Source organism: Aquarana catesbeiana, linkage group LG01 (assembly GCF_042186555.1).
Source record: "Aquarana catesbeiana isolate 2022-GZ linkage group LG01, ASM4218655v1, whole genome shotgun sequence".
NCBI lineage: Eukaryota > Metazoa > Chordata > Amphibia > Anura > Ranidae > Aquarana > Aquarana catesbeiana.
The window spans coordinates 633410355-633969241 of NC_133324.1; the positions used below are offsets into that span (position 1 = coordinate 633410355).

The 558887-nt window shown below is 43.3% G+C and overlaps 2 protein-coding genes across 2 annotated transcripts; both read right to left on the reverse strand.

The window, feature by feature from the left end:
* Positions 1–15287: 15287 nt before the first annotated feature.
* Positions 15288–111777, reverse strand: LOC141127440 (ovochymase-2-like). The gene is made up of 25 exons (XM_073613877.1): positions 111774–111777; positions 111498–111616; positions 109206–109299; positions 105120–105260; positions 98823–98914; positions 97167–97302; positions 95016–95279; positions 93689–93907; positions 91808–91948; positions 90851–91087; positions 87400–87585; positions 85805–85914; positions 80035–80135; positions 72005–72282; positions 70032–70195; positions 63828–64014; positions 56620–56838; positions 52259–52399; positions 50564–50800; positions 47181–47363; positions 42728–42819; positions 40713–40807; positions 33721–33965; positions 20130–20290; positions 15288–15903 (listed from the first exon to the last, which is right to left on the reverse strand). The coding sequence occupies exons 1-25, from the start codon at positions 111775–111777 to the stop codon at positions 15712–15714; spliced, it is 4038 nt and encodes a 1345-aa protein (XP_073469978.1). The 3' UTR covers positions 15288–15711.
* A 74848-nt stretch (positions 111778–186625) lies between these two features.
* On the reverse strand, positions 186626–485426 carry GPRIN3 (GPRIN family member 3). Its single transcript, XM_073601039.1, has 3 exons — positions 485146–485426; positions 356928–357023; positions 186626–200300 (listed from the first exon to the last, which is right to left on the reverse strand). The coding sequence occupies exon 3, from the start codon at positions 200209–200211 to the stop codon at positions 198013–198015; it is 2199 nt and encodes a 732-aa protein (XP_073457140.1). The 5' UTR covers positions 200212–200300; positions 356928–357023; positions 485146–485426; the 3' UTR covers positions 186626–198012.
* Positions 485427–558887: the final 73461 nt, after the last annotated feature.

Consider the following 558887-nt stretch of genomic DNA (forward strand, 5'->3'; position numbering starts at 1 on the left):
AATTCATCACGGAATCCCATACGTTGAAGGAGTGAATTAAGATATTTCCAGGAAACACTATCGAACGCCTTGTGTATGTCCAGGCCAAGTAGAAATAATTTACGGGAATTTAAATTGGAGTCTTGGATAATGTTAGTGGCTAGTCTAATGTTATCTGTTATAAATCTGTGTGGGATGAATCCTGACTGGAAGGGTGAGATAAGGGTTGAAATTATAGAAGCTAATCTGTCTGCAAGTATTCTGCTAAAGATCTTTACATCAATGTTCATAACTGAAATCGGCCTATAATTTTGTGGGAGTAAATGATTTTTATTGGGTTTGGGGATTAGGGACATATTTGCCAGCAACATTTCTTCAGGGAAGTCACCTCCTTGTAGGATCCAATTAAATAATTGAACTAGGCTGGGGGAGAGTAAGGGAGCAAATTTTTTGTAATAGATGGCTGAAAATCCATCAGGGCCTGGCGCAGAGCCTGATCTTAGGGATTTAATGACATTGAGAACCTCTGAGGTGGTGACAGGGGCATTGAGCTTCTCCACTTGTGAGGCAGAGAGAGAGGGGATGTGCAGATCCTGAAACCATGCGTCATCCGCTGGGGAAGGGTGATTGGGGTTCGGAGAGAGAAGGGAGGAGTAAAATTGTTCAAATATACGGAGTACTTCCTTGGGGTGAGAGGTGGGATGGCCTGTACTAGAAGAGAGTTTATATACATGTGTGGGTCGGGTTGACTGATTTAATTTTCTGGCGAATAAGGTGGAGGAGGTATTATTATGTAATAGGATTTTAGCTTTGGACCAACGGAGTTCTTTTTCAATTTTGGAGGATAGGAGGGAATCTAGGTCAAGGCGTTTTTGGTCTATTGTTTTTCTAGTAGATTCTAAGCCTAGCTTTTCCGTGTCTTTGTATATGCAATCTAGCTCAGTGGTGAGGGTCAAAATCCTTTGTCTGTGATTCTTATTGTGGGAAGAGGCTATACTGATTAATTTACCCCTTATAACGGCTTTATGGGCAGTCCATAAAATAGAGGGGGGGGTGTCTGGGAGGGCATTAAGGGAAAAGTATTCCTCAATGGATTTAGCAGTGTCAGATTCGACTAGGATATCTGACAGCAAAGCTTCATTCAGTCTCCAAATATAAGGTGTTGGGGCCAAACCAATAAATTCAGTAGTAAAAGAAGTCACCTGGTGGTCAGACCAAACACACGGATAAATCATTGCTTTGTTGGAATTCGCCAAAATTATCGGGGTGGTGTATATGTAGTCTAATCTAGCGTAACTCTTGTGAGGATGAGAGTAAAAAGTGAACTCCTTATGACTGGTATTATGGGCTCTCCAAGTATCGACCAGCTGGTGTTCCAAGAGGCCTTGGGTGAGAGATCTGGGGAATGCTTTTGAGATCATGGTGGAAGCAGATCTATCCAGCGTGGGGTTGGCCACCAGGTTGAAGTCTCCCCCCATTATAATATGAGGAGAGTTCAGGCTGGTCAGTTTGTCAAAGAAAATTTTAAAAAAGGAGGCGGGTGCATCGTTAGGGGCGTAAACACTAGCAATAGTGATTTCCTTATTATGTAGTAAACCTTTTATAATCACAAATCTGCTTTCCTTGTCCTTGAAGCATTGTGTAACCTCAATGGGAAGGGAAGCATGCAAGAAGATGGCGGCACCCCTGCTTTTGGATGAATATAGGGTATAGAATGATTGCGGATAGTTTCTATGGAAGTATTTAGGGTGTGAGAAATGGGCAAAATGAGTTTCCTGTAACAGGAGAATTTTAGCACCAATCTTCCCATACATATCGAAGGCTTTGCGTCTCTTCATAGGGGAATTAAATCCCTTCACGTTATGTGAGATACATGTAATGGTCATTTTTAATAATTAGGGTCCTATTTCGAGTATGAGGGCTAAGGAGAAACCCTCCTAGGAGGCAGTAGTGTAGATTTAGACTAGGGGGGAGCTCATCCAGCAAGGGTACCACCACATATCCACACCGCCAACCATACGCCCCAAAGGCACGTATAGAAGGTAGCAGAACAACAAAAGCAGTATTAGTGGTTCCATAGAGGAGCCATAGGTTTTGAAAGAGGTTCAGGTTGTGACTTGTCAGACTAGCTAAAAAATAAAAATTAATATCATCTAAAAACCCAAAAATCAGAAAAAGAGAAAACAAATAACAAAAATGATGTAGAAAAAGGGACATGGAAGACCACATCTAACCTGGGTCAGGTAGAGTAAAAAAAAAAAAAAAAAAAAAAGGGGGTACTCTTCCTGACACAAAAATTCAGCAACTTGCGAGACAACTAGGTCTCGATCCCAGCGAAACTGTGAGAAAAAAAAAAACTTCTCTTGCTGGGAGGGGAACACATCGAACAGCTCCAAGGGACAGTCGCGCTAAAAGTGCGTAGTAAATTTGGTGCAGGATGATCAGAACTTATGTGAGGTAGCAGTTCATCAGCGTAGTGGAGCGATGGGATTCTCTCCGATGTCATATCGAATCCTTCTCCTGTCTCTTCTGGGTGGTGGTGTTTGCCAGATTGGTGCTTGGCGAGGTGTAGAAGGAGGGCGTCTGATTGCAGCAGCGTCTAGGAGACCCAGTTTCACTAGAATTTCATGGCCTTCATGTAGAGTGGTAGCAGAAAGAGTGGTGCCATTATGAGGGACCTGCAATTTAAATGGGAATCCCCACCGATATCGAATGTGCGCAGATTGAAGTGCAGTGGTGATTTCTTTTAGGCCTCTTCTTCTGTCCAGGGTCGTCGGAGAAATGTCCGGGTATATCTGGATAAGATGGTCATCCAGCGTTATCCGTGGTTTGTTTCGGGCGGCTCTTAGGATTTCCTCCTTGATGAGAAAGTCCTTCATGCATAGGACGATATCCCTGGGAGGTTTATCGTCTGGGGGTTTCGGGCGTAGGGCTCTGTGAATACGGTCACATTTAAAAGCAGCAGAGTCCCGGTCAGGCAGGAGTGACTTAAAGAGTCTGATAACAGTTGGTATCAGGTCAGTCTCAGACTCCGGGATACCTCGTAGACGCAGATTATTGCGCCTATTTCTGTTGTCGAGGTCCTCGACTTGCGTTTGGATTGCTGACAGGGCCAGGGTCAGGGATTCATGTTCTCGACTTAGGTCGTTGTATGCTAAAGCTAGCTCGTCATGTTTTGTTTCCAGGAGCTCAGTACGTGAGCCTAAGGCCGCGATTTCCTGGGATAATGTGTGGGAAGTCTTATGTAGCTCAGTTTGGAATTTTGATGCCAGTCTGGTATACATGGCTTCTAGGCTTACATCCAAATCCGCTTTAGAGAGAGCAGTGGGGGACTCACCCGTCGAAATGACCGAGGGAGAGGGACTCGGTCGAGGCGAAGAGGCTGGAGTAGGAGGTTTTCCTTTACCGGCGGCGCCATCTTGAGACATGCTGAGTGTTTCCCTCGTGCGGAGGAGGTAGTGAGTTAGGGTGTTTTGTGAGGCTCCTCTGGATTTCTTTTTCTTAGAAGGCATGCACCGATTGTTGTTGGCTCGAGGGGTGCAAAAATGGGGATAGTTAGGGCTGTGTATGACCCTCAGGAGGCCGTTAAAGTCCCGGGCGGAGCGGAGCTACAGATTTAGGCGTCCATCTTCCTTGAAGCCGCGCATGCGCCCCCTTGGTTGGTGTTTTAACCTGTGACCCTAGTGTTTCTAGGGGGAAGTGCTAACCACTTAGCCACTGTGCTGCTCCTGGAACATGTAAACTCAGAGCGCCAAATTCCTCCTTTCTTCCCTGAACTGTACTCCCTGGACCTTGGCATTGTCTTGCATCTGCTGGTGAGTTATACAGATCCCTAAGCCACGATCACCTTTTATATGTTGCTTATGCTGCAATTGTTAGAATACAGGGGCAACAAATGGATAATCATGACAATACATGAGTAGGGATGAGCCAAACCTCCCCCCCCCCCCCCCCCCCGGTTCGGTTTGCAGCAGAACATGCGAACAGGCAAAAAATTTGTTTGAACACGTGAACACCGTTAAAGTCTATGGGACACGAACATGAATAATCAAAAGTGCTAATTTTAAAGGCTTATATGCAAGGTATTGTCATAAAAAGTGTTTGGGGACCCGGGTCCTGCCCCAGAGGACATTTATCAATGCAAAAAAAAGTTTTAAAAACAGCCGTTTTTTCGGGAGCAGTGATTTTAATAATGCTTAAAGTGAAACAATGAAAGTGAAATATTCCTTTAAATATTGTACCTGGGGGGTGTCTATAGTATGCCTGTAAAGTGGCGCATGTTTCTCGTGTTTAGAACAGTCCTAGAGCAAAATGACATTTCTAAAGGAAAAAAAGTCATTTAAAAGGCTATAATGAATTGTCGGTCCTGGCAATACACATAAAAGTCATTGAAAAAAACGGCATGAGATTCCCCCACAGTCCTTTACCAGGCCCTTTGGGTCTGGTATGGATATTAAGGGGAGCCAAAATGAAAAAAAAATGGCGTGGGGGTCCCCCTCAAAATCCATACCAGACCATTTTAAGGGGAACCCCGCTCCAAAATTTAAAAAAAATGCTGTGGAGGTCCCCCCAAAAATCCATACCAGACCCTTATCCGAGCACGCAACCTGGCAGGACGCAGGAAAAGAGGGGGCGACGAGAGAGCGCCCCCCCTCCTGAACCATACCAGGCCACATGCCCTCAACATGGGGAGGGTGCTTTGGGGTAGCCCCCCAAAGCACCTTGTCCTCATGTTAATAGGGACAAGGGCCTCATCCCCACAACCCTTGCCTGGTAGTTGTGGGGGTCTGCGGGCGGGGGGCTTATTGGAATCTGGAAGCCCCCTTTAACAAGGGGACCCCCAGATCCCGGCCTCCCCCCTGTGTGAAATGGTGACGGGGTACAAATGTACCCCTACCATTTCACAAAAAAAGTGTCAAAATGGTAAAAATGACAAGACACGGCTTGGGACAAGTCCTTTATTAACCACTTCAATACCAGACACTTTCGCCCCTTCCCGCCAAGGACAATTTTCAGCTTTCAGCGCTGTCGCATTTTGAATGACAATTGCGCGGTCATGCTACACTGTACCCAAACAAATAGAGCTTTCTTTTGGTGGTATTTGATCACCTCTGCGGTTTTATTTTTTGCTAAACAAACTAAAAAAGAACAAAATTTTGGGAAAAAAAAGTTTTTCTTTGTTTCGGTTATAAAATTTAGTTTTCTCCTTCACTGATGGACACTGATGAGGTGGCACTGATGGGCACCGATGAGGTGGCACTGATGAGTTGGCACTGATAAGGTGGCACTGTTGGGCACTGATGAGGCTGCACTGATATGTAGAATTGATGGGCACTGATATGCGGCAATGATAAGCAGCACTGATGGGCACCAATAGGCGGCACTGATGGGCACTGACTGGTGGCACTGATGGGCACTGAAAGGTGGCTGTGATGGGCACTGACAGGCGGCACTGATTGGCAGATAGGCTGTACTGATTAGCACTGACAGGTGGCACTGATGGGCAGCACTGATGTTAAGTTACTGACAGGTTTTACTGCTGGGCACTGAGATGGGCACTGACGGGCACTGTGGTGGGCACTGATTAGCACTGATATGGGCACTGATTGGCACTTTGATGGGCACTGTGACCTGTGTTTTAAATGGGGCACTGACTGACAGCTGAGGGGGCACATCTGAGGTGTTGTGGCACATCTGAGGGGGCTGTGCTGATAATCAATGTGCTGATTATCAGCACAGACCCCCCATCTGACAGGAAGAGCCGCCGATCGGCTCTCCCTGTCAGCGCGAACCGAGAAATGCCGTTTACCGGCACTTCCTGGTTCTCGCGATGATCAGCTGTGATTGGTCACAGCTGATCACGTGGTAAGAAGCCTCTGACAGAGGCTTCTTATCACGATCGGAGATGCGGGGTGTCAGACTGACACGCTGCACTGGCGATAGCCGAGATGCGCCCCCAGTGGGCGCGCGCCGGCATGTTATCCTGCTGGACGTCATATGACGCCCAGTCAGGATAACACAACCACTTCCCGGACGCCATTCTGCATACGGCGAGCGGGAAGTGGTTAAACAATAAAAAAATAAAAATGTCCCACGAAGTCTTCTTCTTCTCTTGCTCCGCCGACGGACCGAAAAAAAAAAAAGCCGCACCGACCTTCCTCCATGGGACGCGTCCTCGCAGGTGACAGTTCTTTCATAACTGAGGGCGGGGCCACACCGTGACATCCCCAGGTGACCCCGCCCCCCTTTGATGCACGGGACATCCCTATGGCTTCCCCGTAGAGGGGGTACTAGTGCAAATGCTTGGTTGCTTATAGGTATAGGGTCCGGCGTCCTCAGTGTAGCAGGGGGTGTCGGGCAGCCTCAAAGATGATCGGTGTGGCAGTGGGGGCAGTTACAAGCACCAATCTCCCTGTATAGCTTTCAAGAAAGCAGCTGAAAGACGCTTCTCCTCTTCTCCTTCCCGCGGCTGTCAGCTGCTTTATTGAAAGCTATACAGGGAGATTGGTGCTTGTACCTGCCCCACCGCCGCACTAATCATCCCCGGCTGACCCCTGTGTCCTCCTCTGGTTCCCGGTGTCCTCCTATGGGTCCTCCCCCGGCTCCCCACGTCCTCTGTGTGCTCCTCCAGCTCTCCGGGTCCTCCTCCAGTCCCCCCCCCCGTCCCAGATCTGACATAATGGAGAGCGGAGGAAGAATCCGGTAAATATGTCATTTAATGGCTACTTCCTTTTCTGAATGCACAGAGTCAGTGATCACTGACTCTGTCTATTCATAACTGAGCATTGTAAACTGTGTTTACGATGCTTCAGTTTATGAATGAACAGGAGCCGCTGTCTCCTGTCCATTCATTTTCAGTGCAGCTGAGGATGCAGAGAAAGGGACTGGGGAATCTGTGTCCTCAGTCCCTTTCCCTGTCTCAAAAGCGTTGCAAAAGAAAAATAACAAAAAAATATAAATTCTAATAAATAATGAAAGAAAAAAATTTGTAAAAAATAAAATTGTAAAAAAAAAAAAAACTACTGACACAGTTCACTCCTCATCAGTGCCACCTATCAGTGCCCATCAGTGCTTCATATTAGTGCCACTGTCACATGACATTAAAAAAAGTATCGGTATCGGCGAGTATTTGAAAAAAATTATCAGTACTTGCATTCAGTCTTCAAAAAAGAGGTATCAATGCAACCCTAGTAGACAGGTTAGGTATGAGGAGGTAGGTGGACGGGTCAGGTCTATGAGGAGGTAGATGTATTGGTCAGGTAGGAGGTGGTAGATGGAGAGGTCAGACCTCAAGATTCATCCACAGCCAACTTATTCAGGCACCCTTGTCCATGCTTTGGCCCTCACCCTCCTTCCTCTGCTCACCAGCCCCTGACCTCAATTTATGTTTACAAACATTGAGGCTGGAGCTAAGTGGGGGACTCATTTTTAATATTAGGCAGGCATTTCAGCCAGGGGCAGCCTCCCTAATTCAAGGGCTGTCCCCTACAACAAGCCACTTGAACCAGGAGAAATGCAGGTCAGATAGAAGTGAACTGTAGAGGAAATTAACCTGTCAATTAATTCTGAATGATCCCAGAAACGCCTGAAGTTAATGTCATTAAAGCAGAGGTCCACCCTAAAATTAAAAATTACATTAACATTCTACAAAAAAAATATAAAAAAAAGTGAAAAAAAAAAATGTTTTACTTACCAGAAAAGCCTGTTGCTAGGCAGTCTTCCTAATCTGCCTCTTCCTATTTTGCGGCGCTGCTCTTTCATTTCCTCCTCTTCGGTGAGCTGCCAGAAAACCACAGGGCCATTGACAAAGCACCGCGCGACACGCGCATGCACAGTAGGAAACGGACAGTGAAGCCGCAAGGCTCCACTGCCTGTTTCCCTTAGTTAGGATGGCGGCGCCGGAACCCGATCCGATGGACGGAACAGCCTCGGGGGGCCAACATCGCGGGCTCGCTGGACAGGTAAGTGCCCTTATTTAAAGTCAGCAGGTACAGTGTTTGTAGTTGCTGACTTTTTTTTTTAAACGGCCGGAACACCACTTTAAAGCGGAGTTCCGCCAAAAAAAAATAAAATAATTAAAAGTCAGCAGCTACAAAAAGTGTAGCTGCTGACTTTTAATAATTAGACACTGTCCAACGATGCGGGCCTTCCAAAGCTCCGCTTTTCTCCCCCTCCTCTCCACAGCTCTGGCATTCTTACTATGGATGTCCGGCTGTGGCATCACAGCCAGGCACACACTGCGCATGCGCGAGCCGCGCGCTGTGAATGGCCGGGCAATCTTCTGGGACCTGTGACGTGTCCCAGAAGATTGCAGGGAGGGAGGGTGGAGAGGTGATCTGTCTTCCGGAGCCACAGTGGCCCGGGAAGAATTGGGAGGTGGATACCTCTAAAAAGAGGGTATCTGCTCCCCCTCCAAAAAAAAATTGCATGGCAAATGTGGCATGTCAGGGGGTCACCTGCACATAAAGCTGAAAGTGGGGTTCCACCCAAAAAAACAAACATACCTGAAAAATTCAAAAAACAAAAAAAATTTGGATATTTTTTTTTTTTTTTTACTTACCTCTAAATGCCTGTTGCTAGGTGGTCCCTCGTAGTCTGCCTCTTCCTTTGCCTGGGCTGGTGACATCACTTCTGCCTCAGCACAGGAAGGGCTCCGCTCTGTTCCCTCCCTCCTGTCAATCATCTGGGACCCATTACAGGTCCCAGGTGATTGAGCGGCCAATCATGGCGCGCGGCGCCGCTTGCGAATGCGCAGTGGGTGCCAGGCTGTGAGGCCACAGCCAGGCCACAGCCCAGCGCCCACAGTTGAAATGCCGGCGCCGACGAGCGGAGGGGGGGGATGAGCGGGGCTTTGATCCCCCGCATCGCTGGACCTAGGGACAGGTAAGTGTCCAATTAAAAGTCAGCAGCTGCAGTATTTGTAGCTGCTGACTTTTAATTTTTTTTTTTTTTAATGGACCCCCTGGGTGGAACCCCACTTGAAGTTCCATTTTTGGGAGGAGCACAAGCTGCAAGCATGTCAACACAGGCCCTTAGGAATCTCACAGAGCAGCTAGAATAGTCAATCCCTCTTCCAGTACAGCATTCAGCACATCAATGCTGGGATTCCAAGCCTGAGGCTCCACCTAGTGTACAGAGGAGGTAACAACCTCTCCCTGATAATTTAAAGGCACAGAATTCATACATTAAGAGTAAAGTTAGCCATACACTATACGAAAAATCAGCCAAACCCATTTTGGGAAAAAAAGAACATTTGGCCGTGAGCGCAAACAATAGTGCCATCATGTAATGACATATAAATTGTTCAGTGGACTTAAATAAATGCATTTTTTGTTTGTTTTTTTACATATACCTAGTGCAGACAGTTCAGACGGGAAACACATTAACCTTTTAATTTATCGAAAATTTCCAAACTTGTCCTTGGTTTTTTCGTCTCAAAAATGTTCCAACGATTATCGATTTTGTGCCCATTAACTGGCCGAAAAATGAACAAACTGTCTAAATGATGGAATTTCGGATGTTTTTTAGTATAGTTGGCCAGCATAAGAGTGGGAAGAGTTACCAGAAGTGATATTTTGCTGTCAGATTAGTTTATGTGGTGCTGGTCTGATAACAAATAATTTTTTTCTATATCTATTTTTTACCTCTCTGCTATTTACAGGCTCAGAGGTGAATGGGAGCAGGGCCGACTTTGATATTGATTGGGCCGTGGGCGAACATTTTCTTGCCCCCCCCCCCCAATCCATTCTGAGACATACAAAAAATAGCAGGTGGATGCAAAATCATTTTACTGCAGCAGATCATGCAGCGATTGTAATTGATTGCCAGAGGTTATAGCCTTTCATGACGGCTCACTGGCTGGTTGCTAAAGGTTACAACACATAATTTCTGCTTGCCGATTGGTTGCTAGGGGGTACGGCACATCATTACCACTCACTGGTTGGTTGCTAGAGATTACAGCAGATTACTACTGTTCACTGATTGGCTGCACATCATTACCACTCACTGACCACTGGAGCAATTCCAAATAATTTAGCAAGTAAAGCGCCACATTAATACACATACTACAGAGAAGGGTCAGAGACCGCAAATATACTGCAGGAGAGCATTAGAGACTGGGGACATGCTACAGAAGACAATCAGAGACTGCGGACATGCTACAGGAGACAATCAGAGACTGTGGACATACTACAGGTGACAATCAGAGACTGCGGACATGCTACAGGTGACAACCAGAGACTCTAGACATGCTACAGGAGACAACCAGAGACTGCGGACAGACTACAGGTGACAATCGGAGACTGCGGAAATGCTACAGGTGACAATCAGAGACTGCAGACATGCTATAGGTGACAATCAGAGACTGCGGACATTATACAGGAGACAATCTGAGACTGCAGACATTATACAGGAGATGGTCAGAGAACTTTCAGCAATGCACAGCTTTAATGTTGAATAACACAGCTCAGAGTTTCAGCAGTCAGGCATTTTATGGGTGTAAGGACATACCTGGCCATCCGAGCAAACTGCATACAGCCAGAGGTCGGGGGGGGGGGGGGCTTTTATTCTCTGTTCTCACTACAACTGTTCCCCCCTGAGCATCCAGGCATGGGGCGGGGTTAGAGCATCATTGAAGCTCCCGGCCCCGCCCCTGGACCTCTGTATTCCCCATCCAGTATAGAGGGGCGGGGCCGGAAGCTCAGCTGACGCTCCCACTCCGATCACTGCTCTCACTACAGCCGCTCTGTTCCAAGCATACAGGCTGCATGGGGTGGGGTCAGAGCATCAGTGGAGCTCCCAGCCCGCCCCCTCTCTGCTGACTAGCTCGGGAATACAGCCTCCCGTGTCCTCCCTGCAAAGCCGTCATCGGGGCCCCAATGCGTGGGTAGCGCAGGCTCAATGCTTTGGGCCCCCCAACAAAGATTGGGCCCTGGGCAAGTGCCCCGTTTGCCCTGCGTTAAAGATGGCCCTGATTGGGAATGCCTACTATTTGTAGAAATCAGTGGTTTTAAATGTGGAGGCATTTCATGGTACATTTTGGTTAGAAAGCTGCTATATTATTCTGCAAACAAACATTCCAGGCGGGCAGGTAAGAAGAATTTCTTGCAGAAGAGACATAAAGATTCTCCTCTGCAATGGAATATTACCTGTAAGCTTTTTTAACACTTTATATATACATAAACTGTGTATATATAGTGTGTGTGTATACAGTATCTCACAAAGTAAGTACACCCCTCACATGTTTGTAAATATTTTATTAATTCTTTTCATGTGACAACACTGAAGAAATTACACTTTGCTGCAATATAAAGTAGTGCGTGTACAGCTTGTATAACAGTGTAAATTTGCTGTCCCCTCAAAATAACTCAACACACAGCCATTAATGTCTAAACCGCTGCCAACAAAAGTGAGTACACCTCTAACTGAAAATTGGGCCCAAAGTGTAAATATTTCGTGTGGCCACCATTATTTTCCAGCACTGCCTTAACCCTCTTGGGCATGGAGTTCACCAGAGCTTTACAGGTTGCCACTGGAGTCCTCTTCCACTCCTCCATGACGACATCACAGAGCTGGTGGATGTTAGAGACCTTGCGCTCCTCCACCTTCCATTTGAGGATGCCCCACAGATGCTCAATAGGGTTTAGATCTGGAGACATGCTTGGCCAGTCCATCACCTTTACCCTCAGCTTCTTTAGCAAGGCAATAGTCATCTTGGAGGTGTGTTTGGGGTCATTATCATGATGAAATACTGCCCCGCGGTCCAGTCTCTGAAGGGAGGGGATTATGCTCTGCTTCAGTTTGTCACAGTACATGTTGGTATTCATGGTTCCCTCAATGGATTGTAGCTCCCCATTAAGTTTAGCAGGTAAAGCTTTGGTGGATAAAGGACTAAATTTACTAGGTAAAGTTTGGAGAGATTCAGTGTAGTTGGAAAAGGTTGCAGGTATATTTTAGGGGGATTTTCTCCATGTTTCTGTAATCCAGCACCTATCTACAGAAACATTGCTGGTCGTCAGATAATTAGGCAATAGGCATTTATTGCAGAAGAGACAAACAGGCCAACAAAAAAAGCCCATCTGCAAGAATATTTTTTAACACTACAATTCCTCTTTAAGTTTAAGGTGTTTATCTTCATTGTGCAAAATGTTCACAAGAAACGTAATATTACAGGATACTGATGCTTCAGAGATTTTGTTAGTGGCTGACTAAACTAATCATTTAGCAGAGTTGTTACAGTGTGTTGTGATTTAAAAAAGGATCATCTTGGTGTACAGTATGTCCTAATGTTAAAAATCTTGTTTTCTACAAATGCAGTTTCTGATTCCTGCTACACAAAGGTTATGCTTTACCGCTTCTTTCTAATGCCGTGTACACACGGGCGGACTTTTCGGCATCAAAAGGTCCGGCGGTCTTTCTGACGGACTTTCGATGGACTTTTGACGGTTTTCCGACGGACTTTCGAACGAACGGACTTGATTACACACAATCACATCAAAGTCTGACAGATTTGTACATGATGATGTACGACCGGACTGAAATAAGGAAGTTGATAGCCAGTAGCCAATAGCTGCCCTAGCGTCGGTTTTCGTCCGTCGGACTAGCATACAGACGAGCGGATTTTTCTACCGCACCCGAGTCCGTCGGAAAGATTTGAGACATATTCCAAATCTAAAGTCCGTCTGATTTTCAACCGAAAAAGTCTGCTGCAGGTCCGATGAAGCCCACAAAAGGTCGAATTGTCCGACAGATTTGTTCCGTCTGACAAGTTTGGTCCAAAAGTCCGACCGTGTGTACACGGCATTAGGCTAGGTTCACACCTATGCTTTTTGTAGTGCATTTGAAAATTTGTAGAAAATCACTAGTTAATTTAAAATTAGTTCTTATAGGTCATATTCACATCTATGCAGTTTCAACCGGTGTGTATTTTGGAAAGGTGCAGGGACTTTTTTTAAACACAGCACGGTGCATTTTTGGCTCCATAAACTTCAATGGAATTGCATAAAAAACGCATGTACATGTGTTTTGGGTGCATTTACTGCATGACAACAGACACCTCCTCCTAGCAACATTAACACATTCCAAAAATGCATTAAAAATGCATAAAAAAGAGCACGAAAATATGCGCTGGAAAACGGCCTCAAAAATGCATCAACTACACATGCATAGATGGGAACCTATCCTTAAACTGGACACAGAAATGTATTTTTTATTATTCAGTTAACAATGGTCCTATCGATTGCATGGCAGGCTAAACTGTACAGTCTCGTTTAACACATGTGGCTCTTTGATACTCTTGAATGACTGCAAGGGTGTCTTGTGTGGGAAGAGTCTAGCACCAACACCGGGCAGTTAAGTCACATCAACACAGGACTGAATGTGTGGCAAACAGACATCCTCTCTATTTTTATTGTTATACCTCTCTAAAAAGCAGGAAGGAATGGTGTCAGGGTGGCCCAACCTATGTTCTGCCCCTATTTTCAAGGCAGCCCCAAATACTTCTACAGTTCATTTTCACGCTGAAGTCTTCCTTTACAACTTTATTTGCACTACTTACCTGTAATGAACTATGTCCTACGATGTATATGCCTCTGGATTCTGCAAAAATATTCACTGCAGGGCTGTCCTCTTTCTGCTGCTGAACTGGTCTAAGGGCAGGTTCACACTGGTGCGACAAGCGATCTGACTTTGAGAGCACAAGTCACATGACATGTCAAAATCAATGGTTCCCCCCGTGAGAGCCATCTTAACCGACTTGTGTCGGTCCGACTTTTGAAAAGGTTCCTGCACTACTTTGGTCTGACTTTGATGCGATTTCAGCCCATTTAATTGAATGGAAGTCGCATCCAAGTTGAATCAGCATCTTCACTGCTCAGAGGCAATGTTAGCAATGCAAAATGTATTGAAAAAAAAGGCGTGGGGTCCCCCCCCAAATCCATACCAGACCCTTAGGTCCATACCAAACAATGTCGTCCTCTGCCCCCTTGTGATGTCACAAGCGTTAGGGTCTCCATATTTTGTCACCACATGGCCACGCCCAAAGAAACTGTCAGACACGGGAGCTGCCAAAACAGCCAGGACATTAGTTGGGGGAGAAGCATTTTTTTTTTTGAATGGGTCGGAGGAAGAAATGGTGATTGACGTTGGATCTACATCGAGGGACATTATTCATTTTTAATAAAGGACTGCCTCATGTTTGTTACACTACACTTTTTTTTTTGGTGAATGGGTAGCATTCACATGGGGGGGCAAGATCTGGAGGCTCTGGAAGGGACTTCCAGATTTCGATAAGCCCCATGCCCGAATACCCCCACAACCACAGCCCAAGGTTGCAGGGAAGAGACCCTTGTCCCCATCAACATGTGGACAAGGTGCTTTGGGGTGGGGGGCAGAGCCCCAAAGCCCCCCATGTATAGTTTAGGATGGGGGGCCTTGCTTGTCCCCTCCTTTCCTTGCCTGCCAGGCTGCATGCTTGGATAAGAATCTGATATGGATTTGGGGGGGGGGGGGGCTTTTTTTTTTTTTTTAATTTTGGAATGGAGTTTCCCCTCAAAATTCATACCAGACCTAAGGGTCTAGTATAGATTTGGGGGGACGGGGACCTCACAACATTTTTTTTTTTTTTGTAAATTTGGCATGAAAATCCATACCAGACTCAAGTCGCACTCATCTCAAGTCAGATCCTGTTCATTAAAGTTGGATACCGAAACAAAGTCACAGGGCAAAGTCAGATCAGAAGTCACGCAACTTTCATGTCGGAGCAGTGTGAACCCGGCCTCAGCTGCACTTAAGATGATCCAACAATGACACACCCTCTCCTGCCCTCTCCTCAAAAAAATGTTTTCACTGATTACACTGCCTGTAGTACAATATGTAAATGGCAGAGAGTCTAATCAGTCACAAGATTCTCTCCTCCATTCACAAACCCTGTTACAAGCAGGGTAATCAATGAAAGAACTTTTCTCAATGGAGCAAAGGGCAGGAGGGGACGTGTCCCCATCAGATCATCTTTAGTGCAACTGAGAACAGAGATCCGAAGCTGCTAACCCCCACAGCGCCAGAATTTCAGTAGCAGGAAGAGGACAGGCATCCCTGCAATTAAAATTTCTTCAGAATCCATCAGCCTGCACATCATGGAATATACTTAATTAAGTAATAAGTAATAACTAAAGCTGTAGAGATTTTTTTTTAAGCTAAACTTCATATTTAACACTTCTAAAACAACATAACTGACATATTAGGGCAACTGAAATCCAGGTTTGTAATTATTTCTTTAATTTTACACAGATACAAAGATCTTACAAATATTAACGTATACTGATGAGATGTGGCAATGTACATTAAAAAGAACAGAAATGTACAATTTTATTTTGTGTTCGAACTCCATTTAGGGTGGAACTCCAGGCAAAAAGTTAAATACACATTTGAAATATATAAGTGTGAATTGTTTTACCTACCAAAGGATTTGCAACTCTAATCAGTCAGTTGTGAGATGCGTGGTATACTGCACAGTTAGGCAGCAGAAAAGCTCATTTCCTTGCAGTTTCTTGAGTCAGTTCTCTGCCTACAGGTATGTGAATCACAACTATGCTGAACAAAATTACAAACCATTTAATAGGTAAAAAAAAAAATTCCCATTTAGGTATTTTAGTTGTGTAATTAGCTGTTCCTCATTAAGTATAAATATGGTTGCATTTGCTTTTAGTGCAGTCCAAATATTAAATGTAGAATGGCCTATGCAAAGGTTTTTTCATAAGTGTATTTTTTGATCTGGTCTGAAATCCACTCCTTGTAGGCTGACACTCTGGTGAAGACCTGAGGCTTTCTATCCACCAGACAGTTCTTTGGCCCAAAGCTTGCAATTCCTTGAAGTTCCCAGGCAGTGCCTGTAGTAGATTTACAAATCAAAGCTCCTTCTGCGTCACTCTGAAAAGAAAGTTATCACATAATACATTATATAAAATGATACAATGTAACAAAGCATCACTATACCCCCCCACCTTACACACACACAAACACACTTTTTTGCTGCACAGAACCTCATCATTTTAAAGTCATTCCATTGCTGGGTTTTAAAAACAGCAGGACCTGCAAAAGATGAGGTTTTATACCCAGCTGTCCAGCCTTTTGTTTATCTGATCTTTGCTTTGTTCAAGAGCTATGTCATGCATTCCCTGCCACGTCTGTGGTTCCTTCCCTGATCCCTATATTAGTGTTGAGTCATAGGAGCTGTCAGTAGGAACCACAGAATGCAGCAGGTGATCAGGTTGCTGATTAACAAGACAGTAAAGACTGAAGGAATGGGTTGTGGGACAGGTAAATATAAAGTAATTTCTTTTGCAGTTCCCACTATTTTACATTATTTTAATCCAGCAAGAGAGTCAATTTAAGTGACAGATATTTATAAGGCACATTAAAGTGATTGTAAAGTCTCGTTTAAAAAAAAAAAAAAACAATATATTAAACATGTCATACTTACCTCCTCTGGGCAGTTGGTTTTGCACAGAGCAGCCCGGATCCTCCTCTTCTCAGGTCCCTCTATGTTGCTCCTGGCCCCTCCCTCCTATCGAGTGCCCCCACAGTCAGCAGCTTCCAATGGGGGCACTGGAGCCGAGTCACAGCTCCATGTGTCCATTCAGACATGGAGCTCAGTCCTGGCCTTGCTCCTCTCTGCCCTGATTGGTTGACTGACTTTAAATTGACAGCCGCGGGAGCCATTGGCGCCTCTGCTGTGTCTCAGCCAATCAGGAGGAGTGTCCTGGACGGCATAGACATTTGTGGACATCGCTGGAGAGAGATGGGGCTCAGGTAAGTAATTAGAGGGCTGCTACACACAAAAGATTTTTTATCTTAACGCATTGAATGCATTAAGATAAAAAACATTCTGCCTTTAAAACTCCTTTAAGTCATAGAACAACCAAAGATTAAATTTGCCATATCCTGCGTATAATAACAATCTCAGAAAATCTGAGCTGTATAGCGTATATATAAATGTAATATTTTTACCAAGCTATCTTTGAGTCCATCTGTAGAAAATATTTTGTTTTGTAAGTGAAACCCTTTTTGACTCTTCAAGGTATCACAGTAGAAGCACCACAATCATTCATGTTGTAATAATGTAACCTGTGAATATCTGATATTATCTGGACAAAGGAAACTTAATCAGCAATAAGATAAACTAGGATGACCAGATTATCCTCTTAAAGCAAACAAATACCATGTTCATATTAGGGATGAGCTTGATGTTCGGTCGAACATAAGTTCGACTCGAACATCGGGTGTTAGCTCGTTCGCAGAACAGCGAATATTATGGGGCGTTCGCAGGAAATTCGAGTGCCGCAGAACGCCCCATAATGCACTGCGAGATCGCAGTGCATTGCTGTATGATGATTGTCCAAAGCATGCACCTGACCTGTATGAGGATTGTCCAAAGCATGCACCTGACCTGCATGCTTTGGCCAATCACAGCGCGTTCTGCTGAGAGAGCCATAATTGCCCAAAGACAGGGTGCCTTTGGCCAATCATGGCTCAGGGGGACTAAGTCCACACCCCACACTATATAAGGCTGCTTACATAGCGGCTGTGTGTAGTGTTGTTGATGTGCACAGAGAGATAGCTTGAGTTAGATTAAGCAGGCAGGTTATTTAGTTATATATACTGCTGTTTAGAGTATATAGTGCCTGGGGGACCCCCACGCCATTTAAAAAAAAAAATTGGTGCAGGGTTCCCCTTAATATCCATACCAGACCTGAAGGGCCTGGTATGGATTTTGGGGGGGACATCCACACCATTTTCCTTTGGTATTTTTGGCGCGGGGTTCCCCCTTTATATTCATATCTTTCGCTCAGCCACCATCGCTGCTGTCATCCTCACCGAGCTAACATCGGAAGTAGGACAGCTTCGGATGGCCAATGGGAGGCACATCAGTCTAGAGCAGGCATTGGAGGCAGGACAGTTCCAAATGGAGGGTGGGAGCTGCACAACTTTTCCTGGTAACCAGCTTGTGATTGGTTGCTAGCAACCAATCACCTGCTGGTTAACTTGAAAAGTTAACTTGGCAGTTCCTGCTCTCCATCCGGAACTGTCCTGCCTCCAATGTCTACTCTAGACTGATGTGCCTCCTGTTGACCATCCAGAGCTGTCCTGCTTCCGATGTTAGCTCAGTGACAGCAGTGATGGTGGCTGAGCGTAAGAGTCAGCTCCTAAATAGCAGAGCCGCGCCCAGTGCAGATAGCACAGTGACTCGGTCCACCATTTACTGATGTCTGGTCTAGGGCCGAGGGTTAAGGAGAAAATACTTACCTTATTACTCGTTCCAGCAGGGTTCCTCCAGTGATGAGACCGGTCCTCCGCAGCTGCTCTGTAATCTACTATACAGAGTTAATGTCCCTAATGATACCGAAGCTTCCCCCATAGACCGAGGCTTTGGGCAAAGGAGGAGGGTGCTGGAACAGGCTGGAGCAGGGAGACAGATAAATGATGCAGCTTGTTCTGCTATCAACGAGACATAACAAGTGATTACAAATGCAGTGTGTGTGTGTGTGTGTGGAGGAGGGGGGGTTTCAGCATTTTTAAGTTTCAGGGAGTTTGGCTTAAGGCCGTATTTACACCTGTGTGACTCGACACTTTTTTTTTACTGAGTTTTTGGTGTGTTTTTCAGGCAACAGCATAGGACAGCTTATTCTCTTCACAGACAGCCCAAGAACCTGTGTAAAATACATGTTTTCCCCCGGTTTGAAAGCCTTGGGGATTACATATTGTTGACAGCACTCACATTGCCTTAAACTCTCAATCATAAGGCCACAAGTGCCAGTGGATTCCCATGCACATCTTAGCATGGTCTTAACCAGGGCTTTTTTTCTCAAACAATAGGTGCTGGAACTCAACTACGCCCCCCAAAACCCCTCCCCCACACACACCCTCCAAATCACATCAAATAGTGGGTGTGGTCATATTTCACAAACAGTAGAAGGGTCTTAAAGTGGCATTAAATATCAGGATTGCATTACATACAGAGTGCAGAGTTCATGGGGATTACACACAGAGTGCAGAGCTGTCACTTGTAAACACAGAAACCGGACTTCTGTGTTTACAAGTGATTGTGGTGAGCAGGCACCAAAGAGTCTGAGCCAGAGGTGGTGGAACTGAGTTCCACCACGTTCCCCCTAAAAAAAAGCCCTGGTCTTAACATTCCAAACAATTTGCAACATACAAAATGAATACAATACAAGAGGCATACTGAAGAAGACTGCTAAGCTTGGCACTGCAGCACACCAATGCCCCATACACACGGTCAGATTTTCAGACGGAAAATGTTTGATGGGAGCTTGTTATCGGAAATTCCGACCGTGTATAGGCACCATCGGACATTTTCCATCAGAATTTTCGACACACAAAATTTGAGATCTGGATCTCAAATTTTCCGACAACAAAATCCGTTGTCAGAAATTCCGATCGTGTGTACACAATTCCGACACACAAAGTTCCACGCATGCTCGGAATCAAGCAGAAGAGCCACACTGGCTATTGAACTTCATTTTTCTCAGCTCGTCGTACGTGTTGTACGTCACCGCTTTCTTGGCGATCGGAATTTCCGACAAGATTTGTGTGACCGTGTAAATGCAAGACAAGTTTGGGCCAACATCCATCAGAAAAAAAACATGGATTTTGTAGTCGGAATGTGCGATCGTGTGAACAGGGCATAAGGATTGTAACCAGTGAATGGTGGCCATGTAAGTACAACATCTCTAACTGATCATCAGTATCCTGAAGACATGCCTTTTGCTGTTACCACTAGGGGAGTGTACTAGGTAGGCATATGTGTTACCATATGTAGGGATATGAAATAAGGAACTATTCTCCAATTAACAGAAAACACTTTAAGGAAATAACTATTTACAAAGGAAGTTTTACTGCAGAAACAGGCACGAGCCTTACAAGAGTCAGGAAACTAAGTGGCTTTTATACAATGTTGTATTCTTATGCTGGATCCACATTTGCAATCACCCACCCAGCAGTAAGTTCTAAAATGTTGTCTTTAGGGTCGCTAAACACAAAGTAATCCACTACAAAGAAAAAACACTTGTATTGGTAAATCAGGTGTACCACGCTTAAAATAAAATTAAACTACTGTACGTGCAAAATGTACTTACTCTACAACTAGACTTAAGCTTCGCAAGTGAGTCAAATCCAGTGCATAACATTGATGTAGTAAGATGGCTCTCCCAATATCTGGGCTGGCTGCAAATTTCAAAAGGCATGATGGGTATTGGAGTTTGAAACCTTGCCTTGGATGTAGCAGAATCCAGTCCACCTACAAGCATACATAGATTAATACCAATGTATAATAAACACATCTTCGAATTAGTTATATTAGCGCAAAAGACTAAAGCTCTATTCTTTTACTTAGTTTTCATTACAATATCGTCATCAGCTTTCATCTGAGCTTCATTGAAAAAAATATTCATACATAATAAAAAGGCATACAAATTACTGTATATCTCCTTAGAACCAATAAATGTAATAAAGACATATGGATCTTACATAAAGCCTTATCCCTTTTTCTCTGGCAGAGACGACTTCCCATACTTCATTAAACAAACTAGTCCTCCCGAAGAGCAAGGGGGGAGCCAACCTCCTCAATATTAGAGTATATAATTTATCTTGTCTTATAAGAATATGCCTGTACTGAATAGCGAACACCTCTATGTACAGCTGGAGACTCAACTGGCCGCCCCATACGACCTACCAGCTTTTCTCCACTGTAAACTATGATCCACCCCTTCTCACCTCTGCCACAACTTGCTTTCTAGAGACACGATGATTGCCTGGCGGGAGGTCAGACGCAAATTAAATCTCTCCCCATGCGTTTCCCAACACCTTCCAATCCATGAGAATCCATCCTTCTCTTCTACCACATCTCACTCAGGACTCAAAATCTGGGCCCACCAGAAGCTAAAACACTTCACCCAATTATTTGACTTGCATACAGGAAACGCTAAACCAGTCTCCCATACCTTGGTTTATTACGAGCTTCCGCAACATCACTTTCTGCTCATCCATCAAGCTATCCAACATGTCTCAAGTCTATGTCGAACAAACTTCAATGCTTTCAGAACTCTATTCTGGATACTTTACTGGAACGCCAACAATTCAAAATCTCTGACATCTACAAACCTTTAAAACACACGTCTCAGCAAACCCTTACTGGCAACATCTGTTGCATCTTGGAACTCTGACCTTAACTCACCAGAAGCAGTGAGTATCATCAAAAGTGGATACAATTCTACCTGTTCATATGTCACCAATGAATTCTGGCAAGAGCAACAATTCAAAATAATGCACCGTGCCTACATCCTTTCCCTGCCGCCAACTCAACAATCTCACAAACACCTATGCCCTCTGTGCAGCCAGGAGAAAGCTTCTTGGCTTCATAGACTTTGGCTCTGCCGTCATATATATTCATTCTGGAATCAGGTGCAAAACCTTGCTCTAAAGGTCACGGAATGCCCCCCCACAAAGGACATCTTTCCCTCGGCAAGAAATCGGTCAGCCAGATGTGCGATACTCAAGAATTGGTCGTCCCCCCCCCCAGCCCCCCCACAATCCAGGATGTCAAAAACGATCTCACAAGCCTGCTGGATAAAGAAAATCTTGATGCATACCTATCCAGGCATGGACCATCATCCCGCTTCCAATGCAAATGGTCATCTTTCATCGCTAACACATTACCAACTTCTGACCATCCTGGTACCCCATCCCCCTCTTCAGCATCTACTGGAACCCCCCTTCCTCCCGCTGGTCTACACTCTCCTTAAGACCAAGATTTGGAATGCATTAACCTACACCTGAATCAAGCATCACCCACACCCCTTTGTATCTTCACCCTTCCAGCTCCTAACCTCATGGGTATCGCCTTCCTATTTCAGCGACAAACTCTCGTACCACCCCAGGTCACCCTCACCTTTTTTTCGCTCCACTTCTATGTCAACCAACAGCAATAGGGGTTGGCCAACTACTCGCCCTTGAACCCTAGCCAACATAATTACCATGATACAATGCTGCAAAATTATATATGTACCTCTTTTAGGCTGTACAGCTTGTATAACAGTGTAAATTTGCTGTCCGCTCAAAATAACTCAACATACAGCTATTAATGTCTAAACCACTGGCAACTAAAGTAAGTACACCCCAAGTGAAAATGTCCAAATTGGGCACAATTAGCCATTTTCTCTCCCCGGTGTCATGTGACTCATTAGTGTTACAAGTTCTCAGGTGTGAATGGGGAGCAGGTGTGTTAAATTTGGTGTTATCGCTCTCACTCTCTCATACTGGTCACTGGGAGTTCAACATGGCATCTCATCTCATGGCAAATAACTCTCTGAGGATCTGAAAAAAAGAATTGTTGCTCTACATAAAGATGTCCTAGGCTTTAAGAAGATTGCCAAGACCCTGAAACTGAGCTGCAGCAAGGTGGCCAAGACTATACAGTGGTTTAACAGGACATGTTCCACTCAGAACAGGCCTCGCCATGGTTGACCAAAGAAGTTGAGTGCAGGTGCTCAGCGTCATATCCAAAGGTTGTCTTTGGGAAATAGCCGTATGAGTGCTGCCAGCCTTGCTGCAGAGGTTGAAGGAGTGGGGGGGGTCAGCCTGTCAGTGCTCAAACCATACGCCACACACTGCATCGAATTGGTCTGCATGGCTGTCATCCCAAAAGGAAGCCTTTTCTAAAGATGATGCACAAGAATGCCCGCAAACAGTTTGCTGAAGACAAGCAGACTAAAGATTACTGGAATCATGTCCTGTGGTTTGATGAGACCAAGATAAACTTATTTGATTCGGATGGTGTAAAGCGTGTGGCGGCAACCAGGTGAGGAGTACAAAGACAAGTTTGTCTTGCCTACAGTCAAGCATGGTGGTGGGAGTGTGATGGTCTGGGGCTGCATGAGTGCTGCCAGCACTGGGGAGCTACAGTTCATTGAGGGAACCATGAATGCCAACATGTACTGTGACATATTGAAGCAGAGCATGATCCCCTCAATTCAGAGACTGGGCCGCAGGGCAGTATTCCAACATGATAACGACCCCAAACACACCTCCAAGATAACCTCTGCCTTGCTAAAGAAGTTGGGGGTAAAGGTGATGGACTGGCCAAGCATGTTTTCAGACCTAAACCCTATTGAGCATCTGTTGGAGGAGCGCAAGGTCTCTAACATCCACCAGCTCCATGATGTCGTCATGGAGGAGTGGAAGAGGACTCCAGTGGCAACCCGTGAAGCTCTTGTGAACTCCATGCCCAAGAGGGTTAAGGCAGTGCTGGAAAATTATGGTGCCCACACAAAATATTGACACTTTGGGTCCAATTTGGACATTTTCACTCAGGGGTGTACTCACTTTTGTTGCCAGCGGTTTAGACATTAATGGCTGTGTGTTGAGTTATTTTGAGGGGACAGAAAATTTACACTGTTATACAAGCTGTACACTCACTACTTTACATTGTAGCAAAGTGTAATTTCTTCAGTGTTGTCACATGAAAAGATATTATAAAATATTTACAAAAATGTGAGGAGTGTACTCACTTTTGTGAGATACTGTACATTTTCTGTATGGACATTTGTTGTACTTCTCAAGTATTCCGCCTGTGTGCGGAACATAAGTTTACCTGTTCTTGGTTCTACCTCATTCTTCAGGATATACCTAAACATGTTCTTTTTGTCTGATACACTGTCCTTTTCTTGTTGGAAAAAACAATAAATTATTTAAAAAAAAAAAAAGAACCAATAAATGACCCATCTCCCTGCTCCCGCTTGCCTCCAAGCTCATCGAATGCCTTGTTCATGACAAAATGAGTCGCTACCTCACGGACAACAACCTTCTCGACCCCCTACAGTCTGGCTTCCGCCCACAACATTCTACTGAAACTGCCCTACTAAAACTCACCAACGACCTACTAACTGCTAAAACCAATGGCCACTACTCCATACTCATACTTTTAGACCTCTCTGCTGCCTTTGACACAGTTGACCACCTGCTCCTCCTCAGCAAATTACACTCCCTTGGCCTCTGTGATTCTGCATTATCCTGGTTCTCCTCCTACCTATCTCAGCGCACTTTCACTTACAACTCCATCTCCTCCGCTCCCCTTCCTGTTTCTGCTGGGGTACCCCAAGGCTCCGTCCTTGGGCCTCTCCTATTCTCACTCTATACCTCTTCCCTGGGCCAGTTGATAACCTCCCATGGCTTCCAATACCACCTCCATGCCGATGACACCCAGATCTATCTCTCCACTCCTCAACTCACCCCCTCGATCTCCTCACGAATCTCAAACTTACTGAATGACATATCGGTATGGATGTCACACCACTTCCTCATACTTAATCTTTATAAAACTGAGCTTGTTATATTTCCTCCTTCACGTTCCCCCCCTGTGACTTCACCATTAATATCAACAACACAATCATTGGTCCCTCCACACATGCCAGGGTCCTGGGTGTAATCCTTGACTCTGACCTCTCCTTCAGCCCCCATATCCAATCACTGGCTAAATCCTGCCGCCTTAACCTCCTCAACATCTCCAGAATTCGACCCTTCCTGACTAACGACACCACAAAGCAACTTATTCACTCTTTGATTATTTCCCGCCTTGACTACTGCAACTCTCTCCCTAATGGCCTACCCTTAAGCAGGCTATCCCCCTTCAGTCTATTATGAATGCTGCTGCTAGACTAATGCACCTCACTAATCGATCCGTGACTGCCGCCCCTCTCTCTCAATTTCTTCACTGGCTTCCCCTACCCCACCATGTAAAATTCAAAATGCTAACCATAACATGCAAGGCCATTCACAACATCGCCCCCATCTACATCACCAACCTCATCTGCAGATATCGCCCAAATCGTCCCCTCCGCTCCTCCCAGGACCTCCTGCTCTCTAGCTCCCTTGTTACCTCCTCCCATGCTCGCCTTCAGGACTTCTCCAGAGCCTCTCCCATCCTCTGGAACTCCCTGCCCCAGTATGTCCAATCAGCCCCTACCCTGTCCACCTTTAGGAGATCCCTGAAAACTAATTTATTCAGGGAAGCCTATCCCACACCCACATAACTATCCCCGAGCCACCCCCATCAAATTATTCTCTGCAGCTATTACCTTTTATACCACCACATCCTCCCTTTAGAATGTAAGCTCTACGAGCAGGGCCCTCCTGTACCTTTTGTATTGAACTGTACTGTAATTGTGTTGTCCCCCCTATACTTTGTAAAGCGCCGCGTAAACTGTTGGCACTATATAAATCGCGTATAATAATAATAATAATAATGACTATTCTGAGCCTAAATGAAAAAACAAATTTTGCATGAATTAAATTGTCATCTTTAAGACATAATGAACTGAATGTTTGTGTAGATAGCATAACAGATTGGCAGTACCCCTTCATATATTTGGGATCTTACATTATACAGTAGAGTCAGTCACTCTTATTTCTGTTCTATGTAGATGCTGTTAGACTGAATCATGCACCTGACTTTCCTAAGTTCCCACGGCTTTTAAAAGGGAATTCTTTATTAATATTAGGGGCAATTAGCTAAGCTAAGGATCAATTATTTGCCATAACCACTGTTGTTTTTTTAGTAATGAGAGATATAAATAAATGCTGCATGGTTGAAAATTACCATGATAACAATTATCATATGCGTTTTTAGGTTAGTGGTCCTTGTTTTAATTCACTTTTACATTACAAAGAGAAGGGAGGAATCGGGCACCAAATAGGATGTGGTCGATAGCGTTGCCCATAGGAGACATAAGGCACCAATGGACACAAATCGCATGGTGAATATCCCCAACAGGGACACATACAACTATAAAAAAATCAACAGAATCTAGGATGTGCAGCAAGATCTGTATCAATCCCACTGTTTTATGCTAAATGTTTTTTTGTGCCTTCCTGCATACCGCATTTCATTTTAGGGCAGCCAATTCATTTCAATGGGCTGTCCTATGAGCATGAAACACGCAAAAAAGGTACAATTTCACCCCACTAAACTGCATGGCACTGCATTTTCATGAGTATTGGTGGGCGCATACGCATGGAAATGCACACACTTCTGCACAAGGCAGCATATTTTTTGTGCAGGAAAACTTGCAATTTTGCATATGTTTCTGCACCTCAACTGGCATGAACAAGCCCTATATAAAATTCAGTTTTAGTAAGTAAAGTAAAGTAAGTAAAATAACATTATAACAAAATAAAGTTTTTGTGAAACAAAATGAACTCCAAAACATCCAATTCCAAACATTCACAGATAAAAGTGCATGGGCCTGCTTTGGTATGACAAGTAATATATACAGTAATAGATCCAGGTGCTGGAATGTTCCCTTTTATGAGCTGTGTCTCACTTGTCAGGACAAGATCTAGGACCCAGACTGCCCCCCCCCCCAAGATATATCAGGCATATGTGTCAGCAACCCCCCCCCCCCCCCAAAAAAAAATCAACCAACAATCTGCATGCTAACCCCCCTAAGCATATATTTCCTTTGCAAGCCAAAATTCTCCCCAAACAAAAATTCCCCTTTCTCTCACTGCAATGCAAACAACTAATGCGCAAAAATCACACTGATAAATAAAACACAAGGAGCCGCCAACATAAAAAAGTGTACTCACATAACCCTAATAATAAAATGTAATAAAATATGTGGCGCTACCTCAATCTCAATATGACAAAATCAAATGAACAGAATAGTCAAAAAACCTAAATAATATGCCAAAATAATAACTGAAAATAAAAATAGATGCAAGAATAAAGTGTATACCAACAAAGCGCAAAGTACACACACTGAAACAATAAGACCCAAAGAACAATCAGTGTGAACAACGTCACATGATATAGTATGTGTCCAATCAATTGTGAACTTCTAGCATAACCACCAATAATGAATACAATAACTGTGAACAATAGAATGCGTGTTCAATCGATTCACATAACCTAACATAAGATATAATAATATGTGAAAATACTAAGTGCATTGCACCAACATCCGATGCAATAAACCAGTGCGACTCCCAGAAAGGGAATAAATCCAAAGAGCAATGTGCTTACAATATGAAATAATATGCAGATAAACAGATGAAATAAATAATGTCAATATTGGCATGTGATGTAGTAAGTGTCCAATCCACTGGGAACTAGTACCAAAATAACATCAAACGAAAATAAAGGTGAAAATATATAAAATCATATAGTGATTCCGCGCTATAGCAATAATAAAGTGCAAAAGTGCCTAATAAATAAAATAAACAGTGTACAAATTGTGCCCAATATATTGGGATAATAAAGTATAAAGGTGATTAGTTCATAAATTGGTATGATAATCCAGGGGCATAAGATTAAATGTGGTGATTGTCTATTAATCCAGCATTTTGCAATAAATGTCCGAAAAAAGAAGAAGTTTCTTCGAAAACTCCAGAGGGAGTGGCCGGAGGTTGAATAATACCGGAAGTGACGTGAGAACGGCGTCCAAACTCCATACGATCTGTTATATGCTTGTTTTTTAATACTTTGATGTAAGGGTCCAGCCTATTCTATTAATAAAACTATATTTTAATTATAAACATACTACACTATTGGAGTTCTCTATCTCTCCCATCCCTTCCTAGTATCCCCCCCTCCCTCTCTGGGAGTACGAGACTGTATGAGGACGTGGATGTGAAGTATCCATTCATGTTTAATACTAGGTGGAACGGAGGACCCCCTGGTTTTGGATGTTGGAACAGCGGAACAGATTCCTGTACATTGTCTTATGCTGATATTTCAAGTTATCAAGGTGAGGGTTCTGTGAGCTCATTTATGGGATTGTACACTTTTCGCCTTATTACTGTGTGGTTCATCTAAACGCATTTTCGAAGAAACTTCTTCTTTTTTCTTTTTTTGGACATTTATTGCAAAATGCTGGATTAATAGACAATCACCACATTTAATCTAATGCCCCTGGATTATCATACCAATTTATGGACTAATCACCTTTATACTTTATTATCCCAATATATTGGGCACTATTTGTACACTGTTTATTTTATTTATTAGGCACTTTTGCACTTTTATTATTTCCGTAGCACGGAATCACTATATGATTTTATATATGATGAGTGGAATGTGAACACTGTTAGATTCTGCTGCAGACAGCTTTTTCACTGTATTGGATTGCACTTTATTGCACGACACGCACTTTGTTTATTTCCTAATTTATGAGGGTTGCCCTCTGTATTTCAATTATTTTGAACACATCTTAGTAGCGCGAGGGCTGTTTCATTTTTATTTTTATTTTAAAGGTGAAAATATGTTGTGCAGTCAAATACCATGCAATGCAATTTTCAATGCGACTTCAGGTGAAAAATAATATATTGTGCAGTCCAAAAACATGCAATGCAATTTTTGATGCGACTTCAAATGTGAACAGCAAGAAGTCCTTCTAAAAGTGAGAAAAAGTGCAAGTGCAATGGTGGCAGATGTCTAGTGCATCCAGTTTTATTCCAATGTGCGGTGACCAACTCCCCCAGCCTCTCATCTGCAGTTGTGGCCCCCAATGGGCCCAATCAAGCTTAGATCCATAGGTGGGCAGGGATGTAGACACCGGAGCGGCTTCCAGAATCGATTTCCAATCGAGATCCCAGCTCCCAGAGGGAGTATAGGTTGGTAAAGGAAGGAATGGCACTCTCCCACACTCAAATGGTATTTCTCAGATATATAATGAAAGGAAAAGAGTGGGCTCCATAGTGTAGTAGATTTAAAATAATTTAAGATAAAAAACGATCAGCAAACGAAAGTATAAGCTTCGGGGTTCGGTTGTACCCTGGAAGCAGCGGCACGTGGCTCCTCCCTCTCTGACGCGTTGCGTCACACCACACGTGACTTTATTAAAGTTGATTTGCTGTTCACATTTGAAGTCGCATCGAAAATTGCATTGCATGTTTTTGGACTGCACAATATATTATTTTTTACCTGAAGTCGCATTGAAAATTGCATTGCATGGTATTTGACTGCACAACATATTTTCACCTTTATTTTCGTTTGATGTTATTTTGGTACTAGTTCCCAGTGGATTGGACACTTACTACATCACATGCCAATATTGACATTATTTATTTCATCTGTTTATCTGCATATTATTTCATATTGTAAGCACATTGCACTTTGGAATTATTCCCTTTCTGGGAGTCGCACTGGATTATTGCATCGGTTGTTGGTGCATTGCACTTGGTATTTTCACATATTATTATATCTTATGTTAGGTTATGTGAATTGATTGGACACGCATTCTATTGTTCACAGTTATTGTATTCATTATTGGTGGTTATGCTAGAAGTTCACACTTGATTGGACACATACTATATCATGTGACGTTGTTCACACTGATTGTCCTTTGGGTCTTATTGTTTCAGTGTGTGTACTTTGCGCATTGTTGGTATACACATTATTCTTGCATCTATTTTTATTTTTATTTTCAGTTATTATTTTGGCATATTATTTAGGTTTTTTGACTACTCTGTTCATTTGATTTTGTCATATTGAGATTGAGGTAGCGCCACATATTTTATTACACTTTATCTTTGGTCCTCTATCTTCCCTCCTAGCTCATATCCTCTCCCTCCCCAATTCTCCCATCCTAGCACAGATCCCCCCTCCAATATTACCCATCTTAGCACAAATCCATTACCCCTCAAATTTCCCCTCCTAGCACAAATCCTTCACCCCAAATTTCCCTACAAGCACAAACCCCCCTAATCATCCCTACTAGCACAAATCCCCCCTCCCCCAAATTTCACCATGAGCACACATCCTGCCTCCAGCACAAATCCCCCTCCCAGCCCATGCCCCCCCCCTTCAAATTTCCCCTCTAAGCACAAATCTCGCCCAGCTCAAATCCCCCCTCCCCAAATTCCCCCCCTAGCAATTCCCCTTAAAAAAATCCCTTCCTAGCACAAATCCCCTCCCCCTCTCAAATCCTGCCAAAACATTCCCCTCCTAGCACAAATCCCCCTTAACAATTCTCCATCCCCTTTAATCCCTCTATCTAGCACATATCCCCCCCCCCACCTACAATAATCCTCTCCCCCCCCTCCCCAGCACACTCTAATCCCCCCCATGTCCAGTGCAATTCTCCCCTCCCTCAAACACACAGACCCCAGATGCAACATGGCAGATGGCTGTGTGCTGACTTTTAACAGTTTTGACAGGCAGCTGGTAGCAGTATGGAGAGATACCGCACCTGCAGAGGTATGGGATCATGGCTTTGAACACCACTCACTTTCAGATTGGGACTTTACAGAGTTTCCACCCCTACCCACATTCTTTGCTGGGTGGAGATGAGGGTGAGTAAGCAAACCCTTCACAGACCTTATCTGACAGTCACAATGCAGCAGCAGAGAGTGGCAGGAGGAGGAGCTGGAGGGGAGAGAGAAAGCACAACCTGCACCTCCTTCTGGCTCTCTTCTGCTCTCCAGATTTCACTTGTCCTGTCCCGCTCTGTCAGGAGTAGTGATTCTGCTGTCACTACTCTTGTCAGCTTGTAGCAGCAGGAACTCTTCACGTGGTGCCCCCCACCTAATATGATACCAATGCCTGGGGCACCCTCCCATCCTGCCCCCTTCCTTGTCCTGGCCCTGCTCTCACCCACCAACTGTAGTCTGGCGTGTGAGAGACACAACTCATAGCTCATGTGTCATACCAGTGCTGGTCACATTTATATGGGAGTGTTCTGGTATTGTTTTCAGAGTTTTAATAAATGTGTTTTTACATTATAACACCATGTGGAGCATGTTTTACATTGTGTGAGAAGAGCTGAAGTTGAGGCTGATGCCGGAGGAAGGGGTTTAGAAAAGACTAATTGACAACCAAGCACTTTTTGACCTGAACCTGCAGTAAGGTCTGTGAATATTTTTGGAGCACAGGTCTTGGACATTCTCTTTACATTCTAACTTTACATCTAGTTACATTGACATGGTGATGTGAAGAAACAGAACATGAAGAACGCAAGCACTTGGATGTTTTGGACTTGATTTTGGATTCACAAGAATGTTATTTTCAGTGCTATTTTATCTTGGGTTTTTTTTTTTATATTAAGAGAATAGTTTACTTTCTTGTTTTATAGATACAATTGCTTTTGATACATAAGTTATAACATGTTGCAGAGTTTGAACATTTTTTTTATTTTGTTTGAGGGGATTTATAGGCACTTTTAAATGAAGTGCTGTGTCTTATTTACTGTTTATCATTTCACATTTCAAGTTCTATAATTCCAAGATATCACAGCTTGACAGCCGTTTTGTAGTTACCCTGTAAATGGGGAGGAATTAAAGTATATGTAAACCCTCACCTTGTAAAAGAACCCATTCAGTTTAAAACAGAAATGAAAGGCAAAACATTAGTGTCCAAATATAAAAAAATTATAAATACCCCCCCTACAAGTAGATGGTACAGCAGGCACATATCGGGAATATCAAATGTTGGGTTTACATATTCGTAAAGGATAAGTTCACCTTTAAAAATAAATAAATAAATGCACATTTTTGCAGGTAAAAAAAATGTGCATTTACTTTTTTTTTTTTTAGGAGCCTGGAAAGCATTGCACCAGTGATCAGCAGATCGCTGGTGCTATGCAGGTCTCCTACAAACTTTCAGTGTAACCTGCCTGCCCGTACATTGTAGGGGCAGGCAGTTTCACACTGACAGGAAGAATCAATGAACTACCAGAGCACCCCCCTAAAAACTTTGAGCACCAGCCGCCACTGGTTTATATGTGCGTGCATATGTGCATTTATATATATATATATGTGTGTGTGTTTTTATATATATGTGTGTTTTTATACATGTGTGTGTGTGTGTGTTTACATGTATGTATGCACATTTTAGGTATACGGTTTTAATCCTGACCCCCTATACCTGTACAATCAGAAGCGATTTTTTAATTTTTTTTGCTTGTTCATAGTACCAGCAAAAAAATGCTGTTCCTCTGAAAAGCGATCCATGCTCAGATCACTTTTCAGAGGCATTTGACAGATGGTAAAGAGGCAATATGTTGTCTACTGTCGGCCTGTTTTAACCCCTTAAATGCATCATCACTATACTGCAACTGTATGCAATGCACACAGTTGCAGGGTGGTTGCAGTGCAGCCCCATTCACCTAGGGGTATACTTCAAGGGTGCCCTGACTGGAAAAAGATTGAGAAACACTGGCATAGAGGAACCCATCTCTCCATTTTCCTCCTGCGGCCGCTGAATGCCTGTGGGAGGGAGAGGAGGAGAAGCGGGGTGAATGGAGAAATCGGTTACTTTATATGCAGCCACCCACTTGTGACCGGGCCCTGGTGTTCCACCATCAGGCTCGGAGGAAAGAGCCCTGTCCGGGGGTCAGGGGGGCCCTCCATGGTTTCTTGCATTGGAGCCCTGGAGGTTCTAATTACGCCACTGCAGAGCGCTCAACAGGACCGTGGTAGTTCCTTGAGAATTACAAGCCGACAGCCACAAAGGATGTCGGGACTTGTAGTTCATTCATTCCCAGAACCCCGGGAATGAATGAAACGGCTGTGTGGGCGGAGCCCCACATGGCCATGCTCTTTTTTCAAAAACTGACAGCTGATATGAGCAACTACTGCTGTTACAGGGAGGCAGGGGATCGCCGAGCAGCTTTAGAAGCGGGAACATGTTACATGTTCCACCCTAAAAATGGGTGGAATATGTAACATGGTCCGAAGGTGTACTTATTCTTTAAAGTCCATCAAAACATCTTTAAACCAAACTGCTAGAATTTATTTCTAAATTGTAAATCACCTAAATCTCCTGATCTTCAGCAAGTTTATATGGGTGTCTACATTCCCTTTGTGTGCAGAGCAACCCCCAAAATTTCCTGTTAGTGTAATTGGTTCACTGCTTTTTTGCAGAATTTCACACATCCCCAGCACTGACCTTTAGGATTGTCACCGTGAAGCAATAAGGATGTCTACAGACACTAGAGGGAAGCAATATTTGTTTTTTTTTTATTAAAGTGGTTGTAAACCATACACCCAGTGAAGTGACTAGCCTCAGGTGATACACAGATATGAAACAAAGCCTCCTACATAAGTTGTACCTGTTTATCTACAGCTGTCTTTCCCCTGCACTTATTTAAAGTGCAAAATTTGGACAGGATCTCTCAGATCTGAAAAGCAGGGGGCAGAGAGCTAAAGTTACATCAGTGAGGAGAGCTCTGAGAGCATATTGAATTGCAGGGACACACCTTCACACAGCACACAGGAACAGACCTGAGGCTGTCAATCTTTGGCTGTGCCCCCCCCCCCCACCTCACCATTTTTCTCTTGGTGTCAGAAAAACTTCTCAGAAATGACTCTTGCCGATAGCAGAGGAACAAAGCAGCAGGCGAAAATGACACTTAATGCTCTGGACTGAGACAAGTACACACTATAGAGGGATATGCTTTGTTCATATTTTATGTCTGAGGTTTACAACCACTTTAAAGAAGGAATGATTGTGTGCAATCATAGCAGACAGACACACCTCACATCTGTTTAAGGATGTTTACAGAATTGCTCAGAAACTACAGAACAGAAACAGGTAAGAATCCACAATGTACCGTATATAAATGACCTGGAGAGGATTTCTTTTTCTCACTAGTGGAATTTTCCTTTCCTGCCAACAGACATCTTAAAAAACCGTAGCACACAGAGGAATGCTATTTCTGTATAAAACAGCCATACCTATGGCAGCCCAGCCTGCCCAGTAGCAGAGCTCTCCTGGTGATGGGAATTCTTCTGAATCAGGAAGACAAACTGGTTGCATGTTAGTCACCTCCTTTGATAGATGCAGTAAAGCTATATCAAAGGATTGGTCATTGCTCTGTGGATAGTTGTAGTTCTCATGTCGGATAAGAGCATCAATTCCAACACACATTTCTGCTAAGTCAAGTCCAAAGCAAACCTTCAATGATTCGAGCTTCTGGTCTCTGTATGGAAATGATACAGCTGTTTAAAATGAAATACTGAACTGCATGTCTTCAATCAAGTTTTTTTAATGTTGTTTCCAGTCAAAATGAAAAATGATTTGAATCCTACCATGTCTCACAGGTATTTGTGTTTTTAGAGGAACACAACTGACCTGTTCAAACAATGGTGTCCTTAGTTCCCCTCCATATAATAACACAACTGATTGGAGGGGTTTCTATTTTACTTTTAAAATGGACCAGTAGCTTAAAAAAAAAATTACCTGCAAGCCTTAATACAACATACACTAATACATATGTAAGGGCCAAAACAAATTAGAGTTTTGATGGTTATACCTTACCTGTCATTTTAGGCTACAGGAGGCTTAAACTGACCTGTCAAGGTCAAAACAGCCAATATCAATGGGCCACCAGAAATACTTTCTTCTTCTTGCTACAGGTATGCTGTTTGCTATGACCCCAACTCCACCTTTTAATTTTTATTTTTTTTAGGCATAGCAGGTATAAAAAAAGCAGCACTTGCTGGAATGTTCATCCTCAATCCTGAGCAGTCCGCTGCAGTACAGCTGCTTTGTGGTCACCCCCCTGAGGGTATCAGGACCTTCGCTCACAGGAATCCTAGACAGCACGAACTTCAGAAGTTACTATGTGAGTGCCTTACTGTCCAGGAGTAAGAGCGGTCTCTTGCAGCTGCCGAATAAGAAAATGATGTACCCATAATGTCAGTGGTCCCATGTATAATAAAACATTTTACTCAACATAAAATCCCTTTGTTGAAATTTATTGTGGGGCACATGAATTTGGAAACTGTTGGGTTATACTGCTGTCTAAAGGTGGATTGGACACTGGCAAACAAAAAATGTGGCCAGCACAGCATATTCCTGCCCACAACCATCATGCTTCAATTTTGTAGCAAAGTAGTACAGCATAATCATAAACACAGAGGGGTGAGAACTGTGTCCCTCAAAGGATGCCAAGAAAAGGGTTTTATAGAGTACAAATCCTATTTCCTTTCCTTCCATTGAGGGACACAGGAATTCAGAGACTTTCAGGATGTCTAAATGCTGTCCAGTTGCAATCGCTGATTTGGAAATGCCTCTGTCCCTTAGATCCTGGGCTTCACCAGTCATGCTGTTAAAAAGAGCCCACAGAGCGTCTGCCAGGAATTCTATCAGGTCTGAGCACCACATCTGCCTGGGCCAGTCTAGAGCTGTGAGATCTCTGGATGCCCTCCATTTAGATCCTGAAAGCAGACTAGGAATCTGTTTCAGGAGAGGAAAGGTGTAAATCAAAGTGTACTAATCCCATGGAGCCACCAGACTATCCACTGTTTAAACTAAAGACCTGTACCTGGAGACAAATCTGTCAAGCTTGTTGTTGAACCTAGAGGCCAGAAGATCCACATTTGGCATAGCCCAACTGTGATACTGGTCCTGGAATACCACCAGGTGTAGGCACCAATCTGCCATGTCCATGGCGCTGCCAGCTGAGAAAGTCTGCCCATCAATTGTCCACGCCTGGGATTTAAACAGTGGACAGGGAGGGAACGTGAACTCTGCCCAGGGCAGGATCCACTCTACCTCTTTTGCCATGACTTCTGGTTCCCTATTGGTTTATGTACACCACTACCATAGTGCTGTCCAACTGTACTCATATCAGATGATGCTCTAGCCAGGACGTCCAGTGCTGTAGGTGCTGTTTAAAGATTAGTCAGTTTAAGGATTGGACTTCCTTGTCCAATGAAGGCAGAATGTTGTGTTGTGGGGGTCTGGAGTAAAACTGGGCAAGTAGGACTGCCTCAAAGGAGGCTACCATAAGCCCCAGGACTGTCATGAAGAAGTGAATAGTCAGTTGACTCCTGGACTGAAGAGTCCAAGTCTAGGAGTTGAGGGTGTGAAGTTTCTCCTGGGGAAGAAAAACTTTGGCCTGAGTTCTGCCTACGATAAGACCCAGATATTCCAAGCGATGAGCTTGTTCCAATGCTAATTTATGAAGGTTCAGGACACAGCTGTACCTCTGCAATGTATAGACTGTCAGGAAAACACTGCCTGGCAGAACCAGCCTGACTGTTCCCTCAGCAGGAAGTCATCTAGATATTCCACAATGAGGATGCCCTGAGAGTGCAGTAAGGCTAGCATAGAGCCAACATATTAGCAAACACCTGTCCATATGCACTAGAATCAAGAGAGCAACTGCCACAGTGATCAGATCTCTTCTGGCCATAGCCCAGTGAGCTAGAGTTTGACACAGTAAAGTCACGGCCAAGACAGGTTGCAGTGCAAGGTCAGGCAATGAGAACAGATTTCTAGACTGTGCCTGCTTATTGATGAGGTCCTTAAACACAGGTGCATCCTCCTCTGGGATGGTCAATGCTTTGCTAAGATGGGATACACCAGGTCTACAGAGAGGACATTCTACTTTTGAACAAAGGCCTCCTCAAATGGATAGATGCTTGGGAGAGACAAAGAGCTTGTCAGAATTCTTCCAGTTGTCATAAAGAAAGACTGCAAATATCAGGTGCACCAGGAAGGTGTTGGTAGAATTTGGAGCCACAAAAGGACTTAAGGGACTCAGCTCCAGATAGAGTCTCAGCAGCTGATGACTCAGAGGCTGCCAAGGCCTCAAGCAAATTGGATAAGGTTTTGGCCCATAAAATCCTGCATTACCACTTGTCAGGGTCGGGCTCAGCCCTTCTTTCTCTGGGCTGGCCGCTCAGCTGTCGGCTAATTGCCAGCTCCTATCTCTCCACAGTGACTAATCTGTTGATGATATCCTGCTCATCAGTACTGCCTACTTAAGCCATCCAGTCCAGATGATCTCTGCCTTCGTCTTGGTCACAACTCTAGAGACGCTCTCCTGTGTTCCTGATAAAGATTTGCTTGGCTGACATTCCTTCTGGCTCCAGACCCTGCTTGCTGTTCTACTACACTGTTCTCTGGCGCCCTGACATTTTGGCTTGTCTGACTATCCGTTTCGGTTCCTAAATTCTGGCTATGTTTTGACTACGTTTACTCTGTTTACCTTTTTTTATTATTATTAAACAAGTGTGATTTAACTGTACTTCTGTCTCAGTCTGATTCATGGTTTCTGACAGTAGACAAAGGCCATGAATTCAGAAGATACAGTTAATCCACTGCTGGTTTTTCGATGGACTCAGAGAAACTTTCAGCAGTCCTACAGTGGCCCATGGGTTTACATCCTCTGCAGCGTTTTCTTGGCTTTGCCAACTATTATTGGAAGTTTATTCGTAACTTCCCGTCTCTGGTCAAGCCCCTGACTGATATGACCAGAAAGCACGGTAACCCACAGAGTTGGTCTCCGGAGTCCATTAAGGCCTTTGAGAGTCTCAAGGCTGCCTTTGTTTCTGCTCCTGCGTTGGCACATCCTGATCCTCCGTTACCTCTTATCCTTGAGGTTGATGCTTCTGAGACTGGAGTTGGTGCCCTTCTGTCTCAACGTCCTACCTCTGAGAGCGCTATGCATTCTTGTGGCTACTGTTCCAAGAAAATGTCACCTGCAGAGTGCAATTACGAGATTGGTGACAGAGAGCTGTTAGCAATCATTTTATCGCTGAAGGAATGGAGACATCTCCTCGAAGGTACCACTGTGCCGATTCTCATTTTTATTGACCACAAGAATCTCACATTATTGTCTGAGGCTCTCTCCCAGAAGTGCGCGATGGGCTCTTTTCTTGTCTAGTTTCAATTACATTGTCTCTTTCTTACCCGGTACTAAGAATGTAAGGGCTGACGCTTTGTCACAACAATTTTCCTCCACTTCCAAGATGGAGTCGGTTCCGGTTCCTGTGATGCCTCCTGATTGTATTCTGGCTACGGTTTGCACCAGTCTCACTTCTCCTTTGGGTGACAAAATTCTTGCTGCTCAGGTCCATGCTCCTTCTGAGAAACCTTGTGACTGCTGCTTTGTCCCAGAGAGTCTCTGTACTGCCATGCTCCAGACTTACCATTCTCCCAAGGCTGCTGGCCACCCTGGGAGGAATCAACTATTTTGGGCCATTTCCCAACAATTCTGGTGGCCTAGTCTACATGCTGATATAACCACCTTCGTAACTGCCTGTTCTGTGTGTGCTCAGAGTAAGACTCCACGACACCTTCTAGTGGGCCTCCTACAACCCATACCCAATGGAGAGAGGCCCTGGACCCACCTGTCTGTGGATTTCATTGTGGAGTTCCCCAACTCCCAGGGCAATGTAATTATCCTTATAGTGGTTAACCGGTTCTCGAAAATGTCTCATTGTATTCCACGTAAGAAGTTGCCCACTTCTAAGGAACTGGCTTCCATTTTTGCTCGGGAGATCTTTCGCTTATATGGGCTACCCAAAGTGATTGTCTCGGACAGGGCTAGTCAGTTTGTGTCCCGGTTCTGGCGAGCCTTTTGTGCACAGTTGGGAATTCAGCTTGCTTTTTCCTCTGCGTATCACCCGCAGTCTAATGGGGCCGCAGAACGAGCCAATCAGTCCTTGGAGAAATTCCTACTTTGCTATATTTCTGACCATCATAAAAACTGGTCAGACCTCTTACCGTGGGTGGAGTTTGCTCACAATAGTGCCTTGAATTCTGCTTCCCGATTGTCCCCTTTTTTGGCGAACTATGGTTTCCCACCTTCCATGTTGCCTGACTCATTTGTTCTGCAGAGTATTCCTGCGTTAGAGGAGCATCTCTGTGGACTTCGTTCCACTTAGGCACAAGTTCAGGAGGCTTTGCGACATGCTTATGATAGGTACAGACTCCATGCTGACCGCAGACGCCTGCCTGTGCCTTCCTACCAGGTTGGGGACAGGGTCTGGCTGTCATTTCGCAACCTCCAACTTTGTGTGTCCTCTCTGAAGTTTGCACCTCGTTTTATTGGGCCTTTATGTATTCTTCACAGGATTAACTCAGTGGCTTATGCATTCTAATATACGTATCTCCAATGTATTTCATGTCTCCTTATTAAAACCTTTGGTCTGCAACCGCTTTCCGAAGGAATGCTCTTGGGTCTCATCCTCGGATGTACATGCCCCTGTCCTCCTCCGTGATTTCCATAGATTTTCCCCTCAAGCCTGGTGGTCCTCTGAGGGGGAGGGGTCATTGAGGAGGGGATACTGTCAGGGCTGGGCTCAGCCCTTCCTTCTCTGGGCTGGCCGCTCAGCTGTCGGCTAATTGCCAGCTCCTATCTCTCCACAGTGACTAATCTGCTCATCAGTCCTGCCTACTTAAGCCGTCCAGTCCAGATGATCTCTGCCTTCACCTTGGTCACATCTCTAGAGATGCTCTCCTGTGTTCCTGTTAAAGATTTGCTTGTCTGAAATTTCTCCTGGCTCCAGACCCTGCTTGCTGTTCTATTACGCTGTTCTCTGGCTCCCTGATGTTTTGGCTTGTCTGACCATCCGTTCCGGTTCCTAAACTCTGGCTATGTTTTGACTATGTTTACTCTGTTTACCTTTTTTTTATTATTATTAAACAAGTGTGATTTAACTGTACTTCTGTCTCAGTCTGATTCATGGTTTCTGACACTACTATTACAAATATCCCAGGGAAAAGCAAAGGAGGCTGCCATGCCGAAAGGGAATTAAGGAAGACTCTGAGAATGGTATGGACTCTAGCAAAGGGAAAAATTCCAAGCTGTCAGTGTCCCGCACCTCAGGGAGTACACTGCAGAAAACAATGGAACTGCTAGTGGAATGTGGGCTGAAGGCACCTAGTACAGTGGGACTGTCCATCATGTCTAGATTAAGACAAGTCAGAACACAATGTAGCTAAGGATATGAGGCTAAGCCTTATATATTTATGAACCTGTCTGCTTAGGTAACAGGAATAGGGTCAGGCAGCCCAGGGTGACCAAATTACTGTGTGCGGGCAGCAGGGATAAACATATGAGAGTTCCTTGTGTCTTATACAACAAGGAGCAGCAGCAGGAAGATGCTTCCTTGATGCTGAAAAGGACCTTAAGTGCTAGGTGGCAACATTCCACCTAGCAAATGACGTCATTGATCAATCCCACAGCATTAAATCCTTCTGCAGTGAAACTGCTGGAAAGTGTAAATTTTAATGGCACCCAGTGGCCCCAGGTAAGTCCCCGTGCTTGGCCTGCGTGGCCTACTGGCAAAGTGAGTCTTTAGAGACAGGGCCACACCTGCAGATACAGCCATGATTCTGGACCTGCAGCATGACTGACTTTTACCAGTACACTCAGGTCTAGATGGGCCCACAATGCACAATGCAGGGGTTAAGAAAAAATTTAAGTTAGATGTTAAAAATGAACATTTATGACATTTGTAGATAGGACGTTTGTTTTCTGTTGCAAATTCACACTCTAATAAATTATTTTAACTGTACATGTATTCAGAGAAAAAATGATAAAACCCTAAAACTGCCCTCAATTTTGAGTTCTCCCACAGCAACAAATCAAGTTCAAACCCCCTGTTACTGTATATACAGTATATCATATACTGTATTTGAATAAAGGGTATAAATAGAGCAGGGAAAAGGTGCCAAGGTAATCATGGAGACCTTACAGACAACATTTTAGAAACCAATATTGTGACACACAGCATGATTTATTGGTTATATGGGATTTGTTAAAATCTGCAGGTGTACCTGAGACCACTGACTGAGCTTAGCTGTGGAGAAACAGAATCCAGATTAAATTTAGAAGCCAACAGCTAATATCAACCAAAACATAGCAATTGTTCACATGAGCATATGGCATGATCATTTAATTTAGATGATGATGTACCAATACACTTACAGATCCATACAATGAGCAGGGAACAGAACCCATTGTGAGTTTATTAGTGATCCTCCACACCTATGCTTGAATGGCAGGAATGGTTGGGTTTGACTCTGAAACCAAAAAAGAAAACATGCATCAAATTGCATGTAATAATGTTGTACTTTCTAACTCCAGTAACAGACTCACTAGTAAATTGGTCCTTCCAGTAATATAACCTCTGGTAAAAGCCTCCTGGTGGCAACATATTAATGTTTTGCTATGATACTGTAGCCTCCCCTGAAATAAAATTCCTCACTAGTAACACGGCCCCTTAGGTAACATAGCCATTCCTCTGATGTGGTACCTTTGATCAGATAGCCTCACTGGTAACTTAGAGATAATAGTAGGGGATTGGTACTGGACTTTATAGGCACTGAGGTACACAATATTATAGATACAAATATTTTTATTATAAATTGATTAAAAACGAGAAACAAATCAGACAAACAGTGGTTAAAAAACTTTGCAAAGTTAAGATTGCCTAGATACTAATACCGCACACAACTTGGTCACTTTGGTAACATATCCTCAATGGCAATGTGGTCCCTGTGGTAACTTATTCACACCGGTAATATGGTCTCACTGACAATATAGCCTCACTGGTAATGTGGTCCCTTAGATAACATAGCCTCCTTAGTAATGTGGTCCCTCTGGTATCATAGCCTCACTAGTAATGTGGTTCATCTGGTATCATAGCCTCACTAGTAATGTGGTTCCTCTGGTATCAAAGCCTCACTGTTAATGAAGTCCCTCTGGTATCATACCCTCACCAGTAATGGGGTCTCTCTGATACCATAGCCTCATTGGTAATGGGGCCCCTTTGGTAAAATAGCCTCACTGGTAGTTTGGTCCATTAGGTAACATTTTTCTGTTGAAATCCTGTGCTTTAGTAATGTTACATGTGTTACTGGGTTGCGGTACCATTCATTTGGAATTACACCCCAACGCACCTCCAAAACGCAGCTACTTGCCGTGTCCTGCAACACACGGTAATGCAATACCATGTGATGTGGTGTGCGCTGCTTCTGAAAAAATGGTGTTTGTCTATTTTTTGTGTGTTCTGATTTGTTGGCAACCAATTGAAATAAATGGGCCACCCTAACACAACATAATGCACAATATAACATATGTTAACACAACACACTTGTATGTGAAGGTTAATTTTTTTGTTGAAAACAGAAAACGCATGTTAAATATTAAAATATTACTTTGTACAGTATATCTTCACCTACTAACGCACAGTAAATGATCAGCTTGTCCTTATTTAAAAATGTTAAGTGCATGAGAACAGCATTATGATTCACACTAATACGAACTAATCATAAAACTTGTTATTGCACTGCATAGCAGTATGAAACTCAAAAACAAACATTTATTATATTGGAGCTCACCAGTTCTTAGATGTGATGGCTGCATTCATTTTCTTTTTTAGGTTTTCTTCTATTTTCATTTGGTGATCTAGCCAATAAGTCTGTTACTTTTCAACAGAACAAGCTCTCCAGCGTAATGTATCAGTTGCAGAGATTAGACAAACAATTTAACACTAGCAGGGCTGCTTAAAATGTTCAGTTTTTAAAACCTTTATACCAAAAGGGAAAAAAATGTTTGCTGTAACTGATTATAACGTGTTAGCTGGAGTTTTGTTTTAATTTGTTCTAAATCTGCTAATACTTCTAACAACCCCCCCCCCCAACATGACAAAGTTGCTGCCCAAAGGTGCCCCCTGTTCTCCTTCATCCAGAGTGGAGGCACGCTAATACAGGAGGTGTGTTACTGACCATATCACCAGGTGAAAACAGAGGGGAAAAAAAATAATAAAAGAAAACAGATGCAGCCACCACATCTACTGATTGGTAAGCTGTAATATATTACATTTTTGGTTTTGGGGTGTAATACTGTTTTTTTTTTTAAATGCCTTTCAAAAAAATTAAAACAAATCTATTACTCCCTGCATTAATACCACATCACCAGAAGATGGAGACAGTGCTCACCTGAACAGATACTTGCCACGTTGAAGAAAAGTGTTGTAAAGATTCTGTGGCCACAGATGGTTTGGATTGTGCATCACAGTTGCTTAACCATTCTATAAACAACAATTTACAGTATTAGTTCATATCAAGCAATATATATATATATATATATATATGTATGTATGTATATATATATATATATATATATATATATATATATATATATATATATATATGTATATATATATATATATATATATATATACATATATATGTATATATATATAATATTGTTACAAGCTATTGATGTATTTCCCTAAATATAATATCTATTTCACCTTGTACTCATTGAAAATTAATTGTGTAGAAATTGAACTTTTCTGTGCATTGCAGGCACCTATCACACAATAGTAGGCTCTATTTACACAGCTAACATCTGGATAAGTACCCCTATTTTTAACATGCCAGTTTATTTTTAGCTGAATCCATGCATTAAACTGAAACTGACGCGGTACATATGAACAATTAAATAGAGCTATTAAAAGAAAACATGTTCTGCAACATTTAACTATAAGTATGGCCCTAGTACGTTGTATGTATATGTATGCATGGGAGATCTTAGATTGTAAGCTAATTGAGGGCAGGGACTGATGTGAATGTACAATATATAAAGTGCAGCGTAAATTGACAGCACTATAATAAGTAATAATAATAAGTAGGTCTGTGAAGGTTCTCATATATCCAAGATGTTAAGGAAGCCAGTAAGATTTGAAAATAACAGTCACATGGCTGAAAATTAACATCCCTTATCCCTGGGTAAAGCCTAGTAAATTGAACACTCATATATTCTAAAACACTATGGGATAGATTTACTAAAACTGGTGTACTCAGAATCTGGTGCAGCTGGTACAAGCAGGGGGCGTGGCCTGGCTATGGAGGAGTAAGGACGTGCTGTGCCTGAGCTCTGTCTAGTCCGCAGTTATACAAGCAGCCACAGGGGTGATTACCCCCGTTTTACACCAAGGGCATGCCACAGCGGCTCCGGGCTTCATCTCAGCCAAAAAGAGCCCACCAGCACGGCCAGGGATCGCTGGATTCGTTCCTCTCCGACACCCCTGCCAGCAGAGGGAAAAATCCAAGATGGCGCCGGAACGAACGGGCCCGCAGCAGCAGCACAAAGCTCAGCCTGCACCGCCAGCGCTGTCTCCTGTCCCCTCTCCCAGGGTTGTAAGTGACTCCATCCCTCCTGCCTCCGCTCCACCTCACCACAAGAAAGGAACACAGAGATAGCCGTCCTGGCTGAAGACAGGGACATCAGGCAGCACCTGTGGTCTCTCCCCACTAAAGAGGACCTGGAGCGTTTTACCAGCAGGATTGAAAGTGCTTTTAAGCAGGACATTGAGCAATTGAAAACGGATACCACTGAGCTGGGTCACAGGGTAGAGACTTTGGAGCAGAAGTTTGATGATACTGTACCCGCCATCTCCCAGCTGAGAGAGCAGTCTGTTGCCCACAGTTACCAAATTGAAGCCCTCTTATGCCAATTAGATGACATGGAAAATCGCAGCAGGCGGGCGAATATTCACATACGCGGCCTACCAGAAGCTATCGCGCCTAAAGACATTATCCCCACGCTGCAGGGAGTGTTTCGTGAAATCCTGAGCCTGCTGCCCTCGACTCCGATTGAGGTAGATAGGGCTCACCGGGCACTCAGGCCCCCATCCGAAGATCCAGAGAACCCCAGGGATGTTATTTGCAAACTCCACAAATTTACCCTAAAAGACTGCATCATGCAAAGGATGCGCAACAGACCAGTCTTTGACTTTGATGGAGCCCAGCTGTCCTTCTATCAGGACCTCTCTATACGCACCTTAATGCAGCATCGGGCCTTGCGCCCACTCCTGGCGGAAATCCAAGCAGCAGGCCTTACATACCGCTGGGGCTTCCCATTCAGCCTCCATGCGTCCAAAAATGGCCGATGGGCTGTACTGCGCACTAAAGTCGACCTCCCTCGCTTCCTGCACACCCTGGAGCTTAACCCTGTGGATTTCCCAGATTGGCGCAACATACCTGACATTCCGATTCCCCAGCTACCTCAACCATGGATCCCGATGGCTGGAAGACGACGCTCCTGTGGTCGTAAAAGGCAGATGGACGGTCCCTCCACGGGCACCTCTACCACCAGAGACTGACCATGCCGCTGCTGAACCTATCCCTTGTCCCTTGAAAGGACCAAAGATCACCTCCTTTCCTCTACTGGCTTCCTGGACTGGGTAAAGGTCTCAATGGACTCAATGCTGTAAACACTGAACCGCCCCATGAAGGACACTGAACCTTCGGACCTCTGTAATGTTACTCCAGCTCCATAGGGTCCAGGACACTAGAAACTAACTACAAGCTTCTGACTCACTGGTATCGCGTACCCCAGCAATATCACGCATTTATCCCTCGGTAACAGACCACTGCTGGCGGGGCTGTGGTCAGAAAGGCACTCTCCTCCATATTTGGTGGGATTGCCCAGCAATTAACCCATTCTGGTCAGAAATTCACACTTTTATAAAAAAATGTCCTGCAATCCCGTTCTCCTCTTGAACCTCCCTGCCCTTCCTTTGAGCCACTATAAGAAAAGCTCACTCCCTCATCTATTAAATGCTACTAAACGGCTTATACCTCTCTACTGGAAACGTCCGCAGATCCCTACTATGACAGAATGGCTCAAGAAGGTAGACGATATTCGGGAGGCGGAGGAGTGGGCGGCGAGGTGCAAGGGCAGCAGCGAACGTTTCAATGGTATTTGGGCTCCGTAGCGGAAATATACTGTCGACACGGGCCCTGTGTCATCTAGCCTGGATGTTGCGCTGTTGGAGTTAGCAGAGCCCTCACTGAAGCTAAGGAGACCTGTAAATGGTGATGCGAATGCCTGAATACTATGTCTCACTAACCCTAATCGTGGTGCAGAGATCTGTGCTCCTCTTTTTCCTGTGTGCGGCTCATAAGGCCTATGGTGGAGAACGGCCTCAAGGCGCTATGCGTCACTTGTGGCGTGTTGATGTGTCTCTCCTTCTGGCCACTATTATGTTGGCACTCGGATGGTTGCATTAGACGGAGGACCCGCCCAGCGACCTAGGTGTCCTAGTGGGACATGCATTCAAGACGGCCATGGGGGGGCCAGGGAGGTGCCCCCCCCCCAGACAGAGGTATGCTGGAGGCTTTTTAGCCCCTCTCCTGGGGGGTCCACCTGTTGGGTCCCTGCCGGCCTCCAGGCTGAGATTAGCCCCATACATAAGGGCTGAGAGCTACGAGAGGATGCGGGTCCAGGCTGGGGTCGCGGGGATAGCACATTCTTTAGGCCATGAAATGATGATGATTTATCCCTATCCCCCTTTCCCTTCCCATGTCCCCCAGGTTTTCACGTTTTTTGCTTTATTCAGACTCTGATACTGTACAACGTTTGACTCTTCGGTTAAAATAGCCATTATACACAGTCTATAAGGATACGTTGTGAAACTACTGTACATTATGTGTTTTATATGCATACTAAAATAAATAAAGATTACAAAAAAAAGGACCTGGTGCAGCTGTGCATGATAGCCAATCAGCTTCTAACTTCAGCGTGTTCAGTTAAGCTTTGACAATTAAACCTGGAAGCTGATTGGTTTCCATGCAGAGTTGCACCAGACTCTCCAGTTTTAGTAAATAACCCCCTATATACAGCAACTAATTCCGCAGTGTTCAGTTGCAGCAACTTGTTAGAGTGTGGGCATTTTCCATAATCATCTGTAACATCTGTTTCTGCTTCCTGCATCAGGTACTGATTCTCCCACTACAAATGAATGCCAAAAGCCATCTAGAAAGAAAGTGGTGTTTTGCTGGTCTGACTTCAATTTTGGGGGGGAAAGAGATTTAAGCATTTTCTACATTTGATCCTAAGAGAAAAATAGCCCCAAGAACATTTAACCATAGGAGTTAGAGAGCATTCACAGCAGATGTCACTATCCACTTCTTGTTATACTCCATTATGTTCATAAGATGCAGGCTGCGGTGTGGTGATGGCATTGGCTCACAGGGTCTTCTCTGTTCAAAACAGCACAGAGAGTTCCGTAATTGAAGTCCATTCATAGTGAAGCCCATCATATGATTTTGACAGATCACGTTGGCTCTCCTCCCATTCATTTTTATTGCTTCTCCTATTCATTTTCAAAATCTTGAAGCTGCAAGCTTACTTTTAAGATGACAAACCATGCACTCTGGGTTTGCTAGAATTCCTGCCAGGAGGAGAACGGGGCCTAAAAATGGCACATCACACTATCTGCATGCTGAAGGTTTTCCCCACCTGTCATTGAAAATATAAAAGGTCTTCAACACTCAATACGGTATGTATCACATACCTTGTGTACTGTATTAACAACTGAAATAAATGACTCCTATTAAAAAAAAAGCTGCATGTCAAATCTACACCTGGCTACTCACTCACCCACTTTAACATTGTCCCATGGTTTGGGCTGCCTTGGGGGAGAGTAAGGGATATCTGTCAGATTAGTTGTCCAGTACCCATAGAAGCCTCGCTGTTCTCGATCATTATTGCTGACAAATTTAATAACTGCGGCATTGCCTGTTGTGATCAGTGTTGGTGGAATTGTAGAACCGCAAAACTGACCTGAAAATGAAAAAAAAATCACATTATGAAGCCTTTGAATATAATTCTAGACCAGTTTTATAAAAAAAAAAATAAAAAAAAGTCCAGTTAACAATTTGTGAGGTAGAACTCAACGGATACATCTAAGTACTTGATTGAAAAACATACAGTACGCAAATGTTTTTTTCTGCCAAGAAATGTTTGTATTTGTGTTCAACCATTCCTGTGATTCACACCCCTCTGCCACACTGCACTGCCAGGAAGTTCAACCAATATTTCCACATCCAGCTTAATAGCATCTTGGGTCATTAACCTGCTGATTGGCCAGTGATAATGAGGCTGATTCACTGCTCAGTAAGCAGACAGAAGTGGGGTAATCCTTCACCTCACAAGACTAGCTCAACAAAATGATATCTTTTTGCATTTTTGTCTGGGGCTTCGTTTTAAAAATAAAGCATTACATTTACACTCCAAGTTTAAGAATGATACCTTATGTAGCGATATGGACTGCCGAAAGCACCGTACCTTTCAGTGTTTCTAGACATCGCTTGTCCCCTTTGTAATCAGTGTAATCAGTGACCACATATCTGTGCGTCCAACAAAGTGAATTATGGGACATGTAGTTCTCCTTCAGACTATTACTATGCTACCATGTACCCTAAGACTACACATCCCAGGGATCTTCATGGTGACCTTGAAGGTTGCTGGGAGTGACCATAAAAGGAGCAAGAAGGTCTCTTCCTCCTGGGCCTGACACGAGACAGACCTCTCTGTGTAACAGGGAGAGAGAGGTCGCGGCCTACCACGCGGAGCCTTACTTCCAACCCGAGGCTTAAGGGGCCTAGCTCTGTCATTTGCTGTCGGACATCCTGTCACTAACATCACTTGGATTGCCAGCCTGTTGGTGTGGGTGCGATGGACAAGTTTCACTTCGGAAGACCGAGACAGCGGATCCGTTGCCCGAGTGCTGCTACATGTGTTCCTGTCCAGAAGACCTCGGATCGATTTGGTCATTGGTGAGAGGGCAAATTGCTTGACCCTTTATCTATTCATTGCCACTATTACAGAACACTGTGCACAGACATTTTTACCCCAAGAACACTTTACAGCATTGTTTGAACACTATGCTCAGACGCCTTAGATCTTCACCACTAGGAACCTATTGCTTTATCTACAACCAAACGGATTACAGTTAATGAACTCCAACTAGCTAGCGAAGAACATCAGATCTGCAACGTAGAACTGTTTTGCCATTACTCATAGGAAAGCCTATATATTACCTTCAGTCGACCTGCTCTTTCATTAGGAAAGCATAGGCTGGCTAGATTACATCTGTCTCAAAGTAGCCACATAAGTAGTTAACTGAAACATCCGCTAGGAGGTGACTTCGGATCTAAATATAGTGTACATATATGTATATAATATTGTTTCTTGCTGAACCATTGTTTGTGTCCTTGGGAGGAATTTGTTTGCTGACTTGGAGCTGTTATCCTGGCTCTGCAGATTTATTATCTCTGTTTGTGAAATAACTTCTTCTATTTGGTTCAAGTAAAATATTTCAGAACCTAATATTACTGAGTTGTTTGATTCTTGCTGCACAGTGTTACAAGGATGTCTGAACCCAGAGTGTAGGTGGGTTGGAAGGTTCACTTGGTCATGGTCGTGCAGATGAGCAGGTAATTCTCAGCAGTCCCCAAGGGGGTAGTGCTACACTTACATATTTAAAAAGCATTGATTTGGGCATGATATGATAGAATCTGAGAGTGATCAGAAGATTTTAAAGGCTTCATCCTATTTCTGTGTAGCACCCTCTAGTGTGCTATTAGAATAGTGCAGGCAAATTTATTGGCTCATGGTAAAATGAGTATTGAATCTGGGTCAAGAGTATATTGCAGGTCAGGCTGGATGACTCATACAGGGAGGTCTCTGGTGCCAACCCCTGATTCTGGAACTTTGAAACTTCTAGAAGTTAGAAGGCGGAGGGTTGATCTGCATAGTTAGGGGAATTTGGCCAATCCTCAGGCAGTGCGCCTAGTAGGGTGACTGAGCCAACCCTTAAATATGGATGAGCTATGCTAGCAGGGGAGTTGGGTGGAAGACAGTAGTGTATTTAGGTTTTGTGCTGCCCTAGGCCTGACTAAACTTGTGCACCCTCTAATTTAAATATGACCCACCTCTTCCTGTCAAGGCCACATCCCTTGCTGTTTAAGACCCGCTCTAAAATTTTAGAGTGGGGACACTAGTTCTGTGGGCCTGGAGGGGGGGGGGTGCAATGGATTACCTTAATTTGCATAGATTTCCTCTCACTTCCTGTTTGGCTATGGGGCAGGAAGTGAAAGGAAATCTCTGCAATGGGACAGGGATGGTAAAAAATAAATTGACAGGGGTTATAACCATCCCTTACTCTATCCAAATGAAAAAAAAAGTGTTGCCTATAGTTCTACTTTAAGCACAAATTTCTGATAAATTTATGGAGAGGACTAAGAAGATATAACCATGCCAATGGTGCAGCAGAAAACATATAGCACAGTGAGGAAGGTTTGTGGTCCAGATGAGAGGACAGTCAAAATTAGAAGTGGCGCCCCCCATAGTTGCGGAATGCCGGCCGCCCGCATACTGGAAGTAGTGCGGCCGCTTTATTGGGGCGCTAGACTAATTTGCCAACCCGTCGCTGCATAACGATGGCAGCTGGTCGGCAACTAGTTAAATCTTTCCTTTCCCTTTAACTGGAAGATCTTCGGTAGTAACCAGGTGGGATAGTGAAGAAGCAGCAAGGTGTGCTGGTAGTTCCTGCAGTCAGTAAAGCTGGGATCAGTGTCTACAAAGGAGTTGGAGATACTCCAGTATGCAACCTACAACATTTTGTGCTACTTCCCAAGGGACTCAGAGTTCCTAGTCCTTAAGTGGCTTTTGGATTTTTTTCTTCAGAGACTGTCAGTGTCCGGATCGGAGGACAGTTAAAGATCTTGTACATAGGGAGGAAGTTGTCCCTGGTTTTTGTTCTTTGATTCAAGTTGGGCATCCCATATATTCCTTCACCCCATCCAAAAACATAAAAAACAAAGCCAAAGGACTGACTTCTGTTTGGATGCAAGTGGGGAATGCGTTTTGCCTGGCGGTGCAGGACTAGGAGAGCCAGTTACCAGCAGCTCCAGCAGGGGTAGTGCTATAGTATTTTGGCATCCACAGTATAAATTTAGAAATTCTGTAAGAACACTTACCCAACCTTTTTGCTCCAAGTTTTTCTCCATCAAAAATTTCGACATAGTCCTGGCAGCTTCCTACGAGATTTGCCGCCTGCAGTATAAAGTTTTTGAAGACAATATGGATTTGTTTGCCAGTCTGAACATTAATTTTCCATGTGCAGGCTTGGCTTGCAGGGTAAGAGGCGTTAGGCCAGTTTGGTGACATAAGCTCCCCTTTGTCTGAGCTGAAATGACCTCCACAAGAAGTAATGCCTGGCGGAAAATAAACACAACACTGAGTTGTTCATCCATCTGTAAAAGACTTTAAAGCAGATATGTCGCACCCAAGCCCAAGGACATGACAAGCCTTCTATGTTATCCCGTGTGGTCATGCACACATAGGCGTTTAAAAGGCATATTAGAGGAGGAATGTTTAGATGCTAAAAAAAACGCACCCCAGCGCAGTCAGGAAAGGAGCATTTGGGCAGAAAAAGGCCTGAACGTGCCTAAACATGTATAAATGAGCATAAACATTTAGCGCTTGAACATTTATTTATTCTAATGGCCAGAATGAATTAATATTCTGGCCAAGTGGAGAGCCACCCTGAAAAAAAATGCACTAAAAATCCTAAAAAATTTTTTTTAAAAACATTTGAAAAAAAAAAAATTTTAAACTTACCTAAACCTTTGTTGCTAGGCAGTCTTCCTAATCCGCCTCTTGCTTTTCCGTGGCGTCTTCTGCTCCTCAGTGAGCGGCCCCGTTGTCTTCTGGGAACTGTGTGTTCCCATTCACAGAGCGCCACTCACGCGTGTGCAGTAGGAAACTGGCAGTGAAGCCGCAAGGCTCCACTGTCTGTTTCCCTTACCTAGGATGGCAGTGCTGGGACCCAAAAGCCGAGGGACGGGTCGGCTTCGGGCGGCCGACATCGCGGGCACCCAGGACAGTGTTTGCAGCTGCTGACTTTTAATTTTTTTTTTTTTACGGCTGGAATCCCGCTTTAAATTTGAATGCATTATTTAAAGGGGTTGTAAAGTTATTTATTTTTTTTTTTTTAAATAACAAACATGTTATACTTACCTTCACTGTGCAGCTCGTTCTGCACAGAGTGGCCCCGAACCTGGTCTTCTGGGGTCCCTCGGCGGCTGTTTCAGCTCCTCCCCGCAAGCATTTACCACCTTCATGCGAGCTCCCTCGCACGGTGGTGAGTGCTTGCGGGCGCGCTCCCGTGATACAGCCGGCGGCTATAGCCGCTGGCTGTATCACTCGGCCCCGCCCCCCGGCGCGCCGCGTCATCGGATGTGATTGACAGCAGCGTGAGCCAATGGCTGCGCTGCTTTCAATCCATCCACTGCAGCCAATCAGCGACCAGGCTGAGCTGCAATGAAGCTGACGAGGACGAGGAGCGAAGATTCGAGGCGTCAGGTAAGTAAAACGGGGGGCCTGGGGGCGGCGGTACTGTCAAAAGTTTTTTCACCTTAATGCATAGAATGCATTAAGGTGAAAAAATTTTTACCTTTACAACCCCTTTAAGCATTTCTCTAGAATTTCCAAATGCACTATATACTCCTGGAGTAAAAAATAATCAGATAATATGTTATTTATGGTATTATAGTTTGAAAAAACTACACAGACAGATTAAGCAGATTTAGCACTGGAAAAATGCAGCTGACAAAAATATTTTCATCAACGAAATTAACACTGCTATAAAATCTAGATTTTGCTGTACTTACTTGGAATAGTAATGGGGTCCACAAATTCCCAGGTTGCAGAAAATCCAGTATCTACTACCCTGCTGTTGGAAATAAATGTCACCGATAATGTATTACTGTAACTAACAAGATCTCTTGGCGTAAATGCTCCACAGTGTGCACCTATTAAATCAGAAGAATTTGTGATGTGTTAGAAATAAAAACTATCCTAGTAATCACAAACCACACAGAGAGTAAAAATGTAATGTTGTTTTGCTTATGGGGCTACTAGTCTACCCCTACCAGATCATATAGATGACCAAAGACTCATCTTCTTGTACAGAAAACGGGTTCTGCACTGATTTTCCTGACAGGTGCATGTTGTCCATAGTCTGCAGTGCTGCCTAGTTAGTGTGTATTTTACTTGTGTCCTTTCTTTGCATTGTACCTACAGGTTCTGTCTACTCATCACCCTATAAATGGTAGACAAGCAGTCATTTAAGACACTGGCCACCCTAGTTTTGTGAATAGCGCCTATTTAAGGGACCTCACTGATTGTCCAATAAAAATTGAATCTGGTCCCTCTAAGAAAAAGCCCAGCCAGAGGGTAGTCAGTAGATGAAATAATATGGATGGTTGTGACTGCCTCTAAGCAGCTGGATTAAGTGTATCTCCACCCATGCATGTGATATCCACATTGGCAGAGAAGAGTAGGTGTGGAGGACTTGCACACATGCAAAGAGATTTTTTTAATGTCTGCAGTGAATAAATAGTTTACAGAACTCTATATCTGGGATTTACAACCATCATATAGGCAGATGCAGTCTGTATTCTCTACCACAAGTGGCGCTCAACCACAGCGACAATGCAGGTGAGGGAGGAAGTTGAGGGCAACTTGGTTTCTCTATGATTTTACATGGGGCGCTATGTAATTGAATGCTGGCACCCCATGTGACTTTGGCAGCCACCTTGGGTCAGACAAAGTCTATTTCAGACTCCAACTCCCAAAACTGGTGCACTTTATGCAAGTGGCTAGTGTAGGGATAGGATCTCTGTCTGACAGGGACAGTGCTTAGCGATAGGTAAAGGTTCTTGAGGAGGTTCTGGAGGACTACTTCTGCCCCTTACAGGAAGCCTCTCCTTTTGGGTGTGGACTGGCCAGGCCGCATTCAGCACCTTGAAGCAATAGCTGTCAGCATCTTCCATTCTGCAAATCACTGTTACACCACTATCTCAGTTGTAAGTGGCTCCAGTCAAGTGTGCTTAGCTGCTGGGCCTGTTTGTACTTGCTGAACTTTTCTACAATATATTGTTATTGCCAAACGTAAACTCTGTGTGTTCACTGACTGCCGCACAACGCTGCACCTAGCCCACAAGCAAACTACAGTGGGAAGACTTTCACATATTCGTTTTGAGGTACAGAAGTGCTTCTGTGAGTCATTACAAAATTCTAACTTATGACTTGTTCACATGGGTGGCCAGGGGGGTGTAAAAGCAGGCGGATGAGCCACAGTTTTACCATTAACCTAAACAAGGGCAGACAAACAGGGGGCTGTACACATGCCGCGACTGTGATGCTTTGGCTAGCGTCAACAATAAAACATGTTGCATTCTATGGGTAGTACTGATGCTGAACATGACCCATTCAAGTCAATGGTGTTGAGCCGCAATTTCCCATGAAGTTCCAGTTACAGACACAGCTGACACAGCTGACGTGTTTCGCACTCTATGAGTAAGCACTCAAACTAGAGTGCGAAACACGTCAGCTGTGTCTGTACCATCTGCCTGATTGTCCTGTATTTTTGATGATCCTATTTTTACAATAAAGAAGAATTTTCAACTTTATCCAGTGTGCGGCATCCAGATTCTCTTGTTTCAAACCTTGCTTCAATTTGCATTTAGCCAGCACCTGGGACTCCCCTCCTCTGAAGGATCTACTCAACACACACCTGGGAGCAAGTCTACCTGAGCGGTGAATCACTTTCCCTGTTTTGTCTGCATTAAAAGAAAACCTACACTGGAAAAAATACAAAGGCAGCCAGTGCTGATGTCCTTCTTAGAAAATGTGTTTTGTGTCTGTCTTTGGCTTTAGAACTTTTTGAGTCGGTGGGGGAGATTTACTCTAATTGGAGCACTCGGAATCTGGAGCAGCTGTGCATGGTAGCTAATCAGCTTCTAACTTCGGCTTATTCAATCAAGCTTTGACAATAAAACCTGGAAGCTGATTGGTTTCTGCGCAGAGCTTCACCAGATATTGCTACACTACAGTTTTAGCAAATCTTCCCATTTGCAAAGTGAAGCCCAAATATCCACAACAGACTTAGTAAACCGCACTATGAACTTGTTTGATGGCACTTGCAAAATATTACTGGTCTGTGCAGAGCCCAGGTAAAGCTGAACTCAATGCTTAACAAATATTGGCTAAATACAAGGGCTATGTGTAGCTTTACTTCCAGCATGACAATTTCTGCACTTTGCCTCTGTGCGGGAGTAATACAGACCAGTCACTGCTGCTCTCCCAGCTTGAGCAGGTCTTGTAACAGCCCCTTCTCCAAGTTTCCTGCTGGGTCCCTTCCACAGCTCTGCTCCCTGCCCAGGCTATGTACAGCCCAAGAAGGGGGGTTGATATAATTGCTACTTTTAAAAAATAATTTCTAGGTTTGCAACTGATGCACACAAAGTTGATTCGTATATTGCAGGTCAGGCTGGATGACTCCTACAGGGAAGTCTCTGGTGCCAACCCCTGATTCTGGAACTTTGAAACTTCTAGAAGTTAAAGGGCGGAGGTCATGACGGTTGATCTGCATACTTAGAGGAACTTGGACAATCCTCAGGCAGTGTGCCTGGTAGGGTGACTGAGCCAGCCCTTAAATATGGATGAGCCATGCCAGCAGAGGAGTTGGGTGGAAGACAGTAGTGTATTTAGGTTTTGTGCTGCCCTAGACCTGACTAAACTCATGCACCCCCTAATTTAAATATGACCCACCCCTTCCTGTCAAGGCCACACCCCTTGCTGTTTAAGACCCGCTCTGAAATTTTCGAGTGGGGACACTAATTCTGAGGGCCTGGGGGGGGACCAATGGATTCCCTTAATTTGCATAGATTTCCTCTCACTTCCTGTTTGGCTATGGGGCAGGAAGTGAAAGGAAATCTCTGCAATGGGACAGGGATGGTAAAAATTGACAGGGGTAATAACCGTCCCTTACTCTATCCAAAATGAAAAAAAAAAGTTTTGCCTATAGTTCTACTTTAAGCACAAATTTCTGATAATTTTATGGAGAGGACTAAGAAGATATAACCATGTAAATGGTGCAGCAGAAAACATATTGGGGCGCTAGACTAATTTGCCTCTCAGCCCAGTCCGCCCCATAAGACTGGCCACCGACAGGCTCCTTAACACTCCATCTTCCACCAACGCTGTATCCTGGCCTAGGCCAACAAGGCCCAGGCCTAGGGCAGCACGCTGGCGGGGACTCTTTCCATGCTGCCCCCCTGCAAAGTACTGCCCTAGGCCTGGGCCTTGTAGGCCTAGGCCAGGATACAGCGTTGGTGGAAGATGGAGTGCTAAGGAGCCTGTCGGTGGCCCTAAAGGGGAACCCTGGACTGGGGGGGGGATTGGGCTCTGCCTTGGTCTGGAGCTCGGGCTGGCTTGGGAGAATCCTGACAGCAGTGCAGTTTGAAAGGAATCTTACCTAAGAAGCAGCAGGAGCAAGGAGGACAGTGTGAGTACATCAGCACACTCAGGGACTTACAAGGGGAGAGACTGCCACATGCAGCAAGACTTTTTGCAAGGCAGTGTTCTGCTTAACCACTTAAGGACCAGAAGGATTTGCCTCCTTAATGACCAGGCCATTTTTTGCGATATGGCATTGCGTCGCTTTAACTGACAATTGCGCGGTCGTGTGATGCTGTACCCAAACAAAATTGAGGTCCTTTTTTCCCACAAATAGAGCTTTCTTTTGGTGGTATTTGATCACCTCTGTGGTTTTTATTTGGATTTTGATAAATTAATTTTAATTAATTTTTTTGACATTTTGCTCAGAGATGTGTTTTAGGATTTTGAGAAGAGTGATTGAAATTGAATAAGGTTTTACATCTGTCCAGTTAGAAAATGCTTTGCATTTATTCAGAAAATGGCACCCATGCCAAATTATAGTTTGCCTAAAAGCCTTCCTAAAAAGTTGGTATGATTATTACTAGTATAGAATATTTATTTCACAGTGAGGACCAGTTTTATTTTTTCCAGAGTTGATGCTTTTTAGATTGCTTTCTGTAACCAGCAGGTGGAGTGCTGAGTCTTTAGGCTGCTGGTAATGCCAAAGTCGGTTGACTTTAGGTGGGTGAGGTGCATCAGACAGATCAAGCTTTGCATTTTGCAAACATGTAGATCAGTAGGAACTTACCAAGGCTACTAAGCTCATCTGAGATAATTACTCTGTCATTGTTGCAGGCAGTGCTTTGCTCAAGTAGGAAACTGCTGAAATGAAGATGAATGACTTTGTTTGCTGGGGCTACAATATTCCAAAGGCAGCTGGCATCGTTCTTGTAGAAGGAAGGATAACTCATTGACTGGAAGGTGCCTTTGCTGTCACTCAGGTCTTTGGGGCTGTAACAGCCAGATGCTATTTACAAAAAACAAATAATAAAATATTAGAAAGATCACTTTTTTTTTTTTTTTACAACCGAACAGTCTTTTTTTATAAAGCAGAAGGAAAAAGTTCATGTGCAGTAATGCCATTACTTATGCCTCGTTTCCACTGAGCGAATCGGTTCGGGTCGGTACAGTTTGAATGGCCTAGAATGGTCCGGTCTATTCTGGTGAGCGTTTCCACTGCAAGTGGGACCACAAGGGGCCATACAGGGTTTAGAAAAAATGCCTTAGCATAGCACAGCAGAGGGTTTTCTGTCAGCCAATCAGTGGAATGTATCGTAGCTCTGCCCTAACTGAACCGTTCCATTTTCTATGGCCCCACATCTGAAGCAGGACCCTGAATGGAGCGGTACGGTTCGGTTGTATGGGCCGCTTTCATAATGGAAATACCCAAAATAGCGTACCGTACCGTACCGAACCGATCCGCTCAGTGGAAACGAGGCATTAGTAACTAATCATGGGTGAATCTGGGAAATACAGTTAACACAGAACTCCAGCCAAAAATATTAATATAAAAATGACTCATTAAAAGATAAAATAACAAAAACAGCTTTGGCAGCAATATTCATCTTCAATACATACATTTTCCCTGCAGTACTTTTTTTTCTGCTGCTAGTTGTCCTCAGTCTGATGGCCAGCATCATTCAACCAACCAACTTCCTCTGACCCCCAGATCCTGTGACTGGACAGTGAACATAGAAGCAGTACAGTGATGAACTCATCTCTCTCACTCTGCTCTCACCTTTTATCAGCTTGCTTCCTGTCAGCACATGAATATATTGGCTCCGTGTACTGCTTCTTCCTCTTATGCCAGCTCTGCTATACAGGGAATGCAAGAGGCTAAAACCAGGTCAAATTCAGGCATGCAAATGGAATGTGCCAGGTATGCCTGTTCACACCCTAATCACCCCATATGGCACTGATTACCCCTGCAAAAGGAACTGGGGAATTCTCTGTCTCAAATGTGAAATATCAGAGGTCTGCATAGACCCCTGATATTTCACCAAAGCCTCCAACAAGGCTCCTAAAAATAGTTAAAAAAAAAGTAAAAAATAGTATAGTAAAAAATTGTTACAAATAATAAAATTGTAAAAAAAAGTAAAAAAAAATTTAAAAAAATCAACTGAAACCATTCTCTGCCCTACTGAAAAAAGTCCACTGCTCTACTGACTGACATCATCCACTGTCCTACTGACACTAACCTCTGCCCTACTGACACATCCACTGTTCTATCGACTGACACCATCCACTGTCCTACTGACATCAACCTCTGCCCTACTGACACGTCCACTGCTCTACTGACAAACACCTTCCACTGCGCTACTGACACCATCCACTGCTCTACTGACACCAGCCACTGCGCTACTGACACTGTCCACTGCACTACTGACACCATCCACTGTTCTACTGACACCAGCCACTGCGCTACTGGCACCATCCACTGCACTACTGACACCAGCCACTGCGCTACTGACACCATCCACTGCACTACTGACACCATCCACTGCACTACTGACACCATCCACTGCTCTACTGACACCAGCCACTGCACTACTGACACCAGCCACTGCACTACTGACACCATCCACTGCTCTACTGACACCGTCCACTGCGCTACTGACACCAGCCACTGAGCTACTGACACCAGCCACTGCACTACTGACACCATCCACTGCTCTACTGACACCATCCACTGCACTACTGACACCATCCACTGCTCTACTGACACCGTCCACTGCTCTACTGGCATTGTTCTCTGCCCTACTGACAAAGTCCACTGTCCTACTGACAAAGCCCACTGCTCTGCTGACTAACACAATCCACTGTCCTACTGACACTAACCTCTGCCTCACTGACACGTCCACTGCTCTACTGACTGTAACCATTCACTGTCCTACTGACACTAACCTCTGATCTACTGACAAAGGCTTTCTTTCTTCTATTTTCATCTGGTGATCCAGCCAGCAAGTCTGTTGTTTTTTTAAAGAATAAGCTCTCCAGCAGAATGTATCTGTTTACATGGATGAGACAAACCACTTAAAGTGGTTGTAAACCTTCTTTAACAATTAGAAAAAACAAAAAACTGCAAGATAAAGCCATAATGAGCTAGTATGCATAGCATACTAGTTCATTATGAATTACTTACCCAAGAACAAAGCCCCTGCAGCCGTCCTCGTCTCCCCCTCCAGCCGGCGACATCACTCCCGGGGGTTACTTCCGGGTATTGCGGCTCTGGCGCTGTGATCGGCCGGACCTGTGATGACTTCAATCCCGCGCATGCGCGTGGGAGCCGCCAGGAACGGCACGGTACAACTGAAGCAACGGCACGTATGTGCCATTACTTCAGTTGGCTTAAGTGCGCATGTGCCGATGATGTCGGCACATGCAAATACAGGGATATCTCCTAAACTGTGCAGGTTTAGCAGATATGCAGTGCAGCTACAGGTAAGCCTAATTATAGGCTTGCCTGTAGTTTAAAGTGGTTGTAAAGGTTTTACAGCCACTTTAACACTGGCAGCAGTGATTAAAATTATCAGCTTATGTATTCATTTAAAGCCTTTATCCCAAAAGGAAAAAAAAACTGCTGTAACTGAATATAAAATGTGAGTTGGAGGATGGCTTCAATTAGTTTGTGTACCTAAATCTGCTAATACATTTAATACGCCCCTCTACCTCAGACTAACAATGCTGCTGCCTGCTGTGCCTCCTCTGCTCAGAGTTGTGTCTCACTAATACAGGAGGTGTGTTACTGGCCAGATCACCAAGTGAAACTAAAGGGGAAAAAGCCAAAAGAAAAGAAAACTGATACAGCCACCACATCTAAGCCCCGGTTCACACAAGGGCAGCCCGACTTGCAGCGCGACTCTGTAAGGCGACCTGCACACGACTTCAGCGGCGGCTTGCAAAATGACTTCTGTATAGAAGTCAATGCAAGTCACCCTGAAGTCACCCCAAAGTAGTACAAGAACCTTTTTCTAAGTTGGAACGACTTGAGTCGTTCCTATTAGAACGGTTCCATAGTACAGAACAGAACGCGACTTGTCAGGCGGCTAAGTCGCTTGACAAGTCGCCCCTGTGTGAACCAAGGCTAACGATTGGTAAGGTGCAATATATTACTTGTTTGGTTTTGGGTCTCATACAGCTTTAATATTTTCTCAGTTTGTCCTAACCCTTGTCTCTGTCTTTTTTGCTGGACAGCTTGGCATTAGCATAAGTTTAAAGAAATATAAAAAATAAAGTAATACGATATTACAAAAAAAAGCGTTTTTTTACTGAATAATATCATTTCAAGCAATAACCCCATAAAAAGTAACCAATATATTCTACAATACGCTTTTCACACATATACAGTTTGTCATTGGTATTTATCAATATTTTTGTTGTGGTTTTCTTCTCTTATATAAGCCAGTGTTGTTTCCTCTTTAGCAGTTATACACAACCAGTGATTATGATTCCTCTAGTTTTGTTGAAATGTTATTGGAAGTAGTTATTCCCAGGAGCCAGCTGTATAATGACTGCTCCACAGGTGAAATATTATACTCTCCAGAGTAGGTCACAGATTTCATAAAATACAACTTCGGAGACGGCAACTTTGTTAACATGCACAAGCGTCATACACAGAAAATAAACAATCTTTATTTTAGGCTTGCCTGATACTTATATACTGACATGAAGCTTCATTCTAAGAGAAAGCACTGACTTGCCTCTTCTAATTTCATCTGTCAGCCTTGTGCTATTTTTATCATATGTATATACTGGAGAATAAGCCTTCTCCCCTATGATTCATGCTGCGGGGACACAAAGCAGTGTTTCATTTGCAAAGTTAAGATTTCATAGAAAGAACTCCCAAGAGCAATTCTGACTTTTAGAAGACATAGTAACAAGACATCCCTCAAAACAACCTGTCTTTTGTTTGATTTACATATTTGATTTTCGACAAAACATTGTCACTGTTGCTTGGTATATCACAAAAAAAGTTAAAAGAAAGTGATCCCAATGACATTTCTTGATGTGTTTTGAAAGCTGTCAAAACCAAATTCTTGATTTTGACAGCTTTCAAAACGGACACAGGGAGCTCCCTAACCTTGTGATTGGCTATTCAAACAAAGATGGTATGGGTCCATACACACAGTTATCTCTTAAGGTTAGATTTGGATAGTATGATAAATAGAGCTGTATAACCAGCACAAACAAAATGTTGTGTCCATTATATTACTTCATTTGTACTATTGTATGTGTATTGGTATTATCCTATTATTTCACAAATAAAGAATTTGAAAAAAAAAAACAAATTCTTGACTTACTGGCTATGAAAAAGATAACAAAATGCAATTTTTTAGGAAATTTTTTTTTTAAATGTTCTAATTAATTCCTAGCGCTATGATGTAGAGCTGTGGGCATGTTTTACAAATATACCAAGCTAATATTAATTGCTTTCCTGAAAAGAAAAATGTTTACAGAGCTTAATAGCACAATCTATTTACAAACACAGGTGAGTCTGAAGAGCGATTCATACTCCCCACCCCCTCTCTACCTGCTATATATGTGGCTATACACAATAAAATATATGACACTGGCAACATACACTATATTACTGAAAGTATTGGGACGCCTGCCTTTACATGCACATGAACTTTAATGGCTTCCCAGTCTTAGTCTGTAAAGTTCAATATTGAGTTGGCCCACCCTTTGCAGCTATAACAGCTTCAACTCATCTGGGAAGGCTTCCATAAGGTTTAGGAGTGTGTCTATGGGAATCTTTGACCATTCTTCCAGAAGTGCATTTGTGAGGTCAGGCACTGATATGGACGAGAAGGCCTGGCTCGCAGTCTCCGCTCTAATGCCCCGTACACACGGTCGGATTTTCAGACGGAAAATGTGTGATAGGACCTTGTTGTCGGAAATTCCGACCGTGTGTGGGCTCCATCACACATTTTCCATTGGATTTTCCGACACACAAAGTTTGAGAGCAGGATATAAAATTTTCCTACAACAAAATCCGTTGTCGGAAATTCCGATCGTGTGTACACAAATCCGACGGACAAAGTGCCACGCATGCTCAGAATAAATAAAGAGATGAAAGCTATTGGCCACTGCCCCGTTTATAGTCCCGACGTACGTGTTTTACGTCATCGCGTTCAGAACGATCTGATTTTTCGACAACTTTGTGTGACCGTGTGTATGTAAGACAAGTTTGAGCCAACATCCGTCGGAAAAAATCCTAGGATTTTGTTGTCGGAATGTCCGAACAAAGTCCGACCGTGTGTACGGGACATAATTCTTACCAAAGGTGTTCTATCGGGTTGAGGTCAGGGCTCATGTGCAGGCCAGTGAAGTTCCTCCACCCCAAACTCACCCATTCATGTCTTTATGGATTTTGCTTTGTGCACTGGTACACAAAGTAAGAGTTCCCTTCACTGGAACTAAGGGGCCAAGCCCGACCCCTGAAAAAACAACCCTACACCATAATTCCCGCCCTCCATAAAATGTTTTGGACCAGTGTACAAAGCAAAGGCCATAACGACATGGATGAGCAAGTTTGGGGTGGAGAAACTTCACTGGCCTGCACAGAGTCCTGGCCTCATCCCGATAGAACACCTTTGGTAAGAATTACAGTGGTGACTGCGAGCCAAGCCTTCTTGTCCAACATCAGTGCCTGACCTCACAAATGTGCTTCTGGAAGAATGCTCAAACATTCCATAGACACACTCCTAGACCTTGTGGACAGCCTTCCCAGACGAGTTAAAGCTGTTATAGCTGCAAAGGGTGGGCCAACTTAATATTGAACCCTACGAACTAAGACTGGGATGCCATTAAAGTTCATGTGCATGTAAAGGCAGGTGTCCCAATTCTTTTGGTAATATAGTGTAGGTGTGTCCTATATTCAATGATTATTTGTAAAAAATAAAAACTCTATAAATAGTAAAAAAACATAAACTTCCCCTACTTATTTTGCTAGCTTAGAAATGTGGGAAGTTTGTAGAACATCAATTACATGAATTATAGATGGAAAAATTCATTGGGCTTGGTTTACTAAAGAAGTAAAGACTTTTCACTTCATAAACACGGGTGAAGCTGTGCTCACATTCAATTCTCAATAATAAGCAAAAGAAATTAAAGATTTTTGCTTGCACTTGAATGGGATTTTAAAGCATTTGTTACCCTAAAAAAGAGAATAAATGGATCCTGTCCCTTTAAAGCATGTTATACAGCACAGTGCTTGTGCTGTGTAATTTGGCTCCCTGTATCACCTAAAAAATCTGGTTGATTCTGCCAGTTTCTGCCCTGCCCTCTGTAAACTGACCACGGTGTATCATGTCTGCTGAGTCCTGACACCGTGGTCAGTTTACGTGCCTGCGTCAGCTGCAGCTCTCCTGTCTGCTCCTCTCTGCTCTCCCCCTCCCTCCCTGCCTGTCAGCTTGTAACAGCGCCTCTCCTGCTGCACAAATATCATCTACATTTTAATACTATCCACTCTGTCCTAATCCTGTGCCCCCCTGCGTGTGTGATTTATAAAACAAATGTCTCATTTCAGAGTGCCTCTCGGCCATCACATGACCGGCCGGCTCTCTCTATCCTTCCCTCGTCCTGGCTGACGTCAGTGGGGGACACAGGATTAGGACACAGAGCCAATAGTGTAAAGATGTTAGAGTGGCTTAACAACCACTTTAACATAAAAAGTCCAAAAGTTAAGTGAACATTCACTTTGTTATGTGAACAGCCTCTACTCCGATAGTATCTCAAGCCTGCTATCTTTTTCCACTTAATGCATGTGAGAATCAGCTAGATGAATCTCCTTCGGCTAGTTGGGATTCACTATCTCTAAAATGACAAGCTACTGGTGCTATGTGCCACTAGTCCTACTTTGTAGAATAAGCTAAATACAATGGTGTTAAGACATGATAAATATGAATGGGGCCCAGTTGAATCACATGACCAACATGATAAGTTAGTACTTACAGTATACATCAAATATATTCTTTTTGATGGTGTCATCTATCCAGTCAAGATGAGCAGATGCACGGGTGAACACACTAGGTTTTTTATCCATAATACACCCTATAGGGCCAAAACTGGTAATTCCATGAATTTCCCAGATTGTGTTGTTGGTAGTTGAAGGGCAGACAAGTGGTCCACCTGAATCCCCCTGGTGCATTAAAAAAAAAAGAATCATACATATCAAAACATTACTTAAAGAAAAATAAAGACACCAGAATAAAGACAGATTAGTAAGGTCTTGTTTACACTTGTGTTGCCTATTGAACCACTTGACTTCTGGAAGATTTACCCCCCTTCATGACCGAGCAATTTTTTGCTATACAGTGGTAGTTGATCACCACTGGTTTTTTTTTATTTTCTGTGCTATAAACAAAAAAAGACAGACAATTTTGAAAAAAAAAACAACAACAATATTTCTTAAATTCTGCTTTAAAACATAGCCAATAAAAAAAAATGTAAAAATCAAATTTCTTCATAAATTTAGGCCAATATGTATTCTGCTGCATGTTTTTGGTAAAAAAAAAAAATCCCAATAAGCATATATTGATTGGTTTGCACAAAAGTTATAGTGCCTACAAACTATGGTATATATACTGAAATTTTTTTTCTTTAATATATACTAGTAATGGCAGCGGTCAGCAACTTATAGTGGGACTGCAATATTGCGGTGAACAATCTAACACTAACCGACACTTTGTGGGAACCAGCGACACTAATACAGTGATCAGTGCTAACATTATATACTGTCACTGGACTAATGACCCTGGCTGGGAAGGGGTTAAACATCGAGGGCAATCACAGGTTTAAATGTGTGCCAAACCAGTGTTTTTGCACAGTGGTGGTGGTGGTGGTGGGTAGGGTTGCCACCTGTCCGGGATTCACCCGGACAGTACGGGTTTAGAGTAATTTTGAATCACGTGTCCGGGGCTCCTGCCGCCTGGAACCCGGACACATGATCTAGACCGCACTGTGGCTCAGAGCTCCATCTGTTCAGCTGGGGGCCGGGCAGGAACATTACTAGTGTTTCAGGCACAGGTTGTTATCCTAATACAGCCGTTTGGACAATTTAATCAGTCCCGAACCCCCGCTTCTATAGTATCCGCCGGGGAAGGTAATTGCCGGGAAGCGCAGCTCACATGACTACAGGAGGAGAAGAGGTGCCTGGCAGACACTGAGGGCACTCAAACCCTAGACAACTTTTGCTAAGGGCGAGCTGAGACCGCTATAGAAGACTGGCCAGCAGTGCCCTGTCAGTGTTCGGGTGTCAGTGGAGAATTGGAGGACAGCACGTGTGTAGTTCATCACACAGACAGCTGAGCAGGAACGGACCATGCAGGAGACCAGCCGCAGAATAAGCTACATTCACAATACTTGGCTGGGTAAGAAAAACACTGATCTGAGGAGGGAGAGGGGGGAATTCTTAGGATTCTTCTGTGTTATATGTGATTATTGGGAATCAGGGCCGGTGCCATCGTACTACAGTGTCCTGTCACTCTGCCCCCTCCATGTCACTCTGCCCCCTCCATGTCACTCTGCCCCCTCTCTCTCACTCTGCCCCATCCATGTCACTCTGCCCCATCCATGTCACTCTGCCCCCTCTCTGTCACTCTGCCCCCTCTCTGTCACTCTGCCCCATCCATGTCACTCTGCCCCCTCTCTGTCACTCTGCCCCCTCTCTGTCACTCTGCCCCATCCATGTCACTCTGCCCCCTCTCTGTCACTCTGCCCCCTCTCTGTCACTCTGCCCCCTCTCTGTCACTCTGCCCCCGCTCTGTCACTCTGCCCCATCCATGTCACTCTGCCCCCTCTCTGTCACTCTGCCCCCTCTCTGTCACTCTGCCCCCGCTCTGTCACTCTGCCCCATCCATGTCACTCTGCCCCCTCTCTGTCACTCTGCCCCCTCTCTGTCACTCTGCCCCCTCTCTGTCACTCTGCCCCATCCATGTCACTCTGCCCCCTCTCTGTCACTCTGCCCCCTCTCTGTCACTCTTCCCCCTCTCTGTCACTCTGCCCCATCCATGTCACTCTGCCCCCTCTCTGTCACTCTGCCCCCTCTCTGTCACTCTGCCCCCGCTCTGTCACTCTGCCCCATCCATGTCACTCTGCCCCCTCTCTGTCACTCTGCCCCCTCTCTGTCACTCTGCCCCCGCTCTGTCACTCTGCCCCATCCATGTCACTCTGCCCCCTCTCTGTCACTCTGCCCCCTCTCTGTCACTCTGCCCCCTCTCTGTCACTCTGCCCCATCCATGTCACTCTGCCCCCTCTCTGTCACTCTGCCCCCTCTCTGTCACTCTTCCCCCTCTCTGTCACTCTGCCCCATCCATGTCACTCTGCCCCCTCTCTGTCACTCTGCCCCCTCTCTGTCACTCTGCCCCCTCCATGTCACTCTGCCCCCTCCATGTCACTCTGCCCCATCCATGTCACTCTGCCCCCTCTCTGTCACTCTGCCCCATCCATGTCACTCTGCCCCATCCATGTCACTCTGCCCCATCCATGTCACTCTGCCCCCTCCATGTCACTCTGCCCCCTCTCTGTCACTCTGCCCCATCCATGTCACTCTGCCCCCTCCATGTCACTCTGCCCCCTCTCTGTCACTCTGCCCCCTCTCTGTCACTCTGCCTCCTCTCTGTCACTCTGCCCCCTCCATGTCACTCTGCCCCCTCAATGTCACTCTGCCCCCTCCATATCACTCTCCCCCCTCTCTGTCACTCTGCCCCCTCCATGTCACTCTGCCCCCTCCATGTCACTCTGCCCCATCCATGTCACTCTGCCCCCTCTCTGTCACTCTGCCCCCTCTCTGTCACTCTGCCCCCTCCATGTCACTCTGCCCCCTCCATGTCACTCTGCCCCCTCCATGTCACTCTGCCCCCTCTCTGTCACTCTGCCCCCTCTCTGTCACTCTGCCCCCTCTCTGTCACTCTGCCCCCTCCATGTCACTCTGCCCCCTCCATGTCACTCTGCCCCATCTCTGTCACTCTGCCCCCTCTCTGTCACTCTGCCCCCTCTCTGTCACTCTGCCCCCTCCATGTCACTCTGCCCCATCTCTGTCACTCTGCCCCCTCTCTGTCCCTCTGCCCCCTCTCTGTCACTCTGCCCTCTCCATGTCACTCTGCCCCCTCCATGTCACTCTGCCCCCTCCATGTCACTCTGCCCCCTCCATGTCACTCTGCCCCCTCTCTGTCACTCTGCCCCCTACATGTCACTCTGCCCCCTCCATGTCACTCGGCCCCTCTCCATGTCACTCTGCCCCCACTCTGTCACTCTGCCCCCTCTCTGTCACTCTGCCCCCTCCATGTCACTCTGCCCCCTCTCTGTCACTCTGCCCCCTCTCTGTCACTCTGCCCCCTCCATGTCACTCTGCCCCCTCTCTGTCACTCTGCCCCCTCCATGTCACTCTGCCCCCTCCATGTCACTCTGCCCCCTCTCTGTCACTCTGCCCCCTCCATGTCACTCTGCCCCCTCCATGTCACTCTGCCCCCTCTCTGTCACTCTGCCCCCTCCATGTCACTCTGCCCCATCCATGTCACTCTGCCCCCTCTCTGTCACTCTGCCCCATCCATGTCACTCTGCCCCATCCATGTCACTCTGCCCCATCCATGTCACTCTGCCCCCTCCATGTCACTCTGCCCCCTCTCTGTCACTCTGCCCCATCCATGTCACTCTGCCCCCTCCATGTCACTCTGCCCCCTCTCTGTCACTCTGCCCCCTCTCTGTCACTCTGCCTCCTCTCTGTCACTCTGCCCCCTCCATGTCACTCTGCCCCCTCAATGTCACTCTGCCCCCTCCATATCACTCTCCCCCCTCTCTGTCACTCTGCCCCCTCCATGTCACTCTGCCCCCTCCATGTCACTCTGCCCCATCCATGTCACTCTGCCCCCTCTCTGTCACTCTGCCCCCTCTCTGTCACTCTGCCCCCTCCATGTCACTCTGCCCCCTCCATGTCACTCTGCCCCCTCCATGTCACTCTGCCCCCTCTCTGTCACTCTGCCCCCTCTCTGTCACTCTGCCCCCTCTCTGTCACTCTGCCCCCTCCATGTCACTCTGCCCCCTCCATGTCACTCTGCCCCATCTCTGTCACTCTGCCCCCTCTCTGTCACTCTGCCCCCTCTCTGTCACTCTGCCCCCTCCATGTCACTCTGCCCCATCTCTGTCACTCTGCCCCCTCTCTGTCCCTCTGCCCCCTCTCTGTCACTCTGCCCTCTCCATGTCACTCTGCCCCCTCCATGTCACTCTGCCCCCTCCATGTCACTCTGCCCCCTCCATGTCACTCTGCCCCCTCTCTGTCACTCTGCCCCCTACATGTCACTCTGCCCCCTCCATGTCACTCGGCCCCTCTCCATGTCACTCTGCCCCCACTCTGTCACTCTGCCCCCTCTCTGTCACTCTGCCCCCTCCATGTCACTCTGCCCCCTCTCTGTCACTCTGCCCCCTCTCTGTCACTCTGCCCCCTCCATGTCACTCTGCCCCCTCTCTGTCACTCTGCCCCCTCCATGTCACTCTGCCCCCTCCATGTCACTCTGCCCCCTCTCTGTCACTCTGCCCCCTCCATGTCACTCTGCCCCCTCCATGTCACTCTGCCCCCTCTCTGTCACTCTGCCCCCTCCATGTCACTCTGCCCCATCCATGTCACTCTGCCCCCTCCATGTCACTCTGTCTGGCCCCCTCCTTGTTCCCCTCCTTGTCACTCTGTCTGCCCCCTCTCTGTCACTCTGCACCCTCCTGTCACTCTGCCCCCTCCTAGTTTACACATGTGGTGCCCTCTGAAGAGCAATCCACATTTGTATTGTTCTTCAGAGGGCATTTGACAGGCAGGGAGGAGGTGTTATATCACCTCCTCACCACCTGTTTAAACCCCACAGCATTGCCCCGCAATTTAATGCATTGCACATGGATACAGGAAGCCCCCATTCACTTGAATGGTCCACATTTGGCAGGCAATACTGCTCACTGAACCCAACAGTGCAGACATGTTTTGCCACACTGTCATGCAGAACATTTTGGCTGTGGCAAGTGTCCATCCCCCTTTGCTGTCTTTTCAGCTTAAGGGGAATGGTTGGGTAGCTGTTAAAACACAGCATAACCTCTAATTTTTACTGTCCTCCAACAACAAGTGTAAACGGAGTCGCAGGGCACTCTGCAGAGTGATCCATAGTGGATCATGTTTTGACGGTATTTGACAGGTGGTGAAGAAGAGTTATGTTGCCTCTTCACCACCTGTTTTAAATCCCTAAAAACCCATACCACTGCTGTAGCCATGTGCATTGCACACAGTTGTAGCGCAGTCCCATTCAGGTGAATGGGTTGAGTTAAGCAAGTGCAGTGCCGTGCACCACTAAAATGTTCGGGTTTGGCTTGAAGAAAAGGTGGCAACCCTAGTGGTGGGGGGGGCGGGGTGCAGGGGACAGAGGACATTGCTTTGAGTTCACACTGACCCCTTCTCCCCTGGGGACAGGGACCCCATCAGCATTAGGGACAGGGACCCCATCACCCCAGGGGACAGGAACCCCATCTCCAGACCATGCTGGCTGGCAGGACTGGCATCAGCCACCCTTGGGTGCCAGGATGGGGGAGGGGGCAGTGAAATCCGAATCCCCAGCCACATGCTCCCTCAGGGTGAACTGGCTTTGTATTAAAGGAGAAGTATGGGTTTGGCTTTTTTTTCCCCTTTTATACTTAGTTGCTGCATCTGTCCCCTGGCATCACTGCACTGAGAACCGAGCCATTAAACACCACTGATGGCTCGGTCCTCACTCCTCCCTGAGTGGAGAGATGCTCAGTCAGCATCTCTCCTGCTCTGCTCCTCCACACTTACTGGAGCGCTGAGCCGTGGAGGGGCTGGGAGCGGCCATCTTAGTGGCTCGCTGAGAGGCTGAGACAGCCATCAGTCCAGGCACCTGGCAGATCCAGACTTCCAGAGTCGGGATGATGCGGTGTCTGGACTGATATTGATGACATCAGCAGAGAGCAGACTTCAGACCGCTCTCTGCTGAAAATGGGTGACAGGAGTGCAAAACAAACTGAATAAAAATGTGATAAGTGCTTTATATTTTTTTCATACTGAATGTTAAAAAGGTTCCTTAATAATTGTCATCCAGTATTGTTTAGTGTCTTGAATTTTTTTTTAATAAGCCTTTCTATATTAAAATAAAACAAAAAAACACTCACCTGACATACAGACTTAAGCTCATCGGGGAGAACATAACCAGCACAGATCATAGAGTCCTTTATTTGGAACCACCAATACTGAGGAGTTTTGCAAACTTCATAACCAATAACAGGTAGTACCACTTGATTTAATGCCTCAGCAGCTTTGGGAGCCGTTGAATTTCCTGAAACAGATTTAACAGATTTGTGATTTCATAAACCATCTGAACTTATTGATATATACAGTATATGAAAACACACTTTAAATCATCTGTATGGTATATTATTTTGAATTGATATTTGCCTTGTGGCATCTTTTGCACAGCGAGGTATGGGAGATAGACTCAGACTGGGAGATGGAAGGACAGCACTATAGTACATGCTAATCGAGCTCTGCTTTAGGCCTCGTTCATATCTAGGCGTATGGGGGTGACAATCAAGTAATTGAGCAAATAGAATTGCGGGACACCTGTTGCCCAAATGAAGCTCATGTACTTCTTTTGGGCGTTAGGCGTCCCGCAATTCTGTTCGCATGTTTTTACCGCGATTGTCGCCCGACGAATCGTGGGAAAAACACGCCACATTTGGGGTGCTATTGAAATTGACGGGCAACACACCAGGAATTAACAGGCGTCCCGCGGTTTGTGACTATTGCGCATCGTGGGCAGAATCGCGGGAATTCCGCCCACGATTCAGGACACAAACATGTGAACAGAGCCTTAGGCACAATGCTCACAAGGCACATGCTGACAGCAGTATAGAGTGAGTAGAATTGATGATTTATTATTGTTTTGCCACTCCTTAACCACTTGCTTACTGGGCAGTTAAACCCCCTTCCTGCCCGGACCAATTTTCAGCTTTCAGCGCTGTCACTCTTTGAATGATAATTGCGCGGTCATGCTACAGTTTACCCAAACAAAAATTTTTATTATTCTTTTTACACAGATAGAGCTTTCTTTTGGTGGTATTTAATTGCTGCTTGTTTTTTTATTTTTTGCTAAATAAAACAAAAAAGGACTGAAATTTTGAGAAAAAAAAACAAAAACTGTTTCATAGATTGTTATAATATTTTGAAAACAGGTAATTTTTCTCCTTCACTGATGTGCGCTGATGAGGCTGCACTGATGGGCACTGATAGGCTGCACTGATGGGCACTGATAAGGCGGCACTAATGGGCACTGATAGGTGGCACTGATAAGCACTGATGAGGCGGCACTGATGGGAACTGATGGTTGGCACTGATGGGTGGCACTGAAGGGCACTGATAGGTGGCATTGAAGGGCACTGATAGGTGGCTCTGATGGGCACTGGTAGGCACTGGTAGGTGACACTGATAGGCAGCACTAATCTGTGGCACTGATTATTAGACACTGACGGGCATTGATTGGCAGCACTAGTGGGCATTGATGGGTGGCACTGTGGGCACTGGTAGGTGGCACTGTGGGCACTGGTAGGTGGCACTGGTGGGTACTGATAGGTGGCCAGTGTCTTGTTACCGTTTGTATATTTGGGTCAGGGACACACTGGACGCCTCTGCTGCTATTGCTGGGTGAACGACCAGTGTCTTGTTACTGATAGGTGGCACTGGTAGGTGGCACAGGGGGCACTGGCAGGTGACACTGATGGGCACAGCCGCGGCTTTTTGAGTGAGGGACCGATGTTCCTCCGACAACTTTGTGTGACCGTGTGTATGCAAGACAAGTTTGAGCCAACTTCTGTCGGAAAAAATCTGATGGATTTTGTTGTCGAAATATCCGTTCAATGTCCAATCGTGTGTACAGGGCATTACTGTGCTGGCTGGCAATAGTGCGTAAATCCCCTAAAGTGACAAAAATCTGAAATTCTTTAGCAGACCGGATCGGTTATTTATATACATTTCAACTGTTTATTTAGAAATCTGCCTGAAGTCTGGCTTTAAAATATCAACAAATTTTTATAAAAGCTTTTGTGTCAGATGTTATTTTTTAATATTAGAAGATGAATATGTTACTTGCCTGTTTCGTCTCCCCATCCAGTTGCATGGCATCTGTAATTTTCAGCTAAGACCTGATCTTTTGGTGGAAGACAGGCAAAATCGATAACATCATTAGCCACCACCTCACCATCCAGCCTCACCAAGGCAATATCATACTCCAGTCCTAGAACTTCAGGGTAGCCAAAGCCTTGATGGCGGTAGATGCCAAGAATTTTGAAGCATTGCTCCTTTGGCTCCACCAGTGTTAGGTTATGTTTGCCAATACACATTTGCCAGCGATTTAACTCATCTGCATAACTTGAAAGATAAAAGTCCGATGTAGTTACATCTACAAAGAGTTTGCCTAATATACCCATGAACACATAAATACCCATGTTTGTGCGCACACATTTGTAAGCATATTTTATCATTTGTATATTAACAAATATGCAAATGATAAAATAATGCCTAAAGTGTATGTTCAGGCATTATTCAAATTTACGCCCCAACCTTACTGTAGAGCAGTGGTTCTCAACCCTGTCCTCAAGTACCCGCAACAGGCCATGTTTTGGGAATTTCTCTTAGATAAAATATCTGTCCAAAATACCAATCCATTGACTCTGATTTAAAGCACCCATGCAAGATAAAGGAAAACCTGCAAACATGGCCTGTTGGGGGTACTTGATGACAGGGTTGAGAACCACTGCTGTAGAGCATATGTCCCAGCATTATTTTTTTCTTTTACCCACTTCCCATAGTGAGAAACAGCTTTTATTACTGACATTACCAGAATTGTAACTGTTTTTTTAGGGACAGCGGCTATGAACTCAGTTCCTATTGGCACACCACCAGAAATAAATCTCCCAACAACGCTCCCTATGCATCGTATGGGCAAGCTTTTAGTATTTAAGGCAGCAGCATTGTTTTGTGCAGAAAGAGACTGATATATACTTGTAGCACCTTGAGGTTTAGGCAGGGTGGCTATTAAATTTATCTGCCAAGTGATAGTTGTCTTGGTCAATTGTTGCCAAGGTGCCCACACATGAGAGGTTTGAGTAGGAGAACCATGTGATTCAACTAAACCAGGGTAGAGCTGACCGCTGCCAATTGATTTCACTCTAATTCTGGAATTGCTGCACTTCTCTCTTTTGTCACTAGGTGGCCGGGTACTTGGTGACACTAGATAAGACAAGGGCATTGCAAGGACAGATTAAGAATATATGGGGTATATTAGCCAATGGACAGGGATTTTCTTGACTCCTTTGGGCTGCTGGGAGAGCTTATTTATTTGGGTGAGGTCAGGTGATCAGGGTTCTGTACCACCTGGACAGCTGTCTAGATGGATGTGTGTTGTGCTGCCCCGGGCTGCTAAGCCAGAACCTGAGGCCTATCCTGGGGTCATCTGGCTGCTAGGCTGATAGAGGGCTTATCCAGAAGCAAGAGAGCAGTGTAGGGTTGGGACTGCGGCTTGTAGTCCAACCAGAAGTGACGGTTCTGCCGGCTGGAGAACCTGTCATGGTCGGAGGTAGGGGGGAAAGCTGCCGCCACTAAGGGACCAAACATCTTATTACCAGGGACCACAGTGAGTGGCTGAAGCAAGTACCAGAGCCAACTGGGGATGGTGAAGAATTGGAAAACTTTAGCCGGTGTCAAGCTAGGGACCCAGCCAGCTGGGATTTCAGTGCAGGACTGTTTTCAGCCCTAACTAGAATTTAGAAATGCATTCGATATTTTGCAGACCAAGAGGTATTTTTCTGTATTTGCTGAATTTTGTAATGGTTAAAATCCAGCCACCTGCTGTGTGGGGCCCTTTCCCAAATGACCCCATTTATCCTATCATTTCCATTTCCTGTACTTCCTTTCTCCCCCCCACCCACCTTTTTTTTCCTTTTCTTAGAAATTTTTACAAGTGCCGGAACCCATGCATAACTTGGTGTATATGGTAAGGTATTTTCCTCCCTTCAGTCTGTAATTAGACAAGCTCATCATTTTATTTGCCATGCTTTACAAAGTTTGGTCTTTGTAATATTGACAAAGTTGCATATAGTCTTTGTTCTCTGTTTTAATGTTAAAGTGGATGTAAACCCCATTCATGAAATCTGATTTGGGCACATATATCTGTAGTGTTTACTTATCTCTCTTCAAAGTCCTAAGGCCCGTGTCCTTCTGCTGCTTCATTCCTCTTTTATCAGCATGATAACTTCTGACAGTGTTGCCAACCACCCGTTGATTTACGGGCAGCCCGTAAAAACAGGGCACTTTTCTCCTGCCCGTAAATGTCCATAGCAGTAGAAAAGTGGCAGTAAAAAATGGTGGTGACCGGCGGGTCAGAACTGCGCATGTGCAGTTTGCAGAAATCTCAGAGAAGATCCGATCCACTGCCTTTGCCCGCCGGCGCCACGCGATGATGATGTCAGCCACACCGCCAGCACCGTCAGACTTTAAAAAAGCAGGAGCTGAGGGCGGATGGACAGAGCAGACTCGTGGTGGAGTGGACAGAGCAGACAGCAGCGCGTGCTTGAAGGAGAGCGCGGAAGAGTCGGACCCCTGCCCTACTGGCTCTTGTGAGCCAGTATAGACACAGAGTGCCCTGGTTCGTGTCGGACGGTGAGTGGCTGTGCAGATTGCGCAAATAGGTCAGGGAGACTCAGGAGGACTCAGACAGTGCTCTGCTGCTCAATGTGCTCACTCAGTCTCAGGCAGAGTGACTCAGTCAGTCTCAGAGAGAGTCAGACAGGGGCAAGGGCCTGGCCCAGGGGACTATATGAGATTGAGAGAGAGTGATTCAGTCTCAGAGACAGTCAGGCAGACCGCAGTCAACAATCCCTTGTTGATAACACTGACGGTGGAGGTGGACTGCATGGATGGGGCATTGCAGCAGCACAGTGAAAGGGGCACAGGAGGAAAGATGCTGATGTGGAGAGGTATGGTAATATGAAGGGGGACAGAGGAGGAAACTACCATGTCCGCAGTCTCTGACCATCTTATGTATCATGTCTGCAGTCTCTGACCATCTCTTGAATCATGTCCGCAGTCTCTGACCATCTCCTGTATCCTGTCCGCAGCCTCTGACCATCTCTTGTATCATGTCCGCAGTCTCTGACCATCTATTGTATCATGTCCGCAGTCTCTGACCATCTTCTGTATCATGTCCGCAGCCTCTGACCATCTCCAGTACCATGTCTGCAGTCTCTGACCATCTCCTGTATCATTTCCGCAGCCTCTGACCATCTCCTGTATTCTGTCTGCAGTCTCTGACCAGCTCCTGTATCATGTCCGGAGTCTCTGACCATCTCCTGTATCATTTCCACAGCCTCTGACCATCTCCTGTATCATGTCCGCAGTCTGACCATCTCCTGTATCATTTCCGCAGCCTCTGACCATCTCCTGTATCCTGTCCGCAGTCTCTGACCATCTCCTGTATCCTGTCTGCAGTCTCTGACCATCTCCTGTATAATGTCCGCAGTCTCTAACCATCTTCTGTATCCTGTCCACAGCCTCTGACCATCTATTGTATCATGTCCGCAGCCTCTGACTATATCTCCTGTATCCTGTCCGCAGCCTTTGACCATCTCTTGTATCCTGTCTGCAGCCTCTGCCCATCTGCTGTAACCTGTCCGCAGCCTCTAACCATCTCCTGTATCATGTCTGTAGCCTCTGACTATCTCCTGTATCATGTCCGCAGCCTCTGACAATCTCCTGTATCATGTCTACAGCCTATAACCATCTCCTGTATCATGTCTACAGTCTCTGAGGGGGAGTCTAGACAGGAGTCAAGAGTGGGAGCGCCTGCGAGATGGGGGTCATGGGAGAAGTCAGACATGTGTGGACTGTGGAGAGGAGACTATAGGGTAAAACCAGAGCCACCAAGCTGGAGCCATCTGACTGAGCCCTGCAAGGTGCACCTGAGAGGAGGTCAGTGACAGTGCCACCAGGCCAGTCTGAGGGGGGGTGATGATGTAAGGGGGGGAGTAAATACAATAATGTAAGGGGGCACTGATATAAGTGACCCCCCTTACCTTAGTGTATTTACTCTATGGAGGGTGGTCTCTGGTCACCAGCGTGCCCCCCCACATCAGAGTTCCTGGCGTTCCCCTTTACATCAGAGTCTGCAGGATTCCCCCTTACAGTGCAAGGGGGAACTCAGTCTGCGGACCCTGATGTAAGTGTGAACTCAGATGTAAAGAGAAAGCAGTGGACTCTGATATAAGGTGGTCTCTGGTCACCAGAGCCCCCCTCTACATCAGAGTCCCCTCTTAGATTATGATCTGCAGTGTTCCCCTTTAAATAAGAGTTCCCTTTCACTGTAAGGGGGAATCCTGCAGACTCTGATGTAAGGGGGAACTCTGTGCTGGCTGGGTTATAGTAACCTGACCCTTATGCCAATATATGTTTTTTGACTTTTGTTTAACTTAAACACATTGCTAATAGCACTAGCTATATGTTTATAGTATAAATAATGATATTTGCACCTTTTGGCACTGAAAACATTTTAGGTACTTTTTTTGCAGTGTCAGTAAAAAATGTGGTTCTGTCAGTAAATTTCATGATTTTTGCCGGTAAACAATGTAAATCTTGGTATCCTGCCAGTAAATTTCACTTCGGAGGGTTGGCAACACTGACTTCTGACAAGTTCTTCGACACATGAGATAAAAGCAGCTGGAAATTTGTGTCGGGGTGGGTGCATAGAGATAGATTAGCAGAGAGCTGGTCTATTCATACTGCAGCTCTGCATGTTTCTTCATTCCTTTCCCTATGTGGAGGGGGGGGTGTGCCTTTCCTCCAATCAGCTGTCACACAGTGACTTCAAGACTCCATACACAGTGGTGGAACAGGAAGAAAATTTTCTAACACAATGTTCACTTTCTAAACAGTGTAGAAAGCTGAAGACAGCAGATATACAAATAAAACTTATGTAGGGAGATTTGTTTCATCTCTGTGTATCATCTGAGGCTGTTCACTTCACTGGATATATGTGAGGGTTTACATCCACTTTAAATAAAGAATTGGGAAAAAAATGTGAAAATATGCATGTATTGCAGAAATGTACTTTATATACAAAATACTATATACAGTGTCTAGAAAAATTATTCACACCCTTTAAAATTTTCTACATTTTGTCATGTTACAACCAAAAACGTAAATGTATTTTATTGGAATTTTGTGTGATAGACCAACACAAAGTGGCACATAATTGTGAAGTGGAAGGAAAATGATAAATGGTTTTCCAAATTTTTTACAAATAAATATGTGAAAAGTGTGGCGTGCATTTGTATTCAGCCCCCTTTACTCTGATACCCCTAACTAAAATCTAGTGGAACCAATTGACTTCAGGAGTCACCTAATTAGTAAATAGCGTCCACCTGGGTGTAATTTAATCACAGTATAAATACAGCTGTTCTATGAAGCCCTCAGGAGGATTGTCAGAGAACCTTAGAGAACAAACAGCACCATGAAGGCCAAGGAACACACCAGACAGGTCAGGGATAAAGTTGTGGAGAAGTTTAAAGCAGGGCTAGCTTATAAAAAAAATCACAAGCTTTGAACATCTCATGGAGCACTGTTCAATCCATCATCCGAAAATGGAAAGAGTATGGAACTGCAAACCTACCAAGACATGGCCATTCACCTAAACTGACAGGCCAGGCAAGGAGAGAATTAATCAGAGAAGCAGCCAAGAGGTAACTCTGGAGGAGCTGCAGAGATCCATAGCTCAGGTGGGAGAATCTGTCCAAAGGACAACTTTTAGTCGTGCACTCCACAAAATCTGGCCTTTAACCTCCCTAGTGGTATGATTATTTCAGATTTTTGCATCTCAGAGCGGTACCATTATTTTGCATAGAAATTTGGCGTTTTATATTGTAGGTCTGTAATTCTTAGCAATAACACACTTAGATCTGTCCACCAGGTATGATGAAGTTTGAAACACAAAATCATAAATTATAATATAATAAATAAATATAAATAATTGAAAAAAAAAAATAATATAATAATAATAAAATAAATTTTCCCCACAATTCACTATTGCTCAATTCTGCAAGTGTTCTAAGTTATTATCGCTGTTTTCTAGCTGGTCTAAAGCCACTTTTGATGTAAAGGGACACTTTTTGGTTCCTATGGACAATCTCAAGTTTCCAGGCAGAAAGAACAGTATATACAACATAAAACTGCATGCAGGGCATGGGCCAAAGCACTTGGGACAAAAGGGAAGTGAAATGATTTCATACAGTACTGTAATCTATAAGATTACAGTGTACTGTATGTGTTATGATTTTGACTTTTTTTGAATTTGCCGCCAGGCTCAGCCCCCGTGCGTCGCAACGCTCGCAGGGAACGGAGCCTGGCACAGAGAGGCTTTAGGCAGAGGACGGAGCCCGCAGACAGCGCTGGGGGACATCGCAGGATCCTGGGGACAAGGTAAGTATACCACACCAGGATCCTGAGATGTAATCCCGAGTGTGGCTCGGGGTTACCGCTAATGGTGCTGAAATTTAACCCCGAGCCACACTCGGGAATACCGTCAGGGAGGTTAAGGAGGAGTGGCAAGAATAAAAGCCATTGTTGAAAGAAAGCCATAAGAACTCCCATTTGTAGTGTGTGAGAAGCCATGTGGGGGACACAGCAAACATGTGGAAGAAGGTGCTCTGGTTAGATGAGTTTAAAATTTAACTTTTTGGCCTTAAAGCAAAACGCTATATGTGGTGGAAAACTAACACTGCACATCACCCTGAACACACCATCCCCATCCTCTTCCTGTTGGTCTCCATTCCATCCTTTGAGCCTTCTGATTTATGGGACTGCTTTACATATTAAAAGCCTAGTGGGGATGCTTGAGAGATGGAAGGTGGAAGCTCAAACTCCTTTACAGGAAAAGTTGAGATTTGAATATGGCTTCAGCCAGCTACATAGCTATATTTTTGGAACTACTGTTTGTTTTAACGCACACTTTCACTCTGACTATGCATTTTAAATTATAGGCTCAGCTTGAAGTGCTCAGGGTAACTTCAGAGGACTCTACAAGAAAAAGGTAAACTTTTTCAACACACTGACAGAGCTATTCTATTATTTATAGCTCTCAATTCTTCAGCTGCCATGGACCTGGGTTTTAGGGGATTTCGTGCCATATATATTCATGAAAACAAACATGCATTTCTGACTGAGCTCCCCTAAAAATCAATTTATCTTTAGCATGGTTGAATTTGGTAAAAAATAATTTCATCATTAATTTGATATGGTTTTTCTTATTTCTTTACAATTGTTTTATGTTTCCCCACATAAGCAGAAAGGAGAGAGTAGATGCTGTAATATAAGGCCCATTTCACATTTGTGCATCATGAAAGTCGTGCGATTTTGTTGTGATTTTTGTCTCGGCTTTGACGCGATTTTGTTGTGACTTTGACGCGACTTGAAGCAATGCCTGTGTTATCTTGAGGTCTATGGACCTCAAGTTGCATCAAAGTCGGACCAAAGTAGTACAGGAACTACTTTGAAGTTGCTGCGACCTGAAGTCGCACAGATATGAATGATAATCATTGGAAATCATGGAGTACGATTTGTCATGCGACTTTGCAGTCCCAAGTCACAGGACAAGTCGCAAAAGTGTGAAAGGGGCCTAACAACTAAAGTGAATCCTCCACTATATCAAATCTTATAGTCAACTACTTTGGAGCAATCAGGGTGAGCGGAACTTGGATTGGGATTCTTCCTTTGTAGTGCCAAGGAAGGCAAATACTATAATATTTGTTGTTTTGGTGATACCTTACACAGAAATGGTCACGAAGGGTCATATTTACTCCCCTGTTCCCCAAGATCAAGTCATAAATCCCCATATGTATTTTATTAGTGTACTTAAACAAGCCCCAAATAACTCAGTGCAGTTTTAAATAATACTCTTCTATGCAGTATCTAATTGACAACTTCTGTTAAAACTGAAAGACTGTGTGATGAGGCATGCATTAAGCTATTTATCTTTATGACACACAAAGCAATTGCTAAGCTTACAGAAAGGAGTAATATTAGAAACACAATCTAGTATGAAAGATGTTTATGTCAAATGAAGGACAGCCTTACTTAATAAAACAGTGGGCTGCTGTGAGGACCCAGTTCTTGTGGATGAGAGTGCCACCACATGTGTGGAAGAAAATGGTTTCATTACGAGAACTTGGCCAAACCTGAAAATATGACATTGAGAAAATTGTGACAATAAAAAAGGAGTAACAGACAATAGCATGCTAACTATGGTTTAGATGCTACATATTTGTCACCTGGATTTAGTTTTAAAGCCTAAGGTTAGTTTATTTATTTATTTATTTTTTAATCAGCAAAAGGGGAAGTATTTAAATTGACAAAGGGGTAGATTTACTAAAACCAAAGTGTGTAAAATCAAGTGCAGATTTGCATGGTAGCCAATCAGCTTCTAACTTCAGCTTGTTCATTTAAGCTTTGACAATAAAACCTGGAAGCTGATTGGTTTCTATGCAGAGCTGCACCAGATTTTGCACTCTCCAGTTTTAGTAAATCAGCCCCAAAGTGTCACTTGTGCTTCTTTTAGTTGAAACCTTCTGTCCTCTGACCCCCCTACCCTCTCACAAAAAAGACACAAGTCCACCCAGTTCAACCAACAAACAAACAGCAAACTTCTAGTGCTGTGGGGATTAATACAGCCGCTTGACCTGTCATCGGCACTTGTCTAGAGTACCAAATATGCTCCCTCTTTCTACTCCAGCCATTCATAGAAGCTGTGCTATGTGGAGGAGGATTTGGGGGGACGTGTGGAGGAATTAAAGGTCTACCTCCTCCATTCATAGAGTGCTTTTCATTGATGTAAGCTATAAATTACCACTTTGGGGTATATGTGGGGGGGGGGGGGGGGGCAGAAGACAGAATATTTAAACTAAGACAGCAGCCACCAGCACAGGGGCCACTGCTGATTCAATGTATCTTGTACAGATTTATTTATATAAAAAATACCTAAACTTAAGCTTTAAAGTGATTTTCCATTTTCACAAAAAGGGGCAGATTTACTAATAGGGTTGAGCATTTTCACTTTGCAAAATGAATGCTTTCAAAGCTTAGTGAAAAAGGAGATGGTACACTGACTTCAATAATCCAATCATATGCAAGGAAAAAATCCAGTTTTTTTCTTTCTCTTGCTCATGATAGGGTATTCAAAAGAAACATAGGGGGTTATTTACTAAAGGCAAATCCACTTTGCACTACAAAGTGCACTAAAAGTGCACTTGGAAGTAAAGTCGCTGTAGATCTGAAGGGGACATGCAAGAAAAATAAAAAACAGCATTTTAGCTTGCACATGATTGGATGATAAAATCATCAGAGCTTCCATTCATTTCAGATCTACCCCTTATATTTAGAGCGACCGCACTTCCAAGTGCACTTGTAGTGCAAAGTGGATTTGCCTTTCCTAAATAACCCCCTCAATTTTTCTATTTGCAATGTTATAACGTCTGTAAAGTAAAGACTAGTCAAATAGGAAATTATTTCAGTAGACTTGTATAACATAAAAAACCGCCATCATCAAAGTAAAGGGTGCCAAATACCTTTTCAAAATTATTGGGGGGGGGGGCGTCTGCAGGCACGCTGTGCGCTGAACAACATTTTGTTGTACACATATTGGCAGAGAGCACTCATGCTGATAACGCTACCACAAGATTTGCAGCCCATAAGTGTTGTCAGTTTAATGCAAGAAGCACTGCTGGATGTAAGATATTGGCAGGATCATTAGGTATTTATTCACTATGACAATAATCAGCTTTCATTTAGCTGTGACTAATGAATTAAATAAAAGCTTTTGCTTATTTAGGCTCACATACACTTTATGGAAACATTCACTTTGCTAAGTAAACATTCTCCTTTAGTAAATCCTTCTCAGTGAGTGAAAATGTAATTTAGTGGGCAGCCCCCAGGCCTACTTCACATTAAAACCACAGCTAATTACACAAACTCTGTATTTGTAACAGTGCACGGAGTCAGATCCTGTAGGTGTACAACCTACGGCACTTTTGTCATATCTTTGATTTACTGGTCCTAACAGGGCTAAGAATATAAAGTTGGAGATTACGCTATCTCTGATGATTATAAGGGAAACACATATCTGATAACTATAGAGGGAAAAGCTACCTTTTTCTGCTTTTGCCACCTATAGGTAAAAGCCAACTGTGCCTAATGGTAAGTTCAGCCCTGGTAAGTCCAGAAAAGCACATTGTTTACTTACACTTTGAGAATTTAAACTCATTATTGAATAGGGCTATGGGGGTTATTTACTAAAGGCAAATCCACTTTGCACTTGGAAGTGCAGTCACTGTAGATCTGAGGGGGACGTGCAATAATAAAAAACAGCATTTTAGCTTGCACATGATTGGATGATAAAATCAGCAGAGCTTCCCCTAATTTCAGATCTTCCCCTCAGATCTACAGCGACTGCACTCCCAAGTGCACTTGTAGTGCAGAGTGGATTTGCTTTTAGTAAATCAACCCCTATGTGTATCAGTATTCATTCCATGCACTGAAAGTTTGGGTCAGCACACAAGACCTAATACTTTCATGCACTCTGGGGGTTATTTATGAAAGGCAAATCCACTTTGCACTACAAGTGCAAACTACAAGTGCAAAGTGCACTTGAAATTGCGCTGAAAGTGCACTTGGAAGTGCAGTCGCTGTAAATCTGAGGTGTAGATCTGAAATTAGTGGAAGCTCTGCTGATTTTATCATCCAATCATGTGCAAGCTAAAATGCTGTTTTTTATTTTCCTTGCATGCCCCCCTCAGATCTACAGTGACTGCATTTCCAAGTGCACTTTCAGTGCAATTTCAAGTGAACTTTGCACTTGTAGTGCAAAGTGGATTTGCCTTTTGTAAATAACCCCCAATGATTTTTGAAATTTGGTTACATTTAGTATACCATTTTGTAAAGACCATTGTTACATTTGTAAAGATCTTTAAGTCCTCATGCACACGGACGTTTTTACAGCTGCTTTTTTGAGCTTTTTTTGCAGCTTAAAAAGGCCTGTCTATGTTAGTCTATGGCTTCATGCACACCTAGGCGTTTTTGAGCTGCAAGTGGCATAGGCGTTTTTAAGCTGTAAAAAAAACCCAGGACCAGTGGGTTCTGAGAGACGTTTTTCAGCTGTAAAAACGCTCTAACGCTGAAAAACGCTCAAAAACGTCATTCACCAACGTTTTTTAGCGTTTTTGATCCATTGAAAAAAAAAAAAAAAAAAAAAAATTTGAAAAAAAAAAAAACGCTCAAAAACACTAACGCGGAAAAACGCTCAAAAACGCTCAAAAACGCTAAAAAACGCTATTACAAAAACGCTGAAAAAAGCTGAAAAAAGTTGAAAAAAGTCACTGCTAAAATACTGGTGTTTTCATAACGTTTTTTTAACCGCCTGTGTGCATGAGGGCTAAATCCGAAGACCAGGTATATATAAAAGACACACATTCATGCTGTAATAAATTTATTAAGACACTTACATTTGAATTGGTATCAGCCTCTGGCAATCCCCTGTCCTCAGGGTGAGAGATGGGCAAGCAGCACAAGGAGCCAATCAGTTGTGCTCCAGTGATCGTGTGCTAAAAAAATTACTACTGGTAGAAGAAGAGAGCTGAGCTCATCAGTCTGCTACTTCTCCTATCACTGTCCAATCACAGGCTGGGGGAGGGATAGGACCAGTAAGTGTTACTTAAAGTGATTGTAAATGATCACCTTGTAAAACAACCCATTCAGTTTAAAATAGAAATGAAAGGCAAAACATTTGTGTATAGATATAAAAAAAAATTATAAATACATTTTTTTCCCTTTTTTTATAAGTGATCACATACTGTCTGTCCTCAGCTTCATAAGAGCTGGGGGGAGGAGAAGAAGCAGAAGAACACTAAGCTTCCCAGTGACAGGCAGTGTAAGGGGGGGGGGTATCAGGACAAGTCTGATTATTGGAAGAGAGCAGCCTGAGTTCCCAGCATAGCTAGAGAACTGACTATGCTGAGCTCTCCTGCTTAGTGTGGTCAGTTTTTAATAGGAAAGCAAGGGGACTAGCAGGAATGCCAGAGATTTGACACAAAGGAAGCAATTCAAAGAGAACAGGATACTTTCTCATACATGTACAGTACATAGCACAGCAGGCACATATCAGACAGTGGCGGCCCGACCATATGGGGCGCCACCCCCTATTCCATATGCCCGGCCCGTAATCTACTTGCAGGGCACCGGATGCATGAATTCCAATAGGGTTTTTTTTTTAAGCACATGATTAGACTGAGGCTCTAATTGGCTTCAAAAAAGGTAGGGCTCAGGGGGCAGGGTACAGTGCCACAGCCCAGCTCCCTCTCATGCCTTGGCCCCATTGTCACATGCAGACCCCGCAGAGTGGGGGGTGGGGTGCCTGCAGCAATCGCCTCCTTCCCATTCATCTTGGCGTATTGGCATGGCATTAGTTTAGCACCAGCCGCCACTGATATCAGAAATCTGAAATGTTGGGGTAGCAAAAGCTTTAACTGTAGTATGGAAAAATCAGGTCTCTGAGATAGTTATGCTATCTGGCTGAAATGTGTAAATCTCAGGACTGGATGAACAGACATACAAATCCTGTGGCAGCTCACTTATGTGTTATTCCTTTGTGTATTCAACTGTTTGCCTGGAGTTCAGTTTTAACAGATAAAGAACAGAAATCTGAGAATATTGTAATGGTATAACACTTTCAAAGTGTCTTGATTTTATTAAATAGTAAAGCCTGACATAAAAAATGTAAACAGGAAATCTCTAATATTCAGAACTCTGATATATATGCTTGACCTTATCGGATGTTTGAAAGTATCCGTTAATGAAGTGGCAGAAAGTAGCAACACTTCGGGTGCTTTCACACCAAAGCCTCGGCGGTAAAGCGCCGCTATTTTTAGAGGAGCTCTACCGTCGTTTTAGCGGCGCTATTCAGCCATTAGCGGGGTGCTTTTAAAAGGGTTAAAACCACTGGCAAAGCGGTGCCTTGCCGGCCGTTAGGCGGTGCTGCCCCATTGATTTCAATGGGCAGGGGTGCTTTAAGAGCGGTGTATACACCGCCCCTACAGCGCTGCAAAGATGCTGCTTGCAGGACTTTTTTTTACTGTCCTGCAAGCACACCACACACTGGAGAGACAGGAGAGGCTCTTTACAGGCACTATTTTTAGCGTTATAGTGCCTGTAAATCGCCTCAGTGTGAAAGCAGTCTAATGCCCTGTACACAAGATAGGATTTTCCGATGGAAAATGTGTGATAGGACCTTGTTGTCAGAAATTCCGACCGTGTGTAGGCTCCATCACACATTTTCCATAGGAATTTCCGACACACAAAGTTTGAGAGCTTGCTATAAAATTTTCCGACAACAAAATCCGTTGTCGGAAATTCTGATCGTGTGTACACAAATTCGACGCACATAGTGCCACGCATGCTCAGAACAAATTAAGAGACGAAAGCTATTGGCTACTGCCCCGTTTATAGTCCTGACGTATGTGTTTTATGTCACCGCGTTCAGAACGATCAGATTTTCCGACAACTTTGTGTGACCGTGTGTATGCAAGACAAGTTTGAGCCAACATCCGTCGGAAAAAATCCATGGATTTTGTTGTCGGAATGTCCGATCAATGTCCGACCGTGTGTACAGGGCATTAGTGTTGTGAAATCCATTTAGTGCTGGTCATTAAAAATGATATTTCTCCAGTGCACTAAAACTTCTCTGCATGTTAATGCTAATCCTTCCCTGGAGATAGGCAGTTTATAAGAGTTAATATGAATTATATCACGGCCAAGCACTTGTGTACTTTGCATTTTAATTTAGTGATTATACTCTTACCTGCATGGACACTTGCCAAGGCCAGGTGTGGGGAACAGCACGTTCTCCATTGACTATTCTGGTATTGATCTGGGGGGGATAAGTGGGCAGTCCACACTTGGATGGCCAATCTGCAAACAATAGAAAAATTAAAAGAAATTACAAAAAAAACTACAGTACATAAAGTAATATGGAGCTAGGTATACATTGAATACTACGTGGTAGATTGAAGTAAAGATTAAAGTAAAGATGACCTTTCTGGGACAAAATCAGTCGTAAATCATAACATGTGGGGGTACAGGGCTTTAAAGAGAAAAAATGTGTGAAACTTCAATTAAGCTCTCACCTAAAATACAGAAGAAATAGTTATATGAATTGATGTGTTGGAAATGCTATGTTTTCTTTTGACAGCAATCATTATTTCAAGCAAAGACAGCAGGAATTGGTGGAAACTATCCAAGCTACCTCTGGCCTCCTCAAATGACCTGCTGTTATAGTTTGTACCATATTTTATGCTGCCCAGTGAAATGTGCAAAAAAAAATATACTGGATGAAAACATCCTGACAGTTTATCATCTGTAATCTCCTTTTGAACTTTCTCAAAATTTTGAAACATCGCTTGAATTACAGACAGTTCTAGGTTACATATATACAGTGTATGTGTGTGTGTGTGTGTGTGTATATATATATATATATATATATATATATATATATATATATATATATCCACCTCCTCAAACTCAATCTGTCCTCCTAACTTCTTCAATGGCACAACTATCAGTACCTCCCCACATGCTAGGGTGCTAGGTTTAATTCTGGGCTCTGAACTCTTCTTTCTGCCCCACATCCATTCACTGTCCAAATCTTGCTTCCTCAACCTCCATACCATCTCTCAAATATGACCCTCAATAACAATCAACACCACACAGCTACTAATTCACTCCCTGATTATCTTACACCTTGGCAATTGTAACTCCCTCCTCCTATTTATCCACCTTACCAACCATTCTGTGTCTGCTACCCTTCTCTGCCAATCTTTCCATTGGCTTCTGCTCACTCAACGAATAAAACTAAAATACAAACATAAACTTACAAAGCCATCCACAACTCGGCCCCCAGCTACATCAACAACCTTGTCTCAAAATACAAACCACACTCTTCACTCTTCCCAAGACCTCCTGCTCTCTAACACCCTTGTCACATCCTCCCCAGCTCATCTCCAGGACTTCCCCAGAGCCTCTCCCATCCTCTGAAATTCCTTACGTCAATCTGTTCGACTATCTCCTACTCTGTTTGCTTTATGTGATCCCGGAAAACGTACCTCTTCAGACAGGCCTATCTTGTCTCTAACTAATAAACTGTACTATTAGTTTCTCCGCCAGCTCTAGTTTCAGTTTTTACCTTTTGTATCACTTGACCTGCCCTTTTAGATTGTTAGCTCTAACAAGCAAGGCCCTCTGATCCCTCTAGTATTGAATTGAATTGTACCCTTACTGTTTGCCTCCACTTTGTATTGCACAAAGTGCTACACAAACTGTTAGCGCTATATACACCCTGTATAATAATATTGCATCAAACTTCAGGTCTGCAGTGGTAACTAAGTTATTGGGTGTTACCGATTGTTATACGGTCCCAAGGATTGGGTGTTTCTGGTGCATCTGTGGGCGGTGCCTGCAGCGGATTGGTAGTCCAGTAGCCTCGGAATCCTGATCCTTCTGTGAAGAGGTCGCTGGAGAATCTGATTGTGATGATATTGCTCTGACTAGTAATGGTGTTTGGGATTGTAATTCCACAGAAAGGACCTAAAAAGAACATAGAGCAATCATTCAAATATTTCTCTTTACTTAATATTTTCTGTCACATGAGGCAATATGCTAGTCATTAACTGAAATGAAATAAACTGGCAATCTTACTCAAACAACTCAGTAAACTTTCATGACACAGTCTGAGCCTGAATAAGAAAAGCCTATGGGTGGTTCAGTCAAAAAACATACAGATTACCTAAATAATTTGTATTTAGTAATCAGTTTTAGTATGTCTCAAATATTACTTTGAGCTACTGTATATCAATAAATTTAAGAAGTTTAACTGCTAGATAAAATAGTTTAGACATCAAAAGATTTAAAGTAAACAACTTAATTTGCAATGCCTGCATTTTGCTTTGTATACATCTTTCATAAAACATTTTTTAGCACAATGTCTACATTTAAGAATCAGTAAATAAAATTCAAAAAGATAAAAACACACACACACACACACACACACATATATATATATATATATATATATATATATATATATATATATATAGTTGATATATAGTAAGAATTTATTATGATGATTTGAACCACTTTGGGATCTACAGGTATAAACAGTTTGTTGAATGAATGTGAGTGACAAACATCCGCTCAGCTACAACAAAAATTGCTATATTCTATGTTATAGTGCTATCTTATATGATCGAAGCCCACCTAAATATGGTACTTAAAAACAAATACTGTATTTTGGTTACAGGGTGGCGCTTTGATTATACTAGTTCAATAACGGTAAGTATCGCTGTAGCTGAGAAGATGTGTGTCACATTCAGCATACTGTTTCTGCATGGACCCCTTTGTGCCCGAAACAATTTTTTAATCTTTTCTCAAAAAAAAAAAAATCTGCTTTTTTGTTTGGTACAAAATCACCTTAAACCACCAAACAATTACATGTTTTCTGAAAGCAGAGGCCCTGGAGAATAAAATGGTGGCAGTTGCCATTATTCATGTCACGCAATATTTGTGTTACTGTTTATCAAATCTATATTTTCAGGGAAAATGCACTAAAATGAATTAGTAAAGTTAATGGATACCTAATATGTTAAGCCTTAAAATTGTGTGTACCTGTGAAATGACAAACACTTTGGTATCCAAAATTGTCTATAGGCAACACTTTAAAAGCCATTACAGATTATCAGTATCCCCCTCATTGTTTCTTTTATGCAGCTTTTACAGAAGGGAATGGAAGGTGGGTAGGAGGGGTCCACACTGAATATAGGGGAACCTTGCCTGAAGTGTAAGATCCACTTTAAAGGAGAATTCACTAAGGGTGAAGCTGTCCTTTGCAGTAAATGTATACTCAAAGTTAAGAAAAAGCTATGTAAAAACTTGATGATGCTTTCTATCCAGGGGACCATTGTTTATAGACACCCACAAAAAATGCATCAAATGTCCCAACACTAAAATTTAGAAGTGTAAATGATAGCCTTAGGGTATGTTTCTTCCTGGTAAGGATAAGTTAAGAGTATAGATTCAAATGATTGGATAGGATTAAAGGGAACCTGTAGGAGTAAGTATTACAGGAGTTGATTTACTAAAACTGGAAAGTGCAAAATCTGGTGCAGCTCTGCAATGAACCTAATCACCTTCCAGGTCAAAGCTTAAAGTGGATGTAAACCCAAAAAAAAAGTTAATCTATCTCTGAGCAATCCTCTTTTATTGTTCAGTGAGATAAATCTTGACAAACAGAGAAGAACTTTGTCAAATATTCTCCCTTGCTGTGAGTGACAGGTGATTTACATATCTCGTGCACTAGCCTAAGACATGCATTATTTTTTAATTCCCTCCCCCACTCCTTTCTTCAGCAGCTCTGCAAGGATTGGCTGTTCCACACCTCAGCATGATTTAGCATGCTGAAGTCATGTGGTTACTTTCCTGTCTTTTCACTGGATATTAGTGATCACAGCAGAAGTTCAGTGTAAGAAATACACAGGAGAAAATGCATATTGACAAGGAGTGTAGAGGTGGGCGGGGAGTCTACTGACATCACGACTCCACCCACCGAGCTCCAGACAACAGACCCACCCACAGAATCTGCAGTTTTTCGGGTCTCATAACAGACAGATGGGAGACATTTGACAGGTAAAGATACATGCAGGAGGCATGTATATCCTTATAGATAACCCCTATGGCAGTAGTTTAGAAAGGATGACATTGAGTTTACATCCACTTTAATTTAACAATCTGAAATTAAAAGCTGATTTGCTACCATACACAGGTGTACCAGATTTCGCACTCTCCAGTCTTAGTAAATTACCCCCAAAGTCTTTCTGAAATCATTCATATATCCATCCCAGTGGAACCTTTAGCAAAGCTTTATAATAACATTTGAGAATACCTATAATAATTACAAATATTTTTACAAATATTTTACTATGCATTCTTAATTATCAGTTATTTTAGGTTGGAGAGAAGCTAAGGAGTAATCGACAGCAATGTACATCAAAGGAATGCTTCTACAGAAGTCTGCTATGTCAGTGGTCATCAACCCTGTCCTCAGGGCCCACCAACAGGTCAGGTTTGCAAGATAACTGAAATACATCACAGGTGATATCATTTGCTTCTCAGTGATTGCAGTATTCTAGTCTGCATCTCCCCAAGGTAATACATAAAACCTGGCCTGTTAGTGGGCCCTGAGGACAGGGTTGATGACCACTGTGCTATGTGGAAAAAAATATTGCCTCAGCATAATAACCAGATTATTTTAAATACCTTTACCTTTGATAACATCCTAAATCACTTATCTTTGTCATGTTTTTGATAATAATTTTATGTAAAACTGCTTGTCTGTTAGGATTATTGGTACTTTTTTTTAGAGGAACTAGCATCAGATATATTTTCAGTTATATACTTGCACTTTGAGTAATGTGCAAGTGTAGAACTTACAGGTGTTTACACTCTCTGCCAGAGATCACAGTGCTCGGTTTGACATGGATTTTCTTTCCAAAAGGATTGAGCCATGTTTGTTCAAGGACCTACCAAGGTCAGCATATACTTTCTTCATTGAGATGATGCCTCAGAGATGGCAGAATCATGTAAACCCTTATGCCAGTGTTTGGTTGTGTTCACAAATGTCTGACAGATCAGCCTATATATATATATTTATACACACACTTTCTATTTTTTACACTTTTTTGTACTGCGCCATAGCAGATCACTTCTAATAGTGATCTATTGGTGGCTGCATATATCAATCTCTAGAATTTAATGGCTTCCACCTCACACTCTTTTGGTGTAGATTGAAAACACTCACCATATTTTACTGTCTTTTCTGAAACCTCTTCATACGCAGCTACATAATCATAGCACAATTTGCTGGTCAGGTCTGGATCTTCCATGTTAAAATGAGAGAATTTAATGGTCACCCTTTTTCCTTGGGGAACCTGTATGTGCCAGAGACACAGCTGGTTGGGCTTATAAGCATAAGGCCAGTTTGGAGATTTAAAAACACCATTCTCTTCAGTGGAGCTCCCACCACAGGACTGGATTTCTGTAATAACAATATTTAAACACACACATATATATAATTTTTTTTTACGCACTAGCAGAATTAAAGAGATTAGCAAAAGGATGCTACATAGGGTTAGGTATTGATAGAAGCAGGCAAATATAGAGTTAAGTATCTTTTGTTGGCTGAGTAGTTTAGTAAGGTTTCAAGACATCTCAGGTCTGTTTTTCAGACACAGTAGGTAGCCATGAACTGCCTTGAATAGTGTTAATTTTCATTCTACCTGGTCAGAGGTGTGTAACACTGAACGATTGTGTTGTTTCACGTACAGCCAGCATTACAGAAAATAACAGATTTATACAATAGATAGAAGTCACAAGACTGCTCTAACTGCTAATGAAAAAAGGTATTTAGCAGTTTATATTTACTAAAATAATTGCATTTCCATGTTCTGTGTACTGTGGGAGACCAGATATAGTGAATGCAGGGTCCTGGTTTCGGTAACACTTTAACATAACTGAATGCTATACAGAATTCAGAAATACCTTTTTTGTGATGTAATGATAAGTTGTATTATCAGGGACAAACATATGTATGCAGATAGGTTATTATAGCTGTCACTACGGGGATCTAATGTTTATGTGAAACTCTGAAAACTAAAGAGCTGCAATAATAATAATAATTAGCATAACATTTTGGTACATAGTCCCTATGTGAAATTTGATGCTATAAACTGTAAAGTGATTGTGCTTTCGTAAGCACCTTCAATGTCATCTGGATAGACCTCTTCCCATTTGACTTCAAATCCATGATCTGATCTCACAGTGTCTGTAGAAAAATTCAGGAACAGTTTGTTGCTGGAGGTGATGATCGTAGGAGGCTTCAGATACCCACAGTAAGTCCCTGAAATGAAAATGCAGAGAATGCTGTAATAACAAAAAGACAGCGAGCCAACATTAACTGCAGTCTACCCAACAATGATATTTCAGTTACTGGTGAACAATGCCATCCTGAATTCTTATTGCACTTACAGTTAAATTCTTATTGCAGAACACTCCAGCAGCTTAATATCACCACCCATGACTTGAATCTCCAAGTTGCACTAAAAGTTTTTTATCAAATAAGCCATATATATGGTGATGCACCACAGAGGTAAAATGAATGGCAGTAAAAGCAGTGTTTTATGTAAAATTGAAGAGAGTAAAGTGGGTCTAAACTAACATAAAAATTAAATTGAAAAAGTGAAGATTTGCTATGTTTATAGGAAACAATTAGAAATGATAATTGTTCCTTAGCAGTACCCTGACAAATAAATGTATATTTTGTCTTAAATTCCACCTAAAAGGTCAGTAAGAGGGCAAAGATCAGCTGCAGGAAAACCTCATGACTAGTCCTTTCATCCTCTACCTGTCATTTTTGGGCACTTCAAGAGTTCATTTTTCTTCAACGGTATTGTAGCTGTATTAGTGCTTTTGCACCAACACTGTTGAGTATAGTCCGCAATACTTATTTAATTTGCACAAACAGCTAATTTTTCAGGAAAGCTATCAGGGGGTCTACCTCCTTCTTCTTGGTCTAAGCAGTACTGATACATACAGGTTTAGCAAAATGTTGAGACAAGACTGCAATTACGATATTCTAAGAAAGGGTCAAAACATAGGGTAATAAGGAGTCGAGAAGTGGACTAAGGAATGGCTGGAGTTGGGGAGGGGGAACACAGAGGTTAAAAAAGTAAAATAAAACAAAACAGAAAAAACTGTCTGGTTGCGGTTTGGGAAGCTGAGATCGGAATTTAGTCCAGTCTTTTGTTTAAATGTAGCTGTTTAAGATACTTAGTGATTAGGAAACGTAATGGCATCCAGTTAGAGTTTACATCTATTTTAACCAGTTTGTTGCTGATCTGTTTCTATGTAATATCATTGGCTTTTTTTATAGTGTTTAGTAGAGTAACAAAAATGATTTGTTAAATATTTTTGAAGCAAATTACTCAGGCTCTAATCATGTACTTTAAAAAAACAAAACACCCATTGGAATCCATGCGTCTGGTGCATGTAGATAAGGGGCCGGGCGCATGGATTAGGGGGGTGGCGCCCCTGCGCCCCTTATGGACAGGCCACTACTAACCAGTAATAAAATATCAGTGGATATGAATGCAGCATGCCAGAACTTGTAAAGAGATCAGGCTAATTAACCACTGAACTGATTTTTTTTACTTTGATTTTTTTACAGAACACTGAAGATGACTTGCAATGACTGTACTCTGCCATTTGACTCACTGGAGTAGATAAAGGAGGAGTGTGTGTTCACAGTTCTCAATTCGATCATCTAGTGGACTATGGGCCAACTCCTGTTTTTTATAATGCCTTTTTCACATGATTGGGTATTCAAAGTGAACACTACATGCCAAACGAACTTTCTATTCTTTTAGTAAGTCAACACTATAAAATATTCCTGAAAAACCTCCAGAAACAGAAGTCATATGATGCTGCACTGTCATGATGTAAATGTAGTCAAATTTGTATCATATTTCATGAGTGAACTGACTAATGTGCTGTACACATTTAGCATATTTATTTTATAGAATATAAAAGATAGGATTTGGTGCTTGCTTTGTTGTTTTACCCCTAATTTCATAGTATTTACCTATGGCATCTGCACTATCAGATATCTCCAGTTTGTCATTGCATGATCCTAGTTCCCCATCCACAGCAAATTGAGTAAATGCCAGTTTAATAAGAAAACCTGGAGTAACAGAGATAACCCAGCTACAGTGGAGATTCGAAGGGTAGGGGTCTGGATAGTTCATGGAGTGAAGGAAGCCTTTACGACCTACTTGTAGAGAATTGCTTCCACAACCAGAATCTGCAAAAAATAAACATAGAACATGGTTTTTCAATTGTGAAGAAGTTAAGTTATCAAGCTCTATGGTTATAAACTGAATACAAATAGGTTTGGAAAACAGCATGTTAAAAAGAAATTAAAATGATAAATTAAATGTCATAAGTATGTCAAATATCTAGTAAAGATATCAAATTACTGACTACGAAGACTGGGCAGCACACACAATGACGTCAGCACGTCAGCTCCTCCCGGCCAGTGCCTTTATCCGGGGGTGATTTAGGGAAACGGCATTAGTCCCTTGGGAGGAGCTGACGTGCTGACATCATCGCGTGTGCTGTCCAAGGGACGGGCGTTCGTACAAGCCGGCCGGCTGCTATGTTGTTTTACTTCCTGGATATTGTAAGTGTTATTTTAATTATGAATAAATGATGGTCCATCAGAATTACGCTATGGTGAACCTTTTTATTTTTTAGAACATCTGAACGGCATCTTTATTTGACCACCTGTATCTGAATCCGGGACTCGGGTGACTTGGGCTGTATGCTGACCACTTCCTAAGAATCTGCCGGGGCATCGGTTTCCCTAAATCTCCCCCAGAAAAAGGCCCTGGCCGGGTAATTGGTCGCAGGCTTACATAGCTTGCCTTGGGGTAAGCGTGCATTCTGTGTGGTGTTATCACTGTGGTTGCAGTGGAGGACTCATTTTATACCTAATAATCATTTATCTACACCTTGGTTATGCAATTTGAGCATGACCAGCTACACACTGAAGAATATCTTCACCTTTGATAAACTTCAATATATTTCAATGAACTTTATATTAAAATTATTGTCAATCACTACTGGTTTAATATTTGTCACATCTTTTTAGCGCTGCTACATTTTTTCTATTTTATTTGTGTATGTATCCCACTTTAGCAGCTGCTTCTAGTTTTTATTTTATTTCATTTAATGCAGTTATAGCGCGGTATATTTTTTACTTTTTTGATGGATATAGGTCTTTTTTTAGTATTTTTATACCTCTTAAAAGTGGCATTTTTTTAAATAAAGCTTTGAGCAAATAAAACAATGCTTATTTTGTTCAAATGTGTTATTGAATTGCATTTCTATAATTCCCTAAGAATAGTTACTGAGTTTGACAATTGCAGTATGTAGCAAAGATGAAATAAATGTATAATCACCAATATAAGCAGTAGTGGTAGTAGCGGAGGCAGAAGTGGTAGTAGTTGGAATAACACTCCCTTGAAACCCAACATATTTAGCATGGAATATTCCTCGAGTCCCCTGTGGATTTGGTCTATAACGAACAATCATTTTGTTTCCAGAAGAAGCAACAGGATCAGGAATTTCTTTTCCACAAAAGTGTCCTGTAAGTAATACAGTATCTAGTTTAATTTATACAGGGAAAACTGTATTTATGAACTAAAGTTCACACAGACATTTTAGTAGTTAAAAAAAAAAATGTTCAGTTATGTCAGAATGAAGTCTGTCTGTCTTGTACTTGTAATATCAACTCAGGTGAAAGGGGTACTGGCATATTCCTGAGAGAGCCATGGATAACATACAAAATCCTATACAGCCAGTCACTGGTACCTTTGCAAACAGTCCGTTGGGGGAGTCAGCAGTGATCTGGTGCTATCCATATATGATAATCAATAATATTTTCATGACTATATGAGCAGATCACAAACTAAAAATCATGGTGGATCTGTCTGTCCTCTTTTTTTTTTTAATCAGGTAGTTCTTTATTGAACAAGTTTAGGTACAGCTAATAGTACCAGCATACAGATTTGACAGCAGAAATATTGATTCCATCCTGAAGGTAGATGTGGCACAAGTACAAGCCATACAAAGTATTGTTTCTTTTTCTTTTTTTTTTTAGATGAACAAACAACCAAAAGCAAAGTATTGTTTCTTTTTCTTTTTTTTTTTTAGATGAACAAACAACCAAAAGCAAAAACCTTACACGGCAAGACATACCATGATAAATGTATAAATAATTGACATAATTTATCCAGGACTATGTCAACGGCGTGAAGCAGCCCATAGATTATGCAGTGGAAAGGAAATTGCTTGATTCCCCCTTCAATATAGTCAGTGTTAATGGAGGCATTCCTGCCACAGCACTGTTGTGTTCTGCCAGTGGGAAGCCTTCCCTGCCAGCAGAACACAATGATCACTGCTAGCAGCTGTAGCCGCCAGCAGTGATCACATAAAAAAAATTCCATCAGGGTGGTTGTACTGAAGTTGATCGATGGATCAACTTCAGTACAACCAGCCTGCCCATAGATAGAGTGAATCTCGGCTGGTTCCTGCTGAACCAGGTGAGATCCGATCCATCTATGGCCGGCTTTTGATATAAAGTACTGTATCTGATCCCTAGCACTATCTCAATAAATCATGGAGAATCAACTGAGGGGGAGCTAGTCCTGGACTATCCAGACAATTTTTCCAGATAGACATACATTTCTTTGGGGAGTTACAGTTTGGTAGGTTAGTTTTTTGCATATTAGGGTGGAGTTCACCGGTTCAATCCACTGCTGTCTGGTGAGGGTATGAGGTGATAACCAAATGTGAGCTATCATTTCATGGGCATTGTAAAGAAGCATTGCCACTGCAATATGACTTGAGGGAGTAAACAATTCCTTGTCTACCGAATCCAGAAGGCATACCACTTGGTCTGGTGGAATAAGAGTAATAAATACCGATGATATTTATTTAATAATTGATAATTGATTATTTTGGACATCACAAGAACATGTGTATCAAATCACCCACATCTCCGTTAGATTTGGGGTACAGAGTGGAATCCCTCCTGCCCCATATAAAAAATGAGTCATGGCTCCTCAAGAGTTAAGGTAGGATGGAGAGCTTAAGCCTGAAGCGTATGGCGCAGTTGTGGATACCCAAAAAACTGCCCTCTTGGGATATCAAATTCTGTTTGTAAAGTAGTGAAGAATTTCAACATATTTGAAGAATAAGTTTGAGCAATAAAGCGGACTCCCAAGGCATGGCAGGAATGATCCAAGTTTCTCCTTGAATATGGAAATGTTGCACTGTGGCACATATATTATGAAGTAATTGTTTCTTTTTTATGGGAAAAGGGGAATAACATTTTATTTGTCATAACAAATATTTGCTCTTTTTAGAAAAAAGTCCCACTTCAGACATTTATGCCTGCTTTTCAGACACTACATGGGTTTAATGATGCTTGGTGATACACTAAATGCAGGGATTTCTAAGGCTTACTACTACATTTGAAAGAAAAAAACAAGACACACCTAATTTTTGTGCTCCTTTCTCTTCTCCATCAAAAACTTCAACCATCTCTGTACATCCAACTGATCCTGCAGTTGCAAGGTCAAATGTTGTAAAGGATAATTTAACTCTGTAGCCAGAATCAACCGTGATTTTCCACTGTAAAAATATTAAAAATATAGAACAAATAAATCTTTAAAATGTATAATTACTGATGGCTTTTTATTAAATAATAAGATAAAAATGTAATCCTTTAAAGTCACTATCTGGAAACAATTTGGCTCGAAACAAAGCCTTAGGCAGATTGTAGTTAGAAATAACACCACTAACTGGCAAAAACTGTGTTTCTGGTAACTCCCTCACCTCTCTGCTGACATTTTCCCTAAATGGCCACCTTGTCCCTGTTAACATTTATTTGCCCTCAGGCATGACATCTCTACTGCAGCCAGCTTCTGCTGCAGGTACATCCAGTCCACCCCTCTCCATCAGATGTAGATTGCAAGAAGGAGGCAGGCAACTGTCTGTTTATCTCACTGAGCCCAGGCCTAGTCCACTGGCATCTGACAACAGTGTGTACATGAGCTTCAGTGGCAGGAGGATCTGCTTAGGGGTAATGTGTCTTAGGTACGGTGGGCAGCAGAAGAGCATGTATAACTCCTACGATTGTACTCTGCCATTGAGTTGGCTGGGGTGAGGGCGAGGGTTAGAAAGATGAGGAATAGTGGCTCCCTTAAGATACAGAAACCCAGAGCCAAATGTCACAGGCACTGTGCCTGCCAGGGGTGCTGTATTTAGACATTGTCCAAACTGTGTTTGACTGCTAGGACCACAAACAATAGTTATTTTTTTGACAATCCAGTATAATCTTACTTGAAAAATCTCCTTTTATGTTGTCAGTATGTTTGTTGCCTGTCTGCCGGCCATCTCTTTCCTCAACTTCCTGGATTTCCTGCATGCTTTGCAGCTTTTCCTCTGCTGTTTACTTTCAATCTCTAAGGACTACATATCCCATGGTACTGTCTTCAACAGCTGCAGGTGGGAAGTCTCATTCAAAGCAATAGAAGGCTTATAGTTTCTGCAGCCATTCACATAGCCACTTGCATGTAATCGAACACCAATTACCTGTGAATAATCGGCACTGGGTTTATATTGTTTCCTTCCAGGGCAATCATCCACAGGTAATCGCAGCATGTTTGATTATATGCAAACAGCTGCAAATGGCTGTGAATGCTGTCAGCCATCTATTGCTTTTAATGTGATGGCTGTTCACAGAAAAACTCCACTATGTCTCTCACAAGAAATTGTAGTCGGCCCCAAATGCTGGGGTGAATAAGGCTTTATATGTAATTATATATTACTGAGAATATTATGTCCACAGTTACATCACAAGGCAGGCCTTAAGTGAGCATGTATTAAATATTTTTATTGTAAGTGATAATTACATTATTAAACAGTCCCGGGTGCTAAAATTGGTAGTTGTGATTGATTTGAATACAGCTGCATTCTTATTTCTATATGACACAATTAAAAGGGCGAAATAATGTCACACCTGGTCTCAATTCCCACATCTAGACAGGCAAAGTCAATACAGCATTTCATGAAAGCCTTTCAGCGCTCAGGGAATGAGAGGAGAGAGCCACACCACAAAGGACAGCCATTTGTCACACTTGTATAATTACCTGATACAGAACATAATTCGAGCTTCGATATATGCTTGGGGACTGGAACTCCCCAGTGTTGCCTTGTAAAATGCCTCCTCCTCCCACAATATCTGAAACAATAGATTTACCAAATATAATTTATCATAAATATAGTCACAGGCATGACTACATTAAGGTGTTTTTTTAAGCAAACTGATAGCACATGCTGTAATTTATTAAATCAATATAAAAAACTGCTATAAAGATATATGAACTTAACTAACAACTTTATATGTGACACTAACAGACAGGGGCATATCATGAAATGAGTGGGCCCGTGTGCAAGATAAAAAGTGGGCCTCAGGCACAGAAAAAAATGGGCGTGGCTTAAATTCCGCTAAATGTTGGGTGTTGCTAAATGGGGTGTGGTTTAATAGAGTCTGAGATGACTTACATAGTGCAGAATGCAGTAATGTTAAATAGGGAATGTACAGTGCAGAGTGTATGGCAGTGGGTAGTATGTGCAGGAGAGAAGTGGGGTGTGTTTGGTGGGTAGTATGTGCAGGAGAGGAGTGGAGTGTGTTTGGTGGTGGGTAGTATGTGCAAGAGAGGAGTACGGAGTATATGGAGGGTAGTATGTGCAGGAGAGAAATGCGGTGTGTATGGAGGTGGGTAGTATGTGCAGGGAGAGGGGTATGGAGTGTATGGAGATGGGTAGTATGTGCAGGAGAGGAGTGCAGAGTGTACAGCTGTGGATAGTATGTGCAGGGAGAGGAGTTTGGAGTGTATGGTGGTGGGTATTATGTGCAGGTAAAGAGTGTGGAGTGTATGGTGGTGGGTATTATATGCAGGTAAGGAGTGCGGAGTGAATGGTGGTGGGTATTATGTGCAGGTAAGGAGTGCAGAGTGTATGGAGGTGGGTATTATGTGCAGGTGAGGACTTGGAGTGCAGAGTGTATGTAGGTGGGTAGAATGTGCAGGTGAGGAGTGCGGAGTGTACAGTAGTGGGTATTATGTCCAGGGTTGTGTCAGTAGGGCAATGGACGTTGTCAGTAGTTTTTAAATTTAAATTTTTAAATTTTTTTTTGTATTTTTTTTTCATCTTTAAAAATGCTTTTTGGCGGCCAGTGGGTGGTGTCACTAGGGCGGTGGACTGTGTCAGTAGAGCAATTGACAGTGTCAACATTTTTTATATTTTTATTATTATTATTTATTTTTTTTTTTTTATTTCTTACAATTTATTTTTGTATTATTATTTTTTACCACAATGATTTGAGGGCGGGGTGGATTTGGATGGTGTCAGTAGTTTTTTTGTTTTTATTAGCTTATCTATTATTTTTTACAATTTAGTTTTTTTTTTTCTTTGATAGTTCTCTTAATATTTTTTTTTCACAGTGTTTCTAAGGAAGGGGGTGGGGGGGGGGGGTATGGTGCAGTGGACGGTGTCAGTAGTGCAGAGGTTGATGTCAGTAGAGCAGTGATTGGTGTCAGTTTTTTTTTTTTATGTATTTTTTTTACAATTTAATTTGATTTTAAACAAATTTTTTTTTTGGGGGGGGGGGCTGCAGCAGTGGACAGTGTAGGCAGGGCAGGGTGAGGGGTGTCAGTAGTTTTTAAATTTTATTTTTATACAATTATATTTTTTACACTTTTTTTACAATTTTATTTTTTCATACTTTTTGCAATATATATAGATATATCGATAAATATATATAGATATATCGATATATCTATATATATATCTATATATATAGATATATCTCTATATATATATATAGAGATATATCTATATATATAGATATATATATATATTTTTTTAATCAGCCTTGGTCTTTGGTGAGATATCAGGGGTCTACAGACCCCTGACATCTCCCCTTGGAGACAGAGAAAGAAACTGAGGACACAGTTTCCCTAGTCCATTCCTCAGCATTGAAAATGAATGGACAGAAGACAGTGGCTCCTGTCCATTCATAAACTGAAGCAGAGTAACACACAGGTTAACTGCTCAGTTATTACAGGTCATACAGAGCGTTCGGTAACAGTGTCCAATTTAGACAAGGAAGGGGCCAGTAAATGACATATCTACCAGGGCCCCTTCTTCTGCTCTCCATCCTGATACACCCCCCAGAAAGGAGAGGAGGGAAGCTGGCTGCGGGGGGACATGAGGGGAGGGAGCAGGAGGACACAGTGGGCCGGAGGAGAACGGGGAGCGGAGGAGGAGAACGGGAGGAGGAGGACATGGAGAATGAAAAACGGAAAGAACAGAAAGAACACGGGGAGCGGAGGAGGAGAACGGGAGGAGGAGGACATGGAGAACAGCCCAGGAGGATCGGTGTGGTGGGAGGGACAGCTGTAAGCACTGATAGCCACGGGAGGGAGAGGGGGAGAAGTGACTGTCACGCAGTGAGATCAATGCTTACAGCTCCTGCTGCATCGATCATCCCCGGCTGTGAACCGAGGGACAATCATCCATGTGTGCATGGTGGTTCACAGTGGGCCCCCCACTTTCGGAGGCCCGTGTGCAGTGAACACCCTGCACCCATGGAGGATACGCCACTGCTAACAGAGCTTGAGATATTAATGACATTCACTGTATCCGTAGCTGAGAACACAGTCCTAATTAAAACCTCAATAAAATATTAATAACAATGGGCAGTTTTTTGGGGGTGTGACCAGATGTGAGACGTGCTAGAGTAGAGCTCGGGAGCATCCGAACTTTCATCCTGCTTCATCCGACTGCAGGCCTGGTGACTTCACCACACATCTCACCTTCTCTGGCTCCATCCCAGGCATCCATCCCGGGGAGTATTTCCTGACTGGCTGGTCCTCTGGCATGTACTGCCGCCTGAAGCCTAGTCCGTGCCATGGCCCACCTCCTCTGGATGGCAACTGCCACATCTGTGGCCACAGCAATCCCCCTTGCTTCTCTCATCACACACTTATCACACTCACAGGCAGAGGCAGCTCACAGGCAGAGGCAGGAAGCTCACAGGCACAGGCAGCTCACAGGCACAGGCAGCTCACAGGCACAGGCAGCTCACAGGTACATACAGCTCACAGGTACAGGCAGCTTACAGGCACAGGCAGCTCACAGGCACAGACAGAGGCAGCTCTATTCAGACATGTTACCTTCCCTCAGGCTCTGAGCTACGTTGAAGAAGATGGAAGAGGTGGGTGGAGTGAATTTACTAGGCGCAATGGCTGAGCGCTCTGAATGCTGGGGCAGCCGCGGCCTCGGACGTCACTGGTTGCTAGACGCCGAGCGGCATGCGATTCTAGGAACCAGTGAAGTGCGCAGCTGACAGGATCGGCCCTACTGTGATCCAACCTGTACCTGACAGAAAAGCCTACTAAGTGGCGACGGCAGCCGGCGGGTAATCCTGACAACTTGACACTGCACGCTCGGACCGCCTGGGACCCATGGTTGAGCCGGCCCTGACCTAAGTCCCTAAGAAACAGAATACACAAACACAGATAATATTCTGCAAAGAATTAGAATTCACTATTTCAATCAGTGTCAATATGAGGTATCTCTTCAAACTTGACAACCGTGTTGTTCTGCTAACACCCCAGTGTAAGAACCAGCCCAGAGCTGGATGTACCAGGAAATTTCAGACAAGTGAACTGGGCCATTACAATGTGGCATATCATGCCATCTACATATTATTGACAGAGATTTCAGAGTAAATAGTGATACATACATATTTTCATAAGATCATGGCTCATTCCTTCTCGAGTTCAGTCAAGACTTTAGGCTTTTGTGGGATTTTTCTCTCCTCTCCAGATGGCTGAGCAGAGTGGTGAGGGTGGTGAGGGAGAGAAAGGTAGGGTGGGTATGCAAGGGTCGCTTTTAGGAGAACCTTTTTCTTTGCAATGTGTAGGCAAAGCATAGGTTTACTTTATGTCCAATGGCTGCTTTAAGAATGAAGTATGAAATATTGGGGAGGAGGGGGGTTGTTATGAGTTAAAGGATAGGTTAAGTGCTTAGGGTGTAGGAAAAATTACCAGTGTACTTTAGTGGTGGGAAACCAAATTATGGACATTATGGGAAACTGTAGGATTCCATGTTGGTTTAGCACCTAAAGCTTTGTGCCAAGAATTATTACCCTGCACACCAATAGGACCATGTACTGTACCCGTAGGACCAATTGTTGGGTGGAATCAATTTAATTTACTAGAGTGTTTCTGTACTGTAAACCTTCTGTTCAAACCTGGGAAAGTTGCCCTTAATGATTGTCTTTTCAAATGGAAACATTGAACATTGACTATATATCAACTTCTCATCTGTCAACTCTTTGAGAGGTCAAGAGCACAACCTCTTATTATTAAGAGAGCTGATTGCCCTGCAAGAGAGAGGAGATCAGTGAAATAGGCAGCAGGGAAGGTGAGTATAAACACTCTTCTTTTGCAGATCAATCATTTTGACATTTTAACCTCGGAATAGGGTTGCTTTTCCCATAGTTACAACACATTTAATATTATACCAGGGCAGAATACAATTCATGATACAACTTGCCTACTGCTCTTACTAGTGTATGTGTACTTCACCTGTATAGTAAATTTGTTCAGCAAGAACATTTTTTCCCCACAATCCATAAATAAAAGAAATAATAAGTTATAGTTGAGTAGTAATAATTATTCTTGGGCATCTTTGCTAGCAGGATTTTCGAAATCTTAAGAACAAAGATGGATCTATGGGCTCAAATAGGTTATCTATTTATCTTTATTCTGCAGGGCTGCAGTATACCTCTATTCCCTCCCTAGAGGATTTTTTTTTCCAGGTTTTTCCTTATTATCCCACAAAATATAGTGCCAGTTTACCAGCACACTTGTGTTTTATCTATGTGATTGGTATTTTTTTGTATTTACTAAACTAAAGTTTACTTATGCTGACCCAGAAAGGTGCCACATGTTTGTCTGTAACTCCTAAATAATATAAGAGATGGCAGAAAAAAAGAATTGAAAGTTTTGCACAACGTAAAATATATTCATGCATCTCCTTTGTGGCTGTTTTTTTAAATAGATGTAGGCAAAGTAAAACCTGTCTTCTGAAACCTGAAAATATGTTAACAGCTCAGTTTCATTGGCTATTTATACTAATAATTTCGCACATGTGTATAGCTCTGGAGTATTTCAAAAATAATTTTATATTCTTCAAATCAATCCCTGCTACAGTTGGGTAAGACAAAATATTAGAGTTGGGCTTGAAGCCACCAGCATGATTTTTGGATTGTTATTAGAAACTAAAGCACTGGAGGATCTAGGGGAGTGTTAGTCAGCACTGGGAGAATATTCAAACCCCAAAGCGTAAAGATTTAGATTGGACTTGAACCAAACATCTCAATGCTTTAAGTGAACATGTGCTTTGCGTATGCACCATGTGAAATTTTGGGAGAGTAATGTCTTGAGGCTTTCTCACCCCTCAAATTTTCCTTCCCTGGACTCGACAAATAAGAGGAGGGACACCTGATTACATCAGTCTCCCATGGTGAACAGGCTTCGCAACCTGTGACCAGGAACTGCTTTGGATCCAAATCTTATACATTTTTTGTTCGCAATTTACAGTTGTTTCTTTTTGCACACTCAATATTAATTTGACTATGTTGTGTGGCTGGAAAAATATATAATCTAAATATATAAACTGATGGTGTCATCTGGTCCTTTGATGACACCCTGTGGGAGGGCAAAATGCATTGACGTGACACACTTCCGGTTCTGACGTCATTTCCTGTCTCGTGGGAACGCTGTTAATGGTGTTTGCTGCATCCTCTGATTGTTACAATGCCTGATTTTAACTTACTTTTGTAAGTATAACCTTTTATGTGCAATAAATTTTCAATCTTAGCATACTTCACTATTGGTCCTCCCTTTTTTTTCCTTTTGGGTACCTGTTTTTTGTATGGCTGAGTATTAACGTTGAAGGATCGTTTATCATCTCATGAGTGAACCTGCCATCCTGCAACATTATTTGGATATCGTTACAAGCCTTTACCGACTCCCGGACTGAAAAGCTGGGGGTCATTGTGATTTGGTGAGTGGGGACACATGTGGGGGTGTCTTGACTCACCTGAAAATTGTTTCTGCAACATTTTCTCTGCACCTTCTGCACACCAGATGTGAAGCATTCCCTGCATTTTTACATACTATTTGTGAAGCACCTTCATAGTTTTGTATGGACTTTATGTTTTTTGTTATCACTCACTATGGGTTTTTGTTTGTGAGCGCTGTATTTATATATATTTTACCACTATGTTGTGGGACTGCACATTTATTTATTTTTTTGCATTTGGATTGTTCTAAATCTGTGTTGCTTTAAGTGTTTGAACTTGTACTCACCTGACACCTTGTTTGGATCCACAGCTTCATAACTTGCCCGAAATCCCTTGTCTGATGTTTTATCATTAGTAGTAAATTTTACAAAAAGCTTGTTTCCAACTGAAACTATAGGACCAGGAGTTAAGTGCCCACAGTATGTGCCTGTGTACAAATAAATAAAACATTGAATTATAAATTATATAATGAAGAAAGAAAATTCATGTCTGCCATCAACATAAAAGAGACATAGGCAGACAACCTGAAAGCCACATAAATTTACACTTTGCTGGCATTTACTTTTTTCCTATGTTCATAAGTACAATATTTCACATCTAAACTGTAGAAATCAGGCCGCACATCAATGACTTTTCATCCAGATGATTTATTAACAGGCAGATCAATGACATCTCTCACTGCAATCCTCTCCACCTCCAACCACAACTTCAACATGTTTCACCCTTAACAGGGCTTAAGCCCTGATTAAGCATGATTAAGCCCTGTTAATGGTGAAACACATTGGGGTTGTGGTTTAAGGTGGAAAGGTTTGCATCGTGAGCTGTCATTGATCTGCTTGCTAATAAACCACCTGGATGAAATGATGTTGATGTGTGGCCTGGTTTCTACAGTTTCAACATTAAATAGAGTGGGCTCCTTAGGCTTTGACACCCAGATTGCCTGTGAAACTGAAAACAATGGCAGAGCGGCAGATGAGCTTCTCGGAATTATACAGTATTTCACACTTTAATTGGTGAGTCTGACTTCATTTATTCAAATTTATACAGAAACACTCTTCTGTATTGCAGACAGATTCCAAGTGATTTACAATTAAATATAATACTTTATTGCATTAAGAAATACAGACAACTCTCCTTTCTAAAGCTTTGATGGATAATTATCTATATAATCACTCAGTTGAAAACCCTCTAACTGGATTGCAATGTCCCTATTCGTGTTTGTCATGCACAATTTTAAGGCCATTTTGACTGCTTTAAATTAGATTTCAGCTGCAAAAATGTCCGAACTTGGTGGTAGGTCACCTTGATCATGAAATTAGTGGAAATTGCTGGAAAATTGCTACAAGTAATTAAAGCAGTATTAAATCCTGCATCCCCTGCTGACTAATGCAACGTACACATGGGTGGACTTTCCGACCAGACTGGTCCGACGGACTTTTGACAGACCTCCGACTGACTTTTTTTATGAACGGACTTGCCTACACAAGTCCGGACTACGGACTGACTTGCCTACACACGACCGGATTTTCCAGCGGACTGTGTCCGCTGGTCTTCCCGACGGAGTTACGACGGACTTTCCAAATGAACGGACTTGCCCACACACGAACAAGTCAGTTCATTTTGAATGTGACTTGGGTACAACGGGACTAGGAAAGGAAGTCAATCTCGACACTTTTATCGGCGAGATTGACACCTTGCGAGCCCCGTCGCGGGGCATACCAGGCCCTCGGGAGATGTTGACCATGCCCCCTTATGAGGTCACAGTCCCAGCATACCCTGGGACTGATGTCATAAGGGGGCGGGGTCACCGCCTATATAAGTCATCATGCACCGCTCACACGGCATTACAGCGGGAGAGAGCGTCATGTCATCATTGGAAGAAGAGAAGAGGGAAGAAGACGACGCAGAAGTCCGGGCCACCGCTAGCAAAAGAGCGGCAGAAGATAGCGGAGGAGCCGGCAGAAGAACCGGACACCGGGAGAAGAGGTCGAACACTGGGAGAAGAGGTGGAAGAGTGGGAGAAGAACCAGACACCGGGAGAAGAGGCCCGGAGAGAGCGGCAAAGTTGGAAGAATACCCCCGGAGCTGTCCAATAAATTACCTAAAATAAACCTGTGTAGTGTGTTTTTTTATTGTCAATTTTTTCCTAGGTGAATGGGTAGGGGTACGATGTACCCCATACTCATTCACATAGGGTGGGAGGCCGGGATCTGGGGGCCCCCTTATTAAAGGGGGCTCCCGTATTCTGATAAGCCCCCGCCCGCAAACCCCGACAACCAACAGCCAGGGTTGTCGGGAAGAGGCCCTTGTCCTCATCAACAAGGTGCTTTGGGGTGGGGGGCCCAAAGCACCCACCCCCCCATGTTGAGGGCATGCGGCCTGGTATGGTTCAGGAGAGGGGACGCTCGCCCATCCCCACCCCCTTTCCTGACCGGCCGGGCTGCATGCTTGGATAAGGGTCTGGTATGGATTTTGGGGGGACCCCACGCTGTTTTTTCGCAGTAGGGGGTTCCCTTAAAATCCATACCAGACCTAGGGGACATCATCGCTTCCACCTCACGCTCGCCGCAATAGGAAAATTTGTTTTTCCTATTGCAGCGAGCGCGAGATGTAGTACCCTGCCCTTGCCTCGTATCTGGTCCATCTGACCAGCATACAGACGAACGGGCTTTCCGTTAGGAACTGAGTCCAGCGGAGTTACGACGGAAAGATTTGAAGCAGATTTCAAATCTAAAGTCCGTTGGAAGTCCGATACAGCCCACACACGGTCGGATTGTCCGCCGGATTTGGTCAATCGGACCAGTCCGATCGGAAAGCCCGCCCGTGTGTACACATAAGACTGGGATGTCATTAAAGTTCATGTGTGTGTAAAGGCATACACACTATATACTATACCTTTTGGTAATATAGCATATATTTGGCTGAGAAATCACTTTGAAAAACACCCCCCCCCCTAGCATTTCTGGCCTTGGCCATCTTGAGTAAGGGCTGATGATTCATGTAGCATTTACTCCCTAGAATCCAGCTGCCCTTAGCTCAGGCATGCAGGAAGCAGGAGTGCTTAAATGAGAAACTCCCTCCTGAAGACTCCTGGGATGTATGACATCATTTGCATAGGCCTGGAAACAAGAAAGTAACTGAAGAAATGTCTATTGCTGATATATTGCTAATATCCTATCTATTTACTAATAAGCATAAGAATTAAAAAAGGCAGTGTTTATTGAGAGAGGTTCTGCTTTTAGATACCAATGTTGTTTACTAGTTTGGACTAATTATTGTCTCCAAGAATGTATAATTATGTTAGATATTGTTCACTTATCTGAGCTCACTCTAGTCTCCAAAAAACAAATTGCTAGATAAATTGTTGTTCACTACTCTGATCCTCCTCTGATCCCCAAAAACTAGTAACTATGCAAACCATTTCTCATTTTTGCTCCCCCTGAAACAAGTACCAAAAATAAAAGTGGTCAACAAATTCCCCAAAGTAACCCAAAACCCATATAACATACCTCCAGTATTTTAAAATATTAAACTAGAACTGTGGTCTCCCATTAAAAACATGTGCTGCAACACTTGAACATAAGTGCATCTGCACTTACAGTTAACTGTTAGTCCCCCTGGAAAGTTCCACACATTTTATTACTAATATTATGCAGGATTTATAAAGCGCCAACAGTTTCTGCAGCATTTTACAATATAAAAGGACACATTACAGTTTCAATATATGAGGACGAGGAAGGCCCTGCTTAAATACCTGTTGATCCTGCCAGTGATGCCTAATGCACCTTTTTTGTGATGGTGTGGCAAAGATGCTGCACTGCTCCTGAATTTAGAGTACAGTTGCCACTCTCTGCCTGCACTACAGTGGGAGAAAAGATGTTGCAGGTGGTTTGGCTAGTATCAATATGGCTGCTGATTAACAAGCCTGAAGCTTGTCAATCAGCACCTGGCTACACTTAGTCCTGCCCACTGCATTCTGAATTAACAGCACTGCCTCTGTTGTTGAAACCCTCCTACTGTGAGCTGCAGTGTCTGGGAGGGGGATTGTGTGAGACACTACTGAATAGGAGGGTTTGACCTAGAGGTTGTTTAATTGTATCACATAGTAACTGGATTTGGTACTTGTTTAGTCTATCATAAAGGAACCTTTAGCTGTACTTTATGTTTTTATCTTATTTTTGTATTATTTTCATATTTGAAAGACCCGCCATAAAAATACTTGTATAGAGCAAAATGTTTGACTCTGTAAACTGTGTAAGGACATTGCAACACAGCTAATAAATATAAGTATGCCACCTCGAAAAGCTCATGGGCATATTATCTGGCGAACAAGAGTTCTATCATTCTGTCTTTCTATCATTTTTATACATACCCAGAACTCCCACATTATCTTCTACAGTGATGTGATCTGAACTACAAAGTGTGCTGCTTTCTACCTGGAACTCTGTAAACCACAAGTGGACTACCTGAAAAATACAATTTGTACAAGTCAAGTAATCACTATTTTATACACATGCATATATAGTATAATAAACTAAGGGGAGATCTTCAAAGTGAGAAAAAACTGTAATCATCCTGTTCTTTGTTGGTGAATCTTCCATTCATGAAAAAAAGGAAAAGCAGCAACAGCCATATAAACTTTTTTTTTAGGGCTAGATTATACTTGTGGCTGGGAGCCATGGATTTACTGCCACCCCCCCCAACTGCCCTCTTAAGCTGCAAAGGCAGCTGGACGGAGTTGTACACATGCCGTAGCTTTGATGCTTTAGTTCACGGGTTCATCACAAATGATATCTCTTCTGTAGCATTTGACATTCAGTACCATCAATGAATGTGACCCATTCAAGTTAATACGGACATGCCACATCTGGTGCAGTGGCGCAAGCTTTAAAGAGTTAAAATAGGCAGCGAGGAAGCAACATATCACCTCCTAACCTCTTGTCAAATGCCCTCTTAAAAACAATCCACCGCTGAGGGCAACTCCGGTTTAAATGAGTACTTGCTTGTGAAAGCTGCCGTTGTTCATTATTCTTGATTGCAGTTAGTATGGTTGTAAATACTCCCCTAAGCATCCTATTACCATAAGTTAGTAATGCTTTGGTGCAAATGCAGGCCTCCTACTGGTGAAATCTGGCATTGTAGCAAAACTATACCGCTTGAGAACAGCAAGCAATGAAAAATTCAGCAGTTGTTTAACAGGTTCTCTGGGAGAGAGTACAACTACATAGAGGTAGTGTTTTTCTATAGGGGAACTGTTCTTTGCCCATGCAGGGTAAAGTAGAAGGGTTCACCCTCAGCAGCAGTATCTTCTCACCTTTCTTTAAATCACCTGTTACTCCAGATATCTACCATAAGCAACTAAAGGCAGCTCCAGGTAAGCTAAAAGTCATTTTAACTTGAGCTTATACAGGGCTAAGGAATCTCTTCTCACCCACCATGTGACAGTGTTGGACCACGCACCAGTGCTATCATATGAGAGACTGGGGAGTGATTTTCATGCTCCACCATACCAAGGATAGAAAAAAAAAATATATATATTTTTTTGCAGCCAGTGATTGAACAGAGGAAATGCAAGTATATGATTCTGGGGAAGGAGTATTAAATATTCCTTTGCTCAGCATTTGCAAAGCACAGGTTTGCTTTAAACTTAAAATGTCCCTTTAGCATTAACATTTATTAGATACATTTTCAGGTACACTATAAAGACAGGATTCATCAGGATGTTTAGAGCAAGCCAGTCTATTAGCAATGATAATAACTGTACAAAGATCAACAGAACAGATACTGTATATTGGCCCTTAACTGTTAGATCACAAGGCCTGGACTTTGGTAGCCGAGGGCATTTATGATACATGATGTGTAGCACAATACTTTATTTGCATTAGTATTAAAGAATACATAGTAGAGTTGCCATATATAAGTGATAATTTAGTGGTGACTAGCAAAATTCCCTGAAAATTTATACCTACAGTAACATTTTTTAAGGTTTGTCATAGGAGCTGAATACAAATGCCCTGCTGAAACATGCATGTAGGGCAGGGAAAGAACCCGACAAACCAGCGCTTGCATGAGTTTGATTATAAAGAATTTCCGATTAATTGTCAAGAAATTTAATTTGCCTTTAAAACATTTACATATTCGGAGATGGGGATGTATGGCTACTAGATGAAGACTGACAAACTGGGAACTTTGGCTTTTGTCAAGAGGTCTTGAATGTTTCAGTATATTTTTAAGGGATAGGAGATTCTTTGGGCTGCCCAGTCTCATGTTTGATGTGAAGGATTTACATTTAATAAGAAAATTAAAAAGTACAGTAAATAAATAAATCTACTAGTCTCATAAAAAAATAATGGTTGTTCCATTGCGTTAGGATAAATTTGATCATGTACATATTGTGGTCTGGTTTGCCATAAGTATCAGAGTTCCAATCTACTTCTAATTGTCCCCCCAAACCACAGAACCATTATTTAAGACAATAATGATAAACTTCTTGCATTGTAAACCTTTTCATGGTTGTCTGTTTGAAATCCCCTATTCTTGGCCCCAAACAGGTGCCTATCTCCAAAAATACATATATTACTTCAGTAATGATACATTCTATATTCATTTCAGGCTATTGTTCTTCTATTAACCCCAGGAATTGTATAAATCTGTAAGCACTTACTTTGCCATCAGGAACTGTTATTTCCCACGCACATATTTTATTGTTCTCATAGCTTGAAGGGTAATTTAAACTGGAAAAGCTTCCTGAAGATCCAGAGAGATGATATATGGAACTGCAGTCTGTATAACAAGTAAAAACAGAAATGAAAAATTTAGAATATACCAAATCAATTTATGTTTATTTGAGGAAGAGTCGAACTGTGGAACATTGGCCCATAAAGGCAAATAGAAGACAAAGGACTAGTCAAAAGTGGTCTCCCTGCAGCTAATCTTTTACCCATTTCTGAATTATCATGCCTTGTTGTGCAATGTGTCTGTGTGTGTGGGTGGCCATCCTAGTAGCAAGGCAGCTGCAAGGCTTTGCTTCCTCATGTCAGTGCTGCTCCTCTAAATACTGGTGATCTGATGACTGAGGGTGAAATAATCAAGTAAGAGGTTAAGATGGAATAATTGGATTACTCAAAAACTATCTGAAGCACTTAATGGTTCAGGTACCACTGTGTTGTTACCAAGAACTATAATTGTATGCCATACCCACCAAACAGATTGTGCAGTAGTAACATGTAGTGACACATGTTTGTTAATCTGCATTTATGCAATGTCTGAATGGGGCCTTAGATTTTCTGATATCCTAACAAACTCAAACACTTGCTTCTGATAGCCGAATGTATAAAATGTAAAATACTAACAACAATATACAAAGCCATCACCAACCTCATCTTCAAATATCACCAAAATCATTCCTCTCAAGACCTCCTGCTTGCTAGCTCCTTTATCACTTGTTCCCATACTTGCCTCCAAACCTTATCTAGAGTCTCTGCCATTATCTGGAACTCCCTACCCCATCTGTCTGACACTTTCATACTTTGTCCATATTTGGCAATCTCTAAAAACACATCTCTTCAGATAGGCCTATCCTGTTTCCACCTATAAAACTGTACTTCTACCTTCTCCACAAGCTCATCCCTCACATTTAATACCTTTAGTACCACTTGCCTTTCCCTTTTAGATTGTAAGCTTTCATAAGCAGGGCCCTTCTAATCCTCCAAATTGTATTGTAGCTGTTCTGCCTCTCTTTATTTTGTAAAGTACTGAGCAAACTTTTGGCACTATATAAATTGTATTGTAGCACCCTGGTGTTTAGGAAGGGTTGCTAAGTAAATTTAGTTGCCAGGCAGTAGTTGCCCTGATTAATTGTTAGTAGATCCACTGATTCCTCTCTAGTTCTGGACTTGCTGCACCTTCTCTCTTCTGTCGCTAGGTGGCGTCATGCTGGTGACATTAGATAGACAAGGGTTTAGCAAGGTCAGGTTATGAATGGATGGGGTGTCTCAGCCAATTGGCAGGGGTTTCTTTAGTCCCTTGGCCTGCTGAGAGAGCCTATTTATTTGGGTGGAGTCAGGTAATCGGGGTTCTGTGCCACCTGGACGGCTGTCTGGGTGGACATGTGTTATGCTGCCCTGGGCTTCTAGGCAGGAAGCCTGAGGCCTATCCTGGGGACATCTGGCTGCTAGGCTGTCTGAGGGCCTAAGATTGGAGTCCAACCGATAGTAACGGTTCAGCCAGACAGGAAACCAATTGAGGTCGGAGGTAGAGGGGAAGCCGTTGCCACTAAGGGGCCATCCGCCTTGTTACCAGAGACCATTGTGAGTAAGCTGGAGCCAGTACCAGAGCAGTCTTCTCACCAGCCGGGGACGGTGAAGAAGTGGGAAAGCAAGTGCCAAGCCAGGGACCCAGCGGGACAGCAAAGGTGACGACTGAGGAGCATCAGTGAGTGCCAAGCCAGTGACCTAGCGGGTTAGCAGGGGTGACGCTTGAGGAGTATCTGTGAGTGCCAAGCCAGGGACCCAGCAGGGAAGCGGGGGTGACGCTTGAGGAAGATACAGAATAATGGAGGTGGAAGATCCAGTGGTGATTGGGTCTCAGAGTTTAACGAGAGACTTGGAGCTCAGTGAGTGAAGACCTACAGTGAGCGACTGTAGTGTGCAAGGAGAACTATTCTGTGTTACCAATAGTTAAGTACAAGTACCATTAGTGACTGTTGCAAGATTTGGTGCCACAGGAGACAGAGGTCCTACCTATACAGAAGTGGTGTCTGGCTGGAGGTCGTCCACTGTATAGCTGTCTACCTATAGAAGTCTCGGAGTTTGCCAATTATCATTGCATGTACTTAAGGGTGTCCTGGCCCTAACCCTCTCTTCCACAGTTCTTGTTCAAGAGACAATAAATCTCTTTGCATCCAAAAAGTGTCTGGCGCCCATCACTTTAACTTGTATTACATCCACCATGCCTTGTACCCCACTCTACCAAGAAGGATGTCAGCTCTCCCTGACTCTAGAGGTCACCATTAGGTCTCTAGTGGCCGGGGCCCTTGCTACAGTATAAACTAATAATACTGTAATAACAATACAACAAAAAATAAAATAACAGTCCAGATGCAGAAAATGTGATACAAAAAAATAATATTAATATGTTATGGGTTTAATGCAGCAAAACTAAACGGCCTGCTTCTGTCAGACCAGCTACAGTGTACATGGGCCAAACGTCGGACGGTTTCTATTGAACATAGACATTCGGCCTGTGTGTACTAATCTTAAAGCCTGGTACACACTACTAGTTTTTTTCGTTCAACCCAGCAGGGCTGAACAAACAAAAACTGACAGCACAGGAGGAGCCGCTGTACTAACTATACAATGTTACTACAATGATCTCCCCTGCTGTGCTATTGCGTTCTGACAGGGGAATTGTCACCCCCCCCCCCCACCACCAAAACACTCCAGTCAATGGGTAAGCACACTGATCTGGACACAATGGGCAGACCTTTTCCAATCATGCTTCTATGACAGCTTTGGCTGGCTTCTGTCGGACCGGCTGTAGTACACACAGGCCAAATGTCGTCCGGTTTCTATTGAACCAGCTGATGCTGCCCGACAGTCGGCCCGTGTGTACTAGGCTTAACTCCTTAACCCCTCCCTAAACCTCAAGTTCACCCATACTGCCATCACAAATCATGCATACAATAAAGTTCACCCCAACTTATAGCAATAATATTACTGTGCTAAAAAGTTAATGCAATTACTACTACTACTACTTCCAGTTCCTTTTGGCCTCAGGTTACAGTCTGCAATGGCTAGTGTGATGAAAACAGATAAAACCAAAAGCCTTTTTGACATCAAGTTAAGTCAAGATTTATTGTCATTCCACTACACGTAAGAACATACAGTAGAAATATCGTATCTCACAGGGCCAAGGTGCTACATACAAATTAAACATAATTATAACTAGATGTACAAAGAATAAGGAATACACATCTGGGAACTACGTAACTGTACATATACTATATGTTTCCAAAAGTCTTTGTAGCAGCAAGTGTTTATAAAAGTGTCTAGTGCATATTCAAGAGTAAAAAGGAGGGGACGTGAGACGTTCCTGATCACAATATATAGGAAAGAAAAAAAGAAATCAAACTGCGCTACAGTACATAGTAAACCTATAACCCATACAAATTGAATAGTAAATAAACGAATACATGAAAATTAGCAGCAATTCTCCTGAATAACATAAATACAGTTGACAACAATTAGAAAACATAAAATCTCGCTAGATAGAAGGTGAAAAATATGATCAATCAAAACGATCAATAACCTAGTGGGTAATTGAAGTGAAAAAAAGGTGTACACATTGAAATTAAATTGAAAATAAGGTATCCTCATGTGGGAATGTCCACCAATGTTCCAACCACAGTGTGATAAACAAAAATATTAAAAATTGACCACAGAAAAGTATCCAACAAACACCCCAAGGCGTTGTCCCTCATAAGTGAAAAGTCCAACCATAAAAAGTGTCTTTGGCATGTGAGGAGACTTGTGACCCCACCATGGTACGAGGAGAATTTTGATCATTAGGAGCCCTGCTGAGGAGTTGTGGAGATCGCCATACTATCCCCACTTTATACAGCAGCTGATCCATCTGTTGTGCCCTGCAAGAATTCTGTATATACAGGCTTTCAGTGATCCTTTGTAGTGGGGGGTCATGGGCTTCTGGTAAGCAGTAACCCCTTACTCACCGGTGGTGGATTTCTTTCACAAGTCTCCTCACATGCCAAAGACACTTTTTATGGTTGGACTTTTCACTTATGAGGGACAACGCCTTGGGGTGTTTGTTGGATACTTTTCTGTGGTCAATTTTTAATATTTTTGTTTATCACACTGTGGTTGGCACATTGGTGGACATTCCCACATGAGGATACCTTATTTTCAATTTAATTTCAATGTGTACACCTTTTTTTCACTTCAATCACCCACTAGATTATTGATCGTTTTGATCGATCAGTGCGTGATCATATTTTTCACCTTCTATCTAGCACAATTTTATGTTTTCACAATATATAGGAATGGAAGAGGTTTCAAAGAGGATTGGAGTCGAAGGCTCTCAAAGCCTGGGGGAAAAAACTGTTGAACAGTCTGACAGTCCTGGTTTTGATACTCCGGTACCTTCTAACTGATGGCAAGAGCTGAAGGAGACTGTGGGAGGGATGAGTCGGATCCCTCATGATACTGGTAGCTTTTCTGGAGCATCGTGTATGGAAAATGTCCAGGATGGAGGGGAGAGAGACACCAATAATCTTTTCAGCCATATTCACTAGCCGCTGCAGGGTCTTGCGGTCAGCAGAACTGCAGTTCCCATACCAGACAATGATGCAGCTGGTCAGCACGCTTTCAATGATTCCCCTATAAAATGTAGTAAGGATGGGTGGGGGGAGACTGGCTTTTTTAAGGCAGCAGAGAAAATATAGGCGCTGTTGTGCCTTCTTGGTTAGTGAGGTGATGTTGGTTTTCCAGGTAATATCCTCTGATATGTGCACTCCCAGGAATTTAATACTGCTTATGCAGCATACACACGGGCGGACTTTTCGACCGGACTGGTCCGATGGACCGAGTCCGGCGGACAATCCGATCGTGTGTGGGCTTCATGGGACCTTCAGCGGACTTTTCCAGTCGAAAATCTGACGGACTTTAGATTTGGAACATGCTTCAAATCTTTACGTCATAACTCCGCCGGACCCAGAAATCCACTCGTCTGTATGCTAATCCGACGGACAAAAAAACGACGCTAGGGCAGCTATTGGCTACTGGTTATCAACTTCCTTATTTTAGCCCGGTGTACGTCATCACGTACGAATCCGTCTGACTTTGGTGTGATCGTGTGTAGCAAGTCCGTTCGTTAAAAAGTCTGTCGGAAGCCCGTCAAAAGTCTGTCGGACCAGTCCGGTTGAAAAGACCGCCGGGGATGTACGCGGCCTTACTCTCTCCACAGTCAAGCTGTCGATGGTCAGTGGGGAGTGATCAACAGAATTTCTCCTTAAATCTATCACAACCTCCTTTGTTTTGCTTACATTAAGGACAGGTTGTTTGTACTACACCATTTAACCAGTTGTTCCACTTCCTCTCTGTAGAGTGTTTCATCATTGTTGCTGATGAGACCCACCACAGTTGTGTCATTCGCAAACTTGATGATATGGTTGGAGCTGAACTTGGCAGTACAGTCTTGGGTCAGCAGTGTGAAGAGCAACGGGCTGAGCACACATCCCTGTCGGGCACCCGTGCTCAGTGTGGTAGTGCTCGACGTGCTGCAGCCAACACGGACTGACTGAGGTTTTCCGGTTAAAAAGTCCAGGATCCAATACATCAGATTTGTATATGCAACTTTTCTGCAAAACAGTCTATTCGAAAAGAAAAATGGTAATGCAAGTAAACAGCTGCGCCTATATTAATGAGTTTTATCCTTTGTTTGTAGACCATAGCTTTTCTTAAGGACCATTATTTTATTCTAAGTGTAAGACTCCAAATTAAGAGAAAAAAAAGCTTTTGTGTGAACCTATAAGTAACTTTAGAGGTCTATGTACTGCAATACAAAGCCTGGGCTGCACTATGTATGTATCAACCATGTCTCAAAGTGAAAGAAAAAGCTTTAGCTATAGCCCCCACCCACTGGCCACACTCCTCTGAAACATTTAACCTTGATTGAGCTTAATCGTTATGCCCTTTATCCCCTACACTGTCACAACGTACAATCCAGAAAAGTTAGTTCCCTAGCACAGCCCTCTCCCTCTTTTCATCTCACAGCCCTCCTCTTCTGGGAGTGTCTAATTATTGTCTGTGCTGGCTCAGCTACTTTTCTCCTCCCCTCAACTCTCTACTTGAACCTACATAAGCAGCCAGGGGAGGAGCAAAGGGGAATACTATAGTGTGTTAGTTCAATGCCAACTCTGAGACTGGTGGGGCTGCAGATATCACATCCAAGATAGTGGTTCCCAGCAGCCATCTCAGGCCTTTTGGATGTCTACACAAGGGAGGCTTTTACAGGTAAATAACATGCATAAAATATGTTAAAAACGCATATAAAGTTAGGTTAAAATTTTTGGTTAAATGAATGGTCAGATGACAGGGTATCTTTAATTGAGCTCCTATGCCAGCCCAACATTCATGTCAGAGTTCAGCAGTCTGCAGCAGTCTTTGTCATTTTTGGTAAAATTAATGCTCGGGTAACAGGGTCTCTTTAATCTCTTGCCAACCGCCCCACATACATATACTTCAGGGCAGCGGCTCCTGTGCGCGAAATCATGTACAGGTACGTGATTTTGCTCTTCCGGGCCGGTGACCCGCTCCCACTGTGATTGGACACAGTGAGAGCCAATCAGCGGATCAGTCGGACTCGATGTCTGCCGGGACCCGCCGATCATTCACGAGAGAAGCAGAACGGCAGTCTGCCTATGTAAACAAGGCAGATTGCCGTTCTGCTAGTAGGGGAGAACGAGATCTTTGTCTTCTCACAGCCAAAGCACCCCCCCACAGTTAGAAAGCACTCCCTAGGAGCACATTTAACCCTTTGATCGCCCCTGATGTTAACCCCTTCCATGCCAGTGTCATTAGTACAGTGACAGTGCATTTTTTTTTAGCACTGTATTGGTATCACTGGTCCCCAAAAAGTGTCACTTAGTGTCACTACCGCCATTACTAGTAAAAAAAAATATATATATATATACATTTTTTTTTCCATAAATCTATCCTATAGTTTGTAGACGCCCTAACGTTTGCGCAAACCGATCAATATATGCGTATTTAATTTTTTTTTACAAAAAACATGTATCAGAATACATACAGTATTGACCTAAATTTTGAAAAGATTAGATTTTTTACATTTTTTTATTGGACATGTTTTATAGCAGAAAGTAAAAAATATTGTTTTTTTTTTTCAAAATTGTTCATAGCCCAAAAAATAAAAACCGCAGAGGTGATCAAATACAGTACCACCAAAAGAAAGCTCTATTTGTAGGAAAAAAAGAACATTAATTTTATTTAGGTACAGAGTTGCACTACCGCGCGATTGTCAGTTAAAGTAACACAGTGCTGTACTGCAAAAAACGGCCTGGTCATGAAGGGAGGTAAATCTTCCAGAGCTGAAGTGGGTAATGCCAGCCCAAAATGAATGTCAGAGCACAGCAGTCTGCAGCAGTCTTTGCCTAAAAGCCCAACCCCAGGAATTAAAAAGAGTTAAACATTTAATAAATGCAGTGTGGGGGAGCCCTACTGCAATGATAATTTTTTTCCTGGTGTAATTCCTGGAGTTGGGTTTTAAGCCTGCCGCAGAGGAAACTAAGCAATGGATAGATTAAGGACAGGTTTGCCTGAAGGGTGCCCACCCCTCCTTATAGGTAGAGGGATGCATGGAACAGAACTTTATCAGTTGGCACAGGAGCCTTAAGCCCTGTACACACAGGCCGAATGTCAGGAGACCTTCGGCCTGTGTGTATGTTAGCTGGTCCAGTCGGATGAGCATGCTGGAAAACCAGCAGCCGACTGGCAATCTACCTGTCAGAACACAACAGCTCAGCGGGGGAGATTGCTGTACTGATGTTGGATTGTTAGTACAGCAGCTCCGACCAGAGATGTCAGGTTTTTTATTTTTTTTAAGCTATTAATGTGTACCAGGCTTAATTAAATAGAGAAAATAAGCCATTTCTGTTATTAAATTATATACATTTTTGTATTTTTTCATTGGCTTAAAGAGGTTGTAAACCTCCATGGGGAAGTTGTACTTATAGGTAAACCTAGAATAAGGCTTACCTATAGGTACTGTAAGTATCTCCTAAATGTGCACCGTTCAGGAGATATTTACTGTTTACTGCACTGATGATGTCACCTGCGCATACGCTCTGAAGGAACGGCCGCCCGTGCTATTTCTTCAGGCGAGTGTGACGTGACTGGCGGCTCCCGAACGCATGCGTGGGAGTGACGTCACTCGGCTTCAGCCAGTCACAGAGCCGGAGTCCGCAGCCCCAGAAGGAAGATGGGCGAAGATGGATGCGGCCTGCACCAGGGACGACGCAGGCTTCGTTTGCAGGTAAGTGTCACATAGTGTGCTAGGATGTGATGCATACTAGCACATTATCACATTATGCCTTTACTTTGCAGGGACGAAGAAAGGAAGAAAAAGCCACCAGAGACCCATTTGAGACTATGATCAGGTTTTAAAAGTAGCACCCAGATTGAATTGCCTGTTAAGTCAATGGTGTCATCGCTCTGCTGCTGCCAGTAAGAATCAATTTCTCAGACCCCATTGGTCACTCTGACTGTAGCTTTACAACAACAAAAAAAAACCACACACACAATGAGAAGAAGCAGAAGAACTGATCTATGAGTGACATGTGTATAATATATAAAGGTTTCTGCAACTGCACCAGAATTTACATGACTGTGTTATGAACCAGCTATCTAGTGTGGCATCTAGATACCTAGATACTTCTAAGTACAAGAAATAAATTATGACCCTAAAATAGATAATGCCTAATCAGAGACATCACCGGCATTGTCATGAGAAATATCGTGACCTGTAATAAATACATGTAAGTATTTACGCACATTCCACATTACGCACCCCTTAGCATGCACACAATAAGACAAAAAATATCTCATATAGAGTGGTGATAGTTTGGTCACATGTCAAACTAGAGATCAAAGTATGCTTCCATATGGGTTGTATTAACATGGAATGATTTTATACCAATCTTTTATCATAAAAATATGTAAATGAAGAACAGAAGTCCAAAGTAGAGATGTACATAAATACCCAAGATAAAAAAGCTTCTGAGATATTTGACACTGGGAAAGAATGTCGGCAAATACAGATAATCTTTATCTGTCAACCTTGGCCATTCTGAACATGAAGCAAAATAGGTCAACCAAGGATGTTGTATCAGTGAGTTGCCGGAGAGAACTATTCTGGAAAACCTAAGTAAAGTAAAGTTAAATATTGATAAACCTCGATCTACTTGCCTTTTTGGCAGCTACAGCAGTCATTCCTGAACTCCAAAATATATATTTTTTTTCTGGTAGCAAGTAACATGAATTGTTAGACAGGGTCAAATTGGTATTGCTGCAGGCTAGCTGGTAAGCAAGCTGGACATTTTTGTTTGTTTTTGATGTGCATTGCCCTTTCACGTGCTCCTTGCTGCAAAGACAAGTTATAGGTTGGGGTGGTTGCCATTTGTTTGTACAGTTTGTGAATTGGTGCGAGCACACACAGGGTACCTTCAGCTGCCTTTGTGCCCTTGCTGGGTGTTCCGTGCGTTCCTGTACCTTTAAGAAGGGGTGGGACCCCTCCAGGCAAACCTGCTCTTAATCTATCCATTGCTATATGTGCTCCAATTTGGGAGACTCTCAAAATAAAAGTAAGGACCGCAGTACATTGACGTGGTTACTGCAGCTTACACATATGTTTGCAAATGTGTAAGCTGCAGTGACCACGTCAAGGCACGTGAGCTGTTAGACGGGGTCAATTTGGTCATGTTGCAGGCTAGCTGGTAAGTTTTTTTTGTTTTTGATGTGCATTGCCCTTTTAATGTGTACCTTACTGCAAAGGCTAGTTATAGGTTGGGGTGGTTACCATTTGTTTGTACAGTAGGTAACAGAAGATGCAAATAAAACAATACTACCATATTATATAAGACGACCCCCTATTTTTCCAGTGAAAACTTAGGTTTTGGGCTATACTCGCCGTATAAGACTACCCCCTTCCGAGGCAACACCATTTAAAAAAACCATCAGAAACATCAAAAAAAACCATCAGACTTAACATCAGATTTGACACACAGTATATGCTTTGTTACCGTATGTACAGTAGCGCCAGGTACTCACAGTATATGATGCTTTGTAATATACCGTACAGTAGCGCCAGGTAGACACAGTATATGATGCTTTGTAATTTCGGTACAGTAGCGCCAGGTACACACAGTATACGGTAATATGATGCTTTGTTAGTAGGTACAGTATATATGATGCTTTGTTACTGCAAGCTTGTCAACTTGTCACTGAGGAACACCATCTATCACTTCCTCACTGGTAAACTTTTGATGTAGGGCTTTTAAATCAATGACCTTTGTTAGTACAGTATAGTACAGTATACGGTAATATGCTTTTTGTTTGCATGGTTCCGGTAAACTGCAGAATACAGTGTGCATACAGTGTACACCGCTGAGCCAATCACGGCAAGCAATGCATTTTACTAATCTGTTGATGGATGCAAAGCCTGCTCGGATTGGCTGAGGCTGTGACATCATCAACCCGCGCCGCTCCGACTCATCTATATCCTGCTCGGATTGGCAGAGGTTGTTACTCCAATCCGAGCAGGCTTAACAGGCTCTGCATTCAGCAACAGAGTGCATCGCCGCCAGGATTGGCTGAGCGGCACACACTGTATGTACACAGCATTACCGAGCACCCGGCGGGCTTCACATCCATCTGGCGGCCTCTTCACCCGGCGTATAAGACGACCCCCGGTTTTTGGCTGTGTAATTCAGGTGTAAAAGGTCATCTTATACACCGGCAAATACGGTATTAAAATAATATAGCAACTGCCATTGGGTAGTGGGTCCTTGTGGTTATTGGACCTTCCATCAAAATGAATGCAAGGTCTTCTATGATTCTGTGTTCCTGCCACTTAATACCGCAGCATAGTGTGGAACCAGGTTAACAGAGAAAGAGGTGCTGAGCCGCTGCTGTAAAGAAAAAGTGTTGAGGAAGAACATAGCCACCAGTCCAAAGACGTACCCAATCTCAGGCATTTCAGCACTTTAAGTAGGCACTTTACCTAGCCAACAGAAGAGAGAACCACCTGGCCCTGTTGGTTTGTAATTCTCACATGACTCTGTCAGTAAGTGTCCATCAATGTTCATCAGTCAATTTTTTGATGTATAAAAAGAATAATATACCCCCGCTGTCAATAAAACAGATACTTGCCTAATGCATTTATAGGGTCATTACACTTCTGTGTGAATCCAATTATGCCTTGGGAGGCAGTGGGTATGTTGTTCCATATAATATTATCATTAGTGAATACCTTCAATATTATGATTATTACAAATCACATGTATTTTGATGAATACTCCTGTACTATAAAGCAATGGCCTCACCTTTCCTGGCAGAGATTTGATCTCTATTTCCCAGTGACCGAATACCATATGAACTCATTAATTTCCATCCATCATTCTTAATGAAGCACATTTAGGCCTCATGTACACTGCTGCTGGTAAACGGATGTTTAGGAGCAGTTAAGCGTTTTTTTTTTAGCTGCCCCTGAACTCTCCTCTATGTTATCTTATGAGTAGATGTACACAGGGTCGTTTATAGTCGTTTCTAGGCAGTTGAGTTTAGAAGCATTTTTTTGGAACGCAAAAAAGTGCGTTCAGGACGGATGTTCAGAGGCATTTGAAACGCTAATTGCCTTTAACAGCTTGTAAACGCGTGTAAACGCGGTAACTCGCGTTTAGCTGCGTTTCGTTTACAGGAGTTTTTCATTTTTAGCTATTTTTAAAACGCTTCTAAATGCAAACACGACAAAACACCGCTAAATGCGGCATGTAAACGGGGCATTAGGAGTCCCCAAAGGCACTGATCTACACTTAATTATTCTCACCTTCATAAAATGTATTCAGGTCAGTGATAAAGAGGAGATCATTTTATACCCTGACTGCTGTGTGATTATGCCTACTATTTTAGAATGACTGCAATGTCACCTGCTATTGTACGAGAGTGTAACATAAGCAAAATATCCCTGTTCACAGAATGTGTTCATAGTACATTGTTTTTTTGGGGTTTTTTTGTTTTTTTTTTTTAACGAATGCATAGTATAAAGAATCTCTTGTTTCATAATAGTTGCCTAAAGATTTTCTTCTATTACAATGATTGCAATGGTATATCTAGTTTTGTGACTAAACAAATGAATTGTAGAGTAATTCATGATTAAAATCTTTATTAGAAGTTTTTTTTTTGTAACCAGCAGATGCCACTCCCTTCATTAGTACCAATATAGAGAGACCATAAAACCTTTTAAGTACACATCAGTAGTGGAAAGTTTTATTTACAAGGCAGTAGTGGAAACTTTCTATTAACTGGCTAAAGGGCAACAATGCAGGTACTTAGTGGTGCCTGCTTAGACCTCTAAAATGTCCTCTCAAGCACCTTGGGAGAGTTGAATCCTGATGCACTCAAATAAAAAATGACATTTACTACCAGTTTTAAATACTGGCTCACCATTCCTGCCTCTAACACCTTCCCATTCACCATTAGGACCACACATATGAGCAGCACCATTAAGGGCGCACGGGCGCCACCCCCTCTGTCACACCACCCCCTATATGACTAATGGATAGATTCATGCATTGCATGAATCTATCCATGTCTACCGCTACCAAACCCCTATTCAGGTGTCCAGCCCCTTTTTTCGGACGCCGGGCGCCTGAATTACAGCAGCAGGGGTGTTACTTTGAAGCACCTGATTAGAGCCATAGGCTCTAAAAGACTTCAAAAAAGGTGGACACGGAGCGCAGAGCATTGCGCTCGGAGCCCACCCAGGTGTGTTAGAAAAGCAAATTAATATTTGCTTTTCTAACACTGAACCGCCTCTCCGCCAATCAGGAGGCATGGGTCTAATACCCGTCACCTGATTGGCTGAAGGCAGAGGCGATCCTATTGCACGCCTCGTGGGAACGGAAGAAGAGACACAGGGAAGCATGGAGGACAGCATGGAGGGCCAGCTGCTCGTCCCACACAGCTCGCTGCCGTCACCCGCTGCCTGATCCGCCACCAAGATGGGTGTCTGCCGGGCAGACAGCGGGCGGGGGTCACAGTGACTGCATTTGATGGGCACAAGTGGCTTCATACGATGGGCACAAATGGCTGCATATGATGGGCACAAGTGGCTGCATATGATGAGCATAAGTGGCTGCATATGATGGGCACAAGTGCCTGCATATGATGGGGCACAAGTGGCTGCAAATGATGGGCACAAGTGGCTGCATATGATGGGGCACAAGTGGCTGCATATGATGGGCACAAGTGGCTGCATATGATGGGCACAAGTGCCTGCATATGATGGGGCACAAGTGGCTGCAAATGATGGCACAAGTGGCTGCATATGATGGGGCACAAGTGGCTGCATATGATGGGCACAAGTGGCTGCATATGATGGGCACAAGTGCCTGCATATGATGGGGCACAATTTGCTGCATATGATGGGCACAAGTTGCTGCATATGATGGGCACATGTGGCTGCATATGATGGGCACAAGTGCCTGCATATGATGGGGCGCAAGTGGCTGCAAATGATGGGCACAAGTGGCTGCATATGATGGGGCACAAGTGGCTGCATATGATGGGCACAAGTGCCTGCATATGATGGGGCACAAGTGGCTGCATATGATGGGCACAAGTGGCTGCATATGATGGGCACAAGTGGCTGCATATGATGGGCACAAGTGCCTGCATATGATGGGGCACAAGTGGCTGCAAATGATGGGCACAAGTGGCTGCATATGATGGGGCACAAGTGGCTGCATATGATGGGCACAAGTGGCTGCATATGATGGGCACAAGTGGCTGCATATGATGGGCACAAGTGGCTGCATATGATGGGGCACAAGTGGCTGCAAATGATGGGCACAAGTGGCTGCATATGATGGGGCACAAGTGGCTGCAAATGATGGGCACAAGTGCCTGCATATGATGGGGCACAAGTTGCTGCATATGATGGGGCACAAGTGGCTGCATTTGATGGGAGCAGTGGCTGCATTTGATGGGCACAATGGCTGCAATTGATGGGTTTCTTTTTCAGTATTTTTCAGTTTGTTTGCACCCCCCAAAAAGCGTGATGGGTCAATAAGGCCATGCTCTTACTACTGCCAGGAAAGCACTGCATATTAGAGCGCCAAAGGATTTAGGTTCTTTGGGCGCATAAGAAGGTGTTTAGAGGTATATGCTGTCACTTTAAGGTGAGTACATTTTAGTGCTTCGCCCACTTTAATATTTTACCATTACTTACAGATAAAACAGTTAGAAATTAACATTTAAAAAAATCCAAATTTACAATTGTTAAGACCAAAACCAACTTTTCAGAAACAGCTGTTTGTTTCATTATTTCTCTCTCCATCAGAGAAGAACTGCTAGCTTAGTGTCAGCCTGTAAGGTTGCCATAAAAGTTGTGTTATATCATGCTGGAGCTCAGGGCTCATACTAAATATACATTAAAAATGTCAACTAATAATGATGTTTCAGAATTAGATGAATTTCAGAATTAGACCTCCTTCTGACCAGCATATAATCTGCTTCAACAAGATTTTACATTCCAATAGAGTTGTAATGCGAACAAAAGCCTGACACAGTAAACACAGGAGGGCACGAGCTACTAGTGCATTACCAAAGGTTTATTATATCAAAGCAAACATCCAAATCCATACTCACAGCAGTAGGAAGTAAATGAGCATAATAATACAGCAAATCACAACCCAGTGCCAATTTCCCGTGGCCTAACCTGATGCACCACCTCATTGGCAAGCTGACGCATAATGGTGGCAAACCCCCTTCCTCAGGACTCTGGTGTATTATTATGCTTACCGGTATTTACTTCCTACTGCTGAGAGTATTGATTAGGCTATTTGTTTTTATATAATAAACCTTTGGCATTGCTTGCACCCAACTGTGTTTACTGTACCAGGCTTTTGTTCAGATTTTAACTTTATGAGAATGTAAAATCTTGTTGAAGCAGGTCATATGCTGTCAGAAGGAGGTCAACTGCAAGTAAAATGTACCTGTCAATTAATTCTGAATAATCATAATAGCGTCCCAAACTAATGCCCTCAACATTTCCACCTTTAGCCCAAAGTGAGTGTCAGTTTTTCAGATTGAGTTAAGGCAGAAGAACACCCTCTGTAAGGGTCTGACAGCCTGACAGTGAGCTGTCCATACTACTGTGAAAATAACAGGACACATATCTATCCCCGAGACCACTTCTATTAGATTAACTTGACTAATACTTTGCCTATTCCGGGCAAAATAACAGGCTGGCATTAGAGCAGGAAGAGTAAGGAGCCCATACCTGCTCTTCACAAAACCAGTAAAACATAATATTTATGATACTTTTAGATTCAGGAGATTAATATTTTGATTGCCAGTGAATTGGAAAGTTATACACTAGGTTTAGTAAAATGAGTGTTTACAGGGAAATGCTGAAAATTGCAGTTTGCTTGCAGAATGGGAAACACTATATAAAGTCGAAACTCATGTCATCCTTGGGTATTAAATTTCTCACAATAACAACCGGTGCCATGAACTACTGTTGGATGTTGTAGTTTTAGTCACTCAATGTGACAAAGTAGAAGCTTTAAGAGATAAAACTTTGTAGTGCAAAGCTCCATTTACCTCCCTAGTAATCTCTGCCCTTTTTTACAGCTAAATTGCGAAGTGCCATGACATACATAGGAAGTTTGAGTAAGAAATGTTGTTCATTCCTGTTATCAGTAGAAATTACTATTCTTACATCAGCACTTTTTTTCCTTGAACTGTCCTAATTGAAGCATAGCATAATAGGGCTCACTGATGCTGGGTTCACACTATTGCGAATTGGATGCAGAGATTTTGACTGGCTTTCTATGGTGTCGTTTCACATATCTCTGCTGCGGCTCCGGTGCGAATTTACACAGGAGTCCTGTGTGTCTTTTGGTCCGTCTCAGATCCGAACTCAGCCAAAAATTCGGGCTGAAATCGGGCTGTTCTGAAACGGTGAATGGGGACGCAATGGACCCCTGCTGTGAGTCGCATGCGAAGATAGTGTGAACCCAGCCTGAAAGTCCACTATTTATTGCAGGTTGAAGCTCTTGGTAGGGAACATTATAGATAACAGAAGGCTGCATTATGATAACAGTAGCATGATTTTTTTTTCTCTTCTGTAAATACACACCATCAGATGGTAATCAAAGTACAACTGTTACTCCTAGAATCACATATATTTTTTATGTTAGCTATGTATACAGTGCTTCTCGTGAGTTAAAGGTCATGTAGTACTATGTAAAACAGATTTCATCAGTGGGAAGGGTCTATGCTTGCGTCTTCTGGCTTTCTAGGTGTAGCTGATTGGTTAGCAAAAAGGCACCAATGAGAAAAGCTCTTGGTGCAAGTTTTCCTTAACCTAAACCCACAACAGTAAAATCAGTCTGATATGCACCAAAGCATGCTTGTTATACTCACTATGGAACCTAAGGAGTTTATCCTCCGCATAGTGTAAAAAGGCTGTTTGATCCTGTCTTCTCTGATACTCCCTTCTTTTACTGTCCGCAATCCATCTGCTGATAGCACAGAGCCCTAGGAGGCACTCTGCACATGCTCAGTTTGATGTGTATTGCTAGAGAGTTTTGTTTGGGAGGGTGCATGTGATCAGAACAGGGCCAATCAGCACTGTCCAAATATAGGATCAGGGGTTATGCAGCCTCATTGGACAGTCAGAGGAGAATGAAAACGCCTCCTGCAGGCTTTAACCAGACACTGATAGAAGTCATAAGACTTCTATATATTGCTGATGAGAAAAGGTATTTAGTAGTTTATATTTACTAAAAGAATTACATTTCCATGTTCTGTGTACTGTAGAAGACCAGATATAGTGAATACAGGGTCCTGAGTTTAGTAACACTTTAAGATCACAATGTATTTAACCTTAGACACCTAACTCCACCAAAATGATAGCTCTAAAGGGCACATAGGTCAATAAGTGATGTCTATCATCTCGCTTTAATAAAGATTATGAGTCTGCAGGGACTAATTAGGGAGAAAGTCCAGACAACCTATAAGTTTCCCAGCAAGCACTATACAAAAAGGGCCTGCACGTACTGTACTGGAATATGTTTCTAGACTCTGAAGGTACAGTTATACAGAAACAGACTGACTCAGTTTTCTGTCAGTTTTTGAACTAGTTTTATATGAATGTATAATTATATACAAATATCCTGATGGCACATCTCATTTATCAACAACAAGACCTTAATTTAACCGATTCAGCCCCGGAAGATTTTACCCCCTTCCTGACCAGAGCACGTTTTGCGATTCGGGAATGCCTTGCTTTAACTGACAATTGCGTGGACGTGTGATGTTACAACCAAACAAAATTGACGTCCCTTTTTTTCCTACAAATAGAGCTTTCTTTTGGTGGTATTTGATCACCTCTGCGGTTTTTATTTTTTGCGCTATAAACAAAAAAAAAGAGCGACAATTTTGAAAAAAAAACAATATTTTTTATTTTTTTTGCTATAATAAATATCCCCCAAAAATATATAAAAAAAAATTTTTTTCCTCAGTTTAGGCCGATATGTATTCTTCTACATATTTTTGGTAAAAAAAATCGCAATAGGCATATATATTGTTCGGTTTGCGCAAAAGTTATAGCGTCTACAAAATAGGGGATAGTTTTATGGCATTTTTATTATTTTTTCTTTTATTAGCAATGGCTGCGATTTTTATTGTGACTGCGACATTATGGCGGACACTTTTGACACTATTTTGGGACCATTGTCATTTATAGAGCGATCAGTGCTATAAAAATGCACTGATTACTGTGTAAATGACACGGGCAGGGAAGGGGTTAAACACTAGGGGGCGATCAAGGGGTTAAGTGTGTACTAGGGAGTAATTCTAACTGTGGGGGGGATGGACTACCACTGACATGACAGTGATCACTGCTCCTAATGACAGGGAGCAGTAGATCCCTGTCATGTCACTAGGTAGAATGGGGAAATGCCTTGTTTACATCTCCCCGTTCTGCTGCTCCGTGACACGATCGCCGCAGGCGCAGTCGCACTGTTTGCTAGCCCCGCCAATTAAAGTGGACGTACAGGTACGCCCATTTGCCCACCGCTGCCATTGTGCCAATAAATATCGGCGTGCAGTGGTCGGCAAGTAGTTAAAGGTTACTGTGTAAAATGGTGTACAAAAAAGCAGGCCTATTACAAGGAAGGCGAGCAGACAGGTCAACTGTTAGCCAGAATTGTTAATGCACAACAGGGGGCAACCCCTATTTCTGACTTATGTACTTCTGATAGGACACTGACCACCCTGAGGTGATTATGGATGAATTGGTACGTTTTTTATGCTGATTTATATCAACCAAAAACAGACCTCCCTGCTCGAACTCACTCATTTTTTAGATCAAGTCACTCTTCCACAACTTTCATTGACACACAAGAGGGCATTGGACTCCCCTATAAAGAAGGAGGAGATTACAGTGGCTATTGGCTCTTTCCCGAACTGTAAGGCACGGGGGAAGATGGTGTTCCCACTGAGGTATACACATTTTATTGAGAAACTACTGAAAGTGTACAAGACAGCCCTGGAGAGAGGTAGTCTTCCTGATTCTATGACCAGAGCAAATATAGTGCTGCTTTTAAAACCAGGTGAATCCCCTACTGACCCGAACTCGTAATCAATTTCTTTGCTACCATTTCTTTGCTATCTGTGGATGTAAAAATCCTGGCCAAAATACTTGCTACCTGCTTGAATAAATACATTGCTAGCTTTATACATCCTGACCAATCAGGTTTCATGCCACTTAAATCCAAAGCCATTAAGGTCTTACTGAATATGCAAACCCAGGCTGATAATGTAGGACACCGTGCACTACTCCCACTGGATGCCAGAAAGGCCTTAGATAGTGTGGAATGGACTTACCTTTGGCAGACATTACAGTGTCTTGGCTTTGGAGACAGCTTTATCTCCTGTGTCAAATACCACACGCCTGTTGCTTTCATTAGTGAGGGTGGCAGGACCTCCCAAATTTCAGACTAGGTAAAGGGATGAGACAGGGTTGTCTCCCTTATCCCCTTTACTATTTGCTCTTGCTATTGAACCACTAGCGGCCCTGGTCTGAGCAGATGGCAGCATCAAAGGCTTTAGATATGCGGAGATACATGAGAAAATAACCTTTTATGCAGGTGACATGCTCTTATTTGTAGGTGATACTGATGCCTCCTTAAAAGAGGTTATGGCTATAATAACTTCCTTTGGATGATATTCTGGTCTAACGATTAATTGGGCCAAATCCACACTTCTGCCTCTTGATAATGTAGTTTCCCTTTTTTTTGCCCTGTCCCTGTAGTACAGTCATTCAAATGGGGATTTACTGTATATATCTCCTGCTATTACAGAATATTGTGAGCTTAATATTATACCTCTTCTCCATAGGTTTAAGGCCAAAGTTAAAATTTGGAATAAGTTGTGGCTCTCCTTGATTGGTAGAACTAACCTTATAAAGATGATTCTTATGCCCCAACTGCTCTATCTACTGCACAACTCTCCTGTGGAGGTCCCACTGCATATTGTTAGATTGGTCAATACTAAATTCTGAAATTTGCGTTGGAAGGATAAGTCACCCAGGGTTAAATTAGAGCAGCTTCAGCATCCCAAGGAGGGGTTGCCCTGCCTAATCCGTTGCTGTATTGTCTGGCACCCCAAATGCAACACCTTATTGGTATTAAGACCAAGAAAATGTGCAGCACAACCAAACAATTATTACCTATAATCGGTATAGGGAAAATCTATACTTCAACACATACACAAATATATATTGCAATTAATAAGTGCATACAAATACAAAGAAAGTGCATATATAAAGAGTGCATATATGACAGTCCACCTCTGTGCACTCTATTTAACACACACCTGGTGCTATGCCAAATCACAGTCCACTCCTGATATAATCTTCTTTTTCACTGTGTTCTATATCCACACACACATGCTCTCTTAGAATGAAGTGCCCAATAGTGATCACCTCTGTGCGCCACCACGTGTTCAAGCTGCCTCTTGGTGGTGGTGGTGGAGCACAGAGGTGATCACTATTGGGCACTTCATTCTAAGAGAGCACATGTGTATGGTCATTTGATGACCTGCGGGCTACATTCCATCTCCCTCCCACATTCCAGTCCTATTACTTCCAGCTCTGTCACGGTCTTTGTCTTCCACGTCTGTTTTTCACTGCGTGCAATCAGTCCAGGACACAAAGGGGTTTACTTTAGACTTGTGCACAACGGAAAATTTTGTTTAGTTTTGTTTTGTTGTCATTCGTAAAATACATAATTTCGTTCTGTTAGATTCGTTATGTTACGTTAATTCATTTTCGGATAATTCGTTATTTCTGTAGAGCGTCGATATTCGTTATACTGAATCTCAAATCATGTCAAATACATTTGTTATATCCGCTATGATTTCTTTCGTATTAGTTGAAATTCGATATTTATGTATGTATATATATTTGTGATAATGATTCGTAGTTTGGAAAGTCGTTTGTTTATTGAATCTATTAACACACACAATGACAATATCTCTTCTCCTCTGCTCAAATACAATACAACACCCTTCTCACTTAGTTCTCAGGAATTCACTTTGCCAGTAATCTAACCTCCAGCACAAAATTAATGGGCTGATTGGACTGTAAGATTTACTTTGAGTTGACCTTTTGTTTCATTAGATCTTTCACGAATTACCAAATCATGTCGAATTCATTCGTTATATCCGCTATAATTTCTTTCGTATTACCGTATTTATCGGCGTATAACACGCACTTTTTTTCTCCTTAAAATCAGGGGAAAATCGTGGGTGCGTGTTATACGCCGATCCCCTGCGATCCCCGTTGACTGAGCTTCAAAATCGCCGACCGCGATTTGAAAATGGCGCAGCCGGCGCCGAAATACACAGAGCCGGTCCTCGGCTCTTCTCGGCCACTTTTGGCTTCACTCGAGTGCAGCCCGAACCTAGCCGAGTGTACTCGGCTAGGTTCGGATAGCTCCGCTCACAGTCACGCCCATCCCGGGCAGGACTACGAGTGGAGCCGAAAGTGAACGAGAGCCGCCGTGAAGAGCCGAGGACCGGCTCTGTGTATTTTGGCGCCGGCGGCGCCATTTTCAAACTGCAGTGACAATGAAAATTCACTGCAGTTTAACTGCAGCCTGAGCAAGGCTGCAAATGGACACAGAAAGCTGCAGATCAGCACTGACAAAGCTGCAAGGCTGCAAATACACACTGATAAGGCTGCAAATGACACCAAGGCTGCTGACTGCAAGGCTGAAAATGACACCAAGGATGCTGACTGCAAGGCTGCAAATGACACCAAGGCTGCTGACTGCAAGGCTGCAAATGACACCAAGGATGCTGACTGCAAGGCTGCAAATGACTGCAAGGCTGCAAATGACACCAAGGGTGCTGACTGCAAGGCTGCAAATGACTGCAAGGCTGCAAATGACACCAAGGCTGCTGACTGCAAGGCTGCAAATGACTGCAAGGCTGCAAATGACACTGGACAAGCATGCAGATGGACGCTGTGCAAGGCTGCATTGATGGGCATTTAAATGTAAGTGTTTTTCCTTAAAACATTTTTTTCCTTATAATTCCCTCCTAAACTTGGGGTGCGTGTTATACGCCGGCGCGTGTTACACGCCAATAAATACGTTATTTTATTATTTGGACATTCGGATGCATCCGAATGTCCGAAAGATGCAAAATTCGGCCGAATTTCGTTTCGTTACGAAACGTATTGCACATGTCTAGTTTATTTTCAGATGCTACAAAATGTTGCAGACATACTGTTTAGAAGGTTACCCCTGCCAAGCTTATGAGAACTTGGAACAGGATGTAGGTCTTTTGGAGGAGGATTTATGCGATAATGCTCTAGAATCAGTTATGCAAAGCTCACTTAATACCACTCAGAGGCTCTCGCAATTATACATTATTCTTCGTGCCCACTATATGCCTCTGAAACTGCACCGTATGGGTATTCTGCAATCCTCCCCTCTGTGCTAAATGTGCCACCGTGCAAGGTGACCTGATTCACCTTCTATTGTGCTGCCCTAAACTTCATCCTTACTGGGTGGGAGTGCTTAACACTATGTATATGGTTTTTCGAATCACTATTCTGATTGATCCTACCTGATGTATTTTATACATACTTGATAACCGCCCACTGACTAAATTCGAGAAATCAGCCATTTATAGAGCCTTATTCCAAGCCCGCAGACTCCTCCTGCAACAGTGAAAAACTGCCAGGGCTTATACCCACAGAGAATGGGTAATCAGCATGGGAGACATCCTTAAGCCTATTAGCCTAGTACACATGGGCTGAATGTCGGCCAGCATTGGCCGGTTCAATAGAAACAGGCCAACATTTGGCCCCTGTGTACAGCACCCGTTCCGACTGAAGCCGGCCGAACAGCCTCGTGACAGAAAAAGGTCTGCCGACCAGGCTCCCGATCAGTGCTCTCAGCCAAAGGCTGAGAGAGCTGATCGGATTGTTCTGGCGGGGCCACCCCCCCTCGTCAGAACACAATAGCACTGCAGATGAGAATACTGTACTGCAATAGGATAGTTAGTCCTGAGCTGTCAGTTTTTTTCATTCAACCCAGTGGAGGCGGAGAGGTCATTGTTCAGCATAGGGGTGCCCGGGAAAATCTGACAAGCTCCAGGGGGACTGACTGGCAGTTCCGAGTGTTGCACATGTGGACTTTTGGGCTGACCTTATTATATAACATATTATGGAGCTGATGGAGACTTCACCCTGAGTTGTCATAATCATGTTACTATATCCTACCCCCAATGTCTGTATCCTTTGCAATTTTGCATCTTTATTGTGACTATGTTCTATGAGTGATTGCTACTCTCTGGATGTACCATATGTTGTATAGTCCACAGGTACTGTGGAACACCACTTCTAAACTGTGTATTGGTTGTAACTGCTTTGTTTGTTTGCTGAAGTTCAATAAACATTATTTCTGATTAGGCCCCATGACGAAGTCGCAGTAGTGTGAAAGGGGCCTTTTAAAAAATAGGTAGTATTATCACATTTATTTCAATGTTTTTAGTGGCTTAAAAACATGTAAAATAATGTAATGCAAATAAAAATAGTTCAATACAGAACACATGACTATGGCATCTTTTACTGTATCATTTTGAAAAAAAGAGTAGACAGCCTCATGTGAATTAGCAACATGCTGCCTATTTGCATAATAAGCTGTACCATTTATCTTTAGTGTGATAAATCTTGATATGGAATTCATTTTTTTTTGCTTTGAGCTGTGGTTTAATAGTTGTTTTTTTTTTTTATATATTTTCAAAATTCAGGAAATATATGTATAATAAATAGTGCACCGTCCCTCCAGTGGAAGGTAGGCTAAAACAACACGAATGGTCCATGATCTATGCAACCATCTGACTGATGTTCTTTTAAACTGCTGCCATTATATCAAAGAACATATCTGCAGTTATATTTCAAACAGGTCAACCATTTAGCATTAAGTCTGCTGACTTTAAAGTTCACCTACAGGCTCCATAGACAATGTGGTAAAATCATACCTTGATGTATTGAACGTAAAATACATTTTTTGAAATATGTCCTAAAAAAATAGCTAAAAACCAAAACAAAAGACCTTGATTCAGCTACTGACCCACATCCCCTGCTATGTGTCAATTATGATTTGCTCAAAGCGAAGCTCTCTTTTGTGAAGCCAATCCATGGAACCCCCCTGATGTGGAAGCCGTTTTCATGAAAGATTGTTTGATCTTACCAAAGATTTCTTGGAACAAAACTAAAAAGACTGTGTCTGCGGTATGTATTCTAATTACACGACCCTATATTAAAAACATTATTATGGACCTACTTAGATGAATAGAGTTCCACATTTATCAGAAAAAATACTACATTTATGTTATCATAGGATATAAAAATTGATTGAATTGCCACATTTTTGCCTTGATAGTTTACAGTATATATACTTAGAATCTCTAGTCAAGTATAGAGCAAACAGACACTGTTTTCTTAGTTATTTCATCACCTAATTGCATTTCATTGGTTGGATGACCAGACATAACTATATATGATGTACCCCCCCCCCCCCCCACCACCACCACCACCACCATGTCAGATCATTAACCACTTCAATACCAGGCACTTACGCACCTTCCCGCCCAAGCCAATTTTCAGCTTTCAGCACTGTCGCAATTTGAATGACAATTGCACGGTCATGCTACACTGTACCCAAACACATTTTTTATCATTTTTTCCCACAAATAGAGCTTTCTTTTGGTGGTATTTGATGACCTCTGCGATTTTTACTTTTTGCTCAACAAATAAAAAAAGACCGAAAATTTTGAAAAAAATTAAGTTTTTCTTTGTTTCTGTTAAATTTTTTTGTAAATAAGTAAGTTTTCTTCTTCAATGAGGGGCACTGATATGGCTGCACTGATGGGCACTGATAAGGCGGCACCGATGAGGTGGCACTGATGAGGTGGCACTGATGAGCACTGATGATGGGCACTGATAGGCGGCACTGATGGGCACTCATAGGCAGCACTGATGGGCACTCATCGGCGGCACTGATGGGCACTTATGGGTGGCACTGATGGGTACTTATGGGTGGCACTGATAGGTGGCACAGATGGGCACTGATGGTCACTGATAGGTGGGCACTGATGGCAATGGATCGGCACTGAGAGGTGGCACTGCTGACACTGATGGGTGGCACTGATGACACTGATGTGTGGCATTGCTGGGCATCACTTTTTTTTAGCTGGACCATAATGTTGCCAGTCAGTGCCCATTTGTGGGCACTGACTGGCATGTATTGTGCAAATTTTTTCATATGTGGATGGCCATGGTGTACATACCTGGCCATCCACGTGTTGCCCCCTTCCCTGGTGGTCCTGGGCAGCATGATGGTGGTCCGGGGTGGGCATTCGTTGGGGGGGGCTGCGCTGATAAACAATCAGCGCAGACCCCCCCTGTCAGGAGAGCCGCCAATCGGCTCTCCTCTACTCACGTCTGTCAGACGCGAGTGAGGAAAAGCCGATCACCGGCTCTTCCTGTTTACACTGTGATCAGCCGTGATTGGACACGGCTGATCACGTGGTAAAGAGCCTCCGTGTGTCACACTGACACACTGCACCACCGATCGCCGCGATGCGCGCCCCCATGGGCACATGGTGGCTGTTATCCTGAAAGACGTCATATGACGCCCAGTCAGGATAACTGAGCCACCTCCTGGCCGTCATTCTGCTATAGACCGGGTGGGAAGTGGTTAAAGTGTATTGCCAGAGACTCTCCTGGCCACTAATGCCTAGTATACACAATGTGTATTTATAATTATGTGTAATTATCAGACGAATGATCATCTGTTTTTTTGGGGGGTTTTTTGCATGCTAATCTCATATCGAAAATGAAGAGGTTACTAAAGTTACGAAAATTCTCGTACGACAGACTAATAATTCATAAGTGATGTAATATATTGTTTTCTATTTATATTGTATTTTTGGATGAAAAGTGTACTAAATAAATAAAAATCGTACGATCTGGTATCATACGAGAACATTGTTTGTGCTTGTCCCATCAGATAATATTGGATAAACTGTCATGAACGGCTCTCGAAAGTTGTATACTAGCAATATTTTTCATATGGTTATCTGATCCTGTGTTCAATGGATTCGGAAAGTATTCACAGCACTTCACTTTTTCCACATTTTGTTATATTAGAGCCTCATTTCAAAATGAATTTCATTCATTATTTTCATCGAAATTCTACAAACAATACCCCATTATGACAACATGAAAGAAGTTTGTTTGAAATCTTTGCAAATTTATTAAAAATAAATTCACAGCCTTTGCTCAATACTTTGTTGAAGTACCTTTGGCACCAATTACAGCCTCAAGTCTTTTTGAGCATCATGCTACAAGCTTGGCACATCTATTTTTGGGACAGTTTCTCCCATTCTTCTTTGCCGGACCTCTCAAACTCCATCAGGATGAATGGGGAGCGTCGGTAAACAGCCATTTTCAGATCTCTCCAAAGAGAGATGTTCAATTGGGTTCAAGCCTGGGCTCTGGCTGGGCCACTCAAAGACATTCACAGAGTTGTCCTGTAGCCACTCCTTTTTCATCTTGGCTGTCTGCTTAGAGTCATTGGAAGATGAACCTTCGCCCCAGTCTGAGGTCCAGTGCGCTATTTCACATTGTCATTATGGGATATTGTTTGTAGAATTTTGAGGAAAATAATGAATGTAATCCATTTTGGAATAAGGCTGTAACATAACAAAATGTGGAAAAATGAAGCGCTGTGAATACTTTCCAGATGCACTGTACGGGCCATAAGGCTCTACTGGTTGACAGTTTGATAACATAGAGCAGTACTAAGCACAGATGACAAGTCAATTTGGGCAGAAATCCAAGCTCAATAACAGAGGGCAGAACTAAGCAGAGAGTACAGTGTCATTTTGGACAGAAATCCAAGCACTATGCCTATGGCTAGAATTTGGGGGTCCCCAAAAACAAAGACACATTTCTTGTTATTCAGAAGCACTTATAGCTTGTGAAATTCTTGGCTTTGCCAAGTTCAATTTAAATGTAGTCTCACTACTGAGACCAAAGAAAAATGTGTACACTGTTACCAGTGAGCGATCTACCACCAGTTCAGCTGCAAGCAGATGCTGGTCTGGCTCATTGCACTCTGACAAATCTGTCAACAGGAGAGCATAGCTCACTGTACTCTGAACTTCAGCAAAATCTAGGTGTGATCTTTATTGCATAGTTACATTGGTCCAGCTTTGGCATATCTCATTCCTGATGGAGCTGAGGAAGCTGACAATTGTTTTTTTTTTTTTTTTTGTCCGTTCTTGTGTGTTGGCAGCCTTTTCAAAATTATTAGGCTTCCTTAGGCATGATGCAATAATGTGCATGGGATAATGCAACGCACAAGAACGGAAAAGTATCTATGATAATGTCAAAAGTGCTGAAGAAAGTTGAGAATTAGTCAAGGTTTACTGTTTGTACCGCCATTCCTTTTCATGAAACTGTAAAATAAGCCTTAGGGCTCGTTCACACTAGCTGTTGGGGGGCAGTAAAACCCTACAATTGAGTTGTGCTTTTACTCCCCCTCAACTGCTACCTCCTTTAGCTGCAGAGGCAGCAACTGGGGGTGTACACATGTCTGCAGGAATGATACCCCTTTTTCTTTCAGTGGATGCAGCGCCCACCAAACAAGTGAATGGGGCCACATGCCAAGTGCCCCACAACAGTGCGAATTGCACATGGCTGTGGCATGGTAGTGAGGGGTTCAAGGGGTTAAAGCAGGCAATACAACACCTCGTCACTGCCTGTCAAATGCTCCCTAAAATGAGAAGAATCAGGAAATAAGAAGACACTTCTCCAAAGTGAGGAAAATCGCCATTTTAGACTAATATGTAAAAAGTGATAACTAATGCGCAAACACCACAATAACACAATAATAAATAAAATAGACAAGGAGCCGCCAACATAAAAAAGTATACTCACATAACTCTAGTCGATAAATGTAATAGAATATGTAGCACTACCTTAGTCTCAATGTAAAGAATATAAGGTAAATGAAATGAAATGCCAAAATAATCTGAAAAAGACTAGACTGTTGTCACCAGAAAAAGACTAGACTGTTGTCACCAGAACATTTGCCCCTATTAGGACATGTAACCTCACCTCCTGTTCTGGTGACAATTCCAAAATTGAGAGCAACAAATCTGCAAAGGATCTAATCCTTCCCCACTATCATAGGTTTCTAAATTTAAAATAAGCAAAGTTGACAGAGGAACATACGATGATCAGTTATCATATAACGTGATTTTATACAAATCATAATTATTATCAAACTTACCATTGTCTTCTGATTTTGAATCCTTAAGAAAATTCACCACTATTAATGCGACACAGACAACGGTCATCAACACGAAAAGGGCAATCAAGACTGCCTCCAGAGATGACAACTTTTTTGACTTCATCCTGTCTATGCCACGAACTCAGGAGTGAATGGACTCACTCCTGAGATGACTGATGGGAAAGTGAATCAGGAGGAGAGCAGTTATTAGTTATCAATGTAATATACTTATTTTTATCAGCTCTATCTATATTGCAGTGACCCTTGATCAGTTCACTATGGAGATTTGTGCCAACCACCAGTGCATTATTGTAATGTGTAACTGTTCAATATTCACAGAGGCCTTGTAAAATAAAAAAAATGTTAGTTGTAATTTTTGATGTCACTCGATATTTACGTGACTGTTTATCAAATCTACTGTATATTTTCAGTAAAAAAGAAAAATACACTAATTTTTTTTTTTTTTTTGCACACAAATACTACTTCATCCCTAATTATTTTACAAATTGAACACGTTGCAGTGTTGAGTAAATAGATACCGAATACGTCAAGCCTAAAATCTGTGTGTGTCCACAATATGGCAAAATGCACACTTTTTTATTAGTGGGCATGCTCAGGGCAACAGGGGTGCTTTTAGATTTTTTTGTCATTTTTATTAATTGTATTAATTATTTGCTTTTTATATTGTTTTTAAACATTTCATTTCATTGCATCCATCACAAGGGGGCTAACAGGGGGTTGCCCTAATGTGATAACCATAAAAGTGACAAACACCCGGATGACTTTTACATGGAAGGCGGTAGCTGGATGAACATTACAGATGCAAGCTCATAGCTGAGCATGTTTTAAAATGCATGTGAACCCTTATCTTGTAAAATAACCATTGGGTATAAAAGAGAAATGCAAGGCAAAATGTCTGTGTATGTAAAAAAACAAAACAAACATTTTAATAACCTTTAAATGTTGATTACATGAGATCACATGACCTCTGTTCTCAGCTGCATAAGGGGCTTGGAGGGGTGGGGATGGAGACTTCAGGGGGTGTGTCAGCAGGAGGCAGAGAAACAACAGTATACTGAAGTTCCCAGTGAATAGCTGTGCATGGGGGTGTGTCAGCAAAAGTGTGGCCAATGAAATACAGGCAGGCTATGCTCCTAAGTAGAATGCAAAGGAGAAAACTGACTACACTGAGACGGATGTGCTCTCGTGTCTAGCATGGTCAGTTTGAAATAGGAAAGCAGGATCACCAGGTAATTCATAAAAAGGAAGTAATGCAGAAAGAACAGAATACTTTCTCATACAAGTACATGGCACAACAGACACATAATAGGTATATGAAATGTTGGGGTAACATACACTTTAAACTTTTCAGACTCTGAACATATAGTGCCTTGAAAAAGTATTCACACCCCCTGAAATTTTCCAAATGTTGTCATGTTACAAACAAAAACGTAAATGTATTTTATTGGGATTTTATGTGAGAGACCAACACAAAGTGGCACATAATTGTGAGGTGAGAGGAAAATGATAAATGGTTATCAACGTTTTTTACAAATAAATATGTGAAAAGTGTGGCGTGCATTTGTATTCAGCCCCCCTGGGTCAATACTTTGTAGAACCACCTTTCACTGCAATTAGCTCTGTCAGATTGGATGGAGAGCGTCTGTGAACAGCAATTTTCAAGTCTCACCACAGATTCTCAATTGGATTTAGGTCTGGACTTTAACTGGGCCATTCTAACACATGAATATGCTTTGATATAAATCATTCTATTGTAGCTCTGGCTGTATGTTTAGGGTCCTTGGCCTACTAGAAGGTGAACCTCCGCCCCAGTCTCAAGTCTTTTGCAGACTCTAATGGGGCGTACACACGGTCGGACTTTTCGGCTACAAAAGTCCGACAGCCCGTCCAACAAACTTTCAACGGACTTTTGGCGGACTTGCGGCGGACTTTCTAACGAACGGACTTGCCTACATACGATCACACAAAAGTCCAACGGATTTGTACGTGATGACGTACACCGGACTAAAATAAGGAAGTTGATAGCCAGTAGCCAATAGCTGCCCTAGCGTGGGTTTTTGTCCGTCGGACTAGCATACAGACGAGTGGATTTCTGGGTCCGGCGGAGTTACGACGTAAAGATTTGAAGCAAGTTCCAAATCTAAAGTCTGTCAGATTTGCGACTGGAAAAGTCCGCTGAAAGTCCGGGGAAGCCCACACACGATCGGATTGTTCGCCGGATTTGGTCTGTCGGCGTCCGTCTGACTTTTGTAGCCGAAAAGTCCGACGGTGTGTACGCCCCATTACAGGTTTTCTTCTAAGATTGTATTTGGCTACATCTATCTTCCCATCAACTCTGACCAGCTTCCCTGTCCCTGCTGAGGAAAAGTATCCCCACAAAATAATGCTGCAACCACCACGTTTCACGTGGGGATGGTGTGCTCAGGGTGATGCACAGTGTTAGTTTTCCGCCACACACAGCGTTTTGTTTTTGTAAAAGTTACATTTTGGTCTCATCTGATCAGAGCACCTTCTTGCACATGTTTGCTGTGTCCCCCACATGGCTTCTTGCAAACTGCAAATGGGACTTCTTATGGCTTTCTTTCAACAATGGCTTTCTTCTTGCCACTCTTCCATAAAGGCCAGATTTGTGAAGTGCACGACTAATAGTTCTCCTGTGCACAGATTCTCCCACCTGAGCTGTGAATCTCCGCAGCTCCTCCAGGGTTACAATGGGCCTCTTGGCTGCTTCTCTGATTAATGCTCTCCTTGCCCGGCCTGTCAGTTTAGGTGGACGGCCATGTCTTGGTAGGTTTGCAGTTGTGCCATACTCTTTCTATTTTCGGATGATGGTTTGGACAGTACTTCATGAGATAGTCAAAGCTTGGGATATTTTTTTATAACCTAACCCTACTTTAAACTTCTCCACAACTTTATCCCTGACCTTTCTGGTGTGTTCCTTGGCCTTCATAATGTTTGTTCACTAAGGCTCTCTAACAAACCTCTGAAGGCTACACAGAACAGCTGTATTTATACTGAGATTAAATTGCACACAACTCTATTTACTAATTAGGTGACTTCTGAAGGCAATTGGTTCCACTAGATTTTAGTTAGGGGTATTAGAGTAAAGGGGGCTGAATACAAATGCACCCCACACTTTTCAGATATTTATTTGTAAAAAAAATTGAAAACCATTAATAATTTTTCTTCCACTTCACAATTATGTGCCACTTTGTGTTGGTCTATCACATAAAATCCCAATAAAATACATTTATGTTTTTGGCTGTAACATGACAAAATGTAGAAAATTTCAAAGGGTGTGAATACTTTTTCAAGGCACTGTACTATGTACATTAAGGAAGCTAAAGAAGTTTAAGAGCATGTTACAAAATGTCTTCAATAGGAAATAAAGTAATGCTAAAACAATCAGAAAAAAAGTATTTTGCTCAGAAATCCCTTATTTAAATTGACTCTGTCACCTCTCTAAAAACTGTGAGGCAGCTGTAACCTGTATTGTAAGAGGATAAATACTTACCTCTCCGGTGGGTCGCTGTCTTGGAGAACTAACAGCCCTGATGCTATATGACAATTGCTGATGTGTCAGATAGCGTGTCCCCCACAGGGCATCATAGTTTCTCCTACCAGCTGCAACAGGAGGACTCAGATAGTGTGTGGGAGAGATGCTATTTGACATATCCGCAAGGGTCATACATATAGCAGGGTAGCTGCTAGCTCCTTAAGAGAGTGAAGAATGGACTTACTGTCCACAGGAGGGCTAAGTAGTTGTCCTCCTATATTTCAGTCAGCTTCTAATTTTTTTGTAGTAAGCTGATTATGCTGCCTCTGCTGCACTGAAATACCAAGTCTTGCCAAAGATGTTCAGTTCTCCTCTGTGGACTGCAGAACACCTTCCTTTATGTTTTAGAGATAGGAGAGTGGGAGGTGTTCTGTTGTTCAGCAGAAGAGAATTCGGCAGGGCTGACAACACTTACTTAGTACTTAATACTTAGTATTTTAGCACAGCAAAGGCAGTTTATTATACCAGTGCAAACAGAAATTTAGGTGTGCATTGATATTTTAGCTGATTTTTGAAAATTTTTGGGATGTGTTGTTGTGATGTACTGCATAACTATTTTTGTAATATTGTCCAGGTATTCAATTGAATGGAAAACAGACAGAAATGCTTCTGACAGAGGCTCTAACCCAGGGGTCCCCAAGTTCTTTAACCCTTTTACTGCCAGAATCGTTTTGCCGTTGTTTAAAAAATCATATTAGGCCTGAAGATTTCATAAAACCACCCTAACATTATATATTTTCTGACAGCAGAAGCAGACACCCTAGAGAAGAAAATAGTGGTCGTTTAAAATTTTCATGTCACGTGATATTAGTGCAATGGTTTAGGAAACACAACATTTCAGTAAAAAGTTGTTAATTTTAGAGCAATAAATTACCCCATTTTTGGTAAAATATAATAGCTGAGATTGCACAGAGTAGATAGATACCCATAATATAAACAAAAGAAAAAAAGGACCAATGACGTTGCCAATCAAGCGCAGGTGTGCGTGAGCTTTACTGGCGGCTTACCGATTACCTGCTCAGATATATACACCTGCGTATATCATTACCACAGACTATAGATCGTGAAAAAAACCACATAAAACAGGGTAATTGTCCTCTGAACTTAACCAACAGCATATACAAAAGAAAAAAGTCGGAAAAGATTCCAAAAAAGCAGTTTCTTCAATGAGGACACACTGATATTAAGCTTAACTATCTTTATTAGAAACCCTCAGGTAGAAAAGTTCATATATAAACAGATTAACAATAATACAGAAATTAAAGATGAAAATAATCCTCCCTCCAGCTAGAATTAAAAATAAGACTGACGTCTTACATGGGACATTGGGTGGCCACCTTACCCTATATACACACCTCCATCAATCACTCGTCTTGCATACACATACAGACAAAAAGTCCTTGACCCGGGTCTTATTGAGTAAATATTGTTCAAATGTTGCTCAGATATATAAAGTGATAAAAGTAGAGTACCATGGGCATATACATAGGACAATTGACTGTATCAGAACTGCATAAAGGCGAGAAATCCACCCGTAGGATTGACTCGAATATATTGAACAGAGATCCATGCAGTATGGCGCTGTTAAGCACGGGGGTCAACATTTAGTGACATGACAGACCCAAGTCCATTGATGTTTTTACATAGGAAAACATGTAATATCGCTCACCATTTAGGCGTCTTAATCTGAATGTCTTGTGGTCCGCGGAGTAGCTGTGCTGACACCGTCTCCTGGCTTGTCAGTGAACCATGCTGATAGCCTTACACTTCCGGCAGTACTGATTCCTCCAGACTACGCTTACGGTAGATCGCCAGGTACAAGGGTAGTCAGCTGGGCTATGGCAATCAGCTAAGTAGGCGGTATTGTAGACAGCCACATGAGGAGGCAGCGGAGAAGCAGGATCGCTGTTTAAATTTAGCGGTATTGGTCCGTCCAGGGGTGGAGATGGACTGAGGTGGTTCCGGGCTATTTGGTGGGCATCCAGAGGTCCCAGCCACCACACAGGTGATGGCGTGATGCTTACGCGTTTCACCTGGTCACAGGTTTCCTCAGAGCATACGTGCTGGGTCAGGATACGTGCTTTAAATAGTCCCACTAAGGATATCAATTACTAATCAAGGACACTCACACCTGGACACCATTCATTACGTCATTCACCACTAGTGCAGAATTAAAAACCATATATAAATGCAGTTAATTAACGGACCTGATGGATAAATTGAGAAAGCAATAATAAATATATAGTTTTTCTCAAAAAATGGAAAGCATTCACTTCTGCTTAGCAGTGGCAGCTCACCAAGGGGATATGTGTACAATTAACCTGTATATGGTAGTAAATGCATATAAGGTACTTTTGATAAGCAACCACAACTCCCCCTGGGGGATGCATGCCTAATTAGCCCATATAAGGTATGCTGATGTATACCCCTAATAGTGAATCTGTACAGTATACCAATGTGATCTCGAAACCCCGTAACCATATTAGGGGAGTATATACAGAGGCAGCCTATACAAACCCTATACAGGGGCAAAAAAACTTCTCAGGAAACAAGAGTAGGGAAAATAAATTTCCACGCAAAGGTCCATCTCATTAGCGTTCCAGAAATGCAGAAAAACTGCATTCATTATTCAAGCCCAAAGGCTGTAGGCTTTTTAAGTAGAAGATCCACATCTTCTCTTTTTGATATAAAATCCTATCATAGTCCCCCCTTCTAGAAGGCAAATTCAGTTTATAAATACCCTTGCATTTAAGGCCACTTGGATCACCGCCATGGGCCTTCAGAAAGTGCAATGCAAGGGGATGGTCATCTTCTTTGTTGATGATACTTAGGACATGTTCACCAGTTCTGGTCTTAAGTTGTCTCTTAGTCTTGCCAACATAAATTAGTCCGCATGGACAAGTCAACATATAGATTACACGTGTTGTAGCACAATTAATAAAATTCTTAATCTTAAATTGGTTTTGGCCGTCGGAACTGGTGAACATGTCGGTCCTATCAACATACTTACAGATATGGCACCTGCCACACGGATACATGCCTCTCAGGGGGGGGAGGCTGGTAAGCCAGTCTCGTCTTGGGGGTCTACTATACTCAGAATGGACAAGGCAATCTTTTAAGTTCCTTGCCCGTCTGGCTGTCAAGAGTGGTCTATCGCCTACTATATCACCTAGAATTGGGGCCTCAGAGAGTATATGCCAGTGGTGGCTCAATACCTTTCTGGTTTGTTCCCATTGTGCCCCATACCTGGTGATAATCCTGATTGGGGACGAATTTGCATTACCTGGCTTGTTCTTTTTGTTTCCAAGCAGAAGGGACTGTCTATCAGACTGTATAGCTCTTTTTTTGGCCTTTCTTATAGATTTATGGGAGTATCCACGGTCCCGAAATCTCCCATATAGGTCCTGTACCTCAGAGTAGAAATCACTCTCACCCGAGCAGTTCCTTCTAGCCCTAAGGACAGTTCCTTAGGGCTAGAAGGAACTGCTCGGGTGAGAGTGATTTCTACTCTGAGGTACAGGACCTATATGGGAGATTTCGGGACCGTGGATACTCCCATAAATCTATAAGAAAGGCCAAAAAAAGAGCTATACAGTCTGATAGACAGTCCCTTCTGCTTGGAAACAAAAAGAACAAGCCAGGTAATGCAAATTCGTCCCCAATCAGGATTATCACCAGGTATGGGGCACAATGGGAACAAACCAGAAAGGTATTGAGCCACCACTGGCATATACTCTCTGAGGCCCCAATTCTAGGTGATATAGTAGGCGATAGACCACTCTTGACAGCCAGACGGGCAAGGAACTTAAAAGATTGCCTTGTCCATTCTGAGTATAGTAGACCCCCAAGACGAGACTGGCTTACCAGCCTCCCCCCCCTGAGAGGCATGTATCCGTGTGGCAGGTGCCATATCTGTAAGTATGTTGATAGGACCGACATGTTCACCAGTTCCGACGGCCAAAACCAATTTAAGATTAAGAATTTTATTAATTGTGCTACAACACGTGTAATCTATATGTTGACTTGTCCATGCGGACTAATTTATGTTGGCAAGACTAAGAGACAACTTAAGACCAGAACTGGTGAACATGTCCTAAGTATCATCAACAAAGAAGATGACCATCCCCTTGCATTGCACTTTCTGAAGGCCCATGGCGGTGATCCAAGTGGCCTTAAATGCAAGGGTATTTATAAACTGAATTTGCCTTCTAGAAGGGGGGACTATGATAGGATTTTATATCAAAAAGAGAAGATGTGGATCTTCTACTTAAAAAGCCTACAGCCTTTGGGCTTGAATAATGAATGCAGTTTTTCTGCATTTCTGGAACGCTAATGAGATGGACCTTTGCGTGGAAATTTATTTTCCCTACTCTTGTTTCCTGAGAAGTTTTTTTGCCCCTGTATAGGGTTTGTATAGGCTGCCTCTGTATATACTCCCCTAATATGGTTACGGGGTTTCGAGATCACATTGGTATACTGTACAGATTCACTATTAGGGGTATACATCAGCATACCTTATATGGGCTAATTAGGCATGCATCCCCCAGGGGGAGTTGTGGTTGCTTATCAAAAGTACCTTATATGCATTTACTACCATATACAGGTTAATTGTACACATATCCCCTTGGTGAGCTGCCACTGCTAAGCAGAAGTGAATGCTTTCCATTTTTTGAGAAAAACTATATATTTATTATTGCTTTCTCAATTTATCCATCAGGTCCGTTAATTAACTGCATTTATATATGGTTTTTAATTCTGCACTAGTGGTGAATGACGTAATGAATGGTGTCCAGGTGTGAGTGTCCTTGATTAGTAATTGATATCCTTAGTGGGACTATTTAAAGCACGTATCCTGACCCAGCACGTATGCTCTGAGGAAACCTGTGACCAGGTGAAACGCGTAAGCATCACGCCATCACCTGTGTGGTGGCTGGGACCTCTGGATGCCCACCAAATAGCCCGGAACCACCTCAGTCCATCTCCACCCCTGGACGGACCAATACCGCTAAATTTAAACAGCGATCCTGCTTCTCCGCTGCCTCCTCATGTGGCTGTCTACAATACCGCCTACTTAGCTGATTGCCATAGCCCAGCTGACTACCCTTGTACCTGGCGATCTACCGTAAGCGTAGTCTGGAGGAATCAGTACTGCCGGAAGTGTAAGGCTATCAGCATGGTTCACTGACAAGCCAGGAGACGGTGTCAGCACAGCTACTCCGCGGACCACAAGACATTCAGATTAAGACGCCTAAATGGTGAGCGATATTACATGTTTTCCTATGTAAAAACATCAATGGACTTGGGTCTGTCATGTCACTAAATGTTGACCCCCGTGCTTAACAGCGCCATACTGCATGGATCTCTGTTCAATATATTCGAGTCAATCCTACGGGTGGATTTCTCGCCTTTATGCAGTTCTGATACAGTCAATTGTCCTATGTATATGCCCATGGTACTCTACTTTTATCACTTTATATATCTGAGCAACATTTGAACAATATTTACTCAATAAGACCCGGGTCAAGGACTTTTTGTCTGTATGTGTATGCAAGACGAGTGATTGATGGAGGTGTGTATATAGGGTAAGGTGGCCACCCAATGTCCCATGTAAGACGTCAGTCTTATTTTTAATTCTAGCTGGAGGGAGGATTATTTTCATCTTTAATTTCTGTATTATTGTTAATCTGTTTATATATGAACTTTTCTACCTGAGGGTTTCTAATAAAGATAGTTAAGCTTAATATCAGTGTGTCCTCATTGAAGAAACTGCTTTTTTGGAATCTTTTCCGACTTTTTTCTTTTGTAGATAGATACCCAGCAAACCTTATGTAGCGCTACCCCACAAGGAGCCCCTGGCTCTTCCTTAACAGTACAGAGGCTGCCCACCACCTGCAAGCACCGGTCCAAACACTCAGGCTCCAATGAATCAGTCTAGGGGATGTCTTTTTTAGTTTATTGCTTGAAAACTTTAAGAGGAGATGGGTTAGGGCAAGGGATACTCGAAAAAAAGACAAAAAAAAAAAAACTGTCTATTACCTCACAGCTGAGGACCATGGGGCAAGATCCTGAGCAATCTAAGGCCTCATAGTTGAAGACCATGGGGCAAGTCTCTGTCATCTGGTTACCTTACGCTAATACACAACTGCTGGTACCCAGTGCAGTTTTCAGGACACTACACAGCCACAGAGGTCAGTTAGGGTTTTTCTCACAAGTCTCCAGAACAGCTGTCATCTTTCAGCTTCCTCCAGGCATGTTACAGTGAGTGAGATCTTCCATTCAATTACTAGGGTAGGACCCACTAATTCGGGGTACTTTGTTGCAGTAAGTGGGCTTAGCACTATATGACCATATAGTGTGACCAAACCCCCATATTTTTTGAATATGTTCAGGTGTTTTTAACTAGCCCTGCAGGAAATGTCATTCTTGTATGTGTGCGCTGTAAAATATTTTGTACTGTTTGTAGGTCTTATAGCAGCACCATCTTGAATTTAAATGCATTGTATGGTGTGCCCCCCAAATATGTTCTTGTACAGCGAGTGAGACGGCACCTCTCCATACCAGATTCCCTGTGGTGAGGTTCTGCAATTAGCTACTAGCAAAGTCCATCCAGGCCCTCAGCCCTGAGATCGCTGAGACCTCTAGAGTAGCTGTACAGTCCATGGGCTAACTGAGAGCAGCATCCCCTCAGGCTGGACACTTCTCCCAGAGAATGGCTCGAAACTGATAAATATTCAGGCTGATTGATTTAAATCTCCTGCCCTAAGCTCTGGAACTTCTTCCAGAGGCAGGGGGAAGCAATCAAACATCCAGCCTGAGAAACCCTGAACAGACCAGGCCAAACAATTACTACTCCCTTGATTACCGAAGCAGCTAAAAGTCAATTTACATAGCATTCTACACTGGGAGGGTGCTACACTTAAAGTGATGCTAAACCTTTTTTTTCAAATAATAAAAATGTTTTACTCAACTGCTCTGTACAATGGTTCTGCACAGAGAAGCTTCGATGCTTTTCTTCTGGGATCCCCTGCTGGCACTCCTAGCTCCTCTTCCGTGAATGCTCACCATAGGCCGCTTCCTATGGGTGCACTCAAGTGGGCTCAATCCCTACTCCATCATCATAGGATTTGCTTGACAGCAGCAAGAGCCAATGGCTCCTGCTGTTATCATTCTGCCCTGTGAGGAGGAAGAGACTGAAAGGGCCGCTGCTCTCGTGCACAGCCCTGGATCAAGAATGGGCACAGGTAAGTATAAAGGGGGGCTGGGGGGGGATCCTGGATATAGAAGGGTTTTTTTTATCTTAATGCAGAGAATGCATTAAGGTAAAAAAAAACCTTAAGGCTTTAGAACCTTAAAATTTTGGGCACCCACAACATGTAAACAAACTTTAGTACCTTATATTTTTCATAGGTGATTCTTTAAAAGCCCCTACAGTTAATCAGTTTAGAGTTAATATTGGGCCTAGAATTATTGCTCTCACTCTGGCGTGCATGACGATATGTAACATCATGTTCCATTAGCTTCTTCCCCAGCCAGTAAAGTGACACAAAGACCCAGAAGTAACAATTTACACCTTGCTTCCAGGTCAGTAACAGGAAGAGAAGGTCAGTGAAGGGACGTTAGTTGGTCATCCTCCCCCCCTCTACCCCATGGCACCTGCCATGTTCATTCTGGGTCCACCGATAAGTACACAGAGCCTAAAAAGCATGGCAGGGATGTGTGTGTGTGTGTGTGGGGGGGGGGGGGGCTGCACAGCTGCCTGATTACTTCCATCTGATAGCCGGTAGTTGGCTTGTTGGATACACACAAACTTCTGGTGGCTTCAGCTGCCAGGAGTGTTTGTAAAACCCTCCTCCAACGTCAGTGGCAGCAAAGGTATTAAACAAATTAACAGTTCACTGTCCTTCAGGGGAGCCGGACTGTGGCTAGTGGGAGTAGAAAATGACTTGGTGTCAGTGAGAGTAAAGAATGCATCAATGTCAGTGGGAATAACAAGTGCCCCTCGGTTGGAGTAGAAGTAAAAAAATGACCTATCGCCTGTGGTCAGTGGTAAAAGGAATAATGCCCCACCATTGCTGTCAGTGGAAGGAATAGCTCCCCATTGTTGGTGTCAATAAGATGAATTATGCCCCACCATTGGTGTCAGTTTAAAGGTATAGTTCCTCATCACTGGTGTCAGTGGGAGGAACTCGTCATCGGTGTCAGTGGTAGCAATAGTGGTTCATCGTTGGTTTCAGTAGGTGGAATAGTGTCCCATTGTGTCAGTGCCCAAAAGGCTGGATAAAGGCAAGTAGAATGCTTCACCAGCCCATGGGCCATAGTTATAGGTGACCACTGCACCAACCTTTTCCCCTGCTATCCATAATGAAATGTATGAATGTAATATGTGATACATGTTTACATTGTGGTTGCCTCTGTGGACAATTTACTAGCATGATAAACTTTCAATGTTAACAACTTCTTTTTTTAAATCTTATGTGCTTCTGCACATCAAAAAGACCACCATTCCAAATCTCATGGTTCTCTTTTAATAGAAAGCAAGGACACACCAGATACAACCATGGGCTGCAGGAAAGAAAATTGTTTGATTTCCCCATCAACACAGTCAGTGTTAATGGGGGAATCCCTCTCGCAGAGCTATTGTGTTTTACCGGCAGGGGGCCATCCCTGCTGAGAGAACACAATGATTATTTCTAGCAGCTATAGCCATTGGCAAAATTTGCATGTAAAAATCCGGCGTGCTGCCCATAGGTGGTTCAAATCTAAGCGAGATTCAAACCATCTATGGCCGGCTTAAGACAGAAAGTGTGTTATTCTCAGGATCACAGGTAAAAATAAAGAGAAAAAAGCCTGCAGAAAATCAAACAAATGCAGTTGCGACATCTAAGGACTAGTAAGCTGAAATATATTAAGTTGTTCCTCTTAGAATTAGATATGTTTAACTATGCACTAATACAGAGATTGAAAAGCATAAGCTGCTAAATGCTGAATGTCCGAGTTATGAGGATGGAGGACCATTTGGGTTGACTGTTCAGCTTTGAACCAGATGCTTGTGTGTATCGCCAGTTTATCAGATGTTTACCTGTTGTAAAAAATAAAAAAACTGGGGTTGGAAGAGTACTTTTATAGCCTTTAAGACAGATAAAATATCTATGTAGAACAGCAACCTTTGGTCTGATAACAGAATACACTGTACTGATTACTGTCCACATCTCTAGAAAATATGATGTATTTTTTCCAGTTGAATGTGTTTTCAGGAATTATTAAGGATTTTCTTTCAGCACATTTTTGCAGTATTTTGACTGATTTCTACATCCTGCTCTATTCTGACTTCAAAAATGTAACTGCATCAAGGGGAATACTGCGGGTATATACAGTATTGTTAACTAACAATACTAATATAATCATGAAGAGGTTTTCTGTTTGTACTGTCAAAATCGTGTGACCATACATCTGATTTGCTTTTCTTTCTACACTCTTTCTAGTTATGACTAAACCATGTGATCTATGATGGGATTTTATGTGGTGACCTGTCAGCTTGGTGTCAGAATGTGAATACAGCATGTGTTATTCCTAATATGTGCATGCTGTACCATGTACTTTTATTAACTACTTGTGTTAAGTATCTTGTTCTCTTTGTATTTCTTCCTTTGTGTGAAAGACCTGCTGATCCTTCCAGTCCCCTTGCTTTCCTATTTTAAACTGACCATACTAAGCGTAACAGCACATCTCAGCATGGTCAGCATTCTCACTGCGCTGGGAGCACTGCCTGTCTGTCCTCCAATAATCAGACTTGTGCTGACACACCCCCTGTACAGCCAGTCATTGGGAAAATCAATGTACTGCTGTTTCTCCACCCCTATCTCTTTTAGCCCTTTATGAAGAAGAGATTATGGTGTTGATTTACTAAAGGCAATTAGACTATGCACTTTGCAAGCACAGTTTCACTCATTTTCCCCAGAGCTTAGTAAATGTAAAGAAATCAGTGCAAGAAAAATGAAAAAAAAAATTGCATTTTTGCTTGCATATGATTGGATGATGGAAATCAGAGTTTTACATTTACTAAGTGTTGGAGAAAATGAGTATGACTGTACAGCCTATTTGCCTTTAGTATATCAACCTGTATGTGTTCAGTTACACAAAAAAGTGAAACAGATATATATACCCTATACTGTCAAAAGTATTGGCACACCTGCCTTTACACGTACATGAATTTTAAAGGCATCCCAGTCTTAGTCCGTAGGGTTCAATTATGAGTTGGCCCACCCTTTGCAGCTATACCAGCTTCAACTATTCTGGGAAGGCTGTCCACAGGGTTTAGGAGTGTCTATGGGAATGTTTAACCATTCTTCCAAAAGCGCATTTGTGAGGTCAGGCACTGATGTTGGAAGAGAAGGCCTGGCTCGTAGTCTTCACTCTAATTCATTCCAAAGGTGTTCTATCGGGTTGAGGTCAGGGTTTTGTGCAGGTCAGTCAAGTTCCTCCACCCCAAACTTGCTCATCCATGTCTTTATGGACCTTGCTTTGTGCACTGGTCCAAATAATTTAGTGGTGGGGAGATTATGGTGTGGTGTTGCTTTTCAGGGGTTGGGGTTGGCCCCTTAGTTCCAGTGAAGGGAACTCTTAAGGCCTCAGCATACCAAGACATTTTGGACAATTTCATGCTCCTAACTTTGTGGGAGCAGTTTGGGGATGGCCTCTTCCTGTTCCAACATGACTGCACACCAGTGCACAAAGCAAGGTCCATAAAGACATGGATGAGCAAATTTGGCATGGAGGAACTTGACTGGCCCACACAAAAAATGGGAAAACACATGTGTTAGAGTCAGAAACCTGCACACCCCAGAAAGATTGAAAAATGGGATAGCCCCCCCAAGGGGTTTTTTAGTGGCATAATACATTAATCAAAAAAGATGTAAATATAATAAAATTAAATCTTTTATTGTACAAAGGATGAAATCTAACACATGTGTTTTCCCATTTTTTGCCAATTTTTGGGTGGTTAAACACCTCTTCCCCCTTTTAACAGATGAGAGCCAAATATGAGCTATGTGATAGCATACAATTAAGTATTGTAATAGTCATTTCTGCCTAAAGCGATTTTCACATTTCGATCAAATACATGTTTTGGTTTGAGGCGGTTTTTGGAATACAATATTGTTCCAGTATGAACAAAGATGTATATTTAGATTATAGGCCACTACCCCTTTAGTCCATAATGGATCCATCTTGCATGCTCCCCTTCCAAAAGGATTGTCTAAATACATTAGACAAAAAGACAAATTTTGGTTTAACAATTTTTTTAGGATATCCATCACAACTTTACTGAAGGACTAGAATACTCTATAAGCCCACAGCTCTTTAAAGTAAGAAACTTTGAATTACATTTTTGAAGAGATACACAATTGTATATAACAAATAATTTCTAAGTATTGTACTACTAATGCTTATCTTTGCATTCCAGTGAATGAACTTGCATGGTCCCTTCCTCACCCCCCCCCGGGTGAGTGCTGGCTTCAAATAGGCTTCCCGCCACGGTGTAGAGACGTGAAACTCATTCACAATTCTCCCATTTATCATGCTCTCCTACCGTGTGGTCAATTCATCTTTGACCACCAGAGGAATCATCACTGTGCTGGCGGCATTCCTTGATCACCGCTGGACATCTAATGATGATGTGCGCATGCGTAGCCTCAGCCGCCGCGTGCATGTGACGTCACAACGTCACACAATTGCAACAGAGGAGACGGCAATGGCTGGAGCTCTGGCTTACAGGAATGCAGAGGGAGCCACGTGGTGGCCGCTTCATTGGCGGCGAGGATGGGGAGGGAGGGGGGATTGGATGACACCTGTGAGTAATTGGCTTAGATATTATTTAAGCACTAAATCTCCTGTGGATCTTGACGTGATTCCAGGAGAGCTCTCCAAACATAGAAAGGATTGAAGTTAAACGTAAGTACTATACTGAATATACCAGACCAGCCTCTCCACCAGCGAACAGTGCATCCATGCATATCATATAATCATGATACACTTCTTAGCATTTCAGTGTTTTTCTTTATTACTGTTCATTACTCTTTATATTCAATATAGAAACTTTTTGAGTATCACTCTTTGGGCCACATACCTATACCAGTATGGCACCAAGATTACAACCATTGGTCACAAACAATCACTACATTGGTGTATGTATTTGTATTTATTTTGAATTTATCACTTTACGCATTTTCACTCTTTCGTTTTTTTAGTTCTCACACTGTTTTGTTACATTTCTTATTTCATACACACATCCCCAACACACTCACATATGAACCTATAACACAGGTTATTTAATATATATATATATTTATATTTCACTCACAAAGTATGCACCATATCACAAAGTCACATCTTTTTTAATCTGTATTGGTCTTAGGATTTATTACTTACATCCCAATATGCTATTTGATTACATATCATCACCAACCTCATCTACCACACATTTTTCTTTGTGTGGTACATTAATAATAAGATTCTTAGATATAGCAATAATAATATAATACAGTTTATTCTTCTTAACATATGTTGAGGTTAATATTCAAACAAACTGATGTATATGGGTGGGGACTAGTCGATCTGATGCCAGGATAGTGCTGACAAATCATATTATCACTCCATGTACAGTGGGGCAAAAAAGTATTTAGTCAGACACCAATTGTGCAAGTTCTCCCACTTAAAAAGATGAGAGAGGCCTCTAGTTGTCATCATAGGTATACCTCAACTATGAGAGACAAAATGTGGAAACAAATCCAGACAATCACATTGTCTGATTTTTGAAAGAATTTATTTGCAAATTATGGTGGAAAATAAGTATTTGGTCACCTACAAACAAGCAAGATTTCTGTCTCTCACAGACCTGTATCTTCTTCTTTAAGAGGCTACTCTGTCCTCCACTCATTACCTGTATTAATGGCACCTGTTTGAACTTGTTATCAGTATAAAAGACACCTGTCCACAACCTCAAACAGTCACACTCCAAACTCCACTATGGTGAAGACCAAAGAGCTGTCGAAGGACACCAGAAACAAAATTGTAGACCTGCACCAGACTGGGAAGACTGAATCTGCAATAGGCAAGCAGCTTGGTATTAAGAAAACTGTGTGAGCAATAATTAGAAAATGGAAGACATACAAGACCACTGATAATCTCCCTTGATCTGGGGCTCCACTCAAGATCTCACCCCGTGGGGTCAAAATGATCACAAGAACGGTGAGCAAAAATCCCAGAACCACACGGGGGTGGTTAGTGAATAGTGAATGACCTGCAGAGAGCTGGGACCAACATAACAAAGGCTACCATCAGTAACACACTACGCCGCCAGGGACTCAGATCCTGCAGTGCCAGACGTGTCCCCCTGCTTAAGCCAGTACATGTCCGGGCCCCTCTGAGGTTTGCTGGAGAGCATTTGGATGATCCAGAAGAGGATTGGGAGAATGTCATATGGTCAGATGAAAGCAAAGTAGAACTGTTTGGTAGAAACACAACTCGTCGTGTTTGGAGGAGAGAGAGTGCTGAGTTGCAACCAAAGAACACCATACCTACTGTGAAGCATGGGGGTGGCAACATCATGCTTTGGGCTGTTTCACTGCAAAGGGAACAGGATGACTGATCCATGTACATGAAAGAATGAATGGGGCCATGTATCGTGAGATTTTGAGTGCAAACCTCCTCCCATCAGCAAGGGCATTGAAGATGAAACGTGGCTGGGTCTTTCACCATGACAATGATCCCAAACACACCGCCCAGGCAACGAAAGAGTGGCTTCGTAAGAAGAATTTCAAGGTCCTGGAGTGGCCTAGCCAGTCTCCAGATCTCAACCCCATAGAAAACCTTTGGAGGGAGTTGAAAGTCCGTGTTGCCCAGCGACAGCCCCAAAACATCACTGCTCTAGAGGAGATTTGCATGGAGGAATAGGCCAACATACCAGCAACAGTGTGTGACAACCTTGTGAAGACTTACAGAAAACGTTTGACCTGTGTCATTGCCAACAAAGGATATATAACAAAGTATTGAGATTAACTTTTGATATTGACCAAATACTTATTTTCCACCATAATTTGAAAATAAATTCTTTCAAAAATCAGACAATGTGATTGTCTGGTTTTGTTTCCACATTTTGTCTTTAGTTGAGGTATACCTATGATGACAATTACAGGCCTCTCTCATCTTTTTAAGTGGGAGAACTTGCACAATTGGTGGCTGACTAAATACTTTTTTGCCCCACTGTAATCTTTACTGATTTACGTATTGAAATACATCACAGGTGCCGTCCATCCCTTCCCTCTCTGGAGGTCCAAGTGTATGGCTCCTTGTAAGCCCTTTGGAGTTGGTTTTCGCCTGGAGGAGTGGCGAACAGCATATGGAGATCCCTGGATCATTGCATTTAATTTTAAATCTCTGGTTATGCGACACCGTTTTTGAATTTCATCTTTTGAGTGGTAAATATACCATTAATATATTAATAATAATTAATTTTAATTTTTTAAATATATCTCACCAGAATATAAATCCCCCTGAAGAAGACTGCAACACTACAGGTTGAAATGCATCGGTGTATTCATGTGGATGTCAATTTTATAATATATACAATGTGCTTTATTGTTTATCATTCTCTAGTATTGATGGAATATTCTTTAGACATGCCTGCAACCAGTTGAGTTGACTTTTTTTAAAATCCATTAGTAGCCTGTATTTCATCCTTTGTACAATAAAAGATTTTATTTTGCAATTTTTCTGGGGTTTGCGGCTTCCTGACGCTAACACATGTGGTTTCCCATTATTTGGTGTCGCAATACTTTTGACAATATAGTGTATATACAGTATATATATATATAATATATATATATACACACACACAGATTTCTAGTTTAAAAGGAATGGCTTGTTTGACAAGGTTCACATATACTTTAAAGATCTTATAAGGCATATATATGTTCCCAGAACTCTCCTTACCCCTTTGTTCACTCTCAAAATATGAACTTGGCTATATCATTATTCCAGAAAGGATTAATTAAAAGACAATGGCATTTCAAAGCTCATTCAAAAGTTCAAATGCACAGAGGTTTTCAAACAAACTCCCCCGAGCCTGGTAAGGCAGCTCACAAAGCAAACAGGCCTCCCTTAATGGGTACCCAGAAGTGGCTTAAAGTGTAGACGGAAATGATTGCCAAACCAAACAGAACACAAAGTAAAATTGGTTTTAATTGTTCATAATTCAATGACAAAAAATTGAATACATCAAAACACTTCCCCTTCATCAGAGCTACAAGACAGAGATAAAACATAATGAATAAAAAAAAAAGACTTTTGTCTCTACATGTATGAATATAACACAAATAATAAAATGTGTACTATTTTATAACCGTTTATGGTAGAAAAAAATAATTTAAAATGATGTAAAATGAGAAATATAAAAGGAAAAGTTGTGTCTAAAAATGCTTGAAGTAAAACTGAACAGTATAACTACTCTTATTTCATTCCTACATAAAATAAACTGTATTTACTGTATATTAAAGCCTCATGAATAGTCTCCCACTATCTGCATGTAGACACTTTTACAGGGCTTAGACAAGTGTTATTTTTGTTTTATAATATTTTAATACAAGATTAGTCATCCCAGTCAGGATTTTTTTTTTTTATTATTAATACAGTATTTTCGTGCTGTATGCAGGATTACCAGATGAAAATAAAGACAAAAATGCTTAAAAAAGTAAACTAATGCAGTCAGAACATCTTGACTGGTAGGTTGCAATTTATTTATTTTTAGTTTGTTTTTAGATATGCTTTAAGAATTTTTACTGAATATGATCTTAAAAGTAGCTTAAAGTGACTAAAAATTTATTTAGGAGATCAATAGGGATATTGTGGAAATGTACAGAATATATTAAAACCAATCTACTTACTGTTAAATGCTAAATATTGCCAGATAGCAGTTTCATTTTCACACACGGTATATTAAAAAGCTTTATTCCTCATTTGATTGTATACATTGAATAGATTTGTTATACAAACAACTTCAGTGTGGATTACAATCTATTCACTAATTATTCACTGTCTTGTTTTGTGCAGTTTTTTGAATCTTAATTACAATAATGCAACATCCCTGTGTGTTTTGCTGCCAGGTTCAGCGTTTAAACTGATCTGTAAAATGAAAACTCTTTGACATATCTAGTGCAGAAATGATTTACTGCTGGTTTAGGTTTTCCTTCATAAGTAGAATGGATATTTGCAAATACAGAAAAACCTGTTCTTCCCAGTTACTGTCATGGTATTCAGGGAACACTCAGCTTTCCTGGGATCCAGGGCCAGGATTTCTTTCTGGCACGCATCCTCCACACTTCTGGGGTTCCCCTAGGAGCACCGACACCATACCTAATTAGGTAACAGCTTTAACTGAGCCCCCTTGCTGCAGTACCTCACCTATGCCATATTTGGTCATTGATGTCAACACTATCCCTGCCCCTTATTTTATATAGATAATGACAGCTCAGGGAATTCGGTGGAAGTACCATTGAAATCGGTGTGAACCGGGTCATCTGTTTTTTTTTTTTTTGCTGAGTGGATTTACAACATGGGTGGTTTTTGGGTGCCCCTATTCTTCAGCTAGTGGATAAAATTTGATGAACAATGAAGAATTTGTTAGGGTATAAAGGGGTTTATTTCTTTTATTGGGGTAAATCTTTGTACAGACGGTCCCCGGGTTACAAACAAGATAGGGTCTGTAGGTTTGTTCTTAAGTTGAATCTGTTTGTAAGTCGAAACAGGTACATTTTAGCTCCAGCCAAAAAAACTATTTTTAAGCTTTTTGGATAGCATAGGGAAGGGTTAACACCCCTGTAATGTTTGTTTTGCTGTCTATGCCCCTGTTTAGAAGATTTCACCTCACTTTCTGTCCTAATGACAATTGGCTTTTGAAATTTTTGGGCTGTTGTGGAAACAAGCCATGGTGAAAAGGCATCAGTGGAGGTACCTTTTTCCCATATTAACTCTTACAAGAGTGAATTTCCCTTTCCGACAGAAAATGTTCGATGGGAGCTTGTTGTCGGAAATTCCGACCGTGTGTAGGCTCCATCGGACATTTTCCATCAGAATTTTCGTCACACAAAATTTGAGATCTGGATCTCAAATTTTCCGACAACAAAATCCGTTGTCGTAAATTCCGATCGTGTGTACACAATCTTGACGCACAAAGTTCCATGCATGCTCGGAATCAAACAGAAGAGCCGCACTGGCTATTGAACTTCATTTTTCTCGGCGCGTCTTACGTGTTGTACGTCACCGCGTTCTTGAAGTTCGGAATTTCCGACAAGATTTATGTGACCGTGTGTATGCAAGACAAGTTTGAGCCAACATCCGTCGGAAAAAATCCATGGATTTTGTTGTCTAAATGTCAGATCGTGTGTATGGGGCATAAGTGTACTAGGTAGGGTCAAGCCTCTGGAGATTTTACCCATCTAATTTCTAGATGTCTTAAGTTGGTATGATATTGGAAAAATTGGAAAACATTTTACTGCTACTTTTAAAATAAGCATTATATGTCATTCATATACATGTATCTTGGGAAATATAGAAGTTCTAGAAAATCAAGTAAATTTGAGATCGGGGTGAATTTTACCAAATCCACTGACAGTGGGAAAATGGATATTAATAGTTAATCTGAATTTAAAAAAGAAGTATGTTTTTTTTTACCCATCATACTTACCTAGGTGGATGCAACATCGGATCGAGGCTGCATCTGTGCCCCGGTGCCTCTACACTGAGAACTGATCGATTGAACACCGCCGATGGCTCGGTTCTCACAGCTCCCCGAGCAGAGAGCTGCTGATTTTCAATCAGCAGCTCTACTCTCTGCTCCTCCATGCTCACTGGAGTGCTGAGCTATGGAGGGGCAGGGAGCGGCTGTCTCAGGCTCTCAGCGGCTCACTGAGAGGCTGAGACAGGTATCAGTCCAGGCACCTGGCCGGATCCAGAATTTATTGTCGCGATGACGCAGTGCCTTGACTGATTCCACTGACGTTAGCAGAGAGGGGACTTCAGACCGCTCTCTGCTGAAAACGGGTCACAGGAGTGCAAAACGAATTGCACTCCTGTGACCCAAAGGAGAAGCCCAGCCAAACAAACTCAGGCTGGACTTCTCCTGTAAAATGGAGCAGCTAAATTATCCAAAATATGGTACAATATTGATTAGAATATGATGTCACAAGCTCAAAAATATTGAGAAAAGCCCGTGGACTGGTCCTGAGGATAGAAGTGGCTTATAATTCCACCAACTCCTTATTGCCAGTTTCACATCTATGGCAAAATTAGCAAAAGAGGAGGAAGAGAAAAAGAGCACATTAGCAGTACTTGCAGACCACTGGCTTCTCTGTACCTGGGTGGAGTAAAAAGAGAGACTTTATTAGCCACTTTACTACCTCCTGTGGGATAAGCCACTGGTGGGGTTTAAAGGAAGCCTCTCTTCATTCCATAATCACAAAGACAGAGGTGAAGGAAGAAGGGGAGGAAAAGTAGAGGGGGGAGGAGGAGAAAGGTGCAGGAGGAAGGGGAATAGGAGGAATAAGAGGACACTAAAAATGCTCGGCTAGGCACATACTATATCTGTCTCCTTTTAGCATTTTAAACAAAAATCTATTGAAAACCAAGCAAAAAATCTGCCCCTCTAGGATAGACACTGTACAATATTTGTGGCTATTGTCTCTCAAATAATACCAGAGGAGTAATTAGAACCTTCAGGGCTCTGGTACAATAATCCATGAAGGGCCCCCCTGACCGACCCCCAACTCTTTCCTCCCAGCCCAGGTCCCTTCCAATTGATCCTGGTGCCCTTTACTCCCATCACAGGGCCTTTTATTATGGTCCCACCTTGGGCCCCCTTCCTGCCATCTTGGGTAGGATTGGTCTTCAAGCCAAACCTGAACACTTTAGCAGCGCATGGCAATTTTTTTTTGTAGTATACACTATACATATATTTTATGACTAAAGAACATTTCTAATCCTATGCATTTAATCACAAGAGTCCCCCCTTACATCAGAGTCCACAGAGTGCCCCCTTTATATCTGAATCCGCAGAGTTTCCCCTTACATCTGAATCTGCAGGGTTCCCCTTTACAGCTACATCTGCAGAGTTCCCCTTTACATCTGAATCCACAGAGTTTCCACTTACATCTGAATTTACATAGTTCCCCTTTATATCTGAATCCGGAGAGTTCCCCTTTATATCTATACTCACGGAGTCCATAGAGGAACCCTTACATCTGAGACTCTCTTACATTAGTTTACTCACTGGGAGGCAGGAGAGAGAAGGGGGGGAGGGGGGAAACTTCACTCAGTGGATGGATTGAAAGCTCACACAGGCATCGGCAACTTTCCTTATCTGGCAGCTGGGCTTCAAACTTCCCGTCCACACTTCCCCTTCTCTGAGGCATAACACTGCCGAGGAGTGTGGGCAGGTCACACACAGGAGGAGAGCCCTACAGCCGCTGGGGAAACACAATTCGTGCTCTTAGGATGAGTGGGGACCCCCACAGCGGTGGAACTCCAGGGCCCGGTCGCAAGTGTGACCCTTGTATTTTCATCACTGAATAATACAATCTAATTTCTATGTGAGATAAAATCTACATCACCTCTCTCTCTGGTATTGTGGCCTAACCAACCTGCCTATGTACTGGCCAGACACTGAACAATATTTATGGCTATAGTTTCCCAGAAAATGCACTATAATTTTTATTGCAAGACAATACCTGTTTTATCTTTTTCTATTTTATGCATATAAAAGTGCTTGCATACTGTCCTGACTCTAGCCATTTTCTACCAAACACATACCTGAAGTCTATAATTTGAATATTATGGAAATGTGTGGTTTTGAAGTGTTTATGTGCCATCTGTTTTGTTGTATTAAACTTTTTTTTTGAGGGCTTTAAGCTTTCTTTTGTAAGTGTAAACTTTCCTTCAATTCAGGTCTATTAGTGCTTGATAAAAATAACAAGTGTTTCCAACACAACTATCGAAAAAGAGCCTTTTTTGTCAAGTTGATATGAATGAGATTGGGGTGCTGCTGTAGTTAAGCCAAGCTAAATGATGTGGCATGAGAATAAAGTATTGCTGATGCTGTCTGTAAAAATCGTACTGTTCTGTAACACCACGTATACCTTAACACCACGTATAGCTTAAAGTGTATTCCCACTTTTGCAGACAAATTTGGGATAACAAAGTGAACCCCAGGATACTGATACTGAGGTCACTTGCACACGTTAACCATGTAGGTCATCTCTAAAATGATACAGTAGAAGGTGGCATCAATCTGCAAGACATTACTCTAACATCTCAAAGGCATGTACTGCAATAAACCATGCAAGAGAGAATGCTCCACATAAGTGCAAATATGTAAAATCACTGAATTGTACAATGGGTATAAATGGCACTCACAAACTTGTATAGACACTCCTCATTTAATGACTTACCTGTTTAACGACCGCTCTGACTTACGACCAGCTCTCCCTGACCCGCGCAGGACGTCTGCTCGGACTTACGACTAGCTCTCCCAACTGGCGATCGCTCGGACCGCTCTCTTGACCTGCGCACGGGACGTCATGTCATTACTCTGCATCAGCCTCGTTCTCACTCCCGGTCTGCTGTTTTACAGGTATGTACTGTACTGTACTGTACTCTGTTCTCCTAAATGCCCCTTCTAGCGTTCTGTATACAGTACTGTATACTGCTTTATGTCTTACTGTTACTGTACTCTGTTCTTCTAAATGCCCCTTCTAGAGTTCTGTATACTGTCTTATGTCTTACTGTACTGTACTCTGTTCTCCTTAATGGCTCTTCCAGTGTTCTTTATACTGTACTGTTTTATGTCCTTATGTACACAGTACTGTACTGTAATGTAATGTGTGCTTGTACTGTATACAGGTATTGCCCACGCCATGTCAGCAAAAAGAAAAAGCATTCTTGCACCTGCAGAAAGTGCTCAGAAAAAAAGAAAATCTATTGATCTTGATATGAAAAATAAGATCATTAAGGACTATGAGGCTGGCAAGAAAGTTAAAGAAATAGCAAGTGAATTGGAACTTGCACATTCTACCATTTCAACAATCCTAAAGGATAAGGATAGAGTGAAAGAGGCAGTAAAAGCATCAACAGGATATCAAGCCATAATAACTAGGCAGCAGAAAGGCCTCATTCATGAAATTACTCATTCGAGAAATTACTAGTGGTATTGATAGATGACCAAATAAAAAAAAAGAATGCCAATGAGTCTTTTATTGATTCAAACCAAAGTACACAGAATTTTTGAGAATTTGAAAGTGAACAAAGGAGAAGATTCGACTGAAACATTTACAGCAAGTCATGGATGGTTTCAAAGGTTTTGTCGAAGATTCTACCTTCATAATCGTAGTATCAGTGGGGAGGCTGCAAGTGCAGATGTGGAAGCAGTTGAAAAATTTGTGGTGGAGTTTGATGAAATCATCAAAAAAGGTGGCTACTGTCCAGAGCACATATTTAATGTCGATGAAACTGGACTTTTTTGGAAAAAATGCCCGAAAGGTCCTACATACACAAAGAAGATAAAACAATGCCTGGTTTTAAGGCTTTTAAAGACAGGGCCACGTTTTTGTTGGGAAGAATAGTTGCTGGGTTTAAGTTAAAGCCTCTCCTCATCTATCATTCACAGAACCAACGTGCATTGAAGCAGGTTAGTAAGAACACACTGCCTGTTTATTATTGTGCCAATAACAAAACATGGATGACACAAGCTTGATTTGATGACTGGTTCTCCAGCTGTTTCATACCCTCGGTCAAGCGTTATTGTCAGCAAAAGGATGTTCCCTTTAAAATTATCCTCCTGCTTGATAATGCCCCAGGCCACCCCCAGCATCTTGATGACCTACATCCAGACGTAAAGGTAGTATACAATATCTGCCTAAAAACAAAACTGCTATCCTATTCAAAGCCACAACACCTTTTCCAAAGCTGTAGCAGCAACTGAAAATGATGAAGTTACCCTTTGTGATTTTTGGAAAGCTTAAAACATTTTACACTGCATAAAAACATTGCATCAGCTTGGGAGCGAGTAACAGAAAAGTGTATACAGGGTATATGGAAAAAATGCTTAAAGTGTTTTGTGAACAATAGCGAAGAGTTTGATGAAACAGATGTTGAAGTTATAAATGAAAAAAGTGTACAACTTGCTAACATGCTTGACTTAGATGTTCAAGTGACCGATATTAAAGAATTAGTGGAATTTGTTGAGGGAGAGCTAAGTAATGAATATTTAATAGAGGTGAAAGCACAGCAGCACTTAGAACAGGAAGAGGAATAAAAGGAGGAAACATTGGAAGAAGTACAAAAGAAGTTCACAGTCAGGGGGTTAGCTGGCATGTTCTCAAAAGTGAATGCAGCTTTATTACAATTAGAGAGTATGGACCCAAATGTTGAAAGGTTCTCTAAAGTGGAACGGCAGATGAAGTAACTTATGCAATGTTATTGTGAAATTTATGACGAAAAAAAGAAAATTACAAAGCAGAGCACCTTAACAGAATTTTTCTTGCAAGCTACACCTACCAGCTCTATCATTTCCTTGTCTTTTCCCTCATCTACAACTCCTGATGACCCCGCTGGTAACTCCAATGATGATACTGATGACCCCGCTGGTAATTCCAATTTCAGTGATGACACTGATGACCCTGACACTTTCACCCTTTGAAGGATTTGTTGACTAAAATGTTACTCTAAATGTCTACTGTACAATATACATTTACCTTTTGGGCACTGTACATCATTGTATCCTGTACAGTACAGTACATGATTTTTGTTTATATTTTTGTGTTCTGTACTTCTGAAAAATTAAACAAAATTATTGCATTGGAGTTTTGTGTTTAGACCTTATTTTCAGAATACAGTACAGTACAGTAGTTAGGAATGCTTAAAATATTGATTACTTTTGGTTCCTCATTTAACAACCAATTGGTTTAATGACCTGGTCGCTGGAACGGAACCCAGTCGTTAAGTGATGAGGAGTACCTGTATATAGTAACTTATTGGTCATGCTGAGTGAACATTATGATGGATACTCACTCTGGGGCTGTGTATTGCAGTATATGGACCTCTACATTGGCATTACGGGGCTTCTAGGCCACTATGTGCAGTGGGGTCCGGAGGGATGCCCAGAATATTTCAAGTTATTTTACCTATTCATTTTTCATGAAAAGATGAACATACCCTTTACGCCTTATGTAGAATCGTGATACACACTTCTGCAGGAGAGTTGTGTGTCCCCTTGTACTGTAGGCGTCCAAGAAGGCCTAATGGTTAGATTGCTTAGAGGAGAAGTAATCTCAGAAGGATCTGAACAGCCAGCTGTGGTTTTCAGTAAAAACACCGTCAAAGTCTTACACCTGTATCCTTGTGGGTACATTTATATCATCAATTGTAATTTGAGGTGATGGTACAACTCTTGTTGTGAGCAGCACCTTTTATTTGCTTCTATTTGTACTTGTATATACTACCTCTGTATATATAAAGACAGGAAAAAAAGGATGAAAAAAAAACTGTGTTAGTGTGCCAGCCTTATTGTGGAGAGTGCCATTAATTAAAGTAAGGCAGCTGTATCTGTGTACACAAGGCATTCATTTAAGGTCTGTTAACTAGAGCAGCAGGATATTGGTTCTGCTAAATTCCCAGGCATTGGTGAACTTTCATAAAGCTGCTTCCCTGGTTTACGTGAATCCCCACAGCACATACAATACTATCTAGATCGGCTATTCTTCTTTATTTTTGTCATATGTCCAGGGCTGTTCAAATAAACCGCCTTGTGTGATAAAATGAAAGGACATTCTACGAAAGATAAATAACAACCCCGGCTTTCAGATCTGCTCATTTATATCACCGATGCAGAGCACTGAAAATATTTTAGAGGAAAAAATAATAGTACAACTTTATTCAACCCAGTGTTGTGCAGTTGTCTTGTACTTCTACAGCTTAGGAATTAGCAGTCTTTGATGATGAAACCGGTATGAATTTTTATAATACAAAAACACCTTCAGGACTACCCTATCAAGCTTATGTTTTCAGGAATGAGACTAAGCCAGAAAATATCAGATCCTCTCATATATGCAGACTGGCATAAAGGAAATATGTGCATATATGCTACTTAGCTAAAATATTTTTTTTAGATTTGAATAAAATAATGATGGGTTAGAATCTCTGTCAAGCATTACTGTAAATGAATAGGTATATAAATGTGTATAATACACCAATATATACTCCTGCACTAAAGCATAAGTGTAAATTACCATAAAATCAATAAATAAGTGCAAAAACATGGACTGTGCCTTTAAATGTGAAAATTAGTGTAAGAGCGCTACCCAACATTAAATTCAGTGTATAATAAATTCATGTGACTACAACACAGTTAACACCATTGTGCAACATAATCTAGCTAATAAATCAAATAATTCAATAAAGGACAATAAATTAAATTAATAAAACAAAGTCCACATAAAGTTCATAAACTTCCACAATCTTCATTGTAGATTCAGATTTTCATTGTGCAAATAAAGTGCCAAGTGCTGAAACAGATATTCCATGCAATCCCTGCTCCCCTCCTGTGTGTCCTCTCACTCACCAGATGCTATGGACTCCCATAACAGAAGTCTTTCTCGCTTGTGTGGATGGCTGGGCTTTGTTGTCCTTCAGACTGTATCTCAAGTTGTCCTCAGTGTACGCTCATAAGGGTATTAATAAATGGCAGAGAAAGGAAATATAACGTAATTCCGTTTAATTTACCATTAAAAACAAGTAACATCCACTCACATGTTAAAACACAATGTAACGTATAAAAACCCAGAAGCCGGAAATAAGCAACTGATACGTTTCGTCCCTCCCAAGAGACGTTCTCAAAGGATATCCCCAGGTGGTGCTGTAAACCCTATATAATGTGTAACTCCTCCCTCGCACACCTGGTATTAGTTAGCATTGGATGCCTTTGGGATGATGTCATAATATATGTATATTTCCAAAAGGTGTACCAAACCTCACCTTACCTATAGTCCTCCATCTTGGTACACCCTGGACTTTTTATCTTCTCAAAGGTTATGCAATTAATGAATATGATATCTATACAGCTGAATCATATTATTTCAGAGATTTAATATTAAAGAGGTGCAGTAAGTTGATAAATTATTTAAATATAATTCAAATTTAATAAAAATTTGTATACATCATATAACCTTCTAAAACAAATCCGTGTTTGTAACCCCATCTAGTGGCTAAATAAGGAATTCATCCATAGTTAATGAGCTCAAAGCTTTCTAAATTGTCTATTATTATGTTAATACATGGCCAATAAAGTTTACATAAGAAATTTTATTTATAGATTTAAAATATGGAATATGGAAATTCTAGGCAAGGAACTTATATTAGTAATACTTTAAGTCTACACCACATTATATCAGATATTATTGGAATTAATCACATTATGTCTGGTTTTGTTGAAATTGGAAATGAAACACTTAACATCCATCTCCACATTTAACCCCCTGGGCATCAATGTGCCCAGCTGGTCAATTCATCTTGATTCATTTTGGGAAATGGCTCTTCTCATATGTGTCACCCTCCAGTGTCTATTAATTCTATCTATCCCACAAAATTTAAGTTGTTTGGGGTCCCTATTATGATGTAGTCTAAAATGGTTGGACAAACTATGGTAGCGAATGGTAGCGAAATCTGGTGGCTGGTGAGCAGAGATGACATCATCTTTCTCCGCCCACCCTACATCACCGCTCTCATGCCCTTACAATGCGGGCCGCTTCAATATTGGAGGTCCGGTGGGGAACAGAGAGATGACATCATCTCTCACCACCCGCCCCACATTACTGCTCTCCTGCCCTCACTCAGAAATGACCACTGCACAGAAGCCTGCCTCTGTGCTAAATGGACCAGTGCTGCCCCAATGCAGTGACAATCCACATCTGGTGGCACTGGCAGGCGGTGTGGAAAGTAACATTCTTCATCTGGTGGCAGGCAGCGCAGCAAGTGACAATCTGCATCTGGTGGCAGGCAGCATGGCAAGTGACAATCTGCATCTGGAGGCAGGCGATGTGGCAAGTGACAATCCCCATCTGGTGGCAGGCAGCATGTCAAGAGAAAATCTGCATCTGGTGGCAGGCAGTGTGGCAAGTGACAAACTGCATCTGGTGGTAGGCAGCGTGGCAAGTGACAATCTGCATCTGGTAGCAGGTGACGTGGCAGGTGACATTCCTTATCTGGGGGCAGGTGACGTGGCAGGTAACAATCCATATCTGGTGGCAGATGATGTGGCAAGTGACAATCTGCATCTGGTGGCAGGCTATGTGGCAAGTGACATTCTGCATCTGGTGGCAGGCGACGTGGCAAGTGACACAATCAGGGCTCCCAATGATTCTGCATTATGGTGAGTTGAACTATTTTATTTTATATTACAATGTAATAATAGAAATAATGCGCTTCGATCATCCTGACACCATATCAACCATGGTGCCGTGATGATTGAAGCACCAACACCAGCTATTGCCCCAACAAATTGCCCACAAAAAAGCGCTTACCCCTCGTGCGCCCCCAGGCCTACCCACCCCCGGGCCTTGGAACAATTTTCCTCCAGGCAGCCAGTCCCCGGTGACAAAAAGGTTGGGGAACGCTGCTGTAGACCACAGCTACATTCCAAAAGGTAGGTGACATGTGTACTGTCACATAAAAGTAACGTCTTAATATCATACGTTTTTCCTGTGCTATTAGACTGAAATTGAGTGGTTTTCCTTTTCCTATTCATATATCTACATGTCAGACACCAGCCACAACTGAAAAAAACATCTACGTTCAAAAAATTGACTGTCCTTTTGGGGGGGTCAGGTACATTCCTTACTAACTTATTTCTAAGAGTGGGTGGTCTCCTATAAACAAATTGTGTTTTTTCACATAGGTTTTTTAGATAGTATAGGATCCCTTTTGAGTATAGGCCAATGTTGTTTTATTGCTTTTTTCAATCGGTTTAAATTGTTTATTAAACACTGTGCTAAAATTAGACTCATATTTGATTCCTTTTCTGTTTTTTGTCTCTAATAATTCCTCTTTGCTCATATTTTTAACCTGCTCCTTCACTTTAACTAATGTTTCTCTTTTGTAACCTTTTTCTTCAAATCTTTCCATCAGTAATTATGTTTGTGTGTTGAAATCCTGTTCTGAATCACAATTTCTTCTCATGCACATTAGTTGTCCTATTGGAATGCCATTAAGCCATTTTGGATGATGTCCACTCCTGACCGGAAAGTATCCATTCCAGTCGGTATCCTTAAAATGTGTACGTGTGTGGAGATAAACTTCTTCCACTAATATTTCTAGATCTAAAACATTTTAGTGCTCCTACACTGATTTTCAAGTATTGCTGTATGCCTTTAAACAATACAGAAGTGGCTTAATTGCTAGCATTTCTGCCTTGCATTGAGCCCTATGGTTCAAATCTAGGTAAGGACAATAACTGCATGGGCTTTGCATGTTCTCCCTGTCCTTGTGTGGGTTTCTTCTGGGCACTCTGGTTTCCTCCCACACTACAAACATATGCTAGTAAGTAGGGATGATCTTCGAGTTCGAGACAAACGCAAGTTCGTCTCGAACATAGGGTGTTCGCCCATTCGCCGGACAGCGAATTTTATGGGGCGTTCGCAGCAAATTTGAGCGCCCCATAGTGCACTGCAAGACCGCAGTGCATTGCTGTACGATGATTGGCCAAAGCATACACCTGACCTGCATGCTTTGGCCAATCACAGCATGCTCCTCAGCGGGAGCCATATTTGGCCAAAGGCAGGGTGCCTTTGGCCAATTATGGCTCAGGGGGACTAAGCCCATGCCCCACACTATATAAGGCTGCTTACACAGCGCCCGTATAGTGGACAGAGATAGAGAGATTGAGCTATATTAGGCAGGCAGATTAGCTAGTTAGTGGCAGTGTATTTGATATATATATATATATATATATATATATATATATATATATATATATATATATACAGTCAAACTAAACTAGTATATATATAAATACTCTGCATTCAGCGTAGCCTATATATACAGTGTAAACTCTATATTCAGTCAGTACAGGTAGTGTATTTGATATATATATATATATATATATATATATATATATATATATATATACTCTGCATTCAGTGTAGCCTATATATACAGTGCATTTGGTGGTGTACAGTTTCTAATACAGTGCAGGCGGTGTACACAATATATAATACAGTGTAGTGCGGTGTTAAAAGAAAAAAAATACCCATCATGTCCGGAAGGCCTCCAAGGAGAGGCAGATGCTCACAGGCCACTAAAAGAGGGCAAACAGCCTCTGAAATAATATTTAACAGCAGGGGCCCTTCCTGCACCCAACACGAGTAGTGCTGGCCATGCATTATACAATTTTCTTCTATAGATTTCCTTTAGATTTACCAAAACCATATAATATGAGGTCAAATCTAAACACTTTCAATTTGTGTGCAATCAGACAGGCCCTTGTACTACACAGTTGAAGGTAAATCTAAAGGAAATTGAATAAGAAAATTGTATGGTGTATGGCCAGCTTAACTGTGAGGGGTTACCGTGTTCTGCCACCACCAACACCTAAGGCCCAATTTTTCAGCAGAGTATATAGTACAGTCCGTATAGTGTATATATACTGCAGTTCAGAGTATATAGTGCAGTCTGTATAGTATATATTCTGCAGTTCAGAGTATATAGTGCACTCAGTGTAGTATATATAATACAGTGCAGGGTATATAGTGCAGTGTACAATATATAATATAGTGTATTGAAGTGGTTAAGGGGAGCCCCATGACAGAATTTAGAAAAAAACGGCATGGGTTCCCCCCCGTCCATAACAGGCCCTTTGGGGGGGGAGGGGTTTGGACCCACGCTGTTTTTTAAAATTATTTTTTATGTATATTGCCGGGATCTGGCAATACATTACAGCTGTGAGCAATTTTTAATTTATTTTTTCCCTTTAGAAATGTCATTTTTGCTGCGGTACTTTTCTAAACATGGGTAAAATGTGTTACTTTACAGGCAGACTAAGGGGACCCCCCAGGCACAATATTTAAAGGAATATTTCATATTTTATTGTTCCATAATAAGCATTCTTAAAATCACTGCTCCTGAAAAAACGGCCGTTTTAAAAACTTTTCTTTTGCAATAACTTGCATATAAGCCTTTAAAATGAGCACTTTTGATTTTACACATTTGTGTCCCATAGACTTTAATGGTGTTCGCATGTTCGCACAAATTTTTTGACTGTTCGCAAGTTCTGATGCGAACCGAACCGGGGGTATTCCCTACTGGTAAGTTAATTGGCTCTTGTCTAAATTGGTCACCGCAAGATATTTTACTGAGTGAGCCCAACATGGCTGCCCCAACAGCAGATAGCACTTTAAGTCCCCAGCGAGAAAACCACTAATGCCCTGTACACACGGTTGGACATTGATCGGACATTCCGACAACAAAATCCTAGGATTTTTTCCGACGGATGTTGGCTCAAACTTGTCTTGCATACACACGGTCACACAAAGTTGTAGGAAAATCCGATCGTTCTGAACGCGGTGACGTAAAACACGTATGTCGGGACTATAAACGGGGCAGTAGTCAATAGCTTTCATCTCTTAATTTATTCTGAGCATGCATGGCACTTTGTGTGTCGGATTTGTGTACACACGATCGGAATTTTTGACAACGGATTTTGTTGTCGGAAAATTTTATAGCAAGCTCTCAAACTTTGTGTGTCGGAAATTCCTATGGAAAATGTGTGATGGAGCCTACACACAGTCGAATTTCTGACAACAAGGTCCTATCACACATTTTCCGTCGGAAAATCCTATTGTGTGTACAGGGCATAAATCTGCTGCCATCTACCAGGATGATGAAGATGAAACAAGGGTGGACATTTCACCAAGATAATGACCCCAAACACAAACTCAACTGGTTTCAAAGAAAGAAAAAAAAGCTGCTATAATGGTCCAGCCAATCACCTGACTTGAATCCAATAGAAAATCTAAGATCGGAGTTTATAAAAGAAACCCACGGAACCTTCAAGATTTGAAGACTGTTTGTGTGGAAGAATGGGCCAAAATCACACCTGAGCAACGCATGAGACTAGTTTCTCCATACAGGAGGTATCCTGAAGCTGTCATTATCAACAAAGGATTTTGTACGAAGTATTAAATACATTTTAGTTAGAGTGTTCAATACTTTTTCCCTGTGTCATTCCATTTTATTACACATACCTTAATTTCTGACCTTTTTTGTTTTGGTTTCTTTGTATGTATGGATTGCATGGATTGTTACTAACGTGGTGAAAATGTAATGTCAATAGCAGCTTTTGAGGAAAATTTACCTAGAAAAATGGTGATGTGTTCAATACTTATTTTACCCGCTATTTATTTAATAAAAAATCTCTATTTGGTTGATATGCCCTCACTTCTATTTGTCAGGAAGAACAGGAAGTGAGGTGAAATCTAGTTGGGGATACAGACTGTACTGTTTTGTTTTATTAGCGTAGTGAAGTGTTACCACCCCTTTCAGATTTTATTATTTTCATTTGCTGAGATATTTCCTCTTTTCATCTCTAGGTGATGGGTGTCAGACAGAACAGGAAATCAGGGGAACTCATTGATGGGGGCACAGATAACATTTAAAACCCGACAGAGGTTCTACTCCTAACACCTATGTTCACTTGGTAACTTACGTTGTACAAAACAAAAGGCACGCAAAATATTACAGGAAAAAAACAGAGAAATACATCCATCCGATTCAGAAAGAAATAAATATTATGCAAATTGTTCTTAAAATTCTTTTGCCAAACTTTTGACAACTACTAGTTTTTACTTACTGTATACTACTCTGAGGCCCTAATGCTAGCTGGTCCTTGCTAACTTACACAGAGAGGTGGTGCATTTTTCCTTGTGAATATGTTTGGGTTCATTTGTACATTTTGGATATACTTTCCTTTGTGAAGTGTCATTGGGTTGGCACCTTACCATTATAACCTTCGACCTGTGCGTTGAGGTTATACCAACATAATATAGGCTATATGTGGCTCTGTACATCTGTCCCCTAGGATCCATTCAATATGAAGTCTCTAGTTTGGCAGCAGCCACTTCCTCTTTTTACTCCCATACCTGCCCCAGGGCTGCCCTAGTTTCCTCCTGTCTTGGATTGTGTGGACCCTTTGTGTGTATTGTTTTCAACATAAACTCCCCTACTCCTCCTGAAGAAGTGGGGCTTCCTCCTGAAGAAAACATGTTGAGGCATGAAGCCTGTTATGGAAGCCTGCCTTGCATGCACAAATTTGTTTGGACTTTGCTAATTGTTACTATGACTCAGATGGTTTGAATCATTGTACGGGGGTTCTTGGTACTAATGGGTGTTATCTAATGGAAAGTTGTTTGTGACATTTTAGCCTACACCATGGTTGCCAACATTGTAAAAAAAAAGTGGGACACTTTTGTGGCTGTAGGCGGAGCTGCACAATAATTAGGGGGCGGGGCATTCGTTTGTATGTGTGGCTTAGAAAAAATATGCAAGTGTGGCGCGCAACATAGTGGGCGTGGCTTAAATGGGCATGGCTCAAGAGGGTGTGGTTAGGGTCTGAGATGAATGATGGAGAGGGAAAGGGGGAGAGGGGGAAAGGGGGAGAGGGAAATGATGGGACAGCAGCCCCAGATCCTACACAATAAAAATATGTGTATTCTAGAAAGTTTAACAATCAGCAGATAAAGATACTCCAAACACCTGGTGTTAGCAATTCAATCATCCCAGCACCATGGTTGTTATGGTGTCAGGATGATTGAAGTGCATTATTTCTATTATTACATTGTAATATAAAATGAAATCATTCAACTCACCATAATGCAGAATCAGTGGGATCCCTGAGCGTGTCACTAGCCACGTCGCCTGCCACCAGCCGTCCGTCCTTGCGTCAGATGTCCCAGCAGAGTCCGTCCTTGCATCAGGTGCCCCCAGCGGAGCCCCCCTTACATCAGATGTCCCCAGAGGAGCCCCCCACACCAGGAGCCCCCGGCGGACCCCCCCTCACACCAGGAGTCCCCGGCGGAGCCCCCCTCACATCAGGAGTCCCCGGCGGAGCCCCCCCTCACACCAGGAGTCCCCGGCGGAGCCCCCCTCACACCAGGAGTCCCCGGCGGAGCCCCCCCTCACACCAGGAGTCCCCCGCGGAGCCCCCCCTCACATCAGGAGTCCCCGGCGGAGCCCCCCCTCATACCAGGAGTCCCCGGCGGAGCTCCCCCTCACATCAGGAGTCCCCGGCGGAGCCCCCCTCACATCAGGAGTCCCCGGCGGAGCCCCCCTCACATCAGGAGTCCCCGGCGGAGCTCCCCCTCACATCAGGAGTCCCCGGCGGAGCCCCCCCTCACATCAGGAGTCCCCGGCGGAGCCCCCCTCACATCAGGTGTCCCCGGTAGAGCCCCCCTCACATCAGGTGTCCCCGGTAGAGCCCCCCTCACATCAGGTGTCCCCGGTAGAGCCCCCCTCACATCAGGAGTTCCCAGCAGAGCCCCCCTCACATCAGGTGTCCCCAGTGGAGCCCCCCCTCACATCAGGTGTCCCCAGTGGAGCCCCCCTCACATTAGGTGTCCCCAGTGGAGCCCCCTCACATCAGGTGTCCCCGGGGGATCCCCCCTTGCATCAGGTGTCCCCAGTGGAGCCCCCCTTACATCAGATTCCCAGAGCGGTGCGCCCCCCCACCTCAGAGGTGTCCGCTGGCCACATGGCTAGAACCCCCACCCCTTTCCATAACAGACTGGCAGCGGGGCGGGGGGTAGGCGGGGCGAGGCGGAGCGGGGCGGAGGGTGGGCGGTGAAGGACTGGCAGCGGGGCGGAGGGTAGGCGGGGCGAGGTGGAGCGGGGCGGAGGGTGGGCGGCGACGCAGGACTGGCAGCGAGGCGGGGGGTAGGCGGGGCGAGGCGGAGCAGGGCGGAGGGTGGGCGGCGATGCAGGAGCTCCGTCTAGCCCCCCCAGCCGTCTTCCTGATCTTCGTTAAAATGGCGGCGGGCGGAGACATTGTCTCAGCCGGCTACGGACCTCTAGCGGCGGTGGCGGCGAAAATCGTGAAGAACCGGATTTCTCGGGACATTTACCAGGACACCACAAATTCGGGAATGGCGTCTAAGTCCCGGGAATGTCCCGGGAAATCCGGGACAGTTGGCAACTATGCCTACACTGTTTTTACGATACTACAATCATGTGAACAAAGTTTAGTATTATAAAGTCCAATTTACATCTTATTGATCAGTCCATATAAAAACATTCCCAATCCTGCCGCAAATATACTGTAAGTTGAAAGGTAGCAATCAATATGGATAGATAGAAGGAGTATCCAAAAAAGAGCCATCACCAGCACCCATTCACACTGCCTCTTCGGACCCCCACTAAGGAAGGTCTGACAAGCCTGTTCAAAATGATCCTGGAATGGTGCCACTGGAATTGAATCACCTGGCTCTTCCTGATTATAAGCTCCTCCACTGCCCACAATATCCTTAATACTCCCATGAAGACATAGAGGGATAAAAGGGGCATATCATGGTGTAGCATTATATATATATATATATATATATATATATATATATATATATATATATATATATATATATATATAGATGTTTTTTTATTATTGCATTGCTGTGTGTGTTTTCTAGTAGCTGAAGTGCTATAAGCTTTTTAACTTTTTAACCACAAGATGGAGCTGTGTCCTGGTGCATTGTTGTTAGATATAGCAAGCTAGATTACGGTTCTTTTTAGCCTTTTGCTTTTAAAATTGGCAATGAGAATTACCAATTATTATGTTATTCTTAATTTATTTTAAGATATTTTTCTCTCTTATTATTATTACTTTTTGTAACCTTTTAATATATGTTCCTGCTTGCTTCTCTTGAATTGGGAAGCTCGCTGGTTCTACTTCCTGTGTGTGCACAGTTCAAACATATCCGACGAGTACAGGAGGAGTATCCCCTCCTCTTCCTATCTGTGGAACGCAATTAATGCTGCAGCTACTGCCCTTGGTTGTCTTGTATATACATCGCGTTGTCCTATGCTGACCACACCCCTGACGACATTAATGATGATGAAACACATAGGGAGGAGTCTTGACATGTGACGTCAGCATGCACTGGGACGCGGTGGCCATTTTGATGGTTGGAAAATTTGGTTTCTTTTGCATTGATGCTTGATTTGATTTTATACAAAGTGAGTGTACTACTTTTTATATAATAAACTTAATCGAAAATACTACACTATAATATGCCCCTTTTATTCCTCTATACCTTCATGGGAATATTAAGGATATTGTGGGCAGTGGAGGAGCATCTAATTAGGAGGAGCCAGATGATTCAATTCCAGTGACACCATTCCAGGATCATTTTGTCTGACCTTCCTTGGTGGGGGTCCACATTGAGCGGTAAGAGGCAGTGTGAACAGGTGCTGGTGAGGGCTCTTTTCTAGACATTCCTATCTATCCATATTGATTGCTACCTTTCAACCTATATTTGAAGCAGGATTAGGAATGCTTTTATATGGACTGATCAAATATATGTAAATTGGACTTTTTAATCTGATTTCTTGGTTCTAAGTGCTGCACCTATGTTATACTATTTTCTTTTATGTTGTTATTACAGCATTTATGTGCCAGCAGCTTCTGTACTTGTAGTATTTAACCTAGCACAGCCTATATTGTACATTAAAGTTTTGTATTTTTTTAGCTCTGGTCTGACTTTGTCTTGGCACCTTAAAAATCCATCTTTCTTTTTCAGCTTTTCATTATACACTATTTAGGATGTGGTGCCTTAAAGTGTTACTAAACCCACAACAGTAAAATCAGTCTGTATATGCAGTAAAGCATGCTTGTTATACTCACTGTTGATCCTAAGGGGTTAATTATCTGCGTCGCGTAAAAAGGCTGTTTTATCCTGTCTTCTCTGATCCTCACCTTCTTCCACAGTCCCCAATCCAGCCCTTGATAGTACAGAGCCTTGGAGGCACTCTGCACATGCTCAGATTGGTGTGTATTGCTAGAGAGTTTTTTTTTTTTTTTTTTGGAGGGTGCCTGTGATCAGCACAGGGCCAATCAGCACTGTCCGGACAGAGGGTCAGGGGCCATGCAACCTCATAGGACAGTCAGAGCAGAATGAAAACTCCTCCTAAAGCTTTAACCACACACTCACAGAAGTCACAAGACTGCTATATACTGCTGATGAGAAAAGGTATTTAGCAGTTTATATTTACTAAAATAATTGCATTTCCATGTTTTGTGTACTGTGGGAGACCAGATATAGTGAATGCAGGCTCCTGGGTTTAGTAACACTTTAAGCAACACATTATTATATTATACATTTTCTGTTCAACATGGCATGTTTATGGCTGCTTGCCAACATGGTGTAATCAGAGGTGGAAAGTATACAGTGCCTTGCAAAATATTCCCCCCCCCCCCCCTTGGCTTTTTACCTATTTTGTTACATTACAGCCTTTAGTTCAATGTTTTTTTTTTAATCTGAATTACATGTGATGGATCAGAACACAAATGGTGAAGTAAAATTAGAAATATATATATATATATATATATATATATATATATATATACTATTTTTCAGATATAAAAAAAATGATAATTGGCATGTGCATATGTATTCACCCCCTTTGTTATGAAGCCCATAAAAAGCTTTAGTGCAACCAATCACTAGGGATGAGCCGAACACCCCCCTGTTCGGTTCGCACCAGAACATGCGAACAGGAAAAAAGTTCGTTCAAACCCCGTTAAAGTCTATGGGACACGAACATGAATAATCAAAAGTGCTAATTTTAAAGGCTTATATGCAAGTTATTGTCATAAAAAGTGTTTGGGGACCTGGGTCCTGCCCCAGGGGACATGGATCAACACAAAAAAAAGTATTAAAAACGGCCGTTTTTTCAGGATCAGTGATTTTAATAATGCTTAAAGTCAAACAATAAAAGTGTAATATCCCTTTACGTACCTGGGGGTGTCTATAGTATGCCTGTAAAGGGGCGCATGTTTCCCATGTTTAGAACAGTCTGACAGCAAAATGACATTTCAAAGGAAAAAAGTCATTTAAAACTACTCGCGGCTATTGCATTGCTGGTCCGACAATACATATAAAAGTTCATTGATAAAAACGGCATGGGAATTCCCCACAGGGGAAACCCGAAACAAAATTAAAAAAAAAAATGACGTGGTGGTCCCCCTAAATTCCATACCAGGCCCTTCAGGTCTGGTATGGATATTAAGGGGAACCCCAGCCAAAATTAATAAAAAAAAACGGCGTGGGGTCACCCCAAAAATCCATACCAGACCCTTATCCGAGCACGCAACCTGGCAGGCCGCAGGAAAAGAGGGGGGGACGAGAGAGCGCCCCCCCCCTCCAGAACTGTACCAGGCCGCATGCCCTCAACATTGGGAGGGTGCTTTGGGGTAGCCCCCCAAAACACCTTGTCCCCATGTTGATGAGGACAAGGGCCTCATCCCCACAACCCTGGCCGGTGGTTGTGGGGGTCTGCGGGCGGGGGGCTTATCGGAATCTGGAAGCCCCCTTTAACAAGGGGACCCCCAGATCACGGCCCCCCCTGTGTGAAATGGTAAGGGGTACCATTTCACTAAAAAACTGTCAAAAATGTTAAAAATGACAAGAGACAGTTTTTGACAATTCCTTTATTTAAATGCTTCTTCTTTCTTCTATCTTCCTTCATCTTCTTCTTCTTTTGGTTCTTCTGGCTCTTCTGGTTCTTCCTCCGGTGTTTTCGTCCAGCATCTCCTCTGCGGCGTCTTCTATCTTCTTCTCCTCGGGCCGCTCCGCACCCATGGCATTGGGGGAGGCTCCCGCTCTTCTCTTCATCTTCTTCTCTTCTTCATCTTCTTCTCCGGGCCGCTCCGCATCCATGCTGGCATGGAGGGAGGCTCCCACTGTGTGACGCGTCTCCTCTTCTGACGGTTCTTAAATAACGGGGGGCGGGGCCTCCCGGTGACCCTGCCCCCCTCTGACGCACGGTGACTTGACGGGACTTCCCTGTGACATCACGGGGAATGCTACAGGGAAGTCCCGTCATGTCCCGTGCGTCAGAGGGGGGCGGGGTCACTGGGCGGCCCCCCCCCGTTATTTAAGAACCGTCAGAAGAGGAGACGTGTCACACAGCGGGAGCCTCCCTCCATGCCAGCATGGATGCAGAGCGGCCCGGAGAAGAAGATGAAGAAGAGAAGAAGAGAAGAAGATGAAGAGAAGAGTGGGAGCCTCCCCCCATGCCATGGGTGCGGAACGGCCCGAGGAGAAGAAGATAGAAGACGCCGCGGAGGAGATGCTGGACGAGAACACCGGAGGAAGAATCAGAAGAGCCAGAAGAACCAGAAGAAGAAGAAGATGAAGGAAGATAGAAGAAAGAAGAAGCATTTAAATAAAGGAATTGTCAAAAACTGTCTCTTGTCATTTTTAACATTTTTGACAGTTTTTGAGTGAAATGGTAGGGTACAAGTACCCCCTTACCATTTCACACAGGGGGGGCCGTGATCTGGGGGTCCCCTTGTTAAAGGGGGCTTCCAGATTCCGATAAGCCCCCCGCCCGCAGACCCCCACAACCACCAGCCAGGGTTGTAGGGATGAGGCCCTTGTCCTCATCAACATGGGGACAAGGTGTTTTGGGGGGCTACCCCAAAGCACCCTCCCAATGTTGAGGGCATGTGGCCTGGTATGGTTCAGGAGGGGGGGGCCCGCTCTCTCGTCTCCCCTCTTTCCCTGCGGCCTGCCAGGTTGCTTGCTCGGATAAGGGTCTGGTATGGATTTTTGGGGGGACCCCACGCCGTTTTTTTTTTTTAATTTTGGCGCGGGGTTCCCCTTAAAATCCATACCAGACCTGAAGGGTCTGGTATGGAATTTAGGGGGAACCCCACGTCATTTTTTTTTTTAAATTTTGGCCGGGGTTCCCCTTAATATCCATACCAGACCAGAAGGGCCTTATATGGAATTTAGGGGGACCTCCACGTCATTTTTTTTTTTTACATTTTGGTTCGGGGTTCCCCTGTGGGGAATTCCCATGCTGTTTTTATCAATGAACTTTTATGTGTATTGTTGGACCGGCAATGCAATAGCCACGAGTAGTTTTAAATGACTTTTTTCCTTTGAAATGTAATTTTTCTGTCAGACTGTTCTAAACATGGGAAACATGCACCCCTTTACAGGCATACTATAGACACCCCCCAGCTACGAAATTTAAAGGGATATTACACTTTTATTGTTTGACTTTAAGCATTATTAAAATCACTGCTCCTGAAAAAACGGCCGTTTTTAAAACTTTTTTTGCATTGATCCATGTCCCCTGAGGCAGGACCCAGGTCCCCAAACACTTTTTATGACAATAACTTGCATATAAGCCTTTAAAATTAGCACTTTTGATTTCTCCCATAGACTTAAAGGGTGTTCCACGGCATTCGAATTTGCCGCAAACACCCCAAATTGTTCGATGTTCGGCGAACTTGCGAACAGCAGATGTTCGAGTCGAACATGAGTTCGACTCGAACTCGAAGCTCATCCCTACGAATTACCTTCAGAAGTCACATAATTAGTGAAATGAGGTCCACCTGTGTGCAATCTGAGTGTCACATGATCTGTCATTACATATACACACCTTTCTCAAAGGCCCCAGAGGCTGCAACACCTAAGCAAGAGGCACCATTAACCAAACACTGCCATGTTGTTGAGAAGTACAAGTCAGGGTTAGGTTATAAAAAAATATCAAAATCTTTGATGATCCCTAGGAGCACCATCAAATCTATCATAACCAAATGGAAAGAACATGGCACAACAGCAAACCTGCCAAGAAACGGCCGCATACCAAAACTCACGGACTGGGCAAGGAGGGCATTAATCAGAGAGGCAGCACAGAGAGCTAAGGTAACCCTTGAGGAGCTGCAGAGTTCCACAGCAGAGATTGGAGTATCTGTACATAGGACGACAATAAGCCATAGAGTTGGGCTTTATGGCAGAGTGGCCAGAAGAAAGCCATTACTTTCAGCAAAAAACAAAATGGCACGTTTTGAGTTTGCGAAAAGGCATGTGGGAGACTTCCAAAATGTATGGAGGAAGGTGCTCTGGTCTGATGAGACTAAAATTGAACTTCTTGGCCATCTAAGAAAACGCTATGTGTGGCACAAACCCAACACATCACATCAGCCAAAGAACACCATTCCCACAGTGAAACATGGTGGTGGCAGCATCATGCTGTGGGGATGTTTTTCAGCAGTTGGGACTGGGAAACTGGTCAGTGTTGAGGGAAAGATCGATGATGCTAAATACAGGGATATTTTTTAGCGAAACCTGTACCATTCTGTGTGCGATGTGAGGCTAGGACAGAGGTTTACCTTCCAGCAAGACAATGACCTCAAACACACTGCTAAAGCAACACTTGAGTGGTTTAAGGGGAAACGTGTAAATGTGTTGGAATGGCCTAGTCAAAGCCCAGACCTCAATCCAATAGAAAATCTGTGGTCAGACTTAATGATTGCTGTTCACAAGCGCAAACCATCCAACTTTAAGGAGCTGGAGCAATTTTGCAAGGAGGAATGGGCAAAAATCCCAGTGGTAAGATGTGGAAAGCTCATAGAGACTTATCCAAAGCGACTTGGAGCTGTGATAGCCGCAAAAGGTGGCTCTACAAAGTATTGAATTTAGGGGGGTGAATAGTTATGCACATTGACTTTTTCTGTTATTTTGTCCTATTTGTTGTTTGCTTCACAATAAAAAAAAAAAAAAAACATCTTCAAAGTTGTGGGCATGATCTGTAAATTAAATGATGCAAATCCTCAAACAATCTATGTTAATTCCAGTTTGTGAGGCAACAAAACACGAAAAATGCCAAGGGGTGTGAATACTTTTGCAAGGCACTGTTTGTTTGTTAAGAATTTGGGAACCTTCAGAAGCAGTTGAAAATAAATGATTGCACACGACAGCTTGTCAGCATGATTAAAGTGGAGTTCCACCCAAAAATGGAACTTCCACTTTTTGGAATCCCCCCCCTCCGGTGTCACATTTGGCACCTTTCAGGGGTGAGGAGGGAGCAGATACCTGTTTAATACAGGTATTTGCTCCCACTTCCTGGCATAGATCACCACGGCGTTCGCGGTGACCTATGCCACTTCCGGCACCTACTCTGTCCTCCCCCGCTGTCTTCTGGGAGACAGAAGACAGCAGGGACCAGTGAGGACGTGCAGCGGGACTTCAGTAGGGAACCAGGAAGTGAAGCCGCACGGTTTCACTTCCTGATTCCCCTACCGATGATGGCGGCGGCAGCAGCCGAGACCTGACAGACAGATCGGCTTCCGACATTGCGGGCGCCGTGGACAGGTAAGTGTCCATATATTTAAACTTAGCAGCTGCAGTACTTGTAGCTGCTGGCTTTTAAAATTTTTTTTTTTCGGCGGACCTCCGCTTTAACCTCCCTGGCGGTATGATTATTTCAGATTTTAGGTGCTGAAAGCGGTACAATTATTTTGCACAGAAATATGGCGTTTCATATTGTAGGCCTGTAATTCTTAGGAATAGTTCACTTAAATCTGTCCAAACAAGAGTCTAGTAGACATCCCGGGTATGATAAAGTTTGAAAAACGAAATAAAAAATTATAATATAATAAATAACTATAAATAATTAAAACACATAATAATATAATAATAATAAAAAATATATAATAATGTAATCAAATCAAAAACACTGAAATTTGCACAGTTGCAGAATTTTAGCTTTTATTACTTTTATTGTTTGATGACGGATCTCTCCACAAATCACTATCGCTCAATTCTGCAAGTGATTATAATTTATTATCGCTTTTTTCTAGCTGGTCTAAAACCACTTTTGATGTAAAGAGACAGTTTTGGTTGCTATGGACAATCTCCAGTTTCCTGGCAGAAAGAACAGTTTTATATATATAAAACTGCATGCAGGACACTGGGCAGACCACTAGGGACAAAGGGGATGTGTAGTTATTTGATACAGTACTGTAATCTGTAAGATTACAGTATGCTGTATCTATACTATGTGTTTCACTTTTGAATTTACCGCCGAACTCCGTCCCCGTGCGTCGCAACGCTCGCAGGGAACGGAGCTCGGCACTGTGAATCGAGCGAGACACAGCGGCTCGCCGATCACAGCGGGGAGACATCGCAGGAACCAGGGGACAAGGTAAGTAATCTCTTCCTGGATCCTGCTATGCAAGCCCGAGTCTGGCTCGGGGATACCGCTTTTGGTATGTAAAATCCACCCCGAGCCAGACTCGGGAATACCGCCAGGGGGGTTAAGAGGTTGAAATTAATTAATGCTTCATCTCTTCTCACACTTGATGAAAACTTTTTTTGTCCAATGCTATAGAATAATAAAATTTTTTTCCGTGGAATGGATCTAGATGTTGTTGTAGGAATATAACATTGTGCCATGATGACCAAACATCTGCACCAGGGCTGTGGTTCAGGCTTGCCACTACCATGGGTTTGAGGTGAATCCTGCTGGTTTGAGATCCATATCCATTGTCCAAGTGAATAATTGTGCAGATTCGCCAAGGAGAATATCTTTAAAGCATAATGTATTGTATGGACCTTGAACTATGTCTAGCAGGCTTAGTAGGGGCAATAAGAGACTTCTGTGTTAGCCAGTCCCCTTACTATAAAAGCGAGGGAGGGCGGGGCAGTTATACTTTCAATGAACTGGAATCTGTTGCGAAGAAAGCAATATGGAAAGCTGATGAACTGCATAGGGAGGTCAGTTGGGAAACGACACGGCTGCAGCTCAGTGTATTCAAGCAGAGGGAGCCGCTGTCAAAATACTGTGCCCCAGCTGGGGGGGATTCCTCCATCCACACAAGCATGGTGAACCTGTTTTTTCCTACAGCCCACCAGCTGAAGGCAAAAAAGAAAAACTAACTGTCTATGCCCAGCTTTAGATTTAAATATTTGAATGGGTGCTATTCCTTTAACATCTTCCCAACCTCGTAAAACATTTCTGCAGCATCAAAGTGAGTGGACCTTTGCGCCTAGCCACAGCACATGTGTCCACAGCAGTTAGAGAGCCTATCCCAACAGTCATGATTGGGAAGCCAGATTGCCTTCTGCCATTAAAATCCATATAAAGAGCTCCTGGGAAGCAGAGTGAGGAGGTACCACCATTAGCCTGCACACCCTTCCAAACTGATTGTGAACAACAGTGCAGGATAGGATGAGTGTTAGCTTTTACAAAAAGGTATATGTCCATGAGGTTTAAACTTGTTGAAAAGAATCAAATAGGATTTACTGTGATGTACATTGATATCAGCAGTTCTAGTGTCAGCAAACATTTTACGCTAAACTCAAGTACTGAAACTGTGATATCAGTAAACCAAATCTATTAAATTACATATTTATAGTTTTTTTTGCATAATAACAAAAAAGGGCTTTGTTTATGCTGATAGCATGGACATAATTGTCACTTAAAGCTGATCCTGAAATTCAACGTTAGATTTCAGCCAGAATTGCATGAATTTTTTTGTCCTGAGCCAAATACAAATTTCAGGGTTATTTTTGGTGGTGTGGTTTTCCCAAAGGCTTCTGGAAGCCCTGTGACCTCCAAATGATCAATCGGACAAGCTAGAGCTTCCTCCCCACATTCCTCTCTCTTTACTGTAGCCAAATGGAAGAAGGCAATGTAGGGAAAACGGAATAGCAGAATGCGCCAGACTAAATGCAGTAGTATAGGAACAATTTATTAAAAAGACAATTGGCAACTCACATTTGGAACATCAAGCAATAGCATATCTTCATTATGTAGTGGCCTGCTTCCGTGTAGCCTGCTCAGTGTGGTCTGGAAGGACACTGCTGTGACCGCCAGCCAGGTAATCTGCAGTTGTGAAAGGAACCAGGAAGTCCTGCGAACCTTGCTGGAATGCACAGGGTGCTTGACAAGATGTGGTGTCACCGCCAACGGAACCAGAAGCAGATAGGCATTACGCATTTCAGAGCCCTTCAGCTTACTTGTCAAACCATTTGGTGCCATGGAGACATTTCTTCACACTGTGGGCATAGCCAGTTCGGGTACAGAGCCCAACTCAAAGCAATAACTTACTTTCTGTAGTTCAGTTTTTTAAATGAATGGGTCATGCTACTTATTACCTACACCAACTGCTATTTTTACCTTACCACCCAAGGTTCCTGCCACCTGCCAGGCCCAACCTCTGGCTAATATCTAAAGCTGGCCATAGACAGATAGCTTTTTTTTTTGTTCTTACTTGCTGTGCTTCCCAGGCAGATCTTAGGTAGTCCTTCATACTGTAACTTCAAACAGAAATATGTAGGTGGTTTGTGTAGTAACTGCTGAGCTTCCTCCTGGAAAGTTGTCATTGGCTATGAGTAAACTCTTTATTGTTGAATAATGTCCAATGCATTGTTTAATTGATATTTATTACAGATCCGTGACACAAAGGCATTTATTTATTTATTTCAGGTATAGTTTCATTAATGTTTACATACTAATATAATAAAAATGTCCATGTCATTTTTTTTCTTTTAAACATAATGATAGTTTTAGCTCTGAAAAGTGTGCCAGAAAATATTTATTTCTTTAAATTAAAAAAAAAAAAGGTTACTTTATCGCTATAGCTCTTGACACATAAAATGACATTCTTCTTTTCAGCAACATCTGGTTTACAAGAGTTAACAATTTATTACATCATAATACATACAGACCGGATGATCCTTAGGCTTAGTTCACACATATGGCCCTTCAATGCTGCTATTTGTTGGCGTTTTTTTCTCCCAACGAACAAGAGAAAAGCAACAAGCACATTGGTGCCGATGAAAGATTTGCTTCCCGTGTTTTTCTTCTTTCAGCAAGAGAACAACACAAACATAAGTAGAACCAAAAAGCTACACGTGTACACAAGCCTTAAAGAGTGATTTAAGCAATTGTCTGGAATAGCTTTCTGTACAGTGTTTACACAAAACATGGGTCAGGAATAACGGCATCTCTACTTTTTTTCTAAAGCACACTGGAAACACTGGAGGCTGCCTATTATTATAGGAGGGCAAGTTAAAAATAACTATTATTTGTTCATCTCAAATACTCGAAGAAGAGAACATTTTGTGGGCTACAGTTATTGAAATACTACAATCACATGGAGACTTGACAGAGATTTTCTCAAATACAAAACTTTTCATTGTAAGGACACGTTAACTTCCCAAGACTGACACGATTCGTAGTAAAGTTCGTCTTGTAAATAAAACACCCTCTGGGCACATTGAAAATGCATTTTTGAAGTATGTCGTAAATCAAAATCAAGTCATAAATATTTACACTCAAAACGACTTTTTTTTATATTGCTCTTAGAGAAGAATAAGATGAAGCATATTCTAAAATATATATTTATCTAAACTAATTAGAAATATCTGACCTAACAAGAAAAAACATTTTTTTTTTTGCTATTCCATAGAACAATGCAATTAAATAACACAATATTTTATTGGTCAGTCAATGCAAATGAATTTTGTAACTGTGGAATAATGGGTAAAATGCACAATATTACCCAGCATGCATTTGGGTCACACATCACTGTTATGTTCAGTGTCTCCTAGGATTAGCATGGATTGATAATTCAGTGGGTCAGTTATTCGGATTAATCCTTCTGTGCTCAAGCTGGAAAATCCTCTAAACCTGCAGTTTTGTGTATCCTAGGAGAGGAGCAGGAGGTTTAGAAACATGTATTGCTTCAAATAAATGGTACTCAAGACGTGTAACCATTACTTTCCAACATACAATATAATAACCTAAATATAAAAAAATGCATTCATAACGTTAATCTTTAGAAATCTGCAATTGGTATATGAATACAAAAATAAGCTTTGAGTTTTAATTCAGATCAATTCAATGCATGAACAGTTTAGCTGCAGTGTATCAAATAGCCATTTTTAGGAGATTTTAAACACACGGGGTTGATTAAAGGCAAATAGGCTGTTTAATTTGCAAGGGATCTTGCCCCTGAACTTAGTGAATGTGGTGAAGTTTGAATTTGCAAAGAATACCCAATCACAGAAAAGGTAAAAAATCACAAGGAAAAAAAAACAGCATTTTTGCTTGCACAACATTGAATGATGGAAGTCAGCAGAGCTTCACCTTGTTCAATAAGCTCTAAGGCAAATGCCCTTGCAAAGTGCACATTTCCTTGCAAAATAAACAGCCTATTAGCTTTAGTAAACGAACCTCGCTGCAACAGCCTAATGGGACTTGCAAAGTTAAACATGTTATATTCTGTTGTAAAACACATGGTCCCACCCGCTGCGTATTGACTACAATCACACAATGCCAAATTGATAAGGCAGCCCAGACATCCCCATCTACTGGTTATAAAATGGGTCTCACAAGACTTGCAGACAGCTAGGGCAATGCAAATCCAAAATATAAGCAATCTTTTTGCACCTATCCTAGATTTCAATTCAGCACAGAGATTTCCTAAAGCCTTTTACACATTAACAGTTTTTTTCCTGGTTGAAAGAAAAAAAACCTGACAACTTCGGTCGGAGCCACTGTACTAATTGATCGAAGTTAGTACAGCAATCTCCCCCGCTGAGCTTACTGTGTTCTGATCAGCACTCTCAGCCATTGGCAGAGAGCGCTGATCGGGAGCTGGTCGGCTGCTGATTTTCCAGCATGCTCATCCGACAGAAGCCGGCCAAGTGGCTTCTGTTGGACCAGCTAACATAAACACGGGTCGAATCTCGGCAGGTTTTTAATGAGCCGGCCGATGTCTCCCGACATTCAGCTTGTGTGTCCTAGAAATAACTGATACGACAGCTAAGACTTGGTTTTCTAGTCATCTTATATGTAATATTGCCCCTTTAATAAGCCTGCTATCTATACATCTGAAGTTTTTAATATTTTATATAATTTATTATGATATAATAATATTAATAATAGTATATAAATTTCATCAGAATATTTTTTTGCATTTGTATATATATTGATATAGCAGCTATTTAGTTCTGGGAGACATTTACAATATAAGTCTGGGGAAAATGGGGATACTGTATATTTGTAAATTTTTGATCAAGATCTAGTTTATTGCATTTAGACCACTGATAGATCATTTCTAATTGGTTATTAAATGACTACATTTAGCACCTTGTTCTTTGCATGGCTGAGTAAGCCATCAACCTTATTCAATAAAAAGTTCTAACTTCTAACTACTAATTCTTAAAGAGACACTGTCACCTCGCCTATTTGGAGTAAAATTAAATGATCTCTTCAAAGCCCATTCACTAGCAAGCAATTGTGCTACAAGTTTGAAAATGACTTGCTAGGCTATTGCTAGACTATTGCTAGACTTGCCAGGCTTCACAAATTTGTTGCACAATTGCAATTAAGTCCACATTGCATGACTCCAGATCAACTTTCTTTGCAAACATTCTGCAAATCTGCTGCAAGTTCTGGTTTAGTTATGTTGTGCAATAGTCATCCCACCACAGAGGTCACTGTGGCTTGCAGAGCTCTTGCTGTAGACTCACCACTACAACTTTGTTCTTGTTGTAGACTCACCATTGCAACTTTGCTCTTGCTAGAGGCTTGCCACGCAAATTTGCTACAAATTGGTAACGTTTCAACTAGAACTTGTGCTTCAAGTGCTCTGCAAGTGTACAACTTGCTAGTGAAAATGTGCAGCAAGTTAACAGACTTACAATTCAACACTGCCACAAATTTGTGGCAAGTTATCCTTGCTATCTGGGCTATACTCAAATTCACAGTGCTCCCCCACCATTCTCTTTTTTTTCCATCACTGCCATCACATGCCATACTTTGTGCCTCTGGGTATACGGGAGCATATGATCTCTTCTCCTAATGTCATGCTCATCCTCAACAGCCAATCGATAAGTCTGAACACTTTCACATGATGAAATGGATAGCATTATTTTCACCAACACCGGGTAATTTGCTTTGACTGCGAGAGAGGTAGAGCAGTGAGGGAGAACTGTGCAGGATAGTATAAAATTGTCAGGGAGTGGACTTTTAAGAGACCCTGTCACCAATTTAAAAAAAATGTATATTCATTATCAATGTGTCTTGCTACGAAATTCCAGAAAAAGTTAATTTCCTAGCACAGCCACAGTTCCCCCTTCCTCCTGCCATGTTTTAGCCCTCCACTCGTGATTTAGATGAATGGTCTGGCAACAGGATCTATTTAAGACAGTGGTTCTCAACCTGGGGGTCGAATGACGATTTTCCAGGGGTCACCGAATCCTGGGCTGTTCCTGAAGCCTGCACCCCACTCCCAGACTTTTCGCGGCCGCCCAGCTGGGCTGTTCCTGGAGCCCGTGGTCGCCAATCCAGCCTCTTCGCAGCTGCCCATTCAGTTCACGGCATGGCTGGGGGTCAGAGACTAGGAGTCAGATGGCTGGTGAAGAATGTGAAGTGGGAGGGGCTGGAGGAGGCCCTATCTCCTAAATTCGGCATAGGTATCACTGCTGTGAGACACCACAAAGTCGGAAACACAGTGAGTAACACTACCTGTGATTATAGTTGCCATTAAAAGTCCCCACTACAGTTCTCAGATCAGCAGATGACCTTGATCAAGAGCACCTAAGTTGGATGATCAAAACTCCCCGAGCACTGCCACTCATCCCAACTCCCCACCAGCATTGCCACTCATCCCAACTCCCCACCAGCATTGCCACTCTTCCCAACTCCCCACCAGCACTGCCACTCATCCCAACTCCCCCCACCATGGAGTAAGAGAAGGAATAAAAATATAGAATGCATGGAAGGGAGCAGAAACGAGGGGGAGGAACAAAGAAAAAGGGAGAGAAAGAATCAGAGAAAGAACAAGAAAGACGGCTAGAAAGAGAGAGAGATGGGGGGGGGGGGGAGAAATTAGGCTAGTAAGAGATAAAACGGAAAGAAAGAGGACAAAGAGAAAGAGCGGTACATCCTAAAATGTATCATAAGGGGTTTTAATACTGTACGAGTGGTAGGGAATCAGGGAGCGCTAAATATCCGTGGGTTAGGGGCGCAAATGACTTGTCTTGCCTTGGGTGCTGACACACCCACGCTACTAAAATAATTTTACTGTTAGGGGTCCCCACAACTTGGGAAATTTTATCCAGGGGTCATGGCACTAGTAAGGTTGAGAACCATTGATTTAAAAGGTCTTGTTACTTTGCCTTGAATGGAGAAGTAGACAGGTTCTCTTAAAGTGCAATGACCAAAAGCACCAATCATTAAATTTTTTTATAAGTTATTGCATTAAAGGATTAGCACTTAAAGGAGAAGTAGGGCCAAAGCTCCTTTGGCCCTACTTCTCCAGTGGGTCACTGGAGTTCACTTTGTTCTGCACTCATGTGACCTGTATTTGGCCAGCAGCTAGCTAAAGTCCACTGTCGGCTGACATCACAGAGCTGGTCCAGGCTCTGGAGAGATTGTAACTTTAATATCAGGATCCACCCAGATGCCTGGACCGGAAGCTGGCTCAGCCTCTCAGCGATCCACTGAGATCTTGAGCCAACCACTCCAGCCCCCCAGCACAGCCCGGCACTCCAGTGCCGGAAGGGCGAAACAGAGAGCCGGTGACTGTCGGTCACCATTCTCTGCTCACTGAAGACCGAGAAATGCGCGATCATGAGTTTTTGATTGCTCAGTTCTCGGTCTTAGAGGTGGCAGGGAACAGATGCAGCATCACAGTGATGCTGCATCCACCTAAGTGAGTATAAATGTTTAATGTTTTAATACCTATACTTTGGTAATGGCCTTTGCTATTCCTTCTCTTATCCCATCCAACAGTACCTGAGCATAGAGGCTGTTGTGAGCCCTTTTGGTGTTCCCTTACTTACATCGGAGTTATCCCTACACAGCAGCTGTAAAACTATGTTTAAAGGCATAATCCACTTTAAAAAAAAAATTAGTAAATGTGCCCATATTGAAAAAAGAAAAAATGTCAATTTTTTAAGTTTTTGCATTTGAGTCTGCTGAGTATTCCAACTGGGACCAGGGGATCGTGGGTGCAATACACAGGCTCTGGCAGACTAATCCTTCTTCCCTAGGTCTGTGCCAAAGTATGGACTTTCAAGTGGTATTAAACCCAAAAACAAATTTATTATATTGCAGCTTACCATTTCTTAGATGTGATGGCTGCCTTCTTTTTAAGGCTTTCTTTTTTCTATTTGTATCTAGTGAACCAGTCAGTTAGGCACCTTTCACACATGTGGACCGTTTGTCCATTTTTCATCCATCCATTGACGGATGAAAAATAGACATCAAAAAAATAGATATAAATGGTTGATCATCCATTTACATCTACTTCTTTCATCATCTGTTTTTTTAAATGGATCAAAGCCCTATTTTTACTCCGTTAAGAAAAAGGAACGGACAAAAAACGGATGTAAACGGACAAACAGTCAGTTTTTGCATGAAAAAATGGCTCTGGCACTCAAGTGGTTAAGGACTCTAGCTGGAGTATGTAAAAAACGGATGAAAACAGATGACAAACTGATGTAAACTTCATCTGCTTTTTCTTTGAATAAACGTGACTGAACTGATGAAACAAACGGTCACATGGGTGCCTCCACCAAGGCGGAATCCGCTTGCTCAGCAGGGGATCTCTCCGCTGATCCCCGCTGAGCAGGAGGATGACAGGTCCGTGTCCACTATGTAAAGTGGACATGGACACAGTCCTGCTCTCCTCTATGAGGCAAGCGGATGGAAACAGACCGCCTGTCCATTTCCATTCAATGCCATCAAATCCGATCTGCCAGATGGATGGGGAATAGGACCACCATCTGTCTCTTTTTGGGGACAGGATCAGATCGGACAGCGGCGGGTGTCAGCAAACAGGTGTTCACTGTCATCCGCCACACCATATCAGAGACTGTAGGGTCTGATCAGGTCCGCCTGAAAAACTGATTGGCAGACCTGATCAGACAACCTGTGTGATAGGGGCCTAAGTCTGTTGTTTTTTTAAAAGAAAAAGTTCTCCAGCAGAATGTATCAGTTACTGTTTACTGTAACTGGTTATAAAGTGTTAGCTGGAGCTTGGCTTCAATATGTTAATGTATTTTATTCTGCTAGTACATCTAACATTCCCTTCCCCCCAGGCTGACAGTGTTGCTTTCCAAAGGTGTCTCTGTGCTCCTTCATCCAGAGTGGGGGCCATTTAATACAGGGAGGTGTGTTACTGGCCAGATCACCTGGTGAAAACAGAGGGAAAAGAAAACTAGGACAGCCACCATAATTGGTAAGCTGTAATATATTACATTTTTGGCTTAATGTGTCTAATACCACTTTCAGTTATGAACCTGGAGGCTGTATCAATGGACTAGGAGTGCAGTGACGTCAGCGCACTTGTGTTCAACTGATAAATACAAATTCCTCTGCTGCAGTGGGGAATCCGTCCCCGCTGGGAGAAGACAGTGATTATTGCTAGCGGCTATACCAGCCGCTAGCAATATCCCAAGTAAAATCCGACAGGCTGGTTGTAAACCCAAGTTGATCGATCGATCAACTTAATACATTCAGCCTGCCCATACATGGTTAGAATCAGCAGGAACCGGCCGAGATTCAAACTGTACATGGCTTGCCTATGACGTAAGTCTGTCTAGATATAATGACACAACTTTTTTTATGCTTTTAAACATGTTTTCTCGTATCAGCTAGCTAATACAGGGGTCTTTTTGACAACGGAGCAATAATGAGCCTTTAATTTTTAGAAAAGACAGAGTGCAGGCTGGGATCTTCAGTAATATTTCTTATTGCATGTATCTAATGAGTAATGGGGGTGGGTAGTCTTGCTTCATAATGCATTAGAGCTCCATTCATAAGAAATAGGCGACGTGTGCTTTAATTACTCCCTGGTCATGGTCCAGTGCAATATTGGTGTATTGTGAATAAACAAGGATACAGGAACCCTCTTCTAAAGTGACATGAGTCTATTTAGGGTGAATAAGACTGACCTGGTAAATGGTTAAAAGAACTCTTTTACCAGCAAAATTTAGAGAACAAATTATTAATATTTACCTATCACTATTATGCAGGACCTCAATAGTGCCAATAGTTTGCCCAGCATGTTACAATATAGTGAGATAGTACAGATACAATACAATTCAAGGATTTGAATGGCCCTGCTCATGAGAGCTTACAATCTAAAAGATTCCAGGTTCCTTTTTTGTTATCAAAGAAAAAGCATTTAACTTATTTCACTTCTCTTTGACTGACTTTCAATATAAATTGACTTTGATGGTTTTGATACATACCGCAACAGAAATTAGGGGAATTTCAGACTTTGCCAGATTCACCTGATTTAGTTTGAATATGGTAAATAAGGCCCTAGCTTTTTTTTTAGTGTATGTTTGGGCAAAATAAAAAATAAATTATTAGTACATTTCTGCAATTCATGGACATTTACCAAATGTTTGGCCCTTTTAAAAATGTTGCAAGTACAGAAAAATTGTCATTGATCCTGTCAGAAATCCTGTGGGCTTATAAGTTCCTGTGAGAACCAAAAAAAACAGCCTCTGCCACTTTGAACTCCCAGGCAGCATTGTCAGCCCTGCATAAATTCTCATCTGCTGAACTACAGAACACCACCTCTTATGCTATGGAGACAAAGGTAGGGGGATGTATTCTGTAGTACAAGAGGCAGAAATAGGGCAGGGATTGACAACACTGCTTGGAATTTTTAATACAACAGATGTAGTATTGTCAGCTCATTACAGGACGTTAGAGATTCACTGGATTTCTGGCAGCATTAACAGGTACAGTATTTCGTATGTATATAAAGTGTTTGCAAAGGACAGTACATAGGAAGATGTGCAATCCCTGCAGAGATGTACAGCATATGTTTTTGTGTCTAGACATACACTTTAACTTATTATATGAAATTCAGAAGAACCCGTTATTAATAATGCATAAAAACTATCCAGAGGAATGCTAAGATCAAAACATTTAAATTCTGGCATGTCTAGACAATAAACAGTCTGCAGGACACACACAAAGTTGTCACTGTTATATGCTAGGGTGGAAGATAAGCATCAAACTAACAAGCATACATAAATAACAGTTATTCACATGTAAAAAACATCAGGAATACCTTATGCAATAGAATGTACTATGCAGATACTTGAATGTTCACCTTCACTTGGGGATGTGGCTTTATGGGCTCTGTCTCACTGAGAGACAGGTAAGACTGGCTGAGGGGCTAGGGACAATATATTATAAGCAGTGGCGGCTGGTGGGTTCTTCTTTTGGGGCGGCAAGCAAACAACACCCCCCCCTCGGCAGCGTGGCATGGCACTGAAAGAGTACCACCCACCTTCCCCCGTGTGGCGGGGATGTGGAGTCCTCTCCTGCTCTCCTAGAGTGCGGGCTGCGGCAGCTCCGGTGTCCGCTCCTCCAGCTTCCTCCGCCATGTCTCCTCTTCCGCCAAAGCGCTAGGCATCCAACAGGATTGCCTGTCGCTTTGGCCAATCAGGACACAGGTCTCACAGACCTGCCTCCTGATTGGCGGGGAGGAACTTTAGTGTGAAAATAGAAAAAATTAATTTGCTATGATCACACAAACTGGGTGGCTTTGGAGCGCAATGCTCTGCACTCCGAGGCCATCCTTTTTTGAAGCCTTTAAGAGTATCTGGCTATAATCAGGTGCTTAAAAAAAAACACCCACTCTGCATTGGAATCCATGGTCCGGCACCACTGATATGTAGATCAGGGCGCCGGACGCATGGATAGGGGAAGCGGTGCCCCCTCTATGGACGGGCCGCCACTGATTATAAGCCCAACTGCCAGGAAGGTGCAGTTACACTTTAAAGCTGAACTCCAAGCAGATATAAAAGACACAAATAATGCAGCTCTGTATTCATTCATACATCATGTTTTTTTCTTTTTGCAAGCAATGTAAGTACCTGGGTAGGGAGAAGCACAAGAAAGCAATCAGTTGTGCTGCAGTGCCTACATGTGAACAAAGGACATGCTAACAGGAGGAAAGAATAGAGCAACAGAGAAATTAGCTCATCAGTTATTAGTTAATGCTTCATTGACACTTTCCAGTTACAGGCTGAAGAAAGGACAAGATCTGTTACAGTTAGGGCTTGGTTAGACTTGTGGTTGTGGAGGCTTTAAAAATGCACGGTTGAGCTGCATTTTAGCACCATAAGCTGCAAAGGCAGCAGATGGGGGTGTTTACATGCTGTGGTTATGATGCTTTGCACCTGCACCAAAAACTAGCACTCCTGCAGTGAGCCCACCAAACACAGTCCATTCAAATGAATGGGGAAGCACTGCAAACATTGCATTGCACACGGTTTCAGGGTTGAGACAATAGAGAAAATTCAGGTTTTCTTGCCCTGCCAGATAGGGCAGTGCTTTGTGGCAGAGCTATGTAAGTGTGGTTTATACAAAAATACAAATCCTTTGGCTGGTATTACACTTTCCTTATATGTGCTTCATTTGTGTATGTGCCTTTTAAACCAGGCAAAAGGATCCTGTTTCTCCAGATAATGAATATTTCTTAAGGAATTCATGTTGCTGCAACACGATCGCTATATATTGCTATAATGCAGTACACCTCAATCTATTTAAAGTGGATTTCCTTCTCAATAACACAAACATGGAAGGCTACATTCACATGGGTGACTAGCACCGTTGCGAATTAATCTGTTGATTCCTGCAGCTATTTCAGCCACTTTCGGCCACCGAGCTCTGTACACTTTAATGACTAGTCAGCGGTGGCTGCAGTTTTCTGCTCAGCCAGCGATTACCTGCGGTGATTGCTGCTGGATATACTTTGTATGCTGCTGTCTTCTGCACCTGTGCAAATGTAGACTAAGGCTGGGTTCACACTTTGTGCGGCGTAGGGCACAGTAGGGGGGTCTGGTGCATCCCCGTTCACTGTTTCAGGTCCAAATTTTTGCCTGAATTCAGACCTGAAACTGAGCCAAAGACGCTCAAGACCCTTCTGCTGTGCGCTCCGCGGCCGCCGCAGAGATGTGTGAACCGGCTCCATTGAGAGCCGACCACACTCTCCTGTTATGCAAATTGGATGCAGAGAAACCCACATCCATTTTGCATAAATGTGAACTGCACCCATCAGTTAATTAGAATTCACTCTGGGTCCACTGAAACAGTGAGCTTGTAAGGCAGGACATACGTTGGATATTTTCAGAGTAACTTCCTGTTAGCTAATTGATGGGCTCTTTAGATGGATTTACTGCTGGTCATGATTCTCCATTTGAATCATGACTATTTTTTTGCATTGAAATTTTCTTTAAGTGTTTTAACTTTTTTTTTCCCAATACACAGTATACAATCCTACTCAATCCTACACGCCACTCTGAATCTAAGCACACAGATTTCACATATTTGCTACAATGTATAAAAGTGTTATCACTCATTCTCATCATAAACATTTTTAAACTGAAAAAGGCCCATGTGATAAAGGCGTTTCTGGCACAGCATTTAACGGCATATACTTCACCATTTTAAGATCTATATTGTTTCTTTGTTAATGCTTTTCTTTTTTTAGTGATGACCATACAAATTTACATTTACAAAACCTGTATCAAATATTGACTAAAGAAAAACAGCAAGTGACTTTATTCTAGAGTATCCACCAAGCAATGAAAACCAAAGTAAAGTGATATTTCATTATAAAACCGAGTGATGTGACAATCACTCTAAACTTTGTACGTAATCAAATAAAAAATGTCCATAACATTCTTAAGTGCAAAAAAAAAGCAAAAATAAAAACTACCGAATGATGTGGGTATGGATGAAAACTGTTCACATCTCGAGAGAAAGTCACTCTAACACAGATGATGCAGGAGGGTGACTACAGCAGTTGGGTCGTCTGAAATTCTTAAGAATAGATTGAAATACTCTGTGCTGTCTTCTTTTGTGCTTTTTCCCTGATGAGTCTGAACAAATTGATTTACGGTTTTGCTTTAGCTGAGCCCTAATCATTTTCTCATGTTCTCTGATTTGTCTCTGTAAGTGATTCTGTATGGCAATGCCCAAAGCTTCTGGGTCCATAGAAGCTCCATACACCTCCCATGTCATGCCCTGTTCATCCCAGACTACATCCTTCACGCTTTTAGCTTGCTGCTTTGCTTGGCTCTTTCCTTCTGCGCTTGAACTTGGACTTGATTTTTTTCCGTGTGGTTTAGCTGGTTCAGAGGTAGGTAGAGTGACCAGAATTGGTTCTTTTTTATCTTCCCTAGCTTTCCTTAAACGTGGAGTGAGCTGAACCGCACCCTGGTTATAATCAGAGGCAGGTCTGGTTTGCAAGCTTATACTGCTTGACCTTTTGGCATGCTCACCATCATCCTGATCCTTCCTAATGAGGACTTCAAGTACTTCTTCCACCTGACCTCCAGTAGCCCCAATACTGCTGTTAACCTCTACTTCAACATGAAGTGGGGTTGGTCTCTCCTCCTTCTTTGGCTTTTTAATGTCAGTGGTGATGATAGCTTGGGTGGAACCCTGTTCATTTGTAATTTTGAAATGAAAGGGTTTCCGATCTGAGCTACCTTCACCTGGAACAGTAAGTGTGTCTGTCTGTTCACTTTCTTGACGAATATTATGAAGCTGGATATTTTCTACTCCACTTAAATGGTGAAGCCTAGCTTTACTGCCCAATTCATGGGCTGCTCTGAATTGAGCTTGCTCGTTAAACAAATCTTTTGCTCTCTGGCCAGTTTTAGGCTGAGTACTGTTATCTATATTGATTTGGTAAACAGGTTTCACATTCATTAAAATTGGGGAAGCGTTACCCATTTGCATTTGTGGCATTGGATGACACAACCCTTGTCCATCCATCTCATTTCTATATAAAACCTGTGAGTTCCTTGCTAGATCAGGATGCTGAAAAGGAGACCGTACCATATCTGGAGGACTTTTACTGTGCAATTGTAGAGCCTGTGAACCCTTTGCATCTTGTCCCTGAAAACATACTTTTGGAGCCAAGTGGTTTTGAGAGAGCTGTGAATGCAGTGCAAAGTTTGCACGGTCCATCTGAGCGTTTCCAGGGTTACCTTGATAAATGATACATACTTGTTCCTGTCTTTCCTTTAGTACTGGAGAATTAGCCTTCAAAAATGCAGCTAATATGCTTGGACTAGTGGAAACAGATTTATTCTCTACATTTGCTACAGCTTGTACTTCGGCGTCTTGAGTAGCTAAAATTTCTACCTGTGATGTCATAGTTCCCATTTCCCTAAACTTGCATACTAATTGCAAATCTAGTGCTTCGTGGTCTCCATTTGTGTTCAAATCATCTTCCAAAATGCTAACATGAGAACACTTGTCAGATGACAGGACAGTTTGGATATTTTTTACCTTTTCCTCTTCTTGAACTATATCTTTAGCATATATTTTTTCTTCCTGAGTGTCTGCTGACATTGTCTCTTCGCTGGTTACAGTGATATGCCCATTCTTTACCTCATCTAGGTTTCCAGACTCCATGTTTGGTGACATTTCAGTTAGCTGGGTTGCAGTTGTACAGGTCTCTACTGTAAGCTGTGCTTTAACAACCTCTTCTAATACAGTTCTGTTTTTTTGCATGTTACTCTCCTCTGTTGCTGGTTCATCACTTGTCAAGTGGGTTACATTGGTTGTTGCTATGGATGTGGCTAATAGTACTGTGTTATCATTAGGAGAGGCATTATAGGTAGGATCTTTGATAGTTTTTGTGTCTTGCTCTGATAAATTATCTGCCCCTGAAGGTGGCAAGGGTTCTGATTGACTACTAGTCCGAAATAAAGGTGAAGTCTTGTTTGCTTCCTCTGGTTCATGTTCACATTTATTTTCATTATCAGAGCTTTTCACGGATGGATTGCAATTTTGATTTGATAAACAAACATTTGATATTTGTGTAGCATTTCCGTTACTACTGGGAGATGCATCTTTAACCTGGTGAGACGTTGCCAAGGAAGGACTTTCATCTTCAGCAGATGTGGGTGATGTTTTGGCAGATCCCACAGGATCAGGTACAGTCCCCATGGAATCTTCCTTCCTTGGTTACAGTTTCTAGGCAGGATTGTCCAGAGAGGAAAGGAAGCAGGTTTTAAAAGCTGGTGAAGTTCTTATACCTTTAAAAAAGAGAAAAAAATGTGTTATTAGGAACAATTTTTAAATTACCTAAGATAAACTTACAAATGTCACAAAAAGGATGGTCCAGTGGGATGGGGGGGGGGGGGCAGACCCCGCCCTTCCTTTTTGACATCTCCCACTTTTCATAAGCCCCACCCTTTATAGAATCCACCCACTCCATCCCCTGTATTCCATTTGCTTCCACCCATAGTGTCAGGAGTATACAGCTCAGCATCTCAGGACAGAGTATACAGCCCCAGAATTACAGGACAGAGTATATAGCTCAGCCTCACAGATCAGGGTATATAGCTCAGCATTACAAATAGGTGTATATAGTCCAGTATTACAGATAGGTGTATATAGCCCAGAATTACAGATAGAAGGTATATTACAGGTATACAGGTATACATTCTGACTATTTTTTTAATGTAATTCTAAATATTAATTTTCAAGCATTAAGGCCTCTTTCACACGGGGCAGATCAGTCATGATCCGCCCCGTGAACACACGCTGGCTCAGCGGGGATCGCTCCGCCGATCCCCGCTGAGCAGGAAGATGACAGGTGCATCGCTGCACGCTGTGCAGCGACGGACCTGTCAGAGCGCCGCTCTCCCCTATGGGGGGATCGGATGATGACGGTCCGTAGTGTCCGTCGTCATCCGATCCGATCCGAAAACGGAGGGAAAAGTAGGTTTTTCCTCCGTTACACTTTTCGGATCGGAGCGGGGTCGGATGTCAGCGGACATGTCACCGCTGACATCCGACGCTCCATAGGGATGACTGTATGTCCGTTTTTCATCCGAAAACGGATGGATGAAAAACGGACATACGGATCATCCGTGTGAAAGAGGCCTAAAGGAATTTTTCACACATAGATGATGTCCGCTGTCTGCCCTATCCCTTGTCTATATCTGAACTTTATGGGCCTGTACCCTTCTTCTGTTGTTTTCCAGGGTGTATCTAACCCAGCATTACAGATAGGTGTATATAGCCCAACATTACAGATAGGTTATATAGACCACCCCCCTCCCCTTCGCAGGGCTTGCTCCACTTACAGAACCCCCTACTGACAGCACAACCCCCCCAGCGTGGGGCTCGCAGTACTGACGCCCCCCCCCCCACGGGAGGTCCGGCACGGGGCTCGCTCCACTGACAGCACCCCCCCCACAGCACGGGGCTCACAGCACCCTCCCCCTACCGCGCAGGAGGTCCGGCTGTGGAAATGATTGTCCTGTCTCTCCACTCACCTTCACAGTGCGGGCAGCAGCGGCGGCGGAGGTATCCGCTTCTCATGCTTGCTCCGCTTGCCAAAGCGCCGCTAGGCATCTAATAGGATCGCCTGGTGCTTTGGCCAATCGGGAAACAGGTCTCACCGACCTGTCTCCTGACTGGTGGGGAGGCACTGTAGTGTGAAAATAGCGAAAATTTATTCACTATGGTCATATAATTGGGTGGGATCGGGACCCCAAGCCCACACTTTTTTTGAAGCCTATTAGAGCCTCTGGCTCTAATCAGGTGCTTAAAAAAAACACCCCCGCTATAGGAATCCATGCACCCGGTGTCCTGAAAGGGCCGGGCGCATGGATAGGGGGCAGCGCCTGTGCCTGTGCGCCCTCAATGCACAGGCCGCCACTACGATGGTCCATCAGATAGTGCTATGCAGCCAGAAGAAACTCTCTAAAACATATACAACTGTGAATTTATATAGAGAACTTGTACTCTGGGAAGAAGTTTTGTACAATTTTCTCTCAATCACATCCTGCTAAATGTGATGTTTAAGTAAAGATCCCACTGTTTTTTTCTGTTAAAAAAAAAAAAAAGATCCCACTGTTTAGGTATATGCATATAAGGCAATAACAAGCACTTCAGATATCTTTCTTCAGAGCTCTTGCTCCTTAACCACTTAAGCTCCGGACCATTTGGCTGGCCAAAGACCAGAGTGCTTTTTGAGATTTGGCACTGCGTCCCTTTAACTCACAATTGCGCGGTCGTGCAACGTGGCTCCCAAACAAAATTGACTTCCTTTTTTTCCCACAAATAGAGCTTTCTTTTGATGGTATTTGATCACCTCTGCGGTTTTTATTTTTTGCGCTATAAACAAAAAAAGAGCGACAATTTTGAAAAAAAGCAATATTTTTTACTTTTTGCTATAATAAATATCCCCCAAAAATATATAAAAAAACATTTTTTTTCCTCAGTTTAGGCCGATACGTATTCTATTACATATTTTTGGTAAAAAAAATCACAATAAGCGCTTTTTGATTGATATGCGCAAAAGTTATTGCATCTACAAAATAGGGGATAGTTTTATGGCATTTTTATTAATTGTTTTTTTACTAGTAATAGCGGCGTTCAGCAATTTTTATCGTGACTGCGACATTATGGCGTACAGATTGGACACTTTTGGCACTATTTTGGGACCATTCACATTTATACAGCGATCAGTGCGATTAAAAATGCATTGATTACTGTGTAAATGTGACTGGCAGTGAAGGGGTTAACCACTAGGTGGCGCTGTAGGGGTTAAGTGTGTCCTAGGAAGTGATTCTAACTGTAGGGGGGATGGGCTATGTGTGACACGACAATGATTACCGCTTCCGATTACAGGGAGCTGTGATCAGCGTCAGTGTCACTAGGCAGAATGGGGAAATGCTTGTTTACATTAACATTTCCCCGTTCTTCCTCTCCATGAGACGATCGCGGGTGTCCCCACGGACATCGAGTCCGCGGGACCCGCGGTCACACTCACGGAGCTCCCGGTGGGCGCGTGCGCTCCCGCAAGCCGCCTCTTAAAGGGCGACGTACAGGTACGTTACTCTGCCTGTACATGCCCTTCTGCCGCAGTATATCAGCGTGAGGCGGTCAGGAAGTGGTTAATTAATCTAAAAAGTGCGTAAAACCAATATCTCTTTAGTGATCAACACAAAAACATGTGTGTGAAAAAATAAGGTTAACTCATATTAAACCATAATAAACAATGTGCATCAAAAAAATGGTAAAATAACAGTCCCATAACTTATAATTCACTTATGCATAACAAAGAAATAAACTTCAAACAGAAATATATAAAAGTCCAAATGTGAAATCTTGAAAATTATGAAAATCCACATGTTGGAATCTCAAACCACCTCACAGACAAGTGTGCCAGTTCCCTCGCCAGACAGTAATGATCCCCAAATGATAAAAGAGCAACAGCACAGAAATCATCCAATTGAGTTACCACCACTCAGGATACCACTGACTCCACCACCTCCACAGTCCTTCACTGGTTATCCAAGGCCAGCCCCTCAAAGTAAGAATGGGTAGGAGAAAGAACAAAAGACCATAGAGTAGTATGTTAAAACTGTGGTTTTGAAAATATTTTTTCACACACATATTTTTGTATTGACCACCACAGAGATATTGGTTTTGCGCAACTTTTAGATTAATTGTTTCTGTAATTCCTTTGTGTCCAGAATATAGGTTGCTGCATTACCTCCTTTTTTGCACTAAGCGCACATATTTTCTGTTATTTATATATTGTTCATTAATATCTCAGTGTGACCTGGCTGATCCAGGCGATTTCTGTCAATACAATCAACAAGTAGATGTTTCCCCACTGTCATTCTTTGCCAGCTTTAAACAAACTGAAAAGAAACTGTGCACATGCCTTTTTTCGGCCTTCAAATTGAAGATCTGAATTTAAAGTGTATGTAAACACTAATGCCCACACGATAGGATTTTCAGACAACAAAATCCATGGGATTTTTTCCGACTGATGTTGGCTCAAACTTGTCTTGCATACACACGGTCACACAAAGTTGGTCGGAAATTCCGAGCGTAAAGAACGCGGTGACGTACAACACGTATGATGAGCCGAAAAAAATGAAGTTCAATAGCCAGGGCTGCTCTTCTGCTCGATTCCGAGCATGCGTGGCACTTTGTGCGTCGGAACTGTGTACACACGATCGGAATTTCCGACAACGGATTTTATTGTCGGAAAACTTGAGAACCAGCTCCCAAATTTTGTGTGACGGAAATTCCTATGGAAAATGTGTGATGGAGCCTATACATGGTCGGAATTTCCGACAACAAGGTCCTATCACACATTTTCCATTGAAAAATCCTATCTTGTGTACAGGGCATAACAATAAATTTTTCCTATTTCCCCCCCTTTTTGGTCTGTTAATAATACCAATGAAAGTATTTGGTTATATCTGTTCGACAAGTGCAAATAAAAATGAGCTGTTGATCCAGCCAGAAATCTTGTGAGCTGTTAACTTCCTGTGCTCTCTACCACTGGACTGCAAACAGTTAGCATTGTTCCCTGCTATAAAACATAAGATAGAAAATACTTCTCCTTAAAGCCTAGTACACATGGGCCGAATGTCAGGCAACATCAGCCGGTTCAATAAAAACCAGCTGACATTCGGCCCGTGTATATGGCAGCTGGTCCGACAGACATCGGCTGTTCAGCCAGCTTCTGTTGGATGTGCATGCTGGAAAACCAATGGCCGACCGGCTCCTGATCAGCGCTCTTAACCAATGGCTGAGAACACAACAGCTCAGCGGGGGAGATCGCTGTACTAACGTCGGATAGTTAGTACAGCGGCGCTGACCAAAGTTGTCAGTTTTTTTTTTCGTTCAACTTGCTGAGTTGAACGAAAAAAAAAACTGATAGTGTGTATTAAGCTTTAATGGATAAGAAAAAGTTATCCTAACCACTTCCTGTCCTGTGTGACAACCCTGCTCAGAACAGTTGATAGCCTAAAACAAGAAGTGCCAAGACCATATCTAGGGCTGCATTCACACCTGAGACTTTTCAGCTCGTAAAACGCCAGAAAAATGCCCACAACAAGCAAAATCCCATTAATTTAAATGGCCCTGGTTCACATCTGAGCGTTTTGTTGTCTGAAGCAAAACGCCTGAAGCTCAAAAAAATACATGAGCTTCTTTTTGGGCAGATTACAGGCGTTTTTCTGCTTTTTACATTGGTGACCTTTTGACCTGTGTAAAACCGCGGCAAATTCACGTGACTCTCTGCCTGAAAACAAAACACTCAGGTGTGAATGCAGCCCAAAGACTGTTAAGCTGCAGTACTATCAATTTTTGTTTTTGGGTTTCGATGCACTTTAAATTTAAAGTTGTTCGTTTAATAAAATATTGACAGGTCGTTACCAACAGATCCGCTATTTCTGGTCCCACTACAGAACAGGCTGTGAATTTTTTCTTCCAGGTTTCTTTAAGTTTATATAATAATTTATTTAAATGTATGAAATTTCATGCTCTCTCACAGTGGCTAGATAGTACAAAAATTCAAGAATACCCTCCATAGCCTTAAAGATTTTACTGCTATATAAAGTATTATACTTTCTAAAAATATTGTTTAAACAACATAAAACCCAGGATTTGTAAAAAAAATAAAAAATAAAAGGAACATTTTTTTTTCTTTTTTTTTATATTTGAACTTGGTGAGTATTAATTACTTAATTCAGTAAAAATTAAATGAAACGTGTTACTACATCATTAAAATGTATAGTAGATTACTCAATAAGCTGGGGCAGATCATATAGAAAAGCTGTAAGACAAAGCCTTACAAAGCCTTGAATTGGTCCACCCTTTGCAGCTATAACAGCTGCCCACAAGGTTTAGGAGTGTGTCTATGGGAATGTTTGACCATTCTTCCAAAAGAGCATTTGTGAGGTTAGGCACCGATGTTGGACGAGAAGGCCTGGCTCGCAGTCTCTGCTCTAATTCATCCCAAAGGTGTTCTATCGGGTTGAGATCAGGACCAACCCCTGAAAAACAATCCCACACCATAATCCCCCCTTCACCAAATGATTTGGACCAGTGCACAAAGCAAGGTTCATAAAGACATGGATGAGCAAATTTGAGGTGGAGGAACTTGACTGGCCTGCACAGAGTCCTGATCTCAACCCGACAGAACACCTTTGGGATGAATTAGAGCAAAGACTAGGTGCCAAGCCTTCTCGCCCACATCAGTGCCTGACCTCACAAATGCGTTTTTGGAAGAATGGTCAAACATTCCCATAGACACACTCCTAAACCTTGTGGACAGCCTTCCCAGAAGAGTTGAAGCTGTTATAGTTGCAAAGGGTGGGCCAACTCAATATTGAACCCTAAGGACTAAGACTGGAATGCCATTAAAGTTCATGTGTGTGTAAAGGCAGGCATCACAATACTTTTGGTAATATAGTGTATGTGTGGCGGCGGCGGGTTTGTGCCTGGGGTCCAGTGCGTGCCTGTACATCATTTCAGGTGCGATTCAGATCTGAATTTTTGCCTGAATTTGCACTTGAACCAGACCCAAACACGCACAGGACCCTTCTGCAATCCGGACCGTGGCCGTCCCGGACCTGTGTGAACCGGCTTCATTGAGATCCAGTCACACTCGCCTGTCATACAAATTGGATGCTGGGAAACCTGCATCCAATTTGCATATATGTGAACCCAGCCTTAGAGCCTTAGAGAAAGTTCCAAGGATAAGATTCAAGCAAGACCAGAAGATTTGCCTGCAAAATACTTTGTTCTTTACTGCTACATATATGAATTTTGTGCTGTGTAACTCTTATGACAACTCAGCCTTACAGTGGTAGAACTACCAGGGTCGCAACAGTCGCACTTGAGATGGGGCCCAAGCATTCCGCCACTGTCGGGGGGCCCCAGCGGGGTTGCTAGCCGTACGGCTTTGAGCTGAGAGAGAGCGTGTCTCTCTCATATAGCTCACAGCCGTCATTGACAGTTCTCCCTCTCTCCAACAGGATGAGAGACGACACAGCCGATCTGCTCCGTCTCCAACCCCCCCCCCCCCCTGTGTGTGCTCCGCTGGAAATGTGAGCTAGTTAGCTTCACACTTGACTGTCTGCGGAGCACTCAGAGGAGAGGGAAGGGGGGAGAAGGGGGAGCAGATCGGCCGTGTCTCCTCTCCCATCCCATGTGAGAGAGGACAGAGGGGGAGATAGAACTGTCAATGCCGCCTATGTGCTGTTCCATGAGAGAGACACTCTCAGCTCAGAGCCGTACTGAGAAGGCAGACGGCACTGATGATAAAACTGACAGGCTTCACTGCTAAGGCTGCACTAATAGGAGGCACTAATGGACACTGATAGGGGCATTGATTGGCACTGATAGGAGGCACTAATGGACACTGATAGGAGGCATTTATGGGCACTGATAGGAGGCACTAATGGGCATTGATAGGCTGCACTGATGAGCACTGATATGAGGCATTTATGGGCACTGATAGGAGGCACTAATGGGTACTGATAGGCTACACTGATGAGCACTGGTAGGAGGCACTAATGTGCACTGATAGGCTTCACTGATGAGCACTGATAGGTAGAACTCAGGCAGCATTGACAAGCACTGATAGGTGGCATTGATGAGCACTGATAGGCAGAACTCATAGGCAGCATTGGTGAGCACTGATAGGTGGCACTGATAGGCAGATTTGATGAGCACTAATAGGCTGCATTGATGAGCACTGATGGGCAGTGAGCACTGATAGGTGGCACTGATAGATACTGATAGGTGGCATTGATGAGCACTGATAGGTGGTACTGATGGGCGCTGATAGGCCGGCATTGATGACCACTGATAGGCAGCATTGATGAGCACTGATAGATGATGCTGATAGGCAGCATTGATGAGCACTGATAGATGGCACTGATGGGCAACATTGAAGAGCACTGATACGTGGCGCTGATGCTGTTAGGCGGCATTGATGAGAAATGATGATCACTAATAGGCGGCATTGATGAGCACTGATAGGTAACACTTGTAGGCCGAATTGATGGGCACTGATAGGCAGCACTGATAGGCGGCATTGATGAGCACTGATAGGTGGCACTGATGATTGGGGCACTGATTATCACTGTAAATAATTTACTGACATTCTTTACGGTAACAGCAGTCCTTTTGTCACACAGACACAGTGTGGGAGGAAAGGGCTGCAGATAACTAGCAAGTCTGTTTACATGTGATCAGCTGATCACATGGTAAAGGGCCGCTGTGATTGCACTGGTTGCACGTGCCAGGGTGCACATGGAAGGTAGGGTTCTGGGAGGATGTCCATGGACACCCTCCCAAAATTGGAAGCCCAGGGCTCGGATGGAGGGGAGGGGGAGCAGGGGGCCCATCATGGTTTCTTGCAGCTAGGCCCTGAAGGTCCTAGTTACACCTCTGCAGCCATATATATTAAATATCTCCATATATTTTTGTTTTGTTTTGTGTGGTACCAGTATGTGATTCATCCACCAAATTCTTGTGGCAGGTTTCCCTGCAGCGGTGTATATGTCAATGATGCTTTTACAAGGCCAAAACACATGTTTGCTGAACTTGCCAAATGTTTGTAAATCTGCATTCTGTGGAACCTAAGATTCAACTTTTCAGCAACCAATACCTATATCAGACATCCCAACCCGCAAAAACTAATTTCATGGAGGTTTCAGAGAGGTTACGCTTTGCGGTGGCGCCGACCCCCCCCCCCCCTAATAAAAGTGCCCATGAAATGCAGCCTTACCAGTGCCCATGAAATGCAGCCTTACCAGTGCCCATGAAATGCAGCCTGATCACACAGCTGCTGGGGCTGGGCTGCTGGCCCTGAAGTCTGGCTGCTGGAGCCTGGGGTCTGGCTGCTGGGGCCAAAGGTCTGGCTGCTGGAGCTGGGCTTTATGATGTCAGTTGAAAAAACGTGTAGGCTGCTGTTCCTGACTTCTTTTGAAAAAACTAGAAAACTGGCTTTTGTCCCAGCAACTTTATTATTTTCTGAGTCACTAACCTGGAACATTTATGCAGTTCAGGAGCTCTGACTTGACTTGTTTCAGGTCAGTGACTTTAAAACTATTGAAGCCAGAGAGAGAACGCAGCTAGCATTTTCAGAAGAAAGTCAGTTCTCTCTCGGCCCCAGTGGGGAACATGCTGGTATCAGCTCCTGGTCTTGGGATCCTGGGACTGCTCCATAGCAGAGCACTGTAAATACAATGCCTGATATTCGCCGCCACCCAGCAATCATTTCTGAATGTAAACAAGGCATTTTTTCATAGGGGAAGATGGAGATCTTGTGTTTACAGGTTGTTCTTTCTACCGTACATCATTCTGTAACAATGAAAGGCTAAAATATGTCCAAAATAAGAATGCAAAAATGCAAAAAAAAGCAGGGATAATTTTTGCTTAAGCAGGAAACCGACTTTAGTTTTTCAATTATCTCCATTCAGTACAACATTGCAAGTATTCTCAGGAATGTAACTGAACTACTATGGTACCATCCTGCTACCCAAACACCTACATTCATATTAACCGCTTCCAGACCACCCCACGCACATATACTATGGCAGGGTGGCCCTTCAGCGTGGAATCACGTACCTGTATGTCTTTTTTTTTTCCGGGGTCTGGGCACACATGTGTGGTGCCGGTGTCTTGCCGAGAATGTCCCGCCGGCGGATAAGGACCCCCATGTACTGCGCAGGCGCAGCGCTTGCGCAGTACGAACGACTAAGGAGCCGCCGAAAATAGCCGAACATGAAAAACTTCAATCAGCCTGCGCCCTGGGTCCAGGTTCAAGCCCCACCATCCAAGTGGACCTAGAGGGAGAATAAAAAAGTGCCGAGCGAAGCAAGGCCGTGCCCGAAGCAGAGCGAGCAAAGCGAGCCCGCGAGGGGCCCTCTTACAGGCGCCGTGTACAGCTGATTTACAACTATTTGGCTTCGGCTATTTCCGCCGGCTCCTACTGCGCAGGCGTAGAGGGGGGTCCTTATCCGCCGAGGGGAACTTTCTCGGCAGAACACCGGCAATCTGCTCCCGCTGTGATTGGATGCAGCGGGAGCCAATCAGCAGGTCTGGCGGACCTGATGTTCGCTGGCACCCGCCGATCATTTCCGAGAGAGGCAGAACGCCGGTCTGCCTATGTAAACAAGGCAATTGCCGTTTTGTCAGAGAGGAAGATGGAGATCTTGTGTTTCTGCTAAGCAGGAACAGGGATCTCTGGCTTCCCCCAGTCAAAGCACCCCCACACAGTTAGCAAGCATTCCCAGGGAACATATATAACCCTTTGCTTGCCCCTGATGTTCCCTGCCAGTGTCATTAATATAGTAACAGTGCATTTTTTTTTTTTAGCACTGACTACTGTATTGGGGTCACTGGTCCCCGTACACACAAGCGGATTTTCCGTCGGAAAAAACTTGGATGGTTTTTCCGACGAATTCTGCTCAAGCTTGCCTTGCATACACACGGCCACACAAAAGTTCTCTGAACCTTCGACCGTCAAAAATGCGGTGACGTACAACACTACGACGAGCCAAGAAAATGAAGTTCAATGCTTCTGAGCATGCGTCGAATTGTTTCCGAGCATGCGTAGGAATTTTGCGCGTCGAAATTTGTACAGACGATCGCATTTTTGGATAGGAATATTTCCTGACCGAAAAATAGAGAACATGCTCTCAATCTTTTGCTGGTTGGAATTCCACCAGCAAAAGACCGATGGAGCATACACACGGTCGCATTTTCTGACAAAATGCTCTCATCTGAGTTTTGCTGGCGGAATTTCGGATCGTGTGTACGTGGCATTAGTGTCACATTTGTCTGCTGCAATGTCGCAGTCCCGCTAAAAATCACTGATCGCAGCCATTACTATTAAAATAAAAATCCATAAATCTACAGTGCCTTGCAAAAGTATTCATCCCCCTTGGCTTTTTACCTATTTTGTTACATTACAGCCTTTAGTTCAATGTTTTTTTAATCTGAATTATGTGATGGATCAGAACACAATAGTCTAAGTTGGTGAAGTAAAATTAGAAAAATATATACATAAAAAACTATTTTAGAAATTAAAAACTGATAATTGGCATTTGCGTATGTATTCACCCCCTTTGTTATGAAAGCCCATAAAAAGCTCTGGTGCAACCAATTACCTTCAGAAGTCACATAATTAGTGAAATGATGTCCACCTGTGTGCAATCTAAGTGTCACATGATCTGTCATTACATATACACACCTTTATGAAAGGCACCAGAGGCTGCACCAGAGGCTGCAACACCTAAGCAAGAGGCACCACTAACCAGAACACTGCCATAAAGTACAAGTTAGGTATAGGTTATAAAAAAAATATCCAAATCTTTGATGATCACTAGGAGCACCATCAAATCTATCATAACCAAATGGAAAGAACATGGCACAACAGCAAACCTGCTAAGAGACGGCCGCACACCAAAACTCACGGACCGGGCAAGGAGGGCATTAATCAGAGAGGCAGCACAGAGACCTAAAGTAACCCTGGTGGAGCTGCAGAATTCCACAGCAGAGACTGGAGTATCTGTACATAGGACGACAATAAGCTGTACGCTCCATAGAGTTGGGCTTTATGGCAGAGTGGCCAGAAGAAAGCCATTACTTTCAGCAAAAAACAAAATGGCACTTTTTGAGTTTGCGAAAAGGCATGTGGGAGACTCCCAAAATGTATGGAGGATGGTGCTCTGGTCTGCTGAGAATAAAATTGAGCTTTTTGGCCATCAAAGAAAACGCTATGTCTGGCACAAACCCAACACATCACATCACCCAAAGAACACCATCCCCACAGTGAAACATGGTGGAGGAAGCATCATGCTGTGGGGATGTTTTTCAGCAGTTGGGACTGGGAAACTGGTCAGAGTTGAGGGAAAGATGGATGGTGCTAAATACAAGGATATTCTTGAGCACAACCTGTACCACACCCCAAACACACTGCTAAAGCAACACTTGAGTGGTTTAAGGGGAAACATGTAAATGTGTTGGAATAGCCCAGACCTCAATCTAATGGAAAATCTGTGGTCAGACTTAAAGATTGCTGTTCACAAGCGCAAACCATCCAACTTGAAGCAGCTGGAGTAGTTTTGCCAGGATGAATGGGCAAAAATCCCAGTGGTAAGATGTGGCAAGCTCATACAGACTTATCCAAAGCGACTTGGAGCTGTGATAGCCGCAAAAGTATTGACTTTAGGGGGGGGAATAGTTATGCACATTGACTTTTTCTGTTATTTTGTCCTATTTGTTGTTTGCTTCGCAATAATAATAATAAAAAAAAAACATCTTCAAAGTTGTGGGCATGTTCTGTAAATTAAATGAATCCACAAACAATACATGTTAATTCCAGGTTGTGAGGCAACAAAACACGAAAAATGCCAAGGGGGTGAATACTTTTGCAAGGCACTGTGCAATATAATTTGGTACAAGAGGAATGAGAGGGCCCTCCTCGTTAGAGCTTACAATCTAATCTCTAAATCTATTGGATTTATAGACAGGTCATGGTTGGGTTACACTCCAGCAGTCTTCTGCTCCCCACCACCACCTGTGTACAGATGAAGGCAGATTTCCTGCTGGCCACTAAAGGTGCCAGCAGAAAGATGTTTCACAGAACATGTTTGACACTCCTGATTTACATTTGTAAGAACCTCTGATACTACAAATGCCATCTGTTATAAGAGTTTCTGGTGCTATAATCAATGTTTATTATATCTATTGTAGAGACCTCTTGTGTTACAAAAGCTATCTGTTACAAGGAGTTCTGATACTACGAACACCATCTACACTAAGGAAATCTGGTACCAATAGCATAATTGGTTAAAAATTGCTAGAAGCATGAAATTTATTATATGGACCACAGATACCACAGGCACTATCTGTTGTAATTAGTCTAGTACCTGTGCCTGAATTAAAGCGGTAGTAAATTGCGGCAGTTAAAAAGCAAACAAAAAATCCCTTGTAGAGCAATTGCATAAGTATAAGTATAAGTTGCTAGTATACATTACACCATTAAGAATGAATGGTACCCACAAGCTTGTCGCGTGCTTTGCAACAAATTTACTGATATCTGGAAATGCAGGCAGGATGGCGGCTATATAGGTAAAAAAGTCCATCTACTTAAACCAATAGAAAAAATAAATAAATAGAAAACCTCCATATAAAAAACCCTATACCCATAGTTGATCCAGAGGAAGGCAAAAAAGCTGCTACAAAGCATGGCTCAATTTGCTCCAGTGGAGGAAAACATTTCTTCCTGATCCCCCAGGATCAAACATATCTGATGTTATTACCCTTGAATTTTAATATCCAATTACTCTTACTATGAAGGTTGCAGGAAAATTGAAAAGACAAATGTGAGGGAGCTCCCAATGCTTTAGCCTAACCGACCATACTCACTATATGTGTCTTCAGAAACAGGGTCAAACTAGAGGCCCTGGACCCAGAGAATTCTCAGTGGCTAACACATTACACAAAGGTCTGTAAAGGGGGGCGTGGTCTCGGCATGGTGGCGCGAGGACGTTTGTTCTGAAAGCTCCTGGTCAGTGGCTCCCTTGCAGCATACAAACGTTAACTTACCACACATTGCTGGTATCCACTGGTACCCTAGACAACCAGCAGACTGGACCGTCGATCACTGCACACCATCTGCGGCATGGATAGTTATGTAAAGCAGCACAAACTGTCCGCCTCCACTTCGGCAGTCTCCAAGATGGGGCCGACCAGCCACGAGGCAGAGGATACTCTGGGAGATGTGGCTGCATCTAAAAGCTCACAGCTGCCAGGAGAGGACTTCACCATGCCGCCATACTCTCCTATCAGCGACTTATCTCCTTGCCTCCCGAGATCTCTGGCAGTCTCAACAGACATTGATGAGGATCTATTAAGCCTAAGACATGCCTCTCCATATGCCTCATCCTCCCACACTGAGCGCGGTCTCAACCCAGCACGGACCGTAGACGGGCAGGGAAATAAATAACATTTCCTCCTGATCCCCCAGGATCAAACATATCTGATGTTATTACCCTTGAATGTTAATATCCAATTACTCTTACTATGAAGGTTGCAGGAAACAGTGAGTAACAGTGAGTAACCCCATTACACCATCTCAGCAATTGGAGCTTGCATTTAGCGCTGACCCTGCACATAAACTATGGACACCAGAGATGATTTTGAATCACTAGCTGCCAGAATGGAGTCAGCCATGAGGGGAGAGATACAGTCTCTTAAGCAGGAAGTCCCAGCACTGGACCGTATTGCAGCAGTGGAACAGGAACAGGGAGCAATGTCCCAGTCTATACAACCTGTGCAATCTTCTCACACCGAACTTAATGACCAATTTATACAGCTGCAGCTGCTCCTAGATGACCTGGAGAACCGCAGTCGCAGACAGAACATACGCCTAAGGGGAGTCCCTGAATCCATCCCATAATCAGAGCTCCGTCTGATGGTAACCTCCATCTTTAACCGTTACCTGGACCGCACGCATGACACGGTCATAACTATAGACCGAGTTCACAGAACACTCGACCCACATTCTAACATGCCTGACAGACCCAGATATGTGCTCTGTTGCCTAAACTCCTTTAACCTTAAGGAGGAAATTCTGCGGCAGGCCTGGCAGGTGGGGGTCTTGGAATTCGATGGTGCGGCTATTCACCTACTCCCAGATATTTCCAGGAGAACCCTGATGATGCGGCGGGCACCTAAACCACTTCAAGATGGTATTGGAGAGAAAGGTCTCACTTACAAATGGGGACACCCGTTCCATCTTATTGTTCGTAAGGGTACTAACACCTTCCCACTATGTCACCCCGCATCTGTTCACGTTCGCTGAGATGAACCCAATCACTGTTCCTAGCTGGCTCCTGGTAACCATGCCATCGAACCCACAGCATCGGTCTACTGATGGCAGACCTCAAAGAAACCAGAACAACCGCCGCTCTCAAAGAGGCCCATCACAAACTCCTTAAGAACCGGTCCCTTGATTCTACATGCAGACTGATGACAATAGTGACTGACTGACTCCTCCTATGTGGTGTGTGAACACTCCTCTCTACCTGCATTACTTTGCCCTGTCTTTACCAAGGAAAGCTCAATAACCTCCTCTGCGGTTTTTCCCGGGGTCCACCTGCACACCTATGCAACTTAGAGTGAACTACCGACTTCAACTTCCCAGTATACCCCAAACAGTGATACTACAGGCCTTCTTGCATAGACATTGCACCCGCTACCGGGACGGGGATGGAAAGGAGGGGGTTTGTTGTTGTCTCTCTTTTTCAGGTTGGAGTGATATGGACGGGCTCACTAAACAAATGCAGATGGAGGTCATGGACCTATCATACACTGCTGGCAGGGGGGAAAGTATTTGATTGTTACACTTACAATGACCTTTTTTTTTTTTTTTTAGGGCCTGTTGAGCTTTGAGAGGTCAGGTGAGGTAGATGTCAGATCCTAGATTAATGATACCTCTACCTTTAGGCGTCTCCCTAGCCTCCTCAGAGGGCTCATTTACCACTCGGACACCTGACACAGGCCATGTACAGCGGACCCCACTTGGGGAGATACTCTCTGAATTACCGCTGAGAGATGACAAAGTTTCTCCTCAACTGGGCCCTAGTCGCCAAGGTGGAGGGATGGGTCCTCGATGAGCCACAGACGTTATGGTCCCTGCCACAAATAGCGGGGAGGTCATGGGGCACACCTGGGGGCTTGGGGATGTTGTTTCCCGGGCCACCTGGTCTGCATGACCAGAGTTTAGCGCCTTAGATGACCTTTTTTGACTCAATACGACTGTATTACCTTACATGTTTGTGCTGGTGTACTGGAAATGTACAGGCGTTGCTGCAGGGGTCCCAAAGGCTAGGGCTCTGCGTTTGACTGTGCCCTACCACCTCCCAAAACAGGAATACTCTGCTCTGGTAGTAGTAGTTCTCCTCTGCGGAGTTCCCCTTCTTGATAGACCCCATACCTTTTTCGTTTCCATAACATTTTATTAAGTATATTCAAGGTATGTATACAGAGAAGGGTGGGTGTACAATACCATAATTTACATGGGCCCTGCTGCCTGAAGGTATACATGCAAACCAAAACCGTAACAGTGGTTTATTGTTCAATCCAATTATAACAACAAAAAGTTGTATAACAACGTTATAGTGCACTTAAGGAAATACAGCAGAATAGTATAGGTTATATGGTGAGTATGAACAAACGCTGTAACTCATAGGCCTGAAGGGACCTAATTTTTAGAGAAGTCAAATCCGTGTTGGCGTTGACTGTGTTGTGAATTAGGCTGGCTTCTTGAGATAAGAGGGATTAGTTGGGGGAGTCTCTGTGTAGACGTGGATGAGAATAGTCTACGGAGTGATAGGTTACATGGAGTGGTATTTATATGCGTTTGGGGGGTTTCTGTGGTTGGCAGACCTGCTGACAGCCAGGGTTAGGTACATTAGTTGGTTTGGGGTGGTAATGATGTGTGGTAAGGGAGAGGGTAGAGAAGGGATTGGAAAGGGGGTGGGGAGTGGGGGAGAGGGTGAGTGTGAGAGTGGCAGGAGATATGGGCAGGGTAGACTGAAACAGGGGGGCATATGCCTCATTTCTGACTCTGGTTTACGGTCTATCTGGCCTCAACTACCCTTTATGTAGGGTAGTTCGGTGTTAGGTCACCCAGAGAAGGAAAAAAAAAAAGGGTAAGCCCTGGGTAGTTTCTCTCTTCATTAAGTTTTGAAGTACATGGTTTGAATATATTCAGAGGTGGATCTGAACTGCGACCAACAAGACCAGGAAATAGTGTGTTTGAGATGTCATGGGCGATGGCTATGAGCTCTTCCATTTTGGAGATTTTGTCAATTCTTCAATACCATTCTTTTATTGAGGGGGTGTGGATTTTGCCCCATAAGGTTGGGACACATAGCTTAGCAGTGTTCAGCGTATACATAGCAAGAGATTTGACGTAAGAGCGTCTGGGTATAGTGGTATGGTGTAAGAGAAATTGGGAAGGAGAGAATTCTAATGTGAAGGTAGATACCCTGGAGATTATGTTGTGGACTTCGCTCCAGAACTTTTGAATGATAAGGCATGACCACCAAATGTGAAAGAGAGAGCCTGGCTCGAATTCGCATCTCCAAAATAAGTTGGATATCGATGGTGTGAACTTGTGAATAACAGTCGTAATTAAATATGTAATTGCCTTGGTATTCCAGATGAAAGGGAAATTATTTTGGCAGTGTATCTTTTGACAGGGAAATGTTTAGGGCGTACGATTTTTCAAAATTATTTTGAGGTTAGAGATATGTTGGAAGTGGGCAAATTCTCTTAATAAGTTTGGGAGGGTGATGTGTGACTCAGAGATATCATCTGCAAAGGCTGCAATTTTAATTTCGTGTCCAGAAACCGAGAGTCCCCTGACATTTGGCTCTGAGACAGTTGAGAAATGGCTCTAGCTTAAGTATGTAAAGAAGCGGAGATAAGGGGCAACCTTGGCGAGTTTCGTTTTAAACAGAGAAGACATTCTAGTCGGCCATTGACTTTAACCTGTGCCGTAGGACATGTGTAAAGGGCTAGGATCAGATTAAGCATATTATCCCCAAGTCCAAGGGATCGTAGGGTTGCAGCCATGTAGTCCCAGGCCACCCTGTCAAATGCCTTCACCGCATCTGGTGAAAGGAAGAAGCCGCTTTGCTTAGAGGAGGTTAGCCAGGAATGAAGGTTAATAGCTTTGACGGTTGGCGGGACAAAGCCAACTTGATCTATGGTCACCAATGATGGATGAGTGGGAGGAGGCGGTTAGACGGATGGATTGCTTAAAATGGGACAGTAATATTTATCCACAATATCTCCCAGGATATATGTAAAGACTATTCTTTGTTTGTTTGATTCTGAACTCAACATGTTAGTTGAGAGAGCTGATCACATTGGCCTGTAGAACTGGGTAGGAGCCGGACAGTCTAAGCCTACTATAGTTTGTTGCCTACTAGGCTGAGGAAGGGGGGAGATCACAGTTTGTATTGTTAATTGTAATTAGCTCCTGCTATTGTGAGAAGGTGTCCTGTGTTTATACTACTGTGTGAAGCTCGATGACCACAAGTCTGTCCTAAACGTCGTGTCACCTAAGTGACCTAGTCTGGGTAAGTGATTTAGTAAACTAGCTCATGTTAATTAGGTTTCTGGTTACAGTTGTATTGTTAGAGTAATATGAGCAGGAGGGGGGAACCTCCTCTTTAACTGTATAAAAAGACTTGTAATTTTGGTTCTAATAAAAGAGTCCATGTTGAGCAGCTAAATAAAATCTCGTCTTGTTTTGTGCTTGTGAGCAGTTGGAATATACGATATCTATATTCAGACTGTGAGGAAGCGGTATATGACAAAAGCACTCAAGCGGAGTATGGGGCGTTTCGTTACAACAGGATTTTGGCAAAGAGCTTGGTGTCCACATTGAGGAGGGAAATGGGGCAGTATTTAGAGACTCGAGTGTGATCTTTTCCTTCTTTAAGTAACACAGCTATGTGGGATTCTAGAGGGCGGCGTGGTGGGTGTGTTGGCGATGTAAGAGAATTGAATGTAGATAGAAAAGGAATAGTATATGTATCCTTGAATGTTTTGTAATATGCGGCCGTATAGCCGCCTGGGCCAGGGCTCTTCCCTGCTTATATTTGTTTGATTGCTTTGGCTAGTTCCTCCACTGAAATAGGGTTTTCTAGAGACTGAGCTATACCTCGAGGTATTAGGTTGGGTGTGTATTCTCTCAGACAGTCACGTATGAGTGTCGATCTGGGTGTGGTGGGCTCTTGAGGTGATTTTGTATGGGCCAGATTGTATAGGTCAGTGTAATAGCGTTCAAATCATGCAGTTATATCTTCGTTGCTTGTGGTGAGAGTGCCATCAGGAATTTGTCTTATCACATTAAGTGCTCTCTTGGCCTGTAAGGGTCTGGCCAGAAGTGCTCCGCCCCATACCCATTTCTTATCCTTCTATTTCTCTTTACTCCATCTTTTCTCGCCTTTTTCAACTTCCCCCATATCTTCCACTACCACCCTTTCTTCTCTCCTCCCCTCTGCCTTAACCCCCCCCCCCCCACCTAGGGAGTAGGCATCAGCAGGCATTCTGACGCTATGGCTCTTAAATTTCTATCATGGAGCGTTAAAGGACTGAACTCCCCTGAGAAGCGCACCAGCTGTCTGGCCGAACTCTGGAGACATAGGGCACACATAGCTTTCCTCCAAGAGACTCATTTTCAGGCAGACAGGGTCCCTAGACTTACTAACAAGCATTTCCCGGTGGCCTACCATAGTCCATCTACATCTTCTAAATCTAAGGGGACAAGTATCCTCCTATCCGAATCTCTACACTGGAAGTTTCTAGATGAACACCGAGATCATGAGGGCAGGTTCCTGCTCCTAAAGGGCAAAATCAATTCTCACACATTTACCCTTGCAAACTACCTCTTAAAACATGGCCATGCGGCCAAACAACGTTGTGCCAAAACTTTGACAGACCTTTTGACAAAACTCCACGCCCTGGAGAAGCAACATAAAGGTCGACCTGACCGCACAATAGAAGCAGAGCTGCTCCAGATTAGAGAGGCGATCAGGGGGCATTCCTTATACAAGGCAAAACATGTTCTACGCACGGCTCGTTGCTGTTTCTGAGTATGGCGATAAATGTGGCATTGAGAGAAAAACGCATCCAATCATACATCCCCGCTCTTCTGACCCCTTCAGGGTCCAAGATCCATGCCTCACCAGATTTGGCAGATGCCTTTCGCGACTTTTATTCAAAGCTTTATAATTTAGACTCGACATACTTACAGGAGGCCAACCTTCCTTCTCTTACAAATGACGACCAGGAGCAACTATCCCAGCCTCTCAAAATGACGGAATTTACAGCTGCCATTGTGGACACACAACCGAGGAAGGCTCCCAGGCCCGACGGATTTACACTTCTTTACTACAAAGCATTTCAGATGCAACTAGCTCCCCAGTTTACCACGGCCTTTAATGCCATTCTAGAGGGGCATAACGTTCCTCCAGACATGTTACGGGCGTCTATCTCTGTAATCCCAAAGCCAAGAAAGGACCCACTGCTGCGTTCTAGTTACAGACCCATTTCTCTTCTAAACTGTGACATCAAACTTTTCACAAAATCTTAGCCTCCAGGCTAAATGGTCTACTACAACACTTCGTTGCGCCTGATCATATGGGCTTCATACAGACACGAAAAGCGACAGACAACACTATCAGGACATTGAACGTCATAGAGAAGGCGAGGAGATCCCACATTCCCCTCCTACTCTTATCCACTAATGCTGAAAAGGCATTCGACAGGGTGGACTGGGTGTTTCCCCAGGGAGCGTTCTGTTCAGTCAGAATGCCGAAGTCTATCCTGGACTGCATCTCAGTTTTATACACTAACCCCACAGCCACGGTTCAGGTGAATGGGCTGGATTCTGATATGTTTGAGATTTCCAACAGCACCAGGCAGGGATGTCCACTTTCCCCTCTACTGTTCATTCTTTCCCTAGAACCACTTCTTCGCCATATAAAAGCTAACCCAAATATTAGCGGTGTTCAATCCGACCACTATCAACACAAAGTAGCAGTGTATGCAGATCATCTTTTATTTTTTATCACCAAACCTATAACTTCTCTGCCTTCTTTGCTACAAGAATTGAAGTGATATGGCACTCTCTCCAACTTTAAAGTTAACCTCCAAAAATCAAAAGCGCTGAACATCTCTTTAATGGACGGAACCCTGTCAGGTATACGCCCCTTCTACCCATTTAAATGGGCCACCTGCTCTATCCAATATTTGGGAACCAGAATCCCAGCAAACCTAAAGGACATCTTCCCCCTGAATTTTCGACCCTTCCTATCAACGCTCACTGCAGACCTCAAGAAATGGGACTCCCTTGCTTTGTCTTGGTTTGGTCGCTGCAATGTACTGAAGATGAATGCAATGCCAAGACTCCTGTATTTGCTACAAGCCCTACCTGTTAAACTACCCCAGACTTTCTTTCATGTTGTACGTTCAGCGTTTATCGAGTTCCTTTGGCGCGGCAAACATTCATGTATTGGTAGGGCGTTGCTACTAAGGCCAATACTGAGGGGAGGCATTGGCTTTGCAGATCCTGCTCTATACTACACGGTGATGCACATGACACGAGTGGTTGACTGGTGCCGTCATGGGGATTTGAGCAGGAGGTGGCCAAGGCCCCATTGACCAGTCTGCCATGGGCAGGTAAGCAAATGACCTCTCACTTAACTACCCACCCACTGATTGGCCCTACACTCTCTGAGATGGAAAGATTCTTTCGTCTATCTTCCTTGACTAGTTTCCCATCTCCCATGACCCCAATTATAGAACATCCGAGATTCCCCCCGAGCTTATCGGACTCGGCCTTTACCGGGCAAGCCCGAAAGGGCTTTAACGTGCCTCTCATTTTCTACAGCCCGCAGGCTGGATTTCAACTGAGACCTTAGTGTCAGGACAGATACCTATCGCATTGGACATCTGGAGAGCTGGGCAGCTTTCCCACTTCCTCAGCTCCCTGCCCAAACATGCACTCTTCCCTCGGCAACTCCACTCATTTGAAGAACTCTGTCTGAGTGACGGCCCAATCTGTGGATCCCTCTCCAGGTCTTACAAAACTCTGCTGGACATACAAGCTACCACAGACCCTCCTTTCTTGGCTAAGTGGGAAAGAGACTTACAAACCACATTTACTGTTCACCAAAAAGAATGCATACTTTTCTTTGCGCAAAAGTCATCACTCTGTAATAAATACCAGGAAATTTCCTACAAATTAACCACATGCTGGTACAGCACTCTGTCTATTTTGGCTTCCCAATCAATCTGAACGTTGCTGGCGCTGTGATCAACACCCGGGCACTATTCTCCACATTTTCTGGGAATGCCCCAAACTACAAACTTTCTGGCAACCAGTCCTTCAACTCATTCACAAATTCACAGACATTTCCCTAACCAATGGCCCTGCTGCGGTGCTACTAAACCTCACTCCCATTTCAAGAAAGCGCTACCACAAATCTCTTCTTAAACACACTCTCAATGCTGCTAGAGCTTGCATACCGAGCCATTGGAATCAAGCAATCTGCCCCCACAGTGGCCCAATGGTTTGCAAGGGTTAATGATATTGAACGAATGGAAGATTTGACTGACACGATCCAGGATAAATCTGAGGAACATAAGACCAGGTGGTTTTATTGGAGCCTATTTCGCTTCTCAGAGGAATACCTCCGCTATACATAGTCTGGCCTTATTGATTGTCAGAAGCTTTAACTGTAAAACCTAGCCCTTGGACTGCTTGATGAGCTGCGGACACCCCTCACCCCCTAGGTGGGACCTCGCTCCCTCCCTTCCCCATAAACCCCCCCCCCTTCTCCCTCTTTTTTTTTTTTCTTTTTCTTTTTTTCTCTCCCTTTCTCTCTTCCTTTATTTGCCCTCCCCCCTCTAATTACTTTCTCCTATGTAATTCAAAAACTGGTATGTTTAGACCCCAGTGGGATACCCCGCATTACTCTTCCCCCACGTACTAATAACTGTATTTTTTAAGGATAGCGGGGCTTACCCCTATTGAAATGTGAGTGATTATACAACACGTCTACGCAGATCCCTAGTCTTACACTTTTTAGGTATCTGGGTACCCTGCACACCTACAGCTCCATTCCCTCGACCCCAGTGGAATACCCCGCATTACTCTTCCCCCGTGTGCTAATAACTGTATTTTTTAAGGATAACGGGGCTTACCCCTATTGAAATGTGAGTGATTATACAACACGTCTACACAGATCCCTAGTCTTACTCTTTCTAGGTATCTGGGTACCCTGCACACCTACAGCTCTATTCCCTCGTAATTACCCCGAGAGTCCTTACCTTTAGTAAGGTGCAATTAGATGTTGATCATTTATATGCTACATTGTTTGCACCACCTATTCTGTGAAGTTATCCTTTCATTGTATGTCGCATACCACTAAATAAGGAATAAAAAAGGTCTGTAGAGCAGCACAATACAGAGCCCAGTACCTGTGAATATCACATTCTAGGATAGCCCTGCAATCATATAGTCCAGCAGGGTAAGGGTATGGCCTACAAAGCTGTTGCTCCAGACAGTTGCTATGCAGAGACTAGCTTGAATAGCAATGTAGAGAATTTATCAGCAGTGTAGCAAATGTTTTGAATTAAGTTATAAAGAAATTAAAAGCTAGAAAAAATAAAGTTAGCGGAGCTGAAGAAAAGATGTCCAACCTCTTATGCTATGAAGGGACCAGCTTGAGCAGCATTGCAGAAAGTCAATGAGAAAAAATAGTTAGACTTTAGCAGAGTTGAAGAAAAGGTGTCCAACCTCTTATGCTATGAAGAGACAAGCTTAAAAAGTTTTTTAGAAAGTCAATGAGTAAAAACAGTTAGACTTCAAGGCGTCCAACCTCTTAGGACACTAGCAAAAAACTGAGGCATGATTTAGAGAGGAGGGGTTATAAGGGAGTTGCCATCAATGTTTTTTTTTTTATTTGCCAGTGCCCCAACCTCCTTTAGGCAGTAGTAAACTGTTTAGAAATATTTGATATTTCTGTGTCCCTCACTGAACAATAAAGAAATAGTAATATTGAAATGGTACAATTCTTATGGATTATCAAGCTGCCATTTCTAGCCAAAATTACCTTTTTTTTTCAAATAGGGTAGGGACCAGTTAGAACATTTGTGTCCTTCCTGCTAGGAAGATTTCCCTTAGACTTCTTTCCCATTGAATAAGTTGTCACAGTAGTAGAAAGTGAAGTGAATCTTCAGCAATAAAAATGAAAAGATGTAGAAAATTGAAAAAAAAAACAGCTGAACGGCCACACTACGAATAACACCTTTTATTCGTGGCAAAACAGCGTAGAAGATCCAAAATCTGTTACATCATGGTGATGAAAGGTACCGACAGGCTAACGCGTTTCACATCAGTATAGATGCTTAATCATAGCTGGTGACCATACTCAGACTGAAAATATTTATAGTGAAATAAAACTAAATAGGGGATAGACAACCCCCAGAAACTTCTCCTATATCTAATCAGACTAAAGTGGAAACCAAATGTGCACAGGAAAATGGGCAGCACGAAAAAACAGAGAGCCAAAAGGATTAAGACCTCTGCAAGAATGACACAGTATTAATATATACTTAGTAAAGTCAGAATAGAACTGGTTCACTGTGTTGGCGTGCTGTCCCGTAGCAGATAATATTACTAACAGAGTTCTAATATAGATACAATATACAGTATAAAAACATAATAAGGCTCTAAACAATTAAATATATCTGCACGGCTGAGTGCAATCAAACATACCATGAACAAAGTGGGGACAGACGATCTGTACACAGGACCATGGTCTTCTAATATATAGACGACCAATATGTCCCCTTATACTGTTCACAAGTCTAACTTTTACTGAACTATTTCTACCATAGCAGTGTATACTTTCCCTACATTTTCCCCTCATACTCATTATTATTGAAATAGACACTTATTATGGCAGATACCTTTCCAATTAGATTACATCTTTGCTTGGCAGCCCTGGCATTTCCTTAGACCCAGCCGGGTGGTTTGTAAGTACACCTCACCATTACCTAGTAATTTCAGACTCACTTCCTCACCTCACCGCCTCTCCTTACACCATGGTTTTTATTATTTATCCCTAGTGGGATTTATACATTCAAGTACTATTACACCATCCCCTTCCCCACATCCTCACTTCCCCCTCCTTCCCTGAAGTTTATTTTTCTTCTTTTTTCTTTCCCCCTTCCCCCTCCCCTCGTAGCCCTCTATTATTCCCTTTCCTCCCCCTTCCCTCCCCCTCTCTTTTTCCTGTCTCTTCTTCCCCCTTCCCCCCCCACTCCACCTTCCCTCCCCTTCCCCCCCCTCCTCTCCCCCCCCCCCCCCTTACCTTTTCCTTCCTTTCCCCCTTTTTTTCCCTCCCCCCCTCTCCTCCTACCCCCCCTTTCTTCCTCTTCTTTTCTTTTCTTACCTCCCCTCACCCCCGATCACCACAATTCATCCCCATGTCTGTGTTTCAATTTCTGGTTATTACACTCACATTCCTTTCTCCACTGGGCAGAGACATATGCAGCGCAGTGTCCGTTTTCCTAGTTCGGCTCAACACTAATTGCAGGTAATCACTCATTGGGTGGCAGATGAACTTTTTGGTTATGGACGGCCAATGGCATTTTCTGAGTATATATTTCTGTTGTATTTTGTCTTTATATGGTCCTTAATTGTATTCTGTTTTATGCAGTGACACATCCACCTTTGTCTCTCACCAAACATCCCCTGAGGAAGCCCTAATGGTCGAAACATGTCAGGATACCATTGCTGAGTGACCTTTTTTCATCTAATTTGATGTGTACTGATGTCTATGTGACTTAATGTGTAGCCAATACAACTTTTAAACTTGCTAATAAACTGTGATACTTTTATTTATTTTGTTGTATGAGTAACTCTATTTGCCTGGCACCCATAAAATCCCACCAAATTATCCCCCTATCTATATATTCCATGAACAACAGTAGAGAGACGATCACTGTCAAAGAACCGAAGTTGACTAATGTAAAGCACGGTTATAAAACATTAAGTAATACTACTGCGTCGGTCGTAATATACACACACACACACACATATATATATATATATATATATATATATATATATATATATATATATATATACATAAAAATAAAATATAAGCAAAAAGCCATATAATATATAATAAGACCAAGAGATCGTACTCACATCTACCATGTATGTGGTAAAGAAAAAGAAAAAGACACCTTATAAAAGAAACAGTTATGAAATTGAAGGAAAAGAGCTGATGACAAAGACAAAAACAGAAGGCAGAAACATAGGAACGTAAAAGAGATGATTTCAGGCAGAAGTCAAACGAATAAAGCAAAGGGGCTACACAGATGCCGCTAAGGAAACCATGCAGATACGTGTATCAAAGTATACAAGCTTCTCAAAATAAAACTGTTACAAATGAACCACTTTGAACTGTAAATGAACGGCAAGTAAACAGCATATCGTATACATACAGTATCCATAAAACGCATATGGGCATTTTACCCCATCCCGCCGGGACATGACATGCATGAACCACGGCAGTAAAACCCCAGCAGTATAAAGCAACACCATTGTCCAATATATGTAAAAAAAAAAAAAAAGTATATATTTTTCCATGACAATGTGATAAAAATCGCACAGAAGGGCATACATAAAATCTGTAAAACATATGGACACACCCTCCCAACCAGCCAGAGTATAACATGCATGAGCCACAGCAGTACCAAGCAACATAGTCGTCCAAAGCATGTCAAAAGCAATGTCGCATGGAAATGCATACATAAAGTATCCATAAAATGCATATGGACACTCCAACCAGCCAAAATATGACATGCATGAACCACTGCAGTACCAAGCAACACAGTTGTCCAGAGCATGCCAAAAGCAATGTCCATGGCAGTGCAATAAAAGTCGTATAGAAATGCATACATAAAGTATCCATAAAATGCATATGGACACTCCAACCAGCCAAAATATGACATGCATGAAGCACTGCAGTACCAAGCAACACAGTCGTCCAGAGCATGTCAAAAGCAATGTCCATGGCAGTGCAATAAAAATCGCATGGAAATGCATATATTAGGTATCCATAAAATGCATATGGACACTCCAACCAGCTAAAATATGACATGCATGAACCACAGCAGTATGGAGCAACACAGTCGTCCAATGCATGTCAAAGGCGATGTCCATAGCAGTGCGATAAAAGTCGCATTGAAAAAAAAAATGTGCATGCAAGGTTGAAAGCTATAAGAAGACGTGTATTAGAATATCTACCATATAACAAAAATACATAGACATACCGCCCTAAATACACTAATATAATGTGCAAAGATAGTAAAAAAACATGAAAAACACAACCGTGCATGCACATAAGAATGACAAAATAGCACATGTATACATGTATACAGGAGTGTGAATGGGGTACCAATATATGACTGGGTCTACTTCAGTGTTGCTATTCATAAAAGTAGGAAATGTCCCAATCATAATTTAACCCTACTGGTATTCTTGTATGTAAAATGAATATCCAGTAAACTTCCTTTCTGCACAAGATACCAAACTTGTCACCTTCTCTGATTGGCATGCTTATTTTCTCCATACCCTGAATCACTAGGCTAGATTTATCCTTATTGTGGTGTTGGACCCAATGTCTGGCTACGATAGTAGAGTGTTTTTTTTCAATATCGTGCAGATGATCATATAAACGGTCCATCAGACGTCGGGAGGTCCTTCCTACATACTGAATCTGGCATGTGGTGCATGTAACAGCATACACCACATAGCACATGTTACAGTTAATAAAGGAACCAATCCTAAAAGATTTACCTGTGGACAAGGAAGTGACGCGATCGCCTGTTTTGATGAATGAGCAATATGAACAGCTATTGACACCACACTTAAAAGTGCCTTCAAACTGGAGCCAGTGCATGGGTGGTCATGCACTCGTATATAAACTGGGTGACAGACACCTGCCTAGAGTGGGCACTCAACTGGAAACGATCTGTGCATATATAGGGTCATTGGTCAAAACCGGAAGGTACTTCTTAACAACTTTTTACATTCTCTCAAACTCTATACTGTAAGGAGTTGAAAATACAGGGATATTAGAGAATTGTGAAGTTTTTAATCTACTAAAAAATGAAAAGATAACAGAGGTTCCAAAGTTTTTCTCCAACCTACTCTACTAATTTTCTTTAACATTGAGCCACTTTTAGGATCTTTGTCAACAAGCTGTGATGGGCAAATGCAACCTACTTTTGACATACTTTTGATATCAGTTTGAGACCCAGACACAGTTTGGGATCATTCAAAATTAATTGACAGGTGCATTAGACCTGCTCTAGCTGCTTTTGCAATCCCATAGACTTGTATACTACATATACGCCCTATACTATGAAGTAAAAATGTAGGTTGCTAAGACTAATAAGATATATGTATATTTTGTACCATCTGGCTATACAGAGTGCTATAGGGATAAATAACTATGAGGTGGAAGGGGATGAGTATGCATTACAATAGAGATCCAGATAGTCATTATGTGGAATTAGGGATGCTTCTGTTTAGGAATTAAGCCAATACTTGACTCAAATTAGAAATCAACGCCCTATACTATGAAGTAAAAATGTAGGTTGCTAAGACTAATAAGATATATGTATATTTTGTACCATCTGGCTATACAGAGTGCTATAGGGATAAATAACTATGAGGTGGAAGGGGATGAGTATGCATTACAATAGAGATCCAGATGGTCATTATGTGGAATTAGGGATGCTTCTGTTTAGGAATTAAGCCAATACTTGACTCAAATTAGAAATCATCATCAACATTATTACGGTTTAACTCATCTTTTGTGGTTTCAGTTAAAATGTCCTTCTCACTCACGAAAATTCCAATGTGGCCTTTATCACACTTTTTTATAAGTTTTAAGTATTATGCCCCGTACACACGGTCAGAAAATGTGCGATCGGAGCGTGTTGTCGGAAATTCCGGCCGTGTGTGGGCTCCATCGGACTTTTTCCATCGGATTTTCCGACACACAAAGTTTGAGAGCTTGCTATAAAATTTTCCGACAACAAAATCCGTTGTCGGAATTTCCGATCGTGTGTACACACATCCGACGCACAAAGTGCCACGCATGCTCAGAATAAATAAAGAGATGAAAGCTATTGGCTACTGCCCGTTTATAGTCCCGACGTACGTGTTTTACGTCACCACGTTCAGAATTATCGGATTTTCCGACCACTTTGTGTGACCGTGTGTATGCAAGACAAGTTTGAGCCAACATCCGGCGGAAAAAATTCATGGATTTTGTTGTCGAAATGTCCGATCAATGTCCGACCGTGTGTACAGGGCATAATACATCACTGGAGAAGCACACCCAAATTAATGTATTATGAATATAATCTAAAATTAACTATAGAATTATTTTTAATATAAATAGGCAATAAAATATCACTTGTCAAATTTAAAAATGTCAATATAAACATAAAGTTAGTCTTGGTTAAAGCCTAACTCCCAGGGTGGATAAAAATCAAAATTATAAAAAAAAAAATCTAATTTTTAAAATTTAAATCTGATTTTTTTATTTAAACTGGATCTTTTTGATTTTTATCAGATTAATTTTAATAAAATGCTTTTAGAGTAAAAATCTAAAAAATCTAAAGATAGTTTTCTATTTAAGATACATTAATAATTTAGTCTATTCAGCACGAAATGGAGCTTAGTTATGTAGCATGAGGCTGTATATTCTGCAATATTTACATTTTGGTAAACTCATTCAATGATTTCAAGCTCTGCAAACAGAGATAACATGCAGTGCATTGATGCATTCACACAATTTCATAGTAACCATGAGATAAAACAGTTCAGGAATATACCTTTATCCCATTGTTTTGCAAATCTATGTACACTACAAACTGTATGATTGAATTGGTTCCGATATCGCTATTTTACCAACCTGACAGCTTATTATTCTAAATAGGAAACCTTCATTTTGTTTGTAAATATCAAAGGTGCCAACTACCAGCAAGAATGAGTCCTTACACATTCAGAGCACCTGTCATTTCAGATCCATCATGGCAGCACCTGTTAGCACCTGCTGCCACCATGTTCCTCACCTTGTGTCACTGCCACATCATCAGCAGTCCCATTAAAGTGAATGGGACTGTCGGTGAGTCAACAGCGGGTCAGAGGAGGAGCCACTGAGGGACAGAGATGACAGTAGCTCTTTAAAAACTATGATTTAAATTGAGTCGATTTAAATCAAGCCTTTTTACTAGTGATTTAAATCATGATTTAAATCGACTTGATTTAAATCAAATCCACCCTGCTAACTTCAGACATTTTGTTCAGTATTGGATAACTTGGAAAAGATTTAAAACATGTTCTCTTATTTCCTCTCCCTGTAATGCATTTACAAGAAATGAGGCAGCTTTTTTTCTCTTGGATGGTATGCTAAAGCACCGTGTATCCTGTCTACATGGGATTTCTCCAGTGGTAGCTGCATGTCATTCCTAGGAGAACCTTCATGATGGTGACAATTGTAGAACATGTCTGCCCCCTGTAAATCAGCATGGCCTCCTACAGTCTTCACAAGCCTTTGTTAGCTGTTCCATTATTCCTGGCATCTTTTGTTGTGCATTTTGTTTCTAGGCTATTTGCCTTATTCTTTAAGGCCTCATGCACACAGACGGAGGCTGCAAAGTCCTCTAGTGTAAAATCCTTGGCACTTCCCCCCAACCGGGGAGCTGCAGGTGCTGCGTAGAGACGCTCATAAAAATGAATTGCTGTATTTGGCTGTACATGTACAAATACCATTTGCTGCTGCATTTAAGTTTACTCATGCATGTGTGTACAGCATACAGTATTTGGGACTGTAGGTCACACCCGCCCCCACCTATTCCCCAGATACAACCACAATACCAACACCACACCATGTTTTGCAGAAATGGCCACGGCACTTTATTGGTTTACAATGCTTATAAACAACCATTATAAATAAGCCAACTTGCATAACATAAACGTCACATCATCAAATAGTCTTTTCCAAGTTTTCAGAACTGGGGCAGCTTAAACTTTATTAACAATGAATATGCTCCCCCCCCCCCCCCAGATTCCGGGGTGACCCAACCACACAAAATGCCGCAACAGGAAGCAAGGGAGCTTTTCTTTTCTTCGCCCTGGCCGATGCAGAGGGAACCACAACCCCTCTGCAGCCCTTATATAACCTTCCCAGGAAAATGCAGAAATGTGCATGATTTCCAATTGGATAATCCAGATCCCTCTTCAGAAATATTTAAAGGGACAGTGCCCCACTTCCCCCTTACACCCTACCTAACAGTAACCTAATAAAATATACTAACAGGCCGGGTGGCCCCAGTCCCAAGAAACCGGGCCCAAATAGGTGTGCATGCTTTTTACATTCCCAAAGAAGAGTATGGCCGTGTACGACCGTTCATTTGTGTAAGGGGTTCTACGTGGCACTTGTGACTCCCCGGGTATGGGCCAGGGATTTTGCGATAGATGTGTGCATAAAGCCTAAAGCTCAGCTCCTTTCTAAAATATTTTGATTTGGATAGACTTGGGAAAAGTAAACATTTCTGTCATTTTTATATTGCTGTCACTGACCCTGTTGGGTAGATTTCTTCTCATTTCCTGTCAATATGACAGCCTGTGGCAACAGGACAAGAAATGAGGGGGTAGGTTGTCACTGGGACAAGAAAACACAGAAAGTAATAATAATTTAAGTTGTAAAGGTTGTAACCCCTGTTACATTTTTAAATTCCCATTTGTAATCCAAAGTCTGCACCCTTAAATTATGTTAATGCAGCATTGCCCTGGTTGGATATCTTTGTATTGTTATGAAGTTGTCAGCTCACAGTTTGTCAGTTTATAAATCCCCAAAAGAGGCTGCTTGAGTTCAGAGTGTGGCAATTGGATCATAAGAATCTTCCAGGATACCTTACTTCAGAATTATAATGCATGGGCATCACTAGTGCTGGGCATTGTGGGGCACGTGTCTCAGGTTCCCTTCTCAGTGCCCTGTGGTCAATGACACCCCACACTTTGCTGCTATGCAGGAGTCCCTGCACAGCCAATGATCATTTTACCAACCACTATTCAGGGACTTCCACATAGCATCCAAGTACCCTGCTCCCCATCAGATCTCAGATCAGAGGGACAGTGGAGTTGAGGGAACTCCTAAGCTTCTCCTTGACTTTGACATATCATACAACCCAGCCAGGGAGCAGCTTCTCTCACTCCACATGGGCATGGCTTAGCATGAGGTCCTGTGAGTGCTTCAGGGAATTCTGGAGAGATGGGATTCTGTGTGCTAGGGGGTGATTTCTGTTTTGGGGAGTAGGGATTTCGGTGATGGGTATTGGAGACTTCTGTGCTGGACAGTAGAAAATTTGCTGCTGTGGGTAGAGGTTTTTATAGACTGGGGTAGGGGATAATTTTCTAGGGGATGGGAAACTTTCAATATTGGCGTAAGCACCAGCAGTTACTAAGGATGTCCGATTTTATAGAGTAGTAGAGGTAGGGATTTGCTTGTGAGGGGGAAGATTTGTGATGAGGATAGAACTTTTTTTGCTTAGGAATGGAGGAGATGAGGGAAGGGGAGGCTGGGGAGGGAGATACACATTCCTGACACCTGTACTCTGTTTATTTCATACTCCTGACCCCTGCATGGTACATTACAATCTCATGGACCCTGGACTCTGGGCTTTACATTATATGCTACTAACTCCGGGACTCTGTACACTGGGCTGTACATAACATACTAATAACTCCTGGACACTGGACTGTACATTACATACTACTAACTCCTGGACTCTATATGCTAAACTATTTATTATATACTCCATATTTTTTTGGGGTAGAAAGGACTGTGGCATGTGTGAGCAAGCTTAGGTTTTTTTTTTAACCATGCCTCTTTAAGATCTCCCACTGTTAGCACAATGTGACCACTTCAACTATTTGTTGATTTGATGTCTGTCTGTATTTACATTTCATTTTCTCTGGAACATATTTAAAGGAGGTCCTAGTACAGTGGTTCTCAACCTGGGGGTCGGGATCCCCTCGGGGGTCGATTGATGATTTGCCAGGGGTCACTAAATCCTGGGCTGTTCCTGAAGCCCGCACTGCTCTCCCAGCCTTTTTTGCAGCCGCCCAGCAGGGCTGTCCCTGGAGCCTTTGGCTGCCCAGCTTGGCTGTACCTGGCTGCCCACCCAGCCTCTTCGCAGCCACCCATTCAGTTCACGGCATGGAGGGAGCAGAGACTAGAGGTCAGCTGACTGGTGAGGAATGAGAAGTGAGAGGGGCTGGAGGAGACCCTAGCTCCTGATTTCGGAATAGGTGTCACTGCTACGAGACACCACAAAGTCGGAAACACAGTGAAATCGGAGACACCGTGAGTAACACTACCTGTGATTATAGTTCCCATTAAAAATCCCCACTACAGTTCTCAGATCAGCAGATGACCTTGATCAAGAGCACTTAAGTTGGCTGATCAGAACTCATCCCAACTCCCCGCCAGCACTGCCACACATCCCAACTCCCCACCAAGCAGTAAAAGAAGGAATAAAAATAGAGAATACATGGAAGGGAGAGGAAAAGAGGGGGAGGAAAAAAAAACAGCTAGGGAGAGGGATTGTAAGAAAAAAACAAGAAATTAGGATAGAGAGAGAGTGGTACATCCTAAAATGTACCATAAGAGGTTTTAATACTGTACGAGTAGAAGGGACTCGGGGAGCGCTAAATGTATGCGGGTTAGGGGTGAAAATTACTTGTCTTGCCTTGGGTGCTGACAACCCACGCTACGAAAATAATTTTACTGTTAGGGGTCCCCACAACTTGGGAAATTTTATCATGGGGTCATGGTACTAGAGGGGTTGAGAACTACTGCCCTAGTAACATTCAAACTTGTACATGCAGTCAGATGAAGAAAAACTTCAAACAAACTCAATGGCTCTGGCGCGGTGGCTCCCAACAGTAGCTTAAACCAAAGAAATCCAGAAAGGAGCGCCAGACCAAAAAACTCATGAAAGAGTCTAAGATCATTTTAATTGTTGGTAAATAGGTCATATACAAATAGACAATGCGTTTTGATGGCAAAACGTCTTCCCCTCCATCAAGACTACAAAAACAAATCACAAAACATAGTCATAAATATGAATACGCTATTTTTAATCTTTAATTTGCAGTAGCGTTAACACATAAGGGGTGAAATGAACTTCTTTACCAGTTCACCTAGCCAGCAGACAGAAACTTAGAAACTCAAAAGATGCAGGTAAGTAGCACATAAGATTCTTGGTACTGTATTAGACCCCTAAGGTGTGAAAAGGCCGAATGCACACCAGCAACCCTCTTAAACAAATACTTGGTTCCAGGTTTGTAACTACAGATCATGAGTTCCCACATAAGTAAAATTATAATGGGGTCCTCCGATGACTTATCTCTGTGGCACCAGGTAGTGTCCACTGTGACAATACTACCACTGATCTTAACATAAAGTATGTCTAAATCAAGGACTGGCAGCAAAACAGCTGTCAGCATAATCAGTACATGACTAGAGACCAGTCCTGTTGATAGACATTGTCAGGCGAAAGCAGCAGTGCAAGGAATAACATTTTAACAATAGTAGTAGCAATAATAACATTCAAGATATTTCATATACCGTATATACTCGAGTATAAGTCGAGTTTTTCAGCACATTTTTTTGTGCTGAAAGTGCCCCCCCTCGACTTATACTCGAGTCAAGCACTTTTCTGCAGCAAAAAAAATCATTTTCTGAACCGGATTTGGGGCCCCGTATCTCAGGCCCACTTTGTGCTAGGAACCCCAAATGTACTTTTGTACAATTCAGATAAAGTTTGTACAAAAACCAAAAAAATAATAATCATGCACCACACTGCCCTCTACCGCAGTTGGGAACAGACATCTGACGGAGAAATAAAGTGCTCTAGCAGCTGTCCGTTCTAGTGTGAATTCACCCTAAAACCACTTCATAGTTGCCATAGCAGATGGTCAAACCCAAGAGGTCAGGTACAGGATTGCCATTACCCAAATCCCATTCAGGCTCGGTTCACACTTGTGCGATCACAGACATCGCATGTGTTTGCACTGCATTACTATGCAGATCACATGCGATGTAAATTTAGCCATACCGGTTGTATGGCTGAATTTGCATTGCATTCACACCAAAATAGTGCAGGACCCTGTTTTTGGTCCGCCCCGGAATCGGTTTGCATGGGTGTTCACACCTATGCGATCCGATTCCTGCACCATTTGACACTGCAATCTGCAAACCAATCTGGGGGTGTCATTAACTTTGTATTGACACACGCAGCGGTTCGCTTAGGGCAGTGTGAAATGCCTGCGAGAGACATGCGATGCGAGAACCCACAAAGGAATTGTGCTGGTTCCCACATCCCAAATGTGTGAACCTAGCCTCAGTGTGTCAGTATTTACAAAAAAAACTAATATTACTGGTTTGCATGGATTTACCCTTAAAACCTTCAAATGTCAACTTCTATATATTTAACAGACAGTACAAAAATACTGCGATAACTTTTCCAGAGGTAGGCTGCTTGTTTTAACAAGATAGTTTAAGAAATCTAAATTCTGCATTTGTCAATTCTGACATTTTAAATAAAGCCAAAATCCATTAAGAATGGTTGAGCTTTAACATGCACACATCATATGCCTAAGCTAAGCATATTCACTAGAAAATGTCACATTACTTCAAGTGCACAGAATCATTTGCATGGCTTAATCTAAAAATACCATGGTCTATGATCCTGTTTATTCTAATACAACATCAAATGAGCTGTGCTGCTTTATTGTAAAGTTGAAAGTCTCATCACGTTGGGATTTAAAGAGTACAGTTTAACAGTGCTGGAATGATTGAGATGTACTGAGCTGAATACCAATGTGCCCAGCCCCCATTCTCTGTGTATGATAGGCATAAACACTCAGCAGAATGGTCAATGAAGGTGAATTTACCCTGTGTGTCTACCATCATGAATACTATATTTAGCAATCCATTGCTAAGCATCCGTTAAAAGCATCCATTTGTAGTATTTAATTGGATCCATCATTAACATTTTATACAACCATAGAAAATAAAAAAAAACAACTGTATTGGATAATATATATTTATGGTCATGGCCCTAAGACTGAGACCGATATGGATCACATAAACACGCGACATGACATACAACATAAATAGACCTGAGGTGTGCCTTGGTGGTCTGGTCGGTATGCCAAGAAAAGGGGGCATACCCAAGGTAAGTAATGGGTAATTATGGAGAAGGACGTGTTTGAGAAGAGCCCTGAAAAAGGGAAGGGCGGGAGGGTATCGCACACTGGAACCAACAAGGAGCATGGGTGAGTAGGCTGCTTAAATACCCCCCGGGCCCCGCCCATAAATTCAGGCCACCATACTGGCCTTCTTACTTATGGTCATAGCCCTAAGACTGAGACCGATATGGATCACATAAACACGCGACAAGACATACAACATAAATAGACCTGGGGTGTGCCTTGGTGGTCTGGTCGCTATGCCAAGAAAAGGGGGCAAAAGACTCAGATAGGGAAATAACTCTTTGCTGGTTATTGAGCCAGCTTGGTGAAGGCCTGTGCCATTTCCACCTGAGGATTTGGGATGTATGTAGCAAAGCAAGCAGACTTCCATCTGCTTACTTTCTTGATCACGTGGTCTGGTACTTCATGCTGGCATGCAGCTGAAGCTGCTCTAATCCAGAAAAAATGTCCAGAAAACTGACTGGGGTTTAAGCCCAAGTTGCTTAGGATGATGCTGACATGGGTGATAAACTGGCTGCCACTCAGGGGGCTGGTAAGAAAGGGTAGCAATGGGCTACCATCAGATGGCTGGGTAGATGGGACAGTAGCCGTTGAGCACCATCACTGGGCACCAGGCGTTGTTGGTCTAAAACAGGTTGATGTCAACCCCAGGGCTGGTTTGTTGCATTTTGGAGACTGTAAGATGAAGCGATTCAGGTGGCTTTGGAGCAGTGTCTGACTGCCGGAGCCGTTGACGGTAATTTCACTAGGTCGTAGGAACCGTAGAAGGACAAGTGGATGGCTGCTTGGATGACTAGGTTGGGCAAAGCCCCAAAGGGAGAACGTGTAAGGCTTTCAGACATGTCCCTGAAGATGGCACTCGTGATAGGCAGGCGTTTGCCACTGGCTACGGGTTGGTGCTTCCGTATGCCCCGTAGGAGGGACCTGACTGCATGGGCCGAGAATACTGACGGTTTACTGGGGTCCGGTAAGGACAGAAAATGCTGAACGCCAGCTAGGTATAGGCTGATGGTATTGTGAGAAAGGGCTAGCTGTGTATGGCAATGTGAGATGAAGGGTAGGACGTGTCTAACGTCGCCTATCGCTTCCCTGGGGCAACAGGCCAAAAACTTGCAGTAAGTGTTCCAAGCTGGGCGATAGGACTTCAGTGTGTTGCGTGCCAAGGATTGGTTGATGTGCTGGGTAGCATTGGCATGTGCGATTTTAGTCCATCGTCAGCAATGACCAGGGTGGGACAGGAGTAGTCGTTGGGTCGGCCCCAGACTCCTGTCGGAAAAACAAAAGTTGAAACGGGATCAGCTGCAATATTGCAATCCCTGGAAAATGTCTACGGAACATATTGAACTAGTGATGGAGTGACAGCTGCACGAGCCTGCACAGGAAGAATGGGGAGTGACTTGGATCTACCTTTATTGATGATGTCGGCCATGGCCTGATTGTCCGTGGTGAAGAGCACCGTCTGTCCTGTGCAAGTGTGGCCCCAGACCTGGGCAGCTACCACAATGGGATACACCTCGAAGAGTGGTGAAGACTGGGTGAAACCAGGAATTAAGAGAATTTCTGTGGGCCAAGGTTCGGTGAACCAGTGGTGGCCGAAAAAAGGCGGCAAAGCCTGTGGAGGCTGCGGCATCGGTGAGCAGCTGTGGTGACTCGGCTGACACTACTGGAATGAGCATTGAAATGCCTTTCCAGCTGGTGTGCAACTCGTTCTACATAGCTAAGTCCGCTACTGCTGCTTGGTCTAGTTTGAGAACTTGGTCTGGATCTTGCACTGGTGTGGGAAAGTCGTGATATAAAGGACCGTGCTTGAGGAATAATCCTCATTGTGAAGTTCAGCATCCCTAGTAAGGATTGTAACTAGCTCCCGGTGCACCCTTGTGACAGGGTAAAGTCATGGATAACTGTCCTGGTACGGGCTAGTTTTTTGGGAGGCAGGCTAGTCTGTATGGCACACGTTTCCAGAGTGACACCTAGGAAGGTGATAGAGTATGCCGAGCCTTCCACTTTTTGCTCGGCTATGGGCACGTTGAGGTTGCTGAGCGCTATTCTCAACCTGTCTAGATCTGCCGGGGGTGTGCTTGTTTGTTCGATGAGCAGGAAGTCATCGGGGGAGTGGATGAGCGTCTGACAGTGGGCCTGGTGTGACAGAATCCATGTGAGGGCCTGAGCGCAGAGGTCGAACAGCCATGGGCTACTTTTGGACCCGAACGTCAGCTTGGTGGCAAAGCAATAAGACTCCCTCTACTTAACACGGTGCCACCGCCAGAGGGATGGCTCGATAGGGAGGAGTTTGAACGCATCTGAGATGTCTACTTTGGACAGCCAGGCACCGGGACCTATCCTAATGATGGCCTGAATGGCCATGTCTACTGAGGCGTATTTGAGGAATAATTATTCGGAAGGAATCAAGGAGTTCAGGCTCGGTATGTGAGAGGAACGAGGCGCAGACAAATCGTACGCTAAGCAGAGTTTAATGGAGAACTTGCCCTTGACAAGCCCAATATGTCAGACTCTCCAGACTGGAGAAGGTGACTGAGGGAAGGGGCCGATGATGAAGCCTGTCCAGTTCTGTCCGTAATAACGAGTCTATGGCCTGTTCGTTGATAGCTGCTGACTGGAGGTTGTGGGTTGCAAGGGGTAAGGTGATGAGGCTGCTGGGGGTGGCTGAGCAGATGACATCTTTAAACATTCCAAATGCCAAGACAAACTTGGTGACAGTTAGTTCACGGTTGAGCCTGGGGTCTTTTGATTTGATGACCACTGAGACGCTCCCCCCAGGTGTATGATCTGTTATCTGCCAAATTGTGCACTGAAGTCAGCAGAGATGCTAGATTGACGACCTTGCCCTCCAAGATGTCCTACCTGAGGCTGGCAGGGATGAGGTGAGCAGGGAGGACGGTAGACATGGACTGTGACGTACCTGCAGAAGGGGATGCCAGCAACATGACCGTGACTGGGTCCGTGATTGCGGGTAGAGAGGAGACTGTGGAGTGCAGTTGGGAGATGGCCCCATAGATGGACTGCAGGGAAGCCTGATGGGCGCAGGGCCCTAATAGAGAGCTCCTGGCACGGATCAAGCCTGGGTCAACCAAAACCTGTGGAAATAACGTCCAACCTGGTGCTGGATGTAGAACCTGAACTCGACTGACCTATAGGAGAAACCGATAAGTGGCCCGTAATGCCACTGGAGATAAACGGCTGACTGGGTGCCGCTACATGTTTGTGTGGCTGATAGTGTGCCACTGAGATGTGTTTGCAAGTTAGTATGTACGTACGTGCGTGGCACAAAGTGTTTCATGCTACTGGAGATGAAATTGCGGTTGCAAGGGTCTCAAAGAGAGTCAGTTTTGCTGAGCTGGTATTGCGTAGTCGCAAGGATCTCAAAGATGTGACAGGTGCAGAGGTGCTCTGGCGCGGCTGCAAGGATCTCCAATGAGACGATATTGCTTGACCGCAAGGGTCTCAATAGGTGTCGGGTTTGCAGAGACGATATTGCATTTGCAAGGGTCTCGAAGAGAGTGAATTTAGCTGAGATGGTATTGCATAGTTGCAAGGATCTCCAATGATTGTCAGGCTGCTGTTTTTTCTCTCCTTTTCTTTTTGTATGGTTCAGTTCGAAGGATACCCATTGTTCTGAGGAGGGCAGCAAGACCTGCGACATTCCATATACTTTTTTAAAAGGGCTAGCTACACCACCTACTTAGTTGACCAAGCTCCTGAGCGCAGGAGATTTTATTGTGATGTTGCATGACTGCAAAGGTCACAATGAGTATCGGGTTAGCGGTACTTAAACGAGTCAGGTTGCTGGGATGACATTGCGTGGTAGCAAGGGTCACGACGAGTGTGAGGTTGCTGAGACGATGTTTTGCATTTAGCAAGGGTATAAAATGAGTGTCAGGCTGTTGAGACGATTTTTGCATGGCTGTAAGGGTCTCAATGGATGTCCGGTTGTTGAGACGAGATTGCGTGATCGCAAAGGTGTTGATGAGTGAGAGGTTGCTGAGGCGGATATTGCATTAGCAGGGGGTTTCAAATGAGTGTCAGGCTGCTGAGATGACTTTCGGATGGCTGGAAGGGTCTCGAGGGGTGTCAGGTTGCTGAGATGAGATTGCGTGGGTCCAAAGCTTTTGACGAGTGTGACGTTGCTGAGATGATATTGCGTTTGCAAGGGTCTCAACAAGAGTATCAGGCTGCTGAGACGGTTTTTGCATGGCTGCAAGGGTCTCAAAAAGATGTCAGGTTGTTAAGATGATATAGTGTAGCTGCAAGGTTCTCAAATGAGAGTCGGGCTATTGAGACGGTTTTGCGTGCTTGCAAGGGTCCCAGTGGTTTGTGACTTCAAGGTAGCCGTTGATGTAAAAGAAAAGATAGAAACAACTGGCTGTTTGGAGGCTTAATTGTACCCCTAAGCAGGCAGTATATGGAATAAGGACAACATCCGTTCGATTTGTACGTTCCGTAGGGGGAACTAACAAACGACATGGGAGACAACAAACGGTAACATATTGATACGACGTAAAAATGTTGTAAGGAATCTTACCTGCGACAGTGAGCCGAGTAAGTTTGCATCGGACTGTAGTGGGAGTGCAATGTATTGGGAAGGTGTGGCGTGGTGCCGTGCATGAGGCAAAACAACAAAGTTTGGTGTAGTAAAATAGATGAGAGAAGTGTGTACAAATAATTCGTAAGTTCCACTGCGGGAACCGAACACATGGTACAGGTGACACCGTGAGTAGCCATGAATTGACATGAACATTGTAACAATTCCTACCTGCGACAGTGGCCGTGAGACTGGGTTCGCATCGGACTGTAGCGGGTGTGTAACGTATCCGAAGAGTGTGGTGTGGCGTCGTGCATGACGCACACAAAATGACTTGGTTTGGCAAATAACGGGGAAAGAACCGTGTATGAACGATTCATAAGTTCCGCAGTGGGAACTGAACACGCGACACGGGGCATACAACGAATAGCAAAGTTTAGGACATTATACGAATGCAAAGTAATGACTCCTACCTGCGACAGTGAACAGTGCAACTATGCTCGAATTGGACTGTAGAAAGTATGCAACGTATCTGATACGAATCGGTTGTAGAATGAAATGAGGCTCTCCGTAGGGGCACTCGTCAAAGAGGAGGACCCAGGAGCGCGGCCAGGGGACCCCAAAAAAGGAGGATCGGGGCCACTCTGTGCAAAACCCTTGCACAGAGCAGGTAAGTTTAACATGTTTGTTATTTAAAAAACAAAAAAACAAAACAAATTTTACAATCACTTGCATCTATGGTCAAAATGTAAAATAGTATATTAATTTCTACATTGTATTTAAATTATGTCTAGCCTATTGCTCTGAACAATCTTGAAGTTTGTAAACTTACTTTGTGAAGATCCCCACGCATTTACATTCTTGAATTAGGTGACACCTATTCACTATGCCCTGTTCACACCATTGTATAACACATTTCACGGAGCCTGCCTTCTGAACTACAGAGGTACTGAGAGGAGGAGTTTCCAGAGGCGGAGTCAGTACAGGAATCACTGCTTGTAGGCTGCAACGTACCATGGGATATGTAGTCCTTAGAAATTACAAATAAACAGAAGAGGAGAAGCTGCAAAGTATGCAGGGAATCCAGGACATTGTGGAAAGAGATGACCAGCAGACAGGGAGACCTCTCAACATGAAAGGAGATTTTTCAAATAGGCTTATGTTGGATTGTCAAATATAACTTGATTGTATTGCTATGTTGATATTATATAATTAAAGTGTATTCTGTGACTATAGATTTCCTTTTAAACTAAAGGTTTTGATTAACAGCAGGTGGTGCTGATTTATTCATTGAATGGGATATCATTAAGTAGGAAATAACTGAAAGAGGTTGTAAAGGCAGAAGGTTTTTTTATCTTAATACATTCTATGCATTAAGATAAAAGGCCTTCTGTGTGCAGCAGCCCCCCTCAGCCCCCCTAATACTTACCTGAGCCCCATCTCTGTCCAGCGATGTCCATGAGTGTCTCAACCATCCGAGACTCTCCCTCCTGATTGGCTAAGGCACAGCAGCGGCACCATTGGATCCCTCTGCTGTCAAAGTCAGTTAGCCGATCAGAAGATAGAGGGAGCGAGGCCAGGCCACGGCTCCGTGTCTGAATGGACACATGGAGCCGTGTCTCGGCTCGGGTATCCCCATAGCAAGCTGCTTGCTGTGGGGGCACTCGACAGGAGGGAGGGGCCAGGAGCACCGAAGAGGGACCCGAGAGGAGGAGGATCTAGGCTGCTCTGTGCAAAACCACTACACAGAGCAGGTAAGTATAACGTTTGTTATATTTATAGAAAAAAAAAACAAGACTTTACAATCACTTGAAGCTCCTGTTATACTTAACCACTTGCCGACCGCCTCACGACGATATACGTCGGCAGAATGGCACGGGCAGGCAGAATCACGTACCTGTACGTGATCTGCCTCCCGCGGGCGGGGGTCCGATCGGACCCCCCCCCCCCCAGGTGCCCGAGGCGGTCGGCTTTGGTTTGGGAGCGATGAGAGGTGAGGGGGAGACCATCCGTTCGTGGCCCCCCCTCGCGATTGCTCCCAGCCAATGAGACTCTTCCTTTGCTGCTGTATGCTAAACAGCAGCAAAGGAAATGATGCCATCTCTCCTCGGCTTGGTATTTTCCATTCCGGCGCCAAGGAGAGAAGACATCACTGTGAGTGTAAAACACACACACACACTCAGTAGAACATGCCAGGCACACATTACACCCCCGATCCCCCCCCGATCACCCCCCCCATCACACTGACACCAAGCAGTTTTTTTTTTTCTGATTACTGCATGGTGTCAGTTTGTAACAGTTATGCCCCGTACACACGGTCGGATTTTCCGATGGAAAATGTCCGATTGGAGCGTGTTGTCGGAAATTCCGACCGTGTGTGGGCTCCATCGGACATTTTCCCTCGGATTTTCCGACACACAAAGTTGGAGAGCAGGAGATAAAATTTTCCGACAACAAAATCCGTTGTCGGAAATTCCGATCGTGTGTACACAAATCCGATGGACAAAGTGCCACGCATGCTCAGAATAAATAAAGAGATGAAAGCTATTGGCCACTGCCCCGTTTATAGTCCCAACGTACGTGTTTTACGTCACCGCGTTTAGAATGATCGGATTTTCCGACAACTTTGTGTGACCGTGTATATGCAAGACAAGTTTGAGCCAACATCCGTCGGAAAAAATCCTAGGATTTTGTTGTCGGAATGTCCGAACAAAGTCCGACTGTGTGTACGCCCTATTAGTGTGTTAGGGCAGTTAGGGTTAGCCCCCTTTAGGTCTAGGATACCCCCCCTAATAAAGTTTTAACCCCTTGATCACCCCCTGTCGCCAGTGTCACTAAGCAATCATTTTTCTGATCAGTGTATTAGTGTCACTGGTGACGCTAGTTAGGGAGGTAAATATATAGGTTCGCCGTCAGCATTTTATAGCGTCAGGGACCCCCATATACTATCTAATAAATGTTTTAACCCCTTGATTGCCCCCTAGTTAACCCTTTCACCACTGATCACCGTATAAGTGTTACGGGTGACGCTGGTTAGTTTGTTTATTTTTTATAGTGTCAGGGCACCCGCCAATTATTACCGAATACCGCTAACACCCACGCACGCACCGTACACCTCCCTTAGTGGTATAGTATCTGAACGGATCAATATCTGATCTGATCAGATCTATACTAGCATCCCCAGCAGTTTAGGGTTCCCAAAAACGCAGCGTTGGCGGGATCAGCCCAGATACCTTCTAGCACCTGTGTTTTGCCCCTCCGCCCGGCCCAGCCCAGCCCACCCAAGTGCAGTATCGATCGATCACTGTCACTTACAAAACACTAAGTCAGGCCTGATCCCTGCGATCGCTAACAGTTTTTTTGGTAGCATTTTGGTGAACTGGCAAGCACCAGCGGCCTAGTACACCCCGGTTGTAGTCAAACCAGCACTGCAGTAACACTTGGTGACGTGGCGAGTCCCATAAGTGCAGTTCAAGCTGGTGAGGTGGCAAGCACAAGTAGTGTCCCGCTGCCACCAAGAAGACAAACACAGGCCCGTCATGCCCATAATGCCCTTCCTGCTGCATTCGCCAATCCTAATTGGGAACCCACCGCTTCTGCAGCACCCCTACTTACCCCATTCACACCCCCAACCAAATGCAGTCAGCTGCATGAGAGGCATTTTCTTTATGTCCTCCCGAGTACCCCTACCCAATGAACCCCCCAAAAAAGATGTCGTGTCTGCAGCAAGCGCGGATATAGGCGTGACATCCGCTATTATTGTCCCTCCTGTCCTGACAATCCTGGTCTTTGCATTGGTGAATGTTTTGAACGCTACCATACACTAGTTGAGTATTAGCACAGGGTACAGCATTGCACAGACTAGGCACACTTTCACAGGGTCTCCCAAGATGCCATCGCATTTTGAGAGACCCGAACCTGGAACCGGTTACAGTTATAAAAGTTAGTTACAAAAAAAAGTGTAAAAAAAATATATAAAATAAAAAATAATAGTTGTCGTTTCATTGTTCTCTCTCTCTCTATTCTCTCTCTATTGTTCTGCTCTTTTTTACTGTATTCTATTCTAAAATGTTTTATTGTTATTATGTTTTATCATGTTTGCTTTTCAGGTATGCAATTTTTTATACATTACCGTTTACTGTGTTTTATTGTTAACCATTTTTTTGTCTTCAGGTACACCATTCACGACTTTGAGTGGTTATACCAGAATGATGCCTGCAGGTTTAGGTATCATCTTGGTATCATTCTTTTCAGCCAGCGGTCGGCTTTCATGTAAATGCAATCCTAGCGGCTAATTAGCCTCTAGACTGCTTTTACAAGCAGTGGGAGGGAATGCCCCCCCACTGTCTTCCGTGTTTTTCTCTGGCTCTCCTGTCTCAACAGGGAACCTGAGAATGCAGCAGGTGATTCAGCCAGCTGACCATAGAGCTGATCAGAGACCAGAGTGGCTCCAAACATCTCTATAGCCTAAGAAACCGGAAGCTACGAGCATTTCATGACTTAGATTTCGCCGGATGTAAACAGCGCCATTGGGAAATTGGGAAAGCATTTTATCACACCAATCTTGGTGTGGTCAGATGCTTTGAGGGCAGAGGAGAGATCTAGGGCCTAATAGACCCCATTTTTTTCACAAAAGAGTACCTGTCACTACCTATTGCTATCATAGGGGATATTTACATTCCCTAAGATAACAATAAAAATGATTAAAAAAAAAAAATGAAAGGAACAGTTTAAAAATAAGATAAAAAAGCAAAAAAAAAAAAGAAAAAAAAAAAAAAAGGACCCCGCCCCCCCCCCTGCTCTCACGCTAAGGCTAACGCAAGCGTCGGTCTGGCGTCAAATGTAAACAGCAATTGCACCATGCATGTGAGGTATCACCGTGAAGGTCAGATCGAGGGCAGTAATTTTAGCAGTAGACCTCCTCTGTAAATCTAAAGTGGTAACATGTAAAGGCTTTTAAAGGCTTTTAAAAATGTATCTATTTTGTTGCCACTGCACGTTTGTGCGCAATTTGAAAGCATGTCATGTTTGGTATCCATGTACTCAGCCTAAGATCATCTTTTTTATTTCATCAAGCATTTGGGCAATATAGTGTGTTTTAGTGCATTAAAATTTAAAAAAGTGTGTTTTTTCCCCAAAAAATGCGTTTGAAAAATCGCTGCGCAAATACTGTGTGAAAAAAAAAAATGAAACACCCACCATTTTAATCTGTAGGGCATTTGCTTTAAAAAAATATATCATGTTTGGGGGTTCAAAGTAATTTTCTTGCAAAAAAAAATATTTTTTTCATGTAAACAAAAAGTGTCAGAAAGGGCTTTGTCTTCAAGTGGTTAGAAGAGTGGGTGATGTGTGACATAAGCTTCTAAATGTTGTGCATAAAATGCCAGGACAGTTCAAAACCCCCCCAAATGACCCCATTTTGGAAAGTAGACACCCCAAGCTATTTGCTGAGAGGCATGTCGAGTCCATAGAATATTTTATATTGTGACACAAGTTGCGGGAAAAAGACACATTTTTTTTTTTTTGCACAAAGTTGTCACTAAATGATATATTGCTCAAACATGCCATGGGAATATGTGAAATTACACCCCAAAATACATTCTGTTGCTTCTCCTGAGTACGGGGATAATACATGTGTGAGACTTTTTGGGAGCCTAGCCGCGTACGGGACCCCGAAAACCAAGCACCGCCTTCAGGCTTTCTAAGGGCGTAAATTTTTGATTTCACTCTTCACTGCCTATCACAGTTTCAGAGGCCATGGAATGCCCAGGTGGCACAAAACCCCCCCAAATGACCCTATTTTGGAAAGTAGACACCCCAAGCTATTTGCTGAGAGGTATAGTGAGTATTCTGCAGACCTCACTTTTTGTCACAAAGTTTTGAAAATTGAAAAAAGAAAAAAAAAATGTTTTTTCTTGTCTTTCTTCATTTTCAAAAACAAATGAGAGCTGCAAAATACTCACCATGCCTCTCAGCAAATAGCTTGGGGTGTCTACTTTCCAAAATGGGATCATTTGGGGGGGGGGTTGTGCCACCTGGGCATTCCATGGCCTTCAAAACTGTGATAGGTAGTGAGGAGTGAAATCAAAAATTGACACCCTTAGAAATCCTGAAGACGGTGATTGGTTTTCGGGGCCCCGTACGCGGTTAGGCTCCCAAAAAGTCCCACACATGTGGTATCCCCATACTCAGGAGAAGCAGCTAAATGTATTTTGGGGTGCAATTCCACATATGCCCATGGCCTGTGTGAGCAATATATCATTTAGTGACAACTTTGTGCAAAAAAAAAAAAAAAAAAAATTGTCACTTTCCCACAACTTGTGTCAAAATATAAAATATTCCATGGACTCAACATGCCTCTCAGCAAATAGCTTGGGGTGTCTACTTTCCAAAATGGGGTCATTTGAGGGGGGGGGGTGTGCCATCTTGGCATTTTATGGCCTTCAAAACTGTGATAGGTAGTGAGGAGTGAAATCAAAAATTTACGCCCTTAGAAATCCTGAAGGTGGTGATTGGTTTTCGGGGCCCCGTACGCGGATAGGCTCCCAAAAAGTCCCACACATGTGGTATCCCCGTGCTCAGGAGAAGCAGCTGAATGTATTTTGGGGTGCAATTCCACATATGCCAGTGGCCTGTGTGAGCAATATATCATTTAGTGACAACTTTTTGTAATTTTTTTTTTGTCATTATTCAATCACTTGGGACAAAAAAATTAATGGTCATGGTCACAGTTCAGAATCTGAATAGTCTGCTCTTGAACCTGGAAAATGAAGACTAAAGCCGGGCATAGATGGGTTGAATATTGGCTGGTTTAGCAGGGTCCGGCCAAGATTCAAACCACCTATGGGCAGGTTGATTGTACCCATCCATCAACTTGGGTACAACCAGCATTTCGGATTTTGGGCATGTGATTATTGCCAAAAGTTATAGCCGCTAGCAATAGTCATTATGTTTTCTTGGCAGGGACAGCTGCCCCTGGGAGAACACAATAGCTCCGCGGGAGGAATTCACCCATCAACACTGACTGTGTTGATAGGGGAATCAAGCGATTGTCGAAAATTGCATCATCTATAACCGGCCTAATATAGATAGATGTCAAGTCGTTTCTGACAGTCTTGTGTGCAGATAATGGTGGACAACTGTCACCTCACCAGTTCTTTTGCCTGCAGAGTCAGCAGGGAGCCGTGTTATCTCAGATGGAAGGAACCACACTGTCTACTGTGACACTTATTCTTAAAGATCAGAGGGCACATAAAAAATTGGAGGACTCTCTTGTACTGAATTACCTATAGACCTTCAAAACAGTTATATGGGGCATGCTTGCAGCAGCCATGTGGTGAGTGGACTTGATATAACTGGGCTCACATGCTAGTGTTGGAAATCCTATCCCTGACCTAGCCATCAGTACCAGCTGTTCTATGGCCACTTCAAAAAATCTCTCCTCCTGGTAGGTGAACTGACACCACTTCAGAGGTGATTGGCCAAGAAGTTATGCCCCGTACATACGAGCGGAATGTCTGACAGAAAAAGTCTAATGGGAGCTTTTCATCGTATATTCCGATTGTGTGTATGCCTCATCGGACTTCTTACTTCGTAAATTCTGACGGACCCAGAAAGAGAACATTTTCTAAATATTTCCGAGGGAACCAATTCCTATCGGGAAAACCGCTCGTCTGTATGCTGTTCCGACGTACCAAAAACGACGCATGCTCTGAAGCAAGTACGAGACGGAAGCTATTGGCTACTGGCTACTGAACTTCCGTTTTCTAGTCCCGTCGTACGTGTTGTATGTCACCGCGTTCTGGACGGTTGGACCTTGGTGTGATCGTGTGTATGCAAGACAGTTTCAGCGGAATTCCGTTGGAAAAACCTTCAGAGTTTATTCCGACAGGAAAACCGGTCGTGTGTACAGGGCATTAGAGTCCAGGCCACATCCATATCTCAATAAATAAAGAAGCATGAGAAATGAACTTTGAAATTCATTTGTAGAATGTTCTGAACGTGGCGGATTGCTGACTTTTTTGGTGTAGTCCTAATAGCAGGATAAATCCCACACTGCCCGAAGCAGTAACGTTTAGTTCTGTTTTTCTCCTCTTTTATTTATAGCCAATAGCCAAATTCTGTATATTCTTTGTCATCTTTTTGTAATATTTAACTTTTTATGCACTACCAGCCTTTGGTTATTACATTTAAAAATTATTAAGTGGCTTCTCGTCCTAAGCTAAGATTCATATTTCTATAAAGACAGGTGCTTTGTGCTACCAATGTCTTTATGCTTGGTCTTAAAGAGGAACTGCAGTCTGCTCACATAATCTGTAATAAAAACATCTTCTGAAGCTTCCCTCCAACCACTTTGCATATTATGTTATATATACTGTGATTCTGTACTTGCCAAATATGCTGCAGAAATCTCCCTCCCCTAAGTCTGGCTGCAACCATTTTAACTGTGGGTAGCTGAAGCTGCTGCCTGTTCACTTCCTGGATTTACACAGGACACACAGAGGCAGCTCTCATTGGTCCTCTTATTTATCATCCCCCCTCCCTTCCTGGCAAACTCTCACAGTGAGAGAGAGAGCTGTGCATGATGTCATAAGCCTAGTCTAATGGCCAGACAATAAAGAGGAAGTGGGCTTTATAAGGTATTTACTGGCAGAAAAAAATGTTTTACTGTTTAAAGTTAAAACAACAATGGCAGAAGATTTAATAGATGGAAAGATGAAAAAAATGACTGAAGTTCCGCTTTAAATCCACTGATAGTCTGCATGAGATTGCATTGATGGCCAATCTTAATGCATGAGGATCATTACCAGTGTGTAAGATAACAAATCTGACAGTTATCTCTGTGTGTGTATGCTTGCCTAGCAAACCAGTCAGGTTACAAACGCAAGGTTGTGGAACGCTACCTTAAATTGTTACTAAACCCAGGACCCTGCATTCACTATATCTGGTCTCCAACAGAACATGGAAATGGAATAGTTTTAGTAAATATAAAATTGCTAAATACCTTTTCTCATCAGCAGTAAATAGCAGTCTTGTGACTTCTACCAGTGTCTGGTAAGGATGCACCGAATGGGTTTTTTGGTGCCGAAACCGAAAATAAATCTTCCTTGATCCCGAAAACCGAAACTGATACCGAAACAACACTAATACCGAAAGCGACCGTTTTTAAAAATATTTTATTACAGGAGATGGTCAGCGACTGGGGACATGGTACAGGAGATGGTCAGAGACTGCAGAGATGGTACAGGAGATGGTCAGAGACTGAGGACATGGTACAGGAGATGGTCAGAGACTGAGGAAATGGTACAGGAGATGGTCAGAGACTGCAGAGATGGTACAAGAGATGGTCAGAGACTGAGGACATAGTACAGGAGATGGTCAGAGACTGCAGACATGGTACAGGAGATGGTCAGAGACTGCAGACATACTACAGGAGATGGTCAGAGACTGAGGACATGGTACAGGAGTTGGTCAGAAACTGCAGACATGGTACAGGAGATGGTCAGAGACTGGGGACATGGTACAGGAGATGGTCAGAGACTGAGGACATGGTACAGGAGATGGTCAGAGACTGAGGACATGGTACAGGAGATGGTCAGAGACTGAGGACATGGTACAGGAGATGGTCAGAGACTGCAGACATGGTACAGGAGATGGTCAGAGACTGAGCACATGGTACAGGAGATGGTCAGAGACTGCAGACATGGTACAGGAGATGGTCAAAGACTGGGGACATGGTACAGGAGATGGTCAGAGACTTAGGACATGGTACAGGAGATGGTTAGAGACTGAGGACATGGTACAGGAGATGGTCAGAGACTGCAGACATGGTACAGGAGATAGTCAGAGCCTGGGGACATGGTACAGGAGATGGTCAGAGAATGAAGACATGGTACAGGAGATGGTCAGAGACTGGGGACATGGTACAGAAGATGGTCAGAGACTGCAGACATGGTACAGGAGATGGTCAGAGACTGAGGAGATGGTACAGGAGATGGTCAGAGACTGAGGACATGGTACAGGAGAAGGTCAGAGACTGAGGACATGGTACAGGAGATGGTCAGAGACTGCAGACATACTACAGGAGATGGTCAGAGACTGGGGACATGGAACAGGAGATGGTCAGAGACTGCGGACATGGTACAGGAGATGGTCAGAGACTGGGGACATGGTACAAAAGATGATCAGAGACTGCAGACATGGTACAGGAGATGGTCAGAGACTGAGGACATGGTACAGGAGGTGGTCAGAGACTGAGGACATGGTACAGGAGATGGTCAGAGACTGAGGACATGGTACAGGAGATGGTCAGAGACTGCAGACATGGTACAGGAGATAGTCAGAGACTGCAGACATACTACAGGAGGTGGTCAGAGACTGAGGACATGGTACAGGAGATGGTCAGAGACTGCAGACATGGTACAGGAGATGGTCAGAGACTGGGGACATATTACAGGAGATGGTCAGAGACTGCAGACATGGTACAGGAGATGGTCAGAGACTGAGGACATGGTAAAGGAGATGGTCAGAGATTGAGGACATGGTACAGGAGATGGTCAGAGACTGAGGACATGGTACAGGAGATGGTCAGAGACTGAGGACATGGTACAGGAGATGGCCAGAGACTGCAGACATGGTACAGGAGATGGTCAGAGACTGCAGACATAATACAGCAGATGGTCTGAGACTGAGGATATGGTACAGGAGATGGTCAGAGACTCAGGACATGGTACAGGAGATGGTCAGAGACTACAAACATGGTACAGGAGATGGTCAGAGACTGGGGACATGGTACGGGAGATGGTCAGAGACTGCAGACATGGTACAGGAGATGGTCAGAGACTGGGGACATGGTACAGGAGATGGTCAGAGACTGGGGACATGGTACAGGAGATGGTCAGAGACTGGGGACATGATACAAGAGATCAATGCAGCCTCACCAGTGCCAGTCAGATGCAGCCAGCCAGTGTCCCCAGTAGTGCAGCCAGTGTCCCCAGTAGTGCAGCCAGTGTCCCCAGTAGGGCAGCCAGTGTCCCCAGTATTGCAGCCAGTGTTGCCAGTAGTGCAGCCAGTGTCCCCATTGCAGCGTAGCCAGTGTCCCTAATAGTGCAGCCAGTGTCTCCATTGCAGCGTAGCCAGTGTCCCCAGTAGTGCAGACAGTGTCCCCATTGCAGCGTAGCCAGTGTCCCCAGTAGTGCAGTCAGTGTCCCCATTGCAGCGTAGCCAGTGTCCCCAGTAGTGCAGCCAGTGTCCCCACTGCAGCGTAGTCAGTCTCCCCAGTTGTGCAGCCAGTGTCCCCACTGCAGTGTAGCCAGTGTCCCCAGTAGTGTAGCCTGTGTCCCCATTGCAGCTAGTGAAGGGAGAGGAGAGCCGCCGCCTGTTTGATTACAGCGCTGGGAACATCACAGCTTTCATTTCAATAGCTGTGTGTTCCCCTGCTGCACGCCGTCACATACAGCCCCTCCCCCTTGTCCGGGGAACTTTGATAGACAGATCACCTGTCCCAGGATTGGACGGGTGATCTGTCTATCAAAGTGCCCGGACAAGGGGGAGGGGCTGTATGTGATGGCGCGCAGCGGGGAACACACAGCTATTGAAATGAAAGCTGTGATGTTCCTGGCGCTGTAATCAAACAGGCGACGGCTCTCCCCCCTTTCAACAATATAGGAAGTCCCCCTGATAGGCGGCACCAGGGGCGGAGTCCCGCCCCATTTTTGGCGCCAGTATCGGCTTTTTGACGAAAGAGCCACTTTCGGCCGATATGTTTCAGTGGCCAAAATTTCGGTGCATCCCTAGTGTCTGGTTAAAGCTTGTAGAAGGAGTTTTTATACTCCTGTGATTGTCCATTGAGGATGCAGGACCCTGACCTTCTGTCTGGACAGTGCTGACTGGCCCTGTGCTGATCACTTGCACTATCTAAGAAAAAAAAAAACTCTAGCAATACACACCAAACTGAGAATGTGCAGCTTGCCCCTAAGGCTCTGTACTATCCGGAGATGGTTTTGGAACTGTGGAAGAAAGGGAGGATCAGGGAAGACAGGATCAAACAGCCTTTTTACGCAATGCAGAGGATTAACCCCCTTAGGTTCCACAGTGAGTATAACAAGCCTGCTTTGCTGCATATACAGACTAATTTTACTGTTGTGGGTTTAGTAACACTTTAAGCCATGGGTCTGGTGTATGTCGGGTGTGTGTGTGTGGACAGTGGGGAAAGTGATTATTTCAAAATTCTAAAGCTCCATGAATCTCAGGAGCATGTGTAATTTACTAGGCTGTTACCCTAACCCATACAGTGAAATAGATTGCATGTAAGATTTGTATTTGCCTGTGTGGCCAGCCAGCTTAATTTGGGTGAAGTATCCCTCTAGTGGTGGCAAAAGGTATAACGGGCTGTGAAAGCTATACTAGAGCTTGTTTTAAAGCGAAGTTCCACTCGTTTTTAAGTTTTTTTAAAAGTCAGCAGCTACAAAAAGTATAGCTGATGACTTTTAATAAACAGACACTCACCTGTCCCACGGTCCAGCGATACAGCCGCCCATAAGCATCTCTCCTATCCCTCTCCTGTGGGCACCTGGCTGTGACAGCTTGCGGCTTCATAGCTGGGTGCGCACTGCGCATGTGCCGAGTCGCGGTACGCCTTCTCAGTGGCTGGGTAATCTTCTGGGACCTGTGTGATGTCCCAGGAGGTTGCAGGGACGGAGGGAGAGAGAAGGAGTCGCCTATGCGGCCGAGCCGAAGTAGGAGCTGGATACTTGCCAAAACTAGGTACCCACTCCCTTCCAAAAAAAATGACATGCCAAATGCGGCATGTAAGGGGGCGAGGAGTGCTTAAAGCTTAAGTTCCACTTTTAACTGCTCAAAATAATCTCTACTCTCATTCCCCCTCCACCAAATAAGGTCCTTGCCCCAGTTAGTTAGTCACTGCAGGCTCATGTCCTTGACATATGGTGGCAGCAGTGGGACATCAGAGTTTTTTGTGTTGTTTTAAGGTAGCTACCTAACCCCGGATTGGGGCACTTGGGTCTTTGATAATCTGTAAGTGCTAAATGGATGGCAATACCTTGTCTAATGACTGGTCTTCTTCATCCATGTACCCTCTGTACCCCGTCCATGACACAGCTTAAACCAGAATATTTTTGAGTAAAAATCTAGATGCTGCAGGCATTGTACATAAACTGATAAGAGCAAATAGTTATTTGGCTGAAGAGACTTTCCATGTCTATTCTGCTAAAACTTGTGGCAGTTCAGTTTCACTTTAACCACCTTCTCAACCCAATTTCCCCTGCAGAAACTACTGTTTGGAATGCCCAAGACCTTCCTAACTGATTTCAATAAAACAATTATTTGATCTAACGAAACATCTCAATACCCCTATCTACGAAATACATCTCAATACAACCATCTAATGAAACATCTCAATACACCTATCTAAGAAATACATCTCAATACACCTATCTAATGAAACATCTCAATACACCTATCTAATGAAACATCTCAATACACCCATCTACAAAATACATCTCAATACACCCATCTAAGAAATACATCTCAATACACCCATCTACAAAATACATCTCAATACACCCATCTAAGAAATACAATTCAATACACTACTCATCTAATGAAACACCTCAATACACCCATCTGCGAAATACATCTCAATACACCCATCTAATGAAACATCTCAATGCACCCATCTACCACCCACAACACACCCCACCTACCTTTAACGGCTTTTGTAGTTTGTTCAGCCCAGTAAATGTAGGCAGTCACTGTTTCTGCAAACCTCACCACAATATCTGCTGGCTTGACCCAATACCTTCTGAGCAACATCATTCACTAAAGTGTTCTAAGTATTCCTTCAGCCATCACAGCCCTATTTTGTATTCTTTTGTCGCCAATTATTCTTCCTTCCTATTTTTTTTAATACATGATTGCAAACTGCCTGTCTATAGGAACCTTATCCTATTCTTTATATCCAAGTCACTTTTTGAACCTTATGCTTGGCTTTCATCCTGCACATTCAAGTTAAACTGTACTCATAAATTTGAATACAGTATAACTATAGTATCCATGTGTAGACATGCTGTCAGAAGGAGAGAGCAGAGAGAAATCACTACTTTTCTGCTCCCTTTTTGTTCCATTAGTATGATGGAGGTGTTTGTACTGTACTGCTGCGACATGAGAGGTTAAGGAGCTGGCTGGAAGGGGCTCCTTCATCACAAAACTGACTGTACAGAATTACAAATACTTGGCAGATAAAACAGTTTCTAAAGATGTATTTTATTTGTGCATTTGCTGCTGCCCTGGAATTTAACTTTAAAGTATACATCTAGGCAATACACTAGTTTTAGATTTGGATAATGTAATGGTTAGAACCCCTGTTAGGCTTCATGTACACATGGCCTATTATTACTGATGGCCACAGTAAAACGCAAGAGGCGGCAAATACCATGCGGTCAAACCTTCCTACCCTGAATGCAATTCATCCGCGTTCAGGAGAGGGAGGTTGAAGGTGGCTGAACCTCCCCTAACCACAGCAACTCCTAAACGATCCTAAAAGCCTATGTGTACATGGACACATAGGCTTTTATGGAGTTGAGTTGTGGAGTTTTGGAAAAAAAACGCCAAACGTTCCTAAGCTCAAGTTTAGGAGCTGTAGTGTACATGAAGCCTTAGTTTGTTTATGCCTGCATTTGAGGAGATTTTCCTGTACTTCCAGTCCTGGAAACAGAACAGGAAGTGAGAACAAATTTCTCCAAAATAAGGGACAATAATGTCACTCCAGCTGATATGTTGATCAGCTGGCGTGACGTCAACACAGTGAATGCGCAGATCGTCGGAGGCAGTATCCGACGATCTGCTAAGAACCAAGGGAGAACATCGTTGTCAGATTATACCTCGTTGTTACTGGGCGTGTTTTGTGTGTACGGCAGGGCGGGTTCAAAGTGTTGAAGGGTGGGTTTTCTGTGTGTTGCAACCCGCCCTTAGACACAGGCAAAACCTGCCGTTCAACACACTGAACCCCCCCTGCAACACACACAACACATGCCCTTTAGCACACAGAAAACCCGCCCCGCATCAGCGAGGCAGAATCTGACAAGTACGTTCTCCCTCCGCTGTTTGCATATGGTCAGATAATGCCTCGGACAATCTGTTGACATCACACCAGCTGATCAACATATCAGCTGGAGTGACGTTTGGTACTGCGCATGCGCAGACTCATCAGAGGAATTTCTCAACGGGGGGGGGGGGCAGTATTCGACAGGACACCAGAACAGGTGTCCAAATTCTCCCAACTTTTTCTGTCCTGATGACAAGATCAACAGAATATATAGAGATAATGAACATCCTCAGGGCTTAAACAAACAGCAATATAAATCTGACAGGGGTTGTAACCCTTACTCATTCCATCCAAAACAAAAAAAAAAAAAAAAAAAAATTTTGACTAGAGATATTTGTAAACAGGTTATGTATTTTCAAAGGCATACTACAAATTAAAATAATATTACATGCTTAGCAGAAATATGCTATAAAATATAAGGATATAATTTATATACTATAGGCAGGCCAAAGTATATTAACCGCTTCAGCCCTGGAAGAATTTACCCCCTTCCTGACCAGAGCGTTTTTTGCGATTCGGCACTGCGACGCTTTAACTGACAATTGCACGGTCGTGCGACATTGTTCCCAAACAAAATTGATGTCATTTTTTTTCCACAAATAGAGCTTTCTTTTGGTGGTATTTGATCGCCTCTGCGTTTTTTCTTTTTTGTGCTATAAACAAAATAAGAGCGACAATTTTGAAAAAAACACAATATTTTGTACTTTTTTATAATAAATATTCCCATTTTTTTTTTTTAAAAGGCTATTTTTTTCTCAGTTTAGGCCGATATGTATTCTTCTACATATTTTTGGTAAAAAAAAAAAATCACAATAAGCGTATATTGATTGGTTTGCACAAAAGTTATAGCGTCTACAAAATAAGGGATAGATTTATAGCATTACTATTATTTTTTTTTTTTTTTTACTAGTAATGGCGGCGATCTGCGATTTTTGTCATGACTGCGACATTATGGCGGACACATCGGACAATTTTGACACATTTTTGGAACCATTGGCATTAATACAGCGATCAGTGGGATTAAAAATGCATTGATTACTGTAAAAATGTCACTGGCAGTGAAGGGGTTAACACTAGGGGCGGTGAAGGGGTTAACTGTGTTCCCTGCTACGTGATTCTAACTGAAAGGGGAAGGACTAACTACAGGAAGCGACAGATCGTGGTTCCTAGACAATAGGAACACACGATCTGTCACTCCTGTCAGAACAGAACAGGGAAGTGTGTTTACACACACTCGTCCCTGTTCTGTGTCTCCTGGTCATGATGGCCGGCGGTCATCGTGACCGTGAGCATCGGAACCCCCGCTATGCAGCTGGCGCGCGCGCCTGCTGTCCGGACCACGCGAGCCAACGTACAGCTACGTGGTTTCGCGCAGGGGAGCCAACCTGCCGCAGTATAACTGCGGCGGCTGGTCCGGAAGAGGTTAATGTATGCATGCCACACGAATATACAAGGCACAGCCATTAAAGTGGTTCTAGAGTCAAAAGGTTTTTTACCTTAATGTCTTTTTTACCTCACTTACCTGCATTGAGGGAAAAAAAAACATTCACTAGTTGTTTGCTTCCCCCATCCCTAAATACTTACCCGAGTCCTGTATCGATCCAGCGCTGTGCCCATCTGCAGCAGCGATGGTCTCTGTTTCTGGTCTCACAGGATAGATTGATAGTAGCCATTGGCTCCTGCTGTTGTCAATCAAATCCAGTGAAGAGGGAGTGGGGGCAGGGCCGAGCCATGTGTGCCAATGGATGCACACAGCCTGGCTTGGATAGGTGCCTGCATGTGTGGCCCTATAGCAAGTGGCTTGCTTTGGAAAGAGTAGGAGCTCAGAAGAGGAGGTAAGAGGATGCTCTGTACAATAACAGTGCAAAGAGCAGGTAAATATAAACCTCTTTTTATTTTAGGTAAAATAGGAAGCCTTTACTATCACTTTAATTCATTTTGTTTCAGACACTGCTAGTGACAGGTTTTTAGGTCTGTGGTATGAGAATTATTGGGACAAAATAGTAACGTTCTAAGCATTGTGATAAGGTTGATGCAAAAAAAGAAAGGGAAGCTGTTAAAAAATGACCATATCAATAAAAATTAGGGGTCATATTAAAAAATACAACCTGTTAACCAGGATGTTTGTTGAAATTGGTATTATTGGAAGTTCCCCATTATAAAAAAAATAAAGCCCAATATTACAGTTTGTGGAGGATGTTATGATCTTCACTGCAACCACAATCAGCGCCAATGCTTGGACTACCTAGGATACATTTTTTTTTTTGTTCAATGTGTTAGGTCAAAAATAGTGTGCTGCAGGTTCTTTAAATATGGTACAAATCTTGCCATGAGGGCTCAGGGTTTATCTAACGAGTAGCACAAACTATTGAAGTATAAGATATGCGTTCACTTCAAAAGCTGGTTCCTACATTTCATATGTTTCTGAAATCTCACACTTCCATACAGTAGTCTTATACAACAGATCAAGGCTTTTTCCACATGACATCCAAGTGGAAAGGTTAAACAGGGAGTTCGGAGTAATTGCCATCTGTTGCCTTCTAGGAAGTAGAAGACACAACCAAATCCATATTCTATCTTCTTAGTCCCGGGTGATTATGCAACGCTGATACATCAGGGTTTGCTGTTGTAGCAAAGAGTTAATGGTTTTAAGTGCGGTTTGTACATCATGTAAATGTATTTCAATCAATATCTTTCCTGGTAAATTTCACTTACTGGATTATTTTATAACACGTGCAAAGAGCGGTGGTATGCAGTAACCCATGGCAATCAATCATGAATCAAGAATTAGCTATTTAAAAAGTGGGTTAATGAGATTTAATTAATTACTGTTATTAAATTAGCTCTTTGAATTCATGCACACATTCTTTAATGGAAGAACACTCCAAAATGAATATATTTCAAATTAATTTAACATATTAAATAGATAATAAAGCTGGAGATGCTTAATATGTATACATAATGTAAACTAACTCTGATGCATGCACACAAAAATGACACAATCATCTACACAGCTCAGGGACAGTACGTCACAACCAGCGTCAGCTTGCCCGTTGCATTGAAGAGCTGGTGTCAGTGAGGTGCCAGGTACACACTACACAAGAGTAAGGAGGGGTGAAAGGCTGCAGAGACAGTCAGGGCTGGACTGGGACAAAAATTTGGCCCTGGACTTCATCCAGACCGGCCCACTTTAATTTTGCAAACACGCACAAAAACAGTATATAAACTATACAAGATTGCGCAAAAAAAAAAAAGTAAAAACATTCCACTATAAGTATAAACTGCTCACTCAACTCTATTATTTCACTTATTCTTTTGTACTTTTCTCCTCCTTTTCACATCACTGCATGAAGTGGGAGGGGCTAACGTCATGCAGGAACATTGCTACTGCCTCATTGGCTGGAATTTCAGAAACCGGCATTGCTGCACAGCCATTGGCTGCCTTTCAGCAATGCAGCGGCGCTGAGGCTGGTCCGGGTTGTGCACTAAGAAGTGAGGTGATGGGCAGTGCAGATAACCGGTCTCTCTCATACCGGCCAGCTGGACAGACTGACAGACAAACAGACTTTGCCCCCCCGGCAAACCCTGATGGCCACCCAAGCCCCCCCCACCCCTCTACTGGCCATTAGCCGTTCTTTATTTTTCTAATAGGCAGTACAGCAATGCTCAAATTATTGGAGCCATTACTTTAACAGGCTGTCACTGAAACCAGCCCACTGAGCCATCGGCCCACCGGGAAACTCCCGGTAGTCCCGATGGCCAGTATGCCTGGAGACAGTCACACAGGGGTTGCTGAGATACAGTCACACAGGGGTAGAGATGGGTCAGAGGTTGCAGAGACACAGCCACACAGGTGTGGAGATGGGTGAGAGGCTGCAGGGACACAGTCACACAGGAATAGAGATGAGTCAGGGGTTGTTGAGATACAGTCACACAAGGGTAGAGATGGGTCAGAGGCTGAAAAGACACAGCCACACAGGTGTGGAGATGGGTGAGAGGCTGTAGGGACACAGTTACACAGGAGTAGAGATAGGTGAGAGGCTTCAGAGACACAGCCACACAGACGTAAAGATAGGTGAGAGGCTGCAGAGATACAGGCACACAGGTATAGAGATGGGTGAGAGGCTGAGGAGACACAGCCACACAAAAGTAGAGCTAGGTGAAGGGCTGCAGAGAGACACAGCCACACAAAAGTAGAGCTAGGTGAGAGGCTGCAGAGACACAGTCACACAGTAGTAGAGTTGGGTGGGTGGTTGCAGAGATACAGTCACACGTGGTAGAAAAGAGTCAGAGGCTGCAGAGAAACAGCCACACAGAGGTAGAGATCCGTGAGAGGGGGCATAGACACAGTGACACAGGAGTGGAGATGGCTAATAGGATTCAGGGACACAGTAGTAGGGATGTGTGATAGGCTGCAGAGACAGTCACACAGAAGTAGAGATCCACAAGAGGCTGAGGAGACACATCCACATAGGACTAGAGATGGGTCAGAGGCTGCAAAGACACATTCACACAAAAGTAGAGGTGAGTCAGAGGCTGCAAAGACACATTCACACAGAAGTATAGATAGGTGAGGTGCTGCAGAGACATAACCACACAGGAGTGGATATGGTTTAGAGCCTGCAGAGAGACAGCCACGCAGGTGTAAAGATGGATGAGAGACTGCAGAGACACAGTGACACGGGAGTAAAGATGGATGATAGGCTGCAGATACACAGCAACACAAGAGTAGAGATGGGAAACGGCAGTGCATTAGGTAGTATGTTGATACATCGGGTGAGAAGTAAGTATAGATTAAGATTTGTGATTGCTGATGTATGGTCCACAGTATTATGGCGCCTGTAGGTAATAGAGGACGGTACTAGCATCAGGCTTCATTAAAATGGCAGAGGGCGGACCATAAAAATAGTGAGAGCGTCATGGCGTCCAAAGGAATCCCCCTGAGGAAGCCACGTGGCCCTGTGTCGTAATGCGTAGGGGAGGGGCATACTGACATCACAACACTCGTAGTCCAGAGGAGAATAAACAAACACATATAGCTGAGCTGTTACAGTGTCATGGATACAGGCGGTTTTATACAACTGCCATGAAAGTGTGGTGTGCCACAAGCACCAATCATGTGTGAGTAGTTTTAAGGCGTGTAAATAAAGTTTTTTATATTTAACAATATAAGCACTATTGTTGGCGATTCCTTCCTTTTCCCTATGGCCATAACTGACATGTTATGAGGGAACTCACGCAGCAGCAATAAGAAAGAAAGAAGGAGGGCTTGAGAGATTCATCTTTAAGTCCTGGAAGGACTAAAAGTGTTTTTTATCTCATTTGGTTATAAGGTCACATGCTATCAGGTGAGAGCACATCTGATGGTGAGGGAGCACGATATAAATTGAATTTTAGCACTGCATGGGGACATACACAAGGAAGAGTTTTGCATGAAGAGAAAGCACTATTTGAAAGACTGCTTTGTCATTTTATTTTGGATTATGATGTGGATTACACTGAATTGTTGAGGACGTTATTTTGGGATTGCACTACCTTGTTTAGTATTATATATCATATTTTGTGGGAAGACAACAAATGTTTTGAGTTTAACTCTGTCCCAATGATACGACTGTATAATTAATAGAGATATATGCACAGGAGTTATATATATTTTTATTACACTAGGTATATATTTGTTTAGGTAGGATAGCGTGGCTCAATTTCTGATTTATTTATGGAATTTGAGGCTGCAGAGACACAGTCACAACAAAGTGAGGGATCTGAGCTGGCAAAGACCCAGTCACAAAGGGCAGAGTAGGGATTAGAGGCACAGTTATACAGAGATGCTGATTTAACCACTTTGCCTCTCACACATGTTCATCCCCCTTGAATCACAGCAATTTTGGACCTGTTCATTTAGCGATAACTTTGTCATTAGTTAAGGTAACAATGTAATACATATATTGTTTTTGCTAAGGACAAACAAGGCTTTCTTTCCATCATATTGTCTTGCAAGTGTTATTTATTTTATTTTTTGCAATCCTTAGACAATACAACACAACAAAAATAAACAAACGTGCTTTTTCTTCTTTTTTTTGAGCAATGTTAGTTTAACCACTTCCATACCGGGCCTATTCTGGCACTCCTCTCCTACATGTAAAAATCATAATTTTTTTGCTAGGAAATTACTCAGAACCCCCAAACATTTTATATATATATATATATATATATATATTTTTAGCAGACACCCTAGGGAATAAAATGGCGGTCGTTGCAACTTTTTATCTCGCACGGTATTTGCGCAACCAATTTTCAAACGCATTTTTAAAAAAAACAGTTTCATGATTTAAAAAATAACAAAACAGTAAAGTTAGCCCAATTTTTTTACCCCAGGGTCACAACGCGAACACACATCGTGCATGTTATCATTGATTTTTATTGGATGCTATTCACTGTTGTTTGTCCTTTGATTTATTGATTTATCACTGTTCACAATTTTTATGTCATATGTCCAGCGCTGCACTTTTCCATTCTACAAGTAAGGAATAATAGCCTAACTCTGTGTCCCGTGATGTACAATAAAGAAAATAAGATTTTTTGGTCATACTTACCTGTAAAATCCTTTTCTTCGAGTAAATCAAAGGACACATGGGTCCCTCCCCTCTTTTGGGGATTCAGTGCTTGCTACAAAACTGAAGTACTTCCTGTATGGGAGGGGTTATATAGGGGCGGACTTCCTGTTTAAGACTTTTTCTACCAGTGTCCATTCACCCAGAGATGGCGTATAACCCAGTAAGTAAGAAATAATAGCCTAACTCTGTGTCCCGTGATGTACTCAAAGAAAAGGATTTTACAGGTAAGTATGATGAAAAAATCCTATTATTGCAGTGCTCCCAATCTGTGCAAAGCTTGCATTGATACCCTTGCCACCTTTTTTGGAGCACTGGTGATGAATCTAGTGTTCACCATAACAAAACTGGTGTTGCTAATTTCTTTGGATCCTCTTCTCATGAAGCAACATGAAAGGGGGCTTACTCATTCCTGGCACTCCAGCCTTGGGCACACCAGTCATAAAAGCAAAATAAGCAGAAACAAAAGAAGCAGACAAAATATGAACACACGCCCAACGAATCGGTCATACGTAAAGGTGCTCAGTTTTTGTAACGGTAATAAGTAGCTTTCTACAAAATATATTGTGTGGCTTTCTCCTTCGCAGAAAGTACTAAATGATTCAGCTCTCCACAGCACCAATCAATTGGCTGAACAGCTGGTTACAAAGAGGTCTCCTGCTGCTTGTGAACACTAAAGGTGGGGAACTGTTAATTAAAAAGGAATTTGAGTAAAAAGACATTAAACCATATTTGATAAAATTGTTTTTGGTGTAAAATTAATTGTTTAGGAATTTGTACAATAGTAAATCCCAGTGATATAACGTCAGCGGTGTAAAAACAGTCTAGACTAGATAAGAGATTACCATACATACAGATCTAATTGTTCAGAAATGGGACCAGAAGGCTGCAAAGTGTTATTCATTATGAAATGATGTTCCATGCACATCATGTAATCTTTCCTTTTCAGGCAAAATAATAAATTAATAATAAATTATTCCAAAAACTTGCTCCAACCCACTCAACTGTCAGTGACACACCTACCCAACTGTCAGTCTCTCAGTTAGTGACTGCCTGTCATTCACAAAGCTGGTGTTGTAATAATCTTTTCAGATAACAAAATGCCTCCTCAATGCCTGTACACACCATGAGAATATCGGACAAATGATCTTCTGTTTTTTTACATGCTAGTCTCATATCGAAAACGAATAGGTTACTAGAGTTACGAAAATTCTCATAAAACAGAATACAACTTCCCATGATGATGTAATGTACTCTTTCTGAGCATGTGCGGTGTAGTTCACTTGTACAGACGAATACCGTACTGATTCAACTAAAATTGTCTGTTCTGTTATTGTACGACAAAAACTTTTGTGCTTGTGTCTTTGGATAATTTTGCATGAACTATCGTGATCGGCTCTTGAAGGCTGTGTACTAACGATCAGATTATCAGGTGATCACTCCGAAAGTCATATTTTTAATCCGATTTTCACATCGTGTGTACTAGGCATAAGGCGTGGTGAGTCAGTTAGGGCTAGTTTACACTTGCTTCAAAACATGGCTCGGACAGGCTTTGTTAAAGCTCTCTGAAGGCCAGTCAAAGCTCCTGTCACTAAATAGAATTGTTAGCTTACAGTCCTGTTTACACCTTGCTTTTGCCTGATGCTTCGATGAGGCTTCGATGAGGCTTTGGTGGAGCTTCGATAGGGCTTCAATGAGCCTTGGGTGGGGCTTCGATGAGGCTTCGGTGGGGCTTCAGTGGGGCTTCAAGCGAGCTTTGCTTTTTTTGCTTTTGGTGGCTTGGAAGACACTTTGATGCTCCACAAAAGCTACATGGGGTATCATTTTTTAATCAAAGCTGAAGCAAAGCAAAGCAAAAGCAAGGTGTAAACAGGACTGTAAGCTAGCCATTTTATTTAGTGACAGGAGCTTTGACTAGCGTACAGAGAGCTTTAACAAATCGTGTCCGAATCCTTGTTTTGAAGCAAGTGTAAACTAGCCGTTAATGTGTGTTGAAGTCGAAGCAAGTGTACAGTGCCTTGCAGAAGTATTCATCCCCCTTGGCTTTTTACCTATTTTGTTACATTACAGCCTTTAGTTCAATGTTTTTTTATCTGAATTATATGTGATGGATCAGAACACAATAGCCTAAGTTGGTGAAGTAAAATTAGAAAAATATATACATAAAACTATTTGTCAGGAATAAAAAAACGGATAATTGGCATGTGCGTATGTATTCACCCCCTTTGTTATGAAGCCCATAAAAGGCTCTGGTGCAACCAATTACCTTCAGAAGTCACATAATTAGTGAAATGATGTCCACCTGTGTGCAATCTAAGTGTCACATGATCTGTCATTACATATACACACCTTTTTGAAAGGCCCCAGAGGCTGCACCACCTAAGCAAGAGGCACCACTAACCAAACACTGCCATGAAGACCAAGGAACTCTCCAAACAAGTAAGGAACAATGTTGTTGAGAAGTACAAGTCAGGATTAGGTTATAAAAAAAATATCCAAATCTTTGATGATCCCTAGGAGCATCATCAAATCTATCATAACCAAATGGAAAGAACACGGCACAACAGCAAACCTGCCAAGAGACGGCCACACACCTGTGATAGCCGCAAAAGGTGGCTCTACAAAGTATTGACTTTAGGAGAGTGAATAGTTATGCAGATTCACTTTTTCTGTTATTTCGTCCTAATTGTTGTTTGCTTCAAAATAAAAAATAAATAAAAATTTTCAAAGTTGTGGGCATGTTCTGTAAATTAAATGATGCAAATCCTCAAACCATCCATGTTAATTCCAGGTTGTGAGGCAACAAAACATGAAAAATGCCAAGGGGGGTGAATACTTTTGCAGGGTACTGTAAATGAGCCCTAAAGGGTATAGGATCAGATACCGGTAGATCACACACAATACTGATGACTGGTCCTTTGCCCTATGTTTGCCTTTTTGTGGCCACAGCTTCCTGAGTTAAGTTCCTCTTTAAAGTAGATCTATAGGCAAAACTTGGATAGAGTAAGTAAGGGTTATGACCCCATCTGTCCTATGGGACAGGAAATAAGATTTCCCTTCATTTCCTGTCTTATAGCCAAGGCAGAAAACAAGAGGAAATCCCTGGTTGTCACTAGGGTAATCAAAGCTAGTATCCTCATTGGAAGATTTCCTCTCTATGGCTTCATCCCTTTTTCTTTTGCGCACAGGAGTTGGTCATGCAGCACAGCTGAAGTGTTCCGGGAATACATGATGAGATGCACATGTGCGGTTCAGTATGCATTCATTAGAAGACTGTGAGCAGGCAGTAGAGCCTAAATGCAATACCGGTGACCAGTTTTTGTCCTCTGCTTGCTGTTTCTGGGCACAGCTTCCACAGTTCAGGCCTCTTATTAAAGAGTATGTAAACCCAACATGTCATATTCCTGATATGTGCCTGCTGTACAATGTACTTAATCCTGCTGCTTCTCCTCCCCCAGCTCTTATGCAGCTGGGAACAGAGGGAATGTGATCACTTATAAAAAAAGGGAAAAAAGAGTATTTATAATATTTTTTTTATATCTATACACAATTGTTTTGCTTTTGATTTCTATTTTTAACTGAATGGGTTGTTTTACAAGGTGATTGTTTACAATCAGCTAGTTTTTAGTCCCACATGATACTCTTATGGAAGGTTTATATGGATTTTCTTTTGGATTATTTGAAATGACCCTGCAGATGTTTGATGTCAAAATCACCAGTGGCAGGATCCTTAAGAGGCTACTTGTTTGTCTCTGTCGAATCGCTCTGCAGCTTGTTGTCACTCCTTTCACTAGCGATTTAGATTCAGCAGTGCTCAGACCAGGAACAGAGTGACATCTCACAATATCTGATTACAGAGAAAGTGATTCCATTTGGACAGACAGGCATCTTCTTTAGCAATTATAATCTAGCAGAATAGCCTGTCATTCTAATTGTTGCATTTGCTGTATTGCGTCAAATGTACTGATTTTGAAAGGTGAGCATTTAAACCAATAAGATTCTGGCTCATATATGGTGCTGTTCATTTTTAATGGCAGTTTAACCGCCTGCCGACCGCCGGTCGTCAATTGATGGCCAGGCGGCGCAGCTCTTGTTGCGGGCGGACGCCATATGACGTCCTCGCTTTCTTAGGTCACCAGGGGGCGCGCGCGCCCACCGTGTCACTAGGCACCCAGTGCGTGTGCCCGGCGGCCACGATGTCCGCCGGGCACCCGCGATTACCGGTAACACAGCAGGACCGTGGATCTGTGTGTGTAAACACACAGATCCACGGTACTGTCAGAGGAGAGGAGACCGATGGTGTGTTCCCAGTACAGAGGAACACTGATCGGGCTCCTCCCCTAGTGAGTCCCCGCCCCCTACAGTTAGAATCACTCCCCTAGCAACACAGTTAACCCCTCGATCACCACCCAGTGTTAACCCCTTCACTGCCTGTCACATTTATACAGTAATCAATGCATTTTTATAGCACGGATCGCTGTATAAATGTGAATGGTCCCAAATATGTGTCAAAAGTGTCCGATGTGTCCGCCGCAATATCGCAGTCACAATAAAAATTGCAGATCGCCGCCATTACTAGTAAAAAAATAAAAAATAATAAAAATGTTATAAAACTATCCCCTATTTTGTAGACGCTATAACTTTTGCGCAAACCAATCTATATACGCTTATTGCGATTTTTTTTTACCAAAAATATGTACAAGAATACATATTGGCCTAAACTAAAAAAAAATTTGTTTTAAAGAAAAAAAAATTGGATATTTATTATCGCAAAAGGTAAAAATTATTGTGTTTTTTTTTAAACTTGTCACTCTTCTTTTGTTTATAGCGCAAAAAATAAAAACCGCAGAGGTGATCAAATACCACTAAAAGAAAGCTCTATTTGTGGGGAAAAAATGATAACAATTTCATTTGGGTCAAGTGTTGTATGACCGCGAAATTGTCATTCAAAGTGCGACTGCGCTGAAAGCTGAAAAATGGCTTGGGCAGGAAGGGGGCGAAAATGCCCAGTATTGAGGTGGTTAAGTAAAGTTTTCTTACTATTTCCACAGTATTCGACATTTAAAGAATTTGTTTTCTCATACTTGACCTGAAGTGAAACTGATGTAGCTAAAGAAAAAAAAGTACCACCAATCTCAGAGATCAGATTTAGGCTAAGTACTAGAATAGATGCAGACAAAATAACAATCTATGTAAACTAGTTTTTAAACTAGATGATGTGGGATCCTCTGCTCAAAGAGGGGCTTAAACCAGAGTGCTTGTGTCTCATTACCTCCAGGAAGAGAAGAGCCCCAGGTGCTGGCTAAATTCTGATGCAAGTAGAAGAGAACAAGAAGACTTGGACAGCCGCACACCGGAATGGATAAATCCGTCTTTTTATTCAAAATACAGGATCATGGGGTACACAAAACATGACTGTGGGGTGGTACAAGAATATATGACGCGTTTCGCACTTACACCAAGTGCTTACTCATAGCTAGTAAACTATGCTATACTACCAAATGTATTGTGACGCCTGCCTTTACACACACATGAACTTTAATGGAACTTGACTAGCCTGCACAGAGTCCTGACGTCAACCCAACAAAACACCTTTTGGGATGAATTAGAACAGAGATTGAGAGCCAGGCGTTCTCGTCCACATCAGTGCCTAACCTTACAAATGTGCTTCTGAAAGAGTGGTCAAGCATTCCCATAGACACACTCCTAAACCTTGTGGACAGCCTTCCTAGAAGAGTTGAAGCTGTTATAGCTACAAAGGGTGGGCCAACTCAATGTTGAACCCTACGGACTAAGATTGGGATGCCATTAAAGTTCATGTGCATGTAAAGGCAGGTGTCCCAATACTTTTGGTAATATAGTGTATGTTCTATATTAAAATGGAGTTAATCTCATCAATTCAACGGTTTCCCAAAACGGTTATGTTGAAGGCGTACTGTGAATGATAACTATCACAAGAGCTTGTGCTCTCAACCGAACTGTCCATGGCGTCATAACTGATCACATATGCACCACCTTGGCAGCTGCAGATCAAACAGGGACTAAGATGGAAGCTTCCTTGGCTGAAAAGGTCAGTAGGGTTTAGTTCTGCTTTAAGTTATATGGTACTTAGTGTTTTCTAATTAACTGAAACATACCATGAAAGCTATATGGAGGCTACTAGTTTTCAGCCACACATAGCGTTTTGCTTTTAGGCCAAACAGTTACATTTTTGTCTGACAAGAGCACCTTCTTTCACGTTTTCTGTGCCCCCCACATGACTTCTCGCAAACAGGACTTCTTATGGCTTTCTTTCAACAATGGCTTTCTTCTTGCCACTCTTCCATAAAGGCCAGATTTGTGGAGTGCATGACTAATAGTTGTCCTGTTCACAGATTCTCCCACCTGAGCCGTGGATCTCTGCAGCTCCTCAAGAGTTACCATGGGCCTCTTGGCTGCTTCTCTGATTAATGCTCTCCTTGCCCGGCCTGTCAGTTTAGGTGGATGGCCATGTCTTGGTAGGATTGCAGTTGTGCCATACTCTTTCCATTATCTAATTATGGATTGGACAGTTCTACGTGAGATGTTCAAAGCTTGGGATATTTTTTTTATATCCTAACCCTGCTTTAAACCTTTCCACAACTTTATCCATGACCTGTCCGGTATGTTCCTTGACCTTCATGATGCTGTTTGTTCACCAAGGTTCTCTAACAAACCTCTGAGTACTTCACAGAACAACTATATTTATACTGAGATTAAATTACACACAGGTGGACTCTATTTACTAATTAGGTGACTCCTGAAGACAACTGGTTCCACTAGATTTTAGTTAGGGGTATCAGAGTAAAGGGGGCTGAATACAAATGCACACCACACTTTTCATATATTTATTGGTAAAAAAATTTGAAACTGATTTATCATTTTCCTTCTACTTCACAATTATGTGCCACTTTGTGTTGGTCTATCACATAAAATCCCAATAAAATACATTTACGTTTTTGGTTGTAACATGACAAAATGTGGAAAATTTCAAGGGGTGTGAATACTTTTTCAAGGCACTGTACTTTCCATACTCCAGGGGGTTACATCACTCTCTTTCCAAGAGATTCTGGGGAATGCCAAGTAGCCCAAATCTGGCAAGATGATGCTCTAGTTTAGTAATGTCTTCTCACCAGGTTTGGGTCATTCCGTTTTTCCTTGGATATTGTTAGAAGGGTGGTAACGTTATTATTATAAAGAAAACTAATGTAAAGCTTAATTGTGGAGTCTCATTTTGTTTTATTTACATACTATATAAAATAAATAAAAAAAAAACACAAAAAAAAGTAAAACCTATCATGTTAAAAGTTAATGTTTATGTAAACCCTAGGGCTGGCCATACATTTTTTTTTTTGTTCAACCATTGGGTTGAATAGGAAAAAAAAAGGATCCAATTCCCCCAACCACATGCTTGATCTGGATGGGGGAATCACTGCCGCTATGGAATTGTGTTCTGACAGTGGGGAGAGGGTCCAGTGTAAAGTTCACCTTGCAGATTTTCTGTAAGGCCCCTTTCACACTGAGGCGGTTTGCAGGCGGTACTGCGCTAAAAATACCGCCTGCAAACCGCCCCTAAATAGCCTCCGCTGTTTGTTCAGTGTGAAAGCCCGAGGGCTTTCACACTGAAGCGGTGCGCTGGCAGGACGGTGAAAAAAGTCCTGCAAACCGCTTCTTTGGAGCGGTGAAGGAGCGGTGTATTCACCGCTCCTAAACCGCTCCTGCCCATTGAAATCAATGGGACAGCGCGGCTATACCGCGGCAATACCGCGGCTATAGCCACGCTGTACGAGGGATTTTAACCCTTTTTCGGCCGCCAGCGGGGGTTAAAACCGCACCGCTAGCGGCCGAATACCGATGCAAGAACGATGGTACAGCAGTGCTAAAAATAGCGCTGTTGTACCGCCGACGCCCCCACCGCCCCAGTGTGAAAGGGGCCTAAAGGTGAACTTACCCTTTAAAGGCCTCATGCACTCAAACGCTGCTTTTAACAGTCTTTGTCTTTTTTTCCTGCCTCTAAATGCCCTTCCATGTTAGCCTATGTGTCCATGCACACATAGAAGTTTACAGGTATACTAGAAGAGGAGAAAAAACATCACTTGTGTTCAGGAGAGAAGCATTTTGGCAGAAAACATGCCTGATGCTCCTAAACACATTTAAAAGGTAGGCACGTTAACACTTGAGAGTCCATTAATTTCAATGGCCAGAATAAATGAATATTCTGGTCAATGGAATGAATGAATGCGCAAACTCTTGATGAGCCTAAAAGGGAGAAAAGGCTTTCAGAAGAGCTGGGCAAACACCCAGTGTGCATGAGGCTTTTAGTTTGTTAAACACTTGACCTCTGGAAGATTTACCCCCCTTCATGACCAGGCTATTTTTTGCTATACGTGCGGCACTGCGTTACTTTAACTGACAATTGTGCGGTCCTGCAATTTATGTAATATTTCCCCACAAATAGAGCTTTCTTTTGGTGATATTTGATCAGCACTGGGTTTTTTATTTTTTGTGCTATAAACAAAAATAGATCAACATATAACCACTTGCCGACCGCCTCACGACGATGTACGTCGGCAGAATGGCACGGGCAGGCAGAATCACGTACCCGGTGGCCGAGGCGGTCGGCTTCTGTCTGGCAGCGATCAGACGTGAGGGGGAGGCTATCCATTCGTGGCCCCCCCTTCGCGATCGCTCCCAGCCAATGAGAATCTTCCTCTGCCTCTGTAATGTAAACAGAGGCAGAGGAAGTGATGTCATCACTCCTCGAGCCAGTCTTTTTCGTTCCGGCGCCGAGGAGAGAAGACATCAAGTAAGTGTACCAACACTACACTTACAGTAGAACACGCAAGCACACTTTTCACCCCCCAGTCACCCCCCTGTACCCCCTGTCACACTGACACCAATAGCAGTTTTTTTTTTTGCATTGGTGTCAGTTTGTGACAGTTATAAGTGTTAGGACAGTTAGGTTAGCCCCCTTTAGGTCTGGGGTACCCCCCTTTAGGTCCAGGGTACCCCCCTAACCCCCCCTAATAAAGGTTAACCCCTTGATCACCCCCCGTCGCCAGTGTCACTAAGCGATCGTTTTTCTGATCGCTGTATTAGTGTCACTGGTGACGCTAGTTAGGGAGGTAAGTATATAGGTTCGCTGTCAGTGTTTTATAGCGACAGGGACCCCCATATACTACCTACTAAAGGTTTTAACCCCATGATTGCCCCCTAGTTAACCCTTTCACCAGCGATCACCGTATAAGTGTTAGGGGTGACGCTGGTTAGTTAGCTTGTTTTTTATAGTTTATTATAGTTTTAGGGCACCCGCCATTTATTACCTTATAAAGGTTTAACCCCCTAATTGCCCGGCGGTGATATAAGTTATGTTTTTAGGGTCAGATAAGGTCTGTGTCGCCCCAGGCAGCGTCAGTTTAGCGCCAGTACCGCTAACACCCACGCACGCAGCATACACCTCCCTTAGTGCTATAGTATCTGAACGGATCGTTATCTGATCCAATCAGATCTATACTAGCATCCCCAGCAGTTTAGGGTTCCCATAAAGACAGTGTTAGCGGGATCAGCCCAGATACCTGCTAGCACCTGCGTTTTGCCCTGCCCAGCCCACCCAAGTGCAGTATCGATCGATCACTGACACTTACAAAACACTAAGCACACATAACTGCAGTCAGGCCTGATCCCTGCGATCGTTAACAGTTTTTTGGTAGCGTTTTGAATCAGTCGCTAACAGTCAGGAGCTTTTTTGCCTGTGAGTCTCACTAGTGTACCCCTAAATTTAGAGCCCAAAATGGCAAATCGAAGGTACACTAGTGAAGAGGCCTACATGTTTCTGAGCATGACAGATAGTGAAGAGGAAGTCACTCATCTGTCAGATTCAGGCTCAGAATACGAACCTGTAGAGGACAGCGGCCCCATGACAGATAGCTCTGATGACGGAGTTGTGGTCCCTGCTAAGGTCAGGCGTACCAGACCCCAATCTTCTTCTTCTGTCCTTGAACTGCAAGAACCGCAGGTCCCTTGTATGGAGCAGAGAAGTACTAGTGCCGCTCTTCCTTCTGGTGAACTGGCAAGCACCAGCGGCCTAGTACACCCTGGTCGTACATCCAGCACTGCAGTATCACGTGGTGACGTGGAGAGTCCCATAAGTGCAGTTCAAGCTGGCAAGGTGGCAAGCACTAGTAGTGTCCCGCTGCCACCAAGAAGACGAACACAGGCCCGTCGTGCCCATAGTGCCCTTCCTGCTGCATTCGCCAATCCGAATTGGGACCCACCACTTCTGCAGCACCCGTACTTCCCCCATTCACTGGCCAACCCGGAATTCAGGTGGAAACAGTTGATTTTACGCCACTGGATTTGTATTCGCTGTTTTTCACCGAAGATCTCTATAGATCTATTGTGGAGCAAAGCAGTTTATACGCTGGTCAACACATCGCCACTATTCCCCAGTCCTTCCTTGCCAGAGATTGGAGACCAATTACGGTCTCCGAATTTAAGATCTTTCTGGGCCTTTCCCTCAACATGGGCATAAATAAAAAGAGTGAGTTGCGGTCATATTGGTCCACTGACCCAATTTACCATATGCCCGTGTTCTCTGCTTCCATGGCCAGGGCACGATACGAGCAGATTTTGCGGTTCATGCACTTCAACGACAATGAACTCTGTCATCCTCGTTGAGACCCTGAATACGATCGGCTCTACAAAATTCGGCCCCTCGTTAACCACTTCAACCAGCGTTTTGCAGACTTGTTTACTCCCCATCAACTTGTCTGTGTTGATGAGTCCCTGATTACATTTTCTGGCCGCTTGTCATTCAACAGTACCTTCCCAGCAAGATGTATAAGCTCTGTGACAGGGCCACAGGCTATACATGTAGATTTATGGTTTACGAGGGCAAAGATAGTCACGTAAAGCCGACAAACTGCCCTGACTACATAGGAAGCGCTGGCAAGATAGTGTGGGACTTGGTGTCACCCTTATTCGGAAAGGGGTACCACTTGTACGTGGACAATTATTACACGAGCGTGCCACTTTTTAGTCACCTTTTTGATCAACAGATTGGAGCATGTGGCACCGTGTGACCTAATCACCAGGGCTTTCCCCAGCGGCTTGTAGATTCCCGTCTTAGGCTGGAGGAGAGAGCCTGCTTGCAGTGTAATAATTTGCTCGCTATGAAGTGGAGGGATAATAAGAATGTTTTCGTTCTTACCTCCCTTCATGCAAACACGACGGCCCAAATTACTACGGTGACTGGTATTATGGAGAAACCCCTCTGTGTCCACGAATACAACCAAAATATGGGAGGGGTGGACCTCAACGACCAGTTGTTGGCGCCGTACCTAGTTGCCCTTAAGGCCAGACGCTGGTACAAAAAAGTGTCTGTTTATTTATTTCAATTGGCTTTGCTGAACGCTCATGTGCTATACAGAGCTTCAGGACGGATTGGATCCTTAAATTCCAGGAAGAGATCGTCAGAACCCTTCTGTTTCCAGACGGTGCTCCACCTCACCTTCCCCAACCAAATGCAGTAAGCCAGCTGCATGAGAGGCATTTTCCTTATGTCCTCTCGAGTACCCCTACCCAAGGAGCCCCCCCAAAGAAGATGTCATGTCTGTAGCAAGCGCGGATATAGGCGTGACACCCGGTATTATTGTCCCTCCTGTCCTGACAATCCTGGTCTATGCATTGGTGAATGTTTTGAACGCTACCATACACTAGTTGAGTTTTAGCGTAGGGTACAGCATTGCACAGACTAGGACACACTTTAACAGGGTCTCCCAAGATGCCATTGCATTTTGAGAGACCCAAACCTGATACCAGTTACAAAAGTTAAAGTTGCTAAAAAAAAAGTGTAAATAAATAAATAAATAAATAAAAAAATAAAAACACAAAAAAATATAAAATAAAAAAAACAAAAATAGTTGTCGTTTTATTGTTCTCTCTCTCTCTCTTGTTCTGCTCTTTTTTACGTTATTCTATTCTGCAATGTTTTATTGTTATTATGTTTTACCATATTTGCTTTTCAGATATGCAATTTTTTTATACTTTACTGTTTACTGTGTTTTGTTGGTAACCATTTTTTTGTTTTCAGGTACGCCATTCAGCTGCAGAGCGGATTTATTTATCATGACAGCAACAGCGTTTGCTCCCACGATACATAAAGCCGTGACTCCAGCGCTGTCGGAGGTGATTTCACCACCACAGTTACATATTTCAGCATATATGCCGAAGCGTGGGGGCAGCAGTGGGCGGAGGAGCGATTTGCTCCTGCCTTATGTGGGAGGATGCCCCACATGCTTCGGCATATATATATTTTAGGCACAGGTTGCGTTAAATGTTTTATTTTTTACTATGTTTTTTTTGCATTTGCTTTGCAGGTATGGTAAGTCTAATGCCCCGTACACACGGTCGGATTTTCCGACGGAAAATGTATGATAGGACCTTGTTGTTGGAAATTCCGACCGTGTGTAGCCTCCATCACACATTTTCCATCGGATTTTCCGACCCACAAAGTTTGAGAGCAGGATATAAAATTTTCCGATAACAAAATCCATGGTCGGAAATTCCGATCGTGTGTACACAAATCCGACGGACAAAGTGCCACGCATGCTCAGAATAAATAAAGGGATGAAAGCTATTGGCCACTGCCCCGTTTATAGTCCCGACGTACGTGTTTTACGTCACCGCGTTTAGAATGATCGGATTTTCCGACAACTTTGTGTGACCGTGTGTACGCAAAACAAGTTTGAGCCAACATCCGTCGGAAAAAATCCTAGGATTTTGTTGTCGGAATGTCCGAACACAGTCCGACCGTGTGTATGGGGCATTACTGTTATACTGTAATGTTACTTTGTTTTATTGTTAACCATCATTTGCTTAGCAGGTACGCCATTCAGTTGCAGCACGGATTTATTTATCTTGACAGCAACAGCGTTTGCTCCCATGATATATAAAGCCGTGACTCCAGCGCTGTCGGAGGTGATTTCACCACCACAGTTACATATTTCAGCATATATGCCGAAGCGTGGGGGCAGCAGTGGGTGGAGGAGCGATTTGCTCCTGCCTTTTGTGGGAGGATGCCCCCATGCTTCAGCATATATATATTTTAGGCACAGGTTGCGTTAAATGTTTTATTTTTTACTATTTTTTTTGTATTTGCTTTGCAGGTATGGTAAGTCTTACTGTTATACTGTAACGTTACTTTGTTTTATTGTTAACCATCATTTGCTTAGCAGGTACGCCATTAAGTTGCAGCGCGGATTTATCTATCTTGACAGCAACAGCGTTTGCTCCCACGATACATAAAGCCGTGACTCCAGCGCTGTCGGAGGTGATTTCACCACCACAGTTACATACTTCAGCATATATGCCGAAGCGTGGGGGCAGCAGAGGGCAGAGGAGCGATTTGCTCCTAACTTATGCGGGAGGATGCCCCCATGCTTCGGCATATATATATACGGTGCATGTATGCCCATCATTAGAAGTGGGTGGATGAAGGGAGGTATTCTAATGGTGGGCATACCCACCGATCAATCTCTTTTTTTCGTTTAGCCCACAGGCTGCATGAAAAAAAAGTTTACAATATATGCCCAACAAGGACCAGCAACGTACTGGTATGTTGCTGGACTTTGAGTGGTTATACCAGAATGATGCCTGCAGGTTTAGGTATCATCTTGGTATCATTCTTTTCAGCCAGCGGTCGGCTTTCATGTAAAAGCAATCCTAGCGGCTAATTAGCCTCTAGACTGCTTTTACAAGCAGTGGGAGGGAATCCCCCCCACCGTCTTCCATGTTTTTCTCTGGCTCTCCTGTCCCAACAGGGAACCTGAGAATGCAGCCGGTGATTCAGCCAGCTGACCATAGAGGTGATCAGAAACCAGAGTGGCTCCAAACATCTCTATGGCCTAAGAAACCGGAAGCTATGAGCATTTCATGACTTAGATTTCGCCGGATGTAAACAGCGCCTTTGGGAAATTGGGAAAGCATTTTATCACACCGATCTTGGTGTGATCAGATGCTTTGAGGGCAGAGGAGAGATCTAGGGTCTAATAGACCCCAGTTTTTTCAAAAAAGAGTACCTGTCACTACCTATTGCTATCATAGGGGATATTTACATTCCCTGAGATAACAATAAAAATGATTAAAAAAAATAAAAATGAAAGGAACAGTTTAAAAACAAGATAAAAAAGCAAAAAAATAATAAAGAAAAAAAAAAAAAAAAAAAAGCACCCCTGTCCCCCCCTGCTCTCGCGCAAAGGCGAACGCAAGCGTCGGTCTGGCGTCAAATGTAAACAGCAATTGCACCATGCATGTGAGGTATCACCGCGAAGGTCAGATCGAGGGCAGTAATTTTAGCAGTAGACCTCCTCTGTAAATCTAAAGTGGTAACCTGTAAAGGCTTTTAAAGGCTTTTAAAAATTTATTTAGTTTGTCACCACTGCACGTTTGTGCGCAAAGCATGTCATGTTTGGTATCCATGTACTCGGCCTAAGATCATCTTTTTTATTTCATCAAACATTTGGGCAATATAGTGTCTTTTAGTGCATTAAAATTTAAAAAAGTGTGTTTTTTCCCAAAAAAATGCGTTTGAAAAATCGCTGCGCAAATACTGTGTGACAAAAAAAACCCTAAAAACTCACCATTTTAATCTGTAGGGCATTTGCTTTAAAAAATATATAATGTTTGGGGGTTCAAAGTAATTTTCTTGCAAAAAAAAAATATTTTTTCATGTAAACAAAAAGTGTCAGAAAGGGCTTTGTCTTCAAGTGGTTAGAAGAGTGGGTGATGTGTGACATAAGCTTCTAAATGTTGTGCATAAAATGCCAGGACAGTTCAAATCCCCCCCAAATGATCCCATTTTGGAAAGTAGACACCCCAAGCTATTTGCTGAGAGGCATGTAAAGTCCATGGAATATTTTATATTGTGACACAAGTTGCGGGAAAAAGACAAATTTGTCACTAAATGATATATTGCTCAAACATGCCATGGGAATATGTGAAATTACACCCCAAAATACATTCTGTTGCTTCACCTGAGTACGGGGATACCACATGTGTGAGACTTTTTGGGAGCCTAGCCGCGTACGGGACCCCGAAAACCAAGCACCGCCTTCAGGCTTTCTAAGGGCGTAAATTTTTGATTTTACTCTTCACTGCCTATCACAGTTTTGGAGGCCATGGAATGCCCAGGTGGCACAAACCCCCCCAAATGACCCTATTTTGGAAAGTAGACACCCCAAGCTATTTGCTGAGAGGTATAGTGAGTATTTTGCAGACCTCGCTTTTTGTCACAAAGTTTTGAAAATTGAAAAAAGAAAAAAAACATTTTTTTTTCTTGTCTTTCTTCATTTTCAAAAACAAATGAGAGCTGCAAAATACTCACCATGCCTCTCAGCAAATAGCTTGGGGTGTCTACTTTCCAAAATAGGGTCATTTGGGGGGGGTTTTGTGCTATCTCGGCATTTTATGGCCTTCAAAACTGTGATAGGTAGTGAGGAGTGAATCAAAAATTTACGTCCTTAGAAATCCTGAAGGCAGTGATTGATTTTCGGGGCCCCATACACGGCTATGCTCCCAAAAAGTCCCACACATGTGGTATCCCCGTACTCAGGAGAAGCAGCAGAATGTATTTTGGGGTGTAATTCCACATATGCCCATGGCATGTTTGAGCAATATATCATTTAGTGACAACTTTGTGCAAAAAAAAAAAAAATTGTCACTTTCCCGCAACTTGTGTCAAAATATAAAATATTCCATGGACTCAACATGCCTCTCAGCAAATAGCTTGGGATGTCTACCTTTCAAATTGGGGTCATTTGGGGGGGGGGCGTTGTGCCATCTGGGCATTTTATGGCCTTCAAAACTGTGATAGGTAGTGAGGAGTGAAATCAAAACTTTACGCCCTTAGAAATCCTGAAGGCGGTGCTTTGTTTTCGGGGCCCTGTGCGTGGCTAGGCTCCCAAAAAGTCCCACACATGTGGTATCCCCGTACTCAGGAAAATCAGCAGAATGTATTTTGGGGTGCAACTCCACATATGCCCATGGCCTGTGTGAGCAATATATCATTTAGTGATAATTTTGTGCAAAAAAAAAAAAAATTGGTCACATACCCCCAACTTGTGTCAAAATATAAAATATTCCATGGACTCAACATGCCTCTCAGCAAATAGCTTGGGGTGTCTACTTTCCAAAATGGGATCATTTGGGGGGTTTTTGTGCCATCTTGGCATTTTATGGCCTTCAAAACTGTGATAGGTAGTGAGGAGTGAAATCAAAAATTTACGCCCTTAGAAATCCTGAAGGCGGTGCTTGGTTTCGGGGCCCTGTACGCGGCTAGGCTCCCAAAAAGTCCCACACATGTGGTATCCCCGTACTCAGGAGAAGCAGCAGAATATATTTTGGGGTGTAATTCCAATTATGCCCATTGCATGTTTGAGCAATATATCATTTAGTGACAACTTTGTACAAAAAAAAAATTGTCACTTTCCCGCAACTTGTGTCAAAATATAAAATATTCCATGGACTCAACATGCCTCTCAGCAAATAGCTTGGGGTGTCTACTTTCCAAAATGGGGTCATTTGGGGGGGGGTTTGTGCCATCTTGGCATTTTATGGCCTTCAAAACTGTGATAGGTAGTGAGGAGTGAAATCAAAACTTTACGCTCTTAGAAATCACGAAGGCGGTGCTTGGATTTCAAGACCCCGTACGCGGCTAGGCTCCCAAAAAGTCCCACACATGTGGTATCCCCATACTCAGGAGAAGCAGCTAAATGTATTTTGGGGTGCAATTCCACATATGCCCATGGCCTGTGTGAGCAATATATCATTTAGTAACAACTTTTTGTACATTTTTAATTTTTTTTTCATTATTCAATCACTTGGGACAAAAAAAATAATATTCAATGGGCTCAACATGCCTCTCAGCAATTTCTTTGGGGTGTCTACTTTCCAAAATGGGGTAATTTGTGGGGGTTTTGTACTGCCCTGCCATTTTAGCACCTCAAGAAATGACATAGGCAGTCATAAATTAAAGGCTGTGTAAATTCCAGAAAATGTACCCTAGTTTGTAGGCGCTATAACTTTTGCGCAAACCAATAAATATACACTTATTGACATTTTTTTTACCAAAGACATGTGGCCGAATACATTTTGGCCTAAATGTATGACTAAAATTGAGTTTATTGGATTTTTTTTATTACAAAAAGTAGAAAATATCATTTTTTTTCAAAATTTTCGGTATTTTTCCGTGTATAGCGCAAAAAATAAAAGCGGCAGAGGTGATCAAATACCATCAAAAGAGAGCTCTATTTGTGGGAAGAAAAGGACGCAAATTTTGTTTGGGTACAGCACTGCATGACCGCGTAATTAGCAGTTAAAGCGACGCAGTGCCAAATTGTAAAATGTGCTCTGGTCAGGAAGGGGGTAAATCCTTCCGGGGCTGAAGTGGTTAAAAAAAATAAATAAATAAATAATTTTTTATTTTCTGCTATAAAACATATCCAATAAAAAAAATTTAAAAAACCAAGTTTCTTCAGAAATTTAGGCCAATATGTATTCTGCTACATATTTTTGGTAAAATAAAATCCCAATAAGTATATATTAATTGGTTTGTGCAAAAGTTATAGCGTCTAAAAACGATGGTATATATACTGGAATTTTTATTTATTTTTTTTATACTAGTAATGGCGGTGCTCAGCGACTGCAATATTGCTGACACTAATGCAGCGTACACACAGTCAGACTTTTCGACCGGATTGGTCCGACGGACCAAATCCGGCAGACAATCCGATCATGTGTGGGCTTCACCGGACCTTCAGCGGACTTTTCCAGTCACAAATCTGACGGACTTTAGATTTGGAACATGCTTCAAATCTTTACGTCGTAACTCCGCTGGACCCAGAAATCCGCTCGTCTGTATGCTAGTCCGACGGACAAAAACCGACGCTAGGGCAGCTATTGGCTACTGGCTATCAACTTCCTTATTTTAGTCCGGTGTACGTCACCATGTACGAATCCGTCGGACTTTGGTGTGATCGTGTGTAGGCAAGTCCGTTTGTTAAAAAGTCAGTTGGACGTCCGTCAAAAGTCCGTCGAAAGTCCGTCTGTCAGACCAGTCTGGTCAAAAAGTCCGCCCGTGTGTATGCGGCATAACACACACTTTTGACACTTTGTGGGAACCAGTGACACTATTACAGTGATCAGTGCTAACAGTATACACTGTCACTATACTAATGACACTGGCTGGGAAGGGGTTTAACATCTAGGGCGATCTAAGGGTAAATGTGTGCCTAACATGTGTTTATGTGTACACAGTGTGGTGTTTTAACTAAGGGATGCACTGGATTGTATTCCATGCTTTTCAGGGAAAAAAATCCACCACATCCCTGCTGACAGGATGGAGCTCTGCATTGTTCACATATTCAGAGCTCCGTCCTGTGTCTCTCCTCGCTAATCAGTGGGTGCCAGCGGACATCCATTGGCCAGCACCCTCTGATCGGCATCTATTATGACTCACAGCATATTATCACAGCAGAAGCAGCGCACCCCCTATGCAGAAGTAAATCTACTATAGGGTGGTCGTAAACTGGTTAAAATCATTGAAAGTGTGCTGCTACAGTATATCTGTTTAGTAAGTTAAAAAACATTCTATCCTGCCAGAAATCGATTGAGATCATAACTTCCTGTACTCTATGTCTGTACAGCACTGTTAACAGTTACATTGTTTCTAATTTTACGGAAATTGAGGAGAGGGAACTATGTTCTGTAGTCCTAACACACTTTCTGTCCTTGGGGGAAGAGCTTGTCCATCCTTGGATACAGTACAGTGATTGAGAGTAAGCATAAAAGAAAAAAGAAGGGTTTGTCGGGACTTTAAATGGAGCACAGGGTTAAAGGAGAGTACAAAGGTGACTGGTAAAAATGTTTTTTAATCAATCCGTAAAAAACATGGTTACAAACATTTGATCCATATACATAGAAATGCATGTCTATTTACAATGCCTATTTCTACAACAGTGGTAACTGATAAATACATGGTTGTGAATGCATACCGCAGTAAAATACAAAAGCCACCAATGGAAATGATAAGAAAAACAATAAATACACTATAATATAGCAGCTGCATGACCTATAACTTTCCTGATCCTCTCACAGGTAAAAACACATAGGTATATTGGTAGGTATGTTAATTTGAGGCTGAAGTGCTGGAGTACACGGCATCTGGTAGCTCGACGCGTTTTGCGGCTTGGTGTCGCTCATCAGGAGCAAACATGTGATGTGAAAATAAGGAGTAATGGCTAATTAAACTTTATAGCAAATGAGAGGGGATTCTATTGTTTTTTACAGATTAATTAAAAAACATTTTTACCAGCCACCTTTGTACTCTCCTTTAACCCCGTGCTCCATTTAAAGTCCCGACAAACCCTTCTTTTTTCTTTTATGCTTATAGCGATAGGGATGGAGGCGCATGGCCTTACCAGGCCATGGCCTCATTTAAAGTCCCAATTTTCCCCATTCCCCTTTTCCAACCAATGTTAAGGGATTGAGAGTAGTCCCCCCAGGACAGGAAATGTGTGCTTTGTGGGATCACAGGGTGAAATTGAAGAAAAATTTCTGATAAAAGCTAACATAATCACTACATCTAAGGACTGGTAAGCTGCCCATATATTACATTTTTCTCCTTGGGTTAAACACACTTTACCATGATTATGATATAATCATGTGTATGGAAAGGTCAATAATTGATGCCTTTGTATAAACAGGTGACATGGCATGAAAGGTTTGTGCCTAGGCTCCAAAGGTTTATGGTGTCTGAAGCATTACTTCATCTATTGACGGTTATGTGGAAGTCACCTTACATTTCTTCTGTTTCCAGGACCTGAACGGGTATAAGTATAGCCGCACTTTCCAGAGGATTCTGCTTCTCGTTACAGTTATGTCCCCAAGGCAGCAAGACCTGGTTTACTTTATGTGCCTATAGCCATCACACTTTGGAAAGAAATGGACTCTCTTTATAAATAGACTCGATCAGGTATTTAGAAAGGCAGATAGGCCTCTAGTGGCTCTGATTTTTTGTCACATATCTAAAAATGGAGAGCGACTGAGCATGTGCAGAGCAGGGTTAGACAGTATATTACTAGATTTTAAACAGTTTAGGCACTACTTTTTAATGTTTTACATAGCTATAACTGCAGAAGGGGCCAGCCTGAAGTGATCTAGCAGGACGTCATATTCTGAATAAATTTCCACTTTAACTTGAAATTATGTCTTTTTTAAAGGATTGTTGACACCATATACACTATTATTGTTTTAATGCACTGCCTATACCTGTAAGGGCCCTTTCACATGGGTATTCCAATCAGGTCCACCTGTCCATTTTTCAGGTGGACCCTTTTCTGTTTTTCTGGACTTAAGGCCTCATGCACACGAGACGCCGGTGCAAACTCTGCTGAACACAGGTTTTCTAAAAGCTGAAACCGGAGCTTAGAAACGCCCGTTTTGCCGCGTTTGCAGCTAGAAGCGTCTGCAGAGCAGAGAATGACATTTTGCGGCCCAACTTTGGGGCCCCATATCTTGGGGTCACTTGGTGCTAGGAACCCCAAATTTGGTGTGCTAACACAGTGGAACTAGCACTACATCATATCCAAATGGGGTTCCTAGCACTAAGTGGCCCCGAGATATGGGGCCCCAAAGTCGGGTCGCAAAATGTCAAGCCCTTCTGCAGCAGAGAATGACATTTTGTGGCCCAAATTTTGGGCCCCATATCTTGGGGTCACTTTATGCTAGGAACCCCATATTTGGATATGTTATATTGTTAGTCCAACTGTGTTAGCACACCTGGTTTGGGGTTCCTAGCACAAAGTGGCCCCGATATATGGGGCCCCAAATCGGGTCGCAAAATGTCATGCACTTCTGCAGCAGAGAATGACATTTTGTGACCCAAATTTGGGGCCCCATATCTTGGGGTCACTTTGTGATAGGAACCCCACATTTGGATATGTTATAGTGTTAGTCCAACTGTGTTAGAACACCAAATTTGGGGTTCCTATCAACAAGTGACTCCGGTATATGGGGCCCCAAATCAGTTCACAAAATGTCAAGCACTTTTCTGCAGCAGAGAATGACATTTTGTGACCCGAATTTTGGGCCCCATATCTTGGGGTCACTTTGTGCTAGGAACCCCAAATTTGGATATATTGTAGTGCTAGTTCCACTGTGTTTGCATACCAAATTTGGGGTTCCTAGTACTAAGTGGCCCCAAGATATATGGGCCCCAAAGTCGGGTTGTAAAAAACACTTATAAACGCAAATGCGGCTAAACGCGGTACCGGCGTTTAGCCGTGTTTAGCTGCGTTTGGCGTCTGAAACGTGGAAAACTTTTGCGTCTGAACCCATTTTTTTGCTTCTGAAAAAACAAGGTTAAACGCAACTGCCTAAAAACGCCAAAAAACGAGACTGTGTACACAGACATATAAGATAACATTGAATGGGTTCAGGGGCAGTTGAAAAAAGTGTCCAACTGCCTCTGAACACGAGTTTAACAGCGTCTCGTGTGCATGAGGCCGAAATGTCACAGATTGGAGGTAGCCTGATGTAAACAGACAAATGCCTGTTTATGAGGCACATCTCCACCTCTGCAGTGCCATTGGCCCTTTTGTCACTCATCCCCCCTCCCTTCCTGGCAGGGCCGTAGATAATTTTTTTTTTTCTGGGGGGGTTCTGGTCTTTCAAACTTAAAGGCATCGTTTACACTTTTATGTTGGGGGAGGTACAGTAAAAACATGTGACAGCAGAGTGGGGCCATGAGGCTTTGCAATGCAGCACAGCAAAAATTATCCCCATTCAACTGAATAGAACGCAATGCACGCAGTTGTGGTGTGGTAGTTCCCTTTTTTTTTGTTTCCGTTCAGCCCGCTGGGTTAAACTAAAAAAAACTTACCGTGTGAACCAGGCTTTAGATCTCATTCATATGTTCTAAATGGCCATGGAATGGCAAATATACTGTACCATGAATACCTACAGCCAGGATTCCAGATGTTCCAATTTTTGTCAGCTGCTCAGCCTGTTCACCTGAGTGATGGGCTGAAAAGAGCAACTGCTGTTAACATGTATCTGCACATCCAGTGGTCCCTATATTTAAGCTGCGGGGGACAAAGCAAAACACATCAGGATGTGGCCTGGCGGGAACCCAGGCTGAGGTCTCTCTCATCACTACTACATTACCATAGGACTCCATCGATGTGTAGCACCAGGGATTTTTTTTTCTCTCTTCCCTTCAGTGACTACATGAGCTGGGATGAGCTCCATCCCTCGCCGGCACTCCTGCAGCACATTCGGTATCATCTACATTACTCCCCACATCAATTGAGCCTGAGCGACACACTAGCAAACCGTGGGTCACAGTGGTTGCCTGCTGTTAGGGACAAATTTCCGACCCTGGATGCAGAGAGATTTTATCCAAGGGCAAAAATGTATCCCAACCTGCAGGTAACTGGATGTGCAGATACATGTGGATACATGTTTACAGCAGCAGACAGCATTGAGCCCATCACTCAGGTGTACAGGCTGAGCAGAGATTGGAACATCTGAGATCCCGGGTGCAGGTATTTGCAGTATACTTGCAGCACCATGGTCATGTAGGATATATGAATGAGACACAAGGCTGAATCTTAGCTAACCTTACTGTGCAAGTTGAGCAGGTGCAAGGGGCAACATATTGTGGTAGACAATAAATTCAGTGATTTTTTTAAACCTTAAAAAACCGTGTCCTAAGAAATTTTATGAAATGTTTTAAGAGATGAAAAAAAAATAACTGTAGGTACAGTGAATATCTCCTAAACTTGTAGTGTTTAGGAGATATACACATGGAAAGCAGACGGTGATGTCACCGGTGCATGCAATCTGAAGGGACGGCATACCGCTTGGTTGTATTTCTTCTGGAGGGGAGTGCAGTTCGTTCTGCACTTTTGTGACCCATTTTTAGCAGACAGCGAGCTATAGCCCGCTGTCAGCTGACATCGCTCAGCAGGTCCAGGCTGTGGAAAGATCCTAACTTTAAAGTCAGTATTCACCCAGATGCCTGGACCAGCAGCTAGCCAACCTCTCCTGCCCCCTCCACTGCCTGGCATCCTAGTGAGCTTGGGAGGGGGGCAGAGCCAAGGACTGACAGTCACCACTCTTTGCTCACTGAAGGCTGAGAACTGAGTGATCAGCGGTCTTTGCTCCCTCTGTTGTTTGTCCTAGAAGCAGCTGGGGACAGATGCAACATTGGATTGATGCTCCATCCACCTGGGCAAGTATGATTTAAAAAAAAAACATCTCTTTTAAAGGGAAAAAAAATCCCCCTCTCCCTCCTAAGAACCCTCCCTCCCCAAGCAAAGATTCCCACTGTAAAATATCCCCCTCCCTTCAGCTGTGTCATATGATACTTTGAGGAGGAGTCTAGGAGTTCCATCAACTGTGCACTGTCAATTGCCGGCATCTGAGACCTTGCAGTAATTTCATGCTTTTCAGGGGAACCCCTTATTAAACTGAGGGGGTGGGGCACAATAGAAGGGGGGCTGGCTGCTGCACTCCAAAACTCTGATTGCTTCCACTGTGCTGATGCTAAACAGCTGGGACACTGTCTGTGCATTTTGCCAGGATGCTCTGGGGGGGGGGGGGGTTTGAACACCCCTGACCCCCCCCCCCTTATCTACGCCCCTGCTTCCTGGTAAACTCCCACAAGAGTGAGAGAGAGCTGTGCATGATGTCATATGCCTAGGCTTTTTACCAGACAAGAAACAGGAAGTGGGCTGTATAAGGTATTTATGGCAGAAAAAATGTTTTAGACCCCTTTCACACTGGAGGCATTTTTTTCAGGCGCTTTAGCGCTAAAAATAGCACCTGAACAATGCCTCATCTGCAATCCCAGTGTGAAAGCCCGAGTGCTTTCACACTGGGGCGCTGCGCTGGCAGGACGTCAAGCAAGCAGCTTCTTTAAGGCGCTTTAGCAGCGGTGCATACACCGCTGCTAAAGCACCCCTGCCCATTGAAATCAATGGGCAATGCCGCCGAAGTGCCTGCGAAGCATCTTGGCAGCGGCGCTTTTAATCCATTATTTGGCTGCTACCGGGGGTTAAAAGCATCCTGCTAGCAGCTCAAAAGCACCTCTAAAACATTGGTAAAGCACCGCTAAAACCAGCGGTACTTTACCACTGATGCCCCCCGCACTGTCAGTGTGAAAGGGCTCTTACTATCCAAAGTTAAAACAACAAGGGCAGAAGATTTAATAGATTGAAAGTTAAAAAAATGACTGAAGGTCCGCTTTAAGCCCTGGTAAGCAAGTAGGAGCGGGGGTGTGGTCTATTAAAAATCTATTTATTAATTTAGGCAAAAACAATAAAGCTGCTCTGCACCCCGCCGTTTAGCTGATGAGGCCTGGGCTCAGTACAACAGGACCAGTTGTACTGCCTTATCAGTGGCCCTGACTTTCTCCATACTTTAAAAGAATGATAGGAAAAGGGGGAAGGCAGTTTCTTGCCACCCCTTTTCCTCATGGGAGAGCGGCGGGAATGGCAGTTTCAAGTTCCCCCTGGGAGCCTGCTGCTCTCAGGGGAAACACAGGTGCCTCACATGGCTCAGAGAGGGGTACAGGTGACCTCTCATGAGTCATAGGTAAAAGCCCGGGAAAATCTGGTTTGAACTGGATGGAGTTAGGCTAGTTAGGGATATAAAAAGGGGTTCCGTAGCTAGCGGGCTCCTTCACCTCAGAAGAGGAGCTGTGGTGTTCTCCCTGGGGGTTATCTCCCTGAACAAACAGCGTCTTCTGAGACCGGAAGATGAGTCTCCTGCGGCGGCTAATCGAGCGAGCTGGCGAGGACGGCGGAGAAGCCTAGATTCGCCAGTGCTTAGACCTACCTCGCTCTTCGAGTCAAGAGGCTCCGGTGGGAGCCGCAACATTCAGCGCTGGAGCCGAGTTTGTGTCAGCTGCGGAAGAGCGACTAGAAGAAGGAGTCCGGGAGCCCGCACGGCACCAATGAGAAGTTCGGCAAGAGAACAAAGAGGAAGATCCAGGGCGGCGCCGAAGAGGAGGCACTACCCCCGTGAGTGAGTCCGCGAAAAGACGACGCATCCCTCGCCGTGGATACTCCCTCTCTCCGCCGCGCTCTGCTGCTGCAAAAAGAGCTGGTCCTTCTCAGGATCGTGGCAGAGGAGCATCGGGCGGAGTTAGGGGAGTGTAGAATAACAGACACAGGCAAGCCCAGCGAAAAGATGAAGCATCGGGAGGCAATCCGGTGGGCGAGTCAGGAGGCGGATCCGAAGGCGGGACTATCAGCGGCATCGAATCGAGGGATCAGGCTTCTACACAGCAAGCACAGCCATCGCCATGGCAACAGACAGCGGTAGCAGCAAGCGAAGCAGGGCCTTCACATAGGCCTGCTTCAGTATCTCCAGCGAATGATTTGACGGATGTTATTCCTTATCAGCAAGGTATGAGTGAGCCATCACCTAACCTTTTTTTATCCAACATAGCTGAAATGTTATCTAATTTAGCAAAGGAATTGCATAATGTTAAAAATAACACGCAGACTGAAAGAGCTGGTGCTATAGTAAATAATGATCTGCCAGCTGTGGGTGTTTGGTCGCCATCTAGTGGTACATCTGCTAATGGCGATCAAAATCCTATAATTAATACAGTTATAGGTTTTTCCTCGTATCAGTCTGCTAAATCAAAGAATTTGCCTGAAACTTGTTTAAAAGAGTCTATGTCATGCGAGGTTACTCCTTTGGGTTATCATTTGTCAAATCTAACTAAAGAAAAAATTTGGCGGGGGGAATTTATTGACATTTTGTCTTTACTTCCATCCGCAAAAGACTTTATTGGAAAAACGGATAAAAGAGAGGACGATGATAGACGTAGACCTGTACAAAAATCTTTTAATAATTGGTTACAGGCCTTTTGTATTTTTTCGGGAGTTTTATGTGAAAAATCTCCCGAAAAAAGTACTGGTTTATTCCAACACCTGGATATCATTATCGAAGCTTTCAGAAATGTTGGTGGAAATTCATGGTATAATTATGATGAAGCATTTCCTCAAAAATTATCTGTTCACCCCAATTTAAAATGGGGAGTTAAGGACGTAGGCCTTTGGCTGAATCTTTTTCTGCCCCAAAGATCTTCATATCCTAAGCAGATCACAAATACTCAAATGTCAAGCAATTCCGGTTTTAAAAAAGGAATATGCTTCAACTTTAATGACAGCCAGTGTAGATGGCCAAATTCATGCAAATACAGACATGAGTGTGCTTTCTGCGCCGGTACCGATTCAGTATCCAAATGTTTTTAAAAAATGTCAGCAGCAAATCAACAGTCAGGGAGTTTTTCAAAAAGCGTCAACACCAGTGATGCTTCCAAATATGCTCCCTTGGCTCAAAATGTATCCAGATCAGTTGAAGGCCCAACTTCTCATTGAAGGCTTTAGGGATGGGTTTTTATTACCTGTATTTTCGGGTCATGGTTGCAGCCTAGTTAATAATTTAAAATCAGTAGATGAATTTCCCAACATAGTATTGTCAAAAATTAATACGGAAATTCGAAAAGGTAGAGTAGAAGGTCCTTTTAGTTCCCCTCCTTTTAAAGATTTTAGAATCTCTCCATTAGGCATTGTTCCAAAAAAAGAAAAAAATTCATTTAGATGAATTCACCATCTATCATTCCCCAAAGGTAATTCCCTCAATGATCGAATCGATGATAGTTTATCATCGGTTTCTTATGCTTCTTTTGAGGATGCCCTTAAGAAGCTTAGATGTATGGGAAAGGGGGCTATGATGGCAAAAGCGGATGTTAAATCAGCTTTTCGCCTTCTCCCGATTAACCCTTTATGTTTCAATTCCCTAGGTTTTTTCTTTAATGGTAAATTTTATTTTGATAAATGTCTGCCAATGGGTTGCTCTCTGTCTTGTTTTTATTTCGAATCTTTTTCTTCTTTTATAGAGTGGGTAGTTTCGTTTATATCTAGTTCAGAGTTTTTGATTCATTATTTAGACAATTTTTTATTTTTAGGCCCCCCTAGTTCTCCTGATTGTTGCAATTTATTAAATAACTTTTTTCAAATATGTAGTCATTTTGGTATCCCTTTGGCAAGACAAAACGATTTGGCCTTCAACTTGTTTGGAGTTTTTAGGTATAGTTATTGATACAAATTTAATGGAATTTAGACTTCCTGACTCTAAAGTTGAAAAGCTTAGAACGTTTACTGTTAAGTTTAATTAGAAAAAAGAAAGTATGTTTAAGGGAGATGCAGTCTCTTTTAGGTCTGTTAGCATTTGCTACCAGAATTTTTTCCAGAAGACTTTATATTTCAATCTCTGGTTTGAAATCTCCATTTTCCCATATCCAGTTATCTCATGATATGAAAGAAGACCTAATAGTTTGGCTGCAGTTCCTTTATCACACTCAATGGTAGAGCTATGTGGCAGGAGGAATTCATTTTAGATAAAAATTTCTTGTTATTTACGGATGCCGCAGGATCAGTTGGTTTTGCTGCTATTTGGCGGAACCATTGGTGCGCGGGACATTGGAATCCAACTTGGCAAGTAAAAGGATATTTAAAAAACATAGTTCTATTGGAATTATTTCCCATTATTGTAGCCATCGAAATTTGGGGATCCTTTTTCAGAAATAAGAGGATTTTGATAAGAACAGATAATAAGGGAGTTATGTATGCCATCAACCGCTTAACATCAAAATCTCCTCCAGTCATCACTCTTTTAAGGCATATGATGTTTAAATGTTTAAGCCTTAACATTTGGATGAAAGCTGTTCACGTACCAGGTAAGGACAATGATTTGGCAGATGCATTATCTCGCCTACAGATGGATCGTTTCTTCTAGTTATTCCCGGAGGCGGACCGAGTAGGACTGTCATGTCCACACAATTTATGGGTCATGCATGCAATATTTTTCGGTTAAGCAGGCATTAAAAGGTTATAAGAGAGATAATTTTAGGAGTGATTCACGCAAACCGATTACCCCGAAAGTCTTGGGCGAACTTTGCTCAGTTACGGGAAAAGTTTGTTTTTCGGCATTTGAATCCAAGTTATTTCAAGCTGTTTTTTCAATCATATTTTTTGCCGCGCTTAGAGTGTCTGAGCTGGTCTCTATACAAACTTCAGATATTCTTATTTTTAAAAATTCGATTAGGATATTAATCAATAAATCGAAAACGGACCAATTGGGCAGGGGTTCTTGGATACAGTTAGAGAATTGTGTGAGTTGGCACATTTGTCCAGTTTTCTTAGTTAATCAATATACTTTAGTTAGGCCGGCAGGGGGTAAGAAATTTTTCATACATGAATCGGGTTTACCCCTTACTAAATATCAGTTCATATGTGTTTTAAAGAAATGTTTAAAAGTTTTGAATTTAGATCAGGATCAGCTCACATCTCATTCGTTTAGGATTGGAGCTGCTACTGAAGCTGCAAGATTAGGACTAGATGTTAACTCAATAAAAAGCTTGGTAGATGGAAATCGGATAGATATTTGTTATATATTCGTCCTAACAAAAATTTTTGATTTATTTCAGGTAAAATCTGCATTGTTTGGATTGTTGGACATTCATTTATCTACTGGGCACAGCGCAGAGCGCAGAACAGAATTTATAGTGTTAATCTAGGTTTGGATTTAAATAAGTTTAGGGTTTTTTGGAGTGGAAAAAGAGGTATGTTATGGTCTGATTTAAATTTAGTGATGTCGCAACTTCTTCTTTATTTTCCCCCACCAGATGTTTTAATCATACATCTTGGGGGAAATGATATTGGCAAAAGAAAAACGTTTGTTATTATATTTCAAATTAGGGACGACTTGCAAACAATTCAATTAACTTTTCCCAACACTATGTTAATTTTTTCGGAGATTGTGCAAAGATGGGAGTGGCTTTCTCCTCCCTCTGGGCGCCCCTTTGAAAAAATCAGAAAAAGGGTTAATAGGGCGGTGTCGAAATTCCTGTCCAACCTAGGCATTTTATCTTTCCGGCACACGGAACTGGAGGGTGGTATCAAAAGTCTTTATAGGTCAGACGGAGTGCATTTATCTGAAATAGGTTTGGACATTTTTAACGCAGACTTGAGCACCTGTGTGGAGATGGCCGCGGGTTGGGGTTTTGTGGTCAGGTGTTCTTAGGTCCACCTGCCTTTTGGGATTTGTGTTTTGCAGCCTGAGCCGTAGTGGCTAGGTTAGCTTAAAGCTTATTTATGATATTTGAAAGTATGAGTTAATTTATTTATAAGAAACGTTTTAAACCAATAATAAACAACCGCTGCCTTTTTTATCCAAAGCTTGTCTGCTGGTTTTATTTACTTATTAATTAAGTGTTAGACAATATTTCCCGCCTGCTATCCCATGATAGGAAAAGGGGGAAGGCAGTTTCTTGCCACCCCTTTTCCTCATGGGAGAGCGGCGGGAATGGCAGTTTCAAGTTCCCCCTGGGAGCCTGCTGCTCTCAAGGGAAACACAGATGGCTCACATGGCTCAGAGAGGGGTACAGGTGACCTCTCATGAGTCATAGGTAAAAGCCCGGGAAAATCTGGTTTGAACTGGATGGAGTTAGGCTAGTTAGGGATATAAAAAGGGGTTCCGTAGCTAGCGGCTCATTCGCCTCAGAAGAGGAGCTGTGGTGTTTCCCCCCCCCCCCCCCCTTTTTTATTATTTTATTGTCGCGGCTGTTGTTATGTGGTAGGGTCACCTTTGTAAAAAAAAAAAATATATATATATATATATATATATATATATATATATATATATATATATATATATATATATATATATAAATAAAAAATTTAAACAAAGGGGGACGAGTATTGATATGTTTCTTGTTGAATAAAGTTTTTAATTTATTAAAAGTTGGGATTTGTGTTTTGCAGCCTGAGCCGTAGTGGCTAGGTTAGCTTAAAGCTTATTTATGATATTTGAAAGTATGAGTTAATTTATTTCTAAGAAACGTTTGAAACCAATATTAAACAACCGCAGCCTTTTTTATCCAAAGCTTGTCTGCTGGTTTTATTTACTTATTAAATAAGTGTTAGACAATATTTCCCGCCTGCTATCCCATGGCTACTTTTTTCGCTCTGGGGTGGCTGAATGGAACTTTAGAGGAGCGAAGGGAAGATAAGTATATGCTGCAATATCTGGGAAAGAGGGACACTTTAGGATGAAGAAGACATGTAGTTGAGTGCAGGGAGGTATTGCACTGCCACTGGGTACAGTGGTGTCCCATTATTGCACCATGTACATTGTGGAGATCCATATGGCAATCTGGACCACCATTAAGGCAATCAGCAATAATTTCACTGTGTAACTGCGTGCATTATTGAAGAGTACTAGTAATACACTCACTGCATGGTTTGCAGATGTTATATGAGGCATGCCATGCATGGTGGATGGCCGTCCTGTGTTGTGACGCTGTCATCCTATGCAAATCAGCTGCCTCAGTGTAGAGCTTACAGCTGCCATCACCTACATGGGCGTCATTTTAAATGTGCTCAGTATCTCGGGTGCAACCCCATCATCACTGCCTACTGGTAGGTGCTGGAGGACAATCCTTTAAAAAACAGTTGTTGCTTCGCCCTCCCTAAGTAAAGCACAAGCTTGATTTAAGTTATATGCCTGACTTTTGTTTTAAAAGTCAAGCTTGGCCCCACCCTATTCTGCCTCCCTAATCGCCCTTCATTGTGATATGCTGCCATAATATTTGCATATACTGTATCTAGCTACCTTTATATATGGATAATTTTGTCTTGCAGTTTTCTCTAGAGGCAGCCTATTATTGTGTTTTTTCATTGTATGCTCAGTCTGAGTTGACAGATTTACATTAAAAGTAAATTTATGTGAATAATTATAATCCACAGATAAACAATAGAACAATAGTACAGAAGTTTAGTATTTTCTAAATTGGCACAAGCTGCTGTCAGTAAAACCAAAAATAAATGTACATATCATGCCAATTGGCTGAGGGATTATTCCATCCATGCCTACCTTACTCTCCAGCTATGGACATGACTTCTGAAGGTAAATTTGATTTTGTAGAAAAAAACAAAAGCCCTGGTAATAGATCACCTGGGAAGCAAAGGGGTTACTTTGGTGACAAAGGGTCATAATAGGATTTACTGAAAAAAATACAAAATGTATTGAATTTAAATTAATGACAAAAAATATCCAATGCAAAAAACAATGATTTTCAGCACCACAAATTTTATTTTGTACACAGTTTTCACAGCTGATGTTTACAACATTGCTAGAGAGCTGTGGCATGACAGGAGGAGCAATAATGAACATACAACAGTTTCTATGCTCAAGTTCTGGTTGATAGTATAGCAAATTAAATGGCATGGGTCAATTTGATGGCTTCAATGTGTGCATGTATTCCGTTTTGTGCAGAGATCTGCTCACAGAGGGTTATTCTGAGTGGGCATTTTACAGTATTGTGACTGGCGTAAATGCCAAGTGTCGCACACAACTGAAAACAATGAAAGCAGAGAACTTCATGTTTTGAATTATTTTTCAACTAATTAGCAGCTTTAGTGTGAATATAATGGCAATTAAACCCTCCATGGCACATTTGGTGTCAAAACAAACAGATATTTAAAAGATATTTTTCACTAATTAATATTCCTGGCTGTGACTAGAAATTAAACAATGCACTCTTTTTTTATTTATTTTTTTATATTTACTATTTCATATTTACAAGAGGACCGTCTTTTATTTATTTTAACTTATACTTTATTACTAGTAAAGGCAATCTAATAGTTAAAGCAGCCATTCTTTACCAGGGTTCCATAAAATCTTAGGGTTCCTCCAAAGGTTGCTATGGGTTCCTTGAGCTATGGCTGATCGACTTCCCATCTGATGATGTCCGCCAGTTACAAGCCAACACCATTTGGCAAAGCAAGAGGTACACCAACAATCTTTTATTAGTCTGTAAAAGTGGCATTCTGACCTCCACTGTATGGGTATCCTTTCCAGGCCACCAATGTAAAGGACATTCTTCTCAATGAGTTGATTTGAGTAGGGGTTCCCTGAGACCTTAAAATAATTTTAAGAGTTCCTGAGGAAAAAGGCTAAGATTGGTGTAACTTGGTCACTAAACAAAGGGAAGGGAGGGCAGGACAGCTTATCTTGATTGAAGGTTTATCTGCTGACAAACACTCAGAAAGAAGATATTTAGGCTATGCTTACAACTGAGCATAGCAACGCGTTTTGCAATGTGCATTTTTGGAGCAGCAGCATGTTGACTTGAATGGGCTGCTTATCATATGACAAACATGCCAAAGAAGCTCAAGGACCAAATTTTAGCACTGAGTCAAGTGTGTTTGGCTATACGGGAAGACACGAGACTACTACCCTTGTTTGTTTGGGTAGTTAAGAAATTACAGCATTGTAAGTATGTTGCACGCTCAAGCTCATTTTTTGTGCGTTTGTGGAAATGCAGACAGAAACGTGCATTTCTGAATGCATTTCCGCTATGCTCAGATATGAACAGGGTCTTAAAGTGAGTGAAAATCCCAGTTGGATGGCAGGTTTTCCCTCCAAAAGTCCAGGGCCAATTACAGACTGAGGGGCAACTAGCTGATCTGCCTAGTAATAGCTGATAGCTAAAATCTTGCTTGAATAAAGCAAGAGGTTACCTGAAACAGACAAAAGGACAAGCCAAAAAACTGCCCAATACAAAAGAGCAACAGCTAAAAACAGGCTTTAATTAACTTAAGAGGTGCCAGGGGCTTGCAATCCCGTTGGCCCACTATCTAATACTTGTGGCCCTAACAGGAGCATCCAACATATTTTATACCCTGGGATTTATTGGGGTAGTTTGTTCGAGCAAATCACAGTGTTCAACAAGCAATAGATCACTATGACAGTGATCTATTTCTGCAGGGGTAGGCAAGGCAGCGCTGCATCAGTTCTACCCCATTTAACTACTTCCAGTCCGGGCCTTTTCTAGCAATCAGTATATTTGCTAGAAAATTACTCAGAACCCCCAAACATTATATATATTTTTAAGCAGAGGCCCTAGAGAATAAATCGGTGGGTTTTGCAATTTTTTATGTCATGCGGTATTTGCGCAATGGTTTTTCAAGCGCAATTTTTTGGGGAAAAAAAATACACTTTTTTTAATTTTAATGCCAAAAAACACAATACTTAACCCAATTTTTTTGTAAAATATAAAACATGAATAGATTCTATAGAATGAATGACATGGCTGTTCTGTGGCAAATTCAAATAAAGACAGGAGGTAGGGGTCCTGCAGACTATGACCATGTTTTATATTACACCCTAAACACGTGAAAAATGGTCAGAAAGATAGACTTCTCTTTTAAAATTGAAGTTTAGCTTAGAAATATTTTTCAGCCCTACAGCTTTAGTCACACTACTTACCAGAAATGATGTTTGTAACCCCATCGTGCAAGCAGCTGGGTTCTGGGGAAATCTTCACTGCAGAGATGTTCTGCCCACTTTCTGTCTCTAAACTTCCACCATGCAGGGGGTTATTAGCTTAGGGATCTGGACAGAGCTTCAGTGAAAATGTTCCTGACGAAGATCCGCCAGGGTGCACTAATGCTATGCTTTAACCACTTCAGCCCCGGAAGAATTGGCTGCTCAATGACCAGGCCATTTTTTGTGATATGGCACTGCATCGCTTTAACTGACAATTGGTCATGCGACGCTGTACCCAAACAAAATTTACGTCCTTTTTATCCCACAAATTGAGCTTTTTTTTGGTGGTATTTGATCATCTCTGCGGTTTTTATTTTTTGCATTAAAAAAAAAAAAAGAGCAACAATTTTGAAAAAACCCAATATTTTGTACTTTTTGCTGTAATTAATAGCCCCAGTTTTTTTTTAAAAGAAAATGTTTTCCTCAGTTTAGGCCTATATGTATTCTTCTACATATTTTTGGTAAAAAAAAAAAAAAAAATCGCAAAAAGTGTATACAGATTGGTTTGCGCAAAAGTTATAGTGTCTACAAAATAGGGGATAGATTTATAGCATTTTTATTATTATTATTATTATTTTTTTTTACTAGTAATGGCGGCGATCTGCAATTTTTATCGAGATTGCAACATTATGGCGTACAGATCGACACTTTTGACACATTTTTGGGTCGATTAACAATTATACAGCGATCAGTACTATAAAAATGCACTGATTACTGTATAAATGTCACTGGCAGGAAAGGGATTAACACTAGGGGGCGATCAAGGGGTTAACTGTGTTCCCTATGTGTGTGTTGTAACTGTGGGGGGATGAGACTGAATATAGGAGATGAGAGATCGTGGTTCCCAGCTTGTAGAAACTCACAATCTCTCTCTCCTCTCCTCACAGAACTGGGATGTGTGTGTTTACACACACAAGTCCCTGTTCTACCACTTGTGCCCGCGATCGCTCGTGACCGCCGGTCACGAGCATCGGCACCCCCGCTGTGTGCCTGCTATCCTGCTTAAAGGGACTGACGTACAGCTACGACGGCACGCGGGATTGTGCCGACCAGCCACAGTATAATGATGGCGGCTGGTCGGCAAGTGGTTAAGGCCCATACACACGATACAAAAATCAGAAGGGAAAATTCGTAAGACAAGCTGACTGTGGATTTTCGGATCGTTAGTATGGTGCTTTCGGCAGCCGATTTCACTTTTTCGTCAGACAAAAGCTGGATGTGTAGGCTATAAAATTTTTGTCGGATGTGAACTCAACGTCTGATTTTCGGATGGTCAGTACAGAAATCATCACACAAAAGTCAAAAGTACAAACACGCACGATCAGAATCATGAAACGATACGATCAAGGTGATACTGATGTAGTTATCCCAAACGTATTTTTAAAAGGCATTTGTTTTGTAGTGATAATATTAATATTATGGTTGTTGTTTGATTTTTTGGGGAAGTTACCCTGAATTTTTAAGATCAAAGATACAACTATGTTGGTGTCCTTTGTTACTTTTCCATTGTGTTGTTTTTAATAATAAATAATAATAATATTACATTTTATTTATAGTGCCCTTTTTATCAAAAGATCTCAAAGTGCTACAGGTTAAATACAAAAACAAAATGAGCAATTTATACAATGAAACGAACATATAAAAGAGACAAAAAGCTTTGCTAAAAAAAAATGTCTTAAGACCTTTTTTAAAACAATCAGTGGATTGAGGAGCCCTCAAGGTATCAGGTAGGGCATTCCACAGGCGCGGGGCAGCTGCACAAAAGGCCCTGTCCTGAGTCTAGTTCTGGGTATATGGAGAAGGTTTGAGTGAGTGGAGCGGAGGGGACATGTTGTGTTTTGCGGTTTGTGAAGTTCTTTTAGGTAGGGGGGCATGTCCATGGATACATTGGTGTGTGAGAAGAGAAACCTTGTACTCAATCCTGGTGTAGACAGGAAGCCAGTGGAGCGAGTAAAGAATGGGAGTAATGTGCTCATGTTTCCGCACCTTCATCAGGATCCTTGCTGCAGAGTTTTGGATGTACTGAAGCCTCTGCAGACTCTTTCTAGGAATCTCACTGAGAAGTGCATTACAGTAGTCCAGTCTGGAGGAGACAAAAGCATGAACCAGCTTTTCGGCATCTGAGATGGAAAGAATGGGACGAAGTTTAGAGATGTTACGGAGGTGGTAGAAAGAGGTCTTACATAGGTGATTTATATGGGCTTCAAAAGTGAGTTGGAAGTCCATTTTTGCACCAAGATTTGTGACTGTTGATGAGAGGGGGATTTTTAAGTATTATTCTACACAAGTATTATTCCACACAATTTTTCTATTGTGCAGAAAAAAAACGAAAAAAGAAATGAAATTAGAGATGCTATCTGCCATCCAAATAAAAATAACTTAACAAAAAAGTGCGAATCCACGCTCACCAAACTTCTACTAACATGAAAGTAGCAGAAGGGGCCCAAAGGGTGGCACTTGAGAAATGAACTTCCTCTTTATACTCTCATAGTACGTCACTACGTTCGTGTTTGTCAAACGACAATTTGTGGTTAGTATGCTAGACAAAATCCTGCACACGCGGTTTTGACAAAAATCAGATGCTCGGTCGCCCAACAATCGAACCGTGTGTACGAGGCTTTAAACTCTATTGAAGAGCTATGCAGCCATGCCCAGTTTTCACTGCAGCACTCTGTGCGTACCACACTATTCTTTCTCCAGGCTGTCCTTTTTCAAAATGTTAAGTTAGAAGGAATACACTTAGTAAACTACACTAAGGGCGGGTTCACACCAGCATTGCACAGGAACACGGTCTGCGTTCCTTGCAGTGCGATTTGGCAGCCCATTTGAATGGGCTGCAAATTGCACCGGACCACACAAAATTAGTGTTTGCATGCGCCACACCAAAACACACGGACTGCAGTACCAGGCGATCTGGTTCCTGCAAACGCAGTGTTTTTGCGATCTGCTATTGTGGTGCAGTTTCCTGTGTCCTGTGAACCAACCCTCGACAAATAAGGAGATATGATTGTGTCTATATATAAGTAACCAACAGATGGTTGGTTCCATGTGTGATCCTGGGAAAATTAGTGTAGTATAGTATAGTATATAAAGCAGTAATGATCTCGCGCAACAGTGCTCAATAAAATAAAAATCCAAAAATAAATAATAAGTGAATAAAATTGAGTCAATGAAAAATAATAATAAAATAATCTGAGACATCCAAAATGAAATAGAATGTAATAGTATAGAAGTCCATATAATAGTGTGTAACTCCTCTTCTATTCAGGCATCTTTCTCTATGGTAATAATCTCAAAATGATGTTTCTCATAGATAAACTAGGTTGCCCGCAAATCATTGTGAAAAAGAGAAAAGATATATACAATCCAAAAAAGAGCTCCCAGAACTCTCACCTTCAATCCGTAGACCGTCAGCATAAAACTTATTGGATGATTTTTCTCTCCTATTCCAATAACAGCCACCAGGATATCCTCCATCCCAATATAGGTATTACCTATATAGATGTTCTGGATCTGGATCTATAAACCTCTGTGATGTTAAACTCACAAACGGGGGGAGAGAAACCTCCGATAGTGTAGTATGTCAAAGTAATCAACTAATTTATGAAATACATGTATTGGACTCTTATGCCCTGTACACACGGTCGGACATTGATCGGACATTCCGACAACAAAATCCATGAATTTTTTCAGACGGATGTTGGCTCAAACTTGTCTTGCATACACACGGTCACACAAAGTTGTCGGAAAATCCGATCGTTCTGAACGCGGTGACGTAAAACACGTATGTCGGGACTATAAACGGGGCAATAGCCAATAGCTTTTGTCTCTTAATTTATTCTGAGCATGCGTGGCACTTTGTGCGTTGGATTTGTGTACACACGATCGGAATTTCCGACAACGGATTTTGGTGTCGGAAAATTTTATAGCAAGCTCTCAAACTTTGTGTGTCGGAAATTCCTATGGAAAATGTGTGATAGAGCCCACACACGGTCGGATTTTCCGACAACAAGGTCTTATCACACATTTTCCATCGGAAAATCCTATTGTGTGTACAGGGCATTATATAAATAATAAGATTTAAAACCAACAAATGTAACAATGTGGCGCTATCTCGCCGTTCTCACGTCACATCCGGCCACTCCCTACGCGTTACGTTACCCACTTTCCTTCCCTCCCCCCCTTGTTTGTGAGTTTAACATCACGGAGGTTTATAGATCCAGATCCAGAACATCTATATAGGTAATACCTATATTGGGACGGAGGATACCCTGGTGGCTGTTATCGAAATAGGAGAGAAAAATCATCCAATAAGTTTTATGCTGACGGTCTAAGGATTGGATGTGAGAGTTTTGAGAGCTCTTTTTTTTGGATTGTATATATCTTTTCTCTTATTCACAAAGATTTGCGGGCAACCTAGTTTATCTATGAGAAACATCATTTTGAGATTATTACCAGAAAGAAAGAGAAAGAGAAAGATGCCTGAATAGAAGAGGAGTTAGTTACACACTATTATATGGACTTCTATACTATTACATTCTATTTCATTTTGGATGTCTCAGATTATTTTATTATTATTATTTTTCATTGACTCAATTTTATTCACTTATTATTTATTTTTGGGTTTTTATTTTTTTGAGCACTGTTGCGCGAGATCATTACTGCTTTATATCTTTTTTATGTGTGGTGTGGACGCTATTAGATTTTGCTGCAGACAGTATTCACTATACTCTTATTGGACTATATTGCACTTTATTTCTCATCACGGATTTGTGGCGAATATATATATTTATTTTTTGTTTATTGATTATTTCCTGAGCACGTCACAGTAGCGCGAAGGCTTTTTTCATTCATTCATTCATTTATTAAGTATAGTATAGTATGGTGGGAGGACAGCAGCTGTGAACGGATTATATTCTCTGTGATGGGAGTTTCCAGAACCAATGTGAGTTGGCTAGCCACAATGGCAATGTGATTCTAGTGAAGGGTGCTCCCTGTACCAAAGGGATCATAGTGAGATAATATGCAAATAGTGACTTCAGGGAAAGAAACTAATTGGATACCTAAAGCCCAGTAGAATTCTATTAATTTATGACTGTAATTCAGTAAGGGGGCATATACAGTAATACATATGCATTTTAAACCTTACTACGGCACTTATTTGATAAAAAAAAAAAAGAGGAATATTTATTACTGCATTATATTTCAGCCCAGGTTCACACTGACAGCGGGAATGAAATTGTGCGAGTTCAGCTGAAATCGCACGATTTTATACCCGCATGTCAGTCCGACTTCGCGGGCGACTTCAGAGACATCGGTTCCTGCACAGATGTCTATTGAAATCGCACCCCGAAGTCACCAAAAATAGTACAGAAACTATTCTTGGGAATCGGTGCGGCGCTCAAAGTCGGCGTGGCACCGATTTGGATGGTGCTATTGCTGGCAAATCGCATGCCAAATCGCTGCAATGTGAACCTAGGCTCAGTTAGAGAGCTCGAGGAAGTGCAATGGACCTCCAAAGCAGTGATCACTGTACTGGTGAGTCTGTCTCCCATGGTTGCAGTGAATGAATAACACAGCTGTGTGGGCGAAGCCCTGCCCAGTCATGACAGCAGTTGTGAGAGAGAGGAACCCCCACATGCTATAATGGGGAGAGGGTTGTTTTGGGGTCAGGAGTGTACCAATTGAATCAAGTTACATCCTAAATACGGGTGTAACATGATCCAAAAGGTAGAGTTAGCTTCTTGAGCCAGTTCACACCGGCATCTCACATAAACGCAGTCTGCTTGCCTGTGCGATTCAGTACGGTGTGACTGTCAGCCCATTCATTTATATGGCCTGAAGTCACACTGGATTGCACCAAAAGTAGTGCATTCACTACTTTTAAAAATGCGCTATAACCGTATTGCATGGTACTATGGTACCATGTGATCCAGTGCAGTTAAACGCACTGCATTTATGATCGGCACTTGTGGTGTCTAGGCATGCAGATTGCTGACAGCAGATCGCACACCAATGTGTTTTGAACGCGGTGTGAGGAAACGCATACGGAATGCATGTTATCCACACCGTATTCTGGTGTGAACAAGCCCTTAAAGAAGATCCGTCTGTCACAGTACCTGGTTTCCCCCTCTGCACCCCACCGTCTCCCACAGTCCTACATCACGTCTGGCTGCATGTCTCAGTGGGGAGACATGCAGTCAGCACCTGGCACCTTGCACACAGTTCCTGCCTGTGAGGCACCAGACTGTCAGAACCTCTGCTGCGGCCATTGTGTTGATTCCCTCATACCTGCTACAGAGTTCCCTTCCAGGGTCCGGCAGGCACAGCCCGGACCGTCTTCTTCAAATGATCGATTTTCTATCGAGCGGGGAAAGCCGAAAAACTGAATAAAGTCTGGCTGGTTCCTGCTGAACCAGCTGAATTTGGATCAGTGTACGGCCAGCTTAAAGTGATTGTAAAGACAGAAGTTTTTTTTTAATCTTGATGACATTCTATGTATTAAGATAAAAAGCCTTCTGTGTGCAGCAGCTCCCCCCAGCCCCCCTAATACTTACTTGAGGTACCTCAAGTTCCAGCGGTGTTGTAGGAGTGTCTCTGATGCCCGGGACTCCCCTCCTCATTGGCTGAGACAGCGGCATGGCGCTATTGGCTTCCACTACTGTCAACCAAAGCCAGTCAGCCAATGAGGGGAGAAAGGAGGCTGGGCCATGGCTCTGTGTCTAAATGTAAAGAAAAAAGTTCAGTGCGCTACTCAAATTAAAACCAAATAGTAATGTGAATGTAAAGAAATGAAAAAAATTTTAGTTCATATGGAAAATGATGGTATCATAAACCGGAGGTGTGATTCCACGTTAAGTCTTCAGTAAATCTTCTATGGATCTTCTAAGACAGTGCAGAAATAGGAAAAGGGGGCTGCTTATCAGATTTGATGGATCCCCACCACAGAGATCATGCGAGCCTGAACAAATTCCTCTCGGGGTCAGGAACAGCTGGTCTTTGAGTAGAGACAGACTTCCTTCCACGCCAGGTAGTTGAAATTTCAGAGGCGGCAATCAGGAACACTCTCCTCCATTAGTTGCTCCAGCAAGACCACTCGTAGCAGGAAATAGTATATTTTAAAAGAAAAGAGGCGCTTCATTGTGCAGTAGTTTAAAATGCTCATGTCCGGCATTCCTCCAATAACTATACACTGATATTCTCCTTCTTTTTTTGTATTCATGCGCGACTGTCCCGAGGCCCACCCAACCCCCCACCTGAAGAAGCAACGACAACCAAGTAATTTCTTGAGCCAATATGCCACGAATAAGACTCTGCTGAACTTTCCTTCACCTTGCTGAAAAGTGATGTCTCGCGGTCCGATCCAATCGTTACAATCATTACACCATAGTCCCAAGTTACAGGACTAGATATGCCAGGCACCCGCCATCAATGTTGGAGTTCCATTCTTCCAAGGCAGAGTTGCAATGAAACATTGCAGTACAGACACTCATGGTTCGGAGGTGAAGTCTCAAAGGCACCAGCATTTCTTTACTATCTCAAGTCTACCTTGATGGGTTCCGGCGTGTTCAAGAAAGGAAGAGGAGGCCGCAGTGGTGGTGTGGGAAGGGTCGGGGCTTCTGAGCTGTTGTGGGTGGGTACAAAATCATTGAAGGAGGACATAAGTTCAAGAATGAACTTCAGGGGGAACTGATGTGGAAATATTGAGGCCTTAGTTTTTACTTCCAAGGACATCAAATTTGATCAATATGTATGAACTTTTGTACTCTCCACAAGTTCTCTGAATAGGCACCATACATCTGTCTCCTCACCATAAAACCCCCATTTCCTGTCTAAGGTCTATTTTAAATGTGGCCACCTGGCTTATGTAAGGGAATAGGCCCTAATGCACTATTTATTCAGACACCTCATGTATGTCCAGCTGCTCAACTGGACGTTTGGTTGGCCTGAATGACCTCTAGTACCAGAGTCTTGCAAACCAAGAGCGCCTCCACTGGTTGAGAGTGGTAACACTTTAAGATTAAAATCTCTCTGAAAAGTTTTTTTCTTCTCCTTTTCTTAAAGGGGGTGGTCAGAAAGGGTGTATATAAGAGAGAAGGACAGTTCAGATCTTTTTTTTCCCTTTGGAGTCCAGGCAACCAGGAGAGAAGGACGTCTGGGTAATGTATCCGCATTATTCTCTTGTTTTAATTCTTCTGTACTTTCTTCTCTCTGCAATTGTTCTAATATACTGAAAGCGTTTGTATGTCCATTGTAGCAATATTCTGTTGGTATTACTTGGTATCTTTGGAAACATCTTTGTTTATAAAGTTTTGCCATCTACTTTATAGTTGGTAATATCTGATTAAAACAAGTTTCTTTTCTGTACGATATTAAGTTTAAATAAATTTGAATGTTATTCTTTTATCATTCGTTTTTATTTTATCCATTATAAGCTGTAACCGCATGGGTTGATTCTTATATAGACAAAAAGGTTTTGATCACTTATTTTATGTATCATTAAGCGTGTAAGTGAGGTAGGTAAATATTGCCATGTCACCGCAACTCCCCCTAATATAAGTACATTCTATTCTATCAACAAACAGAGCTCAACCGTTTATTAGCTCTGAACATCTGAATAGATGTAAAACAAATAGCCGCCATATAATGGATGTAGCCAGGAGTGGGCTACGGTTATCTGACTTGCCTCCTATTGTTCCAGCTTGCTCCTATGTCCCCCTAGTGCTGCACTCGAATCACTGACATCACGTTTCTGAGCACAGAAGAAAGAATTGTGGGAGCTGTAGTCTTCTGTATAGGCATTGCTGAACTGTTGAACTGATTATGGACTACATCTCCCAACAAACCATCTGCTCCACAGGAGAACTGTGGAAGAGACTATAAAGGGATTTGCCGACCAGGCCCACGCACTCTTGCTTCCTGGATCCCATCTCGTGAGCACCATCTCGCCTCTGTGTGAGAAGATCGCGGTCTACCACGAGGTACCCAGCCTCTAGCTCCAGCCCCAAAGAGTCCAGGCCCTGTCCGCTGTCAGGGGGACGTTCTGCAGCAGCACTGAACGCCGCAGAACCGACTGGTTCACTAAGTCAGGAGACTGATCGCCATCTCTGCCCATCCACAGCAAGAAGAAATGTTTGACCGTCCACTCCGGGAGGCTACCGAGTTCCATCAGGATTGGTGAGGGGGCCTTTGCCCACAGATCCCATTGCCTTTCCTAAGTACTACACTCTGAACACTGTGCACAGACAACATTCCCTTGGATTACATATAGGATTGCTACAGGACAGAAGCAGCTATCTTGCCCTGTTCATCATCACTTTGCTATATTAAGGAATTCTTGTTCTATGAGCTCCAACTTTCCAGTGGAGACAGTGCAAGGCCTTGTTTTTAGGACATTATTGTTTATTGCTCTGAAAGGGGACACTTTACTGGTAACTATAGTACGTGATCTCTCATTAGGATTAAAAGGTATTATAAGCAGGCCCGGGGTGCTTCTTTAAAGCAGAATCATTTCCTTATATATTAATAGCTTTCTCAAGGTATCCAATTGTGACTCTGTATATTGTTATCATTCACTTGTCATTGTTAACTGTTATTGCTGCAAGCATTATTTCAACCTAGTCTTGGCTATAACCAGGATTTGGCTGACTAATCCTTGATTTAAATCTCTCTTCTCAAATAAGTAAAATCAGAGTTGAAACGACTTGCTTTGTGTCTGTGTGTCATTTAAATGTATACACAACATGTCTGAACCTAAAGTGTCAGAGGGGCTGGAGAGTTCACAGGGTCATGACTGCACAGGAGAACATGCATTACCAAGCAACCCCCGAGGGAGCAGTGCTACATTTAAAACAAATACTGTAAATGCCAATGAAGGTTAGAAAATGCAAGGCAAATCTGGTTGCTATCTCCAGTGTTTAGAACTTCAAACAATTCTTCTTTTTAGACATCCTAATATAAGAGGGCATTTGTTCCTAAATTGAAAGCACACTTTGACAATTGTTTTTACCTTTGCATTAGGCATAGTGGAGCATCAGGTAAAACACAAAACCCAGCCACAAATATGCAAAGTGAAAAGATATTTAGTGTTTGCTTTATATTTTGGAAGTGTTGTTTAGAGGAAAAGAATAGCCATGATTTCTCAATATGTCCTGCAAAATTAACACCAAAAAAGATTCACGCCTGAAACAACCCATGACAATTGAAGAGTAAACCTTTAGGCCCCATTCACACCTGAGCTTGGCGTTTTCAGGCAGAAAATTGCACAATTTTACCGCGATTTTGTGGCGTTTTTAACCGCGATTTGCGGCGTGTTGTTACCGGGATTTGCCGCAATTTTGTGCAGGGCAAAAGGTCACCAATGTAAAAAGCAGAAAAACGCCCAAATCTGCCCGATTTGCGCGATAAAAAAGGGTCCAGAACTTGTTTAAGCTTCAGGCGTAGGGCTTCAGGTGTTTTGGAGTGGAGATGTGAACCATCTCCTCCATAGAGAATAATTGATTTTTTCCCCTCCAGCGTTTTGTAGCTTCAGGCTTCAAGCTACAAAACACTCAGGTGTGAATGGAGCCTTAAATGTGATCAGGTGCTACTGAGCAATATCTGCATTTGTGAGGCTCATACAATAAACCCCACCTTTGGGCAAAATTGGAGGCATCCCTCCCGCCCATTCACAATGTTAGAGAAAAAACTTTTTCTAAGCCCAAGTTTACTTCATGGCACCTCGTGCTGTAGCCCGCGCTTGTAGCCAGTCTACAACAATGTACAGTGTAGCAGTGGCGGTCTCTAGCTTTCATATTTATGGAGGGGGGGGGCACATGGGGGACGGGGACAAAAGTAGGGGGGCCAACTATAAAACGAAATTATATATATACATATATTTATATATATATATATATATATATACATACAGTATCTCACAAAAGTGAGTACACCCCTCACATTTTTGTAAATATTTATTATATCTTTTCATGTGACAACACTGAAGAAATTACACTTTGCTACAATGTAAATTAGTGAGTTTACAGCTTGTATAACTGTGTAAATTAGCTGTCCCCTCAAAATAACTCAACACACAGCGATTAATGTCTAAACCGCTGGCAATAAAAGTGAGTACACCCCTAAAAGAAAATGTCCAAATTGGGCCAATTAGCCATTTTGCCTCCTCAGTGTCATGTGAATTGTTAGTGTTACAAGGTCTCAGGTATGAATGGGGAGCAGGTGTGGTAAATTTGGTGTTATTGCTCTCACTCTGTTATACTGGTCACTGGAAGTGTTGCTCTACATAAAGATGGCCTAGGCTATAAGAAGATCGCCAAGACTCTGAAACTGAGCTGCAGCACAGTGGCAAAGACCATACAACGGTTTAACAGGACAGGTTCCACTCAGAACAGGCCTCACCATGGTCAACCAAAGTGTTTGAGTGCACATGCTCAGCGTCATATCCAGAGGTTCTCTTTGAAAAATAGACGTAGGAGTGCTGCCAGCATTGTTGCAGAGGTTGAAGGGGTGGGGGGTCATCCTGTCAGTGCTCAGACCATACGCCGCACACTGCATCAAATTGGCCTGCATGGCTGTCGTTCCAGAAGGAAGTCTCTTTTAAAGATGATGCACAAGAAAGCTCACAGTTTGCTGAAGACAAGCAGACTAAGGACAGGGATTACTGGAACTATATCCTGTGGTCTGATGAGACCATGATAAACTTATTTGGTTCAGATGGTGTCAAGCATGTGTGGCAGCAACCAGATGAGGAGTACAAAGACAAGTGAGTCTTGCCTACAGTCAAGCATGGTGGTGGAAGTGTCATTGTCTGGGGCTGCATGAGTTCTGAGGCAATGGGGAGCTACAGTTCATTGATGGAACTGTGAATGCTAACATGTACTGTGACATACTAAAGCAGAGCATGATCCCCTCCCTTCTGAGACTACTGGGCCCCAGGGCAGTATTCCAACATGATAACGACCCCAAACACACCTCCAAGACGACTACTTGCTAAATAAGCTGAGGGTAAAAGTGATGGACTGGCCAAGAATGTCTCCAGATCTAAACCCTATTGAGCATCTGTGGGGCATCCTCAAACGGAAGGTGGAGGAGCGCAAGGTCTCTAACATCCACCAGCTCGGTGATGTCGTCATGGAGGAGTGGAAGAGGACTCCAGTGGCAACCTGTGAAGCTCTGGTGAACTCCATGCCCAAGAGGGTTAAGGCAGTGCTGGAAAATAATGGTGGCCACACAAAATATTGACACTTTGGGCCCAATTTGGACATTTTGACTTAGGGGTGTACTCACTTTTGTTGTCAACGGTTTAGACATTAATGGCTGTTTGTTGAGTTATTTTGAGGGGACAGCAAATTTACACAGTTATACAAGCTGTATACTCACTACTTTACATTGTAGCAGTGTCATTTCTTCAGTGTTGTCACATGAAAAGATATAATAAAATATTTACAAAAATGTGAGGGGTGTACTCACTTTTGTGAGATAATATATATATATATATATATATATATATATATATATATATATATACACATATACAGTGGATATAAAAAGTCTACACACCCCTGTTAAAATGTCAGGTTCATGTGATGTAAAGAAAATGAGACAAAAATAAATCATTTCAGAACTTTTCCCACCTTTTAATGTGATCTATAAACTGTACAACTCAGTTAAAAAACAAACTAAAATCTTTTAGGAGGGGAGTAAAAATAAAAAACGAAAATAATGTGGTTGCATAAGTGTGCACACCCTCTTATAACTGGGGATGTAGCCGTGTTCACAATTAAGCAATCACATTCAAACTCATATTAAATAGAAGTCAGTACACACCTGCCATCATTTAAAGTACCTCTGATTAAGTCATAAATAAAGTTCAGCTTTTCTAGTAGGTCTTTCCTGACATTATCTTAGTCGCATCCTACAGCAAATGCCATGATCCGCGGTGAGCTTCCAAAGCATCAGAGGGATCTCATTGTTAAAATGTATCAGTTAGGAGAAGGGTGCAAAAGAATTTCCAAGGCATTAGATATACCATGGAACACAGTGAAGACAGTCATCATAAAGTGGAGAAAATATGGCACAACAGTGACATTACCAAGAACTGGACGTCCCTCCAAAATTGATGAAAAGACAAGAAGAAAACTGGTCAGGGAGGCTGCCAAGAGGCCTATAGCAACAGTAAAGGAGCTACAGGAATATCTGGCAAGTACTGGCTGTGTGGTACATGTGACAAAAATCTCCCGTATTCTTCATATGTCTGAGCTATGGGGTAGAGTTGCAAGACGGAAGCCTTTTCTTACAAAGAAAAACATCCAAGCCTGGCTAAATTTTGCAAAATCACATCAGTCTCCCAAAAGCATGTGGGAAAATGTATTATGGTCTGATAAAACCAAGGCTGAACTTTTTGGCTATAATTACAAAAGATATGTTTGGTGCAAAAACAATACTGCATATCACCAAAAGAACACCATACACACCGTGAAGCATGGTGGTGGCAACATCATGCTTTGTGGCTGTTTTTCTTCAGCTGGAACAGGGGCCTTAGTTAAGGAAGGTAGAGGGAATTATGAACAGTTCCAAATACCAGTCAATATTGGCACAAAACCTTCAGGCTTCTGCTAGATAGCTGAACATGAAGAGGAACTTCATCTTTCAGCATGACAACAACCCAAAGCATACATCCCTCAAGCTACTTTCACACTGGGGCGGGCATCGGCAGTAAAGTGGTGCTATTTTTAGCGCCGCTTTACCGTTGTTTTAGCAGGACTATTCGGCCACTAGTGGGGTGGTTTTAACCCCCGCTAGCAGCCGAAAAAGGGTTAAAACCGCCTGCAAAGCGCCGCTGCCCCATTGATTTCAATGGGCAGGGGCACTTTAGGAGCAGAGGAGCAGAGGAGCAAAGATGCTGCTTGCATGACATTTTTTACCGTCCTGTAAGCGCACCGCTCCAGTGTGAAAGCACTCGGGCTTTCACACTGAAGAGACAAGAGAGGCTCTTTACAGGCGCTATCTTTAGCGCTGTAGCGCCTGTAAAGCGCCTCAGTGTGAAAGTAGCTTAATGCAATAGGCTGCGCATGCCTATGGTGAGGCTGCATTCAGAGGCTGCATTCATGGCAATGGTGAGGCGGAATTCATGGCAATGGTGAGGCTGCATTCAGGCAATGGTGAGGCTGCATATAGGGCACTTGTGAGGCTGCATTCATGGCACTTACGAGGCTGCTTTCATGTCAATGGTGAGGCTGCATTCATAGCAATGGTGTGGCTGCAGATGGACACTGATTAAGCTGCATTGATGGGCACTGACCCTTATTTTGCTTTACAGTTCTTTAATTAAAATTTAAAAATTTCCCTGAAACTTCCCTCTTAAAGTGAAGGTGTGTGTTATACGCAGATAAATACGGTATATCCAAATAACACACCCGTCATCTTTAGTCCTGAGCGGCGCTCAGGGATTTGTTGGGGGCCACAAAAGATATATACATATCCAAATAACACGCCCAAGCTTGTCCTTAGACTCTTCACCACACACAGCCACAAAGGCAAGAGAATTCTTGTTGGGCAGTGCATTAGTTAATTTGCATTCAATTTTAACCACTTCAGCCCCGGGAAAGATTTACCCCCTTCTTGACCAAGCCCTTGTGCACTGCGTCACTTTAACTGACAATTGCGCGGTCGTGCGGCGTTGTACCCAAACAAAAATTGATGTCATTTTTTTCCCACAAATAGAGCTTTCGTTTGGTGGTATTTGATCACCTCTGTGTTTTTTATTTTTTGCGCTATAAACAAAAAAAATAGTGTAAATTTTGAAAAAAAAAAAGAAATATTTTTTTACTTTTTGCTATAATAAATATCCCCAAAAAATATATAAAAAAAACAAAGTTCTTCCTCAGTTTAGGCCAATATGTATTCTTCTAGATATTTTTGGTAAAAGAAAAAATGCAAAAAGCGTATATTGATTGGTTTGCGCAAAAGTTATTGCATCTACAATATAGGGGATAGATTGCATTTTTATTATAATTTTTTTTATTAGTAATGGCGGTGATCTGTGATTTTTATTGTGACAGAGACATTGCGGCGGACAGATTGGACACTTTTGACACTATTTTGGGACATTTTTACAGCGATCAGTGCTATAAAAATGCACTGATTACTGTGTAAATGTCACTGGAAGGGAAGGGGTTAAACACTAGGGGGCGATCAAGGGGTTGAGTGTGTTCCCTCAACGTGTTCTAATTGTAGGGGGGATGGGCTCACTAGAACATGACAGAGATCACTGCTCCCGATCACTGGGAGCAGTAGATCCCTGTCATGTTGCTAGGCAGGACAGGGAAATGCCTTGTTTACATAGGCATCTCCCCGTTCTGCCTCTCTGTGCCACGATCTCTGGCCACTGGCGGACATCGAGTCCACAAGCACGTTCGTGCAGAGCGCAGCGGGTGCGCGCGCGCCCGCTAGCCGTTGATGACAGAGTGACATACTGGTACATCGTTTTGCACACCTGTGTCACTTTGCTGACGTATATCGGCGTGAGCCGGTCGGCAAGTGGTTAATGGTTCAAAGATCTAGTGGAACCAATTGCCTTCAAAAGTCACCTAATTAGTAAATAGAGTCCACCTGTGTGTAACTTAATCTCAGTATAAATACAGCTGTTCTGTGAAGCCCTCAGAGGTTTGTTAGAGACCCTTAGTGAACAAACAGCATCATGCAGGACAAGGAACACACCAGACAGGTCAGGGATAAAGTTGTGGAGAAGTTTAAAGCAGGGTTAAGTTATAAAAAAATATCCCAAGCATTTCAGAAGCTCTGTTTAATCCACCATCCTAAAATGGAAAGAGTATGGCACAACTGCAAACCTACCAAAACATGGCCATCCACCTTAACTGACATTCCGGGCAAGGAGAGTATTAATCAGAGAAGCAGCCAAGAGGCCCATGGTAACTCTGGAGGAGCTGCAGAGATCCACAGCTCAGGTGGGAGAATCTGTGCACAGGACAACTATTAGTCATGCACTCCACAAATCTGGCCTTTATGGAAGAGTGGCAAGAAGAAAGCCATTGTTGAAAGAAAGCCATAAGAAGTCCTGTTTGCGAGCAGCCATGTGGGGGACATAGGGTAACTGGAGCAAAGTCTCTCCTTGTGAAAGCTCTGATACAAAGAGGAGGTAAAGGTGTCTGCATGCAGTGTCTTTCCCTTTAAATGTAAGTGCAGGATGGGCTTTTGCCCGATCACCAATCCAAGCGACATTGAGGCACAAAGGAGAAGATGTTCTGGAACAGACTCTTTAGGGATGCCCGACTGGCAATCGGAAGGCCCAGCCATTTCTGTACAGGTGCTCCACACACAGATCAGGGGTCTGTGGCTAGTAATCTGTGGCCGACTGTGTCGCTGCTTCCAGGAAGGGTCACCACTTTGCTTAACCGCAATGTCCTTCCAGCAGGAAAAAAAGGAAGGATTCCTTTGCCACCTCTGGTCTCTTGGTATCACACCCGACAGCCTTGTGATCCCTCTTCTCCTCTTCTGGTCCTCTCTCCCCTTCTCCTCGGCATGCTGGGGGCTGCAGTCCATTCCCAGGAAATAGTCCTGGGCCCGGAATTACATGTCCCATAATCCTCTGGCTGTTAGTTTTCCATTGGCCCTAAATATGGGCAAAAGGAGTGGGCATTGCCAAACCGGGTGAATGAGAGCCGATAGGCTCGAGGTGGAGAAGGGGTGGAAATCCCCCACAGCTGTGGCTCTGCCTGTGTCCCTTCACAGAGCCTGTCAGATTTGGGGCTGCTGCCCTGTGTCCCGTGGCAGCAGCGGCTGATGGAATGTGCGAGGGGGTTGCGGCATCAGCACCCGCTACAAAAAAAAATGGCGTTTTAATTGGGGGGCACAATATAATGTTGGTGGGGCTATGCCCCCTCCCCCCCCCCCCACCAGTGACGCCACTGCAGTGTAGTAGCCCAGGCCTGCCGCCGACCAACTGTCAGACAGTGATGTGGACACACAAAGAAGATCCCTCCTATTCTATAGTTGAAAAAAGAGAAGATTTTGGACATGGTGTATCACATGACTATGGACTTGGGGAAGTGAGTATTTGGGCAATTTAGATCGCACTATTCTTTTTCAAATTTTGCAATGAATAACTAGTGGGTCACTACAAATACATACACCATGTTCCAATTTTTAGGACACCAGTTTAGACCAGCCATTCTCAACCTGTTCAACACTGAGGAACCCATGAAATAACTTTTCAGGCTCAGGGAACCCCTACTAATAACTATACCTATAGATCATGGTACATTAGTGTGATGATCACTGGGAAAAATGCTTATTTCATTTGTGGTCATTGGGTAGAATTCGACTTTTACAGAGATCTAAAAGATCACTGGTGTCAATGGTTTCAAATTTAGGAAGCAGAAGTTGCCCATTGATCAAGGAACCCCTAGCAACCTCTGGAGGAACCATAGTTGAGAAAGGCTGGTCTAGACTAAAAGTTTTGACTTCACATTTATTTAAGGAATGTGTTCTTGTATTTTAATATTGAATTTGCTTTATTAAAAATGGTCCAACTAATCCCTAATATATTTTTTATATGTCTTTTACATAAAGGATCTTTGATTACAGGTTTACTGGCTCTTTAAATAAAATCATAGGCTTTTGGTATAAGTACAAATTTATTTTCTGGAAACTAATGCAATAAATTATTTTTAGCTAGATTTGAAAAACCCTATGTTTCCTTCTTATCTTTTTTCAAGTGGGTTTTCAAGCTGACTTTGATTCCTTGCAGCTACGAGCCACCATCTGAATCAGAACAATCCATGAAGCATGACACAGAAACCTATTTGCCTTGGAGACTATAATAGAGAAATAATGAGCAATTTGCTACAGTGACTTTCCTGCAACATTACTAAAATTGGCAACTGAACAGCTTTATTTTGCCATTTTTGTCAGTTATTTTTTTATTATCCTTCTGAAGCTGCTTAACAGAGAAGTATGGGAATTTTTTTTTTAATCATACTTACCTAGGTGGATGCAGCATTGGTCTGATGCTGCATCTGTCACCCGCTGGCTCTGAGTCTAAGAACCGAGCGATCAAACACTGCCGATCGCTCGGTTCTCAGAGCTCCCTGAGCAAAGAGCTGGTGTCTGCTCTGCATCAGCCCCCCCCCCCCCTCATGCGCTCACTGTAGCGCTTGGGCTGTGGAGGGAGGGGGGGCTGCAGGCTCAGGCTCTCAGCAGCTCGTTGAGAGGCTGAGCCAGGTGTCTGTCCAGGCATGTGGGTGGATACTGACCTCATGGTTGCAATCTTTCCCGAGCCTGGACTGGTTCTGTGACATCAGCCGACACTGGGCTTCAGCCCGCTGTCTGCTGAAAACGTGTCACAGGAGTGCAGAACGAACTGCACTCCTGTGGTCCACAGAAGTACAGCCAAACGAGCTTTGGCTGTACTTCTCCTTTAAAAGAGAAGCATAGGTTTTTTATTTTTTTCTAATCATACTTACCTCGGTGGATGGAGCATCAGACAGATGCTGCAGCTGTCTCCCGGCGTCTCTGCACTGAGAACCGAGCCACCGAACACCGCCGATGGCTCGGTAATCACTTCTCCCCGAGCAGAGCGATGCTGTCAGTCAGCATCACTCCTGGTCTGCTTCTCTGCACTCATTGGAGCGATGAGCTGTGGAGGGGCAGGGAGAGGCCCTCTCAGAGGCTCGTTGAGACTCTGAGACTACTATCAACCAAGGTAGCTGGCGGATCCAGACTTGGAAGTCAGGATGATGCTCTGCCTCGACTGAAGGCAGTGACTTCAGATCGCTCTCTGTTGAAAACAGGTCACAGGAGTGCAAAACTGATTGCACTCCTGTGACTCTTAGGGGAAGCCCAGCCTAAAAAGCTCAGGCTGGACTTCTCCTTTAATGTTCACAGCATTTGCTGTAGTAAATGCATGATTTCTGATGCATTATAAATGCAGACATATGGATCCATGGGGCCAGTGTAAGGGTATGGCACCCAGGCCAGTACAACTGCAAGCATATTTTCTGTCACTGTACTTGGGCCAGAGGCATACAGTGATGAGGACATCAACAGCTAAACCAAAATCTTCAATTGGTGTTGGAACTGGTCTCCAATAGCTTGGATTTTGTCAAAGACCCGTACAGCCGGTTCACACGGGGGCAACTTGTCAGGCGACCTAGCCGCAAGACAAGTCGCCCCCCGTTCTGTACAATGGAACCGTTCTAATCGGAGCGATGCAAGTCGCTCCGACTTAGAAGAAAGGTTCCTGTACTACTTTGGGGGCGACTTGCATAGACTTCTATACAGAAGTCGTCTTGCAAGTCGCCGCGGCAGTCGTGTGCAGGTCGCCTCGGTGAGGCGACCTGCAAGTCGTGCCGCTTCTAATGTGAACCGGCGCTAAGGGCTTGTGCATACCTTGACTGCTGATGTGTGCTGTAAAGGGAGTGGTTATCATAAATAACCCTGCACTGAGAAAGGTAGTACATGTCCTACCTTTTATTTTAGACCACCGCAGCGCTGTGTGTGAACTGAACTCATAGAACTCAAGGTATATTGTCTTTGGGCAAGGCAACACAAATGGTTTCAAGGCTCTAAAGCATGCAGTGGTACCATAGGGGGGCTAGCAACATACATTTAATATAAACATGCTGTATACCAGGGGTTCTTAACCTTTTAATATAACTCCAGAAGACAGATAAGCTTGGACATCTTTTAAACTCATCTCTAGCCAAGCTTTGAATTTGTGTTCTTTTTTCACTTCAATGAGCCAGATCAGCTCACGTAAACAGAGACGTGGTCTGGGGGTGGGAATGACACGGTCGCAGCTCTTTGGAGTTTAAAAAAAAAAAGGGTACGGTACTTGATTTGATTGTAGCCGTATTAGTGCAATTGTGACAGAGAAAATTGAGTACTGTCTGTGATACTTTTTTTTTTTTTTGCACTAACAAAAATTGTATGTTTGTGCAAATAAAAAAAGTATCAGGGACAGTACTCAATTTTCTCTGCCAAAAAAAAGTGCAAGATCAGAGTGTGGCGAGAGATGAGTTCAGAGGATGCCCAAGCTCATCTTTAATTATCTTTATCAATCCTATTAGGTACCAGTATGACTTCATAAGATTGCAATTGCTTGCTTTTACTTTACATATAGATAGCTAGGGACAGAACAGCTGAAAGAAAATAAGGATTTGCTTGCAATCAAAATCTTGCAATTGAAGTACTGACAATGGTACTCGCATGTCATCAGTGCATTGTGTGGATTTTTCTGCTTTGATTTCAGGTTCAATAATGAAGTGGTTTTTTTTTGTTTTTGTTTTTTTTTTAGTATTCAGAGATACAGTCCCATACTCCCAAGGGACATAACCAAGCTTGGTTAGGAGTGTTCTGGTTTATTGGTATGTTCACTGTAAAAAATATTGTGCTGGGTCTACTCAAAAAAATGAGGCAACTATTTGCATCAGCTTTTTAAGTACTGTCAACTAAACGTATTCTTGTCTGACTCATTAGACTTTTTTTCAACTTTGTTGTTTTAAGTAAAGCCAACTCAATTTTTTTCAGTTTATAGACCAAAGGGGGTTATTTACTAAAGGGAAATCCACTGTGCACTGCAAGTGCACTTGAAAGTAAAGTCGCTGTAGATCCGAGGGGGACATGCAAGGAAAACAAAAAACAGCATTTTTACAGCGACTTTACTTCCAAGTGCACTTTCAGTGCAAAGTGGATTTGCCTTTCGTAAATAACCCCCCAAATTTTTTTACGTTAGGAATACATACCTTGATCACTTCCGGACCACCACACGCCGATATATGTCCTTACTTTGACGTGGGATATTATTGTTATGGCAGCAGCTAGCTGCCATAACCCCGGTATCCTCGTGTTCGGACGGTGGTCCGCTACATGATAAAAGTGATCTCTGCAGCGGATTTGCCGCAAGATCACTTTTATCGGCAGCGGGAGAGGGACCCTCCTCCCGCTGGAGCGCCCACCACTGCTTACCGGAGCCGTCGGCAGCGGCGGAGGCGATCGGATCCTCTCTGTGGCTGAGCATGGAGACGAGTGAGGAGAAGATGGCCCCCACCCATCTCCATGACATTGCAGGGCGGAAGCGACGTCAAAACGTCACTTCCACCCATAGCTCTTAAAGGGCCATTTTTTTTAAATCATTTTTTTAAATGACAAATTGTTTTATTTTTTTTTCTTATTGCATTTTAGTGTAAATATGACATCTGTGGTATTTTTGACCCCAGATCTCATATTTAAGAGGTCCTGTCATGCTTTTTTCTATTACAAGGGATGTTTACATTCCTTGTAATAGGAATAAAAGTGACACCATTTTTTTTTTTTTTTAAATAAAAAAAAAGGTAAAATAAATAATAACAATTTTTTTTTAAACGCGCCCCCTCCCGCTGAGCTCGCGTGCAGAAGCAAACGCATACGTGAGTAGCGCCTGCATATGAAAATGGTGTTCAAACTACACATGTGAGGTATTTCCGCGATCGGTAGAACAAGAGCAATAATTCTAGCCCTAAACCTTCTCTGTAACTCAAAACTTGCAACCTGTAGATTTTTTAAAACGTCGCCTATGGAGATTTTTAAGGGTAAATGTTTGTCGCCATTCCACGAGCGGACGCAATTTTGAATCGTGACATGTTGGGTAACAATTTACTCAGCGTAACATTATCTTTCACAATCTAAAAAAAAATAGGCTAACTTTACTGTTTTCTTATTTTTTAATTCAAAAAAGTGTATTTTTTCCAAAAAAAGTGTATTTTTTCCAAAAAAAGTGTATTTTTTCCCAAAAAAGTGTGGAAAGACCGCTGCGCAAATACGGTGTGACAGAAAGTATTGCAACGACGCCATTTTATTCTCTAGGGTGTTAGAAAAAAAATGTATAATGTTTGGGAGTTCTAAGTAATTTTCTAGCAAAAAAACCTGTTTTTAACGTGTAAACAAGACTAAAAAAGAGGCTCGGTCCTTAAGTGGTTAATTTGTCTGGCACTATAGTTTTAACTACTTAAGGACCTTACTCTTTCTGAGATTTGGTGTTTACAAGTTAAAAACAGTTTTTTTTTGCTAGAGAATTACTTAGAACCCCTAAACATTATATATATTTTACACCCTAGAGAATATAATGACAGTCGTTGCAATACCTCACGTGTGTGGTTTGAACGTTGTTTTCATATGCGGGCGCTTCTCATGTATGCATTTAAAACATTTTTTTTTCTTATTTATTTTACTTTTTATTTTACACTGTTCTTTAAAAAAAAAAATGTGTCACTTTTATTCCTATTACAAGGAGTGTAAACATCCCTTGTAATAGAAAAAAAGCATGACAGGACCTATTGAGTATGAGATCTGGGGTCAAAAAGACCTCCGATCTCATATTTACACTGAAATGCAAAAAAAAAAAAAAGTCTCTTTAAGAGCTATGGGCGGAAGTGACGTTTTGACATCTTCCCTCACTTAGCTCCATACCAAGCAGGGGAGCAGACGCAATCGCCTCCGTCGCTGCCGGCTGCTCCGGAAAGCGGTGGAGGGCACCGGAGCGCCACAGAGACCACTTTTATCTGAAAGCGGACCGCTTTTTGTATTATTCTATTTTCTAGAGCATAGGTTAAAGTTAGGAATACATACATTAACTTATTTATTTATTTTCAGGTACTTATATAGCACCGTCAATTTATGCAGCTTTACATATAAATTGTACATTCACATCAATGTTATTACAATTACAATCTAAGATCCCTAACTCACATATACTAGGGCCAATTTAGACAGGAGCCAATTACCCTACCAGCATGTCTTTGGAGTGTGCAAGGAAATCCACGCAGGCACAGGGAGACCATGCAAACTCCATGCAGGTAGTGTCGTGGTTGGAATTTAAACAAGCGACCCTTTTGCTGCTAGGCAAGAGTGCTACCCACTACACCACTGTGCTGCCCTATTACCTGTCTAGAACCATAGTTTTAAGTGATATTAACATATTTTTTCTTGTAACTTACTCAATTTTTTAAAGTTTGTAAAACGTATTTTCCAAATGTATTTGATATATGTTTGAAGGTTTTTATTTAATAATAATACAATAATATGTTTAAAAAAAAAAGGAATAGTCTCATGAAACAGGCTTTCAAAACAAATTAAAATTCATTATTAAGTTAAGTGTTACAAATGTAATAATAGTAAAGCAGCATCAAATGTAAATGTAAATATCTTTTAAAAAAATATATATATATGCCTCTTTCTCAGCTAACAAATCAAACTGAACCACACACATGTAACCAGTGGTGGTGCTCAAAATTTTTTTGGGGGGGCACAAACAAACTGAAAAATTCTGAAAAAAAAAACCCCATCAATTGCAGCCCCACTGTACCATCAATCGCAGCCACTGTGCCATCAAACGCAGCCACTGTGCCCATCAAACGCAGCCACTGTGCCCATCAATTGCCGTCACTGTGCCATCAAAAGCAGCCACTGTGCCCATCAATTGCCGCCACTGTGCCATCAAACGCAGCCACTGTACCATCAAATGCAGCTACTGTACCATCAAACGCAGCCACTGCGCCCATCAATTGCCGCCACTGTACCATCAAACACAGCCACTGTGCCAGCAAACACAGCCCCATCAATTGCCGCCACTGTGCCATCAAACGCAGCCACTGTGCCATCAAACACAGCCACTGTGCCAGCAAAGGCAGCCACTGTGCCAGCAAAGGCAGCCACTGTGCCCATTAATTGCCGCCACTGTGCCATCAAATGCAGCCATTGTGCCCATCAATTGCCGCCACTGTGCCCATAAATTACCGCCACTGTGCCATCAAACGCAGCCACTGTGCCCATCAATTGCCGCCACTGTGCCATCAAACGCAGCCACTGTGCCCATCAATTGCCACCATCAACCAGTGGCGGTGCTCAAAATTTTTTTGGGGGGCACAAACAAACTGAAAAATTCTGAAAAAAAAAACCCCATCAATTGCAGCCCCACTGTACCATTAATCGCAGCCACTGTGCCATCAAACGCAGCCACTGTGCCCATCAAACGCCATCACTGTACCATTAAACGCAGCCACTGTGCCCATCAATTGCCGCCACTGTGCCATCAAACGCAGCCACTGTGCCCATCAATTGCCGCCACTGTGCCATCAAACGCAGCCACTGTACCATCAAATGCAGCTACTGTACCATCAAACGCAGCCACTGTGCCCATCAATTGCCGCCACTGTACCATCAAACACAGCCACTGTGCCAGCAAACACAGCCACTGTGCCCATCAATTGTCGCCACTGTGCCATCAAACGCAGCCACTGTGCCATCAAACACAGCCACTGTGCCAGCAAAGGCAGCCACTGTGCCATCAAATGCAGCCATTGTGCCCATCAATTGCTGCCACTGTGCCATCATACGCAGCCACTGTGCCCATCAATTGCTGCCACTGTACCATCAAACACAGCCACTGTGCCATCAAACACAGCCACTGTGCCATCAAATACAGCCACTGTGCCCATAAATTGCCGTCACTGTGCCATCAAATGCTCCCACTGTGCCATATCAAATGCTCCCACTGTGCCATCAAATGCTGCCACTGTGCCATCAAATGCTCCCACTGTGCCCCATCAAATGCTCCCACTGTGCCCCATCAAATGCTGCCAGTGTTCCCCCCGCCTGCCGTCTGCACTTACCCTGTCTCAGCGGGACAGCTCCTCGATGTCTTCTCCCATCCTCTCTTCCAGTCCTCTGCTTAGATTGGACGCCTGATAGGCGTCCAATCACAGCGCCTGTCGTTTCAGCCAATCAGGTGACGAGTAACAGATCCGAGCACCTGCTTGGTGGAGAGTTTAGTGTTAGGAAAGTGAATATTCATTTGCTTTTCTAACACAGCTGAGTGACCTGCGAGCGTCCAGCCCCCATTTTTTTTTAAAAAAAGTAAATTTTTTATCAGTTTAGGCTGATATGTATTCTTCTACATATTTTTGGTAAAAAAAAAAATCACAATAAGCGTATATTGATTGGTTTGCGCAAAAGTTATAGCGTCTACAAAATAGGGGATATATTAATAGCATTTTTATTATTATTTTTTTTTTTTACTAGTAATGGCGGCGATCTGCGGTTTTTATCATGACTGTGACATTTTGGCAGAGACATCGGATAATTTTGACACATTTTTGGGACCACTGGCATTTATACAGCGATTAGTGCTATAAAAATGCATTGATTACTGTAAAAATGTCACTAGCAGTGAAGGGGTTAACACTAGGGGGCGGTGAAGGGGTTAATTGTGCTCCCTGGGAGGTGAATCTAACTCAAGGGGGAGGGGACTAACTAGAGGAAGCGGATCATGGTTCCTAGCTAATAGGAATACACAATCCGCCACTCCTATCAGAACAGAACACGGATTTGTGTGTTTACACACACACTTCCGTGTTCTGTCATCTGCCACGAGCATCAGCACCCCCGCAGTCCTGCGGGCGCGCGCCTGCTATTGCCGACATATAGCTACGACGGTTCGCAGGATCGTGCTGACCTGCCGCAGTAAAATGACAGTGGCTGGTCAGGAAGCGGTTAACGCGTGAACTTTTGAAGGTAGATTCCCCACATCTAGCTCTAAAAAGATCTTCTGAAAAACTTCAAGGGTATATTTTAGGTTTTCTGGGTAGCTCAGGCTAAAAGCATAAATGAGTCTCATGATCATTCTTTCGGATACAAAATGTGAGTGCTATGTGAAAAAATACACTATACCAATATGCTTGTTTTTGCAGCACAAACCTATGGTATATTTGTTTTTGAAATGTAATAACATAGTGCAAAGTGGGTGGGGCTTGAGGTCACATAATCTAAAATTGCAATAACTTCAAAACCGAATGGCAGAAACATAAATTTTGTGGCACAAAACAGTTTTTAAGCTTAACAGCCGGCGGTCCCTAACTCTGCATCTTGGTTGCGTTCTGCCGCATGCAGTAAGTGCAAACTTTGCGTGCGCACAAGTGAGTTGTCTCAATAGGTGCATACAACAGACGTATATCCATTTATTATAATTGTATGAATTTGCAAATAAAATAAACATTTTGGATGGTATGTTAACCACTTCAATACTGGGCACTTTCCCCCCTTCCTGCCCAGGCCAGTTTTCAGCTTTCAGCGATGTCATACTGTGAATGACATTGCGGTCATGCTACACTGTACCCAAACTAAATATATAATTTTTTTTGAGACAGATGGAGCTTTCTTTCGTGGTATTTAATAACCACTGTGTTTCTTATTTTTTGCTAAACAAACGAAAAAAAGACCGAAAATTTTGAAAACAAAAAAGTTTTTCTTTGTTTTCGTTATAAAATGTTCTAAATAGGTAATTTTTTCTCTTCACTGATGTGCGCTGATGAGGCTGAACTGATAGGCTACACTGATGAGGAGGCACTGATGGGCACTGATGAGGTGGCACTGATAAGGTGGCACTGATGAAGACGCACTGATATGCAGCACTGATAGGTGGCACTGATATGCAGCACTGATAAACACTGATAGGAGGTACTGATGGGCACCGATGAGCAGCACTGATGGGCACTAATAGATGGCACTGATAGGCAGCACTGATGAGGAGGCACTGACAGTCATTATTGATGGGCACTGATTGACATCTGTGAAGGGCACTGACCGCCGTTACTGATGGGCACTGATTGGCATTTTGATTGGCACTGATTGGCACTTTAATGGGCACTGATTGGTACTTTAATGGGCACTGATTGGCATTTTGGTGGGAACTGATTGGCATTTTGGTGGGCACTAATTGGCATTTGGTGGGCACTGATTGGCATATTAATGGGCACCTCTGATGGAAGCTGCGCTGATAATCAATGCGCTGATATCAGCACAGACCCTCCCTCTGTCAGGAAAGTCGCCGATCAGCTCTCCCTGTCAGCGCGAACTGAGGAAAGCCGTTTACCGGCACTTCCTGGTTACCGCTGTGATTAATCACAGCTGATCACGTGGTTAAGAGCCTTAGGCTGTTTACCACGATCGAAGATGCAGTGTGTCAGAGTGACGCACAGCACCACCAATCGCCACTTATCCTGCTAGACGTCATATGACGCCCAGTCAGGATAATGGAGCCACATTGCGGTTGTCAATTCGCAATAGGGTGGGTGGAAAGTGGTTAAGCAACATTTAAAGCACGTGAACGATAATTTGTTCAATGTTCATTCTTACCTTTGATTGACATCGCATGGCTTTGTAGTGATTCGGAAAAATTCTTGTCACTGGTGCTCTTTTGTCCTGATGTGCCTCAAACGTATAAGAACTGCCTTGTGCAAGTGCAGTCAAATGAAAAGATCATTTTTTTAAGTAAATGTAACTCAATTAAAATATGGAAATACACATACCTTAATAGTTTTCTCTAGATTACTCAATATTATACATCGTTTTGGTAAATGTAAAAGGTGTATTTTAAGAACTAATGAAAATAACTAAGGTACTTAAAATATCAAAGTAAATTCATTAACATTTTTTTTACTTGTTGAAAATTATAACATTTTTATGGTAAAATTACAAGCCAACAGAATCGTTTTTTATCAGTGTTGATTCCAACCTGTGTGCCTGTCAGCAGCCCAACAAGATTAATGCCGCTCATGAAAAAGCTCAGTGTTGCAGGGTATAAGATCTGTCAAGTCACATGGGAAACTCAGGGGTCACCCAATATTTCAAAGTGATCTCCAGGGAGCTCCTGACTTATGAAGGTTGCTCCTGCATTTTGACCACCACTGACAACACAGGGCTTCAGACTGGCAGCTGACCACCACTGACAACGCAGGGCTTCAGACTGGCAGCTGGCAAGTATAGTGTGTGGCTGCAGACTAGAGCTGCACGATTTTGGCTAAAATGAGAATCACAATATTTTTGCTTAGAATAAAGATCACGATTCTCGTGACGCAACATCATCTTTCACATTATACAAAAAAAATTGGGCTAACTTTACTGTTTTTTTTTACATTAATTGAAGTGTATTTTTTCCCAAAAATTGCGTTTGAAAGACCGCTGCGCAAATACAGCGTGACTTAAAATATTGCAACAATCGCCAATTTATTCCCAAGGGTCTCTGCTAAAATATATATATAATAAATAAATAAATAAATATATATATATAAAATATATATATATATATATATATATATATATATATATATATATATATATATATATAATGTTTGGGGGTTCCAAGTAATTTTCTAGCAAAAAATACTGATTTTAACTTTGTAAGAAACAAGTGTGAGAAAAAGTGTCTTTAAGTGGTTAAACTTCCAGACCAAAGTTCATCTAGGAAGGAAAAGTTACAATGTTTCTACTTATCTACTAGTGTGGACAATGTGGTGAAAAACTTTGCAGGCTGCCGTTTTTTTTTTTCTTTTGACAGTTGAGTGAGCAGAGAACTCTCTATACTTGTTACATGAATGAATCAGGAAATTCTGCATAGAGATCGTGAGGGGGGTTGAATCGAGATCACAATTTTTTAACGATAAATCGTGTAGCTCTACTGTAGACCAGATGGAGGAGTGTGCATTTATCTCCCTCCTGTCAGTGCTGCCAATGGCTTTTTTGGGGTTGTTTCTGTGGCTATGCATCGGCATTGCTACTTGATTACCCTGATAAGAAATTCTGTAATTCTTTGTGTTCCCCTGTGCCACTTAAAAATAAGTGTTTTTTTTTTTTTTTGCAAAATAATATTTATCTTCACATGACATAAACAACTATGTACTGTATTAAGATTCATTTGTTCTGTTATACTATAGATAATCAGTCAATTGCAAGCCTGCAACACCTGAAAACACCAGGAACATTAATGTCCAAGGCTTCGTTCAAGGAGTCATGCTGCAACCGTGTGCAATGCACATGATTGTGGCGCAATGGTGCGGTATTTGACATATGGCCTCCTCACTACCTATCAAACACCTTCTGAAAAGCGATCTACCACTGATCTCTTTTCAGAGGGGCAACATGGGATGCTGCACATGTGAACAAGTTGTAAATCGGACAGGTGTCCGTAAAACACAGAATGGTTTTCATCTAAGAAAATAACAAATCTCACAGAAACAAGAATCACGATTTCTCATGGATAAAAAGTTCTTTTAAAGCTCCAGGCAAAAAGTGGGGCTGTGCCTGTGTTGCAAGAGTTCACTGTTCATTTTTATCTAGGGGACTGGAGAACAGAGATACAGTATACTTACCTAATCCTCCGATCCTCCAGTCCCTGTGGAGTCTCCAGCCCCCTGCAGTCTAGGGGTCTTGTGCGGTGTACTGTTCCTGATGTCATCACGCCCATAGACCTGCTCTGGATGTGAGGACATCAGAAACAGTCCGCCGCTGGAGAGTGAGGGAGCGTCGTTTGCCAGTGGAGCGGAGGATTGGGTGAGTATACAGCTTTCTCCTCTCACCTGGACAAAACGAGCAGTTGACCCATGCAGTGCAAGCACAGCCCCACTGCATGGAAAAACTTTTTTTGGGCCAGAGTCGGGCTTTAAACATTTGCAAACATCACTTGGCCCCCATTCATAGCCGAGCATTTTGTAGCACGAAGCTCCAAAAAAGCTCATCAAGCCAAAATGTTTTTCAAGCATCCCTGGTCACAGTTGTGTTTTCAGGCACCTCCAACTCAATGCCTGATGCTCATAAAGGGGATATTTTTGGCCCCACTGACAAGTGCGCATAACAAAAGACTATGGGGCCAAAAACACTTGATCCTGCCCCAAAGCTGCTCCTGTATCACACTTCAAAATTAAAAACGTGCAAAAAAGCCTCAACATCGCCTACATACATCATGCTCAAGTGTGAATGGTGGGCTTCATTGTTTGTATTTAGATTAATGGTGGTGGTGCTAATGAGATATTCCTATGATGCATTAAAAAGGCAGATGTCAAAAGCCTATGCTGTGTTCTGTAAATCTAATTTAAATTTTACGTGTTGAAATACACAATATTTATAAAAAAAAAGCACTATGTAAAACATAAGTAAACTACTGTATATCAGAAACTTTCTGCTTGGCTTGAATTTTATGTAAAAGGTAGAGAGCAGCAGGTGTACAGACCAAAAGGAATTACTGAAGGCCTGCTGTGAGGCTGACACCAGCAAACTGCAGTTTCAACTGTCTTCCTTTTTTAGCACATTTTATTAAAAGAATATTCATTTAAAATGTCAGATTATTTGTTGAAATTAAATACAAGAAATAGTGTCAATACGAGGTAGGGTGTGCCTTTCATACAACTTAGTGTTGAAGTATATCTAAACCCAAACAGAATTGAATATGTTGCTTGCTAGCACTTAGATATGGTTTCAAGTTAGCAGCTTAAAAAAACTGGGCTTTGGCCATCGGCGCCGCCATACGAAGTGTGGGCAGCCGGCTGTGACTGCTTGCGGCTTCACAGCTGGCTGCTCACTGAGCATGCACGAGCCGCGTTGCGCTGCGCCATCTGATTGGTCCCACAGCCTTGTGGGAACTGTGACATGTCCCAGAAGGCAGCGGGGGAAGGGTGGGGGGCAAACTTCTGCTCAGATTGCCGTGGCGATCTGACCGAAAGTGGGGGAGCAGGTACCACCCCAAAAAAAGCTTTGTTTTTTCAAGCTTGGATTGCGAGCAAAATTCGCTCCAGAAGCATGCTTGTAATCCAAAGCGCTTGTATATCAAAGCAAATTTCCCTATAAGAAATGATTAATTCCACAACCATTTATTCATAAATCCTTCAGTTTATAGTCCATATAAAAAGATTATAGCCATGTGTTAGGTTGTGTAACCATAAAATGTCCATCCACAAATGGAAGCCTCCACAAGGGGATTAGAAGCAAATTCCGGTAGGAGCTACAGAGAATAAGGCGCCTTTCACACGGACGGCTATTCTGCCGCAGTTAAAAGCATGTATTTTTCCTGTGAAATTCAAGAATCCAGGCACTGCGATCAGCTGCATTTGCACAGTGCAATTAGCTGCGGTTGCGTTTAGCTGCGGTTTGCCATTTCCATGGCAACCCGACATGGTACCAACTTGCACTGCTTGGTATGAATCTTGAGGGGGAACTCCACGGCAAATTTGGGCGTGGGTTCCCCCCCAGGGGCATACCAGGCCCTTCGGTCTGGTACGGATGTGAAAGGGAACCCCCTACGCGGAAAAAACGGTGTGGGGTCCTCCCCAAAATCCATACCAGACCCTTATCCGAGCACGCAGCCCGGCCGGTCAGGAAAGCGCCCCCCCTGAGCCGTACCAGGCTGCATGCCCTCAACATGGGGGGTTGGGGCTTTGGGGGAGGGGGCGCCCTGCGGCCCCCCCACCACAAAGCACCTTGTCCCCATGTTGATGAGGACAAGGGCCTCTTCCCGATAACCCTGGCCGTTGGTTGTCGGGGTCTGCGGGCGGGGGGGCTTATCGGAATCCGGGAGCCCCCTTTAATAAGGGGGCCCCCAGATCCCGGCCCCCCACCCTATGTGAATAAATATGGGGTACATGGTACCCCTACCCATTCACCTAGTGAAAAAGTGTCAATAAAAAAAACACTACACAGGTTTTTAAAGTTATTTATTAGACAGCTCCGGGGGTCTTCTTCCGGCTTCGGGGGTCTCTCCGGTTCTTCTCCGCGCTCTCTGGGTCTTCTGCCGGGCTCCTCCGCTATCTTCTGCTCTTTTGCCGCTCTTTTTGCTAGCGGAGGAGCCCGGTCTGCTGCCTGCTGCCTTCCTCCCTCTTCTCTTCTTCCGATGTTGACACGACGCTCTCTCCAGCTGGAATGCAATCTGTGCGCTCCGCTCTGACTTATATAGGCGGAGACCCCTCCCCCTTATGCCGTCACAGTCCCTGGGCATGCTGGGACTGTGATGTTTTAGGGGGCGTGGTCAACATCACCCGGTGACCATGCCCCCTAAAACGTCACAGTCCCAGCATGCCCAGGGACTGCGACATCATAAGGGGGCGGGGTCTCCGCCTATATAAGTCACAACGGAGCCCTCAGAGAGCAGCCAGCCGGAGAGAGCGTTGTGTCAACATCTGGAGAAGAGAAGAGGGAAGAAGACAAGAAGCCAGCGGCCTGAAGAGCGGCCTGAAGGCAGCGGAGGAGCCAGCCGAAGAACTGGAACACCGGGAGAAGAGGCCGTAGAGAGCGGAGAAGAACCAACTGGACGCCGGGAGAAGAGGAACCGGAGGGACCCCCGAAGCCGGAAGAAGACCCCCGAAGCCGGAGGAAGACCCCCAAAGCCGGAGGAAGACCCCCCCGGAGCTGTTTAATAAATTATTTTAAAAACCTGTGTAGTGTGTTTTATTATTGACACTTTTTCCCTAGGTGAATGGGTAGGGGTACCATGTACCCCATACTCATTCACATAGGGTGGGGGGCCGGGATCCGGGGGCCCTCTTATTAAAGGGGGCTCCCGGATTCCGATAAGCCCCCCGCCCGCAGACCCCAACAACCAACGGCCAGGGTTGTACCATCCGTACCAGACAGAAGGGCCTGGTATGCCCCTGGGGGGAACCCATGCCCAAATTTGGCGTGGAGTTCCCTCTCAAGATTCATACCAAACAGTGCCGGGCATTGGCGGAGATCCGAGTCGGATCCCCGTGCTTGTCGCTCATTGGGGAAAGGAAAAATCATTTTTCCTTTCCCGAAGAGCGGCTCGGCGCTGTTATCCGCAGCTGACACAGTGCACTGCGAATACCTGCATTTATGTGTGGATAGCTGCCCTAAATCGCTCCTGGACGCAGGCAATTCTATTTTTTCTATCCGCACAGAACTGCATGTATCAAATTCGCAGCTAAACACAGTGTGTGAATGGGGCCATAGGAAAGCATTGTGTGCTTTTAGCTGCGATAGAAAATGAGAAAATCCGCAGCTAAAAGTACCATTCTATCCGTCCGTGTGAAAGGGGCCTTAAAGAGAAGAGAGGCGCCTCTAAGTGGTTATGGTTACATTTAATGAAGGTACAACATTTAACAACTCACATGGTTGATGATTAAAAGAAGTGCATCTAAGTATGCAGGCATCCGGGGTAAAGTGGTCTACATAGACCATCCCCTGCACCACCGACTCTCACTGCTGTCAGTCTGCAATCGTGAAGACTACCCTGCAGTAGAGCGATCTGAAAGCGAGGCTTGAAGTGCTCGTGGAGCGCAGCGTGGAAGGGATGCCATTGATGGTGGTGAGGAGGACGGTCTATGTGGACAGCTTTACCCCGGATGCCTGCATACTTAGAAGTGCCTCTTTTAATCATCAACCATGTGAGTTTCTAAATGTTGTACTTACATTAAATGTAACCATATTGCTACACTTAGAGGCGCCTTTATACACAGTTGTGACATGACGCTACTTGTAGATCAAGACATCGCTTGTATAGCAAGTCAAAACGTATTAAAAAATGTTGCTTGTCCTGCAAAACGCTCTCAAACCAAGGTCTTACTGTATTTTTAGTCCATGTCAGGAAACCTGCTTCCTCGTAGATATATTAAATGGAGTGCTGTTACCCTAAAATAGGAAGTATGGCACCAGGTCCTGAAAATAACAGGAAAAAAAGGCTTTGAAAGGAGTAAATGAATGCAACCACATCATCTAAGGACCGCTAAGCAGCAATATATAATTTTTTGTGTTCTTGAGTTTAGATACAGTTTAAAGCAAACCTTGCACTAAAATGTCCACAAATACCCTTTCCTTTAAAAATCACCTGATGTTAGTAGGTCCAACACATAAAGTACCTTGTAAATAAAAAAGTGCTTTACCCTGATCTTCCGCTTGCCTAGGCAAAAGGAACGTCAGATTCCTTCTAGGAAGATCCTGGGGGACACAGAACAGCCAAAAACCCACAAAAAGGTGTTGTAATGGACAGGAGTGCCTTCTCATTCTCTGCATTCCCCGGAATTTTGCTAAAAAGATCAGCGGATCACACCCAATGATGTGGAAGATGAGGTTAAGGTAAGTATAAATCTAACTTTATTCTTTACAGGCACCTTTTGAATCTACTAATATCAGATGATTGTTAAAGGAGGAGAGGGCCCAAACAGGGAATTGAAAACAGCTCTAATGTCACTTTTCTGGTGGTAGTTCCCTTAAGAACTACCTGAATGTAATTTAGGCAAGAATTTGCACCAGTATCAATAATATTATCAACATATGTGGCAAATTCAGGTATTTCTTATGACCATCACTTTAAAATCAAAGTCGAGTCAAATACTAATTAAACTTAAAGGAGAAGTATGGCCAAAGCTCTTTTTGCCATAATTTTCCCGTGGGTCACAGGAGTGCACTTAGTTCTGCTCTCCTGTGACCCAGCTTCAGCCAACAGTGGGATAAGCCCGCTCTCGACTCACATCGCAGAACCAGTCCAAGCTCTGCAGGGATCCGAACCATAATGTTGGGATCTGTCCAGATGCCTGACTGGCAGCTGGCTCAGCCCCTTAGCGTGCCGCTAAGGCTGAGAGGCTGAGCCAGACACTCCCGCCACCTCCACAGTTCAGAACTTCAGTGAGCACTGGAGGGGCAGAGCAAAGAGCCGGTGAGTCATCGCTCTGTGCTCACAGCGGACCTTAGAACTGAGCGATCAGTGGTCTTTGATTGCTCAGTTCTCGGTGTAGAGTCTGCGAGAGACAGCTGCAGTATCGATCATATGATCACCTTCCAGAGCTGGCTTCAGTGTAGAGGAGGGTTAGCCGGCAACAGATGCTCCATAGTAAGCCTATGAGTGACATCACTGCATAGGCATTGCAGCTGTTCTCTCCTCTTCACTGCAGCTGACTGCTGGGCTGATCATGTGACCCAAACGCAGCACCCTCAGAATAGGTAAATATAGACATCTTTCCTTTACAGGGCAGTTGGAATAGGCTTAGAATGGGGGTGGGCGCAGGTTTAAGTATAGATATGGCAGCAACAAATTCTTAAAGAATTACCACAGATTAGCAAACTGGCGATATTTAAGAACAACTCTGAGCTGGCGTACAGCGGTAGGCCAGTGTTCAGAATGGGGCATGTCTTTGCTGGGAAACTGTCATATATTGTATATGTGACAGCTTCCTGCAGTTGTATCTGTGGCCCCATTTACTGCTGGGAGATTCCCTGGACAAAAGCTAAGACCCCTTTCACACTGGAGGCATTTTTAAGGCGCTACAGTGCTAAAAATAGCACCTGTATAGCGCCTGCACCGTCTCTTAAGAGCGCATGCACCGATAACATCACTGGCTGCATCCTGTGTGAAAATTTCCTAAACACCACAAGTTTAGGAGATATTCATTGGACCTATAGGTAAGCCTTATTATAGGCTTATCTGTAGGTACACGTTCAAAAGCGTAGTTTACTACCGATTTAATCCTTATGCTGTCAGCATTAGTAAAAAGACAGGAAAGTATATCTTATTTACTTGTTTTAAACTATTTTTTACATTTCTTCAGTTACTTCCTGGCTTCCAGGCCTAGGCAAATGATATCATACATCCCAGGAGTCTTCAGGATGGGAGGAGGGGTTTTCTCAGCTAAGCACTCCCTCCTGCCTGCATGCCTGCTGTAAGGGCAGGTGGATTCCAGGAAGTAAATGCTACATGAATTATCTGCCCTTACTCAATATGGCCACAGCTAGAAATGCTAGGAGGTGTTTTTCAAAGTGATTTCTCAGCAAAATAAGCTGAGAAAGCTTGCTTTAAATATGAATTAAAAAATGAATTAAATAGTGTTTTTGGTTTGTGGAGCTCAGATGCAGTGCAGTTCTACTTTAAGGTGTATCTAAACCAAAAGAACAAATGTCTTTTATATTGCACCTTAGATCAAACTTTTTTCAGTATAATCTTCATTTATTTCACCCGATGATCCTACCAGTAACACATTTCCTGTTCTAAGGCGACTGCACTCATTCATCATACTATATACAGAAGGCCACCCCTCTCCTCCACTCTATAACCTAGAAGGAAGGTGTTTTGTATTTTACAGATATAAGCTGGACAGGGATGGTAATGTTGTTTAAAATGCATATTGCAGAGGTTGAACATGTAGATGTGAGCGCTATATTCAGTATAATCAGAAAACAGTTAAGGCCTCCAAAAATCTAATTATAAGTGGTTAAGAATAAATGGGGCGGTTAAGTGCTGTACAACTAATGACATAAATAACAATCTGGAACTATAAAATTATATAGGTAATCAAAAACAGGAGGCCTGAGGAAGGAGCGTAGCTCCGCAAACGCGTCGCCTATTCGCTACCCCTGCATGGACCCGGAAGTGCTTTCGCTCCCCCAGATCACATACAGTGCGTTCCAGCAGCCGGATCTGCCGTCCATACAGCAGCGCAGCCTGTCTCCAAAGCGGAACGACATCTGAGGATGTGACCGGATCATACCCCTGGGACACCTGGCACTACCTGTTTAACACTTACATGCCCGATTACATGTACCTTTGTGAGTACCTGTTTTTAAGATTTATTAAAATTCTTTTTTAATACTGCACTTAGAGTGGCGCCCTTGTTGTTCTTCTCCTACAATATTGCAGAGGTTAGCACTGGTTTTCTGGAAGGATCAACAGGTATTTTTTTTAATCGAACGTACAGTATATAACAAAACCCTTCCAATGGAACAGAAATAGTTTTGGTCAATAAGCCATATAGGAAAAAAAGAAGTGGTAAATGATGAATAGGAGAGGAAGAAAGAAAGGGTAATTGGATACAGTGAAAGCAGATACAATAGATGCCAAGAGATCAGAAATAGAACTAACCAGACAAATGATGGTGTGTCTAAAAATATAAAAGGGATATGATGTGAAATACTTGTAAACCCAAAAAAAACTTAAAGGTTTTAAGTGGTCATGAGACAAAAGTTACATGTTAAGGACTTGTGTTCAGGGGGCATGGGGTTTCATGAAGTGTGTCAAACACCAGATGAATTTCATTGGAGTATTCAGTCCTGGGTACGACCCAATAAATAAGAAATATCAAGTAGACTAAAAATAATAATTACATTTTAGCCTTTTCATGTACCAAAGCCCAATTCTAGTTTTTAAAAAATGTGAGAATCCATTGCCCTGATGAAATTAAATTAAAAAAGCAGAGCTTTCATTCTGTCTCTTGCAGACTCACCGATCCTCATCTGGGATCAAAGACGTCCATGGTATCAAAGACCCATCCCCTGGGGCTATGTCATCAAACCACCCAGGACTTACAGGAGATAGCTGCAGAGAACAGCACCAAGTCATTATATGGCACTGTTCTCTGCAGAATTCAGGAAGCACTCATTGCCAGTGGAAGAAACGGAGGAGGAGGACCTGTATTTCACATGACCAGACTGAAAATAGGTATGTATTGAACATTTTTTGAAAAAATAAGGGATATGAGGGGTGCTTTAAGGGAAAGGGAGAAACAGCAAACGGGGACATTTTCTGAGAAAAGAAGTTTGTTTTCTCCATATCAGTCATAAACCCTGGAGATACTCACCATGCGTAGCTGAAAACACATATACACTGTCCATAGTCCTGACAGCCAGTGCCTCATAATATGTACAGTAAATATACCCTGGAAAACTTAAGCCATTAAAATATGTGACAACAATGACAAGCCAAGTAACGTGCTAACATAACAACCTCCCCCCAATTAATTATCTATTCTCTCACGGGGATTAATTTGACTAAGTCCCCACAACAGGCACTTCTTGGACACCCTGCTGAGGGAGCCCCGAGACCCACCCAATGCCTAAAAACTTTCATTTTTTATTGAAGCTAGAATTACGATTGCAGGATCTTGGAAATTTCCTGTGATATCTTTTGACCTCTTAAAGCATAAATTGTCCTTGATAATGTTAAACGAACGACTCTCTGCCATTCTGCAGCTTAAGATGCCAAGATTTAAAAAAAACCTGGGAGCCCTGCACCACCTACTTGACGGGGACTGCCTCATCAGATTTGAGTAAAACTTCTCAATGCCAAAGGGGAGGCTCGTTGCCTCTTTCTCTTAAATTTTTTCATAATTTCTTACTTCTTTCTTTGTCCCCTTCGCTTCTTTGCATTTATCAAACCTTTTGATTACTTGGGAATATCCGTGGTACCGTTGATCGGCCGCCAAGGGTCCCACTTCAGGGCTGTATATATGAACACAAAGACCAACTAATATGGCTAATCAAAGGTTGGGGTGACTCCTTGGCTTAGAGGAGAGCAACCCACGGCTACGGAGCTCCTTCTAGGACAGTGGTTCACAACTCCTGTCCCCAGGACCCACTAACAGGCCAGGTTTGCAAGATAACTGAAATACATCACACAAAGACCAACTAATATGGCTAATCAAAGGTTGGGGTGACTCCTTGGCTTAGAGGAGGGCGACCCACGGCTACGGAGCTCCTTCTAGGACAGTGGTTCACAACTCCTGTCCCCAGGACCCACTAACAGGCTAGGTTTGCAAGATAACTGAAATACATCACAGGTGATATCATTTGCTGCTCAGTGATTGCAGTATTTTAGTCTGCATCTCCACAAGGTAATACATAAAATCTGGCTTGTTGGTGGGTCCTCAGGGACTGGAGTTTAGAACCATTGTTCTAGGACAGTGATATGCAATTAGCGGACCTCCAGATGTTGCAAAACTACAAGTCCCATCATGCTTCTGCCTCTGTGTGTAATGCTTTTGGCTCTCAGAGTCTCGCTATGCCTCATGGGACTTGTAGTTCTGTAACAGCTGGAAGTCCACTAATTGCATATCCCTGTTCTAGGAGGATATGATCAATGTTCTTGGGGAATGTAGTCACAGTCCAATTTACCTTATACTGATACTTTGTGATCAATGCTGTATGTCATTTACACTATTATGTACCTGTACTTTTCTTTACTGTATTGTAAGGTTTTACTTTTTTACTGTTTACAACCTTAATAAAAATGATTGGAAATATATTCTGAACCAGAAACTTTGCTACGAACAAGGAAACAAATGTGGTAGATTATTAGCTAGAGCTATCCAAGCTAAGAAAGTGAGCACCAACATTCATACTATTAAGGACTCACATGGACAATCCAGTGTAGCCACCACTTAAATAGCTTCCCACTTTGAGAGATATTACACCGAACTACACAACTTATCAGTCGAGTCTACAGGTTATAACACAAGAAAAGCACTTATAAAAGACTTCCTTAAGAAGTACAGCCCTCAACCCATCTCTACGGAGGACGCACGTAACCTAGATAACCCCATCTCTGAGGAAGAACTCAAAAGTGCGATTAAACAACTTAAAAAAGGCAAAAGCCCCGGCCCAGAGGGGTTTACGGCAACGTACTTCAAAACTTTCAGATACCCTCACAACCCAATTCTTAAAGACCTTCAACTCCCTCTCCTCATCCACATTACCATTTCATAGACTACTGGAAGCAGACATTACTGTTATACCAAAAGATGCCACATCTGTTACCAACTATAGGCCGATCTCTCTACTGAATGTAGATCTAAAACTATTTGCAAAGATTCTAGCCAACCGCCTCCTGCCACTCTTACCGTCACTAATAGAAAAAGACCAAGTAGGCTTTATCCCAGGCAGGGAACCCAGGGACAACACCATAAAAGCACTAATTATACAACACTGGTTGACCACCCAGAAGCACAAAGGTTTATTTCAATCTCTGGATGCAGAGAAGGCATTTGATAGGCTGGCTTGGGACTATATGGGGGCTGTTCTCCGCCACATCAGATTGAAGAACAAAATGTTCAAGTTTATCATGTCCCTTTATATTACGCCAACTGCCAAGGTCCGAGTCAATGGCCACCTGTCAAATGCCTTCCCCATCCGTAATGGAACAAGACAGGGCTGCCCACTCTCCCCTTTCCTTTTTATACTAACCCTAGAACCATCCTGCGATGTTTGCAGATCATACCTATAAATTAGCGGCATTCACCGACGATATTTTACTTTTCTTAAATGACCCATTCACATCTATCCCAAACCTTCTAAAGGATTTTGAATTATTCAATCACCTATCTAATTAAAAAATCTATTTTACCAAGTCTCATACTCTCAATATATCCCTTCCAAATGAAGTGATTACACAGTGTCAAAATAATTTCCGCTTTATTTGGAAATCAGAACCAATCAAATATTTAGAGAATCCAGCTGACAGCACATATGCCAGATCTATATGCAAAGAATTACTTACCAATACTCCGCTATTTCAGATGACTTACGTAAATGGGACGAACCCAATTTTGGCCGCGCAGCTATTCTAAAGATGAATATTCTCCCCTGCATCCTATATATTCTGCAAACAATTCTGATTAAGCTTCCGTCTACTTTTTTTTTCAGACATATAAACGGCTTTGCGTAAAATTTCTATGGAAACAAATACGCCCCAGGATAAGCTTTGAACAACTAACAAAACCCAAAACAAATGGTGGAATCGGCCTCCTGGACCTTAGGAATTATTACTGAGCCTGTCACTTGTCCAGGATTGTAGACTGGACGGTTCACAACCGTTTTAAGGACTGGGTCAGATTAGAAGACTCCTTCTCATTCCTTCCACTATGGTTCACACCCTGGATTCTTTCATGCCACATCTTTTAGGCCATAAAAGAACACCCTCTAATTAACTCGACCCTAAGTTGCTTTGGAGAGGTATGTAAGAAACAGCTTTCCTCAAACCCAGGGCCTCTTACGCCGTTGCAGCGCAATCCGGCCTTTCTTCCAGGGATGTCTACCCAATTCTTAGCTGGATCTTGGCCCTATCTTGACATACTAGCACACCATTTCTTCTGAGACGGCATTCTCTTGGACCGCAACATGCTCTCAGCAAGTCTAAACAACAATTCTTTCCCATACTGGATATACTTTCAGATCCGACCTTTCCTTGAAAGTATTAACCGTAACTCCTCTGTATCTCGTTCCCTTACTCTGTTTGAAACTCTCTGCACCCAAACTTCACCCCAACAACACATGATTTCTAATATCCACACCCTGCTGTTTGATTCCATCTCACCCAAATAAGGGAAAGCATGCCTCACCTGGGAAAGGGAATTGCAAGTGGACTTATCTGAGGACCAATGGGAAAGTAATTTCACTATAGCTCATAAAAGCTCACTCAATGTCATGACCAAGGGGAATAATTATAAAAAGCCCTCAAAATTTCCACTCGCCTGCTCGCATTATAAATTAGTGGAGGGTGAGTGTGGAGCAGTGGCGGACTGGGCTGACAGTTTCCTGGCTGTTCGCTTCAGGCCGCTCTGATGTCCTGTAAAAAAGGCTGCACCGCTTCTGCCAGAAGCGATCAGCCAGGAAACTGTCAGAAGAATTGGGCAGCCGGATCACACAGAGTGGACATCTCCCACTAAGATGTGGCTTGTATATGAATAGCCGGCCACTGTCAGACAAAGTCCCGTCCCCTGGCCTGGCATTGCACCAGTGTGGCTGGACTTTGACAGTAAAAGTAGTAAAAGTAGTAAAGAGCAAAATAAAAATAAACTAAACCCCCCTATTTAAAAAAAAAAAGAGATGCGGCTATATATATACAAGCCGCGTCTCAGCATCATTCTACCACTTTCGTTCACTTGTAGTGGAAATCTCTGGTTGTACACATGATCAATGCAGCTAAGCTGTGTATACCAACACATTGAGGATCCCCCCACGTTCCGTCCATCTCCAAATGGCTTACTCGCATTGGTAAAATCGCAGAAATGGAAGAACTAATCCATATTGCACAGGACTCTCCATCAAAATTTTCACGAAACTGGGCCTGTTGGATCCACTTCAGATCCACAGTGATATACTCCACCCTGATGGGATTAAAAAATGCCAGCCCCATCAGTAGAAAGTTGACTATCTCTGCCAAAACTCATACTTAGAACATTCCTGCAAACTGAGACAAAGGACCTCCCACCCTTAATTAACAGATGTGCCTGAGAAGACAATTTTGAGGGAGATCTTGCATGAGCGAACCTGAATACTGATTTCCAATTCTACGCTGCTATGTGGAGACCGAGAATGATTGCCTCGGCTCCCCCACAATTCTTATTCTCTCTCCCTCTAGACCCCCTTCCCCCTTACATCCCCCTTCTACTCTCTTTCCCCCCTTCTCTCTTTCTTTCTTACGTTTATCCCCCCCTTTTTTTCCTCTCCTTACATGCCATATTTCCGCACAAGGAAAAATATATAATCTAAAATATATAAACTTGCGCTGATGGTGTGAAATTTTTTTTTTTAAATTAAATAATAGGTGGTAAAAAAATGGGTGGCAAAAAAATGGGTGGTAAAAAATGATTGAATGAAGCTACTATACACAAAATGCTAGACACTTGAACATAGTGGTAAAATATATAAAAACAGCGCTCACAAACAAAAACCCATAATAAATGATAACAAAAAACATAAAGTCCATACAAAACTAAGAAGGTGCTTCACAAATAGTGTGTAAAAATGCAGGGAATGCTTCACATCTGGTGTGCAGAAAGTGCAAACAAAATGTTGCAGAAAAATGTTCAGGTGTACCAAGACACCCCCATATGTGCGTCATCAAAGGAGGAGGAGGTCTTTTGATGACGCCCTGTGGGAGGGCAAAATGCATTGACGTGACACACTTTCGGTTCTGACGTCATTTTCGGTCTCGTGGGAATGCTGTTAATGGTGTTTGCTGCATCCTCTGATTGTTTCAATGCCTGATTTTAACTTACTTTTGTAAGTATAACCTTTTATGCCCAATACATTTTCAATCTTAGCATACTTCACTATTAGTCCCCCCCTTTTTTCTTCCTTTTTGGGTACCTGTTTTTTTTTTTTTTTTTATGGCTGAGTATTAATGTTGAAGGATCGTTTATCATCTCATCAGTGAACCTGCCATCCTGCAACATTATTTGGATATCGTTACAAGCCTTTACCGACTCCCAGACTGAAAAGCTGGGTGTCATTGTGATTTGGTGAGTGGGGACACATGTGGGGGTGTCTTGGTACACCTGAAAATTTTTCTGCAACGTTTTCTCTGCCCTTTCCGCACACCAGATGTGAAGCATTCCCTGCATTTTTACACACTATTTGTGAAGCACCTTCTTAGTTTTGTATGGACTTTATGTTTTTTGTTATCAACTTTTATGGGTTTTTGTTTGCGAGCGCTGTATTTATATATTTTACCAATATTTCCGCACATACACATCTTTCACATTACTTTAGCGCACAAGTGAGCAGTCATCCTTACACCCAGTATGTCTAACTTCACCAGTCTTGAACATCTTCCATACAGACACAACCTATTTCTAGGAACTAACCCTCTCATATCTAAATAGACAACCAAGCTTATATTTTAACCCACTTGGGCTAATCTTACCATAAGGGGGGGGGGCAATACTTCAACATACCCCATACTTTATACGCTTTGGTCTGGTTGATTCCCTTGTTCTTATTATTGCACAAACTCCTGTTAAATGTTAGTATCATCGAATATTCAAATGATTTTGATATCTTCCAGCGATTGCTAACACGTCCACAATGTATATCTCTATGATGTTTAACTTTCCTTAATATGTCGACACTTTGTATTTGATATACTTTTTTCAATAAAACTTATTTGAAGTGGAAAAAAATTAAAAAAAACGATTTGGAAAAAAAAACTGTCCTGTGGTCTATATTCACGTTTATAAAACTAGCAAATTCACATGAACCTTAAAAGAACTTTTATAGTACCTAATAGTCTCAAACATTGGATAGATGTTTATCGTCATTCAAAGCACACATCTCCTGGACATCATATACGATGGCAGCTGACAAATCTTTAAGGCGTCCAGCTGGGTTACATTATTTAAAACTAGGCACATATAGAAATTCCCATTTGTAATCGGTTATTCCTTGGACTGGCATTTGTATGCAGTCTACTCATACCCATGTTGGAAGTGTTTGTACACTGTTAACATGTCATCTTGATTTCTCAAAGAGAATAAAAAAGGTAAGAAATAAATAGCTTGCTTTTGGAAGGATATGTGGTGAGTGATATCTTCTAACAGATTAGATAGCATCTATAAATTCTCTGTTGCTAGAGGAGCATTGAGAACATAATTAAAAGACCATATTAAACAGTGTCTTCTGGTAGATTTAATGTTTTACTTTATCAAATTAGGAGGTTTATCTACAATTCCTAAAACACTTTCAAGTGAACCTAAACTCCATTTGAAAAGATAAAAAGTAAAAATCCTGCCTAATAGCCCGTACACACGATCCGAAAATCGTACGAAAAATACCGATTTTGAATCGATCGTACGATAATCGGATCATTAGTACTGCAGCCTTTAGAACCACTTTAATGGTGAAAATATAAAAAAGGAGTTGACCTCTTCTGTGCGGCTTCTGTATTTGGCCAAGTCCCAAAGTATATCAGAGGCTCCCTGCACATTCCAGCAAGCACAGATGTTCCATCACCCACCGTTCTAAATGAGACATCTGCTTATGTATGTTATGGAAATGAACAGCAGGCAGATACAATTTATTCATGGCTTTATCTTGATAAAGCAAATATAAGTTGCAATGAGTTTTTATTCACCCCGGAGAAGAGACGTTTGAGGGGAGATATGAGAGTGATATACAAATACCTCAATAGTGCTTCTAGCATAGGAAAAAACGATTCAAGTTCAGGGAGTGTTGTAAACCCTCTCCTATACCCAGTGAAGTATACAGCCTCAGATGATACAAAGGGATGAAACAAATCTCCCTATATAAGTTTTACTTGTAAATCTGCTGTCTTTCCCTTTCTACATTCTTTAGAAAGTGCGCATTGTGTCACAAATCTTGTTTCCTCCTTCAGCAGTCGGTACGGATCCTGGGTTTACTGTGTGTGAGCTGATTGGAGGAAAGGTAAAGGCACCCCTGCCCCTCCCTCCACATAGGCAGAGGAAGGCAGGAACATGCAGAGCTGTAATGTGAATAGGCACACTCTCTATCTACCTCTAAGCTCCCTCCCTGACACAAATTTTCAGCTGCTGTTATATCATGTGTCGGAAGAACTTGTCAGAAGTGACTCTGCTAATAACAGAGGAACGGAGCTGTAGAAAGACACGGCACTTAGAGCGTCGGAGAGAGATAAGTAAACACTACAGATATATGTGCCCATGGCAGATTTCATGAATGGGGTTTACAACCACTTTAAGAAGACACGTGGCCACTCAATGAAATTGTAGAAGAAGCAGTTTAACCTTGAGCTGCGTAGGTGGTTCTTACTGTCAGAGCAGTAAGGATGTGGAACTCCCTTCCACGATCAGTGGTGTCAATGGGAAGTGTTGATAGTTTAAAAACAAAAACTCTTAGGTGGGCATCTTAACGAATGCAATATACAGGGTTATTGGTATTGACACACACAGATCTGGATGGACCGGAGTCTTTATTCAACCTCACCAACTATGTAATTATGTAATAACATCTGCTTAAGGATGTTGTACTCTAAAATACTGCATCTCACCGCACAGCAAAATGAACAACTGCCCCCATTTTAACAGAAAGCATTTTAGAGTGCGGGCAGTGTGAACAGACCCTTATTGTTACGTTAGACACATACATACTGTATTTATAAATGTTATGCACACTATGGAGGTTTCAGGCTCATGTGTGGTATAATTCTATTTATTTTATCTAAGCATCAAGACATAGTGCAGCAGTGGAGAAAGTCCTCACAGCAAGTCCAGTAACCATAATGGTTTTTTTTTTTGCACATTAATGAATCTCCTTCTCCTCCTTAAATCATGCTTTTTTACATATTATGAATGTCTTTATGATGATATGCTATGTCAGTCATTTCAAAGTAAAACCAGCCTATTAATATTAAAGCTGCTCTCCACACGACATCACCACTATGCTGCACTGCAACACGATAAATTACTATATGCTGCACTTATAGTACAGTGCCAATAGAAAACCATGGAAGGAAGGAAGAGGACTTTTTTAATGTCCCTTGGAAATGCTAAACACAATATATCAATATACAACCTGTAACAATATATCAACCCGTATAGGTCCCAACTGTTCCTCATTTGGATGGACTGTACCTCTTTTTGGATCAAATCCCTCTTCTTCTCGTGCAGCCTCAGTTGTCCCTCTTTTTGGTCTGATATGTACATCTCTATTATGATTTGATTACCAAAAGTTTTTTTGCTGCACTAAACTTTTTATCTAACCACTATATTACTGCATTTAGTATTTGAAAAAGTCAATATAAAGGAAAAAGAGAAAAGAAAAAGCACTTGTGTGATTTAGCCAAACATGTATTGCAGATCAGATATTTGTGGTCCGTGTAACCGGAGCCATTGTGGGGACTTGTCCTTTGCCTACATATGGTGTGCTAAAAGCTGTCCCTCTTTATCGTTTCAGAAAGTTGGGAGATATGCAACTGGTGTCTAATTGAGAGCAAGCAGATCATAGTGAAATGGACAGAAAGGGAAGAAAGAATCTCTAGTTCTTAAGCAGGTAGTTAAGGATGACGTGGCTAAGGATGACCATAGAATGTAATTTCCCTCGTAAAATAGAACACAAAAAGAAGGCTCATCCTATGAATACTATAATAAAATGATTTACTGATAGACTCAGTAAAACATTTCAAATTGCTTCCAGGGACACTATGCCCCAGCAAATGCACATTGAAAGGATTGCCCCTTTTTTATGAAGATTTAGGGTCCTTGATTGCAGAAAATTTCTCTGAAGAGCAATAATGGTCACTTTTGATGTTTGTATTACACTCTTTATCTCTTGCAGGAGCTCTCCTACACTATCAACTTATCAAGGCAATCTGTCACTTCCTTGGGAAAATGAATGCATGTAGGACTCTGCCATTCACCTAGAAACTACAACTGCAGAACAAATTTCCCTTGAAGGTTAATTCCACTAAGGCTTGGTTCACACTGCCGCGACCCGAAAATCACGCAACTTATGGTGCGACTTTGCTTGGGGACATCCTGGCGATTTGTTGGCGACTTGAGTACTACTTGATGCGACTTTGAAGTGACTTTCAGGGAATGCCTGGATAATCTTCCTGTAATGGAATCGGATCCAAATCACATCAATATAGATGAGGACCCGACTTAGATGCATCTTCCGGGGGGGCGTAACCGGATGTGGGAGTGAGAGGGTGTGTGAGATCTCCTCTCCCTCCTCTCTGACCAGCTAACCTACGGGCTGAGAAGACTACCGGTGTATGCGGCAGTGTAAGCGGCAGCACAAGCAGCGGAACCCGGCTTGAACTATAGAGCTACCGAGCATACCTGATCCCGGCGCGGCCGCGGTGGATGGAGCTGAGGCGGGGTGTGAGAGACCCCTTCAGCGTGCTAGTGGCCGAATGAGGAGACGCCTTGGCAGTGGTAACAGCAGCCTCAGTAGTGGTGGTGGGAGTAAGCGCGGCGAGGAGAGCCAGGAAGACGGAGCCATAGGGGCGGCGTGAGAGGCCCCCCCCGGTCTGTCAGTAGCAATCAAAACTGGCCGAACACAGTAGCAGCAGCAGGGCAGCAGCAGCAGGGCAGGAAGCGAAGTAAGCTAATCGTAACTACAACGCAATGCTGTGAAAACTGGAGTGTCGCCAAGAAGACCCAGGGCATAGGTGAAAACTTTCCTATTTTTTTTTCTTTTTACATGCTATGTTTGCAACAGATGATTCCTATCCCTGGTACTTGGTTAAAGAGTTGGCTTCTTGAGCTGGCCTCTGACTGATTGGGACTTGAAGAGACATAATTAAGTCTGCAAGGTGAAACCCTGGTTAAATTGAAACTCACTGCCTCATTACTTATTGACTCTATCTATTCTATTGAAGCAACACCTGTAATAGAGGAAAATAGCATTCCCAGTCTGATATGGGAGACGGACGGGGTGACGGTGTATGAGGTTCCTTTTTCTTTTTTTTTAATATAACCAGTGGGACCGCGGATATAAGTTGCTTATTATAACATCAGTTGCAAGGGAAATGGCGTTGTCTTAGTGCCCGTTTACCGTCCCAAGTGCTATTGAGTCGATGCGGTGGCGGCAGAGTTAAATAGAGTGCTATCTTTGTGATACCACTTTTTTGCATGCAAAACCAATAGACCGGGACTGTAACAATCTTATATCTCAAATTGCTAAAGGAAAGTGCTTTTTTTCTTTTTTTTTTTTTTTTTTCTCCTTTTTTCTCTCCCCCCCCCTCCCCCCTAGCCCTCCCCCCCCTTTTTTTTTTTTTTTTTTACCCCTCCCCCATGGCATAATAGCATGGCTGGGAAGCGGGCAGCAGAGGAAAAAGTATACCAGCACCAGCTTCAAAATCAGCCGCCCCAAGCAGGAGGTCAGGTTACCCGCTCTGCAAGAAATCAGATAAATCAAGCGAAAGTCGCAGCAGCAGCTGCAGTAGCGGCCGCAACAAAATTAGAGCGTTTCTCTAGGACATCCCTTTCACCAGTAAAATCCCAACAACCAAATCAAATTTGTACCTTGGCGAGCAGGAAAAGCCAAAGTAGTGGGCCAATATCGGCCGCAACAAGCCCACTCGCAGTACCGCCCACAAAAGGTCACGGAGGGGGTAAACTTGACATTATAAGTGGGGACATAGAATCTAAAAGGCTACCCTGTACAACGGAGGCTGGTATGGAGAGAGGCCAAAGTGGAGGAGCGGAAGAGCCATCAATGAGAGACCTCTTGTATGCGATTACTGCATGTAGGGAATCAATCTCTGGTCTAGATACTCAGTTAAAAAACATAAGAGACGAACTTATAGCGATGGGTGGCAGATTGAAAGAAATGGAGGGAAGAACAACCGCCCTAGAGGAGAGATTAAGCTCTGTGGAAGACATATTATCCCCGCTTAGACAAGAATTAACAGACATGAAGAAATGCATAAAAAATCAATCAGTTAAAATAGACGAACTGGAAAATAGAAACCGAAGAAACAATATAAGAGTTATAGGCATGCCTGAACGAAGTGAGGGATCTGACCCTATTGAATTTCTGGAGGGATGGATCAAGGAGACATTCGGGGTTGCATCTTTTTCTCTTTTCTTTGGCATTGAACGGGCCCACCGAATCCCCCTCAAACCTCGACATGGCAAGGAGCACCCAAGACCTATAATCATAAAAATGTTCAATTTTAGAGATAAAGTGTCTTTGCTTCGGAAAGCGAGAGAAATGAGAGAGATCCTATATAGGGGGGTAAGAATTTCACTATACCAGGACTTCTCCCCGGAACTGCAAAAGCTCAGGGCGGCATACATGCCGATTAAACGTGTGCTACAGCAAAAAAAGATGGAGTATGCTCTACTGTATCCTGCCCGTATGAGAATAACTACAAGGAATGGGACTTTTTTCTTTGATACTCCCCGCAACGTGGAAGAATGGCTGGAGAACACAGAGAGAACAACTCGGAATGAAGGAGAAGAGAGGCCAGAGACTAATTAGATCATGGGGGGAGCTGCCCTCTTGGGCCCCCTTGACCTTTTTTTTTTTTTTTTTTTTTTTTTTTTTTTGTGTGTGTTTTGTTTTGCTGTTTTAGTTGTTTTTCTGAGGTATTAGGGAGGGGGGGGAGGGGAGGGGAGGGTGAGATAATAAGTGTCATATTTTAAAGAAATAAGTAAATAATAAATAACACGTAAAAATGAGAAAGGGGTATAGGGATAGACTATAGAATAGTAAAGACCAGAATACACTAACTAAATTTACTGAATTGACATGATAGATTATTTTGCATATAACCACAAAAAATTAAATCACCTGAACAGCACCAATATGGTTGAAGAAATAGGATTATAATTTAGTAAAAATTTGATATATATTTTTGAGAATACACTGTGCACTCACGATAAACTGTTTTGTTTATATAGGATAAAAATGAGAACACATGAATAGCACTAATAAGGTCAGGGAGGGGGGGAGGGGGTGGGATAGGGACCCCTGGGGAAAAGGGGTATTGAAATGTATGGCACCGGCAAGGTATGCCAGTGCAATTTGGGGAATGAGAGTATGTGGGAGGTCTGGAACATAGCCCCTAGGGTAGGCCCAGCTGGGCAGGAAGGGAGGGTGGGTGGAGGGGGGGAGAGGGGGTGGGGGAGTTGGGAGGGTAGGGGGTGGGAAAGTGGGGGGAGTGGGGGGAGTGGGGAGGGGGATAGGGGAGGCTGGGGAAGGGTGGGTGGGAAACGCACAACTTTAATAAACAAAGAAAAACACCACAAGTATAAGCTCTTACACAAATACCTCTTATGCTCGACAACTGACGGTAATGGGACTGGGAGGAAGGTAGACAGTTATGTACCACACACTGAGGGGACTCAAGGGGTAGGTAAATCTCTAGGGATAATTGTATCTTTTGCTCATGTTGTTGTCCTTTGCCTTATAATTATCTAAACTGGTATGATCCCCTATATGAGTAAGGAAAAGGGGAAAGGAAAGGGTTTACTCTTAATGACATGGAATGTGAGAGGGTTGAGGGATAGAGATAAGAGAAGGGCAATGTTTAGATATTTTGATAAAATGAAACCTCAGATAATTTGTTTACAAGAAACGCATTTGTGTCCCGATTCCTCCCACCTATTGCGTTCAAGGAGTTACCCGATTCAGTTCCACTCCATGCACACCTCACACTCAAGGGGAGTTAGTATAGTGGTCTCCTCGGGTGTCTCCTTTGAATGCATAGAACAGAGGGTGGATAAGGAAGGAAGGTTTGTTTTTTTGTTATGCAAAATTAACGGACTAAAGTGCATAATTGCATCAATATATATACCCCCACCATTCTCAACAGCTCTACTTGGGTGTCTATCTCAATTCATAGCCTCATACCCGGACGTCCCGGTGCTCGCACTAGGTGATTATAACAACATTCTAGATTATTCCCAGGATAGAATGTCTCTGACACCTAGAACTACAAGACAGAGTACCGGCAGGACTGCTTTTGCAGCCCTGCTTACGGAGATAGGACTCAGGGATGTATGGAGAGAGAAACATGTAGAGGATAGATGCTATTCATGCTATTCTGCAACACATGATGGCTTCTCCCGTATTGACTTGGGCTTAGGGAACGAGGCACTCCTGCAGTTAGTAGAGGACTCAGCATACGAGCCACGCCTATTGTCTGACCACTCCCCATTTTGGGTACGGCTGGGCATCACTGGAAAGCCTGGGCGACCATTATGGAAGGTGAATCCCTATTGGTTAACTCTGTTTCCGCAGATAGACAGTACAAGAGAGGCACTACGGGAATTCCTGCAGTTTAACAGGGGATCTGCAAGCGCTATGGTAGTATGGGATGCACTCAAGGCATTCCTGAGGGGATGCCTTATTAAAGAAATTGCGGGAATTAAAACACGTTCCAGGGATTGGGAGAACAAGGTACGGGAAGAACTAAAAGAAAGGGAACAGGTACTAATAAGAGATCCATCAAAACCCAATCAAGAATCCTGGAGGGAGGTACAAGCGATATATAACTCGGTCTGGTTATCAGCAGCAGAGAAGAGTAGATACTTTCAACAACAAAGTCACTTTGAAGAAGGTGAAAATACTGGCCGCCTTCTATCCCTTATAGCCAGAGAGCAAAGAGATCCTACTACTATTCGGGCTTTACGGGCTAAATCTGGGAAGAGGCAGACTCTTAGCTCAGACATCTTAAGCAGTTTTCAGCAGTTCTACCGGGATTTGTATTCCAGTAAAACTGGATACATCCCGTCTGAGCTGACACAGTTCTTACAGACCTGTGCGCTCCCGCAATTACCGGAGGCGGACAGGGAACTGTTAAACTGCCCAATCACAATAGCAGAACTAAGAGAAGCACTGGAGGGGACAAATCATCATAAATCACCAGGCCCAGACGGGATTCCGGCAGAGGTATACTCTCACTATAGAGAGGCCCTTTTACCACCATTACTGCAGGCCATAAGGGAGGCTGAGGAATTGGGCTATCTACCGGATAGTATGCATGAGGCAATAATAACAGTAATTTTAAAGCCCGGGAAAGATAAACTCCTATTGGACTCATATCGTCCAATTTCGCTATTAAATGCGGATGTCAAACTGTTTGCTTGTGTCCTGGCTAAAAGGTTATCTCGAGTGATTAGTAAGCTGGTTCATCGCGATCAATCTGGCTTTATACCTACCCGCTCTACTTCAGATAATATTAGGAGACTTTACATGAACCTTCAGATGCCAGTGGACAACCCGGGGAGTAGGGCCATTCTGTCACTGGACGCTTCAAAAGCGTTTGATAGTGTGGAATGGCCCTACCTTATGGAAACACTAAAAAGATTCGGGTTGGGAAGTAGGTTTGTAGCTTGGGTAGAGTTACTTTACTCCAAACCCAGAGCCAGAATACGCATCAATGGTGATCTCTCGCCTCCATTAGAACTGCATAGAGGGACGAGACAAGGCTGCCCACTGTCTCCACTATTGTTCGCTTTGGCAATAGAGCCTTTGGCCATAAAAATCCGGAATTCAACGGAGGTGGTAGGGTTCCGTAGATACCAGAGAGAAGAAAAAATATCTTTGTACGCAGATGACGCACTTATATATCTGGGTGATATTACTTCATCTCTGCGCGCAGTGATGGAGATAGTGGGAGAATATGGTAGCTTCTCAGGCTTTGACATTAATTGGTCAAAATCAACGCTAATGCCCATAGACCAGCAGAGGGATCGACTACCGGTGGGAGCGGAACAAATAACAATAGTTGATAGCTTCAAGTATCTGGGAATAGTGGTATCCTCGAACCCGGCTGAGTATCTTCGGTTGAACTTGGAACCACTGCTCTCTAGACAGAAAGAAAAAAGCAACAGCTGGTGCAGGCTCCCCCTATCAGTCATAGGACGAGCAAACCTAATAAAAATGGTGTGGGCACCACAGCAATTATATGTCCTCCATAATTCACCGATATGGATACCAAAAAAATGGTTTAAGCAAATTGACACACTAATGAGGGAATTGATTTGGAAAAAAAAGGCACCCAGAATTAGCCTGGAAACACTGCAATACGAAAAGGATAGAGGAGGGCTTGCAATACCCAACTCCAAGCTGTATTTCCTGGCATCACAGCTACAACAAATGGCAGGATGGGGTCGAAAGGGAAATGAGGACCCTACATATCAATTGGTGACCATGTCGGAACCCACGCTAGAAGCGGCCTCTCATTTGGAAATGGATCTGCCTAGTATGAAGGGGGCAGAACCAATAAATACGCTATTTAAAAAGGTATGGGGGGAGGCGCGGAAATTGTTAAAAATAACAGGCGTGCTTCCATTCACGCCGATTTGGCACAACAGAAGATACCCAGAGATTCAGGGACTACAGGGGTTTACACACTGGAAAGAAAAGGGGATTCAGTTCTTCTCACAATTATATGAGGGAGAGGTCTTGAAGACATATGAACAACTCTGCAGGGAATTTCACCTGAATGTGAGGGGCTTCTATCAATACCTCCAACTGCGCCACGCGCTACAGGCACAACAAATAACACACTCTCAGACAGTACCAGCAGTATCACTTTTGAATGAGATCCTTTCGGCAGACACAAGGAAGGGATTAATATCAAAAATATACAAGGAGCTGCTGAGGTCAGTCCAGGACCATACATTGTTAAAATGTCGAAACAAATGGGCGGAGGATATAGGAGAGATAGAAGAAAAACAATGGGAAATGGCGCTCAAGGCTATTCCGGTGGTGTCACTCTCCGCATCCCAAAGACTGTCACAATTATTTATTCTTCACAGGGCCTATAGGACATCAGTACAGCTCTATAAATGGGGACGAGGGGACTCCCCACTGTGTCCCAAGTGTAAAATACATAGAGGGGACTTTATCCATTTAATTTGGAGGTGCCCAAAGCTGCATAGATATTGGGATGAGGTTTCCCAGTACATTTCTAGGTTGGCGCAGGCCCCTATCCCCCTAAACCCGACTGTATATCTTCTTGGAGCCATAAATATAAAGATGTATCCGGGAGGAAAGTACTTCATGTTAACTAGACTGATGTACCTCGCCAGAAAACTTATTGCAAAGTACTGGATGGCCCCAACGGTACCCACAGTGAAGCAATGGATTGCCTACGTTAATTCTTTTCTCCCCAGAGAACGATTGGCCTACGGCCGCAGAAGTGGCCGGAGTAAATTCAACAAGATATGGCATCCATGGTTGGGGGATGCGGACTTGGCCCCACACCAGTTGATAGTAGAGAGGCTTCAGATATAGAGACTGAGGGGGGGAAAGGCAGTGAGGTAGAAGAAGATAGAGATACCTGAGGGGAAGGAAAGCGAGTGTAGGCCTGTAGAGGGGGGAGAAGAGAAAAGAACAGGAGGATACCCAGTAAAACCAATGACAACACATAACATTGGATAGGAGGGAATTTAAAGGGTATTGTGTAGGTGGTGAAAGAAACATCAAAGGTAATATGAATGGTTTGTTGTGACGGAGGGGGGGGGGTGGGGTAGGGAGGGGAGGAGGGGGGGGTGGAATAAAATTGTAAGGAAATGAAGCACTGAATTAGTAATAGAGATATGATTTCGTAGAGAAGAAGGGTAGGAACACAAGACTAGGCCGGTATAAACTTTACATTATATACTATGTTTTATGTATGATTGAATTTATGTTTTTTTTTTTTTTTTTCTTTCTACATTCTTTTTTTTTTTCTTTGTATCGCCAGACATACCCCCTGCGTGGGATGATCTGGCGCTTGCTGTATATTATTATAAATTTATTGGCATATGTGCAATAAAGAGGAAGTGATTAAAAGATGCATCTTCCATTAAAGTCTATGGGCACAAGTCCAATAGAAATCACCTTAGAGTAGTACAGGAACCTTTTCTGAAGTCGGAGCGATTTCAGTAGTGCTAATTAAGACAGCTCTCATGGACTAAAACGGGGTTTCATATGTCACGTGACTTGGGGGTCTCACAAGTCGGATCCCAAGTCACGGCAGTGTGAACCGTGCCTTAGACTTAGGCTAGGTTCACACTAGTGCAGCTGTGGTTTGATCCTCTTTTAAGTATGATTTTGTAGTGTGTTTTTGACCTGCTTTCATGCGTTTTTGTAGAAGGAGACTGATTTTATGCACAAAACTCAGCTAAAAATACACTAAAAATGCATGTGTTTTACATGCATTTTTGGTGCATTTCGTTAAAGTCTATGGGGCCAAAATCGCACTGCAACTGCATCAAAGTAGCACATGTACTTTTTCCCAAAATGCACCGCACTGCATTGATGTGAACGGGCACTGAAGTCACATCTGAAATCGCACTAGTGCCAGGCCTTAGTATGATAGATGAAGTCTGATGGTCATTGTCACCACAATCTTCCTATATCACTTTTGGCAGTGAGACTTCCAACCAGTTCTTGAAGCTTTTCCCTCTCCTTAGATTGTTACAGTGTTCCTGCCCACCCATAGATTTTCTGTTCCTCCTGTTGCATTCTACATAGTTCAAAATACATTATACAGCCCACAGGGAGAAAGGGGCCTCCACACAATAGCTCCACAAATGGATGCACAAGCCTGAGAGATATACATATAAGAAAATGCTAGATGATTCATCCCAGCATCTCTGAATTATTAGTTTGGGCAGACAGATTATTTAAAGCCAAACTCCACCCAATAGCTAAAAATACAGTGAAATACATTTCAAGAACTATTTTACCCACTAAAGCCTTTTCCTTTTTTCTGCATGGGTTAACTGCTCGCTTTTGTCCCAGGGATCCTCAAACTACGGCCCTCCAGCTGTTGCGGAACTACACGTTCCGAGGCATTATAAAACTTTGACATTCACAGACATGACTAGGCATGATGGGAATTGTAGTTCCTGAAGAAATGGAGGGCCATAATTTGGAGACCCCTGAGAGGATTGGAGAGCCAAGATATACTCACCTAATCCTCTGATCCTCCCAGCACAAGACCAGTCCCTGCGGCTCCTGCTGCTCCCCCCATGGTCTAGCAGTCTTATGCGGTGGACTGTTCCTGACATTTTCACGCCCATAGACCGGCTCTGGACGTGAAGACATCTGGTAAAGTCCACCCCTTGATCGCTGTTTTCCGAAGGATAAAGTGAACATAGGCTTTGTGTTCACCCCAAGACAAAAGGAGCAGTTAACCCATGCAGTGCAGGCACAGCCCCACTTCATGGGAAAAAAATGTTTTGCCCGGAGTTGGGCTTTAGGTAAAAAGCTTATCTGTAGTATGACTTCCTTTGTTCCGATAAGTGGGTCAACCTGAACTCCAGGAGTCTATCCAGGCAGATCATGTCTTATTAAATTTCTTGGGGCAGTTCCTACTCATGTAGGTTAACTTATACATAGCAGGTAACAGCCAAAGAATTATCAATAGTAGCATGCCAAAAAGCCAGTGAAGGGGGCTGAGGTGATTTCCACTTTAAAATAATCTCTCTGTGAGAATAAAAAGGTAGCAAAAAGGATAAACCGCTTAACATGACAACCCAAATCCATCCTGTCCAAGATTCCCAACAGGAGTATTTTGGGTTCCAAACCTAAGGTTGAATCACACAGCCTATTAAGGTCAGCCACCAACCAGAAAAGTCTGATGGAAGGGTATGTCCATACAATATGTATTAATTAGCCTATGGAGAAGTGGCAACGTGTACAGGAAGGATCAATCAAATGGGAAATAGCAGCCAATCGTTGTGGGATAAAATAGGCTATATGGGTTAGTGGTATAAGCTAGGGAGAGCCTAAAGCTCTCCCTAATGTCTCAATTGTAAGTACCTAGAACATACTTTTAGGAAGGGTATATTTGGACTTGAGGTCAGAAAATCCCATCAGTCTCCCGTCTGACATTATGTGCTTCAGACCAATTACTCTGCACGCCGTCTATTGCCTTGGATCTGGGATACTGCATAGATGAGATAGGGTGGGATTAACCAACAGAGGTGTACGTGGGGAGAAGGTCAAAGGAGACAGATATTTACCCCTAGCTTTATGCCACACTACGAGGTAGTCCTCATTGGGCCGATAACCTCTGAATTAGATCTACTCTAAAGACCAGGTTAGGTAATGTACCAACCAACCCTAACAGGGCTGCCTCCAGGGTAACACTTCCAAGATCTTTACTGTGTGGCCCTGCCTGATGCCTCTGGACAATACACATCTCCACATGTGCACTACTCCGAATGGATGGAGCCTACTATGTGTACAGTCCAGCCATAGGAATCAGCCAGCAGGGTGCATACACAGTATGAGCTAGATGTGGCCAGGACTTTTTTTTGCAAAAGCTGTTAGGTATCATGCACCTCTCAGGAACGGATCTGAAGACAGGAACTAGTTAGATGGTGGCTACTCGGGGGGTGGAGGGGGAATTAAAAGAAAAGAACACCAATTGTGAAGTTTTAAATTTCATTGTAAACTTGGTTGCATATATTTGCAAAAAGTTATTTATTGGTAGGTTTTGCCATCTGAATGATAGATCATAAAAACTACTGAAAGACATGATTTTTTTTTTTTTTTTATACGGTCCAGCTGTTAAAAGCCAATAGGTATTTTCATAAACTGGCCTAGTTAATTGAATGTAGAGAAAGCAGCCTACTTTCTATGAAAGAAATGCTAACATACAGAGACAATGGCTTAGGGAAAAGTCAAAAGACATTTAAAACAACAAGCCTTTTGCTGTAGGTCAGACTTAAAAAAGCACAGTGTAAATCATTTTAATAAGTGTTGAAATTTCCCTTTGGCCATTGCAGTTTACATCAAATCAGTAGGTTTATCTGAAAAACAAACAAGGGTTTTGTGTTTGGTAAACTGTAATTGGAAATAATCTAATCATGCATTTTGCCAAACGCTAGCAGTCTCTCTAGTCAGCATGTAGCAGAATTAATTCCACAAACTGGCACATGTCCGTGTAGTGTATAAATACATGGAAAATAGGTCACACATTGACCCAAGTGCTAAGTAGGTTACATATTATATTATTCACTCTTCGATATAATCAAAAAGCAGTTTTTCCAAATTACAGATTCATGGATTAAATCTAGCATGAGAATTCCTACAAGAGTCATTTAAACCTGTAAGAGCTAATATTTTTAGCACAGGAAACATGAAAAATGCTACATGTGACACAAAAAATCTGTTCATAGCACTATGCTTGTCATGGGGAATGTTACCCTAAGCTTCACTTTGACTGATGGCCTTGGATTTGGTCAAAATATGGCCACTTGAACATTTAGGGATTTATTTATAAAGCAGTAGTATGCCCTTTCCAAAAAATCCTCAACACATTTGTAGGCAGGCGCAATCTATTTTCTCCACTGCAGGTGGCGCTCTCCCGCAGCTGTACTGTTGTTGGAAAGGACATCAAGAGGAACAGGGTTCCTCTATGGTCTCCTGGGTCACTAGGGAAGCTGCCACCCCATATGCAGCCATCTTGGGTCAGGCAGGGCCTATTTAAAGCCCTGGCTCCCAGGTTTGGAGCGCATTTTGCGAGTTGGCAGACAGTTCTAGTGGTAGGGAAATGTTGCTGACGAGGGAGGAAAAGCATTGAGTCGCTGGTTATCTGGACATCTCCCCATATGGGCATGAGATGGCCAGGTTGCACGCTGTCCCTCTCTACAGACGCTGTCAGTCTGGCTGGAACCCGCTCTGTTCACGTTGCTGGAAACCGTGAGTGCACCCGGCTGGGTAGTGTTTCCACCAGGTTTGTTGTGAACTGTTGCTGCATTACTTCAATACAAGTTTTATATTGCACCTGACTGAATGTGTGAATTATTGCCGCCGCACCCCACCTACACATTTATAAAGCACAGCACTAATGATAGATGTGCATAGTGCTCCACCAGCTTCGAGACCGTGAAGTTAGTGGAGAAGTATTAAAATGAAAAAACGAAAAAAGTTAGATAAAGCCCGCTCAGATGACATGTCAAAGTTACATAACCAGCTCTCCTCCAATTAGGGAGCTAATTCCATCAGAGAATCCCAGGCATGATGGAGGACATTTTATGAATGGGCTGTAAAATGTAGGCTATGTTGTTTAATGAAGAGCCGGTATCATCTGCTGTTATAAATGAGCACTTTAATTTCAAATACCTATACAAGCACGTTTCATTTTACACACATGTACATTTATTTCTTCTAGCTTTTTAATTTTCAATGAAGGGGTACACTATCACAAGCTGCAATACAATTCATAAAGCATGGTTTACCAGTAGACATGGTAATTCAATCTAAAATATTTGTAATCCCTTCGGCTTGTAAAATATGTTTGACCACCGGACAAGGTGTCAAGCAAGGCACAAAATCTGTGGAGCACTATCTCTTTACACTGCTAAAAAGAAATTAGCTTCCTGTAATCCCCAGCACAGCAGCACTCATACTGGAAAAGGAAGGGTCAGCACTCTGAGCCAATCAGGGATCTATGGCTTTATACATTGCTTCCATTTAACAATTTCATCAGCGTACTGCTATTCTGTCACTGCCCTGATAAAAGCAGCTGAGCATGATTTCAAACCCGCGTTCAGTGTAAACGTACCCTGAAACTGATTTATAATAAATAAAATAAGGGCTAAACTGCAAGCCTACAATTAAATCATGTACCTCCCTATGTGAACAGATGTGCGTGAATGTGTGCTCACATGCATGACTGCAATCCAAAAAGCTATGTAGCCGATTTTACTGTGTGGTTCTAGTTTGCCATGTGCATTGAGCATCCATATTGTTTTTATGCCCACTGTTCCTATATGTTGCACCACAGACTGTTGCACCACTTACAACTGTTTGTTGTAACATAACCTGAAATAACAAAATGTCATCAAATCATGACCATGTGAAGTAAAACTGTGTATAGTCTCTAATCCATAGTCCTTCAGTCTTTCTCCAGTGACATTCTATTCCAAACAAACAGTTACATAGTTAGCTAGGTTGAAAAAACACATTAGTCCGTCCATCTTGTTCAACCAATAAAATAAAAAAAAACACACACAAATAGAAAATCTCCAAATACACTATCTTAGACCCACAGTTAATCCAGGGGAAGGCAAGACAAGCAAACAAATGAAAACCCTGCAATGAAGCACATAAATACAGTATATCTATGACTTCTGTGTGTCTCCACTGAGTGTCCTATAATTGTAGAAGAGATCATCATGTTTACCCATACCTCCTCCAATCACAGAATGCCCTTAAAGTGGTTCTAAAGGCAGAAGGTTGCATTAAGAATGCATTAAGATAAAAATCCTTCTGTGTGCAGCAGCCCCCCTAACACTTACCTGAGTCCTGTCTTGATCCAACGATGTTGCACAAGAGCCTCGGCTTTTGGGGACTCTCCCTCCTCATTGGCTGAGACAGCAGTGGATGCCATTGGCTCCCACTGTTGTTAATCAAAGTCAGTGAGCCAATGAGGGGACAGAGGGGGTGGGGCTGAGCCACGGCTCTGTGTCTGAATGGACTCACAGAGCAGCGGCTCAGCTTGGGTGCCCCCATAGCAAGCTGCTTGCTGTAAGGGGCACTCAGCAGGGGGGAGGGACCAGGAGTACAGGTGAGGGACCCGAGAAGAGCAGGATCTGGACTGCTCTGTGCAAAACCACTGCACAGAGTAGGTACGTATAACATGTTTGTTATTTTTAAACAAAAAAAAACAAGACTTTAATATCACTTTAAAGTAGTTGTAAAGTCAGTAGATAGCATTACTGTTATAAGAAGGTATAATACACAGTGCCCTTTTAAAATTGATGCTGCTAAGTACCTTATTTCAGAGCGCTGCAGTGTGGTCACGTGACCTCCCGCTTTTCTCCTCCCTCGATCTAAGGACTACAGCGGGAGGGACTGAGATTCCCCTCTGACGTCAGTCGGGAGGTCACATGACCGCTGTACTGCCTGCTCAGCCCCTCCCACTGTACTGCTCAGATCAGGTGAGGAGAGCAATGTGAGGCCATGTGACTGCACAGCGGAGCTCTGAAATAAGATATTTAGCGGCATCATTTTTAAAAAACATTGACACTGTGTATTATACCTTGTTATAACAGAGTGGCTGGCAGTAATGCTATTCACTGACTTCACTGCCACACAAAACAGCAGCAAGAGGGGAGGGGCAGGTTTGCGGATCCCTGATAGTAGCAAATGGCTTATATCATCTCTGTAACTTATACATTCTGCCGGAGAGATTGTTCTTTTTGAAAAAAAACAGACTTACTGGCTGGAGCACCAGATGAAAATAAAGGAAAAACATGAATGCAGCCATCACATCTGAGGATTGGTAAACTGCAATATAATAAAAAGTTTGCTTTTGGGTTTAAAATACCACTTGAAGTTTAGTGAAATAAAAAATAAAAAAATAAAACAAGGAACGACACTTACCATGAATGAAGGGCAGAGGGCTTGGGATTCCAACTGATCAAAGCAGCCACAAACACACAGGATTCTCCTAGTTCATGGTAAGTACTGTCCCTAATGCTGTTAAAAAATAAAAACAAAATATAATGAAAGCGCATCAAGCAGGCTTTTTCTTTTATTACAGCACAATAAAACACACCAGTGTGAGTGTGGCCTTAGCAATGGCTTCAATAATATAAAATGATTTTTGCAGTATTTCAGTCTGGTCACAACACCATTTACATATTATTATTATTATTATAATGCAGGATTTATATAGTGCCAACATTTTGTGTAGTGCTTTACAACTTGAGGGCAGACAGTACAATTAAAATACAATTCAATACAGGAGGGTTCAGAGGTCCATGCTTGTTAGAGCTATGACAAGTTTGTGTAAAAAGAATATTTTGAAGCATGTTTATAAAAAATTGGACTAATCCAGGTGAAATAATCCTGTTCTGATGACCTTCCCATGAGAACTTGGAACACACATTAAATGGTTTGTGCACAAGGCCTGGAATATTTTAGCTGCTAATAAGGTAAGCATTAAACAGAACTCAGGGCATGTGAGAAGCATAAATATTTAAATGTTAATGCTTCGGTCATATCAGTAATGCTCTGCATTTCACTTCTTAAGCGCAGTCATCGTGAGATTCTAACCTATCTTAATGGTGTGCATATATAGGCTTCCGTCCCTGAATCTTTCTGTCATGGAAGGGTCACTTGTACAAAGAAGACTAGCTGTAGGACTGTCCCCTGGTAGTTCATTAGAGGTGGCTTAGCTTCATGATAGAAGCACTTTTCTGTTGGTGTTTTCTGCAGCCAACATCAGGAAACCTGCTCATGATGCTGTGACCTTGCTAGGCTTCAGTGCCTACATTACCAAGAAGTGACCCAGGAGTGGCTAGCAATACCTTTTCACTGACTAGTGTGTTTCAAAGAATATTCAGGATATATTACATGAGAGAACTGTAACTTCATTTATTATAAAAAGGAATGCACATTTTTGTTGGAAGGAATCAGTGCGGTCCTTGGCTGTGATTGCTGTTTTATTGAAGTTCGTCTTATGGCCGGCCATAGACAGTGCATTTCTTTCCTGCAACCACAGGAGATTCGCCCGATTCCAAAATCTACACAAACAGTGCTGACAGTGAAATCCTTTCCGTGGGGCCATTGTGCTTTCCCGCGAGAGGTAAAGACAGTGACTATTGCTGGCGGCTATAACATCCACTAATAAGAGCAATAATCACAGATAAAATCCAGCAGGCTGGTTGTACCTAAGTTTATTGATCGGCCAACTTGGGTACATTCAGCCTGCTCATACATGGTTCGAATCTTAGCCGGTTCAGCAGGAACCGCCCATGGCCGGCTTAACATTAGATAAATAAAGTCCTGTCTATGTTAAAACGGGCACCTTTACAAAGAAACACAGTGCAGAACAAATCAGGAATGAGGGAAAGATCAGCTGCAGGAAGCCCACACAAAATTCTGGTGACTAGACCTATGCCCTCTACCTGTCTTGTCTTGGCACAGCTTGCAGAGTTCAGTTCCTCCCAATGGGCATAGCTAAGGGTTTAATTGGTGAATGGGGGTTAGCGTTTAAAGTGATACTTTAGGGCACATGTGTCAAATACCACGCCCAAGGGAACATTATGAGTGAAGGTAGTACTTTAGTGTAGGGCCACTTTTGTTCCTTATCTTTAAATGGTGCTTCACTTTTTTCCTTTTTGTTTCGGTTTAAGGCAAAAAATCTCTGCACCAAAACCCAAAAGGAAAAACTGGTAACACAGAAAGTTAAAGAGGATGTTCACCCTAGAAAGTAGTGTCTCCTGAAGATGTGCATTGGCACCAAATGCGTCAGTCCAGAGCTAAGCGCTGATGTCACGCCTTCTAAGCTCCATGCGGTGAGCACTCTTTCCTCATATAGTGGCATTGTGGTGATCATTCTCTCCCTAGTGGCGCATTACTGCAGCTACAGTGAGAAGACCAAGGGTGGATGGATGGAGCTGGATGACCAAAGAGGGATGCTGTGTCTGATTGCCTAAACACATTATTTGCTTCACTGTCAGCTTTTGGAGTTCAAGTGCGCCCGTTTCTCCAGTCACAAGTGGTGGTTTTCTTCTTTTCCGGATGGTGAAAGTCACACTTGGACAGCAAGATTCTTGGAAGGACTTTTTTCTATCCCTTGTCTTTATTCAGTGGACTATTTTATTTTCAGTATATGAGTAAAAATTTTCTTTGGTTTAATAAGGTGCTGCAATTTTTGTTATATTGTATGTTTTAAGGGTTTTTGTATACTTACCCTTTGCTAGCTGCCTGATATTTACATATTTTAGCGCTGACTCGCCTTACATACTTTTCTAAAAATTAAAAGTCAACAGCTACAAATACTGTAGTTGATGACTTTTATTAAAAGGACACTTACCTGTCCAGGGATCCAATGCTATCCTCACCAGGGCTGTTTTTTTGCCGGTGTTCTCCCGAGAAAGTTCCCCTCGGCGGATAAGGACCCCCCTGCAAGGCGCAGCGCTTGCGCAGTAGGAGCCGGCGGAAATAGCTTTGCTCTGCACTTTTTTATTCTCCCTCTAGGTCCACTTGGATGGTGGGGCTTCAACCTGGACCCAGGGAGCAGGTGCCGTGTACAGCTGATTGTAGTTTTTCATCTTCGGCTATATTCGGCGGCTCCTAGTCATTCGTACTGCTCAAGCGCTGCGCCTGCGCAGTACAGGGGGTCCTTATCCGCCGGGGGAACTTTCTCAACAAGACACCGGTCTTCAGGACCCCGGCATTGGCATGTTTACTAAAGGAAGCCGGCTGTGACTCCTTGCGGCTTCCCACTGCGCATGTGCAAGCCATACAGAACTTTGTGAATGGTCCCGCATCCTTCTGGGACCCAGGGCATGCCTCAGAAGGCTGCGATCAAAGGAGGAGGCCAAACTTCTGCTTGGATCGCCTAGTGGGAGCTGGTACCTATCAAAACTAGATAGGGGAGGAGGACATAAAGCTGAACATCCCCTTTAGGGTGAAGTTCCTCTTTTACATACTAAATTTAGGCACATTCACTGGCTTGGATTTGCCCCATTCACCAGCTGAGAGTGGTATCAGGTAAGTGTTTGGGGGGCAAAAACAATGGAAGGTGTTTTACCTTTATGAATGTATTAAGGTAAGAAAACATCCTGCCTATAGAACCACTTTAAGGTACAACATTGCATATAAAGTGTAGCGGTACTATATAACAGGCATATGCAATTAGCGGACCTATAGCTGTTGCAGAACTACGAGTCCCATGAGGCATAGCAAGACTCTGACAGCCACAAGCATGACACCCAGAGACGGAGGCATGATGGGACTTGTAGTTTTGCAACAGCTGGAGGTCCGCTAGTTGCATATCCCTGCTATATAACATACAACACAGTGTATACAGTGCAATGGTCAGTACTATCTAGAGTATATCAGTCAAGACTATGTACCATACATACAATATATATACAATATATTGTCAAAAGTATTGGAACGCCTGCCTTTACACGCACATAAACTTTAACCCTTTTACGCCTAAGCCTATTTCTGACATTTGTTGCTTGCAAGTTAAAATCCAGATTTTTTGCTAGAAAATTACTTAGAACCCCCAAACATTCTATATATTTTTTTAGCAATCGTTGCAATATTTTATGTCACACGGTATTTGAGCAGCGGTCTTTCAAACGCAATTTTTTGGGAAAAAAGACACTTTCATGAATTAAAAAAAAAAAACAGTAAAGTTAGCCCAATTATTTTGTGTATTGTAAAAGATGATGTTACACCAAGTAAATTGATACCTAACATGTCATGCTTTGAAATTGCGCACACTAGTGGAATGGCGACAAACTACGATATCTAAAAATCTCCATAGGCGACGCTTTAAAAAAAATTAACGGTTATCAGGTTAGAGTTACACATGAGGTCTTTTGCTAGAATTATTGCTCTCGCTCTGATGATTGCAGTGATACCTCACATGTGTGATTTGACAGTTTACATATGCAGGCACAATGTACTCATGCGTTTTCTTTGCTGCGCGAGCTTGCGGGGATAGGAGTCAATAAAAAAAAAAAAGTCCTTATTTATTATATTTATTCTTCATTTTTTACATTGTCTCTTTAAAAAAAAAAAAAAAATGATCACTTTTATTGCTGTCACAAGGATTGCAAACATCCCTTGTGACAGTAATAGGTGGTGACAGGTACTCTTTATGGAGGGATCGGGGGTCTAAAAGACCCCCGATCCCTCCTTTGCACTTCAAAGTATTCAGATCGCCAAAAAAATGTGATTCTGAATACTGTCTTTTTCTTAAAAACTGTGCCATTGGCACCCGAGTAAACCAGAAGTGACATTGTGACGCCGCTTCCGTGTTTACACATAGGGGACTTGAGTCTCTCTCTAGACTCTAGAAATCACCCAAATGGCCCTGATGAAAAGTTTACATACCCTGGAATGTTTGGCCTTGGTACAGACACAGAAGGTGGCACACACAGGTTAAAATGGCTATTAAAGGTTAATTTCCCACATTTGTGGCTTTTTAACAGCTTCAGATCCGGGCCATTGCCAAATGACGGTAACAGCGCGGATCTAAATTGCCGGGACGACGTCTATTGACGTCGTCCCGTGCATGAGCGGCCTGCGCGCCCCCTGCAGGGCGCGCGCGGCGCGCTCGGTGATCAGCGAGTCTATGAGACTCGCCTGATCACAGATCAGAGTAAGGGGTTGGTCCCGACCCCTTACCACATGATCAGCTGTCAGCCAATGACAGCTGATCATGTGATGTAAACAGAGCCGGTAATCGGCTATTTTTCCTCCTCGCGCTGACAGCGCGAGGAGGAAAAAAAAAACCCGATCACCGGCGGCCGTGATCGGGACATCAGTCCCGATCACGGCGATCTTCTAACACAAGGCAATAGGCAGCAGTGCTGCCTACCAGTGCCCACCAGAGTCACCCATCAGTGCCCACAGTGCCAACAATCAGCGCCACCCATCAGTGCCCACAGTGCTACCCATCAGTGCCCACAGTGCTACCCATCAGTGCCCACAGTGCCACCCATCAGTGCCCACAGTGCCACCCATCAGTACCACCCATCAGTGCCACCCATCAGCACCCACATCAGTGCCACCCATCAGCACCCACATCAGTGCAACCTATCAGTGCCCATCAGTGTCACCTACCAGTGCCCATCAGTGCCACCCATCAGTGCCCCCCCATCCGTGGTACCTATCCGTGCCACCCATCCGTGCCACCCATCCGTGCCACCCATTCGTGCCACCCATCCGTGCCACCCATCCGTGCCACCCATCTGTGCCACCCATCCGTGCCACCCATCCGTGGCCATCAGTGCCGCCTTATCTGTCCCCATCAGTGCCGCCTTATCTGTCCCCATCAGTGCCGCCTTAACTGTGCCTATCAGTGCCGCCTTAACTGTGCCCATCAGTGCCGCCTTATCTGTGCCTATCCGTGCCCATCAGTGCAGCCTATCAGTGCCCACCAGTGCTGCCTCATCAGCGCATATCAATGAAGGAGAAAAATTACCTGTTTGCAAAATTTTATAACAAACTATTAAACATGATTTTTTTTTTTTCAAAAATGTCCATCTTTTTTTGTTTAGCAAAAAAATAAAAATCCCACATGTGATCAAATACCACCAAAAGAAAGCTCTATTTGTGGGAAAAAAATGATAAAAATTTCATTTGGGTACAGTGTTGTATGACCGCGCAATTGTCATTCAAAGTGCGACAGTGCTGAAAGCTCAAAATTGGTCTGGGCAGGAGGGGGGTTGAAGTGCCCAGTAAGCAAGTGGTTAAATCGCAATTGGTGTCTGTGTATAAATAGTCAATGAGTTTGTTAGCTCTCACATGGATGCACTAAGCAGGCTAGATACTAAGCCATGGGGAGCAGAGAAGAACAGTCAAAAGACCTGCGTAACAAGGTAATGAAACTTTAAAAAGATGTAAAAGGATATAAAAAGATATCCAAAGCCTTGAATATGCCAGTCAGTACTGTTCAATCATTTAATAAGAAGAGGAAAATTTGGGGATCTCTTGATATCAAGCCAAGGTCAGGTAGATCAAGAAAGATTTCAGCCACAACTGCCACAGGAATTGTTCGGGATACAAAGAAAACCCCACAGGTAACCGCAGTAAAGGCTTCCTTCTGGTAGCTCAACCATGCAGCTTTTTTGTTCAAGTATCGTAAAAACGACCACACCGTCTTTTTGGAGAGCAGCCTGTATTTCTGCTGAGTTTACCTGTGGGTTTTTCCTTGTATCCTGGGCAGTTCTTCCGCCAGTTGTGGCTGCAATCTTTCTTGGTCCACTTCATCCACTTTTTAATAAGGGATTAAACAGTACTGACTATCATATTCAAGGCTTTGGGTATCTTTCAAGGCTTTAGTTGATGCATTTCAGCCTATAAGGCCTTATAGGCTGAAACGCGTCAACTTAATCCGTGTTTGTTCACTGTGGCTATTCAATAAAATGAAGAAATTTTAAGAGCAACAACCAGAGTGCGGATCATTTTTTCCACATATATACACACAAACAATACATACAATATACAACATATTGCATGAGTGATCAGGAAAATGTAACATACAACATAGTAAATAGAGTTCAGTGGTCAGGACTATGTAATGTACAACATAGTCCTTACAATGCTGTAGACAGAGTGCAGAGGGCAGGACTATGTAACTGCAGTGGAGCGCAATGGTCAGGAGTAAGTGTCCCCTTATGTTGACAGTCAGTGTGCTCTCTTTATTGATGTACCCCTTACACTGGCAATCAGAATGCCCCTTACACTGGTGATCAGTGAGCCCCCTTACACTGGTGTTCATTGTTCAATGTCTCCCTTACACTGGCAAAACTGTTCAGTACCCCCTTACATCAGAGAATAGTTGTCAGTTTAATGCCCCTCTTTCATTTGTGGTAAGTGTTCAGTGCCCCCTTACATGGGAGTGCTTATTGTCCCTCTTACATTGGTGGTCAGTGCTTAGTGCCTCCTTACAATGGTGGGTAGTTTTCAGTGCCCCCTTACATTTGCTGTCACACTGGCTTTCCCCTTCCTTACAAAGCATTAGAAGGAACATACTAACCTGTTCTGTTGGCAGTGGTGGTGGCAGGCAGGCGAACAAGAAGTATGGCTGATGATAGCATGCCTATATGTTGGCAATAACATGAAGTCTCTGAGCTGCATCTACTTTTGTAGGGTAGTGGAATTTCCTGTTTAATGTGCTGCTGTACCTGTTGGCTGACATTATTCGTGATTGCGCTGACCAAAGAGAAGCACATCTGAGGCTTCTTCTTCTGGTAAGGTGTCCCCAAAAAAAGATGTGCTTCTCGATGGTCAGCATGGTTAAGTGGCTTCGCTGACCAATGAGCGCTTGCTGTTGTGAGCATTATGAGAACTACTCACTCCTGGGCTGTGTATTGCGGTGTATGGTGTACGGACCGCTACAACGGAAGCATGGGGCATCACGGACATTATATACAGCGTGGTCCAGAAGGGTGGTCAGGATATTTGGAGTTAGTTCACTTTTGCAGTTTTTGTTAAAAGGTGATCTTATACTTTAAATCAAGATTGATACTTTTTAAACTCATCTTTTTTAATCAGGCTTTCTTTGTTTATGGAGGAGGCAGCAGGCATTCTGCAGTTGATATGTTTAAAAAATGCATTCCTGTGTCACAAGCAGGGGTTCTTTAATAACCACATTAGTGGGATATATTGGTACACTACTGCAATATCTGCATAAAAAGATGAAGTACTGTGCAGGTGGGGTGTGCTCCTCGAATACATCTTATTCTTATCAATTTTCATTCCTTACAAATCATTCTATGGATCTCATTTTTATCAATTTTCATTCAATACAAATCATTCTATGGATTTACTACATTATGATGTACTTTACTATTTACATACAGCATGTTTCCTAACACCAACATTTACATGACTGATTGCACATAAATGGAAATATTTTTCTTTTTCTTCCTCTTTTCGTTAGATTTTGTTGTCATAAAATGCATTTAGGTCTGACAGATGACACACTAGTATGGCATTAACTGCTGCACAGTATAATATGATAAATCCCGCACCCAGCTATAAATCTCTTCTGAGGCTTAGTACTGCTCTATAGATTGTAGGTTCTCATAACCTCTGGCACATACGAGCTCTTCATACCTAAACCATCAATTATTTCCATACATAATTCATTGTCCACCTGTCTCATTATCTCTTCAAACTTTTATAATTTCATACAGAAAAACGGAGCAAACTGGTTATCAAGGCATTTCGTTTACTCTGTATTCTCACAGCATTCAAAGACATTCACACTATATTGGCTTGCCTGCTTATTTATGTATGTAGTAGCTAGAAGGCACATTTCTTATTCACATCTTCACCAGACTCACAGCTCACCTGCATGACATTGCCTGTACGGTAGTTCTTTTTGTGGTGGCTAGTATATAAATGCAGTGCTAGCTGCTTGGTAATTTGGGTTTTCTGTTCTGCGTCTTGACTCTAAGAACAACTTCAGCCCCTCTGACACACCTGGCTTAATAAAAATCAATGAAGATAACAGTATACAGACCCCTCACTTCTGGACCCCTTTACATTACACAGTCCTGCACCTCTGGACCACTTTACATTACACAGCCCCCATACCTCTGGACCCCTTTACATTACACAGCCCCCATACCTCTGGACCCCTTTACATTACACAGCCCCCGTACGTCTGGACCTCTTCACATTACACAGCCCCCCTGCATATTACACAGCCCCCCCAGCTGTGTAAGCATAGAGGGATGGGGCGCTTTACTTATTTTTTTTCAAATATAAAACTTTTCTGATATTTCTGATCACTTTTATTGCTGTCACAACTTTGTAAATATCCCTTGTGACAGTAATAGGCAGTGACAGGTACTCTTTATGGAGGAATCTGGGGTCTATAAGACCCCAAATCCCTCCTTTGCACTTAATGGCATCCATTGTAGAGTTCCAAGGCCAAAGCCACTGCTGACCGAATAGAACACAAAGGCTCATCTCACATTTACCAAAAAACATCTTGATTATCCTCAAGGCAAATATTCTGTGGACTGATGAGACAAAAATTTAACTTTTTGGAAGGTGTGCGTCCCCTTACATCTGGCATAAAATGAATACAGCATTTAATTGCAAGAAGATCATACCAGTCAGATATGGTGGTGGTAGCGTGATTGTCTGAGGTTGCTTTGCAGCTTCAGGACCTGGACGACTTACCATAATTAATGGAACCATGAATTCTGAGCTCTACCAGAAAATCTTAAAGGAGAATGTCCGGCCATCAGTTCGTGACCTCAAACTCAAGTGGACTTGGGTTATGCAGCAGGACAATGATCCGAAACACAACAGCAAGTCCATCTCCAAATGGTTCAAATAAAGCAAAATTTAGGTTTTGAAGTGGCCTAGTCAAAGCCGGACTTAAATCCAATTGAGCTGCTGTATCATGACCTTACACAGGCCGTTCATGCTGGAAAACCCTCCAATGTGGCTGAGTTAAAACAATTCTGCAAATAAGAGTGGGCCAAAATTGCTCCACAGCAATGTGAAAGACTGACTGACAGTTATCGCAAACGCTTGATTGCAGTTGTTGCCGCCAAGGGGGGCACAACCAGTTATTAGGTTTAGGGGGCAATTACTTTTTCACGTAAATCCATGCGGGTCTGGACAGCTTTTTTGCCTTAATAAATGAAACCATCATTTAAAAACTGCATTTTGTATTTATTCGGGTTATCTGTGTAATAATATCATTTGTTTGATGATCTGAGTCATTTAAGTGTGAAAAATATGCAAAAAAATAAAAAATCAGAAATGGGGCAAATACTTTTTCACACAACTGTAGTAGGGCCGATTTATACAGGAGCCAATGTCTACCAGCATGTCTTTGCCGTGTGGGAGGAAACCAGAGTACCCAGAAGAAACCCACAAGGCCACAGGGAGAACATGCAAACTTCCGGCAGGCAGTGCTGTGGTTGGGATTCATATAATAAAAGTGAAATATTGCATATGGAGATTTGCATTTTCATATGCAGCCAGCTCAGCTTTTGTCTCCCTTTCACATATTTCCCTGTCTATCCTTATCAGCTTTGCCGAAAGAAGCTCATTACTTATACAGCTCGTTAACCAAAGCTTTAATATACTGAACATGTACACACAAAGAGCAGCGACTCCTAACTATTGCCCTCAATCCTGCAACTTTAAATTGACTCTGTGTGAAGGTTCAGTAAGGCTCCGTTCACACCTAGACGTTATTGGGCGTTTTTCTGCTGTAAGCCTGTAGCTCTAAAAACGCCCAACAAGACAAATCCCATTCATTTCAATGGCCTCTGTTCACATCTGAGCGTTCTTTTGCCTGAAGCAAAACGCCCATTGCTCAAAAAACATTGAAAACGCCTGTACAAAAACTCTGCAAAAACACAGAAAAAACTCTGCAAAAATGCCTAAAAAAACGCCCTAAAAATGCCTGTAAAATAGCAACCCCTAGATATGAACAGAGCCTTAAGCCTCATACACACGATCGGATTTTCCGCAGACAAAGCGTCAGACTTTTGTCCGAAGGGCGTTGGCCAGGAACTTGGTCTTGCATACAAACGGCACACAATTGTCGGGCAACAAACACGAACGTAGTGACGTACTATGTGGCTTTTCAGCTCTTTAGAGCCACCATTTGGGTGCCTTCTGCTAATGTTGTGTTTGGTGAGCATTGATTCCGAGTATGCCCGTTTGTACTTTGGACTTTTGTCCAACAATTGTCCACGGAAAATCTGACAATTGTCCGATGGAGCTCACAAACGGTTGGATTTTAGGCCGACAGTCTGTCAACACACAATTCCTGTCAGAAAATCCGATCGTGTGTACGAGGCTTTAGGCTCTATTCACACTAATGCATTTTTTGATGCAATTTGCAGAAATGCAGGGAAATTTTTTAAAAATGGGTTCCTATGGAACATGTTCACATCAATGCATTTTTGTGCCTCTGCGTTTTTGGAAAGGGTCAGGGACTTTTTTTTCCCGCAAAATGCAGTGTTTTGCATGTAATAGACTTCAATGGACCCGCATCAAAAACGCAAGTACCGCATTTTTACCTTGATTTTGCAGTGATTTGCGTTTTTTTTACACTATATATAGCTGGTTGCTAAGGAGGGGGCCGGGAAGCCGCCCCCCGCGTCCTTAACAACCGATGAGTCATCAGCTGCCAGCGGGCTTCCCCGCTGAATGTAAAAAAAAAAAAAAAATTTTAAAGGAAAATCGTGGAAAAAAAACAGCGTGGGGACCCCCCCCAGGTCCATACAAGGCCTTTGGGTCTACTTTGGATTCGGAAAAAAAAAATTAATACATTTTAAAAAGTGGCGTGGGGGGTCCCAGCCGAAATCCAAAGTAGACCCCCCCAAAATCCATACCAGACCCTTATCCGAGCATGCTGCCTGGCAGGTCAGGAAAGGGAGGGGACAAGTGAGCGCCCCCCCCCCCCTCCTGAACCATACCAGGACACATGCCCTCAACATGGGGGGGGTGGGTTTTTTATTAAAAATATCTTCTTCTTCTTCCCCGTTTCTTCCTTCGGTCTTGCTCCATCTTCTTCCACATCTTCCTCTTCCGGGCTTCTCCTTTTCCCGCTTCTTCTTCCGCTCCTCTTCTTTCTCCTGTTTTCTTTGTCCGGTGTTCTTCTTCTTCTCCTGCCGATGACCTTCCTCGAATGCTGTGTCCCGCTTCGGCCAACGACCCTCCTCCGATGCTGCGTCCCGCTGATCAGTCTGCGCCAATGTCAAGCATGATTAGATAACGATGGGGGCATAGTCATCAGATGACGCCATCTGGAGGCCCTGCCCCCTTGTGACATCACAAACCCATCATGCCCGGGCGGTGACATCACAAGGAAGCAGGGCCTTCGGATGGCGTCATCTGATGGCCATGCCCCCATCGTTATCTAAGACATGCTTGACAGATGAGCAGGACGCAGCATCGGAAGAGGGTCGTCAGCAGCAGAGGAAGAAAAACACCGGACAAAGAAGACAGGAGAAAGAAGAAGAGCGGAAGAAGAAGCAGGAGAAGGAGAAGCCCAGAGGAGATGCGGGAGAAGATGGAGGAAGACCAGAGGAAGAAGGGGGAAGAAGATATTTTTAATAAAAGACTTGTCAAAAACTGTCTACTGTATTTTTTAACACTACAGTTCTTTTTTTTTTTGGTTAATGGATAGGGGTACAACGTACCCGATACTCATTCACATGGGGGGGAGGCTGGGATCTGGCTCCCTTGTTAAAAGGGGCTTCCAGATTTTGATAATCCCCCCGCCCGCAGCCCCTGACAACCACTGGGCAAGGGTTGTCGGGAAGAGGCCCTTGTCCCCTTCAACATGGGGGCAAGGTGCTTTGGTGTGGGGGGCGCAGAGCCCCCCCTTCCCCAAAGCACTCTCTCCCCCATATTGAGGGATTGTGGCCTGGTATTGTTCAGGAGGGGGGGGGGGGCGCTTGCTCATCCCCTCTCTTTCCTGACCTGCCAGGCTGCATGCTCAGATAAGGGTCTGGTATGGATTTTGGGGAGGACTCAACTCCATTAAAAAAAAAAAAATTGGTGTGGGGGGTCCCCTCCGAATCCATACTAGACCCAAGGGCTTGGTATGGACCTGGGGAGGACCCCACGCAGTTTTTTTCACAATTATTTTTAAGTGGCAATTCTTTTTTTTCTTTACGGGTAAGCCCGCTGACAGCTGATGAATCATCGGTGGTTAAGGACATGGTGGCCGGCTTCCCAGACCCCTCCTTAGCAACCAGCTATATACAGTGTAAACAAAAAAACGCAAATCGCTTCAAAATCAATGTAAAAACGCGTGTTCAAAAACGCAGCACGCACCGCAAAAAGCACTGCAGAAATGCTAAAAAGCAGCATGCATAGATGTGAATTGAGCCTAAGGCCTGATTCACACCTATGCATTTTTAGTGCTTTTTGCATTTTGCAGATTTGCACTACTACAGTCCCTTTAACATGGTTTCCTATGGAACACGTTCTGTAGTGCAAATCTGCAAAATGCAAAAATCACAAAAAATGCATGGGTGTGAATGAGGCCTAAGGCTCGATTCACACCTATGCATGTTGCTTTTGAGCGTTTTTGGAGGTTTTTTTTGTCATGCTTGCCACGTTTTGTAGCATTTTTGTAGCGTTTTTACAGCGTTTTTGCCGCGTTTTGCGTTTTTTTTTACAGTTTAAAAAAAAAAAATTAAAAAAAAAAACAAAAAAAACCCGCCAAAAACGCATCAAAAATGCTGCAAAAACGCTGCAAAAACAGTGCACATGCGTTTTTGATGCTGGTCCATTGAATTGTATTACATGCAAAACGCTGGATTTTGCATGAAAAAAAGTCCCTGACCCTTTCCAAAAATGCAGAGGTACATAAAGGCTTTGATGTGAACATGTTCCATAGGAACCCATGTTAAAAAATTCCCATGCATTTCTGCAAAATGCATCAAAAAACGCACTAGTGTGAATGGAGCCTAATGCCGTGTACACACGATCGAAATTTCAGATCGTAACTTTTTCCAACCGAAGGATTGAGAACATGCTCTCAATCTTTTGCTGGCTGGAATTCCGCCAGCAAAAGTCCGATGGAGCATACACATGGTCGCACTTTCAGACCAAAAGCTCTCATCGGACTTTTGCTGGCGGAATTTCCGCTCGTGTGTACGGGACATAAGAGAGTGGGAAAAACATATTCTGCTCTGGCTCAGGACTAGTGGCTGTACCCTGTATTTAATTTTTATTCATAAGACACATATTGCATAAAAAGTAAACTGTGTTATGAAACATCATCTAAAATGTTTGAAAAAAATAAAAATAAATGCTGATCACTGTAGTTTCTCTTTAAAGTACTGCATGTTTAAAAGAAAAAACAGTTCCTAAATCCAAGTGGGGATAATTGCATTGCGTAAACCGAATTCCTGGAAACTACCATTATAAGTGCTATGTATGTAAAAAAAAAAGGTTTACATAATTAAATGAATGTCCCCCACCCAGCTGAATAGTATGCTCCAGTTCGCCCGTGTCTATGTGTGTGTGTGGGGTGGTGTGTCAAAGCCTAATGTCTAGTACACACGGGCCGAATGTCCAGAGACATAGGCTGGTTCAATAAAAAACGTCCGACATTCGGCCCGTGTGTATGTCAGCTGGTCCGACAGAAGCCGGCTTCTGTCAGATGTGCATGCTGTAAAACCAACGTCCGACCGACTCATGATCAGCGCTCAGCCAATGGCGGAAAGCGCTAATCGGAATGTTCTGGCGGGAGGGCTGTCCCTCATGTCAGAACGCAACAGCTCAGCGGGGGAGATTGCTGTACTAATGTCGTACTGTTAGTACAGTGGCTCCGACCAGAGCTGTCAGTTTTTTTTACTGATAGAATAGAACAGCAAAAAAATATTAGTGTGTACCAGGCTTAAACAATTGCTTATTGTAAAGGGTCACCTTGTAAAACAATTCATTCTGTTTCAAATAGAAATGAAAGGCAAAACATTTGTGTATAGGTCTAAACAAGAAACATTATAAATATATTTTTTCCCTTTTTTATAAGTGATCACATTTCCTCTGTTCTAAGCTGCATAAGAGCTGGGGGAGGAGAAATAGCAGCACACTGATCTTCCCAGTGAAAGGCTGTGCAGTGGGCGTGTGTCGGGACATGGCTGATCATTGGAGGAAAACATACTGAGTTCTCAGCACAGCTAGAGAACTGACTACTATGTGCTCTCCTGCTTATTGTGGTCAGTTTTTAAAAGGAAAGCAGAGGGACTGGCAGGAACACCAGGTATTTCACATAAAGGAAGCAATACAAAGAGAACAGGATACTTTTTTGATATAAGTACATGGTAAAGCAGGCACATATCAGAAATATGAAATGTTGGGTTTACATACTCTTTAAAACTACAAAAACATTTGAAAGCGTACAATGCTTTTAACTCACGGTCTGTCCTAGGGTAACAACCATACTGAGCAGCACTGTCACCCTAGGACAAGGAGTGCCTTAGGACTACAATAGATCTCACTCTTGTCTCCGTAACAGGAGGAGGTGTTTTGTTGTCCACAGATTTAGCAGGGAACAATGCTAAATGACAACAGTTCAGAGGCAGAAAGTACACAACATTATCAGCTCACATGATTTCTGGCTGGGTGAACAACTATTTTTTTGCACTTACTAAACAGATACAATAAAACATTTCCAATGGCATATTTAAAGTAGAATTCCCACCCAACACTAGCTAGTCTTAAAAATTTTCCTTTCCCCCCTCCTGCTACCTACAGTAGATATAAAAAGTCTACACACCCCTGTTAAAACTGTCTGCTGATCCCTGCTGATGCAGAACGGACACGGACACAGCCCGGTGTTCTGTGCATCTTTGTGCAGGCCGTCCCATTGATGTCATTTGGGATGTAGCACCTGCATGAACAGAGCCATTGCTCCCAATTTTACATCGATGTAGGTCTGCATGCATATCACTGAGCTCACACTGTCTGGTTTGGGGAGGTGTACCCACACGGATGTCAGATTGGGAGCAGCAGCTATGGCTGTGCAGCCGTTGCATTCCAGTTGACATAAATGGGACTGCCTGTACGGGGATGCATGGAACACCCGTGCATCCCTGTGTGGGTAAACATGGCCCCCCATGGGCGTATACTTTAGTATGTCACATGTGAATAATGCTTTAGTAGCAATTTAGCGGGAATTTTGTTATGTTGTGTTTATGTATACTATTAATGATTTTAGTGTATTTTTAGAGAAAATATTGATTGTAAAAATAATGTAAAAATATTTTTTTTGTTATTTATTAACTCCATACAGGTTAAGCTTTTATATTTAGTAGGGATTTAGCAGGAAATTTTTAGTAAAATTTCTGCTAATAATGGTTTTAGTGTATTTTTTGAGAACATAGTAGTTTGATAAACGTTTGCGCAAATACCACAGGGTCTAAAAAATCAGTAGCACCTTCTTTTTATTCTAGAGGTCATATTCTTTCAGAAAATATATGGTTTTAGGGGTCTTTCACAAATTCTGAAAGCTGTAAGGGAAAAATGAAAACCTTCAGATTGTTAGAGAAATTTGGATATTTACATTTTTGCGTACGTTCGATTTTCTCCATTTTGCAAAAAGACGCAATGTAAAAATTACAAATATTTGTTATTTATTAACTCAATACAGGTTAAGCTTTTATTTTTAGTAGGAATTTTGTAAAATTTGCTGTGTATTTATCTGCTAATCATGATTTTAGTGGATTTTTAGTAAAAATATTGTTTTGATAAACATTTGCGCAAATATCGTGGGACCTTAGAAATTTGTAGCACCTTCTTTTTATTCTACTGGTCATGTGCTTTCAGAAAATATATGGTTAGGGGGTCTTTTACAAACTTTGAAAGCTGTAAGTGAAAAATAAAAGAGCAAAAGAAAAATTGCAAAAATGGTCTGGCCACCTGAGGGTAAAAATAGAGCACGAGGCCTGGCGAAAAGGTTAAACTAGCTGCAGGAATATCTGGCAAGTACTGGCTGTGTGGTACATGTGACAACAATCTCCCGTATTCTTCATATGTCTGGGCTATGGGGTAGAATGGCAAGATGGAAGCCTTTTCTTAGGAAGAAAAACATCCAAGGCCGGCTAAATTTTGCAAAAACACATCTGAAGTCTCCCAGAAACATGTGGGAAAATGTGGTATGGTCTCATGAAACCAAGGTTGAACTTTTTGGCCATAATTCCAAAAGATATGTTTGGTGCAAAAACAACACTGTACTTTACCAGAAGAACACCATACCTACAGTGAAGCATGGTGGTGGCAGCATCATGCTTTGGAGCTGTTTTTCTTCAGCTAGAACAGGGGCCTAAGTCAAGGTAAAGGGAATTATGAGCAGTTCCAAATACCAGCCAATACTGGTACAAAACCTTTAGGCTTCTGCTAGAAAGCTGAACACGAAGAGGAACTTCATTTTTCAGCATGGCAACGACCCAAAGCATACATCCAAATCAACAAAGGAATGGCTTCACCAGAAGAAGATGAAAGTTTTGGAATGGCCCAGCCAGAGCCCAGACCTGAATCTGATTGAAAATCTGTGGGGTGATCTGAAGAGGGCTGTGCACAGGAGATGCCCTCACAATCTGACAGATTTGGAAAGTTTTTGCAAAGAAGAGTGGACAAATATTGCCAAGTCAAGATGTGCCATGCTGATAGTCTTTTTGGGTATGAGTCTGAGTGCTATAATAAAATCAAAAGGTGTAGTTTAAGGGTGTGCACACTTATGCAACCATATTATTTTCGTTTTTTATTTTTACTTCCCTCCGCGTAAAACATGTCAGTTTGTTGTCAACTGTGTTGTACAGTTTATAGGTCATATTAAAGGTGGAAAAAGTGAAAATGATTTATCTTTGTCTCATTTTCTTACATCACAGAAACCTGACATTTTAACAGGGGTGTGTAGACTTTTTATATCCACTGTATACTGACTAACCTGTGTAAAAAAATGTGTATATCTACCTTTTTTCAGATCACATAATTTAGCCCCAGTGTCATGGACTGCAGGGGAGAGGATGGATTGCCAAAAACGGCTGTGACTTGGGAGCCTATGGGTGATATCACTGCTACTGGATTTCTCATCCATTGTCAATTGCTCTCTCTCTCACCTCTCCCCTGCACGCGTCGCTCATTGACACGGGGGATCATGTGACCAGACCATAGCATGCTGAAAACAGGTAAGCATGCACATTTTTTTTTAGTTAGTGTTAACCCCAGTTTGTCTCTTATGAATCGCACAGGAAAGCTCAGCGCATTCCTATGCAATTCACATGTGATTCAGTGCAGTGCAATTAGAGCCCATTCATTTTGGATGGGCTCAAATTGCACAGCATTGCAGCAAAAGTATGCATGTACTAATTTTGGAAATGCACTGCAACCGGATTGCATGGTACTTTTGTACAATGCGAAATGGTGCAGGCAAATGCATTAAGTTTTCGACTTGTGTTTGAGGTGTCATTAACTTAACATAAACACCCGCTGCAGAACGCAACTGCAACTGCACTCGGTTGGAGCGTGGGGAGCGTGGGTTTCCCACACAGCGTTCTTTTGTGAACCTAAGGCAAGAATTCCAACCTAACAGACCAAAAGGGAGCAAATATTGTTTGTATTGACTTTCAGTTCCAATTTTACACCTGTGTCTTTGGTCTAGGTAGGGTAAAAGACACAGCACAGCTGGAAAGTGAAGCCTTATCTATCTGATTGAAATAGTTTTACAGAAAATATGTAAACTCCCATGGGAATGTACTGGCCTACATTTAGTCAAATTCTTTAACCCTCGTGAAATATGGTGACATCGTGCTATGCTAGCCCATGATTCATCTAATAGGAAGTTATTTTAGAGGTCAGATCCATATAACAGCATGAAAGTATATGTAATATTCTCAACTGGGAGCAGGAAAAAATGATTCAGTTAAACAAATGTATGGGCAATACGCTCATTAAACTAAATATTTCACATGCATAAATCAACAGTGATGTCACAGAGTAATCTTTTGATCAGGGCTATTTGGGCAGTTTCTGTTGTGATTATGATTTAAAAAGAGTAAACACAGTTGATTGATAATAAATGGCTTCGGCCAAACACTAACCATGAGTGAAAGAAAAGTTTTTTGTGTTATCATTCATATTCTCTGAAAAATGGCCAAGAAATCATAAATTCTGCCAGGGTATGTAAACTTATGAGCACAACTGTATGTGCTTGTCCACACATAGTCTGGTGACTGGCATTTTTTCACACGGGAAGAACGCTATTGACTCTTAGGATGCACAAAAAGTGCCCTATTTGCACTGCAAGGCATTCTGGAGCTGCAATAAAATGCAGACATGGTATATTTTATCACAGCACACATGAAGGCACCGCCTGTCACTGTACAGCAACACAACTGTATGAACACATCAGCCTCAGTGCTGCCCTTCCATTTAATGTCGCCTTAGTTTGCCTCACTGGCGGAAAAGTGTTTGATCCCCTGCTGATTTTGTACATTTGCCAACTGAAAAACAAATCATCAGTCTATAATGTTAATGGTTGGTTTATTTTAACAGTGAGAGACAGTATAACAACAAAAAAAATCCAGAAAAACGCATTTTAACCACTTCGCGCCCGTGCTATAGCCAAAATACGGCTACAGCGTGGACGCCAATTGCTGGGAGGGTGTCCCTTGGACACAGCCAGTCACAGATTGCTGTAAACGGCCAATCACAGCGGCCGTTTACAGCGCGATCGGCGGTGCCAATGAGAGATGATCTCATATGTAAACATATGAGATCATCTCTCATCGCCGGCTCTCCCTCCTCACACAGAGACAGCTTTTGAAGAGGGAGAGCTAACCGCTGCAGCGTGAGTAAAAAAAAAAAAAACAAACAAAAAAAAGTGACGTCAGTGCCATCTGTCCCCACTGTCATCTGTCCCCACTGCCATCTGTCTCCACTGCCATCTGTCCCCACTGCCATCTGTCCCCAGTGCCACGTATAAGTGGCATCTGTCATCAGTGACATCTGTCATCAGTGCCACATATTAGTGCCATCTGTCATCAGTGCCACCTGTCAGTGTCACGTGGCATCTGTCATCAGTGTCACGTGTCATCAGTGCCACGTATCAGTGGCATCTGTCATCAGTGTCACGTGTCATCAGTGCCACGTATTAGTGCCATCTGTCATCAGTGCCATGTATTAGTGTCATCTGTCATCAGTGCCACGTATTAGTGCCATCTGTCATCAGTGTCACGTGTCATCAGTGCCACATATTAGTGCCATCTGTCATCAGTGCCATCTGTCATCAGTGCCACATATTAGTGCCATCTGTCATCAGTGTCACGTGTCATCAGTGCCACGTATTAGTGCATCTGTCAGTGCCACGTATTAGTGCCATTTGTCATCAGTGCCACATCAGTGCCATCTGTCATCAGTGCCACATCAGTGTCACGTGTCATCAGTGCCACATCAGTGTCACTTGTCATTGTCCTGGTGCTCCAGGGCCTTCAAAAATGTAATAGGTAGTCAACAAGTTAGATGTGTAAAACACGTGATGGCACTCCCTGCATGTTGGGTCTCTCTATGTGGCCAGGCTGTGAAAAAGGTCCCACACATGTGGTATCATAATACTCAGGAGGAGTAGCACAATGTATTTTGGGGTGTTATTTGTGGTATATACATGCCATGTGAGAGAAATAACCTATTACAATGACAATTTTGTGGGGAAAAAAAAATCTGCATTTTGCAAAGAATTGTGGGAAAAAATGACAACATCAAAAAGCTCACCATGCATCTTACTAAATACCTTGGAATGTCTACTTTCAAAAAAGGGGTCATTTGGGGGGTATCTGTACTTTCCTGACTTGTTCGGGTTGCAAGAAATGAGATAGGCTGTCAGTACATCAGGTGTGATCAATTTTTTATGATTTGCACCACAGCTTGTAGACTCTAACTTTCACAAAGACCACATAATATCCACTAATTTGGGTTATTTTTACCAAAGATATGTAGCAGTATAAATTGTGGCCAAAATTTATGAAGAAAAATTAATAATCTGCAAAATTTTATCACAGAAACTAAGAAAAATGCGTTTTTTTCCAAATTTTCAGTCTTTTTTCATTTATAGCGCAAAAAATAAAAAACCCAGAGGTGATCAAATACCACCAAAAGAAAGCTCTATTTGTATGAAAAAAAGAACAAAAACTGTATTTGGGTACTGTATTATATGACTGAGTAATTGTCATTCAAAGTGTGAGAGCGCTGAAAGCTGAAAATTGGTCTGGGCAGGAGGGGGGTTTAAGTGCCCAGTAGGCAAAAGGTTAAAAACGTTTTAAATTGATTTGCATTTTTTTTGTTTCATAAAGATTTTATTACATATTTCAATAAATATACAACACAGCGTAACAATACAACAATGTAACAAATTGGGTAACAGGTTCCCTTTGAAGTGTTTTAAGCATTAGTTTACATGTTTGGAGTATAGTATTTATCTAGAAAATACTCAGATTCCATACGTATCCTATTTGTATCAGAGAAAAAAAAAGAGAATGTGGTCAATGCTCAAGGGTGTATGGGCTCCTCGGTATACTATGGCTCTTCATAGGTTGGTTTATTACTGTCTTAGGATTTTATCGGAACAATCTGCCAGAGTATAAATATAAAAGCTCAGCTTTACCCAATTATTCTCATCTGTGGCTAGGGACCTGGGGCTCAGGGTCGGACATTACTGTCCGCTCATGTTATGGGGCTCAAATAATGTCAAGAGTAAGAAAAGAAGATAGCAAAGGGAGGGGAGAATGGGGGGGGGATACAGAGAGAAGAAAGGGGTGAGGGAGGTATGTGGAGAAGGGGTGGAATCCCACCTGCCACCCTCTCCGTCTACTATCCACATGCCACGCTCACTGGGTCTCCCAGATCCCAGAGGAGGACCATCCACGATAAATTTGCATTATGATAATAGGTTACATATTTTGTTGCAATAATTCCTGATATGACTGGGAAGTTTTGTACATGATCCACGCCTCCCAGATCGTAGAGAAGCTCGAGAATTTATCTTGCGAAGTGAAGATCAGTTCCTCCATCGTTGCTATGCGATCAACACTTAGGGCCCATTCTTTTAGTGAAGGCAGCCGCATGGACCTCCAATGTACCGGTATACAGAGCCTAGCAGCATTTATTAAATGCATAGCTAACGATTTGAAGTATTTTTTGGGAAATTTTGGATAAGTGCAGTAGGTATTGTCCTGGTGAGAACTCCAGTGGGAGTGAAGAGATCGCTGTAGTCACTTCATGTATCTTACGCCACTATGGCTGGATTAGAGGGCAGCACCACCAGACATGAAGAAGGGTGCCCACTTCTGTTTCACATCGCCAGCAGTGGTCTGGCACCGTCGTGAAAATCCTATGAAGCACCCGTGGGGTCTTATACCATCTAGTTTTTAGCTTGTATCCATTTTCCTGCGTATTGACATTGAGAGAGCTTTTGTGTATGTACAGGTGGATACGATCCCAGCTGGTTTCTCCTATCTCCCTGTCTAAAGGCCCGTACACACGATCGGACTTTTTGACAACAAACATGCAAATTAGCTGTTTTGGAGCAACATCCGACCGTGTGTACGCTCCATCGGACAAAATTTTTCTGATTCCATCGGACTTTTGTTGGCTGTGCGAACAGACAAACTTTCCGGCAACAAAAGTCCGATGGAGCAAAGTCCGATCGTGTGTACACAAAAGCATCGGACTTTTGTACAAACTACAGTACGCGGCAGCGAGAATGTTTCCAGCGCTGGTTCTCGGCGACAGAGTACTGTACATCTCGCACTGGCTGCAATAGGAAAAACACATTTTCCTATTGCGGCGAGTGCGAGAGGGAATTCCCCTCTGGGGGCATAAAAGGCCCTCAGGTCTGGTATGGATTTTAAAGGGAACCCCCTACGCCGAAAAAACAGCGTGGGGGTCCCCCCCAAAATCCATATCAGACCCTTATCCGAGCACCCAGCCCGGCCAGTCAGGTAAGGGGGTGGGGATGAGCGACCCCCCCCCCTCCTGAGCCATACCAGGCCGCATGCCCTCAACATGGGGGGGTGGGTGCTTTGGGGGAGGGGGCGTCCTGCGGCCCCCCACCCCAAAGCACCTTGTCCCCATGTTGATGAGGACAAGGGCCTCTTCCTGACAACCCTGGCCGTTGGTCATGTCATCATATGACCACGTCCCCTTATGACCTCACAGTCCCAGCATGCCCCAGGACTGTGATGTCATAGGGGGCGGGGTCACCGTCTATATACGTCATAGCAGAGCGCACAGACAGCATTACAGCTGGAGAGAGCGTCGTGTCAACATCTCTGGAAGAGAAGAGGGAAGAAGACGATCCAGATGTCCAGGCTCCTCCGCTAGCAAAAGAGCGGCAAAAGAGCAGAAGATAGCGGAGGAGCCCGGCAGAAGGAACAAGGCACCAGAGAAGAACCAGAGAGCGCGGAGATGACACCGGAGAGAGGGAGAAGAGGCCTGAGAGACCCCCGAAGTTGGCAGAAGACCCCCGAAGTCAGAAGAAGACCCCGAAGTCGGAAGAAGACCCCTGGAGCTGCCTAATAAATTACTTTTTAAAACCTGTGTAGTGTGTTTTTTTTATTGACACTTTTTTTCCCTAGGTGAATGGGTAGGGGTACCATGTACCCCATACTCATTCACATTGGGTGGGGAGCCGGGATCTGGGGGCCCCCTTATTAAAGGGGGCTCCCGGTTTCCGATAAGCCCCCGCCCGCAGACCTCGACAACCAACAGCCAGGGTTGTCGGGAAGAGGCCCTTGTCCTCATCAACATGGGGACAAGGTGCTTTGGGGTGGGGGGCCGCAGGGCGCCCCCAAAGCACCCACCCCCCATGTTAAGGGCATGCGGCCTGGTACGGTTCAGGAGGGGGGGTGCTCGCTCGTCCCCACCCCCTTTCCTGACCGGCCGGGCTGCGTGCTTTTTTTGGCGTAGGGGGTTCCCTTTAAAATCCATACCAGATCTAAGGGCCTGGTATGCCCCTGGTGGGGAACCCATGCCGTTTTTTTATTTCAAATTTGGCGTGGAGTTCCCCCTCAAGATTCATACCACAGTGCCTGGCATTGGCGGGGATCCAAGTCGGATCCCTGCACCAGTGTGAACCCGGCTCGCAAGGTGTCAATCACGCCAATAAAAGTGGCGAGATTGACACAATATCAGACAACAATACAGAAGTTGACCAAAGGGTGGTGGTAAAGAGCTGAAAAACCACGTGATTTGGTGAAAGTTGGCTGGAAAAGTCCTGTCGTCTGTATGCAAGACAAACGCCCTTTGTACAAAAATCCAAGGGAAAGTTTGTACAAAGTCCTATCGTGTGTATGAGGCTTTAGGCTGATTCCCAGAATGCATGGTCTGAGCGTAAAGAGGAATATGGTTCTCCAAACATAGAGGCATATAAGGCCAAGATTACGTGGCTCTGGGGTGAGTAGCTCGAACATAGAGATTCAAACACTGTGGGAGGGTTCGTGAATTTGATTATTTTCGATGGCACGTCTACAAAGTGTTTTAGTTGCCTATAAGACCAAGAGGTGAAAGATTTAGTGTTGGACAATGCAGCAAAATCTTGTAATCTTAGAAATTTACCTCTGCGAAAGAAGTGTTTAGCCTGAATCTGTGCGTAGGGCCATTCCTTTTGAAGATAGGATTTCGGTAGGCCCGGCTGGAAGTCTGGGTTGTCTCTAATGGGGGTAATCGGGCAATCCGTTGCTGACAATGCATGGGCCTTCCATGCACTATCGCAAACTTGGAGCATTGCTCCAGTCAGGGGATGTGTGTGTGAAGCTTAGGTGGTACTGATTGTTTAGAGACCCAAGGTATCGAGCCCAGTTCGGTTTCCGCAATTAGTTTCTCAAGGTTCGCCCAGCTTTTGCAATGGGTATGGACTTTCCAGGCCAACCCCCATGGTCATATGGACAGCCCAATAATAGCGCTGTAGGTTCGGGATACCAATTCCGCCCTTTTCTTTGGGCAGAACTAGCTTTGCCCATCTGATACGCGCTGATTTTGCACCCCATATATAAGGATCTACCTTTCTGTATGCTGTAAAAAAGGCGGGTGGTAAGTGTATCGGGACGGTCTGCATTTTGTAGAGTAGACGAGGTAAGACTGTCATCTTTAGGACAGAGGCCATGAAAGGGTGGGCACGTTCCACTTCATAAGATCTCGTTGTATGAGTTTTAGCTCTGATAGAAAGTTTGTAGTATAGAGTGTTTTTAGATTATCTGGTAGCTGGATGCCTAAATAAGTGATGGCCTCTTTCTCCCATTTAAATGGGAAGTTCGTTTGACATTGTCGCACCAGGTCATTCGGTAATGAGACATTTAGTGAAAACGATTTGGACAGATTGGTTTTTAAATTTGAGATACGCTGGAAAAGGTCTAAGATAGGCATAAGGTTAGGTAGGGACGTCAGAGGTGAGGAAAGAAAGAGCAGGATGTCGTCCGCAAAAGCTGAAGTTTTGTACTCTTTTTGGTGGACTGTAATTCCCTTTATATTTGGATTCTCTCTGATACAATGAAGTAAGGGTTCTAAGGTCAGGATATATAGTATGGGCGAGAGAGGACACCCCTGCCTAGTGCCATTATGGATGGGGAAGGCGTTCGTTAAGTGGCCATTGACTTGGACCCTAGCACTTGGATTCACATAAAGGGAGCCTATAAAGGCACGCATACCACTCCCTAAACCAAGAGACAGCAGTGTCTCTTTCCATATAGTCCCAGGCCACTCGATCGAACACCTTCTCCACATCCATTGCCAGGAAAAATTCCTCTTGTTGAGAGGAGGTGAGCCAGTGATGGAGATTCAGGGCTTTGATGGTGTTGTCCCTGGCCTGACAAAACCCACTTGGTCCAAACCTATCCTATATTTGTGAAGAAAGTCCTTTATCAGCCGTGAGCGTGTTTTGACACTAGTAAGGTTTTGGTCCTGGCCCGCCCCTTTAAGATTGTAAAGTTCACTATAAAAGCAAAGAAATAGGTGTGCAATCTCTTCGCTTTTGGAGTAAATTGTTCCAGACGAGTCGGTCACATGGTGCACTGTGTGGGCCTGTGTGCGTTTCTGTGTAAGTCTGGCTAGTAGCTTACCTGGCTTATTGCCCTGTTCATAGAACAGTTTATGTGATAGGACAAGGCCTTTGCGCGCTTTCCTAAACAGTTCCTCCACTGAGCTTGTGTGTCTGCTAATTCCTTAGCTACTTGGAGAGCCTGAGAGCAATTATGTTGGGCTTCCAGCCTATCTATTTTCTTGGAAAGAGAGATGATCAAAACTTGATGTATTTTATTCTTCCTAGCAGCTAAAGCAAGGAGGTGTCCTCGTATGACACACTTATGCGCCTCCAATTGAACCATGGGAGACACCTCACCTGTGTCATTCTGGTGGAAATAGTCAGTTGATGTTTGATGTTTGCTAGGTCTCCAGGGTCTGCAAGAATGGAGGCATCCAGTCTCCATGTCTTGGTGGACTGCACTCTTTGTGGAAATCACAGAGTCAGGGTAATCGGGTGATGGTCAGGAAGGGCCATATTTTCAATGGTCGCGTCTGCAAGATATGTCAGGTCAGATTGGTGAATGAAGAAGTAGTCCAGCCTCGAGTATCGATTGTGGAGCGACGAGAAGAATGTATAATTCCTCTCTCTAGGGTTAAGAGTGCGCCAGGTATTGTGTAGTGTAAGAGAGGTCAATTGAAGCTTCACTTGTCGCAGTGCTGAAAACGGAAGGCAGGAGGTGCCTGTAGAGGTATCTAATAGGGGTTCAAGGGCTATGCTGACGTCGCCCCCCAGTATCAGTAGGCCTGTTTGGAAGGAGGCAAGTTTCAGGAAGGTCTCTTTTAGAAAGGTCACCCTCTTGGAGTTGGGCAGTATATGTTTGCTAGAGTCATAAGTTTGTCTTTCCAGGTGCCTTTTAAAAAAAGGTACCTGCCCTCAGAATCCAGCAACTGGTCTGTCAGGTGGAACATGAGTGACTTAGCCAGCAGGATGGAAAATCCTTTTGTTTTGGAGTCTGCACATGTCGCGCGATATGCTTCGGGGAAGCGTTTGTTAGCAAAGCGTTTTAAAATGTGTCTCCTGTAGAAAAACCACATTTTCTCTGCAGCGGTGAGCCTGTGACACTACGACGCTTTTCCGGTACATTGAGGCCCTTAGCGTTTAAAGAATATACTTTGAGCGATAAAGGAACTGATGTTTGCACTGTAGAAGACATGAAGATGTAATATATAGAAGACGTAGACGCAGAGGGGTCCTGGGGGGGGGTGGGGGGGGGGTGAAGAGGGGAATAGAGAGGAAAGGATTAGAAAGTGTCAAGAAGTAGGGAGAGGTAGGACATATCTAAAGCCAATGTATGCACTTCAGGTATTACAGGTGGTGGGTAAAAGATCTCTACGTGTGTGTGGCAAATCTCCACCGCACAGGTATATCTTGGAGTATACCGGAGGTGGGCATAGACCCGCTGATCCACCTAACTGAACTGGTTCAAGGGGAATGGGTATGGTGAGGGGGGTATACCGGTGACTGTCAAAGTGGAACTTGCCTCTTTGAGGTGGGGAAGTAGTCACTAGGGAAGAAATCGGTGTAACCACCACCCAGAGACTCCTAAAATGGAGCTTTAATTTCTGTGGGACAATCCTAGGCTAAGGGCACCGGTGGGTGCCTGCTAGAAGCCCCCCAGGCTACGTAGCCATAATGTCTATCCATAGGTCTCTCCGTTGTCATTGCACACCTAGGACCTACGTAGGGCAGCAGTGAGCCATGCTGTGGGGTCCTCTGAGACAGTAAGGGGATTGCGTCTCAGTATCTATGGTATAGGGCAAATCAGGAGCAGAAGGAGGCATTCCAGATTTAAGATCCATATCCCTTATCGCCAAGACTCCAGCACGCAGGTTGCATTTAAGCCACAGACCTGATGTGGTGGAGGCTTCAAGCGTCTATTTCCAACACAAACCAAGAAGTACGTCCAGCTCTATAGGAGGAGATGAGAACGTCTCCCTTTGAATTATTACATTCAAATAAACATTTCAAACATCAACATTGCTATGAATATCAGAAAACTGTAATACAGACACCCCTGTGAAGATAGTGGGTCGGGGCCTTTGACATTTTGAAGAAAAAAAAAAGGGGGGGGGGGAGAGGGGGGAAGGGGGGCCACCCCAAAAAAAGTTACTGGGTATGTGGTCACATAGCTAGCACGTAGCGGCCGACAAGTGTCTCAGTGGGCCAGATGTAGGAGTACTTGCCTCTCCCATAATGATGACAGTGTGTGTGGCCTATACGCTCTCCTTTGGAACCTCATAGGCATGGTCCTGGTAGCTTGTGTGATTTGGGGAGTGAGACCCCTTACAAAGTTAGTGCAATATCCTGAGGCCGGGCGACCAATCTGTACACCAAGGTATCCTTGGGCAGTGTGGGGATCCAGGGGTCTGGTTGCATGAATGCGCTGTACTACTCTGGCACCTCTGTCAGGGGAATGCTTAGGGTGTCACAAAAGGGTTGCAAATCAGCCGGGGTTCTCAACTGTGCTGTGCGATTTCCAGATGTCGCCTGTAAGCAGAATGGAAATTTCCATCTATAGGCTATGCGTCTATCGCATAGAGCTTGTGAGAGAGGACGCAGGTCTCTCCTATGTTGCAGGGTGATTGTAGACAAATCCTGGAATAGTTGTATGCATGCACCATTGTGCTCCAGGTGGTTATGATTGCGGGCTAGGCGTAGTATCTCCTCTTTTTGTGTGAAATCAACTAGACAGCATACTGCATCTCTGGGGGGGTCAGTATCTCTGCCCCTCGGTCTAAGAGCTCTATGGCACCTTTCTCCACAGGGGCATCAGGCGGCCTCCCCAGCACTGTGTTAAAAATAGCCCACACCACTGATTGCAATTGGGGTCCTTCTACTGTCTCTGGGATGCCTCTCACCCGCAAATTGCGCCTGCGACCCCTATTATCGAGATCTTCCATGTGTCTGTGCATCTCAATCAGGTGCTGTGAATGTACACTGACAACTTTCGGCACTTGCTGTATGGCCGTCCCATGTGTCATGGCGGCTGTCTCCACATGCTCTAGCCGAGCTGCTACAGCTCTAATGTCTGTCTTGAGGTCTGCTATTGCTGCAAACAGCGTGCTTTTAATGTCCAGTGCCACCTGCTGGAGATCTGAAAGGTACAGTTATGTCACGTACACGCGACCGGACTTTCCGTCAGAATAGACTACGACGGTCTTTCCGACGGAGTTCCACTGAAAAGGACTTGCCTACACACGATCACACCAAAGTCCGATCGTTTAGAACGCGATGACATACGACGGTAATAGAAAAAGGAAGTTCAATAGCCAGTAGCCAATAGCTGCCCTTTCGTCGTTTTTGGTCCGTCGGAATAGCATACAGACGAGCGGTTTTCCCGATAGGAACTGATTCCGTCGGAAAGATTTGAAACATGTTCTATTTCTAGGTCCGTATGAATTTTAGAAAGAGAAAGTTCGATGAAGCCCACACACAATTGGAATGTCCGACGGAATGATTCCGTCTGACCTTTTCTGCCGGAAAGTCCGGTCGTGTGTACGCAGCATAAGGGGGAGGTGTGTGGGACAGAAATACCTGGTGCAGGGGCAGATGCACCCATGGATTCCGCGGTGATGGCGAGGCCCGCCGTATGACGATCTGAGGCCTGAGATGCGGCCTGCGTGTCTCCCTGCTGCTGCGCCTGGAACATGGACGGAATGTTCCAAGTGAGCTGTGTTGCTGGGTCTTGTTGTGACCAGGAGCCCGAGGAGCTTCTCCCGGTCATCTCGGCGAGCCTATGAGGGGACTGTCCCACTGATTAGAGGCAGTACTGGAGCTCTAGGTGGCAGAGCTCTCAAATCAAGTTGCCATCTTCGCCCGGTGTTCGTCCACGCCCCCTCATTGATTTGCATTTTAATGAGTGAAATAAGTATTTGACCCCTTCGCAAAACATGCTTAGTACTTGGTGGCAAAAACCCTTGTTGTCAATCACAGAGGTCAGACATTTCTTGTAGTTGGCCACCAGGTTTGCACACATCTCAGGAGGGATTTTGTCCCACTCCTCTTTGCAGATCCTCTCCAAGTCATTAAGGTTTTGAGGCTGACGTTTGGTAACTTGAACCTTCAGTTCTCTCCACATATTTTCTATGGGATTAAGGCCTGGAGACTGGCTAGGCCACTCCAGGACCTTAATATGTTTCTTCTTGAGCCACTCCTTTGTTGCCTGGGCTGTGTGTTTTGGGTCATTGTCATGCTGGAATACTCATCCACGGCCCATTTTCAATGCCCTGACTGAGGGAAGGAGGTTCTCCCAAGATTTGATGGTACATGGCCCCGTCCATCATCCCTTTGATGAGCTGAAGTTGTCCTGTCCCCTTAGCAGAAAAACACCCCAAAGCATATTGTTTCCACCTCCATGTTTGACGGTGGGGATGGTGTTCTCGGGGTCATGGGCAGGTCTAAACACGAGTTGAGTTGATGCCAAAGAGCTTGATTTTGGTCTCATCTGACCACAACACTTTCACCCAGTTCTCCTCTGAGTCATTCAGATGTTCATTAGCAAACTTTAGACGGGCCTGTACATGTGCTTTCTTGAGCAGGGGGACCTTGCGGGCGCTGCAGGATTTCAGTCCTTCACAGCGTAGTGTGTTACCAATTGTTTTCTTGGTGACTATGGTCCCAGCTGCCTTGAGATCATTGACAAGATTCTCCTGTGTAGTTCTGGGCAGATTCCTCACTGTTTGCATGATCATTGAAACTCCACAAGGTGAGATCTTGCATGGAGCCCCAGACCGAGGGAGACTGACAGTCATTTTGTGTTTCTTCTATTTGCGATTATTTGCACCAACTGTTGTCACCCTCTCACCAAGTTGCTTAGCAATGGTCTTCTTGCCCATTACAGCCTTGTGTAGGTCTACAATCTTGTCCCTGACATCCTTGGACAGCTCTTTGGTCTTGGCCATGGTGGAGAGATTGAAACCTGATTGATTGCTTCTGTGGACAGGTGTCTTTTATACAGGTAACAAGCTGAGATTAGGAGCACTCCCTTTAAGAGGGTGCTCCTAATCTCAGCTCGTTACCTCTATAGAAGACACCTGGGAGCCAGAAATCTTGCTGATTGATAGAGGATTAAATACTTATTTCACTAAAATGCAAATCAATTTACATACTTTAAAATTATAGACTGGTCATTTCTTTGTCAGATCAAATACTTTTTTCCCTCACTGTAGATGGTCCCTGCTGAACCGGCCAGGTTTCGAACTATCTATGGGCATAAATGTATCGATAGGCTTCGGTACAACCAGCATGTCGGATTTTCATAATGCGATTATTTGCCAGAGGCTATAGCCACTAGCAATAATCAGTGTGTTCTCCCAGCAGGGATGGCTCCCCAAGCCCCCCCCCCCCCCCCCCCCCCCCAGGGAGAGAACATAATAGCTCTGGCTGTGTTGATGGGGGAATCAAGCAACTTTCTCTACTGCAACCTGTGATTGCAGGAAAGAAAATGCCACCATCTATGGCCTGCCTTATGCCGCGTACACATGAGCGGACCTTCTGGCAGACTTGGTCCGGCGGACCCGACTCTGTCAGATAATTCGATCGTGTGTGGGCTCCAGCTGACTTTTTTGCCCAAAAGTCCAACGGACCTAGAAATAAAACGTTTCAAATCTTTCCGACAGACTCGAGTCCGGTCGAAAAATCCACTCATCTGTATGCTAGTCTGAAGGACTAAAACCAACGCTAGGACAGCTATTGGCTACTGGCTATCAACTTCCTTATTTTAGCCTGGTCGTACGTCATCATGTACGAATCCGTCGGACTTTGGTGTGACCGTGCGTAGGCAAGTCCGTTCGATAGGAAAGTCCGTCGGAAGTCCGCCGAAAGTCCGTCGAATAGACTGTTGGACCAGTCCGGTCGAAAAGTCCGCTCGTGTGTACGCGACATTAGTGTTCTATTTGTATCACTGAATCTAGTTACACAAGGACTTGAGTCACTATACAAAACCAGCATCTACCTAAAACAGTAACCTATGGAGCTAAGTTAGGAAACAACGTATCTGTACTGGGAAACAGAAATAGCAGGGCCGTTATCTACAGATGAGCAATAGCTCTCAGTGTTATGTCCTAGGGAAGAAGCTTGCCTACAATGAGTATTTTTAGTGACAACTTCATGAGGATGAATAATGCAGAAGAAAATGAAAATGTTTGCATCTTCCAGCATTTGACTGACATACACAAATAGCAAATCCTTACTAGAAATTCCATGAGGTTTTTACTAAATTACGTTTTTCTGCTGTTTATGGCTTACACTTTTTTGTTATTGTAAGTAATTATACAGTTCAGAAAAACTCATTAAAATGGTGATAACAAGTGCAGGACAGGAAACGCTCTATATACTGTATATTTATCTGTACTATTATAGTAAAATGCCATGTTCGCTGTTCGCTGTTAAGCCAACATCCTGAGCGTATCTGATGCATATGCATCTCTTATATTTGTAATTTGTTTTTTCTCTGAAGTCAGCTTACACTATAGGAAAAAAAAAAAAAAAAAAGAGTAATCCTTTTAAACATCGGAATGTAATAATTAAGAAGGAAGTGAAGCATTCTAATTAAAGCGGCCTTTAGTCATTTTTTTCATCTTTCCATCTATTAGATCTTCTGCCCTTGTTGTTTTAACTTTGGATAGTAAAACATTTTTTTCTGCCAGTAAATACCTTATACAGCCCCTTCCTGTTTGTCTGGTCATTAGCCTAGGCTTATGACATCATGCACAGCTCTCTCTCTCTCACTCTCCTGAGAGTTTTTCAGGAAGGGAGGGGGGATGAGTCATAAGAGGGCCAATGAGAGCTGCAGAGTTGGAAGCGTTCCTCTGTGTGTCTGTGTAAATCCAGGAAGTGAACAGGCAGCAGCTTCAGCTGCCCACAGTTAAAATGGTTGCAGCCAGGCTCAGTGGAGGGAGATTTTTGCATAATATTTGGCAAGTACAGAATCACAGTATATATAAAATAATATGCAAAGTGGTTGAAGGGAAGCTTCAGAAAGGCAAAGTTGTTTTTATTACAAATTGGGGTTTATGTACTAAAGCTGGAGCATGCAAACTCATGCTCACTTCTGTATAGAAGCCAATCAGCGTCCAGGTTTTATTTCCAAAGCTTAATTGAACAAGCCGAGGTTAGAAGCTCATTGGCTACCATGCACAGCTGCACCAGATTGTTAGTGCTCCAGTTTTTGTAAATCTCCCCCATTATGTGAGCAGACTGCAGTTCCTCTTTAAGAACGGACAAAAGTCACATCATTTAAAGTATAAAACCTTTCAGCAATGCTCTGCTAATGTAATACTGATGTATCTAAATTCACAAAAACTACCGGTAGTTTGAGACATTTTCTCCTTAAAATTCATGTCCGGCTCACAAAACTGACACTTCATCCCACCTTATTAAAACAAAACATTTTATACCCATGGATATCAGGCCTTATTGCAAACATAACCTTTTACCTCTGGATTTTCTTTATCTTTGTTTGAGATCTGATCTCACAGACCCAGGCCAATGTAAACACAGTTTTGCTAAATTCAGGGCATCTGTGGTCTACACTGTAAGGACTTGGTCACCCCACCAGAATTGGGGTACACTGCCCAGTGCAGTTCCAATGGCTTATTTTCCTTGACATCAGTTCACACTAATGCACTGGGTTGGTATCCTCTAAAAAAAAAAAAAAAAAAAGGACAGATTGCATTTTTACAAGGTGCAGTACCATAGCTGCCAACTGTCCCCATTTGGAACAAAGTCCCTCTGTCCTCCTCTTTTGTCCCTCATTTTGGTCTGATCTATATAGTTGTATATAAAATGCACTATTTATCTATCAAAATGTGTTTCCCAGTGCTAAACCTTTCATCCAATTTCTAAATTGCTGCATTTGTAAATTCCAAAAGCCAATATAAAGGATTAGTAGTGGTAAAAAAAAGCACTTGTGGGTTTAACCAATCTCTTTTTTTTGTACAAATCTCCTTTAAGGAGATGGATTGGTGGATCAATCTTCAGAAGGGGGATTTGACAAGAGACAAGGAGGTGTTAGGTTGGCTCCTCACTGCCTGTTTTAACCCCTAAAAACCTGCACCCCAGCCCACCTTGGTGCAGCCCCATCCAGTTGACTGGGTCATATTTTGCAGGCGGTACTGCCCACCAAGAGTGGCAGTGGGGATAAATTATGGCACATGTACACCCTGTTCACTACTAAGGCGTGTGCTTTTGCTGCACTCCAACTGCAAGTGTACATGATGAGGCCATAGGTAGAGGCGGGACTTGATTGTGTAGTAAGTACTGGACAGGTTAGAATTTATTTTATATGCTTTTTTTATCTTTGGTGCATTGCCAAAACAGTTTATTGTTGCCTATGCTTATTTATTCATGTTGGAAAAACAATAAATCAGGTTTGGAACCTGACCTGGAATACAGAATCATTATAACTAGATTAGCCACCTAAACTTGGAGGACCAACATGTTTGTTATGCAAGAATGTCTCAAGAACTTTTGGTCACGGCACGATCCACTCACAATTTTCCACTGACCACCTAATGTCAGGGAAAGAACTGGACTCCCAAAAGTTCATATTGTATAGACTGTCAATGTCTCAGATTATATACCGGTAATTATCAGATTATTGCACCAGCAACCATTCTAGTTGTTATCCAAATGAATGGTCCTGTCATTGCTTCAGGTCAACGCAAAAAACAAACCATTATTCATCTTACCACAAGAAATCCCCCAAAACACCCATAATACTGTACGTATTATGGGTGTTTTGGGGAATTTCTTGTGGTAAGATGAATAACTTCCCCTTTATATAAATATATTCAGAGCTGTAGATTTACAAAGTTGCCGGGAATTTCCTCATCAACACAAAAGTCAGCTGCAAGTCATAATGAGGTCCACTGCAGGTCAAGTGCACCTGTCAATAAAATGAGTGATCTCAGAAGATCAGAATGCCTATAGCCTGCTGAGACAGGATTTAAAGGTGAAGTTATTGGGAAAAAAAAATTAAAAAACACACCAGGGACGGTACTTATAAAGAATGAAAAGCGCTCTATGAATGGAAGACGGGCAGATAGATGAAAGGTCCACCTCCTCCATTCATAGAGCGCTTTTTTACTGTGGAAACTGATAGTACGGCTTCTAAGGCTGGCCATACACTATTCACTTTCCTTTAGATTTATCTTCAACTATGTAGTGCAATGGCCTGCCTGATTGCATACTAATTGAAAGTGTTTAGGCTTGACCTCATGTTATATGATTTTGGTAAATCTAAAGGAAAATTGGATAAGAAAATTGTATAATGTATGTCCAGCCTAAGACAGGAGAGAGAAGAAAGATTGGGCATAATCTGAATTTTTGACATGTGGTTGTCACAGGTGAAACCACCCATATTAACCCTGGCAGCACTAGAAGCTCACTGCTACAGGAATATTTCAGATTTCAGCTTTACACAGCAGCCACCAGCACATGAACGGGACACTCCTCATTCATGGTAAGTACCATCCTTGGTGAGTTTTTTTTTTTTCTTCTTTTTTTTTCGGACCTGGCAGTGCAGGGTTTTAGGCCCCTTTCACCCTCTGTGACTAATGGATAGATGCATGCATTGCATAAATCTATCCATAACGCCGGGCGCCTGAATTACAGCGGGGGGGGGGTGTTTTTGAAGCACCCGATTAGGCCATAGGCTCTAATAGGCTTAAAAAAAGGTGAACTGCGAGCGCAGAGCACTACGCTCGCAGTTCACCCAGGTGTGTTAGAACAGCAAATTAATATTCGCTTTCCTAACACTGAACCGCCTCTCTGCCAATCAGGTGCGCGGGTCTGTTACCCGTCACCTGATTGACTGAAAGTACAGGCGCTGCGATTGGATGCCTATCAGGAAGAGGGGAGGAGAGGCATTGAGGACACAGGAGCCGCTGTCTGACCCCGCTGCAAGGTCCCACCGCTCACTGCCGTTACCCACATGCCTGACCCGCCACCAAAACAGGGTAAGTGCCGGGCAGACAGCAGGCAGGGAGTTACAGTGGCAGCATTTGATGGAGCACAGTGGCACTATTTGATGGGGCACAGTGGCAGCATTTGATGGGGCAAAGTGGTAGCATTTGATGGGGCAAAGTGGTAGCATTTGATGGGGCACAGTGGCAGCACTTGATGGGGCACAGTGGCAGCATTCCATGGGCACAGTGGCAGCATTCCATGGGCACAATGGCAGCATTTGATGGGGCACAGAGGCAGCATTAGATGGGCACAGTGGCAGCATTTGATGGGCACAGTGGCAGCATTTGATGGGGCACAGTGGCAGCATTTGATGGGGCACAGTGGCAGCATTTGATGGGGCACAGTGGCACTATTTTATGGAGCACAGTGAGAGCATTTGATGGGGCACAGTGGCAGCATTTGATGGGGCACAGTGGCAGCATTTAATAGGGCACAGTGGCAGCATTTAATAGGGCACAGTGGCAGCATTTGATGGGCACAGTGGCAGCGTTTGATGGGCACAGTGGCAGCGTTTGATGGGCACAGTGGCAGCGTTTGATGGGCACAGTGGCTGCATTTGATGGGCACAGTAGCAGCATTTGATGGGCACAGTGGTAGCATTTGATGAGGCATAGTGGCAGCATTTGATGGGTCCAGTGGCAGCATTTGATGAGCACAATGGCTGCGTTTGATGGGCACAGTGGCTGCGTTTGATGAGCACAATGGCTGTGTTTGATGGGTCCAGTGGCAGCATTTGATGAGCACAATGGCTGTGTTTGATGGGCACAGTGGCTGCGTTTAATGGCACAGTGGCTGCGTTTGATGGGCACAGCGAGGCTGCAATTGATGTTTTTTTTTTTCAGAATTTTTCAGTTTGTTTGAGCCCCCCCAAAAATTTTGTGATGAAAAAAAAACTTAAGTAAAAAAAAAAATGTTTTTTTTAATGTAAAAAATTAAAACCAAGCACATAAAATGCAAAATGCTCCCTGACAAAAAATTTTGAGGCCCCCTCACCCCTACATAAATGCACCTATGGACATAAACGCACACGTCGGGGGCACCTGCGCATGAAAACGTTGATTGCAATACGCATGTTACATATCGCCACACATGCCAGAGTGAGAGCAATATTTCTAGCACCAGACCTCCTCTGTAACGCTAAACTGATGACCTATAGGGGGCTTTTAAAAGCGTTGCCTATGCAAAATATAGGGTACTGAAGTTTGTTGCCATTTTGCAAATTTAAGATTTGACATTTTTGGTTTATCTATTTAAAATTGTGTGATACTGTATAACAAAACTGTAACTACACTGTTATTCTGTAGGGTGTCCACTTTCAGAAAATATATACTGTTTTGGCAATCGTCAGACCTAAAATTATTTATTAAACATGTGTGCAAAAAAACCCCCAAAAAACAATGGGGCAATGGAGTTGTACACATGTTGCAGGCACTGCTTTGCTTCGTGGCATGGCAAAAATTATTTCAATGTCACGTTCAGCGAGCCTTAATGTAACAAGTTTTTTTATTAAAAAAGTTTGCGTATGCTGTAATGGCTGGAGTGCCATCTTTTATCCATGTAAAATACATTATAGTTCCTGGATTATCTTCTCACAAGGGTGTTTTATATGTCAGGGTCACACCGCTTTCTGCTACACATAATACAAAAGTCCATCTAAAACGAGGCTCTATTATTTAAAAAGCTAAAAGCACTTTTCATACAGCCATTGGATGTCTACCTTTGTTAATCTTGTCAACCTAGATGGATTAAAAAAAAAAAAAATCCAAGTTATAGATTTGCAGTGAAAGGCATAATGGAAGGCAGATGCCCAGCAACGTGGTATGATAAAGCACGGTTTCACTTACCTGACCCAGATGCAATGATTATGTTGTACAATTTAACTGGGTAAGAGAAAAAGCAAAGCCCCTGCTGATAACCCACTTTCATGCGCACATACATTATTGCTGGCCTCTGCAAATGAATGCACAGATCTTGCACATATATATTCTCCCAATGCATACCTGCACTCTTCCCAGACTCACAAATTAACAGCCTGTCATTTATTAGTAAATCCTTTCTGAACTTCTTTGATACTAACTATGTACTCTGCGACTTTTTACTTCACTATTCTCAGGATCCTCTTTGACATCCTTGCAGTGTGACTGAGTCATATATTATTTATCTCTCCTTATGTAATTAAAGATGCAATTATGCAATTAGAGATCGGAACAGGATCTTCCACATTGAACACGGGCGGATTAAAATACTCTTCTGTGTGCTGGATCTTTCTGCCTGAAGCTTGCAGAAAAACCCAACCTAAAAAAAAAAATAAAAAATGTTTGTTTTGGCATGTATGTGCATTTATGTGCATATGGTGTTTAGAAGTGTATGCTTATAAACACATTCTGCTGCCTAGAATATTTATTTATTCTGCACACTGGAACCTAATTGCACACATACATGCATTTATGTGCATAAACTATGTCAATAATCTCACCTCTGGATGCACCTGTAGCACCCTCTAGTGCAGGGGTCTCAAACTGGCGGCCCTCCAGCTGTTGCAAAACTACAAGTCCCATGAGGCATTGCAAGGTTGACAGTTACAAACATGACTCCCAAAGGAGTAGTTCCGCAACAGCTGGAGGGCCGCCAGTTTGAGACCCCTGCTCTAGTGTGTGCTAGAATTAAAGCAGGCAAACGATACCCTGACTCTGATTTTTGTGAGCCCTAATTGGGCCAGGGATTATTAGAGGTCAGTGCTGGGTGACTCATTCTGGCAACCCTCTGGTACCTCCCCCTCTGGAAGGTTGGAGAATCTTGCAGAATTAGAGGGGGGTTAGGAGGAGCTGCCATGCATATTAATGAGACTGAGACAACCTCACAAATAGACATGGATCCTGCCAGCAAGGGAAATGTCCAAATTGGGTCCAATTATCCATTTTCCCGATGTCATGTGACTCGTTAGTGTTACAAGGTCTCAGGTGTGAAAGGGGAGCAGGTGTGTTAAATTTGGTGTTATCACTCTCACTCTCTCATACTGGTCACTGGAAGTTCAAAATATGCACCTCATGGCAAAACAATCTCTGAGGATCTGAAAAAAAGAATTGTTTCTGTACATAAAGATGGCCTAGGCCAGTGATGGCAACCCTTGGCACCCCTGATGTTTTGGAACTACATTTCCCATGATGCTCATGCACTCTGCAGTGTACTTGAGCATCATGGGAAATGTAGTTCCAAAACATCTGGGGTGCCATTAGATGTATTAGAAGATTGCCAAGACCCTGAAACTGAGCTGCAGCATGGTGGCCAAGACCATACAGTGGTTTAACAGGACAGGTTCCAATCAGAACAGGCCTCGCCATGGTCGACCAAAGAGGTTGAGTGCACGTGGTCAGCATCATATCCAGAAGTTGTCTTTGGGAAATAGATGTATGAGTGCTGCCAGCATTGCTGCAGATGTTGAAGGGGTGGGGGGGTCAGCCTGCCCGTGCTCAGACCATACGCCACACACTGCATCAAATTGGTCTATATGGCTGTCGTCCCAGAAGGAAGCCTCTTCTAAAGATGATGCAAAGAAAACCCACAAACAGTTTTCTGAAGACAAGCAGACTAAGGACATAGATTACTGGAACCATGTCCTGTGGTCTAATGAGACCAAGATAAACTTATTTGGTTCAGCTGGTGTCAAGCGTGTGTGCCAGCAACCAGGTGAGGAGTACAGGATCCTTGAAAAAGTCACGTGACCATGACGCAACGCGTGGGAGGAGCCTAGGACGCATTGGGCAGACTGTCAGTATCTAGCTGTGTACTGCAAACCACTCTGCTCTCGTCCGTGGCGGCTGACTGCTTTAATATATCTGCATATGCCTTCATACTATTAGGCGCACGTGAGTGGATCTCATTACATGTTTGCTGGTGTACCTTGTATAAGGAGCATTGCGCAATGATATTTCCTTTCCTTTTTTATTTGCCTTACATATGATGTCTGATGGTGATTACTACATCTGATGCGGTTGGAGCTAAAGGTAATTGTCGTTCAAGAGTGACAAATTAAACACCAATTAAGCAATTGTAGAACTAGTTCAGAACTTTGGATACTGGGACTAGTTTTATTCCCTGTTTGAACTTGGCTGTCTGATTTTATTCTCTACGTTTATTATCATTAGAGTGGCATATGTCTTTCTTAGATTTTTTGTATCAGATTTTGGTTTAATTTTTATTTGTGCACATAACGTCACGGTTTTATTGCACTTTTTGCACACTATTTTTATTTATTCAATGAATTGTCTATGTGGGATTTATCTTTTAAATATTTAATCATTTATTCATTCATCTTACCACACAGTGAAGCGCTTCAAACACATGTCTTTACCAAGTGTGTGCCTAACAATTGTTAATGTGTGTAATATGTACTGCTTTTTACTAAAACTCAGTTTGTTTCTTGTCCCTGCTATGCAGAGAGCAGAAACAAATAGAGTGTTCCCTCTGTACAGAGCCTGGTGTTGTTTATTGGACACACCCAATTAGCAGAGTCCCGGCCATGAATCATTGGCTGGGACCGCTTTAGGACTGCCTGCCCGCATTGTACTGAGGACAAGCGGCTCCTACGGGCTCAGCAACGTATGTTGCTGCACCCGCGTGTTGACTCCCGCTGTGATTGGACTCAGCAGGGGGGAAGCAGTGACATACGGGTGCATACATGTCGCTGTGCCCGTGGAAGCCGCTTGTCCGCAGTACAATACGGACAGGCGGTCCCAAAGAGGTTAAAGGTAAATTCCAGGTATGGCATTTTATACATAGTTACATTGATCAAGCTTGGACCAGTGTAATTATGCATATATCATATCTTTTGGGCTCTCTCTAGAAGTTGAAAATCATAGTAGTAGACACCGCCACTCTAGTGATCTCCACTTTCTTCCAGATCATGTGCCGAGCGGCTGCTCTGCTGGCATTTTGAACACAGGAGGTCATACGCTCAGCACAGGCATCATTCAGAGATCGCTTTACATTTTCTCAATGAGTTCAAAGCATTTTCAAAGCATTTAGAGGGATCCCACAGGTATGGTATATGCATAGTTACATTGAATTATATACAAATGGCATAGCTATTGTGAAAAAAAATGCCATATATGGAATTCTTCTTTAAGAAATACTGTATGTTCTGTACATGACAGTGTTAAAAAACATCACCTGCAAGGAAAAAAAAATCAATATACATACCAACCTTGAACTGATTTTTTTTTTTCAGAGCTCACAGGGGGATTTAATAGTGGCCCATAAGCAGTGCCCTACGAGCTCCTTGCCTGGTATAATACAAACTTTGCTTTTACTAACGCAGATCTACTTTAAGTGGTTGGATACCCTTACAAATACTTAGTGAAGCGGCTGGCCTCAGGTGATACACAGAGATTAAACAAATCCTCCTGAATTGTACCTGTCTATATGCAGTCTTCTCTTCTCTACATCTGTTCAAAGTAAAGAATTTATAAAGATTGACCGGGAGTTCAGAAAAAAGGGGGTGGAGAGCTGACGTTATACTCTGCAGAGCTCCGTGAGGAGAGCTCTGAGAGCTGATTGGAGGAAAGAGACACACCCTCTTTAAACAGCACACAGGAACAGAACTGAGGCTGTCAATCATCTGGAGCTCCCTCCCCGTCACCGTTTTTCTCTTGGTGTCAGGAGAAGTGATTCATGCTGATACCCGAGGAATGAAGCAGCAGACAAAAGTGACACTTGGTGCTCTTACTAGAGACAAGTACACACTATAAAGACATATGCTTTCTTCATATTTATTGTCTGAGGTTTACCACCATTTTAACTCAAATATTGCCTAATATCAATTATCATAAATCACCCCAGAAGTCCCGATTCCCATGGCTCTGATGGCATCTCATCTGTCCCAGGGAATCCACAGAGATGACTTCATGATATTTTACTAGATTGGCTGCTTGTTACTATGTATAACACAGGGATTGTCCTACCTTTAACATGATAACTTGATCCCTTCATACCGTCTAGCTTCGCAATGAACATTTGTATTACAATGTGTTACATTGTCTATCTATCTATCTATCTATCTATCTATCTATCTATCTATCTATCTATCTATCTATCTATCTATCTATCTAAGTCATAGATGGTTTGTAACGGTTGCATTTTATTATTACTAAATAGTGCCAAAAGTTGGAGCGGTGCTTTACAATATAAAGGGGAACAATACAGCAACAATACAATTCAATACAAGAGGGTTAGGAGGGCCCTGAACCTGGGAGCTTACAATCTAATAGAGAGGGGCTGGTGGAACAAAAAGTAATAACTGTAAGGGATGAACTTATGGGAGAAATAAATGATTTGGTTATTAGCTGAAGGCAGGATGATAGGCTTTCCTGAAGAGATGACGAGGGAGCTAGAAAGCAGGAGGTCGGGGGAAAAGTGGACAGGGCAGTTTGGTGATGTAGTTCGAGGCAGAGTTGTACATGTCTTTTGTATGTTATTGTTAGCACTGTGAATTTTATTCGCTGGGCAATGGGAAGTCAGTGGAGAGATTGGCAGAGAGGGGTGGCAGACACTGAATGGTTGGTAAGATGGATGAGTATTAAAAAGGCACTCTACAAACGAGTAGTAGTAGCAATAATAACAGAATGGATCGGTAAAAAGAAACTAGTGTCCATTCAGTAAATATACATTCAGCCCTGGTTCACACCAGCTTTGAAATCGTGCTACTTCAGATTTCAAAAAGTGACAGCTAGTACGGAGAACTTCTCCCCATACTGCTGTCACGGGGAGGGGATTGGGCAGCGGCTGCAGCATTGGGAACATGTTACATGTTCCACCCTAAAAATGGGTGGAACAAGTAACATGTTCCCAAAGGTGAACGTATCCTTTAAAGTGTATTTATTCCCTAAAAATTTGAAAACTGCTGCACAAATACTGTGTGACATTAAAAATTGCAATGACCACCATTTTATTTTCTAAGGCCTCTGCTAAAAAAAACATATATAATGTTTTGGTGTTCTAAGTAATTTTCTAGCAAAAAAAAAAAACCTGATTTTTACTTGTAAACAAAAAGTGTCAGAATAGGCCTGGTCCTTAGGGCTCATGCGCACAGGACATTTTTACAGCTGTTGTTAGGGGCATTTGAATTTTTTTTAACTGCCCCTAAAAGCCCCTCCATGTTAGCCTATGTGTCCATGCACACATAAACAGTCAGAGGCGTTTTTCCACCCACTTTTCACCTCGTAAAAGTGGGTGGAACTCCGCTTTAAATTGTATTTTTTCATGAAAATCTGCATTTGATAAACCACTGTGCAAATATTGTGCAACAGCAACCATTTTATTCTCCAGGGCCTTTGCTTTATTATTATTATTATTACTATTATTATTATACACGATTTATATAACGCCAACAGTTTATGCAGCGCTTGACAATGTAGAGGGGGGACAGCACAATTACAGTACAGTTCAATACAGAAGGGACAGGAGGGCCCTGCTCGTAGAGCTTACATTCTAAAGGGAGGGGGTGATGGTACAAAAGGTAATATATGCGGGGAATGATTTGATGGGGGTGGCTCGGGGACAGTTGTTAGGTAGGTGTGGGATAGGCTTCCCTGAATAAGTGAAATTTCAGGGTTCTCCTAATGGTGGAAGTTTAGGGGCTGATCTGACATACCGGGGCAGGGAGTTCCAGAGGATGGGAGTGGCTTTGGAGAAGTCCTGTAGGCGAGCATGGGAGGAGGTAACAAGGGAGCTAGAGAGCAGGAGGTCCTGGGAGGAGCGGAGGGGATGATTTGGGCGATATCTGCAGATGAGGTTGGTGATGTAGCTATGTAGCTGGGGGCGATGTTATGGATGGCCTTGTATGTTGTGGTGAGCATTTTGAATTTAATACGGTGAGATAGGGGAAGCCAGTGAAGGGATTGGCAGAGAGGGGCAGCAGTCACGGAACGATTAGTGAGGTGTATTAGTCTAGCAGCAGCATTCAAATAGACTGAAGGGGGAGGGGGGGGGGGGTAGCCTGTGTAAGGGTAGGCCATTAAGGAGAGAGTAGCAGTAGTCAAGGCGGAAAATAATCAAGGAGTGAATAAGTTGCTTTGTGGTGTCATTAGTCAGGAAGGGTCGAATTCTGGAGATGTTGCGGAGGTTAAGGCGGCAGGATTTAGCCAGTGATTGGATGTGGGGGCTGAAGGAGAGGTCAGAGTCTAGGATTACACCCAGGACCCTGGCATATGTGAAGGGACCAATGGTTGTGCTGTTGATCTTAATGGTAAAGTCATGGGGGGGGGGGGGGGGAATATAACAAGCTCTGTTTTATAAAGATTAAGTTTGAGGAAGTGGTGTGACATCCATACCGATATGTCATTCAGTAAGTTTGAGATCCGTGAAAAGATCGAGAGGGTGAGTTGAGGAGTGAAGAGATAGATCTGGGTGTCATCGGCATAGAGGTGGTATTGGAAGCCATGGGAGGTTATCAACTGGCCCAGGGAAGAGGTATAGAGCGAGAATAGGTGGGGCCCAAGGACAGTGCCTTGGGGTACCCCAACAGAGAGAAGAAGATGGAGTTGTAAGTGACACTGAAAGTATGCTGAGATAGGTAGGAGGAGGACCAGGATAAAGCAGAATCACGGAGGTCAAGGGGCTGTAGTTTGCTGAGGAGGAGCAGGTGGTCAACTGTGTCGAAGGCAGCAGAGAGGTCTAATGCCCCGTACACACGGTCGGATTTTCCGATGGAAAATGTCCGATCGGAGCGTGTTGTCGGAAATTCCGACCGTGTGTGGGCTCCATCGGACATTTTCCATTGGATTTTCCGACACACAAAGTTGGACAGCAGGAGATAAAATTTTCCGACAACAAAATCCGTTGTCGGAAATTCCGATCGTGTGTACTCAAATCCGACGGACAAAGTGCCATGCATGCTCAGAATAAATAAAGAGATGAAAGCTATTGGCCACTGCCCCGTTTATAGTCCCGACGTACGTGTTTTATGTCACCGCGTTCAGAATGATCGGATTTTCCGACAACTTTGTGTGACCATGTGTATGCAAGACAAGTTTGAGCCAACATCCCTCGGAAAAAATCCTAGGATTTTGTTGTCGGAATGTCCGAACAAAGTCCGACCGTGTGTACGCCCTATAAGAGTATGAGTATGGAGTTGGAGGACCTACGTAATGTTCTAGTAAAAAAAAAAAATAAATAAATAAATGCAGATTTTTACATGTATGTGAGAAGTGTCAGAACTGGTCTAGTTTTGAAGGTAGTTTGGGGGTGGGGGGATATGCAGCTCAGCTGCCTTCTTTTACCATCTCCCAGTTGCAAGTGTAAACTAAGCCCAAGCAAATCATATTCGTATGTGTCTGTTTATCATTTCTATTGAATCAAGACATTTATTTGTTTCTAACAATGTGGTAGAATTTGAAATGCTGGATGATTTCTCCTTAGTTGTCTAGATTTCTTCATGTTTGAAATTGCTGAAAACACTTGGTTTACTACATGATTTACAGAGAGAGATTAATATGTAAAAGCCAGCACTTGTCAGTTCAAAGTCCGCCTTCCATAGATACAAAACTATGTGCATACAAATATTAAAACACAGCCTGACCTCTAATCCAAAGAAAGAGCCAGTCATTCACTTGTCAATGATAAGCTTCTGGTCTTGAAAAAGAACAAATAAAAACTCTCAACATTTGCAGGCCCATTCACATCAGTACACTGCGGCAACGTGCGAAAATTACAGGTACACCGAATGGAAATTTTGGTGCCGAAACCAAAAATTACAGTTTTAAATAAAATATATATATATATATATATTTATATATAATTGTATTGTATTCGACTTTTTAACTAATATCATGAATTTAAATTAATATCGGCACCTTTAGCACAAGAAAAATGCATCCCTTTAAACTCTATGTATGCCTTCATACTGGTCCATTGCGCTTCAATTTTGGTGTTAAAAATTGTACTTTGCTGCCTTTATGGCCAGTTGAAAAAAAACACACCAAAAATGCACCTCCCCGTGGAAATGCATTGAAAATGCAGCAAGAACGCATCAATAGCGAAACCGTGTTACGTTTTTGATGCGGTTTTTGAGTCGCATGACCTATGAAAAACACACCATAAGCACAGTAAAATCGTGATAAAATCACTGCAAAATTGTGGCAAAATCGGGCGCATTTTTGCTGTCATTATCGACACCATTTTCGGCCTATATGTTTCGGCCGCCAAAATTTCGGTGCATCTCTAGCGAAAATGCACATTTTATTCTTTGGTGTGCTGTGACATCATTTATTGTAAATGGCACCTCATTGCACCTGCAAAGCAGCACACCACAACACATGGTTAGGGTTGCTGTTAGAAATCACAGGGCCCCATACAGCCCACCTGACAGGGCCCCCTTCCCCCGTCCAAAAGTGACTTTTATCAGTCCCTTTCTCTGTAGCATCAGCTGAACAGATGAATGAATAGAAAGCGCTCCAAGGATTTCTGCTCATTCACAAACTGAAGAATAGTATACACAGTTTACTATGTTGATCCATCGATTGACTTGTGTACAACCAGCCTGTTGGGATTTTCCCACACGATTAGTGCCGCCAATTGGTATTTTTAGATACTGTAGTTTGTCACCATACCACAGGCGTATGCAATTTTAACCACTTGTCTACTGGGCACTTTTACTCCCTTCCTGCCCAGTCAAATTTTCAGCTTTCAGCGATGTCGCACTTTGAATGACAATTGCGCGGTCATGCAACGCTGTACCCAAACTATCTTTTATGATTTTTTTCACACAAATAGAGCTTTCTTTTGGTGGCATTTAGGCCCCTTCCACACAGCAAGCCCATTCAGATCCACCTGACCATTTTTCAGGAGGATCCAAGCAGGCCATCCAATGACTCCTATGGGGATGTCAGTGGAGATGTGTCCGCTGACACCCATTTGCCATCTGATCTTCTAAAATCAGACGTATGGCGATACGTTCGCCATCCGTCTTGATGGATCGGATCGAATGAGACATGCTGTCCGTTTTCATCCGATCTCTCCATAGGAATCAGCGGTACTCTGACAAGCCCCTCCTTATTCAGTGAGCAGAGACGGACCTGTCATCCGCCGCCTCAGCGGAGATCAACGGAGCGATCCCCTGCTGAGCTGGTGGACTCCACTGAGCGGATCGACCCCGTGTGGAAGAGGCCTTAATCACCACTGGGCTTTTTATTTTTTGCTAAATAAACGAAAAAAGACCGAACATTTTGAAAACAAACAAAACTTTTTCATAGCTTGTTATAAAATTTAGCAAACAGGTAATTTTTCTCCTTCACTGATGTGAGCTATTAAGGTGGCACTGATGGCCACTGACAGACTGCACTGATGAGGCGGCACTGGTGGGCACTGATGAGGAGGCACTGATGAGGCTGCACTGATAGACGGCGCTGATGGGCACTGGGTGGCACTGATAGGTGACACTGATGGGCACTGGTTAGCAGCACTGATGGGCACTGTTTGGCAGCACTGATGGGCACTGATTGGCAGCACTGGTCAGCACAGATTGGCAGCACTGTTGGGACTGCACTGATAATCAGTGCCCTGATTATCAGTGTGGATGTCCCTTTTACAGAAGGCGGTTATCGGCTCTCTTCTGCCTTCCTCGTGCTGTCAGCGCAAGGAAATAAAAGCAGATAACCGGCTTCTGTTTACATCGTGATCAGCTGTGACTGGACACAGCTGATCACATGGTAAAGAGCCGCTGATTGGCTCTTTACCTCAATCTGTAATCAGCAGCGTCCAGAGTGCTCCTCTTCCTCATACTGAATTGCTAGAGTCCTTCATAGTGATGGTGCGGGGTTTAAACAGGTGATATAATGCCTCCTTACCACCTGTCAAATGCCCTCTTAACCGCTTACCGCCAGTGCACAATGGCACAGCTGGGCAAATAGGCGTACCTCTACGTCCCCTTTAAGACTCTGCTTAGTGGGCGCGTACTCCGTGAGCGTGCCCACGGGTCCCGTGGACTCGATGTCTGCCGGGGGCCCGCGATCGTGACACGGAGCAGCAGAATGGGGAGATGTAAACAAAGCATTACCCTGTTCTGCCTAGCTACGTGTCAGGGATCTACTGCTCCCTGTCATCGGGAGCAGTGATCTCTGTCATGTTGTAGTGAGCCCATCCCCCCCACAGTTAGAATCCCTCCCTAGGACACACTTAACCCCTTGATCGCCCCCTAGTGTTTAACCCCTTCCCTGCCAGTGTCATTTACACAATAATCAGTGCATTTTTTAAAGCATATATTTTTTACTTATATAAATGTCACTGGTCCCAAAATAGTGTCAAAAGTGTCCAATGTGTCCACCTCAATGTCGCAGTCACGATAAAAAAATCGCAGATCATCACCATTACTAATAAAAAAAAATTATAATAAAAATGCAAAAAAAGGAAAAAATGCTCTGGTCAGGAAGGGGATAAATTCTTCCGGGGCTGAAGTGGTTAAAGTGGTTGTAAAGGCAGAAGGTTTTTTATCCTATTGTATTCTATGCATTAAAATAAAAAGCCTTCTGTGTGCAGCGGCCTCCCTCATCCCCCCTAATACTTACCTGAGCCCTGTCTCTATCCAGCGATGTTGTAGGAGTGTCTTGGCTGCCCGCGACTCCCCTCCTCATTAGCTGAGACAGCAGCGCGGAGCAATTGGCTCCCGCTGCTGTCAATCGAAGTCAGTCAGCCAATGAGGAAATAAAGGGGCCGGGGCCGGGCCGTGGCTCCTTGTCTGAATGGCTGTGGCTCGGCTTGGGTGCCCCCATAGCAAGCTGCTTGCGGTGGGGGCACTCAACAGGAGGGAGGGGCCAGGAAAGCCAAAGAGGGACCTGAGAAGAGGAGGATGGGGGCTGCTCTGTGCAAAACCACTACACAGGGCAGGTAAGTATATGTCTGTTATTTTTAACTAAAAAAAAAAAAAACTAGACTTTAGTATCACTTTAAGAGTGATCAGAGGGCAACGTAAGTGTAAAGGAGGCCTAGCGATGGTGGTATTGATAATTGCTTTAAGGAATATTTAGAACTTACATTGGTATAGCAGCTCAAGAAAAATCAGTAATGTTGACAACAAGCAGATTTCATCAGAAGTACACAAGATAGTGAGCCACACTATATAACATTGCTATGAGGAGAACTAGCAGCCCACAATTTTCAACCACATTAGCTAACAGGTCAGCATAAAGCCAATAGCTATAAATCAACTAGGCCTAAACAAAGAAATCACTTCCCTCAGGACTAGTCACCCGTCTCTATAATTAACAAGCCTGCTTCTGGTGCCTTATATCAACCATAAAGCCAAGATAATATAAAAGTGCAAACATAAGATAAAAGATGTAATGCGTGTATTTTGTTTTGCAAAACTGCTGCTGGAGGTTAGCGTGGCATTCGGGGCAAGATTCATTAGTTGTTCTCTCCAACCATATACAGTGCCGTGTATCCCAACCCCCCCCCCCCCCCGATGATTTAAGAGCGTGAAAGTACTCTTTCAAGATTTACTACTTTATTGTGCAATAAACAACAACAACAACAGGCCATTAAATCGACAAGTACTTCTCTAATCTGTTCTCCAGTACATAGCAACGGTGCATGATCTCTAGCTTTCTTTATGGATATGGAGATGAAATAAACTGTATGATCCAATAAAGTTGATGTACAGCGATTTTTCTTTTTTTAGGGCTCGTTCACAACTGCAGTCAGCTGAGAGCAGAAATAGGAGGTTTAGCCGCAGTTTTATCATTCCCCAACCGCTCCCCTTAAAGTGGAGGTAAACTTCTGACATGAAAAATGAACAAAGCATAACTTGAGCAGTGGTTGTCAACGTCTGAGCTAAAGATAACCTCGAATGTGACCTCTGACATCAGCAAAAGGGACGCACATAATGTTCACTATATGTAATACTTGACGGGACTGTTAGAAACTGCGGTTCTAATGGAGGAAATGAGGGTCAGACAGTGTGGACATGCTACATTTTTGGCTGGGGATATGTTGCAGAGGACAATGTAAAACTGGGAACATGTTACATGAGGCTATTAGAGATCAATGTTATTGCCCTAATCAATGCTCCCACTACAGGCTGCTGAGGTTCAAGGGCCGTACATAATATACCAAAGGAGTGCATTTGGCACCAGAGTTCTATAGTGTGCACTAAATCCAAATAGGATTGGTATACAGGAAGTCCCAGAGCTACGAACATCCGACTTGCGAACGAATCCTACTTACGAACAAGACGGCGGGCGCATTCGACGGAACCTTTTCGACGGCGGGCACATTCGACAGACCCTTTTCAACGGCGGGCACATTCGACAGACTCTTTTTGAAGGTGGGAACATTCAACGGACTCTTTTCGAAGGCGGGCACATTCGACGGAACATCTGAAAATTACATATCTGCTGTCCTGCCCATGCTGTTCCGACTTACGAACATATTCGACTTAAGAACAGACCTACAGTCCCTAGCCCATTCTTAACTCGGGGACTGCCTGTAGTGTGCCTCAATCCAAAGCACCAAGTGTAATATCTTTCTGCAGTCTGGTTCCTCTGTTATCTGCACGAGTCATTTCTGACAAGTTGTGCCAACTCCAAGAGATGGAGGGTGACAGGGGAAGGGAGCCCTAGCACACTGCCTGTGATTGACACCCACAGCTACGCATGTTTCCCTATGAGATTGTGTAGAAGTGGGTGTTTCCCTTCCCTTCACTCAGGTCTCGGATTACACTCGGCTCCCTGCTCTATGCTAAGCAGTATGTGACATAAGATATCTGCCACCTACCTTCTAGATCTGAGAAATGCTGTGTGAAATGTGTGCTTTAAGGGATCGGATGAAAATGGAGCGCCTGTCCGTTTTCATCTGATCCACCAGACGGATGGAAAATAGGGTTTTCATCCTTCTGGATTTAGCGGATCAGATGTCAGCGGACATGTCACCTCTGACATCCGTTGCTCCATAGAGGTGCATGGAGCGTCCCTTCAGGTCTGCCTGAAAAACTGATAGGCAGACCTGAATGGCCCACACGGCCCACATGTGTGAAAGAGCCCATAAAGAATGAAAAGAAGGCTGCAAATAAACAGGCACAACTTATGCAGGAGGATTTGTTTCATCTCTGTGTACCACATGAGGCCAGTCACTTCACTTATATGTATATGTAAGGGTTTACAATCACTTTAAGTTGAAAGGCAGCTGGAGAGTTGTACACATGCCACAGCAAAAATGATGTCTTCTTTTGCATTTAATGAGCAGTGCCACCGCCTAATGTGATCCATTCAAGTGGATGTGGCTGATACTGCATGCAAAGCATACAGTTGCCATGTATTAGTGTGGGCTTTTAAGGATTAAAACAGGTGCTAAGGACTAGGAGGCAGCATATCCTCCCAGCCACGTGTCAGTGGCCAAATCCACTGCAAATCGTTTTCAGAGTGGCAGCACAGGCTGCAGCAGATGTAAATGAGCCTTTAAAGCGGTAGTAAAGCCCGGTTTGTTGTTTTTACCTACAGGTAAGCCTTTTTCAGGTCTTAATGAACCCCTGCTAATAATTACTATATCTACATACTAAAGTATATTAGTGTGGGGGTCATTAGGAAAAATACTCCCTACATTGGTGGTCAGTGAGAAGAATGTCCCTTACACTGGTGGTTAATGGGAAGAATACCCCCTATATTGGTGGCAAGTGGGGAGGATACTTCCCCTACATTTGTGGTCAGTGGGAAGAATGAGGATACAACTTTACACTTTAAAACAGCGTTTTTCAAACTTGATCCCTTAAGATATATTTAAGGTCTAAGGGAACCACTGCTAATAATTCTTATATCTACAGTTCACAGTATATCAGCGTAGTGGTCATTAAGAAGAGTGTCCCTTAAATTGGTGGTCTTTATTCCCCCTACATTGGTGTTCCGTGGGAAGAATACTCCCCTTACATTGGGGTTCAGTGGGAAGAATACTCCCTTTACATTGATGGTTAGTGGGAAGAATATTCCCCTTACATTGGTGTTTCATGGGAAGAATACTCCCTGTATTGGTGGTCAGTGGCAAGAATACTCCTTTTATATCCGTGTCAATGGAAAGAATACCCCCCCTACATTGGTAGTCAGTGGGAAGAATACTCCCCTTACATTGGTGTTCCATGAGAAGAATACTCTCTTCACATTGATGGTCAGTGGCAAGAATACTCCTTTTACATTGATGGTCAGTGGGAAGAATATTACCCTTACATTTGTGTTTCGTGGGAAGAATACTTCCCTTACATTTGTGGTCAGAGGGAAGAATACTCCCATTACATTGGCGTCCAGTGAGAGGAATACTCCCCTCCCATTGGTGTCCCATGCGAAGAATATTCTCCTTACATTGGTGGTCAGTGGGAAGAATACTCTCCTTACACTGGCATTCCTTGAGAAGAATACTCCCCTTACATTGGTGTTCCAATAAAAGAATACTCCCCTTACATTGGTGTTCCATGAGAAGAATACACCCCTTACATTTGTATTCCGTGAGAAGAATGCTCCTCTTACATTGGTGTTCCATGAGAAGAATACCCCCCCCCCAACAACAACGGTCCGTGGGAAGAATACTCCCTTACATTGGTGTTCCATGAGAAGAATACACCCCTTACATTTGTATTCCGTGAGAAGAATGCTCCTCTTACATTGGTGTTCCATGAGAAGAATACCCCCCCCCCCCCCAACAATGGTCCGTGGGAAGAATACTCCCTTACATTGTTATTTTGTGTTCCATGAGAAGAATACTCCTCTTACATTGGTGTTCCATGAGAAGAATACTCCCCTTACATTGGTGTTCCATGAGAAGAATGCTTCCCTTACATTGGTATTCCGTGAGAAGAATGCTCCCCTTACAATGGTGTTCCATGAGAAGAATACTCTCCTTACAATCGTGTTCCATGAGAAGAATACTCCCCTTACATTGGTGTTCCGTAAGAAGAATACCCCCCCCACACACACACATTGGTGGTCAGTGGGAAGAATACTTCCCTTACAATGGTGGTCAATGGGAAGAATTTCCTAGATAGCTTAAAAAGATCATGGGTGTCAATGCTTACATTTTTTAGGAGGCAGAAATTGCTTGTTACTCAAGGAACTCCTAGAAACCTTTGTAGGAACCCCAGGGTTTTATGGAACCTGATTGAGGAAGGCTACTTTAAATGGATAAAATGTTTTTCTGGCTTCTTGTCCTGCATAAGTGGAGGGAACCTCTCAAACCTAGACAGCAATAAACACATCACCGGTTCTAATCCTTTCTCAATCAATCCACTTTAACAGACTTGCACCACATCTGGACTTGTAGAAAACGTGACCAGGTAACAGGTCTTGAGTAATGGTTTAGGGAGCACTGCTTTAACATATCAGAAATCATTCTCATCCTTTGATTGGCAGCTCATAAATTAATGTGTACAGATGCTTCACAACAATATTTATCCTAACCCACAAAATCCATCTGCCAGATGCTTCCATGAAATGCTGAGCACATCATGAAATACTATTCTGTTATGTTAGACACTGTATTCTAATGCCTAAAACATTTTTAATCCGCCTATATCATTTCTGACATATTTTTATACTAAAAAATGATCTTTCATGCTTGCTGGCAATGTATTCTCACGCTGGTTATTGGCCCAATGGCAATAAATACTAGAATTTCCGGTTAGCCATGGTATTCTGCAACTATTATAAAATTAACTGATGGGTCACAGAGTTTTCCTTGTCAAAAGAAGTTTATTGAGTATACAATATTATAAAGATACATAAAGTAAGTTTACAAGGATCTATAAAGTAAGCTCATTGTTTTACAGTAGGGTTTATATAGGTAAATATCATGAAATTTCAAATATTAAACATTGGGTTCACGTAAACCTAAATTAAAGCTATATATCATTTCCTTAGTTACTTTTGTAGGTATTTAAATGAGGGTCACAGAGTTTTCAAAAGACTCGATTCACAAAGCTTTAAAACAAGAATCTTTATTTTTGCTATGTAGCTGTCATTTCAAATCGTTACCTTTTTGCATTGAGCCTATTACGTTGAACAAATAATTAGGGAATCTAGCTAGATTCCTAACACCATAGCTACTGCCCAGCAATAAGGATCAGAGACAAAACTACAACTGCTCTTTATTTCTATTGCTGAGGGACTGGTCCTTACACCATCAATATAAAATCATGCTTTATAATTAGACACGTAAGCATTCGTATGGAGCAAACATTTGTTCCTCATGTATACATTTCAGACATTTTCTTTGGATTGTAATGCCCCGTACACACGATCGGACTTTCCGACAACAAAACCATGGAATTTTGTTCAAAGGTTGTTGGCTCCAACTTGTCTTGCATACACACGGTCACACAAATGTTGGCCAACAATTAGAAACGTAGGAAGGTGGTGACGTACAAGACGTAGGAAGAGCCGAGAATAATGAAGTTCAATAGCCAGTGCAGCTCCTTCTGCTTGATTCCGAGCATGCGTGGAACTTTTGTGCCTCGGAATTGTGTACACACGATCGGAAATTCCAATAACAAAGTTTTGTTGGCGGAAAATTTGAGAACCTGCTAGCCAACATTTGTTGGCGGAAAGTCCGCCAACAAATGTTCGATGGAGCATACACACGGTCGGACTTTCAGCCAACAACCTCACATCCAACATTTGTTGTCGGAAAATCCGATCGTGTGTACGGGGCGTAAGCTTTTGCGGTCAGTGCTTGATGACCTTTTCCTTTTGTATTTTACATCATGTTAATCCTTGTATTTTAGTTTTGTAATCCCACTATATTTCTTGTCCAGTAATCTTGGTGCTAAATATATAAGTGAAAAATAAAACCATTGTATGGAAATTTTGCAGTCTAGATCCTAAAAATATCATAACCACTGTATATAATTCATCCTGTGATGCATCTAAAACTGAAGTATCTTATTATATGCAACTGCCATTGCTTTAAGTGCAAGCGTGCCTTGTACTATATTGCAAAATGCCTCTCAAATTTTCTATAGTATATAAAAATGGAAGTAAAGGAAACGACTCTTATAAAACTATCTAGTAATTTACAACCTTCAGTAGTAAAATAAATCAGCAAACAATACATAGATGTACTATAAATATAAAGGCAGTACCTGACTCCATACTATTTTGCTGGATTCGTTGTGTGTGGGACAGATTTTTTAACACCAATTAGTTGACAGCACCAACATCTCAGTGTTTATACCCTATATTGTCAAAAGTATTGGGACACCTGCCCTTACACACACATGAACTTTAATGGCATCCCAGTCTTAGTTTGTAGAGTTCAATATTGAGTTGGCCCACCCTTTGCAGCTATAACAGCTTCAACTCTTCTGGAAAGGCCGTCCACATGGTTTAAGAGTTTGTCTATGGAAATGTTTGACCATTCAGAAGCGCATTTGTGAGGTCAGGCACTGATGTTGGACGAGAAGACCTGGCTCGCAGTCTCCACTCCAATTCATCCCAAAGGTGTTCTATCAGGTTGAGGTCAGGACTCTGTGCAGGCCAGTCAAGTTCCTCCACCCCAAACTCGCTCATCCATTTATTTGTGAACCTTGCTTTGTGCACTGATGCACAGTCATGTTGGCATAGGAGGGGACCATCCCCAAACTGTTCCCACAAAGTTGGGAGCATGAAATTATCCAAAATGTCTTGGCATGCTGACGCCTTAAGAGTTCCCTTCACTGGAACAAAGGGGCCAAGCCCAACCCCTGAAAAACAATCCCACACCATAATCCCCCCTCCACCAAATGATTTTGACCAGTGTGCAAAGCAAGGTCCATAAAGACTTGACTGGCCTGCAGAGGGTCCTGACCTTAAAGTGATTGTAAAGTCTATTTTTTTTTGCTATAAAAATAACAAACATGTTATACTTACCTGCTCTGTTGCAGTGGATTTGCAGCCCAGATGCCTCTCTTCTCGGGTGCCTCTTCTGTGCTCCTGGCATCTTCCTCCTGTTGAGTGCCCCCACAGCAAGCAGCTTGCTATAGGGGCACCTGAGCCGCAGCTCTCTGTGTCCAGTCAGACACGGAGCTGTGGTTCGGCCCCACCCCCTCTCTCTCCTGATTGACTAACTGACTTTGATTGACAGCAGTGGGAGCCAATGGCTCCACTGCTCTGTCTCAGCCAATCAGGAGGGAGAGTCCCGGATGACCAAGACACTCGTGGACATTGCTGGACAGAGAGGGGGTTCGGGTAAGTATTAGGGGGTGCTGGGGCAGCTGCTGCACAAAGAAGGCTTTTTATCTTAATGCATAGAATGCATTAAGATAAAAAAAACTTCTGCCTTTACAATTCCTTTAACCCGACAGAACACCTTTGGGATGAATTAGAGTGGAGACTGCGAGACAGTCCTTCTCATCCAACATCAGTGCCTGACCCCACAAATGTGCTTCTGGAAGAATGGTCAAACATCCCATATACATACTCCTAAACCTTGTGGACAGCCTTTCCAGAAGAGTTGAAGGTGTTATAGCTGAAAAGGGTGGGCCAACTCAGTATTGAACTCTACGGACTTAGACTGGGATGCCATTAAAGTTCATGTGCGTGTAAAGGCAGTTGTCCCAATACTTTTGACAACATAGTGTATATTATGACACAGATTAGTTTAGGGGTGTAACATTTCAGCATATACAGTACATTTTATTTTCAATCATTTTTATTCAGTATTTCAAAAAGAAGTACATAAATCCAGCATTTGTAGTTATAACAAATAGTGTAAGTTGGCTGTACACCAGGATATAAAACTTTTCATTTAAAAAAAGGTACATGTTCGCAATAAACATTGTTTATCCTAATCTGCATAATAAAAAAAAATAAAAAACCTAAGCAATGAGGATGCAAAGATTCCAACCCAACCATATCTCATCCCTCTGAAGATACCCAGAATGTGGAAGAGGGCGCTGAGGAGATACAGCAATATTGCAAAAGTAAATCGCCCCCCCCCCCCCAATTTGTAATCAGTGGATGAAGGTTAACATACAAAAACTGCGCAGGACTTTACCCTCCTGGATCAGTGTTCCCTGAGGAGTTCTCCCTTAGATCAGTGTTCTCTGTGGAGTTCTCCCTTAGATCAGTGTTGAGATGCACAGAGGCAGAATCTTAAATTCTCTCTTTGCGTTCTCCCTGTGGCTTGTCTCTCGTCGGAAAATGCATCCGACGAACTGCGCATGTCCAGTCGATACGTCACGCCAGCTGATCGGGAAATCAGCTGGAGTGACGTGACGTACTGCGCATGCGCAGTACGTAGGATGCATTTTTCGACGGGAGGCATTATTCAACAGAACACCCATGATATTTTTTATTTGCACCAACGTTAACATTTTCAAAACAAGTGTTTGGGGTTTACCCCCTTTCTCTAAGTGCACTGCTTGGACCTTAGAAGAAGGGGGTACACCCCAAAAGCTTGTGTTAAAATGTTTAATGTTGGGTCAAATTCAAAAAAGAATAATAATTTAAAAGTGACCCAAAGGTGGTAGTCAAGCCCAACCTATTTTCTTTGTAGACACACTAGTGGTTAGAACCCTTGTCAAGTTTTGATGGCCGTTTTTAATGCCACTGGAATAATTTAACCACACTTCCTCTCCTGTGACAGGCGGTCATAGAAACGATTAATGGGAAAGCTTCAAATGAGGACACAGTAGTAAAAAAACATTTTAAAATAGCCTTTATCAACCTTTTTAACATGGAGGAACCTATGAGTACTCAATTGTTTTTGTTATCATTAAAAGGGTTATAGATGACTCTGAAGAATAGGTTGGGGTTGAGAGCTAGTGTTTAGCTCGAATTTGGGTTTACAACTAGGGGTTAGGTAAACATAAGGCTTAGCTGGCCATAGATGGTTCATATCTCGGCTGGTTTAGGAACCAGACAAGATTTGAACCATCTATGGGCAGGCTGATTGTACTCAATTCTATGGATCCATGGATTGACTTGGGTACAACCAGCATGTTGGATTTTCAGCATTTGATTATTGCCTGCAGCTATACAAGAACAAAGGGAAGATCCCATTTTGGGGAATCTTGGCCTTCTTTGGGGCCTGAGTCTTGCTGCCCCATGGAAGAACTGCCGGATTAGAGGGTGAATGACCCATGATGTTCCGGAGAAGACCGACAAGGCTGAGAATTGGACCCTAAGAGAGCTGATGGATAGAGACAGATCTAGGACGGACTGAAGGAAGCTGAGGATATCCTGGATTTCTGGATCTCTGAATGATCTGCCCTAGACGATGAGAATTGGACAAACTTGGCCCATAGTCTCCCATAGACTTTATTCGTGCTTGCCTTTCTCGAGCTCATGAGGGTGGAAATCACTCTTGAAGGGCACCCGAGAGATTCCAGCCTCTCCCTCTCAAGAACCAGACCATCAGTCTCAATACCGCCGGACAGGGGGGCAGGACTGCCCCCTGGGAAAGAAGGTCTGGCCTGAGAGGAAGAGGCACTGGATCCCTGACACTGAGCTGGGTCAGGAGGGGAAACCATGGCCTGTCCGGCCAGTAAAGTGCTACCACCACCACCTCGACTGCTTCCACCTGGAGTCTCCGTAAAAACATAAAGATGATCGAGAGCGGGGGAAAGGCGTATGCCCTGTTGAAGCTCCACTGATCTGTCAGAGCATCTACTCTGAAGGCCTGGCTGCAACGGCCCTGAGTGTAATACATTTTGATCTTGAAATTGCAGGGGGATGCAAATGGGTCTACTTCGGTATTGACACCCAAGGACAGGATCCATTCGAACGTCTGCACATGAAGAGACCCCTCATTGTCTAACTGTGTGCGAGACAGTCTGTTTGGACGTTCTGGACTCCTGGGACGAAGACCGCTGAAATATTAGTCAGGTTTTTCTGAGCCCAGGACATGATGGGCTCGACTTCTTGGAGCAGGGTGGAGCTCCGAGTGCCCCCTTGCCTCTTCACATAGGAGAACGCTGTGGTGTTGTCCATTCTCAATAAAACCGATTCCCCTTTCAAGAGATGTGTGAAAGATTGAAGGGTACACCAGGCTGCCTGTAGTTCCAAGATGTTTGAGCCCGGGTTGTGAAGACGGGCATCCCACTTGCCTTGTGCAAGTTCTGACCTGGAAAGGGCTCCCCAACCACCACCACTGGCATCAGCCATGACCCATGAGATGGGGGCAATGGAGTGGCAGGTGAGCAGATTTCTGCGCTAGAGCAGAAGAGGCTGTTCCTCGAAGTTATGTGAATGGACTGATTGTCGTCCCCTGAATTCCATTGTTGAAGAAACCCTGTCTGAAAAGGGCGTAACCTCCACAGAGACCATTTGACCTTGAATGACTGGGATCTTCTCCGCTGGGAGAGAGATGGTGCATTTCCACCGTTTCGAACTGGGCCCCTAAGTATATCAGGCGCTGGACTGGTTCCAGATGGCTTTTTTCCAAATTTAGGAGCCACCCGAATTCGAACAGTGTGGAGATAACCTGCTCCCTGTGGACCAACAGCTGCTCCTTGTCTTGGGACAGTAATGCCGCGTACACACAACCGGACTTTCCGGCAGAAAAGGTCAGACGGAACGAATCCGTCGGACATTCCGATCGAGTGTGGGCTTCATCGGACCTTTTCTGTCGAAAAATCTGACAGACCTTAGAAATAGAACATGTTTCAAATCTTTCTGACGGACTCGATTCCTATCGAAAAAAACGTTCGTCTGTATGCTAGTCCGACGGACCGAAAACAACGCAAGGGCAGCTATTGGCTACTGGCTATTGAACTTCTTTTTCTAGTGCGGTCGTACACCATCACGTTCAAAAACGATCTGACTTTGGTGGGATCGTGTGTAGGCAAGTCTGTTTCGTCGGAACTCTGTCGGAACTCCGTCGAAAAGTCCTTCGGAGTTCAGTCCAACAAGAAGTCCGCTCATCTGTACACGGCATAACAGGAGGTTGTCGAGATAGTGGTACAAGCTTACCTCTTTTGTTCTGATGAGGGCCACCAGGGCCAGAAGAACTTTCGAAACAACTCGGGGTGTGGTTGTCAACCTGAAACAGAGGCAGGTGAACTGTAGATGTTCTTGCCCGACTTTCAACCAGAGGTATTTGCGGAATTCTTCTGCTACAGGCACGTGAAAATCGCCTGGCTGCATGGCTTGTTGGGTGGTAGACAAAGTCTCCATTTTGAATCTTTCGTATTTTATACGAAAACTTGTTTAGGTAAGTTAGGTCTATCACGGGGCGCCATGAACCGTTTTTCTCCTGCACAACGAAGAGAGGGGAGTATACCCCCTGGAACTCTTCACCTTTCGGGACAAGCACCGTGGCTCCCTGTACTATCAGCAAATCGACATAGGGCAGTAACACCTGCTTCTTTTCTTCTGACTGTGGTAGCAGGGTGGAAATAAATCTGGGGGGAGGAGTACTGGTGAAGGACCATGTGTGGCCTGTGGAGACCGTCTTGGTGGTCCAGTAGTCCGAGACTGAGGCCACCCAGACGTGCCTGAAGAGAAGTAGACGCGCCCCCACCCGACCCGCCTGGGCGGGCCCAATCTCCAAACGACTTAGCTGGCTCACGCCTACTAGACGCCTGGCTTTTAGCAGAATTTTGGAAGAAAATATGACTTCTGCTCCAATTCCTTCTGAAATCTCGGCAACCTGTAAGATCGTCCTTCCCTTAAATGCTCAGTACTGCGTCTTCTGCACTGGGGCCTCTTCTGACCGAACAGACGCCTAACCTGGGGCAGGAAGCCCGACTTCCCACCCATGGCCCGGGCTATGGTGGTATGCGGCCTGTTACTGAACAACGAGGGCCCTTCAAAGGGGATTCTACACCAGGCCTGCTTAGATGCTGGATCAGTGAGCCAAGGGCGCAACCATAGGGCCCGCTTAACCGTGACCGAGGATAGCATAGTCCAGGCCAACAGGCGGATCAGGTCAATAGAAGCCTCCCCCAGGAAGGCCACTGCTAGCTTCAATTCCTGAACTGCTGAGCCCCTGGCCGGTTCCTCTGAAATGCCCTTGAGCACAGGGTCCACATTTTCCGTCCAGGCTTCCAAAGCCTTGGACGTGGCCGCGAGGGCCAAGGCGGGTTTGCAAGCCATACCGGCAAACCCGTAAATTCTCTTGAGGTCTTGGTCTATTCTCCTCTCGAGCCCATCCTTGAAGCATACAGCGTCCTCTAGGGGAAGAGTAACATGTTTAGCCAGTCGCTTCAGTGCGGTATCTATAAGGGGAGCGTTTTCCAGATGTTTCACTTCCTCTGCCTTGAAGGGGTATAATCTGGAGGTTTTGCTTGACAAAGAAGTCTTCTTATCTATCTTCCTCCACTCCTCGTCAATGATATCCTTTAATTTGGAAAGTTCCTTCCCCAGGTGTTTAAAGAACTTCCTTTTGCTTAGCCGGGGGAGTAGAACGATCTTTCCACTTAAGGGCCTCTTTGACCGCCTTAATTAGTGGGGAAATAAGGGTGAAGTCGAATCCTCCGACAAATTCGTCTCCCTCCAACTCACTGTCCGGAGACCCGGGGGAAGCATCATTAGGCTGGAATGGGCCCGGATCCTCCTGGGCCTCGTCAGCCAGGAAGCCAGATAGAGTGGTGGACTGGCTCCATGTGCGGGATGTACCCCATTTCTTGAAGGATTGCTGCACCACACACTTAACTTGCGATTCCATTTGATGGCTTTCAGCTTCTTTTTCCCCGACTGCCTTGGCATAACAAGGGTCACATAAGGACTTGCCTTCCGGGACTCGGGACCCACATCCCCAGCAGGCTCTGCGATCAGAGCAGTTTTTGTGGCAGTGGGTGTGGTGTCTGGAAGAGGAATGGGAGCATCTCCTCTGTTGATGGGTCCTAGATAGAAAGTCACATCTGGACCTGGATGAGGAAGGTTGATGTTGCGGCCTGGCAAGGTCCCTGTCGTCTTGGACAGTAAACTGGCAGTCCGAGCTGGAAGGACTAAGAAGAAGAAGGGCAGAAAACATGATGTTAGGGGATATGTCCATTACACCCTGGACCCGACCCCCCTTCTCACACCCAACGTACCTAGAGCGTGAGGGCTTGCCGCACGGAGGCAGTGGCCTGTCCATAGCACCCTGGCAGACAAATAGGTGACGATCCTGCAGCCTTGTAGGAACACTCACATGTCCTAGGAGAAATGAGTACAAACAGCAGTGCAGCTTCCCCTTTAAGAGCCATCTCAGCCCCCCTCCCCCTGCACCATAGCCCCAGGCTGGAGCTTACTTTGACCTGAGAGCCTGGTGCCTGGAGGAGCTGTCGCAAGCTGCCCACAGTAATCCCCAATATGACAGGGGCTCACAGGGATTTAAATATCCCCGCCGTAATGACATCACCGCCGCATTCAGACTGTGCCTGTGCAGTGGCGACCCGCCGTAGGGCGTCTGTACAGCCGCTGAGTCCCCGGCCGTACTGCACATGCGCAGAACCAAGCCTTGGTTTCGTCCGAGGATCGCGCATGCGCAGAAACGAGCCAGAGTCGCAACCTGGAAGAGGGAGCCGTGTCCTGGAACGCACCTGCGTTCCAGGCGCCATAGAGGGAAAAAAAAAGCAGAGAGAAGGGAAAAGAAAAAGGCACATGAGGGGAGACATACAAGGGGGCATATAAACAAAAACTGCTGCTATGGAGGGATCTTCAGACCTTCCAGCCGATCCACTGCACCTGGGCATACAAAGGCCGTCCCCAGCACCGGATACAGAGGCCTGGAGCCACACACCTGCCCATTGCTGGGCCCTGGGCTATCCTGACACCGCTAGGACGTATGCATCAACCTCGATCGATTGGACGTCCGTAAATGTAAGTGCATTGCTTGTAGGTCCAATGAGGAGGACAAAAAAGGAAGGAAATGTGGGGAAATTAAAGCTAAACTCAGTTAACTGAATCTAGTTAATTTTTTTAGCATGCTTTTTTAAAGGATCCTTAAATAGATTTTAAATGCAGCTGGTATATATATCTGGCTTGATTTAAAAGTATCCCCTATACAGCAGCCATAGATGGTTTGAATCTCGGGCCAGTTCAGAAATAACCAGCCCAGATTCAAACCATGTATGGGCAAGATGAATGTACCCAAGTTGATCGATTGATCAACTTGCGTACAAGGAGTCTGTCGGATTTTACATGTTATAGCCGCTAGCAATAATCACTGTGTTCTCCCGGCAGGGATGGCTTCCCCCGCCCCCTCCCGCATGGAGAACACAATGGCTTTGTGGGAGGGATTCTCTTATCAACACTGACTGTGTTAATGGAGGGAATCAATTTTCTTTCCTGCAACCACAGGTTCACTCTGTCTATGGCCGGCCTGAGACTAACATTGGCTGGGGCAGTACTAAATGTGCTGTGTGCACATGTGCTGACAGTAAACATACTGACAGGGGTAGAGAACAGAGGGATGTCCTCTCTTTAGACTGCTGCTGCTACTTCACTGTCCAATCATAGGTTAGAGCATGGGTCAGCAAGCTTCTTCCACTTCAATGTATGTGAATGCATGGAGGGCCGCATTCATTTGCTAATAAATTACGATAATAATAATCCTAACATAGTAATAACAGTACAGGTTTACCTAACTTTAAGGTGCTTCACTAATACAAAGCCAGTTCACCCTGAGGGAGCATAAGGCTGGGGATTCCGATTTTAGTGCCCCCTCCCCCATCCTGGCACCCAAGGGTGGCTGACGCCAGCCCTGCCAGCCAGCATGGTCTGGAGATGGGGTTCTTGTCCCTAGAGAAAATGGGATCTCTGTCCCTAGGGGAGATAGGGGTCCAGCCCCCAGGGGTGATGGGGGCTGGACTCCATAGTGTCCTCTCCCCACCCATAGAACGTTTCTTGTGCCCCCCAAAGCAGTGTTCTCTGTCCCCTGCACCCCACCCCACTGTAGTGTGCTCTGCCCCCATAGTGTCCTCTGTCCCCTGCACCCCACCCCACTGTAGTGTCCTCTGCCCCCAAAGTGTCCTCTGTTCTTTGCCCACATAATGCCCTCTGCCCCCATAGTGTTCACTGTCCTCTGCCCAAATAGTGCCCCCATAGTGTCCTCAGCCCCCATAGTGTCCTCAGCCCCCATAGTGTCCTCTGCCCCCATAGTGCCCTTTACCCCCATAGTGCCCTCTGCACCCATAGTGACCTCTGCCCCCACACTGTGCTCTGCCCCGATAGTGTCCAGTATCCAGTGGCCCCATAGTGTCCTCTGCCCCATAGTGCCCTCTGCCCCCATAGTGTCATCTGCCCCTATAGTGGTCCCCAAAGTTGCCCTCTGCCCCATAGAGTCCAGTGTCCTCTGTCCCCATAGTGCCCTCTGCCCCCATAGTGTCCTCTACTCCCATAGTGGCCCCCATAGTGTTCTCTGCCCCATAGTGGGCCCCATAGTGTCCTCTGCCCCCATAGTGCCCTCTGCCCCCTGTCCCCATTGTGTCCTCTGCACCCCACCCCCCAATCACACACTGTGCAGGTAGAACTCTCCTACCTTACACAGGTGTAGAGCAGAGTGGCTGGTATCACAGGTTGGATGGAGACGGGAACTGCTGAAGTTAACTTTTTACATTAACAGGCTGGTGATTGGTTGCAATGATGGGCCGGACAATTAGCAGTGGCGGGCCGGGGTGAGGCCCACGGGTCACCAAACCCTGGGCTAGAGCAAGGAGGTGATCTTGCTGTGCTGTGTAACTGCAGCAGAGAAAGGACAGATCACCAGGCTATGCCAAGTGGTAGTGCTGTGTAAATCTCAGGAAGTGGTGAACATAGATAAAACTATTTTATTAGGCAGGTCAGCCCCATTATGGTGTCCTTTTATGAAACTGCGGTAAAATACCGCTATTCAGTTCTCAGGCATTCTCAGGGGAGATCGCTCACCTCTGAGTGCCTGTTTATGATGGTCTGTAGCTCGCTTCTCATGTTGAGTTGAGAAGCGATCTACAAACGCCGGGAACTCCTGAGAACCGCTCCTCTCACTGTAATCTTGCGTGATGTAGCGGGATTACAGTATGAGGAAGTGTAAAATACAAAAGTTGAACACGAATCAGCACACATTATTCCCCAACATATTAATAAAATAAAGTTAAATTACCCATACACAATATACATTAACCTAATTATAAAAAAAACATTGTTTTTATCAATATTTAAAGATCATACATGTGCCTATTTAAATGTGAATGGTGTATAGTAAATGAATGTAATCCACATATGTAATGCAGCTATACACTAGTCATATAAATGCAAAATACATTTATAATCATAAAAAAATAATTTTAATAAAGTATACAAGTATAAATATTTATTAATAAATTTAAATAAAATATATTTCATAATTGATAAACACCCGTATAACTGTAATAGAACATGCCATGGGTAAAACCATATTTCAGGGTTTACAAAATTTTTATTTACTAATAAATTAAAAATTATATAAAAATGGCATTAATAATAGAATTTAAATGCAGGTAGAATAATATATATACATATACATATATATATATATATATATATATATATATATATATATATATATATATATATATATATATATATATATATATATATATATATATACATATATTTATATATATGTATATATAAAGAATCATTAACAGTTATTTACAATAAATATATATGTTATATCAAGCAAACCCCCCTATATCTCACATTTTTGAAAATATTTTATCATATCTTTTCATGTGACAACACAGAAGAAATGACACTTTGCTACAATGTAAAGTAGTGAGTGTACAGCTTGTATAACAGCGAAAATTTGTTGTCCCCTCGAAATACCTTAACACACAGCCGTTGTTGTCTAAACCGCTGAAAACAAAAGTGAGTAGACCCCTAAAAGAAAATGTCCAAATTGGGCCCACAGTGTCAATATTTTGTGTGGCTACCATTATTTTCCAGCACTGCCTTAACCCTCTTGGGCATGGAGTTTACCAGAGCTTCATAGGTCGCCACGGGAGTCCCCTTCCACTCCTCCATGACGACATCATGGAGCTGGTAGATGTTAGAGACCTTGCGCTCCTCCACCTTCCGTTTGAGGATACCCCACAGATGCTCAATAGGGTTTGGGTCTGGAGACATGCTTGGCCATTCAATTACCTTTACCCTCAGCTTCTTTAGCAAGGCACTGGTCGTGTTGGAGGAGTGTTTGGGGTCGTTATCATGTTAGAATACTGCCTGCAGCCCAGTCTTCGAAAGGAGGGGATCATGTCACAGTACATGTTGGCATTCATGGTTGTCTCAATGAACTGTAGCTCCCCAGTGCCGGGAGTACTCACGAAGCCCCAGACCATGACACTCCCACCACCATAATTGACGGTAGGCAAGACACACTTGTCTTTGTACTCCTCACACGCTTGACACCATCTGAACCAAATAAGTTTATCTTGGTCTCATCAGACCACAGGACGTGGTTCCATTAATCCATGTCCTTAGTCTGCTTGCCTTCAGTAAACTGTTTGCAGGCTTTCTTGTGCATCATCTTTAGAAGAGGCTTCCTTCTGGGATGACAGCCATGCAGACCAATTTGATGCAGCGTGCGGCGTATGGTCTGAGCACTGACAGGCTGACCCCCCCACCCCTTCATCCTCTGCAGAAATGCTGGCAGCACTCATACGTCTATTTCCCAAAGACAACCTCTGGATATGACGCTGAGCATGTGCACTCAACTACTTTGGTCGACCATAGTGAGGCCTGCTCTAATTGAAACCTGTCCTGTTAAACCGCTGTATGATCTTGGCCACTGTGCTGCAGCTGAGTTTAAGGGTCTTGGCAATCTTCTTATAGCCTAGGCCATCTTTATGTTGAGCAATGGTTCTCAACTTCTCTAGTGCCGTGACCCCTTTATAAAATTTCCCAAGTTGTTGGGACCCCTAAGAGTAAAATTATTTTCGTAGCGTGGGTTGTCAGCACCCAAGGCAAGACAAGTAATTTGCACCCTTAACCCACAGATATTTAACACTCCCTGAGTCCCTTCCACTTAGGATGTACCACTCTGTCTCTCTGTTCTGCTTTCTTTCCCTTTTATCTCTCTCTATCCTAATTTCTTGTTTTTTTTCCACATCCCTCTCTCGCCGTCTTTTTTGTTCTTTCTCTTATTCTTTCTCTCCCTTTTTCTTTGTTCCTCCCCTTCTTTTCCTCTCCCTTCCATGTATTCTCTATTTTTATTCCTTCTCTTACTCCTTGATGTGGGGGGGGGGGATGGGATGAGTGGCAGTGCTGGCGGGGAGTTGGGATGAGTGGCAGTGTTGGGGGGAGTTCTGATCAACCAACTTAGGTGCTCTTGATCAAGGTCATCTGCTGATCTGAGAACTGTAGTGGAGACTTTTAATGGCAACTATAATCACAGGTAGTCATTGTGTCTCCGGCGTCACTGTGTCTCCAGCTCTGTGGTGTCTCGCAGCAGTGACACCTATGCCGAAATCAGGAGATAGGGTCTCCTCCAGCCCCTCCCACTTGACATTCCTCACCAGTCAGCTGACCTCTAGTCTATGCCCCCCAGCCAACCTGTGAACTGAATGGGCGGCTGTGAAGAGGCTGAGTGGGCGGCTCCAGGGATCAGCCCTTCTGGGCGGCCACGAAAAGGCTGGGAGAGCGGTGCAGGCTTCAGGAACAGCCCAGGATTCGGTGACCCCTGGCAAATCATCATTTGACCCCCGAGGGGGTCCCGACCCCCAGGTTGAAAACCACTGATGTAGAGAAACAATTCCTTTTCGTTGCCATGAGGTGCCATGTTGAACTTCTGGTGACCAGTATGAGAGAGAGCGATAACACCAAATTTAACACACCTAAGACCTTGTAACACCGAGTCACATGACACCGGGGAGGGAAAATGGCTAATTGGGCCCAATTTGGACATTTTCACTTAGGGGTGTACTCACTTTTGTTGCCAGCGGTTAATAAATTAATGGCTGTGTGTTGAGTTATTTTGAGGAGACAGCAAATTTACACTGTTATACAAGCTGTACACTAACTATTTGACATCATAGCATCAGGATTGTCAACAAGGCAGGTTGAGGGGCTCCAGGGTATTTGCTTGTTTGAGAGGAAACTGTCTTTTCAGTTTCCTCATTATTTAGTAAGGTCCATTTTGGGACCTGGAGCCTGGGGATTTCTTAGAGATCCGGGTGGGATGAAATCCCCAGTCCTGGGTCCAGGTTTTGGGACTCAGCGGCGCTCTGATTGTTCAGGTGTGTGTGGGCCTGATAGCAGAGTCAGGACCATGATTCTGGGCTCCACCCAGAGAGACAGGAGGTCCCCAGGAGTCCAGGCTTGCAAGGAAGTATCCAGAGAGTGCAGGGGTGCACTGAAGTATCCAGAGAGTGCAGGGGTGCACTAAAGTATCCAGAGAGTGCAGGGGTGCACTGAAGTATCCAGAGAGTGCAGGGGTGCACTGAAGTATCCAGAGAGTGCAGGGGTGCACTGAAGTATCCAGAGAGTGCAGGGGTGCACTGAAGTATCCAGAGAGTGCAGGGGTGCACTGAAGTATCCAGAGAGTGCAGGGGTGCACTGAAGTATCCAGAGAGTGCAGGGGTGCACAGAAGTATCCAGAGAGTACAGGGGTGCACTGAAGTATCCAGAGAGTACAGGGGTGCACTGAAGTATCCAGAGAGTGCAGGGGTGCACTGAAGTATCCAGAGAGTGCAGGGGTGCACTGAAGTATCCAGAGAGTGCAGGCTGTAATGTAAAAGCCAGAGACCTGGGTTTGAGGTCGCTGATAGTAGTCAGGGGAGCTCCATGTGGGAGCCTGAGCAGTGGTGCGTCTACTGCTGAAGAGAGCCAGGTGGCTCAGTATTTTGTTTGCAATGCTGCATGTGTAAGCCAGGAGGCTAAATATCCTTTTATTTAAAGTTGAAGGTGAAAACCCCCTGCGAGGGAAACTACTTTTGTTTAATTTCTGGAATTTTCTTTAATAAAAGTGGGCCAAAAAAGCCCTGAAAAGGAATCATCTGTATGGACTGTTCTCACTAGCGGGTGCTACACTTGAGCTAAACAACCCCCAAACCTCACTACATATATATATATATATATATATATATATATATATATATATATATAATTATAAATTCCTAACCTGCTGGTTTTGGGGTGTGTAATGTTGGGGAAGATGTGCTCGGACTGTTCGGTGAAAGAAGTTAAAAGACTTCCTGCTTTCTCCAGAAAACTCAGCCACCTTCGTGCTTCACTCTCTGATTCTCCACCTCTGAAATGGTGAATCAGAAAGTGAGAATTCTGTCACAGATCGCCAGTGAGGTGCCGAGATCGCACCTTCATACACTGGCCGTTTCTGTGACAGTCAGTTACAGATTCTCACTGTGCTGCGATAATCAGTGGAGTACATGTTCTCCGCTGATTACCTCAGTTTTATACACTGATAATGACCTGAGATCAGCGGCGAGACTCGGGATCGCCACTGATCTCAGCTTCATAAAAGGACACCTTCATGTTTTGCAGCTGTGTATGTATTTAGCTGTTTGTCTGGAGTTCAGCTTTAAGAAAAGACTCCTTCTATTTTACATTGCATAGTTATACAAGTCCAGGGAAAAAGCTCTCTAAGCGGTGTCATACATTCAATCATACAACAATTGTCTAACTCTTCAAGTGGCCAAATAGATATTCACCAGTGATCCACACTCTGATTTGCTTGTTTGTAGGCTATCTCCTTCAATACTATTAAAGTGTATTTAAATCATATAAAATCAAATATCCAATATATTGCAGCTTATTAGCCCATACACATGGTGGCCACATTATCTTTCTTTTCCCAATGCATTTTTTGTATTGATTTTCATTTGGTGATCCAGAAAATAACACAGTCCCTATCCTAGGGTGTTAAAACTAATTCACCATGCTGTATCTATGGAGAAACAGCACTGTCACCCTAGGACACTGTTTTGATTTTGACCACCTCCTCCCTATTACATAGAGGAGACAGGATAGTTGTTTTGTAGTTCACAGAAGGAAAACAGATTATCCGAGATTTCAGTTCAGTGTCCAATTGCCTGAATTTAGCTGCATAACCCATGGTCTAAGACTTAAGACCATACATGGATCGCACTTCAACCAATTCAGCAGGGACTAGCTGAATTTCGATCCATGTATGCGCAGAGAAGTTGTACATAAGTTGATCTGCTGATTGACTTCTGTACAACCTCCTTGTTGGATTTTCCCCAGTCGATCAGTGCTGCAAGTTATAGCCTCTAGCATTGATTCGTGTATTACAATAGCTCAACTGAGAGGTTTCTGAATTTAGTCAATTTTTTTGTTCAACCTGCTTGTTAAGCCTCATGGGCATTATGGTGCATGAGAAGCTCATGTCTATCCTCATGGATACCCACTCCAAGCTCCTGAAGGTTTGGGACCCTTAGATAAATACACACACACAAGTTACTGCATGGGTCTGGGTCGCTCCCTGCTGTCAATATGACTATTGTTTTGACCTGATCTGGGGCAGCATGATAGAACCGCATGGGATACTTTTATTTCTTCCTCCCTTTCCTTTTCCCCAGACAAGCTCCCCTTTCTCTCTCTCCTTCTGGTCTTCTTCTTTCCCCTTTCCGTTTTGGTGGTGTGTTTTTTTTTTTTTGCCTCCCCCTCTACTTTCCTCTCTTCTAGTTTCTGACCACCTTGTGCTGGGAGTTGGAGCGCTTTCCTTTCCCTTCCCTTCCCTTCCCTTCCTCCCTTCCTTATTTTTCTTCTCTCAGAGATGTTATCACAATTGGAAAATTACTCTTTGGTAATAATTTGGTTTGTGCTGTTTCCTCTATGATCATCAAATACCGCTGAATATTTTACTTTCAGTAGATGATGACCCCTGTAGGAGCAATCTTTAGATGCTCTAATTCCATACTGATAATGCAAATGCAGGAGCCTCTGCACACCAGACACTATCCAGGCTAATGAGATCCAGTACAGATGCACCCCAAAAAAGTTGTGGAAGTTCCTCCAATGAATAATGTATATCCACTACAACATTTCCTAAACTTTGCTAACAAACCAGTTGTCTGCTTGACCACAGAACCTCAGAGTCCTATATATTTTTTTCTTTATATTTAAGCATCAAAAAGATATCTTAGCAGTGATACTTTTCTCCTTCAAGTTAGAAGAAACACTTTTAAATCTTTAAAGTTCTTCTAAATAGAAGTGAATTGATTCAAGTTAGTTGTCTTCTGAAACATTTTTTACTAGTTAGCAAATTCCCTGAAATGTGGTCACAGTTCACCGATCTTGAAATCAAATGTGTTCTTTTGCCTGGATTATAGATTATTCTCTTTAGCTGTCACTCTAAGAGTTCTATTATATTTTTTCTGCAGAGTTCTGCAAATATAAAAAAAAAGGCTTCAAGTGCACAATTAACCAAGGTTTTCTGATAAATGCCTCGAAGGAAAAAGCTGCCCAGAACAAGGGAAAAAAAGAGAAAAGAAACAAAAAGTGGCCTAGTTGACCACAAAAAATGTAAATTACACAGCTTCATCTAAAGATCATTAGTAGGCCTGTAGGCTCTCCAGCTTTAATGTAAAGAAAAAAAGTCATCTGGAAATCTATGGGCTGCCACCAAAAATAAAAACGATTACCAGCCCAATTCCTCCAGTGAGTGGCCTGCACAATGTTTACAGTCTCGAACACCACATATTCAGCAGGTGTAGGGCAGCATCCTCAAGATGAAACTGGCAGAAATCAACAGATTCCTCCATTCACTGCCACCTACTGTATTTCGATAGCTGCAGCACCTGTTGCTGTCTGAATATCCAAACAGTGAGTGCACCTGATAAGATACAATCCCAGTTTGGCTGACAATTTTCTGTCTGGCTCAGCGTTTTTTAAATTGGCATTTATCGAGATAGATGGTGCCAACAGGGCCACTTACGGCTCGAATTTTGGCCATCTCAGCAGGAACTGACCAAAATGTGAGACATGCATGGCTAGTGTAAATTGTGCTTTAAGAAATATATTCCTTGGATCTGTACCATTTTAAAACTATAACCCTAAAGACAAAAAAACTGCTTCACAATCTGACAACCGATTTAGCATACATTGTACTACCATGTTATCCTAAATTGTCTAATGCCTCTGCTGCTTAGAGAATGTATTTTTCAACCAAGCTGGACTGATTCATTTGATAAAGGGCCCTGTGCAAATTTCAGGGTTCTTGCATCTGGCAGAAATATATTACTAACTTTTGAGTACATACACATCTGCCAAAAATGTTCCCCTAATGATGCCAAAGTGTATTCTAAATAGAGCTGCACGATTCTGGCCAAAATGAGAATCACAATTTTTTTGCTTAGAATAAAAAGATCACGATTCTCGCAGCGTAAAGTCTTTCACATTATACAAAAAAAAATTGGGCTAACTTTACTGGTTAGTTTTTTTTTTTAATTCATTAAAGTGTAATTTTTTTTCCCAAAAAATTGCATTTGAACGACTTCTGCGCAAATACAGTGTGACATAAAATATTGCAACAACCGCCATTTTATTCTCTAGGGTCTCTACTAAAAAAAAAAATATATGTAATGTTTGGGGGTTCTAAGTAATTTTCTAGCAAAAAAAAAAAAAATATGATTTTACCTTGAAACCAACAAATGTCAGAAAAAGCTCATTTACACATCAAAGTCTACTCCTTTAATCTAAAGGACAAATTGTTACAATGTTTATACTTAGGTTCCACTGCTAAAGAATGTTGTGATTCTTGGCAGGCTGCCTGCTTTTTTTTTTTTTTTTTCCTTTCTTTTGAGGGCTGTCAGCTTAAGCAGAGCAGAGCGAATTCTCTGCATAGAAAGAATCGGGAAATACTTTGTCAAGATCGCAAGGGGGAAAAAATCGCGATAACGATTCTTAACGATTAATCGTGCAGCTCTAATTCTAAATGGTTTTGTTTACTGCTATTTTTGGTAAATGATAAAATCGTATCTCAGAATACTCCGTGTATTAAGCCCCAGTACATACAATAATGCCTCAGCTAAGCTAAAGTCCTTGCTTCCTGCTCAAAACATGTCTGTTTAGTATAGGGACAAGACCTTTATATTGTAACGCAGGGAGGTTATTTCCACATGGGAATATCAGTGGCTTTACACAGTATACTGAACTTCCAGGTTTGTTTAATATTAACTTAAAGCCCAACTCCGTGCACATTGATTTTTACATTTTTAGAGGATTATTATCTTCTCTAACTGCCGCTAGAACATAGTTTTTACTTACTTTATTACAGAATGTACAGCGGGAGCCACACTTTCGGCTCCCTGCTGCATCACAATGGGGACTATTACTGACATCAATCATTGAGTTTTGCCTTCTTCCCCTACCTCTCCTTAGCCATTTATAAAGCATAGCCAAGCGATGTTGATGCGGCTGTGATTTATAGTCTATTAGACAGGATAGTAATTGTCTCAAAATGTAAAAAATCTATGTTCTTGAAGTTAGGTTTTAAAGGAGAAGTAGGACCAAGGCTCTTTTGGGCATACTTTCCCTGTGGGTCACAGAAGTCCACTTATATCTGGTATAGTTTAGATGTAGTTATTCAAACTCTTCACTTATGGATTCTTATGGATTCTCCGACAGGATATTATGGAGCATAGCAATAAAAAGAAGAAACGCTCATTGCGCAAGATCCTCTTAATGTTAAAAACTATTTATTAAAAGAAATCTACTCACAAATCCAAAGAAATAAACAGGCATTCAGTATGTACACTCGTCCTGCGCCCAGGCGGGTGTGTTGACGTCACCGCTATTTCCTCCACGCGATGCACCGTTTGTCGTAACAGACATCATCAATCCGTTGCCTGAATGAGATGACTCTATACATAGATCGCTAATCTAGGGATGGCCAAAGATTGGATATCTCTGCAGAACAGGAAGAAAGGCAACCTGACATAATCCTGGTAAATCAAGGTTTACTGAAGTTAGAAAAAATAAATACGTGCCTTCAACTGCCAGAAATGTTCATTATCACCCTCCAGCAAAAAGAATATGCCATAATAATCTATTTAATCAAGCAAATTCAATAACTTCAGGGCTCTAGCAAGTTTGCTCTTATCGTAGATTTGGACAGTTTTAAGTCTCTTGACAGAGTCTGACAATGACTGTAGTCCTAACCACCTGACTTAAAGACTTGCATAGGGTGGATACTCTAATTTATTGGGTGAACTTTGGACTGCTGGCATTTAACTCATCGCAGGTAATGTACATTTCAGGATCTGATGTTTGGGTTCTTTTTAGGCCATGTTGCCACAGGTGTTGGGCACACAGGTTAAGAGAAGATAAAGTAGCAGATAGGTACAGGCAGAGGTTTGCCATCCACAGGTCTTGTTGCATTGATGTTGGGAGGCATCTGAGTGGTCTAAGAAATGTTGGTGATCTGCCTTAGGCCGGCAATACATAGTTCAAATCTCAGTTCAGCAGGAACTGGCCGAGATTTAAACCATTAGCTGAATGTACCAAGTTAATCGATCAATCAACTTGGGTACAACCAACCTGCTGGATTGGCTTGCGTCTGTCTGTGTTGATGGAGGAATCACGCAACTTTCTTTCCTGCAACCCATGGTTGCAGGAAATAAATTAGCACCGTCTATGGCCTGCCTTAGGAGGGTCAGCATTGGCACCTAAATTGTTGCCTGTGAAGTTTTGGATTTGGGAGATAAAGGTCACAGTGGTTACTGTAAAGTGTATGGAAAGGCTGTTTTGTCTCAAATGTTGCTTTAAGCAAAAGACATACCTCTTGAGACCCAATCTGTATAGACAGTAAATAAACTGGTCGATTCGAAAAGATCAACTCACCAGGAAGACTTAGCGAAGGAATTCAATGTAGTTTATTGCAGATTGGTACAACACAAATGATGCTTTCCCTAGGCAAATCGTGTATGGCTAATTATCTCAAGCAATGATTAAATCAGATGCATTGCTTACATGGACAGGGCCCTGTAGGACCATTCTGAGTCCCTAAATAGTATTTAGGAGTGGATGCTAGTTGGCTCAATAAATTTGCATCAAGCACGAAAAGCACAAAACCTTCAAATAGAAAACGTAAGTTTTAACCACATTCTAGTTGTGATTTCTCCAATGTAATATACTTTTCCATCCCTTTGCTTTCCAATATAGGAGACCCCAAATTCTCTCATAACAAAATATCAATGAGCCAGGGAGAAAAGTCCACGGATTTAAAACTATGAGATAGCCAGTGGCTGGTGGTTCTTTGACCAATGCACCTCTACTGTTAAAAACAAAAACACACTGCAATAGCAGCCCCCCCCAAATATAAAAGCCCCTTTATGATACAAAAGCTGCTTCCTATTTTTTTATGAGTGGAGATTGCTTATTATAAGAATGCTTTCAAATTGACATTTTGACAGGATTCCTCGTCCTCTCGTTTGAAATCATACCACACGTATCCAGAGGACCCCTTTGTAAGTTCTCTGATGAGGGAGTGCAATAATAATCGGCCATACTGGATGAAGCTCAACAGTGGGCTAAATGAACGTGCAATTTTTAGTTACTAATTTGCTCAACTTAAAAAAAATATATACAAATTTATGCATCTTTCTATTTTGTCTTTTTTTTTTTCTAAGACTACAGTCTAGGGAGTTGAGTTGAAATTACAAGCTGACCTAGTTGTAATTTTATAACATGCATATAGTATATAAATATACAAAAAAAATCTTTAAATGTAGCAGATCTATTTAATATGATGGTGTGACAATGGTAAAATAGTATTTTGAAAATTTCTAGAAATTTTCACAGAAATATACAGCCTTTATTTCTCCATTTCCTAAATTGGTGGTAGGTAGAGAATAATAGGCTGCAAAGCCAAGATATATCATTGTAAATAAGCAGATTCTTTGTGCAGGCATGGTACATTTATATTTGTGAAGGAAGCTCTGCTACATAAAGTAACACTTATTTTAAAAGCTTTAAGCAGCTTTAGGTGTATGCAAACAAAGAAAACACATTTGCATATTCTCCATTGTTAGTGGAAAAATGTGCATTGTTAATAAGCTTGTGTTGTCTGTACTTTAAGTGCTTTAGACAGCCTGCCTGTGTAATGTGCTGGGGAAGGTCTTCATCACATGAATAGTAACTCATATCCTAAGGGCGTTTTAAGTGTGCTTCTACCTCATGCATGGGCAATCTATATATGAATTTTTACACATATGAAAAGTGGCACATTAGATATGTATAAATCCATTTCTAGATTTATTGCACATTATGTGCTGTTTAAAAGATTTCCAGGGGTATTTTGTTACTGAGACACATCCATGACATCCATGCACATTAACCAGGAAAAATCCAGTTGTGATATGGCTTTATATTGGCACCTTTTTACATAATAAAAATAGCTTCAGGATAAAGCGTAAAGTGGTTGTAAAGGCAGAAGGCCGTGCTTCCCCCCACTCCTTCCTCACAGGATTTCACTGACACCAGAATGATTTTGGAACCAATTTAATTTCTGATGCTGTTAAAGCTTTACCTGTAAAACTAGGTAGTGTAAATTCAATCAATGGTATGAATATTTTTGTTGTTAATTCTCTAGCTAGACGTTTCCTGCTTTTCCATGCTTCACAGTTAGTTTTGTTTTTACCACCGCAGAGACGCAGTTCAGAAAGATCATTGTCTTTTTACACTTGAAAAGCCTGGAATACCATCCTATGTATTAAACAGAGTAGAAGTAAAACTACTTTGGATTCAACTTCTGAAGAGGTAAACTGCCTGTGGGTCTCGTCATGTAAGCAAGTGCCATGTTATCCATAGACACTGGTTCTCAGGAGGTATGTCTTTATATATAGATTTGAAACAGTCTGATGCAGTCTGTCCCTAGGCATTGCCACAACAGCTTTTTTTTTACTATCCTGCTCAACATAGTTTTAACTCTTCGATAAAAAATTGAACCCACGGTTCATCTATAAAGCCTTGTTAGACGCATAGATTACATAGACAGATTTAAATCCATATTTCCATAAGGCAGGCCATACATGGGTCGAATTTTCGAAAGAGTTTGCTTTAGAAAATCTTATCTAAGAATTTTCGTTCGTATTTCGCACAATTAGTGGGCTGCAGCCACAGCCGATTTTCGTGCGGCAATCAAATTTGAGTAATCGGACATGTTGGAAATGTTTTGAAAAAACAAACGATTTTCTAATCGATGATGGGAGAATCATGTGAGAAATGTAATCAAAAAAGAAATGTGCATGTGCAAGAAAAGAAAATTCCCGGAAAGAAAAGAAGATTCCCAGCCATGAAAATTATTTTCTGTAGCAACATGAGGTGGAATTGAAGGCTTGTTTGGCCAAATTTCGAAATCAGATCGGATCACAAAATTTCTGATTTTCAAAAAAAAAATTTTCTAATGTATGGCCAGCCTTACTCTAATGCCACATACACACGAGCGGACTTTTCGACCGGACTGGTCCGGCAGACAACCCGATCGTGTGTGGGCTTCATCGGACCTTCAGTGGACTTTTCCAGTCGAAAATCTGACGGACTTTAGATTTGAAACATGCTTCAAATCTTTACGTTGTAACTCCGCCGGACCCAGTTCCTATTGAAAAATCTGCTCGTCTGTAAGCTAGTCCGACGGATGGAAACCGACGCTAGGGCAACTATTGGCTGCTGGCTATGAACTTCCTTATTTTAGTCCGGTCATATGTCATCACGTACGAATCCGTCGGACTTTGGTGTGATTGTGTGTAGGCAAGTCCGTTCGTTCAAAAATCCGTCGAAAGTTCGTCGGAAAGACTGTCGGACCTTTGTTGTTGAAAAGTCTGCCTGTGTGTACACGGCATTACTTTTATTATCGCCTTTTAATTTTTTACTCATTTATTTTCTCTCAGATTTTTTGTTTTTATTTTATACACTTTATATAACTTTACTTGATATAAGTTCTTATTAAGTTTTCTTATGCTATAAAATATATTTTGCACAGATTGTCTTTGAACCAACATGAAGATTTGATAAAGCCTGCACAAAAACTATATTGTATGTTATGTTTATAACATGTGTATTAGAGCTGCACGATTCTGGCCAAAATGAGAATCACTATTTTTTTTGCTTAGAATAAAAAGATCACAATTCTGGCAGCGTAAAATCTTTCACATTATACAAAAAAAAATTGGGCTAACTTTACTGGTTAGTTTTTTTTTCATTCATTAAAGTGTAATTTTTTCCCCAAAAATTGTATTTGAACAACTGCTGCGCAAATACAGTGTGACATAAAATATTGCAACAACCCCCATTTTATTCTCTAGGGTCTCTACTAAAAAAATATATATATATAATGTTTGAGGGTTCTAAGTAATTTTCTAGCAGAAAAAAAAATGATTTTAAATTGAAACCAACAAATGTCAGAAAAAGGTTTAGTGTTTAAGTGGTTAAACTTCCCTCATTTACACACCAAAGTATATGCCTTTGATCTAAAGGACAAATCGTTACAATGTTTATACTTAAGATCCACTGCTAAAGAATGTTGTGATTCTTGGCAGACTGCCTGTTTTTTTTTTCCTTCAGCAGAGCAGAGAGAATTCTCTGTATAGAAAGAATCGGGAAGTACTTTGTCAAGATCGCAAGGGGGGAAAAAATTGCGATAATGATTCTTAACGATTAATCGTGCAGCTCTAATTTGTATGAAAATCTATCCTCTTCAATGATTCATACGTATATTATTTGTAATCAACATTTCTTCATGTGACTTATGTTTAACCACTTGCTCACTGGGCACTTAAACCCACCTCCTGTCCAGACCAAGTTTCAGCTTTCAGCACTGATGCACTTTGAATGACAATTGCGTGGTCATGCTACACTGTACTCAAATTAAATTTTTATCATATTTTTTTCCCACAAATAGAGCTTTCTTTTGGTGGTGTTTGATCACCTCTGTGGTTTTTATTTTTTGTTAAAAAAAATTTAAAATGACCGAATTTAAAATGTATATATATATATATATATATATATATATATATATATATATATATATTGTTATAAAATTTTGCAAACGGGTAATTTTTCTCCTTCATTGATGTACGCTGATGAGGCGGTACTGATGGGCACCGATAGGTGGCAGTGATGGGCACGTATGGGTGGCAGTGATGGGCACTGATCGGTTACACTGATAGGCAGCACTGCTAGGTTAGGTGGCACTGATTAGCACCACTGGTGGGCATTGATAGGTGGCACTCATGGGCCTTGATAGGTGGCACTGGTGGGCACTGTGGGCACTGGCAGGTGGCAATGGCAGGTGGCACTGGCAGGGGGTACTGGGGGGCACAGATAAAGCATAATTGCCTCTTCCTCTTCGGAACTGATGTCCCTTGCAGATAAGCCGGTGATCGGCTTTTTTTTCTGTCAGCTGTCAGCGTGAGGAGAAAAAAAAACGATTACCGAGCTTTCGTTTACATCATGTGATCAGCTGTCATTGGCTGACAGCTGATCATGTGGTAAGGGGCCGGGAGAGGCCCCTTACTCGGATCTGTGATCACCCGAGTCTCAGTGACCCTGCGGGGAGCATGCAAAGGGGACGCCATCATATGACGGCCTCCCAGAAATTCAGGTCTGCGCTGTGGCCGTCATTCGGCTGTAGCGCGGACGGCAAGTGGTTAATGATAATACTTTTCAATAAAAAGTTTGTAATAAAAAAAAAACATAGTTTTATTACTTGTTGATCTTGCCAGTATATATTCACTTCCTGTAATAGGGTGACAACACTATTCATTCTGCAGTAAATTAACATCAGTGTAGTCAAGTGGCCATTGTAAGTACCCCTTACAATGTCTGTCCCAACCATCACTTTTGTTGGACAGCTTGGCCCACATGTAATAGCGTTGGCAAATATAAATAAAAGCAATCAAAATAAAAGAAAAGGAATTTATATACCAAATCTTATCATTACACAGAGTTAGCATCGTACATTTGTCACTATAGTGGGCCTTTAAATATTGTAGGAAAAATAAGAATTTGGGTGGAGAATGTAGAAGTGAAGGATATAAAACAAAGGGCAGTTATAAATGGAATATGTTCAAATTGGGCTAAATTTAGTTGTAATATATCACATCCATGAGTACTTCTGCCCTTTTCAGTCTTTTTTTATTAATGACCCTGCGAATAGTGCAGTAAGGTCACCTTTTTTGAAGGAGAAACTAAACTTTGGTGGGTTATTAACACTCAGCAGGGAAGTGAAGTGCTACAAAAAGAACCTGGAAAAATGAAACGAAAGGAAGACTAGGTCAAATAAAATGTAATATACATACGTAAGATAAAGGAGACACAGTATATATGGGGTCAATTTATAAAAAATAAATAAAAAATAACTTTGTCAATGTTTCATCATTTGTGCAAGCGTAACGAACAAGTTTTGTAATGCGTATAATATTTTCCTTGCTGCCTTTCAACAGGGAAATGTAACAGTTCCTAACATTTAATCCTAAAAGAAAAATTGCTTAAAGTGGTTCTAAAAGCCAAAGGGTTTTACCTTCAGTGTACAGTTCCTCCCTAAGCACCCTCTAATACTTACCTGAGCTAGATCTCGATTCAGTGATGTGCACAAGAGCAGCGGCTCTCCTGGGTTGCTCCCTTCTCTTTGGCTGAGATGCAGCAGGAGCCATTGGCTCCCACTTCTGTCAATCACAGCCAGTGAGGAGGGAGCGGGGGGCGGGCCTGGGCCCCACTCTGTGTGTCTTATGGGAGCGAGCACGCATGAGTGCCCCCATTGCAATCAGCTTGCTTTGGGGGCATTCACCAGGGGGAGGAGGAGCCAGGAGCACCAGCAGGGGGACCTGAGAAGAGGAGCATAGGAGCTGCTCTGTGCAAAACCACTGCACTGTAACATATTAGTTATTTTAGAAAAAAAAAGAAAGCCTTTAATGTAGAGCTGATTAATCGTTAAAGAATCAAGATCGCGATTCTACCCCCCCCTCCCGATCTTAAAAAAGCATTTCCTCGATTCAGTGCAGAGAGTTCCCTGCTCAAGCCAACAGCTGTCAAAAAAGTAAACAGGCAGCCTGCCAAGTTTCTCACAACATGGCTTAGGGGAGATAAAGAGAAACATTGTGACACTTAGGGTCCTTTCACACTGGGGCGGTTTGCAGGCGCTATTGCGCTAATAATAGCGCCTGCAAACCGACCCAAAAGTGCCGCTGCTTTAATTCCAGTGTGAAAGCCCCGAGGGCTTTCACACTGGAGCGATGCGCTGGCAGGACGGTAAAAAAAGTCCTGCTAGCAGCATCTTCGGAGCAGTGAAGGAGCGGAGTGTATACCGCTCCTGCCCATTGAAATCAATGGGACGGCGCGGCTATACCGCCGGCAAAGCGCCTCTGCAGAGGCGCTTTGCGGTGGTTTTAACCCTTTCTCGGCCGCTAGCGGGGGGGTAACACCGCCCCGCTAGTGGCTGCATACCGACGGTAAAGCGCCGCTTACCTTACTTTACCGCCGACAACACCCCCGCCCCAGTGTGAAAGGACTCTTAGAGCCGGTTCACACTGAGGCAGCATGACTTGCAGCGCGACTGCCTCAGGCGACCTGCACACGACAGCAGCGGCGACTTGCAAAACGACTTCTATATAGAAGTCAATGCAAGTCGCCTCAAGTCACCCCCAAAGTAGTACAGGAACCTTTTTCTAAGTCGGAGCGACTTGAGTCGCTCCTTTTAGAACGGTTCCATTGTACAGAACGTAACGCAACTTGTCAGGCGGCTAAGTCGCCTGACAAGTCGTCCCAGTGTGAACCGGTTCTGAGTTCCTTTAGATCAAAGAAATGAACTTCGGTCTATAAATAAGGTCAGTTTAGCCACTTAAAGACTAAACCTTTTTTTACACTTGTTGCTTACAAGTTAAAATCAGTATTTTTTGCTAGAAAATTACTTGGAACCCCAAACATTATATTTTTTTTTTTTAGCAGAGACTCTAGAAAATAAAATGGCGGTTGTTGCAATATTTTAAGTCACATTGTATTTGCGCAACAGTCTTTCAAATGCAATTTTTTTAAATAAAAAAAAACAACTAAACAGTAAAGTTAGCCCAATTTTTTTGTATAATGTGAAAGATGATGTTACGCCGCGAGAATCTTGATCTTTATCCTGAGCAAACAATTGTCATTTTAGCCAGAATTGTGCAGCTCTACTTTAATGTCACTTTAAACTGCTTATATTTTGTCTTCCCTGGTTTCCCCTTTTCCCCTCATGCTAATAATATTAATAAATAAAACATGTTATGATTACATGCCCCATTTACAGACCCAGTAAAATCATTTATGATGCTGAGTCTCTATGATTAAAATAACTGGATCCCAATAAATGAAAGGGGTTTACAAGGGACAGCAAGGCTGTAAGTAAAAAGTTTAGATGATGATGGACGTCCTCAGGCCAGAAAATTAGGTGGGCTTTATCTGACTTGCTGCAGTGTCTAATGCAAACTGTAAGAAGCTCACAGTGTGCAGTGAAATAAGAGTAAGCAACTTCAGTATAAGAGGGGAGCTCTTGGAACTGTGCAAGACAGAAGATAAGCCTGGAGTCCCATCTTAGCGGGTAAATGAAGCTCAGAAGAAAGTCAAATGTGCGTCAGATGAAGTTTGAAGTTGTTGTAAAGGCACAAGGTTTTTTACCTTCATGCATGAAGGTAAAAAACCTTCTGTGACTAGCAGCCCCCCCAGACCACCATAATACTTACCTAAGCACCATCTCGATCCAGCAATGTCCACAAGAGCCTTGCCTCTCTGGGGACTCGCACTCCTGATTGGCTTTTGGCAGCAGTAGAAGCCCTCTGTTGTCAATCACAGCCAGTGAGCCAATCAGGAGACTGAGGGAGCAGGTCGAGCCACAGCCCTGTGTGTGAATGCACACACAGAGCCTCGGTTTAGGAGCATGCCTGCTTGGGTGCCCCCAGAGCAAGCTGCTTGCTCTGGGGGCACCCGGAAGGAGGGAGGAGCCAGGAGCGCCGGCGAGGGACCGGAGAAGAGGAGGATCCGGACTGCTCTGTGCAAAACCACTGCACAGAGTAGGTAAGAATAACATGTTTGTTATTTTTAGGGAGGAAAAACAAAGCTTTAATGTCATGTTAACTGCTGGTCTAATGCACCTGTCACATTTTGAATGATCTTAGAAGCATCTAAAACTTATATCAAGCTGAATACCCCTGAAAGCTGAATTTGCCCATCAACACAAGCCCAAAGCCTGCTGACACAGGCATTAAACCTGTCCCATGGGAAAACAAAAAACCTCCCTTGCAATGGGTCTGCCCCTGCACTGCAGTAAAATGCTCACTTATGTCGAGAGTACCAGAAAAAAAAATTACTAACCCGATCCTGCACTCCATCCACACTGCTAGGCTGGCTCCCACAGCTTCTTCTCCCCTATGCTGTGGTGGCAGCAGGTCCTCTGACTTCATCAGGTATAATGCAGTGCCCATAGCCCTGCATTGAAACAGGAGGACACAGAGGGACAGTCCATCATCGGAGTGGTAGCTGCTGAGGGTGGGGAAATCACATAACGAAAAGTGCTTTTTCTGGTCCCCTAGACCAAGGGTCTCCAAACTTTCTAAACAAAGGGCCAGTTTATTATCCTTCAGACTTATAGGGGCCAGACTGTGGCTAGTGGGAGTAGAAAATGTCCTGGTCTTGATAACAAAGCACTATCACTGGTGTCAGTGAGAGGAATAGTGCCGCATCATTGGTGTCAGTGGGAGGAATAGTGCCCCATAGCTGATGTCATTGGGAGGAATAATACCACTTCATTGGTGTCAATGGGAGGAATAATGCCCCATCATTGGTGTCAGTGCGGAGGAATAGTGCTCCATCATTTGTGTCAGTGGGAGGAATAGTGCTCCATCATTGGTATCAATTGGAGGAATAGTGCCCCATTACTGGTGTCAGTGGGAGGAATAGTACCCCATAGTTGGTGTCAGTGGGAGAAATAGTGCCCCATAGTTGGTGTCAGTGGAAGGAATAGTGCTCCATAGTTGGTGTCAGTGGAAGGAATAGTGCTCCATAGTTGGTGTCAGTGGAAGGAATAGTGCTCCATCATTTGTTTTAGTGGGATTAATAGTGCTCCATCATTTGTGTCATTGGGAAGAATAGTGCTCCATTACTGGTGTCAGCAGGAGAAATAGTTTCCCGATTACTAGTGTCAGTGGGAGGAATAGTGTCCCACCCATCATTGGAGCACAGGTGTGTCAGGAGGAAGGTGTCTCTGGAGCTGCTGCAGGTGATCTGTGTGAGAGGGGAATGGTGGTGAAATCTCTCCCAGCTCTCCTGGCACCTTTCTGGGGAAGCCATGGAGGCCAGCAGGGCCTCTCCTGCTGGAAGCTCGCAGCCATCTCCTGGGCCATCAGGTGACATGCCTGCCCCTGTACAAGCCATGGCTTGTGATCTATCTGCCCCTGGTGAGGGTGAAGGCTCAGAGGCAATTCAGGAGCAAGTGGTGGCCAGAATTAGGGTCCTGAATAGGGAAAGAGACAAGCTCTATAAACTGAGAGCAGAGCTGAAGTGCTTGAGAAGGCAGCATGAGGGCTTGCATAGCCAGAAGCGGAGATCCAACTGGCCAAGGTCCGGGTGGAACACCAAGAAACCATTGTGGACATGATGGAAGGCAAAGATGGGCCCTTTAAGGAAAAGTTCTGCAATGACAGAAGGTTTGTGAGGATGACAAAAATGGAGGTGGAGGAGGAGGCCCCCTGTTCAGACCCCCTGCCCCCTCAGGGAGAGGTGAGCAGCTCCATGCCTTCCCAGGACTCAGGAGGCATACTCTGGGCCATCCAGGTAATGGAGTCTCCTATGCGGGGGGGATCGGCTGGCGTTTAATGATGAGGACATTACTGATAATAATAACTATTTTTGTGCCATTCAATACTGTGACTGATACTGACAATGTGCCCTGTGACAATCAGGCTGCTAATACCATGTGTAGCAATGCTGTACCTGCTGATGCTGCAGTACAGCAAAGTTTGCATTTAAAAAATGACATTCCTGCAGAGGAACTGCAAGTCCTGTGGAGAAAAGGGGCATTTGAGCTCTTTCTGTTCAGCCTTGATATGTTCAGTGTGTCGGGGTCAGGGTCATATGGCTAAGGACTGCACCGAGATGATCAGGTGCAACCTGTGCCTGCGCCTTTGTCACCCCTACAGCAGATGTCCTGAAGCCTGGCACAATATGGAGAAGGAGGTAATTGATGACATGTCAAGGCTGGACAGGATGGAGGGTGTACCATCCTCCTCTGCGGTGACCGACTCCCCTGGTCCTGCTCAGGATCCCTCCCCAGGTGAGGGGTTTGATCTCCCGGACACCTTTCCAGTGCCCCAGGAAAGAATTAAGATTCTAGGCATTGAATTTGGACCCGGCGATTATGGCCTCAAAAACTGGGAAGGCAGACTGGAAATTGCCAATACTAAGGTGGTCAGATGGAAGAGGTGGAAGTTATCTATGAGGGAAAGGGTTGATCTGATTAAGACTTACCTGATTCTGATCTTCTTGTATGTCAGCTTTGTCTGCATCTTGCCAGTGTCTCTCTATGCTAGGGTCAGTAGTGTGTTCTTCCAGGTGTTGTGGGGGAACAGACTGAACCCCATCAAGAGGAATGTCACCTATCTATCCAGGAGGGAGGGTGGCTTAGGTATGGTCAACCCAGTTCTTTTCTTTTCACTGCTTTTTCTCAAGTTTAACATTGGTAATATGCTTGCAGTGGAACCTCCTGGATGGGTAGGCATATTTAGATCTTGGTTTAGGCCTTTTCTATGACTTTGGGAAGAAGGTGGCCAAGTGAAGAATCTCAGGGGTCATCGTGGTCAGCTACCAGCCTATGTCGCTCCGTGCCTGAAGTTACTACGGCAGTGGCGATTGTCGGCTGAAGATCTCAGATCGGTTCCGAGGAAAGTCCTTATGAGTCGAGTCTTGAACGAAGTCTTTCATGACCCACTGGCCTTAAGGGATTGCCCAGGCCCAGTTTTGAGGGCAGGGTTAAGACTTATTAATTTGGACAGAGTACCCCCTAAATTTAGGGATCTGGCCTGGTTGTGCTTCCATGGGAGGCTCTATGTTCGGGGCAATTTGAAATTCCGCAGTGGGATGGATCGTAGCTGTCCTCGGAAGGAGTGTGCAGGTGAGGAGGAGACTATGGACCATTTTCTGCTTCATTGTCCCTTTAACATAGAGGTGTACAAACAGGTGGGGCGGGCCCTCGGTGTTCCTTTCCTCTCCAGGCTGGGTTATGCTGAGTGGGTGTACGGAGCATTCAATACTGGTGGTGTTTTTGTTTGGATACACTTTTTTTAGTAGTCCGTTATTTCACTTGGAACGCACGGTGTCAGGTCAGTATTCGGCATAAAATCCTTCCTGTTCAGGTGGTGGTGTAGGACATTTTGCATGAGGTGGAGAAGATTCGGGTGCTTGAGAGAGACAAGCGGAATCAGGGGGCTTGGTTGAAGGCGTGGAGGGGTTTCAAGCCTCCCTGACTGCCAGGAGTCTCTTTCCCAGGTGTGGCTGTCTGTCTCTTATCACCCTAGATTATTATTTTTTTGATTAATTTTTGATAAATGGCTGCGTACATAGGTGATGGGTTGTGCCTCTTAGGCCCTCTCTGCTGCTTTATGTAAATAGTTTTCTAAAAATGTTTTGGTAATGGATTATGTATATATTGTAAATATTCTGAACATGGATGTGTAATCCTTGGATTTCTGTTGAAGTTTTGTACTATGGTTTTGTTTTTTACTTTTGTATAAAATTGGTTGCTTGATTCTTTTAATAAAAGATCAATAGTGCTCCATAGTTGGTGTCAGTGGAAGGAATACTGCTCCATAGTTGGTGTCAGTGGGAGGAATAGTGCCCCAAGGACCCGATAAAGGCAAGCAAAAGGCCAAATCTGGTCCCTGGGCTGCAGTTTGGAGATCACTGCCCTAGACATAAACAAGCATTTCACCTTTGCATGTAGGGGCAGCCCAGCTGCAAGGGAGGGTTTTTGTATTGAAGTGATTGTAAAGTCAGAAGATTTTTTATCTTAATGCATTGTATGCATTAAAATAAAAAGCCTTCTGTGTGCAGCAGCCCCCCTCAGCCCCCCTAATACTTACCTGAGCCCCATCTAGATCCAGCAATGCTGCACAAGACACTCAACTGGCTGAGACTCCCCTCCTCATTGGCTGAGACAGCAGCACGGTGCCATTGGCTCCCGCTGTTGTCAATCAAAGTCGATCAGCCAATGAGGAGAGAAAGCGAGTGGGGCCAGGCCACGGCTCTGTGCCTATCTCTGTGGCATGGCTCTGGTGCCCCCCCCCCCCATAGCAAGCAGCTTGCTGTGGGGGCACTCAACAGGAGGGAAGGGCCAGGAGCATCAAAGAGGGACCCGAAAAGAAGAGGATCGGGGGGCTCTGTGCAAAACCACTGAACAGAGGAGGTAAGTATAACATGTTTGGTATTTTTAACTAAAAAACAGAAAACAGAACTTAACTTTACAATCACTTTAAACAAAGAATATATATATATATATATATATATATATATATATATATATATATATATATATATATATATATATATACACACACACATACACTGTATGCACCACATATACCTGAGTTTTATATACAGTATATAGAGTAATAAAAACTGATTTAAAACATACATCAGTTTTACACTATAGTTGTATTTATCATATAGTCTGTTATTTCATTTTTACTGCTAGAAATAAAAGGAAAATTCAGTGCTTAAACAGAAAAAGAGTTACTGTATGTATAAAGAAGACTCATTTTTTATACTATACTATCGCTGAGCACAACGTCTATTTTCTGTCTGTTTGAAGCCAGCAGCAGATCTATGGACATTCTGTATATGATCTGTGATTTCATTTAGTACTGAGAAGCGCTCACTACATCCAAGCACTATATGGATTGAAACACAAAGCTGGAGGCATGGTTACTGGGCAGCAGAAAAGATAAATATGATTATTTATATACTCTGGGGGATTAGTATTAAATCACGTTATTATCACCACATGCCTTCATACTTTAACCTACTCCAATATAAATCTTCTTTTCTTCCAACATAATAACATGGGCATCCTTACTAGGGAAGAGATAAAGAAGAAATCTTAGATATTAAGCCGTTCAGCTATAAACACCCGCCATGTGTCACTTAAAGTAAAACTCCAGTTTTCTATAGAGAAAAGAAATAAAAAATAAAACCTCAGTCATGTGCAGCAACTGGAGTTTTCTATGCACTGGATAAACGTCAGTCACCGGAAGGGAACACAGAAAACAATTCTTCTGTGTGCTCTTTTGACACCAATGCTGTATTTTCCTGCAGTACAGTTAATGTCACCGCATAACACCGCACTGCAGCGTAATATACCACACTGTTGTGTGTTTAGGATGTGAAAGGCCTATTATTAAGACCCCTGATGGGGTAAACGCGTCAGCTGAGAGGCACAGGTCTGGTAGCGAGGCATGATGTCGAATGGAACAAACAGCTGAATGAGGCTTATCCAAAAAAAATTTAAAAAAAGGAAAAAGGTTTAGTGGATGTGCAGCTTTTTCATTGTCTGACACTTATGCCGCGTACACACGAGCGGACTTTACGGCAGACTTTGTCCGGCAGACTTTGACGGACTTTACGCCGGACTTTCCGAACGAACGGGCTTGCCTACACACGATCAACCAAAGTCCAACGGATTCGTACGTGATGACGTACCACTGGACTAAAACAAGGAAGCTGATAGCCAGTAGCCAATAGCTGCCCTAGCGTCGGTTTTTGTCCGTCGGACTAGCATACAGACAAGCGGACTTTTGGACCGGACTCGAGTCCGTCGAAAAGATTTGAAACATGTTTCATTTCTAGGTCCGTTGAACTTTTAGGGAAAAAAGTCTGCTGGAGCCCACACACGATCGAATTGTCCGACGGACTCCGGTCCGCCGAACCAAGTATGCCGCAAAGTCCGGTCGTGTGTACGCGGCATTAAAGCCACAGTCTATGTGAACAGCTAAGCAGAAAATTGAACTATGTATGTGCAGACTGTCTATACTTGCCCAAAAATGTAAAACCAGATTGAAAAATCAGACACGAGAGAGATCTTGTCTAGTTACCTTTCTCCACTGTAATCAAAGTTGTACAAATTAGTAAAAGACTTTAATTGGACAGTGTAAAGAGCAGAAGCTCACTGATAAGGTAATCTCCCTGCACTCTTCATCAGTCAGAAAGCTAGGTTTGTTATATTCACAATGCCATTCAATGCATTTAAAGCCTGATTTATTTACAGTGTTGTCCCTTTTTTCTCCCAGAATGCTGATGTTCAGTGGAATTATAGGGTCTAATACCAAGACAACTTCATGTATTATTTAAAATATGTATTTTTCCTTATTATACTGTATTAAATGGGTATGTTTAACATCTGTCTACACTTAGGGGGCTATTTACATATCGCTATCCACTCTGTGCAGGACATATCCCATTCGTAAAATGCAGGTTGCAGTATAGAGCCCATATTATGGAGTTGTCTCTGCTTAAACCTTCCTCTTCTTTTGTTCAACCTGACCGCACTAATGAAATCTGGGGAGTAAAACCAATAAATGAAGTATGGGTTCACAAACAACAAACATACATACTCACCTAGATGGCTGCAGCACCAATCCAGTGCTGCAGCTGTTGCCCGTCAGCTCTACACTGAGAACTGTGCGTTCAAACATGGCTGATGGCTCAGTTCTTGGTCTTCAGAGCACCAGGCTGTGGAGGGGGCAGGAGCGGCTGGGTAATGTTCTCAGTGGCACACTGAGAAGCTAGCACTGAAAAGGGAAGGGGGTGTGGAGGCGCCAACTCTGCTGACACGGTTATAAGGTGAAGGTCTAATACATACACTTACTGGTAAGTCAGTTCAGATGGGGTGGCGATGTCCAGCAGGGGTTGTGTTGTCCTGGGATGTGCTGGTGTGCAGGCTTCACTGGCGGTCCTTCACCTCAGGGGATGTTGGTTCCTGGTTGAGAGAGGCTTAACAGCGGTGTCCAGTGTGTGGAAGCTCCACGCTAACCACCCTGGAACCCGGAAGCGGAAGTGATGTCAGCGGTGCACAGGAAGTGTCCAGACACAGATAGGAGATAATACAGGCTACGCGCTCGGGGCTCACAGCTCCTTCTACTGGCCTTAGAGGCCAGTAGAGACCAGTAGAAGGAGCTGTGAGCCCCGAGCGCATAGCCTGTATTATCTCCTATCTGTGTCTGGACACTTCCTGTGCACCGCTGACATCACTTCCGCTTCCCGGGTTCCAGGGTGGTTAGCGTGGAGCTTCCACACACTGGACACCGCTGTTAAGCCTCTCTCAACCAGGAACCAACATCCCCTGAGGTGAAGGACCGCCAGTGAAGCCTGCACACCAGCACATCCCAGGACAACACAACCCCTGATGGACATCGCCACCCCATCTGAACTGACTTACCAGTAAGTGTATGTATTACACCTTAACCATATAACAGTGTCAGCAGAGTTGGCGCCTCCACACCCCCCTTCCCTTTTCAGTGCTATGCTCACAGAGGCTATGGACACCCTCTGAGGACGGCTGCTTCCTCCCCCCCCCCCTTTTTTGTTCTAACATTAATGTTCTATCAGAACCATCATTATACAATTCCATTCCTGACATCACAAGATCTGAGCGCCAGAAAACCTTTCTTCTTCACACTGAGAAGCTAAACCACTGACGGTCAGGTATCTGGGGAGATTCTGACATTAATATCAGGATCCCTACAGAGCCTGGGCTCTGCGACATCAGACAGCAGGCAGGCATTAGCCCGCTGTTGGCTGAATCCGGGACACAGAAGTGCAGAACTAAGTGGACTTCTGTGAAGGATAGCTTTAACTTGCTTCTTTATTGCATCTTAGGAGTGTCTGTGGTTTGTGTATTCCCCAGTGGGTCAAAAATCTGCACCTACTTTAAAAAAAACAAAAAACATCATCAGTGGCTGCCTTCTTCTTGTCCACTGGTCCACCAATGACGTCTGCACTATACAAGGTCAGGTGCATTTTAGCCTTGTTTATTCGTTGCCATGATAGCACCGTGAGCGTCATCACACCAGTTAACAGCATACATTGCATTAGCCACGGCATCATATAAACCAGGGGTGTCAAACTCAGTTTTATCGAGAGTCCCCCCACCATGAGAAGTCAAGAGTTCCCAAACCTCCCTTACATCACAATGCACCCCCCTTACCTGCTGCCTGAAAAAAACTGGGGTAGGAGCTGGGAAGCAGAAAATGAGGGTCTGGAGGAGATCGGGAGTCAGCTGCATGAGTCTGCTGAATGCTGAGACCAGGGGAGGCGGAGACGAGAGAGGCGCAGGAACTGTAGGAAGAGTTCTGTCCTACTTTCTGCTGCCAACTGCTGAGACGGGGCAGAGAGGATCCTTTCTGCAGCTGCACAGAAAAGAACAGGATCTGGCAGAGGAGCTCTGTCCTTTTCTCTGCTACTGACTGCTGAGACAAGGTGGAAGCAGAGATGAAGGGGGGGCTGCAGCTGCAGGAGAGGTGTGAGGTCCACAAGAAATGGCCTGGAGGGCCAGATTCAGCCCACAGTCCTTGCGTGTATGCAATATAAACAATGGCAAAAAGTATTTTCAGAATCTTACAAGATCTCGCAATTTACAATCAAGATCTCCCATGAAAGCATTGGTGATGTAGCCTTCTCAGGTCAACTGTGCCCCTCCCAGTATGGTTATAAATATCTTTCTTTTACATGTGGACTTGTTTTGTTTTTAGGTCAGCTTGCAGAGATGCATGCGCCAGGACTTTATGGGTTGGGTGGAGGTCCGCTGCAGAAAGGTCATATGAATGGTGGTTGGAGATGGTTAGAGGTAACAGGTCATATGAATGGTGGTTGGAGATGGTTAGAGGTAACAGGTCATATGAATGGTGGTTGGAGGAGGTTAGAGGTAACAGGTCATATGAATGGTGGTTGGAGGTGGTTAGAGGTAACAGGTCATATGAATGGTGGTTGGATGGGGTTAGAGGTAACAGGTCATATGAATGGTGGTTGGAGGTGGTTAGAGGTAACAGGTCATATGAATGGTGGTTGGATGTGGTTAGAGGTAACAGGTCATATGAATGGTGGTTGGAGATGGTTAGAGGTAACAGGTCATATGAATGGTGGTTGGAGATGGTTAGAGGTAACAGGTCATATGAATGGTGATTGGAGGTGGTTAGAGGTAACAGGTCATATGAATGGTGATTGGAGATGGTTAGAGGTAACAGGTCATATGAATGGTGATTGGAGATGGTTAGAGGTAACAGGTCATATGAATAGGCTGCACAGGCTTCAGACTCCCGAAGCAAGAGAAGTGCTAAGCACATGTGTAAAGCACTCTTCTTCTTTCAAAATATATATAGTGTGTTTATTTATTTTTTCAAGCCTCATTATAACTAGAGTCCTTAAGACTTTAATTGTGTGAAACATGTACAGCTCAAACACATAAATAATATATCATTACTCACTCTATATAAAAGCAACACTGTGCGGCTCATTGGCCAAGAGATACCATTCTTTGCCTATTCATCCTTCCGGGTTGATTTTCAGTTGACTGATGTTTTATTTTTTTGTCTTTGTTTAGCTTTTCACGTAATCAATTATTTACAGATTTTATTTCTGTATGGGCACTCTTATGAATGCCTATGTCAGTGTTTACTTGTACATTGTACACTGTAAAGAGGTCCATATTTTGCTTTTCATTTAATCTGCCCAGTTACCATCCGAGGTGGTTTAGAAAGCTGTTTGTATAATTCCCGTGTTTTAATACCCATTCATCCACAAGGACAGGCACAGCAACTGACAAATCATCTGTGTCAATCACATCCAACACCCCCTAAGCCCCCGCTAAAGATATTTCTGTGTGCAATCACGAGCTTGGATGCCAGACATTTTCCCATTTTATAAATCCTTTTTTTTTTTCGAGTCAGTTAAAGCTACAAAATCACACGGGCTTCCTGCAGCTCCTTCTTTCTCTCCTGTCAATACCTTTTTGTTTTTTTACTGAATCAGATACATCGAAAGTGACAACCCAACCTCAAAGGTTTTTTCTTACCGTGTAAACACATGAAAGCACCATTTTACCTTGAAGAAGAAAAATGTTGTTGCAGCAGATAAATCACCACGTTCATGAGAAAAAAACAAAAAACAAATTCCAAGGTAATAGTGATATTCAATCACAGAAATTGAAAAACAGGGACGTGGTTGTACTGTATATGTATTTAGTTGCGATCAGAAATTAGGTAACCATATAGTGAGCGACAGGATAATCTAAATTCCATTTAAAACATTCTGAGATATATTCAGCTGTGTATCATAGACAAGAATAGTATGTTTACTGCCATTGTGTTTTTTTCTTTGTTTAAAACGGCTGGGGTCATATGTATAAGGCCCTATGCACATTGAGTGTTTAGCCCTGTCACATTGGGGTTACGGCATTTTGAGAGAATCGCTCAGAACGTCCTGGGTGCACACTGCCCTAAACAGAATTTCTACTGAGTGCACCTGTGGGTAGGTGCAGGGTGGTGCGGTGGGCAGTAACCACACAGAGTCCAAGTTCAGCAAGAAAAGGTATATTGTCGAAGGTTCGGCAAAACACAAACAGGCCCGGAAGGGAGACTACCCACTCTGAGCCACATACAGAGAATAACAGCGAGGTGGCAGTTGACTGAATAACCATAGATGTCGGCAGCGTCTGAGAGGAGGAGCGGAATGTGGCCTGGCCAGTCCATACCCCAAAGGGGAAGGCTTCCAGGAAGGATGGCATGTCCCTGCGCTTTCCCTACTCCTCCGGAACCTTTCCCTGACAGACAGGTTACCTGTCACTACACTAGCTACTCAAAGCAGGGATCCAGGGCCTTAAATAGGCTCTGTCCTCACCCAAGATGGCTGCTGAAGTCACATGGGGTGTCAGCATCCAATTGGATAGCTGTTTCCTTGTTACTGGGGAAATCATAGGGGAAACAAGTTCCTCTCCCATTTGCATTGGCGCTGCAGTTGAGCGCCACCTGCAGTGGAGAATCCAGACTGCACCTGCCTACACACCGCCCAGCCCCGTTCAGCTGCAGCAGCTGTCAGCCTCTCATAGAGATTGACAGGCGGCCAGCAGTGGGATTGGATGCCACACCTGTCATCTCTGCCTCCAGCTTAAAGCTGGAGCCCTATCTTATGTATTAGTGCTAAATGCCGAAAGCAGGTAATGGGCTCTTTCTCATGAGCAGCAGTAAAAACAGGCAGCTAAGCCATGGTTTAACTGCCCCCGGCTGACCACTCAAATTCTATCATTACAGCCTGACAGGGCTGTACACATGCCACAGCTGCAATACTTTGCTTCACAGCTGTGGCATTTTTAAAACGGGTTGCAGAATTTGAGAGGAGGCACTGCCTGTCAAACTCACCCACCAAGCTCAATGGGAGTACACCACACAGTGGCTCACAGTTGTGTGATTTTTTTTTTTTTACTACAAAACCTTTCTTAGGATTGAAAAAAAGAAGCAGACATTCAAGAGATGGCAGGATCGCCTCCTGAACAACTGATAACCACTGCTATACTACTAGCACATTGCTGGAGGGCTCCCTTAGTAAGTAGGTTTCCCATAATGTACTAGTATGCAGTGCATACTAGTGCATTATGGCTTAAACCTTTTATATTGTAAAAAGAGCCTTTAGAACCTCTTTAAGTACACAGATTAAATACATCTACAATTACATCTGTCATTGTGTTTGGGCACACAGAAAATAGGCAGGCTTAAGCAAGCCTTCTCTACATTATGATACATTTCATACTAATGCCGAGTACAGACGATCGGAATTTCCGACAACCAAACCGTGGATTTTTTTTCCGATGGATGTTGGCCCAAACTTGTCTTGCATATACACGGTCGCACAAATGTTGTCGAAAATTCCGATCGGCAAGAACGCGGTGACATACAAGACGTACGACGAGCCGAGAAAAATGAAGTTCAATAGCCAGTGCAGCTCTTCTGCTTGATTCCGAGCATGCGTGGACTTTTGTGCGTCGGAATTGTGTACACACGCTCGGAATTTCCGACAACAAGTTTTTTTGTCGGAAAATTTGAGAACCAGCTCTCAAACAGTTGTTGCAGGAAATTCCAACAGCAAATGTCTGATGGAGCATACACACGGTCGGAATTTCTGACAAGCTCACATCGAACATTTGTTGTTGGAAATTCCGATCGTCTGTACCCGGCATTACAGTTCCTGGGCAAAATAAAAACCTCTTTCAAGTTTGTGTAAGCCCTTCTATGGACAGGCTTTTGTTTTTCGAATGAGTCTGAAATTCTCATACAAGTCTATGGGAATGCAAATCTGCTTGAAGTAGGTCAGAAGGAGGTCGACTGCAGGTCCTTGTGTCTGTCAATTAATTGTAAATGATCTCAGAAGAGTCTCAAACTGATGCCATCGACACAAGCCCAAAGCCCATTAACACAGGCCCTAACTCTGTGATTTTGCCCCATTTCCTGCCCCATGTTCTTAGTATTATGACATCCTGTCTTCTTTATCATTGCATGTTTATTCTGTCTGTAATGAAACAATATGCAGTAGCATAAAACATTTTATTTTTAATTCAAAATTTAGTCTTTGCACATGAGCATAGATGTTGCCGTATATAATATCTGCTGGTAGGCAGTGACCACTGTCAAGGATGGCTTGACACCTAGAATTAGAGTGACACTAAACACTATCTTTATTCTACAAAAACAATGCAAGCACATCCACTACTTAAAGGAGAAGTATAGCCAAAGTTTGTTTGGCTGCACTTCTCCTATAGATCACAGGAGTGCAGTTTGTTCTGCAGTTCTGTGACTCGTTTTCTGCTGATGTCACAGAGCCGGCCCAGGCTCGGGGCAAGATCACGACCATGTGGGTGGTGCACATGCCTGGACGGCACCACTGAGCCGCTAAGAGTCTGAGCCGGCCGCTCCCAGCCCAGCGCTCCAGTGAGTGAATGGGGAGGGGGCAGAGCAGGGAGCCGGTGACTGAAAGTCAACAGCTCTCTGCTCATGGAGCTGTGAGAACCGAGCGATTGGCAGTGTTTGATTGCTCGGTTCTCAGTGTTGGAGCCGGCAGGGGACAGATGCAGCATCGCAAAGATGATGCATCCAGCCTGCAACAAAGCTGATTCCCATACTTCTCTTTTAACCACTTTCTGCCCACTCTATAGCCAAAAGATGGCTACAGCCTGAACTTCCAGTGCTGGGAGGACGTCCATAGACGTCCTCCCTTGATCGCCCTGTTCGCGCACCCACTGCGGCGCATGGGCGGTGTGCTCTGTGATTGTCGAATCCTTGGGACTCGGCTGAACACAGAGCAGGGTAAAGGGCCAATCGCCAATCACAGTGGCCCTTTGCCACGTGATCAGCTGTCAGTCAATGACAGCTGATCACAGAAGTAAACAGAAGAAGGTTATCAGATTTTTTTCTCCACATAATCAGCGTGAGGAGAAAAGAAGAAAGACGGTAACAGGCTTCTGTTACAGGAACATCGCTCCCAATCTGTGCCCACCAGTGCTGCTAATCAGTGCCAACCAGTGCCACCTATTAGTGCCCACCAGTGCTGTTAATCAGTGCCCACCAGTGCCACCTATCATTGCCCACCAGTGCCGCCTATCATTGTCCACCAGTGCCGCCAATCAGTGCCCACCAGTGCTGCCAATCAGTGCCATCTATCAGTGCCCCCAATCAGTGCCCATTTCTTACTGTGTTTTTCTGCCTCCTTGAGCTCCCTCAATCTCTCCTTTTCCCCCTCACTCCTGTTTACTTGGAACAAGCAGCGCGCTCGTCTATGCTCACTATAAATCATATGGTTCATAGTCCATCTTGGGAGCGAGCAAGAGAGGTTGGCTATATTCTTACATACAGTGGGACCATGGAGGATGGATGTAGCCGCTGCCACACACTAACAGGAAATCAGCTCACAGCCACAAATAAAAAAGGCATTTGGAGATATGTAAGAGGCTGAGAACAATACAAGGTATGTTTTTATACAGTTGAATAGTTTTTTTTCTTTTTCAGAAAAGTGTCACTTTAGAATTAACAGTAGCTTTAATTAAGCAGCTAAAGAAGACAGTTACAGAAGACATTTGAAGTGATGGTTTATTGCTGTAAAAAGCTTTCAAGTTCTATGTTGAAAAGACAGTCAGATCTCCTGCTAATGCACGGTAATGTGCTACATATGTGTGTTATTGTATGTTGTCATTCATCCTTCATAGCGCCACAGTGCACATATTGTATACAGTAATAGCCCAGCGTTAGAGACAGATGTGAGTCCCTGGGTTTGTGTCATGGGCACACATCCGTCCCTAACCACAGGTAATCACACCATGTGTGATTACATGCAAACTGCTGCAGGCGTCAGCCTGTCATTGATTTGTACAGGTTTCCTGTCCGCGGCTGCTCAGAACCACCTAGCCATGCCCACCGCAGAAATACGCCAATCTGGTCTATGTACGGCTCTTATCGGCCTCGTGCATGAGCCCCAACATGGCAGACTTGTAGCACCTGGTTGCTAAGCAACCAATGCTGCAAATGTGTACTAAGCAGACTTTTAAAAGTGCCAAAAGCTATCAGAAGGATCATCACTGGACCATCAATGCAAATGAAAATCAATACTTTATATAAAAAAAGTCATCTAAAAATAACAAATGTATAAACAGTTAAATAAGAGCATACAACAAACCTTTAAAGCAATAAACACGTTAACAATGATTTTTGTCATCCTCTCTGTGGTAGTTATATCTGAATAATAACACAGTAATAAATAATATACTGTACATGTATGCATTGAAAAGCAGTGACACTATTTTATCCTTAGCAAGGCTCATTTCCTGCCATTCACACTTTATTACCATAACCAGACTGCTGACTAAAAACAATATAACTGGTACAATTATCTTTGGGTAGTAACTGCCAGTAATACATTTATTCATACAGATTCCAATTGTTTGTCTGTTATCTTCTTTATAGCCAGGGAACAGAGAAATAAACCGCCCTTGTTTAGGGTTCCCACCAACCCTCACATCATTACAGGACACAATAGAAAGGTGGAAGTTGGAAGGAGGAACCCCAATGCTCACCGGGGACACAGGTGACTGACACTACCAGAAGTGTCAGTTTCTGCACAAGCTTCATGGGGCAATTCTGCCCTGGAGTGGTGTTTGCCCCTGCAGTAAGAGCAAAGATTCTGTTTCTTTGAGGGAAAATCTGAGATTTATTTTTGCAACAGGATCCCTTTAAGTTGTGCATATAGTGGCAATGGGTTAGAACCTCTGTCAAGTTTGCCTATCAGAAATGTCTTCTCTGCCTGGTTTTTAGTGGATGTCAGAAAAGGACATGAGGGCAAATCTTCCTCACATCTAGTTCTGATTGTAATGCCCCGTACACACGATCTGACTTTCCGACAACAAAACCGTGGATTTTTGTTTGAAGGATGTTGGCTCCAACTTGTCTTGCATACACACGGTCACACAAATGTTGGCCAACAACTACCAACGTAGTGATGTACAAGACGTACGTGATATATCAATTACGAACGCTAGTTTTACAAGAACGAGCGCTTACGGCTTGTACTTGATTCCAAGCATGCGTTGACTTTTGTGCGACGGACTTGTGTACACACGATCGGAAAGTCCGACAACAAACGTTTGTTTGTGGAAAATTTGAGAACCTGCTTGCCAACATTTGTTGGCGGAAAGTCCAACAACAAATGTTCGATGGAGCATACACACAGTCGGACTTTCCACCAACAAGCTCACATCCAACATTTGTTGTCGGAAAATCCGATCGTGTGTACAGGGCGTAAGTGCTCCTGGGCCATCACTCCTCCTCAATTCCACTTTAGGGTCCCATTCACATCTCCCAATTTGGGACTGCAGGCAGAATCTCTGCTAACCCAAATTGTGGCAGAACGCGTGAGATGCTTTAGGATAATATTATTTTCTGCGTTGGAATTGTGTACACACGATCGGAATTTACGACAACGGATTTTGTTGTCGGAAAATTTGAGAACCAGCTCTCAAATTTTTGTTGGTCAGAAATTCAGACAAAAAATGTCCGATGGAGCATACACACGGTCGGAATTTCCGACAACAAGCTCACATCGAACATTTGTTGTCGGAAATTCTGATCGTCTGTACGCAGGCATTAATGTTCTTTTGTTGCAGCAAGATAATGATTCCACTTGTCTGCAATAAATTTTTGTGAACTGAAAATGTTTGGGCAAAAATTCACAAACTCATTTATAAACATGACATCATATTCACCACACAATATAAAGGAATATGGATACATTTTTATTGGATTGTGAATATGATGTTGGAAAGGTTCTTTTGTTACTAAGGCTCGGTTCACACATGGGCGGCACGACTTGCAGGTCGCCTCAGCGAGGCGACCTGCAAACGACTGCCGGGGCGACTTGCGAGACGACTTCTGTATAGAAGTCTATGCAAGTCGCCCCAAGTCGCCCCCAAAGTAATACAGGAACCTTTTTCTAAGTCGGAGCGACTTGCGTCGCTCCGATTAGAACGGTTCCATAGCACAGAACGGGAGGCGACTTGTCAGGCGACTAGGTCGCCTGACAAGTCGCCCCAGTTTGAACCGAGCCTAAGGCAGCAGCAGTGACTGTGTTAAATTAGCCTGTATGCTATTATTATTATTTTTTATTTTCCATTTATAGGAGTTCCTTTTTTTTAGGTTGCGTAACACTTTTTGTGTATAATAGATCACATTTTTAACAATTTGTGATCTATTATACACATTTTATCATAGGTTCCCACCCTTATATTTTATTTTGTTCACTGTTATTTTTAGCATGATGATTACAGATTGTAAATTTGTGGACATTCATCAGTATACTGTGATCATAGGCGTGGGCACAGGGTGTGCCAGGTGTGCCTGGGCACACCCTAATTGCCTTGTGTGGTGCATATTCCCCCTTGTTTAGACCACTGATATTTCATCCCCCAAAAAAATGTTACAAAATAAAATAATTTAAAAAGAATCAAAATAAAACTACTGACACGGTCCACTGCCCTACTGACAGCATCAGTACATATACACATGCATATGTATTTGAGCTTTGGGGTGCACACCCTAATGCAAGAGGCTGCGCACACCTATGACTGCGATTGAAAGGAGCTGTGGTGATGTCCCCGCAGGGGCTAGGCCCATGATGCCCTGTATTGACAGCACTCTTCTCTGTCTTCTGGGTTGAGTGGAGCTGGATGTCATTAAAGCAGAGTTCCACCCAATTTTGAGAGGTGGTCTTAAACGAAAGACCACCTCTCCACCCCTAGTTTTTGGATACTTAAATTTTTTTTTTTACTTTCTAATTTACCTTTTTTGGAAGTACTAAGAGTACTTCTGATCCAGCTGGGCCGCGGCTGAGGAAGTCACATCCTCTTCTGCGGCGAGCCCCCCCGTTGTCTTCTGGGACATGTGTGTGTGTGCCCCAGAAGACAAGCTGGCCATTCACAAAGCGCAGTCGGAAACCGGCAGTGCCGGTTTCCTTTAGTTGGAATGGCGGCGCCTGCACCCGATCCGATGGATGGATCGGCCTCGGGGGGGGGGGGCCCGACATCGCGGGCTCCCTGGACAGGTAAGTTTCCTTATTAAAAGTCAGCAGCTACAGTGTTTGCAGCTGCTGACATTTAAAAAAAAAAAATTGGGCTGGAACACCGCTTTGAATGCAGATAACTGAGGACATCATGTGGTAGAAAAGAAGTACTGTGGGAGACAGCTCTGGACTGAAAGTAAGTATTGCAGCCAGAGCTGCTTTTTTTGCTTTTTTTTTTTTAACTGGCTGGGGACCATAAACAAAATGGAGCTGGAGTTAGGCTTTAAAGGACTAGCAAACAATGAAAAAAAATCCTCTGAATTTCTGTGTGTTTATACTGCAAGAAAAAACTGTGAAGAATTGAGAAATAAAATGTCAAGCTACTACATAAGATAGGTGATGTTGTGACTACAGTGCTAAAGATAGATCTCTTTAAAGTGGTACTAAACCTACCTTATAAAAAACTTCAAGGCAGCTCTTTATTGCACAAGAGACATGCTATGTCTCTTCTGCAGTAACACACACACTTAGCTGCCTGTTTGCAGTCTTCTGTACACTGAGCTATGCATGTCCAGCTCAGCGCGCAGCTCTGTATGCATTCCCGACTGTGCTGGAGTGACTGACCCTCTTGCGCATGCTTGTGATGACATCACCCCCATCAGCCATTCAAAAGCCCAAAATCCTTGCATCTGCAGGTAGGCCAGGAAAAGATGACAGCGGTCAGTGATGTAACCACTGCATCATTGGAAGTTGGGGGTGAGTATTTTGGGGGAGTTTAATTTTATGTTAAGAGAAATAAAAAAAGGAACTAATGCAGAGCAAATCAACAAGTTTTTGCTGCCCCCCTCCCATTTGCACATACTAACCTTCCAGTTGCTAGACTCTACTGCTAGGAGCAGACAAGGTGAAGCTCCGTGTAAGCTTTAAGAGCTGCCTACATAGGAATACATACAAGTTGCAATAGCATTTGATAAATACATCCAAGTAAAATGAATGTATATATATTTTGGGAGCTTCTATACCACCATGGAAGATTAATATCTTCTGTTGCGTTATAGTGTACACTTCGCACTAATGTAGAATTCCAGCCTAAACCTAACCAGTCTTAAAACTGACATCCCCTGTTCATTAGAAGTTGATCTATCGATTGACTTCTCTTGAATGGTCCTGCTGGAAAATTTCCATTCGATCAGCGCTTGCAGCCAGTTGGCTGCAGTGCTGATCAGTATATTCTGTCCTGCTCTCGTAATACAATGACACAGCAGGGAGGATTCTCTCTTCCACATTAAATACGGTATGTGGGTGGTGGAATTGGTTCAGCTTTTTTTTTCGTTCAGCCCGCGGGATGAACAAAAAAAAAACGGAACTTTGTATGGTCAGCTTAAAGTGGTTTTAAAGGCAGAAAGTTTTATACCTTTAATGCGTAAAAAAACGTTCTGTATGCAGTTTCCCCCCCAGTCCCCCCTTATACTTACCTGAGCCCAATTCCGATTCAGTGATGTGCATGAGAGCATAAGCTTTCTCTGCTCTCAATCTCTTCATTGGCTCAGACACAGCAGCAGGCAATAGTCATTGGCTTCCGCTGCTGTCAATCACAGCCAGTGAGGAGGGAGCAGGGAGCGGGACCCCATTCTGCTTGCTATGGGGGCACTCGGTGGGGAAGGAGCCAGAAGCGCCAGCGGGGGACCTGAGACGAGGAGGATCGGGGCTGCTCTGTGAAAAACCACTGCACAGAGCAGGTAAGTATAACATGTTTGTTATTTTTAAAAATAAAATGTAAAACTTTATAATTACTTTAAGCGTAATACCTGCAGATAATTATTACCTCCTACAGTACTTCCCTCTCAAAGCGTTTGCCTACTTTTTTCCCTTGTAGAATGAAGCCATGTTTGTTCACACTGTTCCAAGACAACGTCATCCTCACCTAGGCAAGGAAAAAGGAATTGGGAGAAGGTACCACAAAAATGGTATCTTCTCTGGAAAAAAAAAAAACCCAAAAAACTGCCATTTGTGACTAGGCTGGGGGAGAGGAGTTGAAAGTAAGGTAAGGTTGATTTTTGGATGAAGGTAACCTTTAGGCTCAAGAACTTCTTTTAACTAACAGATCAAGATTTTTTGTAGGCCCCATTCACACTTGTGTGACTTCAAAGTCGTGGAATTTCCTTTGCGACTTTGATGCAATTTTGGATGGATGTGACATTGGCTGTTGACTTTGACTGTTGCCCAACCATCGCATTGATAACATTAAGATGCAACTTTTGAGAGTTTACATTGCAGTCTATGGCACTCATGTTGCATGAAAGTCACATCAAAGTAGTGTCGCATAGATTTGAATAGCTTCCATTGAAATACAGTGCATCCAGAAAGAATTCACAGCGCTTCACTTTTTTCACATTTTGTTATGTTACAGCCTTATTCCAAAATGGATTAAATTCATTATTTTCCTCACAATTCTACAAACAATACCCCATAATGACAATGTGAAAGAAGTTTGTTTGAAATCTTTGCAAATTTATTAAAAATAAAAAACGAAAAAAATTCCATGTACATAAGTATTTACAGCCTTTGCTCAATACTTTGTTGGCACCAATCACAGCCTCAAGTCTTTTTGAGTATGATGCTGCAAGCTTGGCACACCTATTTTTGGGCAGTTTCTCCTATTCCTCTTTGCAGGACCGCTCAAGCTTCATCAAGTTGGATGGGGAGCGTTGCTGCACAGCCATTTTCACAAGCCTCCAGCGATGTTCAACCGGGTTCAAGTCTGGGCCACTCAAGGACTTTCACTGAGTTGTCCCGTAGCCACTCCTTTGTTATCTTGGCTGTGTGCTTAGGGTTGATGTCCTGTTGGAAGATGAACCTTCGCCCCAGTCTGAGGTCCAGAGCGCTCTTGAGCAGGTTTTTAAGGACCCTGACCAGTCTCCCAGTTCCTGCCACATAAAAACATTCCCACTGCATTCTGCTGCCACCACCATGCTTCACTGTAGGGATGGTATTGGCCAGGTGATGAGCAATGCCTGGTTTCCTCCAGACATGAAGCTTCCAATTCAGGTCAAAGAGTTCAATCTTTGTTTCATCAGACCAGAGAATTTTGTTTCTCAAGGACTGACAGTCCTTAAGCCTCATTTGGCAAACTCCAGGAGGGCTGTTATGTGCCTTTTACTGAGGAGTGGCTTCTGTCTGGCCACTCTACCATACAGGCCTGATTGGTGGAGTGCTGCAGAGATGGTTGTTCTTCTGGAAGGTTCTCCTCTCTCCACAGAGAAATGATGAAGCTCTGTCAGAGTGACCATTGGGTTCTTGGTCACCTTCCTGACTAACCCTTCGCTGAGTTTGGCTCTAGGAAGAGTGCTGTTGGTTCCAATCTTCTTCCATTTAGGGATGATGGAGGCCACTGTGCTCATTGGGACCTTCAATGCTGCAGAAATGTTTCTGTACCCTTCCCCAGATCTGTGCCTCCATACAATCCTGTCTCAGAGGTCTACAGACAATTCCTTGGACCTCATGGCTTGGTTTGTGCTCTGACATGCACTGTTAACTGTGGGACCTTATATAGACAGGTGTGTGCCTTTCCAAATCATGTCCAATCAACTGAATTTACCACAGGTGGACTGCAATCAGGTTGTACAAACATCTCAAGGATGATCAGTGGAAACAGGATGCACCTGAGCTCATTTTTGAGTGTCATGGCAAAGGCTGTGAATACTTATGTACATGTGATTTTTTTTTTTTTTTTTTAATAAACTTGCAAAGATTAAAAAAAAAACAAAAAAAACTCTTTTACATTGTCATTATGGGGTATCGTTCGTAGAATGATGAGGAAAATAATGAATTTAATCAATTTTGTAATAAGGCTGTAATGTGGAAAAGGTGAAGCACTGTAAATACTTTCCGGATGCACTGCATATGGGCTGTGATTTGTCATGTGACTTTATGTGTCCAAAGTTGCATGACCAGGGCCTGCGTAACCATTAGGCGGGACAGGTAGCCGCCTAGGGCGGCAAGATGGGAGGGGCGGTAAAATCCTTGCTAACAAAGTGACTCTGCACCGCTCCCTGCTATTACACCCCCGCTGCATAGAGCAGATTGGCGCTCTATTCCGGGATGCAGGGTGACAAGCCAGAGGATGAGACGGGCGGGGATAAGGATAAACAAGCGCGGGTGGAGCAGGGGGCGGAGTCTGTGTGAGTAGCTGAGGGACGAGCGTCTTCTCCTCCAGGCACCATGACTTGTAGTGTGGAGTTGGAGAGTATACCGTCACAGTAACACAGTGAGAGCGGGGAAAGCTTACACATGAGTCAGCCTGTGTTCTGTGTCCACTGTCCTCCTAACCCCCGCTCTCACTGTGCTGCTTCTCCAATCTGATGCTCCACCTCCCATTTGTGCCCGCCAACCCCGCCCACAAACTCAATGCCATGCACTTGATCTGTGCTGCGAGAGGAGTTTTGTGAACAGCTGAGTGGCACTTTTCAAACAATAGCTAGTACAGCCCTGAGGGACACCAGACTGAATGGGGGAGACATACAGTAATTGGTGAGTGTGAATTCCATCCCCAGAACAACCCCACTCTCTGTTCCCACCACTTTGTGCTCTGCACCTTCTTCCCCCCTCCCCCTTTATTTTTCTCTCTCTACACCTCCTCCTCTTTTCTTTACACCTCTCTTCTTCCTCCTCCCTCATTCTCTCCCCCACTAGGCTAGAGCCTAGCCTGTCCATATACCACCTTGGCTATATACCACCCTGTGACCCTGGCCTGTCCATATACCACCTTGCCTATAGACCACCCTGTGACCCTGGCCTGTCCATATACCACCTTGGCTATACCACCCTGTGACCCCGGCCTGTCCATATACCACCCTGGCCTGTCCATATACCACCCTGTGACCCTGGCCTGTCCATATACCAGCCTGTGACCCTGTCTATATACCACCCTGTGACCCTGGCTTTATACCACCCTGTGACCCTGGCCTGTCCATATACCAGCCTGTGACCCTGTCTATATACCACCCTGTGACCCTGGCTTTATACCACCCTGTGACCCTGGCCTGTCCATATACCAGCCTGTGACCCTGTCTATATACCACCCTGTGACCCTGGCTTTATACCACCCTGTGACCCTGGCTATATACCACCCTGGCCTGTCCATATACCACCCTGTGACCCTGGCCTGTCCATATTACAGCCTGTGACCCTGTCTATATACCACCCTGTGACCCTGGCTTTATACCACCCTGTGACCCTGGCCTGTCCATATACCAGCCTGTGACCCTGTCTATATACCACCCTGTGACCCTGGCTTTATACCACCCTGTGACCCTGGCTATATACCACCCTGGCCTGTCCATATACCACCCTGTGACCCTGGCCTGTCCATATACCAGCCTGTGACCCTGTCTATATACCACCCTGTGACCCTGGCTTTATACCACCCTGTGACCCTGGCTATATACCACCCTGGCCTGTCCATATACCACCCTGTGACCCTGGCCTGTCCATATACCAGCCTGTGACCCTGTCTATATACCAGCCTGTGACCCTGTCTATATACCACCCTGTGACCCTGTCTATATACCACCCTGTGACCCTGGCTTTATACCACCCTGTGACCCTGGCTGTATACCACCCTGGCACCACCCTGGCCTGTCCAAATTCCACCCTGTGACCCTGACCTGTCCATATACCAGCCTGTGACCCTGTCTATATACCACCCTGTGACCCTGGCTTTATACCACCCTGTGACCCTAGCTATATGCCACCCTGGCCTGTCCATATACCACCCTGTGACCCTGGCCTGTCCATATACCACCCTGTGACCCTGGCCTGTCCATATACCACCCTGTGACCTTGGCCTGTCTATATACCACCCTGGCTATATACCACCCTGGCCTATCTATATACCACCCTGTGACCCTGGCTATATACCACCCTGTGACCCTGTCTATTTACCACCCTGTGACCCTGGCTATATACCACCCTGTGACCCTGTCTATATACCACCCTGGTCTGTCTATATACCACCCTGGTCTGTCTATATACCACCCTGGTCTGTCTATATACCACCCTGGCCTGTCCATATACCACCCTGGCCTGTCCATATGCCACCCTGGCCTGTCCATATACCACCCTGGCCTGTCCATATACCACCCTGGCCTGTCCATATACCACCATGGCCTGTCCATATACCACCCTGGCCTGTCCATATACCACCCTGGCCTGTCCATATGCCACCCTGGCCTGTCCATATACCACCCTGGCCTGTCCATATACCACCCTGGCCTGTCCATATGCCACCCTGGCCTGTCCATATACTACCCTGGCCTGTCTATACACCTGTGAACCATGGCTGGTGTGAGGAAGCGAGCTGGTGTCACCACTGTTTATCTTCAGACCGGGTCCAGGGGCGCAGGTGCGCCACAAAAATCTCCACCCAGCCACCTCCACCGTATACATGGGCAGGGGAAAGTGGGTGGAGTCAGGGGCAGAGCCAAAGGGAGGGGGGGGGGGCAAAATGAGGTTTTGCCTAGGGTGTCAAAAATCCTTGCACCAGCCCTGCGCATGACAAGTCGCACAAGTGTGAATGGAGCTTCAATTGTACTGTGGTATGTTGTGATATATCAGGAATTTACTCATCCAGACTAGACTGCAGGGTCCACTTTAAGAGAGGGGGCCATTTCTAATCTTGTTATTGGCTCCCATCACGCACAATTATGGTCCTGATACAGCTGACAGTAGTGATAAAACAAAAGTACCAGTACTTACAGAGCAGGCTAAATAAAGCATTGTATGCACTTGAATTTAGAGCTGTGAGTGAGTGTATTAATGGCTGGACACAAGAATAACAGCTTTGTAAAGTGAACCTGCGGCCTGGTACTAAACACAAATCTACATTAGCTGGGGTGGAAATGTCTATGTAATGACTGTCATCTGCATTGAAGTTTCAGTTCAGCTTTTCGCTAGGCCAGCTTACAGTGCATTTCCTATATTCACAAACATTTGTCCCAGCACCTTGTATAAAAAGAGAAATAAGTAGTAGTATTCCACTGCTGAGCTTCTGACAATGCCAACTGCCTGGCTGTCATGCAGACCGCCTGGCTTGTACATTTGATGCGTCACTGAGGAGTTGACTTGCTCTATATGTTTTTCTGAGCCACTGACTCAGTGTTTCCCTTGTAACAGGTTTCCTGTATATAAATATATGTTCTGTACATATGATTAAAAGGGAATGTCTTTTATTCTAAACCTTATGATTATATAGGGATGACAACTTTGGTGTCATAGTCCTGGCGTTTCCTTTCCTATGTCCAGCCCAACTCCAGGCACGATAATTTCACAGCGTTATTATTATGTATCTCTAATATTTTACTTACTGGTTTTCTTCTAACAGTAATGCCGCGTACACACGAGCGGAATTTCCGACAGAAAGAGTCCGATGGGAACTTTTCATCGTATATTCCGACCGTGTGTATGCCTCATCAGACTTTTTCTGTTGAAAATTCAGACGGACTTAGATAGAGAACATGTTCTATATTTTTCCGACGGAACAAATTACTATTGGAAAACCCGATCGTCTGTATGCTGTTCTGACGTACCAAAAATGGTGCATGCTCTGAAGCAGTACGAGACGGAAGCTATGGGCTACTGGCTATTGAACTTCCATTTTCTAGTCCCGTCATACGTGTTGTACATCACCGCGTTCTGGACGGTCGAAATTTGGTGTGACCGTGTGTATGCAAGACAGCTTGAGCGGAATTCCGTCGGAACTCCATCGGAAAAACATTCAGAGTTTATTGCGACGGGAAAAACGGTCGTGTGTACAGGGCATAAGGGCTCTTTTACTTGCGGTAAAACAGGCAATTGAACCATGTTTTTTACCACCCTTCCCCAATTGCCCTTCTTAGCCACTTGACCTCCAGAAGATTTACCCCCCCCCCCCCTTTATGACCAGGCCATTTTTTGCGATACGGCAGTGTGTTACTTTACCTGAAAATTGTGCGGCCGTGTGACGTTGTACCCAAATAAAATTGATGTAATCTTTTCCCCACAAATAGAGCTTTCTTTTAGTGGTATTTGATCACCACTGCATTTTTTTTTCATTTTTGAAACAAAAAAAGATCGACAATTTTGAAAAAAAAGTAAAAACAATATTTTTATCTTTCTGTTATAAAACATCCAATAAAAAAAAATGTAAAAAATCAGATTTCTTCATTAACCACTCGCCGACCAGTTGCCGTCATTATGCTGTAGCAGGTCAGCTTGATCCCACAAATCGCCGTAGCTGTACGTCGGTCCCTTTAACAGCTAAAGCAGATGCGCCCGCTGCACAGCCAGGGAGCAGATGCGCGTGGCCGGCGGCCGCGATGTCCACTGGTCACCCGTGATCGCTCCTCAGAGACAACAAACAGATCCCCATTTTGTCAGGGGAGTACAGAGTGATCGTCTGTTCCTAGTGATCAGGAACAGCGATCTCTCTCTACTCCCTGTCAGTCCCCTCCCCCCACAGTTCTAAACCCCCCCCCCCGTGAACACATTTAACCCCTTGATTGCCCCCTGGTGTTAACCCCTTCCCTGCCAGTGTCATTTATACAGTAATCAGTGCATTTTTTATAGCACTGATCACTGTATAGATGTCATTGGTCCCCAAAAAAAGTGTCAAAGGTGTCCGATCTGTCCGCTGCAATGTTGCAGTCCCGCTAAAAATCGCAGATCACCGCCATTACTAGTAAAAAAAAATAAAAAATAATAAAGATGCCATAAAAATATCCCCTATTTTGTAGATGCCATAACTTTTGCGCAAACCAATCAGTATACGCTTACTGCAATTTTGTTTACCAAAAATATGTAGAAGAATACATATTGGCCTAAACTGATGAAGAAATTATTGTTTTTTTAAAACTTTTTTTAGATATTTATTATTATACCAAAAAGGACAACTAAGAAAAAGGCGTTCATACAACAAAAACAAAAATACAGTGAAATGATTGTGCCTGGAGTTAGACTTTAAAATCTATTAACACTGAAAGAAAAAAGATCGGAATAAAAACCATTTACAATATGTGTCCAAGCTCTATGGGTGTGATTTCAGAGGATACCATAATTAGTCTCATTGCAAAACATTGGCGCATAGCAAAGCTGCAGGGTGTGGGTGGAGATCAGTTCTCACAGGAGTTAATTGGGGATAAATGAATGTTTCATAGTTCACCTCACCTGTCCATCCCATTTTAAAATATGGAATTCAACCAAATAATCTGCCAGACACGTGATTACCGACGGAAGCTAAAATTGCTTGCTGAATTGGCCCTAATATTCTTTGTATTAACACTATGAAGCAGCATGCATATTCTTTTTGTTTTTATATTTATTACACAGGCAGCATCAGCCAAAGGTACATAATATTTCAATAAACATCGTCGGACCAGTCCGGTCGAAAAGTCCGACCGTGTGTACGCGGCATTAGTGTTCTTTTGTTATTCTTTCATTTATTTTTACTTGGTGATTCTGCCAGTAGGTCTAATGTTTTTCAACAGAACAAACTGTCCTGCAGATGTAGCAGTTAGAGGGTTGAGACAAATACCTGTCTCACCGACAGGGGTGCTTACAGTCATCAGCTTTTTATTTATTTCTGTAAAATCCTTATCCTAAAAAAGAAAAAAAAAACAAAAAACAGTTGCTGTAAGTGCTTGTATAACCGCAGCTTGAATTGGACTTTGTTTATTACAATTATTTCAGGTATTTATATAGCACTGTCAATTTATACAGCTTTACATATACATTGTACATTCACATCAGTCACTACTCTCAAGGAGCTTACAATCTAACTCACATTCACATACTAGGGACAATTTAGACAGAAGCCAATTAATCTACCAGCATGTCTTTGGAGTGTGGGAGGAAACCGGAGTACCCGGAGGAAAACCACAGGGAGAACATGCAAACTTCAGGCAGGTAGTGTCATGGTTGGGATTAGAACCAGTGACCCGTTTTACTACAAGGCGAGAGTGCTACCCACTACACCACTGTGCCATCCATTTGTGTATCTAAATCTGCCAGTACATCTAACATCTCCCCCAGGCTATGAATGTTGCTGTCCAACAGGTGTCCTTGTACTGCTTCTTCCAGAGTAGGGGTCACTTTAATACAGGGGGTGTGTTGATGGCCATCTCATCAAGTGAAAACAGAGGGAGAAAAAAAGTCTAAAAAAAAAAAAAACAAACAAACAAAAAAACAAAAAAAAAGGGAAAACAAATGCAGCCACCACATCTAATAATTGGTAAGCTGCAGTATATTACATTTTTGGTTTTAAGTTTAATACCCCCTTAAAGGGGACCGTTGGGTAACTTTACAAGTCTGCTTGAATAATTTCCTGGCATGTCACGATATATAGCAATGTTACAAATGAAAAGCTGTATCTTTGAACATTAACCACTTCAGCTCCGGAAGGTTTTACCCCTTTCCTGACCAGGCCATTTTTTGCGATACGGCACTGCGTCGCTTTAACTGACAATTGCGCGGTCGTGTGATGATGTACCCAAATACAGTTCTTTTTTTCTTTCCCCACAAATAGAGCTTTCTTTTGGTGGTATTTGATCACCTCTGCGTTTTTTATTTTTTGCGCTATAAACAAAAAAATACCTACAATTTTGGAAAAACTATATTTTTTACTTTCTGCTATAAAACATATTCAATAAAAAAAAAACGTAAAAAATCAAATTCCTTCATCAGTTTAGGTCAATATGTATTCTGCTACATATTTTTGGTAAAAAAAAATTCCAAAAAGCGTATATTGATGGGTTTGCGCAAAAGTTATAGTGTCTACAAAATAGGGGATAGATTTATGGACTTTGTATTTTTTTGAATGTTTTTACTAGTAATGGCGGCGATCAGCGATTTATTAGCGGGACATTGCGGTGGACAAATCTGACACTAAGGGGTTTATAAAGGCAAATCCACTCTGCGCTACAAGTGCACTTGGAAGTGCAGTCGCTGTAAATCTGAGGGGTAGATCTGAAATGAGGGGAAGCTTTGCTGATTTTATTACCCAATCATGTACAAACTCCACCTCCTGAAACTCCTGCTCTCAGCAGCTCTGTAGTTCAGAAGGCAGGCTCTGTGAAATGTGTGACACAACAGTGTCTACTCACAGGACATAGTGATTATGTGTCACAGAATTCAAGGAAGTAAATGTGTGGGGATCTTTACAAAGTAAGATCACAAACTTCGAGATCAAATTAAAGTGGTTGTAATCCTCAAACATGAAATACGAACAAAGCATATCCCTCTATAGTGGGTCTCAATCCAGGGCACTAAGTGTCATTTCTGTCTGCTGCTTCCTTCCTCTGCTATCAGCATGAATCACTTCTGACAAGTTTTCCTGACACCAAGAGAAAAATGGTGACAGGGAGGGGTTCTCCAGCTGATTGACAGCCTCAGCTCTGTTCCTGTGTGCTGTGTGAAGGGGGTGTGTCCCTTCCCCCCAATCAGCTCTCAGAGCTCTCCTCACTGATGTAACTTCAGCTCTCCGCCACCTGCTTTTCAGAACTGTCCTGTGTAAATTCTGCACTTCGAATGGATGTAGGTAAATGGGTACACCTTATGTAGGAGGATTTGTCTCTGTGTATAACCTGGGGCCTGTCACTTCACTGGGTATATGTTAGGCTGCATTCACACCTGAGCTTTTTCAGCTCATAAAATGCGCGTAAAGAGCCTGAAAAAATGCCTGAAGAACGCCCAAGGAGCAAAATCCCATTCATTTCAATGACACCTGTTCACATGTGAGCGTTTTGTCACCTGAAGCAAAACCCCTGAAAACGCCCCAAGCTCAAAAAAGAACATGAGTTTTTTTGGGGCAGATTACAGACATTTTTCTGCCTTTTACATTGGTACCGGTCCCCCCTAAAATCCATACCAGACCGTTATCCGAGCACACAGCCCGGCAAGTAAGGAAAGGAGGAGGGGACGAGCGAGCAATCCCCCCCCCCCCGAACCGTTCCAGGCTGCATGTCCTCAACATGCCGCCCATCATGCCCCTTATGACGTCACCGTCCAGGGCATGATGGAGGGTGACATCACAAGGGACAGGCCTCTGGTGACCCTGCCCCATGCCAATATACTGTAAGTAGTGGCACACCTTGCACCCAGCATCAAAGTGGGAGAGAGCATTGAGTCAACATCGGAAGAAGAACAGAGACAGAAGAACTGGAGAGGGCTAGAAGACATCAGCGGAGGAGGCAGAAGACGTCGCCAGAAGAGGGAGAAAACCTGGAGAGGGGAGAAGTCGGAAGAGACCACGGAGCTGCCTAATAAATTACTTTAAAAATTTATGTTTTACTCTTGACACTTTCTTTTTAGGTGAATGGGTAGGGGTACAGTGTACCCCATACTCAGTCACATAGGGTGGGGGGCCAGGATCTGGGGGCCCCCTTGCTGAAGGGGGCTTCCAGATTCCGATAAGCTCCCTGCCCGCAGACCCAGACAACCAACGGCCAGGGTTGTCGAGAAGAGGCCCTTGTCCTCAGCAACATGGGGACAAGGTGCTTTGGGGTAGAGGGTGCAGGGCACCCCCCTACCCCAAAGCACCCACCCCCCATGATGAGGGCATGCGGCCTGGTACGGTTCATGAGGGGGGGAGCGCTCGCTCGTTCCCACCCTCTTTGCTGACCTGCTTGGCTTTGTGTTTGGATAAGGGTCTGGTATGGATTTTAGGGGGGACCCCCACGCATTTTTTTTCAGCGTGGGAGTTCCCCTTAAAATCCATACCAGACCGGATGGCCTGGTATGCTCTTGGAGGGGGAATCCATGCCTTTTTTTTGTTTACATTTTGCGTGGAGTTCCCCTTCAAGATCATCAGAGCACAAGTCGCATGCCAAAGTCAGATCAGTTAAGACGGTGATCCGACTTTGATCCGACTTCAGTAATATTCAATGGGTTGAAGTAGGATCAAAGTCGGACCAAAGCAGTGCAGGGACTACTTTGAAGTCAGCACGACTTGAAGTGATACTAATATGAATGGTAGTTATTGGAAATCATGGGGAATGACTTGTCATACGACTTTGCAGTCCCAAGTCATAGGACAAGTTGTACAAGTGTGAAAGGGGCCTAAGGGTTTATGCTCAACCTGGGGCTCTCCAGCTGTTGCGGATGCAACAAATTGCTGCAAATGAGTGGTTGCATCAGCAGTCGGAAGAATTTTATTTGCAGGGACTTAAAGTAATTGTAAAGTCTTGTTTTTTTCTTTTTTTAAATAACAAACATGTTATACTTACCTCCTCTGTGCAGTTGGTTTTGCACACAGCAGTCCGGATCCTCCTCTTCTCAGGTTCCTCTTCGCTGCTCCTGGCCCCTCCCTCCTATCGAGTGCCCCCACAGTCAGCAGCTACCTATGGGGGCACCCAAGCCGAGTCACAGCTCCGTGTGTCCATTCAAACATGGAGCCCTGCTCTCCCCTGATTGGCTGACTGACTTTGATTGACAAAAGCGAGAGCCAAGGGCGCCGTCGCTGTGTCTCAGCCAATCAGCAGAAATGTCCCGGATGGCTTAGACATTCGTGGACATCGCTGGAGAGAGATGGCGCTCAGGTAAGTAATTAGGGGGTGCTGGGGAGGCTGCTACACACAGAAGGTTTTTTATCTTAATGCATAGAATGCATTAGGATAAAAAAACCTACCTTTACAACTCCTTTAAGAAGCTGCAAGACAGATGTCGCAAGTACATTGACTTCCTGGGGGAATATGTAGAATATTGTGGCAGTTACAGCTTCCTAGCTCAATTTTTTCTGGGTAAGGCTCAATACTTATCAGCAACCCCTGGTATATGATTTTGACGCCCTATATGCGTCTGGGTGACAGACACATATAGGGCAGTCCATTGAAGCAAATGAGCTCCCACAGGGTGGTGTCTGAAGGGGGCCTAAGTGTTGGGAATATATGTATAGGGGACCATTCAATTAATGGGGACATACAGGGTAGATTTAATTTAAATCAAGTCGATTTAAATCATGATTTAAATCACTAGTAAAAAGGATTGATTTAAATCGACTCGATTTAAATCATAATTTTTAAAGAGCAACTGTCATCTCTGTCCTGCAACGATTCCTCCTCTGCCCCGCTGTTGATTCACCGACAGTCCCATTCACTTTAATAGGATGGCTGGTGATGCGGCAGTGACACAACAAGGTGAGGGACATGGCGGCAGCAGGTGAGTGGATGCCCGCTAACAGGCGCTGCCATGATGGATCTGAAATGACAGGAGCTCTTTAAAAGGTCTTATTCTTGCTGGTAGTTAGAAACTTTAATATTTGCAAACAAAATGAAGGTTTCCTATTTAGAATAATAAGCTGTCATGTTAGTAGAACAGTGATATCAGAACCGATTTTAGGTTAATAGGTTAATCACACATAGTTGGAGAACTACTCAAATTCTTTTATTTAATTAAAACAATAACATTGCCAGTGCATGTTCTCACAGCTTGCAGAGCTTGGATTCATTGAATGAGTTTTCCTACGTGTAAATATTACGGAATATACAGCCTCATGTTACATAACTAAGCTCCATTTCATGCTGAATAAATTGAATTATTACTGTATCTTGAATAGAAAACTAGCTTTAAATAGATTTTTACTCCAAAAGAATTTTATTAAAATAAATTTGATACAAAAAAAAAATCGATTTTTATCCACCCTGGGGGTATACAATTAATATAATTAGGGCCCCTTTCATGCTGGTGCTCTTTTCCCACGCTCTTCCAGGACGTCAAAAGCGCATGAAAACTATTTCCCATTAAATCCTTTGAAAAGTCTTGCTTGCTGCATCTTTGGTGCAGTTTTTCAAAGGTACACCAAAAAAGGCACCTTTTATTGTAAGTCAACGCATCAAAAGTGCATCAATGTGAAAGGGCCCTTGAGCTGCACAAAAGCACATCAAATAAGCACCAGTGTGAAAGGGCCCTAAAGTGGACCTTCACATATGAAACCAACTTCCTCTCAATCTGCCCTTTCCCCTTAGGTTCCATTCACACCTGGGCATTTTGGAATCACAGGCAGAATCGGGCAATTTCCAGAATTGTGGCAAAACGTGGGACGCATTTGCGATGCCATTACTTCTTAATGGCACCCCAATCGCGGTGCAATTTTGCCGCGGTTGTTGCGTGATAAATTGCATTGCAATCATAGCAAATTCGCAACACGTGAAGCTAGTCGCTCAAAAAGGAGCAGGAGCTGCTTTTGGGTGACAGTGTCGCACGTTGCAATTTGCAATGATTGCAGCGCGATTTATCAGACCGCGATTGGGGTGTAATTAAGAAATAATTGTTTTGCCACGATTTTGGAACGCCCAGGTGTGAATGAAGCCTTACTCAATTGCAGAGGGTATAGCTGGCCATACACTGATCGAAATTCGACCGGTCCGCGGCCCTGGCAGACTTCCTAGCCTCGCTTTATAGCAAACCTTCCCCCTTCCCTCTCAATCTCGCGGACGACTTCTTCCGTGATCTTCATCTACCGCTTCTCTCCTCAGCAGCCTGTGCGACTTTTAACGCTGACATTACTGAACTGGAGGTGGCTCAGGCCATCAAGGGTATTCGTGTTTCAAAAGCCCCGGGCCCAGATGGCTTCACCGGACTATACTATCGCAAACTCTCTCCCCTCTTGCTCCCCCACCTGACGGCCTACTTCAACAGCATGAAACAAGGTGCGCTGCCCTCCTCGGACTCTTTACGAGCTCATATCTCTATGATTCCTAAGACCACGGAGGAGGCTCACGAACCCCAGGCGTTTCGCCCAATTTCCCTATTAAATGAGGATGTGAAACTTTTGGGGAAAATCCTGTGCTTTCGCATTAACAAATATCTGCGCTCCTTGGTTCACAGAGACCAGGTGGGCTTCGTACCTGGCCGTCAGGCGGGGGACAATGTCCGGAAGGTTGTCCACTTAATCACCCTACTACAACAACGCAAAATCCCAGGCTTTCTTCTCTCTCTTGACATATATAAAGCTTTCGATACCCTCTCATGGGACTATCTACGCTACGCGCTACAACGTTGGGGCTTTGGCGACTCGATTCTGTCATGGTTGTCGGCCCTTTATTCAACCCCCTCTGCCTCCGTTCGTTATGCTGGTTGCCTCTCGTCCTCTTTTCCTATCTCCAGGGGAACGAGGCAGGGCTGCCCGCTATCCCCAGTCCTCTTTGTGCTTGCCCTCGAGCCGCTAGCAATTGCCCTTAGGGCAGACCCTAATATCACGGGCATCCCTTATGCAGGTGACAACTATAAATTGAATATGTTCGCTGATGATGCCCTCTTGACCCTCACCAATCCCATCACCACCCTACCAAATCTCCAGGCCCTTCTAACACGCTTTTCAACCATCTCCGGCCTCCGTATTAACCCACACAAAACTACCGCCCTGAATGTAACTCTCCCAGACCCCCTAATCTTACACCTCCAATCTTCCTTTCCTTACCGCTGGGCAAGCTCTTCCCTAGACTATCTGGGCGTCAAGCTGACCCCCTCTTACGCTTCCCCTTTCTCCGCCAACTACTACCCACTCTTACATACAATTACTACTCTCATGTCATCTTGGCGGTTCCCCTCCTTATCCTGGATCGGACATATCCATGCGGTCAAGATGACCATCCTTCCGAAGATTCTTTATTTTTTCCGAACCCTTCCTGTCCAGGTCCCTGCCTTCTACCTGAGGCTGCTTCAGAACAGACTTCTCGCCTTTATCTGGGCACATAAACGCCCCAGGGTTTCCCGCTCTACGCTCTATGCTCATAGGTTACGGGGTGGGCTGGGCGTTCCGGACGTAGCAAAATATTACCAAGCAGCCCAAATTTCCCAACTCTCCATGCTCCACGCCACTTCTGATATCCCCTTATGGGTTCTCCTGGAGGTACCCAATTGCGCGCCTGTCCCCATCTCCGCACTATTGTGGCTACCCCCTAAAATGCGACCACCTTCTGCCAGCCCCCTTATGATACACAGTCTGAAATTATGGGACTCGATACGATACTCGGGCAAGCTTATGTCCCCATTTTTACCGCTGCTTCCCCTCTTGAATAACCCTATGTTTCCACCTGGCCTAGAACAACCCCACATCTTCTCATGGTGGCCCACCCATGGGTTTTCCCTGGTTCGCCACTTTCTTCATACCCGTGCCTTCCCCACGTGGTCCTCGTTTCGAGAGACCCATGAAGCTCCACCTGCCGAACTCTTCCGTTATATCCAACTACGACATTGGATAACATCCCTTCGACGCCTGGGCTCCTTTCCGTACCAAATGACTGCCTTTGAGCACTCCTGCCAACATTGCCCAGGTGCTCGTGGCACCATTTCCATGATATACTCCTTACTAACTGCCGGCAACAATTCCACTACCCTTTCCTATACGCTAAAATGGGAACGCGACCTATCCCCCATAGATCTCGCAGATTGGAGTAAGGCCTGGTCCAGCATAGCAAAATGCTCCTTTAACACTGCCACGTTGGAGGCGGCCTATAAGGTCCTCCTGCGCTGGTATTGGGTTCCAGCCCGTATCGCCAAATCAAACCCATTATACAACGACAGATGCTTTAGGGGTTGCGGTCAACGAGGAGATGAACTGCACACGTGGTGGTCCTGCCCCTGTCTTATAGGCTTCTGGTCAAGGGTCTTTGGTCTACTTTCCTCCCTATTTCATGCTCCCTTCCGCAAAGACCCCAAACTTGCATTACTCCATTGCCCGCTCCCGGGCCTCTTTTCTCATCAACAAAAACTAGCTACATACCTGTTTATTGCCGCCAAACGAACAATAGCGAGGGCTTGGAAAAAACCCTCTGTCTCATTTGCAGAGGTGAAGAATTCCTTGACGACCCTCATGATTCACGAAAAAATGTCCAGCATCCTCCATGACTCCCATGCTAAATTCCTTAAGGTATGGGCCCCGTGGTGGTCCTACACACTCCCCAATCTAAATCCGACTAGTCTAGGTCTGTAGATCTAACTTGACATAGACTCCAGCCTGAGGGACCTCTTTTTCCCCCTCCCATCCCGTCTTTTTCTGGGCCTCTCGTCCGCCGCTTTCTGTTCTATTCATGTATCTCTTCCTCCTTCCCCCTCTGTTGTTGTACATGTGTTCTTTTTCTCCCTGCTTTCCCCTTTTTTTTTTTTTTTTTTTTTTTCTTTTCTTCTCTCTTCTTTCCTCCCTTCTCATGCTTGTTTGTCTCCCCCTACCCTGTTTTGCGGACAACTCCGCTCACTTTTGTCCGCCTTAGCACCTAGGCCTTACGGCTTGGGCATAGCGCACTGACCGCCGGCCCTGGCTGACGAGTCAATGTCAGATTGATATAATGCACTTAAAAATGTTCATTATGTGCTTTCATGAAAACCTTTTTCTTATGTTTCTGTACATATCCCCTGCGTGGGAACTCATTATCTGGGGTTTTCCCCCTTTTTTTTTTATATTTCAATAAAAAAACATTGTACCAGAAATTCGACCGGTCCAGTAGGGACTAGCTACATTTCAATCAGTGTGTTCACTTCTGCGCGCAAGCTCGGCGGGACAGGGCGCTTTAAACATTTTTTTTTATTATTATTATTATTAATTTTACTTTTTATTTTTTTACACTGTCCTTTTAAAAAAAAATGGGTCACTTTTATTCCTATTACAAGAAATGTAAACATCCCTTGTAATAGAAAAAAAGCATGACAGGACCTCTTTAATGTGAGATCTGGGGTCAAAAAGACCTCAGATCTCACATTTACACTTAAATGCAATAAAATAAATAAATGTCTTTTTTTTTATCCAAAAAAAAATACCGTAATTTCCCCTTTAAGACCATTGGACAGAAGTGACGTTTTTGACGTCGCTTCCGTTATCCAATGTTATGGAGCTGAGTGGGGGCCATCTTTCCTTCACTCGGGCCCAAGGGATCGGATGGTCTCCGCCGATATCGGCATCTCCGGTAAGCGGCAGAGACGACCAGAGCACGGCGGGGGGGGGGCATCTCTCCTGCCGCCGATAAAAAAAGATCTTGAATCAGCCACAGAGACCACTTTTATCTAAAAGCGGATCGCCCTCCATTGAAGAAAATACCGGGGTTATGGCAGCTATCTGCTGCCATAACCCCGGTATTCTACGTCAAAATACCGACGTACAATGACGGCGGTTTGCAGGAAGTAAAGGGGAAGTAAACTTCCTCTGCTAACATTTACCTGTAGGTAAGCCTATAATAAGACTTACCTATAGTGCACCATTTAGGAGATATTTACATTACATGCAGCCAGTGACATCACTGGCGCATGCGCTCTGAAGTAACAGCCACGAGTGCCATTCCTTCCGGGGCCCTGTGCCGTGAACGGCGGCTCCGCGCAAGCTCCGGCCAATCACAGAGCCAGAGCCCGTAAACCCGGAAGCGAGACGGGTGAAAATGGAAGTGGCTGCAGCGCTGACATTGTGGCGCTGGAACAGCTTTGTTTTAAGATAAGTTTCACATAATGTGCTAGTATGTGATGCATACTAGCACATTATGACTTTACCTTGCAGGAAGAAAAAAAAAAAAAAAATTGTCCTTCCTTTTTGATTTTGGATTTTTTTCACCCAGATGTGCTGTTTGTCTATCACAACCATGTATGATGTATTATGGGTTCAAATTGCAGCATTTTCAGAAATGTCTTCTTTGCCGGGAAAAGAAAAATCACTCCAAGATCCTTCAGATGAGTTTCTTAGATTAGAAGTCATAAGAAATGGAGGAGGTCAGACACACAGCTCAGACTACTTATTAGATATTTCTATATTACTTATTCCATACTCTTTAACTGACTCCTTCCAATTACAGCCACTGCTACTATCGCTAAATTCCTCTCTTTTAAAGTATTCGCCTACACCGAGGCGACCTACTGCATCAAGTATTTTTATTATATCCTCGATCATATACTTTTGGATGACACTACCTCCAGATGTATCTCTATTGGCCAGGGAGGACAGGAAACGCGCACTGTAGAGGTCAAATGACCGTTCACATCAGTGGTCCCTCACCCCATTGATAACGCAACTCATGTGCATCCCCATTACAGGCCTCCGCACATCAGCTGTGCATAACCACTTGACCTCCGAAAGATTTACCCCCCCCCCCTTCATGACCAGGCCGTTTTGTGTGATATGGCACTGCGTAATTTTAACTGACAATTGCGCAGTCATGCAATGCTGTCCCCCAAAAAAATGTATATCACAAATAAAGCTTTCTTTTGGTGGTATTTGCTCACCACCTTTTTTTTTTTTTTTTTTTTTGCACTATAAACAAAAAAGAAAAAAAAAGACCAAAAAAAAAATATATATATATACTAGTAATGGCGAAGATCAGCGACTCATAGCGGGATTACGATATTGTGGAGTACAATCGGACACTAAGGCCGCGTACACATGGGCGGACTTTTTGACCGGACTGGTCCGACGGACTTTTGATGGATTTCCGACGGACTTTTGAATGAATGGACTTGCCTACACACGATCACACCAAAGTCTGACGAATTCATACGTGATGACGTAGGACCGGACTAAAATAAGGAAGTTGATAGCTGATAGCCAGTAGCCAATAGCTGCCCTAGCGTGGGTTTTTGTCCATCGGACTAGCATACAGACGAGCGGATTTTTCGACAGGACTCGAGTCCGTCGTAAAGATTTGAGGCATGTTCCAAATCTAAAGTCCATCAGATTTTCGACTGGAAAAGGCCGCTGAAGGTCCGATGAAGCCCACACACGATCGGATTGTCCGCCGGACTCAGTCTGTCGGACCAGTCCGGTTGAAAAGTCCGCTCGTGTGTACACTGCATAACTGATACTTCATACACCTTTTGGGAACCAGTGACACTAATACATTCATCAGTGCTAACAATATGCGCTGTCACTGTACTAATGACACCTGTGTTTTTGGGACGTGTGTGCTGCTGAAAAAGAGCTTTTACTTTGCAGAGTCACAAAATCCATCCCTTGAACCCCCCCCCCGTCAGAACAGAGATCTGCCTTGTTTACATAGGCAGAGCTTCGTTCTGTATGTTTTACCGACGATCGGCAGGTGCCAGCGGACATCCACTGCCTGGCACCCACAGATTGGCTTCTGCTGTGAATAATACAGCAGAAGCGGTTCAGCAGCAGTGCATGCGCACCCCCTGTAGGCAGAAGTGTATAATCACTTATATTTACATGATCCTGCTCAGGAGTCCCACCCTGTAGCAGTATATCTGCTATGGGGCGGTCCAGAACTGGATAAGGTCCCTCCTCCCATTTTATAAAACAAGCATGTATGTCGTGTCCTGGGTTGAAGCTCATACATTTTAGGCCCCTTTCACACTGATGCAGTGCGGTTTTCCTGCACCACATTTGTAGCAATCTGTATCCACGGGTTTTGTACGGGTTACCTGCGCTTTGCCATAGACTTCTATTGCATTGGGTGGTTTTGGTGCATTTTATGAAAGCGCACCAAAGTTCCTGCATGCACATGCAGCGCGGGAAAACCACATCAGTGTGAATGTGCCATTAGACATTAGTCACATCATATTATGGTCACTTATCCCTAGAACCAGGATAACAAGGCACATGCGTGCCACCTCACAGGCTGAAGCGTACAGGTGAGGGTGGCTTTATGGGACCCTGTGAGGCAAGCAGAGCCACCCTCAAGACAGAAGTGACGAGAGAAAACTTTTAAGGCAGAATGCAGACAGAAAGTAAAGAGCAAACATGGCAAATCCTGTAGTATGTATTGCATATAAATTGCATTGCATATTGAGGGTTTAACCACTTGAGCTCTGGAAGATTTTACCCACCTTCAAGAGGAACTGCAGTCTGCTCACATAATTTGTAATAAAAACATCTTTGCCATTCTGAAGCTTCCCCCCAACCACTTTGCATATTATTTTATATATACTGTGATTCTGTACTTGCCAAATATGCTTCAGAAATCTCCCTTCACTAAGTCTGGCTGCAACCATTTTAACTGTGGGCAGCTGAAGATGCTGCCTGTTCACTTCCTGGATTTTCACAGACACGCACCTTCAGGTCTGCAGCTCTCATTCGCCCTCTTATGACTCATCCCCCTCCCCCCCCCCCTTCCTGGCAAACTCTCAGGAGAGTGAGAGAGAGAGCTGTGCATGATGTCATAAGCTTAGGCTAATGACCAGACAAGAAATAGGAAGTGGGCTGTATAAGGTATTTACTGGCAGAAAAAAAATGTTTTACTATCCAAAGTTAAAACTACAAGGGCAGAAGGTTTAATAGATGGAAAGATGAAAAAATGACTGAAGATCTGCTTTCCTGACCAGACCGTTTTTTGCTATGAGCTACTTTAACTGGCAATTGCGTGGTTATGCAACACTGTACGCAAATGTATATCTTTTTTTTTTTTCACACAAATAGAGCTTTCTTTTGGTGGTGTTTGATCACCTCTGGGTTTTTTATTTTTTATTATATAAATGAATAAATGTTTTTTTTTACTTTCTGCTATAAAACATATCCAATAAAAAAAAAAATCAAAATAAAAAATCAAAGATCTTCATAAATTTAAGCCAACATGCATTCTGCTACATATCTTTGGGGGAAAAAAATCCAATAAGTGTATATTAATTTGTTTGCGTGAATGTTATAACGTTTATAAACTATGGTATATAAACTGGAATGTGTATTTATTTATACTAGTAATGATGGTGATCAGCGACTTATAGTAGGATAGTGCTAATACTATACACTGTCACTGTACCAATTACACTGGCTGAGAAGGGGTTAAAATCTAGGGTAATCAAAGGGTTAAATGTGTGCCTAAAGCCTCGTACACACGGTTCGATTGTTGGACGACCGAGCGTCTGATTTTTGTCAAAAGGGCGTGTGCAGGATTTTGTCTAGCATACGAACTATCCGCAAATTGTCGTTTGACAAACATGAACGTAGTGACGTACTATGAGAGTATAAAGAGGAACTTCATTTCTCAAGCATCACTGTTTGGGCCCCTTCTGCTAATTTTGTGTTAGTAGAAGTTTGATGAGCGTTGATTTGCGATTTTCAGATCGTACAAAACAAATGCCTTTTAAAATACGTTTGGCATAACTACATGCAAAGCAGCTTTATTATTATCCCATTAAAGAAGATGAGAATTTTGACATATCATCAATTGCCACATCACAAATGTTAATTCTAGATTACGAATGGTAGTTTACAAGATCAAACTCTTCCCGGTCGTTCCTTGATTCCGATCATGCGTGTTTGTACTTTCGACTTTTGTGTGACGATTTCTGTACTGACCATCTGAAAATCAGACGTTGAGTTCACATCAGACAAAAATTGTATAGCCTACACATCCAGCTTTTGTCTGATAGTCAAAGTCAAATCGGCTGTCGATTGCACTGTACTAACGATCCGAAAATCTGCAGACAGCTCTTCTTGCGACTTTTCCCTTCTGATTTTCGTACCGTGTACGAGGCCTAACAATGTGTAATGTGTGTTAACTTTTGCTAAAGATCTCCTTGTTTTTTATCCCTGCAAAGCAGGGATAAGAAACAAAGAGATCGTTCCCTCTGCGGGAGGGGGGCGGCGTGGTGCAAGATTCAGCGCGTCACACAGCTCCTTTTTTTTTTTTTTTTACACTGAACCTTATTTGAAGTGTAAAAAAGTACACTATATCCATGTCTCTGTACAGCAGCGCAATGCGTCCTGCTTCTGTACAGTGACATGCGATCCTTATTACAATAAAATGGAGCATGTCGGCATTTCTCACAGCTCTGGGCTGTGTTGCAGTGTGAATAGGATGCACAGAGAACAATTGTTTTCTGTGTGTCCTTGCAGTGATCGGTATTTTACAATGCAGTGAATCGCCTGAATTCAGCCTAAATAAATGTCGGAGGTGCTGAGTAAGTAATTCCCCTGTTCAGTATACAGACAAGTCACTCAAGCAGCACCGGAAACAGGACAATATGTAGCACAGAGCACTAAAGTACAGTTCTGCATTCCCAGCAGCCCTCCGGATGCGAGCAATGAAGGATCAGATGTAACAGAGCTAGACCAAATCTAAGTTTCAAGTCAAAGATCTCTCCTGGAGTTCAGTTTTAAAATTGTCCTTTTACACTTTGTGTCACTGCAAGAAAGAATCAAGCATGAAGGTGAGCACTGGCATAATAAAGGATTTAACTGCTTGTATAGTCTAGGGGTAAGAGCGTTTTACTTACATGGTCCTCTACTCCCAGCAGTGGACTGTCCCTTGTTGTCCTCACACCCAATGCGGGGCTATGGTCCCTGCATCGGTCTTGATGACATCAGAGGACATTAGACTGTCAGAATGCAGGGGAGAAGAAGCTGCAGGGGCCGCTCTAGCAGCATGGAGGAGCCTGCAGGAGATGAGGATCAGGCAAGTAAACGTGCATTATCAAGTCCCCTGCAAGTGTGAATTTTTAGGTTTCCGCAGTCTGGCAATCTAAGGTTTTCTGACATTATCAAAACCAATGCAGGGTCCATAGCCAGGATCCAGAGGAATAGTCCACCGCTTGAAGAATGGGTGAGTGTCTTCTGACCAGGACAGAGGAAGGTCAGGTAAATACGACTGCTTTTACCATCCTCGCATGGGTGCTCAACCTTGTGGCCCTCCAGCTGTTGTGGAACTACAAGTCCCATGAGGCACTGTAAGGCTCACAGGTACAAGCATGACTTCCAAAGGCAGAGGCATGATGGGACTTGTAGTTTTCCAACAGCTGGAGGGCTGCAGGTTGAGCACCCTGCTATAGAGTCTAGACCTCAGCAAGCAGTTAACCCTTCCAGTGCACACACAGTCCCACTGCAAGGGTGAATTTTTAGGTTTCCTTGAGTTCTTCTTTAACAGGGATACAGATCCTTTATATATATATATATATATATATATAATGTGTGTAATTTTAAGATCTCTTTGGATGGTCACTCTGAATATAAGCCTCGGTTCACACTTTGCATATACCTTTTTTTTGGAGCCACACTGCAACCGGATCGCATTGCTGTTTTGTATCATGTGATCCACACACTGTGTTTGTGATCTGCATTGGAGGTGCCATTAAATGGCTTGTAAACAAACGCCTTACTTACCTGCTCTGTGCAGTTGTTTTGCACAGAGCACCCTCGATTCTCTACTTCCGAGGTCCCCCCACTGGTGCTCCTGGCTCCTCCACTTCATCAGGTGCTCCCCCCCTGGGGGGCACCCTTGCAGGCTCGCTCCCGAGTCCCGCTGTTGCGTCCATTGACACAAACAGCGGGACACGGCCCGCTCTCGTGTCACTGGATTTGACTGACAGCAGCCAGAGCCAATAGCTCCTGCTGCTATCAATCTGCCCAGCGAGGAGAGAGACAGCGGCTGGAGCTGCTGCACTCATGCACATCGCCGGATTGGATTGGGTTGGGCTCAGGTAAGAAAAAGGGGGGTCTGGGGAGGAGCTGCAGCACAGAAGGTTTTTTACCTTAATACATAGAATGCAATAGGGTGAAAAACCTTGAGGGTTTACAACCACTTTAAAAGGAGTTCTGCCCCCAGCCCAGCAAAAAAATTAAAGTCAGCAGCTGCACATACTGTAGCTGCTGACTTTTAGGCCGGGGTTCACACTGTAACCCGCTGTGGTTTGCACAGGAGCATTGTGCGGCCCTGATCCCCGTTTCAGGGATGAATCAGGGCCAATTCTATGCCTGAATTCGGCCCTAAAACGGAGCCAAAGACGCACAGTGTTACTGTGCAATGCGCTTCGCAGCCGCAAAGGAGCTATATGAACCGGCTCCATAGGGAACCAGTCACATTCCCCTGCTATGTGAATTGGATGTGGAGAAAACCGCATCTAAATTTGCATAGGTGTGAACCCGTCTTAATATTAGGACACTTACCTGTCCTGGAATCCAGCGATGTCAACACAGCAGCCGATGTTTTCATTGGCTCTCGAGTGTTGCTGCCACTATTCACAGTAAGGGAATCTGGCAGTGAAGCCTCTTCGACTTCACAGCCGGTTCCCTACTGCACATGCGCAAAGTGCGCTGCGCTTTCTGAATGGACCGGCGGCATGGGAAGGAGGAGGGGGGGCTGAACTTCCAAGTGATTTTGCTGCTGCGAGGTCTCTCGGAAGTGGGGGCAGGTACTTGTCAAAAACAGGTACCCACTCCCAAAACAGATACCCGCTCTCAAAACAGGTACCCACTCCCAAAACAGATACCCGCTCTCAAAACAGGTACCCGCTCCCAAAACAGGTACCCGCTCCCAAAACAGGTACCCTCTCCCAAAACAGGTACCCTCTCCCAAAACAGGTACCCTCTCCCAAAACAGGTACCTGCCCCCTAAAACAGGTACCCGCTCCCAAAACAGGTACCCGCTCCCAAAACAGGTACTTGTCAAAAACAGGTACCCGCTCCCAAAACAGGTACCCGCTCTCAAAACAGGTACCCGCTCCCAAAACAGGTACCCGCTCCCAAAACAGGTACCCTCTCCCAAAACAGGTACCTGCCCCCTAAAACAGGTACCCGCTCCCAAAACAGGTACCCGCTCCCAAAACAGGTACTTGTCAAAAACAGGTACCCGCTCCCAAAACAGGTACCCACTCTCAAAACAGGTACCCGCTCCCAAAACAGGTACCCGCTCCCAAAACAGGTACTTGTCAAAAACAGGTACCCGCTCCCAAAACAGGTACCCGCTCTCAAAACAGGTACCCGCTCCCAAAACAGGTACCCGCTCTCAAAACAGGTACCCGCTCCCAAAACAGGTACCTGCCCCCTAAAACAGGTACCCGCTCCCAAAACAGGTACCCTCTCTCAAAACAGGTACCCACTCGCAAAACAGGTACCCGCTCCCAAAACAGGTACCCACCCCCTAAAACAGGTACCAGCTCCCAAAACAGGTACCCTCTCCCAAAACAGGTACCCGCTCTCAAAACAGGTACCAGCTCCCAAAACAGGTACCCGCTCCCAAAACAGGTACCCGCTCCCAAAACAGGTACCCGCCCCCTAAAACAGGTACCAGCTCCCAAAACAGGTACCCGCTCCCAAAACAGGTACCCTCTCCCAAAACAGGTACCCTCTCCCAAAACAGGTACCCGCTCCCAAAACAGGTACCCCCTCCCAAAACAGGTACCCGCTCCCAAACTAGGTACCCACTCCCAAAACAGGTGCCCGCTCCCAAACTAGGTACCCACTCCCAAAACGGTACCTGTTCCCCCCTCCCCCTCGAAAGGTGCTAAATGTGGCACCGGAGGGGTGGAACTCCGCTTCAACTTTGTGTTGACATCCGCAGCGGATCGCAGAGGCAATGCGATTGGAATGCGGTGTGGTAAACATGCTACGATTGCTTGGTTTCCTGCAACGCATTTGTGCGAACCTAGGCTGTCGCTTTTTTTTTTTTTTTTGCAAACAAGAAACCTTCTGAAGTGAAATGAGCCTAAAATCTATTGATCAGGCATTTGAGTTCTGAAAAGCCGAGCGATAGAAGCAGAGATCGTTAGTGTTCAGTACATTCACAGGATTGAAACCAGATGCAGGAATACAAAGTAAACTTTTTTTTTTTTTTTCTTCCGCCACCCTCCAATTAGCGCAATTTAGGAGAACGTTCAATTCCTTTACTGAATGAAAGTATATCCGATGGGCAGAAATCCTTCACAGCAGGCGATCCCGCAGAGCCGACTACATCCCAAGGCAGACAACCTGCACATAGACTTCCATGGAGAATTGATGTTACCTGGCAATGAAGAGGCATGGTATGCTGGCTCCCTTGCAGCATCTGGGCCATAGGAGAGCACTAATGAGAGCCATCTCTTCTCATACAGTGCAGGGGGGAGGATGTTCTATGCAGCAGCACCAACCTGTCTGTGTGCTGATCACTCTATGCAACTCCCAGTGTACATGGACCCCTCCTGTCACTAGACATTAGCATTCCCAGGCACATTCACACTGCAGACAATTCTGCCCAAGAACAATGCCCATCATGCCATGATCACCTGTGTGCACACTACTTGTACCTGGATCCCTTCACACCCAGCACACCATACAATAAGAACAATACCTGCATAGTGATGGGTCCACAGCTAAGGACATCATTACTACACAATAATCCCCACAGTGTCATCCACAAGCAGCTGTAGGTGATCACATCTGATCAGCATGTCATTATCAAAGCATGTCTCTTACCCTGGATCCTGGGCACAGGGAAGCTGGCATTGACCTTGTAGAGAAATTCATCATCTTCCTATATAGGATAATCCAAAGGTAAAGGAGGTGTCACTGATGAGATCCTAGCTAAGGCTTCCCTTCCATGGATGGCAGTAGGGAGGGCTGATGATTACCCGGGTGCCCTATTAGTGTCTTGTGCTTTTTAGAAGCGTCTCTCCCTGGGCAGGAGTGAGCACAGCAGATGTACACAGGGAAGCGATCGGGCTCATGCCACGCCCCCCGTGATGCTGCCTGTCACTCAGAGTGGGCGGGGCCATCGCTTCATCTGTCTCCTTTAGGCTGCTGTGTGATGGCTGGATCAGCACTCTGATACTACAAGTCACACTGAGCAAAGTGTCACTACAATGTGTTATCATATCCCCACAAATGTCAGCAAATACTTTACACTATAGATTTATTTTTTATGTGTTCTTGTGTTGAGCCTGCTTTGATCTGTATGACAGTGTCAAGAGAGCTAGAATTTATTTCATTTTTATTTATTTTTTATGTGTTCTTGTGTTGACCCCCCTTTGATCTGTATGACAGTGTCAGGAGAGCTAGAATTTATTTCATTTTTATTTATTTTTTATGTGTTCTTGTGTTCAACCCCCTTTGATCTGTATGACAGTGTCAAGAGAGCTAGAATGTATTTAATTTTTATTTATTTTTTATGTGTTCTTGTGTTGACCCCCCCTTTGATCTGTATGACAGTGTCAAGAGAGCTAGAATTTATTTCATTTTTATTTATTTTTTATGTGTTCTTGTGTTGACCCCCCCTTTGATCTGCATGACAGTGTGAACAAGGGATCTAGAATTTATTTTATTTTTATTTATTTTTTATGTGTTCTTGTGTTGAGCCCGCATTCATCTGTATGGGAGACAGTGTAAAAAGTGATCTAGAATTTATTTTATTTTTATTTATTTTTTATGTGTTCTTGTGTTGACCCCCCCTTTGATCTGTATGACAGTGTGAACAAGGGATCTAGAATGTATTTCATTTTTATTTATGTTTTATGTGTTTTTGTGTTGAGCCCGCATTGGTCCGTATGGGAGACAGTGTGAACAAGGCATCTAGAATTTATTTTATTTTTATTTATTTTTTATGTGTTCTTGTGTTGACCCCCCCTTTGATCTGTATGACAGTTTCGAGAGAGCTAGAATTTATTTCATTTTTATTTATTTTTTGTGTTCTTGTGTTGACCCCCCCTTTGATCTGTATGACAGTGTGAACAAGGGATCTAGAATTTATTTCATTTTTATTTATGTTTTATGTGTTTTTGTGTTGAGCCCGCGTTGGTCCGTATGGGAGACAGTGTGAACAAGGGATCTAGAATTTATTTCATTTTTATTTATTTTTTATGTGTTCTTGTGTTGAGCCCGTGTTGATCTGTATGACAGTGTGAACAAGGGATCTAGAGTTTATTTTATTTTTGAATATTATTTATGTGTTCTTGTGTTGAGCCCGCGTTGGTCTGTATGGGAGACAGTGTGAACTAGGGATCGAGAAGATCATTTCTTATGTGCGCTTGTGTTGGGTTTACTTTGATTTCTATGAGAGACGGTGTTAACCACTAGCAGTTTCACTGCTATAGGGAGGCAGCTGTGCTCCGCATCACATATATATTATATATATCTATATAATTAGATATATATCTATATATAGAAATATAGAAATATATATTTCTATATATAGATATAAATCTATATATATAGATATATAAATGTTTTTCACACCATTCCCCATACAGATCAATGCAAGAGCACATAAATGTTTTGTTCTATTTTCTATTCCTGTTCATACTGTCTCCCATGCAATCTTGCAGATCAACACAAGCAAGAAAAGAAAAAAAAATCGTTCTCTATGTTTCTTGTTCACACCATCTACCATGCAAATCAATGCTGGAATGCATAAAAAACTGTGGATTTCTATAATCTGTGTTCCCGCTGTCTGCCATGCAAATCAATGGTCGCTCAATGCAAGAACAAAAATTTTTTTTTGTGTTCCCTCTTCACACTGTCTCCCATGTAGATCCATGCAGGCTCAACACAAGAACACATAAAAAAAAAATCTACGTTCCGTGTTCACACTGTCTCCCATGCAAAGTAGCGCAAGAATGCATAACAAATACTATTGTTTTCTATGTTCCGTGTGCAGACTGTCTCCCATGCAGATTAACATAGGCTCAACACAAAAGCACATTGAAATAGCATGGGGGGGTGGACACTGCCACTGCGAACATGTACCGGATGTGTTTTTGCTTACAGATCACACCACAAAAATTCACTCTAGATGCATTTCTGCACACGCGTTTTTGATGTGTTTTCAGTGCGTTCCAGTATATGTTTTCCCCTTTTTTCCCCAAGGTTTCTAAATGATGCTGGATGTGCTCCCACCAGGAAATGAGGTGGGTTCTTTCAGAGTTGCTGTAGCTTCTATCTCCATGAGAAGGTCACAGTGTGCAGTGAAATCCAATGAATCCAATTTTTCTTTTTAGATCTGACCATCTATGGAGTGACATGCAGCTCTAACCCTACCTGCTATTTGGATGACAGCTTTCTGATTATATCAAGGCTTGTGATATACATATTGCTGGTGAGTCTGAACCCCTAGGGGAGTGTGATGCATGTGGTGTGGATCTTGGTGTATGGTGCACGCTTATTCATTAACTACTAGGACCACCATCTGTTTTCTGGACTTTACACTCACCAACTGTCACCCATTTTGTTCCTCATATGATTAAACATATGAATGTTGGTCAGGATAAGGACTGACAGGAGCGCTGCTATAATATTGGATGATGCACTAATTTGTGCTTCTGGATTGAATACTATACTATGAATTGTCAATTTTTTAACAGCTGCTTTTTATCTTTTATCGTTTTTATTGCCTTTTTATTTCATGAGTAACAAAAAGTTGGTGAAAGTTGGCCTTCCAATACAGTGCCTTGCAAAAATATTCACACCCCCCCCCCCCCCTTGGCTTTTTACCTATTTTGTTACATTACAGCCTTTAGTTCAATGTTTTTTTAATCTGATTTATATGTGATGGATGAGAACACAATAGTCTAAGTTGGTGAAGTAAAATTAGAAAAATATATACAGAAAACTATTTTTTTAATCTTACTTCACCAACTTAGACTATCCAAACAAGTAAGGGACAATGTTGTTGAGAAGTACAAGTCAGGGTTAGGTTATAAAAAAATATTCAAATCTTTGATGATCCCTAGGAGCACCATCAAATCCATCGTAACCAAATGGAAAGAACATGGCACAACAGCAAACCTGCCAAGAGACAGCCGCACACCAAAACTTACAGACTGGGCAAGGAGGGTATTAATCAGAGAGGCAGCACAGATACCCAAGGTAACCCTGGAGGAGCTGCAGAGTTCCACAGCAGAGACTGGAGCATCTGTACATAGGACGACAATAAGCCGTACGTACGCTCCATAGAGTTGGGTTTTATGGCCGAGTGGCCACAAGAAAGCCATTTCTTTCAGCAAAAAAACAAAATGGCACGTTTTGAGTTAGCAAAAAGGCATGTGGGAGACTCCCAAAATGTATGGAGGAAGGTGCTCTGGTCTGATGAGACTAAAATTTTACTTTTTGGTCATCAAAGAAAAACGCTATGTCTGGCGCAAACCCAACACATCACATCACCCAAAGAACACCACCCCCATTTTCAGCAGTCGGGACTGGAACCTAATCAGAGTTGAGGGAACGATGGATGGTGCTAAATACAGGGATATTCTTGAGCAAAACCTGTACCACTCTGTGTGTGATTTGAGGCTAGGACGGAGGTTCACCTTCCAGCAGGACAATGACTCCAAACACACTGCTAAAGCAACACTAGAGTGGTTTAAGGGGAAACATGTAAATGTGTTGGAATGGCCTAGTCAAAGCCCAAACCTCAATCCAATAGAAAATCCCTGGTCAGACTTAAAGATTGCTGTTCACAAGCGCAAACCATCCAACTTGAAGGAGCTGGAGCAGTTTTGAAAGGAGGAATGGGCAAAAATCCCAGTGATAAGATGTGGCAAACTCATAGAGACTTATCCAAAGTGACTTGGAGCTGTGATAGCTGCAAAAGGTGGCTCTACAAAGTATTGACTTTAGGGAGGTGAATAGTTATGCACATTGACTTTTTCTGTTATTTTGTCCTATTTGTTGTTTGCTTCAAAAAAAAAAAAACATCTTCAAAGTTGTGAGCATGTTCTGTAAATTAAATGATGCAAATCCTCAAACGATCCATGTTAATTCCAGGTTGTGAGGCAACAAAACACAAAAAACGCCAAGGGGGTGAATACTTTTGCAAGGCACTGTACAATCAGATTATTCCAAAATCCTTGTAATGTACATAGATCACCCAGAGGGGAATGTTATTTTCTCAACAAAAGTGGGTCAAATTCCAAAATTATTTTCTCTTGAAAATCTTTTCTAAGAATTTTCATTCGAGCTTCGCACCATTACTGGGCCATCCCAACGGGTAATTTTCGTGCGGCCATCAAATTTGAGTGATCGGGCATGTTGGAAATTTTTTGAAAAACAAACGATTTTCTAATCAATGATGGGAGAATTGTGTGAGAAATATAATCAAAAAAGAAATGTGCATGAGCACAAGAAAAGAAAATTCCCAGAAAGAAAAGAAAATTCCCAGAAAGAAAAGAAGATTCCCGGCCACGAAAATTATTTTCTGTAGCAACATGAGGTGAAATTGAAGGCTTGGTTAATCAAATTTTTAAATCAATGGTGGCACCATCGGATCACAAAATGCACTAAATTTCTGATTTTCGAAAGAACATTTGTCGGAATTCAAGCATGTATGGCCTGCATTTACTCTTTAAAGTGTATCAGAGAAAAATTTAGGAACCGACCTGTAGCAGCTATACAGGAACTGGAAGCATGATCTTCTGTTCTGTATACTTATTCCACTCTGCACTACAATACCACAGCGCCACCTGCTGCATAGATAGGTATAATGCATACAGTGTTGTTCACAGCATAAAGCATCTTTACATTACTTGCTGTTGTTCTTTCAACACTGCAGAGATGTAAATATAGCCTTAAAAACAAGTCCACAATAGCCCCTACAATACATACTGTATATCCTCACATCCTTTTAATCCACCCACTTTTGATTGTTATTTGTATGATGTGATTGTGAATAAAATTGGCTCAACGCCACCTCTTTGTTTTTAAGGCTTTGTTTTTTGGGATATATATATATATATATATATATATATATATATATATATATATATATATATAATTTAGCAACAACTTTGTCATAACTTAGGATAACAAAGTAATACATTCTCTTTTTATTTTTTTGGGCACAGCTGAGGCTTTCTTTTGATGATAATGTCTTGCAAATATTATAATATAAAAAATAGTGTAAATAAAACGTTACATTATTTTTTTTATTTTATTATTTTCTTTACACTAAAATTATGGTTCTACATTCCACAGTTATTTACAAATGAACAGATTTTTTTTTTTAAATTATGCTTTTTTTTTTTTTTTAAAGCATCACGAAGCAATGAGCAAAATAGAATACAAATAAAAGAAAAGTAAATTTAGAAAAATAGAAATTAAAAATTAGCAGGTGATTCATAGCTAAAAGGAAAAGGTGAAGAGGGAGATAATCAGAGCTCATTAAGGTAAACTATGGGTAATAAGGGGTTAAATGGGGGGGGGGGACACAAAACTTTTCAGGTTGCTTTACCTGGAATAATATGCAGATCTAAGCTCATTACTCTGATCTTCAGATAAATGAAATACAGTAAAAACAAAAGTAACAATCTCTGTCCTGTGTCTGAAGACATGCAGCGAGGAGGTGATTTCACGTTTTCTCATCTGTTTTAACTCAAAAAAGGCTGAATTACACGCAGTTGCAGGGTGGTTGTGGCCTGGCCCCATACACTCAATCACTTCACCTCCGGAAGATATTCATGCCAAGCTACTTTTTGTGATACGGCACCACGTTATTTTAACTGACAATTGCACGGTCATGCAACGCTGTACCCAAATAAAATATATCATTTTTTTCCCACAAATAGAGCTTTCTTTTGGTGGTATTTGATCACTGTGTTTTTTATTTTTTGCGCCAAAAACAAAAAAGACCGACAAATTTGAACCAAAAAAACAAAAAAAATATTTTTTGCTTTCTGCTATAAAAAATAGCCAATAAAAAAAATGTAAAAAATCTAATTTCTGCATAAATTTAGGCCAATAAGTATTCTGCTACAAATTTTTGGTAAAAAATCCCAATAAGCGTATATTGATTGGTTTACACGAACGTTACGAACTATGCGTCTACAAACTATAGGATATATACTGGAATTTCTATTTATTTATTTATTTATTATACACATAATTGCAGTGAACAGTGACTAAAACTGCTATAGTGCAGTCAGCAAGTGGTTAAATGGGTTGTGTTTGCCTGTGGTACCACCCACCAAATGCGACACACGATTTAATTTTGGCCGTGGCTGCAAAGCAAAACTTTAGAGGCATTTGGAGTTTTTTTAGCCTGTAAAGCACCTCTATGTATGCCTAAGTGTCCATGCACACATAGGCGCTTACAGGCGTATTAGAAGAGGAGTGTTTACAGGCTGAACCCCCCCCCCCACCACCACCAAAGGCGCATTAAGAAGAGGAGCTGAAGAGCAGAAAAAACGCTAGATGTGCTTAAACGCTAGATTCACCTAACCCATTAATGTATTCCAATGGTCAGAATAAATGAATATTTGCCAACGGAATCCATTAACGCTCAAATGCTTAATGCTCCTTAACATGTGTGCATCCGCATTTTTTAAAAAGCTTTTCTGCTGCCAGTAAAAAAAGGTGTTCAGAGGGGCTAAACAGACTCCTTGTGTGCATAAGGTCTAAAATAGCCACTTTCCTAGAAGTGTTGTAAATTTAAATGACTTTTGCCAAACCCCTTTACTGTACTACCTATAATTTAAAAAAGGAATATTAATAGCACTTACTGATAAAAGATTAAAAAAAAAAGCCTAGAAAATGAAAGTCTACCAACAGAAGATCTTGTGATTATTGGAAGTGGCTCCAGGTTGCCCTTCACTTGGAGTAACACAGATAGTGAACTGACAGATAAATCATTAGCCTGTCCCTTTCTTTCCCTTACAATACCTTCATGAGCTGTCACCTCTGGTCAAGGAACCATGTTACTTTGTTTGTTTTACCTCCTCACACCACTGTAAGTGCTAGCCAAATCAAATGCAGCTATCAAACAAACAACTATTAACCAAGTGTGCTATGTTCATAAGCTATTTCCTTCTTAATCAAATGACTGCAAGAAATGTATTAGAGCTTGAGGTTACTAGGGCTGACAGTGCACAGGATTTTTTTTTTTGAAGATTCTTTTTGTAGCGGTCTCCTCAACTTCCAAGGGCCTGATAGTGACCCCTAGAGGCAGGGAGAACTGACATTCCTCCTCGGGGTGCAGGTTACTAGGCATAGTGGGTGTGGTGCAAGGTGAAAAGATTGGGCGCCAGTCACTTTTTGTTAAAATGAACAAAGAGAGTTTTATTTATATTAACAGGAACCTTGGGGAGAGAGGGTTTAGGGCATAGGACACCCTTGGGCAAATGCAATAGCAAAAGGCAAACTCCGCAGACAAAAATAGAACTAGGCAGACAGCAATACAGAACGAGGGCCTTTAAGCTGAATGCAGCAATCTGTATCTTGTAGCAACCGCTGTCTCCTACCGTATGGCAACAAATTCTCTCACAGTATCCTACTGTAGATCTTCCAGTTTAACTCACAGTAACCCACTGTAGATCCTTAGGCTCAGTTTGCTGTCAGTGGGTGGCTGGACTTTCAGCCACCCACTGGATTCTCAGAGCTTCACTCACAGCTAACCGCTGTACTTTATCTTCAAGCTTTACTTACAACAGCCTGCCGTATTCCTTCAAGCTTTACCCACAGCTACCCGCTGCCTTCCTGAATGTGTCTCTACTGAAGCTTCCCCACCACTTCACTGTCCCCGGCTAGTGAAGTGTCCACTCTGGTACTTCTTCAGAACTTCATCCTTTCCAAACTTGCCTCCGGTAACAGGAGTGGTTGTCCCTTTGTGGCAACTGCTTCTCCTTTACCTCTGACAACGGTCAGGCTCCCCTCAGGCCGAGCCTCTAACACACGCGGTTCCACCCCAAGCTTTGGGCTTAACCTTAGCTGCTCCTCCTTTGAGGAACCCTGAACTGTTTTAAGTGGACCTAGCAGCCAGCATGCCTCCAAAATAGGCCTCAAGCTTCAGGCCTAGCAACGAGGAGCTTCTCAACACACACCCACTCAGGTCGCAGCCTCGGCTGGGAAGAACCCCGATCACCTGACTCCTCCCAAATAAATAGCCTATTCCAGCATACACAGTGGTTAAAGAAACTCCTGCTGATTGGCTGAGACAGCCTAGTTACCCATTACCTGAATTTATGGTAATCCAACATTCTAATACCAAAAGCAACAGTACCACCTATTGACAGAAGAGAGTGAATACCCCAAACTCAGACTTAGGACAGGAATTAGTGGATCAACCTACCAATTAGCCAGGTTAGTTACCACCTAGCACAACTAGATTTATTAGCAGCCCCGTTTAGGACCAGGGTGCTACATTTTTATTCAGATTTAAAGCGGAGCGCCGCCGAAAATTTTTTTTTTAAAAGTCAGCAGCTACAAATACTGCAGCTGCTGACTTTTAAAACATGGACACTTACGTGTCCAGGGCGCCCGCGATGTCGGCAACCGAGGCCGAACCGTCTCTCCGTCCTCGGGTGCTGCCACCTCCATCTTTAGTAAGGGAATCAGGAAGTGAAGCCGTGCGGCTTCACTTCCCGGTTCCCTACTGCGCATGCGCGAGTCGCGCCGCGCAATACGGATGGTCCCTGCTGCCTCTGGGACCCGTGTGTTTCCCAGCAGGCAGCGGGGAGGGAGCAGGAAGTGGCGTAAATAACCACAGATTCTGCGGCTATCTATGCCGGAAGTGGGTACAGATACCTGTAATATACAGGTATCTGTACCCCCCTCCCCCCTGAAAGGTGCCAACTGTGTCACCGGAGGGGGGGAGGAATCTGATGAGTGGAAGTTCCACTTTTGGGTGGAACTCCACTTTAAGGGGTTTAAAACATACAATACACAGCCTAATGGGCATACCCAGGCTTACGAAACATAACAATAAAAAAAGAAAAAAAACTGTGAAGAAACAAAACAAAAAGTACACTCAGACCGCAAAAACAGAATACATCACAGTACTTATAAATCAAAACTTTCCTCTTATGGTTATAAGAGGAAGGATCACATCTATGGCACTACCCTAAAAGTCAGCACCAATCTAGGTTAAGACATGCATAGAAAAGCAAACACACGTCACCACCATTACATAAACTTCACAGGAAAATGACTATCATTAGCCGGGCGTGGCAGAGTCACTGTTCGTAGATAGGGAATCTATCCATGTATCTCAAACTTTATGAAACTTTTTAGCACAGCCACAAGCTAAATAGGTTGCTTTGTATAATGGTAAGGCTGAGTTGATTAGATGCTTCCAAAAATTCAGTGAGGGGGCTGAGAAAGATTTCCATTAAAGAACAATTGCTTTACGTGCATAAAAGAGCAGAAGACCCAAGAGAGTTCTAGGGGCCCTACGAGGAGCTAGGGAGTCTATTAGACCCAACAGACACACATTAATCGTCAATGGCACCTAAATAGTAGTGACCGAGAGGATTACAGAAGTTACAGCTGTCCAGAATGTCTGGATTAATGAACACTGCCAGAAAATATGAATGAAGTCTGCTGAGTCTGATAAATACCTTTATCAAGTAGCAGGGGCTGACGGATACATTCTATGTAATCACACAGAAGTAAGGTAAACTCAGTGCTGAATCTTAAATTCAATCAGTCTATCTCTAGTAGGCACCAACTGGGAAAAGGAGCATTCCAACATTTCTTCCCAGTCTTCTTCATCCAGCTCAGGAAGGTCAAAGAGCCACTTAGCTTTGAGGGAAGTAACTCCTTGTAGATGGCGGAAAAAGGGCTTAGTCATGGACTCGTCCCTAAGTAAATTTTTAAGGGCCGGGGTGTATAGAGCAACTGGCTGTTCATCAAATTGTGTTTAAAAGGCATGTCTGAGCTAGATATATATATATATATATATATATATATATATATATATATATATATATATATATATGAGTTAGGCAGATCATAGACTTGCTTTAAGCTATCAAAGGTCCGCAACTGTCCCTCCAAACAAATCTGGTCTAAGTATTTTATGCCCCTCAATGCCCATATGTGTGGATCAGGAATGGACAGAAACTCCAACAACCCGGGGCTAAACCAAAGGGGAGTATGTTGAGAGACATGCCAAGGAGGTTTGGGAGAGACAGCATAAACCTCCGACCAAGCTTTCAACACCGTTTTCATAGAATTAGTCAATGGGAGAGAGGAAATGGGACCGCGATACATTAGGTTCCGAAAGGCCTTGTGTGAGCCTAAACTGGAAGCCTCCAACACCACAGCAGCAGTAGAATCATCTGCAAGTAGCCAGTTATGGGCATGTGTTAATAGGGAGGCCAGATGATATTTATGGAGATCAGGGCAAGCCATGCCCCCCTGATGCCAGGATCTTTGGAGGACCGATAATTTAAACCTTGACCGACCCAAACCCCAGGGGAAAGAGACCAGGCAAGAATTAATACGTTTAAATAATTTTTTGGATATTCATTCGGGTGACTGCCTGAAGACATAAAAACACAGGTAGAAGCTTAATTTTAAATAAATATTTTCATGCAATCAGGGAAAGAGGGAGATGGGACAAGGCCTTCAATTTAGCTCTCATGTTTTGCACTAATGGGGTTATGTTCTAATTGCAATAATCAGAGGTTGAAGGTGTGACCACAGTGCCACCCTACAACAGTGTCAGGGAAATGGCTGTATGACTGGCAATCCTTCCAGTACCCGTCATGGCTGTGCCGAATCCCCGTGTGCATGCGCGCGGGTGCACGCAGGTGTGCAACGGCGGGTGCGCACAGATGCGCGCGCTAACGCAACAATTGTTGGTGCCCTCTGGACTATTTAAGCCTGCTGCACATGCATGCAGGTTGCTGGATTATCGTCAGCTTCCTGTGTCTCCTGTAGCTACTATCTGCATCTGATTCCTGTTACTACCCGGCTTGCTTGACTCCTCCTGCTCTCCGCCTGCATTGACCCCCAGCTTGGACTTGACTATTCTTCAGTCTCCGCACCTGTACCTTTGTTTGTCCGCACGGGGTTTGACCCCTGGCCTGGCTACTGACTCCGTTCCTGGTTTATCCTGCTGTACCTCATCTTGGACTGATCCTGTTGTGTATGACCCCTAGGCTGGCTATTAACTCTGTTCCTGGTTGCTCCACTGGGATCTCTCCTCGCACGGCTGCCCAATCAGCTCATCCAGCGCACCCCAGCTGCCCTCTGCTACCCGGCTACCCAGCAGCAGCACTCGGCAATCCGTGCACCTTTGGGCACTGTACTCCCTGTCTCACTCCCAGGGGTACTCTGCACTTAGCCACAAGGGGCACCCTCTCAGCAATCCAGCCTTGCACCTAGGACTAGACAAACAGTGGTCTCCAAACTGCGGTTTGCTGTTGAGGCACAGCCCTTTGCTTACCTTTATCTGGGCCCTTGGGTCACTATTCCTCCCAATGATACAAGGCACTATTTGTCCCGCTGACACCAGCGATGAGGTCACATTCTTTCCACGGATACCAACAGTGGGGTATAATTCCTCCCACTGACACAAACATTGAGGCACTATTCCTTCCACTGATACCAGCAATGGGGCACTATTCCTTCCACTGCCATCAGCGATGAGGCACACTTCTTTCCACTGACACCAGCAATGAGGCACCATTCTTTCCACTGACACCAGCAATGAGGCACCATTCTTTCCACTGACACCAGCAATGAGGCATCATTCTTTCCATTGCTACCAGCGATGAGACACCATTCTTTCCAATAACATCAGCGGTGAGGCACCATTCTTTCCACTGACACCAGTGATGGGGCACCATTCTTTCCAATGATGCCAACAGTGGGGTATAATTCCTCCCACTTGCACCAGCGATGAGGCACTATTTCCTCCACGAACACCAGTGATGGAACATTATTCCTTCCACTGATACCAACAATGGGGCACTATTCCTCCCAATGACACCAGTGATGAGACATTATTCTTGACACTGACACAACAGTGGGGTTTAATTCCTCCAACTGACACCAACAATGGGGCACTCATCTCCCCACTGACACTAATGCTGGGGCACAATTACTTCCATTGACAGCAACAATGGGGCACTATTCCTTCCACTAACACCAACAATGGGGCACTATTCTTTCCACTGACACCAGACACGGGGCACTATTCTTCCTCCTACTGACTACAGGTGTTATGTACTTTTTTTTATTCTCACTGAACACCAACCCTGAGGTATTGTTTACTCCCACTGACACTAGGACACCTTTTACTCCCACTGGGCACAGTCAAGCCTCCCGAAAATCTGAAGTACAGTAAACTGGCCCTTTGTTTACAAAGTTTGGAGACCCATGCTCTACAACATATCAGGAAAGGAAGGTACACATCTCAGCCCATGCATTATCTTTAAAAAAAAGTATATGTATACATATACTGGCAACTTCCATTTCTACAGGAAAATGGGCTTATTCAGTTGTAAAGGATGTGAGGCATCGATAAAGGCTTTGAAAAAGTTTTCCTTTTTTACTACAATGAAGCTGGTCATACATGGTTCAGTTTTTTTTGTTCAGCTAGTGGGCTGATTGAAAAAAAACTGAACTGATTCTCCTATCCACACATTTGAGGTGGGTGGGGGAATCCTCCCTTGTGTGGTATTAAATTCTGACAGAGGGAAGACACCCCTGCTGTCAGAATACACCGATCAGTGCTGCAGCCTATTGCCTACAGTGGTGATCGAGCAGCTTTTATCCAACAGGGTGCTTGAAAAGAAGTTGAATGGTAGATCCATTTCTGTTCAACTGCAGTGGCCACACACAGACTGAAATTCGGCTGGTTCCTGCTGAAATGGCCGAATTTTGATTCATGTATGGCCAGCTTTACTCTCAAATTCTTGCTACTCTACAACTTATCAGGAAAGGTATTTATTGCAGCCCTTGCGTTTTCAATCCATCCCACACACGCATATACACACACAATACCCCAACTTCTTATTTATACTTTCTGTTCCCCTTGATCAACTCTCCTCCTACCTTGACTGACTAGTTTCAGTATCACAGTAGCAAAATCAGAAGTCAGACATCAAAAGGCCCACTGAGACTGGAGGTGCAGAGACTAAAAGGTAATCTGCTCATTCTCTATCTGTACAAGCAAGGACCAAAAAGAGTCCTATCACCTTGTTCTGATAACAGTTCAGTTCTAGGTGTATGGACTGAATCTCTGCTACTTCCATCACACCAGGGGAGGACTGAGCTACGGAGCAGGGGGGTATTTGATCCCCAGGGCAGTCCCCTTATGCCCTTATGGAAAAACATATCAAGTGGGGCATCAACGCTTTTAATTGTTTCAATTCAGCCACTGATGGGGTATAATATTATATTGTTTGTGTATATCTTGGTGTGTGTGTGTGTGTGCGCGTGTGTGTGTGTGTGTATGTGTGTATGTATGTATGTATATATATATATATATATATATATATATATTATATATATATATATATATATATATATATATATATATATATATATATATCGCGATGTGGGGGGAGGGTAATGAGTTCAGTCCACTCCAGAAGTGCTGTTTAACCAGCTCCTTCCTGCCCAGACCGATTTTCAGCTTTCAGAGCTGTCGCACTCTGAATGACAATTGCGCAGTCATGCAACACTCTACCCAAATTCAGTTTTTATCATTTTTTTCACACAAATTGAGCTTTATTTTGGCGGTATTTAATTACCACTGGATTTTTTAAAAATTTTTGCTAAATAAATGAAAAAAAAAAAACGAACATTCTCTAAAATAAAGTTTTACTTCTTTTCTGTTATAAAATTTTCCAATTAATCTCTTTTTACAAATGTGGGCCAAAATGTATTCTGCTACATTTTTTTGCTGAAAATAACCCAAATCAGTGTATATTATTTAGTCTGTAGGAAAGTTATAGAGTCCACAAACTATGGTATATATCTGAAAATCGATCAATCCTGACGGATCTCATTTGTTGAGGCCCAAAAATTTTAGGACAGTACAAATATCCCCCAAAGGACCCTTTTTTGGAAAGTAGACAGTCCAATGTATTTAGTAAGAGGCATACTGAAGTTGTAATTTTTTGAAAAATGAAGCAATGAAAAATATATATATATATTTTTTTTGTGTGGCGGTGATCAGGGACACTGACTGGTGACAATATAAAAAAATAATGAAATTATTTTTCATTAAATTTTTTTCTTTTTTTTACGATTTTTTAACACACTGTGACCAGAGCAATACAGTGTTACCCCAGAAACACAGTCAACAACGGGACCCACCACAGAGCGTTCCGGGAGGACATCATATGACGTCCACCCTGATCGACAAAAGTCCCAACCTGGCTGTCATTTTGCTGAAGGCAAGATGGGAAGTGGTTAAGGGCTTGTTGCCCCATTTTATTAATAAAACAGAAACATTTCACAGAGAGAAAATCAGGTTCCCATGCAGACGTTCCCACCATTAACATGAACATCAATGATGTTCAGCCTCATGGCTCTCTCTAGCAGCTCAGGCCTTTTGTCTTGGTCCTCCAACTCATCTAACACAGAACCTCAGTGGTCTAATACAAACTCTGTACCTTGGCTCTTTTCCAACTCCTTGCTGCTCTGTCACTGTTTGCTCCTGCACCATGCAGACATACATGTTCTGGCTGCCCCCCTGTAACCTCTCTGACTGCTGGGAAAAGATTGGCAACCTCCTGACTCCTATGCAGAGACCTCCTGTCTCTTGGGCAGAGCCCTGAACTATTACCAGGTCCTAGATTCTAAATTTCCTGATTTGGAAATTACAGACCCAGAGAGGGAAACCACCTTTCTGCGCTCAGAACTAAAATTCTGGAGAACCTTAAACTGTATTCTTGAGCACCCTGTGTTTTCTCCCACATTTTCACAGTGGCTGGGCCTTGCACTGTCACTATACATAGACTGTATATATAGTATATATATAGAGCGGGTAAAATAAGTATTAAACACGTCACGATTTTTCTAGGTAAATATATTTCTAAGACCCCTTTCACACTGGAGCATAACGCATGTAAAGCGCCTGAAAAAAGCCTCATCTGCAATCCCAGTGTGAAAGCCGGAGAGCTGCAAAAAGTTTTTTGAGGAGCTTTAGGAGCGGTGTATACACCGCTCCTAAAGCACTCCTGCTTATTGAAATCGATAGGCAGCTCCGCCTAAGCATCCTGTGTCATTCCATTTTATTGCACATAACTTAATTTCTGAACGTATTTGTTTTGGTTTATTTGTATGTATGGGTTGCACAGATTGTTTATATATATATATATATATATATTTAACCCCTTCCCGACGAGCGTACGCAGATGTGCGACCTCGGCTTTCGGGGGTTATACCTGGATGATGCCGGCAGCCAGTGTTGCCAACCGCCAGTATTTTTACTGGCAGCCAGTAAAAAATGGGCACTTTTCTCCTGCCAGTAAATGCCAGTGAAAGAAAAAGGTTGTCAGTAAAAAAATATGGCTGTGACGCTTGGCTGAGACTATCCGAGTGCCTGCTACAGTGTGTTCGGACTGTGCCGACATTGTGTCACGTGAAGTCATGGTGCAAGGAAAAAGCAGCCGGAGCCTCATGTGCAGGTCTGTGGAATGGGAGGAAGACAAGCCGGTAGTGGACTGAAGGGACCACCTGGCAGGGAGAGAGAGGGTCACTGTGACTCAGGGGGGGACATGTCATGTTGGTGAGGTGCCATCATCATCTGTGCTGCTGCACATTGCTGTCAGTGTCACTGTGAGTCAATTTTATGTGTGTGTGTGCCACCCATTTTAATTTCTTGCCCTCTCAATTCCTGTCCCTGAGCTACTTATTTATTATATCGAAAATAAAATAAGAAATATGTTTTTGCCTTAATATCTACCTTAGATCACTTTTCTAATTGCATATTGTACCTGTGTGTAGCCTAAAAACTGAAATTTGCACTTAAAACTGTCATTTTGTAACTTTTGAATATGCCAGTAAAAACGTGGTTGTGCCAGTAAATTTTGGGTGTCGTGTCAGTAAATTTCAGTCTGGTAGGTTGGCAACACTGCCGGCAGCTGCAGGCAACATCCCGGTACTGCTTTTTAGAGCGGGCGATCGGCTTTCCAGGTATAACAACCGATGCAGGTAAAAGCTGCTCGGCTGTTATCCCGGAGGAGCAGTAGGGGACATCCCCCCTCCCATCGCCTCCCGCCGCTCTGAGCGGGCCTCCCGTCCCACCGGGAGACCCGATCCGCCATCCTGTACTTCCGGCGCCTATTGACAGACTGGAACGAAGCCGGAAATGGCTTTGTTCCAGTCTCCTGAATGTAAACATAGAAGCAACATCACAACGTCACTACCTGTTTACTCGGCTGCCAATGGTGCCAGTTTAAAAAAAATATACAGTATTCAGAATCGTCAAAAATGGCGATCTGAATACTTTGAAGTGTAAAAGAGGGATTTGGGGTCTTTTAGACAGATACCTCCATAACCACTTAAGGACTAGCCTCGTTTTGAGATTTTGGTGTTTACAAGTTTAAAACATTTTTGTTTGCTAGAAAATTTCATAGAACCCCCAAACATTATATATTTTTTTTCTAACACCCTAGAGAATAAAATCGTGGTCATTGCAATACTTTTTTTCACACTGTATTTGAGCAGTGGTCTTACAAGCGCACTTTTTTTGGAAAAAATTCACTTTTTTGAATAAAAAAATAAGAGAACATTAAAGTTAACCCATTTTTTTTATATTGTGAAAGATAATATTACGCCAAGTAAATTGATACCCAACATGTCACGCTTCAAAATTGCGCCCGCTTCGTGGAATGGCGTCAAACCTTCACCCTTAAAAATCTCCATAGGCGACATTTAAAAAATTCTACAGGTTGCATGTTTTGAGTTACAGAGGAGGTCTAGGGCTAGAATTATTCACTCTAACGATCGCGGCCATACCTCACATGTGTGGTTTGACCACCGTTTTCATACGCGGGTGCTACTCATGTATGCGTTTGCTTCTGCGTGCAAGTTCGTCGGGATGGGGTGCTTTAAAAAAAAACCTTTTTTTTCTTATTTATTTTACTTGATTTTATTTATTTTTTCACTGTTTATAAAAAAAAAATGTGTCACTTTTATTCCTATTACAAGGAATGTAAACATCCCTTGTAATAGAAAAAAAGCATGACAGGTCCTCTTAAATATGAGATCTGTGGTCAAAAAGACCTCAGATCTCATATTTGGACTTAAATGCAATAATTAAAAAAAAAAAAAAACTGTCATTTGAAAAAATGACAACAGAAAAATGTGCCTTTAAGACGTATGGGCGGAAGTGACATTTTGACATTTTTTTTTTTTTTTTAAAACACAATTTAATAATGCAAAAATAAATAAAATAAATAAGAAAAAATGTTTTTTTAAAGTGCCCCCGTCCCTGCGAGCTCGTGTAGCAAAGAAAACGCATACGGAAGTCGTGCCTGGATATGTAAACGGTGTTCAAATCACACATGAGAGGTATCGCCACGATCGTCAGAGGGAGTGCAATAATTCTTGCACTAGACCTCCTCTGTAACTCTAACATGGTAACCGTAAAAAAAATTTAAAGCGTCGACTATGGAGATTTTTAGGTACCGTAGTTTGTCGCCATTCCACGAGTGTGTGCAATTATAAAGCATGACATGTTTGGTATCTATTTACTTGGTGTAACATCATCTTTCACATTATACAAAAAAATTGGGCTAACTTTACTTTTTCGTTTTTTTTTTAATTCATGAAAGTGTCTTTTTTCCCAGAAAGTTGCGTTTAAAACACCGCTGCACAAATACCGTGTGACATAAAATATTGCAACAATCGCCATTTTATTCTCTAGATTCTCTGCTAAAAATATATATATAATGTTTGGGAGTTCTAAGTAATTTTCTAGCAAAAAATACGGATTTTAACTTGTAAACACCAAATGTCAGAAATAGGCTTAGTCATGAAAGGGATAAAATAAAAAAATAAAATATTATATTTTAAGACTTTTTGGTTGTGAGAAAACTTTTAGGTATGAGAAATTTTTATATTCCACTATATGAAATTATCTATTTTAAACTCGTCTTGCAAGTAAATTGCTTTGGAACATGCATTTTGTTATGTATTAATGACTGCAGCTGAGGGGGTAGGGGTTTAATTAACTTATTGAAGCATTCGGCGTCTGCTCTGCAACCCAGTCATTTGTACAAGTCATTTGTTAAAATGAAACATGCTAGGTATGTAGACTGTACAGATGTTTTTATAAGCTATATACTAGTACAGTATATATTGTCATTTAAAATTTTGGGAATTATATTTGTACTATCAACTGATTTTTTTCTTCTATATATTTTTCAGATCCACTGGAGTATTGGTGAAAGCACACAATGAGTACATGAATCGTGAGCAGTCTTGGGGATCCCAGGCGTATGAACACACCTATGGGAGCAGACTATCACAGTCTGTGAAGGAAACCACTTTGATTGATGACAAATGCAAATACACTCCTATGTGTAATGGGTACAGAGTGCAGAGAAATTTAGGAAATCTTACAGTCAGGGCTTCCCTGGAGAAAGAGGAGTGCAGTCCACTCATCAAAAGTTTGATTAAGCCCCAGTTCACACTTTGAACCACATGTGAATTATACAAGAACCGCACCGCATTCCTGTGCAATTCACATGTGATTCAGTGAGGTGCAATTTGAGCCCATTCATTTGCAGGCACCTTTTTTGGAACTGCATCGCATAGTCGTTTTGTGGTGTTAACTTTGTAGCGCCGCGAATTGCAAACACAGTGCGATTGCAATGCATTTCTGGAAATACCCAGGAAATGCTGTGCTGCATATGTGTGAACCTAGCTTAAGTGAGACCAGACCTTTGTGTGGAGTCAGTGCATCTGGTGAGTTCTTTATTGTTTTGTTTTGTTTTATTTGGTGGAGGAAAGCATATGTATGAGAGGACACAAAGTCACAAGATGAACACAGTTTATCACTTTAACTTTAACAGAGTTGTTACGTTCTCTAAACTTTGGATACAAATTCACAGCACTGCCTTCCTTTCCTAATGAATATATCTAAACGCTGTACATCATCAGTTTATGTTGGCTGTTGAGTTAGACTTTTTTTTCTTACAATTTCCTCCTTTAGCAAGGAGAAAAATAACAGTGTATCTTTTTCTGCATTCAAGAGGAGAAAATATCACAGGGGTGGGCTGTACATTGACTGATCACTGTGATAGCCAATCAGAGGCCATCACAGCGATCAGGTGATCAGGAACTGGGCCTCCAGTTCCTGGTGGCTAGTATGAGATCCAGGGCTGTCACTGACAGTTTGGTTTCTGTGCTGGGAGTACCCTGTGCAGCATATTCTCAGCACTCACACAGCAGTGTATGTGGTCCACAGATAAAGGCCCACTTCCATGAGGCCACATATATGTGTACGCTCAGCAGGAAGGGGTTAAAGAAAAAAAGTTTATTCATTAGATATGTTGGGCTGGCGACCTTTAGTGGAGATACTTCACCATTCAATCAAAATTCAACCTGCAGTCGGTGACAGCTAGTGGGCATTATATAACTATTTGCATCCCATCCAGACCTGTGATCACAGCACCTGACAAGCACTGATTTTCTTTGCAGTTCTGATATGTTATGTGATCAAATGTCAAGAACTGCAGAGGAAACTCATACTAAAAGATATGAATCTGTACCTACCATTAGTATTACCTACCACTTGGTTCCGCCTCTGGCACGGGGTGTTGTCTTTCTTGGAGGACTTATATTCACACTACCTGCCCTCAGTTGGTAGCAAACGACTTGTATATACCCCCATTCTTCCAAACCCTTCTGTACATTGAAGGTTTAGATTAGGGGTAGGCAACCTCGGCCCTCCAGTTGTTTTGAAACTACCATGAGAAAGTCCCATGAGACATTGCAAGACCCTGACAATCACAGGCATGACTCCTAGAGTGTCAGGGATGCCATACACAGGCATCCAGCATGGGTGATCAGATCGTTGGGCTGCACTTAAGGAATCAGGAACACAAGTGAAAAGTGAAAAAGGTATATTCATTAAGTTAAAGACACACGTGCAACACCAGCAAACCATAAACAAGTAATGAAACACAGCAAACCTCAAAACACCGAACTATCTAACTAATATATATATATATATATATATATATATATATATATATATATATATATATATATAGACCAGGTTATAGGAGCGGTCAGCAAGTGGGAGCTGGGAGCAGGTAACAGGTATCAGGGACAGGATACACAAAACGGATTCCAGGACAAGGCAGGAAACAGGTGGGGGTTCAGGCAGGGACAAGGCTTGCAGGGGGAATTCTGAAGCCCTGAGCCTTGGTTAAGAGCGGGCTTATATAGTCAAGCAGACCCACATCAGGTGTAACTTGATAGTTGGTTAGTAATCTTGGCAGGGAGACACCCACTGGTGGTTACCAGAACTACACCCTTTGGTGCTGAATGTAACAGTGCTACCAGCAGGTAAACCAAGTAATGACACCGTTCCTGACAGAGGCAGAGGCATGATGGGATTTGTAGTTTTACCACAGCTGGAGGGCCAAGGTTGCCTACCCCTAGTTTGGAGGTTCAGCATTATAGACAGTGCTCTATGTCTATTTTCTGCAAATTCACTGCAGAAAGACTGAGAAAATAGCCTTACTATAAACTAAATATTTGCCTTAATTTACCAGGAAAAGCATTGGCTACTATAAAAATTGCCACATTATAAATGCAACAAATGTCCCTGACAAATGTGTGAATGTACACTGTGAGTAATGTCACATAACCTTTTCTTAGTACGGAGGCTTGTGCAGGGCTGACACAGCCTCTCCCTGCGGCAGCATATTTCTCCTATACTGATCTTTTACTGGCTGATTGTATCAAACAGTTGATCATGATCATAAGTGATCTATTGCTGGCTGTACAGCTGCATAGGGAGAATGGAAATGAGGGAGGGGGTGTTGGGGATAATTGAGATCAGGTCCTCTTAAGCCAGATCCAGACCCCCGTGAAGAAATAAAAAAGAAGTAAAAAAAGTAAAATGTAAATAAATAAGTAAATGCTTTATATACTGTATATATACTGCTGCTGTCAATCAAATCCTGTGAGGAAGAAGTGAGGGCGTGGCTGAGCCGTGTTGTGTGTGTCTATGGACACACACAGCCTGGCTCCGGAGTGTGTCCATATGCTTGCCCCCATAGCATATAGGGGCACACACAGAGGAAGAGCGCTGGCAGGAGACCCCAGAAGAGGAGGTAAGGGACAGAAGGTACCCAAAATACTTTAATGGTTATATATATGGTGTAAATTTTAGAGGCTGCACTCAAACAATTGCTTTGGGAAGAATAACAGAAAAATACATTTTTTTAATGTTTTTTTTCATTATTTCTTATTAATTTATACCTAGAGACTAAAAATATGTGTAGCGCCCCCCTGAGTGTACTGGGAATATAGAGCGTGAGTGAGAACAAATATGGAACAAATATTGGCGCCAGTCACTTTAGGTAGTTTTCAATTCTTTAATGAAGGACTTGGAAAAAGTAGTAGTAAAGAGGTTGAAGGGAGGTTGCAGATACCTTTTTGTAGCACTTACAGACTCTTCAGAATAAAGGACAAAAACACAGCTTTCTTTCTAGCAGATCTTGAATATCTGAGTAGGTCTCTGTCACAGACCTAGCAATCAGTAAATGCCTGGATAAGTCTCTCTCACAAACTTAGCAGCCAGCAGACACCTGGATAAGTCTCTCTCACAAACTTAGCAGCCAGGAGTTAGTTACCTTGATTGGATTGTAGAACAGCTTCCAGTACCAGAGCCTTTAAGCCGACCCGGCAGTGCTGTAAGGATAGTTTAAATGTAGAACAGCTTCTTCACAGTACCAGAACCTTTAAGCCGACATGGCGGTACTGTGAGGGTAGGTTAGATGTAGGTGCATCCTCCAAGTAAGTCACCAGGCCCTTCTGAGAGACCAGCCTTCATCCTGGCTCTCTCCAGCAAGGGTCCTTCCCTGGATCTCCTCAGCTTGGCTTGGCTTCTTCCAAACAGGCAGGACAGCCCAAGGACCACCTCAGAAGTAGTAGGCCCCAGACAGGCTTCTGAGCCTACTTGCACAGCTTGCAGCAACGTAGCCTCAGGCTACGAAAACGGCGATTCTGAATACTGTGTATTTTTTTTAAAACCGGCGCCATTGGCAGCCGAGTAAACGAGAAGTAACGTCATAACGTCGCTTCTGTGTTTACTATTAGGAGGCTGGAACGAAGCCATTCACGGCTTCGTTCCAGTCCGTCCCCAGCCGCCTGGTTATCAAAGGAACGGGAGGCCTGGTAAGAGCGGCGGGAGTCGGCAGGAGGGGGGGACGTCTCCTCCCGCTCCTCCAGTATAACAGCCGAGCGGCTTTTAGCCGCATCGGTTGTTATATCTGGATAGCCGATCGCCAGCTCTAAAAGACAGTACCGGGATAATGCCTGCACTTGCGGGCATTATCCCGGTATAACCCCGGAAAGCCGAGTACGCACATCTGCGTACGCTCGGTGGGAAGGGGTTAATGTAGAAAAATGTAAAATAATGCATTTGGGTGGCAAAAATATAAATGCAATCTATACACTGGGGGGAGAATGTCTTTGGAAATCTAGGATGGAAAAGGACCTGGGGGTCCTAGTAGATAATAGGCTCAGCAATGGCATGCAATGCCAAGCTGCTGCTAACAAAGCAAACAGAATATTGGCATGCATTAAAAAGGGGATTAATTACAGAGATAAAATGATAATTCTCCCACTCTACAAGACTCTGGTCCAGCCGCACCTAGAATATGCTGTTCAGTTCTGGGCACCGGTCCTCAGGAAGGATGTACTGGAAATGGAGCGAGTACAAAGAAGGGCAACAAAGCTAAAACAATTAGTTATGAGGAAAGGTTGCGAGCACTGAACTTATTCTCTCTGGAGAAGAGATACTTGAGAGGGGATATGATTTTAATATACAAATACCATACTGGTGACCCCACAATAGGGATAAAACTTTTTCACAGAAGGGAGTTTAACAAGACTTGTGGCCACTCATTAAAATTAGAAGAAAAGAGGTTTAACCTTAAACTACGTAGAGGGTTCTTTACTGTAAGAGCGGCAAGGATGTGGAATTCCCTTCCACAGGAGGTGGTCTCAGCGGGGGGCATTGATAGTTTCAAGAAACTATTAGATAAGCACCTGAACGACCTTAACATACAGGGATATACAATGTAATACTGACATATAATCACACACATAGGTTGGATGCAACTGACTTGTGTCTTATTTCAACCTCACCTACTATGTAACTATGTAAAATAATATGACATAAATGACACAAAGTTGTTTGAAGCAAGTGACAAATTGAGAATATGCAATAGTGGTATCCCCCAACTACTTACTTGTAAGGAACCACCTTGATGGTGGACTGATAGACAATTCCTGTAGGTGAAGATATCCAACGCGTTTCAAAATATAGATATGAATATATATAATTTCTTCTTCAGGGATTTTACCACCTTTCATACTTTTATTTCTGGCTAGATCATACCCACAGACCAAAAGAAGAGGGAACTGTTTTGTCAATTGTGACAGCGTGTATAGAGACTGCTGATAGTTATTCAAAAATTATCCAAAAATTAGACGCCAATGCTTAATTAAAAACAATAGACGAAAGAAAAAGAAAAGGAAAAGGAAAGCTTCCGATCGCCTTAGTGTACCATATGATGTATGTCCCTTTTCTAGTGGAGTATGTCCACGCGAACATGCAGGTGTTTTAATACAATATGATGTATGTAAATTAAGAATTGTTAATAAAGATTATTTAAGAAAAAAAAAAAAAAAAAAACAATAGACGATGCAATTTGTGCAGGATAGTCAAAGGCTGTTCCCCCTAAGGCCATACTTGTCAACCATCCATTTATTCCTATCTGGATGGGAGGATTGCTGCAAAGAAATCCTAACCTTCACCACTGATATGGAGGAGGTTTCTAAATTCATAATCCCAGCTATTTTCAGTCTAAATTCACCTATGCAAATTTTGTTTCAATGATAAAGTACTGCTAAGCCCATGGTCAGCAGTCGTAGAAGGGCCAATAGTGGATAAGTCAGCCTCTTCACTATAAATGAGGGGCTCCAAACAGCCGTTGTGTCAGTGTATTGAAAGCTGCAGTATTAAGAGGATAGAGAGATATGACAAAATTAGATATAATAAGATTAAAATCAGTTGTCAAACTGTAATTTTTCAATTTCAAATTGCAGATGTGGAGTCTTTTCCCATTCCTCCTCTTTGTTCATGGGAGGGGCAGCATTTTCGTCTTTAAAGTGTATCTATGGCCAAATTTGTTCAATGTCATGTTGATGTCAAAATATGACTTTGTTGCCATATTTGGTAAATGCTGTTATGCTATCCTCATTCCTTTGTTTACTATGTTCAGGGATTCCCGGCCAGAAAATGAAAGGGGGCTGATGACATCGCTGGTTGCTAGGGATGCAGAAAGTTCTGGCACCTGCCACTTCCTTACCAACCATTGATAGAAGAGAAGCTGTTTTATATATATATATCAGAGGGCCCTGCTCGTTAGAGCTTACAATCTAGGAGGGAGGCTCAAGTTATACAAGATATATATATATATATATATATATCTCTATCTATCTATATCTATAGATATAGATACTATATATATATATATAGATATATCTATAGATATCTATAGATATATATAGATATCTATAGATATATCTATATATATATATATATATATCTATCTATACTATATATATATATATATATATATATATATATATATATATATATATATATAGTTGTAGAAATTCCACTGCTATTTATGATGTTTGGCTATCACTGAACAGGCTAAAAGTCAAGCATTTGTATGACTACCCAGACAGCCAAAGTTCTATCAGAACTTGTGTATGGACCAAATCTTTCTACTTCTTTTGTTTGTCTTAGTAGTTTAGCAGTAAAACTTAGTATGTCACCACCCTGACTTTATCATATGTTGGAGAATACTATTGAAATATTGGTGAGGGGATGCACTGGCCACCTTTGCTGCCATGGTGCTGGGTGTCCAGTGTGCCCCTGTGCCTTTAAGGAGGGGTGGGGCGGGAGTTAGAACTACAGAAAACACTGGGGTACCTTGATGGGGCTCTGTGGCTTACGCATGTATTTGCAAATGTGTGCAAACTAAATCCCTGTTTTTAGTGCATACTGTTAGGATAATTCGGTTGGTTGCAGGCTGGTCGGTAAGTTGAGCTTGGAATTTGTAGTATTGGAGAATACTAGTTTAACGTACTGGTTAAGGGACATTGCCGCTCATACTGAAACTTGGTTTACTGGCAACAAACAAAGAGGTTTGTGAGAGCCATTGTCTCAACTTTGGATATCTTTACGAATCTACTAGGCGGTAGAAAACTGATGAGACGTATTCAGCTTTAATTGCATGCAATGTGGGTTCAGTACTGCTGAGAGTAATTAAATGATGACAAGTTCCCTTTAAGAGTATTATATAAGGAGTATGCACATACTACAATAGCAATCATAATCTTCACCGTGCTATAAAAAGGGCTTTTGCATACAGCACCCTCAGTACATTGCCAAAACCACTAATTTACAGAAAAGAGACCCTTTTTTAAGCCCTTTCATAAGCAGAGGAAAGCTTAAAGAAACACAGTGTTCTTCCTTCACAATCCTGGTCTTAGATATGTAACTAAAATGAAGCAGATGCATTTGCAAATCTTAATATGTAAAGATGACCTAGTTTTGCTATTTGAGTCTCCAGTGTAACTTAATTTATTTGATTTGCATCATCCTGTTAATACTAAAATTATTCACTTCAAAAACACCTAGTGGCAAGTTTTCAAGTAGGAAGTTTTTAGACAGTTTGTTTTGCCTTGTTTATGCTTGGTTGATTGATAATGCTAATATTTTCTCTTTTACAGCTTTTTAATGAGGAATTAAACCTGGTGTGGAAATAATTGTGGGAAAATTCCCAGCGAAGATACTAATTTGTTCTCCACAGCTTTTTCTAGTGAAAACTTTGAGCTGATCTATGAAAACTGAAGCAAAGAAATGTGCAGGTTTTGTCTGTACCAACATTTTCCCAGTAAAGTTTAGAGAATGTAAGCTAAAGCCTGCTTACTATAGTTAAAAGGCATATTTTGCCTTTGCCCCATATTGTGGAGTAAATCAGTATTTTAAAAGGTCTGTCATTATCATTTTTTTACAATTTTGTCCTCTATTTTATTATTTATAAAGGTTCCACCATAGCATAAAAATAATATGGTTGTCATTAAACTGCCAGGGCTGACATAGTAACAGATATTATTGCATAAAATATGAGAAAAATGTCTGATGTAGATCTAGTAGATCTAGTGAAAAAGCCTGATAAATGACACAATTCCTTATGTACAGGGGGATATCATCGTGTGCAGTAGGGAATGGAAACCAACATTTTCTATTTTTAATAGGACAGGGCACGTTTTAAGGCCTAAGGGTTGAGGGAAATTCAAAAGGTTTAGAGGTATGCTACTAGGTGCTTCCTAGCTAGCTATGAGGTCCAACCTGCAACCCTCACCTCTGCTGCGACCAATCCAACAACAGTTACTAGAAAGAAGACTGCAGCTTGTCTTGGCTCAGAGCATTTCCTATAGACATGCAGCGGCAGCAAGAATGCAGAGGTTGACTTGTCCCTCCTCCCTCTGCATTCCTCCTGCCGCTGCTTGTCTTGGAAAGGTGCCCTTAGGCTTAGGGGAACATAACTTCTGTTAATGCCATGGATTTGGAATTGCCTATATTTGTGCCAGTTTTTCAAGCATGACTTTTAAAAGGCTATGCTATCTTGAGAATGTAATGACATCTGAGAACAGTGAGTTAACATGGTACACATTTGATGGATTTATAAAAATAAGGATTCTCTGATCTACTGAGTCTTATGATAAAAAATGAACTTAAGTGAAATTGTTCAAGCAAAGTTAACCAAACTGATCCCTTTGAGAAGAGACCTAGTCATCAAAATTGTGCTGTAAAAAGGGGTTTGATCACTCTACCTATTGTTTACTTTGGTAGCCACTCTAGCTGTAAAACTGTTGGAAACTATATTATTATTATAATTGCTGTCACCATGTCTATTTAAAGTGTATGTAAAGCCCAAACTGTTTTTTTGTTTGTTATGAATAGGTTATAGATCTTGCAGGTTATTTTGAATAGGTTTTAGAACTTGCATGTTAAATTGCTCTTTTCCACTGCTGGGTGAATTCACTCACTCTACTTGTCCTGGTTACCGTTGTCTCTAAGACTGAAATTATTGGGATATCCAAAAGTATTGAGTTGTCACCAAAACAAAAGGTAAGGGTAAATCTATTCCTGTGACAACTGTAAAATAAGGGAATTCTTCTCTTTTAACAATTTCTTACTCTACCAAACCTAAAGTAAAAGTTTTTTTTATTTTACATACACTTTAAGGCATGGGTGCTCAACATGTGGCCCTCCAGCTGTTGCAGAACTACAAGTCCCATGAGGCATTGCAAGGCTGACAGTTACAAGAATGACTCCCAAAGGCAGAGGCATGATGGGACGTGTAGTTCTGCAACAGCTGGAGGGCATTGCATTGAGGCATTGCAAAGCTGACAGTTACAAGAATGACTCCCAAAGGCAGAGGTATGATGGGACGTGTAGTTCTGCAACAGCTGGAGGGCCACAGGTGGAACACCCATGCTTTAAGGGATTGCTGTTTTTTAATCAAAATTAATTTAGATCCAACATTTGACCGTAAAAAATAAAAAAATGTTATGCTAATCAGACAGTTTGAAAAAGGTCTGTCTATGTTTTATGTCCAGTAAAATTTAAATCAATAGTGAACTCAGCAAAACAAAAGGGACTGAAAAACATTCATGAATACAGTTGCTAACATACTGTATATTGTAAGTGAACAAAAGACTGTTCCTGTTTAGCTGCAATAGTAGTCATTACCTACAGTAAAGAGGAAGTTTCATTTCTGTAATTAAAATATCAAATTAAGTAAAGGATATGTCTTCTTTTAAGTTCCTTCTTCCTACACTTGGCTCAAATTATTTAGCAAAATGCATTAAATAAATACAGTGGCCTTTTTAAAGCGGAGTTCCACCCTGAACTTTTTTTTAACATTTTCCTAATTCACGGTTAATATTAAAAAACATTTTGGAGAAAACATTTTTTTTTTACTTACCCAAAGTGCCCTGTTGCTAGGTAATGGCTTCTAATCTGCCACTTCAGGCTCCGCAGAGCTCTGCATCACTTCCTCCCTCGCCTATGACTCACATTTCCCAGGAGTCAGTGGGCAGGACTGTATGCAAAAAGCGCATTATTTTCCGACAGGGAATGTCACGATTTAAGGCAGATCACTGATTTACAGTGTTCCGTCTTCCTGTATATATAATTATCATACCTTGGTTGCCATCACAGCAGGGCGGGCACTTCCGGCGACGACGCCCGTTGTGATGGCAACCTGATTAGTTTCCTGCACCTCTATATGTCCTTACTGCGCATGCTCGAGAATGGGCGGTGCATGCTGGTTATACAGCAGCACCATATCCCAGAAGTATATGCTTGTGGGCTTCGCCTGCCCACAAGTAAGATGGGAATGTCTGAGATACATCAATATAAGGTAAGTTTTTAAATAAAATATCTAGAAATGGAGCACTAGTAATAAGATTAGCCAATGCTAAATACACAGAATGTGATTGTAAGAGATAGCTTTAAAAAAAAAAAATGTTTTTGCAGCTGGAACTCCACTTTTACATTTACATTTGTTCATTATAGCTTGAAAAGGGAACCCAACACTGTTCGATCCTCAGAAGAAATGTATGAATCTTTTGCATGAGATTAGAACATCTTCTCAACTTCAGGGACTTTAGCTCATCTTATCCAAACACTAATTAGCATTAACACATTAATTTGGCCAAAGACACTTAGAAGGCTGTTAAACATGCAAACATAATGCAACCATCCATTTTTGCCAGACAGTGAATCCCTAAACATGAATGATTACCATGAGTTGACAACCAATCATGTTTAGTCTATATCTTTAAAGAAGGGTGAGGGAAGTACACTGGACATTTACAGAGCCAGTTTATGGGAAGACACTGGTGGATATTTGTTTGGCTTGCCTGATCAATAATTCTCCAGCTGGATCCTCTGATGATTAATGAACAGATGTCCAGTATCATGAAGGATTTATTCTCCAAGCTCCTCAAGGTCTGGGAACCTTGGATCAATTACTCCTTTCCTTCTTTGCATCCAGCCAGTTACGGCCATTTATAATTGAGTCCGTGGTGCTTCCTTTCTCCCCCTGCCTCCCTCTTCTTCCCCTTCTTTTCTTTTTCTTTCCTTTTTTTCTCTTGCTTGCCTTTTTATTCCTTTTGGGTTCCTTATAACCTCATGGGTACTGTTGCCCTTCGGAGGACAGCTTTGCTACTGCTGAGGACTATTGAAATTTTGACACCATTGCTTGTCCTCCTACATCCCGGTTAGTGTTTGACGACATTGCTTTCACACTTTCATTTAATTATCTTTATGGGACTATTTAGCTTAGCCTCTGCGCAGGGGAACCATGAGCTTGTTACATTTTGTTTGAAAACAATAAAAATTAGTGAAACAGAAAACAGTGGCATCAAAAGATTACCACCAAATGTTCATAGGCATCGTAAGTCTAGTCATACAAACAGAAATTGCTTTGCAGTTGTTTGCTATGACATACTATGGGATATTTTCTCCATTGTATTAAATAAAGACCTACAAAATGTATTTGGATAGTTAGAGGGCAGTCATACGGGTTTTAATGTTTCATTGCATCAAGGTATACCTCAATGTTTATATTAGCCATGTCAGATTTATAGACATGCAACATAATTCATAAAACAGTTCATAAACGGTGGGTAAACACTAGATTAACCAGAAAGGTGCATCCTACTTTTTTTTCTTTAAAGTTTTTTGAGGTCTGTCACTCTTCTGACTCTACCACACTTTTAACAAAAAATATGATGGGACACAAAGGGGGATTCAGTGGCTGTGGAAAGAAAACAAAATCCTTAGTTTGAACAAAAAAAGTATTTTATTCTGTTAAATGAAATTCAACTTAGGCCTCGTGCACACTGGTTTCTTGTAAACACTGGTTGTCCTGACAGGAGAAAATCAGCATTATAAAATCTCCCAAAGATTAATTTTTTCAAACCAGTTTAGGCGAGTTTAGCAGTGTTTGGAGTTTGGGCATTTATTTATTTAATTGGCCAGAATTGTAATTTATTCTGGCCATTGAAATAAATAAACGCTGAAGTGCTAAACGCGCCTAGTGTTTAGGTGCATTTAACAGTGTTTACACGCCTTATACAGCATTTTTGTGATCAAAATTTCCTCTCCTGAACGCGATTTTAGGGTGTTAAGAAAATGCTACTAAACTGCTAAAAATGTCCATGTGTGCATGGACACATAGGATAATATTAGGGGAGATCAAGGGCAAAAAAAAAATGCCTCAACTCACAAAAATGTGAGTTTAACAGCAGCAGTGTGCATGAGGCCTTACTGTATGGAAAGTGATTGTAAATGGATATCTGAAACACCTGTAAAGATAAACTGATAACCTTGGGTATCTGTCACTATTTTAAATTTATTGTACTTTTATCATACTAATCTGTGAACCTTATCTTGTTCCTTTTTCCAACAGTCTGTTTATTGAACCTTTACATGTAAATTTTGCATGAATGAGCTTAAGGCCCCTTTCACACTTGTACGACACAACAGTCGTACGACTGTGGACCTGACTTTGCCCTGAGACTTGAAGTCCGACATGCCACCGACTTCAATAAACAGGGATCCAACTTTGATCCCCAACAAAACCAGGCACTGTCGTGTATGAATTTTTAGGGGGAACTCCACACACATGTTAAAAAAAAAACGGCATGGGTTCCCCCTCCAAGAGCATACCCGGCCCTTCGGTCTAGTATTGATTTTAAGGGGAACCCTCCTGAACCGTACCAGGCCGCATGCCCTCAACATGGGGGGGTGGGTGCTTTGAGGCAGGGGGGGCCCTGCGCCCCCCACCCCGAAGCACCTTGTTCCCATGTTGATGAGGACAAGGGCCCATTCCCCGACAACTCTGGCGGTCTGCGGAGGGAGCTTATCGGAATCTGGAAGCCCCCTTTAACAAGGGGGCCCCCAGATCCCAGCCCCCCCACCCTATGTGAATGAGTATCGGGTACATTTTACCCCTACCCATTCACCTAAAAAAAGTGTCAAAAATAAAACACAGTACACAGGTTTTTAAAGTAATTTATTAGGCAGCTCCGGGATCTCTTCCGACTTCTTCTCCCCTCTCCAGCTCTTCTCCCTCTTCTGGCGATGTCTTCTTCCTCCTCCGCTGATGTCTTCTGTCTCTGCCAGTTCTTCTCCCCTCTCCGGGTCTTATCCGCTCTCCGCTGAGGTCTTCAAGCCTCTCCAGTTCTTCTCCCTCTTTCCATTGTCTTCTGCCTCTGCCGGGTTTTCTTTGCTGTCTTCTCGCTCTTTTGCCCGGTCTTCTCCGCTGTCTTCTCCCTCTGTTCTTCTTCCGATTTTAACTCAGTGCTCTCTCCCACTCTAATGCTGGGTGCAAGGTGTGCCACTACTTATATTGGCATGGGGCGGGGTCACCAGAGGCCCACCCCTTATGACGTCACCACCCATCATGCCCTGGGCGGTGACATCATGCCCCATCATGCCCCGGGGAGTTCTGCTTCCACTCTCAAGAAATCAGCCGCTGGTGCCTAGTATCTCATTCATCTGAACTGTATATATGTTTTTTATTTTTTATTGCCATTTTTTGGACTTTTTAGGTATAGTGTATATGTGCCCTGTATACCTATAAGCTTATCATAGCCACACATTGCCATTTTTGGACATTTTGAACATTTTGGACATTTCTTCCACTCTGCTTCCTATGCCCCAGGCGGTGATGTCATAAGGGGTGGGCCTCCGGAGACCCCACCCCATGCCAATATAAGCTGTGGCACACTGCGCACCTAGCATTAGAGCAGGAGAGAGCGTCGAGTCAACATTGGAAGAAGGAGGGAGGGAGAAGACAGCGGAGAAGACCAGGCAAAGAGCGAGAAGGCAGCGGAGAAGACCCGGCAGAGGCAGAAGACAGCGGACAGAGGGAGAAGAACCAGCAGAGGCTGAAGACATCAGTGGAGGAGGCAGAAGACATCGCCAGAAGAGGGAGAAGAGCAGTCGGAAGAGACCCCAGAGCTGCCTAATAAATTACTTTAAAAACCTGTGTACTGTGTTTTATTTTTGACACTTTTTTAGGTGAATGGGTAGAGGTACAATGTACCCGATACTCATTCACATAGGGTGGGGGGCTGGGATCTGGAAGCCCCCTTGTTAAAGGGGGGCTTCCAGATTCCGATAAGCTCCCCGCCCGCAGACCCCCACAACCAATGGCCAGGGTTCTTGGGATGAGGCCCTTGTCCTCATCAACGTCAACAAGGTGCTTTGGGGTGAGGGTGCACAAAGCACCCACCCCCTCATGTTGAGGGCATGCGGCCTGGTACGGATCAGGAGGGGGGGTGCTCACTCGTCCCCACCCCCTTTCCTGACCTTCTGGCTGCGTGCTTGGATAAGGGCCTGGTATGGATTTGGGGGGGACCCCCATGCAGTTTTTTCGGCATGGGGGTTCCCCTTAATATCCATACTAGACTGAAGGGCCTGGTATACTCTTGGAGGTGGAACCCATGCTGCTTTTTTTTTTTAATTTGGCGTGAGTTTCCCTTCAAGATCATCAGAGGACAAGTCGCATGCCAAAGTCAGATCAGTTAATACGGCGATCCGACTTTGATCCAACTTCAGTAATATTCAATGGGCTGAAGTAGGATCAAAGTCGGACAAAAGTAGTGCAGGGACTACTTTGAAGTCGGCACGACTTGAAGTCATACTAATATGAATGGTAGTCATTTGAAATCATGGGGAACGATATGTCATGCGTCTTTGTAGTCCCAAATCGTAGGACAAGTTGTACAAGTGTGAAAGGGGCCTAAAGTTGAGTTCTGCCTTCTCCTCAAAAAATTAAAAGTCAGCAGCTACACGTACTGTCCTGGAGTCCAGCAATGTTGGCAACGCAGCTGATGTTTCCATCGACTGTCAGGTGCTGCCGCTGCCATTGCCTGTAAGGGTACCTGACAATGAAGCCTTTCGGCTTCGTCCCTACTGCGCATGTGCGAATCGCTGCTGCGTTCTCCTACTGACCCGACATTAGGTGAAGGAGGAGGGGGCTGGACTTCTGACGTACTGTACCTAGCCGCGGCGAGGTCCGATGGAAGTGGGGACAGGATACCTGTCAAAAACAGGTACCCTCTCCCCCCGATAGGTGACAAATGGCACCAGAGGGTGGAGGAGACAGATAAGCAGAAGTTCCACTTTTGGGTGGAAATCCGCTTTAATTTCTGCATACATACATACATACACACACAGTAAGACATGTTGTATTAGGGTGACAGTTGATAATAACACACTGAAGCTCAATAGCAGCAACAGTGGGACAATTACATGTGCATAAGCAGAATGTACAATCACTTTGGTAAACTGATATATGCGTCACAAAAAACATTACAGCTGCTTTTCTACTTTGTATTCTGGTAACGTAGTGAAGATTATAGATAAGCAGATACTGTTGGTCCTGACTCATAGACAATACGTGTAAGCGCAGTTAAATAACCATTATGCAGAAAACTGAAAGATGTTTTAGGGGTCTAACAATTCATTAAAAAAAATGAGATTACAGGATGTTTAGCCAGCTTTTAAGAACAGACTTAAAATCCAAAGTGTTCCAAGAAGGTAGGCACTAGCAGATCATTAGGGGTTTTAGAATCTCAAGCTGTAGCTCAGTACCTATATCCCATATTTACCAGACAAGATATAGAAAAACATTTTTTCATTACGCTATTCAGTGAGCATACATAACAGACCACATAAATTAAACAAACCATAATTTTAGGATTACAAAATATGACATTTTCAGCGTACAGTATCTCACAAAAGTGAGTACACCCCTCACATTTTTGTAAATATTTTATTACATCTTTTCAGGTGAAAACTCCGAAGAAATGACAGTTTGCTACAATGTAAAGTAGTAAGTGTACAGCTTGTATAACAGTATAAATTTACTGTCCCCCCAAAATAACTCAACACGACCATTAAAACTGCTGGCAACAAAAGTGAGCACACTCCTAATTGAAAACGTCCAAATTGGACCAAAAGTGTCAATATTTTGTGTGGCAACAATTATTTTCCAGCATTGCCTTAACGCTCTTGGCCATGGAGTTCACCAGAGCTTCACAGGTTGCTACTGAAGTCCTCTTCCACTCCTCAATGATGACATTAGGGCAGGGCTGGACTGGGACAAAAATTTGGCCCTGGACTTCATCCAGACTGGCCCACTTTGACAGGTCTCTCCCATGCCGGCTTGCCACCCAAGCCCCCCCCCCCCACTAGCCATTAGCCGTTCTACATTATTTCTCTTATAGGCAGTACCAGTGGGGAAGCTAGACATTATTTCACCTGGGGCAAAGAATCAGTTTGGCGCCCCCCCCCCCCCCAATGGGACAAGATTAGGCAGGAAAGTGAGGCCGCCCTCCTTCCAGATCGTATGATGAGCTTCTCAGTGTTGACTCCTGAGCATCATGTCTGTATTCAGGCGCACTGCATAACTAGCCAGGGAGAGGAGGTGAGCACTGCGGGGGGGGGACAGAGGACCGGAGGGAGGCAGCGGTCCACTGTCACTGAAATCGGCCCACTGAGCCATCGGCCCACCGGGAAACTCCCTGTAGTCCCAATGGCCAGTACATGCCTGCATTAGGGAGCATTAGGGAGATGGTGGATGTTAGAGACCTTGCACTCCTTCACTTTCCCTTTGAGGATGCCCCACAGATGCTCAATAGGGTTTAGGTCTGGAGACATGCTTGGCCAGTCCATCACCTTTACCCTCAGCTTCTTTAGCAAGGCAGTGGTTATTTTGGAGGTGTGTTTGGGGTCGTTATCATGTTGGAATACTGCCTTGGGGTCCAGTCTCCGAAGGGAGGAGATCATGGTCTGCTTCAGTATGTCACAGTACATGTTGGCATTCATAGTTCTCTCAATGAACTGTAGCTCCCCAGTGCCGGCAGCACTCATGCAGCCCCAGACCATGACACTCCCACCACCATGCTTGACTGTAGGCAAGACACACTTGTCTTTGTACTCCTCCAGGGCATGGTTCCAGTAATCCATGTCCTTAGTCTGCTTGTCTTCAGCAAACTGTTTGCGGGCTTTTGAGTGCATCTTCTTTAGAAGAGGCTTCCTTCTGGGACGTCATCAATGCAGACCAATTTGATGCAGTGTGCGGCATATGATCTGAGCACTGACAGGCTGACCCCCCACCCCTTCAACCTCTGCAGCAATGCTGGCAGTACTCGTACATCTATTTCCCAAAGACAACCTCTGGATATGACACTGAGCATGTGCACTCAATTTCTTTGGTTGACCATGGCAAGGCCTGTTCTGAGTGCAACCCCTCCTGTTAAACCGCTGTATGGTCTTGGCCACTGTGCTGCAGCTCAGTTTCAGGGTCTTGGCATTCTTCTTATAGCCTAGGCCCTCTTTATGTAGAGCAAAATTTTTTTTTTCAGATCCTCAGATAGTTCTTTGCCATGAGTTGCCAAGTTGAACTTCCAGTGACCAGTATGAGAGAGTAAGAGCGATAACACCAAATTGAACACACCTGCTCCTCATTCACACCTGAGACCTTACAACACTAACGAGTCACATGATATTGGGGAGGGAAAATGGCTAATTGGGCCCAATTTGGACATTTTCAATTAGGAATGTACTCACTTTTTTTGCCATCGGTTTAGACATTAATGGCTGTGTGTTGAGTTATGTTGAGGGGACAGCAAATTTACACTGTTATACAAGCTGTACACTCACTACTTTACATTGTAGCAAAGTGTAATTTCTTCAGTGTTGTCGCATGAAAAGATATAATAAAATATATACAAAAATGTGAGGGGTGTACTCTTTTGTGAGATACTGTATATTAAAAAACTGAGCAATTGATCCACATCTCGGCCCATACACCATCCCAAAAACCTTTTCAGCATATCAACTGAGGTAATGATCTTCAAGTACTATTTCATGTACATATTATATTATATTTTATTCAATTACATATACAGAAGCTTTTTTCAAAGTCTCTTAGAGTAGATAGGGACTGTACACATTTCGTGGTTCAAGCTCCATTTCTTTAGCAGATGAGAGGAATTACTACAAGTTACAGTACATAATGCATCATAGTTAGTTCAATTCAATGAAAGACAATATATTTGAAACATTTTCAGTAACCTGTATACAAAACATTGTTACCAATTGCAGGAATAAAACTCTGCTACTGGACTCCGCTCCAAGGAAAAACTCAGCTACAAGGAAAATGGCAGAGGAAAGGACCCAGGGGACTCAAGGAAGGAGCAATCCTCGTAAGCTTCCAGCTTCTTGCAAAGTAAGTAAAGCTCTCACACAAATATAATCTTTATTTCACTAAAAAAGCTTTAAAAAATATGTATGGAAAACTTTGTAAATTTACGCTCACGATTTACTGCTTTCTAAATAGCATTTTCAATATATATAATACAATGTATAGCACAGGACATAGCATTGCCAAATCCTAGGTATTTCATATCTTCCTTTCTTATTTTGTATGTATTGCTCGTTTTTTTCCCCATGTATATGTATGGGTTCCTGGAGTATCTTTTGAGCCTCTTACCAAAAAGGAACCATAGGTTAAGATTATCAAAGCCAGGCCCGAACTGGACAAGAGTTGCTCTCTCTAATCCAGGTGTAGGTAACCTTTTGGGCATAGTGTGCGAAACATGTTTTCAAAGAAATTCAGAGTGCCAGATGCATAAAAAAAAAAATTGTCAACTTCACACAAAAGGAATCTTATAAAGTAAATGCTGTAAACCACTTGAATAATGGTAAGAAATCAACTGAGCTTTGCACCTTCACCCCAATTCCCTCACCTTCACACCTCAGATCACCCCAATTCCCTCACCTTCACACCTCAGATCACCGTAAATCCTTCACCTTCACACCTCAGATCACCGTAAATCCTTCACCTTCACACCTCAGATCACCCCAATTCCCTCACCTTCACACCTCAGATTACCGTAAATCCTTCACCTTCACACCTCAGATCACCCCAATTTCCTCACCTTCACTCCTCAGTTTACCCCAATTCCCTCACCTTCACACCTCAGGTTACCCCAATTCCCTCATATTCACACCTCAGATTACCATAAATCCTTCACCTTCACACCTCAGATCCCCCCAATTCCCTCACCTTCACACCTCAGATTACCGTAAATCCTTCACCTTCACACCTCAGATTACCCCAATTCCCTCACCTTTATACCTCAGATTACCATATACAAGGCTTTTTTTCTCAAACAATAGGTGCTGGAACTTAACCACGGCCCCACAAAACCCCTCCCCCTACACCCCCCCCCCCAAAGGACATCAAATAGTGGGTGTGTTCAGTCAAATTTCACGAAAACAGTAGGAGGGTCCTAAAAGGGCATTAAATACCAGGATTGCATTACATACAGAGTGCAGAGCTGTCACTTGTAAAACACGAAAACCAGACTTCTGTGTTTACAAGTGATTGTGGTGAGCAGGCACCAAAGGGTCTGAGCCAGAGGTGGTGGAACTGAGTTCCACCAAGTTCCCCCTGAAAAAAAGCCCTGACGGTATGTCCTTCACCTTCACACCTCAGATTACCCCAGTTCCCTCACCTTCACACCTCAGATTACCATAAATCCTTCACCTTCACACCTCAGATTACCATAATTCCTGCACCTTCACAACTCAGATTACCGTATCTTCTGCACCTTCACACCTCAGTTTAACACCAATTTCTGCACCTTCACACCTCAGATAAGCCCCAAGTTCTGCACCTCTTACCTTCAGAACACACAAAAAGCAATGCAGCTAGTCACGCACAGGTGTCAAAAACAGCAGTAGGAATCGCAGCCATTTGCATTGTGCCTAAACACGTGTGTGAATGTAGCCTTGGAACAAGCTTTGGGAGTTACCAAACCCCGTTATAAAGTGCAGTTCCCTTTTAAAACTTCTGAACTAGTGGTTGCAAAGTTATAAAGCATGACTCACAAAGCCAGATATAATAGAGTACTCACAAAGTCAGTTATTAAGCAAAACTTCTTTATAACGGGCCTCTGAGTATGAGCTTTGTGACTACTGAAAAGCCAGTTACAGTATAAACCATTACTCACAGAGTCAGGTATAAATTATTAATTACAGAGCCAGGTATAAATTATTACTCACAGAGCCCGGTATAAATTATTACTCACACAGCTAGGTACAAATTATTGCTCACAGAGCCAGGTACAAATTATTACTCACAGAGCCAGTAATAAATTATTACTCACAGAGCCAGGTACAAATTATTACTCACAGAGCCGGTAATAAATTATTACTCACAGAGCCAGTAATAAATTATTACTCACAGAGTCAGGTACAAATTATTTCTCACAGAGCCAGTAATAAATTATTACTCACAGAGCCAGGTACAAATTATTACTCACAAAGGCAGGTACAAATTAAATTATTACTCACAGAGCCAGGTACATATTATAACTCACAGAGCCAGTAATAAATTATTACTTACAGAGCCAGGTACAAATTATTACTCACAGAGCCAGGTACAAATTATTACTCACAGAGCCAGTAATAACTTATTACTCACAGAGCCAGGTACAAATTATTACTCACAGAGCCAGGTATAAAAAAGATCATAATGTAAAATGTGGAGCAATCAGAGCAAACAGTTAAAAAGGCTAAAATAAATGCAAGCTGAACACTTTAGGTAATCACATATGCCTAAAAAACGATACAAAAAAGATGGGGTAAGTGCAGCGCAAATGGTAATGAAACTAAAACATATGAAACATATGAGAAAGTCCAATGCACATCCAGGACCCTTTTTCAAATGCTTCATATGTTTTAGTTTCATTACCATTTGCGCTGCACTTACCCCATCTTTTTTGTATAAAAAAGATCATAGTTACCATTAAGAAATGGAGCACTCTCTTGCCCTGGAGCATCAGATCTAAATCCTTCACAGGCGAGAAGAGGAGTGGGCATGCACTGCTTTCTCTATATGTGGCCGCAGCATCTTGTCGGCTTTCATGTGCAGGAGGCGGGTATGAGACCCGCCTCCCACACTTGAAATCCAGCAAGGTGCTGTGGGCGCATATAGGGAAGGTGGTGGCCTTAGCTTCTCTGCCCCGCATCCTCTCCTTGCGTCCTGGTTGCCAGGTGACCGGTGGCTGCGAACTGCGGCTTTCAGTTGCCATAGTGGGCGGGGGGGGATGGAGAGACTTTCCAATCCTCCCACCATCACCAGGCATATGCATGCATATCCTCCTGTGGCTGACCCTGCCAGCTCTTTTTACGACATGTGGCTTGGTGGCCCAGCGGCCCCCGGCCCACCGGGCAAACGCCTGGTCTGCCATATGGCCAGTCGGGGCCTGATGAAAGCCATACCATGGTACTCTAACACTGTACAACATGTTTCTGTCTTTACACATATTCAAGATTTGAGTGCAACTGTCTGCAAATCTGTGTAATTGTGGACAGTATTTCATATATTTGATAGTTTAACATATTTAATATTTCAGTATACCAAAATATCAGGTATCTGCCTGATCCCTAAACAATCATTAGAAGGTGATCAACAGAGGCTATGTATTTTTTATGTAATATGCTTCAAGTTAAAATTTTGCCATTGAATGATTTTGACACAACACAGAAAGCACAGCATCAGAAATTACCAATACAATCGTTCTTTGTCCTTTATAATGATTTGAAAGTGAAAAACTTTGCACCAAGTTCATTTTATTGACCATTTTTGTATTTAAGGTTGGTGATCATATCCCCTCTTAAACACCTCTTTTGATGAAGTACAAATTCAATTTAACTAATCTTTTCTTATAGCTGAAGTTCTTCATGTTCCTTGTCAATTTGGTTTCTCTTCTCTGAACTCTCTCTAGTTACCTAAAACCATTTTGTGAACCAGTGACCAAGACAAGACTGCATATTACAGATAAGGTCTTACTAATTCTTTGCACAGGAGCCATGATTACATCTGTTTCTCTCTGGAGTCTATACCTATTTTAATACAAGTAAGTATGTTGCTGTTTTTTAGAGATTGTAGCTTGGCATTGGCATTGCATGCTCTTATTAAGTCCATGATCTACCCAGGGCCAGATTAAGAACATCATGGGCCTGGTGCTGAGGATTTTGGTGGGGCTTTTTATAAAAAAAAAATGCAAACAATTTTTTGTTATAACAAATTCAATTAAATAGAGAGAGGGATGATGAGAGAGAGAGAAAGGGGATGAGAGAGGGGTGAGGGGTAAAGGAGGGAGGATGAGAGAGGGGAGATGAGAGAGGATTCGCATAAGCATGTGTGGGTGTGACATCAATGCAGCACAGCCAAGGCAAGTGACAGAAGGCACAGAACCCAGAAGGAAGACCAGGTGAAGATGGAAGCGCCCAGGACCCGCCGGAAGCGCTTGAGGGCTCAGTCTGTGCTAATATGCTGTGCATACTTGTACATTATGGCATAACCTACCTCAGGGTCTCTAAAAAGTAGTAAATGTTAGCATAGTTTACTACCGCTTTAATATCACAGGATCCCAGGAGTCTCTCACAGGGTCCCCTGCTGACCCCGGTGGCCCTTGGGCAGTGCCCAAGTGCATAGTTGCCAAGATTTCAAAAATATTTTCAGGGACACTTTTTTTTTACCAGTGGTATATTTAGAGTGGCTGACATCCCCTATGTTCTTCTATACATCACAATAGTAACCACAAAATTAAATGAGTACTAATAATGGGCAGAACAAATATTAGGGCTGAAAAGATTTCCTTTAGTTGAACTAATAAAAGTGTGCCCATTCTAGAGCTGGTAACATTGAGGATATTCAAACTAATTTTAAAGAACTGTTTTTGTGGGTAAGAGGCATAAGGGAGGAGTATGGATGGTATAAACATGGGAAGTATGTGCAGGTGAGGGAGAGGAGTGTGGAGGATATAACAGTGGGCACTATGCACAGGAGAGGAGTGTGGAGGGTATGGCAGTGGGCAGTATGCACAGCAGAGGAGTGTGGAGGGTATGCCAGTGGGCAGTATGTACAGGAGAGGAGTGTGGAGGGTATGATGGGGGCAGTATGCACAGGAGATGAGTGTAGTGTGGAGGATATGATAGGGGCAGTATGTACAGGAGAAGAGTGTGGAGGGTATAATAGGGGCAGTATGTACAGGAGAGGAGTGTGGTGTGGAGGGTATGATAGGGGCAGTATGTACAGGAGAGGAGTGTGGAGAGAAAGACAGTCGGCAGTATGTACAGGAGAGGAGTGTGGAGAGTATAAGAGTTGGCAGTATGTACAGGGGAGGAGTGTGGAGGGTATGATGAGACAGTGTGTACAGGAGAGGAGTGTGGAGGGTATGACAGTGGGCAGTATGCACAGGAGAGGAGTGTGGAGGGTATCACAGTGGGCGGTATGTACAGGAGTGGAGGGTGGACAGTATGATAGTGGGCAGTATGCACAGGAGAAGAGTGTGGAGGGTATGACAGCAGCCTGCACTATGTATAGTAGAGGAGTTTATGAAAGTGGGCAGTATGTACAGGAGAGGAGTGTGAAGGGTATGACAGTGGGCAGTATGTAGAGGAGAGGAGTATGGATGGTATGATACTGAGCAGTATGTACATGAGACAAGTGTGGAGGGTAAGACAGTGAGCAGTATGTACAGGAGACGAGTGTGGAGGTTAAGACAGTGAGCAGTATGTACAGGAGATGAGAAGAAAGTGGGTAAGACAGTGAGCAGTTTGCACAGGAGATGAGTGTGGAGGGTATGACAGTGAGCAGTATGTACAGGAGAGGAGTGTGGAGGGTATGCCAGTGGGCAGTATGTACAGGAGAGGAGTGTGGAGGGTATGATGGGAGCAGTATGCACAGGAGATGAGTGTAGTGTGGAGGATATGATAGGGGCAGTATGTACAGGAGAGGAGTGTGGAGGGTATAATAGGGGCGGTATGTACAGGAGAGGAGTGTGGTGTGGAGGGTATGATAGGGGCAGTATGTACAGGAGAGGAGTGTGGAGAGAAAGACAGTCGGCAGAATGTACAGGAGAGGAGTGTGGAGGGTATGAGAGTTGGCAGTATGTACAGGGGAGGAGTATGAAGGGTATGATGAGGCAGTATGTACATGAGACAAGTGTGGAGGGTAAGACAGTGAGCAGTATGTACAGGAGACGAGTGTGGAGGGTAAGACAGTGAGCAGTATGTACAGGATACAAGAAGAAAGTGGGTAAGACAGTGAGCAGTTTGCACAGGAGATGAGTGTGGAGGGTATGACAGTGAGCAGTATGTACAGTAGAGGAGTGTGGAGGGTATGCCAGTGGGCAGTATGTACAGGAGAGGAGTGTAGTGTGGAGGATATGATAGGGGCAGTATGTACAGGAGAGGAGCGTGGAGGGTATAATAGGGGCAGTATGTACAGGAGAGGAGTGTGGTGTGGAGGGTATGATAGGGGCAGTATGTATAGGAGAGGAGTGTGGAGAGAAAGACAGTCGGCGGTATGTACAGGAGAGGAGTGTGGAGGGTATGAGAGTTGGCAGTATGTACAGGGGAGAAGTGTGGAGGGTATGATGAGGCAGTGTGTACAGGAGAGGAGTGTGGAGGGTATGACAGTGGGCAGTATATACAGGAGAGGAGTGTGCAGGGTATCACAGTGGGCGGTATGTACAGGAGAGGAGGGTGGACAGTATGATAGTGGGCAGTATGCACAGGAGAAGAGTGTGGAGGGTATGACAGCAGCCTGCACTATGTATAGTAGAGGAGTTTATGAAAGTGGGCAGTATGTATAAGAGAGGAGTGTGAAGGGTATGACAGTGGGCAGTATGTAGAGGAGAGGATATGGATGGTATGATACTGAGCAGTATGTACATGAGACAAGTGTGGAGGGTAAGACAGTGAGCAGTATGTACAGGAGACGATTGTGGAGGGTAAGACAGTGAGCAGTATGTACAGGAGACGAGAAGAAAGTGGGTAAGACAGTGAGCAGTTTGCACAGGAGACGAGTGTGGAGGGTATGACAGTGAGCAGTATGTACAGGAAAGGAGTGTGGAAGGTAGGACAATGGGCAGTATTTACAGGAGAGGAATGTGGAGGGTATGACAGTGAGCAGTATGTACAGGAGAGGAGTGTGGAGGGTAGGACAATGGGCAGTATGTACAGGAGAGGAATGTGGAGGGTATGACAGTGAGCAGTATGTACAGGAGAGGAATGTGGAGGGTATGACAGTGAGTAGTATGTACAGGAGAGAAGTGTGTAGGGTATGACAGTGGGCAGTATGTACAGGAGAGGAGTGTGGAGGGTATGACAGTGGGCAGTATGTACAGGAAAGGAGTGTTGAGGGTATGACAGTGGTCAGTATGTACAGGAGAGGAGTGTGGAGGGTATGACAGTGAGCAGTGTGTACTGGAGAGGAATGTGGAGGGTATGACGGAAAGCAGTATGTACAGGAGAGGAATGTGGAGGGTATGACAGTGAGCAGTATGTACTGGAGAGGAATGTGGAGGGTATGAAGGTGAGCAGTATGTACAGGAGAGGAATGTGGGGGTATAACAGTGGGTACTATGTATAGGAGAGAAGTGTGAAGGGTATGACAGTGGGCACTATGTATAGGAGAGGAGTGTGGAGGGTATGACAAGTGAGCAGTATATACAGGAGTGGAGGGTATGACAGCGGGCATTATTTACAGGAGAGGAGTGTGGAGGGTATGACAAGTGAGCACTATGTATAGGAGAGAAGTGTGGAGGGTATGACAGTGAGTACTATGTACAGGAGAGGGGTGTGGAGGGTATGACACCAGGCACTATGTACAGGTGAGGAGGATGAAGGAAAAATGTAAAGGTTTGTGGAAGGATGTTTAGGGACTGCATAGTGGTTAAGCAGACCATACATGGATTGAAATTAAGCCAATTAAGCAGAGACCAGCCATAGTCGATCTATGTATGGGCTAGCTGGTTGCACACAAGTCAATCTATTAATTGACTTGAGTACAACCAACCTGTCAGGTTTTTCCCAAAACAATCAGTGCTGCCAGCTATAGTTAGCAACACTGATCATTGTATTCTGTGGATAGGGAAGGCTCCCCACTGGCAGAACACAATAACACTGTGGGAGTGATACCCCCATCCACAGGTCAGCAGGTGAGAGGGTGTGTGGGGACAGGCTGGGGAGAGATGTCTGTCAGCAGGGGGGTGTGAGGTGGTCATGGAGGGATATCAATCAGCGGGTGGGGGGAGTAACTGGAAGTGATATCTTTTGGAGTAGGGTCTGTCATCTGCAGGTTGGGAAATGGTCACCTGTTATATTAGTTGAAGGGAGGTGGCTAACATGGGAAGTGGCTGGGGAGTGACCTGGTTGGTCATGAGTGTGAAACGGATGATGTGTTTCAAGTTTCTTTCACATTTGCGGTAATGCTTACTGCCCACTGAAAAGTGATCTGTGGTGGATTGCTTTTCAATGAGTGGTATAGCAGCAGCTCACAGGCATTCATGAGGTGCTACTGCCGCCTTCTTTTTTTTTTCATTTACATTGCTGAATGGTATATTTACATTATTGGACTATGCTGCTACTGCAAGAGAAAGGAACCCCTGAGGGAGGGACTTTAAAGGCACTACCAAAGAACAATTGAAGTAGATAAAAAAATGATTAAGGATAAGATATAAACAAAGTACTGAATACTGGAGAATCAAGGTATACAACATTAGATACAGTATCCTATACCCAATGCGTTTCAGAGCTGATTGCTGTCTCCTTCATCTCCAGTCAACAGTAAATTAATGCATCTATCCAATAGTATACAGACATGGGAAAGCCATATATATTAGCAACTCACATCTTATTAAAAAAAGAGGGGGTTCGGGGTTATGGCCCTCTTAGGCTCTGATGCCACGGTTTAGATGTGACCTCATATGTTAGGTATGTTTTTGCCAGCATGCAGCCCTTTGTCTGCTTGGCTGTATATGCACTTCATATATATATATATATTATATATATATATATATATATATATATATATATATATATATATATATACACACACACACACACACATATATATATATATATATATATATATATATATATATATACACACACACACACACACACACACACACACACATATATATATATATATATATATATATATATATATATATATATATATATATATATATATATATATATATATATATATATATATATATATATATATATACACACACACACACACATATATATATATATATATATATATATATATATATATATATATATATATATATATACACACACACACATATATATATATATATATATATATATATATATATATATATATATATATATATATATATATATATATAGTGGAGTAGTTCTTCAGCTACCTACCCCCCAAATTTGGGATCTCTGTGACCCCTGGTCGCCAAGCCACGACCCTCAAAGTCGATCAATTTTTTATTTTTTTTGTGATTTTTTTTTTGGGGCAAATGGGCCTATCTTAAGGTAAGGGGCCTGGAGCTGCAGCTCTAATAGCCCCTATGTTAATCTGACCCTGGATCTACCCGAATATCCTTCTTGATCAGTGACTCCCACAGTTGCACTCCTCTTAGAATGTATGATGCATGCATATTTTTAGCCCTCTCAAGTACAAAACTTTACATTTGTTAACATTAAGGCTGCATTCACTCATAAAACGCCCAAAAAACGCCTGAAAAACGCCCAACAAGCAAAATCCCATTAATTTCAATGACACCTGTTCACATCTGAGCGTTTTATCACCTGAAGAAAAACTCCTGAAAAACGTCTTAAGCTCAAAAAAGAACATGAGCTTCTTTGGGACAGATTACAGGGGTTTTTCAGCTTTTTACATTGGTGACTTGTACAAAGACACAGCAAAACGCAGCAAAATCGCAGTAAAAACATGCGACTTTGAAACGCTCAGGTGTGAATGCAGCCTAAAGGCTAAGATCACCTTTGTAAAATAAATAAATAAAATACATAAAATAAATGCACATGTTTTTGCAAGTAAAAAAATGTGCATTTTTTTTCCTCGTGAGCCTGCAGAGCATTGTACCCATGATCAGCAGGTCACAGGTGCAATGTCAGGCTCCTGCACATGCTCCCTTAGAATATTGTTTTCTAGCAAAAACTCTGACTCTAGAGTATCTGCCTGACTATTAAACTAACAGGTCTGTAGGTATTTGGTAAAGATGTTGATCCCTTTTAAATGTTTAGACACCACAATGGCATTGCACCAATCCATTGGTATCATACAAACACAGGAGAAAGGGGCCAAGGACCCCAATATAGTGTAGCAAGTTCTTTTTTTTTAAAGTAAGATTAAAAATCAAGTAATATGCACTCATAAGTGTGGAGTAAAACAAGGCATGCCACTATGTAAGACAGTCCAGGGCCATGGAAAGATGTTCATCCCACGACAGGGGTCACTGTGACTTGCAGATCTCTTGCTGTAGACTCACCATTGCAACTTTGCTCTTGCTAGAGACTTGTCACGCAAATTTGCTACAAATTGAAAAAGTGTCAACTAGAACTTGTGCTTCAAGTGCTCTGCAAGTTTACAACTTGTCAGTGAAAATGGCCAGCAACTTAACAGAGTTACAATTCAACACTGCAACAAATTTGTGGCAAATTATCCTTGCTATCTGGGTGTATGTCAGTGCACCACACCATTATCTCTGATGAACACCACAGCAGTACAATGTCACCAGACCAGTGCTGCCAGTCAGTATCCCTAATCACTGTCGCATCAGTCAGTGTCCGTAATCACCACTGTCCACTCAGTGTCCCTGATCACCTCCACGCCAGTCGTATTATCCATGATCTCTACCACACCAGTCATATTGTCCCTGATCACCACCACACCAGTTACAGTGTCCCTTATCATGGCCACATCAGTTACAGTGTCCCTGATCACCACCACACCAGTCATATTGTCCCTGATCACCGCCACACCAATTAGTGTCCCTGATCACCTCCATACCAGTCTCAGTGTCACCAGACCAGTTTATGCCAGCAACAGTGTTTCTTATCACTGACACACCAGTTGTAGTGTCACCACATTAGTGTAATCCAGTAAAAGTGTCCCTGATTGTTGCCACACCAGACTAGTGTAAGTCAGCAGTGTTCTTGATTGCTGCCACACTAACCCTAGCGTCACCAGACCAGTGTAAGCCAGCAACAGTGTTCCTTAGCACTACAATGCCAGTGCAGTGTTGCCTCTACCTGCTGCCTGTACTAACCCTGGCCTGTTTATTGATCACGTTACTGCCTGTTGCCGAGACCTATCCTTTGCCTGCTTGCCTACCATGTCTCTGCCTGTGGCCTGAACTAACCCATCTGCACATCCAACTGATTATGTTCCAGAGAGGCACCAGTATATAATGACTCCAAAAAGTGAGTCTCACATATGTGGTATCGCCATACTCAGGAGTAGTAGCAGAGTATGTTTTGGGTTGTAATTCTAAGTATGCCCATGCTATGTGTGAGAAATATCTTATTAAGTTTACTACATTGTGTAAATAAATTAAGTTTAATTTTCTTTCTGCATTTTACAAAAACCTTAGGGTGCATGCCTTCCAAAATGTGGTCATTTTTTAAGTGTTTCTACTGTCCTGGTGCTCCAGGGCCTCCAAAAATGTGATAGGTGGTCAGGAAATTAGATGTGTAATTTATGCCCCTGGAATGCCTGAAGGTGCTCCTTGGATTTTGGGCCTCTCTATGTGACTGGGCTGTGAAAAAGTCTCACACATGTGACATCATCATACTCCGCAGGGGAAGCAGAATGTGTTTTGGGGTATAATTCAAATTATGCCTATGATGTGTGTTAGAAATACAGTATCCTATTAATTGACAACTTTGTGTGAAAAAAATAAATTTTCATTTTCTTTCCTGCATTTTCCAAAAACTTGTGGCGAAAAAAATTACATTTTCAAAAGACTCATTATGCCTTTCAGAAAATACCTTGGAGTGTGTGCTTTCCAAAATAGGGTCATTTTTGGAATGTGTTCACTGTCCTGGTTCTCCAGGGCCTTCAAATATGTGATATATAGTTAGGAAATAGATGCCAAATGTATGCAGAATTTATACTTCTTGAAAGCCTAAAGGTGCTCCTTGGATTTTGGGCTCCTCTATACATCTGGGCTGTGAAAATGTCTTGCACGTGGTATCCCAATACTTGGGAGGCATAGCAAGGTTTGGACCAGTGCACAAAGCAAGGTCCATAAAGACATGGATAAGCGAGTTTGGGGTGGAGGAACTTGATTTGCCTGCACAGAGTCCTGACCTCAACCTTATAGAACATTTTGGGATGAATTAGTGCGGAGACTGTGAGCCAGGCCTTCTCATCCACATCAGTGCCGAACCTCACAAATGCGCTTCTGGAAGAATAGTTAAACATTTCCATAGACACACTCCTAAACCTTGAGGACAGCCTTCCCAGAAGAGTTGAAGCTGTTTAAGCTGCAAAGGGTAGGCCAACCCAATATTGAACCCTATGGACTAATGCTGGCCATACACTATACAGAAAATCGGCCAAACCCATTTTCGAAAAACGAACGTTCGACCGTGACCGCAAACGATCGTGCCATCATATAATGTCCGATAATCTGTTCAGTGGACATGAATAAATAATTTTGTGTTCGTTTTTTTACATATACCTAGTGCAGGCAGTTCGGACGGGAAACACATTAACCTTGCAATGTATCGTACGTTCGGCAGAAATTTTCCAAACATGCCGTTCGTTTTTTTTCCACAAAAACGTCACAAACGATTATCGATTTGTACCCACTAACTTGCCGAAAAACGAACGAAGTGTCCATACGAACGATTTTTCGGCCGATTTTTCGTATAGTGTATGGCCAGCATTAGACTGGGATGCTAATTAAAGTTCATGTGCGTGTAAAGGCAGGTATCCCAATACTTTTGGTAATATAGTGTATACATATCTGAAAATTGATCAGTCTAGATGTAATGCCTGCCTTTCACAATTCTTGAGGCTCTAAAATGCCAGGACAGTACAAACACCCCCCCCCCAAATGACCTTGGATGCCATTTGAGTTCATGTGTGTGTGTAAAGGCAGGTGTACCAATACTTTTGGTAATATAGTGTATGTAAGGGTCTACAACCACTTTAATATTCACTTGAATGGGCTGCTAATGCATGAGAACACATGCACACACAAACAAGATATTTGGGGGGCACACCCTAAAAGATACATTAAAGATGGTGCAGCCATAAGACCGTACAGTAGAAGAAAATATTACAGTGCACACATGCAAAAAAGACATTTACCTCCAGCAAGGCTAGTTTAAAACACCTAAACATTTTCAAAAAACATTATCAAAAAATATGGGGATTTGGTCACACCTTATTGCTATATGGTGCTAAGCCACTTACTGCGACAAAGTACCCCATGATTAGTGGGTCCTACACTATCCATAGATTGGGAGATCCTGCTTCTCTGAACCATGAGAGCAATACACCATTCTAAAATGGGAGAATCTTGAGGTCTCCACCCATGACACAAGTGGACACTAATGAGAGGTACTTAATGAGGGAGTGGGGTGCTCCTCACCCAAAGGGATTTGGTCAGAATCGATACAATAGACAAACAAGATATTTGGGGGGCACACCCTAAAAGATGCATTAAAGATGGTGCAGCCATAAGACCGTACAGTAGAAGAAAATATTACAGCTCACACATGCAAAAAAGACATTTACCTCCAGCAAGGCTAGTTTAAAACACCTAAACATTTTCAAAAAACATTATCAAAAAAATTTGTCGCAGTAAGTGGGCTTAGCACCATATAGCAATATGGTGTGACCAAATCCACATATTTTTTGATAATGTTTTTTGAAAATGTTTAGGTGTTTTAAACTAGCCTTGCTGGAGGTAAATGTCTTTTTTGCATGTGTGCGCAGTAATATTTTCTTCCACATGCACACGCACACACACGGAAAAATAAATTACATGCATAATTTTTAGCGACACAGTGCACCACCACGGAGCATTTTGCTACATGTAGCAGTGTGCTGCATCTCATTTGCATTCTCTTTGTGCATTAGAGTGGCATTGAAAATAACATGTTATTGCACTTATTACTGCAAAGAATTTGGTCCCAACAGGAAATGAGTGCAGTCATTACATCTAAAGATTGGTAAGCTGCAATATATTAGATTTTGATTATGGGTTTAGATATGCTTTAAAACTAAAGTTTAGCAAAAAAAAAAAAAACATTCTTCTCTATAGCATCAGTGTCCTAATGTACCTTTCCCAAGTATGACCCACATTGTGTAGGCAGCTGTATCCTGTAGAAATCTTCTGTGCAGGGATGCCCAGTCCTCTTCCTGCTGTTATATTTCTGGATCTGCAATAGTTAATAGCTCCGGGTCTTCTGTGAAGCCACAGTGAACAAGCTCCTGATAGGGGCCCACACCCTTCTCCCTGCTCCTTCATTGAGAAAGGTTGTTTCATAGTGTACACTGTCTATACAATAATCTATTTATAGAGTAGAGAATCTTCTGATTCATCTCTCTCTCCCCTATTTATAGATAGTGTTACATGCATTAAACACTATGAAACGACTTTTTCCAATAGAGGAGGAGGGGGCAGGATCCTGTCTGGAGCTTGTTCACTGCAGCTCCATAAAAAACTCAGAGCTATTAATCATTGCAGCACCTGAAGTTCAGAGGCAGGAAGAGGACAAGGCATCCATTAAAAGATTTATACAGGATCCAGCTGCTTGCATAACATGGGACATACTTCATTAGTGGTTAGATCACTAAAGCTATAGAGTTTTTTTTTTCACTAAACTTCAGCTTTAAATTTCCCCGCACATGACTGGGAATTCAAAGTGAATCTAGTTATTTTATTCGTAGGATTCACCGAACACTGGTCAGCACCAATTCTAAACTATTCATTCTTTTTAGCTTTAAAAATCATTTGTTTATCCACTAATATATTTAAAGTGGAAATAAAGGAAGAAATATTTACTTCTGCTTCATTGGTCCAATGCCCACGAGTTCCTTCATCTACTCCCCGTCTTCTTCTGGATGCCAGTCTTCAGCTGCCTAGATTGATAGAGTCAGGTCACATCACTAAAGGTAAGGAATATTTGGGCTTTACAACCACTTTAATGATGCAATTAATACATATTTAAAGTGTATGTAAATCCTAAACATTTTCTTAGTTTTAGATAACGAGGAAAGGTTAAAGCTCCTGTCAGATTTTAATTTGCTGGTTGTGTCCCATTGGGGGTATTAACCTTGACTTTCTGTCCTGGAGATGCAACAGGAAATTAGAGAAAATCTTTCCGGAGTGGACAGAAGTCCCATTTGAGAGTTGCCACCTGTTGGGGGGGGGGGGGGTGACCCTCCTCAGCAGGGACAACAATAAAAACTTGACAAAGGGTTTTACTCTTTTTCATACCAGCCATAAATCAAAATGCAATTGCCTTTACATACACTTTCATATAGGAAGCCATGAAATTATTATATCCAAACCTAAGTTTGTTTTATTTTCTATTTTGCTTTTTTTATCCACGCGATTACAGAATGCTGCCTAACATATTCTGTCCTCAATAAATCAGGAATGTGTTGCACAGAAAACAACTGCAGATAAAGTGACATGTTGCTGCCAATTATATCTCTGTTAAAAACTTGCCAGTGGCTCAAGCATAACAAAAAGCTAAAACCTTTATACCTTTTTTTTCCTGACAATGTTGCTAGAGTACATAAGCCTTTTTTTTAGCATAATAGCTCAAACCTACAATATAAAAATGTGTGTAGTGCTACCCCCGCAGGAGCTGCTTAAGTATGTTAGTTGTGTACTCTGCCTCTCAACCCCAATAACAGCCTCTGCCCCTCTTGGCACACCTGGCAATAGTGTAAGTGCAATGACCAATGAGAAACGCACACGTTATGATAAAACACAGAAATTGTCTTTACTGTAATATTTCTGTGGAAAAGTAACAGACAGTAACAGTATATATATTCAAGTAATCAACTTGAGAGAAATAGGAGCAATATAGCTCAATCCTATATTCAGGCTGCTTTCAGGGGATTCCAAACCTGAGAATGTCCTCAAGAGCAGAGGCACACTTTAATGGGAAATAAATCACAACATGACACTTTATATCGGAATGGTTACTTTTACTCAGGTTGGCTCTGTGAGTCCAGGCAGGAGGAGAGCAGAGGAATGACCCTCTTTGTGTCAGGCCTCTCTGTTCTGTCCCCTGGCACCACAGGCCCAACTTTAAAAACTTTATTCAAATCAACATGTAATGGCTTAACTTCCTAAATAAACTGTCCCACACACAACCACTGCATATACAGAGCCCTGAATATGCGTGTGCTGGTCTGTATGGCACTAGTAGCTTCAGTCCTTTTGAAGAAAAGATAAGACTTTGTGTCTTCAGCTAGCCACTTTCGTTGGTGCACTTAAACTCCTGAATAGCAGGGCCAAACAACACAATTGGCCCGGATTATCAAGTGAAGAAGGCAAGATTTTTCTCAGCAAGGTGAAAGGACAATGGTGTCTATATACAGTGTCCCTGGGAATTCATGGCCTTATCCTTTAGCCCTGTGGCACTACAAGTGTCAGCAAGATGACTAACAGCAATGATGTCTGTATACAGTGTCCATTTAACTCACCCAGTCCTGCGGTCAAGACCCAAACGAACATCCTGGAACAGGCAGGCTCTCCTGGTGACCCGACTGGTCACCTCACACTGGAACGCTTCACCGTCAGTACAGGTGCACCTAGATGTGCACCTGGGATCCCCCACTTTCAGGCTGGATGTCCCGACTGGCAGTGGAGGCCTAAATCGCTTGGTGAAATCATCTAGTAGGCAGTACCTCCCCCTTAGGTCTGATCTCTTCCTCTGCCTCGTGCTGTCTCAAAATCCCTTAGCAAAGCAAGATGGAGTCTTTAGTTCCTCTTTTCCAGAGCATGCTGGCTCTTATAGTTCCATACAGTTCAATCTGAATGTGAAACTTGAGTCCTGGAACTACAATTCCCTTTATGCTTTGCTCCCTGGTGGTAATCACTCTGCGGACAGGATGTGATGAAACAGAGTCTTAGCTGGCAATAGAAGGAAACAGTCTCACTGCAACAATGTTGCAGAGTGTGTTCTGATACTGCAGGTAAGATAGCCAGCTCCCTGCTACATCCTCCCCACACCAATGAACCTTTGGTCCCCCAAAGGAAGTAAAAGTCCTGGACCTAGTACATGCTTTCAAATACATGCGGAAGAAAACAGGTTAATGTACACATGAAACTACAATTACCTCCCACCCATAGGCGTGCGAACGGGGTGTGCCGAGTGTGCCTGGGCACACCCTAGTCCCCCTGTGTGTGTGTTAGTGTCCTGAGATCTTCCTGGGCTACTGTGAAATGCTGCATCCAAGCAGTGAGTCAGTATCACATTGAGCAGATCGTGAGGCTGTCATGTATTGTAACTGCATGTAGGGAGAGAGAGAAGCTGTCAAAATTCAGCTATGATGTCGGGGATGGCAGGACCGAACTGCTATCAAACACCAGCCAAAGGGATGGGGTCTGGGCGGGCCACTACGTGTATGTGGCTCTGCCCCCTTTCTTAAGTAGCCCAATCATTGGCTGGTGTTTAGAGAGCTGTTCGGTCCCGCCCATCCCCGACATCACCGCTGATTTGTGACAGCTCCTCTCTCTCCCTGCATGAAGTTACATTAACTGACAGTTTCACACTTTGAGCGGATCTTACAAGCCTCATGATCTGCTCAATGTGAAACTCCCCCTCTCCCCCAGTCAGTGCCAATCAGTGCCACCTGCCAGTGCATGCCACCTGTCAGTGCCAATCCATGCTTCCAATCAGTGCCAATCAGTGCCACCTGCCAGTGCGTGCCACCTGCCAGTGCCAATCAGTCCCAATCAGTGCCACCTGTCAGTGTCAATCTGTGCTTCCAATCAGTGCCAATGAGTGCCACCTGCCATTGCCCATCAGTGCCACCTGTCAGTGCCAATCATTGCCAATCAGTGCCACCTGACAGTGCCAATCAGTGCATTCAATCAGTGCCACCTTCCAGTGCCAGTGCTTCCAATCAGTGCCACCTGTCAGTGCCAATCAGTGCTTCTAATCAGTGCCACCTGTTAGTGCCAGTCAGTTCTGCCTATCAGTGCCAGTCAGCGCTGCCTATCAGTGCCACCTATAAGTGCCAATCAGTGCTGCCTATGAGTGCCACCTATCAGTGCCAACCAATGACACCTATCACTGCCCATCAGTGCTGCCAATCAGTGCTTCCAATCAGTGCCACCTATTAGTGCCCAAGAAAAAAAGACCTCTCCTGCGCTCAGGTGTCCATGAACTGGATATGTGGTGCAGCCACCTATAGAAGTAATGCCTAGAGTCTTGCAGCCCTCATTTGAACAATGGGTATTCAAGCTAAAAAAACAGAAAAGAAAGAGGGCGCACCAACCTAGTGCATTACCACTGATAAACTTTAATGCAGCATAAAAACAGTAAAAATTATACTCACAAACGAGCTAATAAAGATAGCTTTCGAAAGGGCGCAAAAGCGCTGTTTCTGTGGATCGACACCCCAGGACCTGTTGCCGAGAGGATCAGACCAGCGCAAATGGCTGATGGCTTATGCGTTTCGGGGGAGCACCCCTTTCTTCAGAGCCTAAGCGGGCAAACTTTGCGCCCTCTTTCTTTTCTGACCTATTAGTGCCCACCAGTGCTGCCTATCAGTGCCCATCAGCACTGCCTATCAGTGCCATTGAGTGCTGCCTATCAGTGCTTCCAATCAGTGCCACCTATCAGTGCCAATCAGTGCCAATCAGTGCCCATCACTGCTGCCTATTAGTAGCCATCAGCGCTGCCTATCAGTTCCGCCTACCAATGCCAATCAGTGCCCATCAGTGCTGCCAATTAGTGCCCATCAGTGCTGCCAATCAGTGCCACTAAATGCTGCCAGTCAGTGCTGCCTATCAGTGCCAATTAGTGCAGCCTATCAGTGCCATTAGTGCTGCCAATTAGTCACAAAAAAGAGAGGAAAGTGCACCAAAAATGAGCCACGTCCATAAATCATTGAGGATACAAAATAAGGTAGTACTGAGTATTACCAGGGAGGTGGACTTTTTAGGCTAAGAAACAGTGGAGAAGATATAGCAGTATAAAAAATATAAATTTATTGAAAAATACAAATATCTAAAAAACATGACAAATAGCATCTATGATTATTATGCAGTGAGCCCTTGTATGTCTACGTGTTTCGCCGTTAGGCTTCTTCAGGACATGGCCAAGGTTCACAGATGAGACAGAGAAGGGAATATGTCTCTCTATCTTAAATTGGAATGCAAAATCATGCAAGTCACGGTAGAATGAGAAAGTTCAATCAGCAGTAAGAAAGTATATTAGATATAGCTAAATATCTCAGCAGGGGCATGTAAACAATATTCCTAATTATGGGAGCAGCCATTAGAGGGAGGAGGGCCAACACTGGATGCACCACTTAGATCCTGGATTTAGTATCAGCAATGCTGAAGGCTCAATACAATCCCATCGCTGCATATTCAGGATACAAATAATCCAGCGTGAAACGCGTAGACATACAAGGGCTCACTGCACAATAATCATATATGCTATATGTTGCAATTGTCATTGTTTTTTAGATATTTGTATTTTTCAATAAATTTATATTTTTTATACTGCTATATCTTCTCCACTGTTTCTTAGCCTAAAAAGTCTGCCTCCCTGGTAATACTCAGTACTATCTTATTTTGTATCCTGCTACCAATTAGTGCCACCTATCACCGCCAATCAGGGCACATCAGTGCTGCCTATCAGTGCTTCTATTAGTGCCAATTAGTGTCACTTATCAGTGCCAATCAGTGCTGCCCATTAGTGCCAATCAGTGCTGCCACTCAGTGCCAATCAGTGCTGCCAACCAGTGCCGCCTATCAGTGCCAATCAGTGGCACCTATCAGTGCCCATCAGTGCTGCCAATCAGTGCCACCTATCAGTGCCAATCAGTGCTGTCAATAAGTGCCCATCAATGCTGCCTATCAGTGCTGCCTGTCAGTGCCCAATGCCAATCAGTGCACTGAGTGCAGGGATGGGGAGATGAACTCAGCAGCCAGGCACATTGTCCATGGGGGGTTGGCCTGGTGGGGCACAGCTGAAATCTGTTGATGTTTATTAATGCCACATGCCAATCATTAGTATAACAGGTAATCACCACACTACTATTTACAATAAACTACTGGAGGTAAAATAAAAAAGGCAGCTAAGCACTGTTATGTGTTCCCACACCATGAAAAAAAAAAAGCGCAGCACTAACTTACTGATCAATAACGTAACAATAATGATGGAACCCTCCAATGTATGTAAATCTCAATAAACGTCAATATTACCACAGTACCGGTCTCTGTGATATGTAACATCACATATAATACACATCAAACTGAAAATAAGACATACTGTATAAAATTAAACTTAACAGGGATGGTGGAAACCCCTCCTATAGATATTTGCCATACAGATGAACTTCAAGTGGAATAATTCCAGTGAAATGTGATTTCACATGTAATACATATCAAAATGAGAATAATGCCGTGTACACACGGGCGGACTTTCTGACCGGACTGGTCCGACTGACCGAATCCGGCGGACAATCCGACCGTGTGTGGTCTGCATCGGACTTCCGACGGACCGTTTCGGTCGGCAATCCGACGGACTTTAGATTTAAAGCCTGCTTCAAATATTTACGTCGTAACTGCGCCGGACTCAGTTCCTAATGGAAAGCCCATTTCTCTGTATGCTGGTCCTGCGGGCTGGTCCTGTGGGCCCCCCCCACCCCAAAGCACCTTGTCCCCATGTTGATGAGGACAAGGGCCTCTTCCCCACAACCCTGGCCGTTGGTTGTCGGGGTCTGCGGGCGGGGGGCTTATCGGAATCCGGGAGATCCTGGCCCCCCACCCTATGTGAATGAGTATGGGGTACATCGTACCCCTACCCATTCACCTAGGGAAAAAGTGTCAATAAAAAAAAACACACTAGACAGGTTTTTAAAGTAATTTATTAGGTCTTCTTTTGACTTCGGGGGTCTCTCCTGCCTCTTCTCCCGATGTCCGGTTCTTCTCCGCTCTCTCCGGCCTCTTCTCCCAATGTTCGGTTCTTCTCCCGGTGTTTGGCCTCTTCTCCCGCTCTCCGGTTCTTCTTCCAGGCTCCTCCGCTATCTTCTGCTCTTTTGCTGCTGTTTTGCTAGCAGTGGCCCGGTTTTCTTCGTCGTCTTCTCCCCTCTTCTCTTCTTCTGATGTTGACACGATGCTCTCTCCCGCTGTAATGCTGTGTGGAGTGCTCCGCGATGACTTATATAGGTGGTAACCCCACCCCCTTATGATGTTACAGTCCCGGGGCATGCTGGGACTGTGAGGTCATAAGGGGGCGTGGTCACCGGGTGATGTTGATAAGGGGGGGTGGTCAACATCAACTGGTGACCACGCCCCCTTTTCACATCACAGTCCCAGCATGCCCCGGGACTGTGATTTCATAAGGGGGCGGGGTCACCGCCTATATAAGTCATCGCGGAGCACTCCACACAGCATTACAGCGGGAGAGAGCGTCGTGTCAACATCGGAAGAAGAGAAGAGGGGAGAAAACGACGAAGAAGACCGGGCCACCGCTAGCAAAAGAGCGGCAAAAGAGCAGAAGATAGCGGAGGAGCCCGGCAGAAAAACTGGAGAGCGGGAGAGGAGGCCGAACATCGGGAGAAGAGGCCGGAGAGAGCGGAGAAGAACCGGACATCGGGAGAAGACGCTGGAGAGAGGGGAGAAGAACCGGACATTGGGAGAAGGGGCCGGAGAGACCCCCCGAAGTCGGAAGAAGACCCCCAGAGCTGTCTAATAAATTACTTTAAAAACCTTTCTAGTGTGTTTTTTTATTGACACTTTTTCCCTAGGTGAATGGGTAGGGGTACGATGTACCCCATACTCATTCACATAGGGTGGGGGGGTCGGGATCTGGGGGCCCCTTATTAAAGGGGGCTCCCGGATTCCGATAAGCCCCCGCCCGCAGACCCCGACAAGCAACGGCCAGGGTTGTCGGGAAGAGGCCCTTGTCCTCATCAACATGGGCACAAGGTGCTTTGGGGTGGGGGGCCCTGCAGGGCGCCCCCCTCCCCCAAAGCACCCACCCCCCATGTTGAGGGCATGCGGCCTGGTATGGTTCAGGAGGGGGGGCGCTCACTCGTCCCCACCCCCTTTCCTGACCGGCTGGGCTGGGTGCTCGGATAGGGGTCTGGTATGGATTTTGGGGGGACCCCACACCGTTTTTTCGACGTAGGGGGTTCCCCTTAAAATCCATACCAGACCTAAGGGCCTGGTATGCACCGCGACGGGGCTCGCAGAGTGTCAATCTCGCCGATAAAAGCGGCGAAATTGACTTCCTTTTCTAGTCCCGCCGTACCCAAGTCACGTTCAAAATGAACGGACTTGTTCGTGTGTGGGCAAGTCCATTCATTTGGAGAGTCCGCCGTAATTCAGTCGGGAAATAGGTCTGCCGGAAAGACCGGTTGTGTGTAGGCAAGTCCGTTCGTAAAAAAAAGTCAGTCGGAAAGTCCGCTGGACCAGTCCGGTCGAAAAGTCCGACCGTGTGTACGTTGCATAAGACATACTTTTTTTTAAAACTTAGCAGTGATGGTGGAAACCTCTCTACAGATAAGTGTAATACAAATTAACTTCAAGTGCAACAACTTTTTAGTTGGGAGGATTACACCATTATAGCACTTTGGAATTTTTATTTTTTAAATTGTTACATTTAATTTTATATGTTTTATTTACTATTATAATGTACATTTTTGCACTTGAAGTTCATATTCCACCACCCTTGCTAAGTCCATGTCTTTATGGACCTTGCTTTGTGCACTGGTGTGCAGTCATTTTTGCACAGTAAGGGGCAATCCCCAAACTGTTCCAACATAGTTGGGAGCATGAATTTGTCCAAAATGTCTTGGTATGCTGACGCCTTAAGAGTTCCCATCACTGGAACTAAGGGTCTAAGCCCAACCCCACACCATAATCCCCCTCTACCAGTGTACAAAGCAAGGTCCATAAAGACATGGATGAGTGAGTTTGGGGTAGAGGAACTTGACTGGCCTGCGCAGAGTCTTGACCTCAATCCAATAGAACACCTCTGGGATGAATTAGAGCAGAAACTGCGAGCCAGGCCTTTGGAGTAGAGGAACTTGACTGGCCTGCACAGAGTCCTGACCTCAACCAGATAGAACACCTCTGGGATGAATTAGAGCAGAAACAGCGAGCTAGGCCTTCTCGTCCAACATCAGTGCCTTCACAGAGGAGTTGAAGCTGTTCTATGGTGGGCAAACTCAATATTGAACCCTACGGACTAAGACTGGGATGCCATTGAAGTTCATGTGCGTGTAAAGGCAGGTGTCCCAATACTTTTGAATATATATATATATATATATATATATATATATATATATATATATATATATATATATATACACACACAACAGCATGTGTGTTTGAGCTTTGGGGTGCACAACCTAATGCAATAGGCTGCGTACGCCTATGCTCCCACCAATTAACATATAAGGGAGGTTGTCCTGCTGAACCTACCAGTTGTGCCAAGGTATGAGTCAGGGTTGTCCTTCACCAAAACAGCGGTGAACAGGTCAAGCATGTCAAGAGCCCCTTGAGGGGAGAGGACAACTTCTTTGGAGCTCTCACCCAACATGTCACAGGTCGGTCTCTTGAAATGGGGAATGACTTAGTTTCCTCTGTTCCATTGGCTCTGGCACAGTAGCCTCACTAGCCTCTTCTTCCTGTTTTACTGCTTCCCATTCATCCAGAACTTAGGTGGCTTGGTCCAGCCACTCTTCAAAACTGTCCTCCTCTGTCGGTACTGGTTGTCTTTCAGAGAAAGGCATGAGTTTCTGGTACTCATCTCTAGAGCACGTTGGAGCGTCCCTTGGAAATTTTGACAAAAAGTCTCCCAAAGCAGCAAAGAACTCCGGCCTGATCATGGCCCAGGATGGTGTGGCAGGGACCTCTTCCTTTGTAACCTTTTTTTTATCCAAGAAAAAGTTTTTATTGAAAAACATGTACATACAGTCCAAGAAATCCACAGTTAAATTATTCATAGTAGCCTAAACAGGCGTAGTTCCATAATAGAATCAAGCTCATACAATAATATAAAGTACTTCCCACTGTTAGAGAGTAAAATAGGAAATGAGATCACTGCCTCCTCCTCTTTCCAAATTCCAACCCTCTATCTGTAACCAGCAGGAGCACTGAGCTCCATTCAGGACTAATGCAGGGTGCACCATGCCTTCAGCCATTATTAAGGCGCAGTAATCTATCCATGACCAGGTCCTCAGGGGCTAGCCCAGGAGTGCCTAGCCATGGTTCCCATAGTTTGTCAAATTTCCTTGAGCATCCCCTGTGTTGGTATATAATTTTCTCCATTCCTAATATATTTCCTAGTGCAGTAATCCATTCCTTGACTGAAGGAGGCGTTTCAGATTTCCAATGTACCATGATTAGCTTACGGGCCACAAAAAGGGCTCTAGATAAAGCTTCCCTGACATGGGGTTCCCACTCAAGTTCATCTAACACATTCAAAATACAGTGTCTAGGGTCCAGTGGAATTGAGACCCCAAACACTGCGTTCAGCGTGTCCACCACCCCCTTCCAGTACACATGCAATCTGGGACATCTCCATAGCATATGTATTAAATCTCCATGATCTCTCTTACATCTAGTACAGGTTGGGGTGGAAAGAAGTCCCATATTATGTAGCCTATGGGGTGTATAATACGCTCTCAAAAGTGTATATAGTTGCGTTAGTCTTTGCGTTACATTCAGTGAGCATATGGAAACTGACTGCAAGACCTCCTCCCATTGATCCTCATCCAAGGGTCCAACATCCAACTCCCATTTCCCTTTCTTCCTTTGTAACCTTAACACGGCTAGTACTTCCCGGGCACCTCTTGGGTGTGCGTGACTGAATTAGACAAACCCAGCCTGGTCAGCAGACTGTACACTAGACCCTCGGAAACAGTCAGGGATCCCCTGCTTCCATTCTAGCAGTGCATGGGTGCAAGAGGCATCTTGGTCTGGTCTGAAAGCAATCAACCACGCCTTCTGGTCTGGAATCAATGTCTTCACCTTCTGACTGATCTGTTCTTCAGTCCAGGCATCCCCAGGAAGCTCAATTACTACACTTGACTCTGGGTGAGCACCTTCTTTATCACACCACTGGGGCAGCAGCGGGGTCCATCTTGGCACTTGTAGAGGTGCTGTCTTGAGGAGTTGATTGCAGAGTAGTGGCATTTTCCTGGACGAGCCCCCACGTGTAGCACTACCCCCGCAGGAGCCGCTTAAGTATGTTTGTTGTGTACTCTGCCTCTCAACTCCAATAACAGCCTCTGCCCCTCTTGGCACACCTGGCAATAGTGTAAGTGCAATGACCAATGAGAAACGCACCCGTTATGATTAAAGCATGCCCAGGGACTGTGACGGCTTAAGGGGGCGGGGTCACCCACTATATAAGTCACATCGGAGCGCTCAGAGAGCATTGCAGCCGGAGAGAGCGTCATGTCAACATCGGAAGAAGAGAAGAGGGAAGAAGACAAGAAGCCAAGAAGCCAGAAGTCCAGGCCACCGCTAGCAAAAGAGCGGCATGAAGATAGCGGGGGAGCCGGCAGAAGAACTGGAACACTGGGAGCAGAGGTCGAACACCGGGAGAAGAAGCCAGAAAGAGTGGAGAAGAACCAACCGGACGCCAGGAGAAGAGGCCGGAGGGACCCCCGAAGTCGGAAGAAGACCCCCGGAGGTGTCAAATTACTTTAAAAACCTGTGTAGTGTTTTTTTATTGACACTTTTCCCCCCAGGTGAATGGGTAGGGGTACCATGTACCCCATACTCATTCACATGGGGTGGGGAGCTGGGATCTGGGGGCTCCCTTATTAAAGGGGGCTCCCGGATTCCGATAAGCCCCCCACCTGCAGACCCCGACAACCAACGGCCAGGGTTGTCGGGAAGAGGCCCTTGTCCTCATCAACATGGGGACAAGGTGCTTTGGGGTTGCGGGGGCCGCAGGGTGCCTCCCTCCCCCACAGCACCCACACCCCCATGTTGAGGGCATGCAGCCTGGTATGGTTCAGGAGGGGGGGGCGCTCGCTTGTCCCCACCCCCTTTCCTGACTGGCCGGGCTGCGTGCTCGGATCGGGGTTTGCTATGGATCCTAGGGGGACCCCACGCCATTTTTAAAATCCATACCAGACTCCGTGACGTCACAGGGAAGTCCCGTCAAGTCACCGTGCGTCAGAGGGGGGCGGGGTCACTGGGTGGCCCCGCCCCCTGTTATTTAAGAACCGTCAGAAGAGGAGACGCGTCACACAGCGGGAGCCTCCCTCCATACCAGCATGGATGCGGAGCGGCCCAGAGAAGAAGATGAAGAAGAGAAGAAGATGAAGAGAAGAGCGGGAGCCTCCCCCCATGCCATGGGTGCGGAGCGGCCCGAGGAGAAGGAGATAGAAGACGCCGCGGAGGAGATGCTGGACGAGAACACCGGAGGAAGAACCAGAAGAGCCAGAAGAACCAGAAGAAGAAGAAGAAGAAGATGAAGGAAGATAGAAGAAAGAAGAAGCATTTAAATAAAGGAATTGTCAAAAACTGTCTCTTGTCATTTTTAACATTTTTGACAGTTTTTTTAGTGAAATGGTAGGGGTACTTTTGTACCCCCTTACCATTTCACACGGGGGGGGAGGATCTGGGGGTCCCCTTGTTAAAGGGGGCTTCCAGATTCCGATAAGCCCTCCGCCCGCAGACCCCCGCAACCACCGGCCAGGGTTGTGGGGATGAGGCCCTTGTCCTCATCAACATGGGGACAAGGTGTTTTGGGGGGCTACCCCAAAGCACCCTCCCAATGTTGAGGGCATGTGGCCTGGTACGGTTCAGGAGGGGGGGCGCTCTCTCGTCCCCCTCTCTTTTCCTGCGGCCTGCCAGGTTGTGTGCTCGGATAAGGGTCTGGTATGGATTTTTGGGGGGACCCCACGACGTTTTTTTTGTAAATTTTGGCGTGGGGTTCCCCTTAAAATCCATACCAGGCCCGAAGGGTCTGGTATGGAATTTAGGGGAACCCCCACGTAATTTTTTTTTTTTAATTTTGGCCGGGGCTCCCCTTAATATCCATACCAGACCTGAAGGGCCTGGTATGGAATTTAGGGGGACCCCCACGTAATTTTTTTATAAATTCTGGTTCGGGGTTCCCCTGTGGGGAATTCCCATGCCGTTTTTATTAATGAACTTTTATGTGTATTGTCAGACCGGCAATGCATTAATAGCCGCGAGTAGTTTTAAATTACTTTTTTCCTTTGAAATGTCATTTTGCTGTCAGACTGTTCTAAACACGGGAAACATGCGCCCCTTTACAGGCATACTATAGACACCCCCCAGCTACGAAATTTAAAGGGATGTTACACTTTTATTGTTTGACTTTAAGCATTATTAAAATCACTGCTCCTGAAAAAACGGCCGTTTTTAAAACTTTTTTTGCATTGATCCATGTCCCCTGGGGCAGGACCCAGGTCCCCAAACACTTTTTATGACAATAACTTGCATATAAGCCTTTAAAATTAGCACTTTTGATTATTCATGTTCATGTCCCATAGACTTTAACGGTGTTCGCTTGTTCAAACGAACTTTTTTCCTGTTCGCATGTTTTGGTGTGAACCGAATAGGGGGGTGTTCGGCTCATCCCTACCCAAGAAGGTTATGGCAGTGCTAGAAAATAATGGTGGCCACACAAAATATTGACACTTTGGGCCCAATTTGGACAATTTCACATAGGGGTGTACTCACTTTTGTTGCCAGCAGTTTAGACATTAATGGCTGTGTGTTGAGTTATTTTGAGGGGACAGCAAATTTACACTGTTATACAAGCTGTACACTCACTACTTTACAGTGTAGCAAAGTATAATTTCTTCAGTGTTGTCACATGAAAAGATATAAAATATTTACAAAAATGTAAGGGGTGTACTCGCTTTTGTGCTACGACTATTACATAATAAAATTACCTAAATAAAGACATCTAATGTAGACGATTAACTATAACTAATTAAATGCCATTTTATTTTCTGCTGAAACATTCTTTTTGCAATCTAAATGGTATGTTTTTAGAGCTTGCATTTGTCCCTTGGGTGAGTCATTTATTGGCCTGTGATTCTCAAAATAGCACCAGTTTTTCAGCAGAGATTTGTTGTGCTAGAAAATGGTAAAGGTTTTTAATAGAATAATAAATCATTCAGTTACTCTTATTATTATTGTGTCAGGATCAATACATGTAGGGTGTTCGTCAACATCACATAAACATTTTTATTACACCAAAGAAGTTAGTGGTAGATGCTGAATAAAAAGGATAGTGTTGGCTTGTACTAGTTAACACTAGTTTAACCTCCCTGGTGATAATCCCGAGCTTGCCTCGGGGTTAATTTTCAGTACCAAAAGTGGTTACCCCAGCCACGCTCAGGGTTACACTGTAGTATCCCTGTAGTGTCACTTACCTTGTCCCTACGATCCCCTGATGTCCTCCCGCTGTGTCCTCCGGCCGATGCCGACATGGTTCTCTTCCCTGCGAGCGCTGGCGATGCAGGGGGGGCGGAAGTGGGTGGGAAATTCAAAATAGTAAACAAAACATGACATACACACAATACATTGTAATCTGTTAGGATTACAATTCTGTATCAAACCACCTCAGATTTGTCCCTGGTGCTTTGCCCAGTCTGCACTTTTACCGTTCTTTCTCCCTGGAAACTTGAGAATGTCCATGGCATCCAAAAAGCGCCCCTTTAGGTCAAAAGCGGTTTTAAACTAGCTAGAAAACAGCAATAGTAAATTAGAATCACTTGCAGAATTTAGCGATAGTGATTAGTGGGGAAATTCGTCATCAGACTGAAAGTGACGACAGCGACGATTCTGCGACTGCAAGCTCAGTGATGTGCGAACTTGGTGCTCTATTGACTGTGGTACAGATCAGGCAGCACCCCCATGATTCCCATTTACTGGAGCATCTGGTATGAAAGTAGACGTTGAACACAACAGCTTGGCATACTTACAACTATTTTTGACTGATGAGGTTATTGAAAAAATAGTTAATGAGACAAATTGATATAAAGAGCAACAATTAGCTACTCTGCATTGGAAGTTTCCAACAAGCAGAAAGTGGGAACCAGTGACCAAAGATGACATTTGGAAATTTTTTGGGCCTAATAATACTTCAGGGAGTGGTGGGAAATCCCCTGCAGAAGTGGTATTGAACACCTAATAAATTACTTGCCACTGCATTCTTTGGCACGGTCATGTCAGAGTACAGATTTTGGGAAAATTTGGGAAGTATCTTAAATGATTCTAAAGAATTTCCAAGCCATAGGCCAGAAAGAGATGTCAGCATATATGAACGTTTATTGGCCTACAAGGGAAAGCTTAGCTGGGTACAATAAATTGCATCAAAGAGAGCACGATTTGGCGTAAAATCCTACATGCTATGTGAATCGTCAACTGGCTACATTGGAAATTCAGTCATATACAGTGGAAAAGGAACATAATTCAATCCAAAATACACTATGGAATGGCAACATCTTTGGTTCTTTAACACATTGAACCATTACTAAATCTGGGCTATTGTGTAACAACCGACAACTTTTATAGGTCTCCTGAACTTTATGAGTTTCTTCTGCAAAACAAAACAGTTAGCTAAAGCTAACCGGCGCGACATGCCGCCAATGTTTGGCAATAAAAAGCTGAAGACTGGTGAAATGGTTGCCTGGCAGAAAGGCAAAATGATGGCACGACAAGAAAGATGTGTGCCTAATGAGTACAGTTCATAATACCTCCACTATTATGGTACGCACGAAAGGTGGGAAAGAAATCATGAAGCCACAAGTAGTGATAGACTACAATAACACCATGGGAGGTGTCGACAGAGACGACCAAGGAATGAAATTCTACCCAGCAATGAGGAAACAGCAAAAGAAGTACTACAAGAAGATCTTCAGGAATCTTCTTGAGCAATGCTTATGGAATGCCTACATTCTGCTAAAAAAAAAAAAAAAGAGTGACAAGCCTGTGATTCATTCTGACTTTATTTGGAAAGTTGCCGAATGTATCTTTGTGAACCACCAAACACCATTATTGGCAGTGAATAGAGCTGGACATCGTTCTGTTGGCGTTGTCAACTCGGAATGCTTGACTGGTCGTCACTTCATGGACTACATCCCACTAACAGAGAAAAAGTCAGCACCTACAAGGAACCAGGTTCCATTGTCCTGATTGTTATGTTGGACTTTGTGCAGTCCGGGAAGTTTACTAAACCAATATGCAGTGTCTAGTATGACAGTGACTAGTAATATTGCACCCTTGTTTGGACACATTTCAGTGTTTTTGGTTTGATTACATTATTGAATTAAATTTATTATTAATATATTATTCTTTTTTATAATTATTTATAATTATTTATTATATTATAATTTATGATTTTGTGTTTCAAACTTTATCATACCCGGGATGTCTACTAGACTCTTGTTTGGACAGATTTAAGTGAGATATTGCTAACAATTACAGGTAAAATAAAACCAAAGAATTTCCAAGCTCAACTTACCAACCAGCCTGCGACTAACCGAATTAACCTACCTAACAGTATGCGTTAAAAACAGGGGTTTATTTGCACACATTTGCAAATACATGCATAAGCTGCAGGCCACGGCAAGGCACCCTGTATCCTGCAGACCCTAACTCTAACTTTGAACTCCACAGTGGGAGTAAATGTATTCTAATGAATAGATGAAGGGCAGATGACTGGAGGGAGCCCAACCCTCCTTAAAGGCGCAGGAACACACTGAACACCCAGCATATAGCACAATTGCAGCAAAGGTGTCAGTGCGTTGCCTGACCAATATGTCAACAATACAAAAAAAGGTCACTGCCCCCACCTATAACTGGTCTTCACAGCAAGGAGCACTGGAAGGGCAAACGCATGTAAAATAAAACCAAAGAATTTCCAAGCTCAACTTACCAACCAGCCTGCGACCAACCAAATTAACCTGCCTAACAGTATGCGTTAAAAACAGGGGTTTAGATGCACACATTTGAAAATACATGCATAAGCTGCAGGCCGTGGCAAGGCACCCTCTATCCTGCAGACCCTAACTCTAACTTTGAAGAGTCTCCACAGTGGGAGCACATGTATTCTAATGGATAGATGAAGGGCAGATGACTGGAGGGAGCCCAACACTTCTTATAGGCGCAGAAGCGCACTGAATACCTGCAGCTTATGCATGTATTTGCAAATGTGTGCAACTAAACCCCTGTTTTTAACGCATACTGTTAGGAAGATTAATTCGGTTGGTCGCAGACTGGTTGGTAAGTTGAGCTTGGAAATTCTTTGGTTTTATTTTACATGCGTTTGCCCTTCCAGTGCTCCTTGCTGTGAAGACCAGTTAACAATAACAAATAACAATTACAGGCCTACAATATAAAACAACAAATTTCATGCAAAACAATGTACCGCTTTGACATTCAAAAATACTGACATAATCAGACCGCCAGGGATATTAATCATGTGATGTTCTGATCATTGGATTATTGCTTTGTCCTGTCTTACCATTTGTCTTTAAAGCATTATTGTTTTAAAGTATTTATTGCTGGCTTACCATTTATCTTAAAGCATTAATGCTTTATCCTGTCTTACCATTTATCTTTAGATGGACTTTTCTAGTTCAAGTGGTTGCCTAACGTGTGCAAAAATGCTGTCCATTTATTTAAAAGGTCCATATTTAGACTTGTAGGGATCTGCTGCCCTCTATTGTCTGAATTTGCCTGTAAATATTTTATGTATGGGGAGAGTACTGCTTGGACCTTGAAGAAGGAGACATGCCCCGAAAAAGTGTATGAGAGAGAGAGAGAGAGAGAGAGAGAGAGAGAGAGAGAGAGAGAGAGAGAGAGAGAGAGAGAGAGAGAGATCCTGTAAATGCTGCTAAACTCTAGGCCAGGAATTACTATTATGCAAGTATTCTTGTGACCATCATAGGAGTGAGTTTTCTCTGATTCAAACCCCCTCACATGCTCTTTCAATCCCCTGATGCAGTAACTTTGAGCTTAGGGTTTAGGAGCTCACTCATGTAACAGGGGAGGTGAGAAGTAAAGACTAGATGTCACTTACCAACATACTGGAAGTATTTCATTCAGGCTTTAGGAGGGACATAAATGGCCTACACCTATAGCAAGTAAGTTTAGCACCCTCTACCAATACGTAGGTGATAGTGTAGGATTTTTACTAGTTAGTCTGTCAGCACAGGTAAATTTAGTCAGGCTTATGCTTTGAGCTAGGCCTGTCTGTTTTGATCTGGGGGCAGGGAGTGATTAGTTTAGCAGTGGGTGTGACCACCTGTGCTCTAGTTCTGAGGCGTCTCCCCTGCTTCCAGAGAGAATGTTCTGGAAGAGGGGCAGGGCCTGGAACTGGAATGGCAGGCAGCTCATTTGGAAGCCCTGACCAATCCCCAACTGGTATTGGCAGGGGGCGGGCCTCCTATACAGTATAAGCTGAGGTAACATGCCACTGGGAGGAGTTGTCGGCCTGGTGAAGTGGTGAATGGAATACTAGACAGCAGCAGGAGGGCACCCCCATCTGGGGGGGGGTGCGCCAATCGCAGGAGGAGGCCCGGGGAGAACTGTGAAGGAATTTTGCCTTTACACGGTCATTGGCAATGTCCTCATCTTTGCACGGTCAATGATGAGGAACTCCTGGAGCAGAGGGGCAGGTGAAGCTGTCGGAACATAAGGTCCAGTTAAGTTCTCCATCAAGGACTTGGGTCAGAGAAAGGTCAGTGAGTGTACCACAGTGGAGGGCTGGATGTGCTAAGAAGTCTGTGAGGTAACTTCACACGGTCAGTAGTGAAGTCCTCATCATTACACGGTCAATGATGAGGAGTCCTGGATCAGAGGAGAGACTGTGGGGAGATGTGTCAAATCGATGTGGCCTGAGGGCACAAGATTTGCAAGCAGGGCTGGCTGGGAACAGTAGTCCACCACTCAGTATGTGCTTTAACTACTAGACCTCTGGGGAGAGGTACTGCAGGCCTCTGGCCTAGTAGCAGTGAGCAACTAGAGTCTGCAAGGGGAACTATTCAGAGTGAATGAATGAATGAAAGATTTGTATAGCGCTGCAAATGCGAACTGAATCACCTCAAAGTGCTTGATCCTTGCTGTTAGTCCTGTTTCGTAGAAGAGAAGGGTCTTGAATTTTTTTCTGAAGGCCCGATGATTTTCTTCCATGCGGATGCTGGCGGGTAGAGCGTTCCATAGCCGTGGTCCTTGGACTGCGAATCTTCGTTCTCCCTTTGATTTGTAGCGGGACTTGGGAATGAGGAGGAGGTTTTGGTTGGTTGATCGAAGACTGCGCTTAGGTGTGTAGTGTTTTATTTTCTCGCATAGGTATTGTGGAGCGTTTCCTTGAGTGCATTTATGGGTGAGGCAGAGGGTCTTGAAAGTGATCCGGTCCTTTACGGTTAGCCAATGTAGGCTCCTCAGGGATGGGGAGATGGATTCCCAGGGTTTTTTTGCTGTTACCAGTCTTGCTGCAGTGTTTTGGATGATTTGTAGGTGTGCAATCTGGTATTTAGGTAGTCCTATATAGAGGGAGTTTGCGTAATCGAGCCGGGAATTGATGATTGTTCCAACTACTGCTGCTTTGTCCTCTTCTGGAATGAAGGGGATGAGTCTACGTAGCAGGCGAAGGAGATGGTGAGTTCCACTGACTACCGATCCTATTTGTGCATCCATCAACATTTCTGAGTCAAAGATGACTCAGAGACTTTTGGCTTTGGTGCTTGGGGAGATGGTCTGTCCAAGGATGGTGGGTGGTGTCCAAGGGTTATTAGTTTTTGTATTACGGTTTGCATGGAGGAGAAAAAGCTCTGTTTTGGATCCGTTGAGTTTGAGGGAGCTTGTGGTCATCCAGTTGTCTATCAATGTGAGGCATTCTTCTAGTCGCTGGTAGTGGTCTTTTTGACCGGTGATGCGAAAGTAGAGTTGGGTGTCATCAGTGTATGAGTGGAAGCAGAGGTCCGATTTTCTAATGATTTGGAGGAGTGGACGGATGTAGATGGTGAAGAGCACTGGTGATAACCTTGAGGGACTCCACAAGAAATTGCGTGAGTTTCAGAGGTGAAGGCTGCTAGTTTGGCTGTCTGTGAACGATTTTGTAGGAAGGATGCGAACCATGGGTAGATCGGAATCTGAGACTCCAGCTACTTCTGTGAGGTGTTATGAGTAGGGTATTGTGGTCTACTGTGTCGAACGCTGCACTGAGGTCCAACAGTACCAGGAGATATGATTCTCCATCATCTGCTGCTTCGAGGGCGTCGTCCCATATTTTGAGAAGTGCTGTTACTGTGCCATGGCCTGGGCGGAAGCGTGATTGCAGTGGGTCCAAGAGTTTGTGTGTGTCCAAGTGGTGTTGTAGCTGTTGTACTACTGCTTTTTCCATAATCTTGGAGATGGAGTTGAGGCTTGTAACCGGTCTGCGGTAGTTAGGATCTTTAGGGTCGAGGTTGGGTTTCTTTAGGAGGGGTTTGACGATGCCTTGCTTGAGGAGATTGGAACAATCTCTTCTTTGAACGATTGATTTATGAGATGTGTTATAGTAGGAGCCAGAATGTCGGAACATTCTTTCAGGGGTTTTGTGGGAATGATATCGTTTGGTAATGTGCTGTCTCAGAGGCTTCTGATGATGTTTTTGGTGGTGTCACTGGTGATTGGGATCAGCGAGAAATTCGGTTCTTGTGTGATGTTCGTGTCGATTTTCTCTTTTTGCTTTAGTTGAATGAGGTTGGGTGTTTTTTTTCTGTTGAATTGTTTCCCGAATGTTGTCGATTTTGTCGATGAAGAAATCTGATAACTTGTTACAGAATTCTTGAGTTTTGTATGCTGGGGGCTCTAGGCAGGTAGGGTTCATAGTCTGCGCGACTATTTTGAAAAGTTCCCGAGGACAGTTTAAGGCTGTTGAGATGGTGTTTAAGAAATGTTCTTTTTTTGCTTTGAAGATTGCTATGTGATATTTCTTGGTGAGTGCTACGTAGTTTGTGTGGTTTTCCTTTGTAGAATTTCTTCTCTAGGCTCTTTTGGCTTTTCAACATTTCTGCTTCAGTGAAGTAAGAGTGCTATTAAACCAACCAGAGTTCTTTTTGCAGATGCGTGTTCTACATTTTGGAGCAACTTCGTCTGCTGTTTGTAGTAATGTCTTGTTCAAGGAGTTGAGAGTTTGTTCCGTTGAGTGGTTTGAATTTAGCATTGCTATTTTGGTTGATAATGTGGTTTTGAAGTGTACGGAATGTAGTTTCTTCTGAGATCTGGTCCAGTGTGTTGTTATTGCGTGTTTCGGTTTTTGGATGGTGGTGTTGGTGGCGATTTTAAATTTGATAGCATGGTGGTCCGTCCATGGTAGCGGTACGTTGTCAAATAAGTTGATGTCCATATTTTGTTTGAAAATGAGGTCCAGAATGTGTCCATGCGTGGGAGTATTTATCAGTTGCTGCAGACCAAGTTCTTCCAGTTGGTTAATGCAGGCGGTGGCGATGGGGTCTTGTGTAGAGTTTGCCCAGAGGTTGAAGTCCCCGAATACCAGAAAGTTTTTGGTTTTCAGGGTGTATGTTGAGAAGAATTCAGTGAAGGGTGTAAGGGGATTAGCCTTCGGTACTGGTGGTCTGTAGCAACTGGTGTCTTGGGGTGTTGTTTAAAGATGAAGGGTGAGTATCTCCATGAAAGGCACTGAGTTCTGTAAAGTTGGTTTGATGAGCGCAAGGTGAGATTTGAAGATCACTGCTAGGCCTCCTCCTTTTTTTCCTCTTCTATGCTCACTTAGAATGCTGTAGTTCTCCGGCACCAATTTCGTTAGGATGGCGTTGCAGTCGGGTGTAAGCCAGCTTTCCGTGATGAAGAGGCAAGCTACCGGTATGTTGTTTTGGGTGATGAAGTTGTGAACTTCCAGTCTGCGTTTGACTGCAGATCTGGTGTTGATCAGGGTGCATGTTAATTGTTGTGGTTGGATTGGTGACTTCCTGTGTTTGATGGCTGATTGTAAGTTGGTCTTTAGTAATTGTTCTTTTCTTAGTGTTTTTTGAATGGAGGTTGGTAAAGTTAAGGTGGTATTTCTTAGCCTGTGGAGGGCGTTCGCTGAGTATTTGAAGTTGCACATGGTGAGAAAAGGAGTTGATGCGATCATGATACTGATAAAGCGACTAATGCGGTTGCTGAGTAGATTTTGGTCCTGAGGGGTGCTGCTGATAAAGGGGGTGGTGTAGCTGATGGTGCTGATGAAGGTGCGAAGGTTCTGGTGGTGGTTCTGGTTCTGGTGGTGGTTCTGGTGGTGGTGATGGAGGGGGGGGCCCACTGGCCTACCTTCCCATTGATCCAGAGGAAGGTGAAAAACCCCTAGCTGAGCTGGCCAATTGCTGCAGCAGAGGAAAAAATTCCTTCCTGACCCCCTGGGAGGCGATCGGACCTGGGGACCCTGGATCAACTGCTATGAGTGGTGCCCCGGGTCACTTACCTGACCGGAATGCCAGAGATGGAGCGAGAGAAGGAAGGATGATAAAGTCGGGGGGGGGGACTGACGGACAGAAGGAGGGTGCTGGGGGACCTAGGCCACTACTTACCAATCCTGCAGCCGCGTCTGGGTGGGGCTGGACTCCGGGGCTAGGCCTGGGCCGTGGTTATCCTGGCTCTTATCCTGGCTCTTGTATTCCTCGGGGCCCCACGGTGGTCCGGTAGCGGAGGTGGGGTGTTCGTGTGGGAAGGGCCGCTGGCCCGCTGAACCGAAGTGGGTGAGCTGAGGGTGTAGGCTGGCGGGGCCAGAGCTAGGCCACAGCCGCGGTCTGTCCCTTGAGTCTAGCAGGCTAGAGAAGAGGGGACCGGACGGTGGCTGTGGAAGGTGCTCTGGTAGGCTGGGAGCTGGGTGGGGGTTCGGTGGGACCGGGGTTCCGCTTCAGTCCTGCAGGGGAATCCGGGGATGCGTTCCTGGAGGCCAGTGGAGTGCTGTGGCCTGAGCCGCGGGCTGTCCGATGCAGTCCCGTCTGAGAGTGTGGATGAGGTCCGGTTGGAGGGAGTGCGTGGGTCTGCCTAGGGGGGGAGAGAAGCGGCCGGAGCCACAGCCTGTCCTGGAGGCTATCCAATGAGGC

Bases quoted from the DNA above. Each gene is read 5' to 3' on its own strand.
- LOC141127440 (XM_073613877.1), bottom strand. The intron at 109,300-111,497 runs GTAAGTGCTTAC...TGTATTTTTCAG, and splicing joins TAACAGTTCCTGATGGCAAA to GTAGTCCACTTGTGGTTTAC. The intron at 15,904-20,129 runs GTAAGTACATTT...CTTTCTTTTCAG, and splicing joins AGCTTAAGTCTAGTTGTAGA to AGTGACGCAGAAGGAGCTTT.
- GPRIN3 (XM_073601039.1), bottom strand. From the start codon at position 200,211: ATGGGGACTGTACCTGATCCTGTGGGATCTGCCAAAACATCACCCACA.